Raw genomic sequence first — 576,716 nt, forward strand, 5'->3', positions numbered from 1 at the left:
TCTCTCCCTCTCCCCCTACCTCCCTCCCCCCCTCCCTTTCTCTCTGTTTTTCTCTCTCTTTTTCCCTCTCTTTCTCTCTCCCTCTCTGTCTTTCTCTCCCTCCCTCTCTCTTTTTCCCTCTCTCTTTCTCTCTCCGTCTGTACTTGTGTAACAGAAACATAATTTTTTTTCTACAGCACCAACATCTCAAGGGCTACAGTCATTCGCCTCATTTAGAATGTGGCTTGCCGCCCTGAGTAAGTACCGTGCACTACTGTACATTGTGCTCTCCTTTTTACACTGCCTCTCTCTTCCTCCTGTACTCCAAAGACCCATGTCCAACCTCTTCTCCTTACACACTAATTGTTTCTGTACTTGTGTAACAGGAATATTTTTTTTTTCCCCACAGTGCAGGAACGTGGAAGGCCACATCCACAACCCCCCACCGGCCAGTTGCTGGAACCTGGGTGAAGCAGGCCTCACAGGCCGTGTAAGTACTGTACCCTACACAACTGTACATTGTCTTCTTCTGTACTGTCTCTCTATCCTTTTTTTGTTTTCACAGCTTCTCTTTCTCTCTCTTCTGTACTACAAAGACGCATCTCCAACCTCTTCTCCTTCCACACTTTGTGTTTTTATTTTTTTTATAAAGGACATCACTCTAAAGGTGCCCATCCACTTAAAGATACCGGTATGACAACCACTGCATGATTACGACATTGTAATCATGCAGTCGTTTGTCAGTACAGTAAGTGATGAGCCTACTCTGAACAAGCAGTTGTTCAGTGCAGGGTCATCAATCATTTGCAAACATGCTTTGCAGATACTGTACAGTAATAGTCATTAAATTGTGGGAGGTTACTGTACTGTATCTACACCGCACCTAAAGTATCCCTCTGTCTGCCAGCCTGAAGCTTCAGTCAGTATAATGACCTTTGGTGTAGCAATGTTTAGACTGTACAGTACTTTTCCTGCATTGTACCGTACTGTAGTCATTGTATTGTTCTGTTTGTTTATGTACTGTACAATACTTTGTTAGGAGCTACAGTAGCCAAACCATGTACAGTAGCACCATACCATATAAAGGTAAATACAGCACTGTTAATGTGAATATATTTTTTTCAATACAGTCTTCAGTCAGGGACCCCAAGGGAGGCAGGGACCCCAAGGGAGGCAGGGACCACGCCTGACTCGAGGTAGAGTACAGTATTTACGGTAGTGTCAAGATTGTGCAATATTGTATATTAGTGTTGTAATACTGTACCCTTTTTTTTCTCCCTACAGAACAAATTATTGTATTTTTGGCCCTATATCGCCAGGTGGCCCGCCACCTGGTGGATTTATTTTTTTATTTTTTGTTCACTTTATATTTGTTTATTTTTGATTTGTATTAAAATTTGTTTTATTTAGTACAACATTTTCTGTCTTTACTTGGTTCTGTGGATAAAGTACAGTATACTGTACTTAAATTTATTGATACAGTAGCAACTAAACGGTAAGAAAATACAGTACAGTAAGTCACCCATTCAGTACTTTTATTAATTGCACACCACTCAAGGGGTGATTTAATAAAGCTTGGAGAGAGATAAAATTGGAGAAACTGTAAATACAGTAGCACCAACCAATTAGCTACTACAGTAACTGTCATTTTTCAAACACAGCCTGTACAGTGACAGTTAGGATCTGATTGGTTGGTGCTATTTATCTACAATTTTATCTCTGTCTAAGCTTTAACTAAATAAATACACGACAACAGTAAACTTTTTTTAGCCAATCACGTGTTTTTGCTCCAATGGGTGAAAAAGTGCCAACCAATGTGCTCCCAACTGTCATCTCACAGGCTGTGTTTGAAAAATGACAGTTGGGAGCTGATTGACTGACACCTTATCACTTTCGTATCACTTTTCACTCTGTCTCCTAGCACTGCTTAGTACAGTAAATAGACCCCTTGGAGTGAAAAGATGAGACCGGCTAAAAAAGTAAATAGACCACCCCTAAATTGAAAACGGCCCTCAGTGTATACAGTACTATATGTCTACTGTACTGTATACTACTGTAAGTGCCGGGCAGCTGTGAAATCACTGTGATGGGCAACAGGGATACTGTACAGTATATATTTGTGGGCGGCAACCCCCATCGGCCGGCGCACCCCTGGTGAGTGAAATCCTGGCCAGTAGGATGATACACCCCTGCATCTGTGTGTTATTGTCTTTTTGTACCGTTTTAAGGACAGATGCACGTGTTGGGTCTCAGGCGCACTTAAAGACTGAATTACATACAGTACAAACACCAATTTTATAAATTAATTACAATTTTTATTTAACCTACAGTAACATGCTGTACAGAGGGGGGGGGACTTCTTTAGCTTTCCACCCCCATAGTCCTCTACTGTCCCCCGCTTCTTTCTTCTGCCGCTGGCATGTCCTGGTATTCCAAGCTGGACACGGACATGACTACTGTACAGAACCTAGGAGGAAGGAGATGACGTGAGAACAGTCCTTCCTCAATGCCGACCAATACGCCCTACTGGACCGAGGAATACAGTACACAAAAAGATTAGGCTTTTAAGTTAAAATCATCACTAGCACTTTTGGCCTCAGATCCAGAGTTTCATCTATACCAGGTGCAGACTCTACCTTGCATCGGAGTGCAAGGTCCACTGTACGCCCTGAAGAAAGGAGGATAGGCAGAGACGAACAGACAGTAAAAGACAAACACACAGGTACGGTACATACAGTACTCACCGGAGATACTCTTTTTCTTCGTCCCGCTCAATCCCACACAGAGGTCCCTGTGTGGGAGATAGAATATGCCATGCAAGGCCCTTTCCTGCTCTAATAGTGTGTCACACTAATCTACTGTAACATTAATATCAGCCCTATTGTATCTCACCAGCCTAACAAACTACAATATTAATGTACAGTACAATTGCCCTCACACAGGGCCTACCAGTACCTGTTATGGTGGAAGAGGCTTTGAGGGGTGGAACTTCTTTAGCTCTTTTGCTTTCCACCCCTGTAGTCCTCTCCTGTCCTCCGCTTCTCTCTTCACATGGGTCTTCCTTTCTTCAGACCTGTTGGTCTACTGTAGGTTGGGTTTAATGTTCCGTTGGCCTCACATAGGGCCTATCTGTTATGGTGGAAGAGGCTTTGAGGGGGGGAACTTCTTTAGCTCTTTTGCTTTCCACCCCTGTAGTCCTCTCCTGTCCTCCGCTTCTCTCTTCACACGGGTCTTCCTTTCTTCAGACCTGTTGGTCTACTGTAGGATGGGTTTAATGTTCCGTTGGCCTCACATAGGGCCTATCTGTTATGGTGGAAGAGGCTTTGAGGGAGGGGGAACTTCTTTAGCTCTTTTGCTTTCCACCCCTTTAGTTCTCTCCTGTCCTCAGCTTCTTTCTTCTGCCGCTGCCATGTCCTGGCCAGCGGCGGTGCCGGGTCTTCCTGTCTTCTGACAAGTCCCTTCAAGTCGTGTTTGTTGATTGCAGATCTGTACTTGTATGCATGACTGTCCTCCCTGCATGTTTCCTTGGCATGCGCAGCACCCCATTTAGCATGTCCTTTATCCGGGTAAGTTCTTCTTTTCCAATCCTGAATCTTGTCCAGCATCTTGAGAGGATATCTTCTCTTAAATTGTTGGGGATTGGCACTTTCTTCCGACTTCCATCAAAGTTCACCCGCTTCGTCCAATTGCAATACAGGTCATAGGGCACGTGTTCCTGAAATATTGCTTGCGCATATCGATGCATCTCACAATTGACAGCTCTGTAAATTTCATTGTCCTTGTCAACGTTGATCACAGCCAGTGGTATATCCAGTAAGGGTGTTCCAAATACAGTCAGTGGTGCTGGGGTGTTCGACATGACAGGCGTTCCTGGTGAAAGTACAGGCATGCTTGCATTGTTGATCCTCGATTCTTCAACTGACCGTTCAGGCACGCGATGTGATGCCACTGGTGTACTCTCCCACTGAGGCAGGCTGCATGATGGCACTGGTGTCATGTCCAAGTGCTCTGATGCCACTGTATTGTCCATATCTAGCAAGTGGAAAGATGGGTCAGTCTCCAAGTTGAAATCGTCATCGTTATCCTCAGGCTCAAATTCATCCGGTGTGACCATTTCATACTGGATTGCCTGGTCATGTCTCTTCCTGGTACTCTGGGCAGCGGCCTCTTGCCATTCTTCTTTACTTTGCTGGATTGCTTCTTTCATTGCTTCTGCAGTGGTGTCCTTCAGCCCTTCCTTCAGCTCTTCTTTCAAGTTGTCAATTTTCGCTTCCAGTTGACCAACTTTTCCCACGAGGTCTCTCACCATCCTAGCACAGCTACATGTGCATGCGTTATCTTCTTGGAATGACAGTTTTCGACGAGTTGGTGAGTGGGATACATCTTCAACAAAAGGCTCAAAGGTGTCCAATTCTTCTGGCCCGTAAATGACTGGTGTTTCCTCCTGGTTCTGGACGTTCATGGGTTACTCCACGTTCCCTGGTCCATTTTCTCCGATGTCCACTTGCAAAGTGTTGTTCTTCGCCTTTGCACTTTTCCTTGCCTTTACTAGAAGAGGTACCTGTAAATTTTCCTTACCTGTTTTCTTCTTGGAAGGTTTGCTTGTAGACCGTTGTGGGACTAGTGCACTCAGCCTTTTGGTCATTGGAAGTGGGCAAGATTCGTTTCCGTTGTAAAAACCTTTGCTCTTCACCATTTTGACAGTTCGGTGCACTCTGAAATACACAAGTATAAAGACACTAAATACAATGTTAAGTAAAATAGTGGAAATACATGTACTGTATACAGTAAATGTTTCACATTACAACACTGTAAACAATTACAGTACTCATACTGCACTTTCAAGAATGTGCTGCTACTGTACTCTATACAACTCCAGTAATAACCCTATCACACAGAAAAGCAAATTACAGTACTGTAGCATTTACAGTAAAGCACTTTACTGTACTTAGTGCAGTAATTTGCTGATCAGATTCTTACTGTGTGAAAGGGTCACTTTGATCTTACATTTAACCTGGTCATTTTGAACGTTTTTTTTCAACAGTAAATATACCGTAGATTCAATCAAATATACCGTAGTACATACTGTACGGTACAGTACTGTACACAGTACTAAGCAGTGTTAGGAGACATTGAAAAGAGATACGGTAATGTAAGGTACCGTACAGTACTGCATCAACCAGTCAGTTCCCAACGTTGCATTTGAATAATTACATTTGGGAGCTGATTGGTTGGTAAAGTACCTTACAGTTTCACTGTCTCCTAAGACTGTGCATGTGTTATACAGTATATACAGGTAAATATAGGAGATTACAGCGCTAAAACTGTTAAAGCACTAACCACTATTGTGAGATTGTATAGAGGCACAAGATAATAAATATGATAAATACAGGTGTCTAAAAAACACTCCCTAATTATATACTGTACAGTACTGTACGGTAGGTGTCAGCTCATCAGTAATAAAATGTGTGAATATCTGAACTGATATACAGTACAGTATTGTAAAGTAGAGCGCCAAATTTGCTATTTTTATAACATAAATCAAAACTTAGTGTGTACAGTACCATTGGAACCATTAGTGTAAAAGTTAAATGTGCAAAGTGGTGCAATAATGCAAACACACGTTAAACACAGCAATATTGAGACTGAAACTAAAATGGCCGCCGAGCAAAACAAGATGGCAGCAGGGACAGGACGGTCACTCACGGGAGACTATGAGGGGCAGCGGGAGGCTAGGAAACGATCGGTGTGTGTGTGATAGTTACTCGATACACAAATAAGCATCTACGGGGATGGGTGAAGGACGGGGCATACCGAGGCAGCGGGACGATAAACACAGCAATATTGCGACTGAAACAAAGATGGCCACTGAGCAAAAACAAAACGGGACCTTGTGCATTGAAACCTGGCAACGCAAATCAGCGTCTAACACAGCAAACTGCAAAATGACCATGAACCATAACATAGCAAGCTACCGTACTTACAGTACCAGCGGGTTGATACTGTAGGAAACAGCTGTAGAAGCTCAGGGTACAGCAACAAAGGTGACTTGGAAGTCAGGCAGAGTTGCAGAGGTAGATCACGGTAATGAGCAGCAACAACAGCGACTTAGAAGTCAGGCAGCGTTGCAGGTAGTAGTAGTAGTATCTCAAGGGTTCGTACTGTTGATACGTGCCGATGAGACAATCCGAGCAGCAAGTCCGTACAGTTAAGTAGCAGATTCACAGTGTGGATAGCTAGTGCTGTCTGAGATGCTTTTTTATGCTACCAGAGACAAAGAAAACCTTGCCGCCGAAACTCTGCCATGCCATTGGACCACAAGAAAGTGCATTTTTCAAATACACCAATCAGCGGCCAGATTTTCAGCGGGAAGGAATTCTTTTGTCTCTGGTAGCATAAAAGAGTGTCTCAGACATGACTAGCTATCCACACTGTGAATCTGCTACTTAACTGTACGGACTTGCTGCTCGGATTGTCTCATCGGCACGTATCAACAGTACGAACCCTTGAGATACTACTACTACTACTACTACCTGCAACGCTGCCTGACTTCTAAGTCGCTGTTGTTGCTGCTCATTACCGTGATCTACCTCTGCAACTCTGCCTGACTTCCGAGTCACCTTTGTTGCTGTACCCTGAGCTGTACTGTAAGTACGGTAGCTTGCTATGTTATGGTTCATGGTCATTTTGCAGTTTGCTGTGTTAGACGCTGATTTGCGTTGCTAGGTTTCAATGCATAAGGTCCCGTTTTGTTTTGCTCGGCAGCCATCTTTGTTTCAGTCGCAATATTGCTGTGTTCAACGTCCCGCTGCCTCGGTATGCCCCGTCCTTCACCCATCCCCGTAGACGCTTATTTGTGTATCGAGTAACTATCACACACACCGATCGTTTCCTAGCCTCCCGCTGCGCCTCATAGTCTCCCGTGAGTGACCGGCCTGTCCCTGCCGCCATCTTGTTTTGCTCGGCTGCCATTTTAGTTTCAGTCGCAATATTGCTGTGTTTATTGTCCTGTTTGTCTCCTTCATATGGTAGATGCATATTTGCGTATTAAGGGGCATACTGTATGAAAGCTTGATGTGAAATTAAATTGGGAAATATATATCACTAATTAGCTCAAAACTATCATTTATTAAACACAGCCTGCAAAATTAAATTTACTAGCTGGTTATAATGTACAGTACAGTATATACCGGTGTACACATGTTACGGCTGATGTACAGTAAGAATGTAATACCCCCCTGTGTTTTTTAAGATACTGAACATTAAATTATGTACTGTATACTGTACTCAGTCTGTATACTCAGCAACAGTACTGTACCGTATTTCTCTTGTTCTCTCCACAGATTTTGTCGTCAAACATGGCAAAAATCAGCAAAGCCATCAGCAAGATAATTGCAAACATGAAAAAAGAACACAAAACAACACGACAGATCCAGGCCTGGCTGAAAGAGTGTGGTGTTCTTGTTAGTTGACAGACTGTGCGCTATCATGCATTTGAGAGAACGCGGACCAGATATAGATTTCCTTCTAAATGCACATGGTAGGTACTTTACAGCAACCTTTTCTTTATTATACTGTATGTTGCTAGATTGCTACTGTATTGTGTTCCAATTTCAACACTAACTGTCCAATAATTGCTACAGTATATGCTCTGTATGTGTTCTACCGTAGGAGCGTCAAAAAGATTGTGCACAAATTGACTTGTGAGGATGATGAGCGTACAGCTTTACAAATCCAACGTATTCTAAAAGCAGAATGTGACCTGAACATCTCCTGTTCCAGCATCAAACGGATGCGTAAGGAACTGGGATGGACTTTTGGTCCTACAAGGTACTGTACATAAAATATATATATATATTAATAATGCACTGATTTTACATGACAGTAAACTAAAACTTGTTTTTATTCCACAGGATAAATCCCATGATAAGGGTTGTTAATAAAGTAAAGAGAGTTGAACAAGCACGACGGTGGATAGAGAGTGGAGAGAATTTTAATGACGTAATTTTCACAGATGAAACTTCGGTTTCTCTCTAGAGGTTCTCAAGACTGTCCTTCCGACACCGTGCACATCTCTCACTTAAACCACGTCCGAAGCATCCGTTAAAGGTCCATGTATGGGGAGGTATATCTCGTTGGGGTGCAGGACCGATCTATATTTTTGAAGGTGCAGTACAGTAATGTTTGTTGTAAAAATTATTTACAGTCCTGTACAGTGTACGCTTGTTACTGACAATAATTTCTCATCTCTTTAGGCATCATGGATAAGACCTTCTTCCAAGAAAAAATAGTAGATTGCTGTATGGTGCCATTTGTGAGAAAATGCTTTCCATCAGGACATCGATTATTCCAGGATAATGATCCCAAACATTCAGCTTCAGTGAAATTCATGGAAGAGAGAGGGATAAATTGGGAACGCACACCACCAGAGTGAGTATTGTCCTATAGTACTGTATTAACTGTTTATTGTACCAAAACGTATGTACAGTACCGAGCAGTAATTATTCTAGTACACTTTTTACTAAAGTACAGTACTGTGACTGAATATTTGATTTTTTTTTACTTTCCTGTAGGTCACCGGACATGAATCCCATTGAAATGGTCTGGGCCCAGTTGAAGAGGTTCATCAGGTCTGATGTGAAACCAACAACTAAACAGGAACTTTTGGATGGGAAAATGAAGTTTTGGAGAACAGTATTGACACGTGCCCAGTGTAACAATTATATTGATCATCTCCATAGAGTCTTACCAGTTGTCATTGAAAGAAACGGTCAAGCGACTGCTATGTAGCTTATACTGTACTGTATATAATTAGTAATGTGGAGGAGGGGTTTAACTTCCTCTTTTCAGTTTGTGATCCGGACTGCTAAGTACTGTACACTGTGTCCATACTGTATGTACAGTATTGTGGTTGTGCTTTCTGTCCCTACAGTATACAGTATTCTCCTAATTTATTTTATAAGCCCTTTATTTACAATAACTTTCCCTTATTGTACCTTATGTACTGTACTTCATACTTTTCCTCTTTTCCTTACACCTACTTTTACTGTACATTGCACCCTGTTCCAAGGCACACATTGGCATCGTCACAGATTGTGCTGCAGCTGCCAGTTTCTGCTACTGCGCTTGATGTTGCCGTTTGTAATGCAGATGTTTCAAGTTTTCAGGTTCCTTTTGTTCATATACAGTACAGTAGTAGTGGCTGCTTCAACATCCACATCCATAATTGCAGACATACAGTACTGTACAGTAGTGGGTGCACCGTGCATTGAGAGACAGGCTTCTACTGTACATCTACTGTATGGTTGGAGTGGCGGTCCCTTCGACATCAGGATCAGGTGAGAAAAACATGTTTGCTAATGTTAGTGCTCTGTTATCGCATTCAGATGAATCTTCTGATACTTCTAGCTCCCTGCCAGTTTGTTCTTTGGGAAACCCAGAGCCACCTGTTGCTACAGTAGGGGGGTTTGGAGTTATTTTCACTTTTGACCTCAAAATGGCAGCTGGTGTTCACCTCCATCTGGGGCACCCAAATACTGTCTTGTTTCATGTATTTTTTTTTTTTATCGTTATATGGCCTGTGGGCCTAGGGGCACTGCTTACAGTATTTCACCACCAGGCTTAATTATAATACAAATTAGTTATTAATAAATTTGTTAGGCTGGTTAGTTAGGGCATGTACAGTATATTAATGTGGAGAAGTGGATTAGTGTGACACTGTTAGAGCAGGGAAGGGCCCTGCACAGCCCTTCTCTCTCCTACAGTACAGGGTGTGTGGGATCAAGCAGGATGAAGAACAAGAGCATCTCCGGTGAAAACCTGTGTGTCTGTCTTTTACTGTCTGTTCGTCTCTGCCTATCCTCCTTTCTTCAGGGCGTACAGTGGACCTTGCACTCCGATGCAAGGTAGAGTCTGCACCTGGTATAGGTGAAACTCTGGATCTGAGGCCAAAAGTGCCAGTGATGATTTTAACTTAAAAGCCTAATCTTTTTGTGTACTGTAGTCCTCAGTCCAGTAGGGCGTATCGGTTGGCATTGAGGAAGGACTCCTTCCTCCTAGGTACTGTACAGTAGTCATGTCCATGTCCATCTTGGAATTCCAGAACATACCAGCGGTAGAAGAAATTAGCGGGGGACAGTAGAGGACTACTGGGGTGGAAAGCTAAAGAAGTTCCCCCCTCTGTACAGCATGTTACTGTAGGTTAAATAAAAATTGTCATTAATTTATACAATTGGTGTTTGTACTGTATGTACTGTAATTCAGTCTTTAAGTGCGCCTGAGACCCAACACGTGCATCTGTCGTTAAAAAGGTACAAAAAGTCAATAACACACAGATGCAGGGGTGTATCGTCCTATTGGCCAGGATTTCACTCACCAGGGGCGCGCCGGCCGATGGGGGTTGCCGCCCACAGTCATATACTGTACAGTATCCCTGTTGCCCATCACAGTGATTTCACAGCTGCCCGGCACTTACAGTAGAATACAGTACAGTAGACATACTGTACAGTACTGTATACACTGAGGGCCGTTTTCAATTTAGGGGTGGTCTATTTACTTTTTTTAGCCGGTCTCGTCTTTTCACTCCAAGGGGTCTATTTATTGTACTAAGCAGTGTTAGGAGACAGAGTGAAAAGTGATAAAACAGTGATAAGGTGTCAGTCAATAAGTTCCCAACTGTCATTTTTCAAACACAGCCTGTGAGATGACAGTTGGGAACACATTGGTTGGCACTTTTTCACCCATTGGAGCAAAAACACGTGATTGGCTAAAAAATGTTTCGCAGATTACGTCATTTCGCCAGGCGTAAAATTATTGCTGTATTCAATTTGAAAGCTTTTCCGCCTACCGTAGGCGGGAAGTCAATGCAATGTACAGTAAAACAGTATGTGAAAAAGTTTTGCCTACTGTATGAATAGCAGGCGGAAAAAATTGGTGAATTGGGGTGCAACGTTGCGGGAAGCCTTCAACGTGCAGCCTTAAGACAGTCCCCTAAAGGTACTGTAAACTGCGTAACTTTAAAAAAAAAAAGTCAGAACACACCAAAAATTCACCTTCATTTTGGGGGCGGAAGAAAAAAAATTGGGGGGAAAAGTTAAACATGTAGGGGTAAATTTACTAAGATGGGAGTTATATTTAAGAAGTTACTGTACTGTATGTTGCCCAAAGCAACCAATCAGATTCTACTTCTCATTTATCTACAGTAGCACCTTCTAGAAGATAATACCTGGAATCTGATTGGTTGCTATGGGCAACATCACTTCTTAATAGAACTCCCATCTTAGTACATTTACCCCCTAATATATAAAATGTACTGAGTTTAGTAAGGGTGGATAACAATACTGAACAAAAGTAGCGAAGACTTAAAAAAAAAAAAGCACTACATGGGTATACCGTAGATCTGGGCATGCGCCTGAGATACGATGACGTACAATATTGTAGGAAACACTCAAGCCAGGTGCAACCTTGGTATTGCAGGCGGCTGTAGTGTAATGGTAAATAATCAAACCAATAAATTACGCTGCCTGTACAACCCTTTTGCGGGTTCGAAACTTGAAAGGTTACACTTTTTACTTTTTATTATTATTACACAGTCAAGGTTACACTTTTTTGTCATAAAGTACTGTGGCATAGAAATAACAGAATTTCTGGATAATGTACAGTATTAGTGAAGATTTAAAACAAAATAAAATTACCGTATACAGTATATACTTTAAAGGTCTCGAACCAGTGGGACAAGAAAATGGTAGATGCAGTAGGGCTAGGCATTAGCCCCCTAGACTACTGCATCTACTGTACTGTAGTTCCTAGAGTCATGGAATCACTACAATGTCTATTGTATTGTACTTACTATAATACAGACAACTGGGCATGCGCAGTGCTATGAGACTCAATACGCCACAGTGTAGCGCGCAACTAGCAATGCGGTATATGGCGTACCGTATGAAGCAACAAACTACAGTACTGTAGCTGGGCACATCTACAGTACAAAACTGTATATTGATTTTTGTAAGGGTTGGATAACAAGACAACTACAGTACTATAGTGAACATTAAAAAAATAAAATAAATTATCAAGGTCTCGAACATAAGGAGAGAAGTGTAAGCAAGATGGATCACCTAACCCCTTGCTCACAAGTCTCTCCTAGTAAGAATTGCATCTGTTCTCTACAGTACTTTATGTGACATCTACAGTACCATACGATGAAGTACTCAGGTGTCTGTAGCGTAGAGGTAAGAAATCAAACTTCTACATTGCAGACGTCTGTACAACCCGGTTCCGGGTTCGAAACCTGGAAGGTTAAACTTTTTTTTAATTATTATTAGACAGTCAAGGTTAGACTTTTTATTTTTAATATTATTATTACACAGTCAGTGTGTAATACGGAGATACCACTTTCACTGTGTGTGAATCATGACCCGCTACTGTATGATCTTCCATACTGTATGCCATGGCATAGTGCTACAAGGGTGATGGCTATGGCGCAGCACCACTGGAAATGCATTGCAACCCCACCACTGGGCACGTGCCAGAGATCCTATTTGTACCGTAACCCATCAGAACTGGCTATAAGTCACCACAGCGCCAACTGTGCTGACATTGACACAATTTTGCGGTTTAAACGCAGAGTCAGTTTGTAGTGCATGGACCTCTCTTTCAAACAGAGTCGACTATCAGTTACTGAACACATTAAATCACTAAAGTTTCCAAGTCTGGGACAGCATTGCCATTGACGCAAGTTTGCACTCTAGAACACAGTCAGTTTGTAATACAGAGACTTCCCTCCAAAAAAATCCACTACTGTAGCACTTTCTGAAGTCATGAATTTACTATTGTGTATACTGTACTGTACGGTAAGTCTCGGTCAGTGCAGAATGGCACAAGTGTGTAAATTCAACAGTACTGTAGCAATACAGACAACTGGGCATGCGCCATGGCATAGCGCTACTTGGTTTATGGCTTGGCTCCACTGGACATGCGGCACACATTGCATTGTGATTGAAACCCGACCACTGGGCATGTGCTGTCATTGACGCAATTTTGCGGTTTAAACGCACAGTCAGTTTTTTACACAGAGACCAGTCTCTTTAACAGAGCCCATTACCACTTGATGGTCATAAAAAATCACTATAATGTCCACATCGCCGGCGTTGACGCAAGTTTGCATTCTAAGGTACAGTACTGTATGTACAATAATAAAAATCCTATTTTCACTGTTTGACTCCTGAAGCACTGGGCATGCGCTCCACATGTACTGTATTGAATACTGAATATTTTAAGTGAAGATTTTAAAAATAATAAAAGAACAACATATTTTCAAGGTCTCGAACCCACGGAACAAGAAAAGGGGAGAAGCAGTGAGACTAGGCATTAGACCGCTAGGCCACATGCTTCACCCATTACTAGAGTTCTGTAGTTTGTAAAGTCTAATGTCTAAGTCTGGGACAGTGCCGACAGTACTGTATTTACATTTGCGCAGAGTATGATTTCAACCGCACAGTCAGTGGGTAATACAGAGCTTAATGATTTCAAACTGGATTAGACATTCTTCTACCGCTTTATTATACCGTACATTCCTGATTCCATGTGGAAAACGCTGTAATACTGTATACTGTAGTGTACCGAATCACCGCTTCTGTCAAACAATCATCGGGCGGTGATACAGAACATGCCGTATGGTACATTGGAAATCACAAGCATGCGCTATGTAGTTTAGGAAAAGTTACACCTGGTGGGCAAAATGTTGTATTACACGTAATGAAATCAGACGCATGCGCTATGTAGTTTAGAAAAAGTGACATCTGGTGGGCACAATGTTGTATTACACGTAATGAAATCAGACGCATGCGCTATATAGTTTAGGAAAAGTGACATCTGGTGGGCAAAAAGTTGTATTACACGTAATGACTTTTTTCATTACTAAACTTTCTTTGTGGTGCGACTCATGGCGTGGTGTGTGGCGCGCCATGCATGGCGTGAGAGATAACGCTGTGATGCCACGTTATAGCTGGGAACATCAGTATTGCTTATTGCATGGACATGACAAGATATAGATTATGTATTCTGACTCACAGGTATTGTAGGTGCCAATCTAAAAGAGCTGTCCAGTAATAGATGAACAGAAAGTTTTTTGTCTATTGGCTATGTGTTTACATGTAGTGCACCTATTATGGTTACACTTAAAACACCCAATGGGTTTAGGAGCCCATGAGATTATACTGGAATCATCTATCTTTTTGCCCTGTGGTCTAAAGTGACTAGAGACTAGTTTCCTTTGTAGATTATCTGCTCTCTTAAACACAACAACAGGTTTATCTTGTAGTTCGTTTTTAAGCACAGAATCTAATTTTAAAATAGGGAAGTTTTTGACTATTATATTCTTAATCTTGTTTGACAGACTATTTTGTTTAGACACAAACACCATAGAGCCATAAAATTTTCCCCTCTTATTGATAAGTGCTTTTTCTTAGACAGTAGTGAAGTCCTATCAAGAGCCAAGATTTCATTTGGTGCCTTATCCAATAATTTTTGTGGATATTCATACCTCCCAACTATCCCGCATTCAGCGGGACAGTCCCATTTTTCTGGGACTGTCCCGCTGCCCAACCCGCAGGCCTCAGTGTCCCACGGTGGGGGGGAAGTTGGGGGAAGCATACACCGCTGCCCTGCATAACAGAGCAGCGGGTATGCACAGCGAGAATAGATGCCGTGTGCATGCGCACAGCATCTATTCACTGTGGGGGGAAGCCAGGGGGCAGCGCAGCATCTCAGAGATGCTGGGCACACCCCATTAGTGATGTAAATGGGGGCGTGTCATCAGACCATGCCCCCTTTATGATAAGGCCACGCCCCATTTTCGGGCGCGCGGAGGTCCCGAGTCTGGATCTCAGAATGTTGGGAGGTATGGATATTGTTTATCTTTAAATGAATCCAATAGAGGGGTCGCCTGTTCCATAAATGTATTGCTCCCTGTACAGTTGCGCCTTAATCTGTGCAGCAGTGCTCTCGGGATGTTACTAAGCCGACTTTTTTGATGGTTACTATTATAGGTAATATAGTTGTTGCAATCAACTTCTTTCTGAAAAGTGGAAGTGCATATCTGCTTCTCTAAAATATTAAGCATGATATCTAGGAAATTAATTGGTGATACATGCTCGCAGGGCCAGATTAAGGTCTGTGGGGGCCCCTGGGCAACAAACTTGTGGGGGCCCCTATAAAGCACAGTTTCTCGTCACCCTAGTGCCTCTCTTGCAATGCCCACTGTAGTAGTGCCCCTTATGCAATGTCCCCAGTAGCAGTGCCCCTTATGCAGTGCCCCCAGTAATTGTCCCCCATATGCAGTGCCCACTATAGTAGTTTCCCCTATGCAGTGCCACCTGTAGTAATGCTCCTTATGCAGTGCAGCCAGTAGTGGTCCCCCTATGCAGTACCCCTTATATAATGCCCTCAGTAGTGGTCCTTATATAGTGCCCCAGACCTGCAGTAGTGATCCCCCCCTATGCAGTGCCCCTTATATAATGCCCCAGTAGTGGTCCCCCAGTAGTGTCCCTTATATAGTGCCCCAGACCCAATAGTGCTCCCCCCCTATGCAGTGCCCCTTATATAATGCCCTCAGTAGTGGTCCCCCTATACAATCCCCCAGTAGTGTCCCTTAAATAGTGCCCCCAGATCCAGTAGTGGTCCCCACCAATGCAGTGCCCTTTATTTAGTGCCCCATGTAGTAGTCCCCCCCTATGCATTGCCTCCAGTAGTAGTCCCCCTATGCACTGACCCTAGTAGCACCCCCCTCCCCATGAAGTGCCCTCTGTAGCGCCCCCCCCATGCAGTGCCCTCTGTAGCAGCCCCCTTACACACACACACACAAAAATTAAATCACAACTTACCTGAATCCCTGCTCCTGACGCAACCGCCACAGTCAGCTCCAGCCAGCTCCCTCCGTTGTGCAGCAGCCAATGAGAGTCTGTGTGAATCTCATCAGCTGCTGTAATATACACACAGCTGCCGCCGGCGGCTGTGTGTATGTCTGTGTAATGTGGACGCGCTCACTGCGCTGTCTACACTACACTAGCGGAGGGGACACTAGCGGCAGGTGCAGACAGCACACCGCTGCTAGTGGGGGCCCCTCCATGTGTGGGGGCCCAGGGACAACCGCCCCTGTCGCCCCCCCCTTAATCTGGCCCTGCGTGCTCGTGAAGGTGAGATTAAAGTGATTGTGATTAAGGTGTTCAACAAACTGTGTAACAGATGCAGAATCCCCTTTCCAGATAAAAATAAATCATCTATAAATCTAATGTAGGGGACCAGGTTCTCGCCAAACGGGCCATTCCATATGTACTCATCCTCAAATGCGCCCATGTATATATTCGCATAGCTTGGCGCGAACCTGATCCCATTGCTGTGCCAAGTGTCTGAAGATAAAAGGTGTGATCAAATATAACATAATAATGTGTGAGAATAAAGTGAATAGACTAAAAAATTAACTCCCGATGCTCCACTGAAATCCCAGAATCCTCTTTCAAACCCATCTCAACTTTTTAGACTCCTAATTTCTCTAGGAAATATGTTGTATCTCTGAGGTGGGATTCTAGTGAAGCAACTCGTGTTTGTAAAAACTGATCAACATAATGTGACAAATTAGCAGTGAGGGAACCCAAACCCGAAATAATAGGACGACCAGGGGGGTTGTGTTTTGTGTATTTTTGGATGGTGGTAATACGTGGGGGTGACTGGGTGTGCAGAAAAAAGAAAAGTGAATAGATCTTTTGTGAGAAATCCTTTTTCAAGGGCTCCCTGCAACAAATCCAACAGTTTAGAATGAAAATATTTAGTAGGATCTTTTTCATGGGTGGTATAGAACTTTGTGTCAGAGAGTTGTCTTATTGCCTCTGACACATAGTCTGTGGTATCTTGAACCACTACCCCCCCACCATTGTCAGCTGGTTTGATCGTTATTGACAAGTCTTTCTGTAGTTCTTTTAAAGCATGTCTTTCTTGTTGTGAAAGATTGTGACAGTATTTCATGTCTAGATCAGTGTCACGATCCTCTAGCAATTGCTAGGACCGACATGGAGGTTTTTCAGATACGAGGCTCATCAAAGAACAGACAAAAGCAGTATATCAAAATCATGGCAGTTTACTTTGTAAATAAAATGGTAGACCTGAAGGCCAGTGCAAATACAACATGTTAAGGGTGCAGTAAGGAGCTGATACAATTGAACAGCCATATAGAATATAGATTTTCAGCCCAAAGCAAAGTAGCTGGATAGCCAGGAGGGCCTAGTAGACAATGATGCTTGAAACGTAGTGTAGAAGCAGAATTACTGTATGGCCTGGAGGGCCTAGTAGACAGCGATGCTTGTAACATGATATAGAAGCAGGATTGCTGGATGACCTGGAGGGCCTACTAGACAGCGATGCTTGAAACGGCGAATGGAGGCAGGACTGCTGCATGGCCTGGAGGGCCCAGTAGACAGCGATGCTTGAAACAGGTATTGAAACAGGATTGCTGGATGGCCTGCAGGGCCTAGCAGACAGCGATGCTTGTAATGTAGTAGTGAAACAGGATTGCTGGATGGCTGCAGGGCCTAGTAAACAGCAATGCGGCTGACGCCGAGGAACGTGGATCACTTAGAAGCCGATGATCAGAGTACACACTGCATGTACTGATTTTGGGCCTGATTCAGAGCCGGACGCTCTTTCAGAGCGCTCGCTCTGAATCAGTGCCCTCCTTCTCTTTTTTAGAGCGGCCTCCTGACCGCTCGCATAGCGGTGGGTGACCACCCACAGCTATAGCGAGTGGCCAAAAAGATGGTCGTGATGGTCAAGACCATCGCGACCATCGGGCTTGCGACGAGACTCTTGTGGTAGGGTCTCATTGCCGCAAGCCCTGGAGTGCTTTTGGATCTATCAGAGCCGAGAGCACTCCCGCTGACATCACTTGTGATGTCAGTGGGGCCGGCCCAGACAGTAGGCATTCCCATAGGAACGCCTCAGTCTGGGCAGCCACACCCCCGGCACGTCCACCAAAGGGGGCGTGCTGTCACTCACCATCGACAGCACGCCTCCTTTGTAGTGAGACCCATAGCGACGGCATGCCCGTCGCTATCCGGGTCTCGCGCATGCGCACTGGCCCAACATCGACCCACTTGTGAGCACTCAGCGCTCGCGAGTGGGTCTGAATCAGGCCCAATAACTGGAAGTCTGGATGCACAGAAAGCAAGTAGCAAAAGTTCCACATGAAAACTCTATAGCCGACAGGGCAGCGACAGTCCAGGAGGTTCAAATAGGATCAGCTGCCAATCAGGCAGCACTAGGACTAAACATGTGAAGTCCTCTGACGTCTGGATCTCCTAGCAACCGGCAACCTACAAACATGGTCAGGAGCAGGAGGAATACTGGCAGGAAACAAGTCCTGGAGTGGACTTATAACAAGGGTCTTTTAATAGAACGTTTCAATAGGGGCACTTTTATATTGTAATGGAAAGAAATGTGATTTAACTTTGCAACTCGTTGTCATGTCATTGTGGGTTGTCCTTGAAATGTCAAAATCCTGTGAACACTTATCAGAATGATTGTCACTTTCTTCCAATAATGAAAATAGTTCATTTAGTGGAACATTGTCATTTTCTGTTAGATGGCAATCATAGAGAGGTGATGTATTATCAATAATTACAGATGACCGCTCTATTTTCCATTTTTTTTAAATCTTCACAAAATAGCGTTTGCGACAGAGATTTCTGATAAACCTATTTAGTTCTACGAATAAATCGAATATCTTAGGATTGGATGAGGGAGCGAATTTTAATCCTTTAAGGAGTAAACTGGTTTGTGCCTCAGTTAATTTCTTTCGTGAAAGGTTAAATATCCCCTTCCCTTTTTTAGTTTTTAATGTCTATTCCATAGTTTGGGATCTCTTTTTCTTTTTTGAAGCAACCACTCTGCCTCCTCGTTTTCCTCGTGATCTCGATTTCTTCGTTTTGGAGTTCTGTCTATCGGATTCTCTGTCTGATTGTGTTGGGATGTCTGGGCATGTGATGTTACGTCGTTTAGATCCCAGTCTCTGTTTATGTGAAAAGGGACATGTGTCTCCAAATTAGTGATACTTCTTTTCTTTTTTTCCTGATGATTATTCTCACTTAATCTCACACTGTTTGTTGGTCTCTTTTGATGACTATCCTGTTGTTGTGTATGCTCATTAATCTGAGTGAAATTAGGTATAGTTCTAGATCAATAATTTGATTGCTGTCTTGATCTAGATCGATCAAACTTGAAAGTTTTCTTAGGTCTATATTGGTAATACTGATGAGTATCATCATTCTGCCTATTAATATTCCACTGTCTGGAATCGTGTCTCTTTCTTCCTTGTCTGGAAGTATCTCTATCTATACTTGATTTTCTATTAAAATTCCTTACTCTTTCAATCCTGAATTTCTTAGTGCAACCATTATTGAGCAAGTACTAAGAACTCAAAGAGGAGGGGATCGATATAAAAGGCTATGCATGAAACAGGCCTTCTGGATCCATGCACTACATACCTTGTTTCCAGATGGATTAAAAGAAACCATCAAATTAGATTTTTGCTGAAATGTTTTCTCTTATCCCTAAGACACATCAATTAGTTTACAGAATGGAATCGGTATGATATACCAGCACACGTTAGCCCGGCGGATGTCATACCGACGCTGGAAAGCAGATAGTGAGGATCCTGATGGAGGCGAGTACCCTACTATCACTAACCATTCCCCCCCTAACCCTCCCTTAGGGGTGCCTAACCCTAACCTCTACCCCTAGTGCCTAACCCTAACCCCCCCTTCCCCGCAGCCTAAACCTAACCCTCCCAGGGGGGTGCCTAACCCTAATCCCCCCTTCCCCTAGACTAAACCTAACCCTCCTCTGGAGTTCCTAACACCTAAGTCCAAAAAAAAGGAAGGGGGGTACCTGTGCACTGAGTTAAATTGATTGATAGCAAGCTGCAGTGTAATCAACAGCTGACTCTGTTGGACATAAATTAGATAAATAGAGTTATATACTGCACTCACATGATGGTATATATATACTGCTCTCATCACGTGATCACAACCCGGAAGTAACAGACGGATTAACAGACTGCTGCACGTTACCAAGCCACTACACGAGGAGAAAGAAGGACGCGGACTACAAGCAAATAACCGGCCGGAGGAAGGAGCTGACAGCGGCGAGATACAGGAAGGTAAGTCTCTAGTGTGGAGGGGGAATATGGTAATCGGCTTCATACAGCCCAAACCATAACATCCCTCCCCACCAACGTAGCAGCCACTCCGTGGGGCGGTGCTGGCAGGAGCCTGGGACCAGACGTACTGCTAGCAGTTGCACTAGGAGTGCCAAGCCGTTTGAGAATAACCCCTCACTTGCCGACTAGTCCGTACTCCCTTCCTCAAGAAACTAATCCCGGGCATCTCATTACCAACACCAGAACTGTATCATCAGGTACCAGCGGGACGCCGCTGGCACCATCATCATTCTACATACAAGACTCTTCCTATATATCCCCATTATTCTCCATATACCAGGAATTTCCTCCTTGTGACCTTTTCTGGAATTCTGACCCAGACATACAAATCATCCATTAAGTACTCTCTTCACATTCAGCAGTATTGAATATTGTTCTCCATTGTGTTTAATCAGATAATTGTGTGCCATATTGACTATTGGTATTCAGTTAATTCCGCTTTATGTGTGATACATGTTTTCTTACTTATATTGAGATTTATATGTGCTATATGTACCAATTCATTTGTTTTTTTCTATTGAAGTATGTATTTATCCACATATTTATTCATTTATTAGCAAGACTAGTATATATTGGATTAGGTTCCCAATTTGAGAACATCAGAGCTGAGCGCAGTATATAACTCTATTTATCTAATTCTAGCCCTAAGTCCCTCCAGGGAGCCCCTAACCTAACCTTCCCCCCCCCCCCCCCACGGCTGTGCGAGCCTGGCTTACCTTCATTCAGTCTGCTGGGCGTTGGGTTCCCGGCGTAGGTATAATGACAGGCGTCGAGATTTCAACGCCTTCATTAGGCCCCTGTCGGGATTACACAGTCAGGAAGCCGGCGGTTGAAATTTAGACCGTCGGATTCCTGACTGCATCCCGACCGAACCTAGTGCCGCTGTATCATGATGTGATATGTGTGCTTTCATTTCTAGAGGTTATTAGCTATTAGTATGTTAAGGAATATCTTTGAAAGGAGTAGTGATCCCACTGCACTATCAGACAATGGGCCTAATTCAGACCCACGCGCAAGCGGGTCGATGTTGCCCAAGTATGCAAGCGCACGACGGAGGCGGCTCCGTCATGCGCATGGGCGAGACCCGAATAACGACGGCCAAGCCTTCGTTATGGGTCTCGCACCAAAGGAGGCGTGCTGTCAATGGTGATTGACAGCACGCCCCCGTTGCTGGGCGTGCCGGGGGCGTGGCTGGCTAGACGGGGGCGTTCCCATGGGAATGCCTACCGTCTGGGGCCGGCCCCACTGACATCACAAGTGATGTCAGTGGGAGTGCTTTTGGCTGATAGAGCCAAAAGCACTCCAGGGCTTGCGGCATCGAGACCCTACCGTTAATTCCGCTTTATGTGTGATACATGTTTTCTTACTTATATTGAGATTTATATGTGCTATATGTACCAATTCATTTGTTTTTTTCTATTGAAGTATGTATTTATCCACATATTTATTCATTTATTAGCAAGACTAGTATATATTGGATTAGGTTCCCAATTTGAGAACATCAGAGCTGAGCGCAGTATATAACTCTATTTATCTAATTCTAGCCCTAAGTCCCTCCAGGGAGCCCCTAACCTAACCTTCCCCCCCCCCCCCACGGCTGTGCGAGCCTGGCTTACCTTCATTCAGTCTGCTGGGCGTTGGGTTCCCGGCGTAGGTATAATGACAGGCGTCGAGATTTCAACGCCTTCATTAGGCCCCTGTCGGGATTACACAGTCAGGAAGCCGGCGGTTGAAATTTAGACCGTCGGATTCCTGACTGCATCCCGACCGAACCTAGTGCCGCTGTATCATGATGTGATATGTGTGCTTTCATTTCTAGAGGTTATTAGCTATTAGTATGTTAAGGAATATCTTTGAAAGGAGTAGTGATCCCACTGCACTATCAGACAATGGGCCTAATTCAGACCCACGCGCAAGCGGGTCGATGTTGCCCAAGTACGCAAGCGCACGACGGAGGCGGCTCCGTCATGCGCATGGGCGAGACCCGAATAACAACGGCCAAGCCTTCGTTATGGGTCTCGCACCAAAGGAGGCGTGCTGTCAATGGTGATTGACAGCACGCCCCCGTTGCTGGGCGTGCCGGGGGCGTGGCTGGCTAGACGGGGGCGTTCCCATGGGAATGCCTACCGTCTGGGGCCGGCCCCACTGACATCACAAGTGATGTCAGTGGGAGTGCTTTTGGCTGATAGAGCCAAAAGCACTCCAGGGCTTGCGGCATCGAGACCCTACCGCAAGGGTCTCGTCGCAAGCCCGATGGTCGCAATGGACTTGACCATTGCGACCATCATTTTGGCTGCTCGGTATAGCTGTGAGTGGTCACCCACAGCTATGCGAGCGGCCAGGAGGCCGCTCCAAAGAGGAGCAGGGACGGCCCTGATTCAGAGCGAGCGCTACTCTATGATAATAATAATTGCAACACATGATGCTAAAGTTTAGGATTAGGACCGCATATTAATCCAATACTTTATTGTTGTAGATTTGTATAAGTTAGTGAATTTTTGCTGTAATTGTCAATAATTTTGTAGATCCTATAAGTAAATCTTCCTCCTTATAACACTGGGCAGAGGCTATTTCTCCTCTGAGTTAGATTTAGTTAATAGACCTGAAGTCTGCCTCGAATATGATAAGATTATAGGTTAAGTGGCAAACCAGTATTGGGTCTACTGTACTATTGGAAGATATAATACAATAACATCTATATTTATAAAGATCTATCATTGTATCCCTGTTTGACCATTACAATAGATTATGTTGTGAACTCAAATTCTGAATATCTTGTGCCTTGAAATTGTTTTTCTTTATATAATGGCCAATATGCATAACATTTTTGCCATGGATGTGTATATATATATATATATATATATATATATTGTGGTAGAAGCACTGAAGAAGTCTGGGATGGCACATATGTGTGTCCCAGATTCCTATCATATGTGTTTTAAAACCCCAGGAAAAGTCTGTTATGCCAGACAGACCAGAAGTGTCGGATTTTGGTAAAAGCCGGATAATGGGTCCTAGGGGTGTGGATGTGAGAAGAGAAGGGAGGGCTCCATCCACAGGACATTCCAAGTGTTGGGACTTTCAGCCTGAGAGCAGGCTGAATAGTAGTTGCACCTGGAAGTAGCTCAGGTAAGCTGTGTTAGGTTTTGATTGAGTGTCTCACATACCCTGGAGGAGAACAGACACTGAGGTTTGTTCAGAGACACTGTGTTATTTGGAAGTGCTGTGTTTGTGGTAAGGCAGTAGGTCCTGCCACTTGTAGAGAGGGAATAACCTGTCTAGATAGTTCCCCTACCGGCTAGAATTTATTTTTATGTTTTGTTTATTTTGTTGTTTATATTGCACAATAAAACTGGTTCCGACCAGCTTGCACGAAAACCCTGGACTGGTGTGCTGATTCTTGGCTGCTATGTGTAAGGAGGTGTCCATCTATCCCAGGAGAGGGACCCCCTACCCCGACTATATCACAAGTGGTGGAGAATGCGGGAATGATGGTGGCTCACCAAGTGATGTGCCTCCTCCTGAGATGGGAAACGTTATTGAGCCAGTTAGTCATCTGCCTTATCTTGAAGTCAGAAAAAAGGTCTTTGCCATGGAGCAGTTAAATGACCCTACTCTCGTTAAAGGCAGGGAAAATGTAAAAGTGGGGGAGGTTAATTATAAAGTATACCCATCAGCAGCACATAATCAGACTCCCTACACAGCAGATCACTCTCATCTCATGCCGGCTTTATCATGAGCACTCAGGTACCCTCTCTTCTCTCTATTTCCAGGCGCATGTGGTGACCAGCTTACATATGAGAACAAGCAGCTCTGCAATACCCATTTGGCAGACAGAGTGCTACTCACCCTGTATTTGTCACAGTGCAGACAGAACTCACTTCCTTCCTAGCATTGTATACAAGGCTGTGCTTCTCACCACTCACCACAACCCTAGCAGCATGTGAGTGGCAGCAGCACTAGCTCCTATTCCATACCATGGTATCTGCACTCTATAGAATATATTCACTTACTTTCCCCCCTTATGGGCACTCTCATTAGAGTCCGGTCAGAATAGGTTCCTGCACTATTCATACCAGGTTCCTTTTTCTGACTAGGCCTAAAAGCAGATGCTCAACACACTTATTCTTACCCCTGGGTAGCCTAACAGCACGCTCACATGTCATTCACTGTTCCAACACAATGACATGCAGCAGCTGCTGTTCTGACACCTGACAGAAAGGAGTAGTCTACTTTTTCTCACCTCTCTCCTATCCCACTCTATATTCTTCATTGGTACCTGTTGCTATTTTACAATATGGCCATTCAGTGATCTGCATATGTGTAAAAAAACTATACTTACTTCATGCCCTTTGGGAAATCACTTTATAAGTGTACAATTATGTCCTTCCCGAATGCGACTATTTGGTGATCTGCAAGTGTGCAAATAATTATACTTACCTCATGACCTCTGGGACATCATTGTATATGTGCAATATGCTTTTCCCAAAAATGCATGCTCCGACCATATGACTATTGGGAGCCCCTTATAGACACTAATTTGATACTTCAATCATTAATTGAAGAGACTGTTGAATTTTCTGTGTCTGCTGATGTACAGATTGGTCATTGCACCACGATAACGTTTTGAATAATCATTGTACCAACCATATTATTTTGAAAATTGATAGGTCACTGTACCGTAATAAATTAAAGAGTCTATGTACCGGATAGTCACATTACCTTGGTACTGATTGGTCATCCAATCATGATAATGTATGGATTAGTCAATTTACCGTGATAATCATATCACCTTGGCTTCAATACCATAGGTAGGTGTATTCAGAGGAAAAATTTGATGATCACATCATCACTCCACTCTTTGATATCATCTTGGAATATTTCACTCAGCTTTCCTAATCAGTGAAATTACTTTTATTGATATATGTTTGTGTGGTTTGATATATGTCTGTGTTGTTTACTTATTGATATATTCATATTTTTTGTATATCTTTTGTTTTGGAATCCATACCGCACATAGGGCCTGATTCAGAGCCGGACGCTCTGACAGAGCGCTCGCTCTGAATCAGGGCCGGCCTTCTTGTTTTTTAGAGCGGTCTCCTGGCCGCTCGCATAACTGTGGGTGACAACCCACAGCTATAGCGAGCGGCCAGGAAGATCGTTGCAATGGTCTTGACCATCAGGCTTGCGACGAGACCCTTGTGGTAGGGTCTCGTTGCCGCAAGCCCCAGAGAGATTTCGGTTCTCACAGAGGCGAAATCTCTCCCACTGACATCACTTGTGATGTCAGTGGGGCCGGCCCCAGACGGTAGGCGTTCCCATGGGAACGCCTCCGTCTGGGCAGCCACTCCTTCGGCCCACCCACTAAAGGGGGCGTGCTGTCACTCAACATCGACAGCACACCCCCTTTGGTACGAGACCCGGAGCGACTGTTTGCCCGTCGCTATCCGGGTCTCGCGCATGCGCACGATGGAGCCGGCTCCGTCGTGCGCATGCGCACTGGGCCACCATCGACCCGCTTGCGAGCAGATCTGAATCAGGCCCATATGCTACATGGTGGATATGATCTTTTTTAATGTATACCCAATAAATGTTACTTATTTATAAACTTACCAATTCACAACATTGCAATAGAGTGCCCCCTAATAAGAGAGTTTTTCTTTCAACCTTGATCTTCTACTATTAATATATACTCTCAAGGGGAGCACCTCCACACTTGAGACCTATGATAACCAGACTATGGATTAATGATAATATATGTGGATTAATTTATACCAATAACATCCTAATTTATCTCTTTATCCTGTGCTCAAATTATTTCCCTGACTCCCCATCCCCTGGTTTATGTTAATTATAAAGTTTACTAGCCTGGGAAAAGAAAGCCAGAGCAGATATACCATGTAAATCTTATAATACCTTGGAAGGATAGAGCAGCTCTGTCAGCAGTCCCAGCCCCTCCAGTAAACCCAGGGCCCTTGGTTCCCGAAGTGACAGTAACTAAAACCCTATCGGCAGTTCAACAACAGGAAGTTAAGGAATTTCTTAGCAGAAATAGGGTTTTGTTTTCAGATAAACCGGGCAAAACCACAGTCATTGAACATGACATAATCACTTACCCAGGGGTTAAGATTAACCTAAAGCCCTATAGGTTACCAGAAGCCCAAAGAGAATCTGTATCTAAAGAAATTTAAAAAACATTGGAGTTGGGTGTAATTGAAGAATCGCATAGTGAGTGATCAAGTCCCATTGTGCTTATTCCAAAGCCTGATGGGAGTGTGCGTTTCTGCAACGATTTCCAAAAATTGAACAGTGTGTCAAAGTTCGACGCCTACCCTATGACTAGGGTGGGTGAACTAATTTAAAAACTAGGAACAGCCAGGTATTTAACCACTCTAGACTTAACCAAAGGGTGTTGGCAAGTGCCATTAAGTAAGAAAGCCAAAGAAAAGACAGCCTTACCTGTACCAGAAGGGTTGTTCCAATACAAGATGTTGCCCTTTGGGTTACATGGGGCACCGGCTACCTTTCAAAGGGTGATGGATAGAATTCTAAGGCCCCATAGACAGTATGCTGCTGCTTATCTAGGTGATGTGGTCATTCATAGTCCTGATTGGCAGTCTCACTTGCCCAAAGTGCAAGCAGTATTGGACTCCATCTCTAGGGCAGGATTGACAGCCAACCCAAAAAAATGTTGCCTAGGGATGGAAGAAGTAAAGTATCTCAGATACACCAGTGGCGGAGGTTTGATAAAGCCACAGTTTAATAAAATTGAGGCAATACAAAACTGGCCATGACCCCTGAATAAGAAGCAGGTGAGAGCCTTCTTAGGGATTACTGGGTATTATAGGAGATTTATACCCAATTTTGCCACCATTGCAGTCCCACTAACTGACCTTACCAAAGGCAAACATGAAGTCATGGTTAAATGGAGTCCTGAAGCAGAGAAGGCTTGTCAGGGGTTAAAAATTGCATTGTGTACCCAACCAGTTCTGATGACCCCTGATTTTGACAGGGATTTTGTTGTGCAAACTGATGCATCAGATGTAGGCATAGGAGCGATCCTGTCCCAGAACAAAGAAGGTGAAGAACACCCTATTTGTTACTTAATCAGGAAATTTAATGTACATGAGAGAACGGTAGATAAAGAAGTGTTGGCCATAAAGTGGGCATTAGAAACTCTCAGGTACTACTTGATGGGAAGGAAGTTCAGGCTGATCATTGACCATGCCCCTTTGAAATGGATGTCAGAGAACAAAGAGAGCAATGGGAGAATGACAAGGTGGTTCTTGCAAAACTTTAAGTTTACAGTCAAACACAGGCCTGGAAGCCAGCTGGCCAATGCAGACGCTTTGTTGCGTGTTTATTGTTTGGGAGTTGCAGTTGTTCCACCCCACAGGTCGAAACAAAGGGGGGGGATATGTGGTAGAAGCACTGGAGAAGTCTGGGATGGCATATATGTGTGTCCCAAATTCCTATCCTATGTCTTTGAAAACCCCATGAAAAGTCTGTTATGCCAGACAGACATACCCTGGAGGAGAACAGACACTAAAGTTTGTTCAGAGACACTGTGTTATTTGGAAGTGCTCTGTTTGTGTTTGTGGTAAGGCAGTAGGCCCTGCCACTTGTAGAGAGGGAATAACCTATCTAGTTAGTGCCCAGATGGGCTAGGATTTATTTTTATGTTTTGTTTATTATGTTTATATTGCACAATAAAACTGGTTCTGACCAGCTTGCACGAAAACCCTGGACTGGTGTGCTGATTCCTGGCTGCTGTGTGTAAGGAGTTATCCATCTATCCCAGGAGAGGGACCCCCTACCCCGACTATATCACAATATATATCTGATGAAAAGATAAATTCCCAAAGGAAGAATTATCATGAATACTCCCAAAGTCTCTCATTCTTGGAGTGTTTATATAAATAAATTTCACTCATTTTTTATGTTTCTTACTTTACCTACTAATCAGTTGAAAGCATTCTAGTTCTGTGAAAAATAATTTCCTTATAAAAATTACATAATAAAAAAGATGAAATGCTGAATAGATATATCCTTTATGAATAACAATGGTATGATTAAATATGCATCCTCTCTGATGATATTAATCTATAGAGTATGAGAGCGTTATATGTGGGTACTTTTATTTTTACTTATTTTTTTTATTATTTTTTTTCTGCATGACTATGGTTAGTTTATTTAATTCCTCTCCTTGTTGAAAAAACTGAGTAACACATAGACTATCTATTTTAATTTTATGTGTAAATAGATTTCTTTTACATGTACTATGTTTAGGTGTACTAGTGTCTAGCTTTGGACACATTTTCTAATAGTGCTAAATTCACTCACTCATACCAGTTTAAACAGCTGATTGAGATTTGCACTAATTGAAAGGCAATTTCAGCTATTTAAGGAACCAAAACTGATTCAGTGAGATCCATACCTTATTGGACGGTGGAGCGGCACCTGAAGTGCAGCAATCAGCGTGCTTTTGCTGACAGATCCAGACCGCTGCCCCTGTGTGATCCGGCTGCTGTGCCGCATACAGCAGAGCAGAAGCTTGATCTCACTGATGAGCAGTTGTAGTGTGCATAGGCAAACGCAGAGGGGGTTCTGGTTGCCTGGAAACCCCTTTCCCCAGCCCACACCATGACTACAATAGATATAGCAATATAATAGAATTTCAGTTGTGCTGCATGTTCTTCTCAGTATCACAAATGTAATAATTAGCACCACCTGTGTATATTTTAACATTTGTCAGCCAGTAATAAATGCACCTGTGCACCAAATAGGAGATCTAGAAAACATGCACTGTTAGGGGTGCACTGCTATAGATCATCAATAGCGTCAGTTATTATTACTGTATAATAATACACTATCCAGTACATAAGGAGACCATATGTCCAGGGCAGTGCTGGGTTCTTCTGCTGCTCCCCAGACTCCTGGACTTTCTCCAATGCTCTGGAATGGTGCCCACATCTGACATAAAAACAATCAGCTCAGGCAGGATGGCTCTACTGCCCCATGTAAGGGCTTACTATGATCGTGGTCCTGTATATCCTGGAATTATGACACACATTACACTTTGTATGCTTGTTAAGTGCTAATTATGCCCTCTTCATGGACTGGCCACACTCACTCTAAAAACAAGCATTTGGAAACCCCCCTTTCGAAATCCTGCGTTTGCCACAGCAGTGAGTACATTATATCATATTCCAGGGTTACATGCTTGTATCCCTGATTTAACTGGTGGACGAAGTAGAGTGTTTAAGGCCATAACACTTACTGGTACCAGTGATTGTAATAACCAGAGATACCCATATATCCACCAATGTGTGCCTAAATATTCGGGACTTGGAAATACCAGTATAACAATAGGAATTGACACAAAAGAAGATTGGTTGGAACATACAAATCAAATTAACCTTTTTGGATAAAATCATATAGCTATAACATCCATTATGAATATCTAATTATGCTGGACTGATCCATTATACCTTTATATGGAAAGGGTCTTGTGAAATAAATTCTATTCACAGAGCTTGAACAGATCAATGCACTTTTTTGTATTAATACCTATTTTTTATTGTTATTATATACTGTATTTGCAACAGTGATATTAAATTACAACATATTTTTAAAATATCTTTGTGTGGTTATTCAGACAAGCTCTCTACCTCTATATTTCCATAACCTATAATCCCTGTAGTCATTCACGTCCACTTGTCCAGTAGCATCCATGACACCTGTATATATATATATATTAGGGATGTGCAGGCTCGGATAGGTTCGAGTTTGCACGTGGAGTTCGGATTTTTCCCTCCAAAAAAACGGAACTCAGAACGAGGCAAAACGTCATCTTGCATGGACGAACATCATCATTCCTGGTCTTTTGTCCAGGAATGATGATGTTCGTCCATGCAAGATGACGTTTTGCCTCGTTCTGAGTTCCGTTTTTTTGGAGGGAAAAATCCGAACTCCACGTGCAAACTCGAACCTATCCGAGCCTGCACATCCCTAATATATATATATATATATATATATATATATTATATATATATATATATAACCCAAAAAACAATACTCACCTATTGCTAGTGTAGATGACGACCTCTTCATTCCAAGTAGGCATCCAAGGGTTTAAAAACAAAAAAACGTATACCCGATCCAAGGAGGACAGGAGGATGGGTATGTGTTAACACATATACTTCATCAGCGCGAATGAGCAGGACCCGCGAGACTCCTCTGTAGAAGCTGCTCAATGATTGGCTCTGAGCAGTCAGTCTGTCAGTCAAACTTTTCCCCGTAGACTGCAAGGGTGGGAAAGGGTCATTGAAGTCTATGGTGGGAACCGCTACATTGTATCCTATGATGGGAACAGCAAGGTTCACTTCTGTTAACCTTGCGGTTCACATCATTTTCAAAACTCGGCCCCTATTACATTTTGTCCCATATCTGTATTGTGTAAGGAACTCATCCTTTATTATTATACTTTATGTAAATGGAGCCACAAAAGGACTGCAGCTCCTTACCAAATTCATAAGGAGATTAGCACACAATAAAAACTTTATTAACAGTACAAAATAATGCAGTACAAGGACATGGTTTATAATCATTGCTACATAACACTTAAATAAGCAGCAGGACGTCAGCAACCAAGTGAGAAAAGCAATTTGAGGCGTTAGGAGTAAATTATAGTATAAGTAAGGGAAAGAGAAGCATGTGAAGGAAGAGGTCCCTGCTTGTGAGAACTTACATTCTAAAGGGGGTGACCAGACCGGCAGGGGTGACACAGATGGGGAAGATAGCGAGAAAGAAGCATGGAGCAGTGGGTTAGGATGAGAGCTGGATAGCTTTTGTATATATATATTAGGGATGAGTGGGTTCGGATTTCTGAAATCCGAGCCCCCACGATCCGAGTCATATCCGAGTCAGGCTCGACTTTTCCCGCCTGACTCGGAACTGAAATCGAGGCAAAACGTCATCATCCCGCCTTCCGGATCTCGCGGGTTATGGATTCTATAAAAGGTCCCCGCGTCAGCACCATTTCTCACTCTGGCTGTGGACAGTGAATAGGGAGGGTGGGAGCTAGGGCTGGCTGGGCTGTGTTGTGCTGCTGTTGTCTATAGGGGCTAGCTGGGCTGTGTTGTGCAGTCAGTTGTCCATAGGGGCTGTGTTTTTTTCTGTGTTTGTGAATTGTGTGCGCAGTAGCCGCACGTGTAAACAAAGTAACGCCAAGCGTGTGCCTGTGTCATAAGTAAAGGGCCGCTGGCTTGACCATTAAAGGGTGCTGTAACCCCCAAAGTGCACTCCAAACAAAATAAAAAATAATTTTCTGTGTTTGTGAATTGTGTGCACTGTGGCTGCACGTGCATCAACAAAGTAGCGCCAACCATGTGCCTGTGTCATAAGTAAAGGGCCGGCTGGCTTGACCATTAAAGGGTGCTGTAACCCCCAAAGTACACTCCAAACCAAATAAAAAAAATATTTTCTGTGTTTGTGAATTGTGTGCGCAGTAGCCGCACGTGCATCAGCAAAGTAGTGCCAAGCGTGCGCCTGTGTCCCATAAATAAAGGGCCGGCTGGATTGACCGCTAAAGGGTGCTGTAACCCCCAAAGGGCACTCCAAACAAAATAAAAAAATATTTTCTGTGTTTGTGAATTGTGTGCACTGTGGCCGCACGTGCATCAACAAAGTAGTGCCAAGCGTGCGCCTGTGTCCCATAAATAAAGGGCCGGCTGGATTGACCACTAAAGGGTGCTGTAACCCCCAAAGGGCACTCCAAACAAAATAAAAGAATATTTTCTGTGTTTGTGAATTGTGTGTACGCAGTAGCCGCACGTGCATCAACAAAGTAGTGCCAAGCGTGCGCCTGTGTCATAAGTAAAGGGTCGGCTGGCTTGACCATTAAAGGGTGCTGTAACCCCCAAAGTACACTCCAAATCAAATAAAAAAATATTTTCTGTGTTTGTGAATTGTGTGCGCAGTAGCCGCACGTGCATCAACAAAGGAGCAGTGCCAAGCGTGTGCCTGTGTCCCATAAGTAAAGGGCTGGCTGGCTCATTTCTTAAAGGGTGGTGTAACCCACAAAGTGCACTACACTCCAGCAAAAATAAAAAAATATTTTCTGTGTTTGTGTGCGCCTTAGCCGCACGTATATATCAATATAACATAAATGGAGGACCAAACTTTCTCCGATGAAAATAAAATAGGGAAAGATCAAGAACCACTTCCTCCTAGTGCTGCTGCTGCTGCTGGGAGTTGTTCATCATCCCAGAGAGGAAGTAGGAACACCACTACTTTTACTAAACAATTGACCCTCCAACAGTTTCTAGCGAGGAGGATGAAGTACGACAGCAGTCATCCTGAAGCAAAATGTATAACTGAGGCCTTGACTGCTATGTTGGTGTTAGACGTGCGTCCGGTATCCGCCATTAGATCAGTGGGATTTAGACAATTGATGGAGGTAGTGTGTCCCCGGTTCCAAATCCCGTCTAGATTCCACCTGCATCCTCAAAGCAGCAGCGACAAGCGTGCGTCTGTCTGTTAAAGGGTGGTGTAACCCTCAAAGTGCGCTCCACAAACAATAAAAAAATTCTTCTTTTTTTTCTGTCTTTGTGAATTGTGTGGGCTGTAGCCGCACTTGCATCCTCAAAGCAGCAGCGACAAGCATGCGTCTGTCTGTTAAAGGGTGGTGTAACCCTCAAAGTGCGCTCCACAAACAATAAAAAAATTCTTCTTTTTTTTTCTGTCTTTGTGAAATGTGTGGGCTGTAGCCGCACCTGCACCCTCAAAGCAGCAGCGACAAGCGTGCGTCTGTCTGTTAAAGGATGGTGTAGCCCTCAAGGTGCACTCCACAAACAATAAAAAAATTCTTCTTTTTTTTCTGTCTTTGTGAATTGTGTGCGCTGTAGCCGCACCTGCATCCTTAAAGCAGCAGCGACAAGCGTGCGTCTGTCTGTTAAAGGATTACATCGGTGACAGCATCCAAGTAGGCATGTCAGACAGTCCGTACCTGTATTGGCAGGAAAAAGAAGCAATTTGGAGGTCCCTGTACAAACTGGCTCTATTTTACCTGAGTTGCCCCCCCTCCAGTGTGTACTCCGAAAGAGTGTTTAGTGCAGCCGGGAACCTTGTCAGCGAAAGGCGTAGGAGGTTGCTTCCACAAAATGTGGAGAAGATGATGTTCATAAAATGAATTATCAACTCTTCCAGGGAGACCAGCCTCCAGAACGTACAGAGGGACCTGTGGTTGTGGATTCCAGCGGGGACGAATTAATACTCTGTGAGGATGAGGATGTACACAACACTGAAGAGGGTGAGGAATCGGTGGATGAGGACGACATCTTGCCTCCGTAGAGCCAGTTTGTGCATGGACAGATTAATTGCCAGCTTGTTTTGTGGGGGCCCAAACAAACCAATCATTTCAGCCACAGTCGTGTGGCAGACCCTGGCGCTGAAATGTTTTGGTTTGTTAAAGTGTGCATGTCCTGTTTATACAACATAAGGGTGGGTGGGAGGGCCCAAGGACAATTCCATCTTGCACCTCTTCTTTTTCTTTGAATTATGTACTGTTTGGGGCCTAGTTTTTCAAACTGCCATCCTGTCTGCCACTGCAGTGTCACTCCTAGATGGACCATGTGTTTGTGCCGCCCACTCATATCTCTTAGCATAGTCATCCAGCTACCTCAGTGCAACCTTTTGGATATAAAAACACTATTGTGAGGTGTGAGGTGTTCAGAATAGACTGGAAATGAGTGGAAATTAAGGTTATTGAGGTTAATAATAGCATAGGAGCAGAAAAACACACAAATTATCCAGATCCAAAACACAAAGAAAGATCCAGATCCAAAACCAAAACACAAAACATGAAAGTGGCCGGTGCACACCCCTAGTATAAATACACGTTGTGGCCGGAGGCTTGCCACACGTGGCAAATGGCAGCCGCAGCACTGAAGGGGTTAAACCCCCCATGCTGCGGTGCCATATTTAAAATGAAGAATGGGCTCTAGGCACCATATTTAATTGTATTACCGCTGCACCAGGGGGCTGTACTGAAGAGCTGCAGCATCCGAAGGTGAGCTCCAGCAGCGTGGCAAAGCAAAGTACCACAGCAGCTGGGACTGAGGCCCTCATTCAGAGGTGGTCGCAAGAAGCGATCGCTCTCTCTGAATGAGGGCGGCCTCTTCATTTTTGAAGTGCGGCCTCCTGGTCGTTAGTTAAGCTGTGGGTTATCAGGCGGGGTGCGTGCCCTGGGCGCTGTTGGACCGGCGTTGCGGGGGGGCTCCGCTGGCCACGGTACCGGCCTGCCCGCCCTAGTTAGCCAGGGTAGCACGGACTGCAATGAGTGTGGTCAGCGCTACACATTTACACAGGACCGGCGCTAGGCTTCCAGCGCCGGTCCTGTGCTGCATGCCTGAGCCCATTCCCACCCCCTGAGCACTTGCCCAATAGCGCCAGGAGGCAGGCTCAGGCTGTGCATAACACACGCATCGCCACCAGCGCTGGCGGCGATGCGTGTGTTAAACAGCAGCCAATGAGAGTCATATAGACTCTCTCATTGACTGCCGCAGCACCCACTGCAAGAGCCGGACTTCCGTCCGGCTTCTGCAGTGGGTAATGGGACAGACGTCATGACGTCATGACATCTGTCCCATTATGCTGAGCGCGCCAGCCCGGGAGGACTGGTGGGCGGCGGCGGCGGGAGTGGCGTCGCGGACTAGAGGAGCAGCAGCAGCAGTGTGTAGATTCAGGTAAGTAAGTTTTTATATATATATTTTTAAAAACCTGTCAGCACTACTGGGGGCACAACGGGGGTGGCTACCACTGGGGGGACCTCTACTGGGGTGGGGGCACAACGAGGGGGGGTGGCTACTACTGGGGGCACCATTATTAGGAGGACCTCTACTGGGGGGGCTATTACTGGGTGCACCATTATTAGGAGGACCTCTACTGGGGGGGGGCTATTACTGGGGGCACCATTATTAGGAGGACCTCTACTGGGGGGGGCTATTACTGGGGCACCATTATTAGGAGGACCTCTACTGGGGGAGGGCTATTGATGGGGGCACCATTATAAGGAGGACCTCTACTGGGGGGCACCATTATTAGGAGGACCTCTACTGGGGGGGGCTATTACTGGGGGTACCATTATTAGGAGGACCTCTACTGGGGGGGGCTATTACTGGGGGCACCATTATTAGGAGGACCTCTACTGGGGGGGCTATTACTGGGGGCACCATTATTGGGAGGACCTCTACTGGGGGGGTGCTATTACAGGGGGCACTTAATTGGTACGGGGAACCTCAACTGGGGACCACTACTTGGGGGGGAACTACTACTGGGGGCATTATAAAAGGGGCCTACTACTAGGGGCACTGCACTGGGGGGACCACAACTGGGGGCAATAACAGGAAGGACCACTACAGGGACCACTGGATAGGGGGGTCACTACTGGGAGCCTGCATCAGGGGGACCACTACTGGGGGTACTGCATGGGAGGGGGGTGGGGACTACTGCTGGGGGCACTATATAAGGGGCTTACTGCTAGGGGCACTGCGGGACCACTACAGGGACCACTGGATAAGGGGGGTCACTACTGGGAGCCTGCATCAGGGGGACCACTAATTGGGTCCACTGCATGGGAGGGGGGGGCTACTGCTGGGGGCACTATATAAAGGGCTTACTGCTAGGGACACTGCGGGGACCACTACAGGGGGCACTAGATAGGGGGGATCACTACTGGGTGCCTGCATAAGGGGGACCACTACTGGGAAACCTGCATGGGAGAGACTACTGCTGGGGGCGCTATATAAAAGGCACTGCATAGGGGGGGGCTACTACTGGGGGCACTATATAAAGGGCACTGCATAAGGGGATACCACTACTGGGTGCACTGCATTGTGGGGACTGCTACTGGGGGCACTGCATAAGGGGGAACACTACATAGGGCACTGCAATTGGGGGGACCACTACTGGGGGCACTGAGTAAGGGGAACTAATTGGGGGCTGTATAAGGGGGACCACTACTGGGGATACTGTATAAGGGGCACTACTATGGGCCTGCATAAGAGGGACCACAACTGCATACTGGGGGTACTGTATAAGGGGTACTACTGTGGTTAAGGTGCATATGGATAGGAATGTTCAGCGTGAAAATAAAGGGGTGTGTCATGTTGACACGCCCCATTTTTAAGTGACCACGCCCATTTTCCCCCGCACATATCGGAGTTGTTGTTTTTTGTGGGGGGGCTCCCTTTTCAAATTTGCCCTGGGCTCCAAATACCCTAGTTACACCACTGCTGACCAGGTTGATGGTCGCGATGGTGATCACCATCGCGACCATTGGGGCTTGCGACGAGACCCTAAGCTTGGGTCTCGGCAACCGCAAGCCCCAGGGAGCTTTCTGCTCTGATGGAGCAGGAAGCTCCCCACTGACATCACTGATGATGTTAGTGCGGTCGCCCACAAAACGGTAGGCGTTTGGAAACCATCACCCCCCCGGCCCGCCTACCAAACGGGGCGAGCTGTCGATCAACATCGACAGCCGCCCCCTTGGTAGCGAGCTCCGGAGCGACAGAGTTTCTCTGTCGCTATGGGGCTTGCGCACGCGCAGTGCGGCCACTGCGCGTATGCAGGACTAACCATTGAGTCAGTTGCGAGCGCATCGGTGCTTGCGACTGACTCTGAATGAGGTCCTGAGTCCCGGGCTGTCGATTGCTGGAGACCGGAAGCATAGCACCCGGCCCTCCAGCAGTAGCTGACTCCCCAGGTGGTGCTATGCGCTGACCGCTGGGGACCTAGCCGGCTCCCTGAGCAGTGAGGTAGAGGTCAAAGTGCCGCTGTAGTAGTGGCGGATCCACGGGGGGGCGATTAGGGCGATCGCCCCCCCTACACATAGCCCCGATTTCCGGAAGTGACTGTCTGTCACTGTCAGCCGGCTGAGCCGCTCAGCTGCAGCGGTGCGCGCAAGTGGCCGCTGCACACAGCAGTCGGACCATATGTGAGTGACAGTGACTCTCCAGTTCGACTCTGGCGGGGCGGGGCAGGGCAGGCCGGGCACGGGCGGCGGGCAGACTGAGAGACTGAGTTGTCTCTTCCGCGGCTGTTGGCTGTCTTCATTTGCGCATGCGCAAAGTCAGATTTTCTGACATGCGCAGTCTGTCAGTGAGGACGCTGGGATCCGGCGCCATCTTAGGAGCAGCGGAGGTGGAGCAGACGGCTGATAGTGGTCAGACTCAGTCAGAGTCAGTGAGAGCGTTGTTGTGTCCTGTGACCTGCCTGTCACTTTTCACTTTTTACTGTGAGTGCACAATGTGGGGCTGGAGCTTGGTGGGAGGGAGAGCCTGCTTTGCCTTTTACTTTACTGTGTGGCTTATTAATATTGGGGGGCCAGAGGGAGGGGGTCTGGTGCACATGTCTGTGGGGATGGGGAGAGCCACTGTTGGGTATATTATTATGGGGGGTGGTGCACTTATGGGGCTTGGGGGAGGGAGCTTACTCTGTGGGGCTTATTGTTGGGGGAGGGAAGCAGTGGGGGTCTGGTGCACATGTGGATATGGGCCAGTAGCCTGGGGGGAGGGAGCCTGCTCAGTTTATTTACTTTTTTTTAGTATTTCTTGAAAATGGGAGGGGCAGAATTGTAAGTGGGAGGACTTATAAATAGAGGGGAGGAGTTAGTATAAAATCGTAAACCGCCCCCCTAAAAGTAAAGTCTAGATCCGCCACTGCGCTGTAGCCTGGGCACGGAAAGCACTGGAGTCCGGGAGCTTAGCTCCCGGAGCCCCAGCGCTTCAAGGGTTACTGCCGATCACTCTGTGGTGGCTGCTTACTGCGGCCAGGCAGCGGAGTTTACAGGGAGCCAGGTGCTGCACAGCATGGTATGTGTGGGGGCAGAACAGAGCGCTCGCAGCCAGAGTCCTATGGCTGCGGTGCTCTGGAAATTTAACCCCTGGTGGAGCCCCAGCAGTCCAGGACTGCAATGATAAGGGAGCCCAGTGCTGAGTGCTGGGCACAGTAAAATAATAAATAAAAATAAATGTATTTAAAGTGGTATGTGCATCACTGAGCCAGGAAAGCCGGTCCTGGGCTTCAGTGCTTCAATGTGGCAGGGCACAGGCTTGGTGTATATGTAAAAACACAATGTATATATTTAATGTATGTGTTTAAGTTAAAGTGTATGATTTAAAAGTAAATTGCACTTACTTGTTCCCTGGAAGTCCCAGGGGATTCAGGGCTCTGTGTGGGCTGCTGAATCCCCCAGCCCCTTCCAGGGAAATAAAATGTTCTCCTATGCAGCGTCATGCCTGGAAGTGGTATGAGGAGGTGTATAGGAAGCTGGCTAATGCAGCCAGCTAATTGTGTTTAGAGAGCTCCAAAACAGTTTCCCTTCCGTGGCCAGGAAACCCTGCCTGGGGTCCCTGCTTGCCCACCCCTGGAGCTCAGATTCAGGCAGAGATGGCAGGCTTGGTCCTTTAGTAGATTCCTGGAAGTCCATTTTGGATGGAAAACCTTTTCCTTGCAGACGGGATGGAGCCGAGGGTGTGCCAAGCTCTGTGGGCAGGCTCGGACACAGAGGAGTGACCACTCCTCCCTGTCCACATGCACTTAAGGTGATTGGTTGGAGACCACAGGGCGGACTTACCCCCTGTGGTAATGTGTATTGGAGTGGCATAAAAGAAGGCTGCGTGCATGGTAAAAATGTACATCTTGTATATCCTTTGTGGAGAAGAACTGCTGTAACATCTTTTGTATGCTGATATTCCCCTTCAATCTGAAGGACAAGTCTTTTTTAAGACTGAGCAATAAACACATTGCCTGACTACAATTGCATCTGAATCCTGTGACCAACATAATTGTGCCAAACGCTATTCCGTTCTCCTACTGTTCTGGATTGAGCCAAGCATCTCCAAAGCTCAAGCCCTTTGCCAGCTACTGTGCAGAGCCTGGTCCATTGCGTGGGATCAGGCAGGAACAGCTTACACTTAACAGGTGTGGCAGCAGCTAGTCGATGCATACGCAGCAGAAGTGGTTCCAGGCGCCGGAGGTAGGAGCCTGAGTGTACCTAAGAAGCAGTTCCAAACGCCGATGGTAGAGTTCGGTGGTGGCAGCATCATTACACGCCCATGGAGCAGTGGGCGGAGTCAGTGACAGGCGGTCACTGACGGTAAGCGGGAATCCCTCTACACGGGAATTACACGCCCAGGATCCAGTGGGGATCAAACCCCAATCTGTGATTGCGAGTCGGGATGAGGCCACCCGGTCACACACGTATACTAAAACACTGCTGCCCAATAGGTTCTTCTGTAGTAACCCAAAACACAAAAGAAGCAAATAGGAGAATCAAATGGAGTGAAAATCACTCCATTCTAGGGTGCGTGTAATATTGGGCGAATCAGGACACAGATAAACACCAAATGGTATTTTATTTGTATTTAAAAAAGATATCTAAACCTTAATAAACATGATTTACACATAGATACATTCATTAAAAACCATAATAACCCCACTCCTGAATATCGGTATCAAAGACAATAATAATAATAAGTGGTATATTCCACCTTATATTCACCGGACTGTTAATATATCCTCTTTTCAATCAAAAAAACTTATTCCACAATCTGGTTTGACACATTTGTAGGGGAGAGTATAGGCAGTCTTTTAGTATTGTGTCAGTCACTTAAATCCCACACACAGGGGCATATTCAATTGGGCACGAGGTTTAGCGAGGTAAAAAATTTTGGAGTACCACGGGTATGCGCGCTCCCGATACCTGTGGTATACAATTAAAAAAAAAGTGGTTGCGGGGTTTTCAGTGCTGCGTGAAAATAAAGAATTCAACACTTACCTGCCCATGGGTCTCTGGTGATCTCCGTGGCTCCCGGTGGCCTCCCCTCCATCTTCTCACTGGAGAGGCGGCTACTGGGAGTCACAGGAGCTGCTGGGAGGCTCCAGGGGCTGGTGGGAGGAGCAAGGGCTGCTGGGAGATGTAGTTCTCCCAGCGCCCATTATTGGGAAGGGCACACAGACACTTGGGGGGCCACACACACCGGGAGTCACACACACAACACTCATACACACTTACAAACACTCACTCATACACTTACAAACACTCACACACACTGACATACTCACCCTGCTGCAGAAGACCCGGCTTCCAACGCTGGATGCAGAAGATAGCGCTGCAGAAGGTAACTAATTAAGGACTAATTAAGCAAATTGGAAACTTCAAATTGCTCAATTAGTCCTCAGGAGTGGTGCCGCCGGGGTCCCAGAGCAAGTCCCACTGTTTTTTCCTAAAATTAATGATTTTAGAGAAAAAAAAATCACAATTTTCTGGAGGTGCGTGAATAAAATCTCCCGGGGCTCAAAATAGAAAAAAACACGACCTAATTGAATAGCAAACACCCTGCACCTGCAGTAAAAACCTCAGAGGTGCGGGATTTTTGCTTTTCTCGCCCCCAATTGAATATGCCCCATAGCGATTCAAATGGATAAATAAAGCTGTATTATAATCTCTTAGGAGCAATCTCTCCAAAAGTTTTTTATGTCAGCTGTTCCGTCTTAGATGTAGGCTTAGTCCCAGTATTGATAAATGACAATCGCCCAACTCCAGGGTAGTATAAAGTCACCTTGTTTTAGTGAGCTTGTAATCCATACAGTCCTTGGACTGTATGTTTTTATTTATCAAAAGGCCTGAGGGAGATGGAGTATGTATGTAGTTGAAAGCAGAAAAAAGGAAGGGTTGATTCGTAGTAAATGGCAGATGGGGAAACTACGTTTTTTGCCACTCCAAGAGAGGCCGCTGTCTGGTTAGATCTCCTGTTACCTGGTCCAAGACAAATGGAACCAGAATGACTGTGTAGCCATAATCTTATGGTTATATTTCTACTAATCTAATATTTGAGATGTATGGTTATTGTAGTCATTTAATTCTGATTGGAATTTGTGTTTTACCCTAATGTTTATTGTCTATACATTATCTGGTCTCTAGATGTATGTTGGTCTGAGCTCTCTCCTGGATCTTAGAACAGGTTGTTCACCCCATAGGATACCGATTATCATTAACCGTTAATTATTAACTATTAATGTTACTATTTAACATTCTGGGTTCTGCTATTGTTATTGTTTTTCTTCGGGGATCATTATTAAAGAGGGTGGCAGAATTGAAATTGTTTTATATGAAAAAATATATTAAACTTGAGACTCAGGCCTTCATTCAGGGTCGGCCGTACAGTCTACGACCGCACGGCCGCCTCGATGTTTGTCAAGTGCGCATGGCACGAGGGAGCCGGCTCCTTCATGCGCATGCGTGAGACCCGCTATGACCGACAGCGCCGGTCATAGCGGGTCTCTTTTGAAAGGGGGCAAGCTGTCGATGTTGATTGACTGCTCGCCCCGTTTGGAAGGCGGGCCGGGGGGAGTGGCAGCCCAAACGGAGGCGTTCCCATGGGAACGCCTACCGTTTGGGGGAGGCCCCACTGACATCACTAGTGATGAGAGTGGAGAGCTTCTAGCTCTGACAGAGCCAGAAGCTCTCCGGGGCTTACGACAAGTGAGACCCTACCCTAGGGTCTCGTCGTAAGCCCAGATGGTCGCGATGGTCTCTGACCATCGCGACCATCACCCTAGCGGTCGATAGAGCTGTGGGTGTAAACCCACAGCCTAACGACCGAAACAGAGGCGGGCGGTCAGGATGCAAGCGGCCACCCAGTTTCTGAGTGACAGCTTGCATCCTCCGACTGCCTCTGAATGAGGCCCTCAGTGCCAAGCTCTTGAGATGGCCTATTTGGCTGATAAGTCAGAATCTTGTAGGATCACCCAGTTGAACACTTAGAAGGAATGGGCTGCTCATTTACAGGACCATATGAGTCGCCGACTATTTTTCACCTCCCATTCCAGATACTTCCAAAATGACAGGACAGGTAGTTATCTGGCCCATCTGGTTAATTCGGAGCGACCAGCTAATACTATTGTTAAGGTAAGATCAGCTGGGGGCTCTTTGGTGGACACGACTACAGAAATTGCAGGTGTGTTTTAACATTTTTTTTAAGGTTTTATATTCCTCTGGATTGACCTGTAGGCAGGTAGAACTACGGTATTATGTAAATGCTGCTAATCTCCCTACTCTCGCTGTGGAGGCTAGGGACATTTTGGAGGCTTCTCTTCCTGGCGAGGAAATTTAAATGGCTATTAATTTATTTCTGGGTGGAAAGGCTCCGGGAATAGATGGCATTCCTTAAAAAGTTTATAAAAAACATGCATTATTTTTTATTCCTAAATTACTAGATCTTTTCAACTCGTTGTTTGAGGAAGGAGTTTTTCCTGCTTCCATGTCTGAAGCTGTGACAGTGGTTCTCCCAAAACCCGACAAGGATCCTCTGTTCCCGAAGTCATATAGACTGATATCTCTTATACCTACTTATGCTAAAATTCTAGCTAAACTTTTATCTGTACGTCTCAACCAGGTTATTACTACCATAATTCATGCAAAAGGTAAATAATTCTGGCGCCCGTACTTAATAGAAGATATTATTGTTAGGATTGTAATAGGGTTGCAGCAAACTCAACAAACTCTATGTATGTTTGTAAATATAAACCAACAAAAAGAAACCCAATGGTTTGTGCTACCTCTACATACAAATATAGTTTAGAATAAGTAATATAATTAATATAAATATTTTAATTGATACATGAATAACAAAATCAACATTAATACAGATAAAAATAATTAAATGATTTAACAGGAATGGGATAAAAATCAATGCAAATATCAATACAATATCGCACTGTTACACTTCAACCTGTAAAATACCAGTTACTATAATCACTAAACAATGTAGATATATTTGTTATCTTATCTGAGTGTACAGCTGTTCACACACCGATAAATTCTCATTAATCGCTCTATGTACATTGAAAAATCGTATGATGGTTTGAGGGCATGTCATAAAAAATCATTAATTGTTCTCCACAGGTTAAAACAGAGCCACATAGAATTCTTTTTACTGGAACATAGTTTTGAATCGTCAATAGCAAAAATAGTGTTCACACTGTGTCTGATCACATACTGTGGCTAATTAAGGTTGGTGCTGATTTAGCCTCAAGCTGATATCAAAACCGTTAAGCAGGCTGATCCTTCAGGGTTTTTGATTCTATATTATATGCTCAATCCATTGAATAAATTGTATGCACAGTATCTGAATGCGTGCAAATAAATAGCAGTTCCACTTGGTACAGCGGAGAAATGCCGGTCCTATATAGCAAGCCGTTACTGCTTTGCCAGACAGTGATCTTGATTTAAATAGGTGAGTACTCACAGATATTAGGAATCCAATTTGGGGGCCCCCTCAAGTTCTCCAGAAACCGGAGTCTCTAGTATTCAGCCAGAGTAACACAGTGAGAGCGTAGATGTATCTAAAGTCCAGTGTAGCCGAGTAACAGTGTGGCAACTAACGCGTTTCGTCACGTGATCTGTGACTTTTTCAAAGGTGATTTGGGAAGCCCACACATTGTGCTTATATGCCTGCTCCCACGGATGTCGCTTAAACAATTAATTAATTAATTAATTAATTAATGCATGCCTGTGTGGGTAAAAATCTGTGGTCTTTTCAAACTGCATATATGTAAAGCAGAAATCCATGATCTGATATAATTAAACATTCACATTTAATATAAAAAATATTACTTTATTAACTATATTGAAATATATATATATAATAAACCAAAACATTGGGACTTAAAAAAATAATTTTTATAGTAATGTCCTTTATGTTCATATTGCGTTCAGACTACCATATATACTCGAGTATAAGTCGACCCTAATATAAGCCGAGGTACCTAATTTTACCACAAAAAACTGGGAAAGCTTATTGACACACTCTCATTGGCTGCTAATTACAACAAACACACAGCAGCCGTTGCCGGCTGCTGTGTGTTTGGCACTGTGTAGTGCTGACGGAACTCCGTCCGGTCAGCGCTACACACGCGGTGCAGCTGTGTCACAGAGACACAGTCTGCACCGCGGCCCGCATGGTATGCAGCTGAGTGAGGCGCCCTCCAATATGTGGCGCCCTACTCAGCTGCGTAACGGGAGAACCGACCCTGGTCCTAGAGCATCACTCGAGTATAAGCCGAGGGGGGGGGGGGGGTTTCAGCACAAAAAATGCGCTGAAAAACTCGCTTATACTCGAGTATATACGGTAATTTAAATGCACTCAATATAATTGGTAATTACTCTAGGAGAATTTATACATAAATGCATATGTCTCAAACGATATATATATATATATATATATATATATATATTATATATATATGATACCATATTAGCCATATTGCTTTTGGAAGTTTCTATCGCTCACGGTCTCTAAGTGAAAATTTTAGCTGGTATTTTACAGGTTGAAGTGTATCAGTGCGATATTTATTGTATTTATATTTGCATTGATTTTCATCAAATTCCTGTTGAATCATTTAAAGATTTTATTATTCATGTATCAAAACTACCATAATTCATCCAGACCAGACAGGGTTTATGCCAGGTAAATCTACTTCTGAAAATCTTCAGCATTTATTTACTCATTTACAGGTCTCTTATGGGGATGAATCCTCTTCAGTTATATTGTCACTCAATGCAGCCAAAGTATTTGATTCCGTAGAATGGCAGTTTTTATGGGAAGTTACGTGGGCCTTCGGGATAGGTCGGCACTTTATTAAATGGGTTCAGTTATTATATGTGGCTCCTAGTGCACGGATCCTAGTAAATGGTTATGTCTCACCTTCTTTTCCGTTAGCTAGGGGAACGAGACAGGGCCTTATTTGCCCTGGCCATGGAGCCGCTGGTGTGCATGCTGTGCTCTCATCCTGATATAGTGGGTCTTCAAGTGGGCAGCAGAGGTGACACTGTAGCCTTATATGCTGATGACCTTTTACTGTTTTTTGATCATTATGCTGTCTCCATGCCAGTGGTTGTTCGGGTTATTACAACTTTAGGCATTTACTCTGGTTTAAAGATTAATTGGGGGAAATCCCATATTAAGCCACTCCAGGGGTCTTGTCCCACAACTCCTATTATATCTCTTCCCTTTCAATGGGTTGACCATTTTAAATATTTAGGGATTTGGGTCACTAACTCTCCATGGGATTATGTACCCCTAAATGTTCAACCATTATTGGAGTATCACACAAACAGTATACACACACTAACACATATACACCATAACACATACATACATACATACATACATACATACATATATAAATACACAGTACGTTCACTTGGTGTGGAAGAAGATAAGTTGAACAACAGTAGCTTTACTCCTGTCCTGGTGTCAAAAATAAAACCAATCATGGATCAGTCTATAGAAGAGCAGGAGCAACAACAAGGGACTGGTGCTGCAGCTGCTGCCAGTCATACTAATTTAAGAAGCCAGGGTCAAAGACAGTCAGGCATCTTTCTTGCATGCAAGACCTTCTTAAGGTGCCCACACATAGACCGATGTGCTCACGATACGATTTTATCGCCAATTTCCTCATGTACTTTCACGGGAGCTCCCTTGCCGTCGTGATCACGATTTGGGAAAAAAGACACCCAATCTGTCTTACGATCTCACGATCTATCGGATCGTACGCATCGTGAGATTGGACATAACAAATCGTGAGTTTAAAAAAAAAATAAAACAGGCTCTTGACTATTGGTGGGAAATTTAAATAGCCATAACAATGGGAGGGGCTATCTAGGGAGTATAAACAGCAGGAACCCTTTAAACTCTGTGTACATTCTGCTCTGCTACTAGATGAGGCTAGGTGTATTCCTGCTGAATCCTGTACATTGCTACTGTGCTCTTTGTATTTGGCTTGCCTTATACAAAGTTTATTCTACCTGCAAGTGTGTGCTACCTACCTGCATTCTATCCTGTTCCTGAATTCTGTACTGATGCGTCCCTATCAGTATAAAGTGTTGGTCGCTGAAGCCGGGGTCCGGGAGATTAGGAAGAGGGCCCAGCGAAGAAGGACGAGAGCATGCTGGACCAAGGAGTGGCTGCTACAAAGGGATACCCGCTCTCACATGTCCCTGCTGATAGAGATCAAGGAGAACAACCCGGAGGACTATCGGAACTACCTGCGCATGGATGACGCCAGCTTCCAAGAATTGCTGCATCTGGTGACCCCCCACATCAAGAGACAGGACACAAGGTGGCGGAGGGCAATCCCTGCTGAAGACAGACTGGTGGCTACCCTGAGATACCTGGCTACAGGAAGGTCACTGGAAGACCTAAAGTTTGGGACACTCATCTCACCTCAGTCCTTGGGCGTCATCATTCCGGAGACCTGCAAAGCCATCGTAAAAGTGCTACAGTACCAGTATTGCAAGGTAAGTTAAAAAAAACACCACACATTGGTTTCTTGTGCAAAGAAAATTTTTATATTTATTTTTTACTCAACATATAAAGCAAGAAATTGCCTTCTTTTAGTACAATGTGCACTGACCTGCAGGCAACTGAAAGTGTGCACTAAACTGTGTGCAAAATACTTTTTTATTACAACTTTACAAAAGAACATTATCACAAATTTTATGAATCTCAATAGGTAGCCGGCTGTATGTGATAGGGTGGGTCAGACACCAGTTTGAACAGGCCAATACACACATGGCACAAGTACACATTGTGGCCCGGCTTCCAGCTATGTGTACTTGTGCCATGTGTGTAGTGACCTTGTTCAAATGGCGTCATCACCACCCTATCCCATGCAGCAAGCACCGATTGGAATTCATAAAATTTGGTGACATTAAAATCAAGACAAAAAAACAACCAAATTAAATATCACCAAATTTTATGAATCCCAATAGGTAGCCGGCTGTATGTGATAGGGTGGGTCAGACGCCAGTTTGAACAGGCCAATTCACACATGGCACAAGTACACATTGTGGCCCCGGCTTCCAGCTAAGTGTACTTGTGCCATGTGCGTAGTGACCTTGTTCAAATGGCGTCATCACCACCCTATCCCATGCAGCAAGCACCGATTGGAATTCATAAAATTTGGTGACATTAAAATCAAGACAAAAAAACAACCAAATTAAATATCACCAATTTTATGAATCCCAATAGGTAGCCGGCTGTATGTGATAGGGTGGGTCAGACGCCAGTTTGAACAGGCCAATACACACATGGCACAAGTACACATTGTGGCCCCGGCTTCCAGCTAAGTGTACTTGTGCCATGTGCGTAGTGACCTTGTTCAAATGGCGTCATCACCACCCTATCCCATGCAGCAAGCACCGATTGGAATTCATAAAATTTGGTGATATTACAATATAGAAATAATTTACATCTCTGTATATTGGGGCGACTCATCTGCTGCATCCAGCAGAGCATTATACAAGGTGGTGCTGGTGCTTGGGGTGCTTGGTGGGGGAGTAATATCTAACTGGGCAGGGGGGGGGGGGCGGACATACCTATTTGGGGCAGGGGAAAATAGCATTGGATCTGCAATGTATGCCGAATTTGAGATATTTTTGCTCATACAGCAACTCAAGAGGTCGTAGTTTAACCGTAAAAATTTTTTTGGGATATCTGCATCCAGAATTCTGAATGTGCTGTTCACATGAGCTGTGAAATCATCAATTGCATCTGGGGGTTTCTGCAGCAGCCGTTCTGCGTTTTGTAAAAAATGGTCCTCTCGTTCTGTAAAATTCTCCTTTCTGCCTTTTTTTTTCTTTTTTTGGGGTTGTTGCGAAGATGAGGGTCCAGGTGGAACTTGACTTTCCACTTGTGTGCTATTCTCCGGATCGCTGTCGCCACCGAGCAGACTGAGGTCCGGTGTTGATGTTAAATCAGGGTCTTGGGTGGGAGTCTATATAGGGAAAAAAAGATATAAAAAATATTATAGTCATGTTTTAACATCTTTTTTCCTATTTTTACAGTTTCCTAACACCGTGGAGGAGTGGACCAGCATCGCGGAAGATTTTGAACAACGTTGGAATTTCCCTAACTGCGGAGGAGCCATCGATGGGAAACACATCCGCATCAACCCACCTGCCAACACCGGATCATATTACTACAACTACAAAGGATTCTTCAGCATCGTTCTCATGGCAGTGGTGAATGCCAACTACGAATTTCTGTTTGTGGATGTCGGCAAGAATGGGCGTGCTTCAGGTGGTGGATCCTTCAAAAAGACGGCTTTCTACCAGAGACTCGCCAACAAAACCCTCAACCTGCCCTCACTGGACCAGACAAAGCACGGCCTAAATTACGTTTTCGTTGCAGACGAGGCTTTTGCATTACATGAACATGTGATGAAGCCATTTGCACACAGGGGCCTGACCAGAGAGAAAAGGATATACAACTACCGTCTATCCCGGGCACGGTGCATTGTGGAAAATGCGTTTGGAATAATGAGCAACCGCTTCCGCATTTTCCACACCACCATCAATCTACATGTGGAGAAGATAGACTGGGTCGTGATGGCGTGCTGTGTGCTGCACAACTTTCTGCGAAGAAAATCTACTCAACGAGGACCAGTCCCAGCTAGACCAGAAGATGTAGGACCCCTGGAGGACATTGAACATTTGACATCTGTGTCTGCACCAACAATACAACAACATCCACCGCACGTGCCAAAGAAGTGAGGGAGGAGTACATGACCTATTTCAATGGACCAGGTGCTGTACCATGGCAGGAGGACTATCTGTGAACTACTGACTAAATTGGACATTTGGGATTTAACAACAAAAACATTAAGGATTTTGGTTTAAACTGTGTCACTACTTACCAAGACTTCTGCAACCTCCTCATCTCCCTCACGCTCAGACATCAAGATGATTGATTCCCTTTTGGTAGTACCACAGCGTAGGAGTATATATTTCATCTGTAGCCGCTCCTGATTTTTTGGAGTCATCCACCTTCTTTTTTTCTTTGATGTATACTGTCCTGAGATTTTGTATCTATTGCCGTACAGTTTTCAGGTCTGCATCAGATATGTATTTTTTTGTATACACCAACAGTTCCTCGAGTGCGGCCAACTTCTGCGATTTATTGTGGTACTTCCGAGAACTGATCTTCCACAGACAGTCTTTCGAGTGCAGGATTTCAATGAATCCTGTAACGAATTCACGTTCTGAATCCATGGACATTATCTATGAATAAGAAAAAAAAGGACATTTAAATATTTGTGTATATAGTTTTGTAAAATGTAATGTTGTTATAGTTCACATTTTTAATGTTTTAATATTTTCTTTTTTACAGGTTTTTAAAGGTTTGTTATGGTATTCTAATCATGTTTTCTTTTACAGGAATGTTATGTGTTTATTGCTTGGTAATATAATGTTTTTCTTTGACAGTATGGGTTTTCCACCTTTGGGCCTGTCGTTGTGGTAGAACTACAGATCCCAGGATGCCCTAAAAACAGTTTCAAAGGTGGGTGGCAGGTCATCCTGGGATCTGTAGTTCCACAACAGCTGGAGACCGAAAGGTAGAAGACCCCCAGCTTGAAATAATGTGTGTTTTTTTGTAAAAAACGTGTTTATTTATTTATTTGAGGTATTACACACATTGGTGGGCAGTGGGGGAGCTTAATGCATGACCCAGCCACCGCCCGCCTCAATACGACGGGCGGTGGCTGGGTCATGCATTTATTGCCTGGGGGCACACATTGGTGGGCAGTGGGGGAGCTTAATGCATGACCCAGCCACCGCCCGCCTCAATACGGCGGGCGGTGGCTGGGTCATGCATTTATTGCCTGGGGGCACACATTGGTGGGCAGTGGGGGAGCTTAATGCATGACCCAGCCACCGCCCGCCTCAATACGGCGGGCGGTGGCTGGGTCATGCATTTATTGCCTGGGGGCACACATTGGTGGGCAGTGGGGGAGTTTAATGCATGACCCAGCCACCGCCCGCCTCAATACGGCGGGCGGTGGCTGGGTCATGCATTTATTGCCTGGGGGCATACATTGGTGGGCAGTGGGGAGCACATATTGGTTGTCAGTGTGGTTGCAAACTGTACAAATACTCACCAAATATCCAACAAAACAAATATCCAGTGTGCAGGCTCCCAAAGTGCGATTGACTTGCTCCATTCACGATGCTGCACAAGATGGCGATGGGGCGTGTCCAGGCTTCTGTCAGTCAAATTCTGCATTGTGTGATGAATCGTACGATTCATCGTGAGGAAAAAAACCCTCACGATCGGCGTCCATCGGGTTCATGGTTGGCTAATCTGCCCTACAGCACGGCAGATCAGAAGATGCGATATACGACGAGCGGGGACGCGCATCGGCATCGTGCTCTTGAGTATAAACTCACGATTTGTACTTTTTTTACCCGATTCGTCGTCATGATTCGTCGAAATCGGCCAAATCGTGTAAAATGTCGCTATGTGTGTGGGCACCTTTACTCTGAGTCTAGAGGTGTTACCTTTAAAACAGGCAAACAAGGCACAAAACGCACACTAAAGGGTAAATTTACTAAAGTGAGAGTTTTAGATGTGAGTTTTAAAAGAGATGTTGCCCATAGCAACAAGATTCTACTTAACATTTAACTAGCGCCTTATAGAAGATAATAGCTAGAATCTGATTGGTTGCTATGGACGACATCTCTTAAAACTCACTTCTAAAAACTCTCACTTTAGTAAATTTACCCCTAAGGCTGAAGAATGAAGAGTGTTTTCACAAACTTCACAGATTCCTGAGGAGAGCCTAAAGGTGTCCACGAGTGCTATGTGTGAGTCTGACATTTCTGAAGCTGTAATCTTAGAGAAGCCTCCTCCATTATTTCTGCACCCTCTGCTAATGTGAGGATGAGTAGCACTAAAAGTAATGGCAGTGACGTATAAATTAAAGATGCTACTCTGGAAGTGCAACAGTGTAATTTTTAGGGGGATATTTGTGCATCTGATGCTAATAAATGTGTTTGACACAAACAGCATCCTCCTCATTATTTTTATCAACTTTATCTTCTCCAAGTCAGCCATCAGTGTCAGCAGTTATTGCCAGTGATAAGAAGCAGCTCATTCTCATGCCTGGGCAAAAGACCTAAAAAGTCACCTCTTCTGTGCGGAAATATTTGTATCCAAATCCTGACAATATTTGTCAAGCCATCTGTACCATTTGAGGATACTAATGTAAATAGAGGTAGGGACCTCCTCCCTGTTACATTTGCAGTGACTTCATACACGGTAGGTAGCAAAATCTGACAAATCCTGTAAAATAACAACATGCAGTCCAGCATCAGCTCCCAGCAGCATGGACAGATCCCAGTACATGCAATTTCCACTTCAAACACCTTCATCAATCTCCTCATTAATAATCAAAGGTAGGTAATTTGCAAAGTGCAATTGACTTCTACCCTATCCAGAAGACCAAGAAGACTAGTAGTTTCAAACAACTGATTGTGAAAAAATGATTTGCAAGAAGCAAGTATGAAAGCTGCCCATTCAGTTGCACAATGGAACACTGAAGCAATGACAACTATGCTAGCTGGATGTTCATAAAAATGTACTATAAATTCTATGAGGAAGACTTTTGCCATCAAATACAACAAAGTAACCGTGGATTCCAGTGGGGATGAGCTAATATTGTGTGATGATGATAGTAACATTGATAAGGGTGAAGAGGATAATGACATCTTCCAAATGTAGACATGATTTACAACATTATTAGCTGCCTTAAGCTCATTGGTAGCTTGTCTTGTGGGGGCCCAAACCACTAAGCATTTTAGACACAGAAGTGGCTGTTCCTTTTACTGAAGTACTTGGTTTGTTAAACTGTGCATGTCCTTTTTAATATACAACATAATACAAGGACAATTCCCTCATGCACCACTTTTGATTATGTGCTTTGCCAAGACTATACGGGTTTGACATGTAGTATATTATAGTATATTACTTTACTGGAGTGTTCATGTTCTTTTGTATCTTTCAATGCCACCCATCACCAGCTTCTTCTCCAGGCATATACGACCCTGCAGTTTCTCAGCAGATACAGACTAGTATCATCAAACCATATAATGGACTAGGCTATTACTATGCCTTGAATCCTGAGCAATTTCACTGGGATTTGGGTGCTTGTTCTTAAGTAGTGTTTTCCATATCGCCGATTTTTTTAACAATTAAGTTATTAACCGTAATCAAACAATTAACCCATCAATTAATTTCATTGTGATTTGGACTCTTGTTTTTTTAGTAGGGATTTTCAGGTCTCGGATGTTTTTTCTTTATGGTTATATTATGTAATCAATCTTTTACCTGGCTTACATTAATGTACCCGAGCTGGCCTCAGGCCTCTGATCTAGTTCTTGATTGATAAAAAATATTCTAAAGCATTGAATAAGTTATATTAAACTGCCATGCTGTCTGCCACCACAGCGTCACTAAGGTTCCTAGATGTAACTGCCATGTGTTTGTGGCACTGCTCTGTTGTTTTAGTTTAGCCAGTCAGCTTATTGCAGTCTTTGGCCAATATGGGTGAAAATAATTGTGAGCAGTGAGGTTTTCAAAATTGACAGGAAATGAAGGTTATCGAGACTAATACTGTAGGAACAAATACCTGGCCCTAATTACTTGATTTTAGTTTTTATAAATTTTTTAAGAAATCAAAACACTGTAGTGCAAAGCCAAAACCATTTGAGGGTGAGAGATAGGCAAAGCACAGAATACCTTACAAGGGATGTGTCAGCACGTAGGGCCCCTGATAAGTCAGCTGCAGGCAATATATTGCTCACAGGAACAGGAGATCTATCTTGGTAGGGATCTAAGTGACCTCAACCAGAGAAGCTACATCCAGCTCATGTGTTGCTGGTGACCAAGAACCATCTGTCAGGTCTCAAAATCCTGAGGGCAACCCACTGACCTCCTGTGTGATTTGTGCAAACAAATCCATCTGAGATCCAAATTCAAGAGCAATCAGTGATACCCCAAGCAGGGGACTTTACAAGTGAATGTATACAGGGGAGCTCAGGCTATTGGCTGGAGGAAGCTACAACCTCTCCCAAGCTCCAGTTGCCAGTAATGGATTTAGGCAGAGTAAGTGCTGTATTTGTAAGCACCAAAGAGTGCCTAAGTTAGAGGGATATTGGGAGTGGTCTTCTACAAACATGTGAACATTTGATGCACCATGCAAGGTGCTGGCCAGAGCTATACAGCGGATTAGTCAGGAGAGGTAAAACTTTATACCCTTGCATCGCTCACAGTGCCTGCAGTTTGTGAAGACTTTGTAAATCTCTTATGACAGTATTGCGCTTTGCTGCACTTGCCAACAAGCAGTTCTACAATATAGTGGTGGACATTCAGTCATTGCCCTTTCACCACATTCTATATATCAATACTATCTTTTCACCTGGATATATGTGAGCAAGTACTGAGTGGGATATATTAATTGTACCAACATAGAAGTGTTTTAGGTTTACAAACAGCTTTGTTTTATTAATGTATATGATGTTTGAAAGTTGCTGGGAACCATGCATTTATGTACGATCTATTGATAAGTATACGTTTTATAAATAAATTTACACTTTTAGTAACTTCACAGTCAGGTTATTCAATTGGATCACTGTTTATTTCTCTGATAATTATTATTTGACTGGCTCATATTTCACTGTTCTTATATGTATCAAAGTCACATAAGTTTTGTCATGGGCAGCAGCTGAACTAGTCAAGGTATTTTTGTAACTATCATTTGTTTTTTATCCAGTACATGTTGAGCCTCCCATTTTCAAAATGCTTGGGACCAGAGGTATTTTGGATATCAGATTTTTTCATGTTTTGGAATATTTGTATACCATAATGAGATATATTGGGAATGGAAAGTCTAGACACAGAATGCATTTATGTTCCATATACACATAACCTGATGGTAAGTTTTATTCAATATTTGTAATAATTTAGTGAATCAATTTTTGTGTACATAGACTAAATTAATTTAGGTTTCATATAGACCTTATACACAGCCTGAAGATAATTTTATACAATATTTTAATAATTTTGTGCAGTAAACAGTCATGCTCAAAAAATTCTGCATTTCAGAATATTTGTATATGGTAGACTCAACCTGTGTCTACTATCAGCACCACTGGTAGTGAGTTATATTGTATAAGCACACTTACAAAGACATTTAAGGGCAAAAATAGGGTGCAGGGAGGCCTAGCACAAGACAGGGGTAGGTGCTATGACTTAAATCAGGGATGGGGAACCTAAGGCCCCTGGAACCATTTGGTCTGGCCCTCTGAGCTTTTTTTTTCTGCTAGCCTCATCTGGGACCCTGCAGCCAGAATCTATGCAGCAGTGCCACCTGTAGCATCCTTAGGACACCTCAGATGGTCACACTGCTGCTTTTACAGCTCCCCAGAGCATCCTGAGGATGCTCCGAGCATTGCTGTAATCATCGGCGGTTGTGGCCCCGCCCAAGTGTGATGTCACACATAGGGAGCGTGGCCTGCACCAGCCCCGTGATGTTAAACATATCAAAATGGCCCTCGGCAGAAAAAAGGTTCCCCACCCCTGACTTAAATGATTCCTATATTCCAGCATCCTGTAAATACAGAAATGCTTATACAGTCTGAAATGAGAATTACCCAGCAGAGGACAGGGAAGCCAAGCACATAAAGTTCCTGGAGCATCTGTCCATAGCAAAAGAAACTAGCCCAGTCAAGCTAGAGGAGATCATGGAGTGGCTTGTCAGGTATTCCAAGAGACAATAGGTGCAGCTGCTGCTAGAGGGGTTTAGGGATGGCTTTAAGATCCCACTAACATTAATACAATGCTATTAGCTGTGCAGCAAAACAGGGACTTTTGATGGATAGGATGGTGGGCCCATTAATGCCCCCCCCCCCCCATTTTGCCACTAGGTTTAGCTCCCAAAAAAGTGCAGGGAAAGTTTAGGCTCATTCAGCACCTGTCCTTTCCTGAGGGGATGTTGGTTAATGATGCTCTAGACCACAGGTTCTCAAACTTGGTCCTCAGGACCCCGCACAGTGCATGTTTTCCTGGTCTCTTCACAGAATCAAAAGTGAAATAATTATAACCACCTGTGGCCCTTTTAAAATGTGTCAGTGAGTAATGACCTGTGTACCTGCTGGGTGACCTGGAAACTGTGACCTGTGTGGGGTTCTGAGGAGTTTGAGAACCACTGCTCTAGACAAACCACAATGTTCAGTGCAGTAAATAATCGTTCGATCAAGCACTCAGAATGGTCAGGAAACTAGGAAAAGTGGTATTGATGGCAAAGCTGGATGTCAAGTCGGCATTTAGGCTGCTGCCTCTACATCCAGAGTTTTAAGCTCATGGGTTTCAGTTTTGATGGCTTTGTATGCATAGATAAATGCTTACCCAAGGGCTGTTCCATTTCATGCGCTTTTTTTCTTTTGAGACATTTTTACAGTGGTGCCTGGAAGTGTGCATGGGACGCAGGGGGGGGGGTGGCGCACTATTTGCTAGCAGGGCCAGCTCAGTCAGACCAGTACGAATGGGTATTGCGGCGGCTAGAGCCCATGCTCAAGAGTATGGCAGAAATTTCGTACCGTGGAATTGAGAGAGAGACACAGGATGGAGTGCAGACTGCCTGCTGGAAACGTTGAGAAGCTAGGCAGGGATGTCAGAATGTGCGCAGAGGCTAGGAAAGCCACTCTGCAAACCCTGCAGCTGTCCAAGAGTAATCACCAAGGGTCATATTTTCAAAAGGCCACAGTGTTCTTAAAGAAGAAGCATCACTTAATCATGTAAGCAGGGAGTTGAAACAAGGGTTTCGGGTGTGGGCAAACTTCTTTCAGAAGTTCAATGGCATGCAAATCTGGCAAGTGCACTGCTGCCGAACTTGCTGCAACTTTTCACAAATGCAGCGGGAGCGGTTGGTTTTGGACATACTTGCAGGGAGAAACGGAGTGCGCAGGCTTAGCCAGAAACATGGAAAGAAAAGGGTTTAACTAAGAACTTCACAGCAGTGAAGTAGTTTCCCATAAGTGTCAGTAAAAATTTGGGGTGATAAACTAGCTAAAATGCACATCCAAATCTGTTGCGATAATCTAATAGTAGTGCAAGCCATAAATAGTTAAAGCACATCGAATGCTTAGTTGCTGCTTGCTAGCAACACATCATCACATTCGGGACTAAGCACTTTGTGTTGCAAGCAAGCATCGCGGATACGTTTTCACCCCAGAAATAGGTTTTCAGGGCTGCAACGCCACTAGCTCAGGACACAGGCCTAACTGCCAAACTTGAGATGGGCAAGATAGCTGAACTGATCTAAACAAACTGGTGGAGAGATCCCTGGCTCCAAAGACATGGGCAGCCTATACCACAGTGTGGAAGAAATGGAGGCAATTTCAGGCAATAAGAACGCAGGGTTATAAGGGCTTCCTGCAACAGCTGTTCGCATTTCTGAATAAGCGAATTGGGGTAGGGGCATCAAGGGTCTAAGTCAATACAACCCTAGCAGGTCTCTTCCTTCTCAAAATTGCAGTTTAGAATCGATCACACTAGGGCATTCATGGTGCACATGATAATGAGGGGTGGGCAAGATTTGAGAAAAAAAAAAAAAGCCCGACAACTGGGAGCCAGTCATGATCAAGGGGGCTTAAGGAGATCGGGGGCATAGCGTCACCAGTGTGAAGCAGCACGGGTGAGGTCTCTCTTTAGAACGACCTTTATTATGGATGTCACAGAGCTTTTAGAGTCAGGGTGCTAGTAGCAAGGAACCTGAAGGCACAGGCTTACTTTGCAAATATCTGATGCTGTCACAGAAGATGGTGCTGTGCAAAATAAACAGGTCCAAGACAGACCATGCAGGAAAGGGGAGAGGTGAGTCCAGCTGCAGAGCCTGTGGACCCAATGGGTCTGCCCTGTGGCAGCAATACATTTTTGCAATGGTTAGACCAGTGAGGGGAACAAAAAGTGCTACAAAAAAGTTAGGCCTGTGGTCACAGCAGACAATTTTATAACCTAATAAGCCCCCTTCCCCCCCCCCCCCCCTCCAATACAGGCAACTAGGGCGTCAAATGAGTGTGGAAATAGTTTAATAATGGAGCCAGATTTCAGGAAAAAGAATATTGTGAAATTATTCTGGCCTTACCACAGAAGGCCCCTAGGGTATCTTTCCTGGTTTGGCAACAGGAGTATGAGGCTAATCAGTAGGACATTGCGGCCATGCCAGAGGTGGAAGGAACAGGGAGCCAGGTATAAGTAGCAGCAGGAAGGCAGAAGATCCCCACCCACCCAGCAACATAGGGGCAATAAGCATTTTTAGGGTCATTTAAAGACACAGTAATGGTAGGTTTAGGGTTAGTTGATTTGCAGTGTTTTCCTTGTGCTGATGTTAACATTTTGGTGATAGTTATTCTATATTTTAAGTGCTTATAGCAGCATGTGAAGATATTCCCAGGGGGACACACTAGTAACGCGAGGAACAGCAATAAGGCTTGTTAGGGTACGATTCAAGCTCTTGTTCCATATTATACCGGCAACAGTGTCTCCTCAAAAGGGGCTAGAAGCATTCGAAGACCTATCTCGATCCCATCTAGACCACCTCAATTCTCCCCTTAACCTATGTCATTCATTCAATGTGCTATTACTTTCTCAGCAGTTACTTGCATCTTCTGTTTTCTTCTTTTATTCTCCCCTCATCCTCCCCTCCCCCATTTTTTGTTGTCAAACTTTGCTTTAGATTTTTTTTTTGTATATTTTCGAGTTGTTCTAATTAACCCATTAAACAAACTTCAGTACATCATTGAGTTTTAGTTAAAATAGATCTTCAAACTTATACAATTAAAATTGCAAGTGTTTTAATAATTAAAAAGTGCAAAATAAGAAGATAAAAGAAAATTATATGAATGTATTTTTTAGCCTTCTTTCAAAAAGACAAAAACTAAAAACATTAATAAGTATAAACAAAATGACAAACCTGAACAAAGTTTCAAAGAAAATAGATTTCCCATTTAAATAGTTAATAAATGACCCCAATTCCAGAATAATGGAGGCAGACTAAGAATATTGTGAAGTATTCTAGTTCTATGGGAAACGCTTGCATATTAAAAAAACATAAAAACACTTTGACAAGGTTAAGGCTTTATTTTTCAAGTAGCACATTTTCATTCCCGAATCTTCAGAGCAAACTGACACTGGTGACATAAATATACCATTCAATGTTGATAAAGTGGTTGCATTGCCTTTTCTTGACACTAGTCGTCAGACAAGTTAAAGGGGAAAAGTAAATGGAAGGCTAAAGCCCCAATGTCAGCTGGTGATAACAATACAATAAATTCTTTTAACATGAATTTTATTAGATATACACTCTTTATACAGTACAAACAATAGGTCTGAAGGTCAGGCACTGTTACAGTATATTTTAAAATCCTCAACTCATTATATTCTCTTTCATACACTTTGTGGTGTAATACAGCCTATAATTTAAGGTTGTTTATGCATGATTTGTAATGTTGTATTCACATACTTAGTTTAACTGCTTTACTTGATCCAGAATTGTTTAAGAGCAGGCTTACTAATGTATTGTAAAAATAATTCTATTATGATTTAATAAGTTTTCTTAATAGTGTCATTTATTGCACTCTGTACTTGATTTGTTTTTCTATATTTGTAAAACATATGCTATTTTTATTTAAGTCTGTTTTACTTGCTGCTCCCAAAATGTGACACTGTACTTAACACACAGGTTCTGATTAGTACTTGTACTGTAACTGCACAAATGTTGCATTGATGTATTGATGTATTGATCGCCTTCATCAAATTAATCACATAGGTTGCCAAACATAAAATGTGGCGCTTTTCCCATTAAGGGGCATATTCAAGTAGCCGTAATAAGCAGTTTTCAGCGAAAAAGTTTAGACTATGATATCATTTCGCCAGGCGAAAACTTATCTCCGTATTAAATTCCAAAGACTTTTCGCCTAAGCGGAAAGTCAATGCATTGGTATAGGCGAAAAAGATTCGCCTATGAAGCCAGGCGGATAAAAAAGTGCAGAATTGCTGTTTTGGGGTGCAAAGGTGGGGAAATCACCCTGCACCCTTGGGACAGGCCCCAAGCATAACTGCATAAGAAAAAAATATATATATTTTACAAAAAAAATTTGAACACCCCAAAAAATTACATTGAAAAAGGGGGCAAAAAAAATATATATTTCAAAGCTCGGGAACAAACTTAAAAACTAGCAAAATAAGCTTTTGGGGGGTCTGCAAGTATGGGGGAGGTGTTATTTGTTTGCAGGTGCGTTTTTTTAAAACTTCACTTTTGCGATTTTTAACCATGCTTGCACCCATTTTCATGTACCCCAAATTTGCTGGGACTAGTTATTTTCTCAAAAAAACCCCCTGCTAAATGCTATTCTTCACCACTTGTTCAAAGATGCTAAGTAACAGCTATTGAGAGTATTTAAGTACCCCAAATAGCTTCAAGCAGGGCTATTCAGAGGCATCTACATTGATCCCCAATGTTAGTGCATCTTTTGAGGGGGGTGTCAGGCTGATTTTCCCAAATCTGACAGCACTTTGCCTGTTTGAGTTTCGCCGGGTCCCGTTTTCGTGTCCTTTGGAATTGAATAGGGCGAATAGCTGTGCTGCGTACGAAAAGTTTGCCTCCAAAACATGCAAAGTCGGCGAAAAGTACGGCAGGCAAAAACCATCTGACGTTTCGCTGCTAATTGAATATGCCCCTAAGTCTGGTCGTACCATTGTAACTACATTTCTCTTCTATTCTCACTGCAGCACAGTAACTTTTCATTGTCTTGGTGTGGCTATATAACATGCAACATAAAAACTCACAGGTTGAGGTACTCCTAAGTAAAAAAAATATATATCTAACTAAAACATCTGTTGACACATGAACATGGAAATATCCAAGCAAAATGAAGCTTTGTCAAAAATGGCAAATGTGTTATGAATAATATAATAAATACAAATTTCATACACACTGCTAAACATAACAAATGACCCATGTATAAAATTGGACCTTTCAAACAAATTAGAGGTCTTATAGTAACTGGTATTTTTTTTTTTTTTTTATACTTTATTTGCACACCTGTGAAATGTAGTTTTTTAAACCCACAATCTCATTGTGAGTTAAGAATAGTACAATTATCTTGAACAGATTACAAAATTAACTGAATATGGCTGCAACATAGAAACAGGAGAAACTATATTCAAAAATATGACAGTACTTATGGCAAGAAGCTCACCATGGAAATATATGAGGAAATGGGTCTCTGCTCAGATCTACGTTGAAGGTGCTTTTTTTCCATAATGGATGAGATTCGGCCTTTGAGGTTTACCATCTTGCCGCTTGCTGTTACCTCACAAAGTGATCATAATGATCGGATAACCTTTGAATGGATCACCTCCTAGCTCGTTTTGGAGGACAAACACTATGAAATGAGGACCATTGCAAACCCTCCCTCTTGTGTCAGGAGTAAGATTACTACATATACTAAGGAGGAAGACTGTTTATATATATCTTAGTCAGGACACCACGTAAGTATTGAGAAAATGGGGTAATGTTTTTTTTACAAAAAAAACAAGACCACTTTAAAGCAAAGTGAATGTCCACACTGTTAAAAATAATAATAATACACTTTTTTCTGCAAACAATTGAAATAATACAGAACTCACTTAGGGCTCAAAAGGGCAAACAATTTATGAGGTCTTAAAGTACTGCAATGAATCGCTTCCCAGAAAGTACTGAAAATATTAATGGTGCAAGCAAACACACACCAATTAAGACTAAGCACAGTTTTAAACAGACAAAAAAAATATTTTATTTAAAAAATAATTTTCTCCCCAACAACTTGTACAGAGAAACAGAAAATAAAATAAGAAAAGCTCTTTAGTCCAAAAGAAGAAAGTCATTAAATAAATAAATTGTATTTTTTTGTTTAGTATAATCTACAACTGTTAAAAGAACACGGGTTCATAATACAAACAAAATCAGGATGAGGGAATTCACATGGGCCCTCGTTTGCAAGAATATTTACCTATTGTGGGTCCTGATTAAATACTTAAGACAATAAAAAAAAAAAAAGGGGGGCCTATTGTCATGAAACATTCAAGCTTTTAACACTGCTAAAAAAAAAAAACAAGGACTTGAAAGGGATTCATGGGTTGGCAATTTTTGGAAAGCCAGTTGTTGCCAGACTATCTCCAATACTCAGCCAAGTCCCTGGGATGGTAAATTTAGTATGGCGACAGCTATTGTGTGAAAAATAATCAATACAGTGATGCTCAAAAATGAGTATGCAGTGTATTTTACCTTTCCAAATTTGCTGTCGAATGCCAGTGGGCTAAATTTACCAGGTCAGGCGAATAAGGGATAGCTACATTTTGCAAGATTGCACTGACTGGATAGCACTAAAGTCACAGATTCTTTCAAAGCACTGTGCCTCCGGATACATGCTTTAAAACATTTAATAGTAGGCACTGCAAATGGAGCATTGTATACATCAGAAGAGCATAATTAAACAAGCTTGCACCAGTGCCTTTATTGTATATGATCATTAATGGAAACCAAGTGTTTTATTCAGTAAGTTAACATTCTTTTGAGTGAAATATAGCAGAGGGCACAACACTCTTAGGAGAAAATGCAACCCGATTTTTATTAAGGGTGGAAAGGGAATTCAACCTAGTTGTGTCTCTCTGTGTAACTGCTACAGAGTTAGAAGTTCTGCATTATTACTAAAAATCTATTTTCCCAGGAATACAGAAGTGATGCATATGCTGAGGACATTTACACTGCATCTTGATATTTCACCATCATCATCCAATTACAGTCACCACTGATCGCAAAATATGCTCATGATCCAACCATGCGACTGTACAATCTATCCATATCACACTTGCAATTTGCAGAGCCAAACATATTGAGGTAATTGACGCCAATGTAAAACCACACAAATTATTGTGGAATCAAAACATCCTCAAAATATTAAAACTGCATTATCAACCCTTAATGCACTAGGATTTGCACCTAATAAAAATATTTTATGAAGGGTATTTGGTGGCACAATTTCATACCTTACTGGGCCAGTATGGAAACAGAGAAGAACATGCACAGGGTGAATGAAAGCAGACATGTTATATTAGAGTAGAGACCCAACGTGGAAAAAATGGGAAATAAGGCATCACTCAGTATTGTACTGCAGACAAAAATGTGTGAGGGGGTAAAGAAAAATTAAAATTTTATTGTAACTTTACAAGGCTATCTATATATGCCAACTAAAATACTGCAGTTCTTCAAAAGGTTAAAAAAATAAATAAAAAGAACTGTACCTAAAACTTAAAATTTAGGATAGGGCAGCCCTTCCCCAAGTTATGTAAACCACATATAATGATGAAACCAATTTCTAGTGTTGTTGTGCACTCTACTGATAAAGTGGGCCTGTTTCAAGTACTTAGTGGTGCTTTTGATACCCTATCTCAGCGGTGGTCAATCTGCGTCTCTTGAACCACATGCGGCTTCCATTGTCCTGATGCGGCTTCCCTGATTGACACGGACTGCTGGAGGGGCTGCTGGAGTGACACATGGAGGGGGCTGGATTGTATTATGTGAATCTTTTTTTTTTTCAATGTATTTTTTGTGGATGTGGCTTCTGCAGTGTATTATTTGTGGTTTTGGCTTGTTTCAGTGTATTTTATGTGAATCTTTTTTTCCCATATTTTTTATATTGTTCTGGCTTTTTCTTTCCCTTTAATAGTTACCTCCACGGTGATTGTGTGCGCTTTTACATGCCCCTACCAAAAATCATATAAGGGGCATGGACTAGCTGGCACAAGACCACACCCCTTTTAGCATGTGCACCTTGGGCGCACGCATGATCTCTGCTCTTTGACATGCCTACAGATATTTTGGGGCTCTTTCACTGACTGGTTGGCCACCCCTACCCTATCCCATTCCTCTTTACATGGGTGGGAAGTTCATGAGTGAGATGAATGTACAATACCACTGTTTATTATAGGAACTGGCAAGTGGTAGTAGCAGAGCGTATATCAGTTTTAGTTTGTGGCAGTCTATGAGGAACCTACTGTTTATAATTACTTTCCGATAATCAATAAAACTGAAAAACATTTTGAAGTTTTGGGTGGAGGTTTTTTTTTTTTTTGAATGATCTGAACAAAGATAACACTGACTAGATTAGCATGAAAAACATACCAGTATTCAATTATTGGTAGCTATTTTCTCCACTTAAGCCTAAAACTTTAATTTTTCAGTGGTAACCGAGAACCAACAGGTGCACGAACCGGCAAATCAATACATACTGTATCTCTATGTGTGTTAGTGTTCATTCTAGCACCCTGCACCTGTCACAAACTTTATAGTTCCTCTTTCCTGCCTGGGGTATCACATTCTGCTCTGGTGCTTCTAGCACACACTGGTCTGTATCTCAGCAGTTTGTTGCATCAGCTGAGTTTGCTAAAAGCACCAGAGCAGAAAGACACCCTAGGCAGGAAAGAGTAACTGCACGGTTTGTGACCAGTGCAGGGTGCTAGAATGAACATTAGGTGTGTAATACTTCCCATTTGTATACATACAAACACACATGCATACAATTAAAACAGGGATACATACACAATCATCAGGACAGTTTATGAATGCATTTTTTTCTGTGCATGTAATTTGGGTTAGGATGATGATGGTGAAGCAGCAGTATGGGCGCATAACTTAACTTGATCGCCTTTCTGTCCAAAATGTCCCCTTTCTTTCAGCGTAGTAACATAACACTTCCCCTATAAACCTGAGATCTGCGGCATAAGTGCAACCTGGAATTGGGAGTAAGGACACCCAACTTCTGGAATGCTCATGACTTTAGTCACAGGATTAACAAACATGTAACACATACAATAGGAGGATACAATAAGTAAATGTAACCAATACCCAAAATGCCACTCTTTGAGCCATCATGAGTTTAAAAAGGTTTTATAATAAGGCAACTGATTTCACTGAAGTCCCTCATTTTTCACTTGTGAAAGGTAGCAATAAAGTACATTAAATAACACTGAAGAACAAGACACAAACATTTCTCCTACGTCACCTCAATAGCTGTAAGCAAACAAACTCATCGGACCTATAGTGACAGGCAGTTAAATTAAAATTGGGCTGGGGTGCAGAAGGTATATTCAGTGTATCCATGATAACCTGAGCCAATCAGAGCTTCACATCTGCATTGCCGGTAAGGTAGTCATCCAGATGGCATAAAAGAAAAGAGGACATCGCTTTAGGTAACAGGGCATTCTGATTGGATAGGAATCACCTGATTTGTAATGCTGCTCATCAGTGCCAAGTATACTTCCAGTTAGGGTGTGGGGTATGGACAACTTCCTCCTTATATCCCTGTACCCTCAATTATCCCCACTGGTCCCATAGCTGCTCCCTGCTGCACTTGAGCTGAAGGGACAGAGGTGCACTATTTTACTCTTCCCATGTGCAGGAGTGGATCCAACTGCTATGTAGCTACATGAGGAGGAGCGGGGATAGCTACAAATTCACGCAGGATATTGCGGGCCATTTCAATGTTGTTATGGGCAATGAGCAAGGCTTTATTCACATCCTGTTGTGAGTAGCCCTGGCTTAACAAGCTTTCAATCTCATTGGAAAGCAGAGAAGCAGCACCATCTCCAGCAGGTGCAGGGCGGCGCTCAGAGTTCATCCTCCTGGGAAAAGGCTTTGGTGGACGCTCTGGGACCGAAGAGTCCAGGGCTGCTAAAAAGATAAAAACTTTCAATCATTTTGAATATTCTCTGTGGAAGTCTGTAGTGCAATATTTAAATAATTAATATGTATGAATATAAGATTTACAATCAACAAATAAGCAAGTTAGGACATGTGTAATGTCAAATATCTATGTGCACATTTTAATTCCTCAAAGAAGCTCTCCAATCAAATAGTGAAAAACAACAAATAACTTACAGATGTGTCCTCATACATCTAGCCTTCTTGCACGTTAAACAGCCCTTCTAGTCGCACCATGCCTCGGTACTGCAGAGTCTTTTGTGCAACTTTTTACCTTCAAATGCATCTTATTCGCACAACTATGCGAAAAGATAGCACCAGAAGCTTCTGCTGATTAAAATGATATGCAGCATGGCTATGTTCTGTGAGCGAGTGCGGGTGTATCTGCATGCTAAATGCTACGTTACACTGTTACAGTCACTGACACTGAAACGTAGCATTTGGCATGCAGATACACCAGCAGGCGCACACAGAACATAAGCGTGCCGCATATCATTTTAATCAGCAGAAGCTGATTGTGCTATCTAGTCGCATCGCTGTGCGAGTAAGACATCCGAGGGTAAAAAGTTACACAAAAGATGCTCGGCGCTACCAAGTCACACGGAGCTCCTGAGTTGTGTGGCGCGATTTGTAGCGCACAGAGTATAGGTGTATTTGGACAAGTCTGTACCAATAATTTTAATTTCTTAGAAATTCTTCATGGCAGTCATTACATTCCCTTCCCCTAGTATTAGACCCGAAGTTTTTTCCTACGGGGTCCGCCCACCCTGGGTTTATAGCTTTCCTCCTCCTAACCCTCCTCAGTCTTGAGTGTCTCCTCACACCTCTTAGGGGGAAAAAAAAAAAAAAAACACATTAGGGAGGGTAAATTACAGGTTGTCATTAAGTATATTTAAGAAATAAAATGCTGTTTTCTTTGTCCTACTTCATGGCAGCCTTTACTTCTGAGTAATACCAAAACATAAATATATCTAAAAAAAAAAAAATATATATATATATATATATATATATAATATATATAATATATATATAAATATATAATATATATATAATTATATAATATATATATATAATTTTTTTTTTAAAGTCAACCACAACATATCAGGCTTTTTTCAAACCCATAATGTAAAAACAGCAGATCCGGAGGTGTATCAGCCTTCATCACATCAAATCTTGGATCTGCCCAAAATATAAATGTTTTCCAAATCCTAAAATAGATAGCAGATGATACTCTCTTATTTGCATAAGAAATTGTATCACTTGTTCAGACACCTTTCTGTCTTAATAGTTCCCGTTCAATCTCCACACCGTCAAATGGAGATTTTGAAGTTTCAGATATAACAACGGCCCTTGGTGTAACAGGCCTGGCGTAACTGGCAAAGTCCATGGATCTTTCACTGACATTCTCACTACTGTCGGGAACCACACCCCTTTTTGCCAAAAAGATAGCACTATTATCACCTCTACTCATTCTACTCTGATCTCTCTTACTACACTAGAAATCATTGGAAATGGTAGGAACACATCCCAGTTTGAACTTCCATGGTAGAGAAAAATGTCCACTTCTCTAGTTTGCGGTAAGTGGTATCTGGAGAAAAAGCATGGTACAGTTATGTTTTGATGGGTCGCCATCAAATCTATCTGTGGATGACCAACCTCATCACTATACTCCGGAGAACTTGGACATCCAATTCCCATTCTCCTGGCAACACTTTGTGTCTGCTGAGGAAATCTGCAATGACATTGTTCCCGGTCAGCCATTCATGTGCCATGGAAGTGCAGAGATATTTTTCTGCCCATTTCAGAACTGTTTACACTTCTTCCATTAGGACTTCTGGTACCACCTTGACAATTCAGATATACTGTACCATTACTGCTATATTGTCTGAAAATATAGTTAGAGGTTTCCCTTTTAAATTATCTTGGAAAACATTTATAGCATTCCAAACCGCCCTCATTTCCTTCTGACTTGAGGACATCAACCTTTCTTTGAAATTCCAAAAGTCCTTGCAAACTTAACACTAACAGATGTGCTCCCATCCTGTCAAGCTTGCGTCAATAGTTAGAACCAAAACCTGTGTTTCTGACAATGTTGTTCTGGATTTAATTTTTCTACTTATCCACCACCTTCGAAAAATCTCTCGTGCCTTGCGGTCTGTTCATCTGGTAAGATAAAGGAAACACTTTACTGCTGTACTGAAATAAGTTCCACTGTAGCTTCCTCATTCTCCACCTTGCCAATAGCATTATATCTATGGTAAATAACATCATTCCCAATAGGCAGAGCCCTAGATGTAATGGTATTCTGACGCATACCTGAACTACAGACAACAGTCTTTGGATCTTTGCACAGCTTTTCCCGACAGTGCTATATTGTATTTTCGAGTGCATCTCTGCACGCCCAAAAATTGTATATGCTGTGCTGGGTTTAAATGACTTTTCCCAATTATGATCCAGCCGTGATACTGGAGAAACCTTCTGGTTCTGTGCACAGCTTCTCTCACAATCTCACTTGAGCTTCCAGCAATTAAGACGATTGTCTAGATATGGCCATACTGCTATACCTTGCATTCTCAGGCAACATCTAATGGTCACCGGTCACCAACACCTTTGTAACGTTCTTGGAGACATAGCCAGACCAAAAGGTAGGTAAGTAAATTTGAGATGTTTTCTTTGAGTGCAGGATCTCAGAAAATATGCATCCTCTAGATCTATTTATGCTAGAAAATAGTTTTGTCTTATGCCCAACAAGATGAATCTCAGGATTTCTACATGAAATTTACTCACACATTTGTTCAATTGTCTGAGATCTAAAATGGTTTGGAATCCTCCTGTAGCTTTCTCTACCAAAAGAGAATAAAATCCTCTCTCCTCCTCTGACCGCGGAACAAATTCCACAGCTTTTGAGTTGATTAATTTCTTCATGCTGTCTTCTAAAACTTTGACGTCCAAAGTTGACCCTGGAACCCTTAATTCCACAATTTTTGTCTGTTCTGGGGATAGCTAAAAATTCTATCCTGTATCCCTGTGATACTACTTCCAAAACTCAACAGTCTCGAAAAGACTCCTTCCACTGACTGGTGGACTCCAGAAGTCTGCCCCCTACTGGCATGTGCCGGGATCCTGTAGTAGTCATTGTCTCAGATTGTCTCTCCCATAGGATTGAGGAAAGGATTGTCTCGTCATCCCTGCAGAGTATTTGCCGCTGAATTGCCGCCCAGGTTCTATAACTTTTTTTTATACTGCTGCTTCGCAGATGGCATAGGATACCTACCTCTTTTATCCTGAGGTCATTTTACAGATCTACCTCCCGTCATCTTCAGTAAAATGGTTTCCAATTTATTACCAAAAAGTAGGGAATTTCTCGAATGGACATCAGCTGCCAAGAACGTAGCCATAGAGCTCTTCTTGCCATCACTTCTGTAGCCATAGTATTTTGCAGAATCATATCAAGCGAAGCTTCTCACAAATATTCAATAAAAGTGTTTTTGATAATAGAAAGTCTCCATAGTAAATAATCCCTTTACTTTTAGATCTGTATGCATGCTAGACATTCCTAACCTTGGAAATGGCCATCCTTTATCCAGACGCTAACCCACATGACCATCCTTTGTCCAGACGCTAATCCGATTTACATATACATTCTTCAATAAACTTTTCACAATATCCAAAATTGAATGTTCCAATATAGAGGGGGGGGGGGGGGGGGGGAGATTGTGAGTATTTATCAAAGCTGGAAGAAAGATAAAATTGTGAGAGATAAAGTACTAACCTATCAGCTTCCAATTACATTTTGCAGGCTGCGTTAAAAAATGATAGCTAGGAGCCGATTGATTAGTAATTTATTTTTTACAATTTTCTCTCTCCCAGCTTTGAAGTTGAAGACTATTAAGGATATTTATCAGACTCCAATTGTCTTCATCATGTTCAAACACAACACAATTGATTCATAATCAAAGTCCAGCTAGCTTGGGTCTAGATCCCTAGTGCTGGGCATACCCTCTACAATTATCTGTCAGATCTCTGTCCAATCTGGCTGGTTGGAATGAAAATCTAGTAATGTATGGGAGCCACTGAAAAATTCACCATATGATCTTAAACACTGGAAAATTGGCAAAAATGATTGGTCAAATTGGTTAAATTCATTTGATTTAACCAATTTGATTTAACCAAAAAGCAACTCCATTATGTCCAGCGTGCGGCGCCATCTTCCTCCTGTCAACCCTCGGGTGAACTCCGGTGTCATGCTTCTGCTGAGACGACCACGTCATTGGGTCTTCCACCAGCCGCTCTGCATAGCTTACCCTGCACTTCCGTCCACCATTCCACGTGGGGGAAAACAGCCAGGCAGCTGGACACCTGCAGATCTCACCAGAATGCATTGGACGCGCTTAGGGGTCCATTTAGATGATAAGCCTCAGCCTCTCCCCAGGGTGCTACCCTCTTCCAGATCGCTGCTACAAGAGGTGCATTTACTGGGAATAAATTGAGATAAGTCCCCTTTAGAACAAACCAAAACTTCCTAGACTCTCTTCTAACTAGGAGACAGGAAAGGCTAGTAGGAGGAGGGGACCTAAAAACCCAGAGTGGAGCGGACATGGTAAGGAAAAAACTTCCTAATACTAGGGGAAGGGGATAATAGCTGAAGTAATCTCAGAAGTAATAGCTGCCATGAAGTAGGAAGAAGATAGATACATTAATTATGGGAAAAATAATGCAATTATATACACACACTTGTCGATTATCATTAGATAGTGCCCATATACAAAGTGTGACGCCCCCCCCCTGCATATTTTGTCCACCCAAAAGCTGGATTTCCACCAATGTAAACATAGACATACATATACATAACCACCATAATAAGCACAGCATGGTTGGACTATCGTTATGTCTAACCATGTAGGTGGTCATCATCTCACCCTATTTACCATAAAGCTAGAAAACTGGAGAAAGGGGGTAGAAAAAAAAAAAAAAAAATCCACAAATTTTATGGCCCATATATGCTGTGATTTCTAGCCAATTGGGTTTAACATGACCAAACTGACCAGCATAATTGCAGTGTCTATGGTAATTTATACAGCAAACACCTGCCTACAAAAAAACATTGGTTATCAATAGAAAGTTTCTTGTAGCAAAACTGAACTATTAAACATTTCTTCAGGCTTCACCATCAACCCAAAATGTTCTGCTATATTAACAGCACAATTGGATTAATCCTTGGTTTAAACCACCAACCTGATACATTCAGTTGTGCAGATTGTTCCATCTGCCTGTAATTAGATGTGATCAGCATAAACTGCACTATTAGCAGACAGCCATTTTTGGTGGAAGCTGCATAATACTCCAAGCTTATACTTTAAAGTTACATTGATATATACAGTGTTAAACACTCTGATGTACCTGCTCCAGAATCTCTGCTGATGGTCATGGAAGTAAAGGCAGGTGCGGCATTAGAGATGTCAGAAAGTGTGCGGCGGGCTGGAGTCATTGGCAAGTGGGGCTTTGGAATATCATAACCATTGTCGTCGTTGTCATCTTCCACATCGTCTTCATCATCATCAGGCCCATTGTTGGACATGGCAGAAAACTCCTCTGTTTTCAGAAGCAAAAGTCCATTAGTAATGCTTGATAAACCAAAAAGTAAAGTCTACCAAATTAACATACTTGTGAACATGCATTTTCATTGTTCAACAACTGGCCTGCTAATTTTGTATCCCAACAACCCATAAAAAAATCCCCCCCCCAAAAAATGGCCTAAAATTACTACAGAACGAGAGCCATAGTATGCTTTAAGTTGCTGTAGTCAATTGATAAATTTTGTGACACAACACTATATATATATATATATATATATATATACATACATATACACACACACACATACATACATACACACCACAGTCGTCCTACTACCATACAGGAATGTAAATCTTGTTTTATTTTTGTATATTTACAGATTAAAAATCTGTAAATAAAAAGGTCTAAATAATGGTGCATACACATGGTCAGATTACCGTTATCGTTGAACGATAACAATGAAAGATTGAACAATTTCATCAACGATTTGAACAATTGCATCAACGATGTCTGACCGTATTAAAATGAATTAAATGTCCAAATCTGTCTGCAAACAGTCGGTCAGATATCGCTATCGGACATGTGGGAACGTGCATCGTTAGTCGATGTATGCCCTACATGTCAACGATATGAATACTTGAACGATTTTTACAATCGTTATCGTTCATATGTTTAACAAAATCTGACAGTGTGTATGCAGCATAAGACTACTAAATTATGCTGATGACTAAGTAAAAAAAAGACTTAACAGCTGTGCACCCATTTCTGCAGTACATTACAGATGTGTTTCCATAGACTTGGCCTCAATACGCCATGCAATGCAAAACACCTGGTGCAAGTGAGCTGCGCAGAGCAGTATAGCGTCTTTTTAGATTGAAATTTGCTTCTTGCGTTACACGATCTGAATTGGTAAATCGGAACTTGAGTGAAAAGTCGCGTCTGCTGCATCGTAGCACTGTGTGTAGATTCAGACTCAGTCGTACACAGATATACAAGTGTCACGTATCAAATCAGTGCAGTCTTGTTAAGTGATTTTACAAATTACGTCGAGATGGGCTGTTTGGCGTGACTGCGGCAATATATGAGGACACATCTGTAAGATAGTAATAAAAGCTATTACTTTTGCAAGTGGGCTATCACCAAAAACCAAGTGCCATGTCCACTAAATTAACCCCTTCGCTGTTGAGGGTTTTTTTTTTCCCCTTGTGCTGAGGTAATTATCTGACATTCCAACATCAATATCATAGTATGCTACCCAGACAAATTATATTGTGTTTCTTTTTTCTACAGAGGAAAATAATTAATTCTAAGCATTTTAAGCATTCTAACACGTAAAAAATTTTTTTTAACCCAAATGGCCAAAAAAAAGTGTTTATTGAAAATTCAAGATAGAGAACCAAAAGCAAACGTGAGTTCTTTGTGGTTCTTGTTTGCCAATAAGCCACCTTTGCAAAATAGTAAAAAGCTGAATTCAGATTCTGCACTTTAACTGAAAATGCATTTTTTTTTCAAATGTAGCTGTCCCAGTTTAAAAGTGTTTTGTGTGTAGGAAGAATATGGTAGCCCAGCAAGTGCTACCATTATAAAAACTAGATTACCTACGGCATTAAAATGAGAAATAACTCTTTATTTGGCACAAGATGGAAAAGGATTAACGGAAAATGTATAGGGTGATAGGGGGGTGGGGGGGTTCGAGGAAGAGTCCCGCATCCCTGGACTGGATGATTTTTCTGCAGTCAGTGTGAGCACCATGCAATAATCTCTGTGGTGATTCCCACCTTGCCAAGTGCTAGGGCTGGGGAGGTAGTGGGATCTAGTTCCTCCACTCATATCTGGCAAGATTTTAAAAAGTAAAAAAAAAAACAACATCAGCATACATCTCTTCGTGGGAAAACGTTAAATCGGGTGTACTTTGCTGCGGATGAAGAGTAGGACTAGTCATCCGCAGTTTTAAAGGTATATACGAATGATGAGCCTCACTCGTCTTCCATAGTGAAGGGGTTAAGAAACTGGTTGTAAGCCTGGGTGAGGACTACTGTACTTATATAATTGCAGGATGTATTATTGCAAATAAACAATCTTTTACATAGCCATCAAATAACTAAAACAACAGAGTTCCAGTAACAGTGTGTATAGGTCTGCTGTGATTTAAGAGTCGCTAGGACATATGGTTTAAGAGAATTAGGTCTCTTACCAATCACACATCCCAGATAAGTCTAGTTTATAATTGGGTTACAACTTTTTATAGTTTAAGTAAAACAGATTAATGTGAACATATATTTCATGCTGCTGCTACACAATGAAAATGATGTAGTTATTTATATATTGGTTAAAAGTTACTTGGACAGTCCTAGCATGTACCGTGGGTTATTATCCGTCCAGCCAGTCATCAGGGACTAGATCATGACATTATGGAGAGGGGAGTAATAAAATGTATGGAAAAATGTTGCTCTTGGTCAGACTTTGGGGATCAATTGCCCCCCCCCCCCGCCCTTGGCTCAGAATAAGCAGAGTGCAATTCTGTCTAAATTTTTCCTTTTTATTTTGAAATGACAACACACGCTTGTCTATTTAAGTTTTAACCCTTTTTATTTATATCATTTGTGACCAAGCATTGTACTTTACATTTGTAAATAAAGTGTTGCTATATTAGTTTATTTTCATATATGCTCCAGAAGCCAGTCTTTGAAGAAGCTATTAGATTGCCAAGGTTACACTATAATTATTATTGATTGAAGCAGGGGAGACTAACAGAGAGGTTTATGTATCAAGCAGTGAAAAGCGTGGAGAAGTTGCCCATAGCAACCAATCAGCTCCTACCTATATGTGACCGGATGACTTCACTTGCCACCCGATCACGGATTAGGCTTGATCCCCACTGAAACTTTGGTATCAGAGATTCCCGCTTATCGTCAGTTACTGGCTCTGCCCACTGCACAATGGGCATGTAACATTGCTGCCACCACCAGGTCCTTCCCCGGCCCTGGAACCGCTTACTGCTGTGTATGCATCGACTAGCTGCGGCCCCACCTCCTGGTTGGTGTCGGCTGATACCCACTGACCCCTCGCAATGGACCAGGATCTGCACGGTAGCTGGCAGGGGGGCTTGAGCTTGGAGACACTGGGCTCAATCCAGAACAGTCGGAGTACAGAATAGATTTTGGTGCAATTCTGTTATCGCAGGATTCAGATGCAGTCGTTGTAAAGGCAAGATGTTTATTGCTCAATTAGTCTTGAAAAAGACTCTTCCCCTTGAGAGTATCACAGCATACAAATATGTTACAGCAGTTCTTTATATCCAAAGACATACACTAAACCTGGCTCACAGACCTTTTTTTATGCCACGCCAATACACATTACCACAGGGGGTAAGTCCGCCCTGTGGTTTTTTTACCAAATCAAGTGAAGTGCATGTGCTGTCCACATGCATGTATGTCATTGTCCCCTATGGACAGTGGGGAGTGGTCACTCCTGTGTCTGAGCCCACCTGGTGATTTAGTCACCTCCCAGGAGTCAGCTCGTTTAGGGTTGGGGGAAGCATCTCCTGCACACCGTGTGGATGCCCTTTGGAGTACCCTGAAAACACTTAGCTAACTGCATTGACCAGCTTCCCATGCACCTCCTCATACCACTTTCAGGCATGAGGTTGCATGGGAGGGCTGCGAGTTTCCCTGGAAGAGGGGATCCAGCAGCTCACATGGAGCCCTGGGCTCCCCTGAGACTTCCTGGGAAACCAAGATAAGTGCATTTCACTTTAAATTACATTTAAAATACATTCAATATAAATACATAGTGCCTACACCTTGTGCCCTGTACCAGGCGTTAATCACCGCAGCTTGGGTCCTGTGAGCCCAGCTCAGTGCTGCACATACAGTTTAAACATGTTTAAACATTTTACACTTTATACTGTGTCCAGGGCTCTCATACCCCTGCAGTCCAGGACTTCTGGAGATCTCCCCCGATGCATCGGGGGTTAAAGCTCCTGAGCGCCGCAGCCACAGGACTTTGGCTGTGAGAGCTCCCTACTGCCCCCTCTCAGCGCCGGGGTTATAGGGAGCCAACTCTCCCTGTCCATCCCCCAGCATGCAGCCACTATACCCTGCAGTGCCGCGCTGGTGTGACGGGAGCTAGGCTCCCAGGCCTCAGCATGGAGCACTTGGCGGCTCATTACTCTAGTCCTCCCCGATGCAGCTATGCTCCTGGGTCCCCAGCTGCAGTGAATCTGTTCACCCGATCCCCCGTTGCCGCAGCCACCGGAGATAGTGCGGAGCTGTGGTGCTTCAGTCCACCAGGGGTTAATGCATAGTGCTTCCGCGGCCGCCGGGGAGAGTCCGGCCGTAGCAGAGCTAACATTTAAAAATATATTTTTTTTAAACGCTCAATGCCTAGCGCTGCCAATACATTTAAACATGGCGCCTAGCGCTTATACCATTCAAAAGATGGCGCTGCAGTACGGGGTTAACCCCTTTAGTGCCGCGATCAGCAACGTGGGGGGAAGCCGGCTGAGGGACTGAGACCCGGCCACGCAAATTTATAGACTATACTTGATAAATGCTACGTCAAAGCCGATTGGTTGCTATGGGCAACTTATCCGCTGGTCCACTTCTCCACGCTTTTCACTGTTTGATACATAAACCCCAGAGTAGGAGACTGCTCAATTGTGATAAGTGTTAAGGGACCTGTGGCTCCTTTCTATTTCCCATAAGTGGTGGCAGTAAAAAGAGGTGCATGGTATGATGGGTAGAGTGATAGAATATTCTAAGTATGATATTAGGCTCAGCGCGAAGTGTGCTATGGCAGTTTTGACGCTAGTGTATTACCAGTCAGGGTGATAGTTATTGGCTCTGACTTAGGGCCTGATTCAGCAAGGAATGCAAAGGAGAGAACGCACGCACCGGTCTGCTGCGAGAATATGCTAATCAATGCATACGCACGGAGACAGCAGCACAAGATGCAGATGCCCAGCCCTATATATTAAGCCGCCCATATCCCGTTACTCAAAGCCTGATCAGGGCGCAAGGTAGCGTAAACATCTGTAACATCGAGAACCATGGACTACATTTGCATAATAGTGGTTGACCAGACCTTGCGCAGGATCTTGGCAACTTCCTGTGTTACACGGAGTCTCATCACTGCACTCATTTAATTATTGACGGCCCTAAAACGGCGTCCCAACGCAGAGGCACGCCTGCGTTCACCCGACCACCCAATATCTCCACCCACAAACGGCACTTCTGGTCAATCAATATTGGAAGGGGTCTGCGTACACGCTGAGTGTAGTCTGTGTACTCTTACGCGATCACACTGGCTAGTTCGCGCACGCGCAGTGCGATGCATACACAGTACAAAGACATCGGCCAAGTGCATGCGTTCTCTCCTTTGTGTTGCTTGCTGAATCAGGCCCTTAGTCCCCGACAATAAGGATAGCAACTATTAACCATAGTACAGGCATGGTATTAATTAGTGGGAAATATTTTCCATAACGGTGCAAAGCCTCTTTTAAAAGCATGACGTGCTTCTCATATTAGAGAAGGTCTCTTTGAATATAGCAAGGGAAATCGAATAGGTATCCCTTTAAGATATCCCACAGCACAATATTAGCAAAAATGTATACAGTAAATACTAATCAGAACGGCAGGAGACCATTGTGCAGGTCGCCATTTCGTGCTGCCGTTATGGTCAATCTCCTTTTTCTGCTACCATGAATACGTTGGATAGCTCCTGCAGCCACTTTTTGAAATTCAGCCATGAAGCACAAGTAGAAGGTTAGTCCTAAAAAGCAGGGTCAGACCCATTCATTTAGCGCCTGACATTTGACAGTGCCATTTCTGTAGCTCTTCTGTGCTACCTCCTTCAGAGTAAGTGGATTGGAAAGTCATATTGTACAGATGAGTCCTTACTAATCTAGCCTCAATATGCCATACAGCGAGATATGCAAGCAGTCATATCTAGTATAACGCTGCTAGTGCCTGACGTCTAAATGCATGTGAGACGCAATGCGATGAGACTGTGCCGATTCACTTGATATGTAACATATCTTTGTGCAACTGAGTTTGTAAACAAAACTTGATGTGGAAAAAAGGGCTCTGTATCATTGCACTTTGCATACCGATTAAGAGACTCAGGGGTCTATGATACTAAGCCTTGGAGACAGAGAAAGTGGACAGAGATAAAGTACCAACCAATCAGCTCTTAACTCTCACTTTTCAAACAGCCAGTATAGATACAGTTCGGAGCTGATTGGTTGGTACTTTATCTCTGTTCACTCACTCTCTCTCCAAGGCTTATTACATAGACCCCCTCAGTCGCACACAGAAATACAATAGTCGCTTAATAAATTAATCAGTACAATTTCATGGTGCGTTCCAGTCGCAGCACGAGACGTATTTTCAGCAAAAAACAAAACAAAACACTAGCAGAGTCTGCAAGACTGCAGCAAACCGGAGGGAGGACACATCTGTAAGTGTAGAGAAGCACTACTTTAGTGACCTATTTGTGGAGACATGTTGAACTTTGGAGATACTTTCTTGAATCGAGATTTACTGTATTATATGGTCTTATTGTACCACTTTTGGAAAAACGAGAATGCTGCCCTCCCAATGCCTTGTAGGATAAAAGGATAAATCATTTTAACATCACAACTTTCCCAAATGAAGTTTACATTGTAATATGAAATACAGGTTTTGACTGCATATTGGGGCTGTGGAGTCTGTATAGCAACATTCGACTCTTATTTTACTACTATCCCACTCAGTCTCTTTAATGAGTGGCAAATGTACAGTACTGTAGTAAAATGGTAGGCATTGCCATCACCACATGCCTGTACAGCTACCTACATATGGATATTGGGATAGGGATATAGTGGTTCTTGTTTGCGCTTGAATTTCCGCAGCTCAAAATTGGTAAAAATTTTAATTGGGTGGGTATATGAGCGCTGGTGTAAGAATGTACAATAACTGCCTATGAATCTAAAATATGTTGGTAGATAATGGTGCAAGTGTTGCTGAAGTCAAAATTATTGATTGAATGACAGTAGATGCAAACCAAATGAAATAAAAAATATGGAAATGGAATTTAAAACAAATTTTAAATGGAAAAAAAATTCAAATAAAATGAAAGTTTAACAATAAATGATTAATAAAAAAAAGTCTATTGAATCCATTATGAAATGTATTTGTTTGTTTGGAATTGCCGATAGTGTTGATAGGATGTGATGCAACGAAACATTACCTATCAACACTATCAGCAATTCCAAACGAACAAATACATTTCATAATGGATTCAATAGACTTCATTCTAAGGAAAAATTACTTTTGGCTTAACGGCAACTTCTTCCTCCAAACAAGAGGAACCGAAATGGGCACATCTTTTACCCCCTGCTATGCTAACCTGTTTGTAGAATGGTGGGAGGACAACTACATCTGCCAAAATAACCCTTACTCAAACATCAAATTATGGCGCAGATACATCGAATATCTCCTAGTTATTTGGGACGGAACAGAAAATGACCTGGAACAATTCCTTATGTATCTAAATCAAAATAATTTGAATCTGGAATTTTCATCCAATTACAGTAAAGAGACCATCACCTTTCTCGATTTGGATATATTTATAGAAGATGAAAAAATCATGACCAGGAACCATATTAAAGATGTAAGCGGCAATAATAATTCTCCCTGCCCAAAGTAACCACCACAGGAAATGGATAAGTAACATCCCAGACGGCCAATTTCGTTGTCTAAGAAGAAATTGCACGAAAGATGACACCTTCAGATAACAGGCAAAAGAAATTAAGTCAAATTTCATCAAGAAGGGCTACAAAGAAAATATATCATCAGAAAAAATTGGCAAAATAGACAGGAAGAAACTCATTCAATACAAAGAAACAATAGAGGAAGAAAGACCAGTATCATTCATAACCCAATTTAACAGTAACCACAAACAGATTGAAAACATCCTAACAAAACACTGGAACATACAGCAGTTGGATGAAGAAGCAAAGAAAATACTACCAGCAAAACCATACATTATATACAGAAAGGCAAAGAACCTCAAACAACAACTTACTAATAGTTTCTATAGAACCGAGGACACAAGAGAGAGAACAAATAAAGCGTCAAAAGGGTTCCACTTTTGCAAAAACTGTAGTGGATGTAAAAATCAAATTAAAACCATTAACAGAACAATAGAATTTACCTCAAAGCAAACAGGACGCAAGTACCCAAAGATTTTATCTCGTGTGAGACGGAAGGCGCAATATATTAAAATGCCCGTGTGGCATTCAGTATATTGGTCAAACCAAGCGGAAAATCAAAGTAAGAATATCCGAACATATTTATATATCATCAGAAAAGGCCTCAGTACTCACAGTGTATCAGCTCACTTTTTACATAGTCACAATAAGGACCCAAAAGGACTGAGGTTCATGGGCATTGAAAAAATAACACAAAATTGGCGAGGAGTAGATCTAATAAAAACATTGGAGAAAAGAAACTGAGTGGATCTACAACCTTAAGACACTGGAACCATACGGACTAAACATCGATATAGAACTAAAAGCATTTTTATTAATATCCTATTACTTTTTAAAGAGCCAGTTTCATCCATAGTAATTCTAAAAAAAACCCCTCTAGGTAATTTTCAATGGTATTTTATAAACTAGTATTCCTGCACAATCCATCCATGTAGATGATAGACACCTATATAATTTTATATTCCATTTATTTATATTTTTCTTTTAATCGATTTCCATTTCTTTCCCTACTCATCTATTCACTATCCCTAAACTTTCATTTTCCTTGATTTGGCATAAAAACAATATGAAGCCCAAAACATGTGCTTGCCTCCTTTTACCCACAACTTTCGGGACAGGATATCCTGTTTTTACCTTTTTTTTTTCAATAAAGATTTCCCTATAAATAGTCCATAGACACATCATTCCCCATCCTTGGCAAAGGACCCTTCTTGGAGGTCTGAAACGCGTTGGGGAGTCTGAGGAAGTGCCCAGACAACAACACTGCAGCCACCACTACCAGTCAACCGAACATCCCCTGGCGTGCTAAGTCATCAAGCGACGCCAACCCGGCGTGCCAGGTAGTCGCGGCTCGGACGGGAGTCCGCAGCTAAAGTCTACTATAACACAAAGGTAGTCAGGGTGAGTGAGGTGGCACTAGGATTGCATCTCAGCGGATCCGACTGGGCTACTTACAGAACTGGCACACCTCCAAATAGTCTATTAAGACAATAAACATTTAACAGTTTAATAATTGTATGCCAAACTGTTTTCTTGACTCCTCCTTCCTTTCAGTCTTTCTTTTCTCACTGTTTTTATTAATCATTTATTGTTGAACTTATTTTATTTAATTTTTTTTTTTTTTCCATTTAAATTTTTTTAATTCCATTTTCATATTTTTATTTCATTTGGTTTGCATCTACTGTCATTCAATCAATAATTTTGACTTCAGCAACACTTGCACCATTATCTACCAACATATTTTATATTCATAGGCAGTTATTGTACATTCTTACACCAGCGCTCATATACCCATCCAATTTCAATACCTACATATGGAACTTTAATCAGACTCTCCACAAAACTTCATACTGGCTCTCAAGACCCACTTTTTTATCAAAGCTTTCCATTACTCCTCCTACGGTAACCCACGGCTCCATGCTTAAGGTGGGTTTCACAAGGCACGATTTGGCTAACGATCCAATCTCACTAGTGATCTCCCTTGAACTCTCCCCAACAGCTCCAGTGAACGAAGTGCAGCAAAAGCTGCACGATGTACACCAGATCTATCGTACACGAGCTAATGATTTGCATATTTATTAGATCGTGTGCGATATCAGAGAGATGCATGCACGGATCAGGGAGATCTGTGATAGATACGCGAATCAGGTGTTTAAAAAAAAATAAAAATCAATGACTTATGCACGGACGGATCAGTGAGATACATCTGTGTTTAAAAAAAAAAAAAGACGTCCACCAGTGGGGAAAAAAAAAGTAAAAAAAAAAATATGTGCATGTATGTTTTATTACAGTTTTGCTATCATGGTGTGCGTGTTCTGTGTTTATTCTAATATTTATTTTGCAGTGGAACTACAGGTACTAGCGGGCCTGTAATGCCCCGCATGCTGGTACTTGTGTTTCTCCAAGTACCAGCATGCGAGGGAGGTTTGCTGGGACATGTAGTTCAACTGCAAAAGAATATTTTTAACTCTCATTTACACTACACTATCAACCCGGCATAACCCTGGGCTATCAGCCTAGGCCTGGGGTGCCCTGGAGTGGGGGAGCTCCCAACTCCCCAGGGATCCCCGGCCTGGGCTGACTAGTGGTATGGGGTAATGCTTTGGCCGGGGGACCCCATCAAAGGGTTCCTCTGGCTGTGGCATTAACCGCCATGCTAGAAAAAGTTTGGTGCTGGTTATGGCAAATAAAGGGGGCCACTACACCTTTTGTCCCCTGTATTTCCATAACCAGGACTGGATCAAAGCCCAGTGCTGGTTGCGCTAAACACAGGGGACCCCTACATCTTTTGTTCCCTGTATTTTGGCAATCAGGGCTGGTTCTGATTAGCCCGATGCTAGTGAAGCTTAATACAGGGGACCCCTACGTCTTTTGTCCCCTGTATTTAGCACAACCAGTACTGGGTCTCCAAAGCCCTGGGCTGGTTGTGCATTTGAAGGGGAGAAGGGGGACACTTTTTTTTTTTTTACTTTTTACACAGGTTTTAATTTATTATTTTTTTAACATAGAGTCTGTGTTGGACATCACATTGTTCAATGTGCAAACACACAGAACGATTTGTGACAAATCGTGAAACACAGGTCGCTGATCTTTCTGCATGTTGAAGAGAACAGCGACCATGATCAAAGACCAGCAGGAGCGCGCATCGCATCTTTGTCATGCCCACACACGGCACTTTTTTTTCTTCAACGATTTGTCATTCCAATCGATCGAAAATGGCCAAATCATTAAAAAAAATATGAGATATGGTAAGAACTTACCCTTGTTATATCTATTTCTACGAAGTCCATAGGGTTCCACAGGATACCTTGGGGTATAGGTGATGACGTCAGGCATCGGGCACCATAGAGTTAAGTTTTCAGCCTCCCAGGATGCACTAGACCCCCTCCTATACCCCGCCCCCGAGCCAAGGCATCTCAGTTACGTACCAAGCCATAGGCCGGAGGAGGAGAAGGAAGAGAGAGAAAAACGATCTGGACACACACAAGAATCACATTCTCACCAGAGGGAGATGGAAAATCCGGTGAACAGAGCAAAGCCCATCTGCAGCACAGGTGCGACAGGGCGGGAGTCCTGTGGAACCCAATGGACTTCGTAGAAATAGAGATAACAAGGGTAAGTTCTTACCATATCATATTTTCTACTTCAGGGTCCATAGGGTATCCACAGGATACCTTGGGGATGTCCCAAAGCAGTATCCTTTAAGGGTGGGGATGGCCCTGTGCTGAAAGGAGAATCCGCCGCCCGAAGGAAGCATCCTGAGAGGCAAAGGTGTCAAACGCATAATACCTCACAAAGGTATGGACAGAGGACCACGTGGCCGCCTTGCAGATCTGGACTGCAGAGGCACCACGTCGAGCTGCCCACAAAGGACCCACAGACCTAGTGGAATGAGCCTTCACAGAATAACCTCTCGGTCGACACCACTGGAAGAACGTATGCCACACGCGATGGTATATTCTCGCAGAAGACTGTTTCCGAGCTCTTAGCATGGTTCGCACTACAGAGCTGGAAAAGCCCCTGGACCTCAACATGGCCATCTCAACAGCCACGCCGTCAAAGATAGCAGAGTTAGGTCTGGGTGAAGACAAAGACCTTGTGACAGCAGGTCCGGTCGTAGCGGCAACCGCAGAGGACTGTCCACAGACAGACCCTGAAGGTCTGAGAACCAGTGCCGTCTGGGCCAAGCGGGAACTATCAACAGGAGCGTCCCTCCTTCCTGTTTGAATTTCCGGATTACCCGCAGAAGAAGGGCAAACAGAGGAAACAGATAAGCGAACCGGAACATCCACCGGACGGGCAGAGCATCCACCAGAGACCCGTACACCGGCAACTTGTTGTTGTGCCGGGACGCCATGAGGTCGATCTCTGGAAGACCCCACCTGTCCACCAGCAGTTGAAAAACGTCCGGGTGCAGGGACCATTCCCCCGGATGAACGTCCTGGCGACTGAGAAAGTCCGCTTCCCAGTTTAGCACTCCCGGGATGAAGACCGCTGATATGGCCGGAAGATTGCGCTCCGCCCATACCAGGATCTGGGACACCTCCACGAGAGCCGCCCGATTTCGGGTTCCTCCTTGCCGATTTATGTAGGCCACGGTGGTAGCGTTGTCCGACTGGACCTGCACCGGGTGACCTTGGAGAATCCGATGTGCCTGCTGGAGAGCATTGAAAACCGCTCGGAGTTCCAAGATGTTTATTGGAAGCTCTGTTACTGCCCGAGACCACCTGCCCTGGAACAAGTGTGGACCTGAGACAGCTCCCCAGCCCCGAAGACTGGCGTCCGTTGTTAACAGGACCCAATTCGCCACCCAGAACGAACGACCCTTGTTGAGATGGGTCGTCTGCAACCACCAGGCTAGGGACAGGCGAACCTCTGGAGTGAGCACCATCGTCTGGGACTTTAGACTCTGAGGCAGTCCATTCCATTTGGACAGGATCAGGTGCTGCAGAGGTCTGGAGTGAAACTGGGCATATTCCACCATGTTGAATACCAACACCATGGAGCCCAGTAACCTCATCGCCGAGTGCAGAGACACCCGGCGGCTCTGCAGACAACTGCGCACCCTCAACTGCAAGGCAGAGATCTTTTCCCCCGTCACAAAGATCCTTTGCTGTCCGGAGTCCAATAAGGCTCAGAGGTGCAGAATCCGCTGAGACGGGATCAGGGTGGACTTCTGCCAGTTTATTAACCAGCCGTGCCGTTGCAGTACCGCAATGGTCAGATCCAAGTGGCGTAGAAGGAGCTCCGGAGATCCTGCAACTAAGAGAAGGTCGTCCAAGTACGGCAACAGGCGGACTCCCTGCAGCCGCAGGGAAGCCGCCATGACCTCCATCAACTTGGTGAAAACACGTGGTGCTGTCACCAGGCCAAAAGGTAACGTCCACCACTGAAAGTGGTCGCTGCGGATTGCAAACCTGAGGAACTGCTGATGGCGCGAAAGAATAGGAACATGCAGGTAAGCGTCCTGTATGTCCAATGACACCATGTAGTCCCCAGGTTCCAGCGCCAGAATGATGGACCGTAGGGTCTCCATCTGAAACTTCGGCACCCACAAAGACCTGTTGAGAGCTTTGAGGTTGAGAATGGGACAAAACGACCCATTGGGTTTCTGCACCAAAAAGAGATTGGAATAGAAACCCTGGCCCTTCTGGGAGAATGGAACAGGCACTATAACTCCAGCCTGAAGCATAGTGTGCAAGACCTTCCGCAGCTCTGCGGCTTTGTTCCGGTCTGATGGTAGACTTGTGGTGAAGAATCGAGCCGGGGGTCTGTGCCAGAAGGAGAGGGCATACCCGTGTGAGACCACCTTCGAGAACCCAAGTGTCTGTAGTGACCGACCAACACCGGGCGAACTGCAGCAGACGGCCTCCCACCTTGGGATCCCCCAAAGGGAGGCCCAGACAGTCAGGCCGCAGGCTTGTCATCTGGCTTAGGGGCCGGACGTCTGGTACTCCAGGCCTGCTTCCGGGGCTTGGCCGATTTTTTGGGGCCAGCCTGTCAGGGAAAGGACTGTGCTTTAGGCTTACCCTGGGCCCTATAAGGCCGAAAGGACGACGTACCTGAACCGGAAGGAACTGCAGCAGACGGGAGACATGCCGATGTGGCTGCCGCCAGCGTGGCTACAATTTTGTCCAGGTCCGGACCAAAGAGAACTTCTCCGTTAAAAGGCAACGCTTCCAAACCCTTTTTGGAATCAGCGTCCGCCTTCAAAGATCGCAACCACAAGGTGCGACGAGCAGCTACAGCTGCCGAAGAAATTCGAGACGCCAGGGTACTAATATCCAAGGCTGCTTCGTTGATATAAGTGGCCGAATCCCGGAGATTGCCGATCAACTCCGTCTGTTCAGCCGAATTCGAAGGACGCCTCCAACGTATCCGCCCAGCGCTCCATAGCTCTGGCAACCCAGCAAATGGCCATAGCTGGCCGCCTTGGCCCCCCCCCCGCAGGGGAATAAACGAACTTTAGGCAGACCTCCACCTTGCGGTCCGTAGCATCCTTAAGGGAGGACATGGATGGCATGGGTAAAGTGGCACTACGAACGAGGCGTGTCACATGAGAATCCACCTGTGGAGGGGATTCCCACTTAGAAAAATAATTATCCGCGAACGGATAAGCCACCGCCAAACGCCTCTGCGGCTGGTATCGTTTGCCAGGCTGTTTCCACGCCTCCTCTAAATGGTCCACCAACTGACCCGAAAGAGGAAAGACTGTGGCGTCACCCTTAACATCCTTAAAAAAGGCATATTTGGATTTAGACGCCGGAGGAACTTCGTCCTCAATCCCCAAAGCTGTGCGGACTGCCCGAATAAGTCCAGGAATATATACCTTGGACCTAGCGTCCGCCTCCTTAGTACGAAGAGGTTCCTGGTCGGAAAGATCCAGAATCTCCCCATCATCAGACGTCACTTTGTCATCCTCATAAGGAGCAGACAGACGCCACCGGCCGCAACACAGACTCCCCTTGTAACACCTCTGACAAGTGCTGTACAGAACTAGTCAGGGAATTAACCCACGCCGGCTCCTGAGAGATCGGGAGAGAGGAAATAGGGAGACTGCGGGGTACCACCAATTGCCTCGGGAAACCCTGCATGGGTGACGACACCACTGACTGCTGGGACAATCCCATCTGCAAGAACGCGGGCTGCGGAGCTAACTGGCCCACCAAGGTTGTAAGCGCCTGAGCGAAACAAGCCCAGGGCAGCTCCTGTACCGGTGCTGTGACTAATTGGCCGCAAAATAAAAAACACTGCCGGCATAGGCCCTCCGCGCTACCTTCCCTCTCCGCTATTGGTACTTTACACGTAGTACACTGAAGCTGGAGAGGAAAGTCACTCTCAGACATGATGGTGGAAAGTATGTGACCCCTCTCACCAATACTTTTAGTATAGCGAGAGACCACCCTGCAGCACCGCACTGCAAGGGCTTCAGCAGAAAGAGCAGGGACAGTGATAAGGCTGACAGTTAGAAAGCAAAAGTATAGGCAGCAGCGCTAGCACAGTCACATACAATGCAAAGTAATTCAATTCCTGCACTACCAGCGCTGATAAATCAACTACACAGACACAGAGCCTGGTAGGACACAGCGCTGCATACACAGACCTGAACCAGACGGAGGAGAGGTATGCCGGGGGACCCAGACCGCGATGCCTCCGATCATAGGCTTCCAGCAGCGTTCACCATGCGTTGAGAAAGATGGCCACCGAGGAGCATAGAGGAGGCTGGCCTGGGGGAGGAGCGCTGCCACAGGGCCAGTCGGCGTGTGCAGAGAGGGAAGGCGCGCTCCCCTGGCATGCATTTAACCCCTGGGACGCCGCAGCGCTACCGCGGTCCTGCTGTCCCAGGGGGGTAGTGGAAGCGCAGGTTAGTACCTGGCTCCACGCTGCAGCCAGTCCCCAGGGAGCCCCCTGCCTGGGGACTCTGGACCATGTACTGGGGACTCGGGAGCCCCCTGCCTGGGGACTCGGGACCCCGCTGCTTACCTGCTGACCCCCTTAAATCCGGCCATGGTCCTAAACATCTGGGGTCACCGCTAGCTGTGACCCCAGATGCCTACCATCCCCAGATTGGTACCGGCGTTCTGGTACCGGCGGGGGTGTAAGGAAGACAGCATGGACGTCAGGACTGACAGTCCATGCTGTACTTCCAGATGTGCAGCCACAGCTGCATAGAAGAAAACTTCAGGGGCTCTTCATGGCCCCCCTCTAACAGGTGCAACCGACTCCGGCCGGGCACCAAACTAAACTGAGATGCCTTGGCTCGGGGGCGGGGTATAGGAGGGGGACCCTAGTGCATCCTGGGAGGCTGAAAACTTAACTATGGTGCCCGATGCCTGACGTCATCACATATACCCCAAGGTATATGTACCGTGTGTGGGGCCTTAACCTTCTCTCCCTGGTATCACCCTAGTTTGTCTGCGCCATCCCTTTTGACTGTAAGCTCTCACGAACGGGGCTCTCTTCTCACATGCACTTTCCTTTCCCTCATTTAGATCATAATTTCCTCCTCACTGCCTACAGCGGCACCTATACCTTGGATTCTGCCATCCCTGCTGCTTATTTGAGTATTAGGACTGCCGAGGCAGCAATGTTTCTAAACCATGTCCTGCAATGTTCTGTACTGCAAGTCACTTTTTTCTGGTTTCTGTTCATACCGTTTCTGTACTTTGCAAGGCGCTGCAGACCCTTTGTGGCGCCATACACATGAGGGATTATAATAAAACACCAGGCTACTTAGATTGAACATAAAACTGCTCAATAATATAATGTACAGTTGTTCTGGAGAAGCAGACTACCCCAACTCTAAAATGCAGTGTAAAAACAGAGCTGATCGACATGTGCATGCAGCATGTAAAATCATGCAGTATTTTAACACCTTTCTTGCAGTGTTACATAGTTTGTTCAAAAATTACAATTTGCACCAACTCTAAATCAGCACCATCATTAGTATTCCCCTGTATACCACTACCAAAACTCTTGAACATGTGTTAATGCAATCACTGATATTTATATAATATAGGAAGTGTTTATTTTGAAGCTGGAGTTATTTCTACAGACTCCAAAGCCCTGTTGCACATATCAGCACTATATGCTGTTCTCCAGTCCTCACCTCCCTCTGTCCCCAGCTCCATGACGATTGGCACAGCTTGGCTTTGGATGTTGAACATAGTCTCATATGACTCTCTTTCATCCTGTGGTTCACTTGGCCTAAAAGTGGAATAAACAGGAGAGAGATGGTGGTGTCTAGATTCACAAACCGTTCAAGGGCTACTACTGCATTCAGAGGTTTGCACATGAGGGATAACAAAGTGAGGTATTCAGCTTCCAAAACCAGAGTAAGACAAAGTTATTTAAGACACTGACCTCATTAAAGGAGGAGCCGATTCGACTGGCCTTTTTGCCTCCGTTTTGGGTACCACAGGTGGAATTACAGGTCGAGAGGAGGGGCACATATATTCACAATCGTCAATACTTTCCGAGTGATCCCCCAAAGAAGGCTTTGGCACCGGGAATGGCCTGAAATAATGGGGAGAGAAAGAAAGAAAAAAAAGAAAGCCAAATTGTAGTGAAAAAGGATCTAAAACCAGAGAAGAGAACAATTTTCTATTGAAGCATACCAAATCTTTTATGTAGGTAACAAATATGGGGGTTAAAAGGGTCCCCCCACACTTTATCAAAAGGGGTTTTTCCACAAAAACCCAGACCATTCTCCATTTATGAGAGGAGCTGGCTTCATTGGAAAGAGCTTTTTACCACAAAACTAAAGGGTTTAATTTGGATGTATAATTAAAAAGTATCTTTATTTAATGCCCATTAAATAAAAGGAGAATGGGGGAGGGTTCGCCCATATTTGTTAAATTACAAAATACCTTTACTTTTCCAAAATATATGCAGACCTAGAAAATTAAGCCAACATTTATTGTTCATTCTCCAGAGGGTAATTATACCTATAACGCTTTCAGACATAAATCCACGCTTTAACCCAGCTCAGACCATGGACACAGGTTGAAGACTGGGTTTCAATACCTCCCCTTTCACACCTGTGTGATTGACCAGGGTTGTCATCCTTCACATCAGACCCGGGTCTTCAGTCCAACAGTGGACGCTTGGAGATTATGTCATCACCAAGTCCCTTTAGAAAAGACCCAGGTTGAAAGTCCCGGGAATAACCCTGGTCGATTGCAGTGTCGTGGATCCGGGACTGCCAACCCAGGTCAGACACTTTCAAGCAGGACCCATATCGAAACGCCATGCCTCGGCAAATTCCAGGTTTTTGTCTGAAAAGGGTAAAAGTAATTTTCTCTGTGTGTCCTATTTTGGGACACAGGCATTCTGTGGTGTAGACATGTTAATTTCCTATGACTGTTCACATGTGTAAAGCACTTATATATGCACAAATCCTTATGGTGGAATTACATGAGGACCCTGTGATGAGTATGGGGGGGTAATCTCTTTCTTTGAATAGGGCAAGGTTCACTTGTTGTCTTTGGGAAATAAATTTTAATTATTTGTAATCTGCATGGTGTCAGCAATCATAAGAAAATTAAAAGCAATCTCGTCGAGACCCAGAGAAGAAGAAAAAAATAATACACATAGCTAACAAAGAACAAGAGCAGTTAAAAGATTTGGAATCAATGCATTGACAGCCACAGGAAAAAGGAGCCTATTAAGAAGACACAGTCTTTGGGGTAAAGCCACAAAATATTGGCCACAGGTTTTGCATTTAATATTATTGCCCTTTTTAAATCCTGTGGCTAGTACCGACACTTAAAAAAACAAAATACCCTTATGGAGTATGTGCAGATGCTGGGAACATGTCAAACCAGACTGAAGAGAAAAAGTAAACGCAATAGTACTTAGCCAAAATCAATTTCACAAACAATGCTTCACCTATAAGGAATCATGACTAAACCAGATACTGAAAGAGATTATAAAAAACCTGTACAAGAAAATGAGACCAAAAGCCTTCAGGACAAGGGAGAAGAGAAAAAAAACAGAAGGGTCCTAAACATACTTTATAGTGAAAATGATACACTGACAACACTACAACTAGCAACCAGAGATAAAATACAGAACTTAAGCCAAAACTAAATACTTTCTATTCCTATCAAGTTAGCAGCCTCAAAGGAAAAGTACACCAAGCCCTTAGACTGCCTAATAAGCTCAGGCCTTGAATTATATACTCGTGTCCTGACTAAAATGAAATCCATAAGATCAATCACCTTTACCTACAAAGGGGTTCACCAATCAAAGTCTCATGATTATATGCTCATTTTGTTTTAGCGGTTGTTTAATTTATTGGACACCGGGTGCTGCCTGTTTGCTGTTTAGCAGTTCGGGAAATAAGTACTGTAGTATAAAATTGTTATGGTCAAGATACATTTTGCATGTCCTTGAAAAATGTTTGGGGAACCCCACAAGATAATGCACAGAAATGTATAAAATTTTATATACATACAATAATATAGCTTGTGAGTTGCGTTTGTTTCCTGGCCAATCATTCTGAAAATGACCCGCTAGGGGACTGAAACGTTCAGGCAACATTCTAACAGGATGATCCCTCTTTACAGCAAGTAGATGTATAGCACCTAGGATCTATGTCCAAGTGTTATAGGAAGAGAGTAGTGACCACTTCGAGAAAAGTGTGTGCTGGGAAGGCAGATCTCCGGGCAAAGCAGGTGTAGACATGGCCAACTCATATCTCTGAAAGTCTTCCTCAAAAGCAACCCAGCCAAGTGATTAGATAACAAGCTAACAAAAAAAAAAAAAAAAAATCTAGAGGGGCAGTGAACTATTCCCTTGAACAGTCGTTCATAAACCAAATAAATTCTCTAACTTTAGGAAGCCAATGAAAACCTTGTAACTGTATTGAGACCTATGCTTTGTTGAATCAAAGTTGAATTTTTTTTTTTTTTTTTTTACCTTATACCGGAAAGCCGGGTCTGACCCGGAGGTTGGAACTGGGTTCCAATCCAGATCAAACCCGCAATTTGCCCGGCACCAACGCAGGATATTCCCGAGTCGGCACCGCTCACACCGGAGCCGGGTCTGCAGAGACCCGACATTTCCGGCATGGAAGCGGACGCTTGGAGATGACGTCATCTCCAAGTGCCACTGAAGTCGGCAAATTGGCAGGCATGTGGCACGATCCAGGTCACCCTGACCCGGTTCGTGCCGTTTACACTGCAGGGTTTCACGGGTTAATCTTGTGTTAAACCCTGCAAGTCACCTGGGTTGGATAGCAGGGTCAATCGACCCGGCAATCCAACTCTTTCCCCTTTTAAAGAGCTACCCGGGTGAACCCTGCAATAACCTAGGTTTTAGCTCTGGTGTAAAAGGGGTTTATAGGAAAGATTCCTGGACTGCACACAAGGGGTATAAGGCACAGAACCGATTGCATGTATTCCACATACTTTCTACTCCATTCACTTAAACCCTATAGCATAGGGTGAGAGTGCAAGTCTAGAGTATGAAAGTCAATTAGCCCTCAATATATTGCTAGAGTAGCACTGCCACCCACAGTGACTCTCCTGCTTACTAATTTATATAAAAAGTGCTGGAACAAGTTTTTAAACAGTATTTCCATTGAAAAAGGTTTAGGGCACTCAGCATTCTCAGTAGCCATTCTAATCACGTATCTTTGGTGACATTTCCTGCCTCAATGCTGAGAAAGGAGAACAAAAATGAAGAAGCAGATGACTTTCTAGTTACCAACATTTAACAATTTCATGCAAATAGAATGCAAAAATCATTAGAGGCAGAAATATTGTAAAAGGATTTAAGTATTGAACCTAAATATATTTATTCACTGTAATATCAGTATTACAAATGTATTTTACAATACACTCTATTAATTGGAGAGAACATTTGCAGGAGCTAACTACATGGAAGCATACCTGGAGGCCAAAGAGTAGATTGCATTTGCGGAAGAGGAGGGCTTCACTTTGGGATCATCCATATCAAGCCCTGTCAACAGCTCCACACTTGCACTCTGTGAAAAGCAAAAATGTGATGGGAAAAAATAAATAAAAACTATATAAAGGATAGATTATGGAGACACCCCATTTATAAAGGTCTTCTTAATACAGAGATCAGTACAAGGTAGTTTGTGCTGTTCATTACAGTACCTCTTCTGATAAGCTCACTCTCAAATTTAAGGAGACTTAAGCTGGCCACACATCTAAAAATTATCTGTCCAACCAGCTGATTGGTTGGAATGAAAATCTGGTAAGGTATGAAAGCAAATGATAATCAGCAATTTGCTCCCAAAAGCTGTAAAATGGACAAAAACTGTTGTTTGAACAAATTGTTTAGATCAACATTTAACAAAGTTGTCTGAGACGACCATTTTCATCTGTTTTCTGGCATTTAGGAGCAAATTGCTGATCATCATTTACTCCCATATGTTACCAGATTTTCATTCCAACCAATCAACTAGTTGGCTGGTTGGACAGATAATCTTTAGATGTGTGGTCAGCTTTAGACTATATTACCCAATAAGGGAACTCGCACTGCTTAGGTTTAGGACCGTGGTCTCCAACCTGTAGCTCGCGATCTTAATTTTATTAGCTCACCTAACTGCAGCACTGCTGAGTAAACTAAGAGGAAGTGACCTCTGACGCATGCTCCCTCGTAGTGTCGACGCCATGGGTGGAGCACGTCAGGTGATTGCCACAGCTGTACTTCCCTGTGGTTCAATCCACAACATCTACGCTATGGCAGAGCAATTGACTTACGCCCAGTCCTACTGGAAAAATCACACAGCAGCCCTGCCTATACAGTATCTTTTGCTCCTCTACTGCACCTTGGAGCCGGTAATTAACAGTGAAATGTGCCTGTGCTTAAATTTTATTTACAAACTACAATAATTTTATCACTGTAATAATTAAATGGATTGTTGTTTTCCATGAAACATTTTTCCATTTTCCTTAAATGACCTTCAATTGTTTGGTTATTAGCCAGATTTTTTTTCTACAATTTTAGTAGCTCTTCAGGTGGTTTCCTTTTACTAAAGTAGCTCACACCTCTATTAAGGTTGGCAACCACTGGTTTAGGACCATCCTGTTAGCAGAAGCAGTTGGCTTATATATACACACACAAGTGTTTTTAATGAAGACTTAATTTTATTAAAAAATATATATATATATTTGGAGGCATGAATCGTGTTGTTTTCTATTGAAACACATTACTTACTGTACCCGTGCTGTCCAAACTCTGTGTGCTACCATGGCGGTCCCTTATCTCATCTACATGTGAAGGCAACGTGAAGGGCAATGAGTGTCTGTTAGGAAGCTCCTTTCCTCCTGCCCATGGATCACTAGGAGTAAGGCTGGACGTTGGAGCTTTGGGTATAGAGCGCACATGCCAAGGGTCTGCAGGACGGCTTGAGGAAAATGGGAGTGGCTTTTCAGAAGGTGTGGAAGGAAGAGGTCTCCTCTGAGGTCTGTTGTCACACACCATTGAGTGTGGTCTATCAGGAGGTGGAGGAGGTGGGAGGTCTCTAAGTGTTGGGGGGACAGGCAATGGTTTGTCCTTGTGATGTAAACTGCTAGAAGCCTGAATGATCACAAAAAAACAAGAAAGTAGACTAAAAGGTCATTCACATCTGACAATCTTTAAGATTTAAAAGTAAGAGTATAGGTATTAAAAGCCTTACCTTGCAGCTGGTTGCTGGGCTACAAGCTCCTGGGGGATTTGGGGTTCTTTGCTGCAGCAAATCTAAACGAGGTGGAACAGGTGGCAGGGAAGTTTGTGGAGCAACAGACAATGGTGATGGTGGTCTCTCAACCTATAGACAAATTTAAACCGTTATAGGACAACACCGTAAAAAGTTATAACTGAGAAGTTTCCAGTAGAAGTGCTGGACTGGATAAAAATCCTATTACATAAGCCATAAAAAGCCTTTTTGTGTCACTTTTCACAAAACGTGCAAGTCAGTTCACCAAGGTCAGAATTACATTATAAAGTCACATAAACAAGCTAAATAAATAATGCATGCCTTGTCTGAGACAAACCTTGGCCCCAGCTAACATGAAGAGAGAATCATTTCCACTGTCATCGTCGTCATCTTCATAACAAGGGGAAGGTGCTCCATCAAGACAGTGTCGCAACATTTCTGCCATTCCACCACCTCTAGGGTCAAAGGGATCCACTACAATTGGTTCAGTTCCTTTGATTTCACAGCGGCAGAATGGGCAGCCTTGTCCCTCTGACTCCTAACAGGGGAAAGTTGAAAATGAATTAAAAAAAAAATGCAGCTTTACAAAAGTTATGATTTTCTTAATGGAAATATTTAGAAGAAAAACGATAAATGCTGACCTGCCAGGAAGTGAGGCACGATGTGCACATTAGATGTCCACAGGGTTCAATCTTAACATCTTTATCGTTCTCAGCACATATCTTGCAGAGCTGGAAGGTGGAGCCCATTTCACAGTACAGCTCATACTGCTCCTGTGGAAGAGAGAAAAAAATGTACACAAAACATTGACAGCACATTACACTAAAAGTGGCAACAAGGTTAGCCTAATTATCCATACATTATTAAATAATCCATACATTAATGTACCTGAGTAACTTTGATGTGGTCCTGAGGGGTGGGTTCACATAGACCTGTCAGATCTGGGTTCTGGTTGCGGCCATCGGGAAAGAGATAGCTGCAAGTGATGGATTATGAGGAGCATTAATATTAGTGGGTGAGGATAAAATATAATTAGGAGAATAAAGCAGATGATTGTGCTCTTACAATCCTTCCCGAAATCCGTCAATCAGAGCCTGGAAAAGTGGTTTGTTGTGTGGAATGGTCTGCAAAATATTTCCATCCCCTGTAACATATCCAATTGCCCACTGACCAAGTCTTGTGCAGCTCAGACGGAAAATGTAACTGCAAGAGAAAAGGGTACACGGGAGAATGATCAGTTGTAGAGAAATAATTCCTTAAAAAAGTAGGAATCTCAACACTCTGACCCAAAATTATATTCTATTGACAAGGAAACTAAAATTACTCTAAACAGGCAATCAGATTGATTAAAAAGTTCAAACACCATTTTCCCTCAATATAAAAGTTACCCGCAAATTTTACTTTACCTGGTCTGGCTAACTCAATCTTTTTCTAACGTGTAACTCTCATTGATTGAATGCAATAAACCATTTATGAAGACTTATGCAAAGATATAAAGACGGCGTCTCTCATAGCAACCACCTTACTTTTTCTCCTCTGTACCTTTCAGAAGAATCTCCCAATAAGTCAGCATAAACCAGGGGCAGAATCTTGACATGCAGCCTTCTAAGTAGAGATCACTTTTGTCGCAATGGGTCAAATAATGTATAAAGTTCACTTCATATGCTCTATTATACAAAATGTAGGTGCATTGAAAGCATAAGAGAAAGTTGCTAGAGAAGTTAAAGCCATAGCAATGGCATCAACAGCCACTTACAGCTATAAAAGCAGCCAGGTCAAAGCGGGATTTATATGTTCCTCCCATCATGCAGGAACCCAGTTGCACCACCCAGGTTTGAACCCATAAGTAAAGAGGGTGTTATCAATCACTTTACATTCATTGGCAGGACGTGTTTTTAATAGAGCCCACGTCCTGGAAACTTCCCCATGATCTACTGCCCCGAAAGAACATAAAAAATGTGCGACAAGAAATGTTAATTTTAAGGGCATTAAATTATGGTAAATAGGCCTCAATGTGCTCGATCAGGCCTGGCCAACCTGTGGCTCTTCAGCTGCGGTGAGTCCCAGCATGCCCTGCAACAGTTTTAGCATTCCCTAATAGCAAAACTGTAGCAGGGCATGCTGGGACTTGAAGTTTCACAACAGCTGGAGAGCCACAGGTTGGCCAGGCCTGTGCTAGATCCTGAAGCAATAACTCTGATAAAACAAGCACACCAGACATCATCCATCCATCAGGTACAGCTCAACTGCGTCCCCCCAAGACAAAAATAAGCTCTACCTGGTGGATGGATGATGTCTGGGGATGCCTGGGTAACATCTTTATCAGTGTGATATTTGTCTACTTTTTCATCTAGTAGACCATTACACTCAGTGAGAGTCCATTGCTTACTGTGTTTATAGGTCTTGAAATAAATTTTTACACTATTGGAGGCTTTCTGCCCTTTCCATTTTATATGCATTCTGGAGGAAACATAAGGCGAAGAGAAGGATCCTTGAGTGGTAGTATCAATTGCTGATTGGGCTTAATATTCCATCATTGAATGCGCATTTGTCTACTTACACTTGTAGACCATCTCATGCAGTAATAATGCTTGGACTTATTCCTTAACATACACTATAGTTTAAGATTTACTGCACTATGTGTGGTCTGTTTGAGTGGTCTGTCCAATGGAACTGTTGTTACACCTGTAATATTGCATAAAAGGCTATTGCAGCGCCTTCTGGACTCATTGGTGATATTTTTTACTTATGTCTATTTTGGAAGTGTGAGGGGACACTGCTGTACCAGAGAGTCTGTTGGGCTACTTTCCAGCACACTTGTAATCGAATATTGGTGGCAACAGGTTTTAAGGATACCCATGCTTGACCACAGATGTCTTAATTAGTACCTCAGTAAATTTGATTTAACCACCTGTGCTCAACCATGGATAACTTAAGCTGGCCATCCACTATACAATTTTCTGTCAGATATCTGTCCAATCTGGCTGGTTGGAATGAAAACCTGGTAATGTATGGGAGCAAATGACATTCGTCCATTTGCTCACAAACACTGGAAAATAGCCAAAAAAATTTAAACAATTTGAACTTTTTGTTTTGTCCTTTTTGGAGTGTTTAAAACCATATGATCGAATGTCATTTGCGCCGATACATTACCAGGTTTTCATTCCAACCAGCCAGATTGGACAGCTATCTGACAGAAAATTGTATAGTAGATGGCCAACTTAAACCTGAACTGGTGGGGTGATTTTTGTATTAGATGTCATCTTGGATCACACCACACTTTGTTAACTCCTCTCTGGAACAACCCAGATTTCCTCCCAGGGATGGACCTGCCAAAACATTTTATTTTCCATAGTTCTAGCACCCTTGCGCATTCTTCACTAATTTTGCAAAGTTACAAACTCTTTTCTGCCTTCGACACAGGTTTTTTTTTGTTGTAACCAATTTTTGCAAATACGCCACTTTTACCAAACTCTTCAGACTTCTCAACCTTTCCCTAATTCACTTATAGAAACACACTGAAGGCAGTCTCAGAATACAAGGGGACTCATCTATTCTTTATCAACTGTTGCTCTCCTATAATTAGCCTGACAATGAATTGTATAAGCTGGCCTGGGAACATGATGTGGGTGAGACTGACCCCTGAGGAGTGGGCCAAAATCAGAATGGGAGGTTGCTAAAAGCTCTAACTCCTTTTGTGTAAACACAAATTCCTATAAACATTACTTTAGATGGTACTTCGTGTCCACACAGCTTCACTAGATACATCCTGCGGCTACTTGGCTATGCTGGTGAATGTGTGGCCAACGAGGAACATTGTTGCCTATCTGGTGGGCCCGTCCCCATATCCAAGCCTTCTGAATGAAAATTCATTATCTAATTAAATCAGTGACAGGATTGCAATTGCCAAATACCCCCCTTATATTCTTAACTCTCCAGGCCCGTTTCCCTACTTTTCACGCCCCTGTCCTAAATTAAACAAATATATACTGAAGGCGGCCAAACGTCATATTGGTCCCGCAGACAGATCAGGGGGTGCGATGTACGACCCTGTGGGAGCGTGCTCGACCCGATATCAGAGCCAGACACGGTGCGATATAGCAGGCAAATCGTACCAATCAGTTGGATCGCCTGCTATATCGCCCCGAGTATGGGGGCCTGTTTGTGCTGAGAAATGAACAGCGTTACAGGGGAAATTAGCATGTAATGCCGGCGGCGGTTTAGCCGCCGGATCAAATACCGACAGTGGCAGCCCTGCGGGTCTGAATCCCGACAGCTGAAAGTACCCCAACACTCCCCTCACCCCCTAACCCTAACTCTCCCTTAGGGGTGCCTAACCCTATTCCCCTAGTGCCTAACCTCCCCTAGTGGTGCCTAAGCCTAACACCCCCCCACTTCCCCTACCCTGACCCTCCCGGGGAGTGCCTATCCCCAAGTACCCCCCCCCCCGGGGGTCCCTGAACACAACTCAACCCTCCCATCCCCCAAGAATTTTAAAGATCAACGCAACAGGAGAATGCATTGCACATGGTACAATTTAACTAAAGAATTTACAAACAAGGAAAAGAAAGCCTTCCTTTATGTTCTGTTAATTTTTGTTGCATACCGGTATTAGCCAGTTATTATATAGTCAATTTTAGATTATTATTCTTGGACCACAATATGTGGAAATATATTAAACATATCTTTATCTGAAGGCCGATAAGCCTGGTGAATAGTAGAGAAATCCATCTAGCAATAGAACTCTTAGACGACAGCCAACCCGGCTTACGTGCATCGTGACGTACCAAAAGGGGTATCCGCACGCCAAATGGAAGACAAACGGCAAAATAAAAAATTAAACATGGACGACAACCAAAAAAAACAAAAGACGTAGTGCCATTGAAGGACGAGGAGGGAGGGTGGAGGGGGTTTGGGGATCAGCAGCAGGGCCAGATCCTCTGGCTGCTGGTAACGTGTTCAAGATAGCTCCCATTTGATAGCTGCCCTGCGATCCTTCACCCCGTGACCAGAGACCTAATTACCTAATCTGGCTACAGGAACCCAGGCTTCTTGCCGCCGTGGCCGCCCAGCACTATCCTTCTCTGATAGGCTATGGTGACAGCGGCTACCGGGTAAAGTGCGGACATGAAAGCCAGAGGCGGCATGTATTCTTTGAATAGAGCGCCTTTTGAACAAGTATGTATAGGGTCCCAGAAGCGGACTGCAGTTGCTCACTGCCGGCACAGATCTACTGCCGGCTTCAATCCCAAGCCTGATCCCAGAAAGAGTATTCAGGCTGCAGACCTAAAACAAAAAGTAGAAAGAAACCTGCAGCTATCTTCATGCCTTACTCCTAAAGCACTGAAAATTAAACCAGAGTTCTGGTGGAGAAGGGACAGGTATTAGGGAATAGAGGAGGGCTGAGCATTTTATACATTTAGTGCCTATACTCCTGCACCAGCTCCTCTACCAAAACAAATACCAGTGTCCCCCAGATAGATGCAAGAGGAAATAAATGGAAAACAAAATCACCAAATGAGACCCAGCTTAGATGTAAGACCCTTGCACATACAACGTACAATGCATAAAAAACAGAAACCATACAAAGATAATTAAACTATTGCAAGTATTTTTTTTTTTTTTTTTAACTATGAGCCTAGTAACCGTGTACCTATGTATACAAGCCTTGAATAATTTTCTTAGCTCTCAAACTACTTTTCTGCCTCCTTTTAATAGGAGATTAAACGTACTCACCTTCCAGGTTTGTGAATGAACTTCTGAAGTCGAGCTTTAACCTCATCGTATGTTAGGAAGGCCATGTAACCAGGATGAGTCACAGCAAGACTATTCCAGTTCCTGAGCAGGGAAGACCATGGCTGTTGGAAAGAGAGTACCATAACTGTAAAGACTGGAAAAAAATATCACTGAATTCATTTAATAAAAAATAGTCAGGTATGATCCTCCATAATATCAATCCAACGGTGTTAAGGGGCCAGTACATCAGCAATTAATTGGGGCAAGTCGTCTCCATTCTGATGATGCCGATTGGATGATCGGCAAAATCCAACATGTTAGACAATCTCAATTTACTCCAAAAATGATCAGAATCAGCGAGTTTGGGATTTTCAACATTTTGTACTTTGCAAATCCTAAAAGAACTGGAATGGCAATTGGGGATTCATCCATTAGATCACTATCTTAAACAAGAAAACTGAGGACAGAGTTTCTTAAACTCGGTCCTCAGGACCGCACACAGGTGACGTTTCCCAGGTCACCCAGCAGGAGCGCAGGTGTATTCATCACTCACTGACATTATAAAAGTTCCACAGGTGGAGCTAATTATTTCACTTGTGATTCTGTGAGGTGACATTGAAAACATGCACTGTTTGGGGTCCTGAGGACAGAGTTTGAGAACCATATGGCCCCGCATTAGTATACATTCAACTGTAGTTAGGACCTATTTATTTTACCTGAAAAAGCCGAGTGAAGATGTCAAACTCAAAAACAGAAATATAATCATTGCAAGTGAGATCAATGGTGGATTTCAGAGCCATGGCTTCTAGTCCAGAGGAAATCGGGTGGACATCGTGCAGGGCATGACGGAAACTCTTCCAAGGGACAATAGTTCTTTGGAAAAATAAAGCATGGTTTTTACAAAAAGTTAGCCACACAGTGTGCAAAGCCGCTGCTACCAACGCCTTTTAAAAATACACATTATTCCAGTTTTTCTACACGGAAACATTCAGTCAACAAAATATGTTAAATTGGACTTTAACCCTGTCTATGTTTAAGTTTATTATGGCTCTTTTGAGCAAGGTTACCAAAGAACTTCCCTTCCCAAATAAAACTGCAAACGGTTACACAGAGAATGCTCATTTTGTACATAAAATGAAGCCATCAAATGTTATAGCCTGCATTTAATCCAAAAAGGTCTCTTGGCAGCTTTGTTTTGAGAATGACCTAGAGGTAGAACACTTACAGCTTAAGTAGAGTTGTCATGCTTTGGCATATGATATTTAATCAATGTCAGACTGTCAAAATGCTCAAGGACCAATACAATTATATCATATATTAAGGGTACAGGTTATTTGCCTATCCATTTCATTTATTTCTTATGGACACAAGGACTCAAGAGAGAAAAAAAAAAATCAAATATTACAATAAGTAAAAATGTACAATATTATATCTTAGAGAGACTGCATTAACAGACTCTTAAGCTGGGTACACATTGGAGCGATGTCAGGTCGATTGGCCTTTTCCTAAAAACAAGATAGCCTACATTGCTCAGTGTGTACCGGCGGTTGCATGCCCCAACAGTCGCGGGACACCAAACCTAGTAATAACGCCAGCGACCTGTGGTAAGTTAATGAAGGACGAAACAGTGATTGTTAAGTCGTTCCTTAACTCATTCAAGTATGTACAGGGAATGAATGTCTATCGCTCCTGTGTGTACCAGGCTTTGGAAAAGTGAAATGAATTTAAAAACAAACAAGCAAAACAAAAAGTGTTCAACAATACCTCACAGTAGATAAGGATTAAAAAGGATGAGAATAAAGAAATCTAACTAATGATTAATAATACTTCAGCAGGAACCGATGGTTCATTCCACTGAATGGCGCACACACGTTTACACAAAAGGTTTTCAATTAGACCCAAAAAATTGAAAACACAACCACACTTCAGTTCATGGCGTCAATTAGGAAGCTACAATAGTATGGCAGAGAATGGGCAAATCTTAAGCACAATATTGCACTGTGCAAATGTACTAGAGCCAGTATCGAGCTGCAAGTCTATCACTTGTGTCCCTCATACTTGAGAGGGGTGTACAAGGAGCATTCATGTACAATTACAGTAAGAACTTGTAAGTTCTGTATGCTCCATGGAAGGGAGTATAATTTTTGGGTTACATGTACCTTTGCAATAAGTTGCTTACCAAGCACAAAAATCTGCACTTAAACGAGAGGTACAATTTTCAAGATAATTGCTGTTTATTTGATCTGGATGCATCTATATGCTAGATTTGGAATGGGATTGTAATCCTGACAGTGGCTGGCTGAAGGGAAGAAATCCCGACAGCGGAGGTAAGTACAGCTAACCCTCCCCTCCCCCCCTTACCCTCCTTTAGGGGTGCCTAACCCTAAGCCCCCCTAGTGCCTAACCTTCCCCCAATAGTGCCTGAACCTAATATTCCACCTTCCCCACACCCTAACCCTCCCGGGGGAGAGGGTGCCTAACCCTACCCCCCCCCCCCCCCTTTCCCTAGCCTAAACCTAACTCTTCCCAGGGGGTGTCATATCCCTAAGTCCCCCAAACCTAACCCTTCCCCCCCCCCCCCAGCAGCTAAGAGGACAGGCGACTGTACTTACCTCGTTGGGGGCCGCGTCCTTCTGCATTCCGGTGTCGGGATTATGACAGGAGTCGGTATCTTGACGACTGTCATTAATCACTAGCCGACATTCCGGCGTTGGGATTGTGACCGGCGGCCGCAACTACATCCCGCTAGATTTATGCTTGCACATATAAAGATACAGACACTATCTGCACGCACACTCATTGATGGTCCACTGTAAATCACCTGCCAATATGTCCAAAGCTTTGAAAACCTCTCATTGTTACCTGAAAACTAAAATAAATCTACAACCCACCACTATGTGAAAAAAGATGTATTGCAGGGGTTTATAAACTGCTTTAGCTAGTTAAAAAGGCTTAAAATGAGACAAAAAAAAAAAAAAGTTTACCAATTCATACAAAGGGATCATAATTACGCGCTATAGCGCGTATTTGACCCCAAAATGAGGATGAGGACTCACTTCTACAAAATGACCGGATCCTAGGGGACACGCTCTGCAGCCAATCGCCTGTGACGCGCAGCTGCAGCCGATACTAGCATGTTTCTCTGAGCTGCAGCCAATAGCTTCCTGCCCTCTCCCTTTCCAAAAACCAGCAGCTGCATGAGACAATAAGTCTAGAAGGAGGATGGAGATGGAGCATTTCAGTTTCTTAAGCGCCACCTGTGTAGACCACTTGGCAGCACCAGGAGAAGAGGTGTCCACCTTTAGCCATTGGCAGCATATGGCACCCTGGATCTCAGTAGCCCCCAGAGGATCATGAATGGCTGGGTCCCCACTAATTAAGTTCATGTGTATAGTACGGTCGGTGGGGGTTGGTTTGTTAAAAAAAGATGTAAGAGTTTCCCCACAAACCTACATAAAATACTATAGACTCAAAGCCCCTCAGCGTATAGCAGCAAATTATTATACAGACAGTCCTACTCTCTTGCGATATACATTTTAGCACCATAAACACTATCTACATTTTAGCATCTAAACAGGAGAGGGACTGGTGGTAACCCAGCATCACTGAAATCACAGGGTACGCCCCCAAAGTGACAGAAATTGAGGTGTGATGTAAGGCCATTTCCCCCTTGCTTTCGGTGAGTATGCTTTTGGAGCAAACAGATTATGCCTCCTTCCAGCCTCCATATGGGAGGTATGATTAAAGAAACACCACCTTTGTGGAAGACATAGCTGTGGTGCTGGATGAGATGACTCTGGTGACCTGGCCAGAGCTCCCAGCAGAAAGAATGGGGTAACTAGTGCCCCCAGTACTGCCCGTCACCAACCCCTCCTTGCCCCTAGTACTGCCCCAACTGTTCTCTACCCTTAACCCCTCACAATACTGCCTGCCATAATCCATTCCTTACACCCCAGTACTGCCCCAAATGCTATGTACCCTTACCTCCTTGCCCCCAACCCCCTCCTTGAGCCAGTACTGACCTCTACATACCCCCTCCCTACCCCAACTATCACATGCCCTTAACCCCACTGCTGCTTGCCCACAAGCACTCCCCAAACTGCTGCCTGCCCCCAACACCACCCCAACTGCTGCATGCCTTAACCCCTTGCCTACCCCCAGCACTGCCCACCCTCACCTCTACCCTTTCCCTGCCCCAACCCCCAACTCTAATTCCGGGTACACAATAGACTGTGTACCTGCCCGAAGCACAATGCGATAAACAACATTTTGTGCAGTCATTTGACACTGCATGACCTGGTGAACGACCAAAAGATATTTTGTACACCAGCCGCCTCCACAAGCATAGGGTCATTCATCAAATTGACAGATTGAGCAGCATGTAAGCTCCTGAGGGAGCGCGCATGGTTGCTCATAGCGGGTACACTCAGGCTTACGTGGACGCCAGATCGGGCGACAGATCGTCTAGTGTGTACCCAGCTTAACCCAACTGCTCCCTGCCGCAACCCCCTAACTCTACCACAACTGCTGCCTGCCCCCAGCACTGCCCAAGTTGCCACCTGCCCTCAACCCCAGCACACTGCCAACTGTAGCCTGCCCTTACCCCCCTCTCTGCCACCAGCACTGCACCTGTTGTCTAAGTGAAATCTAGGCACTGTATTTATAAGCATTATCAGTACTGAAAGTGAGTGCGACTTCTCAGGGCATGTGGAATGGTATGATATATGAGAGCTCAAAAGCATAAATTGTGTAATGGCGTAAATAGAATTAATAATAGCGCACCTTTAATGTTTTAAGGTTCTTAATTCTTATAAATAGGAAGTGAAGAATACAAGTAATAGGGAGGCTGTGTGTGTAACATGAATGTATGTTACAAAGTGGTTGACCAAAAATTATTGAAAGATTATATGTGGTATATTTCATGCGTGTATCTCATATATATATATATATATCTATCTATATATATATATCCATACACTTTTTTTTTTTTTTAAACTCTTAAAACCTACTTCTAAAGATATTTAAAAAAAAAAAAAAAAGTGGAAAAACAAACAAAAAAAAAAACAAGTTATTAAACTGGCAATTTGATTCCTAGGAAATGTACCATAGGTATATAAATGTTATAGCTCTTTTTGCGGGGTGGTGAGATTCCTGCTGTTGTAGTGCAATGCCTTGTGAGACTATCCCTACCTTACCCGAATAGATGCCTTTCTCGCATCAGTTAGTAGTATAGCTGGCACTTCTGAAACTGCTTTGATTCTCTCTCCGGTGCTGGTGTCTTAAATAGACAAGCTACTGTGCAGTATGCGCTCTGTCTTCGGGGCGATGGATGAGGTGGCATACAAAGTGTTTGCACTGCTCTGGCGATCTGTTTAGCACTTAGCACTGTGCTTTTTAGCACAGTGTATATATATATATATATATATATATATATATATATATATATACTAAAAATATTAGAACAATAAAGACGCTGTCATATGGTAGAGGTGTGTGATGTGTTGTGTATGCAGTGTTCAGAAATAATTAAGCCAATACAAAATTACAGCTGGTTTAAGGACAGTGTATGAAAGAGATGCAATGAAATCACACTTGTTCATTGATGTGATTTTTGGATTGAAGGATAAATAGTAGCAATATATAATCTGAAGACTAAAAAATAAAAGAAAAGGTATCATAAATTAATTTTTTTTTTTCCCCCAAGAAGGAGCACAGTTCAAATTCCACATTCAAACCTCCTGGATGGAGGGTTTTTAATTAATAAATCCATTGTGTTTCTTTTCTTGACATTTGTTCTATGTAGTCTCCTCCTCTCCAGTTTGGTTCTACTTTTTCTATGGCCATGAATTTGTGCCCTGTGGGATTTCTTTCGTCATGTGAAAAGAAATGATCTGAAACACTATGAGTTCGTAATCCCCTTCTTATATTGTGAATATGCTCCCCAACACGTGTTTTTAGTTTAGTTTTCTTTTTGGACGTCCCACGTATTTTATTTTTGACTACCATTTCATTTCTCTCACACACATGAAATATACCACTCTTTCAAAAATGTTTTCAACCATTTTGCGACAAACTATTACACGGACACGTTAAAGCATACTGTTACGCCATGCTTGCCTACTTTTGAAAAAGCATTTCAGGGAGATTGTGAAAGCAGCACCTATGAGAGCAGAGGTAAAGTGGGCGTGTACTGCTACATCCTAATATTGATTTACATCCAAATGTAAATGAACCCTAAAGCAGTTCTCAAACTATAAGGGAAGGGGAAATGGGGTATCATCGCACTGACTGATGAGATGTAATATATATTACCACTAATCCTATCAATAAATGTCTGAAACCAGAAACAAAATACACAAAAGGTAGTGCTCACTAGAGTTGAACAACGTAGATGAAACAAACACAAGGAAAAACTCTTATGTGAGCACTCTTACTTGAAAATATTAATGAATTAATACATAACCTTTATTGAGAAACCATTCAAATAAAATAAATTGTTGCCAGCAGCTATATATCACATCAAGAATGATACTAATGAAATATAATATATATCAAATTAAATATAGTTAAGAACATATAAACAAACTAAATATAAGGACATAAAAAAACACAAAAATATTGCAGGATGAGAATATGGAGCCCTGCTTATAATCAACTCCTAAGACTCTACATTATGCATCAATACAAGATCATAAAGAAAGAACAATCCTCATAAATCAAGGGCAAAATGCATGAGAAAAATAGACAAAATTATATAATAGTGGCGAAATAAAAAAAATAGTTAACATGTATAGCCTCTATAGCATAATTTGGAAAAAGTACCAATTTGTCCATGTAGTACTCTCATAAAAATGAAGTACCAGGATAGTCAGGGTAAAGATACAGTTTCTCTGGATTCTGCTTCTCCCTACTTGACCTATAGTCATCAGTAAGGAGTGAGAGATCACTTGAGAACGGTTTGGCCCTTAGAAACAACAGGGTAACCGCAACGTTTCTCAATATTTAGCTTCTGCTGTTGGAGGTCTTACAAAAAGCATTGGACCCTCAATGAGAGAGTTACTCTAATTGAGGTAGTCATCAGTTAATAGAGTGGATACAAAAGAATATAAAGAATGTTATATATCAATAATTAGTTGAAATTACACAAAGACATACATAAATAAATGCTGATCAGTAAATACCAGAGGGCTCATAGTAATAAATTTAAAAGGACATTAGTACATTTGTACACATTACTAAGTAATACAATCTGTGCGTCAAACATCAGTTCTGATGGTCTGGAAAAGATTAATGAGCTATTTGAGCATCCAAATGCCTATATAAAAGGTGATAAATCTATGCCCTCTGAGTCGCTTATAAATGAACACCAATTTAAGAGTGTTACGCTGGGTTCCCTAGGCATGTTATAGTAGTTTGTACATGTTGTCAATGTACAAACAAATATGACAAAATTGTGGCATGCAACAATATCATTAAATGGCTAACTTAAGTAGTACATATGTGTTAAGCATAAAGGAATGCAAAACAGACAGACAGGTTTAAACATATATTGTTAAGCCTGTACATAGTTTCTACAACAGAAAATCTGCAGATTGCATATAAATATGTGGTAATATGGATAGATATTAAAATCAAAAACTGTAATTCTGTAGCTTAAATTTAGTACACTTATAAACATAGGGTTAACATAACCAGCAACAGGTGTTCACACTCAAGGATGCTGTAGTAAATTGTAAGGCAAAGCCCCTATAAATCCATATGACACTACAGCATCCTTGAGTGTGAACACCTGTTGCTGGTTATGTTAACCCTATGTTTATAAGTGTACTAAATTTAAGCTACAGAATTACAGTTTTTGATTTTAATATCTATCCATATTACCACATATTTATATGCAATCTGCAGATTTTCTGTTGTAGAAACTATGTACAGGCTTAACAATATATGTTTAAACCTGTCTGTCTGTTTTGCATACCTTTATGCTTAACACATATGTACTACTTAAGTTAGCCATTTAATGATATTGTTGCTTGCCACAATTTTGTCATATTTGTTTGTACATTGACAACATGTACAAACTACTACATGCCTAGGGAACCCAGCGTAACACTCTTAAATTGGTGTTCATTTATAAGCGACTCACATGGCATAGATTTATCACCTTTATATAGGCATCTGGATGCTCAAATAGCTCATTAATCTTTTCCAGTCCATCAGAACTGATGTTTGACACAGATTGTATGACTTAGTAATAACTTAAAAGGACATTAGTACACGTTACTATGAGCCCTCTGGTATTTACTGATCAGCATTTATTTATGTATGTCTTTGTGTAATTTCAATTAATTATTGATATATAACATTCTTTATATTCTTTTGTATCCTATTAACTGATGACTACCCCAATTAGAGTAACTCTCTCATTGGGGGTCCAATGCTTTTTGAAAAACCCCCAACAGCAGAAGCGAAATATTGAGAAACGTTGCGGTTACCCTGTTGTTTCTGAGGGCTAAACCGTTCTCAAGTGATCTCTCACTCCTTACTGGTGACATTAGGTCAAGTAGGGAGAAGCAGAATCCAGAGAAACGGCATCTTTACCCTGACTATCCTGGTACTTCATCTTTATGAGAGTACTACATGGACAAATTGGTACTTTTTCCAAATTATGCTATAGAGGCTATACATGTGAACTATTTTTATTTCACCACTATTATAGAATTTTGTCTATTTTTCTCATGCATTTTGCCCTAGATTTATGAGGATTGTTCTTTCTTTATAATCTTGCATTGATCCATAATGTAGAGTCTTAGGAGATAATTATAAGCAGGACTCCATATTCTCATCCTGCAATATTTTTGTTTTTTTTTATGTCCTTATATTTAGTTTATTTATATGTTCTTAACTATATTTAATGTGATATATATTATATTTCATTAGCATCATTCTTGATACGTGATATATAGCTGCTGGCAACAATTTATTTTATTCGAATGGTTTCCCTAAAGCAGTTAGTAAGATCTGCTTGTTGATGAAAACACACTGATACTTTCCAGAAAATGCATGTAGTTATAGGGATCATTGTGCATTATAACCAATGCAGGGAAATGATACTTAATGATCCCATTTGAATGTATATATCTGTTCTTTTTGTATATAACAGCTACATAATGGGGGTAATGTGCAATCAGGGAGATTGTTACTATTTCAGGGAGTCTCTCTGATATTCAGGGAAAGGTGGCATGTATGTGTTGCGCACACCCCAAAAAGATAAAGGAATGGGATGGGGTAAGAGAGACAGCAAGAACTAGAGGGTGGAAGAGAGCAAAATGACAGGGGATGAGGAAAGAGGCAGAGAGATAGAATGGGGGTGATGTAAGAGAAAAATGGGGTGGGTGGTGTAAAAAAAAGAGATATCAAAATGATATAAAGCATTTAAAATAAACTAGATTAAAAATATTTTACAATGTAGCGTGTAGAAAAAATGGGTAGCTGAGTTAGGGAGTTACAGGCACAATTATGGCACCAACAAACATATTGACATTTATGAGCTCGGTGCTGCACAAAGAGGTTGACAACAGGACAGTATGCATGTTTGCAGCCAGCAGAGGCACATACCTTCCCATCTCTGTAAGTACAGCTCCAGCTCCTCCTCCTCACCAGAGGCTTCCCCTTCTCCCTCCCTCTATTCCCTGGCATCAGCAGAGGACTGGGGAGGCCAATCACCTAAGTACGGGACGTTGAAGTAGCGTTCCTCCATCACCGTGGCCGCCCCTGGCCCAGCTGCATCCTTAGCCATGCTCTCTCCCATCTCCCCCGCTGAGAACCGGAAGCGACAAAGCTCAGCCAGATGGCATAAAGCATATTTCTGGCTGCTGCTGTGTGCTCAGGGCTGCCAGAGGCTCCCAGTCAGAGCAGTCTCCCAGGAGGTGGAGCTATGAGTGCAAAGCCTCTGCATAGAGCAGCAGCTGTCCGCCTCTCAGAGGAGTCTATCAGCGTCCGGTGAGGGTGTCTGGGGGACCAAGTGATTAACAGTGACTCACTGTATGTGACTGCCGCGGTGCCCTCCTATGGCGCTCTACGCAGCCACGTACCCGGCGTAACGGTCGGGCTGGCCTTGTGCAGAATCTCCCCTATTTAGGCATTCTGAATTACATAGAAAAAGCACTGTACAAACAAATGAGGTAAATCAGTTTCACATGGAGTTAGGTAAGCAAACACTGTTCCATGTACCAAGTATCTCTGCAATGTAAGCAGCTGAGCCCAAACGTACAGACCGCTCCTCTCTAGGCCTCTCACACCAGTAAAGTGGCATCTGCCGGGGTGTGCGCCCTAACTAGCAGGGCTTATGTAAAATGTAAACACTTGTGATAAGCTAGAATGTAGTTAGATGGGAATGTTAAAATAAAATATTTAATATTTTAAACATGAACACAACTCTACTGCTTCTCATATAAGCAAAGTTCTGTAAAGAATTGTGCTAATTGACACGGTACAACCCTTTGTTAGACTCCATACTTTTCTCCAAAGACTTTCCTCCAGAAATCAGCAGCATCTGCCTTTGTGATCCGAAATGAATCCCCCTGGAACAATCCACTAGGGAATATTCCTTTAAGCTCCGCAAGCATGTGGCTGAAGATGAGAGACAATTTAGTCAGGTTGCGCCTGGTGGAAAAAGCAAAACAGTTTCAAGGTAAGTCTTACCGTATTTGTAGCAACATTTAAACTCAAATACAATTTGGAGTTAGGTAGGAGTTTTTCTATTTGGGGCAACAGAACAATTCAGGTGCTTGGTCAATTAGTCATACACCAGTTTGGGATGTCATAATTAATAGCTACTGCTGGGCATACGATGTTCAATTATCGTCACGATGAATCAGTTGATCAGGCCGATAATGGAACAGTGTATCTGCAGTAATTAACAGTCTGTTGGACATCCTTAAGTCTAGCATGTACGAAAGATCTGATAATTGATCAGCCGCACCTGGTAATGTATGAGCTGCCATCCACCCTAAAATTCTCCTGTTCCATCACAGGTGAGGAATGAGGAAATGCTTCCTCCCCAAGAGAGTAACACCAATATCCTGGCCATGCACTGAAATCTCTCTGTGTGTACGGCCATGATATCTGTTGTATACAGCTGGTCAGATAAAATGTCAGACATTTTACCTCACAGTGTATGCCCAGCATTTGGATCTGCATGCTTCTACTGGCCAACTTCTGGGTTCATCAAAAGGGTACATGAGTGGATGCAAAAGAGCCGCCACAGTCACACACACACCAGCGAAAACTACCTAGAAGTTCTAAAGGAATTTACTACAAAAAATTTCCATGGAACAGATTATATGGGGGTAATGTAATAGGCTCAGAGATTATGTAACCAGGAGTTATTTTGGAGAGTTTGCAACTAAATCTAAAGTAACAAACAGTTAAAAAGGTAAACCTAGCCTTATAACTGATTGGTGCTTTAAATTTAGCATTGAACTCGCCCAAATAATGCCAGTCCTGTTATCTCTGAATCATGGTATGTGACCACACTGTTTAAATAGAAATCACAGGAGCTCTGCACTCACCATAATAACTAATAATAAACATAACAAACAGTGGGGTTTTGGTTCATGAATTGATCAATGCATTTAAGCTTGCAGCCCATCGTCACCACTAATGTGATAGCTATGTACATGTTATAATTCTGAGCAATAGAGTAGGGACTTGCAGTAAAGTGGGGTCCCGTGACGATGGGCTGCAAGCTTAAATGCATTGATCAATTCATGAACCAAAACCCCACTGTTTATTATGTTTATTATTATTAGTTATTATGGTGAGTGCAGAGCTCCTGTGATTTCTATTTAAACAATGTGGTAACATACCATGTTGCACCCCAAAACTAGGAATGGTGAGTGCCGTGGATTAGTGCTTTTTGTTTATTATGATTGATTTTTATAATTAATCATTTTTGTGATCACATTTTCTCATGCACCCCTATTAACTAGTTATCCAACTTGTGTCAGCTGTTTTCCTAGGTGCTTTGCAACAGGTGTGCTTGGTAACTGTCTCACATTTAAAAGCAAAGTTGCTGTGAGCATTAAACATTGATAGCATACCCTGCACTTGCAGTAAAGTGGGGTCCCGTGACGATGGGCTTGAAGCTTAAATGCATTGATCAATTCATGAACCAAAACCCCACTGTTTATTATTATTATTAGTTATTATGGTGAGTGCAGAGCTCCTGTGAGAGAGATAGAGATATATAAATATATATAGCGTTCCCGCTAGGCTGTTTTAGCGGGGCGCGGCGCCCTGCCCTCCTTCTGGAGGGCAAAAAGCGCCCTGCCCTAACAGCCTGCGGGAGCCGTTCTCACCCGCGGGACGCAGTGTCCCGCGGTGGACAAACATGCGGTGACCCGGCATCTATTCTCCCTTTCTGAAGCGCTTGGGGGCTGCCCGGCATGTCCGTAAGCGCCGGGCACGCCCCCAAGTATGCCGAAAAGGGGACGCGTCTTATAGACACGCCCCTTTTTCAGAACCACGCCCCCTTTTCGGGCGCGCGCACAAGATCGCCCTCTCTAGCTCCGGCACCCTGCCTGCCACCGGAGCTAGAGGGAACACACACACACACACATTATATATATATATATATATATATACACATACACACATATATATACTCATATACATTGAGACTTCACCAGGAGGCTTGGCCCAGTGTCCTCACGAGTTCATATAAATAGCACAAGGCAACCATTGGGGCAGACTCAATTCAGCCCACTGTTGATAGCTCTTGGAGCTCCCGGCCGGCGCTATTATATTCAGACTAAAGCGCCGGCTGGTAGTTTTTCAACTTAGAAGGGCGCTAACTAGCCTCGCGGCCAGCACTTTAGTACCGCCATTCTCCGACTAAACACCCAGGTTAAGTCACGAGAACCTGCATTCAGAGACGCAAGTGATTGTAGTCAGACTAAGTTGCGAGGTAAATTGAATAGCAGCGGGACCAAATTCCCGTCGCTGTTCACCGCGCTCTTAATTGAATCGCCCCCAATGAAACACCTGACAAGGTTACCTCACAACCATAATAGCTATTCATGTAGTATAGAGTGAATGGCTCCCAATGAGGTGCCTATCTTCTTGTTTTTACTTTGAAGGCAAAGGGTGGTCACACCAAACATTTAGTTGATTTAGATCTCTTCTGTTCATTCACTTTGCATATTGTTAATTGATAAAAATAAACTATTAACACTTCTATTTTTGAAAGCAGTCTTACTTTGCAGCATTTTTTCCACATATGTCTAAAACTTTTGCAGTATTGTATATAGTATGAGTCTCAAATCACACAATCAGTGAGCTGACCCTATATTAAATGCACCAGTTATGTTTGTAGCATGCAGTAGCGTTTGCAAAGTACCAAGGGGTCTATTTACTAAGCAGTGTTAGGAGAATGAGTGAAAAGTGATAAGAAAGCAATAAGGTGCCAGCCAATCAGCTCCCAACTGTCATTTTTCAAACACAGCCTGTGAGATGACATTTGGGAGCTAATTGGCTGGCACTTATCACAGACTTTTCACTCTGCCTCCTAACACTGCTTAGTAAATAGACCCCCAAGTGTGCTATACTGTGTAGTTTTTATATTATGGGATGAACACTTACTATATTAGGCAATGATTTAGACTTCCCTCATGCCATTTCTAAGTCCAATCACCATGAGTCTGCACACAATGAATATATTACAATTTCTCTAGTCTATTTCACAATGTTCCTGCTTCGGTCTGTGGTTATTTACACTTCCTCTCTCTCTTTTTTTTTTTTTTTTTTTTTTTTTTTTTACAGCGCTACTCAAACTTCCTATTTTTATACGACAAAACTTGCTATGAATGTCAAGACACCACAAAGCGTGAAATGGACAATATTGTTTCCAACTTCTGATAATGCCATACAAAATCTATTACACTTATTTACTTTAAGAGCATATTTTGCCTGCAAGCACTACAAAGTATTTGGTGTTTTCTATGCATTCCAGACAGTTTTTCTATCACAAAAAGATAAAACATACCAAAAATACTATCAAGTATTATTTGCAAAAAAAAAAAAAGGTTCAAAACAAAGTCTTACTACGCTAATGTCACTGAATGTATAGCGTTTCTTTTAGGAAAGTGGGGCAAGCCTCTAAAGTGGACTTCATGAAATTTTCCTTTGTTTTCCAACCACAATTTCTGCTTATAAAGGGTCAAAATCAATTTATGTCAAAAGTCTGTGGGAAGAAGTTCTACAAAAACATTATGCAGCTGTTTGGATGTGGCTGGGAAAGTGATGGTCTCATGGTACAGGTTCGACATCCATTATATACATATATACACACACACACACACACACAAATATATAAAATTATTTTGATGAAAAAAATGTTGTGACACAACCTTACCTTGGTTGGGAATTCTCCTCATACATGCGTTCTTTGCCTTCCTTGAACAGACTAATTGTTTGCTTTGTCTTCTTCAAAAGGTTTTCCATGAAAACTCTGAAATATTCATTTTCACCAAGAGTCTCCATCTTCCCCTCATAGCGAGACATAATGGTACGGAGGTGCTGGTAGGTGTCAGGCAGCAGGTCCAATATATAAGGAGGGCTGTTCTTCAAAGCAAGCCTTTGGTTCTGGCACAACCGAACAACCTACATAATGTGGGGAGAGCATATTAGAATTAACAGGTTGAATGGATCAATACATCTGTCAATGTGCAAAAAGATTAATAAATTTAAAAAAAAAAAAAAGAAAAAAAAAAAAGGAGGCAACATATTACATAGCGCTGTTCATTTTACCAAATAATATTAAACAAAGTAAAGATGGCCCTGTGCAAATGAGCTTTCCACCCTAATGGGGGGTATCCACTAAGCGATTTAAACAAGCGATTGCACGATAACGATGTCGTTATCGTGCAATCGCTTGCAAATCGCGCATCCATTGGGGATGTTTTGGACGGAAGCGACCCGCGATGTGAATGCCCGCGGGTCGCTTCCGACATCGCTTGTACATGCAGGTCAACCTGACGATCTCGTCAGGTTCTGCATGTGCGGGGATGAGGGATGTGCCGGGACTTAACGAGTGAACGTTCAGTCCTAGCACATCACTAGCTATACAAACAACAGCACGACTGCAATGTCGCATTCGTGCTGTCGTTTGTATATTGCTAAGTGGATACCCCCCTTATGAGGTTGGGGAGAAATATATCCATAAGTGTCTGGGGCTACTGTGTAAAGCACACATATTAAATAGACACCAGTCAATGTTAGGACGTGCACCCTTTGCACATTACCGCTATTAAGGAAACGTACACTCCTTTCCGTTTGCATCTTGATAGGCCACAAATAGAAAATAGTAATAGACATGTCACAAAGCCGTTTTGCCAGAACCTTGCACGCAATTGTATCGGCCCTTATGTATTCTGCTTTTAACCTTATTGGGTAATAATTACATTTAAAACCAAAAACGATAATAGATGTGTCTTTATACTGAGCAGCCAGGTCCCGTCCGATCCAGCTTGCGCAGAGCTTCTTTTATGCCCGAAAAGTCACAACCGGATTCTACAAACCGCTTTGGGAGACTCCACTTTTATCTCTGTGTGTGACAATCTGTATACGAAGCGCATTGAAACTTGGCATGGAAAAGAAACGCACCCACCATATTGTAGCACTTTATATAGATTCAGACTCAGCCACACACATCTATTAGTGTCACATATCAACCTAAATCAGTGCAGTCTTCTGAAGTGGTTTTTCGATCGGATTGAAACTAAAAAGCATGTTCAGGTGAAACGGACGCAAAAAAACCAAACACCCGGAGCAAGCAGAATCGCACAGAACCTGTCGCACCAAGAAAGAGCTGTTTGGTGTGACTGCAGCAATAGTGTATAGAGGACACATCTGTGCTTTGCATTGTTTTAGTATAAAAACATCAGATTATATTTACTGATAATTAAGTGTCTATGAGAGAGTCCATGACAGCCATATATTGGGTAAAGGACCTGTTCCCCTTAGTATAGACAGGAAGTTTTTTCAGGGACCGTCCCCCTCACTGCATATAATCCAGAACCTTCCTCCTGTCCCTTGTCTTATCGAGTGTCTCCTTCTAAATTGTTCCTGGAAAAAAACGCTCATGGAGTCTCTCAAAGAAACTGAATCATCGGTAAGTATAATCAGATGTTTTCCTCTTCGTTCCTTCATGACAGCCACACATTAGGACATACTAAAGCTAATCTCACAGGGAGTGTTAATAACCGGACTTCATTCTGCATAACAAATTGTGTGTGGCGCTTGAAGCACCTTATCTTCAAAATGAGTACTTGACAAATCCAATGCATAATGAGTAGTAAATGTATGAACAGACGACCATGCTGCCGCTTTACAAATCTCTTCTACTAAAGCTTTTGCTTTCTTTGCCCAAGACAAAGCTACAGCCCTAGTCGAGTGTGCTTCAAGTATTTCATGTGCCTTAAGCCCTTCTTTCTTGTAAGCAAAGATAAAATAAGAACTACTGTGATCCATCTTGTTTGGTAGGACTATGTCCTTCTCTCCTTCGGTAGGACAATTAAATGCTTAGTCTTCCTGCATTCACTTAGCCTACGTAGACAGAGAAGGCTCGAACCAGATCCAATGTATGTAGTTCTTATTCCTTATCTTTTGACTGAGAGAAAAAAAAAGCGGGTACCGCAATATCTTGATTGAGGTGAAAAGATAAGACCACCTTTGGTACAAAATTCGGCTTTGTCCTCAATATATTACTTTGTCTAGCCTAATGTTCAGAAATGGCTCCTCTGCCCACAGAGCCTTAGATTCACTTACTCTTCTTGCTGATGTTATCAGGACGAAGTTCAAATCCCATGAAGGCTTTAACTTGTGGACGGATCCTCTCAATTGCTTGACAGAATGTTGTCAAGAATTCATCTTCTGCCAGCTTTCTATCCAGAAGTACACAGAGAGCTGATATTTGTACTTTGATTGTGTAAACTGCCAAACCTTTAATAAATCCCTCATGTAAGAATTGCAGTATCCATGATGTGCGTGTCTTCATGACTTCAGCTTCATTTCCCATGAAAGAGATAAATATGTTCCAAATCCTGTAGACCACCAGTTTGGAATTTTTTTCTTGCTTGTAATAGAATCTGTAACTTGTTTTTAAAGCCCTTTTTGCTTTAATATCTTCCTTTAAATCTCCAGACTGTTAAATTTAGAGCAGTTGGGTAACCCTCTGATGTAGTAACGGACCCAGTGTTAAATATATACGGTCTGGCTGGTAGCAACCATTGTTTCTCCATTGCCATTTTCAATGCTGTTGAAAGCCAAGCTCTTCTGGGCCAATAGGGTAAGATCGCTATTACATATCAGCGGGAAAGGAGGTAAAACATGCCAGGTGAAAGTTCAATTTCTGTGAGAAGAAATCTATCCCTTTTGTCCCGGGTACATCATTTCTTGAGAAGAATAGAGGTAGTTTTGCATTTGTTATTAAATCTACTTCCGGACATCCGAATTTTCTTATTATTGATCGACATATCTATGCATTCAATTCCCATTCTCACGGGAGAACTTGCTTTCTGCTCAAGAAGTCCGCTACCAGATTTTCCTTGCCAGCACACGGAAGACTTTAAGAGAAAGCAAGCGCTTTTCTGCCCAAGTCATGATTTTTGAAATTTCCTTCAAGAGAACGGGACTTATGGTGCCACCCTGGCGATTTATGTAGGTTACAAATGTCATATTGCCCCAAAATATTCTTAAACAGGAGTTCCTCTCAGATAATCTTCAAAGTACTGTATCACCCTCCATACCGCTCGCATCTCTCTTCAATTTGAACAAAACATCTGTCGTTAGGCCTAGGTATTGTGGTTGTACCAGTGATGTTGATCTGTTCTCCAGATTTACACTCCACCACCAGTCTAGGGATTTTTTTGTTTCTTTTTTCAGTCGTATGCGATTATAAAGAATTACTTGCTTCTGAATGAACTTTAATATACCCCACTGTAGGCCTCTCAAGTGCCACCTTGCCCAGGGGACTACATTTATGGTTGACTAAATCGTGCCAAACAGTCCTAATCCTGTACGGAGTTGAATACTGCTGTGATTCTGTATGATCTTCACCAATTTCTGTATTTTCTTACATCTGTCTTCTGACAGGCTGACCCTGTACCTCTGGGTATCTATTATAACCCCCAGAAATTGCATCCTCTGGACTAGATTCAAACGACTCTTGTTCCAATTTAAAATCCAGGCCAATGTCTGCAGGAATTGTAGAAACTTTGTCCACATTGTTTCGCACTATAACTTCCATCTTTCCAGAAATAAATATGTTGTCATTATTCCCTTAGCCCTTAGATGCGCCATTATGGTCAAAAGTATCTTGGTGAAGTTGACAAACCGAAGGGAAGACATGTGAACTGGAAATTTCTTCCTGCTACACAAAACCTCAGATATGGCTGGTAATTTAGGTTTACTGGCACATGAAAGTAAGCATCTTTTAAATCTATCAGTGCTAGGAAGTCCCCTGCCGTAATGCCTGCTAGAATGGATTTTAGGGTCTCCATCTGAAACTTTCTTGTTTGAATGTATTTGTTCAGTTTTCTTAGATCCAGGATGGTCCTGAATTCTCCAGATTTTTTTTTTTTTTTTTACCAGAAAGAGGGATGAGTAAAATACGGTTCTCCATTCTACAGTAGGTAATTTTTTTTACTGCTTGAAGGCTAATTTCTCCAAACTGCCTTCCATAGCCCTCTTTTCCACTCTTGTTACTGGCATTCTTGATCATACAAATTTGTCTATTTGTGGTTCCCTCTTGAACTCTATTCGATTTCTGTTGGATATCACATCCAGTACCCATCTGTCCGGACTATAATGAATCCATTGGATTGACAAACTTTAGCGATCTACCCCTTACCGCTATACCCAAAGAGGTCCTGCTGTAGTCATTGCATTTTAGGATTAAATTTCCTGAGATTTTGCAGAAAGGATTGATCATTTCTGAAGAATACCTTCTATTATATTGGTGACCAGGTCTATAGGTCTTAGCCTCCCTGTATTGCGGTTTTGATAATGGAAATAGATATCTATTCAATTTATCCTGAGGTAGTCAATAAGATTTACCTCCTGTCACCCTTTGTATCAGGGAGGCTAATTTACTCCCAAATAAAAAGGAACCTTCATAGGGTAACGTAGCCAATCTGTTCTTAGAATTTGCATCAGCCATCCAGGATCATTACCACAGAGCTCTTCTTGCTACTACACCTGAAGCCATAGTTCTCGCTGCATGTCACAGTATCCAAAGATGCCTCACATAGATATTCAATAATTTTCTACATAATCTCTAAATTTCTCAAAAAGGTATTGTTTTGATATCCTGTCTTCAATATCTGTATGCATAGTCGTACTCCAGAGTCTTAGTGCCCTAGTGGTGTCTTTAAATGCTGGTCTATCCTCTACCGCAGTGGTGTCAAACTCAGGCCCTCCAGCTGCTGTAGGACTACATATCCCAGAATACCCTGCCACAGTTTTAGCATGCCCGAATAGCAAAACTCTGGCAGTGCATGCTTGGACATGTAGTTCCACTGCAGCTGAACGGCCAGAATTTGACACCACTGCATGGTAGATTTTGTCATTAATTCTGCAATTGCAGCATCCACCTTAGGTAACTTGCACCAATTAAGCAAATCATCAAATCTAATAAGATAAATACTTTCAATGTGATTAAAGTTACTTGGTATTTTATCTAAATTTTGCCACTCTTGATACAATTTGTTTCATCACTTTGTGAGCAGTGAAGCTTCTACCCTTCTTTACTCTGTCTTCAAACAGAAAATACTGCTCTTTGTGTTCTGGAGCCTATTTATAATTCATGGTTTTATATATATTCTTCAACATGCTTTCAACCAATTCAAAATTAAAAGCTCTCACATTCTCACAAATCTCTCCAGACTCTTCACTGGACATGTCACATTCCTGTACAAGACCATATTCAGAAGAGACAACATCCTATTCATAGTCAAGACTAGCTTCAGATCTAGATATCTTAGACATATGCATAGACAGATACTCTTCTTTAGACACAAAAGACTTTCATCCAGTTCATTAATTCTCAAAACTGGTTAGGCTGCTGAGACATCATAGGTGTAGGATTCTTCTCAACACAATCCTCACAAAACACGATTCCTTGTGCCCCTGAGAATTGTTTAGAACAGGCAGCACACAGACATTCTAGAAGCTTTTTCTTCTTATGTCCAACAGTAATCAAAGGCACACTAAAAACCAAAATACCCTATTAACTAATCCGTTTCTAGCTAAAACAATGAGTATAAACGCCCACTCTAGGGACTTACCTCGGCTGGGCACTATTTGGCTGTTGGGGAGAAGGTTCTGGATCTATCCTAAGGCACACCTGCAGGCTTCCAATGCTTTGGATCCGTAGAAAAAAAATGTAAAAGGAGACAGACACGAGTCTGTGGTGTGTAGCGTCTTTATAGCCCTATGATCTTCAGTTCGAGGTCGGGCACATGCGCCATGCACTACCGCTGGTCCAGCGTGTCATCACGCATGCACAAAAATGGCCAGGAACGTCGTGGCGCCCTGCTTGCTCCAGCACTGCATGGGGATAGGGTTTGAGCCGCCGGACCCCTGAAGACTTCCCTGGGCATCAGTTGCTCCGGTCTAAGGATTCTGGCAACTCTGCACAAGAGCCCCTATGCTGTCCCTCTGGGGAGCAACCCCGCCTCAGATTACAGTGCTAAGGACAAACTGGGCAAATAGATAGGGAAGTCTCAGTCTATAGGATAAAATAACAAACTTCCCTACTCTGTCTTTATACTGCTAGGAGAAAGGAAAAAATGACAAGGGACAGGAGGAAAGGGTTGGATTTTATACAGTAAGGGGGTGGTCCCTGAAATAAAAAAACAAAAAACTTCCTGTCTACACTAAGAAAAACAGGTCCTATATCCAATGTGTGGCTGCCATGGACGAACTAAGAAGCAATTCAAACAGCCATTGCAGCGAATCCAAATACTGACTCACTCAAAGTATTTCAGCATTAACCTGGAAGTATTTGCAGGATGAAATAAGCCTATGGCTAGTGATTGTGTCCGTGACAATGCAGAAGATATATAGCTCCATTTATTAACCAGAGGACAATTTGAAAATATAGGAAACTTCAGGCAAAAAAATAACAATGATTTAATAGTAATGATAGTTTATTTTAATGCAGACGCCAAGATTGTAAAATATTTGTCAAGCCAGGATTTAAAAGATACAATTTATAGAGAAAAATTATCTTCAAATTGATAATGCAGAGATTGTATATCCAGTATACACAAGTTTATTTACATCTATTCCAGATGTGAAAGGAATGTAATTTGTAGGCGGAAGCTTTACTTGAATGTAGCTCATCTAGTTTCCTGTTTTGCTTCATTCTTAATTGTTTAGAAATTGTGTTGGTTAAAAACTATTTTAAAGTTCAACTCCTCTTCGGTTCAAAAGAGGAGTATGGGATCAACTGTAGCATTATAGAACATTTAATGTACTCACTAGAGCAGGGATGAGGAACCTTTTTTCTGCCGAGGGCCATTTTGATATATACAGGTTGAGTCTCCCATATCCAAAATGCTTGGGACCAGAGGTATTTTGGATATCAGAATATTCCGTATTTTGGAATAATTGCATACTATAGTGAAATATATTGGGAATAGGACCCAAATTTAAACACAGAGTGCATTTATATTTTATATGCACCTTATACACACTGCCCGACGGTGATTTTATACAATATTTCAATAATTTTGTGGCTCAAACAAAGTTTGTGTACTTACATGAAATTCATTTATGTTTCATTTACACCTTATACACAAAGCCTGAAGGTAATTTTATACAATATTTTTAATACTTTTGTGCTTTAAACAAAGTTTGCATACATTGAACCATCAAAAACCAAAAGGTTTCACTATCTCAGTCATGCTAAAAATATTCCGTATTTCGGAATATTTGGATATGGGAGACTCAACCTGTATATTATTATTTGCGGGCCTGGTGCAGGCCACATCCCCTCCGTGTGACAACACACTGGGGCGGGGTCACAATCTCCGGTGATTACAGCAATGCCCAGAGCATCCTAAGTATGCTCCAGGCAGCGGTGTGACAGTCTGAAGCGTCCTGGCGGCACTGTTACATAGATTCTGGCTGCAGAGTGCCATTCTAAGCACCCTTCAAGCCAGATGACGCTAGCAGAAAAAAGCTCAGAGGGCCAGACCAAATGATTCCGGGGGCCTTATACGGCCCGCGGGCCTGAGGTTCCCCATCCCTGCACTAGAGTAAGTTAGTTCCATGTAAATTGAGCTGCTTCGTATATACTGAGCAGTATTTAGATTTTTGGATGACATAGAATAAAAGTGGTCCTATTAAACAAGTTTTATTTGAGTGTGCGCGCATTAAAGTTGCCTGAATGACCTTGCTGGGAGTGATAATGAACAAGTTGGTGAGCAAACAAGGCAATTCAAATATTAAAAAAAAATCAAAAATGGAGAGCGACGAGAGCGCTGCCAAATCAGAGACTCTGCGAGCAGATAAGATAGCAAGAAGAAAAATTGTCTTTGCTGTCAACCACTTCAAATCTACAGAGTCTAAAGGTTAAAATGGGGATGCTTGTAACCCCTTAAGAACCAAAAGACAAATCCCACAGTGCTACCGGTGGAACAAAGAGGCTTAACCTGCAGAACTCCTTGGAAAAAAATTCTAACATCTGGTAATGAATCAATCTTCTTCTGGAACCAGACTGCACCCTTAAAGTAGCCAGACGGAGACCAATGACTAATCCTGCCTGCAGAAAAGCCAGACTCCTGAATACCTTAGGATCATATTCCTTATGACCATTGATCAAAGGAATGCCAAACTCAGCAATAGATGCGGGCAGAAGCAGGCTTCCTTGCCCTAAGCATCGTCTGAATAACCGAACTGGAAAATCCCTTTGTTTTTAGGATGGAAGTTGCAAGAGCCACGCCGTCAAAGCTAGACGTACCAAGTCCAGATGTTGGCAGGGACCCTGCGCTAGCAGATCCTGCCACAGAGGAAGAGGATATGGCCTGTCTGACAGATTCTGCATCTCAGTGAACCAATGACGTCTGGGCCAAGCTGGAACCACCAGTATTGCTGTTCCGCCTTCCTGCTTGAAATTTCCTAAGAAGCTGGGAAATTGGAGGAAAGAGATACGCCAACCTGAAGTCCTATCTTACTGCAAAGTGCATCCACGAAGGCTGCTGATGGATCTCTGGATCTGGACCCGTACCTGGGGACCTTGTGGTTGTGGTGTGACACCATGAGCTCTCTCTCTAGTAAACCCTATTTGTTTACCAGGAGCTAAAATACTCCCGGATGGAGAGACCACTCTCCGGCGTGTATGTCCTATCGACTTAGGAAGTCAAAGGAGAAAGATCATCTGGGACCGTATTGAATGATACTGTCCGTTCTACCGGGAGAGAATCAATCTTTGCAGAGGTCTGGAATGGAACTGAGCATAGCCCACCATGTCGAAGGTCGATACCATTTATCCCAGCATCTGCATTGCTGACAGAATGGATACTCTTTGCCTGCGTATCAGCTTGTGTATCCGCATTGATAATGCCACAATCTTGTCCTCTAGCAGAAACACCCTTTTTGTGCCTGAGAATCTAGCAACGCTCCCAGATGAATCATCTGCTGTGTTGGAGAAAGTGATTATTTCTTCCAATTGATGATCCACCCGTGCCTTTGTAGGCAGGCTTTGGTCAACTGAAGATGGTGTGGCAACACCCCCGCATCTTTGCCAATATCAGGAGGTCTTCCAGATATGGCAGTATTCTGACTCCCTGACACCTGAGATAGGCAGTCATGACATGCAGATATGCATCCTGAATATCCAGGCATACCATGTAATCTCCCGGCTCCATAGCCAAAATAATTAACCAGAGTTTCCATGTGGAATTTTGGAACACTGATAAACCTGTTGAGGGTTTTTAGATTCAATATAGGGCGATATGCCCCATTTGGTTTCTGGACCAGAAATAGATTTGAATAATAACTCCAGTCCCAATAGGGAAGTTATCACCCTTGCCTGCAGCAGGGGGTGAATAGCTTCCTGAAAAGCCAAGGCCCTGCCCACATCCGATGGAGGCTGTGTGGCAAAAACCTCTGGAGGGGGTGTACCCTGAAAGTGAGGGCATACCCCTGAGAAACCACTTCTCGGACCCAGGCATCTGTATTTGTTTGATGCAAACAATCCGCAGACTGAAGAAGTTGGCCATCCCACCCTGGGATCCCCCAGGAGGAGGCCCACTCCATCAGACCAAGGGCTTATTTTCTGTCCTAGAGGCTGAATGTCTTGTCTGGCCAGACCCCCTTAATTTGTCGCTTAGGCTTACGAAAACTATCCGGCTTGGAGGAAGTCTGTCTTTTGGTTTTCCACTGAGGACGAAAAGACTGAAAAGAAACCGGCTTAGTTCTACTATATGACGTAGATGGCAGACCTGCTGTCTTTGAAGCCGCCAGAGTACAGATTATGATATCCAGCTCTGCTCTAAAGAGTACCTTTCCATGAAAAGGTAAGACTTCCAGCACCTTTTTTGATGCTGTATCAGCTTTCTAAGACCTTAACCACAGGGCTCTACGTGCAACTATGGATGCTGCTGATGCCTTAGAAGCTAAAATTCCAGCATCCACTGCAACTCCTTCCAGATAGGAAGCAGCTTCCTGTATATGGGAGATATTCATCATCTGTTCTCTGGCAGATTTGGTAGGGAATTTTCCAATGCCCCAATCCATTTTTCAACTCCTTTAGCTACCCAGGTTCCAGCTATAGCCGGAAGGGTAACCACTCCAAATGATGAAAAAAAAAATCTCCTCAAGACAAGATTCAATCTTTTTATCTGCGGAATTGTTCAGAGAAGAAGCCGATTGAATAGGCAATGTAGCCTTTCTGATTAGATGTGTTACATGAGCATTCACAGTAGGAGGTAATTAGAGCATACCGAAGGTGGGAATGGGTACAATGATTTTATTCTCTTATCAACATAAAATCGCTTATCAAGGTTTCCCCATGCCTCCTCATAAGCTCAGTGAGCTGTTCAGACACAGGAAATACCGTTTTGACCACCTGTCGGTGGTGATTAAACATTGGAGGCTTCTTACTAGGAGTTGGTTCACCATCCTGAATATCTAGGACTGATCTAACCGCCCTCACCAAAGTAGTAACATCCACAGGAGATGGATGTTCCTCCTCTCCAGAAGTAGATCCAAGATGGCTCTTGTCCGACAACAGGTAAACCGGACTGGTGAGGTGTCTCTTTAAAACAGACAGCACACAAACCCTCCTTTATTTCCTGTCAGGACAAATATGCCGCACATGATATACATGAGACCAACCACAGGTGCCTCTCCCTCGTTTCCCTTTATCTTTTGACATGTTTAAAGCAATGGCAACAATTGCAAAGTAATGTGACATCCTTTCACAAATTCTAAATGAATGTGAAGCACTCAAAGAAATAACCCTGACAGTTATAATTGACAGAAAAAAAAAAAAAATCATAGTCAGCAGCTAGCAAACGGTCACATACAATGCATATGTAAAATAATTACAATGTGCTCAAAATCAACTACAGCAACGCAAAGAACTCAGAGAAGGAGAGCAGCTCAGGGAAGGCAGATCACAGTGGGAAAACGTGCGGAGTTGAGACGAGGAGCCACTTAAGCAGGGAAGCTATCTCCCCTGACCGGTTATTAACCCATGGGACGCTGGTTTCCCGCAACCAATATGTCCCCGGTGGTCAAGTTGGAGCACGATGGCCGGAGCCTGCGTCCACACCCAGCACCACCGGTCTGTCCCAAGACCGGAGGTATTGACTGCCATTATACGCGGGTCACCGCGAGCGGCGACCCGCCTTACCTGTCCCGATGTCCGGGTGCAGTCTGGGTCCTCTCCTGACCTCTGAGATCCCCAGATCAGTACTGGCGTCACGGCAACGGAGGGGTGGCGGAGCGGCAGCACAGATGTCCCAAGGACAGTCTGTTGCTGTGCGCTCTAGTCGCTTGTAGCAGTAACTAAATTAAAAAAAAAAAAAAAAAAGAAGAATTAGGGGCTGATGAACAGCCCCCCTGCAAAATGGTGACCAGACTCCGGCCGGGCACCAACGAAACTGAGGTGCCTCTGGCTCAGGGGCATAGGCAGAGTGGGCCCAATGCATCCTTAAAGCTGTGAAGCTTTAACTGCGTGGTGTCCGGATTGATTCCCATTACCTACACCCCAAGGTCTCCCTGCGGAGCCTACGGACCCTGAAGAAGAAAGGATATATAGAACCGTATGGATGTGATATGTATTACCGGGTTCAAATCCCGACAGCGGCTGCCTGACAAAGGAGGAAATCCCGATCGTCCTAAAGGTAAGTATAAAACTAATCTACTTCTACCCCCTAACCCTCCTTTAGGGTGCCTAACCCTAACCTTCCCCCCTGTGCCTAAACCTAGCCCCCCCTTCCCCTCTGCCTAAACCTAAGTTCCCCGGGCTAGTGTCTAACCCTAACCTCCCCCCAGGGGTGCCTAATCCTAACCCTCCCTCCCCCTACCCCCTAGCCTAACCCTAACCTCCCGGGGGGTGCCTAACCCCAAGTCCCCCCTGGGAGCCCTAAACCTAACCTTCTCTCAACCCCCCCCCCCCCCTCGGCTGTCCGCTGCGGCGCCCGGCATCCGCTCGATTTAGACGCCTGTCATTCGTCCCTAGTCGGGATTACAGTGTCTGGAAGCCAGCGGTCGGCATTTAGACCGGCGGCTTCCGGACTACATCCCAACCGTTTACCTTAACCAGGGGAGAGGTATACAGTATAGCATTCCCGCTAGGCTGTTTTAGCGGGGCGCGGCGCCCTGCCCTCCTTCTGGAGGGCAAAAAGCACCCTGCCCTCCAGGAGGAGGGCAAAAAGCGCCCTGCCCTCACAGCCTGCGGGAGCAGTTCTCACCCGCGGGACGCAGTGTCCCGCGGGTGGAGAAACATGCGGTGACCCGGTCACCGCCGGAGAATAGACGCCGGGCGCATGTGCCCGGCATCTATTCTCCCTTTCTGCAGCGCTTGGGGGCTGCCCGGCATGTCCGTAAGCGCCGGGCACGCCCCCAAGTATGACGAAAAGGGGACGAGTCTTATAGACACGCCCCCTTTTCGGACGCGCGCCATCGGCGTGCGCACTAGATTGCCCCCTCTGGCTCCAGCGCCCTGCCTGCTGCCGGAGCTAGAGGAAACACTACAATAAGACTGACCCAGACCCCCCCTGAGACCAACAGCTACCAGGTGCACTCAGTGGATTGTGAGAGTCTCATATACATGGAGGGTAGGCGGAGCAACCCAGACGCGCAAAACCTATTCATCAGGACTGCGTCTGGGTCAGGGGAGGAGCGCCTATCTACCTTAAGCTGCATTAACCAATCGGGTACGCTGGCCTCGTGGCAACAGATATGCGTCCGCTGCTGATCCCTGGCGTCAGATAAGGCCCTGGCTGGTGTAATAAAAACGCGGACAATCCCTGGTACTTACAGCAGCAGATTCTGGTGCGTTTATACTCAGTGATGGCAAATACGAGCTATAAACGCATATTTTACCCGGTATTGAGGACCGGGGACTCACTTTTCTAGAAGGGGCGGCTGTAGCCAATAGCTGACTGAAGAGCACGGCTCAGCGGCAGGCTGTAAAAAGCGGAGGGTGGAGTCAGGCCAGCCAGCGGCATCAAGTGGGTAGCGAGTGGTGACTTGTGCTCAGGGTCAGCTCAAGGCACGTCCTACCAGAGTTGCTGCACAAGGGCGCCACCACATAATGGGCGCTGTGCGGAGGCCGCCGGGACCCACACCCAGGGCCTCCATAATGGTGGTACATTTGTAAGGGGTGGGAGTTCTGTACCAGGGGAGGGGGAGCTGCCAGGCGGCTGTCCATGCTCGCTAGCCAAGCAGCATTGAGCGACATGTGACAGGCAGCCTAAAAGTTAATCAGTTTGGCTGCCTGTCATTTCAGTGCGGCGGCTGTGTGGCGCTAAGTGTGGTGAGCATGAAAGTTCTGCAGAGCCGACTGATAGCTCCCCACAGCCAACCTGATGTCACTGCTGCCGGGCCCTGGCGAGTAAACAGAGCTGCCCCCAACACACTCCCTCCTGCTGGTAGTATATAAAATCAGTGTCTGCATTTCTTTGACTTCCCCACCCCTATCATCACCTCCAGGTAGGTCTAATGTTTTCAATTCTTTTTTATATATTTACTTGTCACTCTCTCTACCCCCTTCCCAAAGCATGCATCTGCCCCAACCGCCATGCGTGCTTCCGTCCACCCACTGTGTGCTTCTGTCTGTCCCTCTACTAGTGTTCACTCTAGCTCCGGCGGCCAGGTAGGGCGCCGGAGCTAGAGAAGGCAGTTACGCGCACCCAAAAAGGGGGTGTGGTCATTGAAAAGGGGACGTGTCTAAGACAGTCACCTTTTTGGCACCCTTGGGGGCGTGCCCGGCACTTACGGACACGCTGGGCAGCCCCCAAGTGCTGCTGACAGGGAGAATAGAGGCCGGGCGCATGCGCCCAGTGTCTATTCACCGGCGGTGACCGGGTCACTGCACATTTCCCCACCTAGGGGACACTGCGACACGCGGGTGAAGACGGCAAACGCAGGCTGTGAAGGCAGGGTGCAGCGCCCCGCTAAAACAGCCTAGAGAGAACGCTACTCTACCCACCCTCCCCTTATATGCCTCTGCCCACCCTGCATTTGTGATCATCTATTCGCTTTCCTCCTATCTGTGTGCCTCAGATTGGGGAGCTTTACTTGTTTAATTTCTACTGGGCCCCACAAATTTTGTCTGCACCCACCATGCGGCATCATTATAGCCTGGCAGCCCTGGACTTTTCCAGGAGGCTCAGGCAACATGATGTCATGTAGCTGCATGCCGCCTCCCGCCACAGTAGGACAGGCTGCAGTCCAATGAATTTGAATGAATGTGTTTCATTTTTTTCCAGTAAGGGCCAATGTGTTTTTTTCCTCTTGGGGCCAGTGTTTGATTTTTTTTTTTTTTTTTTTTTACTACCAGGGTCAATGTGTGTGTTTCCCCTATCAGGGCCAATGTGTCTGGTGTTTTTTTCCTGTCAGGAGCAATTGTGTTTTATTTTTTCCTGTGGGAGCCAAATTGTCTTTAATTTTTTTTTTTAATCATCCTGTCGGAGCCAATGTGTTTGTTTTTATTTCTACTGTGGCCAATGGGTTTGTTTTTTTCCTATCTAGGCTAATCTCATCTGCTACATGCTTCATGGGCTGTAGCTGTAGATGTTAGATTTACAGAACACCGTCATTTAGATGAAACCCAGAAAAGGTCAGGTAGGACCCCAATTTATTAAAGTGAGGGGTCCCTGGGACCAACACTTTTTGGGCTCAGCACGATCACCGACTCTAGAAGCAGGGACTGCCACAAGCGAGGAATCGCCTTACCCGACATCTTCCAGCATCCGATGCAGTACAGGTCACAGCACTGCTGCTAGCGAAGCTCAGCCATGACCCGCCGAAATCACCAGCACAATTACTGATGTTGCGGCCCGGCATAAATCAAAATAAATCCTAAAATGAAAGCTTAGGACTGCCTAAGCAGTCCCCTTTAGAAAAGGTGCACCTGAACACCAAAGGAATAAACTGAAGTCCTATGGCTAGGGGCAGGGTATATATGGAGGAGGACCCGGGCATTCTGGGAGCCAAAGTTCTTAACGGTTTGGTGCCTGGTCTTCCAACCATAATATCCCCCCGGATCCCTATAGACCCCAAAAGAAGAAAGGCACAGAGCTTTGGTGAGACACGCACACCTTATGTCACTTTTCCTGCCGTTCTTGCAGACTTGGCTCTTTAAAGGTGACTGTCAGGTCCATTTTGCTCCATTTGTTTTCTTATAGCCTACAGTTACTCCACCCTGAACATGCCCAGTGTTCTCCCCAGAAATTTTTTCCAGCCGGGTGGCATCAAAAAATAGCCGGGTGGGGGCCTTCGCAATTATGCGAGCCGGGAAAAGGGGTATCTCCTTTACCAACCCAGTCCGACAGGTCTCAGGCTGCTGCCCCATTGGCTCTCAGTCAAAAGTGCCCATTATGCAGTGCCCCCTGTAGTTTAGCTTTGCCCTTATGCGGTGCCCCCAGGCTGGGCCCTTATGCAGTGCCTCCAGGTTTAAATAGTGTCCCTTATGCAGTGCCCCCAGGTTTAAAGTGTCCCTTATGCAGTGCCCCCAGGCTGGCCTCTTAGGCAATGCCCCCAGGTTTAAATAGTGTCCCTTATGCAGTGCCCCCAGGTTTAAAGTGTCCCTTATGCAGTGCCCCCAGGCTGGCCCCTTAGGCAGTGCCCCAAGTTTAAATAGTGCCCCTTAGGCAGTGCCCCCAGACTGGTCCTGGCCCTAGCCCAGAACTTACCTTTACTTGCTGGCCACTCGCGCTCCCACTCCAGTTGCCTCACGCTGACTGGATCTAACTAGATCCAGCAGGCTCGCTGGTAGGCTCCTCATGTCGCGGGTGACGTCATTCGCGCAGTGCATCACTGGGATGCTTGCCTCTGAAGCGATCGGAGGCTTCTTTAGCCTCCGGTCACTTAAGAGGCCAGTGTTCCACAGCGGGGGTCAGTGCCAGGCAGCAGACTGTTTCTGCCGGGCGATGCGCCAGCAGAAAACAGCCTGGGGAGAACACTGATGCCCAATCTAGTCTGTTCTTGGAAGCTAAGCGGGGTTTGGCCTGGTTAGTACTGGGAGGGCAGTCAGTCTGTGCTTCACCCGGTTCAGGAGCCCACATTGCACAACAATGCACATAGGGCAATTAGCTCAGTATAAGGCGCATGTTGCGTGTTGAGGCCTTGGGTCTTTCCCAGGCTTCTCCATGTTTTCTACAAGGTATGCATTGATAGGTAGAACAATTTCAACCTTCTGCATTGTCCTTTATACTCTGTACTTTGTAACAGGCTGCAGCTTTACCAGTGTGAAGTTCATACTAGGGTGTACTGGTTGTTGGGAGATGCCTTGCTAGCACTATGGTTCCACATGTCTTTTGTTAGAAGTGCTACTTCTATGCTTTTGGGGGACTATCATTTTACAGTGTCAGCTTTTTTTTTGTCCTCCAGGGGTGAATTGGTCAGTGCATAGTTCAGTTATTAATAGACAGTCTACGTTGAGTAATTCTGAGGCGGTGATTCGGGCCCTTCCTATGGCAGCTCAAATTGCCTTGTTTATGCGTCCAGACTCAATCATTCAGGTAATAGAACAGAAAGGATCTTCTGAGTAAAAAAAAGGGTTCGCAGTACAGCTGCTATGCAGCTGCAATTGGTCAATGTGTGTCCTCTTATCTACCAAGATAACATAGGAGGGAGTGTCAGTCTTATGTTCTTTTATCTCAGCTTACCTCTCCAGGTTGCCTTGAAGTATATGTATCTCTTTAGGTCACTGGTTTCTCAAGTGACTTCCTGAGTTTGTCCTTTTCTTTTCCCATTACCTTAATTGTCTGCTGGTTTGCGGTATATAAATTTCAAACAGACATAACCTTGAGTATTTTTAATGGACATTTTCTGGGTTCGGCTATAGTCTATTCTGCTCCGCAGGTAGATTTGCTTAAGTTTTATAGTTCCCTAGTGGACCTACCTTGTCACTCTTGCGGCTTTCTTTGAGACCTGCTTGTTATTTTCATACCTTGATGTAGCCCAAGTTTTCTTCTTGGTTCCCCTTAGAGGTAGCACCTTTTTTATCGAACTCTTGTGATCCTTGCTCGTGGGTCCAATGTTTCTATGCCCTCTTAGTGGTTTGTGGAACAAACCTTCTGCATGTTATTACGGTTCCACGTCTGGCCTCGCCTTTTGTGGTTTTTACATCTTGTAATTCTTGCAGATGTCCCATCGTTGTTGCTGCGATGGCTGGTTTGTTCACCTACACAGCTCATTCTTAGTACCGTCTAGGCCTGGGCTGATGATGTTGACATGCTTCCATCACATGGAAGTCTGCTGCTGCTCGGTGTTCCTCACCGTGGTTCACTTGCGATTAATACCTCATGGCACCAGTGGTCAATAGTGTTCTCCTGGACTCGACAGTCTCGAGGGTGCAGACTGTTGCCTTCTCGGTAGTCTTGATATCAGTTGACCTACTACCTGATCGGCTAATCTTCAGCAGGGAATCTCTAGTCACCTTGGTGCTTCCTGCTTCTGGATTCTCAAGCTCTTGGTGATAACCCAATGATTGCTCCTATAGTTAGGTTTGAGCTCCTGCGAGGTGTACCTTCTTCTTGGTCCTAGTCAACAATTGGCTCTCATCTTGCTGTGTGGGGTCAGAGCTGGAACTTTGTTCAATCCCTCTTCCTTCTTTAATCTTTTATTCTAAGCAATATGTGCTCTGCACATTTTTCAACTCTTTCTGTAACTGGAGGCATTGGCCTTCCTGGTTGATCATTCTTGTGATTCTTTTTTGGTTGGCTGTAGCTTCACTGTCTATATAAGTGGTTCAGGTTCTTGTGTCTGGTTCTCATATTATTTCCAGGTTAAAACAATTTTTTGTTACACTCTGCATTTCAGAAAAGGTCCCAGGTAGTTCAGGGCAGAACTTGTGCTTGTCAGCTTGCCATGCGACTGTCCGGTTCATTTTTCTTACATGATTATGGTTGACTGTTGCTCTCCGATGCCCTTTTTTCATGTTGGTCGCAGAGCACTTCAATCTTTTAGTGCCTTCCCACCCGGGGAGGTCAGCTTTGGGAGGTCCCCACTGTATTTGCTCCAGTGTAACCTAGTGGATGAAGGAGAAAATAGGATTTTGGTACTTACGGATAAATCCCTTTCTCCGATTCCATAGGGGTCACTGGACGCCCTCCCGGCGCTGTACCTTACTGCAGTGTTGGCAACTTTTAGCTGCAATTTGGTTTTCTGCAGTGTGTTGTTCGGTTGTCATTTTGGTTGACTGTTTCCGGTCTTGAACCTTCTTGGTTATTTCCTCCTATTTTTTGTCTCTTCTTTCTCTGTTGGCTATGCTCTCTGGCTCTACTCGAGCTTGGTTAATCTCAACGGCGGTTGGGTGGAGTATAGAGGGGGAGGAGCCAGCTACACCTGAAGAAATTTAAAGTGCCAGGCTCCACTCTCACACTCATCTATACCCCACTGTATATGCTCCAGTGTCCCTATGGAATCAGAGAAAGGGATATATCGGTAAGCACCAAAATCCTATTTTTTGTTTTAAGTTTTCTATGCACTTCCTCATGCAATGCAATGACTGCAATCAACAATTGTTTCATGTTGGTGGTTGCTAAAGGACATCATTCTGATACATATTGTTTAAATGGAGGGGATGGGAAAACTCATTTAACAGATTAACAAAAACCTAAAAAAGGTGTTTTTAGTTTTTATAGTTCTGCTTCGGAAAGGAAGCTTATATGCGATACAAACTTAGTGGAGACTCTGTGGGTGCATGCAAATCTCATGTGATCATTCAGAGCAAGTTAGTAGCAACAACTCTAAACAGTCCACAATTTCTTAATCTGTCACTGGAACAATAGGGAGACTAACATTGAATGCTCACTCAGTAACATATTCAAATAGACCATACCAAAAGGAGAAGTAACTATGCTAAAACACGAATATATATATATTGTTATCTTTAAAATGGTTGCTGCTAGCAACCGCAATAAACATCAAAGAGGTAACGTTTGCCTCCATAACATTAAGTTCACGTTCCTAAACTCTTGATTTCAATAGCTCAATTGTAATAGAGGTGAATAAAAGACTAGTAGAGTCTGCAAAAAAAAAGGCTGCAAAATTACCCCAGTGTTTTTAAGGATTGGTTCTAGCAACCAGAATAAATGATGCAGGAGGATACAGCATTTATATAAACTTAAGACAGTAAGGGCGGAATTCAATTCTTTCCAGCCCCTATCGCGCCCGACGGAGCTATTCTATTCTTGCTCCTGTCGGGCGCGATCAGCAGCCAAGCACTACATTTCAGCTTGCAGCCCCTGGGGGATGAGAGCTGAAATGTGCGAAAAGTGACATGTTTGGGCACCCAAACATCACTTTTCGCGATCGCGCCCAGCACTTTGGTCGGGTTTAGCTGCTTTACGCAGCTAAACCTGACCTCTATGGGCGCGATCAGCGTGAAAAGCTGGCACAATTGAATAGCGGCCCGCGATCTCCTGTCACTTTAGACGGGAGATGCGGGCCGCAAAATCAATTGAATTCCGCCCTAAGAGTCTAAAGATAGCTGGTAAAATGTGAATGTGGCATGTGCAGAATTTGGGCATGCTGTTGATTCATACTTCCATGGTCAGAAATCACAGCTTTTAAAGTACTCTTGCCGCCAGCTTAATCATTCTATTCTTGATTTTCTATTAGTCAAACTACATTGCAGAACTTTTTGACAGCACTGCATGCTTGAGATCTCCCCACCAAACATCAAATTCAAGTCTGAGAACCTTGACAGACATCAAATCATTAGTCTTTTGTAACGGTAAATAGTTTGTGGTTGACTTGTGAGGTAGGAGGATCAGTGCATTGCCAAAAAATATCCATATCTATAGTGTGCTTCAATTTCTTAACTACACTGGGATATTAGTATCAGGGAAAAGAGGGTGGAAGTATTCAATTAGCGGCATTTTTACAGTTTCTCTGTCGCACTGTGCCTACCAGCACCAGCAAAGATGCACAGGAAAACCTGAACATTTTGGGTAACCATAAGTATTGAATACACTCCCTAGGAGCAGATGATATATAGTGGAAACCATTAGTATTTTTTTTTTATTTCATTTATATTTTTTCTGTTGACTAGCACACAACACCAAATATATACAGGTTGAGTCCCGCATATCCAATATGCTTGGGACCAGGGGTATTTTGGATATCGGAATATTCCATATTTTGGAATATTTGCATAGCATAATGAAATATATTGGGAATGGGACCCAAATCTGTCTCATATACACCGTATACACACACAACACAGCATTCAGGTAATTATATACAACATTTTTAATAATTTTGATGCTCAAAGTTTGCGTACATACATGAATTTATGTTTCATATATACCACCTGAAGGTAATTTTTTACAATATATTTAATAATTTTATGCCTTAAACAAAGTTTGTGTACATTGAAACATCAAAAAGCAAAAGTTTTACCATCTCAGTCATGCTAAAAAAAAAAAAATTCTGAATTTCGCAATGCTTGGATATGGGAGACTCAACCTACATTTTGAAGTTGCAGGCTTCATAAGTTAAATTTTGTTTCATAATTGCACAGAACTTTGTTAGAAATATGTTCCCATATTAATCAAGCACTACTTTACATACCCCAGACATGGGGGGGGGGGGGGGGGATTAATTTCACTGGGAGTTGAATAGCATCGGGAGGAGCTTTTTTCTGTGTGCGTCTCTACCCTGATAATTAGTGGAACATCTGAAATACCTTATGTCATTTATATTCAGCATATAGTGTAATATTCAGCACATACAGTGCAACAGCTGATCAAAACAGGAAAGAATTCATTTAGATGAATATGCGTTAAATGTACAGACCAATGATAAAAAATAAAAAGGCATATCACGTGGTAATTAATCATCTAGCTGATGAAAGTCATCTTTCAGTTAAAAAAAACAAAACAACCTTTAGCAATTCTCATAGCAACATTTGCAGCTGGCGCAAAGGTTGCTACTAATATGAGGTTGACAGGGTGAGCTAGTGACATCACAACAGGGAAAACTAGAATGGAATCTCCTAGTCATTAATGTCGCACAGCCCTGGTCTGTTCAGCAGAGGGGTGAATTCCCATGAGGAACAAGATCTCACACACAAAAAAAAAGTTGCACAGATTATGGTAATAAATAAAGCCGTATTCAGGACCCACTGGAAACTGGTGCACAAGAGGGATAAAATAAGCAGCTAAACACCATACCGCATTGCTTGGTAAGTAGTCATCTAACAGATCATCACTGGCAGAACACCCATAGATAGGCAGGCCAAATGACAGTCACCTTATCGTCTCTCTGGGTGAGATGTATTACAGCGGCACAGATCGTGCCCCCATAACTCTTCCTGCTTCGCCTCTTTACTGAGGCGAAGAAGGAAGCAGTACAGGTTAGATGCATTACATCTTACTTCTCGGAGTGGAAACTCCCTCCTCCGGCGATCTCCACCAGACCACACAGTGCTGATGCGATGTGTCTCCCTTCCAGGCTGGCTTCTCTAGGCATGCGCAAGATCTCGCGTGCAGCCTGGCAGCCGCACAACCAGGGACAGTGATGTCCTTGCTGTGGTTTAAAGGAAAAGACAGTTGCTGCTGTCAGAATGGTCAGTGCCACTGACCGTTCATACATAGTGCGTCGATGTGCTGGACAATCTTGTAGATAACCCCTGTCATTACTGGCGCTGCTAACACCAAACCCCACAATAATACATGGAGGAGAACGATATTGCATATAACGTGCGCCGATACCACTTCTTCCCCCATATTGGTACATTCATACATCTCCCCCTGTGTCTCTAAATAGAGCATATATGTAAAGAAGTTTTACTCTACTTGGCTTATGTTACCATTGTGTTCTGCCTCTTCACATGGCCTCAGCCATCTCTACCTCACCTGCTTCCTGCACTCAGGTCCCCCTCTACACACTCTTGCCTCATGTCATCTGTCCGTCTCCCCTAGATTGTAAGCTACTAGGAGCAGGGTCCTCCTCCCCACTGTCTCACAGCCTTCTTCTCTAGCACTTCTATGACAGCATTCACCTTCCCAGCTGTACTGTATATGGAGAATTATGTTGCTAATTGTTACTTGTGCTCTTTTTATAAGTTGGTTACTGTATTGTAATGTAATGTTCTGTGAACCCTTTACTGTATGTACGGCGCTGTGGACCTCTTGTGGCACCCTCTAAATAAAATGTAATAATAATAATATAGGCATAAGTCAGGTACACATTAAACGTCTAATAAGGATATAGCAATATGCAGTTCTCATGCACATGCACACTAGAAAAGGATGATTAAAAACAGCTATGGTGTCCGTGTATAAATGACACTGAGGAATCAACTCAATTATTAGTAAGTGCACCCATATGTCATATTTACGGTAACCACAGTGTTCATTCTAGGTCCGGTGCGAGGCAGGGCACTGGACTGTAGAAAAAGCACTCGAGGCACTTTAGCGCGCATGGCCGAAAAGGGGTGTGGACACAAGGGCTTGTTTAAGACACCTCTTTTTCTTTTTCATCACCCTTGGGGTGGTGGGGGTCGGACATGCTGGGCTGCCCCCAAGCTCTTACCACACTGTGAATATATGTATCTATTCACCTATGGTGAGCATTGCACCGCAATTCCCCCCCCCCCCCCCCCTTCATGACACTGCAGCGCGCAGGCGTGGACATCACCCGGCAGGTTGTATTAGCGGGGTGCATACAGCCTAGCGGGAATGCAAGCCACGTACTTGCAAATTTTTGTTTGCAGACCCGTAGAGCTACGTACAACAATCTGCGAGTCCAGGTCAGGATGAGGTGTCATTGCCAGTATTTCCATGCCGTTGCATTGACATTTCGCCACTAATTGAATAGACTCCCAAGAACAAGCAAAGTTTTTAGACATAAATGGAGGATTTGTATTTTTCCCTAAAGAATGCCATTTTACCACCCATAGCATTGAGATATCCCATTCTAATTTTCAGGTCACTTGTATGATATACAGCTAATAAATCTTGAGACACTGAATTATACCCCTTTCACATGGCATTCCTGCTGTCAGGACTTTGAGGGTGTTTAGCGCTAGTTTGCAAGGGTTACCTATCCAAGCATTGGTGGTGCAGCATGCGGGGACCTCATGGACGGCGGGTGAGTTGGCAGAGAACTCAGCCATGATGGCTGGCAGCACTGGCTGGCTGGCCAGGGATCTGGGATAGCTTGGTGTGTGTTCCATGTGGTTGGTATTCTTGTGTGTCTGCATGGAAGGCACCACCATGTTGGAGACCATCAGCTGACTACCAGTAATCCAATGGTCAGCCTGAGGGACTTCCTGGGCTAATCAGTGCGCTGCTATGTCTAGAAAGCCAGTCTGGACCAGTGGGGAATTGCCAGTGCAACAAGTCACTACTCCCGTAAGCTGCTTGTTACTGTGCTGCGGTTGTTGGTTCGGTCCTAGTGCCCTGTGGAAACCCTTATTGGCGGCGTGCTCTGCTAGTACATGGTTGAGTCTCGGTTCTCCTGTGCCTAAACTGTTGATCCTGTTTATCCCTGCTGAGCACGTTCGGTGTATAGCTGGACCTGCTCCGCACCCCAGCACATCCGGTATAGCTGGACCTGCTCCGCACCCCAGCACATCCTGTATAGCTGGACCTGCTCCGCACCCCAGCACATCCTGTATAGCTGGACCTGCTCCGCACCCCAGCACATCCTGTATAGCTGGACCTATTCCGCACCTCAGCACATCATGTATAGCAGGTACAGTTCGACATTCTAGCATCATCTTTAGTACAACACTTACCAACACGCAGTGAATCTAATGAACTTCTATATCTAAGATACTCTACAGCTCTTATACTCACCTGATCCCAAAAGCATCTAGTATCCTGGTTCCATACTCACCTGCTACCCGTGATGTCCGGTTTCTATTCATACACACAGTTAATACATGAGGAGAAATTATATACCAACTACTCGTTTACTCCCATCTGCTAGAGACTCTCCCATTACTACCCTCACCTCGTCGGTAACAAAAAACCCACCAATATCTGACATCAGATATGACACCTGGGTCGCAGCCAGGATTTTGTCCATTGGTCCATCCCGGGTGAGACCCCTTTAAGGCTGGTGGCACGACCCGGCTCATCGCCAGGCTGATGACGTCACCGCCATTAGATGCCAAGCGCCAGTTCTCCAAGAGAAGATCTCCAAGCGCCAGTTCATCCTATTCTGTGAATGGGAACCGGGTCGCATCAACCCAGATTACTCGTGCACACCCTACTGTGAGATGGGTTGAACCAGTGTCCATCACTGTTCGTTACCCAGGTTGAAGTGACCCGGGTTATTTCAACTGGGCCCTTACACACTGCACAATAACCCAGGTTACTGTGCATTCACATGAAATAACCCTGATTATTGCTGGAATTGTGAAAGGGATATTAATAAACTTTGCTATAAACTAATTTAAAGTCTATTTAGGATCTCACGAATACTTATGGTGCGTACACACGGTACGACTCAAATGGACGATATGAGCGATAACGATATCGATCATATAGTTATCAATCATATCGAGCATTTAACGGCCACCAACTGCGATGCGCGGGCACGTATGGTCGATATCAACCATCGGCAGTGCATGAGGGCCAACCTGGTCAATATCGACCAGTAGTGTTCTCCCCAGGCTGTATGTTGCTGGCGCATCGCCCGGCAAGAAACAGCTACCGCCGGCAATTAGCACTCACCCCCCCCTGCCTACGGCTAGCTGTGACTCCCCAGCCAATTGTTGCCAACTGCATCTCCCCAGCCAATAGCCGCCAGCAGCCTCTACCCTGAATAGCTCTCCATTGGCTGAGAAAAGCGTCTAGCCACTCCCCAGTGTTGTCTGTAGTGTGGAACAACATTTTCCATCTCCAGGCTGACCAGCACGTAGATCTCCATTCTCTGCCATTTCTGTTATTCCTTTGGGTCCGTTGGAGCAGAGCAAGGCGCACAGATCAAGCGCCATGCTAAGGTATTCTCTTGGACAGGCTCTATCAGCCTGGCAACCGCTGGGCTCAGGAGTCCATGCCGACCCCTCTGCTTCCTCCCCAGCCACAGTGTAAGGGCAATCAGTCAGTGTAGCTGGCCGGGCAGCCATGGCTGCCTTATACTGTGGCTGTGGAGGAAGCAGAGGGGCAGGCATGGTCTCCTGATTCTGGTGGCTGTTGAAAATCTAGTGGTCGGCCAGTCACACTGACAGACTGATCAGCATTGATCTGTGTCTGTGCTCCCTGCCACACCTCCCCCAGCCCAGTGTCCCTTTCCCATGGCTACCCGTCTGGTTAGGCACACTGACAGACTGATCAGCACTAATCACAGTCTGAGCTCCCTGCCACACCTCCCCCAGCGCAATATCACACTCTCTTCTACTAGGCAGCTGCAGAAGTGGTGGTGATCTTCAGGAACACCCACCCCCTGCTGCTGTGGGGTGGGGGGTGTAAATATGTGTTTATACATATAATGCATAACCAATGTTCTCCCCAGGCTGTTTTTTGCGGGTGCACCACCCGGCAAGAAACCGCCTACCACCCGGCTACTTTTTGAAGCCACCCGGCTGGCAAAATTTTCTGGGGAAAACACTGGACCAGGTTACTATAGGGACCCGCGATCGTTGATCGTGGGTTGTTATAGTCGTTGATAGGTACATGGTGTGCTGGATGATCGATAATCCAGCACACCTGGGAGATCGAACAACGATATCGTTGTCGATAGTCCCGTGTGTACCCACCATTATCCTTACTTTTCCCCCATATAAACAGATGATTTTTCTCTTGTGCATTTTGGTACATGGTGATATTTTGGCTTCAGTGTTGCCATCTTTGCTATACAATGCTAACCTATGACAAATTGAGACTGACTAGCTGCAAAAGTCTCTGGACCCATACAGTAGGGAACTGGGAAAACCACACAATTGCACCAGCTAAACCCCTCCATATTATTATGATTTCCAAACTACTACTAACATTTCTGTCAGTGACCTGGAGAAATTAACCTAGCATGCATCAAATCAGCTTTAGACTAGTAGTCAGTTAAGCTGGGTACACACCTTTACAATCACTCTTTCCTGATTGTAAGTCCCGACCACAGTGCTACACAATCATACTGCTGACCTTGGATCCCCGACTGCCAAAATATTGAAAGAAAATTAATGTACCACCCACAGGGGTGGCACTGCTGCTGGTGTAGTATTTCAAGAACGGTTGAAGATGCATAAACACTGCACTTTTGGTCGGATCTCGCCTGGTCAAATCAGATTATTAAACTGCACGTAAGATGCGATCCTTCCATTGGACAAGTAATCATCCGACAAGCATGATCGAAGGCATGTGCGATATCGCATGAATGGGTAAAAAAAAAATATATATATCGAAGGAACGGCCTGACGATTGTATTTGTGGGAGTTGGACAGGTAATAAATGCTTTATTGCGAGGCCAGGATACTGGCTTGTTCTTTAGGGGGCAAAAGTACATATTAAACTGGATACTATACACATCTCTGGAGAATTATAAAAAATATTTTGCATCCAATATTACCCACGTGCAGTACACAAAGCAACATGTTTGTTTTCATTAGAATGTGTACTATTCAGGTACTTGCTACAGGTTAGCTAAACATCTGTAAATATATTAAAACTGCAAGAAAATGTATTGTATCCATTCTGATTTGATCCTTACCAAGTACAAATACTGTAGGTTACAGTAGATTGTCTAGTTTAAGGACTAAAGGTGCCTACACACTTGGCGATCTGCACATTATTCCACGATGTGCATGATTTCCTTTGAAACTCCTTCCCGGCAGCTCTGCACACGATTTGGTGTTTAAAGTGTCCAATTTACAAACGATCTATCGTGCATCCAGACTTATTCCAGTGCATTGTGTCCCAGATTGGCATATCTGCCCTACAGCACGGCAGATCTGCCGATGCGATGTACGACCAGCGGGGATGCGCATCGTGAGTGGGGACTCACGATTTTGGGCATATTTTACACGATCTGTGGTTTCGATGTGTTGGAATCGGCCAGATCGGGTAAAATATCGCCAAGTGTGTAGGCACCTTAAGTTATTGCTTAGCTTTGCAAAGACCTTCATGAGTAGGATCACGCAGCATTACCAGGACCCTATTTTATACTACTGTACATCTCTGTGCACTGTAGTACAGCGATGTCATGTGTAGGAGGCTGGCATAGGAGAATTCAGTGCAACAACTTAACTTGAAAGCTGCGGCACATATTATACTTATTAAAAAGTCATTCACACTGCCTCGGTTATCACTTTAGACAAAATATGAAACTATGTTCCAATAAGACAAAATTAAAACCATTTTCCGACACATCCAATTAAATTACGAGATGTAACTAAAGTTTATGACTCCACAGCAGCTTCCTCAACCAAAAGGAAGGCTCTAAACAGGAACTTGCTGTATGCAGTTCAATATGGAAAATGGAGTTCAAATATTCAACTTCTCCAAAACACTGCCGATTGCAGTTCTGGATACAGTCAGATGTTGGCATCTCATCAAGGAACCATCTTAAGGTTATAGTTTTAAATGTATTTGTCAGTATCAAAAAGAAAGCTTAGTACCTGTAAATATGGCACTAGATGGATGTGCAGATATAACAGTCCACATAAATCTGCTCTATAAAACAGTGCAATCAGTGAGAAACATGGAAGTACAAAAGGTTTAATAATAAAGTTAACAGGAACCACTAGATGGGCAGAATAACGATAGATCATTTAATCATCTGGTTTTATGTAGAATGTTCCAGTTAGAAAACATTACGGGGGCAATTCCATTAAATGCAATAATAAATAGTGCCAGGAATAAAAAAGGTGCCTGGAGCTATTCAATTGCCCCCATCGTGCCCTGCACTTAAGTTGGGAGATGCAGCTTACAGCACCTAATGCCAGGTGTTTAGTTTGCAGTCAACTGAATTTTCCATCTTAACTGCAGCACTAGTTTAACCACAGTTACCAGTGCAGCCAAACAAATAGTTCTGGGAACTCAATCCTGGCACTATTCAACATCGCATTTAATTGAATTGCCCCCTAAGTATTACAGCAGAAAAGCATAAGAACGTTACCATTTAGTACAAAAGTAAAGTATCTGCTGCCCCCAAAGCATAAGGACATCAGATACAAGAATTAAACAAAATTGGGCTAGCACAGGAGCTGTGGTTAGCATTACTGCTTCACAGTCTTGAGTTCAATGAGTGAGCAAGTACCCATCTTTGTGGAGTTTGTATAGTCTCCTCTGTTGGCACAGGTTTCCTGCACCACGGTCTAAAAAAAACATACTGGTAGGTTAAGTGGATTGCTGACAAAACAAAAATAAAAAATGAACCCTCATGTACATGTGGTAAAGAAAATAGACTGTAAAGCTCCACTGGGGCAGAGACTGATATGACTGGCCAAATAAACTCAGTAAAGCGCTGCGGAATATCGATGTGCTATATAATACCCCTTTTATACTAAAGTCTTAGGTCTGACCTGGAATTTGGAACACGTTTCCAACCTGGATTAGATCCCTATTACACCGCGGTGCCGAGTCAGCATAGTTCACACCAGAGCCGAATCAGCACTGACCCGGCTCTTCTGGCGTAGGTGAGCATCGGTTCTTCCTCTCTCGCGCTGTTTACACTACAGCGGGACGCGGGAACGACCCGTGGCCAACCCTGCAAACTACCAAAGTTGGATCCCCGGGGTCCCTAGACCCGGGTGGATCCATTTACACCAACAAAAATACCAGGTTGATGCGCGTTCACATGCATTAACCCGGAATTTTCAGGTCGGTGTAAAAAGGGGTATAAATAAGCATTCCACATTGTGGCACAAATTTATGTTCCCTAAAGATGGTTGAAAACTACGGAGATTAAACCAAATACGTGTTTACTCTAAAAGAGAATAAACAAACACAGACACGTCTGGCTACAAACCCCTGGGCCTTATAAGAATTGACTTAGGAACGGAGAACAGCATAGTAGGCACAAGATATACACTATGTGGTCCTGTCATCTGCGTATCTATAAAAAGCTTCCCTGGAGAGAACGCACGGTTACTTATGCCGTCACAAATGAGGTAAACACTGGTTCGGTCTTTACAAAAAAATAACTGGAAAGCTCACCTTGTCCATAAGCTTCCAGCATTTCTCTACGGTCTTCCGGTCCACTGCCCCAGGCTGAGCTGCAGGGTGATGATGGTGAGGCTGAAAAGCGTCCTTTACCAGCCCGATCAGCCCGCCGCCTTTCCGCATATTGGTCGCCATGGTGAGCGTGGTAAGGTAGGCTGCTGTTACCGGAGAACGCCTCGGCCCCCCCACTATACGCCGGGCAGGAAGGGGGAGCTGGATCTCCCGAGACAGAGCACCGCGTCGCCGCTGCCGCCGTCACTTCCGCCTTTCATGGACCGGGAGCGCGCACAGCCATAGGAGAAGATGATTCCGCACACAAAGCTCCGCCCGAGCCACTCCTGGGAAAAGAAAAGCACTCTATTGGTCGAATGCCTAGGAAATACCTTATATGGATTTTACGGGACGCATGCGCAGTCTAGGTTTTAAAGTGTGTATCCGCCATATTTATTGTGGGCAAGTGGTTTAAAAGTTCCCTTGTTCACATGAGGTAGTATCACTACTAGGACAACATAAAGGACCATTCCCACACCTAAAAGCGTTTGTATAAAGGAATCTCTTTTCAAATAATTGTTAAATGACCCATTAAACTTATTTTTGCAGTAAGCTGAATTCATTTGTGTTTTATAAATACCTGACTGATTCAACAGAAAGAATAACAATGGTTTAATATTTGCTAATAGTAGGAAAGGAGGTTACAGCGTTGCACCTATATGTTGATTATGGCAGTGCAAATTAATTTATGGGATGAGTGATTCCTATCCCATATAAAAAAGGTCAACATGACATCAACTCTCTTCCTAATATCAGCATTTATTTGAAAGGCTGCACACCATTCTGGTACAGCAACTCCTGACCACTTTCTCTGAGCAATCACTGTGAGCACAGTCAGAGCTGTAACTACATACTTGCCTACTTTTGAAAAAGCATTTCAGGGAGATTGTAAAAGCAGCACCTATGAGCGCGGCGGTAAATGGGGCGTGTACAGCTACATCTGAGGGGCGTGTCATAAAATTGATTTACATCCACATGTAAATGAGCCCCAAAGCAGTTAGTAAGATCTACTTATTGATGAAAACACACTGATACTTCTCAGAAAATACATGTAACCATAGGTATCATTGGGCCTTACAACCAATGCAGAGAAATGATACTAATGATCCCATTTGAATGTATATATCTCTGTTTTTCTTTTATTTAACAGTGTCATAATGGGGGTAAGATGAAATGAGGGAGATTGGTAGACTCTTCAGGGAGACAGGGAGATTGCTGCTATTTCAGGGAGTCTCCCTGACAATGAGGGAGAGTTGGCAAGTATGTGTAACTAGATTTTTGGTGCCTTGTGCCAGAAAGAGCATTGGCGCCCCCCATTTTTCAAATAGTTACATAATGCACCCAATAAATGGAAATGGCCTCATGGGGAAGGGCCAGGGAAGAGGTAGGGGAGGCTATGAGATGCTGGGGATGAAATAAGACGAAGCTACAAGTGACAGTGATAATAAACAGAAAATTGACAGGCCTGAACAGCGCCCATTTTCCTGTGGTGCCCTGTGCCATGGCACAGGCCGCATTACCCTAGTTACGGCCCTGAAGGGATGCAATCGGGAAACCGGCTGACGTGATCCCGACAGCCGGCTTCCCGACTGCTTTATCCCGGCGTGGGTTAAATGACAGGCGTCTATATCTAGACACCTGTCATTTTCCTGAGGCCGGGAGACAGGCGCCCGGCATCCCGACTGAAGGGATGGCGGGCGCCGCGAACAGACAGCCGCAGGGGGGAGGGTTAGGTTTAGTGCACCCGGGGGGACTTAGGTTTAGGCAGCAGGGAAGGAGGGGTTAGGGTTAGGCACTTACAGGGTGGATTAGGGTTAGGCACCCCTAAGAAGGGTTAGGGGGGGTTAGGTTAGTTATTACTTACCTGAGGACGATCGGGATTTCCCAAATTATTACCCAAATTGGATATGGGGATGAGTTTGGGGTGCGGTGCCCCTTGGGGTTGGTGTGGCTGGGCTGCTCTGGTGAGGCACACATTAACACTTTATTTAGCACTTTTACACTTTCCAATATATTTTGTGTGTATATATATTTTTCTTAGCTTTTTAATTACACCTTCACTTATTAACACATAGTTTTCCCTTTAATCCTATATTAACACTTTAGTCTCTCACTGGTGTGCTTCGCTGGGGTAGCTGGCTATCGCCGGCTTTTTTGGGGTTCTGCACCCCAGATTCTGACCAAGTGATAGGGACCTCCGGTATCAGAGACGCCGTGACGCGGCCCGGAGACTTAGCCATATCTTTGCAAATATATGCAACTGAGATCTCTGAATTATCTACCACCATGTAGTTTTTTCAAATCTTATTGCTGATTTCATTCTGAGTGCTGGGGGAATACTTTTTGTTGTTTCGTGCAATGTGTACCCACCTTAAGAAGACTCCATACTTACCAACTCCCTGATTTTGTACCGGGTGGAATGAGTCATGTTGGAGGGTAGGTAGCAGACCCTTAAACATGACCTCTTCCATTAGGTACAAAATACTCTACTTCTGCACTTCCCTCATGCCATCACCTGTGTTGAACTGTTTAATTGATAAGAAAGGTGTTTTAAATAGAGATTTGTGCCGGACCCCTGTGTTTTGGTTTTGGATCTGTATCTACTCGTGTTTTGGATCTGGATTGATTTTTCCAAAACTGCCCCTTGCGTGTTTTGTTTTTGTTTTTGGATCTGTATTTTTTCTAAAAAAATAACAAAAACAGCTAAAATCACATAATGTGGGCCTGTTTTTGTTCCTACAGTATTATTAACCTCAATAACATATATCTCAAGCCAATTTTGACCACCTCACAGCTCACAATATTGATTTTTTTTTGTCTAGTTTAGGGCCAAAAGGTTGCATCCAGCTAGCTGGCTGACTAAGCTAAGCGACAGCAGTGGGCGGCACTAACGTGGCAGTTCAGCTTCGAACATGGCACAGAGTGGCATTGCAGTGGTAGACAGGATGGCAGTTTAATAAACTATACGACCCCTAGGAATTTTATAAACCAAGAATGTTTTCCTTAACGAGGTCAGAGGCCCGACAGAGTTGGCATATGTTTATGGACTGAAGACAGGGAAAGGACAAAAGGATTAATTAGTTTTTAATTTATTTAATTTAATGTTTTGATTCTTAAAAAAAAATATGAGAGAATTTCAATCTAGGATTAAGTTCTTCAGTTCCTAAAAAAGATCTTTGATCTGGAGGAGGTTTTTTATTTTTTTTATACATCATGATCTAATAAAAAAATGAGGTGGCCTTGCTTGTGGAGATGCTGATAGAACATACTGTAAACATATGTTTACTAGTTTGTACTCAGGGAGGTTGTTAGATATAATGGGACCAAGACTTCCTGTTTACATCAGTGGAAAGCAGCCTGTAGTTCTCCGGCTGAATTAGAACTCCCAGCATCTGTATGTCGAAGCCAGATAATTGGCTGAAACAGGATTGGTATAAAATTAGATCGGGGCGACGCCATTTTGCGAATGGCAATGAGACGCCATTTTGCGACTGGCCGCCCAGCGCCATTTTAGTGAAACTCGCCATTATAAGTACATATGACGATGCTATTATTTAGCATCATGCGATTCCCACGCAATAGAAAGAAGTTAAAGGTCCACACCATACAAATACAGACAGTCATTAAAATATATAAAATGATTATCCCTGCAAAACACGTACCATGGTGTACTCCACAAAACACATAGTCGCACAACGCTAACTAGTGTCTTTTCCCAATTCCCCAATACTTACACATTGCACACTTACATAAAAGGTTCCCTAGCATTAAAGTGTAATATCCAAGGTTTATGCAGTAATTATTAATGTTGTGTAATAAAGGTTATTTGATATCTAAGGTTTAGTACATGGTAAGCAGACCGTGTTTGGTGTTGTACTGATCCACTGTGTCTCCACAGATTTCCGGTATCATCGCTGAGAAGATCGCAACATGTGTCTGCAAACTATGGTCTATAGAGAGTTAAAACATTAAAATGTACTCTGTAATGTTAGCAGCTTAGATTAGGATGCAGTGGGAAAAAGGACACAAAGGGTTGTTAGAGGCTGTTTGTGTCCATTCGAATTGACCTATGTAGTATCCTGTAACAGAAGCACATTTAAGAAGAACAAATGGAATCATGTCAAACTTGTCTATTGTATTGCATATCCCTGTAAGAGTCTATATGTGCACTCTCTGACCCCAGTCTTGAGTCTTCTTGCTGTGCTGTTGACGGAGGTTTCTAATGCTGATGCCGGTAGCTGGGCTCAGAGCGCATGCATATATAACAACTGTAGAAGTGTAGCAGCAACTGCTCTATTGGTCAGTAATAGTGAGTATGTGGTACTAGGCCATGATATGATTGTCTATACTCCCCATGCTGTATCTGCTTTGCTAAACTCTGCCCAAACCAGACATGTCTCCTCAGCTAGGTTCACAAAATGGGAACTAGCCTTAATAGCACCTGCAAATATCACCATCAAAAGGTGCAGTACGTTAAATCCAGCTACGTATTTACCATATGTGCAACATGATGCACAAATGGTAGAGAGAGGTGAGCCGCTGGCAACAGGTGAGTTCTGCAGGTATATTGATGCACATGATTGTATGGAATATCTGAATCAAACCTTCACTGCAAGACCTGACATACGGGATAGACCTTTAGAAAATGTAGATGTGACATTTTACACGGATGGGAGTTGTCATAGAAAACTGACACTGGAGAGTTATGTACAGGTTATGCTGTGGTAAATGACGAGGACGTTATAGAAGCCGAACCTTTAGGCCCACCACACTCGGCCCAAGTGGCGGAACTGGTGGCACTAAAGAGAGCATGTGAATCAGCGGAAGGTAAATCTGCTAATATCTACGCTGACTCTAGGTACACCTTTGGGGTAGTACACAATTTAGGTGCCTTATGGCGTCTGAGAAAATTTATGACAGCAGCAGGCACACCAATTGCACATTCCAAACATATAAAAGGACCACTAACAGCAATCCAATTGCCAAAGGCAGTGGCAGTAATTAAGTGTAAAGCCCATACATGTGAGGATGATCCTGTGTCACTGGGCAACAACAGGGCAGACGAAGGTGCAAAATGGGCAGCAGGGTTAAAAATGAATGTACCAACTGAACAAATCATGACTTTTCAAACAATTGATATGCTGAAATTAATTGAGATGCAAAATTTGTGTTCTATCCAGGAAAAGTCAGTCTGGAGGTCCAAGGGATGTGGGCAAGAGTCCTCTGGACTCTGGAGAGATGGAGACGGTAAGCCAGTGGCTCCCAAGCCATACTACCCAAGCCTGGCAGAGGCAGCGCACGGTATGACTCATCTGGGAAAGCAAGGTATGTGTAAATTGGTGAGAGCATACTGGTGCGCACCTGGTTTTTCTTCTCAAGCGGAAAAGAGAGCAATGTCCTGTCTGACCTGCTTGAGGAAAAACATTGGGAAAAAGATCCCTACCAAACCATCCCACATTCCTCTGACTGACGGACCTTTCCAGGTAATACAAATTGATTTCATCCAATTACCACCCTGCAGGAATCTCAAGTATGTATTAGTGTGCACTGATGTGTTTTCCAATTGGGTTGAGGCATACCCAGCTGCCACTAATACTGCTCCATTCACTGCCAAGAAAATTGTTCAGGAGTTTGTGTGCAGATACGGTATCCCTAATATTATCAAGAGTGATAGGGGTACTCATTTCACAGGTGATGTTTTTCAAAATATGTGTAAACTGATGGGTATTAATAGTCAACCATACCCCCTACCGACCACAAGCCAGTGCCAAGGTGGAGAGGATGAACGGTACTATTAAAAATAAATTAAGTAAGATCATGGCAGAGACTGGACTAGGATGGCCAGAAGCATTACCGTTGGTCCTACATAGCATAAGGACCACTCCTAGACCCCCTCTAAATCTGTCCCCCTTTTAAATACTGTTTGGTAGACAACCTAATTTGATTATAAGTCTGCAGGAAGATTTGAAAGGTAACAACGAGGTAACTGTAAAGATTTTGAACCTGGAGAATATGTTGTGATCAGAAATTTCTTGTGTTCAAGTTGTTTGACTGATCATTGGGAAGGTCCGTATCAGGTGTTGCTGATGAGTACCACATCTTTGAAGGTGGCCGAGAGAGATACCTGGGTCCATTCCACTCACTGCAAGAAGGTCAACCAACCGGTGGAGAAACAAGGCGGAGACGAGGCTGATAATGTGGACCTGTCGATCGCGAGCTTGTTCCGAGAGGGTTAAAAGGTTGCAGTGAGATATCTGAACTAAAGATATTTGCAGGTCCTTGCTACGGCAATGGACTGGTCTGCTGTGTTCATTTTTGTATTCTCTTCCAGAGTTTCCATCATCCTGGTTTGTTCGGGGATCTCTGGTTGCTGTGACAGGGGACCGATATAGGAGATGGGAGCTAATGGCAGTATTGATGGAGTGGAGTCGAGAGGAGGAGTGCTATGCCAATCAGAGGAGTGTCTGACCAATCTTAGTACTGTAATTGTTAAGAGATCTGCTATTTTGGATACTCAGAGACAGTATGAAGGTCTATCGTCTGAGGATTATAGTATGTGTGCATTCTGTGGGTCCATAATCGATGAGAGATGCATCCAACGGTATCAATCCAAGTATAAACAGTATTGGGGTGGGTATCCTTTAGAGGATTATCACACCATGGTGGGCAAAATTTTTAACCAAACCGACTGTTGGGTGTGCGCTCACGTGCCCCAAGGACAACATAATGTAGGCTTAGTGCCATTCCCATTAAATATCTCTGAAATTTTAGAATTGCAAAAAGGGAAGACACTGGATGGAAAATTTCTTAATACCAATCCACCCCATTTTAAACTCCACCAGTATCAGGCAGATAAAACACTTATATGTTTAAACATCACCAGCTCCAATGAACCAGGAAGTTGGGAAGTGACTGGGAATAACCAGACGATGACCTTCTCACAAAGAGCTGACCGTGAGCCTATGAATTATGAACTGTTATGCAAAATTTGCCAGATGGGAGAACCTGAGACAGGATCATTTGTGAGGGAAATGTGTTTGATGATCATGATGCATACTATTCCTTATGTTCTCCCCGATGATGTATATTTTATATGTGGAAGGAAAGCTTATAAGTGGCTCTCTTCGAGTTCCGAAGCTTTGTGTTACCTGGGAAGAGTAGTCCCAGAGATTATGACCCTCACATATGGTGAAATGCTTGATATTCATAAAAACACACCATCACCATATCTTCAAACACAGTATGAACACACAGACAAAATAAATATGATACCTGGTGACAAAATAAATATGATACCTGGTGATGTGCATAAAGCCACACAGTTAATTAGTGAGACAACTGGCTTTCAAGTTTTGGTAGCACTGGATCCCACCAGGATCGCTCGGGGTACACTAAATTTCAGATATATCCAAGACCTTGCTAAATTAATAGATAATATCACTGAGATGTGTAGGGAGTTGCAAGCGTACAAGAAAGAACTGGTGCAACACAGAGTAGTGTTAAATTATTTAACAGCTGTCACTGGAGGGTATTGCGTAACTTTGGCCACCCAATTTGGAGTAAAATGTTGCACTTACATTACAAATGATACCAGCGACCCCCAAGGAGGTGATAGATCAAAAGATGGATGAAATTCTGCAGCTGAAATGGGAATTTTGTAAGAACCATAATGTTTCAGTGGCTGAAGTAGAGGAGAAGGTAGAGGAATGGGTTTCATGGTTGAACCCAGTGAAATGGTTCTCAAGTCTAGGAGAGTGGGTCCAGGAAATGATTGCGAGCATAGGTAAACTCTTGATCCTCATACTGGTTGTCATCATAGTAATTGGCATATGTGTCACGTGTGTTCCTACTGTGTTGAAATGTGGAAAATGTAAAGATAAGGTGAATCAAAGGAATGAAATCATGATGATGGTCAGTAGTAACAATATGAATACTGAGGTAAATGTAGGACTGCATTACAACCCTGAACTAGGAAATACCATCATATAATGTATAATATTTAGACATGCATAAAATGTGTTATTAAAATGTTATTTTAAATAATGTAAGTCCCTATTCCCCCTCAAGACTTCCTTTATAGGAATGGTGCATCCCCACATCTTTCCCATGATCTTCCAAGATCTGCGGTGTGCGTATAAGGGTAGTTTTATGTCCCCTCCTAGAGACACATTGTTGATGGATTAAGAACCACCTTGTGCCATCCCATAATATAACATTCAATAATATGTCATAATGTACTCCTAAATTTATTTTCAGATCAGAGTATGATAGCATGTTATTCGCTACCAAAGGGTGGACTGTCGAAGCCAGATAATTGGCTGAGACAGGATTGGTATAAAATTAGATCGGGGCGACGCCATTTTGTGACTGGCCGCCCAGCGCCATTTTAGTGAAACTCGCCATTATAAGTACATACGGCAATGCTATTATTTAGCGTCGTGTGATTCCCACGCAATAGAAAGAAGTTAAAGGTCCACACCATACAAATACAGACAGCCATTAAAACATATAAAATGATTATCCCTGCAAAACACGTACCATGGTGTACTCCACAAAACACATAGTCACACAACGCTAACTAGTGTCTTTTCCCAATTCCCCAATACTTACACACTGCACACCTACATAAAAAGTTCCCTAGCATTAAAGTGTAATATCCAAGGTTTATGCAGTAATTATTAATGTTGTGTAATAAAAGTTATTTGATATCTAAGGTTTAGTACATGGTAAGCAGACCGTGTTTGGTGTTGTACTGATCCACTGTGTCTCCACAGATTTCCGGTATCATCGGTGAGAAGATTGCAACATGCATCTGCAAACTATGGACTATAGAGAGTTAAAACGTTAAAATGTACTCTGTAATGTTAGCAGCTTAGATTAGCATGCAGCTGGAAAAAGGACACAAAATATGAGCTATGGTAAGAACTTACCTTTGTTATCTCTATTTCTACGAAGTCCATAGGGTTCCACAGGATACCTTGGGGTATAGGTGATGACGTCAGGCATGGGGCACCCTAGAGTTAAGTTTTCAGCCTCCCAGGATGCACTAGACCCCCTCCTATACCCCGCCCCCGAGCCAAGGCATCTCAGTTACGTACTAAGCCATAGGCCGGAGGAGGAGAAGGAAGAGAGAGAAAAAAGATCTGGACACACACAAGAATCACATTCTCACCAGAGGGAGACGGAAAAACCGGTAACCAGAGCAAAGCCCATCTGCAGCACAGGTGCGACAGGGCGGGAGTCCTGTGGAACCCTATGGACTTCGTAGAAATAGAAATAACAAAGGTAAGTTCTTACCATATGTCATATTTTCTACTTCAGGGTCCATAGGATATCCACAGGATACCATGGGGATGTCCCAAAGCAGTATCCTTCAAGGGTGGGGATGCTCCTGTGCTGAAAGGAGAATCCGCCTCCCAAAGGAAGCATCCTGAGAGGCAAAGGTGTCAAATGCATAATACCTCACAAAGGTATGGACAGAGGACCACGTGGCCGTTTTGCAGATCTGGACTGCAGAGGCACCACGTCTAGCTGCCCACGAAGGACCCACAGACCTAGTGGAATGAGCCCTCACAGAAGATGGAACCGACAGGTCTTCATGAAGATAAGCTTCTCAAATTGCCATACGGATCCAAGCTGCCAAAGTTTGCTTTGAAGCAGGCCAACCCTTTTTACGGAAGCCATAGAGGACAAACAAGGCGCCCGACTTCCTAAACGAAGAAGTGCGGTCAACATAAATCCTTAAGGCCCACACAACATCCAAAGTGGCCTCACCCACTGAAAGGTCAGGTGAGTTAAAAGCTGGCACAATGATTTCCTCATTGATATGAAAACGGGAAACAACTTTGGGAAGAAATCAGGATGAGTGTGCAGCACTGCCCTGTTCCCATGAAAAACCAAGAAAGGGGGTCTACAAGAGAGAGCCCCTAAATCAGAAACACGTCTGGCCGAAGCGATGGCCAGAACGAAAACAGTTTTAGCTGTTAGCCATTTAAAATCCACTGAGCCCAGTGGTTCAAATGGCGGTCCCTGGAGAGCCCTCAGGACCACAGCCAAATCCCAAGGCGCCACCAGTGGAACAAATGGCGGCTGAATTCGCAGAACACCCTGCATAAAGTTGCGCACATCAGGAATTGTAGCAATCCTATGATGGAACCAGACAGACAGGGCAGAAACCTGCACCTTCAATGAAGCAAGGCAAAGCCCATGGTCTAGTCCCACTTGTAGGAAGGCTGGCACTCTAGACAGACGGAACTCCCGAGGTGCATAACTTCTCGGTCGACACCACTGGAAGAACATATGCCACACACGATGGTATATTCTTGCTGAAGACGGTTTCCGAGCTCTTAGCATAGTTCGTACTACAGAGCTGGAAAACCCCCTGGACCTTAACATGGCCGTCTCAACAGCCATGCCATCAAAGACAGCCGAGTCAGTCCGGGTGAAGACAAGGACCCTGTGACAGGAGGTCCGGTCGTAGCGGCAACCGCAGAGGACTGTCCACGGACAGACCCTGAAGCGTCCCTCCTTCCTGTTTGAATTTCCGGATTACCCCTGGAAGAAGGGAAAACGGAGGAAAGAGATAAGCAAACCGGAATGTCCACTGGACGGACAGAGCATCCACCAGAGACATCCTTTTCGTCTCTTGTGCGAGACCCGTACACCGGCAACTTGTTGTTGTGCCGTGACGCCATGAGGTCGATCTCTGGAAGACCCCACCTGTCCACCAGAAGTTGAAAGACGTCCTGGTGCAGAGACCATTCCCCCGAAAGAACGTCCTGGCGACTGAGAAAGTTGGCCTCCCAGTTGAGGACTCCCGGGATGAATACCGCTGATATGGCCGGGAGATTGCGCTCCACCCAGATCAGGAAGCGGGACACCTCTACGAGTGTCGGCCGACTTCGGGTTCCTCCTTGCCGATTTATGTAGGCCACGGTGGTGGCGTTGTCCCATTGGACCTGCACGGGATGACCCTGGAGAACCCGATGTTCCTGCTGGAGAGCATTGAATACGGCGCGGAGTTCCGAGATGTTTATTGGAAGCTCCTTTTCCACCTGAGTCCATCTGCCCTGGAACAAGTGTGGACCCGTGACCGCTCCCCAGCCCCAAAGACTGGTGTCCGTTGTCAACAGGACCCAATTCGCCACCCAAAATTGACGACCCTTGTTGAGATTGGTCGTTTGCAACCACCAGGCAAGGAACAGGCGAACCTCCGGAGTGAGCACCATCGTCTGGGATTTGAGACTCTGTGGCAGTCCATTCCATTTGGACAGGATCAATTGCTGCAGAGGTCTGGAGTGAAACTGGGCATATTCCACCATGTCGAATACGGACACCATGGAGCCCAGTAACCTCATTGCCGAGTGAAGAGACACATGGCGACTCTGCAGACAACTGTGCACCCTCAACTGCAAGGCAGAGATCTTTTCCCCCGTAACAAAGATCCTCTGCTGACTGGAGTCCAACAAGGCTCTGAGGTGCAGAATCCTCTGAGACGGGATCAGGGTGGACTTTTGCTGGTTTATCAACCAGCCGTGCCATTGCAGTATTGCAATAGTCAGATCCAAATGGTGTAGAAGGAGCTATGGAGATCCTGCTACCAACAGTAGGTCGTCCAAGTACGGCAACATGCGGACTCCCTGCAGCCGCAGGGAAGCCGCCATGACCGCCATCACCTTGGTGAACACACGTGGTGCTGTCGCCAAGCCAAAAGGTAATGCCCAGAACTGGAAGTGATCATTGCGGATTGCAAACCTGAGGAACTGTTGATGGCGCGAAAGAATAGGGACATGCAGATAAGCGTCCTGTATGTCCAACGACACCATGTAATCCCCAGGTTCCAGCGCCAGAATGATGGACCGTAGGCACCCGCAAGGACTTGTTGAGTGCTTTGAGGTTGAGGATCGGACGGTACGACCCATTGGGTTTCTGCACCAAAAACAGATTGGAATAGAAACCCAGGCCCCTCTGGGTAAAAGGAACAGGCACTATAACTCCAGCCTGGAGCATAGTGTGCAAAACCTTCCACAGTTCCGTGGCTTTGTTCCTGTCTGATGGAAGACCCATGGTGAAGAATCGGGATGGGGGCCTGTGCCGGAAGGAGAGGGCATACCCGTGAGAAACCACCTCGTGAACCCAACTGTCTGTCGTGGTTACCGACCAACACTGGGCGAACCGTAGCAGGCGGCCTCCCACTTTGGGATCCCCCAAAGGTAGGCCCGGACCGTCAGGCCGCAGGTTTGTCATCGGACTTAGGGGCCAGACGTCTGGTACTCCAGGCCTGCTTCCGGGGCTTGGCCGGCTTCTTGGGGCCAGCCTGTCGGGGAAAGGACTGTGCTTTAGGCCTACCCTGGGCCCTGTAAGGCCGAAAGGACGATGTACCTGAACTGGAAGGAACTGCAGCAGATGGGAGACATGCCGATTTGGCTGTCGCCAGCGTGGCTACAATTTTGTCCAGATCCGGACCAAATAGGACTTCTCCATTAAAAGGCAATGCTTCCAGGCCCTTTTTGGAATCAGCGTCCGCCTTCCAAGATCACAACCATAAGGTGCGACGAGCCGCCACTGCAGCCGAAGAAATCGGTGAGGTCAAGGTACTGATATCTAAAGCCGCTTCATTAATGTAAGTGGCCAAATCCCTGAGATTGCCTATCAACTCGGTCTGTTCAGCCGAACAGTCAGAATCGAAAGACGCCTCTAAAGTATCTGCCCAGCGCTCCATAGCTCTGGCTACCCAACAAATGGCCATTGCCGGCCTGGCTGCCACCCCGCAAGGGAATAAACGGACTTTAGGCAGATTTCCACCTTACGGTCCGTGGCATCCTTTAAGGAAGACATGGAGGGCATGGGCAAGGTGGCACTTCGGACCAGGCGTGTCACATGTGAATCCACCTGTGGCGGGGATTCCCACTTAGCAAAATAATTGTCTGCAAACGGATACGCCACTGCTAAATGCCTTTGAGGCTGATACCGTTTGCCTGGATGTTTCCAAGCCTCCTCTAAGTGGTCCATTAATTGACCCGAAAGAGGAAAGACTGTGGCGTCACCCTTAACATCCTTGAAAAAGGCGTATTTGTATTTTGATACCAGAGGCTCATCATCCTCAATAACTAAAGCAGTGCGGACTGCACGAATAAGGCCAGGAATATAAACCTTAGACTTAGTGTCCGACTCATTGGTACAGGGAGGTTCTTGGTCAGAAAGATCCAGAATCTCCCCATCATCGGACATCCCGTCGTCATCCTCATAAGGAGCAGACATAGATGCCACGCTTGTGAGGCCACAACACAGACTCCCCTTGTAACACGTCCGACAAATGCTGTACAGAGCTTGTCAGTGAATTAACCCATGCAGGCTCCTGAGAGACCTGAGGAGGGGAAATAGGGAGACTGTGGGGTACCATCAATTGTCTCGGGAAACCCTGCATGGGTGACGACACCACTGACTGCTGGGACAATCCCATCTGTGGGAAGGCAGGCTGCAGAGCTAACTGGCCCACGAGGGTTGTAAGCGCTTTGGCGAAACAAGCCCAGGGCGGCTCCTGTACCGGAGCCGTGACAGTAATTGGCCACGCCAATAAATAACACTGCCGACATAGCCCCTCCGCGTTACCCTCCCCCTCCGCTATTGGTACCTTACACGTAGTACACAAAAGCTGGAGAGGAAAGTCACTCTCAGACATGATGGTAAGTATGTGACCCCAGCAAGGGCTTTAGCAGAAGAAGAACAGGGACAGTGAAAAGGCTGACAGTAGAAAGTGAAAGTACAGGCAGCAGACGCTAGCAGAAGTCACATACCATGCAAAGAAATCAATCCCTGCACTATCAGCGCTGATTCTCAACTACGCAGACACAGAGCCTGGTAGGACACAGCGCTGCATACACAGACCTGAACCAACGGAGGAGAGGTATGCCGGGGGACCCAGACCGCGATGCCACCGATCTTCAGCGTCCAGCAGCGCTCACCATGCTTCCAGCAAAAGATGGCCACCGAGGAGCAGAGAGGAGGCTGGCCTGGGGGAGGAGCGCTGCCACAGGGCCAGTCAGCAGAGTGGAGAGGGCTGTGTGCAGCAGGGGAGGCGCCGGCTGTGTTACAGGGAAGGCGCGCTCCCCTGGCATGCAATTAACCCCTGGGACCCTATACCCCAAGGTATCCTGTGGATACCCTATGGACCCTGAAGTAGAAAGGGTTGTTAGAGGTTGTTTGTGTCCATTCGAATTGACTTATGAACTATCCTGTAACAGAAGCACCTTTAAGAAGAACAAATGGAATCATGTCAAACTTGTCTATTGTATTGCCTATCCCTGTAAGAGTATATATGTGCGCTCTCTGACCCCAGTATTCAGTCTTCTTGCTGTGCTGTTGACGGAGGTTTCTAATGCTGATGCCAGTATCTGGGCCCAGAGCGCGTGCGTATATAACAACTGTACCTTGGGTCTGTATGATTTATTTGCGCTAATTGTCTTTAGATCACAGCATGTAACCATCTGTTTTTATATTGAATAATAACTTTTTGTGCTTTGGAACCACATTCAAAGTCTGAAAGCATTTATTTACTGTGCGACTCATTACGCTAAATAGCGACAATTTTAGAAGGTATAGGCAGGATTTTAGAAGGTATAGACAGGATTGCATAGAGGTTTTAATTAGGTATCCATAAGTATTAGAAAGGTCAGGCTCACACATGGCAACCGCGGACACACTTGGACTCTCCTCGGGGATCTGTGACTTTTCTGAGCACACAGTTGGTTCATGTGCCTACAGGGAGAAGGGCTTACATCATTATAAGATGCAGAACCACCAGTCATAAATAAATGCCAAGGCCTTATCCTTTCCGTGCCACTTTGTGTAGTAAATGGCATATTGGCAATTTTTTGTTTCTCTGCAGCTAGCTCAGATTTAAATTTTTTTTTCTTTAACGCTGTAAAACATCAGTTGGTTGATTTTAGATGCCCTGACGTAAGCCCTGTATGCCTTTGGGCTTTAGTAGATGATGTAGATGGACAAGTATCGTCACGAGTACGACTGGTGGCACTGGCAGCAGCTCCATCACTATTATGTGGTTCCTGCTCTCCTCTCAACTGATTGTTCTCCATATTGACAAACACGAATGAAGTGGGAGAGGCATAGGGAGGGTGGTTTCAGCGAATGCGAGCTCCAGGCACCAAAGACTTCAGAGGGTGAAAGTCTGACTCAGTGTACTCAGGTCCCGACGGATTAGTTTCCAACACATCTGAGGAGGACAGGACACTAACGCACCTGCCATGAAGCCATGCCCCCTTGGAGTGACACTGTGCCTCTCCACCTATACAGCACTCTCCCTGCCTTCCTAGAGACTGACAGGTGACATTGTTGGGAGGCGAGGCTTAAGTTTGGGGGCGGGGCTTAAGCTCAGATTCCCTGGGAGCTGCACAAGAACAAGGAGAAAATGTTCTAGTTCCCATAATAACAAAAAAAAAGGAAGAAGAAAGGTGCGTGCTGGCTGCTCCTGCTAAGTATAATTGTAATGCGCATATATATAAAAAAATAATATATATATATATATATATATATATATTTATGTGCATTACAATTACATATATATTTTTTTATTTTAGTTTTTTTTTATTATGACTACAACACCTCATCAACTTTATGTATTGTATTAACAAATGATTCAACAGAACAGGCTCTGTCATAAATGTAGGATTTTTTTTTTCCTTACAAATGCTCACATGTTGGCCACACGCCCAATCAGGGCCGGATTAAGGCTTGTGGGGGCCCAGGGCAACTAAATTGTGGGGGAACCCATCAAGCCACAAGCAGCTTACATAGCCATTCCCTCCTCCCCCTTTACCCCACAGAGCCTACATAGACACCCCCCCTCTTGGCTACACAGAGTCTATCGCCCCCCGCCACCCCCTTCCCCCTAGCCACCTGGAGCCTACCACATACCTCAGCAGGCACAGGCAGCTGATCACTCCTCTGCGGCATGTGTCCCGGATCTTCTCTGTGCGTGTGATGTCATACACACCTGCATCATGACAGGTCACACACAAAGGGCACAGAGGATATAGGCATGTGCTACCCTGGAGCTGGCACCTAGCAGCTGTCATCACTGACAGCTTGCTGGGCTTTAGCCAACCCAGTGCTTGTATATTTTCAGCGGAGCTCAGCTTCTGCCGGAAAATGCTCTTTCAGTGCACCCGTCGGTGGGTTCCCTGGGACCCGCAAGACCCTAAGCAGTCGCCTGGGATTCTTAGCATAAATCAGCTACTGCAGTGAGTCTGTGTGGGGGCTCAGGAACGACCGCCCATGTTGCTTCCCCTTAATCCGGCCCTGCCCCCAATTCCGGACAGGTGAGGGGGGCGCCACAATATACCATTTTTCCAGGCACCATGGCTCCTAGCTACACCTCTGTACAGCACACACGTCAATTTGTAAATTGCTGTATCAATGACCTACAGTGTCACAAGATTTTTTATGAATAAGAAAAGAATAACACACTGCGCTACTACTTACAGTGTGACAATATTTTTTACGAATACACTGCGTTTCCACTAACAGTATGACATTATTTTTTACGAATGCACTGTTTTCCACTTACAGTGTGACAATATTTTTTACGAATACACTGCGTTTTCCACTTACAGTGTGACAATATTTTTTACAAATACACTGTGTTTTCCACTTACAGTGTGACAATATTTATTACAGTATACACTGTGCTACCATTTACAGTGTCACAAACAATATATGTATGAATATTACACTGCGGTCTGACAGGCAGCATCACAGTTAAAAAGAAAAATATATAGTTTACTGGGACACATCCTGACCTGGATGGACACAGCAGCCCCTGCCCTAGCTGGACACAACAACCACTGGATGGACACAGCAGCCACTGCCCCTGGATGGACACAGCAACCCATGGCTGGACACAGCAGACCCTGTATGGACACAGAAGCCCCTGCCCTTGATGGACACAGAAGCCCCTGCCCTTGATTGACACAGCAGCCTCTGGATGGACAAAGCTGGTGGAGTTTAAAATGAGGTGGTTTGGTGTTAAGAAATTTTCCATCCAGCGTCTTCCCTTGTTGCAGTTCTAAGACCTCAGAGACATTTAATGGAAACGGCACTAACCCTGCATTATGCTGTCCCTGAGGCACATGAGAGCACACCCAACAGTCAGTCTGGTTTAAAACTTTGCCCACCATAGCATGATAATCCTCTAAAGGATACCCACCCCAATATTGGTTATACTTAGGTTGGCACAGCTGGATGCAATTCTCATCAACTAAGGACCCATAAAACTCACAAATACAATAATCCTCAGATGATAGACCTTCACACTGTCTCCGAGTTTCCAACATAGCAGATCTCTTAACAATTACTGTACTGGGTTTGGTCAGATACCGCCCTTGTGACTGTATTGCTCCTTCTCCCAACTCTACTCCATTGACATCACCATCAGCTCCCCTCTCCGTCCTCTGTCCTCCGTCACAGAAACCAGAGATCCCGAAACAACCCAGGATAATGAGAACTCTGGGAGAATACACAAAGATAACCACAGCAGACCACTCCATTGCTGAAAACAATGATCTACAAATTTCTTTAGCTCAGGTATCTCACTGTAACCTTTAACCTTCCTGGAACAACTGACAGGTCTATGTTATCTGCCTCGATTCCACCTTGTCTCTCCACCGGTTGGTTGATCTTCTTTTAGTGAGTGGAATGGACCTAGGTATCTCTTTCTGCCACTTTCAAGGAAGTTGTACTCGTCAGCAACACCTGATATGGACCTTCCCACCGATCTGTCAAACAACCTGAATGCAACAAATTTCTGATCATAACAAATTCTCCAGGTTCCACATCATGACAGTTTGTTTCAGGCATATCATGTGACAACAATATCAGTTTTTGCTGTTGCTGCTTTAACTGTTTACTCATTGTTATAAGATACCTTACAGTAACCTTGTTGTTACTTTTCAAATCTTCCTGCGGACTTATAATCAAATGAGGTTGTCTACTAAACAGTATTTCAAAGGGGGAGAGGGGGTCTATGAGTTGTCCTGATACTGTGGAGGACAGTTGGTAGTGCTTCTGGCCACCCCAGTCCAGTTTCTGCCATGATCTTACTTAATTTATTTTTAATAGTACCGTTCATCCTCTCCACCTTGGCGCTGGCTTGTGGTCGGTAGGGGGTGTGAAGTCTACTATTAATACCCATCAACTTAAACATGTTTTGTAAAACATCACCTGTGAAATGAGTACCCATATCACTTTCAATAATTCTAGGGATACCATATCTGCATACAAACTCCTGAACTATTTTCTTAGCAGTAAACACAGCAGTATTAGTGGCAGCTGGGTATGCCTTAACCCAATTAGAAAAGACATCAGTGCACACTAATACATACTTGAGATTCTTGCAGGGTGGTAATTGGATGAAATCAATTTGTATTACCTGAAAAGGTCCATCAGTCGGAGGAATGTGGGATGGCTCGGTAGGGATTGTTTTCCCAATGTTTTTCCTCAAGCAGGTCAAACAGGACATTGCTCTCTTTTCTGCTTGGGAAGAAAACCCGGTGCGCACCAGTATGCTCTCAACAATTTGCACATACCTTGCTTTCCCAAGTGAGTCAGACCATACGCTGCATCAGCCAGGCTTGGGTAGTATGCCTTGGGAGCCACTGGCTTACCTTGTCCATCTCTCCAGAGTCCAGAGGACTCTTGCCCACATCCCATGGACCTCCAGACTGCCTTTTCCTGAATGGAACACAAATTTTGCATCTCAATTAATTTCAGCATATCAATCATTTGAAACATCATTTGGTTAATTGGCATGTTCACTTTTAACCTTGCTGCCCATTTGGCAGCTTCATCTGCCCTGTTAGTGCCCAGTGACACTGGATCATCCTCACATGTATGGGCTTTACACTTAATTACGGCCACTGCCTTAGGCAATTGGATCGCTGTCAGTAGTCCTTTTATAGGTCTGGAATGTGCGACTGGTGTGCCTGCTGCTGTCAAAAAATTTCTCAGATGCCATAGAGCACCAATATCATGTACTACCCCGAAGGCATACCTAGAGTCAGCGTAGATATTAGCAGATTTGCCTTTTGCTAATTCACACGCTCTTCTTAGTGCCACCAGCTTCGCCACTTGGGCCGAGTGAGGTGGACCAAGAGGTTCGGCCTGTATGATGTCTTCGTCATTTACCACAGCATAACCTGTACATAACCCTACAGTGTCAGTCTGTCTATGACAACTGCCATCCGTTTAAAATGTCACAACTTCACTTTCTAAAGGTGTATCACGCATGTCAGGTCTTGCAGTAAAGGTCTGATTCAGATATTCCATACAATCATGTGCATCAATATACCTGCAGAACCCACCTTCCGCCAGTGACTCACCTCTCTCCAACCTTTGTGCATCCTTAGGCACATATGGTAAATACGTTGCTGGATTTAACATACTGCATCGCTTAATGGTGATGTTTGCAGGTGCTAGTAGGGCTAGTTCCCATTTCGTGAACCTAGCTGAGAAGACATGTCTGGTTTGGGCAGAATTTAGCAAAGCAGATACAGCATGGGGTGTATAGACAATCATATCATGGCCTAATACTACATCCTCACTTTTACTGACCAATAGAGCAGTTGCTGCTACACTTCTTAAACACGTTGGGAGTGATCTTGCCACAGTGTCCAATTGTGCACTGTAGTATGCTACGGACCTACTGGCATCACCATGTTTTTGTGTGAGGACACCTGCTGCGCAACCATTAGCTTCCGTACAATACAAATCAAAAGGTTTTTCATAATCAGGTATTCCCAATGCAGGTGCTCTTGTCAGACTATCCTTAAGGTTAAGGAAAGCCTGCTCTGTTTCCTCTGTATGTATGACACGATCGGGCTTTGAGGAAGAGACTTAGGGCCTGATTCAGACCTGGTCGCAAGTTCTGAGCGCTCACAACCTGGTCGATGGTGGCCCACAGCACATGCACATGATGGAGCCGGCTCCATCGTGCGCATGCACGAGACCCGGCTAGCGATGGGCAATCCGTCGCTCCGGGTCTCGCACCAAAGGGGATGAGCTGTTGATGTTGAGTGACTGCACACCACCTTCGGTGGGTGGGCCGGGGGGGTGGCTGCCCAAATGGAGGCGTTCCCATGAGAACGCCTGCTGTTTGGGGGTGGCCCCACTGACATCACCAGTGACGTCAGTGGAGAGATTCCGGCTCTGTTAGAGCCAAAATCTCTCTGGGGCTTGCGGCCACGAGACCCTACCACAAGAGTCTCGTCGCAAGCCCGATGGTCGCAATGGTCTTGACCATCGCGACCATCATCATGGCCGCTCACAATAGCTGTGGGTGGTCACCCACAGTTGACATGTTGTGAAAGGTTGTTGTTGTGTGGGTTGGGGAATGAGGAAAGATTGTGGTTGTGTATAGGGATAAGACTTTGGAGGTTGTATGAGATGAGTGTATTGTGGCTGAGTGTGGTAAGAATGCTGCGGTGTTATTTGCATTCCTTCCAGAGCTTGGATACCAACAGCCATTAGTTTCTCGCTCTGCATTCTCTCTTGCTCAAGATGTTTTTATCATGTTCAAGTGTAGATTCCCTGAGTGTGTCCACTGTAACTCCCCTCCACCCAGGAAGCGAGGTCTTAACCCTGGCTTTTAGAGTGTTCTTAAGACCATCCATAAGCACTGTGATTGTCATTTTCCTGTGATGGGTGTGGTCTTTTATGTCCTCTATACCTGTGTATTGGAAATATTCTGCAGCGATCTGTTAAAATAATCTGCTGCAGACTCACTCTCCTTCTGTTTAATCATGAAGATTTTACTCCAGTTAACAACTAATGGGAAAAATACAGCCAATTGGGTAACAATGTGGGTTATATTATCCTGATTACCTGCATCAGTTATGGGACTATCTCCATCCAATACACAGGCCGTGATAAACTTTTTCATGTTGGTATTGTGTGAAAGACATGCCCATAATATTGGTTGGCTCATGAGCATTACCTAAATCCTTTATAAATCTCTCTGTCTGGCACTTTGCTAGTTCTTTCCTAGGGTCAGGGAAATCTGTTATTATGGAACGTAGTTCTGCTCTTGTCCATGGACAATGCATCACTACATCCCTTGTGGCTACTATACCATGTGTGTCTGGATTCCCATTGGGAACAGTTATTGTCCGGACGGGATGGATGCCTGCCAAAATGCTACCTTTGGCATGATTACCTAGTTGAGGGTTCAGCCTACTGCTACTACGTATGGTATTAGTAATCTCCGCTACTGTTAAAGCGGGGGTTAATACTTCCTGTACAGGTGGGGCTATCACCATTTCTGGCACTATCGGGACAGCTACCTGTGCTTGCTGTGGTGGTACATTTAGCATTTGTGCAACATGGGAGAGAGCGGTCATCACAACAGGTTCATCATCTACATATTCAACATGTTCCTTTTAGTTACTTAGAAGAGGGTACAAAATACTTGTTATATTTTTATGAGTTTTTACATCAACTGTACTTACACCCCCATCCGCATAGGGCGGTGGTGGTGCACGTGAACTACTGACATTACCTTCCGCAATGCTACCTTGCTGTGTGTGTGCGTTATTTTCCGGCACGCATGCAATGCTATTTGCATGCGAGCTCCCTTGCGTTGTGCACGAGACGCTAGTTTGCGTCGTGTGCACAGCGCTAAGCCACATATCCCCCTCATGCTGCCACAACTTCAAGCAATCATTAAACTTTACTCTTTTCTTCAGAGACTTCACTAAACATATACTGTCTCTGAGATTGTTCAGAACCTCCGAATCAAAGCTACCAATCTTAGAAAAAGGTGTTCTACATTTCATGGTCATTTTGACCCATATGTCGCAGTACGTTGTTGCGTACTGACCATACTTTTTAAGCATAACATACCTGGCCGATCCTAACAGCCTTTCCATCCGCAGCACATCATTGACCATTACTAGAGATGGCTTTGCACCCATCTGGGAAAACGCTTAGCAAATTCTAGAGAATTTTCGGTTGGTGAACGATTTTTTTTCTAGAGCTAATGTTCATGCACTCCTTCCCGTATTTCACCAATTTCCCACCCTTAGGGACCGTGTGCTTCACGAGGAGTAAAATAACCACCTAGCGAATTACTTTAACCATGGCAAATCGACTCAAGCTTTACCACTGGCTTCCTGCTTCGAGTTTACTCCCAACTGGTAACATTTAGAAGTTACTACAACTAACCTTGCCAGCAGTTTCACTCCCAAGACACCCACTTCACAATCACAATTGAAATAATCATGCGGTCCGATCGTACTGCCCAAGGAACTTAACTGATCAATGGACTTTGCGATTAATGGGTGTTCGGACCGAGAAAAACCCTTGTTTCTCGAGAACCTAAACCACAATGTACCTGCTTTGTACACTGGCCCAGTAGTTTGTGTGGCCTCGTCAGACCCCTACCGAGTTTCCCTGAGGTTTAACAGACAGTAACCTCCTGCAGGCTTAACAGACAGTACAATCCACTGACAATCCACTTACAATCACACATTTCAGTTTCATACACCTTTTCTGTACAGAAAATAAAACCTATTTTCCTTAATATAGCAGAATAATTCAGAGGTCTTAACAAGCAATCACGCTATACATACAATGACCGTTGAACATGTGGCAGCAATACAGGAAATATGCGTACGCTATTGTGCGACTTCCCCTTTTTAACCCGAAACTTTATCAACGAAGGAAAACAAACTTTTTCCTTCCTTGTCCCTGGATTCTAATCAGCGCTCCTTGAACTCACACAATAACGGATAGCGGTCTCTTAGCATCAAGTGGTAGCAGGCTTTCGAAGGCACAATGCGTTCTTTCCTGTGTATGGTGCCTCCACCCTTTGCTGAGAGATTGATAACCGTGTGTTACCGTGTAAATTGGCTATGTGATCTCACTCTGCGAGCCCCCAACTGTGAATATCTAATGATCTATACACCTTAAATGTCGCTATTTAGCATTATAAGTCGCACAAGAAATAATTGCTTTCCAGACTTGGATTGTGGTTCCAAAGCCCAAAAAAATGTTATTCACCAAAAATCAGATAGCTACACGCTGTGATCTAAATACAATTAGCGCAAACAAATTATACAATCACAAGGTACAGTCAAATACATACGCATGCGCTCTGGATCCAGATTCTCGGCATCAAACGTGAAGCCTTCATCAAAGAAAGAAAGAAGATGACTAACTGTCAGATTCAGAGTGCTTGGTTATGTACTCTTACAGAGATAGACAATACAATAGAACTAGTTGGCATAATCCCATTGGTTCTTCTTCCTGGTTCTTCTGTTACAATGTAGTTCATAGGTCAGTTCTTATTGTAATTGTCCAGCCTCCAACAGCTCTTTGTGTCCGTTTTCACGCCAAAGAACAAGTCTAAACTGGCTAATAAACATTACATCACAGAATACATTTCAATGCCTAACTCTCTATGATCCATAACTTGTAGACACATTTTGTGATCTCCCTGCTGATTGAACCGGAGATCTGCAAATAAACAGTGGTTTAGAATAGCACCAAACACGGTCTGCTTATCATGTACTAAACCTGAGATCTTAAATACAGTCACTTCATTACATAATTAATAATGAATAAAACCTTGAATATTAATCTTAATGCTAGGGAACCTTTCTATGCAAGTGTGCAATGTGTAAGTGTAGGGATATTATGAAAAGACGCTAGTTAGCATTGTGTGTCTACGTGTTTGTGAAGTACACCGTGGTATGTGTTCTGCAGGGTTGTTCATATTATATGTTTTAGTAAATGTATGTAGTTATATAATGAGGACTTTTAACATTGTTCTATTGCATGGGAATTGCACAACACTATATAATCCCGTATCCGTACTGTATCCGCCAGTAGTGCAGTGGGATTTAGACAATTGATGGAGGTAGTGTGTCCCCAGTACCAAATCCCGTCTACATTCCACTTCACTAGGCAGGTGATACCGAGAATGTACAGAGACGTCAGAAAAAGTGTCCTCAGTGTCCTAAAACTTCAGTTATACCCAATGTCCACTTAACCACAGACATGTGGACAAGTGGAACAGGGCAGACTAAGGACTATATGACTGTGACAGCCCACTGCATAGATGTATCACTTTACGCAGCAACAACAGCAGCGTCACCAGTAGCAGCATCTCAGAAACACCAGCTCGTTCCAAGGCAGGCTATGCTGTGGATCACCAGTTTCAGTAAGAGGCACACCGCCGACAACCTCTTAGAGAAACTGAGCCACTGCATGCCGAAGACTCAACTGCCAGCAAACACTCTTGAACGTGCCCTGCCATCACCTGAAGCAAGAGGTTGTGACACGGTGGAACTCAACCCTCTATATGCTTCAGTGGATGGAGGAGCAGCAAAAGGCCATTCAAGCCTATACATCCACCTATGACATAGGTAAAGGAAGGGGTATGCATCTAACTCAAGCGTAGTGGAGAATGATTTCTGTGTTGTGCACAGAACTTGCCACACGTGAAGTCAGTTCAGACACTGCCAGCTTGAGTCAGGTCATTCCCCTCATCAGGCTTTTGCAGAAGCAGCTGGAGTAAGTGAAAGAGGAGCTAAGATGGAGCGATTCTGTACAGTATGTGGGACGTGTGGATGAAGCCCTTCATTCACTTTGCCAGGATTCAAGGGTAGTCAATCTGTTGAAATCAGACCACTACATTTTGGCCACCTTGCTTGATCCTAGGTTTAAAGCCTACGTGGTGTCTCTCTTTCTGTTGGACACAAGCCTGCAGAGGTGCAAAGACCTGCTGGTGAAAACACTGTCAGCTGAAGCAGAACGTGACACGTCAACAGCTCCTTCTTCATTTTCTCCCACAACAGGGGCTGCCAGGAAACAACTTAGATATCCTAAGCAACCCACTGGCGGTGATGCAGGGCAGGCAAGACCAAGTTTGGACATCTGGTCCGGACTGAAGGATCTGCCAACAATTTCTGACATGTCTACTGTCACTGCATATGATACGGTCACCATTGACAGAATGGTGGAGGATTACATCGGTGACAGCATCCAAGTAGGCATGTCAGACCTGTACTGGCAGGAAAAAGAGGCAATTTGAAGGCTCCTGTACAAACTGGCTATATTTTACCTAAGTTGCCCCCCCATCCAGTGTGTACTCTAAAAGAGTTTTTAGTGCAGCCGGGAACCTTGTCAGCGAAAGGCGTAGGAGGTTGTATCCACAAAATGTGGAGAAGATGATGTTCACCAAAATTAAGTATCAATTCTTCCAGGAAGACCAGCCTCCAGAAAGTACAGAGGGCCCTGTGGTGGTGGATTCTAGCGGGGACAAATTAATACTCTGTGAGGATGAGGACAACACTGAAGAGGGAGAGGAATCAGTGGAAAAGGAGGATGAGGATGACATCTTGCCTCTGTAGAACCAGTTTGTGCAGGGACAGATTAATTGCCAGCTTGTTTTGTGGGGGCCCAAACAACCAATCATTTCAGCCACAGTCGTGTGGCAGACCCTGGCACTGAAATTATTGGTTTGTTAAAGTGTGCATGTCCTCTTTATTCAGAATAAGGGTGGATGGGAGGGCCCAATGACAATTCCATCTTGCACCTCTTTTTTTTCTTGCAGTATGTACTCTTTGGGGCCTAGTTTTTCAAACTCCCATCCTGTCTGCCACTGTAATGCCACTCCTAGATGGTGTTTCTGCCGCTTAGCATAGTCATCCAACTACCTCGGTGCAACTTTTTGGCCTAAAAACAATATTGTGAAGTGTGAGGTGTTCAGAATAGACTGGAAATGAGTGGAAACTAATGTTATTGAGGTTAATAATAGCGTAGGAACAAAAAAAAAAAACTAATTCTGTGATTTTAGCTGTTTTTATGCTTTTTTACAAAAAAAATACAGATCCAAAACACAAAACCCAGAACCCAAAACATGGAAGGGTGGTTTTGGCAAAACCAATCCACATCCAAAACACGAAGAAAGATCCAAATCCAAAACCAAAACACGGAAACTGGCCAGTGCACACCCCTAGTACTAACATGCCACCAAATCTTAAACTCAGGATAGTAGAGGTTTATACAATAATCAAGTGATCACAGTGTTAATGCTGGATCAGTAGAATACAATATGCGAGTACGAGACTGTATAATAAACTAGTGGTTTTTGACAATAGCAGCAGGAGCTGTATAAAAACAGGTAGCTTGATAATGGTAAAAGAAACACAATTAAGGAGCGATATCTCTAAAGGACATAATTAAACACAGGTGAATATTGTACAATCAAAAAGTCCTAAAAGATTCACTGAACAATTGAATGTAAAAAGGACCAATTTAATATAAAGGACTGAAAAAGGAACAAATGGTGAAATAATTAAAAATAATAAATCAATATTTTAAAGGATGGGATTAGTCAAAAATAAAAGTAAAAATTAAAAATGGGTTAAATAAAAACACAGAAAAATTGGAATAGGTATTAGCATAAAAACTAAAACATATATACAAATCAATACAAAACCTAGTACATTTAGGAATAGGTCACAAACACATTGGTAGAAATTATTTTTTTCAACCCTATTTATCCTCAGTGTCAAAATCATGCTGATCTGCAACACTGTTGCCAAGTCTAATTAGAATGCCAGATACTGTTACCAGTTCCTGTTAGCAGTGTTATTGAGTTGAAAAATTAGGAAAAGATAAACCTCTCCCGTATTTTTACTTTTTTCTGAAAGTCAGGGTACTCGATGGGTATGAACATATGCACTGGCCAGTGATGGGAGGATTTTAAAGGGTTAACAATCCTTATGCACAGAGACCTTCTGATGATCCACAGTAATTATATTCAATTTAAAACAAGAGAGTCAATATCAATTTTCCAATGTAATAACGTTATTTGGATCTTCTCTTTCAAATATGTTTATATAAGAGAATTATATACCGGTGGTGTGAGAGATAGCATGGAAAGTTAATGACAGCGCGTGCTTACTCAGATCACTTCTTGTGAAAACGATCTGTCTCTGCCACTTGTGTATGTGTGGTACCTTTATGTTCTAGCTCTGTTAGCCCTGCAGGGCTGGTCCAAATTGAGTTCACTAGCGAACCAAATCGCCATCCAAATGGAACCTTTGACCCCTCAGACGGACTCTCTCTGCATCAGGGCCAGTAGTGGGCAGCGATACGCGGTATTGAAGATATCCTCTCAGAAAACTTATCTCGTGGTCTCTGTAGCTTCAGCTGGTAGAAGGACCGTGTATTGCGGTGAACAATCAATAGTTCTCAGTGGTCTCAAATGTGCAGCAGGAAGCAGGTGGGGCTGGCTTGATGCGTTTCTCAGCACTTGCTGTTTCCTCAAAAGCACTATCCCCAGTGTGTAAAGCTGGCCACACACTAGACCAACTTACATCCAACCAGCCAACTTGTTGATAGGTTGGAATGAAAACCTGGTAACATATGGGAGTAACTGATGATCAGCAGTTTGCTCCTAAATGCCAGAAAACAGATTAAAATGGACGTTCAGACAAGTTTTTAACAAATTGTTTAGATCAAACATTTAACAAACTTGTCTGAACGTCCATTTTCATCTGTTTTCTGGCATTTAGGAGCAAATTGCTGATCATCTTTTAATCCCATACCTTACCAGATTTTCATTCCAACCAATCAACTAGTTGGCTGGTTGGAAAGATAATCTTTAATCCATTGCTATAAATACCTCAGGTGTCTTATTAGAACAAGTCATTCACACCTGAACCTTTTCTTCCTAGGCAATGGGACTTAATTAGAGCTTGTATGTGTATACCTCCAGTGTACCTAACATAGGATAAAAAGGGAGACTTCAATCATATTGTTACTAATCATAAGTATAGATCCGCATATGCTTAATATTAATTACCATAATTAGATGGACAAAGTAACACCAAATTTATTAGCACTATCGCAATTAGATAATGATATATAGAGAAATATATAGTAGTATAGAACTTCAAAGGTCTCTATCACACCAAATAGAAATTGATTAAAATTATAACTAAATTCAAAATATTCTGAGAAAATTATCCTGCTCAAATGTTTTCATTACTACACCACAACATTTCTGTCAAAGTCAGAAATATTAAATACACTCATATCCCATTCTTTAACATTAACTGGCATATTCTCATGGCATATTTCAAAAAGCCATAACCTGTGTGTATTTCTGTGATCTATACACATACATCACTTTATTCAAAGGAACCTTATTCCATTCTATTGGCACCATGTTGTTAAGTAACAAATTCCAAGGTTTCGTAAACAATAAGGCTTGCTGTCTCCCCCAGCAGACAGGGTGTCATAAAAGGTGGTATTTCTATTCATTAATAACCCTCCTTTATTTGGTTGTGTTGATGTGGAAATAAGCTTGTCATGCCTGGTATCCACCATAATATATGACTTCTTATCTGCTGATATCATGGTTCCTCTTTTGACCCATACTGGACAATAGACATGTCAGTTTATAATTACCAAAGGTACAATACTTTGATCCTGATTAAGAACTGTAGGCATACACCTATGCATACCACTATCTGTGTGCATTTTTAAGTGATCTAAGCAGGAAATACCTGTCTCTTATACAATGACCCACAGTCTCATTGTGAAACAAATAAATCTACGTGCATGTTACTAAACAGTAAACTTATACAGTATGTTCAAACCTATTTAATTTCTTTCTTTCTTTAAAGAAAAATAAATTTTTTTTATATATATATATACATATATATATATACACATAGAATGAATTAGAATTAATAATGTCCAATGTATTATATATATCCTGGCTTTCATGGCTCACACAATACAGACCTACCTCCTACCCAATAACTTACACATAGTAGTCACACATATAACCAACGGTTTACACAAAAATACAAATATATATATTGAAGAGAAGAAAAACAGTTACACATATGTGTATGCATCACACGTTGCGTGCACTGTGCATGTACATTTTCATATTGCCATACGCAAGGTGCGTCCACGTGGCGTCAACAGCCGTAGTGAGATTTAAAGTAGGATAGCACAGTTGGGGACTTTGTCTGGTCCATCTCACACTCGCGGACTAACAAGACTACACAAATGTTGGTCTAACAACAAAGTGTGGAGAGACACGTCACTAAAACAATTTTGTTTTAAAACTATCTAATGTTGTTAAACCACGTCTGTCTTTAAGCACTTTGAAATAACACTGCCAATTACTTAAAAAATGCAGTTATTTGTTATCATAAGAAAAAAAACACTTACAAGTCTGCTTAGGGGCATCTGTGTCCCGCACATAACTCTTGCGCACCACTTCAGGAGGAATGAGGACTTTCAGGGGTTTCTCATAATCTAAAAAAAGAGCCTCATATGGGGATCCACCGCCAGTACCCTGGGCTGACTTCATCTCATCTGCCATCTTCTCTTTAACATGTCGCTTAATGTCTAAGAAATGCTTCTTACAGTGGCTCTCATCATGCTTAGTCGGCCACACCGCATTGACTGCATGGACAACAATAGCCCAAATGGAACTTTTACACTGGGCAGAGGTGCAGACAGTCTGACGCCCAAATAGCAAGTGCTGGTGCTTCATGACCTCAGTCACAAGAGCCACATTCTGGTCAAATGTAAACTTCACATTTCTGCCAGTTTTAGTCTTGCCCCTTTGACGTGCCTCAACCTCACTCTCATCATTAGAACTAACATGAGTCTGGGTACCAGACACCTCCACAGCCTCTCTGTCCCTGTCTCGCCTGCTCCCCAGACATCCTCCTCTCCACAATAAAACAAATAACAAAGAAACTTAAAAGACAAACAAACACAAAACAAAACCTTCACCACTACCAATGCACAACACACACCACACACACACACACACCTCACACACCACACACACACAGATATGAACACTGACAGGACCAAATTATAACAACAAGAGACAAAAAAATAGACGCCCACAAAAAAATGACAAGACTACAAATAGGCACCAGTCGAAATACACTCACCAATCAACAATTGAATATACAGGCAGCCCAAAACATCACCTACCAACGCCTAACTGACCCTCTCTTCACTAACTCCTGCCACAAACCCACAAGGTATGTACGTGCCAGTGCGTATTTATAGTGTATCTGAACATTCAATCACATGTGACCTCTTCCACCAATCAAAACAACCCAGAAAGGTGTGTTTAAAATGTTTCCGGTGTTCTCGGGCGAGTAATTGGACTTAATCACGCGCAGCCACCAAGAATCAGAGCTCTGTCCCTGCCAAAAAAACTCACTTTAAATAGAAGAGAATTATCTCCCCCGAATTTCACCCAATCTCACCCGAGAAAACTCGATTTGCTTCAGTATCGAAAAACTCACTTTCAGCTAAACTCACTTCTTAGTAAATTTGCAAGTTGAAATACGAAAAACCCACCCCAGTTTAGGCGATGCAAATCGAGTTTAAAAAAAGAAAACTCGATCAGACTCGATGCTTAGTAAATTTATTTCTTAATATTAAAAGCGAACATAAAGTATATAATATAAGACACAGATTGCTACAATATTCTGGAAAAAGACTGCAACCACGCATATTCCCCAGTAGATGGCAGCAAAAGCAAAGAAATAAAGTCCACTGATGAAAAAATTCCAATCACTGTAATACTGCACAGCAGGTATATTTCTGAGAAATAGTGAGACTACTCACTGGTGAGTCAGCTCTGGAGTAGCACTATTGGCAGCGCTCTAGGACCCTTCTCTGACAGGTAAACGCAGGGGTACAGAACTCCAGCCGTTACTTAGATCTTCTGTCTGTCCTGGGTGTAGGTCTTGCAGGTAGCCGATTAGCAGTCTGGAGCAGCGGCAGCAGAAAGTCCCTCACCAACACTCCACAGCGTATTCTTCAAACTGGCCACAGAAAATAGATCTAATTTGCGTATCCGCGATTGATGTACTAGCTCCCGCTCCTGTGTGTGCAGAGGGAAGCAGCCCAGCAGTCACCGCCAGAGACGATGGTGAAATTCTCCCAGGTTCCGGTGGTCAGATTAGAGCAGGGGAGCAGGCTGCGTCAAAGTAACCAGGTAGGTACCATTGGAGATAGCAGCGCAATATTCCCGGTGTCTTGCGGTCAGAGTAGGACTCCAATCCAGGCATCAGAGGAAGTGGCTGCGGAAGCAAAGCCAACGGACACAGCAGAGACCACCCAGGGACACAGCTATAATCTCCCAGTAGAAAAGAGATGAAATGCAGAGGGGAGGACAGCGCCGGGAAGCACTCAGATGAGGAACTGCAATCGATGCTCCACAATCCAAAGCACCTCCTCCGGGGGGATCCCCAGGATGCCTGTAGAGATAGGGGCAGTTGAGTCATAGGAGATAGGATCTAAACCACGCTGTTTCCAGACACCTTCTCCACAGCCCATTGAAAGGTGATCTGTCAGCATCCGCTGCCTCAGGGGATCAGAGCCACGCTGTCCAGTAGAGAAGTTGCTGCTTCACCGGCTCAGGTAAGTAGTACCTGGGGTGATGATAATAGAGGGGTGTCCCTTCTAGCCGCCAGAATAGGCTGTATTCAGCAGAAATATTCGGGATCAATCGGTATTGTAGTCTCCTGCAGTTGGATACTGTCAGGCAGGTCACCAGAGATAGTTCCGCAGTATGGGCCTGATTCAGACCCGGTGGCTAGCAGTCGTCCTCTTGCTATTGCCGATGTTTGCTAATCTGCACATGTGTATGCATCGCAGTGCACGTGCGCGAACTACTCATAGCGATCGGGAAGCGCTCGCTCGCCCGGCAAAGACAGCCCAGTATAATGAGTGACAGGAGAGGCCGTTTGTGGTTGGTAACAGGCAGTGCAGTAAAAACGGGGGAGTGGAGGTGCGAACGCAGGCGTGCCTGAGTGTTTCAACGCTGTTTCAGCGGCGTGCATAATTAACAGGTCATTGTGTGGTACCCCCAAGCTGTGGGAGTACCGCCTTGTAGGATCCCTGGTGTAAGATAACCCTGTATTATTTAAAGTAATGGTCATGATAGATGGTACATTCGTTAGTGATGTTTTACAATGTTTTATATTTAATGCCTGTGCCCTGGCTGTCATTAGCCTGCCTTATTTGCTGCAGAAGTGATGTGCCCTATTTCCCCAGGAATGATGGTGCCTCCCCTTTGACTTGCACTGTTAGGGGAGAGCATGAGGCAGGACTCTCCCATGGAACTGTAGGGGAGAGCCCTATATAGCAAGGGAAGAATGGTTGGCTGCTAATAACATTATCAGCTGTGGCATGCGACTACGGCGGGAGGAGAGCCGGCGCGTGCAGAAGCCCCGGATGGGACACTATAAAAAGGGCTGCCTGACTGACTGTTGGTGAGTCCTGAGGTGATCGCGGGAGAGCTGGACCTGCGCAAATACCTGTCAACGTCGGTGGCTGGCCGGCGGGAGCAGAGAACACTGATCGCGGAGGTGACCAGGACAGACCTCATCTCCCCTCTTGTGGCTGGAAGGTCCGGTGAGAGTTGGAGAGGGAGGAGGGCTGCTGGCAGTGACGAGGTCCGGAGGCGGGATCCGAGGAAGGAGGAGCGGACGAGTGGGGGCCATCCCTCTGTGGAGAAGTAACTCCCATCATCAGCTGAGCACTGCAGAAGAGGTCTGCAGATACAGTAAGCACCACCTTTGCATTACTCCGATATTACCCTGCTGTCAGCTCTGCAAACCTAATCCCCAGCTAACTACAGAAGTGAAGGGACCTGACATCTCCCCACACCATTGCATCTGTGCCTGTCATCTCTAAGGGTAGCTGCAGCGAACAGTAGGGGAACTTAAAAGCAGGAGTAAAAACTATCACTTAAAAGCAGGGTGATTGAGACTTTCCCCTACACCTCCTACAGTGTTATAATATACAGAGATTAATAGTGGCATGCACCTAACAGGCTATTACAGTGAAGGATAGGACAAGGATAACATAGTTACCAAATACTATCTGCATGTATGAAGTCCACTTTCTGCATTCGTCAAAAGGTGACAGCAGCTTACTTACTTATATTGCAGCCAAGACTGCTTTAATTACTGTCATAAGTGACTTATAAGTTAAAAGCAGCATTCTTCCTCAGGCAGTACTAGCCTTAACCTCTGCACCCTGGATTATAAAAGGCAGTAATTGAAAGCCAGCAAGGACTCATTTAATTACTCTGAAACTTTATACACTGAGGGGGTCATTCAGACCCGCTCGCGAGCGCAGGACGCTCGCAAGCGGGTCGATGTTGCCCCACTGCACATGCGCATGACGGAGGGAGCTCCGTCATGCGCATGCGCGAGACCCGGACAGCGACGGAGAACGCCTACCATTTGAAGCCGGCCCCACTGACATCACTAGTGATGTCAGTGGGAGTGATTTTGGCTCTGATAGAGCCAAAATCACTCCAGGGCTTGCGGCAGCGAGACCCTACCGCAGGGTCTCCATCGCAAGCCCGATGGTCGCGATGGTCTTGACCATCATGACCATCATCATGGACGCTCGCATAAGCTGTGGGTGGTCACCCACAGCTATGCGAGCGTCCAGGAGGATGCCCCATTTTCATGGAGGAGGGCCCTGATTCAGAGCGAGTGCTCTGGTCAGAGCGTTCGGCTCTGAATCAGGCCCTGAGTTACTAAATACTTCAGAGCCCTCTGTTACAATTGACAGCGCAGGACCAGGATCATACAACGCAGGCTCATCAGAGTCTACAGTAAAAATTCCCTTTGGAGGACTTTAGGATCCTCTCAGCAGCAATTGTGCACCACCGATACTGTTAGCTGATCAGCTAGTTCTAGAGTATAGGTTTTAAGCATTGATAAAATACATTGTTATTGTTGGGTTGCATAATTTATACATTTATGCATGTGAGTTATCAGCTGTCCAGTGCATTGAGATAACCAGCTTACTTGCAGGGGAGCGGCCGAGGAGCCTTCCTGTTTCTAGTTAAATAAATCATCCGTGGACCTGTGTCCTTTTACTGTAGTGAACAAATTGTTATATGCGTATTAATGTATGAAATGTATAAAGCAAGCTTTTGGTGGTAATCCTTTGCATAATCTCACTTGACCCTGTTATTGCAATAAATGGTAACACTGTTTGGCACCAACTGACTGATATCTTGTGTGGGGGGCTGCGGAACTTGCGGTTAACCCATCAGGAATAGAGTCGTCTGAAGAGTTATATTGGACTGGTTCCCTCCCGGCCGTTTCGGTGAGTCGTCCAGTACACATCACCATAATAATAAGTAAAGTAGGGGTGTTACATAATTTGGCGTCCCAAGAACAGGATACGAGACCCGAAATAAAGTCAAGATGTCACAAGAACGTTCAGCAGGAGATTCATCTCAACAAAGTCCGGCAATTGCACAATTAAACCCTATAACAATGCCATATTATTTCGGAGCCCCGTGGCTCCCAACATATACAGGGGATGAAAAGATCAAGAGTCAGAAGGTAATTCTCTAAGAGAGTTTAAAAATAAAATGAGGAGCATGTTCCGATTATATCCTTTGACAGACAGTCAGCAAGTTGAAATACTAATTGGACAACTAAAAGGGTCCGCCTTAAGAGAAGTTACTTCCTGGCCAAGAGAAGAAAAGCTAAATATTGACCAAATTGTACAAAGGTTGGCTGATACCTTCGATATCCGTACTGTAGGCCTGATTCAGAGCCGCTCGTAAGCGGCCGCTCGTTCGTTCCAAGCGATGTTTGCCCAACTGCGCATGCGTACGGATCATAATACGCATGTGCAAACCAGTTAGTGCGGCCGAAAATCGTTTGTTCGCTAAATAGCGAATGCCTGCTATTTTGAGTGACAGGAGGAGGCGTATGTGGGTGGTAACAGGGGAAGGTGCTTGAAAACGGGGAGTGGAGATCCGAACGCAGGCGTGCTTAAAGGTCAAAACGGGCATTTTATGGGTGTGCATAATTAATACAGCAGCTTCATTGACCACGTCCCTGGGTTATTTTATAGTCAGAACTGCTCGCATGATTGCGGTAGGAAAAACCAACCACAAGAATAGCGAGCAGTTCATACGCTGGTCGATGTACTCGATTAATCTAATAAATAGCGGACATGACGTAGGATGCGATCGGCCAGGGGGCGTAGTTTCCAAAAAAACGACCGCAAGTTTTGTTCGCTCATTCAGACCTAGAGGCGTGAACAGACCGCAAAGAGCGAACGGTTCATTTCAATAGCCACCCCTTTTTTCAGAACGAACGACCGCAAATAGCGTCCGGCTCTGAATCAGGCCCTGTGTCAGAATTTAAGATGAAATTTTATGCCCGAAAGCAGCAGTTTGGGGAATCCCTCCGCAGCTTTGCGCTGAGCCTCCAAGAAGTGCTACGTCGAATCCAAGCTGTGGATGCCACTGAGGTGCGAAACATTGATGAAACCTTAGTTAATCAATTTGTTGAGGGGTCTCGAGGGGAGAGCACTAGAGCACAGTTACGCCTGCTGCGAATGCAAATGCCACAAAGCACTTTTTTTAATTTCAAAGAAGCCTCTATTAAAATGGTGGGGTCTACCAGGAGCGATGATGTCATCTTCCCAGAAATGCCAGGCTTTCAAGAAGTAGATCGAGATTCATCTACAGGGGGTCCAACTAAGATGAAAGGGAGTTTAGCCCAAAGTGTTCAGTTAACCACTGTGGATCCGTTGCAGACTTTGACAAGTCAGGTGGAGAAGTTAGCGGCTGGACTAACTGACATGTGTCAGGAGATTAAAAAAATTGCGAAGCACACAGTGGAGCCTAGAGAAGAAAATTGGCGATGGGAGAGAAGAAGAGTAACTTCTGATTGGTGGGCTCCACCGCGCTCCAGAGGGCGACGACCGACAGATCAATTCGATTCCATGGGGCGTCCAATTTGCCGCAAATTTAATCGCAGTGGACACATCGAGCGGAATTGTACCCCAACAGATTCTTTAAACTCCAATGCCCCGAGGATGGAGAACAATCCTCGGGGGTCTCAAACCGAATGGAGCCGACTCCAGAGAAGTGGTGGCCACAATATGTAGGACGTTGTCCAGTTGTCCCTGTTCATTTGAATGGAATAGAAATACCCGCTATGCTTGATACTGGGTCCCAAGTTACCACCATACAGTCAAAAGCCTACCAGAAATATTGGAAAGATGAACCTATTCTTCTTCCGCCACCCACGTGGCTACAGCTGATTGCCAGTAACGGCCTGGGAATCTCTTGCCAGGGGTATTGGGAAACAGACATTCAAGTGGGAAAGTCAATTCTACCAAAACAAGGGTGTATAATTACCAATGTGGAAGATGACAATGCTGTAGCTGTCATCATTGGGATGAACGTCCTACAGAACTGCCCTGAGGAGCTCATTATGGCCTTAAAGGTCGAACTTTATCAGAAGAAAATGGCAGAACGCCAAGTCCTGCAGCATACTATCAAAGTCATCCAAGGACATCAGAAGTTGGCCAACTCAGAAGGGGAAATAGGAAAAGTCAGAGTGGCCGATCTTCAACCTGTCATTCTACAACCCAATGCAGAAACTGTAATCTGGGCCAAAGCACGCTGTGGGCCCCGAGGGACCAGTTATGAGGCTATGGTGGAGCCGAATGAGAGCCAAGGTCGAGAAGATTTGGTAGTGGCAAAATCTTTAGTTAAAGTTCAGAATGGGCGCGTGCCACTGCGTATTCTAAATCCTCACAACCACCATATTTGACTCTTCAGGCATCATCCCATAGCTAAATTATCTCAAGTTACTTTTCAGGATGTTATTGACCCAAGGTTTGTTGCAAAACAATGCAGTATAACAACAAACACTGATCAGAACTTAGAGGAAGAAACCTGGTGGGCTGCTATCCAAATTGGGGATGAGGAGACGACGGTCGACAAGAAGGAGGGGGTTCTCCAAGTGGTTCGAGAGTGTTCAGAGGCCTTCAGTGCGGATCCCTCCGACTTTGGGAAGGTTGACTGTATCATGCACCACATTCCAACCGGCAATGCTAATCCGATTAAAGAAAGACACGGTCCCCTTGCCCCGGCTTTATACCAGCCAGTTAGGAAGATGTTGCAGGACATGGAGGCATTGGGAGTCATCAAAAAGAGTCATAGCCCATGGGCAGCCCCGATGGTCCTTGTTAAAAAAAAAAGATAGACAGTTACGATTTTGCATCGATTACTGAAAAACTTAACAATGTTACCCATAAAGATGCCTATCCCCTCCCAAGGATTGAGGAATCGTTAGCAGCTCTGAAGACAGCAAAGTACTTTTCGACTCTTGACCTGACCAGCGGTTATTGGCAGGTGCAGGTGGATCCTAAGGATAGGGAAAAGACCGCCTTTACGACCCCAATGGGACTATTTGAGTTTCTGAGAATGCCCTTTGGGCTCTGTAATGCTCCTGGGACATTTCAGAGGCTGATGGAGCATTGCCTCGGCCATAGAAATTTCAAAATGGTTCTGATATACTTGGACGATGTGATCGTATTTTCCCGAACTTACCAAGACCATCTCCAGCACCTGAGAGAAGTGTTTGGACAGCTTGTCAAGTGTGGACTCAAATTGAAACCATCCAAGTGTCATCTCCTCAAGCCGAAAGTATCCTATTTTGGGCATATAGTGGCAGCTGATGGGATTTTGCCTGACCCCGACAAGGTTCAAGATGTACGGGAATGGCCTATTCCACGCACCATCAGAGATGTATGATAACTCCTAGGCTTCTACCGACGTTTTGTGGAGATTGCAGCCCCAATCCAAGAACTCCTAAGGGGAGTACCCAACTCCGGGCACACGAGGAATCTCCCAGGAGAGTGGACATCAAGGTGCCAGGAAGCTTTTGATCGACTAAGAATCGTCTTGACAGAAGCACCCTTATTGGCCTATCCCAACTAGGGCCACCCCTTCCACTTATATACAGATGCCAGCAATCAAGCTCTGGGAGCAGTCCTTTCACAAGAGCAAGAGGGGCGAGAGCGTGTTATCGCCTATGCCAGCAGAAGTTTGAAAAGAACGGAAAGGAACGACACCAATTATAGTGCCTTTAAATTGGAGTTGCTGGCACTAGTGTGGGCAGTCACCGAGAAATTTAAAAACTACCTCTTGGCCACCCCGGTCATTGCCTATACCGATTGTAACCCGTTGGTCCACCTGCAAACTGCAGAATTAGGAACCCTTGAGCAACGGTGGGTTTCCCGATTGGCTAACTTTCAAGTTGATATCCAGTACCGAAGTGGCAGAGTAAATATCAATGCTGATGCTCTATTCAGGATTTCCCACCAAAAAGAGCAAGCGGAGACAGAAGACATGGAAGAAACGATTGAAATGCCTATCTTTCGGCAAGTTGCGACTGGCCCAATCTAAAATGCCATCACATCTGACAACCGTCCTGATAGTTCCCCCCTGAGTGTCGATAAAGAAGGACTGTGGCTACAAAAGCAGAAGAAGAGCCCCATTATTCAGCAAATCGTAACCTTAATTCAAAATCACAGGCAATTGTCTAAGCAGGAAAGGCAGAGTGCCCCATTGGAAGTCTTGAAACTATGGAGACAACGGGAAAGGATGACCGTGCAAAATGGCTTATTAGTTTGGAAAAGCATTGACCCTAAAACACATCTCCCGGTAACCCAGATAGTTGTACCTAGGGTGGAAGCAGAGACCATTCTAAAGACTTATCATGATGGCTCTGGCCACTTCGGTCATCAGAAAACTGAAACCACCATCAGAAAACGGTTCTACTGGACTAATATGCGGGAAAATATCGAAACCTGGTGCCAAGACTGTGTCCCTTGTGCCTTAAAAAAGAAAGCACTGACCTCAAAAAAATCTCCTTTGCATCCTATTGTAACTTGTCGTCCCTTAGAGATAGTCACCCTTGACCATGTCAAATTGGAAAGAAGCCGAACCGGCTATCAATATGCCCTCACTATGGTAGACCACTACACCAAGTATGCTGTTATCTTACCAGTATGGGACATCACCGCACAAAACACTGCCGAAATATTCTGGAGGGCCTTTGTTCGACCGTATGGCTATCCTGACAAAGTTCTGACAGACCAAGGGTCTGCTTTCGAATCGCACCTATTTCAGGAACTGTGCAAATTATACAGATGCGATAAACTGCGAACCACCGCCTACCACCCACAAGGGAATGGTGTCTGTGAGAGAATGAATCAGACCCTCATCAATCTTCTCAGAGCTATTCCCCTACCACAACAAAACAAATGGTCTACCCTACTAGCTGAATTGGTCTATATCTACAATAATACCGTACACCAGACCACCAGGTATACCCCGTACTACCTATTATTTGGGCGACAGGGCCAATTGCCCGCAGACATACAGCTAGAAGTGTCTTTAGAGGAACCGCAAGACCCTCGCCATCAAAGGGAATGGGTAGCTGAACATCAGTCTCGATTAAAAATAGCCTATGGCCTGGTAAATCGACAAAGTCAAAGAGCACAAGATAAACAGAAACAAAATTATGATCTTAATGCTCATGCTGAACCATTACCCATTGGAAGTCAAGTATGGAAGAAAAAAAATCAATGAACCAGCAAATTAGATCATCAATGGGAAGTTATCCCCTACACCATAATTGAGAAACCCAGAGAGGGTATAGCTTTGTATCTTATCCAAAGAAAGGATGGCAGCCGCAGACATCTCGTTCACCGTGACCAACTTAAAGAGTATCGTCACCCAACTGCTAGTTGTATGGATGAGTATGAATCAGAACAAAAAAGGTCAGAAACTCCTCAAATTGAAAAACCAGTTGATTATTTGGATCTACTGATGAGCATGTATTGGCCTGTCCATTGCAGCTCCCCGATCTCCTCTGATGAAATAACCTCAGAAACAATGGAAGAAAGGTCTCCAAGTTGTCCTACAACTGATCTGACCTCCCTAGGACTTAGGCGCTCAATGAGGAGCACTAGGGGAAGATTACCCCAAAGATACCAACAATGATATCGCAATTGGTGCCAATTATTTTGATGTTAAATTTGAGCCTTGAAAATAATAATTGTCATGTGCAACCATGCGTGAAGACACGCATGTTTTAGAGGGAGGGAATGTGGTACCCCCAAGCTGTGGGAGTACTGCCTTATAGGATCCCTGGTGTAAGATAACCCTGTATTATTTAAAGTAATGGTCATGATAGATGGTACATTCGTTAGTGATGTTTTACAATGTTTTATATTTAATGCCTGTGCCCTGGCTGTCATTAGCCTGCCTTATTTGCTGCAGAAGTGATGTGCCCTTTTTCCCCAGGAATGATGGTGCCTCCCCTTTGACTTGCACTGTTACTGTTAGGGGAGAGCATGAGGCAGGGCTCTCCCATGGAACTGTAGGGGAGAGCCCTATATAGCAAGGGAAGAATGGTTGGCTGCTAATAACAATATCAGCTGTGGCATGCGACTTCGGTGGGAGGAGAGCTGGCGCGTGCAGAAGCCCCGGATGGGACACTATAAAAAGGGCTGCCTGACTGACCATTGGTGAGTCCTGAGGTGATCGCGGGAGAGCTGGACCTGCGCACCTACCTGTCAACGTCGGCGGCTGGCCGGCAGGAGCAGAGAACACTGATCGCGGAGGTGACCAGGTCAGACCTCATCTCCCCTCTTGTGGCTGGAAGGTCCGGTGAGAGTTGGAGAGGGAGGAGGGCTGCTGGCAGTGACGAGGTCCGGAGGCGGGATCCGAGGAAGGAGGAGCGGATGAGCGGGGGCCATCCCTCTGTGGAGAAGTAACTCCCATCATCAGCTGAGCACTGCCAGAGAGATCTGCAGATACAGTAAGCACCACCTCTGCATTACTCCGATATTACCCTGCTGTCAGCTCTGCAAACCTAATCCCCAGCTAACTACAGAAGTGAAGGGACCTGACATCTCCCCACACCATTGCATCTGTGCCTGTCATCTCTAAGGGTAACTGCAGCGAACAGCAGGGGAACTTAAAAGCAGGAGTAAAAACTATCACTTAAAAGCAGGGTGATTGAGACTTTCCCCTACACCTCCTACAGTGTTATAATATACAGAGATTAATAGTGGCATGCACCTAACAGGCTATTACAGTGAAGGATAGGACAAGGATAACATAGTTACCAAATACTATCTGCATGTATGAAGTCCACTTTCTGCATTCGTCAAAAGGTGACAGCAGCTTACTTACTTATATTGCAGCCAAGACTGCTTTAATTACTGTCATAAGTGACTTATAAGTTAAAAGCAGCATTCTTCCTCAGGCAGTACTAGCCTTAACCTCTGCACCCTGGATTATAAAAGGCAGTAATTGAAAGCCAGCAAGGACTCATTTAATTACTCTGAAACTTTATACACTGAGGGCCTGATTCAGAGTCGGACGCTCTGGACAAGCGCCCGCTCTGAATCAGGGCATTTTTTTTGTTGGAGCACCCTCCTGGATGCTCGCATAGCTGTGGGTTACCACCCACAGCTTATGCGAGCGTCCATGATGATGGTCATGATGGTCAAGACCATCGCGGCCATCGGGCTTGTGACGAGACCCTGCGGTAGGATCTCGGTGACCGCAAGCCCTGGAGTGATTTTGGCTCTATCACAGCCAAAATCAATCCCACTGACATCACTAGTGATGTCAGTGATGTCAGTGGGGCCGGACCCAGACGGTAGGCGCTCCCATGGAAACGCCTCCGTCTGGCAGCCACGCTCCCGGCACGCCCACCAAAGGGGGCGTGCTGTCACTCACCATCGACAGCACGTCCCCTTTGGTGTGAGACCGAAGCGACAGCTTGGCTGTCGCTGTCCAGGTCTCGCGCATGCGCACAACGGAGCTCCCTCATTCGTGCGCATGCGCACTAGGGCACCATCAACCCACTTGCGAGCGCTCAGCGGGTTGATGGTGCCCTGAATAGTACCTGCAACAATATATGAAAACTATATGGTCATAGAAATCAGAGATATTAGTTGCATGCATTTGCAAATACATAGGAAGCTGCTAGGCCACGTCACGGCTTCTCTGTCACTAGCAGTCCCTAACACTAAGGTGTTCACATCCGGGGCGCAGTGCACCCCAAAAAACGTCCAGCCCAGGACCCCCCCAGGGCATCACACGAAAAATGGAAAAAGAGTGACAGTGCAATGTAAAGTATAGGTGTGTAAGACTAATTAATGAGTGTTGGAAAAAGGGGTTAAAATATATGTGAACTATTACAAGAAAAAAATACAAACATAATATGTGATGTAAGAAGCAACTATGTGTATTAAGTGGTGATGCCATGAGGGGGCCCAGCCAGACCAGCCCCGGGGGCCTTACGCCCGAACGCTCACCCCAAATGTAAAATATACCAATTATAAGGCCTCATGATAAAGGCACATATAAATTTTCTCAAATGTAAGGCCTCCTGATAAAGGCACATACATAAATGCATCCACATTGAGAGCCAGCTTACCTGAGAGTCACCCCTGGGAACTCCAACTAGCACTACTAGAACCAGCATGCCCTACTAATGCTGGCTCCTTCATGCCTCTCATACCAAACAAACTAGTAGTGCTAGTTGGAGTTCCCAGGGGTGACTCTCAGGTAAGCTGGCTCTCAATGTGGATGCATTTATGTATGTGCCTTTATCAGGAGGCCTTACATTTGACAAAATTTATATGTGCCTTTATCATGAGGCCTTATAATTGGTATATTTTACATTTGGGGTGAGCGTTCGGGCGTAAGGCCCCCGAGGCTGGTCTGGCTGGGCCCCCTCATGGCATCACCACTTAATACACATAGTTGCTTCTTACATCACATATTATGTTTGTATTTTTTTCTTGTAATAGTTCACATATATTTTAACCCCTTTTTCCAACACTCATTAATTTGTCTTACACACCTATACTTTACATTGCACTGTCACTCTTTTTCCATTTTTCGTGTGATGCCCTGGGCTGGACGTTTTTTGGGGTGCACTGCGCCCCGGATGTGAACCCCTTAGTGTTAGGGACTGCTAGTGACAGAGAAGCCGTGACGTGGCCTAGCAGCTTCCCGTGTATTTGCAAATGCATGCAACTAATATCTCTGATTTCTATGACCATATAGTTTTCATATATTGTTGCAGGTACTATTCAGTGTGCTGAGGAACAATAGGGGTTAGACCCCCCTCCTTTTCTACTTAGTATGACCCCTCCCTTTCATGCACCTGATTAGTGCTGCTAGATTGATTGAGCAGCTGCCATTTTTTGTTTGATTAATGCTTTCTGTGCTGCATATATCATATCTACAATAACACACTACAAAAAAATAAACACACTCACACTTGGTACAATAGATCTCTTTACAACATCATGGCTGCATTACCATGAGGCTCCACCATCCCCCATTCATAGCAACACATAAGCACACAACTCACACATGCAAATATATATACACAAATAATTGTTTTCTCTGATAGATTGCAATCCACAAATTATTTATAGATATTAATCTGCCGGAAGTGCTGGAAAACAGTTATATCCCTTAAAATATACATACAGAATATCATATCCCCTCCATACATACATGCATGTACACTTCTCACACATACATTCACAGTATATCATTCCATTTATTCACCCTGCAGCATATCTGCAGTGAAACTTGTGCATTAAGGTCACACATTAAATCATGCACTGTACCTGTACCAATGTTTTATAGTACTGGAGAATTCATAATTAATCGCAGAAAACACAAATACATTTTTCATATATTTGAAGCAAATGAACGTAAATTGGAAATTCATCTTAGTGATGGTAAACTTATTTTACCTATTGCACTGCAATGTATTGCAGGATTGTTCCAATGTTGTGTGTTCTGATAATGTCACAAACATACATTACAATTGGCAAATTTTATGATGTTTGGTATAATAATCCTGATTTATACAGGAGCTAGAATTCAGCACCAATGTGAATTATGATTTGCATTTATTATCCTCTGTTGTTCTCAATGTCTAATTTTGAACAATAGGGGGGGTTTACACAGAATCTCAGAAAACAGGGATCTGTGTAATATGGCATTACTGAACACACACATGGCTGCAATACAGAAGTTTTGAGGTTGTACTCACCTGTTTGGAGTTTATACGTGCCGCATATGAAAATTTTCTGTGTAGAGTTTGTATGTACTCGCCCGTGTGCAGTTTGTATGTACTTCTGAAAAATCCTTGCAATACAACAGTTTATAGATTTTTTAGGTTAAGAAATTCACTTCTGAGTAAGTTATAACATGTGGTGTGTTATACTGTATTATCTGTGTATTAGATCGCATGTAAACCACATATAATCTTGCAGTTATAACTGAGTTATGATTTGAAGGTTTGCGTAATATGCATAATACATTGTTTAAGATAATCAGGGACTTGATGTGTTTTGTCAAGGAATATAAGGGCGGTATTAGCCCTGTGAAAGCTTGCATGTTTAGCTCACATGAAGCTTTGGTTGCTATACATGCATAGAGCATAAGCGATGACGACCCGGTGTCTGGGGTCTAGTGGCATAAGACAGGATACGTAAGAAAACTGTATGGAAAGGTTAGCAAGGTTCTGTTGTTTTAATTCTAACCATTACTTCCTACAGAAGCATGTCTTTAATAGTTGTCTGAGCGGGTACTGCATTTTGGCGACGCGGTAAGAATTTTGAGCAGAGAAGCGCGCACTGAGAATCTGTGAATGGCGTAAATTAGCTACTCTCGCTGGCTGATCTCAGATCTGTAAGATAAATTCTCCAATCTAGTAAGGATTGAGGACTTCATTTCCACCAATACGGACAGGAAAAAGTAATACACCAGCAGTGTCAGACTGGAACAATGGGGATCACTGGAGGTTTTCTGTACCCCTATGGTCCAGTCTGACCCTGTATACTAGTCATAACTCAGATAGATATGGATTTCCATAAATAGATTAAGGAACTCGCAAAGGGAGGTATGTGTTTAACCAATTTATTTAGTTCTGTGACAGATATATATAGGTAAAACTGGTGTGAAGCTTAGAATCAGGTGATGTATTGCTAAGCAGGGTATGATTAATTGGATCTTATAGCAGGTTTGCAATGAGTCCTGTAATAATCGTTCTATATATATTGGTAAGCAGAATATGGTTTAAAAAGACTAAATCGCAGGTCGGCGAAGTCTGTAATAAAGGTAAAAATGGATAATTTAATTTAAGATGCCACAGATGTTAGGATGTCTAAATAATTGTTTCCCTTTAGGTAAACAGGTCATGTGGTAGATATATATGACTGCAGGAAATATGATTTTTAGACAGCGATATACGTTACATTATAAATATTGATGAACAATGTGATATGCGTAATACTCAGAACGTTAGTCATGGGATATTCTTTAGAAGTAGGGATATCATATGAAAAGCAGAAATAAGGAAATCTAGATTTGTCGTTACTGCAGTAAATAAGGAGACGTCCTTAGGATACTGATTACAGGTGATAACGGATTTAACTTTTATGCTTATAGCAATGTTTATGGTATATGCAATTGTTCTTAAGACTGTATATGGTATAATATGGGTTAAAAATAGACAGGTGGTATAAAATCCTACTCATTTTAAATCCCAGGTGTATACAGGTAAAGTATAATGGTATAAAGATGTATATCGGAGTAAAGGATTCAAAAATCCCCTAGTGGTAGTAAGTAAGTATTATAACCCCTGACCAAATTCATAGGAATTGGAAGATGGGTGGACAAGGTCTTTTTTGTAGGATCTTGGAAATATTAAGAGCTGAAAATATTGTGTATTTCTCATGAAGTGACGTATGTGGTAAATGCCATCAGAACTGTTGTAAGTGGCAATAGGTCATAAGGAATAGTGTTTATAGATCCCAAGTGATAGTTAGTAACAGGCACAAACGTGATATTGTTGTGCTCATAAATCCCTGTAAAATCTAGTTAAATTGTGGTGCAGGTATTATGGATAACCCAATGGTGGAGGTTTCATTCACCAGAACAGGGGGATTGCCATAGATCATAAAAATATGCATATGATCATACTGTTTTAAATTGTTGCACTGACAATAACTCAGCAGAATGTAAGTTTGTTTTTTTTTCCCCAAAACACCTGTTGTAATTTTGATGTTTTACCTCTTGTGACCAGTAGGGACACTCACAGGTCCTAGGAGTAGTAGTAGAAGGGGAAATACACATCCATTTCCCAGCAGAGGTGGTAATGCCTTGAATTACTAAGGGTTTTTAATGAAAAAAAAATACATTTAAGGTTGGTTTAAAATGATCTTATTTAAACAGGTTCCGCAGGATGATTTTCTGTTCTTACTAAATGAATTGGGTATATCTATTAACAGTTTGTATGTTTAGAATAGATCAGATTTATTTACATATTGACATGTCTGTATTATGTAAACTAACATTTCTTTCTATTTTCTCGGAACATCGGAATGCAGGTTAAAGTAGATCAAATGGCCCAAGACTTCCCTGATTCTCCTCAACAATTAATACACAGATTATTGTCAGGAGAAAAGGGGGGGTGCTATATGGGTATTTGAAGGTTGGAAATTTAGAATTTCCCAGATTAGGGATATTTTTTTGGAGATTTTCATAGGAAATGAGAAAAACAAAGGCATTGTAGGATCTTGAATGCCACCTAGTGGAGAAAATGATGTAAAGTTGAGTCTGTAACACTCGTCAATGTTAATGATATGTGATTTTTGAAAACTCCAGTATGGAGCAGACAAAATTCTAAACTATCACAGTGGGTGGGAGGGACTGCTAATGCACAGATAATCTGTTTTTCGTCCATGTAGGCAAGTCAAGTCAACAACAGAATATGTGAAGACTGCAGACAGATCGGATGGAAGACAAGACATCAGATTTGGTAGGAAAGATGGAGACATTCAAAAGTACTGATATCTCTCAATTTCTTATTTAGATGCCGACAAGGCCCAGCTGCGAACAGACAATATTCCTGGCAGATGACTACCATGAACCCTAAGATGATCGAACGGAAGATGATCAGACGGAACACAGATCGGAAGATGATCAGATGGAACAGATAGGAAGGACCAGGATACGCATCATCCAAAGCAGATGTCCAAGATGACAACACGCCAGAAGTGCGCCCTCATCCCATGTGGCGAAGATGATAACTATAGGCTTTTGATCCCAAATGTTAATAAAAATTAGGAAAGGGTTTGGTTCAAATATGAAAGATTTTTATCCTTACATACACTCAAACAAGGTTTTTTCCATCTACATATGCGAAGCAGGAGAGGATCGTTACTTCTCCGCCCTTTCATTACCTTTTATTTTGAACTGTGAAAATTACATTGTTATGATTCTCTCCAAACTGAATTCTCTCTCTTCTCACCACCTGTACGATCAACGAACATACACATACACTAAAATAGTTATAATACACAAGCTTATGTCAGTTCAACTGTCAGATGTCATTGAACTCACAAAAGGGGGAAATGTTACAGTGTGTATATTAAAATCAATAATAATAATTCCTTATACAAATAGAATGAAATATGTGTATATATATATATATATATATATATATATTGGGATTAAACGAGCTGGCAATGGCCTGTGCGTACAAATAGAAAGAAAGGAAAAAAACACCCCTTATCAATTTGTAAAGTTCTCTTTTTTTTTTAAGTGATATTGTGTTTTGATTGTGGGACTGCACATCCCAGCATGCCATTCCAGAGTAAATACATGCCTTTTTAGCAATACTGTTGCAGGCCAGGGCCAGATTTGTTGTACCATATTTATTTTTTTATTTAATGTTGGAAGAAGGAACAAAACACATTTTTGCAATGAAAATTAGATTTTTTTTTTACTTATTAACATTAAAAATTCATATTAATAAAAAACAAACATTTTTCATAAATGCTTCATTGCATTTTTTTGTTTTACAAATAACAAAAGAAAACAATTAAAATAATTAAAAATACATGATTTTCTGGACGAATTTGGTTTAGGATTACCATCAGAAAATGAAGATGTGGACACACTTGCAGATGCGGGTGAGGAAAGTGGGCCTGTGCCGCCACCAGATGTGCCTCCTACACCTACTACAAACACATCACCTCAAAATGTGGCAGGCCCATTACATGGAACGATACAATATCAAGATAAACCTTGTGGTACTTCCTGTGGCACTAACCAGATTTCAATTTTGGACATCCATAATGAAAGTTCTGGGTGAAATAAATTAAAGATCATCATTTCTCTTTGCAGCCGACTCCGGAAAGCTGAATTTACAGATACGGGGGGAACGGCACGGACCCTGCTGGGAGGTCGGTCCAGCCACAGCAGGGCACTGGTCCCCCTCACCTTCTATTGAGCCAGTCAGATGTTCTTTCATCTCCCTGACATCTTGGTTTATGGACCTTAGAAAGGAGTTTTGCTCTAACATGTTGGCCTGGACAGCCTCCATGGCTGCTGCTTGCCTTAACACTGCCACCCTAAGCCCATCCAGGACTTGGGTAAGGGTGGCAGTGGAGGATAGGGGAGGCACAATTGATGGAGCTTGTGCCATCACCCCATCAATCTGAAGACTATCAGCCATGTCCCTTCCTGTAAAATGGAAAAAAAATATATTATTTTGGGCAACAAATACAAAAAAAGACTGATAGAGAGACAGGTAGACTCAGCATGTGGGTCATCTTGTGGAGGGTCCTGATGGTCGATTTTTGCCTCCTCCACTAACCTCCAATCTATTATAATAAACTTACTTTTTACGCAGAAAATTTGGCACCAAATTAGTTGAGTGCTTCCGATTGATGATCTTTGCTAATTTCACCCAGATTTTATCCTTTAAAACAGGAGGTATGCTATGTCCAAAATTGAATCGGGTTAGTGCCACCTGGATGAGGGTATCTGTTATGAGACCAGGTTTATCTTGAGCTTGTATCATTCCACGTGATGTGTCAGCCACATTGGGAAGTGATGTGTTTGTATTTGGTGGAGGAGGAACATCAGGTGTGGGCTCAGGCACACTTTTCTCAGCCACATCTTGGAGTTTGTCCAATAATTAAATTTCCGATGATAATCCCTAACCAAATTCGTCCAGAAAATCATGTGTATCAATCATGCAGTCTTCCACATTGGCCTCCTCAGAATCCATGACTGCAATTTGCTAAAAATCTTGCATTGCTATTTATAGCAAAATGCGTACGGGGCGGCGACTGTGCGCCACTCCCACGTAGTGCACTATGCAATGCACAAGCGACAAACACACCCTTTAAAAGCGCACTTCACAATTCCAAACACTTTCACAAGGAGCTGTGCAGCGTTGGGAGAGTACTACTGGCCACACAAGCATATCCTAGCTGAGGAATGAGGTGAGTCACATGATGTATGATAGGTGTTGTGTTGTTATAGATGTATTAAATCAACAAATGTCCTATGTTTATCCTCCATTTTGGAATTGCCAACCAATCAGACTGCACCCTAGTTGATATAAAGTTTGCAAACTGTAATATTTGTCATTGCCATCATGAGATCCTCTAGTTTCAGCAGGCGTGAGCTCTGCGTCCCTACTGATGTGATGGACCGGCACTTGGGGACCGTGGGCCTGCATGTGCCCAATCGCATAAAAAATGCAGGCGTACGTGGAGGTGAGGAGGAAGCTCTGCCGCATAGGCTTCCGCAGGATGGTGGTTCAATTGGAGAGGAGATGGTCGGATCTCCGGAGGCGGACCCCCTAGAGCAAATGCGGGCGGATAACTGACAAAGTAAGTTATGCGTTTTATATGCATTGCGTCGTGTATGCATTGCGTCATGTATGCTTTGTGTTGTGTATGCCTTTCTGCGTGTGTGTGTTTGTAATATATTTACTGATTTGGTTTGACTGTTTGTTTTATTTTAAGGTCTGCATCCATTTTGTTTGTTTATTTTAAAATGGCTGCCAACAAGTTTAAAGTCCTATTTTCAATAATGTGTTGGTAAGATTAGCACAAAAGTTGTAGTCATTAGATGTGTGTGTTGGTGTGTATGAGTTGGTGTTTGTCTGGGATTAATTATAAATCAACATGGGTTCTGACATATCTTTTTGAATGTAGAAGATGTCTGACAATTTGATTGTCAGGCTACAGTTTACGCAGTGTTTTGGGATTATTGGAACCTGGGTGACACAGGTGTCTGTATGTAATGTAATTTTGAATAAAAACAAAAAAAAAGCCTCATCCTTTTGCTCTGCTAAACCAGGGATATCTGGATATGATGGTTTAAGAAACATTAGTAATTCTGCACACTGTTGTACTTTTCAAAATCGACCACATTCATACATGTTGGCCCACCCACTCCTCATCACCCATTGCAGAACCTGCCTCCCCCACCCACTCCTCATCACCCATCTCAGAACCTGCCACCCCCACCCACTCCTCATCACCTATCCCAGAACCTGACTGCCCCACCCACTCCACATCACCCATCCCAGAACCTGACTCCCCCACCCATTCCTCATCACCCATCCCAGAACTTGACTCCCCCACCCACTCCTCATTACCCATCCCAGAACCTGCCTCCCCCACCCACTCAGGAAGTAATAATTGGGCTGCTTCTGCCCAAGAAATGCCAGCCCAAGGAGATGAAGGTACACAGATGCCATTATGCAATGTATATAAAATTTAGGACCCAGAAAAGAATGCAATGTGAATGCAGCATTAACCTCAGGAGCCAATGTTAAACACTGTGCAGTACTATCTGTCGAAGGGATACACACATATTATTCATGTCTATGGTGGGTGGTTTTTATGACAAACTATAATTAATCTTGCTCTCCCTTTACATTTCAGTGGAACAAGAGGAGCCACTGCGGGAGGTCCTCAGGAGGGAGGTGGCCATAATTGCCACAACAGTGGAAAACATTTTGGTGGCCATTCGCTGCATTCAAAAAGTACTTTAAATATTTGTGTTTAAAAATAAAAAAATTTAATTATTCACAAAAAAATGTGTAGTGTTTTTATTAAATGGTAAAATCATAATAAAGTCAAATGATCACAGTCAATGTTGACATATGTATGTAATTTTTAATGTGTACATAAATATATATACAGTATATAGATATCTAAATATATATAATTAATTTGTTAAAATAAAACAATATATATATATATATATATATATATATATATAGTGAGAGCGAGAAAATATAATTAGACAAACACAGTTGGTGGAAGTCCGATTTACTAAATGCAGCCTATGTAAATTCTAATAAAAAAAAAATGTGCACTTTTACACTAATTGCAATTGCATCATAAGCAATTAAAGGACACATCGAAACCTCTGATGAGAACGCATGCCTCACAAGCGCTGCGATCGCTTTCGATTGTCCTCGATGTACCAATGTTTTTCAGCACTTCCTGAAGATGATGTGGCCTACTAGGCAGATCACCATACTCTAATGGGCGTCTGCATACACAAAGTGATCGCTCGCTAAGACAAGATGGGCGTGCTTATGCCTTGTCAGGTGATCGCTTCCCGTGGCGTCACTTTGAAAAATTAGCATATGCATCTAGCAAACGTACGCAGATAGCGACCGGGTCTGAATCAGGCCCCAAATTCGGAGCAGTATGTCGACTTAAGATGGCACTGGGTGTTTTCGCACCGAGGACCACACTTCTTGGCCAGACTCCGGGGATATAATATACGCTCTGTCCTGGTTATAAAGTGCCACCAAAGTGATCCCTGAAGGTTTCCCTGTCCAAGGGGACACTTATGATCACCAGGTTACTACTACCAGGTTACTACTTGGAAGGACACAAAACACCTAGATAAGGGTGCCAAGCATGGAACTGAGTTAAAATGTGGCCATCTTGGATGCCACGCCCAACGGAAGTCTAACACTGATACTTTTAGAAAAACGCATGTAGCCATAGGGATCATTGTGCCGTATAAGTTATAACCAATGCAGGGAAATGATACTAATGATTTGAATGTAAACAGTATATCATATATATGTATATATATCATATATATGTATATATACAGTCAGGTGCATAAATATTAGGACATTGACAGAATTTTCATATTTTACCATCTATTCACCACCACAATGGCTTTGAAATGAAACAAACAAGATGTGCTTTAACTGTAGACTTTCAGATTTAATTTGAGGGCAATTACATCCAAATCAGGTGAACGGTGTAGGAATTACAATGATTTCTATATGTGCCTCCCACTTTTTAAGGGGCCAAAAATAATGGGACAAACTAAACAATCCTAAATCTAACTTTTACTTTTTAATACTTTGTTGCAAATCCTTTGCAGGCAATTACAGCCTGAAGTCTGGAACGCATAGACATCACCAGACGCTGGGTTTCATCCCTGGTGATGCTCTGCCAGGCCTCTACTGCAAATGTCTTCAGTTCCTGCTTGTTCTTGGGGCATTTTTCCTTCAGTTTTGTCTTCATCAAGTGAAATGCATGCTCAATCGGTTTCAGGTCAGGGGATTGACTTGGCCATTGCATAACATTCCACTTTTTAGCCTTAAAAAACTCTTTGGTTGCTTTTGCAGTATGCTTCGGGTCATTGTCCATCTGCACTGTAGAGTGTCGTCCAATGAGTTCTGAAGCATTTGACTGAATATGAGCAGATAATATTGCCCAAAACACTTCAGAATTCATTCTGCTGCTTTCTTCCCATCATTCTGGTACAAGTTGATCTTTGTCTCATCTGTCCATAGGATGTTGTTTCAGAACTGTAATGGCTTTTTTAGATGTTGTTTGGAAAACTCTAATCGGTCTTCCTGTTTTTGTGGCTCACCAATGGTTTACATCTTGTGGTGAACCCTCTATATTCACTCTTGTGAAGTCTTCTCTTGATTGTTGACTTTGACACATATACACCTACCTCCTGGAGAGTGTTCTTGATTTGGCCAACTGTTGTGAAGGGGTTTTTCTTCACCAGGGAAATAATTCTTCTGTCATCCACCACAGTTGTTTTCCGTGGTCTTCCGGGTCTTTTGGTGTTGCTGAGCTCTCCGGTGTGTTCTTTCTTTCTAAGAATGTTCCAAACAGTTGATTTGGCCACACCTAATGTTTTTGCTATCTCTCTGATGGGTTTGTTTTGATTTTTCAGCCTAATGATGGCTTGCTTCACTGATAGTGACAGCTGTTGGGATCTCATATTGAGAGCCGACAGCAACTGATTCCAAATGCAAATGTCACACCTAGAATCAATTCCAGACCTTTTACCTGCTTAATTGATAATGAAATAATGAGGGAATAGCCCACACCTGTCCATGAAATAGCTTTTGAGTTGATAGTCCCATTACTTTTGGCCCCTTAAAAAGTGGGAGGCACATATAGAAACCGTTATAATTCCTACACCGTTCACCTGATTTGGATGTAATTACCCTCAAATTAAATCTGAAAGTCTACAGTTAAAGCACATCTTGTTTGTTTCATTTCAAAGCCATTATGGTGGTGAATAGAGACCAAAATATGAAAATTCTGTCAATGCCCCAATATTTATGCACCTGACTGTATATATATATATATATATATATATATAATTATATATATATATATTCAGTGCCATCTCAGGTGTAAATGGCCTTGCATGCAGAAAAAAGAACAACAGCGACACTCAAGGGACTTCCAAAAGTAGACTCAGGGCCTAATTCAGACCCGCTTGCGAGTCGATGTTGCCCAAGTGCGCTTGCGCACGACAGAGGCAGCTCCGTCGTGCGCAGGCGCGAGACCCGAATAACGATGGCCAAGCCGTCGTTATGGGTCTCGCACCAAAGGGGGCGTGCTGTCGATGGTGATTGACAGCACGCCCCCTTTGGTGGGCGTGCCGGAGGCGTGGCTGCCCAGACGGAGGCGTTCCCATGGGAACGCCTACCGTCTGGGGCCGGCCCCACTGACATCACTAGTGATGTCAGTGGGAGTGCTTTTGGCTCTGATAGAGCCAAAAGCACTCCAGGGCTTGCGGCAGCGAGACCCTACCGCAAAGGTCTCGTCGCAAGCCCGATGGTCAAGACCATCGCAACCATCATTTTGGCCGCTCGCTATAGCTGTGGGTGGTCACCCACAGCTATGCGAGCGGCCAGGAGGCCGCTCCAAAAAGGAGCAGGGACGGCCCTGATTCAGAGCGAGCGCTCTGTCAGAGCGTCCGGCTCTGAATCAGGGCCTCAATACACAGTAGAATCCACCACACCACTGTGTACTGAGTCTACTTTTGGAAGTCCCTTGAGTGCCGCTGTTGTACTTTTATGTATACATATATATATATATATATATATATATATATATGGATGTGCACCGGCCACTTTTCGTGTTTTGTGTATTGGTTTTGGATCTTTCTTTGTGTTTTGGATCTGGATTGGCTTTGCCAAAACCACCCTTCCGGGTTCTGGGTTTTGGATCTGTATTTTTTTTGAAGAAAAGCATAAAAACAGCTAAAATCACAGAATTTGTGGGTTTTTCTGCTCCAATGCTATTATTAACCTCAATAACCTTAATTTCCACTCATTTCCAGTCTATTCTGAACACCTCACAATAGTGTTTTTATGTCCAAAAGGTTGCACCGAGGTAGCTGGATGACTATGCTAAGCGACACGAGTGGGCAGCACAAACACGTGGCCAGGGCCAGCCCTAACCCCAATTTTTTGGTAAGCAAGTATATTTTTTGCCACCCCCTATGCAGTGCCACCAGTAGTTGTCCCCCCCTGTGCAGTGCCCCTTGTGCCCCCAGTAGTGTTCCCCTTATATAGTGCCGCCAGTAGTAGTCCCCCCTATGCAGTGCCCCTTTTACAGTGTCCCCGGTAGTGGTCCCCCCTGTGCAGTGCCCCTTGTGCCCCCAGTAGTATTCCCCTTATATAGTGCCCCAGTAGTACTCTCCCCCTATGCAGTGCCCCCAGTAGTGGTACCCCCTATGCAGTGCCCTTTATATAGTGCCCCCAGGAGTGGTCACCCCTTGTAGTGCCCCTAGTAGTAGTTTCCCCCCTTGTAGTGCCACCAGTAGTAATCCCCCCTTGTAGTGCCCCCAGTAGTATCCCTCCCCCCTTGTAGTGCCCCCAGTAGTATTCCCCCCTGTAGTGCCCCTAGTAGTAATCTCCCTTCGTAGTGCCCCCTGTAGTATTACCCCCTGTAGTGTCCCCAGTATTACCCCCTGTAGTGTCCCCAGTAGTATTCCCCCTAGTAATCCCCCACTTGTAGTGCCCCCAGTAGTATTACCCCCTGTAGTGTCCCCAGAGTAGTATTTTCCCCCTAGTACTCCACCCTTGTAGTGCCCCCAGCAGTATTCCACCTTCCCCCGCAGTAGAGACGTAATAAAAAAAAACAAAAAACACTTACCTGAAACCCGCAGCTGGTCCCGCCGCCGATATCAGCTCCTCCGTCCACCACTTTGCATTATGGGAGTGATGTCACGTCATGAAGTAACTCCCACTACCCACTGCGGGAGCCGGAAGATGTCCGGCTCTGGCTGTGGGAGCAGCAGCCGATGAGAGTCTGTCTGACTCTCATCAGCTGCTAAAGCAAACACACAGCTGCCGGCGGCTGTGTGTTTGTGCTGTGTAGCGCTGAACGAACTCCATCTGATCAGCGCTACACATGCGGTGCAGCTGTGTCACAGAGACATGGCCCATCTAGGACTGACACTGCAGTGGCAGACAGGATGGCAATTTGAAAAACTAGGCCCCAAACAGTACATAATGCAAAGAAAAAAAAGAGGTGCAAGATGGAATTGTCCTTGGGCCCTCCAACCCACCCTTATGTTGTATAAACAGGATATGCACACTTTAACAAACCAATCATTTCAGCGCCAGGGTCTGCCACACGACTGTGGCTGAAATGATTGGTTCGTTTGGGCCCCCACAAAACAAGCTGGCAATTAATCTGTCCCTGCACAAACTGGCTCTACGGAGGCAAGATGTCATCCTCATCCTCCTCATCCACCGATTCCTCACCCTCTTCAGTGTTGTGTACATCCTCATCCTCACAGAGTATTAATTCGTCCCCGCTGGAATCCACCACCACAGGTCCCTCTGTACGTTCTGGAGGCTGGTCTCCCTGGAAGAGTTGATAATTCATTTTTATGAACATCATCTTCTCCACATTTTGTGGAAGCAACCTATATATATATATATGGATGTGCACCGGCCACTTTTCGTGTTTTGTGTATTGGTTTTGGATCTTTCTTTGTGTTTTGGATCTGGATTGGCTTTGCCAAAACCACCCTTCCGGGTTCTGGGTTTTGGATCTGTATTTTTTTTGAAGAAAAGCATAAAAACAGCTAAAATCACAGAATTTGTGGGTTTTTCTGCTCCAATGCTATTATTAACCTCAATAACCTTAATTTCCACTCATTTCCAGTCTATTCTGAACACCTCACAATAGTGTTTTTATGTCCAAAAGGTTGCACCGAGGTAGCTGGATGACTATGCTAAGCGACACGAGTGGGCAGCACAAACACGTGGCCAGGGCCAGCCCTAACCCCAATTTTTTGGTAAGCAAGTATATTTTTTGCCACCCCCTATGCAGTGCCACCAGTAGTTGTCCCCCCCTGTGCAGTGCCCCTTGTGCCCCCAGTAGTGTTCCCCTTATATAGTGCCGCCAGTAGTAGTCCCCCCTATGCAGTGCCCCTTTTACAGTGTCCCCGGTAGTGGTCCCCCCTGTGCAGTGCCCCTTGTGCCCCCAGTAGTATTCCCCTTATATAGTGCCCCAGTAGTACTCTCCCCCTATGCAGTGCCCCCAGTAGTGGTACCCCCTATGCAGTGCCCTTTATATAGTGCCCCCAGGAGTGGTCACCCCTTGTAGTGCCCCTAGTAGTAGTTTCCCCCCTTGTAGTGCCACCAGTAGTAATCCCCCCTTGTAGTGCCCCCAGTAGTATCCCTCCCCCCTTGTAGTGCCCCCAGTAGTATTCCCCCCTGTAGTGCCCCTAGTAGTAATCTCCCTTCGTAGTGCCCCCTGTAGTATTACCCCCTGTAGTGTCCCCAGTATTACCCCCTGTAGTGTCCCCAGTAGTATTCCCCCTAGTAATCCCCCACTTGTAGTGCCCCCAGTAGTATTACCCCCTGTAGTGTCCCCAGAGTAGTATTTTCCCCCTAGTACTCCACCCTTGTAGTGCCCCCAGCAGTATTCCACCTTCCCCCGCAGTAGAGACGTAATAAAAAAAAACAAAAAACACTTACCTGAAACCCGCAGCTGGTCCCGCCGCCGATATCAGCTCCTCCGTCCACCACTTTGCATTATGGGAGTGATGTCACGTCATGAAGTAACTCCCACTACCCACTGCGGGAGCCGGAAGATGTCCGGCTCTGGCTGTGGGAGCAGCAGCCGATGAGAGTCTGTCTGACTCTCATCAGCTGCTAAAGCAAACACACAGCTGCCGGCGGCTGTGTGTTTGTGCTGTGTAGCGCTGAACGAACTCCATCTGATCAGCGCTACACATGCGGTGCAGCTGTGTCACAGAGACATGGCCCATCTAGGACTGACACTGCAGTGGCAGACAGGATGGCAATTTGAAAAACTAGGCCCCAAACAGTACATAATGCAAAGAAAAAAAAGAGGTGCAAGATGGAATTGTCCTTGGGCCCTCCAACCCACCCTTATGTTGTATAAACAGGATATGCACACTTTAACAAACCAATCATTTCAGCGCCAGGGTCTGCCACACGACTGTGGCTGAAATGATTGGTTCGTTTGGGCCCCCACAAAACAAGCTGGCAATTAATCTGTCCCTGCACAAACTGGCTCTACGGAGGCAAGATGTCATCCTCATCCTCCTCATCCACCGATTCCTCACCCTCTTCAGTGTTGTGTACATCCTCATCCTCACAGAGTATTAATTCGTCCCCGCTGGAATCCACCACCACAGGTCCCTCTGTACGTTCTGGAGGCTGGTCTCCCTGGAAGAGTTGATAATTCATTTTTATGAACATCATCTTCTCCACATTTTGTGGAAGCAACCTCCTACGCCTTTCGCTGACAAGGTTCCCGCCTGCACTAAACACTCTTTCGGAGTACACACTGGAGGGGGGGCAACTCAGGTAAAATAGAGCCAGTTTGTACAGGGGCCTCCAAATTGCCTCTTTTTCCTGCCAGTACAGGTACGGACTGTCTGACATGTCTACTTGGATGCTGTCACCGATGTAATCCTCCACCATTCTGTCAATGGTGACAGTATCATATGGAGTGACAGTAGACATTTCAGAAATTGTTGGCACGTCCTTCAGTCCGGACCAGATGTCCAAACCGGCCCTTGACTTATGACACAGGTGCATGCTTGGCGCTGCTACTGTGTTGATGCACATGCGGCTACTGCGCATACATTTCGCACACAAACACAGAAAAAAAAAGAATTTTTTATTTTTTGTGGAGTGCACTTTGAGGGTTACACCACCCTTTAACAGACAGGTGCACGCTTGTCGCTGCTGCTTTGAGGATGCAGGTGCGGCTACTGTGCATACATTTCACACACAAACACAGAAAAAAAGATTATTTTATTTTGGTTGGAGCGCACTTTGGGGGTTACACCACCCTTTAACAGACAGACACATGCTTGTCGCTGCTGCTTTGAGGATGCAGGTGCAGCTACAGCCCACACAATTCACAAACACAGAAAGTGTTGGATTGCACTTTGGGGGAGCACCCCTGATGCACAGATCAGCCCCTGGACAACACTACAACACCCCTCTAGTACTACAGCCTTCATGGGACACTGCACAACACAGTCCAGCCATCCCCTATAGACTTTGGAGTGGACACAGGGCCTAATTCAGACCCGCTCGTGAGCACTGAGTGCTCGCAAGTGGGTCGATGTTGCCCAAGTGCGCATGTGCACGACGGAGGCGGCTCCATCGTGCGCATGCGCGAGACCCGAATATCGACGGCCAAGCCGTCGCTATGGGTCTCGCACCAAAGGGGGCGTGCTGTTGATGGTGATTGACAGCACGCCCCCTTTGGTGGGCGTGCCGGGGGCATGGCTGTCCAGACGGAGGCGTCCCCATGGGAACGCCTACCATCCTGGGCTGGCCCCACTGACATTACTAGTGATGTCAGTGGGAGTGCTTTTGGCTCTGATAGAGCCAAAAGCACTCCAGGGCTTGCGGCAGCGAGACCCTACCGCAGGGTCTCGTTGCAATCCCGATGGTCACGATGGTCTTGACCATCGCGACCATCATTTTGGCCGCTTGCTATCGCTGTGGGTGGCCGGGTGGCCGCTCCAAATAGAAGGGACGGCCCTGATTCATTTTGGCCGCTCGCTATAGCTGTGGGTGGCCAGGAGGCCGCTTAAAAAAGGAGAAGGGACGGCCCTGATTCAGAGCAAGCGCTCTGTCAGAGCATCCGGCTCTGAATCAGGGCCACAGCCCCTATGGACAACTGACTGCACAACACAGCCCAGCCACTCCTTATGACAGCAGCACAACACAGCCCAGCCAGCCCCTATGAACGACAGCAGCACAACACAGCCCAGTCAGACCCTATGGACTGAGTGGTCACAGCCCCTATGGACAACAGCAGCACAACACAGCTCAGCCAGCCCTAGGTCCCACCCTCCCTCTTCACTGTCCACAGACGGAGTGAGAAATGGCACCGACGCGGGGACCTTTCATAGAATCCAAAACCCGCTAGATCCGGAAGGCGGGATGATGTTTTGCCTCAATTTCAGTTCTGAGTCAGACGGGAAAAGTCGAGCCTGACTCGGATACGACTCGGATCGGGGTGGCTCGGGGGGGTTCGGATTTCAGAAATCCGAACCCGCTCATCCCTAATATATATATATATGTATATATATATATATATATATATATATATAAAACAGCTTCATAATGGGGGATGAAGAGATTGCTACTATTTTAGGGAGTCTCCCTGACAATCAGGGAGAGTTGTCAAGTATGTTACAGCGACATGCCCGCGCTTCTTAGCCACTTGTTATCTCCCAGGAATACCCCCCACTTGTTATCTCCCAGGAATACCCCCACAAATCCCACAGACTCTGTCTCCATATCTGCGCTGCGTCTCCATGTGGTAACCATCGCTCAGACACATGCGAAGACTTACAACATCGGCCAACTGCATGTGGCATCGACACTGCGTTCACCTCTGAATCAGGCCTTTGGTGTCATCCTCAACTCCACTCACTCCCCACATTCAAGCCATCTCTCAATCCAGCTGATTCCACCTCCTGACCATCGCCAGAATCTGGCCCTTCCTTATTCCCAATGCCACCAAAACTGCCATTCATTTCCTGCTTAGACTACTGTAACCTCCTCCTCCCTGGCCCCCCTCTCTGTGGCCTCCCAATTCCTGGCCTTCATCTCCCCACTTCAATTTGTTCTCAATTGCATTTTAATTTCCCAACGAAGGTGGCCTGCCTACCTTCTCTGCAACCTGCCATCTTCCAGCGCAGCTTCACTGGCCCTGGCTGCATGAAAACATCGGCTATCCTGAGTAACCTGAGAGTAACCTGAGGGTTACTCAGTCCAAAGACGCAGCTACTGTGAGAACTGAGGGCCTGATTCAGCAAAAATCGCTATTCTGCTAGAACACATGTACCACAGTTGCTAATAATAGTGGTGAAATGCAAATATTTGCAATTGCATTGCGATCAGAGCCTAACATAAGGACGCCTCACTTCCCCTTACACACATCCGTATACTTGGGCAACATAGTGAAATAATATGTAACATCGGACCCATACGCACAGTTAAGGCAGGTCAGACCTCACTCAGGAATTGCTTACTTCAGCACACGCTATGAGCCTTCAGGCTGTGTATGGCATTGTAGTGGATAATTTAGCAACGCCCCTTCAATGGTGTTGCAACGCACTGGCACGCCTGTGTTCGCCCCCCCGTCACAACCCACAAATGGCACTTCCTGTCAATCAATGTGCTCTGGGTCTGCATAGCATCTGCAAATGCATTTCCCATAGCAATTGTTAGTTTGCGCACGCGCACTGTGATGCATATGCATGCAAATTAATCGACCAGTTGCGTGCGTCTTTGCTACTGCGATCCTTGCTGAATCAGGCTCTGAATCTCTACATCAGGCTCAAAATCCAGCTCAGCCTCATTGACAAAACCTTAAACCTCTCTTCCCCTTACACCTTTAATCTCCCATGCCCACCCACCCTCTGCTCGTCCTCTGTCTAAAGCCTCTTCTCCAGTCTGGGGTTCCCATGCTGTGTGTCCCCCTACTACAGCGTCAGCCCCCAGCTGGTTCACCCTGGTGCTGGTTATTGGAAAATAGGAGGTTTTGATCGGAAAGGTCAAATCCAATGGACTTAGCAGCACTAACCGACCAGAATCGACACCGGGTTTCAAATGAAAGTGAATCCTGAGGGGTTGTAAATGCATTTTTACGAACAAACACGTTGTCTATACCCGTTTATTTGCATCTGTTTTGGAAATGACCGAAAACCGATAGTTAGTCAATTAGCCCTTCATTTTTAGACAGAGGCGGTTTAAAAGAGTAGAGGACCTGTGTGAAGGCTTCGTGTTTATGCCCTACTCTTTGGCAGCGCAGTAGACTGGCTTTGTGCAGGCTTTTGGAAACATGATGCCCGTGCCACTTATCAAAAGCGCATGCACAAAACACCAGGGATTGTCTGTCCTAGTGATTGATGTTGCACTGCAATGCCAACTGACGTAGGGTTCAGGAGAGGTAAGTATATTTATGGGTGTGCACCGCACATCATACAGAGTCAGTCTATATGAAATACATGGAATATGCTTGGAAAAGCTGTATCATTTGTGGGCATTCTTGATAATGACAAATATTCTATGATGGTGATAGGACTTGAACTGCTTAGCGTTCCAGCTAGGCTGTTTTAGCGGGGTGCCGCACCCTGCCCAATTTCAAAAGAGCAGAATGCGCAGCTTCCCTTTTTTCAGCACCCCGCTAAAACCAGGGCCAGATTAACAATGGGGCGGGTGGAGCTTCAGCTCCAGGCCTTCCATATAAAATAGGCCCACAGGATTTCCTGGAGAACATTGTTAAAAGTATGGTGGTACGGGCCAGCGGCCGTACCACCTTTCTTACTACCCACTTAGGTGACTGCTGTCCCACAGTACGAGTCACTGCCTGTCAGTGACAGTAAGCTGAGCCGCATCATCTAGCACTAGGTAGTGGGTCATGTAGGACACACTGATCCCATCCTCCTCCCACAGTGCAGTGCGTGCCCCAGCTAGGTGCTCACCCCGGATCCTGACAGTCTCCCCTCTCGCCTGTCAAAATCTCCCATCTGTAGAGCCGCGGTGCAGACGGTAGGCGATGACGTCATGAAGCCGCTGTCTGTGATTCTGCAAAGACGGACCCTGGAGGAGCGGCAGTGCAGAGGACGGAGTAGAAGGGCTAAAGATAAATGAAGGCTAATGCTGTGTTACTTGATAAGAAAAAAGTGCTGCTTACTTCCAAATGGAAAGAATCACCCACCCCTTCAATATTGTTTTTTTTCTGCTTTATACTTGGGAGCGCAAGAGGACAAGAGAAGACAGACATAGGAGAAAAGGCAAGACATAGAGGACATGGGGAGGAACAAGGACAATAAAAGAAATACTCTCCTAAATAAAAGACATATGTTGAAGACAATAGAAGACAAAGGGGGGAACAACACAAGACAAAGGGGTGAGAGGACAATACAAAACATAAGGGTGGGGAGCACAATATATAATACATTGAAAATTGGGAGTACACACTTCAGGACATAGCCTACAGATTGAAGGGGGGATGTAGTGCATAATACTGATTATACAGATGGGTTGGACGGCACAATATATAACATATAGATATGGGCAGCACAATGCAGGACATACAGATGGGGAGGGGACACACAGCACAATGCTGGACATACAGATGGGGAGGGGGCACACAGCACAATGCAGGACATACAGATGGGGAGGGGGCACACAGCACAATGCAGGACATACAGATGGGGAGGGGGCACACAGCACAATGCAGGACATACAGATGGGGAGGGGGCACACAGCACAGTGCAGGACATACAGATGGGGAGGGATGGAGAGCGCAATGCAGGACATACAGATGGGGAGGGGGCACACAGCACAATGCAGGAAATACAGATGGGGAGGGGGCACACAGCACAATGCAGGACATACAGATGGGGAGGGGACACACAGCACAATGCAGGACATACAGATGGGGAGGGGGCACACAGCACAATGCAGGACATACAGATGGGGAGGGATGGAGAGCGCAATGCAGGACATACAGATGGGGAGGGGGCACACAGCACAATGCAGGACATACAGATGGGGAGGGGGCCGAAAGTGCAATGCAGGACATACAGATAAGGACAGATAGCATAACGCAGGACATACAGATGTGGGGACAGCATTATGCAAGATATACACATGGGGAGGGGGAGGTCAGCACAAAGCAGGACATATATATGAGGATGGATAAACAGCACAATGCAGGACATACAGATGGGGAGGGGGCACACAGCACAATGCAGGACATACAGATGGGGAGGGGGCACACAGCACAATGCAGGACATACAGATGGGGAGGGGGCACACAGCACAATGCAGGACATACAGATGGTGAGGGGTCACACAGCACAATGCACGACATACAGATGGGGAGGGGGCACACAGCACAATGCAGGACATACAGATGGGGAGGGATGGAGAGCGCAATGCAGGACATACAGATGGGGAGGGGGCACACAGCACAATGCAGGACATACAGATGGGGAGGGGGCACACAGCACAATGCAGGACATACAGATGGGGAGGGGGCGGAAAGCAATGCAGGACATACAGATAAGGACAGATAGCATAACACAGGACATACAGATGTGGGGACAGCATTATGCAGGATATACAAATGGGGAGGGGGAGGTCAGCACAAAGCAGGACATATATATGAGGATGGATAAACAGCACAATGCAGGACATACACATTGGGAGAGGGCGGGCCACACAGATGGTGGGACAGTACAATGTAGGACATACTCCTAAGGGCGGACAACACAACGCAATGTTTACAGATGGGGAGGGCCAGACAGCACAATGCAAGACATACACATTGCGGAGACAGACAGTACAATGCTGGACATACGGATGAAAAGGGGGTGGACAGTACAGGATATACATATGGGAAGAGGGACAGACAGCACAATTATGGACATATACTGTAGGTGAAAGGAGACAAAAGGCAAAGGCCCTCATTCAGAGCTGTCAATCAACATCGACAGCACGCCCCCTTTGATCAGACACAACGAGCGAAGGACTTTCCTTCGCTCGTCACGTCTGGTGCATGCGCACGACGGAGCTCCCTCCGTCGTGCGCATGCTCAGTCCATAACATCGACCCACTTGCGAGCGGACAGCCGCTCGCGAGTGGGTCTGAATCAGGCCCTAAGTACAGAATATACATACAGATGATAGGGTAGCGCAATACAAAACATATAAGGCAGGCTTAGTACAACAAATGCAGATATAATGGTCATGCTGACAGATAAAGGGACACATACAGACATATAGAAGGATTTAAGTCAAAACAAAAAAAAAGGAAAATGGAAAAAATAATCTAAACACAATATATATTATTATTGTAAAATTAATATTGGCATAAATATATATATATACTGTATATAATATTTTAAGGATTATAAACTATAGATATATTTAGGCAATAGTCTTTATACTAACATTGCTCTTGCAATATTAATATATATAGTATTTACCTTTGAGTAAATATTTTTATATTTGCGTTATTTTCTGTTTTTGTTTTTTTTCTTTCTTAAACCCTCCTAAGCCCCCCAATGATGAATTATAGCAGCTTTAGTTTGAGAAGAAGCTTGTGAGTAATACAGCTATTGGAAAGAGGAATGAATGTTGACGAGTGCCTATGAGAGGTAGGACAAATGCTATGCAATTTTGTTTTGTGGTTTTCCTTAATTGACCAATTTTGGAAAGGATATTTACTGTGGGTAAAGTATGGTTCCAAGGAGTGATGGTGGATGAGAGGTAATTCAGTAGGTCAGTTATGAGGTTATGTTCTGTGAGGGGTACAGTGTCCTTTTTTATATACTATATATACATATATATATTATATATATATATATATATATATATATATATATATGAAATCTTTTTATAGTTATCAATAATGTTGAGTCTGGAGATTTCATATTTACAACATCACTAAGTGACTCTTATGGTCTTTAATAGAAGGGATTCACATTTACGTCATCACTTCACTAAGTGCACTTATTATTTAGTTATACTATGTTCACCTTACCCAGGGGTGTTTCCCTTTGTTCATTGGTAGACCCTCACAATACACTATTGCTATAAGTGAAGAGGCGAGGGAAATTAGGTGGGTTGAAGGTAGGAGCTAGCTATGCACTCCATGGTGGTAGCCACGCCCCACAATCCTTGTACAGGCCACACCCTCACATCACTAGTCACACACTCCCGTCTTTGGTCATACTACCTGTGGCGTCACACAATAGGCCTTTCATAGTTTTCAGCTCCAGGCCCTTGTGAGCCTTAATCTGGCACTGGCTAAAACAACATGGCAAGTGCCATCCCCGCCCGCGGACTGCAGTGTACCGTGTGTGTGGTACAGCGATCAACGCCAGAGACAGGAGAGCTTGGGGCCAGCCCGGCATGTCCGTAAGTGCCAGGCACGCCCCCAATAGTGATGAAAAGAGGGCGCAACTAAAAGACATGCCCCCTTTTCTCGTGATCACGTTGCCTTTTCAAACACGCGCAGGAGTGCCCCTTTCTAGGTCCGGCGCCCAGCCCGGTATCAGACCTGGCATGAACACTACTATTGAAACGTTTGTGATTGGCTGTATGCAAATGCTCAACTGACAGCGATTGGTGATTTGTTCACAGTTTGGCCACAGAATATGCTTTTGAGAGCGTATTTAAGCAATTACATTTTTGGGGATTTCTTAGTGTACAAGGACTCGACCAGGCTGTGGTAAGCTTCAGCTACTGTAGTCTGGCCAAACGGGCAATCATTGCGACCGGTGATGCCAGGCTGTGACCTGGGATCGCAGATGCAGCAAGGAGGTGTCTGTTTCCTATAGTGGGATGTAGTTTATATGCCAGTGGTCGGGATGCCGGTGCTCAGAATGTCGGTTCCGGAATCCCGACAGCAGTCAGAATCCCACTGCCAGCATCCCGACAGTAAGTGTTGGGTTTAGGGGGAGGGTTAGGCCCTAGGGGAGGAATAGGGTTGGGCTAAGGGGGGAAGGGGTAGGGCAGGGTTAGCCTGCACAGTGGGTTAGGTTTAGGCTGCAGGGGAGGAAGGTTAGGTTTAGGCAGCAAAAAAGGGAGGGTTAGGTTTAGGGTACTTACAGACAGGTGTCGGTATGCTAACCCTGTCAGGATGCCTGTGTCGGGACTCTGACCGCCTGGATCCCGAGCATCAGTATCTCGTGCCCAACCCCATACAGACACCTCCTGCTGCATTAGCATTTTAGCAGGATGGAATTACACAACTTGTGTGTGGCTCTGCCATTTTGACGGGATATGTTTCTTTTGTATTAAAGAGGTTTTAGATATTTAAATGCTGTATAGCAGTGGTTCTCAAACTCGGTCCTCAGGACCCCACACAGTTCATGTTTTGCAGATCACCCAGCTGGCGCACAGATGTATTCATTACTCACTGACACATTTTAAAGAGCCACAGGTGGAGCTAATATCTCACTTGTGATTCTGTGAGGAGACATTGAAAACATGCACTGTTTGGGGTCCTGAGGACCGAGTTTGAGATCCTGTGCTATATAGTAAATGCAATTATTATTACACATAAACCTAGTAGTTTAATATATGTGAGGATGTATTTGTTTATTTAGGGCCTGATTCAGAGATGGATGGAATTGCAGAGCCGCACAAAAGCAGTTGTGCAATACTGTCCACCTAAAATGCTAATGCTGCAGGATACGCCTCCTGTCAGCATCTGCAATCCCAGAACTGTGACTGAGGGCGCAGCCTGGGAGGTCGCAGCTATATAAACCTCAGATTATGCAGGCAGTCTGTCTCCTGGCTGCTTGTGAGGCCGGGAAGTCTGTGTCCATGGCCGCAGACTCTGGCCTCAGCACTGCCAGATATGCCCCCATTTCCAGTAACTCAGGCTGTCCCAACCTCCGCACCCCTCCCTCCAAACGTTTCTGCCTGTCAATCATGCAGAGGCTATGGTTATGTACACCATGTACCTCTTCCATCTTGCCCATCTCCGTGTACCCATTTGTCGTATCCCTGTTTCCGTCTCCCATTTTTCAGTTCTCTACCTGGCTCCCCACTTTCTTTCTTCTAATCGCTCCTCCCTCATGCTAGGTGGCTTTAATATTTCAATTGATAATCCCACCAATCCTACTAACTGCAAACTTCTCACCCTCCCTTCCTCATTTGGCCTCTCTCAATGGACTTCTACCCCCTCCCATAACAATGACCAGTCGCACTACTTCACTCACCTTTGTGCTACAGTATCTACAACATCCTATCCCTCACTCTGACCACCGCCTCCTCTTCTTCAGCATTTCTCTTCCTTACATCTGCCCCCAATGCCTCCTCTAAGACTAATTTCATTACAAGCAATCCTGATCACTCTAATTTCACCTTAACCTTATAATGTTTTGACGTGGATTGGAACGATATATCTGGCACATAGTCTAATGTGTACCCATGATTGCGCTACAGCAACGTCATCACATCTGCTGTACTGCACACTGAACGATATATTGCACGGTCAAGCAACATATTGTTTTATGTGTACGGGCGACCAATGTATCATTACATTGGTTATCCCGTTGGCCACGATCCATGATTGTCTAATGTGTACCCAGCATTAGTCTATTCTCTCCACAATCTCCACTCTCCTCTGTCAGAAAAAGCTGTCCACCTGCTATGGCCAGGCCCTTTCCTCCGTACTTGACTGTACAGCATTGGCTGTCACTATTAACGCATGATGATAATCTCCTCAGCCTTCATCAATCACTCTGACCTTCTTTCTCTAAAAATTATCACTTTCAGCTGAGCTCCTGTGAAAGAAGTTGCGCTCTTGTGCTGACTTCCTCCACTTTAAATTCATGGTCTCCTCCTTTAGCTCTGCACATTTTTGTGCCAAGCAGTCTAAGTTTAAAATTGTCATCTCCTCCCAATACTCCAACCCATGGCATATCTTCACCACATTTAACTCCCTTCTCGCCTTTTACTGTCTACTCCTGCCTTATCCCTCCCCGTACTAAATTATTCCACCCACTTTTCTGCCAAAGTCAATTAGATCTGACACCTCCTCCTTTCACCCCCCCCCCACACACCTGGCTGCCAACTTTGTCTTCTTCCCCCCTCTCAGGTGTTGAAGCCCATAACCTTCATTTTTCTTCTTCTTACTCCACCTGCCCCCTCGACATTCCCACTTCCACTGGTGCCTCTTCCTGACTCCTGCTCCCACATGCCAATCTACTCAACCTATCCCTCTCCTTAGGTACCTTCCCCTATTACTTACTGATATGCAGTGGTCTCCCCAATTCTTACTAAACCAACACCTAACGTATTCCCTCTCCAACTACCTCCCCATCTCTCTTCATCCCTAGGCCTCCAAACTTCTTGAGCAGGTTGTATACAACAGACTCCCCTAATTACTCTACATGCAAGCTTTCCTTGACCCTCTCCAATATGTTCTTAGACCTATCCATTCTACCCAAACCACCCTAAACAAAGTGAGTATTCTGCTAAATCCAAGGATCACTTTTCTCTACTGATCTTCTTGACCTAATGGGGGCTCTTAACAGTTGTCACGCCCTCCTCCATTAAATACTGTATTCTGTTGGCTTCAATGACATGGCTCTCTTCCTGCCTGTCCAAGCACTAGTCCTCACACCATGTCCTATCCTTTCCACTTAATTATTAATGGCCCTCTAGGCTCTGTCCTTGGCCCACTCTTTTCTCTCTTCCCTTGGAGGGCATCAGCTCTTTGAGCATGCAAGTTCATCTATACACCAGTGACACCAAAGTGTACCTCTATTCCCCTAACCGCTCAACTCTCCCATGCCACCCTTTCCTCTTGGCTGTCACACCACTTCTTATTACTCATGCTCTTTAAAACTTGTTATTGTATCACTCCCTCCTTCCATGTCTGTTAACAATATCTCCCTTTCCTATGTTCCCCAGGTCTGGTGTATAGGTGTCATTCTTGATTGCACCTTCTCCTTCTCTCCAAGCAGTCACTCTCTCACTGTTACAAGTCACCGGTGCAATATGTCACATTCCAACACTTCGGTGATCTCTCCTACCACTTCCACCTGCCGTGCGGGAAATGCGCCAACTGTTGCTAGGCAATCGGGATGCCGGATGAGATCACGTATTACTGGGAACACGGGATGTTTGTTCGTGGCCCTGATTGGATCTTCACCTTTTTTATGCCTAGCAGTGTCCTCACGGCCTTGCCGGCTATAGTCTCCAACACGTTTTTTCCGGTTCCTGCTGTGAAGATCTTGTCTCTGCATTGTTTTACCAGCCGCATCATGGCTCACCTAGCCGCACCATGATAATTCCAGGTCGCAGCAAAAACTACCGGCTGTACCAGCCACATCACGGCTCACCTAGCCGAATCACGGTCACTCCAGGCCACATCCAAACTACTGGCTGTACTATCCGCATCACGGCTCACCTAGGTGCACCACGGTCACTCCAGGCCACATTCATATTACCGGCTGTACCAGTCACATCATGGCTCACCTAGCCGCATCACGGTCCCGCCAGGCCACATCCAAACTACCGGGTGCACCAGCCGCATCACGGCTCACCTAGCCGCACCACGGTCAATCCAGGCCACATCAAAACTACCAGCCGCATCACGGCTCACCTAGCCACACCACAGTCATTCTAGGCCACATCAATATTACCAGCCATCAGCCGCATTACGGTTCACCAAGCTGCATCACAGTCACTCCAAGTCACATCGCGGCGGACTAAGTCGCATCGCGGCATTAGCCGCATTCCAGCTCTAATCACTATCTCCCGACTCCTAAGTGCACCGAGGCATTACCATCAATACCTGTTCACCTATTACTCCTTTTTATTTGGTGTCACGTTAACTCTGGTCTTCCTAGGACATCTGTGTAAACCTCTGCTACCCCGAGTTGAGGTCCAGGTGGCCACCTAAGTACCGGTGGACATATTCAGTTCTAAGGGAACAGCAGGTGGCTGTTATTGGCAGACGACCTTGCTTTTATGGTTCCGGGGGCTTACACGGAAAGTCTTAGGAGACCGCAACACTCTCCCAATCATGTCATTTCTTTCTCTGTAATATTTCCAGGATTATGCACCTTCTTACTCTGGAAGCCACTAAAACCCTCATCCTTGCCCTCATCATCTCTCTCCATTATTAGTGTAAAATTTACCCACCGACTACATATCTTCAACTTGTCCACTCCCCGTTCCGGCACACTGGATGGCTGGCTAAGGTGGTCAGTGACATGTTCCGGCACCCTGAACACTGGGTAAGATGGTCCATTACGGCACCTGGAACAGCTGGCTAAGATGGTCAGCGCCCCGTTCAGACATCCAGAACAGCTATTTAAGATGGCCTGCTCCCCGTTCCAGCGTCCAGAACAGCTATCTAAGGTGATTTGATCCCCATTCCGGCACCCAGAATGGTTTTCACAGATAGTCTGCACCCCATTCCACAACCCAGAATGGCTCTCTAACATGGTCAGCTCCTCATTCTGGTCTTCTGAAAAGCTATCTATGATGGCCTTCTCACCATTCTAGCACAGCTATCTAAGGTGGCCTGCTACCCATTCTGACACCTAGAATGGCTATCTTAAGTGGTCTACGCCCCATTCCAGCACCCAGAACAGCTATCTTAGATGGTCTATGCCCCATTCCGGCACACGGAATGGCTTTCTAAGATGGCCTGCTCTCCATTTCAGCCCATGGAATGGCTATCTTAGGTGGTCTGCACCCTGTTCCAGCACCCTGAATGGCTGGCTAAGATGACCTTTGCCCAGTTCCGGCACCCGGAATGGCTTTTAGGTGGTCTGTGCCCTGTGTCGACACCCAGTAAGGCTCTCTGACATGGCCAGCTCCTCATTCTTGTCTCCTGAGCAGCTATCTAAGATGGCTTGCTCCCCGTTCTAGCACCCAGCATGGCTATTTTAGGTGATCTGCGCCCCGTTCCGGTACCCAGAATGGCTTTCTAACATGACCAGCTCTGCATTCCAGTTTTTGTAGCGGCCATCTAAGGTAGTCTGTACCCTGTTCCAGCTAAGGTGATCTGTTCCCCATTCCAGCTATCTAAGGTGACCTGCACCTCATTCCGGAACGGCTATCTTAGGTGTTCTGCACCCCATTCCGGCACCGGGAATGGCTATCTTAGGTGGTCTATGCTCGTTCTGGCACCCAGAACGGCTATCTTAGGTGGCCTGCGCCCCATTCCAGCATCCAGAACAGCTATCTTAGGTGGTCTATGCTCCATTCTGGCACACGGAACGACTATCTAAGGTGGCCTGCTCTCCATTCTGGCATACAAAATGGTTATATAAGGCTGTCTACACCCCATTCCGGCCCCCAGATCAGCTTCTTAGGTGGCCTGCACCCCGTTAGGCTGTCTGTGCCCCATTTTGGTACCCAGAATGACTTTCTAACATGGTCAGCTCCCCATTTTGGTTTCCATAATGGCATCTAAGGTGGTCTGCAGCCCCTTCCAGCTACCTATTGTGGCCTGCGTCCCGTTCCGGCACCCGTTCTGGCTAATGTGGCCTGTGCCCCGTTAGGCTGTCTGTGCCCCATTTCGGTACCCAGAATGACTTTCTATAATGGTCAGCTCCCCATTTCGATTTCTGTAACGGCCATCTAAGGTGGTCTGTGGTGCATTCTGGCACCGGTTCTGGCTATCTAAGGTAATCTGCATCCTATTCCAGCACCCACCCACCTTAGGTGGTTTATGCCCTGTTCCGGCACCTGAAACAGATATCTAAGGCTGTGCCCCATTCCGGCACCCGGAACGACTATCTAAGGAGGTCAGCGCCCCGTTCTGGTGCCTGGATCGGCTATCTAAAGCGGTAAGAGCACCGTTCAGGAACCCAGAACGGCTAAGGTGGTCTGCGGCCCATTCCGGCACCAGAAACAGCTAAGGTGGTCTGCAGCCCGTTCCGGCACCCTAAAGAGCTGGCTGAGGTGGTCAGCGCTCTGTTCCGGCACCCTGAATGGCTGAGTTGGTCTGTGCACTGTTCCAGCACCCAGAATGGTTATCTAAGGTGGTCTGCACCCGTTACGGCTATTCCCAAACACTCAGCTAATGGTTACACCCCCTATCATCCCAACATTAATAGTGGGCAAGTTGTAATTTATTATGAATAATATTTAATATTATATTCAAAACATCTGACCCCCTCCTCTCCCTCCTTGCATGCAGCAAGTGTTATTAAATACATTAGATGTAGCGCTAGCAGCCATCACGGTGCTGATCCCTCTGTACGGGAACAGAGGCAGCGGGTCAGAAGACTAAGGGGCCCATTTATTAAGGATCGCATTTTGCAATGCGATCAGGGCATGCAGTACTGCCCATGATCGCATTGCAAAATGCGATCATACCGTCCGAATGTATGACCCGGCACATGCAGGGAGACGGGCTCCGAAAAGAGCCCGTCCCTGCGATGTGGCCGGAGCGCATTCCGGGCTACTGCGCATGAGCAGTCCCGAGGACTGCACATGAGCGGCGCCGGCTGAAATGCGGTAAGTGCCCATAGGACACAGCGGCTAATGCTATCTTCAGATAGCATTAACTGCTGGGGTCAATAACGGGAATGCTTCGCATTCCCGATATTGATACATTTGGCAGCATCGCATCCCCCATAGAAACCTATGGGGGAGGCGGCTGCCGGCGGCAATGGAGGGATTGCAGCAGGTATCGGAGATACCTGCTGCGGTCCCTCCTTCATACATTCGGGGGATACTTAGTATTTGAGGTAAACCCCCGAAAACAGGTGTTTTCTGGGAATTTACCTCAAATGCACTTTGATAAATGGGCCCCTATATAGCATCTCCTTGTACAGTGTGGCCTGTGTTACTGTGCAGGCCATATATTTATAATCTCAGGTTATTTCGGCAGAGGCAGCACCAGCTTCGTGCAGGGAGCCGGCTGTGATCTCTCCCCCTGTCACTTAATACACCCCCCTGACCGGCAGCGCATTACACAGCAGAGATCGCTGCAGGGTGCTGGTCCGGTCCAGCGTTCCGGCATCTGGTCCGGCGGGGGAGCTGCGGGGATGATCGCTCCCTCCCCAATGACAGGCTGTCACTGACACACTCCCCGGACGAAGAGTCGGGTACGCGCATTACACATGATCTCAACACCAGAGGACGCTGCAGTGAGACGGTCCGGTCCGGCTTTCAACTTTTCGCCGTGACGAAGGTGATTCTGAGCACGGAACGTGTTGAGCATAAATCCATTACTACTGTTGGACTATTTCATCCTTCCCTGGGGGCATTGGATCCCTATAATCCACGGGGACAGCAAAATTGTATCAAGCTGACCGACACTCAACAGCGGTGGATGTCGTTTGCATGATCGTGATTGCCGGCGGCATTATTATACTGTAATTAGGATATGTGTGGTACCCCAGAACCTGGGAGTACCTCATGTTGTGTACCCTTATATATGTGTTGCTGGACATTTGAATGTATTCATTGGTGACAGTGGACAATGTAGCCAGCTTCAGGAGCTGGCATGCGGCTGGAGAGACTGGACCTCCAATGCAATAGAGAAACAGTGCCCCGTGACCAGAGGGGCTTGTACTGACAGTTGGGCGGCAGTTGTGTGCAGTTGGTAGGTGAGCTGTGAAGGGGAAGCTGCGCTGTGGAGGGCCGCTGATGGAGTTGCTGGAGAGTGCCGAGAGCTCAGTGAACTGAGTGCTGGCAGCCATTAGAGCCTTCTGACCTGCCTCCCTTAGTGAGGAACAGCAGCCGGAGGTGTTCCTGGGTGGAGCCACAGTTTGATGACAGTGACTGGAGGCTGTACCGGACCCTGCAGGCACAGAAAGGAGTCGTGGTTATCGCGGGGGTAAGAGGCACACACTCTTCTACAACTACCCACTAACAGTGGCCCGCAGCTAGCTGGCAGCTACAGCCCTATGTATAGTGCCCAGCAATAACCTCCCCAGACACCAGTGCAGAAAAGGAGTTACAATTAATAAGTGCCTACAGCCTAAAACTTTATTAGCCGCATAGAGCCTTAGACTTGGGACTTGTGGGCAGGAGAGTCCCCGTAAGGAGCTGCAGGAGTTGCGTATAATAAATCCCATCCGAGCAGCTCTGTGTGCAGTAGGAGAGGCAGAGCCATCTAACACACTGTCACAGTAGTCCATTTGTAGCAACAAGTTGCAGCACTATTGACATTAACATTGTTGCAGAGTCTGTCAGCCAGGATTAAAAAGAGAGACAATTGCCCTTAGGAGCAACACAGCTTTATATTACCCCACAGTGGAGCTATTTCTGCGTAAGCAGGATACAGTCAGAACTTCCAGCTAATAACCCGGGTAACGCAGTGTACACTCAGGAATATTTAATACAGTATTAATTCATGAACTAATAGCTTATGGCCAGTAAAGCTTAGGGAAAATAATCTGCAAACTAAGAGACTAATTTAAGGACTGTTAGTTATTGTCTACTGTTTAGTTACAGCGTTTAAGTTAATCTGTGGTAGGGAAAGTATTGCATGCATTAACCTCTTAAACAGGAGGAGAGGAATCCCTACCGATGGCGAGGGAACTGTGTTCCTGAATAATAAAACCTGAATTGTTGTTGTTTTTCTCATGTGAACTGTAACTGTATCTGTTATTGTACTTGAACTTGTAACTTTTACTACGAAAGTGTTATCTTGTTCACCGTGTGCATCACTTATAAATTTATTGTAAAACTATTATCTATTGACATTGCATGATCTTATCTTATTTACTTGTTTGTCTCACGTTAGCCCTTACCTCTCTGTATAAAAACCAAGAACATATCCTCGATATTATCTGAGACTTCTTCGTGGTACCATGATTTACCAGGGTGTCACATTTGCACATCGCCTATCACCTCCAAGCGGCCAGCGGCAGCAGCACTGTATACAGGTGGCACACGGTGTGCTGGCGATTTACATATTGCCGGGCAGACACCACCTGATTCATCCCCGGCACCTCTCCCCACTGCCGCGCGGATACCATCAGCTGTCATCACCCGAACCTGTTGCTCTTAAAAAAGGTACTTTAAGCTACAGCCAAATCTTTTAATGGGACAGTAGCCCGTACTATAGCTAACACACACAGGGCACTAGACACGAGCAGTCACTGGCCACACACACCGTTGGGACTGCCATTTATATTCACCCACTGTGAAATTCCATTTAAGAGCCGTATTACATTTTTCAAAAGTTGTGTAGTTTGGCAATAAACGTCAGCGCAAATTTTGGGTGAAAAAAAAATAGTTGAAAATTGTTTGAACGTATTGGGTCTGATTTTTCAGGGGGTTCTATGGATGTGTCAAGTATTTTAAACATCGCACGCGATCGCAGCAGGTTTTTTTAACGTTTTTTAAATTGCGTTTTTACGACACGAAAATATACTTGCACCCATATTAACGTACCCCCAATTTACGTGGAACAGTGATTTCGTGGAAAAAAAAAAGATTTTTATAATTTTCAACAATTTTGTTTGTCACCAAATATGTGTGCGCCTTTTTTTCTGCAAGCATGTAACATATGATACATTTTTGGGGTGATTTATCATTGGGGGGGGGGGATTTTGAAAGGGTTCTGAAAGAAATCCCCACATTTTTAGCCAAATATAGGGATTTTGCATTTTTTTTCTTCTGGTCTGGGGATGGAGAAAACTTTTCTCCAGTTTTTTTTCTCCATTTTCGCCTGTTTGCCATTTTCACTGTTTTTTTGGCGAAAAACGGCTGTTTTCGCAGTTGGCTAAAAAAACGTACGTTTTTTCCACCAATTGAATTCGGCCCTAAGTGCAGTTCCTATCGGCAGACCACAGCCGGTGGGATTAGTGACCATTTCTTCTCTTTTCACCTCCCCCCAGCCTTAGCATCTGTAGAGTGGATTAATAATATTTTAACAGAGGTTTCTGGTTTTTATTCTGCTACATTTGTGCAATACATAAGATCACCTTCATAGTGATATTTATGTGTGTAACATTTAATATTTTTTATGCTTTTTGTTGATTTTTAGAAAGTATGCCTTTCTAAAGAGTAAAATTCATTTGTATACATATATATGGTTTTCTGTATGATTTGATCACGCAGCCACTATCTGTAGTTTTTCATGTCATTTTGAAGAGTCATACACATTTTTCTTGCGGCAGCTATGACAAACCTTTTGTAGGTTGCATCGCGAGTGCCACCGTAAGCAATTTTGTTCTTTGTATTCACAGCTCTTATCAGGTTGGTCCATCGAACAAGTCAACAAAGGTAAGCACACCCATAGACTATATAGCTAAATCACTCAACTAAATTTGCACCTGAAGTAGCGACCTGCCATTCTTTTCCACCACAAAAATAGCTAAAAAAAATATTCCATCCAAAAATAAAATCTGGGGAGGGAGGGTGAGAAGACAGGAAGAGGCTTTGTATCAGCCCACAAAGCCTGACATACAACACTAAAACACACACCCCTAGCAACAATAGGACCAACTAATCACATGGTGTCCCACAAGCCAGTCCCCAGACTTGAATTTTAACCAGGGCCAGTGCAAGGTTTGTGGGCACCTTAGGCAAAGATTCACCCTCCCGCCTCTTCTCCCCCCAGCCATCTACATAAAACCTCACTAACAAGCGTTTAACAAAACCTTGGAAACAACCTTTGTGTGTACACTCTGGATAGTATTATGCAACATATTTGTGTCCCAATAAATATTTATGCCCCACAGCTGTGCCCCAATACATATTTATGCCAGACATCAGTGTCCCAATATATAATTATGCCACACAAGTGCCCAATATGCAATTATGCTACAAATCTGTTCCCACAATACATAATTGTCATAATTCAGTGCCCACAATATGTAATTATGCCACGCATCAGTGCCAACAATACATAATACCACACATTAATGCCACAATACATAATGATGCCACACATAACTGCCTAATGTGTAATATGCCACATATCAGTGCCACAATACATAATTATGCTGAACATTAGTACCCACCATATAGTACATAATCAATTATTTATTTCTTGCTGATAAATATGAATCAAGGCCCTACCTAATAACATTTTCTCCCCATCACCCTTTCTGTCCTCATTGACAGTAAAGCTGCAAGCTACAGTATATTGTTTTTTGTTTTTTTTTAATGTTCAGCAGCATAAACCAGCAGACACCTCTTCTCTGCTGGTATATAATGGTTTGTGTGATAGTGTCATTATTTTTACACAAACTACACACTCAAACCAAAGCTTGCTGAGCTGGCTTACCAGCACTGGCTCCGGCTGTCAGACAAGTTGGTTAATGTTTGTTAATATTCTTCTCATCAGGCTCAGCCCCAGCAGCCCGACAGTCCTACTCATCTTCTGCAAAGGAAGAGGAGTTATGGGAAAGAGAGAGCAGGCAAGTGGGTAAGTGCCCACACTCGTATACAGCACACGTCAGTGCTGCCTGTGGTGCTGACAGCCCGATCAGACTTGGTGAGGTATCCTCGCCCTGGCCATGCCAGTGACTCAAGGTTATGTGTGGGGTGAGGTGACAGCGGTGAGTGCAGCTGGTTAGACCTGTGGCCGCCGCTTGCGCATGTAAAAGAAAGATGTCTCTGAGAGATCCTTCATTTTTTTGTTTTATTAACTCGACGTGGCCGGCGCCCGTAAACAGTTGCCTAAAGCTCCCTAATGGTGGTGCCGGTCCTAGGTTTAATACACACTGTTTTTTGGAACTTTAAAGGATGAAATTAGATTGACAGGAATAGCGAGGATAATTGACTGCATTCCTATTCCAGTTTGTGTAGCACACACCCAATGTCCAACACATTTTGCTATAGAATAACATGAATAACAGTTGCAGTCACCAGCAGTGAGGTGAGTCTGACTTTGGTGCGCTCTTTGAAATGATGAAAATATGCAACTACTGATTGCTTATTGACCTGTTTGATGCAGATGCTTTTAATTAGAACTGTACTAAATACTAACCTCTTAATTGTTTTTCTCTACTGCAGACAAAATGAACTTCCTGGCAACATATAAGAGTTACATGATCATAGTAGTTCTGTTTTGTCTCCTCTTCAGCTTCATTTATCATGATAAAGTAAAAAAGGTAACATTATCGTACATTTTTCTATATAATAGATGTATGTGGGATTCTTACAGTATACCGGTATTTCTATTATCGTGAAAGTAGACATCAGTCATGGAAAAAAGCAACTGTGGATGATTCAATAAAATACTAGTAAATCTGTATTTAATTTGTACTATAAGTTGACATGTTGTTATGGAATCATTTTTTATTTTGTATTTCAAAACTTTACCTGCTAGGAAAAGAAATTAAATGATGCTCACTTAAGAGACCATAATCTATGTCTCTGAAGCAAATCTCACATGCAAGGGTCATGTTTGTAATTTCAAAAGTGTGAGTCCAACAGTGCAAATGTTGTGTGCAGCTATTACTGTAATATGCACAGTTTTTGCATTTGATTGTTTCATTCATTGCTGAGTCCCGATGAGGTATATGAATGCACCTAGGTAAGGAGGAAGGGGTTTATCTTTACACAAGATAAAGACAAGATAAATGTAAAAGGTGGTTGGGCCTTGGAGTGGTGTTTATAGTTTCTGCCTAGCGCATTTTCAGGTGTACTATCAAGTCCATAAAGGTGCATATTTCCTTTTACGAATACAATTCCCGGAATGAGGAAGTCTCCACAATGAAGTTTAGTTAGCAGACAAATAGGTGCATTTCCACAAATAAAAAAGCTGCAGGTTTTTAATGTAATAACCACATATAGAAAAGAATATTCAGTATGACACCCTTATCTATTTTGTAATATATACCATCATAGTAGACTATACTTTATTCTTACTGTGCTGCATGTAGAGAGACATCATAGTAGCAGGGGCAGATTGGGCGTTAAAGTCACAAGGAAGATTCCCGTGAGGTCAGCCGGACTGTGGGGCCAATTGCTTCATCGGACCCCGCACATATGTGCGTGTCACGGGCAGCCTGTCAGCGCCCCGCAAAATGGAGGAGCTCTCTGAGCTTCTGAACTCATAAGAAAAGTTTGTTTGTAGACAAAGGGGGTCAAAGATCGCTCGCAAGTGGGTCGATGTTGTGCGAATGCGTATGACGGAGGGAGCTCCGTCGTGCGCATGCGTGAGACCTGGCGAGCGACGAGAAATACGTTGCTCGGGGTCTCGCACCAAGGGGGGTGTGCTGTCGATGGTGACTGACAGCACGCCCCCTTTGGTGGGCGTGCCGGGGGCGTGGCTGCCAGACGGAGGCGTTCCCATGGGAACGCCTACCGTCTGAGTCCGGCCCCACTGACATCAGTAATGATGTCAGTGGGAGTGACTTTGGCTCTGATAGAGCCAAAATCACTCCTGGGCTTGTGGCAAGCCCATTGGTCGCGATGGTCTTTGACCATCGCGACCATCATCATGGACGCTCGCATAAGCTGTGGGTGGTAACCCACAGCTATGCGAGCGTCCAAAAGGCCGCTCCACATTTAAATAGGACGGCCCTGATTCAGAGCGAGCGCTCTGGTCAGAGCGTTCAGCTCTGAATCAGGCCCAAAGCTCCCCCGGTCACTACTCCCCGGCCCAGCCTGACAAATCTGTGTCTGTGCTACAGAGTGACACAAGGACATGCTGCCTGCCTAATGGTAAATCAGATAATATTGTTTTAAATTGTAATTTCACTGCCAGAGGGACAGTAGTGGTCTGTAATGGGCTTGTCTTGAATTAGAGTGATCAGCTGTTCTGTGTTTTAAATATGTCCAAGCCTTCTCCATCTCGTCTACAAGTGGATTGTATGGAAAAAGAAGGTCGAGGGAACTTCATGTTCATTCATAAATCTTATGTATTAAAGTTAATATTTTGGGGTGTCCCGATTTTTTTTGATACTTTTTTTGACACAGTATATTTTTAAATGACATTCCCATGGGTGCAGGCTATTTTTTTTAAGCCTGCACCCCTTAACCCCAATTCTGCACTTTTTTCGCCACTTATTTCAGTGGTGAAAAGTTATCCCTGTTTTGTTTCAAAGACTTTTCGAACCTGCGAAAAGTCTTTGAAATTGAATACGGGGATAATTGAAATAGGCGAAATGACGTCATCGGCGATAAATTATCGCCGATTCCGACATTTCGCTCCAAATTGAATATGGCCCTTAGGGGTATATTTACTAAGCCTTGGATATAGATAAAGTCGACGGAGATAAGGTGCCAGCCAATCAGCTCCTAACTGTCATTTTTCAAACTCAGTCTGTGACATGGCAGTTAGAAGCTGATTGGCTGGTACCTTATCTCCGTTAATTTTATCTCCATCCAAGGCTTAGTAAATAGACCAGTTAGTTAATTACCAGCATTGGTTGTATTTTGAGATGGCAGTTTCAGCTTCAATTCTTTATTGTTTTAATATTGTACAGTAATAGGGGCTTATTCATGTTGTATGTAGTTGGTTCGATTATTTGTCACTGCGTACGCACCAAAGCTGCATTGCACATGTGCTGTGATTGAATTGCGAATTAATATGCACAAAGGATTTATTTGTAAAGTGAGTGACAGGTAGTCAGAGTTTGAGGCAGGTAACGTGGGGTGGTTAGACAAACGCAGGTGTGTAGGGATTGTCGTCTGACGGTTTCCTGGGCATTCTAAAATCTGCAACTGCATTTTTGCTGCCAGTTGGAGTTCCCTCAGCATGTCAGGAGAGCTGCTCTGTCTGAGACAGCATAAGCTTACTCAGGGGGCCGATGGTCGAGCGATGTGCATCTAATGTTTCATATCCTTCCGCTTTTGCACTCAAGCAGCGGATGTAAGAAGCTGGCAGTGGGCGTCTCTAATCACAATATGGCATCTGCGTTATTAGTATATTTTTGGAAATGCACAGTGAGTGATCGCAGCTGCCATTGTGTTAGCGTACAACTTTGAATCAGGCCCATAGTTCCTACGTCTTTTGTATGTATTTTAATGTGTTGTATGCATCTAGCAATAAATGGTTTGAATTCTTACATTCCACTTCATCCCTGCTAGACAGTTAGTGCTCCACTTGGTTCTGTTATTTCTTTTGAGGGTCAGCTCCTCTTTGTGGTAATGGCAGTCTGTCAGCAGTGAAGTTTTGCACACTGTTTTATTGATATCCTGTATTTGTTACTATTGTTTATTAGTCTCTTCTTGTTTTTACCCCTCTGATGTATGATGGCTGGACTTGCAGGGCTCCACTCGCCTTTTAGTGGTTACTTCGTAGTACGGTTAATAATAATAATAATAATAATAATAATAATAATAATAATAATTAATAATAATAATAATATGTCATAAATTGTCATGGAGGCAGAATTATTATTTTCGCCAGTTACTTATCAGTGTTCACAAATACACACTATAGCGCGTATTTTACCCACTTTGAGGACTGGGGACTCATTTTTTAAAAATGGGTGGGTCCCCGGGGACGCGCTCCGCTACAGCCAATCCCTTGCCAGCGGCCCTTTCAAACATGTCCAGCAAAGTCACGGGATGCGCTGCTTATAAAGGTGGTGGCGTCTCACTGATGTAGCAGGACTTTCCGTGCGGGGGGGCGGAGTTGTCAATGGCGGCAGTGGCAGTAGTTCGCAGTCGCTGCCATGTCCGCTCTGCTCCCCGGCTACTCCCACAGCTTTAAAAAGCCCTCGGAGGTCCTGCGGCTGAGGCGGCGAAGGAGTCGGAGCCAAGGCGGAGCTATTATCCCTGGGGGATGCCATCAAGTGGGCGGCTGGGGTGCGGCCGTATTCCCTGTGCCTGCAGCAGCAGAGTGGGGCAGTGAAGCGGAAGAACCCGTTCCCCAGCCTGGAGACCACGTTGCAGGGATAGAGGAGACCACGGAGTGTAGCAAGTTGCGAGGGGGGGAGCTGGGTGCTGCCGGAGCAGGAGAACCCACTGCCGCCCGATGAGGTGAGACAGGGGAGCAGAGTGACCGTGCCGCGGGGAGCTGAGGACGAGTAGTGACCACCAGGGAGTTTCAGTTCTACTAGCAGGGAAGAGAGAGACCGTGCAGCTGGCAAAGTGAAGGCGAGTGACTGCATGGGATCTGCAGCACTGCCATCAGGGAGTAGGAGAGTAATCGCTGGGGAGTTGCAGTACTGCGGACTGGGGAGGTAGAGTGTGTCCTCCAGGGAGCTGTGCACTGCTGGTGAGGGACTATTTATATTATTTCCTTACAATATCCTCCCAATAGAGTATTGTTAGAAATTGTTGGCACTCCTGTGTGTTACACTCTCTAAATGCACTGCTCTGTGTGGGCCACTATATTTAGGGGGGACTCCTGTGTGCGATGCACTGTAAATATGCGTGTCCCTAATCTCCTCCTTTCTCCAGCTGCTGACTACTCTTACCCCCTCCCTACCCCCAGCACTGCCTGAACCTTGCCGCCAGTACTGCTCCAGCTGCTGTCTACCCTTACACCCTCCTTACCCTTTGGCACTGCAGCCCCTAACCACCTTCTTGCCCCCTGTACTGCCCCAGCTATCTACACTTTCACCCTCCCTACCCAGCACTAACTTCCTCTTTGCCCCTAGTACTGCCCAAGTTACTATCTACACCCGCCCCCTCCCTACCCCCAGCACTGCCTGCCCCTAACCTCCTCCTTACCCATAGTACTGCCTCAGCTGCTGTCTATACTTGCCCCTTCTCTACCCTCAGTACTTCTGCCCCTAGCCCCTTCCTTGCACCTCAGTACTGTCAGCTGTTATCTATCCTTGCTCCCCAGCACTGTCGCAATTGCTGTCTGCACTTACCCCCTCCCTACCCCTAGCACTGCCTGCCCTTACTCCCCTCTACCCCCAACTTCTCCCTGCCTTTCCCTCTAGCTCTACCCCAACTGCTACCTGCCCCCCAGCACTGTCCCAACTGCTGCCTGCTTTCACCCTTCCATAATATGTAATGGGACTCAGAAACAGTGGAGTAGGACCCCAATTCTATAAAGCGATGGGTCCCTGGGACCCACAAATTCTTTCGCTTTTCGTGATCACTGCTTATATAGTGCACACATTGGGCCTGATAAAGACCCACTCGCAAGCGGGTCGATAGGCGGGCAGTGCGCACGTGCGGCATGCGCGAACCCTGCAGCGAGTGAGAATTTCACTCGCTACAAACGGGCATTTTGTAGGCTGGGTGGGGAGTGGCTGGACAAACAAAGGCGTTCCCGAAGGAACGCCTGCCGTTTGTGGGTGGCCCTACTGACATCACTCGTGATGTCAGTAGTGAGGTTCCGGCTCTATTGGAGCCAGAAGCTCACTGGGGCTTGCGGCAGACGAGACCCTACCACAAGGGTCTTGTCGCAAGCCTGATGGTCGCGACCATCACCTGGCCGCCTCCAAAAGCTGTGGGTGGTCACCCACAGCTTAGTGAGCGGCCAGAAGGCCGGACCCAAAAAAAAAAAAACGCCCTTCAGACCTGCGAGCTGCTTCCGGCAGCGAGCAGGTCTGAATCAGGGCCGTATTCTGTGCACTTTATAGAGAATATTTGGCCATTCACATCTATTACCTCCCCCAATGGAGTTTGCAATCTATGTTCTCTACCACAGGGTTCATTTGCCAGGAGCCAATTAACCTATCAGTATATTTTTGGATTGTGGGAGGACACTAAAGTACCTGGAGGGAACCCACACAAGCATGGGGAGAATATGCAAACTCCACACAGAATGCAGACATTGGACCTCATTCAGAGCCGCTCGCAAAAAGTGAGCGCTCGCTCTGAATGAGGGTGGCTGCTTCTTATTTTTGACCACCCACAGCTTTTGCGAGCGGCCACCATCGCGCTTGAGACGAGACCCTTGTGGTAAGGTCTCGTCTGCCGCAAGCCCCAGTGAGCACTCACTGGTGATGTCAGTAGGGCCGCCCACAAACGGCAGGCGTTCATTCAGGAACACCTCCGTTTGTCCAGCCACCCCCCCCCCCACCCCGCCTACAAAATGGGGCGAGCTGTCGATCAACATCGACAGCCGCCCCGTTTGTAGCGAGCCCCGGAGCGAGTGAATTTCTCACTCACTACGGGGCTTGCGCATGCGCAATGCACAACCAACGCACTCACCCTGCCCAGCAATACATAAGGGGTCTCATTCAGACCCGCTTGCGAGCGGGTCTGAATGAGACCCCTTATGTATTGCTGGGCAGGGTGAGGTATGAGTAATATGGGTGCTTTATTTTGGCTGCACAATCTTTGTGCTGTTTATTTGCCCTGCAGATATGGCATTTTTGAAGTTGGGTACGATTAGGGAGAGGGTCTGCAGGGTCAAACGGAGGATGGATGACATTATCTGGGCAAGTTGTGAGAATGAGTGATTCATTTTATTTAGCTGGGTGATGGGTGTTTTTGTCTGCTTAACTATACAGTGTAAAAAATCTGCTATAAACGGAATATTGTACATTGTCTTTAATGCTCAACCTTGGGACAGTCCTGCTGTCACTCTATGGGATCTGGAACTTAAAGATTTGGAAATAGATAATTAGATACTCCAGTTCTGCTCTAGCAATGCCCTAAAGCTGGGATATTCAACATGCGGCCCTCCAGTTGTTGTGGAACTGCACAACCCAACATCCCCTGCCACACTTTTAGCACCGTAATAGAAAAACTGTCAGAGCATTTTGGGATATGTAGTTCCACGACAGCTGGAGGGCCGCATGTTGAATACCTCTGCCCTAAAGGCTATAGTGATGTAGTAAGCCTGCCTACATTGGTATTGGTTCCGACTACAGTTGATTTGGTGCCGTCCACATTAAGCCACTTCCAGAAATTTTTCCAGGGCCATTTTTAGTCCTCAATTCATCCCTGATAGTGTGTTAAATCCATGTATCTCAGATTCCAGGCTTGATATTCAAATGTTTAACCCCTTTGCTGCAGATGATGGTGTGATCACCAGAGGTTACGCCCCTACATTGCAGATTAAAAACATGGAGTCTAGGGTTTGTAGAAGACCCAGGGATTGGGGAAGACCTCCCCCAACATAGCTGTAAAAAAATATTTGTCACCCACATTAAAAACGCCCCCCCTCCCCCTAACAGCTTTTGTTTTGTGATTGCTTGGAAGCACCTTACAATGGGCCTGATTCAGAGTCGTGCGCTACTGTATTCACAGCTGTGATCATGCTCGCAATATGTGCAAAAATATACCAATGTCTGCCAATTGACTCCCTGCCTGAAATAGTGTGCGACGGACTATGCAAATGTTGCTACACCCACTTTCCTTATATGCATTGCGTGCAGATCTGCCGGTGGTTGAAAACACACCACCATCAACGCCACATCAGATGCACATCGACTCCTCGAGTAAAGGTGCCCATACACGATGCAATTTTTTACACAATTTGGCCGTTTTCGTTCATTCATAACGACCAATCGTGTAAAAAGTGGCGTTTCCCAGTACGATTACGATGCCGATGCACGTCCCTGACGTCGTGAATTGGCATCACAGATCAACTGAACCTGCTGTAAGATTTCGACCGATCGTGTACGATGTGACACACATCGTACGGTGTTTTGCTTGATGTACGATGTCATGTGTGATTTACGATGTCCCTGGCCACCTCCTCCTCATTTTGTGACAGACGACGGGAGAAGTGAAGACAAGCGACAGCATTATGTATCTTGCGGAGTTTGCAGTGAAAAAAGTGAGTATCGCTTGTATTCTACTACACCATTGTACACCCTGCACCACCAATGCGTATGAACCCCTGTACTACCAATGCGTATTAACCGCTGCACCACCAATGCTTAGTAACCCCGCACCACCAATGCGTAGTAACTCCTAAACCACCAATGCGTATGAACCCTTGCACCACCAATGCGTAGTAACCCCTGTATCACCAATGCTTAGTAACCCCGCACCACCAATGCTTAGTAACCCCGCACCACCAATGCGTAGTAACCCCGCACCACCAATGCTTAGTAACCCCGCACCACCAATGCTTAGTAACCCCGCACCACCAATGCGTAGTAACTCCTGCACCTCCAGTGCGTAGTAACCCCTGCAACACCAATGCTTAGTAACCCCTGCACCACCAATGCATATTAATCCCTGCACCACCAATGCCACCAACGTACTAGCCCATCAATGGTTAATATCCATCGCACCCGCAATGTACCCACTACCCCAGCCAATGTTATGACAGTGTAGCACAATTCAAGTTGTCCCCCCATTTCCCCATTTTTAAAAAAACGAAGGGCCGTATTCAATATGAGGCGAAATGTCGGAATCGGCGAAAATTTCTCGCCGATGACATCATTTTCGCCTATTTTCATTATCCCCGTATTCAATCACATTGACTTTTTGCTGGGGTTTAGGGGTGCAGGCTTAAAAAAATGAGCCTGCACCCTTGGGTATGACCCCTTAAAATGATCTGTGTCAAAAAAAATTTAAATAAATCAGGACTCCCCCAAAAAAATTTTTACATTTTGGAGTGAAAAAAAAAAATAGGACAAACCACTTATAAAATAGTTAAATAGATTCCAGAGGGGGTTGGAAGAATGCGGCAGATGTTTTCTTCAATGCGGGTGACAGCGGCAGGTGCATTTTTGCAGAATTAAAAAAAAATCATTTTATGGACTTAAAAATATGCTTGCACCCATTTTCATGTACCCCAAATTTGATGGGACCATTTTGAAAAACGAAGAAAAAAACAAAAACAAAGTGCTCTTCTGCATCACTTCTTCAATGTCAGGAAAAAACACATGCCGTGGCTAATACAAACCCCAACTTCCTTCAGCAGGCAAAAATGGGGCTATCCATAGTGATCCCCCATGTCTGGACATCTTTAGGGGGGTCCCAGGCATATTTCCTTAAAATTCCTGTTTTTTTTCGTAAATGGGGCGAAGGGTCATTTTAAAAAAACAGGGATAATTTTTCAATTACATATAGCAGGTGAAAAAAAGTGCAGATTTGGGGTTTAGAGGTGCAGGCACTTAAAAAAAATAGCCTGCACCCTTGGGAATGCCCTCTTAAAATGAAATGTGCAAAAAAAAATGTAAAAAAAAAAGTCGGGACACCCCAAAAAAATGTTTTGAAAATTTTGGGGTGAAAAAAAAATATAGGAAAACAAAATGCCAAACTAACTAAATTAATTCTGGTGGGGTCCCCAAGTATGTGGCAGGTGTTTTTTTCATTGCACAGAGTAGCGTCAGCTGTATTTTTGAAGAATATTTAATATTACCTTTAGGGACTTCAAAATATGCTTACCCCCATTTTCAGGTACCCCAAAATTGATGGGACCACTTTTAAAAATGAAAAAAACCCCTAAGTGCTCTTCTGCATCACTTGTTCAATGTCGGGCAAAATAACCACCTGCTGCATCTATTTAAAAAGCAGACTTTCTTCTGCTGGCCAAAACGGGGGTACCCATACTGATCCCTGAGGGCTGGACATCTTTAGGGGGGTCCTACAATTATTTCCTGAAAATTCCCTTATTTTTTCGCCATCCAAGTTACGCCTGTTCCCAATTTCGCCTACTTTGGAATTGAGTACGGGGAATAGCAGGCACGCGCGCGATACTTTTTCGCCTGGAATACAGGCGAAGGAGGCGAAAAGTCCAGTAGGTGAAAAGTCTGGACTTTTCGCCTCAAATTGAATACTGGCCTAAATGTACTATGAAAATACACTGACAAGGGTTTAAAAATGTATTTAGAACACATTAAAAACATATAAACTAATTTAAAAAATTCAATTTGTAAAACATTCAAACTTTCAAATTTTAAATTACATATTTGTTCTGTTTTCCCACAGAAATGACCAGTGCAAGAGAGTGGCAATTTGTCATCGGTTTTCTCGAGCGCTATCGTGCCCACGAATGTCTGTGGCGCATAAAGGGGCCCGACTACAAGTGAGCGGCTGTCATTGAAGAGCTCGTAACATTCAGCAAGCCATACCATGACGAGGCTTCCCCGAAGTGGGTGAAAGCTAAAATACAGAGTTTACTTATGGTGTACGTCTAAGTAATTAAATAACCGCAGGAATCGCGGGCATCTGGAGCAGGGACAGATGAGGTATACACCAGTACCTCATCTTCGACCTCCAAGTTCCTGCATGAGCAGCTTCCCAAGCGCTCATGGTCAAGAGTATCCCTGAGGAGCAGCAAGAGGACAGCGCAGAAACAGAACAACCGTTCTCTTTGGAAGTGGTAAGTACAGACATAGTGCATACATACCATGCCAAATGTTTTCTAATAGTTTAATAGTCCACAATTGTCTATATTACATTAGCGTCTATTTGCCTCCTGCCATGGCTCTGCCCCCACTCCATTAATGTAGGCCAGGTATTGCTCCCTGCCCTGTTTAGCCCGCGCAGTTCCTATTGAATCCGAAACTGCAGAGGGGGCCACAGAGGGCATTTGCAATGTCTCCTGTGGATGATTCGGGTCGTCTGCCATAGCTGTGTCTAATGTCCTCTGTTGTATAGTAGAAGTTTTGCGGAGGAAATTGTGGAGGACACAGCAGGCCAAGACAACTGAATCTATTTTGTCCACACAAAGATTTATAGCCGTATGGAAAATTTGGAAATGGTTGCAGAGAATGTCAAAGGCGTTTTCAACTATCCTCCGTGCCCTGGATAGACGATAGTTGAAGATGCGCTTTTCTTCAGTCAGGCCCCTTTGTGCATATGGCTTTAGCAAGTGCTCATGGAGAACAAATGCCTCATTAGCCACAAAAACGTAGTTTAGGCTGTGCTTTGTTTCCGCTGTAGTTGGCAAATTCAGAAGGCTGGTGTTAAGTCTCTCATAGAAGAGGGTTTGTTTAAATAACCCTCCATCAGAAGCACGGACATTTTTGCCCTCATCAACAAAAATAAACTAATTTTTTTACTCTTTCTCCTCCCAAACAGTCTAGAACACCAGACCTCGACCTCACCAGAAGTGATGACACCCAGAAGCGAGAGCGAGGCCGAATTTACTCAGCTTGCTTCAAGACGGCGTAGATATCAGGCGCAGCCAGAATCGCTCCTAAAACAAGTTGAGCAGGCCCAACGAAAGCCCCTGTACCTGTTTGACCTCCTGGGAACTCATATAGCAAGTAGTCTGCTGGAAATGAATGAATGCCAACAAGTCCACGCCCAGAAGAACATCTACGACACAGTCATCTGGGGGAGATTGAAGCACCTGGGCACCACAACAATGAGCCTCTGCCCCTGACAACGGTGCAGCCACATTATGGGTAATCCACCTTCCATTCCTTCCCGCCAGCAAGCTTCTAGGCCACACCACTGGGGCCAACCCTATCCCACCCTACACCCCATACCACTTACCTTACTCCTGGACCAACCAACCCCTCCACATCCTCTGAGGTACTTTATAGAACCATGTTGGCGGAGGATGAGGAGCCACCCCAATTTTATTTTTTAATTTAAAGTAATTTTGAAATATCAACAAGTTTTGTCTCTCCCAATAGCTACTGCATGGTATACGGTGCGGATTACGTGGATTGGACAGGGTCACTAAACATATGGCGCAAGGACAGATTGTTGTTTTACGGGGCCTCAATCTGGACCTGCGGCATGTGCTTCTTGGCCTACTTTATTCAATCCGTCATCTGAAACACCGTATACCATACAGCTGGCTAGCTATTGGGAGAGATAAAACTTGTTGATATAACAGTTTTTATACATTTAAACCCATGTTGGTTTGTTAAACATTAAAAAGCAGCCATGTTGGTTTTGCTTTTAAGTAAAAATACGTTTATTGATATTTACAGCCATGTTGGTTGATCTTTTACCTCCAGTATAAAAAAAATATATATTTTTTTCCTTTCACAAGAAAAAAATGTGTAGTGTTTTTACTCACCTTAAAGTAGTGAAACTTCAGGACATTCACAATGGCATCACAGGTGTGCGGAATGATGCGTCCCAAAGCCTGGGGGGAAATGAGGGTCCCAAACTTCAGGTCTTCAAAGGACCTTGTAGCCAGGTACCTCATGGTAGCAATGAGCCTCTCCTCAGCTGGGATGGCCATCCTCATTCTGGTGTCCTGCCTCTGTATATGGGGGGGTCACCAGATGCAGAAACTCCTGGAAGGTGGCATCATCAATACGCAGGTAGTTGCGGTAATCGTCTGGATTCTCCCTAATCCCCATCAGCAGGGGCATATGGGAGCGAGTCTCCCTCCTCATCAGCCACTCCTTTGTTGAGCTCGACCTCATCCTCCTCCTCTCCTCAGCTCCATCACCTTTGAGCTTCAAAAAGTCATAGGCTGCCAAAAGCTTATAGCGATAGGAGTCCATCACCACATAATGTAGTATAGAACACACTTTGTTAAAGGCAAATCCAAAACAAAGCAAAGCACAATAACAATGTACAACGTTCAGCAGGGTATAAAACCAAGCCTCACTAGTCACAGAGCAGAGTGTGCCAAGATCTAAAATGGATGCTGCCTTTTATAACCCCTAGATAAGCCCTCCCCTATTGAGATTCCAGCAGATGCATCGTGAGATTGTTTGCAAATCGTTTACAATATATATAATATGCAGCAATCGCTTTATGACACATCTAATCGTATGTTCATTTGTACAATCGTTCCATTTGTTGGCACAAATCGTAAAGAATTTCAAGGGAAAATTTATACGAGATCGCATCAAATACAAATCACACCGTGTATGGGCACATTACGTCCTGGACTACCCACATTCCAGGTCAACTGTCTCTAAAAAATGGCATTAGTGACTGTGGTTATGCAATTGGGAAGGGTGGTTCTAAATGCTCAACCATCAGTACTTCATGGCTGGCACACCCCTGGAACTCCCATATCATATCCATGACCTGGCCTTTATTTGCGAACACTTTCGGCCACCTCCCTGACTCCTCCCAGGAACGGCCATGGATCGTAGAGATCTATAAGGAACTTTCATGCAGACCTTGTGAATTCCATGTCAAACTACAGTTCACATGTGCACAGTGAGAATTTCCTCTACATTTTGTGCATACGCAGTAGCAAGAAATTGCTCAAATGTAAAAACATAGCATACAACTCTGAATCAGGCTCAATAGCGGGGCCGCCATCAGCAGGGGGACTGCCTGGACTGGATTCCCAATCCTGGGCACTTGGCAAAAAGGGGGGGGACCCGGATCCTACAGCGCCCCCATGCTCCCTTTCCCCACAACTCTGTCGTTTATGGCATTTTTTTTTTGACAGAGCAGCAGCAGCAGCAGCACTGCTACTGTCTCCATCAGATTGTGTTGAGCCGGCGGCGGACACTTCTGTCAGTCCCAGGCCCCACAATTTCTGATGGAAGCCCTGCCCAATAGGGGTGTGGTATAAGAGATAGACAAAAATTAGTTAGACAATGTCTAGATCTACCCCAGTTGTTAGACAGTCAATAGATCTACAGATACAAAAGGTCGACAGGTACAAAAGGTCGACACACTAAAGGTCGACATGCAAAAAGGTCGACAGGTACAAATGGTCGACAGGGTCAAAATGTCGACATGGAAAAGGTCGACACGAAAATGATCGACCTTTTGTACCTGTCGACCTTTTGTACCTGTATTACAGGAAACATACGTTTTCCATAGTTAGGATAGAGCATAAAATGTTCCTTATCTCCATCATAGGGGCAAAACACATCATGTGTTAAATAAAATGGGGATTTCTCATATAATTCAGTTGGATTTGTAGTCTACAAAATGGTAGGCATTGTTGGCAGCAGTGGTAAGTCGCAGCGATGGTAATTTGCAAATGCTAGTTTCAGCCTTCCCCTAATGTGCACTGGGCAGTGCAAGATTAGTATCGCTGTGATACAAATGAAAATGCCACTAGTATTTATCAGATGTCCACTTTAAATGCCCATAGACAGTGTAACTCTGCTGGTGGTTCCAGTGGCGTCCCTCCCTGAAGTGACACCTGGTGTGGGTAATGGCGGCGAGGGTTGGTGTGCATGGAGGCAAAAAGGGGGCGTGACTTTGTGGCCTCATGGGACAGGGGCGTGTCTTTACGTGTATAAGCATGACCTCAAGGAAAAAGGGGTGTGACCTTTTGGGAAAGAGGGCGTGCCTTTGCAGGTAGGGGGTGTGACCTCGCTGCCCAAACCCCCGTTTTAGTCAATCCAGGGGTCCGGGAGATGCAAGCTGCCCCCTGGGGACGAGTCTGTTTCAAAGTGCCGGCTCATTCACAGTGTCAGGAGCTGAGTGCTGCACATAATGCTACAGTGTAGCACCCGGCTCCTGTCATTGAGGAGTAGTTGGCACTTTGGTGTCACCCCTCAGCGTGTGACACCCGGGTGCAGCCCTTGTGACACCACTGGGTGGTTCTAAATGCTCAACCATCAGTACTTCATGGCTGGCACAGTGTCTCCTTCTAAACTCTGGCTAAATATGGCCTCTGTGGCTGCTGCTATGTGTTTGAGAATGGAGCCATGTTCACTGACACAAATACAATGGTGCGCTAAGTACTAGCCTCACACTCCTGTTTCAAGCAACAGCTCACACAGTAGGTTCTGCTACCCACTAATGAAGGCACAACAAAAATAACATAAAAATGGAGCGCTCAGCTTGAATGTGTTTATGAGTCAGCAAAATATTTTATTAAGCATCAATTAAAAAAAAACCCAACATAATATAAACACCTATATCATATCAATTGCACTGGGTCACATTATGTAAAATAACATAATATGCAGAAAATACACCAATATAATAGAGATGTCAGCATACAGCATTTATATGGTTCTCTGATCCATTAATAAAGCATTGAGGACTGATTTGCTATTACTGAGGTAATGGCATGGGCCATTCTATACACTTCTAGAAGTTTATGAACAGTATGTGCGCGAGGTGAAACCCAGGGGGCGCGAGCGGTGAACAGGAAATGGGGTAGCGTGGAAGTTAAGGTGGGAGTATATAAGGAGGAATGGCAGCGCAGTCAGACAGTCTGCAGAGCCCCTCTCTTGTGCCCACTTCTCAGACTTACCAGCGCTGCTTTGCATAAGAGCTATAGCGCATTCCAGCAGTGTCCGAAAGCCATTAGCCCACGGAAAAGTCAGAGAGAGGCAGCTGATTTAAGCCTCGGAGGTGACAGAGCAGCACCGTATGTTATCACATCACACAGAGCAGCATATCAGATTACTGATAGAATAGAATAGGATAGATAGAAGAAGGCAGCAGCTGATGGTCTGACATGGAGCTCTCCACTAGTGTATGGTGGCTTCTCAGGTGCTGGGAAGGGGTGCCATGTATTGGGCGGCCGTGACGGTACACTCCGGGTACATAGTTACAGCCCTAAGTGGGGTGAATATGTTGTGGACAATGGAGGAGGTTCCCCTTCAGAGCTGGAGCCCGGCGGCAGGCGCCTCTATTGTCTCCCATAGTTCTGCCCCTGATGGGATATCAGCTGACCGGAGGCATGGAAGACATCACCGGAGCACCAATGACTGCAGGTAAGTGCTATTAAGGGAGGAGGGGATCGCGGGGGGTCCGCGATCGTGGGGGGCAGGGCTTAGCGCCTGGGGGGTAGCAGCAGTGGCCGGTCGGCACATGCGCGGGGCACTAGTCACGGTATTTTTTTGCGAAAGTATCGTGACTAGAGTGTGGAGGGAATTCGCAGGGACAGAGCTTTGTCGCAAGCTCTGTCCCTGCAAGGGATTTGTAGTAAATCCCTGTGATATTGCCTGAATTCGCAATGCGAATTCAGTCGATAAGATCACACTACAATCTGCATTACAAATGCGGATTGTAGTAAATAGAGCCCATAGTGACTGTCTTTCAATGGCAAACGCTGTGTTTACACACATTTCCAATAATAATTAAAAACAATAAAGTTAATATCAAGTTAGTATTGAAGTTAGAAAGTGTCAGTAAGAACTATGGCCCTCATTCAGAGGTGCTCACAAGAAGCGAGCGCTCGTTCTGAATGAGGGCGGCCACTTGATTTTTTTAGTGCGGCCTCCTGGTCGCTAGCTAAGCTGTGGGTTACCACCCACAGCTTTAGCAACCGACCAGGGTGATGGTCACGATGGTCAAGACCATCACGACCATCGGGGCTTGCGATGAGACCCTAAGGTTGGGTCTCGGCAACCTAAAGTCCCAGGGAGCTTCCTGCTCTGATCGACATATAGCCCATGTAACAGCAGTGATGTCAGTGCGGCCGCCCACAAAACGGCAGGCAATCACCCGGCCGCTGCGCGTGCGCAGGGCCTTAACATCGACCCAGTTGCGAGCGCTCAGCGCTTGCGGCCGGGTCTGAATGAGACCCTATGTCCACATACTATACCTAGATGTCAAAATGTCAACATTAAAAATATAGGAAAATACAGTAGTTTAACCTGCAGTCAAAATATAGCCATGCTGACATTTCTACCATTTCAAAATAAAGGCATGGTCAAAATGTTGGCATTCAAAATATAGACCTTACTCTGGACCTGATTGCATGCGTAATCGCAGTTGCGATCCGTGATGAATCAGCTGATTGTTGCGATTTGAGCATGCATATGCATCGCAGTGCTCGAACTAGCTACTGCGATCTGGACTGCGATTGCAGAGACTACGCAGACCCATTGCAGAGTGATTGACAGGAAGTGGTCTGTGAAATGCAGGCGTGCCACTGTGCTTGAATGCCATTGCAGAGGCATGAATAAATTATCCACTGCGATGCCATATGCAGCCTGAGTACTCATAGCATACGATGAGGTTGGCAATTCTTGAGTAAGGTCAGAGCTTGTCTAAGTGTGCGTGAGGCTCCGATTGTACTCGATGTTACCGATTGTTTCGCAGTCTTGCTAAACATTACGGACGTGTGTAAGGTAAAGTGGGCGTCCTTATGTAGTGCTGACAATGTTGACATTTAAAGTATAGGCAACTGCACCTAGTTTAACCTGCATTCAAAATATAGATAGGTCTACATGCTATAATTATTATATATTTATCGCAACTGTGAAGGGAATCAGCGCTACCATGACATGGTTTAGCATAATAGTCGTGGCAATTAATTCATTGTGTGGCACATAATGGGCATGCAGTTAGTCTGTGTACAGCTTTCTATCAGGTGGGTGGCCATGATTTTATTATGTGATATTTAGAAAATTATGACTATATGGCTGACAGAACAGGATGAGTGTTGGGCCATGCGTAGTGCACTTTTCTCAGTGTGACGCTCTCTTGTACATTTGTCTTTTATGACTGGTCATAATTATTTATTCTATCTATGTCAACATTGTGATTCTCAACATGTTGACTGTCTACATTTTAACTGTTGAAATACTGACTGCCTACATTTTAACTGCCATTTTGACTTGATCTACCTTTTAATTGTTGACACTTTGACCTTAACATGTTATCCTGTTTGTTGATTAGTTGTTTACATGATGTTCATTTCTATACAGTATTATGTACCTGTCAACATTTCGACTGTCAACATATTTATTGTCGACATATGGCCCATGTAAACATTTTGGTTGCTTGTATAATGTACCTGTCAACATTATGCTGTCTATATATTGAATCTCTAAATAATATCCCACACGCACTGTGTGAATATGGCATCCGTATTCTAAAAGTTTAATGTTAAAGCTGAGTTTCACTTACTCGATCATGGTTTAAATATGAGGTTTTTATATGTTAATGCAGGGGTGGGGAACCTTTTTTATGCCGAGGGCCATTGTGATATATAGAACATTATTCGTGTGCCCGGTGCAGGCCATGCCCCTTCGCCAGTGATTGCAGCAATGCTCTGGGATGCTGTAAGGGCAGCAGTGTGACCGTCTGAAGCATCCTAAGGATGCTCCAGGCTGCAGTGCTGCATAGATTCTGGCTGCAGGGTGCCATTCTAGGCACCCTGCTAGCCAGCTGAGGCTAGCAGAAAAATTGTAATTATAAATACATAAAGTCAGGAGAGTATATAGTATTTTTGAATAGCAGAAATACTACTTTAGCAAAATGTGTTCCTGTAAAAATATTAACTTCATCAATACAGTGGCATATTTGGGCAATAGTTCTTGGGCTTGTCAAACTTGAAAGGTTTCTAAACATGAGATATTTTTTTATTACCTGTGTTTGGACTGAGCAGACATGCCCTGGTGAGCTCTCCATTGCAGCCCATTTTCTGCAATCACCTGAGCTCCTAAATCAACAGAAGTTGCTCAGGATGGTCCCTGCCCACCCGACTACTATATTATGCACAGTTCACAGCTCCAGACACTCAAAGATCCTGGACCACATGTCACCTGTTATCAATAAATTAAGGCTACGGCTAACGCTGTCAATCGGGCCCTCCTTCCTCCATGCTAACTTGGACCCTAAATCTTTTGGAGTGGCCAAGGTCCCACTTCACTTATTGTATCTACCTAGCATATTATGCATATAATTATTAATGGTTGTATGGTGCATCTGGTTGCTCTTTTTTCCTATGTTGTATCTGCCTCTCATCATGACATTCTCCTCCATTGCTCCGATCCCTGGGCCTCCCTCTGACCAGCAGCTACAATCAGCAGGTCTCTTACTCTGGCTTTGTACTCTGGGCCTTATACTTCCTCCTCACATACCTACTTTTCCAGGACTTGTTCCTGACACCCTTTCTGACTTCAGATATACTTTTTCTATACTCCAAGACAGCTCAAGGCCACAATCTTTGCTCCAGGCTCGGGATTCAGTCAAGTCCTCCTGGGGCTCCCCCCCCCTCTTCCCCCTCATACTGACTGTATCCTAACTTCTTCCACTCAAGAGCTCTTATGGTTTCATTGCTTTTGACCCTCTTCACCATTGCACATATGCTGTCCCGAAGTCCTTGGTACCTGCTTCTCACCTGTGCACTGGCCTGTGACACATTTTTCTATCTGTCCTCATGCTATCTTCACCTGATTAACGGCTACCCTACACTAGTGGCAACACTACTCTCAATCTAACCCAATCAGCAGGCCAGAATCTCCCCGTCAGAAAATCTAACACTAACTGTCCAGTCCTGTGCCTCCATGCTGATTCCATGGCTTCTTCCCTGCTAAACCTATAACATTGACCTCTTATACTCCCATCTGCAGGCTCTGGATATTATCTTCCAACCTTCCTCAACTGAACACTACATCAACTTGTACTCACTATGCTTCCACCTCTCACATTGTCCATTCTGCTCTTTCCCAAACATGATGCCTACCTGTACCATCTCTGATCTATAACCATCTCAAAAAATATGGAAAAAGGGGTAGTCTCTAGGTGCACTATACGAGTAATATAAAGTGGAATAATAAAAATTTACTTTTATTGGTATATATAAAAAATGATTATGTAGTCCCTCAAAGGATTCATGGACGGCGAAGTATTTAAAAATAAAAGATTAAAGAAAGAAATATAAGAATTAAAATAATATGCCAAGGGTCATGTCACTTGTTTGGGCAGATACTCCTGTCCACAAATCAATAATTATATCTGTAGGTAAAATTTGTATGTTTGTATTTTTCAGAATGCGTATTCTTGTTATTAATTAAATCTTCATGTGGCTCATGTAAATAATAAATGTAGTACTGACCAGATAATTAGTTGTCTCATTTATTTTGTGTCAGATAGACAGTTTTCACAGTGGATTATTATCACATTCATTAATAGGTACACAAAACATACATGTTGCCAAGGCACATTACATCAGTGCTCATGGACACCACACATGTAACAATCTACATCCGTATATAACGCTTATATGACTAGGTGACGTTGAATATCATTAGTACTAACCTATATCCCCTGGCCATTAAACAGCAGGAATAAAAAGATACTGCTGTATCATATTTATGAGCGTTGATGTAATATACCTCACGGACATAAATTATGCCTAAGTCTATGGGTGTGACCAGTGTATAGAAGTGAATTAATCACCAACTGATACCATATTCTTATATCACCTACTTTATGGTTGTGTGAATAAGGATATAAGTCACACAAGGAACACTGCATACTTGATCATATTCCCTAAGGGGGTAGTGATAATCGAAAATAAAATTTTGTATCAGCTTGCATTTCTCAGCAGTAGTAGTGGACAGATAACAGAAACAGATGGGAAATTTTGCCTACTAATATCAAGAACACAGTGCTGACAAATCGATACATTAATTGCCAGTTACTCAGAATCATTTGGCAACATGATCGGTTATAAATAGATATTAGTTATATTGTTGCCACTCATCCAGCAGACTTGTGCTAGGAATTGAATAGAATCTTCACTGTTAACATAGAGTTATCACTGTTTATGCTGTCTATCTGACACAAAATAAATGAGACAACTAATTATCTGGTCAGTACTACATTTATTATTTACATGAGCCACATGAAGATTTAATTAATAACAAGAATACGCATTCTGAGAAATACAAACATACAAATTTTACCTACAGATATAATTATTGATTTGTGGACAGCAGTATCTGCCCAAACAAGTGACATGACCCTTGGCATATTATTTTAATTCTTATATTTCTTTCTTTAATCTTTTATTTTTAAATACTTTGCCATCCATGAATCCTTTGAGGGACTAAATAATCATTTTTAATATATACCAATAAAAGTTAATTTTTATTATTCCACTTTATATTACTCATATAGTGCACCTAGAGACTACCCCTTTTTCCATATTTTTCGTATTTACTATCAAGGGTAGTAGGTAGCACACCTCCTTTATACATAAATTTTGTGATAGTATATCCATCTAATGTGTATTTCTAAGGGGGTTGTCGAGTAGAGTCTGTGCGGTGTTTTATTTCCTCCCTATACCCATCTCAGTCTGGCACCTGCGGTAATCTTTGGCCTCCATTCCTAACTTGCAACTATCAAAGTTTTCATTGTTTTGTGTCATTGTCTCCTTAACTTACTGCTATCTGTTTTTTATTTATTTACCTTACCAGATTGTCTGTCTTTATATTAGGTGCCTACCATTTGCCAGTGTGCTGTCTTATGGTCAAGACCATCGCGACCATCGGGCTTGCGACAAGACCCTTGTGTTAGGGTCTCGTGGCCGCAAGCTCCAGAGAGATTTCGGCTCTAACAGAGCCAGAATCTCTCCACTGCCATCACTCGTGTTGTCAGTGGGGCCGCCCCCAAAAGGCAGGTGTTCTCATGGGAACGCCTCCGTTTGGGAAGCAACCCCCCTGGCCCGCCCACCAAAGGGGGCGAGCTGTCACTCAACATTGACAGCTCGCCCCCTTTGGTGCGAGACCCAGAGCGACGGATTGCCCATTGCTAGCCGGGTCTCGCGCATGCGCACAACAGAGCCGGCTCTGTCGTGCGCATGCGCTGTGGGCTACCATCAACCATGTTGCGAGTGCTCAGTGCTTGCGACCGGGTCTGAATCAGGCCCTTAGTGTTCAGGTACTATATCTATACCATAACAAATTACCTTTAGTGTTAACCAATATAAGGGTTTAGAAATCTCAAAATACTTTTACAGATGTGTCCTCATACATCTAGCATCTACAGTACTGTATATGCCATATGGCGTGAGATGGTTTATGTGACTCTGATGCTCTGAGAGGAGTAGCATACTTTATTTATATTTTGTCTCTTATTTGCATCACAGATGCAATGAAACACCACTCGGTGTACTAGAGATGCTGGGCTGCGACTTTAACTGCACAGGAATTTGTTTTAAACCTGTACAAAGTCACAGATGAAGTACAACAGAACTTGCTGTAAGAAAATTCTGGTGCCACTACAACACAGCACTTCTTTCACAGATTCAGACACAGATGTACAAATGTCACACATCAAATTGATAAGTGTGTAATCCTGCAATGTCGTTTTGTCTCTCCCAGTTGTTTTATTTATTAAATAAGATGCACATTTTGAGCAAGATAGATGTCAGAAGCAGGCAAGTCCTCCAGGATCTGGCACGCTGAAAGATGCTATTTGGCACAACTTGAGCAACAGTGTAGGAGGACACATCTGTATTCTGTTTACCAATGTGCAGTGCACGCAGTGGCACTGAGTGGCAATACTGTATGGCAATGGCAATACTGTTCTCTGGCTCTCACTGTTCCCAGAAGCTTGGCCAACCTCTTTCTACTAGACAGGGTTCTGTACCCAGCTGTTTGATGTCTTACTCCAGGGGGAGTCAAGAGTTCCTGCAGCAAGTTCTATTATCCAAAAGAACAATGGCCATGATAACGGCATTCGTGCTAGGTAACACACAATCTATAAGGGACCATAACCCCCAACTTCAGGCTTTATCAGGACAATATCTAGAACCCCCTGTTGGATTACACATTTTGAAGGTCAAACACCTCCTTTATTTTGTTAGGGAGGCTTACATAGAGTTCTCCTTTATTGGTTCCTTGATGTTGGGACTTGACAGATGGGAGTGACTACTACTTTGCTCACATCCCTGCTGGAATGGAGGAGCCTGGTAATCTACTTGGGCCATCTGCTGAAATAATGCCTGGCATTCAGTGCTTCAGTGGTTAAGAGAGCCACCCCCTTTAAAACCTTGATAGTCAAATTTGAAGTCACAGAGGCTCCAGGTGTTCTCAACTTTCTGCAAGAGAGGCAGAGAGGAAGGGGAGCAAGGATGAGGAGACACATCAACCGATCATCAAGGACATAATTCGGTCTAACTGTTTTACCTAGAATCACCTAGAATTATATACAAAACATCTTAATAAACCAACAGTGTTACAAAACTCAGTTTATATATCATCATACATGGTCACAATGTTTACTGTCCAGCAATCTGATCCCTGCGGTTGACCTATCTCTGTTAGGATTCAGTTCACATGCTATTGGAGAATGTGTACCAGCATTGCACAAAAATCAGGATTGTACTTCCCTTTTGCATCCAATTTTCATGTGGTGCAATTCAATTCACCTACTGTAAATTCCCTTGTCCCCAAACTGCAGTTGCTGTTATGGGCAAGCACCTTTAGTTTAGATACTGTAGGATAACAGACAATAAATCTTAAATGTAACCAACCCTTTAGGAGCGATGGAATTACTTGTAAACTCCAGAAAAGTAATGGTAGGGCCCTGGATGGTACATCCTCCTCCCCTACAGCCACACTTGACCTGATCCAAGGGCTATTTTTCTATTCTTCAAATTAATATACACATGCGGCGCTCATCTAGACTTTGTACAGTTGTGTGTAGTTAAATATATGGTGGTTAGAAGGATGATTAAATATATAGTTAACTATATGGTTATATTGACGGTTACCCAGCAAAAGAGTATAAATAAATGAATATATGAATGAATAAATGAGTAAATACATAACTGAATAATCTTGTATGTTCCTTCAATAAAACTCAGTCCCGTACCACAATATAACCAATGTCTCTGTAGCTACTCATAGTCCCGAACAAATGAAATATATAATATCCAAAGTCTTGTACAATTGAAATATCCAAAGTCACTGTAGCTATTCCAATGTCCTTTGCATAAATCCCAAGAATGTGATTAAAATACCACACTGTTCCTTCAAAACTTTTGTTACAGAGTCCACCTCATTACAATCCTCCAGAAATCCACTCCAAAATTCAGCACCTTCAATAACAAGGATAGGGACAGTATCACTTTATTATTTGACACTATGAATGCAGAGAGGTGATAAGAATATACCCATTAACTCCTCTGCTGGTCTCCTTTGTCCAATTCAGCTGTCGAGTGAATGGGGGTAAGTGGACCTCTGTATGTAATGCGTTTGATTTGGTGAGCCAAATTGTTGCTCACACTAGCTATGTATAAAATCAATTTATTTATAAGAAGTTAAAGAACATCAAAATCTTAATACAATAAATGTACTAATGTCCAATGGGCCCAACGCATTTCATCCCGTTTATGGGACTTTTTCAAGGGTGTTAACTAGACTGTAGTTCAATACCTTTTTTATTGCCCACTCAGTCTCTGAATGCCGTTCGCGAGTTGCCGGTACTTCCGGGTCCTGTCTTATGCGCTTGCGCATTGGAGTAGTTCTCTGCTCTCTCTATTTGGGAACACTGTGCTTGCGTGGACTCTCACTCCATGTGTGTTTTTAGTTCTGTAGGGCGGCCTCTACCTTATGCAGCATGGATTCAGCTATGCGCAGGTGTCGAACTCCCTTCTGGGGACAGTGAAGTTCCTTGTATTTCAGTCTTATATCCCGCACTTGTATGTAGTGTTGTCCGCTATATGTAGGCCACCATTTTGTTGTGGTCAAATTCACATTGTATTGGATTAAATTACTGTAGTGGAAGCTATTCCTTCCAACATATTAACCAAAAGGGAGTATCTTAAACAATCTCAATCTCTTCATAATACCCCACATAACAAGATCCTTATCTTACTACTTGTTTCATTAACATATACTAACTTGTTATTACATAATTATAACATTATTGGTGTCATTAATAATGTCTTTTTATCACATAGGGATATAGGACCTTATTCAGAGGCGGCCGTACGGTCTACGACCGCACGGCCACCTCGATGTTTTGCTAGTGCGCATGCGCATGAGGGAGCCGGCTCCCTCGTGCACATGCGTGAGACCCGCTACGACCGACAGAGCCGGTCATAGCGGGTCTCTTTCCAAAGGGGGCAAGCTGTCGATGTTGATTGACAGCTCGCCCCGTTTGGAAGGCGGACCGGGGGGGTGGCAGCCCAAACGGAGGCGTTCCCATGGGAACGCCTGCCATTTGGGGGAGGCCCCACTGACATCACTAGTGATGTCAGTGGAGAGCTTCCAGCTCTGACAGAGCCAGAAGCTCTCCAGGGCTTACGACAAGTGAGACTCTACCCTAGGGTCTCATCGTAAGCCCCGATGGTCGCGATGGTCTCTGACCATCGTGACCATCACCCGAGCGGTCGTTAGAGCTGTGGCTATTAACCCACAGCCTAACGACCGCAACAGAGGTGGCCGGTCAGGATGCAAGTGGCCGCCCAGTTTCAGAGCGACCTCTTGCATCCTCGGACCGCCTCTGAATGAGGCCCATAGTGTATTATGTTCACTCTCCAAATTATACACTTGTTAAGTCTTGTCCCATTGTTATAAATAACGAAGGCATAAATATATACCAAAATATATGAGATGAATGAAAAATATTGACTCATATGACATCTATGATCATATATTGATCATTCTCTATGATGGTATCCCCACATATACGCATGTATATATACATACATATAATACATGTAAACAAACAAACACACACATATATATGTATATGTCTAGAACCAACATGTGTAAGTCCGCACATACATACATCCATGTGTCTGTAAATATGTTAGAGATAAGGCCTAATGGATCTATATTCAAACCCCTTGGTTTTAGAGTTTTTAGATTGAAGATTCATTTGCTCTCATTTTTGTCTTCCCATGCATTGAAATTTCCTCTTCTCCAATTCGGTACTAGTTGTTCTATAGCTAGAAATTTCAAACATCTAGGGTCATTGCTGTGCACCTCTTTATAATGGTTGGAAACATTGTTGTTCAAATCCTCTTTTTATGTTTCTAATATGTTCTCCTACTCTTATTTTTAGTGGTCGCATTGTTCTGCCCACATATTGTAATTGACAGCCACTTTCTAAAAGATAAATAAAATTTTTAGAGTCACACATCAGTTCTTGTTTTATAGGAATGTTTGTCCTGTTTGATTCGACTGAAACTCTATGGCTGGTTTGGTGGTGTTTTTACCTGTATTTCTACAATTAATGCATTTCCCACACCAGAAAAAACATTTTCTGCTTTCATTTGTTATGATACTTCTTTGTGTTAATGTTGTATTCTCTTTGAAATGGTTGGTAACTAACTTTTTCTTTATATCTGGGGCTTTTCTGAATACCACATCTGGTTTTTCTGGTAAAATATCCTGTAGTTGTTGGTCCATTTGTAGAATATGCCAATGTTTATGTAATGAGTTGCTAATTTTATTGGCTGCTCCAGTATATTCAGTTACAAAGTATACCTTTTTCTGTTTGTTTGGTTCTTCTGATTGTTTAAGCCTGTATTCTAATAGCTGTTTCCTATCCATTTTTTACCTTTCTGGAATGTCTCCTCTACTCTGTCTGTATCATATAGTTTGTCTTTAAATCTCTTTATTAATACTTCTCCTTGTTCTACATAATCCTTCATCTCTGAACAATTTCGTCTCAGTCTAGTGAACTGACCTTGTGGGATACTAGTTAACCAATTTGGGTGATGGTGGCTGCTTGCTAATATATAGCTGTTAACATCAACAGTCTTATAATGCGTTTTGGTTTGGATCTGTCCATCTGTATGTCCAAATCTAAAAATTCTGCATGATCTCTACTGTAGTTTGTTGAAAATACTAGATTGGACTAATTTCTGTTGATGTACTCTATAAATGACTTCAAATCCTCTTCACCACCCCTCCAGATGAATAAGACGTCATCATAAATCTGATCCACAAGACCAAGTTTGCTCCGAGTTCTTCATTAGTCCAGATGGTAGTCGACTCCCATGTGCTCATAAACAAGTTTGCATAACTCGGAGTAAACTTGGTCCCCATAGCCGTCCCCTTCCGCTGTAGATAAAATGTATTCTGAAACCACATGGAATTATGTGTCAGGATATGTTCCATCCCCTTTATGATAAACTCAATTTGTATTGTTTCTAAAGTGTTATGTTCTATTAGGAAGTGTCTACTGGTCTCTAAACCCTGCTCATGCTCAATTACTGTATAGAGCGAAGTAACATCACTTGTGGCTATACAAAAATTGTCTTCCCATTTGATTGTATCTAACACATTTAATACTTCAGTGGTATCACAGACATATGATTTTTGTTGTTTGACTACTGGCTGGAGGAAATGATCAATGTACTCTGATAAATTTGATGTTAGAGAGCCTACTCCTGACGTAATTGGTCTCCCAGGTGGATTTCGTAAACTTTTATGGATTTTAGGGAGGAAATAAAAGACAGGTATTATTGGATGTGGGTTGTTAAAAAATTCATGCTCCTGTTTATTCAGAATTCCCTTTGTCCTCTCTTTATTAAGTAATTTCTGAAGTTCTCTTTGAAAACTCGGAGTGGGGTCTTGTTTAATTTCTCATAAGTGTCTGTATCGCTCAATAGCCTTTCAGCTTCATTTATGTACTGTGTTTTTGTCATTAGCACTATACCACCCCCCACTTATCAGCTGGTTCTATCACCAAATTTTTATTTTTCCGTAAATCCTCCAATGCATTTTGTTCTTCTCTTGTTATGTTCAAATTTAGTATCTTACTATTTTGTGATTTATCTAATTGTTCCAAATCTTTCAGTACTGCCTGTTCAAAAGTTGGTATATAATTTCCTCTCATATGGCTGGGATTGAATTTTGAAGGGGGTTTCAGGCTTGTATGTATGTATGTATGTATCTTGTACCTTCTACCTTTGGGTCTATCGAAGTTTTGTTAGAAAGAAAATATTTTTTAAGGGTTAATTTACGTGTGAAGTTTTTATATCCAGATATCTCTCAAATTTACTAGTGATGTCAGTGGAGAGCTTCCGGCTCTGACAGAGCCAGAAGCTCTCCGGGGCTTACGACAAGTGAGACCCTACCCTAGGGTCTCATCGTAAGCCCCGATGGACGCGATGGTCTCTGACCATCGTGACCATCACCCTAGCGGTCGTTAGAGCTGTGGGTGTAAACCCGCAGCCTAACGACCGAAACAGAGGTGGCCAGTCAGGATGCAAGCGGCCGCCCAGTTTCTGAGCGACCGCTTGCATCCTCCGACCGCCTCTGAATGAGGCTCTCAGTCCCTGTGAAACACTGCCACTTTCTTTTCTGCAATATCTCCAGGATCTGGCATTTATCTCTCTGGAAGCCATTAAAATCGTTATTAATGCCCTCGTCATATCCAATCTGGATTACACATCTCTTGTCTTCCAAACTCCCACCTTGCCCCACTTCCATCTATAGTGTTTACTCTAAGGTTGAAGTGGGACAGGGGCACCAAAAACAGGGACGTGTTCCTTAAGACCCCTTTTCATTACTGTAGGGGATGTGCCCAGAACACACACAGATGATGGGCAGCTCCAAAACTCTCCCTGCAGCATGAACAAATGCTGTGTACATACGCACGGCATCTAATCACCCAACAGTGATTGTTTCACTGCAGATTTCTCCCCTCTGTTGGACACTATGGCCCGCACGTGGAGACTGTACTCATCCGGCTGTTTCAGTGAAGCACAACCTTAAGGTCAGTGCACATTTTAAAATCTGGCAGGGCACAGTGCCATGCTAAAAGAGCCTAGCGGGAACACTAATTTATCCTTAACCATGCTTCCCAACTCCTTTTCCTCACTCCACTATATTAAATTTTTTTATCCAGATACAAGCTAAGCTTATATTTGGATAGACAAGAGATGTTTTTAGATCAATAATGTTACTCAACTCTAGAGCTCTGCTCCTGGAAAGGGTAACCTTGATTAAGTTTTTTTTCTCTCTCTCCTTTTGTTTAAAATCGACCGTTAGCACCATGCCTAGTGTGCGTGAGCCACCAAGTCCTGTGCATCTTGGTTTGTGCCAAGCGTCTTTTTCCCCTGAAAATGCTACTTAGTCGATTCATGACACTGAACTGATGAATTTGATATAAGATACCTGTATATGCATCTAAATCTCTATATGAAGCATAACAGATCTTGGAATGAAAAAAATGCCATGGCCGATGCATCGTAGCACTTTATATACAGATTCAGACTTAGGCACACACATATATACAAGAGTCATACTGTATAGACTCATGAAGCAGCTTGTTGCATCCATTTGTGACTAAAGATGCATTCTTGGGAAAAAAATCCAAAAAAGACGATCGGGGCAAGCCAACTCGTACAGTCCCTGGCGCGCTGAGAGAGGCTGTTTGGCAGCAATAGTGTATGAGGACACATCTGTACCTTACTTCTTCAGCCCTAACTAATGAGGACAGCTAATCTGTGCACAACACAGTCACAGGTCCTCCTGGCCTGGCAAGGCTGCCACAGTCCCACCTGGGTTGTATCGACTTGGCCAGCCAATACATGTGGGCACACCCCTTATTTAACTTACTTGGCAGGATCCCAGCAAGAATCAATGGCTCACAAATGCTGCCTACCACATATCCCCCTCCCCAGCTCACAACTCCTGGGGTCAATTACTTTAGAAGAGTCATTTTCATAGTGAAGTCCCTCTTCACTCTTCTCATCAGGGCCTTTCACAATTCTTTTTCTTGAACCTCTATACCAACATGCTCTGTAGCTGCATACAAATTGTTTTGGCTGAACCTAAGAATTTCAATAATTGCGATATCTGGAAAAAAGAAAGCAGCATCAGAGACTGTAGGGTTAAATTTACAACAGGTTGGTTTTGGCTCTAAAGCAAAACTAATCAAAATCGATGGACATCAAGGTCGTTTTGATCTCTAATAAATCTATATGTAATAACCACTGGGTTTCAGCTTCAACTGAAACCCAATGGTGATGTCATTATTTTTTTGCTGCTCTAAGGGGCCTATTCATCATCACTTAAATGGTCCATAGTGCTAGTTACCACATATTTTATATAATGGGCCTTTCATTATTAGGGGTCCGATACTTTGTTGATGCACGTTTGTCAGCAATTGCAGCCTCAAGCCTTTTTGAATATGATACCGCAAGCTTGGCACACCTATCTTTGGGCAGTTTAGCCCATTCCTCTTTGCAGCACCTCTCGAGCTCCATCAGGTTGGATGGGAGGCATCGGGTGCACAGCCATTTTCAGATCTCTCCAGAGATGTTCAATCGGATTCAAGTCTGGGCTCTGGCTGGGCCACTCAAGGACTTTCACAGAGTTGTCCTGAAGCCACTCCTTTGATATCTTGGCTGTGTGCTTAGAGTCATTGTCCTGCTGAAAGATGAACCGTCACCCCAGTCTGAGGTCAAGAGCGCTCTGGAGCAGGTTTTTATCCAGAATGTCTCTGTACATTGCTGCATTCATCTTTCCCTCTATCCTGACTGGTTCCCAGTTCTTGGCCACTTTACCATACAGGCCTGATTTGTGGATTGCTGCAGAGATGATTGTCCTTCTGGAAGGTTCTCCTCTCTCCACAGAGGAATGCTGTAGCTCTGACAGAGTGACCAGTGGGTTCTTGGTCACCTCCCTGACTAGGGCCCTACTTCCCCGATCACTCAGTTTAGACGGCCGGCCAACTCTAGAAAGAGTCCTGGTGGTTCCGAACTTCTTCCATTTACCAATGATGGAGGCCACTGTGCTCATTGGGACCTTCAAAGCGGCAGTGGCACTGTAAGTCATACACTTCCCGTAATATATAGCTTAAATAAAGACTGCACTACTAGATTCTTGTAAATAAGCATGCATATATTGGCATCAACGTTTCAGAGCCCCTGTGGCTATGTTTACTTGATTGCCTTCAAAAAAGAGTCACAAGGGGCTCTGAAATGTTGGTAGTGTATGCCAATACATGTATGATTATTTTCAATAATCTTGGGGTGCCGCAGTCTTCATTTAAGCTTGACCATCTTACTACTGAGGCCATCCAACCACCCAAGGAGTTGTCTTTTTCAGAGTGCCAGCCCAGACATATATATACAGGGGCGTATCTATAATGGGTGCAGAGTGTGCTGGGTCCAGGGGGGCTCCGCACCGCACACCCTGCACCCGTAATAATACTTACCTCTCCGGAGTCCGACGTCGGTGCGGGCGTCCGGCGCTGCAAAACGACTGGAAACTGGCCACGTGGCCATTTTCCCGTCGTTTGCGCATGCGCAGTACAGGGAAAATGGCCACCGCGGCCATTTTCCCGGTGACCTGTGCATACACTGTAGACTCTGGGCACACTGTAGACTCTGGGCACACTGTAGTGCCCAAAGTCTATAATGTGCCCAGCGCCATTTCGGTTGTAATAAAATGAGGTTTAATAAAATGAGGTCTTAGCTAAAGGGTGATGTACTCTACATTAATTAAACAAAGCTAGTCATGGAGAAAATATTGGGAATATGAGCGAGCTGGTTCTGTCTGGTAATACCTAGAACAGAGTTTATTTGAATCAAAGATCATTAAGTTTACCATTGAAAGCTTATCTCCATCATAGGCAAAGGTCATAGAAATTTCTGAGTGAGTTTAAGAAAGAAATCGACAGATTAATAGTGGATTCTTTTTGGGAGGGCCCTGGGGCATATACGTGTATTTGTTACAGCTGGAGTGCCGGAGTCTTGGTTTGTTTTATTTATATAAAACTTCCCCAGCAATTTACCTGAATCCAGACACGTCACAGGAACGTCACAACGCGTTGAGACGTTCCTGTGATGTGTCTGTCCGGTGAAGCCTGGTGTATTGCCGGTGGTATCTCTGTATAAATCTGCTATACTTGCTGTAGTTTCAACGGCCAATATTGGTACGTATGCCATTTTTCAGTGGTTTATGATTGCAACAAATTGTTTTACTATTTGATGCACGATGTGGCACCCCCTTCTTGTGCTTTGATTTTAGGATAGATAGATAGATGTGAATACCATAGGTACAAGGGGTGCAGCTGCTATGGGGCCTTAAAATACCTAGTTATGCCCCTAGATAAATAGATATGAGATAGATATAAACACACCTGTTTTATATGGTGCATTTTTTTCTACATTTATAAATAAAGGGATCACACATCACTGTGTACTTATAGAAACCATACATGTCTGTCTATTTTCTATTCATTGCCATGTATGTAATATTGATGGTGTAGGTGCATTATACACAGGTGATAGGACACAGAGGATTTGTCTCCTATGCAGACACATTATACTGCCTCTGTCTTCAGCCAGGTATGATCTCTAGCTGGGGAAGTGTGTGTGAGCCACATATTTACATTACATTGACCATAAAGAATTTGATTTGGTGCTGGACTACCAACCTGAGGCACGCAGAGTGCCATGGAGCACAGTTTGGGAAACACTGGTATACAGCATTGTGGGCTTGGTTCTGAGTCAGACTCAGTGACAATGTTGGATGGAGTGGAGCAATGCTTTCATCTGATTTGCACTGCATATACATCCTGATGGTGTTGGTACAGAGTCACAGTACTTATTCACATGCACACACAAAGAAGTAAATTAGAAATGTGATGGGCATTCCTGGGCAGTTACAGGTTTTTGGCTTATTAGATGCAGATGTAGCGCAGTATGGCCATGTTACTCTAGAGTCGCGTGTGGGTTGCTGAAAGTGGCTGCGTACAAAGACTCTGAATTGTTCACATTGGAGGCCATGCTCATACGGATGATCTGCACCGATGGTGGCATCTAAAGACACACAAAGCATGACTGCAGCGTCTGCAGACACTAATAGTGGGCGTCTCAGTCCTTGCACAGTCAGACACATGGATGTACACCAGGGAGGGACACTGTAGTTGCATCAACATAAAGTCACAGACGGAACTGCAGCAAAAGACACAAGGAAGGCCACAACTGCGTCCAACTCAGAATCAGGCCCTATGGGGAGGGATCCCGCCCCCTCATCAGACCACGCCCCAATTAGGGCTGCTCCCTTAAATTTCCCGATGGTTTTCCATCCCAATCTCAATTTTGAGCTTCATGGCAAAGGCTGTGAATACTTATGTACATGTGATTTCTTAGTTTTTCTTTTTTTATTAAATTTGCAAAAGTCTCAAAAAAACTTTTTACACATTGTCATTATGGGGTATTGTGTATAGAATTTTGAGGCCAAAAATTTATTTATTCAATTTTGGAATAAAGCTGTAACATAACAAAATGTGGAAAAAGTGAAGCGCTGTGAATACGGATGCACTGTAAATGCGGTTGGTTTCTATAAATTAGTTCAAAACAGATGGCAACTTATGGAACAACAAGTGCCAGCATGCCCAGATATTAAGGGCCCACTGGCACCTGTAGTCTGCTTGTAAAGAAAATGTTAAAAGAACCACAGGACACGGACAATGAACTACAGTACAAACATAATTTCAAACCCTTCTAAACAGAAGCAGCTGCCTATTTAAACTCTTTTGCAATGGCCACCACACTCCAAGACTTCTGGCATCTTCTCCTCTTATTCAATCTTCGGGAGCTCTTCACTGCTCCTTTTTGCCCGTCAAACTGAGCAAGCAGGGAATGGGGCGATGATGCAGCAAGTCGCAATTGGCGCGCTGTGTCCATCCTTAATTGGCTGCTGGTCTACAAGCATTGTTTGGGTCACTGACGTTGCCAACTTTGAAATGCTGGGCTCCGATTGGCGGGGCCTAAATCCTTGCAGATTCACACCTGCCGCCATCATGCACGTGAAGCAGCGGTGGAAATCCACTGCTACCTCCACACTTGCTGCCAAATTCTGCTGCTGTGATGGGTGGGGCCTGGATCATGAAAGATCTAGGGCTGCCGCCCTGCCTGCTGTTGCAGCCGGACCTAGCCGCATCAGTGAATGGGCCAGGATCTCTCTAAAATCCCATCCTGCCCCAACACCCCTTACTGAGGGTGCACAATAGCAGAGCCAGTGAGTGTAAGAGTACCTTGGGCCCTGCTACAGGATCACAGTCGCAAAGAGAAACAGTGGTGAAATGCCTGCATTTGAGTTGCCACCGCCTCTTTGCCTCCCACATATGATCCCTGTCTGTTAATCACTTTGTGAATAAATCATTACTGTAATGAAGCTTGACACATGCGCAGTGTACTCAGATGTATGCGTAGACCACAATAATCACTCAACGGAGTAAACATTGGCATTGTGTCCATCTCTGAAAGAGGCCCTTTATTCATAAATGGAGAAGATGCTTCTTTAGCTTGGAAGCTTCCAATCCTTGTTGTATGAGACCCACTTAAATTAATTTCCTCACAAACAAATTCAGCTATATTAAGTACTGACGTGGATATATAAAGGCACTTTTTCATGTACAGGAGTACTACTCATCAGAAGACAGTCAATATGAAGTTCATGCAAGGTTTTGCTCTCAAGTGCAAAAATGTGTGAACTAGTTATATCCATTTCATTCTGATCATATGGCAGAATTAGGGACCTATCCTGGGAAGCGTAGATATTCTTACAAGCCTTCAGTATGTCTTGTGCCTGTGCCTCATGGACAGAGGAGTAGCGTGGAACCATGGTGCCTGGAGAAAGTGCATGTCATAGCGCCCCCTCCCTGTACTGAACTGTGTCATTGGGGTTTGGCCAGCCTGTGAGGCGGGGGAATACTGAAGTGAAGAGAAAAACAGCTAACAGTGGCAGTATGGTGTGGGCCGCACCCAGGTGTCACCCACCGAGGGGTGACACCAAGGTGCAGGCTCCCCCTCAGTGACAGGAGCCGTGTTCTGTACTGTAGCATTAAGTGCAGCACTTGGTTCCTGTCACAGTAAGGGAGCTGGCACTGCCTGTGCCCGCACCACCTGCTCCCCCCACCACCCCATCGATATGTTTAACCACAGGCCGGGGACCGGAATTGGACCGCGAGGCCACACCCCCTTCATGAGACCACGCCCCCATCATGAGGCCACGTCCCCTTTTCGTGGTGGCATCCCTGCGTGGTGGCATCCCTCCCCGCACCGGGTGTCACTGCAGGGAGGGACGCCACTGACACTGGGGCATGGAGGTCCCATCGGGGACATTACCGGGTAGCTCCTTGGCACTACTTTATTTATGTATAGCACCTAGGATCTGACTTTTATCTCCTTTGGATCATTGTTATTAGTCATTAGGAGGAGATTGTATTATATATTCTGATCATTTAACTTAAATTGACAGAATACATGTGCTAGAGTGAGATTCCACAGGGTGCACAGCTTATTACTGCAGTTACTGCCCCAAGCAGCTTTCACTGGAGTTTCACCTATGGGAAGTTTGCTTCTCAGCTATGCTCCTACTTCGCAAATATACATTGCACCTATATTAATGTGAGTACTATTAATCATGTCATGTTCTGTCTACCACCATTATTATTTCAGGTTTTCTAATATTTTTTAAAAGACCTTTCAAATAACACTTTGTGGTCATGCCTGGGAGCACCTCCATTACTTTAAATAGCAAAGCAGTGACCTTTTTTTAAACTCATACCTTATAATTGCAGTTTAGGATTTTATCTCAGATGTGTCACTTTTAAGTCCATTCAAGTCCATGAATGCATGAGGAGAGAAGGAGGGAGGGGGTCAAAGAATGCAGGGGAAAGGAAAGTGCCGATCAGAGAGGGGAGGTGACAGAGGCCAATAAGAAAGGAGAGGGGAAGGGTAAAGCCAATCAGAGAGGACCAGTGACAGAAGCCATTAAGAAAAGAAAGGAGAGAAGAGGGGTGGTGACAGAAGCCAAAAAGAAAAGGAGAGGGGAAGGGCAAAGCCAGTAAGAGAGGGGCAGTGACAGAAGCCAATAAGAAAAGGAGAGGAAAGAGGTGGTGACAGAAGCCCATAAGAAAGGAGAAGGGAGGGGCAAAGAGTCGATCAGAGAGGGTGGTGACAGAAGTCAGAAAGAAAGGAGTGTACAGGGGCAAGGAGCAGATCACAGGTTAGAGAGGAGGGAATTAAAGAGGTAAGAAGTGAATGTAATCAGTCTGACAGCAAAGGGGAGGTTACAGAAGATTAGCACAGAGGAGGGAGGGCCGGACTGAAAGCAATCTGGGCAGCTTGAGGGAGCATGAATGTATAAACGGATCTCAGATACATAACTTATTTAGAGAAAACAAACCGAGATAAAACTAACAGGCGGCTGTCGTACTGTGCAGTGCGAATGAATTCAGGAACCCTGGATGGTGCCCTCTGTCCATTTTGGCGCCCGGAGCTCATGCTCCACTGGAACCATCCACGCTACACCCCTGCTCATGGGACAAAAGATTGTCATTTGTATTTATCAACTCCATATCACCCACTTTAGGTAGAGCTTTATCATTTAAAACTGTAACCCTCTGGGAGGACTACACATCTTTAGGTACAACAGGAAGCTGAAACTCACTGCAAGGCATTTAATTTTCTGTAATAAGTTATTTTTGGGCATTTTGCAGCTTTGACCAACCACTTATACCCCTTTCAGACATACTGAGACTCCAGGGAATTTGGTTGCCTTGGCCAAATTCCTGGGATCTCTTGTATGTTTGAAAGGTACCTACCCGGGAACACGTTCATGGGTAGCCGACCCTCCAATTGACCAGGGAATTTCCCGGGAGTTAAGTCCCGGGAAATTACCCTGCTCATATCTGAATGATGCTACCCGGGAATTTACTCTCAGTCTGCAACAAGCAGCTTTTACTTTGAGTGGGCAGCTCAGAGCGTCCTATAGGACATTCAGCGCTGCCGCTCACCACCCCCCGCACTGGTGGCTGCGTTGCTGAAGATCGAGTCAGCGACACAGAGGACCCCACCCAGACGCCGGGGACACCCGCCGGAGCTGGAGACTGCCGACGGGACTCTGCCACAGCGGCCGCCCGCACTCCCGCTGGACCACCAGGGCAAATAGGGAATAAAACAAATAATTTATTAATAAAATTTAATTTTAAAAAATGGCTGGATTGTGATTGGCCGACTGCCTGCTGCATTTTGATGACATCATCAGCGGCAGCCGGAGAGGGATAGGCTAGGAGGAGCAGACGGCAGAGGAGAGGCAGGTAATCTGAAAAACGCGGCTTATGTCTGAGAGGGATCTCCCTGAGAATTTCCGGGTAGACGCTGTAGTGTGAAAGGGGGTTCTCAACCGAATACCCGGGATTTTGCACAGGAGAAATTCCCGGATCTGAGCAGGAAATTTCCCGGGTTGTATGTCTGAAAGGGGTATTAGTCAGTTATATAAACATGGCCAGAATCAAATTCCAGAGAGTAAGCCAAATGTGTTTCCTTTTCTGCTGTTTCCACTTCCAAATTACACTTTCCCTCTGTTGCAGAGAGCAGTTCTACCAGCTTGATAATTTTTCCAACTTGTTCTCAGGGCCTGATTCAGCAAGGATCGCAAAGAAGAGTTTGTATGTACTGGCCACTGCGAGAATATGCTAATGAATGCATACACACGGCAATCGCGACACAAGATGCAGACGCCCAGCACTACATAAAGCCAACACATCTCCCTTTACTCTATGCTTTATCAGTACGCAGACTAGTGAAAACATTGGTAACACTGGGAACCATCGAACCCATATTCACAACTGTGGTAGCCCTAACCAGCTGCAGGATTGTGGCAGCTTCCTGTGTACATCGAGACGTACAGCTGCGTATGCAGCCGCACAAGCTTAATTATGCACGCCCCTGTAAACGCTGTTTAGATGCAAAGACATGCCTGCGTTCACCAGACCCACCCCTGTCACCACCCACAAACTGCACTTCCTGTCAATCAACATTGGAGGTCTCTCCATGCTAATTGCGTATGCCGTGCGATCCCTTACTTGACCGCAAAGACTGGTTCGCGCCCGCCCATTGAGACGCATGCGCAGAGACGCATCATCGGCCAACTGTGAGCAAATTCCTACTTGCGATCCTTGCTGAATCAGGCCCTCAGCTGCAGAAGATTGCTCTCCATATCTTCAAGTTTAACAAGTCCTAACTTTTGTTATTTCATATTTTGCAGCTTGTTTTGTATCTTCAAGCTTTTGTTCTCTTGCACCAATTTCCACCTGGGGATTGTGAAACTGTTTCTGTGCACTTCATAGTCATTTTCAAGGTTCACATTCTCTCCTTTCAACTCAGCAATCACAGGATGTAAAGTTCTTTCTCCAAAACTTCACTTTGTACTGCTGTTTCATGCAGAATTTCCTCTAGAAATATATCTCTTTCAGCAAGACACTTTGCAGTTACTCTGAAAGAAGCCAAATTGGACTGGACGTGCTCCTCAAAACTTGCTTGATGACAACATGTTTTTTTGTATCCCTTTCTCTTTCGCACTGAGGGTAATTCTGCATCATATGAATATATTCATCTTTTTCTCAGACTCTCTCTCTCTAATTCACACTCTGCAAGTTTTGCTTGTGTGGACATAATTAGAAAGTTTTTTTTCTTTCAACACCAGTGCTAAATGCTTTTCCCTGTGTGTGCACTCTTTTTGTGCAATTCAACAATGTCTAGTTCTTTCTTTGCAAAAAGCACAACATTTTCAGCATTTAAGCCTCCTCTAGGAGTTTAGACATATCTGCCAATGTCTATTTAAGAGCTTTAGAGGTCTTTTTACTAAGCTGTGTTAGGAGAAAAAGCATAACTCCCAACTGTCCCACTGGAAGCGGGACAGTGCCGTTTTTCTGGGACTGTCACGCTGTCCCACCCGCGGGCCGCAGTGTCCCGCGGGGAGGGGGGGGAAGTTGGGGAGAGCACAAACCTCTGCTCTGCATAGCAGAGTAGCGGGTGTGCAGGAGGAGAACAGATGCCATGCGATCGCCAGTTGTTTAGGTGTGTACCCAGCCTAATACTGATTTTTTACCTGTACAAGGGTGTGTAAACGTGTCACCAGGAATGAGGTACCTGAAGGTTGGGTATCTGTAACAAACCATTTTACTCTGCAAAAAATGCATAGATATAGTACTGAGAAAACCTGTAATATCAGTTTTAACAATATATCCTTTTATGTGTTTGTCTCTGATGTAACTAGGCATTATCCTTGTATTTTGTAGGAGTGGTAATTCCTTGTCCGAATTAATAATGAGCTGAAATAGCTTGGCCTTTTTAGCAGAAGAATTACTATTGTATTGTGATTATTAACCCATGAAATAATATTTTACGTGTCTTTAATGTTTTTAGATATAAAAGTGGCCTGTCGTGGTATATTCAATACATTGTTTTATGATTGTAATGACGCTGTACAAACTCTCCAGCATAATATTTAATTGTGTCACTGTTTCTGTGGGAACACTTGGTATTCTGCTTACACGCGGAAACGAAGTAAGGAAGCCCACTTTTGCTCTCCCATTTCAAAAGGCTATTACAGTCTGTAGGTGTTGTAAATATATTTTTCAGATTTAAAAATTTACTGTTGCATCACTTATAGTGTGAATTTTACAGGGCTATCAGTGGAATTATGATTATTAATCAATTGTATAAAGGAATCACTAGTATTGGACCAGATTGTTAAAAGGTCATTTATATAGCATTAATACAAAAGGATATTGGCCCTGTCTATCTCATGGTTAAAGAACAAATCCAGTTCAGCATAGTACATATAGGCGTTGGCAAGAAAGTAGCTATAGTGGGTGCGGGGGTGCCATTGCTATGTGGCTAGGAGGCCTAGGTGGCCCGGACCCAAGACATATAGTAGTGTGGCAAGTTACATAAATTGGCTGCTAAGCAAATTTAGTCCCAGCCTGCAAAGGGTTACTTGTCAGGGCTCATACATGTGGTGGTCTCTATCTCTCAGTAAAGCTCTACACTGATATCCATCTCTCAAGCTTCCACATTCATCCTGACAGGCACAGCTGAGCTAGTCAACCTGGCACTCTCGGAGAGTTGCTTCTGCTTGATTACAACCTTTCTGAAGTGAGCTAAGGGGCGATTGAGCTAGGACTGTCCCAGAAAGGGACATTGTGCTAAAATTAAGAAGATCCTCAATCAACGTACAATGCATTAGGAAGTATCTCCCATAGGAAAAAGCTAGTTGGTCCTCTACCACTCCTCCCCTATATTTACGCTAATTTTAAACTGCAATATTCTCAGCCCTGAAGGCCATGCAGATCGAGGGCTGTCATGTAAGATTCAAAAGCTGCCAATAAAGATGGAGCCTTTAAATCATCATCATCGGCAAATAATGTGAAAAATTAAATGAAAGATTAACCAGGGTACTTCTATAGGACATAAAATGAGCAACTGTTGTGAAAAGGTGTCTACTAGAAACATTAAGGTGGGGGCCCCTTCAAAATGTTGCTATGGGGCCCACAAAGTTCTGGCTATGCTCTCTAGCATTGGCATACGATAGGACCATATCTTACTCAGAGTCTATAATGCCTGAGATTCCTTAATGTTGAGATTTGGACATTGCTTTGGTATATTTTCTGAATCAGTACCAATGGAGTTCTCCAGCATTCTCGTAAAAGTCTTAATTGATGGAGTAGCTATGGGATTATCAAACCTTGATTTCTGCAAAAATGTTATGAAGGTACAGCTTCTTTAGGTGGCAGAATAGGATGAGGTTGTTGCCTGAAGAAATATTATTTGATCTTTAAATTACATCAGTAATTGAAACTCAATCTTCCACTGAAACTTATTATGCTTACTCGTGTGCACGTAAGTAAGACCTCTATTAAGGATTTGAATTTCCTCAGGGCTTCAATCCTCAAGGGTTAAATCCACAGAAGAGAGGTTCTAAACTATTTTCTCAGCAATGGAGTCCTTGTAGTTTAGCCTTCATTTGGTCCTTACTTGTTGACCTTCAATAGGCCCTTGTGTTGGACTGTAAGCTCTTACAAGGGCCCTCTTCCCTCATGCGCTTTTTCTCCCCTCACTTATATCATTATCTCTTCCCCACTGCCTTCATAAGCACCTCTCCCTTGGGTTCTGCCGCCTTGCTGCACATTTGGATATTACGACTGATGCAGCAATGTACCATGTACATATCCTGCTTTGTTCTGCATCGTAAGTTATTTTGAATTTGTTTTGTATAAACTGTTTCTGTTTTTGCACTTTGTAAGGTGCTGAGGACCCCTTCTAGCACTATATAAATAAAGGAGAATAATAATAAAAGGAGATTGCTATTTGATGTTGAGAGGCCGTCATGGCTCATTTCATTATCAATATGTTGGTCATAATCTATCTTAACTTTAATGAGCTTTTCATTTTTCTACTTAACCAGCTCTTTTAGTGATATTATTCAATCTGGATGTTAATTTTTTCATGTCAGTTAAGCTGCATACACACATAAAGATTTTCTGTCCAACCATCCAACTTGTTGATTGGTTGGAATGAACATCTGGTAACGTATGGGAGTAACTGATGATCAGCAATTTTCTCCTAAATGCCAGAAAACAGATGAAAATGGTCGTCAGACAAGTCTGTTAAATGTTTGATCTAAACAATTTGTTCAAACAACAGTCTTTGTCCATTTTCTGGCGTTTGGGAGCAAATTGCTGATTGTCATTTGCTTTCATACCTTACCAGATTTTCATTCCAACCAATCAAGTAGTTGGATGGTTGGACAGAAAATCTTTACGTGTGTATGCAGCTTTAGTCTGCTGGTCTGCCGCCATTGTACTTTTGTGCCCATCTTCAAAAATTTTACATTTCCTAGTAGATTTTTCAATCATTAATAAAAGAAGATCCGTGGAGCAATTATTGGGAATGGCCACCCAGCACTTACAGAATCCTTTATTATGCCTGCCAATAGTCAGCATATTCCGTATGCAGAAGACCATCGGAATATACTTCATCTTAAAATAATTCAACAGGGTTATCCCATCATATAGGAAATCTACCTCTTTTTTTTTTCAACTCATACTAGTTTTGATATAACTCATTATTAGGAGTACTGTACTGGTAATGAGATCAAACATGTTCTCTCTAAATAAAATTCTTTCAACTTCCAAGTCAGAAAAACAAATTCTCCTTCGCATTCATGTGTAATGAAAGCTGGATTTTTCCCATCTGATCCATGTTTTATGTTGTCATTACTTAATTGCACCCTGTGGTCCTGATCATGAGGTGGAGGCAAGTGGCCTTTGTGTTTAACCTGTGCATGTGTCCTGGTGATTACCACTGAAAGCTCTAGAACAAATTTGGATGCAGAGGGAGGCAATTTCAGTGGGTGGTCCTGGGTGCCAACAGAGGGTGGCTAGCCAGACGTGGTCTTGTCTTGGTCAGTGACTGCGGCTTTTTCCGCAGATGCACTGATCTTGGTGGCCAGGTTCAGATAGACATTCTGTACCTCCATAGGGCTGGTGCATTGGTTTGATGGTGTGACCGATGTGCGGGCAAAGGTGTGTTTTAATACACAACACACATATCTAATACAGAAAGCAGTGGATTACTGCCACAGTCGGCAGTCATCTATGTGCTATATTCTTAAACAGCCATGTGTTTGTGCCAACCAGCTCACCAAAACCTTGGCCAATATTGGTGAAAACAGTATGGTGAGCTGTGAGGTGGTCTAAATTGACTGGAAATAATTGTTACTGAGACATATAATAATGTAGAAAAAAAAAGGTCCAAATTACGTGATTTTTTCAGTTTTTAAAGAAATTCAAAACCAAAACATTTGAGGTTTTTTTTATCAAAACACAGGGTTTATGCACATCTCTAATAATCACTGCACCAGACATCTTGCAGCAGGGTCTTGGCAAAGCGGCAGACCACCCAAGGCTTCCTTCGGACAGTGGAGACTTGCCTCTCTCCAACCAGGGCAGCTGGTGGCTGTGAGGGTGTGTGGTTAGCACATCTGTCTGTTAGACACATGAGCTGTGGGCACAGGGCACGGGCCGTTAGACACATATTCATTCTCATGTAAACACAGCTCTCTAACATGACTTACATGCTACACACACAAACAGCACCTCACCTCTGCCCCCCCAGTACATGTGTCACCTCACCTCCGTGGCTTATTCTTCGAAAACACACATTTTCAGAGGATAACCGCATATGTTTAGTTTCTTCTGAATGTTTGACAGAGGGACAGCACCAGATACCTCCAATACCTGCTGCAATCCCTCCATTTTAGCTGGCAGCCACAACCTCCATAGGTTTCTATGGGAATACAATGCTGCCATATTTACCAACTTCTGCAATGCTATGTATTTTAGAGATTGAACCCTGCAGCTACCACTGTCTGAAGATGGTGGTAGCCCACTGTGGCCTATGGACTACACATTGCAAAACTTACCAGAAGAGCATGTTTTACTGATATTAATAATCTTATATTTGTAGGTTTTTCTGAATTTTTTTTTATATATAGTCAGAAGAAGCCTGTATTTAATTGGTCTATCAAGCACCATCACTTAATATATATTTTTCTCACAATTGCAGCGCAGTTTTTTTTTTTCTTCGTTTCTATTTTAAACCCTGCAAGCTACCCGTGTTCGATTGCCGGGTTACTCGACCCAGGAATCCAACCCTGGCCCTTTACACCAAGCAGCAACCTTGGTTAAGCCAGCAATAACCTGGGTTTTAGTTTTAGCTGAGGTGTAAAAGGGGTATAAGTATCTTGCTACAGTGCAAATTATTTGTGCCTATTGAAAAGAACTGTTTTGCATTTTATTACAGTGCAACTAGCCAGGAGTACTCTGCACAGCAGCAAGCTATTGAGTTGATATGCAAAGTATTTGTGCTGTTCAGGAAATCCATTATCTGTTAGTACAGTAATTCTCTATTGTGGAAAATACTTGCTTTTTGAAAGAACTGTTAAGCATTTCTCTACAAAGCATTTACCTGTGCATTCAGAAAACCTGTTTGTCATTAATTCTCTATTGTGAAAAAAAAACTGTGCTATATGAAAGAATTGTCCAGCAAAACATTGTTCAGTGTTATGGGTAAATCTGGTAAGCATGCTCTTCAATGCAAATTGGCAGTGTTATACTGAGGATCTGGCTTGCTGTTTTCTATGGGATGGGTACGGGATGGCGGCGCTCGGGATCCTGGCAGTCAAAATCCCAATGCCGGCATTCCGACAGGGTCAGGATACAGACACTTGTCGGTAGGTAACTCTCCCTAGTGCCTAATCCTAACCTCCCTCTCCCCGCACCCTAAACCTAACCCTCCCCCTACTGCCTAACCAAAACCTAACCCCCAACCCCGCTACTTACCTTCGGGGTGCTGGAGGTCGGGATATTCTAGGCGCCGGCATCCCCTGCGCTGGGATACTGAACGTATCCCTTTTCTACATATAGTTTTAGTATAGTCTGAGGTGTCCTGTTCCCTTTACATTTGTGTATGTTATCTTGAGCTTACACTACTTACAGTTAAAGCCCTGGTGGCCACTGAGTACCGGGTGAATGAAAGCAGTTCCAGGATGGTTGCAGTTTATTCACTGATTATTTGCTAACCATACAGTAGATTCTCCTAACTGTCTTTGTCCAATGGTTCATTGTTTTACATTTATTGTTATTTCCATTTTTCTCTTTTTATACACACAGCAGATTCTGTAAAAAAAATAAAAAAAAAGTTTTTAAAATTATTTCATAAATATGCCTCACACATTTATGATAACGATGTAGATGGTATTGATGTTTTCATTAATTAGATGATTCTCTGATACTACCGTTTACCTGTTATATTTTATCTCTTTAATCCCGGGGGTGGTTGCGGCTGCCTCACCCCAGTTGGGTTGTTCCGCATTCTGACCTTAGAGCATGGGTCAATTGTTGTTGTCCACCTGCTCCAACAGCTGTAATTTTCTTCTATGGATATGTTTTTCTGTATGTTTTATCAGCTTTGTTTTTTTTTGTTTGTTTTTCTTTTTTTATCTTTCAATTTTCCTTTTTTCCTATTTTTTTTTTTTTATTATTTTTTATTTTTCCTTTCCCATCTATGTCCTTCCCAGTCGGTATTTCCTCATTTCTCTTGAACTTCTTTATTGGGTCCATATATCCATATATAGTGGAAGGTAGATGTGAGGTTTTAAAATGCAAGATATACAACCAACTGTGTACTATTGTGAATATTTATTCCCCTAATCAAAAAGAGAGGCAATTTTTTAGCAAGGTTTTAAGACTTCTGGAGCCACTGAGAGAGGGATGCTTAGTGTTAGGTGGGGACTTCAATTGGTCTTTGGACCCTGTTTTAGACTGCTTCTCGAGATCATCTCGAGCCCCATTACGAGACCACTGTAGAGTGCATCAACTTTTTTTTGAATATCAATTGATAGATCTATGGAGGACTTGGCACCCAACGGTTAAAGATTACATGTTTTATTCTACCCCACATTCGGTGTACTCACGTATTGACTATTTTCTTATAGACCATAGGAGCCTTCAATATTTTCCCCATAGTCATATAGACCAAATTACATGGTCTGACCATGCTCCAGTTTTTGCAAATGTGTGTCTTCCTAATGCGCCTCCCAGGCCATGGACATGGCGTTTTAATGAGCTTTTACTTAGTGACCCTCGTACTATAAATGACCTTCTTAAAGCCATTACTGAATATATTGCTATTAATGATGCTCCAGATATATCTCTAGTAGTGGTTTGGGAGGCGCATAAATGCGTGATTAGAGGACACTGTATTCAGCTGGGCTCCCGACTAAAAAAGGAAAAGATGGCCCAACGACAACAACTTTTTGCCTGTATTAAATCTCTGGAAACATCCCATAAGTCTTCTTTAGATGCGTCTATATTGCGTGACCTTATTGAAGCTAGACTGGCACTTAACAAGCTTCTCCAGGACCGAACTAAATTAGATTTACAGAAATGCAGGTACACATTTTTTCAATGGGGTAATAAACCTGGCAAAATGCTTGCCAGAGCGCTAAAAGCTCAGAGGCTGCAATCCTACGTTTCTTCTGTTCAGGATTCTGGGGGGGGAATAGTGTTCACACGTTTACCCAAATTGCAGCTACCTTTCAAAATTATTATATGAAACGTTATAATTTACGAAATGACCAACCCCTTGGTAATCCCTTATCACATCAGGAGGCAGTCAGAGATTATCTCTCTTCAGTCAACTTTCTGCGAATTGAGGAAAATGATCTGACCTCCCTTGATCGTCCCTTTACTAATAAAGAGTTGGATTTGGCTCTGTCAACTACACCACTTGGAAAGAGTCCCGGTCTGGATGGCTTCCCCGTGAGCTATTATAAGACATTCTGTTCCATACTTATGCCACTTTTTTTGAAGGCTTGCAATGGAGTGTCAGACAAGGTGCGCTTTTCTCCCCAGAATCTTGAGGCCCACATTTCCATAATCCCCAAAGAGGGAAAAGACCCTGCCCAATGTGCAAGCTATAGACCCATCTCTTGAATAATGATTTAAAATTATATGCTAAAATGTTGGCAAATAGGTTGAGTTGCCTTCTTCCTGGCTTGATCCATGGAGATCAAATAGGATTTGTCTGGGGTAGGGAAGCCAAGGATAATACCTCTAACATCATTGATATAATCTATCATGTTAGAGGCACTGGGTCTCCTGTTAATCTACTATCAACGGATGCAGAGAAGGCCTTTGACAGGATTGATTGGCAGTTCATGGAGGGTCTTCTTCGGTAAATGGGATTAGGCTCTCACTGTCTTCATCGTATTTTGGCCTTTATCATTTTCCTTCTGCTAGGGTGAGGGCTAATGGGGCCCTATCAGACCCCATTCCGATTCACAATGTCACGCGTCAGGGATGCCCATTGTCTCCCCTTATATTTGTGCTATGCATGGAGGCACTGGCGAGGGCTATTCGGTGTAACAGTGACATTAAGGGTGTGCGGATTGGTGATCATGATTATAAATTGCCATTATTTGCTGATGATCTCCTTGCTACCATCTCTGCACCGGTGACCTCTCTCCCTGCCCTCATGCATGAGATTAATAGGTTCAGTGAGGTCTCTAATTTTAAGATGAATTGTTCCAAGTCTGTTGCCATGAATATATAATCTCCTGACAGTATGGTGGCGGGTCTTAATAGCTCATTTCCTTTTCTCTGGACCTCATCTCACCTCAAATATTTAGGTGTTCTTTTATCTCCCTCTAATAATAACTTGTTTCAACTCAATTTCTCCCCTATTCTTAAAAAGCTTAAGATAGACTTTCAAAACTGGTCTCTATTGAAACTATCCTGTTTAGGCAAAATTAATATGGTTGAGATGTCTATCTTGCCTAAGGTCTTATACTTGATGCAAGCTCTGCCTATTGCGATCCCAGCCTCCTTCTTTAAGGAATTACAAGGTCTAATGGGACATTTTGTTTGGGGATCAGGTCGATCTCGACTGTCACAGGCTGTATTGACTCAAAGTCGCACAAAAAGTGATCTTCAGCTTCCTAATTTTCTCACTTATTATTACTCGGTCCACCTGGATAGAATTATTAAGATGTCCAGACTACCTGTAATTAAACAATGGATGCTTATAGTGGGTCACACAGTCGCTATACCAGCCCATGTTCTCCCTTGTATTGTCAAGTGTCCGTCTCTGTCTCACCCGACGCTAGGACCTACCCTTCATTGTTGGAACAAATTTAGGAACTCTCCTTTGTTTAGACCAGGCACTTCATTGCCTACTCCTTTGTTGGGCAATCCTGATTTTCCCCCAGGTCTCTAGCCTGTCTAGTTGGTCCTCAGCGGATGTCTCACGCTTATCCCATTTTGTTACAACTAGAGGTTTGCAGTCCTATCTGGAACTCCAGCAACTTTACCATCTCCCACCTCGTTCATTTTGGGTCTATCTCCAGATAAGACACTACATTAACTCTTATTACTGGTAGTCCTCGATGGACCCCGACTAGGTTTGAAGCTTTATGCTTGACAGAAGATCCACCAAGACACCTTATTTCTTTAATGTATCAGTTATGTCTTGAGTGTTCCAATCCATCTATGCCTTCCTATGTTTCCGCTTGGCATGGTGAATTGGGAAGGGAACTAACAGATGAACAGTGGTCCCAAATATTCAGTTTTACTTTTGCTAGTTCCTCGTCACTTCAAGTTTTGGAAACTCAGTACAAGATTTTAGCTAGGTGATATAGGTGCCCTGTACACATTCACCGGATGTTCCCAAATTTATCTGCCTTATGCTGGCGCTGTGGTCAGGTGTTAGGTACCCCTTTCCATATCTGGTGGCAATGCCCAGTAATAGCTGATTTCTGGAGGAAGGTTCGACAGATAACAGAGTTGATCACTGGTCTTCTCTTATCTGATATGCCTGAGTTTTGGTTGCTAAAACTATTGGACTTCTCCATCTCCATATACAAAAAATCCTTGCTACGTCATCCGGTGAATGCTGCGAGGGCTAATATACCGTATTTTTGGAGATCTCCGACTTGCCCTCCTATCTCTCGTTGTTCCAGAGAATAGACCATTATATGTCTATGGAAGATCTCTCCTCTTTAAGATCGCATTCTTCTGATTTTACAGCAACTTGGTATGGTTGGTTGAATTTTAAAGAGTCTTCTGGGTATAGCTCACATATTACCTCTCCGCCCCCTGTGACATAGTGACTTTCCCTACTGCTTTTCTTTCCCTATTTTTCTTTGTCTTTTCTTACCATATTTTATTTATCTACTATATTTCTTTTATTTTTTATATATATTATTCTATTAGTTATGTTTGCTTTTATTTTATTTAGCAATGTTGTGAAGGTATGGCAAGATATTAGTCTTTCTTGGACTTCTTTTTATGTTTTTTTTGTGAGTATGTTTACTCACTGACATTATTATTATTATTATTATTATTATTATTATTATTATCATCATCATCCTTTATTTATATGGCGCCACAAGTGTTCCGCAGCGCTTTACATAGTACATAGAACTAATAGGTGAACAAGAAACAAGTAACTTACAGTACATTACAGTGCAGGACAAGGACACGACTTATATACATTGCTGAAATAGTGATTAAAGCACTCACAATAAGCTGCCGGGAGTTGGCAGTCCCATGTTAGGTGCCCTAATGGGGAGTAGAGAGTAGAAGAAAATGTAAAGAGAAGCACATGAGGGAAGAGGTCCCTGCTCATGAGAGCTTACATTCTAAGGGGGGGCAGACAGACAGGCATGACATAGAAGGGGAAGACAGGTGGGTTAAGGTGAGTGCTGAAAGGCCTTGATGAAGTAGTGGGTCTTGAGAGCCCGTTTGAAGATTTGTAGAGAGGTGGAGAGTCTTGATAGGGAGAGGGAGAGCATTCCAAAGGTAGGGAGCAGCACGGGCAAAATCTCGGTTGCGGGAGTGGGAGGAAGTAATCACTTGGCAAGAGAGGCATTAGTTGAGCGAAGTGGACGGACGGGAGTGTGAAGGGAGAGAAGGTCAGAAATGTATGCGGGAGAGGATTTGCTGAGGGCCTTGTAGGCGAATGTAAGAACCTTGAATTGGCATCTGAAGGGGAAGGGGAGCCAGTGTAGGGCTTGAAGGAGAGAGGAAGCAGATGTAGAACTTCTGGAGAGGAAGATGAGCCGAGCAGCAGCATTGAGAACCGATTGTAGTGGAGAGAGGTGAGAGACTGGGAGGCCAGCTAGGAGAAGGTTACAGTAGTCCAATCTGGTTATAACCAGTGAGTGGATGAGGGTTTTAGTGGCATCCTGGGTGAGGAAGGGTCTAATCCTGGAGATATTTTTTAGGTGAAAATGGCAGGACTGCGAGATGCGGAATGTGCAGTTTAAAGGAGAGTGAGGAGTCTAGGATAACTCCAAGACAGCACACTTTGGGGCTAGAGGAGATAGTTGTGCCATCAATAGATAATGAAATTGTGGGAAGTGATGTAGTGGAAGAGGGTGGGAAGATGATCAGCTCAGTCTTAGACATGTTAAGTTTAAGGATGCGCTGGGACATCCACAAAGAGACAGCAGAGAGACAGTTGGAGATATGGGTAAGGAGCGAGGGGGAGAGCTCAGGGGTGGAAAGGTAAATTTGAGTGTCATCAGCATAGAGATGATATTGGAGGTCAAAGGAGTTAATGAGTTCACCTAAAGAGGATGTATATAGGGAGATAAGGAGAGGTCCAAGAACAGAACCTTGGGGAACTCCTACTATTAGTGGAAGTGGAGGGGAAGAGGAGTCATGAGAGGACACAGCGAAGGAACGATCAGAGAGGTAGGAGGAAAGCCAGGAGAGGGCAGTGCCACGTAAACCGAGAGAGTAAAGGATTTGTAGGAGGAGAGGGTGGTCTACAGTGTCAAATGCAGCAGAGAGGTCAAGGAGAATGAGCAGAGAGTAGTGGCCCTTGGATTTGGCAGCAAGGAGGTTGTTGCTGACTTTCGTGAGGGCAGTTTCAGTGGAGTGGAGAGATCAGAAGCTAGATTGAAATGAGTCAAGGACGGAGAGGGATTAAAGAAAGGTGGTAAGGCGGTTGTAGACAATACGCTCAAGGAGTTTGAAGCAAAAGGGAGAAGAGAGATGGGTCGATAGTTGGAAAGTATGTTAGGATCAAGGGTAGGTTTTTTAAGAATGGGGGAGACAAGAGCATGTTTGAATGCAGAAGGGACAGTGCCAGATGATAGGGAGAGATTAAGGAGGTGAGCCAGATGGGAACAGGCATAAGGAGACAGGTGGGAGAGGAGACGGGAAGGGATTGGGTCAAGAGGGGAAGTGGAAGGAGGGGAGGACCAGATGAGGGTCATGACTTCCTCTCCAGAAGCAGGGGAGAAGGATGTCAGAGTTGGTGAGACAGAAGGGGAGGGGTGGTAAGGGCAAGGAGGGGGAGGAGTGCTGAGGGTCTGATGGATTATGATGTCCTCACGTATGGAGTCAATTTTAGATATAAAGTAGGTGGCAAAGTCGAGGGCAGAGAGCGAGAAGGGAAGGCGAGGAGGGGAAGGGCAGAATAGGGAGTTGAAAGTGGCAAACAGACGCCGGGGGTTTGAGGACTGGGAGGAGATGAGGTTCTTGAAATATGTTTATTTGGAGAGATACAGGGCAGCACTGTAGGAAGAGAGAATAAATTTGAAATTGAGGAAGTCAGCCTTAGAGCGTGACTTTCTCCACTGACGCTCTGCAATTCTTGAACACTTTTGTAGGTATCTGGTGCATTTGGAATGCCAGGGTTGTGGTGTGGATCTGCGAGGGTGAGTAGTTATTGCTGGAGCAACAGAATCAAGAGCAGAACTAAGGGAGGAATTGTACAGGGAAGTAGCTTGTTCAGGACAGGAGAGAGAAATGATAGGGGATAGAAGAGAGTCCAGCAGGGAGGAAAAAGCAGTGTTAATAGCCTCAATATTATGCTTAGTAATGGTAGCCTTAGGAGTTAAAGGAGGGGAAGGAGAGAGAGATAGGTTAAAAGAGAGAAGGTGATGGTCAGAGAGGGGGAACGGGCAATTGGAGTAATCAGAAATATCACAACGGTGAGTAAAGACCAGGTCAAGTGAGTGCCCACTCACATGGGAGGGTGATGAGGTCCATTGGGCGAGACCAGATGAAGAGGTGAGGGTAAGGAGTTTAGCTGCAGAGGATTCTGTGGGAATGTCAATAGGAATATTAAAATCACCTAGGACAATGGAGGGAAGATCTGAGGAGAGAAAGTGAGGGAGCCAGGAAGCAAAGTTGTCAAGGAATTTGGAGGGAGAGACAGGGGGACAGTAAATGACAGCTACTCTGAGGTTTACTGGTTGGAAGAGGCGTATAGCATGCACCTCAAATGTGGGGAATGTAAGGGATGGTTCAGAGGGTATTAGCTGGTATGAATAACTGGTTGATAGAAGGACCCTAACACCACCACCATGGCGACCCCCAGGCCGAGGCTTGTAGGAGAAGGCAAGGCCCCTAGAGGATAGAGCAGCAGGAGAAGTGGTGTCAGTGGGTGAGATCCAAGTTTCAGTGATGGCTAGGAGATTCAGAGAGTTGGAGATAAAAAGGTCATGGGTGGGGACCAGTTTATTACAGACTGACCTGGCATTCCAGAGGGCACAGGATAGAGAGATAGCATTTGTGGGGGAGATCTGAATAAGATTATCCGGGTTACTGTGACGTGGAGGTAAGATTAATTTGGGGGACCGATATGAATAGAGTTTAGTGATGGTGTGGGCACCTGAGCTAGAAAGGGAACCCATAGGAGGTGGGCAGGGAGGGAGATGTGGATGGCAGTGGGGTGAAGTGACAGGGAGAGGAGTGTAGGAGGAGGGTTTGGTGGTGGGGTAGTAGGACAGAGGGGGGTAGAACAGGAAGAAGGTGGAGTAATGAGTGAGGAGTGAAGAGTAGGCAGACAGGAGGGGGGAGAAGGGGAGGAGGAGGTGGAAGAGATAAGGGGGAAAGGATAAAGGTGGAAGCAGGGGGCAGAATAGAGGATTAGGTAGAGACTGAGTGAAGGAGGGAGTTGACGAAAACCTTGTCATGGTGTTTATAAGTAAACGAGGAATGAAATTCGGAAATGTAAATGAGATATGAGTGCAAGAAATTTGTAGGAATGCAAGCGAAAAAACAGTGATGTATCAAAAAACAGTATCAATATGTATGCAGATTAACAAGATTGTTATAGAGAGGATTAAAAGTGGGGTTCTAATGTGTGCAGAATTTGAAAAATAATGCAGATTGTAAGCAGATAGGGGAAGTGAGGCTAGGCAAGAGAGCTGAGATAAAGGACAGTGTTTCAAAGTTGATAGATGTAAACTGACATGGGAAAAAGTATGATAAGCATTGAATTGTATGCGAGAATCAGAAGGCCAGCATTATTAGTAGCAATAGAAGTGTTCTTGCCGTGATTGTACAGGGAGTCCAGTTGTAGTCTGAGTCTTTAGATTGTTGAAGTTTGTTGCTTGATGGACCTATTTTCCTTCTGTTTCTCGGTTTAGCGCAGGTCTAACGCTAGTTTTGCACTTAAAAACACTGCTCTTTGCAAAAAGCTGCACCCAGCCAAGGCTTCCCCAGCCAAACTACTGACACTTATACAGGGATGCAGGCAAGTGTGGACACTAATTAATGAAAACCCCCAATTGGCCAGCCAGAGAAAGCTAGCAATAAAAATGGCTGAAGTCAACAATGACCACATACCATACATCTAAGGCTACAAATAAATCAAGCATTCACTTTAGTCAATAGACTGAGAGAATCCTTAAAACAATTTAACTATTACAAATCATAAGGCATTAGAAACACTAGCATAAGGATTCAGTAAAGAATAAGCTAGTTACCTATGATTATAATTAATAAAGGAGGCACAGGAGGTGAAATACTTTGCAGTCACAGTCATCTTCAGTTACCTATGATTATAATTAATAAAGGAGGCACAGGAGGTGAAATACTTTGCAGTCACAGTCAACTTCAGTTACCTATGATTATAATTAATAAAGGAGGCACAGGAGGTGAAATACTTTGCAGTCACAGTCAACTTCAGTTACCTATGATTATAATTAATAAAGGAGGCACAGGAGGTGAAATACTTTGCAGTCACAGTCAACTTCAGTTTCCTATGATTATAATTAATAAAGGAGGCACAGGAGGTGAAATACTTTGCAGTCACAGTCAACTTCAGTTACCTATGATTATAATTAATAAAGGAGGCACAGGAGGTGAAATACTTTGCAGTCACAGTCAACTTCAGTTACCTATGATTATAATTAATAAAGGAGGCACAGGAGATTAAATACTTTGCAGTCACAGTCAACTTCAGTTACCTATGATTATAATTAATAAAGGAGGCACAGGAGGTGAAATACTTTGCAGTCACAGTCAACTTCAGTTACCTGTAGATATGGAGAGAGGCGGTGTCAATTCATTCAAGATCAGCAGAAGAATTAAGTAATAAATATAGCGCAGGTCTAACGCTAGTTTTGCACTTAAAAACACTGCACTTTGAAAAAAGCTGCACCCAGCCAAGGCTTCCCCAGCCAAACATTGTATTGTTATTCATACTCATTTTGTGTCTATGTAGGCCGTTGTTGGCCATATATGTGTTATGCTGCTTTTGCTCCAATAAAAACAGATTACACAAAAAAAGGAAGTACTATATAATCAGACATGCTGTATGACTTATAAGGCGAAGACAGTAGAGAACAACTTTATTAAATTGGAAACTGAATTGGAACTGTAGTGGTAGAATCAAAAAGGAACAGATGTACTGTAGTAGAATTGATGATATGGAACTGATGAAGCAGGATCAGATTGGAACCAATGTTTGGAGACAATCTGATTGGAACTGATGTTTCGAGACAATTGGATGGAGACGGACATTAATGTATTGAAGAACTGGATCGGTTTGAGACCGATGTTGATGAATTGAAGAACTGGATCGGTTTGAGACCGATGTTGATGAATTGAAGAACTGGACCATTTTGAGACCGATGTTGATGAATTGAAGTACTGGATCGGTTTGAGACTGATGTTTGAATATATCGGCTGGGGTCCGACGGTTGGAGATATCGACTGGAACCAATGGTTGTAATTAGGAACAAGTCTCTGTGGTAAAACTAGACTGGAGTACTAGATGGAATTGGAGACTTGATCACCACACTTGAAACTGGAATGATACAGACTGGACCCCTTGAGAGACAGAGTACCTGGGCGCTCAGCATAAAGCTGTAACTTCAGCAGAAGCAATGTTGTACTGGCAATGTGGGCCAGACAGGAAATTCAATTTATAGGTGTGGTTCCCCAGGGATTGGATGCTGCGATCAGCTGGTCTGGGAACAGCACTCTGAGTGGTGGAGGAGAGTCAGGTGACTCAATCCAAAATGGCTGTGTCCGTACTGAGTTTTGGAGAGAACTCTGGTGTGCAGCCTGAGTGCTAGCATAATGAGTAAACACACTGACAGCACAGAGCAGGAACATTTTGGACAGACCTCATAGCCAGCTGGATGCGATGTGCAGTGTAGGCGGACCTCTGCATTATCCGGGAGTGATATGCGGTCACAGCGCGAGCGGACCTCAACTGCAGAGGAAAGACATAGGCAATCATGGCACAGAGAACTCTGGGCCTGATTCAGACCTGCTTGCGAGCGCTGAGCGCTCGCAAGCGGGTTGATATTGGCCCAGTGCGCATGCGCACGAGGGAGCCGGCTCCGTCATGCGCATGCACGAGACCCGCATAGCATCGGGCAAGCCGTCGCTATGGGTCTCGCTACAAAGGGGGCGTGCTGTCGATGGTGAGTGACAGTACGCCCCTTTTGGTGGGCGTGCCGGGTGCGTAGCAGGCCAGATGGAGGTGTTCCCATGGGAATGCCTACCGTCTGGGGCCGGCCCCACTGCCATCACAAATGATGTCAGTGGGAGTGCTTTTGGCTATGCGAGTGGCCAGGAGGCCGCTCTAAAATTCAGAGGGACGGCCCTGATTCAGAGCGAGCGCTCTGTCAGAGCGTCCGGCTCTGAATCAGGGCCTCTATGTCCATATGTGCTGATTGCAGGTAACATTAATACATTACATACACAACAACAATTCATCCCTCTTATTATGATTAATTAATGGTCTATTTTGTTTAGTCCATCCTATTTAAACTCAAAGTGTCAGCCAAGAAGCAAGTGTTAAAAATAAATAAAGCAATTTTGCAAAACTACCAGTGAACACTACCATGTTACAGTAGTGTCACATCAGAACTAGGGATGTGCACCGACCCCCATGTTTTGGTTTTGGATCAGTATCTCCTTCATGTTTTGGATGTGGATTTGGTTTTGCCAAAAACTGCCCTTGCGTGTTGTAGTTTTGGATCCATTTTGTTTCAAAAATTTTGAAAAACTGCTAAAATAACATAATTTGGTCTTTTTTTGTTCCTAAATTATTATTAACCTCAAAACCATTAATTTCCACTCATTTACAGTCAGTTTTGACAACCTCATAGCTCACAATATTGTTTTCATCCACTGAAGGCCCAACATTTGCACCAAGCTATCTGGCTTACTAAGCTAAGCGGCAAGAGTGGGCGGCACGAACATGTGGCAGTTCAACTTCCAACATGGCAAGGAAACATATGTTATCATTAATCAAGAGGAGTGAGGAAGATGGGGTATGTATGTTGTAGAAGGCAGGGACAAGAAGGGTTGATTGGTAGTAAATTGAATTAAATTTTTTGATGCAGAAGCAAATTTATGAGGGAGGAGGGGAGAGCATGGGTGAACAATATTTCACATTTGTTGCCCACAAAACCAACTTTGTGGTTTAGAATATTTTTTAAAATTAAAGGGGCATTGCAGGAGAGGCTGTCTGTGGCCATAAAATTTCTGGACATTTTTGGCATTCAGCAAAATCATGTCAAAGACTGAGCAGCTGTGGTAGTTCAACTGTCAACATGGCACATCAGAAAACAAATGTTTTTATTATTCAAGAGGCCTGAGGGAGTTGGAGTATGTATGTAGTTGAAGGCAGGGAAATGAAGATTTGATTCATAGTAAACTTTAATATAATTTTTGGATTCCGAAGCAAATTTATGAGGGAGGAGAGGAGTGGAAGCATTTACAGAAAATACAGAAAATATTTAAATCATTCACATCAGTCCTTGCACCACAAGAATCCTTGAGAGCTGTGCCTGCTGCTGCTGGGAGTGGATTTTCATCCCAGGAGGGGACCAGGAAGACTACTAGTAGTATTTAAAAAAACAATTGACTGTTAATCTTTTGCAAGGGGGAGCAAGTATGACAGCAGTCACCCAGTTGCACAGCGGATCACTAATGCCATAACATCTATGCTGGTAATAGATGTGCATCCAATATCTTCCAATAATGTGGTGGATATTAGACAGTTACTTGAGGTCCTGTGTCCCTGCTACCAAATCCCATCAAGATTCCACCTCACTAGAAATGTAATTCCCAACCTGTACAGGGACATTAAAAAAAAACTTAGTGCCCTCCCAAAATGCCATTGTACCCACTGTCCACTTAACCACAGATATGTGGGCAAGCAGAACAGAGCAAATGCAAGATTACATTACTAACAGCCCACTGGATGGGTGTATTGCCTTCAGCGGCAGCAGCGGCATCTAAGAGACAGCAGCTTATTCAGAGGCAGGCTACTCTGTGTATCACCGGTTTCACTAAGAGGCATACCACTGACAACTTTTTAGAAAAACTCAGGGAAGTCATTGCAAAATGGCTTACCCTGCTTGGACTCTACTCAGGATTTGTGATTTCTGACAACGCCACTGTTGTCAGAAATGTGCTGCTGTGGCTCTCTGCCTGTTTGGCTCTCAGTTGCTTCCTTGTGTTACGGTTCCCTAGACTGCTCCATGTAAACCTCCTAGAACCCAGGTTAGCGAGGTCTTCTGCCACTAACAGCCATCCGCTGTTCCCTTAGAACTAGCAACATTCACCGGTACTTAAGTGGCCACCTGGACTTAAAACTCGGAGTTGTAGTGGTTTACACAAATTACCTAGAGGAACCAGAGAATAGCATGAGATACTGGATACCAGTAACATAGTCAGTGGTATGGCAAGTGCCAGTAGTACAACTTGGAGAGCAGGCGGTGCAGGTTGAGAGCCAGTGACACAGCTTTGAGAGTCGATGATGTGGCTTAGAGCCAGTAGTACAAATTGGAGAACTGATGGTGCGGCTTGACAGCCGGTGATGTGGCTTTGAGAGCCAATGGTGCGGTTTAGAGCTGGTAGCACAATTGGAGAAGTGATGGTCCGGCTTGAAAGCTGATTATGTGGCCTAGAGCTGATAGTACAAATTGGAGAACTGATGGTGCAGCTTGAGAGTCAATGATGTGGCTTTGAGAGCCGATGGTGCGGCTTAGAGCCAGTAGTACAAACTGGAGAATGGATGGTGCTGCTTGAGAGCTGGTGATGTGGCTTAGAGCCAGTAGTACAAGTTGGAGAACTGATGGTGCGACCGGGAGGCAGCTGCAGGCTGTAAGCTGACGGAGTGGTAGGAGGCCAATGGAGCAGCTTGGGAGTGGAGCAGTTTGCACACTGATGGAGTGGCTGGTGGGCTGATGGAACATTCAGGGAGTCTGTTGCAGTTTGCCAGCTGATGATGTGGCTGAGGAGCCGGAGAAACAGGGTTCACTACAATCTGGAACAACAGGAACGTTGACCATGCAGCAGAGCTCAAGTAACACCTGATGCAGCGATGGCTCCTCCTTGTTTCTCCAGCAAGTGTATCTGCCAAGAAAAAACTAAACTTTCCCAAAAGACCCACTGGTGAGGCAGATGAGTCAACACAACCCAGTTTTGACATCTGGTTGGGTCTAAAAGAATTGCCTACAATGAGACCTCTACCATGACTCCATCTGACATGGTCACCATTCAAAGAATGGTTGAGGACTATTATACATTTTATAATTTTTTAATGATAGGATCCAAATAGGCATGTCAGACAGTCTATTTGACTACTGGATGGAAAAAAGGCAATTTGGAGGGTGGGCAGCTCAAGTGAAGCAAAGCCAGTATGAACTCAGAAAGAGTTTTCAGCACAGTCGGAACTTGTCGGCAATCTGTGTAGGAGGCTGCTTCCTCAAAATGTGGAACAGATGATGTCCCTCAAAATGAACGTAAAATTCTATACCAATTACATAAAAAATTACAGTGGCACCTGTAATGGTGGATTCTAGCAGGACGAACTAATATTGTGTGAAGATGATGTACACACTGATGAGGGTGAGGAATCGGATGATGATGGCAACAATATTTTGCACGTAGAGATCATTGCCAGCAATGTCAGCTGCCCATTGGTAGCTTGTTTTGTGGAGGCCCAAACAAGCCAATTGCTTCATGATTGAGGATATTGTTGATGAAGGTGTTGATGGTGAAGATGGCAGGTGCTTGGATCTAGCAGAGAAAAGGGAGCTAGCTGATGCTGAACTGCTTGTTGATACTTTTTTAGCCAAAGTTTCTGAATTTTTTTTTACTTTTTGATGGATGCGCTGCCGATGACGTCATCAGCCAGTGTCCAACGTCATTCCCTATCATCCAAGTGGGCATAGAGGGAGAATATATTCTTGTGGCAAGAGCAGCGAGCCACCGATCCTGCAGCGTGGCAAGTGAAGCGAGCCAGCAAGGGGACAACTTTCTTATTTTCGTGGAAAGTGTGGGCAGAAACCTGCACTTCCGTTCTCACTCACGTCACTTCCAGGTACGGCTAGTGAAGGGGATTAATACCTTTCCATGCTAGCTCTTCAGGGTGTGGGCAATACCTGAGAATGAGTCACTGCTCCTGTAGGCTTTATAACATTATGTTATGAAGACAGGGATACACAGTAATGCAACAGTGCCTGATAAAATATTTTGGGCATCAGACAATCTCTTATAAAAATATACCTTTTTATTTCTCCACTCCTGCACATCACTTTAAAGGACATGAATATGGTTACAGCAAGCTTCTCCTCTTCCTCCAGCTCAAATACTTATCAGATGGCATAGAAAGTGATGCAGATATGGGGACTACATCACACTCTTCTTCACCAGCACAGTTTTAATAAATGTGTTCCAGTACACCTTACACATACTGTATAGGTGCACATGACCCTTCGCAGGCTGGTGCTGGCAGTTCTTCCTGGCCTTTCATTGGCTGATGCCTATAGTTCCACAGCTTCCCTAAAATCTCTCAAGTGGCTCTTAATCTCTGCAGCTTTAATGGAGGACACACCCTACAGAAGCACATTATTTATTCTTCCCTTGTGCGCCACTACACTGTCTTTCTTTGCCTCTCTGCAGACAATGGGCCTGACGGACATAAAAGCGATTCCACACGCAATTGAGCATTTGTTTGCCATCGCGCATAAGCGGCACTGTACAGTGATCTGGACTGCAATTGCGGACGCACATAGGAATCCATCGCACAGTGAGTGACGGGTTGTCAGCGTTTGGGGGTAGAAACGGGGAGTGGTCAGAAAAATGCATGCCTGTCTGTCTGTTTAAAAGCTGTTACATGGGCGTGCATAAATTAGCCACTGCGATTGCATACACAGATCTGCGTGTCTGAAGAGCTCCAAAGGCCGCTGCAGGTCAGACCTGCCACAAGGCCAAAATGGCCACCAATGTGCGACGTTGATACCGATATATTTTTACACTGGTACAGTATGCGTTGTCGTACGAAGACAAGAAGGCAGCAATGAGCGTCCTTATGCTCCTGTGATCTTTGCAGACTTTAGCATATTTTCGCTGCTGCATTGCGTGCAAAATCACAGCTGCTATCGCATTAGCGTCCATCTCTGAATCAGGCCCAATGTACAAAATGCCTCACACTCAGTCTGGGCCAGCAGTCCACAGACTTCTCCAATGCAGCTATGACACTCTTAGCTGCTGCCCAACCTTCTTCTACAGGGATGGCTCCTATAGCCACAATGCTCCCACGGTGACCACCTCTGTATTGGCTGCTGGGGCTTTCATTCATATGGATTTCCTCTTTGACCTTAACACTGAAGTTCTGGAAAACTCCTTTTCCCTCTCTCATCAACACATATGCTTGCAGTTCTTACCCTTCTCATGGATGCTGCCACACTGCAAACTTTAAATTCTCTCTTGCTGTCTCTCACAGGCTTTATCCCTGTGGTTTCTCTCTCCTGTTCTCTCGCTCTCTCTCCTTGGACATTAGATTGGCATTGTGGCAGCTGCCATGGCACCACCATTCTCTCCCTCTGGGGGAATGTAGGAGCTACCTTCCTGATCCCCAAATCTAAGATGTCTCTCCAAAGAGGTCTACTGCTTGCTGTCAGGATGCTGCCTGGGATTGGCCGCTACTCACCTCTGTGCCGGCGTCCTTGGGCTTAGGTGTTCAATCACCGGGAGTGGAGGTAAGTGGTGACTGAGTATTCTCACGGGGGTCTGCTAGGGCTTCCGTGTGGGCGTCCTGGTATCTGTGGTGGTGGGCATGAGCGCAGCCATGTTGGTCCGTGTTACCTGACTAGTCTCTCCCAATGATAGTCCTGCGGTCACTCAGCTGATCATCTGCTCCAATGACCAACTACCTAAGGGTATTCAGTCTGACTCCAGGAACAGGAAGCTGCTGTTCAACTTCGCTTTCCCAGTGACTGTGATGCCAATATTTGTCCCAGGTTCTAGGTTACTTTCATAGCGTATCCCACAGCTAGTCTGTGAGTTCCCTGCCGTTATTGTATTCCGTGACTGGATCTACAGTGTATTATGTTCACTAACCTGCATTATATGTATCAGCTCTCATGCTGATTTCTGGTGTGCAGTTCAGCTCTCATGCCGATTCTCTGTGTTACATGTTTTAGCTATTAAGCAGGTTACCATGGTTCAAAGTTTCACCTCTCTTGCTTATTTCCCTTAGTTACATGTTCAGTTCTTTCATTGTTTTCTAATGTTTCTTGGAGCAAGTCTGCGTATGGATTCCATTATGTCCAAGAGCTAATCTGCATCAGGCTCCCCAGTGTTTTTTACAGCGTTCTACAGCAAGTCAGTCTCAGGATCTCCTGTGTTTCCCAGAGCAAGCCTGCATCTGGTTCACTTCCAGTATTTCCAGTGCCACTTAATTTCCAGTGTTTCCCAGTGCCATCCCATTCTAGTTATTTCCAATACTGTCTCATTGCTAGTATCTCCAGTGATACAACATTTTTAATAACTTCCAGTGTTATTACATTTCCAATTATTCCCAGTGCTATTTCAGTTCTAGTATTATATCTCTGTCTTCTGCCACTTGTACCTGTCCAGAGGGCTACGACCTGCTCACTTGGTGTGGCGAAACCCAAATCCCAATAGGAGGGGTCACTGGTGAAGACCACCAAGTGGGTCAGACTTCGTGCCTCTCGGCAGGTCTGGCCAAATCTGGGTTTGGCCGTAATAGGAAGACATTATCACTGTCAGCCCTATTAGTTGTTGCTCTACCACCCTAACCCCCTGGTTCATGTCCTGCACAGAAGAATTTCTTGTTCCAGATTGTGACACTTGCCAGCTTCTCCCCCACCAGCGTCTTCTCTCCAGCCCCACCTTTATCTGTAAAAACCCTTCCAAGATCTCAGGCATGCAATATCTGCAATAGGCAGCAATATTTCACACTGAGAGGAGTGTTTTAACAGAATCGGTATGAATTACCACCAGACCTAAGCCCGGCGGATGAAATAATGATGCCGGAAGGCTGGCACATGAAGATCCCAACTGTGGTGAGTAAGACCGCTAACCCTCCCTTAGGAATGCCTAACCCTAACCTCCCCCCTAGTGCCTAACCCTAACCACCCTCCAGGGTGCCTAAGCCTAATCCCCCTCCTCCCAGCACCCTAAACCTAACCCTCCTAGGGGGTGCCTAAACCTGACCTTCCTCTGGTGGTGCCTGACAATAACCGCCCCCCTTCCCCTAGCCTAACCTTAAACCTCCTGGGGGGATGCCTAACCCTAAGTCCCCTCGGGAGTCCCTAAACCTAACCCTACCCCCCGCGGCTATCAGCTCCCGATGCTCGGCTTACCTACGTTCGGTATGCCAGGCATCGGGATTTCAGCGTGGGGCTAATGGTAGGCGTCGGTATTTAGACGCCTATCATTAGTCCCATGCTGGGATTTCACTGTCGGTAAGCCAACCAATCAGCTCCAAACTATAATTTCTTAAATACAGCCTGCAAAATGTAAGTTAGAAGTTGATCGGTTGGTGATATACATCTCACAATTTTATCTCACATCAAGCTTTGATACATATGCCCCTATGAGTGGCAGCCTCAGAATCTCCAGCTCAGACCGTTGTTCAAATAGTCCCAAAAAATAGTGTTCAACAATTGTGAGATAACACCACCATCTAGTGTATCAACAGCATAATAAATTGTGCTTTATTCCAAATTGATTTTTCTTTTTATGATTTTATGCTCTGGATATTTTTCAATAATCATAAAGAAATAAAAAATGAATAAGTGTATTAATAATAAAACAATTCACACAATATTAACTTTGTTCCAAAATGACACTTCACACATGTGTAAGTGACAATACACTCTCAAAAAGTGCTATCAGATAAACAAAACTGCAAAAAAGTGCATCGAGCTTGTGCAAATAACACTGCAAGTACCCCCAAAAAATGTTATTCCATAACCATAAAATATAAAGTGCATGTGCTCGTACCAATGTACTGATATGGCTTTGTCGCTATGCAAGTGGTTGGACTTCTTCAGGAGACAGGGAGACAGTGAGTGTTAATGTTGTTCAATAGTATATCACAAATATAAATGCACCTGGTAAAGCCAAATTCATGTGTGGGTCAATAAAAACAGTGTGAGCAGTGTAAACAGTGTCTGTCTATAATAGATCTTTTCAGGTGGAATCAAACTTGTGATACAGAAACCAAACTAGCCTCTTTGAAAAGGTTTGCTCCCAAAGAGATGAAATCATGGTGGGATGTAGCAAAACGAGAGCACTACTTAGAATTCAGTAGAATACAAGAGATTTGTGTATGCTGAAGGAACCCACTGTTGGCTCTAATGATGAGCACTTTTGTAAAGAAAGGAATAGAGCTTTTGGATGATTGCTGATCATGTTGGAACCTCTTGTTCACAGATAGGGCCTGATTCAGACGGATCTCTTAGCATTGATGCTGATGTCGAATATTTGCATACAGTGCAAGTGTAAAAGTGAATTAACATTTTTTGCATCTGTCTGTCCTATTCTGAGTTGGACAGAAATAGGGTATTTTGGGGCAGGAACTGGGTGGTGACAACATGATCGCACATAACTGCCCTGACTTGTAGGAATGTAATGGGAGTTTCAAGGAAGCGTCACTGATGTATATCAAAAGCTTCATGCAATTATGAGGTGTGTGTATGGACTATGGAAGCCTGTTTCTGATGGATCTCTTGCACCTACCGTAGCATTGGGCTGATGCAAGCAAAGACACTAATGATGACCGTTGCGGCAGCCAACGCAAAATCAATAGGCAGCACAGGTTTCTGCTTGCAGATGCATGAACCTCCGCGTTAGTTGAATTGATTGTCCCATTAGCATTAGGTGGTAAATTTGGCTTCTGCGGTTGCTCACAACAACAGCCACATAGTTTGCGACTCAGAATCTGACCCATAATGATGATAGTGAGAAAATAGAATACCTAGACATTATGTTAGAGGCTTTTAAAAACAAGTTTGTCTCAATTCATTTCAAAAACTGGATGCAAACAGTTATGTAAAATCAATTAGCTGTCATGATCCCAAGTGGAGAAAGAACATAGTATTTTTACAATTTATCAGGTTAATGTAGAGTTCAGAGTAGGATCTTTTCAAAGAGTTAATTCTACGTAAAAAGGTTAACCCTCATAAATTAAGCATATTTAAAAGCCCTTAATAAGGAAAATACTACAATTTTAGAATGTAAAGGAAATAATAAAAAATAAAATCAGATTAAATTTCCTTTGCTACCAAAATTAGTTAAAATGTTATCAGCTTCATTTAAATTCTATTAAAACACTGGCCAAATAGCCAAATGGGAGACTTCCTGAATACATCAAACCAATAATCAGGTTCCATATGGCCTTAATTAGGCAATAGATATTGGGTTGCTTTTAGGGCCTTAGGGCATAAAAAAGGAAAGAAGCAATATAAATAAATGTATACTTTTGGTGCTCTAATTGTATGAGTCCTGTAAAAAATGAATAAAGGAAACCAAAAGTTTGAAAAATAAATGGGATTTACCTTTGTATTTATTTATTTCACACTGTCGGGATATTATAAGGGAATCACTTTTCCCCATGGTGAATATATTGAGATCATTCAGTATGACCTAAAATTTACATAACTGTGACACTTTTAAGATTTTAATACTTAGAAGATATATCTATAATTTTTTTTCTTATTATAAAAGCATATGTAAACTAGGCAGGTTTTAAATAATACTTATTATTTGCTTGTCAATCCTCCTTTCATAAAATAAAAGTTTATAACATATGGGCACATGTGGTCATGTGACTGTTTTCCTTGCCTCACTTGTGGGCTGATACGGAGGTTTGTCATTGGCGGTTAAGTGTTCACATGTCACTGTCACAAATAAATAATTTACAACAATCCCAATATGAACTCAAGTGGCAGTAATAATTTATTACAAAGTGTGAGCAATAAGTGTAAATGTATTGCTCACCTGTTTGAGAGGCTGTATAAAAACTCCCATGGTTAGGCAATCTGGATTTGGCATAGCTGGAGTAATTAAATAGCTTTAATGGAAGTAAGTCCTGTAAAAAACAGATTCGGTACACAGATAAACAGTTCTCTCAGAATACAAATGGTTGAGTGCACAGGTAATCGGTCCTCAAAGAATCCAAATGCAAGCTGTGTCAGTACATAGGTAATCAGTATTCTGAAAATCCAAATGCAACATTGGTAAGTACACAGGTTATCAGTTTCTTTTAGTATCTATATACAAGCCAGGTCAGAACACAGGTAATTAATCATTTAGGAGCTAGGTCCTGGACAGCATCTTGGGGCAGAACTTAATCACCTAGCACTTAGTAACAGACAAGTTCCCTCTTTAAAGGGAAAAGGATGCATCAAAGTCCAGACAGGTCTTTGTTCTGCAAGTGCATGCTTTGCAGACCATAATGCCAGACGTTAAATTTTCAGCTGCAACATCGCGCAATGCTATCAAATGCTTTTGACCCATAACACCTGAACAATCTCCTAAAGAATATGGCCTTAATTCTAAAAGAACGTGCAGTTATTGCATGACAGAAACGTGACACCACTATCCAAGGTATGAGAAATTGGTTTATACACTTTTTAAAATCACTCTTGAATTATTTTCTTCACAACTGATCAATAGAGTTTGCATAATTTTTGGGTCAAATAATTATTTTATATGTGTTTAAAATGGTTATGGTCAGCCAGGCGAATCATGGACCACCTAGGAGTTAGGATATAATGAATAAGGGTTATATAATGAGCAGATCAGATGTAGGTGGTAACACTGTTCATGAATTTCTAGAACAAAATCAGTAGTGACATTTGGAGTTTAGTGGAATCTTCTATTAGACTTGTGACTGAACTGGAAGAGAGCATTTTGGATATGGTGGTCCAAGTGACAAGGAATTATCTTGTAGATAAGCCTATATTTGCTTTTTTTTATTGTAAGTGTATGTTAATTAGATGATGTATTCAAATAAACATCTCGTTTTATGGTAATACACCAAAGTAGTCCCCTGATAATTTCTTACAGATGGTTAACCTTTGAGCTTTAAGAGTTATATATATGAAGATTCTCTACTTGATCCTCTGCGACTGAATTGTTTCAGACAAGCCCACTCTGTTTTTATTGATCTACACATGAATTTGCCTTTATCATTAAAACATATTCTGAATTCCATTATAGACTACAACATCGGTCTCCTATTTTTATAATGATATTTACTCTGTGTGTGTGTATGTCTGTATATATATTGTGATAGGATCACTGGTAAAGTGGTCTGTGGCAGGTACATTTGTCCCAGATTCCTGTCCTATGTGTTTTAAAACCCCCAGGAGAAAGTCTGCAGTGTAGCAGGCTTGAGTCTCGGCTTTTTGAAAAGCCGGTTTGGGACCTGGGGGTTGTGGGTGAGAGGAGAGGGAGGGCTCCACCCACGGCCACTCCAGGTTTTGGTTCTCGCAGCCTGGTAACAGGCTTGTTAGGGTTTCCACCTGAGAGTGGCCAATATAAGCCTAGTGTGTTTAGGGCTGAGTGTCTCACCTGGGAGAGCAGGCAGGGAGTTTGCTCAGAGACACTTGAAAACCTAACTGTGAGTGTTGTGCTGTGCCTTTGTTGCTGGTGAGGGCATTAGGCCCTGCCAGGTTCTGGTAGTGAGGGAACCACCTGTAACGTTAGAGCCTGGCCAGGGCTAGGTTTTATGTTTATGGTTTCTTTTGTTATTTCTGACATTGTACAATAAAGACTGGTGCCGACCAGCTTGTACTTGAATCCAGTCTGGCGTACTGTTTCCCAGCTGCTGTGTGTGTAAGGAAGGAGTCCTCTACCCAGGAGAGGAACCCCTAATCTGACTGTGTCACAATATGGTGGAGAATGCGGGCAACCACACACACTGAAGTTGCAGCGAGAGGAAAACTTTCCGTTTAAAAATTAAAGGGACAGACACCCAATTGGTGAGTGTGGAAATAACACTGTGTCCTTGGAGTCCCATAGAGGAGGCGTCAGCCAATGCTCAGAGAGGCAAGGTTCAGCTTCCAACCTACGCCCCAGGACAAAATGGAGGACATTATTAAGGCCTTGCTCCAAGCTACAACAGCTCAGCAGGAATCTACCAGAGCTCAGCAGGAGACGAACAAACTTCAGCAGGAATCTACCTGGGCTCAGCAGGAATCCACCAGGGTGCAACTGTTGGCCTTGGAGACAGCCCAGAGGCAACAACAGGTCGCCATCAAGGAAACCCGCCAGGCCTTAGTGGAAAACAGCCAGGCCTTAGCGGAAAACAGCCAGGCCATAAAAGAGGTGGTACAGCACCTGGTCGCCCAGCCCAGAGATGTTACTACTGGTCCTCCCACCACCACTCACTCCATACGAGCCAGTCACTTCCTCCAAAAGATGACTTTGGGCGATGATGTGGAGGCCTATCTCACCACATTTGAAAGAACGGCCGAAAGGGAGAGTTGGCCCAAGGAGCAGTGGGCAAGTCTGGTGGCACCTTTTCTGTCTGGGGAGCCACAAAAGGCCTATTTCAACTTATGCCTGGCTGATGCCAAGGACTATAAAAAACTAAAACAGGAGATCCTAACTCGCTTGGGAGTCACCACCTTTGTTCGTGCCCAACGGGTCCACCGCTGGGAGTTCCATATGGACAAGCCTCCACGTTCACAGATGCATGACCTCGTCCATCTGTCCTCAAAATGGCTACAGCCCGAGACGCTGACAGGACCACAGATCGTGGAAAGGGTCGTGATGGACCGGTACCTGCGATCATTACCTGTGACTCTGCGCAAGTGGGTGAGCCATGCAGACCCTAAGTCCGCGGACCAGTTGGTCGAGCTGGTGGAGAGGTACATGGCGGCTGAGGAGCTGATGAATATGCCCCACCAGGCCCCGATGGCGCACCGGCGAACTCCCACAGACACTGGTAAGACTGTTCCAGGGGAGAAGGGTGCTGGGCGGTGGGATGTACCTAAGACTAAGGGTGTAGAACCTGGAGACAGGCCTGCCAAGCCAGTAAGGTTCTTGCCCCGTAAACGAATAGACATTAATATGACTCAGTGTTTCCGATGTGGTGACTTCGGCCATATTGCCGCTAATTGTTCACTTACAACTGAACCTATGCAATGTGATACTGCTCATGTCTGCCGCAGGGCGTCTTTCTTTGCACAGACAGCCTGTACGGCTGACCGGCAGGCTGAGACTGATAAGCACATGTGTGTACTCACTGTAGATGGCAACCGAGTAGAGGCACTGTTAGACTCTGGTAGCTTGGTTACACTTATAAAAGCTGAGCTGGTGAACCCCTTGAGGTGTAAGGGGAAAACTGTTGGTGTGACCTGCATACATGGGGATACTCGATATTATGTTACTGCCGAGGTGAACATCGAGACACCATGTGGTTCTGCTATAGGTTCTGTGGGTTTGGTGCATGGTCTGATATACGATGCAATATTGGGGAGAGACTTTGCTCACTTCTGGAAGTTGTGGGAAAGCCGTTTTGTTCCAGAAGTGAACAACCCCGATCCATTTGAGAAGGTTGTCGATGTAGTGGAGGAGGGAGTTTCTTCTGAGGCAGAGTTATTCCCTTTTTCTACTATGATTGGCGAACTAGAGAATGCGGAGCATGACGGTGGCCCGCCAACTGATGTGCCTCCCATTGAGGTGGGAAGTGTTGTTGGGCCAGTTGATCGTCTGCCTGATTTAGAGGTCAGAAGAGAGGTCTTTGCCATGGAGCAGTTGAATAACCCTACTTTGGTAAAAGCCAGGGAGAATGTAAAAGTAGTTGATGGTAAACCCGTAGACCCTGATAGTCCTTTGTCCTATCCTCACATGGCAATGTGTCAGGATTTGTTATATCAGGTGACTAAGAAGGGGGAAGATGTTGTGGAACAACTAATAGTTCCCAAAGCCTACAGAAGAACAGTTTTGGATCTGGCCCATGGTCATATAACGGCAGGCCATCTAGGGGTAGAGAAAACCACTGAGCGAATAATGCAGAGGTTTTTCTGGCCCGGGCTTCATAAAGAGGTATCTGACTTTTGTGCATCCTGCCCTGAGTGTCAGTATCATGCTCCCAGGCCACATTTTAAGGGTCCACTAGTTCCATTGCCTATTATAGAGGTGCCGTTTGACTGAATAGCGATGGATTTGGTTGGACCCTTAATGAAGTCTGCCAGGGGATACCAGTATATTCTGGTCATAATGGATTACGCTACCAGGTACCCGGAAGCGATCCCATTGCGCAATACGTCAACCACGACCATTGCCAGAGAGCTAGTTCATGTCTTTAGCAGGCTGGGTATACCTAAGGAGATACTAACTGACCAGGGTACACCGCTTATGTCAAAAGTTATGAAAGAGTTATGCCGCCTGTTCAAAATTGAACAGTTAAGAACTTCGGTTTATCACCCCCAAACTGATGGGCTGGTCGAGAGGTTTAACAAGACGTTAAAACACATGCTTAGGAAAGTGGTCAACAAGGATGGTAGGGATTGGGATTACTTATTGCCGTATTTATTGTTTGCCATAATAGAGGTTCCCCAGTCCTCCACCGGGTTTTCACCCTTCGACTTGTTGTATGGGAGACACCCAAGGGGGTTACTAGACATTGCCAAAGAGGCCTGGGAGGGGCAGTCTAGTCCTTACAACACGGTGATTGAGTATGTTTCTCAAATGCAGGAGAGAATTGCTGCGGTAGTGCCGATAGTGAGAGCACCTGGAACAGGCTCAACAGGCACAGCAGAGGGTATACAACCGCAATGCTCGGTTACGCAGGTTTGCTCCTGGGGACAGAGTGTTAGTGTTGGTTCCCACTGTGGAAAATAAACTTTTGGCTAAATGGCAAGGGCCCTTTGAAATCTTAGAAAGAGTGGGACAGGTCAATTACAAAGTTTACCAGCCGGGGAAAAGAAAGCCGGAACAGATATACCATATAAATCTGTTAAAGCTCTGGAAAGATAGAACGGTACTGTCGGCCGTCCGAGCCCCTCCAGTAAATCCAGGGCCCTTAGTTCCCGAAGTGACAGTGGCAGAAACTCTGTCGGCAATTCAACAACAAGAGGTCAAGGAGTTTCTAATCAGAAATAGGGTGCTGTTCTCTGATGTACCTGGGAAATCCTCGGTCATTAAACACGACATAATCACTGACCCAGGGGTTAAAGTTCATCTAAAGCCCTATAGGTTACCAGAAGCACAAAGAGAGTCGGTGTCGAAAGAAATTAAAAATATGCTAGAGTTAGGGGTTATTGAAGAACCACATAGTGAATGGTCAAGTCCCATTGTGTTGATTCCAAAGCCCGACGGGAGTGTGCGTTTCTGCAATGACTTCCGAAAGTTGAACAGTGTTTCAAAATTCGATGCCTACCCGATGCCAAGAGTTGATGAACTGATTGAGAGACTAGGGACGGCAAGGTATTTAACCACTCTTGACCTAACCAAAGGGTATTGGCAAGTACCGTTAACCGAGAGCGCCAAACAAAAGACAGCTTTTTCAGCGCCAGAGGGCTTGTTTCTAAACAAGATGTTGCCCTTCGGGCTACATGGGGCACCTTCTACCTTCCAAAGAATGATGGACAGGATTCTAAGGCCCCATAGATAGTATGCGGCTGCTTATCTGGATGACGTGGTCATTCATAGTCCTAATTGGCAGTCTCACTTACCCAGGGTACAAGCAGTGTTGGACTCCATCTATAAGGCAGGTTTGACAGCCAACCCAAAAAAGTGTTGTCTAGGCATGGAGGAAGTAAAATATCTGGGATACACCATTGGCAGAGGCCTGATAAAGCCTCAGCTCAATAAGGTTGATGCCATACAAAACTGGCCACGGCCTCTCAATAAGAAGCAGGTGAGAGCCTTCTTGGGAATTACGGGGTACTACAGGAGGTTTATACCCAACTTTGCCACCATGGCAGTCCCACTGACTGACCTGACCAAAGGCAAACAAAAAGTCATGGTGGAATGGAGTCCTGAGGCAGAAAAAGCTTTTCAGGAGTTGAAAGTAGCGTTTTGTTCCCAACCAGTCCTGATGACTCCTAATTTTGAAAGGGAATTCATAGTACAAACCGATGCATCAGAAGTAGGTATAGGAGTGGTCCTGTCCCAGAACAAGGAGGGTGAGGAACACCCTATTTTCTATCTAAGCAGAAAGTTGAATATACATGAGAGAAACTATGCCACATTGGAGAAGGAGGCGTTGGCCATAAAGTGGGCGTTAGAGGCTCTCAGGTACTACTTGGTCAGAAGAAAGTTCAAATTGATCACTGACCATGCCCCTTTGAAGTGGATGTCTGAAAATAAGGACAGTAATGCGAGAATTACGAGATGGTTCTTGGCGTTACAAACTTTTAAATTTACAGTGGAACACAGGCCAGGAAGCCAGCTGGCCAATGCAGATGCGTTGTCACGCATTTATTGTTTGGGGGCTTCAGTTGTTCCGCCCCACAGGTCGAAACAAAGGGGGGGGAAATGTGATAGGATCACTGGTAAAGTGGTCTGTGGCAGGTACATTTGTCCCAGATTCCTGTCTTATGTGTTTTAAAACCCCCAGGAGAAAGTCTGCAGTGTAGCAGGCTTGAGTCTCGGCTTTTTGAAAAGCCGGTTTGGGACCTGGGGGTTGTGGGTGAGAGGTGAGGGAGGGCTCCACCCACGGCCACTCCAGGTTTTGGTTCACGCAGCCTGGTAACAGGCTTGTTAGGGTTTCCACCTGAGAGTGGCCAATATAAGCCTAGTGTGTTTAGGGCTGAGTGTCTCACCTGGGAGAGCAGGCAGGGAGTTTGCTCAGAGACACTTGAAAACCTAACTGTGAGTGTTGTGCTGTGCCTTTGTTGCTGGTGAGAGCATTAGGCCCTGCCAGGTTTTGGTAGTGAGGGAACCACCTGTAAAGTTAGAGCCCGGCCAGGGCTAGGTTTTATGTTTATGGTTTCTTTTGTTATTTCTGACATTGTACAATAAAGACTGGTGCCGACCAGCTTGTACTTGAATCCAGTCTGGCGTACTGTTTCCCAGCTGCTGTGTGTGTAAGGAAGGAGTCCTCTACCCAGGAGAGGAACCCCTAATCTGACTGTGTCACAATATATATATATATATATATATATATTACAAAGACCGCCTCTAATACAGGGATCAGGTGGCGCTCAGCGGACTTCAAAACAGTAAATCGTGGTTTATTCCAAATACAATCAATGTTTCAAGACCTCAAGGGTCTTTTCATCAGGATATACATAGCACCTATGTATATCCTGATGAAAAGACCCTTGAGGTCTTGAAACGTTGATTGTATTTGGAATAGCCAACGATTTGCTATTTTGAAGTCTGCTGAGCGCCGCCTGATCCCTGTATTAGAGGGGGTCTTTGTATTGTACATGTTCTATGGATGGCACCCTGGCATTATTTCATTTACTACGAGTGCCCCTCTACATGAAATGCTATATATACTGTATATATATATATGTATGAGCTTTTTATATAATTACTCTATACACACTGCAAGTTTGTAAGTTGTTTCTATAGAAATAACATGTAATAATAATAAAAAATTGTTCTAAAGATTTTCACCAGAGAGAAGAAAATCAATGGCACCACTCGGATACCTTCAGAAATTCAAATGCAGATAAATCAAATATTCAATCAAATAGATCAGAGGATGCCTAAAGTGTCGTTTTCCCATATGAATAGCACAACTAGTGCTAAGAACAGTAAAGTCTTCCTTAAAAACTCAACAAAGAGCTATTGTGTTGGTGATTTACTGACAGTACAGGTTGATGCCTACGATTATTTGGGCAAGAAGAAAACCTATGGAGGAGACTATTTAAGAGCAAGAATTTCTAACTCTGATATTGGAGCAGGAGTATCTGGCAGGATTGAAGACTGTAACAATGGGACATATTACATTCATTTTACTTTATTTTGGGAAGGTAAAGTTGTGGTGACAGTGTTTCTCATGCACCCAAGTGAAGCAGTTTCTGCTCTTTGGAAGTCAAGAAACAGCTGGTATGGCAATGTAGATTTCTTAGGAAAATTTACAACTCAAGACAAGCAAGTGGAGACCAAATGTGGGTTTGATCTTAAGGAAAAAGAACTGTGTGAGTACAAAGACGAGAGAGATGAAGAATACTTTTATTGTGTCAAACCTAAGAATTTCAGTTGTGGTTCGTATACAGAATTTAAAAACTGGAAAACTCTTCGTACACAATTGTCCACATTGGAAAACAGTCTTCTTGTCAGGTATGTGACAGATTTACTATTGATGGTAAAATGTGTAGGTGCCAAAGCAGAGTTGAACACAAGTCGGACACAATTATATCTGCATTGTCTGCATGGACTTAACCACGTATACTTGCCCTTTTGCAGAATTGTACACATCAATGTCATCACATTACCCATACTCCTTCTGTCATTATCACCAGTGTGCACTTGCACCAGCCCTATCCTTGGTGGACAAGATGTGTCTGAAAACAGGCATAAATTTATACATTTGTGCAACTCAGCATAAGCCACAATTCCACTGATAAGCCCTCACTGCATTTAGTCTAGTTACAGCCTAGTTACACCTCCATACTGTAGTTACAAGTGGAAGTATAACGGAAATCGGTTTGACTCTGAATCGCTTGGAATTGAGTATGCTTGGTTCATACACATTGTTAAAAAATACATCTGGAAAAAATCCGACTTGCATTGAACTCTGAATCAGATCACTGATGTCTTGTATTGACTGATGTTATTCTATTTACAGTTTACAAGTGATTGATCAGAATTTGGTGATGATGAAAGTGAATACTGTATTACATTCCACATACACTACTGCTAGCAAATAGCAATAAAATGAAGCAAACTATAAAAAATCTGACTTGACTGCATCCAGTCACATCGCTGATTTTGTTAGGAGGTGGATTAGCCACATGACTAAAAACAAATCCAGTTTGATTATTAAACTGAAATTCTCATTGTTGCTAAAAAAAAACAACAATGTTATAATTGCATCATATATCAAACAGCGATATGTATCATACCTCCATCCTTTCCCAAATCTTAGAACTCTAAAGGGCTGCAGGAAGTGGGTGCGATTTCATGTTTATGTGGTTATGACTGGGTGGATTTCAGTTCCCTGTTCCCCACATTTCACAGTTGGAACAGTCCACTCATATGATCCATCCAGACTATGAGGGTAGAAGGAATGAAATTTGTAGTGTTGGTTGTTTGAAGTGGTGGCAGAACCGTGAATGATAATATAGTCTAGGAAGTCTCTCTAGTGCAGGGTTATACAGTACAAATAATGCTGTTTTAGACAGCATGGCTTTTAAATAGCTTACAAAATTGAGTCCTGAACAAAATAAGCCCAATAATATGAGCCAAATAACCCAACCAACCCAAACTCCACTAAGATCATCCTAAATTGCCTACTTTTATATAAGCTCCCTTTCCACATTTCAGGACAGTCCAAACAAAATCAGGACAGTTGAGCGTTATGCCTTAATTGTTGCCCACCAAGTGCTGTTCTAGACAATCCAGGTTATTACAAGCATTAGGGTTATGTGATCATAGAGACCATTGAACAGTCTAGGGTATCTTATAACTAGAGATGAGTGGGTCCGGTTCCCTGAGAACCGGACCCACCCAAACTTCGGGGATCCGGGGCGATCCAAGGTGCCCCTCGGATCTCTCCTCCTGCCCTGGATCCCTAATCGAGGCAAAACCTTGCGATCCTCTGTCGGATCTCGAGGTTTTGCCTTGATCGGCCATTTTTAAAAATCCCTTTGCCTTCAATGGGCAAAGCGCTGATTGGCTGACAGAGCCGTCTGTCACAGCTCTCAGCCAATCAGCGTTAAGCCCATTGAATGGAGGGAAAAAAGATGGTGCTGGTTCCCGCGGCCAGAACCCCCCGTTGCCAACACATCAGCTGTCGGCACCCCCACTGCTGACACCGCCAGCAGCCCCGCTGCTGACGCCACTGTCTCCCCCATGCTGCCGACACAGCTGGCATCCTGCGTTGTGAACACCCCTGCACTGCAAACACAGTCAGCAAACCTGCACTGAGGACACAGCTGGCACCCCCGCTCTGCCGACACCGCTGGTACCCTGGACAGAGGACACTGCCAGCACTCCCACACTGCCATTCCATGTACTAAGGACACCATCAGCAACCCCTGCACTGCCGACACAGCCAGCAAACCTGCACTGAAGACACCGCTGGCACCCCCACTCTGCTGACACCGCCGGTACCCTGCACTGAGGACACTGTCAGCACCGCAGCACTGCCATTCCATGTGCTGAGGACACCATCAGCAACCCCTGCACTGCCAACACAGCCAGCAAACTTGCACTGAGGACACCGCCGGTACCCTGCACTGAGGACACTGTCAGCACCGCAGCACTGCCATTCCATGTACTGAGGACACCACCCGCAACCCCCCCGCTGCCGTCATAGCCAGAAAACCTGCACTAAAGACCCCGCTGGCACCCCCGCACTGCCAACACTGCCGGTACCCTTCACTGAGGACACTGCCAGCACCGCAGCACTGCCATCCCATGTACTGAGTACACCGTCAGCAACCCCCGCACTGCCAACACAGCCAGCAAACTTGCACTGAAGACACCACTGACACTGCCGGCATCACCGGTACCCTTCATTGAGGACACTCCCAGCACCGCAGCACTGCCATTCCATGTTTTGAGGACACCATCAGCAACCCCTGCACTGCCGAAACAGCCAGCAAACCTGCACTGAAGACACTGCTGGCACCCCCGCTCTGCTGACACCGCCGACACCCTGCACTGGGGACACTGCCAGCACCACAGCACTGCCATTCCAAGTACTGAAGGTCAGCAACTCTGCTCTGCCGACACTGCTGTCACAGTAAGTGCACTATTGGTGTATCAAACCCACACTGTATAACACACTGTATCCATGTTGGAAATTGGAAGCTGAACTGCCACATGTTAGTGCTGCCCACTGTATCGCTTAGCTTAGTCAGCCAGCTAGCTGGATGCAACCTTTTGGCCTTAACTAGATGAAAAAAATAATATTGTGAGGTGGTCAAAATTTATTGGAAATGACTAGAAATAAATGTTTTTGAGGTTAATAATACTGTAGGAACAAAAACAGGTAAATTTTATGTGATTTTAGCTGTTTTTATGAAATTTTAAGAAAAAAATCCAGATCCAAAACCAAAACTGAAAGACAAAACACCAATGAAAAAAATCCCAAACCAGATTCAGATCCAAAACCAGGGGAGATCCAGATCCAAAACCAAACCAAAACATGAGGGTCGACACACATCTCTACTTATAACTTGTATTAAGAGCACAAGTCATACATTTACTGTTACTGTTTATATTGGTGATAAACCCCATTTTTCCTGTACAAATAGGTATTTCTGAGGTACATTGTATCTCTCCTTATTTATCAAACCCTCCCTGCTGATGAAAGCTATAGCCAGGTATAAATTAAACCTTACCCATCATATGGGCAAGCATACCGTGTGAGTCACTAAAGGGGAGTAGGAGACAAAAGATAAGGATCACTGGTCGTAAAGCTAGTTCAAGGCAAGAACAAGAGAGAAGAGAGCACTGTCAAAAACTAACATTATAAAGAGAGGATAAACAGTTGGAGGGTGAACTGGGTTGGAGACAATGGGCCTGATTCAGGTTCAGACAGTATTGTACAACTGTATTCTAGAAACGAGAAGAGTGTCCCCGCACAGGCTGAGAAATTCAAATTAGTATTGCCAAATGTTTACAGTTGTGTGGCAGTGAGTGATCAATCTCAAATTGTAGTTGGAAATGTCACTAATTCTAATGCCATCAACTTATATATACACGATTGGCGGTGCTCCCCTAGAGTTAAGATACAATGGAATCAAGAAAAGAAAGGAAAAGAAAACTCTTTTGGCGGGGGCACAAACTTAATGTAATCTATTAAAACAAAGTTTATTACATAATCTTCAACTTACGTACATAAAAGACATAACACCATATATAGACAGACAAATTACACAAAGGTTGTATATTTAAGTATCACACTGTTAATTAAACTATTGTTGGACAAATGTATCGTGTTCTGGTCACTTAGTAGTCATTTAAAATGCTTATTGTGATCCAGAATATGTCCTCCAAGTATGAACTGCCGTGTTCGTATGTCAAGGCAAAAAATATTTCTAAAAAACATATAGGATGAAGTATCTGTTGGGAATATCACCAGACTGCCCCCTTATAGTATGGGGTAATATCTGTCAATGATTTGGATTGCCGAAAAGAAAGAAAGAAAGAAAGAAAGAATAGTGGGTATAAAAGAACTGCACACTTTGAGGAGTGAAATACTGCTGTTAATTCATCTGCATGCATCGAATGATATTAATGAGTGTTATCCTTCTCAGTGTCAGTTATAACAGTCAGAAAATTAAGATGAGTAATAGTCATACTGAAAAGAAAGAATCAAGAATGCCATGCATCTGCTTTCAAATCTCTATGCTTCAGCGGTATCGTGCAGAGGAGATAATGATGAGAGTACATATATTGACAATAATTGATCCCTTTTAATAGATGCATCTGCTTTCGGTCCTACTGTGCCCGGCTCCTGCGGGCCAGTACCGATGAGAGTGCTAAGAAAGATAGTAAAATTCGGCTAAAGTCTGTAGTATTCCACATACATATTAAATAAAGTAATGTACAAATACATATGTGTACGTTTAGATACTTCAAAAAATATTGTTCCGTTCCGACATGCCAGGTACCCAATGAGTAATTAAAGACATTTGCTAATGATATAATGCTCCGACGATATAGTTTTGCCTCTGCTGGCTTGTTCACGGTACAGCATTACTACCATCGATTGTTGAAATACCCAATTAATGGGGGAATGTCTATCGTGATGATTTTTTAACATTTGCTCTATTACTTATTTTATCTTATTTATTATAAGACTGATTATAGAAGTACACACATTTGTACAAATATATTTATTGTGTCATGATTTACCAAACTTGTATACAGGTACAAATAAAGGTTTAGCATTATCTATTATATTTTAATATATTTTTATACTTATTAGCACATCTGGAGAGCGCTTATACTATAACTGTTTATCATGTTGAATCTAAGGGAGGGTGTTGACTCTAGTATAGCAGACCCAGATACGTGCACTGCAATACCATTTCCTTTTCTTCCTTCTAGGGGGTGCTATTTCTTCTGGGTTATGCGTAGTGAAGTGTGGAGTTGGACATTAGCTAATTGAAACTGGCTCCCACCCTCTATATAACTCCTCCCCTTTCACCCTAGGTTCAATGTATGTTTTTCGTGCGTTGGAGTAAGGCACTGGCTAGGTCCTAGTTTTTAGTTAGGTGTAATTTTTTTATTTTACTGTTTTTTTTGGGTGCTTAGCTCCTGGCAAAAGGGAACAAGCACTAGCATAGTGGGAGTAGATAGAATAGAGGTTTGTGTGAACCCTGTATCCCACTCTAAAGATGGCCCCTGAGAGAATCACTAAGCTACATAGTCTCTGGGTCTCTCTTCATACAAGACACCTACCTGAGGGGGCCACTGGCAAAGAGAAGGTAAGCTTTTCACAGATATGTAAAAGACCTTGTTGCCTCTATGTGCTGCTTTTGAGCATAGCGGCCGGGTATATTATTACTCGCATGACTGCACTGTAGGGCTGGTGTGTCTCATACCTCCCCGGGCTTCCACAGCACCCACCGCTCTCATGACCCCGACTGTTCCCTTAGAGGACCACCGGAGGGGATTACAGAGCAGCAACATGCTGCTGGCTTTTATGGGAGAGAGAGGCTTGATCGATTCCAGGATGCTGCACCGCTGTACGTCCTGTAGGGGTCCTGAGTGAAGTAGGACACCAACGGCGTGCCCAGCCATGCTTCCCCCAGATATTTCAGTTGCAGCAGCTCACGTGGCTTCAGAGCCACGCACCAATACAGCTGATGAGAGCGTTTGAAGTTTTGCTTGGAGGAGTCTCGCAGCAGAAATAGGGGATGGCTGTGGCTAACAGATGAGCAGTTAACTAGGATTATTACTTATGGATATTAACCTGATGATCTTTTGTTGGGCTTATAGTATTGTGATGTATATTGTGAGAAGAATCACATAGACCGGAGTAAAATCCAACAGAAGTTTATTTTCTCACCACAGGCAGATATAAAGGTCAGTGCAGTGGTCACAGGCAAGATGTTACAGCAGGTAAACAGAATCTTCCATACAGCAATACAGTTCTTTTAGTGGACCATCAGGTCCGGGATCCCTAACACTAATCACCCCCGGGCCTGTAACCTGGGCGACTAATTCACCATGCGGATCATTGTGGATTTGCACTGACACAACTTAAAAGACAGATAACAGGTGCTGCTAATTAGCCTTGCTTCATGGCTTATAGCTGACCCCAGGAAAACCTGGACTGGATCTCATTACCATGATGTTTATTGCTCCATCTCTGCACAAACCTGCTGCATTAACCTCATGTCACACTCCTTCGCCCTTAGTGTCAACCACCCTGGTAAAGCTAAAACTTTTCCAGGCAAGCTCTCTGCCTCTATTTGCATAATTCGACCGGGAACACAATCCTCTACCACATTCCAGAGCTCTCCTTGAACTCCCTCTTGCTCCCCTAGCTTTACCATACAGTTGCTTGGAGGTTTGGGACCTTCTGGGAAGGGCATCAGCATTGAGCTGCTGTATTCCTGGTCGATGCTGTACCTCAAATTTGAATGACTGTAAAGCCAAAAATCTGTGTTTGTGCGCATTCACTGTAATGGAGCATTATCTGTAATTAGCCAGAGTTGTGCCCCAACAGATAATATTTTAGCGACTCTACTGTCCACTTAATCGCCAAGCGCTCCTGTTCCAAAGTTGAGTACTTGCATTCTCTGGGCATCAATTTATTTATTCTAATTATATACAGTATACCCACATTGCTCATATAACATTTGCTCTATTACTTATTTTATCTTATTTATTATAAGACCGATTATAGAAGTACACACATTTGTACAAATATATTTATTGTGTCATGATTTACCAAACTTGTATACAGGTACAAATAAAGGTTTAGCATTATCTATTATATTTTGCTGGGGCTCCATGTAAATTAAAAGGCAACATTTTGTACTGGAACAAACCCTCTGGGGTAGAGATGGCTGTTTTTTGCTTTAGCAGCTTCAGTCAAAGGAATCCGCCAATCCCCTTTTGTCAAATCAAGAGTGGTGAGATACTGCAGAACTTTTGTGGCGCCATATAAATTAAGGATAATAATAATAATACTGGCATTTTGCTAGATTCTCCACCAGCTCGTCAACCCGGGGCATAAGGTAGGAGTCAAACTGAGAAACTTTATTTAACTTGCAAAAGTCATTACAGAATCTGAACACCCCCAAAGGCTTAGGCACTAGCACAATTGGGGTATTCCATTCACTGTTTGACTCCTCTATGAACCATCTTATGACAGTAGTTCAACCAGACTCGTTCCCCCTGTGTAACTTCCTTCCCCCTGCATCTCTCAGCCACACAATCATTTCACTGCATCATCTGTTAGCCAAACCATCATCTCCCTCCTTGTCATCTCTTCTTAGCCACACCATCACCTCCCCCCTGCGTCATCTCAGCACACCATCACCGCCACCCTTGCGTCAATTCTCAGCACACCATCAACTCCCCACCGAGTCGTCTCTCAGCACACCATCACCGCCCCCTGTGTCAATTCTCAGCACACCATCACTGCCCCCCCGGGTCAACTCTCAGCCACACCATCATCTCCCTACTGCGTCATCTATCTGCACACCATCGCCTCCCCCCCAGGTCAACTCTCAGCCACACCATCACCCCCCCTGCGTCGTCTCTTAGCACACCATCCCCTCCCCCTGCGTCATCTCTGTCACATGATCAGCTCCAACCCTGCATCGTCTCTCAGCACACCATCACCTCCTCCCTGCGGCAACTCTCAGCACACCATCACCTCTCCCCCGCATTGTCTCTGAACACACCATCCCCACCTCCCCTGCGTTGTCTCTCAACACACAGACACACACTGACACAGATACACATACACTGACACAGATTCACAAACATATTTACACACACGACACATATACACACACTGAAAGCTTATACATACACACACACACTGACACATATACACACACATTGACACATATATACACAAACACACACTGAAAGCCTATACATACACACAGACACATACAGTATACACACACACTGACATATACACACACTGAAAGCCTATACAGACACACACTTATTTCACACAAATGCAGCCAGCAGCTTCCCCACCTCCCCACTCCACCAGCACCACACATAAAAAATTAACACCTACCCCTCCCCCCTCCTGAGGCAGCTTAGTCATCCACCCCTGACCCCCCCTCCTCCCCCCACCAATAACTTACCTGCAGTAAACGGAGACGGACAGCGCCGGGGAGGGAAGAATCACCCCTCACCAGGCGCAGATGGCAGCTGTAGTCCAGGTCAGGAGGAGAATAGAGCTGTTAGGAAGGCTGCCTAGGAGGGACTGCACGCTTCTGCTGCAGCTCCCCCTACAGGCAGCCCAGCCAACACCAGGCTAGCAGGCAGTGGCACACTTGCCTGCTTGGTAAAGTGCAGACAGGACACAATGGGGGTGGGGGTCGGGCGTGCGGGTACAATGCCATGGCCGGCAGCGCCCCCCTCTGCAGGGCTTGCCATGTCGCCAAGGGCATGTGCCCCACTCGACCCCCCTTAGTTATGCCACTGCCTCCACCTCCCGTTTTACCCCTGCCCGTTTTGCCTCAGGTATGCGATAGGGTTTCTGCTTTATTATCACCCCGGGAGGAGTGACAATATCATGGTGTATGATTTGGGTCTTTCCCGGAATAGCAGAGAATACATCTTGGTTTCATGCTACTAAACTCGCCACTTCCTGTTTTTGACTAAGACTGAGGGTGACCTCAATGGGTCCATGACAGTCTGGTGTTTTTTTTGCCACTAAAGAGGGCTGACTGGCACTTTCTTTCCAAAGTTTTAATAGATTTACATGGTAAATTTGTGCTTCCTTCCTTCTATTCACCTGTCGTACCCTGTAGTTTACAGGTCCCACCGCCTCTATGATCTCATAAGGGCCTCGCCATTGAGCATACAGTTTGCTTTCAGTAGTAGGCACAAGCACTAGTACCTTGTCTCCCGATTTGAAGATTGGTCGACTGTGGTAGCATCGTAATTTCGTTTTTGACATTGCTGAGCTCTGTCCATATGTTAATTCAGCAATGGCGCAATCTGCCTTAACCGGCCATACAATTGGGACACAAACTGAACGATATTATGATCTTGGCATGACTGCTGTTCCCACCCTTCCTTTAACAAATCTAAAATCCCTCTAGGTTGCCTTCCAAAGGGGAGTTCGAAGTGACTGAACCCTGTGGAGGATCGGGCACCTCTTGAATCTCGAACTGCAAACATCAAATAATGCAGGAGTATATCCCAATCTCGCTTTTCTTGTGACACAGCGCTTTTTATCATCTGTTTAAGGGTCTGGTTATTTTTATCATCTGTTTAAGGGTCTGGTTAAAACGTTCTACTACTGTTTGTGGGTGATAAACTGAAGTGGTAATCCTATCTACCCTTAATAGTCGGCTCAAATCCCAGCCTAGGATCAATGGGTAGGCTGGTCTGTCAGATACTGCGGCTACCACCTTTAGAGATTGCCCTTTTATCACTACCGGGAGGTGCACTCGGGGCATTTTTCTACGTCCCCATGTAAAAATATAATCTTTACCGGGGATAGCAACTGACTGAGCCACTACTAAGCCAGCAGGTCAATGCACATGACTGTCACAGGACTGGTACCCTCCCTCTGGTGGGGGGCTGCTTACTCAAATTCCAGGAAACTTGGATTCATTCCAATTCAGATTTTTGGGTAAGTCAAATAGTATACAGAGGTAAAATTTTTTATTTGGAGGGTCCTGTTTCAAAATAGACTCTTTTCCACTCCTCTCGCTGTGGATGGTTGCAGAAAGGTGTCTCTCACATAGGCAATCTCTGCGTTTTCCGATGCCAGAGTAATTATTTTGGATCTGGCACTACAGTAAGGCCAGGGGTTTGACTCAAGTCTTTCTTGGTAGACAAATCAGACTGGTTGTTTCATCCCATTCTCAACCTAAGAGGGTTAATTGCTTATCTCCATTTGGAAAAATTCAAGATGGAGTCGATAAGGTCAGTCATTTATTCCATGGAGGAAGAGGAATTCTGGCCTCCATAGATATCAAGGATGCCTACCTCCATATTCCTTTATGGAAGGGTCATCAACATCTGCTGCAGTTTGCAGTGAGGTATCAGCATTTTCAGTTTCAGGCTCTGCCATTCAGTTTGGCCACCAGTCCCAGAGTCTTTACAAAGGTTATGGCACACATGATCTCCCTCCTCAGGAGTGGGGGGATAAATCTGTTGGCTTATCTGGACGATTTGTTGCTAAGGGCATTCTCTAAAGCTCCATTACAACATCTTCAGATTACCTTAGGCATGCTCCAGAGATTTGGCTGGATCATCAATTTTCCCAAAGGATGATATTTTTGGGTCTTCTCTTCGGCACCCACTATGTTTCTGATGATTTGCAATCCAAAATAAGAACCATTTTACAGATCTGGGGCACTGAGTTGATTCATCATCATCAGTGGGTCTCTTAGAAAAGGTCATTTCTCTTTCATCCACTAGGGGACACTGGAGGTGCTTACGCTGGGGTATAGAGACGTGGATAACTGGAGCCGGCACTTTAAATAATTTAGAAGTGTGAAGCTCCTCCCCCTCTATGCCCCATCAGCCCTCAGTTTAGAAAATGTGCCTACGGAGCTGGTCACAACCTGCTGTGCTCCAGCAACACATATATTTTATTTATTTAGGTTTCTTTCTTTTTACATCTTTTGACACTATATTAGGTACCCTTCGCCTCCTCTCTAAAGGTGGGGTCCGGGTACCTGGCGACCTGTCCTTATAGAAGGCAGGAAGGAGTGCGCAGCGCTTATATGAAAAGCACTGACAGCTCCTTACCGCCACAGCACATTCTCTAAACTGACAACAAGAAGAGAGAAGTGCTGACTGCTAAGAGAGAGACTTCTATGGGGTACCACGCAGTGAGTAACCACTTGCGCATCCCCCGGCTCCCAGCCTCACCGCTGCCCAGCGTGGTACAAACTTAGTGCTGGGCAGCTTATGCAGAGCGCTACACGCAGCTCCCCTGCTCTCCCTCCTCCCGCTATTACAGGAGACAGTCGGGTGCTTATCAAGCACGCTACAGCGTGGCACCCGGATCTCCCTTCACCCGCTGCTCGGGCTGATAAGCGCGGCTCCCGGCTGGCCCTCCTGCCGCTGATAAGCGCGGCTCCCGGCTGGCCCTCCTGCCGCTGATTAGCGCGGCTCCCGGCTGTCCCTCCTGCCGCTGCTCAGCGCGGCTCCCTGCGGTCCCTCCTGCCGCTGCTGTTACAGGGGAGCGGGGCAGCAGGTAAAGTGCTCTACAAGAGCGGCCACCTGTTATAACTATCCCCGCTGTACACGCGGTGTGAGGCGCGCGGGGGGGAGGTTAATGGCCACAGAAGCCATCTTGTAAAGCCCTTCAGGGCATAAAGAAGGGGGGCGGAGCTTAAAGGCAGCGCGGGTCTCTCTCCCCTACACGGCAAGCGGCTGTATAACAGCAGGGCTGCCGTTCTTCATTACACAGCAGCACATACTGCATCTCTATAAAGGAGATTGCAGTATAAGAGACACAGAAGGATGGATTTCTCTGCTGCCATGTGCTGCACAAGTACATCTCCTGATTACATCCTGGTAGAGAGGCTGTAAGTAACTGGGGTGTAAGTGCAGGGGAATCTGATCTGTGGGAGGGGGGTTTCTCCTCCTCTGTGTAACTCTGATCCTCCGGTGGGCCGAGAACCATTCAGTAATCCTGTCGGCGGTATTCATCCCGGATGTGGACAACTGGGAAGCAGATTACCTAAGTTGACAGGATATCCATTTTGGGGAATAGAAGCTTCATCCAGACGTGTTCAACGTGCTGATACTTTGATGGGGATGTCCTCAGGTGGACCTCATGGTGTCACGACTGAATTGTCATCTACCAGTATACGTTTCAAGAACTCGGGATCCGCAGGCAGAAGCAGTAGACGCTCTGACAAGTCAGTGGATCTACGACTTCGTTTACCTTTTTTCCTCCGATTCTGCTTCTTCCTTGTCTTCTAAAAAAGGATAAGACAAGCGACAGCCTCTGTAATTCTCGTGGCTCCGAAATGGAATTGGAGAAGTTGGTTCTCGAACCTTCGATCCCTATTGTCAAACGATCCGTGGTCCCTTCCTCTGCGCCCGGATCTTCTACAGCAGGCCCCTTTCATTCACCCCAACCTAGCACAACTGCGTTTACCGGGGTGGCTCTTTCGCCAGTTTCGGCTGCGCATTATCGCATCTGGCGTGCTCATATCTCACCCGGTTTCTGCTTTTGCTTCTGACAGGTCTTGATTCTGGCCTTCGTCTGGGACCCTTAAGAGTGTAGGTCTCTGCCTCTTCCATTTTCTTTCAAGGGAAATTGAAAATTGGCCCTCATTCCTGAGGTGCAGACGTCTCTTCAATGGGTCTGGTGAGTGCAGCCCACTTTGGTACCGCCAATAGCTTCCTGGGATCTAAACTTCGTGCTTCTGTTTCTTCAGTCACCCATGTTTGAACCTTTGGAGGAGGGTGATCTTAAGTACCTGTCTTGGAAGACTGTTCTGTTCCTTCTGCTTCTGCTCGTAGAGTTTCAGAATTGGGTGCTCTGTCTTATAAGCCGGACGGCAGCCGCTTTTCTTGCCAGGATTGTGTCGGCTTTGCATATCAATCAGCCTACTGTGGTACCGTTGTTGGTGGAGGACTCTGGTGTCTCTTCTACCTTAGATGTGGTTAGGGCTCTCCGCATCTATGTTGCCAGGACAGCATCCATCCGTAAGTCTGAGTCGCTTTTTGTCCTCTATGATGCTGTTCGGAGGGATTGGCCATCGTCTAACAAGACTTTGGCACGTTGAATTAGGCTGACTATTCTTCAGGCTTATGTTAGTGTCGACTGTCAGCCTCCTTTTACCATTAGGCTCATTCCACATGTTCTGTGGGTGCGTCATGGGCGGCCAGTAGAGGAGCCTCCACGTCACAATTGTGCCGTGCGGCCACGTGGTCTTCATTTCACAGGTTTGTCAAGTTTTATAACTTTGATACGTTTGCTACTTCGGCATCCCGTTTTGGCCGCCTAGTACTGCAGGTGCCGCAGAGTGCTCCCGCCCATGGGGAAAACTTTGGGACGTCCCCAGCGTAAGCACCTCCAGTGTCCCCTAGTGGATGAAAGAGAAAATGGGATTTTGGTACCTACCGGTAAATCCTTTTCTCTGATTCCACAGGGGACACTGGACACCAACCTCAGCGCTCTTAGCCTGCCTGTGCTGCTTGTTCTGCATGTTGTATGATATATTGTGTGTTCTTCTCTCCTTTTCTTATTCCGCTTGTTCTCCATCTCCTCTCGGTCTTCATTTTCTAAACTGAGGGCTGATGGGGCATAGAGGGGGAGGAGCTTCACACTTCTAAATTATTTAAAGTACCGGCTCCAGTTATCCACGCCTCTATACCCCAGCGTAAGCACCTCCAGTGTCCCCTGTGGAATCAGAGAAAAGGATTTACCGGTAGGTACCAAAATCCCATTTTTATTCCTGGCAGCAGCATTTGCTGGAGAAACTGTAGCAGGAGATGTCATTGTGCCATTTGCCACTTGAGCTGACAACTTGCTTGCATGGAACTATTTGCATCTTTGTGTCATTTATAAATAGATTACATAGAACTTAAACCTAGGATCAAGCATAGTTGACAAAATGTAATGTACTGCTTGTTATTACTTTACATGATTTTACAGATTTTGATAATTAATACCCCTTTCACACACAAGCTAGAAATCCAGGCTTTTGCACCTGAGCGTGCATCAACCCAGGTCAGGCGTATGTCTGAAAGGTGCGTCCCGGGTCTTGATGACCCGGATCATACCTAAAAGAAAGTAATTGGACGCGGAGAGTAGCACTTGGAGATGACATTATGTCCAAGCGCCGACTGAAATCCGGAAGACCCAGGTCACTGGAGGACCTGGGTCTGGTGTAAATGATGACATGCCGGGAATAACCCAGGTTGCCACCCATGTGTGAAAGGGATAAGTACAGAAAACCCCGGCCTTAACCCATGCTCTAACTTCCATGAACTCTGCATATGAAGTAACAGGCAGTGGCGTCACAAGGTGGGTGCGGGGGGTGCGGCCCGCACCCGGGTGTCACCCGCCGAGGGGTGACACCAAGGTGCAGGATCCCCCTCAGTGACAGGAGCCGGGTGCTGCACTATAGCATTAAGTGCAGCACTCGGCTCCTGTCAGTGAGGGAGCCGGCACTGCCCATGCCCGCACCTCCTGCACCCCCCGCCGGCACCACCCCATTGATACCTAATGTATAATTTTGTAAACCACGGCCACGGGCCGGGTTCATGCCGTGAGGCCACGCCCCTCCCGAAGGCCCGATATGCGAGGCCATGCCCCCGTCACACCCCCTCCAAAGACCACGCCCCCATTTTGGCAGGTGCCGCGCGCATGGCGTCCCTCCCCGCACCGGGTGTCACCGTGGGGAGGGACGCCACTGGTAACAGGGATGAGGTACCTAGATGATTAATGTCCCTACCTCTACTTGCTTTGGCCTCACAAATACTACAGATGTCTTGACAAATGTTGCCAGGATTTGGGTAAAAATATGTGCACACGGAAGAGGTGGGTTTTTGATCTTATGCCCAGGCATGACAATGTCCTTCTTTTTATTACTGTCAAGAACTGAAGTCACTGATGGTTGATTTACTGTCACACAACCAACATTATCCTGAATTTGATCAACTTCTTCTTGCCCAACACATTCATAAACATCCTCATTAGCATCAAATATGCAGATATCCTCATCATCCTGTTGTACTTCTACAGTAGCATCCTCAATCTCTGTCATCAATATTACCTTTACTGCTACTCATCCTCACATTTGCAGATGGTTCAGAAATGGTGGTAGGGGCTTCTCTAGTATTAGTGTTAGAAATGTCAGACTAACACACAGCACTCTACTACACCCTTAAACTTTCCTCAAGGATCTTTGAAGATGGTGAAGACAGTTTGTTGTTCAGTCTTAAGGGCAGAATCAATTAGCCGCAATAAAATGAAAACTTAATGTCGGAGAAGTTTTCGCACTATTCGCGTGTTTTGGTGCAAATGTTTTCACTCTTTTGGCAATGCACGCTCCCGCTTTTAGCACTAAAAGATGTGAAAATTAATTTGTGCGAAAACTGCGCATAATGAAACCAGCGAAAAGTACAGCACATTTTGGGGAAATCAGGGGGTCATTCAGACCCACTCGCGAGCGGCAGTATGCTCGTAAGTGGGTCGATGTTCCCCACTGAGCATGCGCACAACGGAGGGAGCTCCGTCGTGCGCATGCGCGAGACCCGGCGAGCGAAGGACTTTCCTTCGCTCGGAGTCTCGCATCAAAGGGGGCGTGCTGTCGATGTTGATTGACAGCACGCCCCCTTTGGTGGGCGTGCCGGGGGCATGCCTGCCAGACGGAGGCGTTCCTATGGGAACGCCTACCATCTGAAGCCGGCCCCACTGACATCACTAGTGATGTCAGTGGGAGTGATTTTGGCTCTGATAGAGCCAAAATCACTCCAGGGCTTGCGGTTGTGAAACCCGACCACAGGGTTTCACTCGCAAGTTCGATGGTCACGATGGTCAAGACCATCGCGACCATCTTGTTGGACGCTCATATATGCTGTGGGTGGTGACCCACAGCTATACGAGCGTCCAGGAGGACGCTCCATTTTAATGGAGGTGATTCAGAGCGAGCGCTCTGGTCAGAGCGTCCGGCTCTGAATCAGGGCCTCAGTCTGTATCCCTTAAAAAGCCTAACTGACATAGGAAATCAATATAGTAGTGTATTAATAGCCCTAATAAAAGTATTTTGGGTTCTTAAATTGTGTAAAATGGCTGTTATATGCACATTAGCATAAGTGGGGAAAAATGACACAATAATATTTTTTGGTGAAAATAATTGCTGCAATTAAAATGGGTGCAAGTATATTTTTGTTGTGTCTATAAAGTTCAAGTTTAAAAATACAGTACACCCACAGCAGCCACCTGCAATCTTTAAAACATATGTCCCACCCATAGAGCCCCACAAAATTCCTCACCCCGTACTTTAAACCCATTTTCCAACAATTTTTACATTTTGACCCCAAAAATTACGCGGCTTTTCGTAGTTAATTGATTCTGGCCTTTAGTGTTCTTTTTGTTCTGCATTTTTTTTTTTAGACACCAGCAACAAAATGCTTTTTTTCCATTTATAATTTTTTGTGGTGTAGCTGACGGGGAGATGACTACACAGTAAGTACAGTAATATACACTGCCTTCCACAAACACTTTTGGTAGAAAGATTATGATTTAAATTGAATTATAAAATACTGCAGATTTTTTTGATATCAAGAAACAAATGCCTTTTTGCAGTTAATATTTTTTGGTGTGCAGCTGATGGGGAGATGACCACACCCATACTTGCTGACATTGGAGTTTTCCTCCCCCGGAGAAGCCCGGGGAGGAGAATCAGGTGGGAGGTGTTAGGGACGGGGCCGGATGGGTTGCATCATTAAAACCCGCCCCTCACGGCAATTTGCCATGAACAAGGCATATTTAAATAAGTTATGGGCCAAAATGATGCGATTTTCATAGAATCCCGTCATTAGGTCATGCCCCCTACTCGCGGACCTGCCGGTCCACAAGCAAATTCTCCTTATTCTGCCCACTTCACTAGGAAGTGGGCAGAATGTGGGAGAAGTGCCTACCCTTCTGGGGGTGCGGGGGGTTACCCAAAAAATCGGGAGCCTCCTGCGACTTCCAGGAGGGTAGGCATGTATGACACACCCATAAGTATAGTAATATATGCTGCCTTTGACAAACACACATTCTAGTACAAAGAATATGATTCAAATTGAATTATAAAATACTTTTTTGGTACTTGTGTACTTTACGGACTCTTTGCAGAGAGAACCCAATGAATGTTTTAAATGGTACTTGTGTACTTTACGTACACAAATATCGAAAGTTGTCCCCACGTAAAGAAGAAATTTGTCCCCTCGCAGGCTCGCTGCGCTCACCATGCTCCGGGGCTCGGATCGCTACGCTCGCCACACGGCTATATTCCCCCTCTATGTCCACTTGGATGGTAGGGATTGACGCTGGACACTGGGAATGACGCTGGACACTGGCTGATGACGTCAGGGTCCTCTCCGTGATGGGGATTTAGACATTACCATGATTGATAACAATAATAATGACTGTAGGACACTTGGGTTCTCTCTGCAATGAGTCCGTAAAGTACACAAGTACCACATTTTTCTTTTTATACCAGAAGTTTTTACACTTATTATTTTTTGGTGTACAGTTGACTAGGAGACAACCACACTCCTAACTATGGTAATAAACATTGCCTGTCACAAACACATACTCGAGTATAAAGAATTTGGTTCAAAATTAAGTTATAACATACAGCTGATTTATTTTGACCCCAGCACTTAGACTCTTTTGAGGAGCAATTGACAGGGAGACAACCACACTCATAAGTACAGTAATATACACTGCCTCTTACAAACACACAGGTCAGTACAAAGATTATGATTTAAATTGAATTATAACATTTTGCAAATATTTTTTGACACATGAAAAAACTTTTTTTTTAGCAATTAATATTATTTTATAACAGGAAAAGAGGTCTTTGGGAAACAGTTCACTCAGACACAGACCAGTATATTTTTTTGGACAAATAATCTTGTAATCGTAATGTCTCTGTCCTAATATACAAGGAACAACATAACTACAGTATATATAATGTACAATAGCCTGTTTGCACTGAATTGCAGGAGCTACTAGTGTCTGAAAAACAAACACACAGTAGCCTGTTTGCGGTTAGCTTGTTAGCTAGTGCGTCGACAAACACACATATAGGTCCTGATTCAGCATGGATCGCAGTTGGTAATACACATGCAATCTGCCGATTGCTGTGTTCTGCGCATGCGTATGCATCGCAGTGTGCATGCGCAAATTAGCTATTGCATTCGTAGAGGCTATGCAGACTCCTTGCAGAGTGATTGACAGGAAGCACCATTTGTGGTGACGGGGGTGGTCGGGGAAACGCAGGCGTGCCAGGGCATTCGCACGCCGTTCCAGGGGTGTGCATAAATTAGCCACTGCGATTCCATATGCAGCGTGAGCTGCCATAGCGTTTTTGATTGTTAGCAATTTCTGAGTAAGGTCAGGGCTTGTCCAAGTGTGTGTGAGGCTGTGATGGTACTCGATTGTACCGATGGTTTTGCTAATCTGCTAAACATTACAGAAGTGTGTAAGGTAAAGTGGACGTCCTTATGTTGTGCTGAGTTTGCATTGTGATTGCAATGGATTAGCTTGCTATCCCAGATGAACTGCGTGTGTACGCAATATTGCGATCCGTAGTGAATCAGGCCTATAGTCATTTGCACAGTGACAAAGATGCATGCAGTCACCATTCCCAGGCACCTACTCCATCTACTTACTAAAACTCTGTGTTAATGACATCCTTATGGCATCTGAATTTCCTTTTTTAAACAACTATAGTCCATAGCCACTTCCTACACTCTCCTGTGTGAAATGGGATCTGAACACGATGGAGGGACTGTTATATGCACTCCAAACTACAAGAGGTCCGACATTTCCAGTAAAATTATGCTTCTTCAGGGTCCATAGGGGGTCCACAGGCAGAGGCGTCACTAGAGTTGGTGTCACCAGGTGCTATAACTCATGGTGTCACCCCCCCCTCCACTAAAAAAAATAAACAAAATGATGCGCAGCTCCGCAAACTCTCCCCAAATACCAGTCCAGCAGACACATTTACACAATGCCCCCAGTAGTGGTGCCCTGTATGTAGTGCCAACAGTAGTGGTGCCCCTTTTGCAGTGCCCCTATGCAATGTCCCCAGTGGTAATGCCCCCTAATAGTTCCCCCAGTGGCAGTGGTAATGCCCCTTATAGTTGTGCCCCCTATAGTATTAGTGTCCCCTATAGTAGTGACCCCAGTAGTAATGCCCTCAGTAGAAATGCCCCTAGTAGTAATGCCCCCATTAGTAGTGCCCCTAGTAGTAATGCATTCAGTAGTAATGCCATCTGTAGTAGTGCCATCAAAACTAATGCTCCCTGTAGTAGTGCCCCCATTAGTAATGCCCCCTAATAGTGCCCACAGACACTCTCTCCTCACTGAATTATTTACTTACCATTACACCTACTGTATACATTAGAGCATAGTCACTGTGTGTGCTGGCTGCTGCTGCACTGCAAGCTGTCTCCCAGCTCCTTCTCATCCTCTCTGACTGGTAGGTCAGAGGGTCACGCTAGGAAGAAGCAGGGACAGTGTACAAACTACATGTCAGTATTCAAAGTGTAATCAACAGTATTTAAATACACTTGTAAACTGGCAAATGTTTTGTAGACTGTCCCTGCCTGCTCCCAGCGTGACGATCTGTCAGACAGGGAGCGAGCGGACTCACTGAAGAGAGGAGGAGCAGGAGCTCAGCTGCCATGATCCACCCCGGCGGCTTCAGTCAGACTGATTGTCTTTACACTGTTTACAGTAGGTAATCAGCCCCGTAGCTCTAGCGCTCCTCCCCCCCATGTAGGGGACTGTATGAAGAGCACAGCACTTACTGTATAGTAGGCTGCCGCTGGCTGTCTCAATGTGACAGGCGCAGCGGCAGCCAGCACAAGTAAAAATTGTCTCATCAGCTGCTGCAGGGAGAGTGCCTCTCCAGCCTGGCGTCTCCCTGCAGTGCAGGCTCTGCTGAGCTGGGGGCGGGGATGAGTCGGATTTTGGTGTCACCCCCTTGGAGGGTGACACCTGGTGCGGCCCGCACACACCGCACCCCCCTTGTGATGCCACTGTCCACAGGGATACCATTGGATAATGTGGTTGAAGTGATCCAGACACCAAAAAGTTTAGCTTTCAGCTCCCAGGATGCCTCAGGTCCTTCTCCACATATACCCCACCCCTGGCCACAGGCATTCAGTTTTCCGTTTGGTGTTGCAGGATTCAGATGCACCTTTATAACAGGAGGAACTGCTCATGCATCCAGCTGAGGTTTTCCAGCATCTGGGTTGCTCCTCCTACCCTCTTCAGTTTATGAGACACTCAGCGAGCACTATCAGTGCTCTGCTGAAGCTGCTGGTCTCAGGAGGTTTTGGGTCTAGTCTCCCTATATACCCCTCCCCAGAGGCTAGGTTATGCAGTGCTCAAAATCCTATCAAGCCTTGTGTTTTGAGTAGTTGATTCAGTGCTCATTGCAAGTATATTGTATATGCATTGTGTGTGACTTTTGCTAGCTCTGCTGTATTGATATACTGCCTTTATTTTCCTTACTGTCTGTTATATCTATCACTGCTATTTCTCCTCAACCCTTTGCTACTTTTTTTTCTTTCTCTTTTGTACTTCACATTGATACTTGTGAAGGCAGTCACATTTACACTTATTTACTATGTCTAAAGATAAGGGTAAACAGGAGGTCTACCAGCCCCTGTACAGGAGCCATCTTGGGTGTCCTCCTTGTCTCAGGTTATGACACAGCTAGTGAACCATTTGGCTGCTCCCACACTGCCTCCCATAATGGTATATCCACAGCAGTTCCAACCTGCTATATTTGCCCGCCCTACACATCCTTCCTGGATGGATGTTTATGCCCACTCAAATCAGAGTACAGCTCAGTCAGCTGCTGTGTTTCAACAAATGTTCCAGGCAAACAGACCGGTAGCCATTAAAGCATCTAAGCAGACGATATCATTTTGTCAGTCTGCCCAGCATGTAGATTCAGACGCATCATCTGAGGAGTCGGATGATGTGCTGGATTCTTCTCCAGGGTCTATCTCAGGAGAGGAGGACCGTCCTTCTACAGTGGATGTCCCATCTTTAGTGAGGATGATCAAATCAGTCCTAAATATAGAGGATGATGAGTCCTAAGACTCCAGTGTTTAAGCACCAGAGGGTGTTAAAAGCTGATTTTCATAAGTCTGAGCAGCTCACTGAACTTATGGGAGAAGCATGGAGTACTCCGGATAAACGGTTTCATGTTACAAAAAGGTAAGCATCTTTGTATCCTTTCCCACCTATTGAATGTACTAAGTGGGAAGCTGCAGCCTCGGTGTCCAAGGCTGTTGAAGAATGGATAGGGGCATTGGAATATACTGTACCAAATGCTACCAGAGAACAGCTGACATATATATCCATATATCCCACATACGGGAAGCGGCCTCCTATTTGGGAGAAGCTGCAATAGATGCTGGACTCCTGGCTTCTAAAGCATCGGCAGCTTCGGTTGTCGCTCTAGAATCCCTGCCTTTTTATGTAAACATACTTTTTGGAGCAGAATTGGATAAGATAGTGACTACTCTGGCAGCCTCAAGATCTGCAGGTCTGCCATCAACAGCTACATCAGTGCCTAGGCAATCCTATGCCTCAATCAGGTCATGTGGGTAATTCACCCATACATATCTTCTAAATAGAATTGGTTCCTCATATGAATAAATAGCAGGACCAGAAGACACGATGGTTGGCCTTGAAAAAGCATATCAGTGAAATGTCAGTTATCTGGCTACAATGTGTCATGTTTGATTCACAGTGCAGACTATGTTGCAGATTAGTAACACTTAGACTGTTACCATTATGTATCCAGTACTAGTACTGACATAGAGCAACAATGTTAGAATATCAATCCAGTAATCTTGAGACTTGCTGTGTTTAGATGAACAGTTTATATTAAGTACTCATGCATTACTAAAAACCCAAATTATTAGGGATATAGCATATACAGAGTAAACAAGTGAGTCCCTCTGTGGTTTAATTTCATATGTGTATCAACATAAAATCCTTCTTGAAAATAATCAATTATGTACTTTTTATATTATCTGTCAATTGATAATTAGTGCATGCAGCACCATTTGCTTATCAATATTCAATACGAGACCTATGAGATTGTATGGGATATTTGATACAGTGACAGAGGTTGAAATACAAATGATACTATGGGTATGCAGTCGGGAAGCCGGCGGACCTAATCCCGAAAGCCATCTTCCCGACTGCTTAATCCCGGCAAGGGTTAAATGACAGGCATCTAAATCTAGACGCCTGTCATTTTACCGATGCCGGGAGACCGGCGCCCGGCATCCTGATCGAAGGGACGCCAGGCGTCGAGCACAGATAGCCACGAGGGGGGGAGTGGGTTAGGTTTAGGGCACACGGGGGGGAAATTTAGGATTAGGCACACCCCCTGGAGGTTAGGTTTAGGCTAGGGGTAGGGAGGGTTAGGGTTAGGCACCCCCAGGGGGAACTTAGGGTTAGGCACCCCCCCGGGGGACTTAGGTTTAGGCGGCGGGGAAGGGGGGGTTAGGTTTAGACACTGGGGGGGAGGGTTAGGCACCCCTAAGGGAGGGTTAGGGGGTAGAAATAGGTTAGTCAATACTTACCTTAGGATGATCTGGATTTCCTCCTCTGCTGGGATGCCGCTGTCGGGATTCTAACCGCCAGGCATGGGTCCGGCGGTAAATCATACCGATTCCGGTACTATGATACTGAAATATTAATCCCACAGAAGATATAATAACCTAACATTGGTAGTGCATGACCCAATATATACCACTCATATTATGTGATATTTGTTGAATTATAACCAATCGGGAGCACTAACTGTGGTGAATTATTTATACAGTCTAATTTATAGACAGTGCATTTCAGAATTCATAAATACATTAGACACCATAACACCAGATAGTTTTTTCATTTATTTTTATTTATTATTTTTTGTTTGAGCACCAACACACATTTTTTTCACATCATAAGAAATTCCATTTTTAGCTATATATTTCACTGATCTCCAACCTGAACCTAGTGATATGGTTCTGGTTTATTAATGGAATAAATTCATAAAAGTTATATTTTAGTTGTTTATTAGTGCGCCTGTCAGATACAACCACTTTTCCTCTTTCTTTGCATCAAACAACAGACGCCTGGGTCCGAGAAGTGGTCTCTCAGGGGTATGCCTTCACCTTTTCAGAAGCATACTCCCCAGAGGTTTTTTGTACAACTCCCCCATCAGATTCTATCAAGGCCTTGGCCCTCCAGAAGGCCATATACTCCCTGCTGTGTGCAAAGGTGATAATCCCGGTTCCTGTGGTTTAACAAGGAAGGAGTTCCAATCTGTTTTTGGTAAAGAAACCGAATGGGTCTCATCGTCCTATTTTAAATCTGAAAACCCTATTAGTGTACCCAAGCTCCTTATGGAGACTCTTTCTTCAAATATTCTGGCAATGAAGCCTGGGGATTTTATGGGTTCCCTGGACATTCAGGAAGCTTATCTGCATGTGTCTATTATGCCATCTTGCCAACAATTTCTACGGTTTACTGTTCTGCAACAACATTACCAATTTAAAGGCCCCTCGGGTCTTCACCTTAATAATGGCGGTTATGACAGCCCACATCAGGCATCAGGGAGTTCGAATACTGCTGTACTTGGATGACCTCCTGATATTGGCACAGTCTCCAATTGTTTTACAACACCATCTCCAACTGACCATTGCCTGCCTACAGACGCATGGCTGGATCGTCAATTGGAAGAAGTCCTCCCTTTCTCCAATACAGTGGATGGAACAGCTGGGAGCCAGGTGACAAGAGTTTGGCCCTATTATTGTGAGTGCGCAAATTGCTTTGCAAGCAAAGGATATCCATTCTATCAGCGATGCAGGTCCTGGGGTCAATGGTATCCATCTTCGACATGGTGGAATATGCTCAGTTCCACTCCAGGCCTCTGCAACAATTTATTTTCTCCTGGTGGCACGGGCAGTATCATCTAATATGGTCCCAGAGGATCCTTCTCACTCCAGAGGTTCGGCTCACTCTCTCATAGTGGCTACAAAAGGCTCATTTGGACAAGTCGCCCATTCTGGATTTCAAATTGGGTGCTTCTCACTACGGACACCAGTCTTCGTGGATGGGGGGGGGGTGATAGGTCATCATACCTTTCAGGGAAGATGGACAAATCAGGAAAGTCACCTGCCCATAAACATCCTGGAACCTTGGGCAGGTTACAAAGCGCTCATCCTGCCACAGGACCTCCTCCAAGGCATGCCAATCCAGATCCAGTCCGACAACACAACCACAGTAGCCTATTTCAATCATCAGGGAGGCACGCAAAGTCAGGCAGCTATGAAGGAAGTGGCAAACATTCTGATCTGGGCAGAATGTCATCTTTCGACTATCGGCAATTTTCATCCCGGGAGTCCTCAACTGGGTAGTGGACTTCCTAAGTCATCAGGACATACACGCCAAAGAGTGGGCTCTCCAGGGAAGGGGAGTCTTTCAACTCCTGGTGAACAAATGGGGCCTACCAGATGTAGGCCTCATGGCCTCACTTCACAACAACAAGGTCCCCAGGTACGGGTCCAGGACCAAAGATCCCTCAGCCACCTTTGTGGACACACTGGAAGTGAGGTGGGACTTCAAGCTGGCATACCTCTTTCCTCTGATTTTCCTTCTCCCAAGGGTCCTCAGGAAATTCAAGCAGGAGGGCGGCACAGTAGTACTAGTAGCTCCTGCTTGGCCCAAGAACCATTGGTTCATCGACATACAGAATCTATCCACAGACACTCTGTTTCCTCTTCATCTATGGCCGGATATGTTAGCACAGGGTCTCTCTGCATCTGGACTTACCTTGTCTGTCTCTGATGGCGTGGCTCTTGATTCTTCTATCTTAAGTGCCAAAGGTTTCTCCAGCTCTGTTATTCAGACAATGCTTAGGGTATGAAAGCCTTCCCCTGCCCGCATCTATTACTGAGCTTGGCACTCCTTTGGTCAGTGGTGTTCTCACAGAAAGTATGACCCTAAGTTTTTTAGGGTTTCCCTGGTATTTGCTTTTCTCCATGCTGGGGTAGACCTCTGTCTCTGCCGGGCCACCCTGAGAGCACAGGTTTCTGCACTGTCAGTTTGGTACCAGCAAAGGATCGCTTCTCTGCCGGATGTTAGAATTTTAGTTCAGGGTGTTCTCCGAGTTCAGCCACCCTTTGTCCCACCGGTGACGCCATATGATTTGTCTTCTGGTTCTCAAGGGCCTACAGGCTCCCCCATTTGAACTTCTGGACTCCATAGATTTGAAGTGGTTGACAGTGAAGACACTTTTTCTCTTCGCTATCTCCTCTGCCCATAGAGTCTCTGATTTGGCAGAGCTCTTGTCGCTCCCCTTTTTTGATTTTTCACCAGGATAGAGCTGTCCTCCGTACAAGGGTAGGTTACCTTCCTAAGGTAGTATCCCGTTTTCATATCAATGAAGAGATTGTGGTTCCAGCCTTCCAGTCTTCATACCTTTCTGTAGGTGAAGCCTCCCTGGATGTGGTTCATTCTCTCAGTATCTATGTGGATTGTACAAACTCTTTTAGAAAATCAGACACTCTTTTTGTGTTGTATTGTTTTCACAAACGAGGCTGGCCAGTTAACAAACAAACTCTGGCTCAATGGCTGTGCATGGCTATCTCTCAGGCTTACATGCAGACTGATGTTCCTGTTCCAAACATGGCGACAGCACATTCTACTCTGTCTGTTGGACCATCGTGGGCATTTTGTCATGGTGCCACTGCTGAACAATTGTGCAAGACGGCCACGTGGTCTTCTGTCCACACCATTCTTAGGTTCTACGTCTTTGACACTTTGCCTCTCAGGATGCTTCCTTTGGGTGATGGATGCTCCTTTCTGCACAGGAGCATCCCAGCCCTAAAGGGAACTGCTTTAGGACATCACCATGGTATCCCTATGGACCCTGAAGAAGAAAATAAGAGTCATGGTAGACTTACCTTTGTTAACTATTTTTTTCGAGGTCCATAGGGTCCACAGGGCACCCACCCTGATGCACCTGGCTGTATTGGGTAATTCTTATTTCGGTCACGGTTTCCCTAATCTTCAGTGGAGTGTTTCTGGTGTACATTGTACTTTCTTCTTTTTCCTTCTCCTGCCTTGGGCTTGTTTACAAAAAACTGATTGCCTGTGACCAGGGGCGGGGTATATGTGGAGGAGGACCTAAGGCATCCTGGGAGCTGAAAGCTTAACCTTTTGGTGCCTGGATCACTCCAATCACATTTCCCCATGGTATCCCTGTGGACCCTATGGATCGTGAAGAAAAGTTAAAAAAAGTTGGCCATTTTTGCCTCATTTTGAGATTCCAGCTTGGCGGGAGGACCCGAGCCAGGACTCAGTTCTTCTTGAAAACCCCAAGTTTGGGTATGTTCAGATTTACGTTAACCCGAACCACTCATCTTTAGTTTATAGAAGATATTGAACTGTCTGGTAGTTAGAATATACTGTACTAATGATAATGTACAAAGGAGTATACATACTGTATAACTGCTATAATAGTTATGACTGTGCTGGTGCTTGAACTTTTTATAACATCAATAGCAGCAATAAGCTCAATAATATCTGCAATGTGACACAAATTCACTGAATAGAAAATATATATAATTTTCTCAGAGGTTAGTCCACCAATTGCTCTGCTACACACATATAATAAATAACTTGTGATGCATGGAAGTAAAGTACACACTATTTTCTTCACTTCTTTCCTTATGTCTTCACTTATCTATGTTTTTTATTTTGCTGATTTTAAATGTTGCAATTTGTTGTGCTGCGCATGCTCGGTAGTTGAACACATGCATATACAGGTGGTTCTGAGTCGTTAGCATCTCTCAGTTACAACTAGAGATGTGCGTTGATCCCCGTGTTTTGGTTTTGGATCTGGATTCTTCTTCGTGTTTTGGTTTTTGCAAAATCACCCTCACATGCTTTGGATCTATAATTAAGGAAAAAAAAAAAAAACTAACATTATGTAATTTTGACCTGTTTGCATATGCAATCCACACATGAGTTCGGTTTTGAGGTTCGAGTCGGAACTGTGGAAAGATCCGAACCGGGACTCTGTTTGACTTGGTACCACAAATTGGTTCCGAGCTCGAATTTTGTTCATCTCGGAACCCCTAAATTTGGTGGTTGTTGTTTCTTTCGGAACCAAAACTGCACATCTCTAGTTACAACTGCACTTGCAGATCAATGGGCTTGATTGCGTGGCAATGGGGCATTGACATCTAGGCTACGTTCAGTGAAGTTGTGTCAAAGGGAGTGACAATGGAATTGAAAGCTCTGCAGAATTATGTGTTTGCAAACACCTGTGTGTTTTTAGATGGCTATCTTGCACCAAGAATAGGGCTGGTGCAATTGCCCACTGATGATCTATGAAACCCAGCATACAAATAAAGTGTGCAGAATAGGATGGAAAACTAGCCAGAGACATTTCTGGAAGCAGCCTAAATGGGAAAGGGGGATGGAGGGGTGGGCATGGTTTGTGTATGGGGGCAGTTGAACATGCCGGGCAATGTAATAGCATGCAGTTGCAGTCAGCCATGGTATTTCTGAGCTGCTAGATCTGTTGTGACACTACATATGCCAAAGTAAAATGACCACCGTACATGACAGGATACAATGCAGGTACATCTGCAGTGACACTACATTTGCCAAAGTAAAATGACCACCGTACATTACAGGATACGGTGCAGGTAGATCTGCTGTGACACTACATTTGCCAAAGTAAAATGGTCACCGTACATTACAGGATACGGTGCAGGTACATCTGCTGTGACACTACATTTGCCAAAATAAAATGACTACCGTACAGTACAGAATATGGTGCAGGTACATCTGCTGTGACAACACTCGCCAAAATGGCATGACCACCATACATTGTTATAATTATATAAACTGCAAGTAACTTTTGCAGTTTAGGAAAATAAATGGGAATATACTAAGCATCCTCAATACAAATTTAGATCTAGAGCACAGGCTCTCAAACTCTGTCCTCTGGAACCCAAACAGTGCATGTTTTCCAAGTCTCCTCAAGTAATAAGTGAAATAATTAGCTCCACCTGTGGATCTTTTAAAACGTGTCAATGAGTAATGAATACACCTGTGCACCTGCTAGGTGACCTGAAAAACGTGAACTGTGAGGGGTCCTGAGGACCGAGTTTGAGAACCACTGATCTAGAGGTACAGTAAATGTATTAAGATGCATGATTTCAAAATCAATGAATGTTATTAAAAAAAATATCTGCCAGATTTCGCCTTTACTACCAAATATCTTTTATCTTACCTACGGCTCAATACATTTAGCCCCTTTCTTACTTCTAAATTATATGCCAAAGTACTGCTCATTTAGGGACCTATTGATCGAAAACATAATTATCACATGTGATAATTATGGTTTGAACTTGCTGCCAGTTTAAACTAGAGATGTGCGCCGACCCTCGTGCTTTGGTTTTGGATCTGAATCTCCCCTGGTTTTGGATCTGGATTGGTTTTGCCAAAACCTCACCTCCGTGTTTTGTTTTTCGGTTTTGGATCTGGATTTTTTTCTTAAAAAATCATAGAAAAAGCTAAAATCACATAAAATTGGCCTGTTTGTGTTCCTACAGTATTATTAACCTCAATAACATTTATTTCCACTCGTTTCCAGTCAATTTTGATCACCTCACAGCTCACAATATTGATTTTTTTCATCTAGTTAACAGCCAAAAGGTTGCATCCAGCTAGCTGGCTCAAACTGAGTGATAAATAGAGTTGAGGACTGTGCAAAGATGATGGTTGGGGTACCCCTTGAGGATTGAAGAATTGATAGTTGGTGCAGCCATTGGCTGAAGTAAGAAGAGTTGATACTTGATAATTGGTGCAACTATTGACTGAAGAATTGATAATTGGTGCAGCCACTGGAAGAAGAAAGAAGAGTTGATAATTGGTGCCGCCACTGGCTGAAGAATTGATAGTTAATAGTTAATTGTTGATGCAGCCTCTGGGCTGAGTAGAAGTAGTGGAATGCAGAGCTATCATTAGGAAGGAACCAGTCCTTCAACAGCCTCGAGGGCTTGAACTCTTGGCAAGTTGCGGTCATTACAGCCTTGAGGGCTGATGAGGAGTGACGACAGGTGGCCTTTGGGCCGTGAAGCAGGATGTGGCCTTTGGGTCGTGTAGCAGCCTTGAGGGCTATGAACCCTTGGCTGATTGTCACTGTTGTGCGAATTGTGCCGCCGGGTTGACACAACAAGCAGCAGTTGTTTCAGACTTTTTTTAAAAAAAAATTAAAGGGGCATGCAGGAGATGCTGTCTGTGGCCATGAGAATTTCTGGACATTCATAAACCATAACATTAAAATGTCAGACATCAATGCCCCAAACAGCACATAATGGAAAGGAAAAAGGTGCAAGATGGAATTGTCTTTGGGCACTCCAACCCACCCTTATGTTGTGTATATGAAACAGGACATTCACAGTTAACAAACCAATCACTTCAGCGACAGGGACTGCCACTTGTGGCTGAAATTATTGGTTTATTTGAATTTGTATTTCATTTTTGTGAACATCATCTTTTCCACATTTTGGGGAAGTAACCTACTACGACGATCACTGACAAGGTTCTCGGCTGCGCTGAAAACTCTTTCAGAGTACATTCTAGAGGGTGGGCAACTTAAGTACAGCAAAGCCAGTTTGTATAAGGGACTCCAAATTGACTCTTTTTCTGCCAGTAGTGAAACGGACTGTCTGACATGCCTATTTGGATGCTGTCCCTAAAATAGTCATCAACCATTCTCTGAATGGTGACCATATCAGACAAAGTCATGGTAGACATGTCACTCATTGTAGCCAGTTATTTCAGACCCAACCAGATGTCATTAGGTTTTGCTGACTGATCTGCATCACTACCAGCAGTTGGTTTCTTAGGAAAATTTAGTTTTTTCCTGGCAGCTGTAGAAAATGAAGGAGGAGATGCTGCCGTGTCATGTTCCGCTTGAGCTGACAATTCTTTCACCACCAGCTCTTTGCATCTTTTCAGATTTATGTCTGTCGGAAAGAAAGATACAAGGTATGACTTAAACCTAGTGTCAGGGCTCAGCCGGGGATCGGCTCCCGCTTACCGCGCCGCCGGCTTCCCCTGTCATCCTGGGTGGTCGGGCAGCTGGCGCGGCGGCGGGGGAGAAGCTGAGTATTCTCCCCGTATGCAGTGGCTTCCTGGTGGGCTGGTGTCTGGCATCACAATTCCGGACATGGGCGCCGCCATGACAGTCGGCCCATGTGACAGCATCTTCCCAGGATAGGTGAGTGATCAGCTGATGCTGTGCACCTATCAAAGGGTTCCCCTGGGTATATAACTGTTCCACAGGTTCCAGGAAGTTGCCTGAACAACGGTTGTCTCCTAGCGTGCCTTAGTGAGTTCCCGGTCCAGGTTCCTAAACCTTTCTTACAGCAGCAGTGTATACCATCTCCACCTGTGTGCCTCCTGTCTCTGGTGAATATTGTGCAGCAGTGTATACCATCTCCACCTGTGTGCCTCCCGTTTCTGGTGAATATTGTGCAGCAGTGTATACCATCTCCACCTGTGTGCCTCTCGTCTCTGGTGAATATCGTGCAGCAGTGCATACTATCTCCACCTGTGTGCCTCCCGTCTCTGGTGAATATCCGTGCAGCAGTGTATACCATCCCTACCTGTGTGCCCTCTGTCTCTGGCAATTTCTCAAGTAACCGTGAGTCTCCACTTGCTATTTGATCTACGTGTCAAGATATAGTTATTGTACGGTTAGGGTATTACTAGTGCCTATCCAGGCATCACCTCTCTGGGCCACGGGTATTGGGTCTCTATTCCCGCAGGGCTTGGGTACCTGGTCAAAGGACCGCGACCTGCTCACGGGGTGCAACTAAGCCCAAATCCCAATTGGGGGGGGTCACTGGCGAACACCATCCTGTGGGTTAGATTCCGCACCTTTGCCCAGGTCTCGCCAACACTCCAGACCTGTGGATGAGGGGAACATATATCCAGGCCCCTCGTCTCCGCCTCCTCCCACAACTTAGGCCCTCCACGTCTTCTATTCCAGTCTCAGACGTGACAGTTTGTTCAGGCCCAATGGAGGCTGCAGGATCTCAAGGTACTGGGTCACTACAATAGCTGACCTCTCGGATGGATAACCAAGAGGCGGCCCAACAACAAGTGGCTCAGTATTTACAGGAGCTCTCGAGGCAACTGGTTTCTATTCAAACCACGTTGGCTTCTATTCTTCCGGCTCCTCCGGCTGCAGCTCCCGCACCTTCTCCATCAGTCCCTCCACTGGTGGTTCCTACCCCCAAACCCCGACTCCAGTTAGCTACTCCGGAAAGATTTGACGGTGATCCCAGGCGGTGCCGCGGATTCATTAACCAATGTGAGATCCAATTTGAGTGCCTTCCCCAGAATTTTCCCACGTCTCGGGCAAAGGTGGCATATGTTATTTCCCTGTTAACTGGAGCAGCGTTAGATTGGGTCTCCCCTCTATGGGAACGGGCCGACCCCATCGTATCTACTTACGAGGAATTTGTTTTAGCATTTAACAGAATTTTTGATGAGCCAGGCCGTTCTGCATCTTCTGATCTTCTCCGTGTGCGTCATGGCACACGATCCGTAGGGCAGTATGTAGTCCAGTTTCAGACTCTGGCATCGGAATTAAAATGGAACGAGGAAGCGCTTAAGGCGTCCTTCCGTCATGGACTCTCTGAGAGGATGAAGGATGAGCTCGCCTCCAGAGATTTGCCAGAATCCTTCGCTGACGTTATCTCTCTCTGTATCAAAATTGATCTTCGTCACCGGGAAAGGTGGGCTAGTAGGGGTAGAGGTGAACGTCTACCAGCTCGTTCTTCTGCTGCCAATCCGCCTATGCCCATCCCTGCTAGTGAAGAGGAACCGATGCAGGTTAATAGAACCAAACTCACCCCGGCAGAATGCAATAGACGCTTCCAAAATAAGCTGTGTATTTATTGCGCTGCACCTAACCACATTCTGAAGAATTGTCCTCTACTTGCGGGAAATGCGAGACTCTGACTGAAGTAGGGAGCATTCAGTTGGGGGTCATTCTTAAGCCATCCCAATTATCAGAAAGTCTTCTAGTAGTGTCGCTTTCCCATAAGTCCAGGACAAGAAAGGTCCATGCTTTAATTGATTCTGGAGCTGCTGGTAATTTTATTGCAGAAAAATTGATTCACACTTTGGGTGTTCCAGTCGTCCCCCTACCGAATAAATTGTTACTGTCCGGTCTAGATGGTAAAACCCTGGTGGGGCTACCCATTTCTTCACTCTCTTATCCTGTGACTGTCCGAGTTGGATGCTTACATCAGGAAATGCTAGAATTTTTTGTATTACCCAAATCCTCCTATGAGTTGGTATTAGGGTTTCCCTGGTTGAAAAAACACAAACCTGTCTTCGACTGGGATACTATGCAAATCCTATCCTGGGGCTCACGTTGTTTTCAAAATTGTTTGACTAAGGTCATTCCAGTATGTAACCAAGCAACGGTTTCCAACCCAGCTAAGAAGTTCCTCCCTCCTGAGAGTCCAAGACACCCTTCCCAGCCGGGGTTGCCTGAGGCTTATCAAGACTTTGCTGACGTATTCTGTGAACAAGCCGCAGATGAACTTCCTCCGCATCGACCATGGGATTGCACCATCGATTTACTTCCCGGGAAAAGTCCTCCACGTGGCGTGTTTACCCCTTGTCTGTGCCAGAGACCGCGGCCATGGAAGAATACATTAAGGAAAACCTTGCTAAAGGGTTCATTCGGCCCTCTTCTTCTCCTGCTGGGGCAGGTTTCTTTTTTGTAGGGAAAAAGGATGGAGGACTCCGTCCCTGCATAGATTACCGAGGCTTAAATCTGATCACCATAAAGAATCGGTACCCCTTACCTTTAATTTCAGAACTTTTTGACAAAGTCCAGAGGGCTCAGATCTTCACCAAGCTGGATCTACGTGGCGCGTATAACTTGATTCGAATTAAAGCAGAGGACGAGTGGAAGACCGCGTTCAATACCAGAGACGGGCACTTCGAGTACCTTGTAATGCCCTTTGGTCTTTGCAATGCACCAGCTATTTTTCAAGGTTATGTCAACGAGGTCTTCCGGGATATTCTTCATAAATTTGTTGTGATCTATCTCGATGACATCTTAATTTTTTCCCGAGATTTACAGAGCCATCGTCTTCATGTACGGGAGGTATTGTCCCGCCTTCGTGTTCATCACCTCTTTGGAAAACTATCCAAATGTGTGTTTAATCAAACTTCGGTACCTTTTTTGGGTCATATAATCTCCGGGAGGAATCTCCAGATGGATCCTGATAAACTAAAAGCAATCTCGGACTGGCCTCTGCCTACTTCTTTAAAAGGTACTCAACGCTTCTTAGGATTCGCAAATTATTATAGGAGATTTATTCCACACTTTTCTACGCTGGTAGCACCCATTACCTCCCTTACAAGGAAAGGAGCCAATCCTGCTAAATGGTCTGTTCCAGCGGTACAAGCCTTTCAAAACCTAAAAAAAGCCTTTTCTAGAGCTCCAATACTCTGCCAGCCTCGGATAGACAAACCATTCATTGTGGAGGTGGACGCATCCTCTGTTGGAGTAGGGGCGGTATCATCTCAAACTGCTGAAGACGGGAAGACTCATCCCTGTGGATTTTTCTCCCGGAAATTTTCTCCTGCAGAAAGGAATTATATTATTGGCGACCAAGAACTGTTAGCTATGCGTTTGGCCTTGGAGGAATGGCGGTATCTTCTTGAAGGGGCTAAATTTCCTGTCACGATTATTACAGACCATAAGAATCTAATCTATCTGCAAACTGCACACCGGTTGAATGCCAGGCAGGCACGATGGTCACTTTTCTTTTCTAGGTTTGATTTAAAACTTCAGTTTCGTCCAGGTGTGTTGAACAAAAAAGCTGATGCATTATCTTGCTCCTTTATGACCAAGTTGGAGGAGGAGGAGTGTTCTCAAGTTCGTTCCATTTTAGACCCAATGGTGTTTGCTCCTACTCAAGTAGTATCTCTAGCACTTGGAAAAAATTTTGTACCTCCTAATCTACGCAAAAGACTACTGCTTTGGGCTCATGCATCCTTGTTCGCAGGTCACACTGGAATCACCAAAACCTATCAGTTCTTACTCCAATCTTACTTTGGGTCCTACCATGAAGAAGGATGTCAGGAGTTTGTCCTGTCCTGTATTAAATGCGCCCAACATAAGACTCCACGTAGAAAGGTAGTTGGTCCTCTACGTCCTCTATCTATTCCAGCTGCTCCATGGACCCACATCTCAATGGATTTCATTTCTGAATTACCCCGGTGCAAAGGGCATAACACAATATGGGTGGTCGTGGATCGCTTTTCTAAAATGGCACATTTTATTCCGCTGGTTGGTCTTCCTTCAGCCCTTCAATTAGCAAAAATTTTTATTCGAGACATCTTCAGATTACACGGTCTCCCAAAGGAAATAGTCTCTGATCGAGGTGTTCAATTTATAGCCAAATTCTGGAGAGCCCTATGTAATACGTGTGGAATCAAACTGAACTTTTCCTCGGCCTACCACCCACAGTCGAATGGTCAAACGGAAAGGGTCAATCAAGAGCTGGAGACCTTCATTAGGCTCTTTGTGTCATCCTCCCAGGATGATTGGGTGGACCTCCTACCCTGGGCAGAGTTTTCTCATAATTTTAAAAACCATTCTTCTTCTAAATCCATTCCTTTTTTTACGGTCTTTGGTAGACACCCACGAGTTCCAGATTTCCAAAAGCTCCCTTCCATGGATGTTCCGGCTGTGAACCAAGAGATCCAATCCTTTTCAGTTTTGTGGAGTAAAATTCATAAATCATTAAAGCAATCTTCAAAAAATTACAAGAAATTTGCAGACAGGAGACATTTGGCTGTTCCACTGTTGAGAGTTTGGGACAGGGTTTGGTTGTCCTCCAAGAATATTCGGTTAAGAGTACCGTCCATGAAACTCGCCCCACATTTTATTGGGCCATATCGTGTCCTTAAGGTAATCAGTCCAGTAACCTACAAATTGGAACTTCCCCCTCAAATGAAGATTTCAAATACTTTTCACGTTTATCTCTTACGACCCCTGGTGCTCAATCGTTTTCAGAATTGTTCCCCTAAATTTCCTCAAGTCAAGACATTACAAGGCACTGAATTTGAGGTGGAGAAGATCTTGGATTCCCGGCACAGATTCAACACCCTTCAATATCTCATCGATTGGAAGGGCTACGGCTCCGAGGAAAGGGCCTGGATCAGAGCCTCTGATGTGCACGCTCCGCGACTAATCCAGAGTTTTCATAGGAGATTTCCAGATAAACCTGATGGGTGTTCAGTGCCCACCCTGAAAGGGGGGGTACTGTCAGGGCTCAGCCGGGGATCGGCTCCCGCTTACCGCGCCGCTGGCTTCCCCTGTCATCCTGGGTGGTCGGGCAGCTGGCGCGGCGGCGGGGGAGAAGCTGAGTATTCTCCCCACATGCAGTGGCTTCCTGGTGGGCTGGTGTCTGGCATCACAATTCCGGACATGGGCACCGCCATGACAGTCGGCCCATGTGACAGCATCTTCTTCCCAGGATAGGTGAGTGATCAGCTGACGCTGTGCACCTATCAAAGGGTTCCCCTGGGTATATAACTGTTCCACAGGTTCCAGGAAGTTGCCTGAACAACGGTTGTCTCCTAACGTGCCTTAGTGAGTTCCCGGTCCAGGTTCCTAAACCTTTCTTACAGCAGCAGTGTATACCATCTCCACCTGTGTGCCTCCTGTCTCTGGTGAATATTGTGCAGCAGTGTATACCACAGGGTTGCCTACCTTTAACATTCTCTTCCCGGGAGAAGCCCGGGTAAGAGATGCAGCAGGGGGCCGACGGGGGTGGGGCTTGACAAATCGTGTCATTAAGCCCCGCCCCCTCGTGGTGCAATTGCCGCGATTGGGCACAATTTACATAGGGGGCAGCTTAAACCCCGCCCCCTTCACGGAGACCCGCGATTGCCGCAGGTATTCTACTAATTCTGCCCACTTCACTAGGAAGTGAGCAGAATGCGGGAGAAATGCCTACCCTTCCGGGGGTGTGGGGGGTTACCCGAAAAATCGGGAGCCTCCTGTGAAAACCGGGAGGGTAGGCATGTATGGTATACCATCTCCACCTGTGTGCCTCCCGTCTCTGGTGAATATCGTGCAGCAGTGTATACCATCTCCACCTGTGTGCCTCCCATCTCTGGTGAATATTGTGCAGCAGTGTATACCATCCCCACCTGTGTGCCTCCCGTCTCTGGTGAATATCGTGCAGCAGTGTATACCATCTCCACCTGTGTGCCTCCCGTCTCTGGTGAATATCCGTGCAGCAGTGTATACCATCCCTACCTGTGTGCCCTCTGTCTCTGGTGATTTCTCAAGTAACCGTGAGTCTCCACTTGATATTTGATCCACATGTTAAGATATAGTTATTGTACGGTTACGGTATTACTAGTGCCTATCCAGGCATCACCTCTCTGGGCCACGGGTATTGGGTCTCTATTCCCGCAGGGCTTGGGTACCTGGTCAAAGGACTGCGACCTGCTCACGGGGTGCAGCTAAGCCCAAATCCCAATTGGGGGGGTCACTGGCGAACACCATCCTGTGGTTTAGATTCCGCACCTTTGCCCAGGTCTCGCCAACACTCAAGACCTGTGGTTGAGGAGAACATATATCCAGGCCCCTCGTCTCCGCCTCCTCCCACAACTTAGGCCCTCCACGTCTTCTACTCCAGTCTCAGACGTGACACCTAGGATCAAGTATGGTCGCCAAAATATAGTGATCTGATTTCAAGAGATTGACAACCCTTGAATCCTGTCGAAGCAAATGAAGGGCTTGATCTACAAGTCCGGCATACTTAGCGGAATCACTCCATTTCAGCTCCTCCTTCAGTTTCTCCAGCTTCTTTTGCAAAAGTCTGATTAGGGCAATCACCTGATTCAAGCTGGCAGTGTCTGAATTAATTTCACATGTGGCAAGCTCAAAGGGTTTGAGAACCTTGCACAACACGGAAAGTATTCTGCACACCCCAGTCATTTTTCAAAGAATGTTGCACCACCAAATTCATTGTGTGATCAAAACATGGGATGTGTTCGAAGTTGCCCAGATATAATGCTCACACAATATTGCTGGCATTGTCAGAAATCACAAATCCTGAGGAGAGTCCAGTGGGGTAAACCATTTTGCAATGATTTCCCTGAGTTTTTCTAAGAGGTTCTCAGCACTATGCCTCTTACTGAAACCGGTGATAGACAGAGTAGCCTGCCTCTGAATGAGCTGGCATTTGTTAGATGCTGCTATTTGCACTGTTGGAGGCAATACACCTACCCATTGTGCTGCACAGTCATGTAATCTTTAGTTTGCCCTGTCCCACTTGTCCACATATCTGTGGTTAAATGGACAGTGGGCACAACGGCATTTCGGAGGACATTAATAAGGTTTTTTTTAATGTCCTTGTACAGATTGGGAATTGCTAGAAGTGGAATCTAGAAGGGACAAGGTAGTGGGGAAAAAGGACCTCCATTAACTATCTAAAATCCACTGCATTAATGGCGGATACTGGACGCACATCTAATACCAGCATAGCTGTTATGGCGTCAATAATCCACTGTGCAACTGGGTGTTTGCTGTCATACTTGTTTGCCAATGCAAAGGATTGTTTGATAGTCAATTGTTTGGTTGAACCTGAACTACTAAAAGTAGTCTTCTTCCTGGTCCCCTTCTGGGATAAAGATCCAGTCATAGCAACAGCAGCAGCAGGTGTAACACTCAAGGATCATTATGAGGAACAATGGATAGGAGAGGACTCAGAAGATTATTCAGACCCGGTCGTTAGCTCTATGAGCTCGCAACTGGGTCGATGTTGCTCCAGTGCGCATGCGCACGACGGAGCCGGCTCCGTCGTGCGCATGCGCGAGACCCGGCTAATGACGGGTGATCCGTCGTTAAGGGTCTCGTTGCAGATGGGGCGAGCTGTCGATGTTGAGTGACAGCTCGCTCCGTTTGCTGGGCGGGCCGGGGGCATGCCCGGCCAAACGGAGGCGTTCCTGTCAGAACGCTTGCCGTTTGGGGGCGGCCCCTCTGACATCATCAGTGATGTCAGTGGGGAGCTTCCTGCTCAAACAGAGCAGGAAGCTCCCTGGGGCTTAAGGTTGATGAGACCCCACCTTAGGGTCTCGTCGTAAGCCCCGATGGTTGCGATGGTCTTGACCATCGCGACCATCACCCTTAGTGGTCATTAGAGCTGTGGGTGTTAACCCACAGTCTAACGTCCGACATGGAGACGGCAGTTCAGGATGCAAGCGGCCATGCTGTTTCAGAACAACCGCTTGCAACCTACGACCGCCTCTGAATGTGGCCCTCAGTCCTTATGATATTGGATGCAGGACTACTTCCGATCACAAATGAGGATGTTGATGATGATGCAGGTGTTGGTGGTGGAGATTGCAGGCGCTTGGATCCAGATAGAAGGGAGCAGCTAGGGGACACTGGACTGATTGTTGTTCACTTTTTTGTCCACAAAGTTTCTGTACCCTTTCCAATTTGATGAATGCACTGCAAGTGGCGCAACAGGGAGGAGGTTCCAAGATGGTTAAGGTCCTTACCTCTACTCAATGTTACATGGCAATGGTTACAAATGGCTTGGCAAAGGTTGTCCGGATTTGGGAGGAAATTATTCCACACAAGGCAACAGTCTGATTTTCCCCACCATGGGCAACAGTTGTTGCCTGATTTAAAGTTTTTAAACAAACATCCTCGCCATCAACATCCTCATAATCATCAACATCCTCATCATCCTTGTTGTTATCGCCAACTACATAAATATCCTCCTCATCCTCCTCGTGCAATTCCACAGAAGCATCCACGATTTCTATGTCAGCATGTTGACTTGTGCTGCTCATCCCCACATTTGCAGAGGGCACACAAATGGTGGAAGGAGGATCCAAAAGGTCAGGCTCACACATGGCAACCGCGGACACACTTGGACTCTCCTCGGGCATTTGTGATTTTTCGGAGCACACAGTTGGTTGCGGTGTCTTACTCGTCTTAACAATTTCAAGTTTTTTGGTATCTCTCCTACAAGCAGAGGGGCTTAAATCATCACTAGAACCACCAGTCATAAATAATAAAGGCCAAGGCCTTATCCTTTCCTTGCCACTTCATGTAGTGAATGGCATATTGCCAATTTTTTGTTTTTCTAAAGCTGACTTAGCTTTAGATTTTTTTTTTCTTTAACAAGGTAAAATTTTTTTTTTTTTTATCCTGACTTTTTGGCCTGACTTAAGCCCTGGTACATCAGTCTTCATAAATGACGTTGATGGCCTTGCATCGTCATCATGACTGCTGTTGGCAGCTACAACACTGGTATGTGGATCCTGCTCTCCTGTCATGTGACTGTCCTCCTTACTCACTGCGATCTTACAGCAGTGTCACCAAGCAATTATAGCACAGCTAAGTTGCAGCTATCGCACACAACCAACCACACACACACAATAAAATGTTTTTATTTGAACACTGGTGATGTGGCAGGCACACACAAAAAAAATTATTTTATTTTTTTCACACTGGGGGTGAAGAGCACCCCTGAACGAGGCAGCAGCCCGTTGATAAATGAGACACAGGCAGCACAGCACCCTTGCACACCTATGTTGCTGATAAGTGTGGCTAACAGGCGCGTAAACACACAGAAATAAAAATAAAATACTTTATTTTTTTCACACTGGGGGTTAATAGCATCCCTGATGGATAGAGCACCCCCTGGACAACACAGCAGCACAGCCAGCCCTATACACAACAGCCAGCCCCTATGGAGTGCACAGGACAACAGCCAGCCAGCCCCTATGGAATGCACATGACAACAGCCAGCCAGACCCAATATATAACTATATATGGATATTACAGACAACAGCCAGCCCCTATGGAGTGGACAGGACAACAGCAAGCTAGGCCCAGTATATGGACAACAGCCAGCCCCGCCCCCTATGGACATAAGCAGCCAGCCCCTCACACAACAGTAACCTAGCCAGCCCCTATGCACATATGGACATAAGCAGCCAGCCCCTATGCACAGTAGAACAGCACAGCTCCCTCAGCACAGCTCCCTCTCGCTTCAATCTCCACAGCCGGAATGAAAAATGGCGGTGAGCGCTGGACCTTTCATACAATCCAAAACCCGCGAGAATCCGACAGCTGGATGATGACCTTTTGCCTCATTTTCAGATCCAAGTCAGGCGGGAAAACCCTAGCCGACTCGGATCTGACTCTGATCCCCTAAGTTTGTGTGCTTTCGAATCTCTGAAATCTGAACCGCTCATCTCTAGTTTAAACACATTGCATTCATCATGCCTCCTGCCCTAAACTATCACTTCCGAAAAACTGCTGTTTCTATGAAGCAGTTTTTCGGAAGTGGAAGACTTTTCGCCTAGTTTTCACTGCCTGCCTTCAAGCTGTGCAGTGAAAACAGGCTGCAGACGTCATTGCCCCCTCCCCCAGCGGGTGTACGACCCGGCCCCCTTCCTCCTCGCGGGTGTACAATCTGGCCCCCCTCTTCCCCATGTATGTACAATCCGCCCCACCTCCCTGTGCCCGAACTCCCCCCGCGCAGGTGTACGGCCCCCCTACTTCCTGCTGCGTGTCTTTCGGTGAGTCCGGGCCACATGTCTGCAGTGGCTTGGCAATGCAGAGTGCAGACACAGCAGGGAGAGATCTGCAGAGATCCCTCTGCTGTGGCTGCCATGTAAATCTTTACAGGCTGCCATGTACACAGCAGCCTGCTGTGAAGGTTATCGGGGGCTGAACGCCATCTGAAAGTGGTGTCCGGTAACACCATCAGGTGCCAAAAAAAATGCTTTTTCGGAACTTGATGAATAACGCTGACACTTATTTTGTACAAAAATATATGAAAATTTTAATTTTCACATGCTTTCGTGAAAAATAAGTGATAATGAATAGGCCCTTTAGTGGCATAACTCAAAAAATATATTTGTGGAATATCTTCCGAACACACCTGTTTTCTGGGAGTACCCACATATATTAAAGGGTATGTAGTTAAAATACCGACGCCCAGGGCGCTGTCTGTTGAAATCCCAGCGTCGGAACCCCGACCCGGGATTTAACATAGGCGGCTAAATCCCATCGCCAGCCCACAGACCAACGCCAGAGTCCCGACAGACAGCATCCCGATTGAAGGTAAGCTTGGGTGCCCTTAGCTGTTAGCTGTGGGGGGGGGGGGTGGAGGATTAGCATTAGGCACCACGGGGGTTAGGCTTTGGGGGGTGGAGGTTAGGGTTGGAAGGGTTAGGTTTTGGCACCAAGGGGGTAGGGTTAAGGCACTAACAGGGAGGGTGCGGGGTTGGGAGGGTTAGGGTGCAAGAAAGGAGGTTAGGGGGAGAAGGGGGGAGAGTTAACATTCCCGACTCCTGTGGGGATTCCCAGCATCAGGATGCAGCTGTCGGCATTTTGACAGCAGGCTTCCCTACTGCCGAGATTTCTTACCCAACCCATATTAAGGATCTCCTGGATATGTGAAGGAGGGTCTACAGAAGCTCTCTCTCAAATCTGACATGGTCATTACATTTCTGACAGCAACAGCAGCCCTTATAGGTTTCTATCTGGGCTGCTTAATTGTCGGATTTACTTTTGCTCCAGTATGCTCAAATGGATTCCTCCACGGAGCTGCCTGCTTGCACATGTACCAATGGACACCTGCACATGCGTAGTACCACACCTGAGGTCCGGAGCAGAAAGTGATCACATGTGATCACTTTACTTCTTACTGATTGCCAGGGTGGTATCTTGGCGCCCCTGTCTCGGCGAGTCAGAAATGGTTATTATGAACTTCTTTACGCTACTGGGGTCATTACACTGTGTTTTTCCTCCTATTTATGAGGTTACTTCTAACATGAGAAGCATTAAAGCAGGGCACTACAAGATAAAGAACCATCCCAGTTGATTCATTCATTTATTGTCATTGACTAGTGCAAGGATATATATTTTTTTAGATTTTCTATGTTATATCATTGTTGAGTGGGAAGCAGTCGGGAAGCTGACGGACGAAATCCCGACCACCGACTTCCCGACTGTCTAATCCCGGCAAGGTACTAATGACAGGCAACGCATGTCATTAGACCTACGCCGGGAGCCCGACACCCAGCATACCGATCGAAGGTAAGCCAGGTGCGGACAGCCGCGGGGGGAGGGTTAGGTTAGGGGCTCCCGGGGAGGACTTAGGGTTAGACACCCCCCGGGAGGGTTAGGGTTAGGTTTGGAGAAGGGGGGTTAGGGTTAGGCACCCCCGGGGGAGGTTAGGGTTAGGCACCCCCCCGGGAGACTTAGGATTATGCTGCGGGGAAGGGGGGTTGGGTTAGGTTTAGGCACTTATAGGGGTGGTAGGGTTAGGCACCCCTAAGGTAGGGTTCTGGTTAGGGGGGGAATTAGGTTAGCGATACTTACTAAAAAGAACTATCAGGATTTTCACCTCTACCGGGCTGCCGCTGCCAGGATTAGAAGTGATTCCTGTTCAGTGTGGGTGACACATTTGTGTACAGCCTGCTTTTGTGCACTTGGAGGTACCAACTCTTTATTCTTCCCCCTCTTACAGATCACACTGCCCCTCTCATAGACTGCACTGCCCCCTCCCCACCGGAATCGGTATGGAATCCCGGCTGCCGCATGGCTGGCAGTTCGATTCCCAGCAGCGGCAGCCCGACAGATCAGCAGAGCCCGGCAGCGGAAGCCCGACAGCGCTGGAAATCCTGATCGTCCCTAAGGTAAGTATAACCTAACCCCCTAACCCTCCTTAGGGGTGCCTAACCCTATCCTCCCCCCCAAATGCCTAACCCTAATCTCCCCTCTAGGTGCCTGTGCCTAACCCCCCCCTTCCCCGCTGCCTAAACCTAAGTCCCCCGGGGGGGTGCATAACCCTAACTTCCCCCAGGGGGTGCCTAACCCCAACCCCCCCTTCCCCTAGCCTGACCCTAACCCTCCCGGGGGGGTGCCTAACCCTAAGTCCCCCCGGGTGCCCTAAACCTAACCATCCCCCCCACGGCTGTCTGCTCACGGCGGCCGGCATCCCTTCGATCGGGATGCCGGGCGCCGGTCTCCCGGTGTCGGGTAAATGACAGGCGTCTAGACATAGACGCCGGTCATTTATCCCACGCCGGGATAAAGCAGCCGGGAAGCCGGCTGTCAGTATTAAGGCAGCCGGTTTCCCGACTGCATACCCTCCCCAACAGCTCACACAGCTCCCCCTCACCGCTCACACTGCATTGCCCCCAGTCATTTGTTTTGTGTTGTTTTGAAGAGGAAGAAAGAGTGGTTAAACTGGTGAGGGAGGGAGGGAGAGAGAGAGAGAGAGAGAGAGTGTGAGTGAGTGAGTGAGTGAGTGAGTGAGTATGGGGGGAGGGAATAGAGGGAGAGTGTAATATGTTTGCTTTTTAGTAATGCTGTTTGTGTTTCTAACACATCTAAGACTACTGTATTTGAAGGCACATGTAGAGATGGACTTGTTTCTTGTTTTCCTCCTACATAACTAACAAAACTCATAACATTTATCAGATAATTAATACATTTGGCTGTGGAGCATTTCATTTACTGTATATGCCCTGGATCTAGATCAACTGGGCATAAGAGTGGTTGAGGGTTTTTCTTTAATTGCATATTAGGTTACATTTATATTTTAATATTTGTGTGCAAATTACTGATTGTGTAAGTCTATTGCTAAATTAAAATGATGCTATTTCCTTTTAACTTCAAGGTCAAATGTCAGGCTGGAGATTCCAAATGACTTTCAGGAGCTCAATGTATCTCTCTGTAACAGTAAGTATAAAATTTGATAACCCTGATATAATTAGCTTAAGCACATTTTAAGGAGTGCTTAATTTCTTGATATTATGACATCATCAAGATCCAAGATTTTATGGCTTAGCATCATCACTTTGGAAAGATTCATGGGCTGATATGAGATCATTGTGTTTGGCGACCAGGTCGACACAGCAGGGAGTGTGCAGGGTGTGTGGTTCAGCAAAGGGGGCAGTGTGTGGCTCTTGGTGACATGATTGCATCATTGTGGCCCCGTCCCATGCTTTACAATGCAGAGATTACCGGCATTGTAAAGCGGGTGGCGGGTCTACTATGATGTAATTCAGTGGGAATTGTGTCATTGGCTTCCCGACCAGGGGCGTATCTAGGAATCTGAGAGCCCCTGGCAAGCTAAGGGACAGCGCCCCCCTCCCTCTCTCTTATTTTCCCCTACCACACAGTAGGGCGGGGGCGGCTTAAGAATGAACCCTGACTTCTCCCATCTCTACTTATGACTCCTCCTACTTTCAATCCTGACCCCTCCCATTGTATTGTTATTTGTAGTTTATATTTTATGAATTTTTTTGACCCAACGCAACTCTTCACTTATATGTATAGTTAATTATTTTTTGTTGTTGCCTTAATGTTCCCCTATTACCCTTCATGTACACTTAGTGTATATGTATGTGTGTGTTAGTTTAATACTGCTTTGTCCCCCTACTCCCTTTTACTTAAATTATACATATACTCAAATAATTTTTGGCCCCTCTCCACTTGTATACTTTTCTTGTGTGTGTCCTCCCCTCCCCTTCACCACATATACATATATATATATATACACACACATACACACACTATATATATATATAGTGTTCCCTCTAGCTCCGGCGGCAGGCAGGGCGCCGGAGCTAGAGAGGGCAATCTTGTGCGCGCCAAAAAGGGGGCGTGGTTATGAAAAGGGGGCGTGTCTATAAGACGCGTCCCCTTTTCATCATACTTGGGGGCGTGCCCGGCGCTTACTGACATGCCGGGCAGCCCCCAAGCGCTGCAGAAAGGGAGAATAGATGCCAGGCGCATGCGCCCGGCGTCTATTCTCCGGCGGTGACCGGGTCACCGCATGTTTGTCCACCCGTGGGACACTGCGTCCCGCGGGTGAGAACGGCTCCCGCAGGTTGTTAGGGCAGGGCGCTTTTTGCCCTCCTCCAGGAGGGCAGGGTGCTTTTTGCCCTCCAGAAGGAGGGCAGGGCGCCGCGCCCCGCTAAAACAGCCTAGCGGGAACGCTACATATATATATAAATAATTGTGTTTTTTTTTTACTCCCTTCTTTCTATCCTCTCTTCTGTCTTTTTCTGTAGCTGTAGGTGGGGCTTGGTTCTATTCTGACAGGGCAGCCAGGAGCAAGCGCAGGATATTCAGGGGGGGGGGGGTGTTCCATAATTATATATATATATATAATCCACGGTGAAATAGCGGCACTCAGGAGTCTTCACAATAGGGTGAAACAATGTGTTTTTAGTTCAACGTTTCGGGATACGGAGACCCCGTCTTCAGGAACACACAGATAACATACATGCAATAACAATGACCTTAAATACCTTTAGATGTGCTTGATTAAACCGTGTATCCTGCCCACCTCCGGATTACGGACCACACACTTCCGGTCGCGGCACCCGCGAACCGGAAGTGACATCATCCCATGTCCAGATGGTAATACAGGCACATTGGTGAATAAAAAAAGAATACTTTAACATATTACAAAAACTGTGCAGCGCTGCCGCTGAACTGAACAGCGCAGCATCGTGCCATATACATACATATAAAACGAGTGACAGTGAAAAATGTTTAAAAAAACTGATACATAGAAAACTGGTACACAGATATATACATAACCACATTGCCATCTTGTGGCCAAAACACAAACACACATGCCAATATTTACTATGCAACTTCCATACTACGATGTAAAAGTGCAATGCCAACTAGTGAACATAGAGAAAATTGCATGGTGTCCTAAGACACTAATGTAATCGAATAAGTGCTATTAAGTGCTTATGATACTAACTCATACCCAAGCATGTAAGTACTAACATGTAATGACCATATATTAAACAACTTAACAAATATACGGGATGATGTCACTTCCGGTTCGCGGGTGCCGCGACCGGAAGTGTGTGGTCCGCAATCCGGAGGTGGGCAGGATACACGGTTTAATCAAGCACATCTAAAGGTATTTAAGGTCATTGTCATTGCATGTATGTTATCTGTGTGTTCCTGAAGACGGGGTCTCCGTATCCCGAAACGTTGAATTAAACACATTGTTTCACCCTACTGTGAAGACTCCTGAGTGCCGCTATTTCACCGTGGATTGTATAGAGGGGAGTGATCTCCGCCCTATTGAGGGCACCTGGAGCAAGGTATTTGCCCGAATTTGGGCTTACGGAGTGCCGGGACATTTATATGCATATATATTGGTGACTGGAGTCATTTTGCGAGGCTGTGGTTACGAGCCAAGGCACCCAAACTAATTATACCTTTATTACCCGCTGTTGCTGCTCTTCTTTGGAATTCATACATATATATTTTTATATTTTTAACAATTTTTGCTTTTTTTTGGTATAGATATATATATATATATTTATATACCTCTTGTTTGCACATTGCACTTTTTTTTGCTAATTATTTGCACCAGGATTATAGCACTTTGAACATTGCACAAGCACAGCTGCACTTTATTTATTATTATTATGGCTGCCAAGGTTCTGGAGGATGCTGCAGGCATGTTGATGTGTGATCATTACGAGACTTTCAGTTTCTCAGATATTGAGGCTGATCAAATATTACATAAGGAACCTATGTTTGAAACAAGTTTGGAGACGTCTAATGAGGAACTGTTTAGGGAATTATTTAAACTCCACAAATGACAAATAGACTTTTTATATCATGGGAGGACTCTTTCTGATTATTTTAGGAATAAGCAGATCCCCCGGGGTTTTAGGGTCCACAATGTTCCTACGATAGGACGGTATAGCATTCCCTTTTGCAAGAAGTGGATTGCTGTATTAAATAAATGTTCAATGGATTTAATCCTTTTGGTCATTGAAGAATCTACACGTGAATTGAATGATACCAAGGTCAAACTAGATAAATTTCAAGAGGAATATTTAGATAAATTGAAGGAAGATTCTTCAGTTAAGTGGCTGTAAAAATTAAGCGGTCAGGTGGAATCCTATAAGAATGATTTACTTAAATACAAAAAAAAAACCTAAAAAAGTCCAACAAGACTATATGCACCACCGAGTATACCCTTGGCTTAACAACTCAGTTTTTTAGAAGACGGAAAGAGCAAGGGGGTCAATCCAGCACATCCAGCACATCGGCTAGTGATGCCGACGATTTTGTCAGCCATTCCTCCAATACATCTGGTAGGGAGTTTCCTTTAGGGGTCAGCACCCGGGCAGGAGCTATCGCCTGGGGACAAAACCTACGAGGAGGGGTGGGCAATCCACGAGGAAGGCAAGGAGCCAGACCACGAAGGAACAAAAGGGATTAATTTTCAATCTTTCGTCTAAGGAACTATTTGTAGCTGAGAGGTCTGTGTTGAGTAAGGCCCTTACGTTTATCCCTACATGCCCTCCAGATAAGTTCCAGTGGAAAATAGACAACTACAGATTACATCGGTCTCTAAAACTAAAAGAGTTTTTTGGTAAAAATCCAATTGGGACATAGATCTAAATTCGATCCTCCTTCAAATAATCCATCTATTAAAGCGTTTTGCCGGATGTTGGATTCAGCTATGGAAATAAAACAAGATCGAGTTCACCAGAACTTATCATATGCAGAAAGAGAAGCCCTTAGAGCATTAAGTAAACGTGAGGATATTATTATACGGTCTGCAGATAAGGGCGGTTCTATAGTGGTATGGGACACTATTGATTATAGAACTGAATGTTTACGACTCTTATCTGACACTACTACCTATTGTATATTGGATACTGATCCCACTTTCGTATATAAAAAAGTTTTGGATGATATGCTTGAAGCAGCGGTCATGTCTGGAATATTGTCCAGGGAAATATTGGTTAAGTTAATGGTGGATTATCCAGTGGTCCCTGTGTTTTATGTGATTCCCAAAATCCACAAAGATACACAGAGGCCCTCGGGCAGGCCCATTGTGTCTGCCAGGGGTTCCCTCTGTGAGCCTATCTCTATTTATTTAGATGCATATTTACAGAAGTGTGTACAAAATACAAATACGCATCTTAAAGATTCTAGTGCTCTTTTGAAAAAATTGCTGGTTTTGGGACCTGTACCTGTCAACTTGCTGCTCATCACACTTGATGTCACAAGCTTGTACACCTGCATTCCGCAGTCTGCGGGTGTGCAAGCTGTGAGAAGACTAATATTAGGAAATCCGAAATATGAGGGCCCTGACATAGAGTTTTTTTTATCTCTATTACAGTTTACATTAGAGCATAATTATTTTTTATTCGAATGTCGTTTCTACAATCAATGTACGGGATGTGCTATGGGCTCTGCTGTAGCCCCCTCCCTGGCGAACTCATTTATGTGGGAAGTTGAATGTGATCTATTTTTTGGCAGGACTGAGATCTCTGAGAACATTTTATTGTACTATAGGTACATAGATGATTTGATTCTGTTTTGGACGGGCTCGGGAACGGAGCTTTGATGTTCTCATAGAGGCACATAACAATTCTAACAGTCCAGTGAAATTCATGGTAACCAAAAGCACTACCCAGTTAAATTTTCTAGACATCAAGATAGAGATAGAGAACAACATGCTACACACCTCATTATACACAAAAGCTACGGATAGAAACACATTGCTTAAATTTCAGAGTTTCCATCCATCCCCTACTGTGAGGGGTCTTCCATACTCTCAATTTTTGAGAGTATGTAGAGTGAACAGCAAAACTGATGAAAGAGAGAGGCAATTGAATGTTATTATAGATAAGTTTCTACAAAGATTTTACCCTTTGAATTTATTGCATGAGGCAAAGACGAAAGCTCTACGATTTAATAGGGAGGAATTATTATTGCCTAAAGCCCCGAAAAGATATGACCAAGATTATACCAAGGGTCAATCAATATAGTGTTAAGAGCAAACACACTGGCCAGGTGGCAAAAAAATTTTGGCCACTGGTCTCTACCGACCCAGAATTACCAATGCTTCACTCGTCAAAAATAATGTCGAGTTACACGAGAAACAGAAGCATAAGGGACTGGTTGGTCAAAACGGACATCACCGGTTTTAAGACAACAATAAATGAGCCTACAGGGTTTTTACAGCGCAAGAAAGGCTGTTTTAGATGTCTGGGGTGTACTACGTGCAATTATTTGATCCCAGGAGAATATATCTCTCACCCCTATACGGGTAAAAAATGTAAGATCCAGTGAAGTTTGAGTTGTACGTCCAGATATGTTGTATATGTTCTGTCTTGCCCATGTGGGTTACACTACGTGGGCAAGACAGAACGTCAGTTCAAGGAGAGAATGGCTCAACATAGGTCTGCTATTAGGGCGGCCTCCTCTCGGGACAGAGTGAACAGCCTGTGGCACGCCATTTTGCTAATTTGAAACATAGCATGGCCACGTTGAGATATCGCATAATAGATCATATCCCAGTCTCAATTAGGGGAGGTAATAGATCTAAAAAGCTATTGCAAAGAGAAACTAAATGGATCTTCCGTTTAGACACAGTAGCCCCTAGGGGTCTCAATGAGTCTCTAGGGATTCACAATTTTCTGTAAAGGGTCAATTAATTAATTTCATGTAAGAAGTCTTTTTATGTTACAGTATGTGTTTGAGTTTTCTCATCTTGGATTATTTTAGAGATAAAGCTGTAGATTTATATGGTATTATATTCATGGTTTCGTGCAGGTATCCTGTGATGATAGCTAGCCACATATTGATGTAGTGGTAGCTATCTTTTTCAGCATCCTTCTGGTGTATATAGGGGGGCCTTGTCGCCTTTTTTGACATTTACATTTATTTTTTATTTTTCATTTTTTGACACTTGTTGTCACTTTTAGCACTTGTCAGAGGATAGTGTTGTTATTTGAAGACATTATTTAATTATTTATTATTATAACTATTTTCACTATATAGTGTGGCATTTATTATTTTTTATATTTGTTAAGTTGTTTAATATATGGTCATTACATGTTAGTACTTACATGCTTGGGTATGAGTTAGTATCATAAGCACTTAATAGCACTTATTCGATTGCATCAGTGTCTTAGGACACCATGCAATTTTCTCTATGTTCACTAGTTGGCATTGCACTTTTACATCGTAGTATGGAAGTTGCATAGTAAATATTGGCATGTGTGTTTGTGTTTTGGCCACAAGATGGCAATGTGGTTATGTATATATCTGTGTACCAGTTTTCTATGTATCAGTTTTTTTAAACATTTTTCACTGTCACTCGTTTTATATGTATGTATATGGCACGATGCTGCGCTGTTCAGTTCAGCGGCAGCGCTGCACAGTTTTTGTAATATGTTAAAGTATTCTTTTTTTATTCACCAATGTGCCTGTATTACCATCCGGACATGGGATGATGCCACTTCCGGTTCGCGGGTGCCGCAACCGGAAGTGTGTGGTCCGTAATCTGGAGGTGGGCAGGATACACGGTTTAATCAAGCACATCTAAAGGTATTTAAGGTCATTGTTATTGCATGTATGTTATCTGTGTGTTCCTGAAGACGGGGTCTCCGTATCCCGAAACGTTGAATTAAACACGTTGTTTCACCCTATTGTGAAGACTCCTGAGTGCCGCTATTTCACCGTGGATTGTATAGAGGGGAGTGATCTCCACCTTATTGAGGGCACCTGGAGTAAGGTATTTGCCCGAATTTGGGCTTACGGAGTGCCGGGACATTTATATGCATATATATATATATATATATATTTATATAAGACATACACACATAACATACACGCAACATGCTTACAAACACACACAGCATACATACATACATACATACACACATAACATACACACATGACATGCTTACAAACACACACAGCATACATACATACACATATAAACATACAGACATGACATACTTACAAACACACACAGCATACATACACACATAACATACAGACATGACATACTTACAAACACACACACATCATACATGCACACACACATAACATACACACAACATACTTACAAACACACACACAGCATACATGCACACAAACATAACATACAGACATGACATACTTACAAACACACACACAGCATACATGCACACACACATAGCATACACACAACACACTTACAAACACACACACAGCATACATGCACGCACACAAAACATACACACATGACATACTTACAAACACACACACAGCATACATGCACACACACATAACATACAGACATGACATACTTACAAACACACACACAGCATACATGCACACCCACTTAACATACAGACATGACATACTTACAAACACACACACAGCATACATGCACACACACATAACATACACACAACATACTTACAAACACACACACAGCATACATGCACACACACAAGAGACTGACCTGTTAACACAAACACACCCCCCCACCCAACCAACACTAACAAGAGACTGTCACTGACCTGTTAATAACACACGCACACCACCACCCCCTACCCTGCCAACACTAACAAGAAGAGACTGACCTGTTGACCTCTCAGTGCTGTGCCGCGCCGAACAGCTCCTCGATTCCTTGCACTGGGAGATGAGTCACTGCACAATGCGGGAGCCGAGGGAGGCAGAGCAGAGCTCACAGCAGGGTTGTGGATAGTTCCCCTTCTGTAGATGTACTTACTGAAGGGGATCTATATACACAACCCTCACAGCAGCAAGTGAGGACAGCCGGGTGCGCCGCTGATATACACCGCAGCGGGCACCCGGCAAACAAAACTTGCAGCAGTGGCCGGGTCAGCATTCTGCGCTCAGTGTGGCTGTGCCCACCCGCACCCTACCTACCTATCCTTTCCAGCGGGTGCCCAGAACCTGTCTGTCCACAGCACTACAGAGCGCATGTATTGCTATGGTGGCACTGCCAGGTGGCGCCCCCTGGTGGCCGGCGCCCCTGGCAAGTGCCATCCTGGCCGAAGTATAGATATGCCCCTGTTCCCGACCACCCACATTACTTGATGGGAGGAAACTGCAGCCTCCAGGAGACTTGACTGCTCTTCCAGGTGGCCAGGGAACATCACCCAAGGTTCTGAAGCCTCCCGGCCATTCCGGGAGAGTGTGCAAATATGTAGTCCTGTGATAAGTTTGAAAGATTGAGATTCTTATACCTGTAAATCAATCGGAAATGTCTCAGGGGTCTATTTACTAAGCAGTGTTAGGAGACAGAGTGAAAAGTGATGTCTGTGATAAGGTGCCAGCCAATCAGCTCCCAACTGTCATTTTTCAAACACAGCCTGTGAGATGGTAGTTGGGAGCTGATTGGCTGGCACCTTATCACAGACATCACTTTTCACTCTGTCTCCTAACACTGCTTCGTAACTAGACCCCTTAGTCACTAGGTGGCAGCAAATCTCTACTGAATAAATTGTATATTATAAACTGATTGGAAAATCCTATTAAAGGGTTTGTCTCAACAAATAATTCATAATTCAGAGTTATGCTGGAGTTAAATAAAAGTAAAACAGAAGGATGACATTCTACAAGAATGCACTAATACTGAAGAACTATACTGAAGTGCCAAAAGTCATGTTACAAATGCCTAGTATAGCGTAGGACCCCATCTTGCCCAATGAAGTGCAGCAACACAATGTGGCATTGATTCCACAAGTGGACAGAAAACCTCTGGGGAGATGTTGACCCATGCCATCTGTATAGCTTCCCACATCTCCCTAATATTTGTAGCTGCAGGATCTTGGTGTGTGACTGGACCTCTCCACCAAGTCCCTTAAATGCTTGACTGGGTTCATGTCAGGAGAACGTGGTGCCCACACTATTCATTGGAACTCTCCAGAATGCTCTTCAAACCAGTTCTGAACAACTTGGGTGTGATGACACAGTGCATTATCCTGCTGGTATATTCCATTGTTGTGTGGGGTATGAAGTCCATGAAGGGCTGCAATTAGTCATTAAACAATGCAACATAGCTGTTATCGGTCAATGATGTGTTCAGGCGGACCAGCGGACCCAAAGTAAAATGAAGATTTGTTGCAGGTGCATGATAGTATAACCTGGGGATGTGTTTGTTTTATATAAAAAAACGTTCTTTGTTTTGTAAAATTGGTAAGATTTGAGATAAATGTTATATTGAGAAATCAAGCTAAGATAAAGTGCAGGTTATAAAAACAGATACGCAATGAAACAAGCAGATCCAACCCATGCCACACCATTATGGAACTACCTCCAGCCTGCATGGTGCCATGTTAACAACTGGGGTCCATGGCCTCATAGGGTCTGCGCCACACCTGAACCCTAACATCAGCCCAAAACAACTGAAACCATAATGCATTGGATCACGCCACATTGCCAGTCCTCCAGAGTCCAATTAGCAATGTCACAAGCCCAGGTGAGGAGCTGAGTCTGATATCATGCTCCATCCAAACTCCGATAATTCACATGACCTTGCCATGAGCAGCCTAGCCGGTGTTTAAACTGACTCACGAAAAGTCATATTACAACTGATGCAGGTCTGGGCATTTCAGAGACTTGATAGTATGGTAATGCCACATACCATTACCTTAACATTCTGCTATATCATGGCTTTTGGCACTCAGTGTACATTTAACTCACTTCAATGAGTTCAGTTTCTCTTAATTTCAAACACCTGCTTTGTGCACAACCTGGACACTTTTTACTGAACTCCTTGCTTGAACTTTCCAATGCTTTTGGCACCATAAACCATCCTCTCCTCCTGCAAATCCTTCTCTCCCTTGGTCTGTGTGACATTTCCCTCTCCTGACTGTCATCCTACCTCTCTGACAACTCTTTCTCTATCTCAATCCACTTCTCCCCTTTTTCCACTAGTCGGTGTCCACCAATGCTCTGGTTCTTGGACATATTCTATTTTATTCTCCCTTTATACTTCCTCTTTAGGTGAGCTTGTTGTCAGCTCTGTTCACCTCCAAGATAATCTCTGTCCTAGTGGGAGGGCCAGCAACAGAAATTATGGTACACACATTTATTTAGCCCCTCCCCCATCCCTGGCAGGGAAGAGAGAGAGAGAAAGGAAGTGGGGGTAGAAAGAGAGAAAGAAAGGAAGGGGGGGAGAGAAAGGAAGGGGGAGAGAGAGAGAGGGGAGAGAGAGAGAGAGAGAGAAAGGGGGGGAGAGAGAGAGGGGGAGAGAGAAAGGAAAGGGGGAGGAGAGAGAGAGAAAAATGGAGGGGGAGGAGGGAGAGAGAGATAAGGAATGAGGGGAGGAGAGAGAGAGAGAGCGTGCTCACCTTTCACCCAGTTCTTGTGCCTGTACGGAAGGGGATCTATCTCTTTCCTGCGCTGGGAGACGCTGTCTATTTCAGGTTGTCTGTGCCGGGGCCAGACACTACAGTGTGACGTCAGGCCCCCGGCATCTGCAGTCTAGGAGAAAAAGGTAAGGGGAGGGGAAAACAGGAGGAGACGAGAGGGGAGGAGGAAAGTTGTATCACCTCCTTCATTGCTACGGCCGCCTGCACTGCGCCACTGTACTGTATGAGTCAGTTTGGCTCAATACAATTAGGACTGTCTGTGGACCCCTCAGGGGGCCCTAGAACCTCAGGGCCCAGTACGGCTGTGCCCCTAGTCCCCCCCTGTCTCCGGGCCTGCCTAGTGATACTCAGATCTAACTCACCTCCCCTAAACTTTCTTCCTCTCTCCTCACTCATGTATCTACTGTAACTGATTCTACTCTATATCCTCCTGGATGTCCCAGCACTTTTTTAAACTTAACATGTCTAAAGCTGGGTACACACTGGCTGATATATTTTAGATGATCAATTGATCGACCAATATATCTGGTGCCAGTCAGCCAGAGTGTACCAGCGATATGTCTGTGAACGACATCGTTCACAGTCATATCGCACAGCCGACGGACAGATATAGCTGTCCATCGGCAAGTGTGTATGGTCGATCAGGCGATCGCCCATACACAAGAGGTGGCAGCCAAGGGGAGGGGGCCGACACGCCCCCACCCCACACCCCCAGCCAAGGGGACCTGCGGCTACCTGGAAGATGATGGCCGTTCTGTTTGTATGAACGACCATCTACAGATATATCTGCAGATAACTCAATCTGCAGATGTAGCAGGTAAAATAAGTACTGAACACATCAACATTTATCTCAGTAAATATATTTGTAATGGGGCTATTGTAATGACATTTTCACCAAATGTTAGCAACAACCCATGCAATCCACACATGCAAAGAAATCAAACCATAGCCGTCCATAAATTAAGTTATGTGTAATAATGTGAAATGACACATGGAAAAACACGCTTACTGAAATTTATTTAATACTTCGTACAAAAGCCTTTGTTGGTATTGACAGCTTCAAGATTTCTCCTGTATGGAGTAACTAGTCGCATGCATTTCTCAGGGATGATTTTGGCCCATCCTTCCACACAAATAGTCTTCAAATCTTGAAGGTTCCGTGGGCCTCTTCTATGAACTCTATTCTTTAGTTCTTTCCATAGATTTTCAATTGGTTTCAAATCAGGTGATTGCCTGGACCATTCTAGCAGCTTTATTTTCTTTCTCTGAAACCAATTGAGAAGTTCCTTGGCTATGTGTTTGAGATCATAGTCTTGCTGAAATGTCCACCTCCGTTTCATCTTCAGCATCCTGCTAGATAGCAGCAGATTTTTATCAAGAATGTCTATATTTACATTCATCCTTCCTTCAAGTGTACAGAAACAAATTGAAATACTAGATTTTTATTCCCAGCAAGAAAAGGACAATTAAGAGAACAATGTTGCGTATTGTAAGGGGCGTTATGCTATTTATTTCTTTGTGCAAATAAATCCTTTGGAATTTTAGAAGTCCAAGTGAGCTGAGCAGACTTCAAAATTATTTATTTTTAATACTGTAACATAAATAATTAGTGTGTAAGGAGAAGAGGTTGGAGATGCGACATACAGTAGAAGACAATGTACTGTAGTCTACACTACTGTACTTATGCGGCCTGGCAAGGTCACTGGGCCCGGGCTGGGAGAGCTGATGCCCTTAAAAAAAAAACCATATAATTTTGCCTTGTAAACAATTGGACTACTTTATACTGTACCAAAAATCCTACTGTACGACAAGTCTCAATACAGTATACATTGCAGTGTACTGTATGTCACAGTAGTGCATTGTATTTGTTATTGTACTGTATACTGTAATTCATGTAATTGTACAGCAATACTGTACTTACTGCATCGAAGGCACCTTTTGATGCGCCGGAGCCTAGGCGCATCCCTGTGCAACAGGTCAGACCACCGCCTTTGGAGTGACCTGATGGTTCGGCGGTGCCCATATTTTCTGATTATCTCCGATAAGCTAGCTCTTTCTCTTGGTTGGTGGAGAATGGTTGGTCTCTCCACTTGACCAAGAGAAAGAGCTCACCTGGAGAAAACCTCCTCGCTCTTGTCGCCATCTTCAACACACACGTACAGTACGATGCACAACGCTCATTCATTACACACAGGTGCGTCACTCATTATGGCAGGCATCTGTGGTGTAGTGGTTAGAACGCAAAGCAGTGTGGGCACCCCGGGATTGAAGCCTGGAAGGCTACAATTTGTCTTTTTTTTTATTATTTTTATTATTGTTTATATCTTCATAAGATTACACAGAAATCACTTGGTGGTGTGTGAATTCTGTTATTTAAACAAACATACAGGTATCGACGCACACACAGCATTGAATAAATATAGAGCAAATGAAGTTCAATATTATTAAGTAAGCTTACTCCAGTAGAGTAGACTCTCCTCAACATCCCACCACCTGCCATTTCTACTGTATGCTACTCTATGCCACCAATCTGTATTTTACATGAAACCACAATGCACTAGACATTGTATTGTTTGTATTGTACAAAATGCAGCTATGTACAGGTAAGGGCAGACCTTGAGCTGACTGCTTACAGTAATTGGATTAACAGAGCATCCTTTATTATGGTAATGAGATGCTCTTGCTTGCTTTGGGGGAAAGGACCTGATGCATTGTGACTCCCGACCCACTGGACATGCACATTACTACTGTATGAGCCTCCTTACGCCACAGCTACGGAGCGGCTCCACTGGGACAGCACTGATGTTGATGCAAGTTTGTGCTTTAAATGCACAGTCAGTTTGTAATGCAGAGACCTCTCTCTCAAACAGAGTCCACTACCAGTTACTGGTCAGGAGAAATCACTATAGTGTCCAAGTCTGGGACAGCACCGACATTGATGCAATTTTGCACTTTAAATGCACAGTTTGTAATACAGAAACCTCTCTCTCAAAAAGAGCCCAATCACTACCAGTTTCTGAAGTCATGAAATCAAGTCAGGGACAGCGCAGAGAGTGGCGCAAGAGTGCAAATTGAACCACACAATCAGTTTTTAATATACAGTACAGACACATTCATAGTGGCACACTAGTTGTCCTAGCAGATGGGGGATGGTGTCCTTGGCAATGGTCACTATTCGTAGCCTTTTCAGGACACAAGGGCAGAGCTGACTGCTTACAGTAAATGGCTAACAGAGCATCCTTTATTATGGTAATGAAAGTCTCTTGTTTGCTTTGGGGGAAGGGATCTGAAGCACTGTGTGTGACTCCCGAACCACTGGGCATGCACCAGAAATCCCATTGCAACCCCTCCACTGGGCATGTGCCAGAGATCCAATTTGTTACCCCTCAGAGCTGGCTGACAGCCACCACAGCACCAACCGTGAAGACATTGACCCAAGTTTGCACTTTAAATGCACAGTCAGTTTGTAATGCAGAGACCTCTCTCTCAAACAGAGCCCACTACCAGTTACTGGTCAGGAGAAATCACTATAGTGTCCAAGGCTGGGGCAGCGCCGACATTGATGCAATTTTGTGCTCTAAAGTATGTACTGTAATACAGACATCCCACTTTCACTGCATTTGACTCACCACCCACTGAGCATGCGCAGTGTTGTTATCTTCCATATGCCATGGCATACTGTATGGCATGGCTCCACTGGGCATGGGCCTGAAATCCCATTGCAACCCCTCCACTGGGCATGTGCCAGAGATCCGATATGTTAATATGTTACCCCTCGGAGCTGGCTGACAGCCACCACAGTGCCAACTATGCAGACATTGATGCAAGTTTGCGCTTTAAGTGCACAGTTTGTAATGCAGAGACCTCTCAAACAGAGACGCAATTTTGCGCTTTAAACACACAGTCAGTATGTTCTGTAATACAGACATCCCAAGTTTGCACTTTAAACGCACAATCAGTTTGTAATATAGAGACCCCACTTTTAAACAGCCTAATACAGTACTAATTTCTAAAGTCATGAAATCACTATACAGTAGTCTGGGATACAGTGTGTGACTCCCGACACACTGGGCATGTGCAGTAGAAATAGACTCGAAATGCCATACTGTAGCGCGACTAGCTTTGTGCTGTTCGTGGGTACTGTATTGGAGTACCATACACCCCTTTCTTGAGCACACAGTGGCATAAAGTAGCATAGAAATGACAGAATTTGTGGATAATGTATTGATTAATGAATTAGTGAAGATTTAAAAAAAATATTTATATATATCTATTTTCTAGGTCTCGAACCCGCGGGACAAGAAGATGGTAGAAGCAGTGAGGCTAGGCATTAGCCCCCTAGCCCACATGCCTCATCCCTATACTATAGCAGTTCCTAAAGTCATGGAATCACTACAATGTCTAAGTTGGGGACAGTGCAGACAGTATGGACAGTATGGCATGCGCTAGAGATCCCATTGTAACCCCTCAGTGACAGCCACCACAGCGCAGATGCAAGATTGCACTTTTTAAACGCACAGTTTGTAATGCCTTACTTTTAAACAGTCCACTACTACAGTAGTTTCACTATAGTGTCCAGAGCCGACAATGCCCCCAAAAATTATTCTTTTGCAGGATTCAAACCCGGGACAATCATTATTGCAAAGCGATCACCTAACCACTAGCCCACAAGCAAGCTACAGTATTTGAAGAACCGCACATACTGTAGTGGGCTCATCCTGGGCACTCCACTCACCCGCTGCTGTTTTTAATAAAAAAAAATTTGTCTTCCTTTCCAGATATTATACAGTACTAGTACATACTGTATATACACAGTACCCCACCATTAGAGAATAATTCACCCCATCTCATTGAAAGCTGTGCATGCATCTCATAAATCTACAGTATCAGTTATACCATGATAACAACTAGGGCAACTACACTACTATACAGTTTTTTACAATATGTGTACTGATTTGCGTCCCGTTCTAAGAGCTTATTACTGTATGTACTGTATGTGATAATAAAAGTATTGGTTGTGCGAACATGCAAATACTGTACAGTGCGTGAATGTGATATCCATCCTATTTAACATTATGGTATTCAGTACAAATTACAACAGTGGAGCATTCGCTACACAGTGGTTAAGCGCTGTATTACATGCCATAGCGTATCCTTTGTTGAAGAATACCACGGTACGCCACAAGTCCAGCGATCATGTACCGTTCCATGGTGCGACACAGAGCCCTGAATGGCGTGGCATGAACAACAAACTAGCTGGGCACATCTGTAGGTAATTTAAAATAAAAATTTGCACAGTGTGGGGGGCTTTGGAAATTTTGCTATTGGGCCCCCATAGGTCTTGCTTGTGATCCCAGTAAACATCTTACACTACAAAGAACATCTCAATCATCACCACCAGCTTGGTTACCACCATAAAGTACATAGATCATTCAAGGGACTGGCACACATTAAATTGAGCATCGTAGTGACAATACAGCACAAACAGCTACCACCATACAGTAAAGGCTATATCCCATCATCACCATACAGCATCCCAGTGACTGCCATAATGTACATACAGCACTTCATTGAATGTCATACAGTACATTGAGCATCAACGTGATGCCATACAGTACATCATAATGTACATAGCAGCTCTGACTTGTAGCTTGATCACTTCTGGGTGACAAACTCATGAAACAGCACTCTGGCCATAGCCCATGTCCAACAGACTGTGTGGAGACCAGCATGGGAGATCACAATACCTGAGTGATCCTTGTTGCCCATGTACTGTTGCATATTGAACAAAACAAATTTAATATATCTACCAGTGAAGCCTACAAACAATCCACCCTGCTGTTTAGGTGTGCATAGTTATTCTAGTCTACAACAGTATTTTAAGTAATTGTTTCCTATAGTTTAGTAAAATTAGCCAGTATTTTGGGTTAATTACTTATTATATAGAGATGTTTTCTCATAACCTGCCACTAGTTAAAGTTAGTATTCTGCAGACTAGAGTACGAAAATGCCAAATTATGTATCCCTGAGTTGGTTTAATCACAATTGTATTTTGATTGCTGGCAGTCTCAATAATGTGTATTTCTGTTATATTGATAACTTCATATGATGCTTCATATGTGTTTGAACAATTATGTAATATTTCCCTCACCACATTTATGAGAGAGGAGGAGTCAATTAACTGTTGAGGAGGGGAGGTGTTGTTGGCTGGGTCCCACTCTGTTAATCCCCAGAAGTGAATCCTCAAGCTCATTGGTAACTGAGTAGACAGGACTTTCCGAGCTGTTGGACTTGGGGCGTTTATTCTCCTGTCAGCAGGGTCAGATTAACAATGGAGCTAAGTCATCGACATAAAAATAGGCCCATCATCATGGCAGCATGACAGTGATCAGCTGCATCAAATAGTCAGCCATAAATCTTAACTATTAAAATGGTATTTTTTTCACAAATTCTGCAACTTTTCTCTTGTTATGTATTTAGGGAGACAGTAGGGCCAAGAGTGTAGGGGGTGGGCCACACCCACACAGCACTGGCCATACCAACAGAGCACTGGCCCATACCCAAAGCAATGGTCACACCCACACAGCACTGGTCACAAATTCTCCCCTTCTCAATATAAGCCATTGTACATTTACAGCCCCAGGCCCATGTAGTCCTTAATGCACCCCTGCCTGTCAGCCATGGTTAGAAGAAGCAAGGCTGCTTATTTTCAAAGGGGGCAGGACAAGTGGTGGAATTTAAGCTGGGGGCAGAGACATTTGCACAGTACACAGTAAGTGCAGACTGTGTTGTGTAGCTTATTTGAATGGCTGCACATAGGGAAGTTACACCACTTGGCAATTTAAAAATTGCTCCAGACAGCAGCCCTCCAGCTGCATGCACACTCCAGAATTCATCCAGTGGCAGGCATTGCTTGGTGTCCACTGCTGACTAACTCATGCCCAGTGATAAAAGGGAAGATGACCTCAGGGGGTCTGCAGGCAAGGGAGACATTTGCACAGTACACAGTAAGTGCAGACTGTGTTACAGTATGTAGCCTATTTGAATGACTACACATAGGGAAGTTACACCACTGGGCAATGTCAAAATATTATTTACAGTATATACAAAATAAAAACACAAAACAGTACACTGGGAGTTATCCACCCTTGCCCTCAGCAGTGAGTGTACAGGGGCCTAACCCTAGTGTAGTTACCCCCTCAGCAGTGAGTATTCAGGGTGCTGGCCCCAGTGTAGTTACCCCCTCAGCATTGAGTGCTCATGGCTGTGCAGAGTATAGGTGTCCCCTTAGCAGTGAGTGCCCAGAGTGCTAACCGCAGTGTGGGTACCCTCTCAGCAATTAGTCCAGTGTGTTGGGCCCAATGTAGGTGCACCTTCAACAGTAAGTGGCCAAGGGGCTGGACCCAGTGTAGGTACCACCTTTAGCAGTGAGTACCCATGGGGCTGTCCCCAGCTACACTAACAACAAGAGTCACAACTTGTTCACATGTTTGCAGACACTAAATGAGCTGGATAACCAGGAGTAGAGGGCTTCCAGCTCCAGAGCCTAAAAGGTTGACCAGGTTCTGTAAGGGTAGAGAGGGGAACATATATACCGCCAGCCTATACCCTACCATACTTCCAGTCTGCCTGGCTATATACCCTGGCGAACTTCCAGGGGCCTGTAATACAATGCAATGAAAGATGCTGCAGCCCTCACAGACAACCAGGTGGGTAAACTCCCAGCAGTGCCCCAGACAGCAGCTCCCCAAATGCATGCACACTCCGGAATTCATCCAGCGGCAGGCATTGCTTGGTGTCCATTGCTGGCTAACTCATACCCGGTGATGAAAGAGAAGATGATCTCCTGGGGTCTGCAGACAGGGGAGTGGAAGAGACGGGGGACCTCTGCCACAGTGACTGGGAGGTGCAACAGCCACCAATCCCAGCATCCACAGAATAGATTGACAGGCAGTCAGTGTATATGTGTGACCCCGGCTTTGAGACACTGCCTGTGCTGCTCACTTCACATCCCTAATTTTCAGCACCTGACGCCAATAGCGGGTAACCAAGGGAGGGTGAGTAGTGGAGCAGGAAGGGGTGGACTGATCTGCGAAGCACAGCCATAGGTGGCTGGACCAGGGGAGGGGTCAGCCACCATGAACAAATAATGTCAGTTTCAGCCATTAATATGCCAGTTCCAACTCTCACTGGGTAGGTTGGGTCACATATTTAAAAAAAAATCAGAAAAATAAATTGTTTACAGTGGCCCCAAAACTGTCCGGCCCACCAGGAAAACTCTCTGTGAGGTCTATGGCCGATCCGCCCCTACTTCCCGCGGTGTCACCTGGTGCAGGGAGGAATGCTGTGCTCATGGCGTAACCACGATTCTTTGGAATCCGAACCACTCCGAACAGGGGGATCCGAGTCTGATCCGAGCCTAGGCACGGGTGTTTTCACCGACTCGGATCCCCACTGTGAGCCAAACATCAGCATCCTATTGTTGGATCTCATGAGAGTGCTGAACTCTCGAGAGAGGCAAGAGTTCGCCTCTACATGAGGCGCTGAGTCCCGAGACAAGTCACAATTTTTCCTGAATGCTCCGCGCTGCTCTGCAAATGGGCTCGCTGGCTGTGTGGCTGTACAGGGGACATACTGCATGCTGATGCTGCACTATACTCTGCTAAATAGGGTGCTGTGTCAAGAGACTCACAGGTGGCTGTGCTGGCAAAAGTGACTATGTGGGGGCACACTGACTGCAAGTGACTGTGTAAAAAAAAGTAAAAAAAACGAAAACTTATTTTTCGGTGCTGTACCCCACTGAGTAAGTGTGTATACAAGCACCATGACTCCGTGGGCCTTAGCCCTCTGTGTATAAAATACAAGCACCGTGACTTTGTGGGCCATAGCCCTCTGTGCATAAAATACAAGCACAGTGACTCCGTGGGCCTTAGCCATCTGTGTATAAAGTACAAGCACCGTGACTTTGTAGGCCTTAGCCCTCTGTGTATAAAATACAAGCACTGTGACTTTGTGGGCCTTAGGTCTCTGTGTATATAATACAAGCACCCTGAATTTGTGGGCCATAGCCCTCTGTGTATACAAGCACCATAACTCCATGGGCCCTAGCCCTCTGTGTATAAAATACAAGCACCATAACTTTGTGGGCCTTAGCCCTCTGTGCATAAAATACAAGCACCATGACTTTGCGGGCCTTAGCCCTCTGTGCATAAAATGCAAGCACCGTGACTTTGTGGGCGTTAGCCCTCCCTGTGAACAAGCACTGTGACTTTGTTGGCCTTAGCCCTCTGTGTATACAAGAACCGTGACTTTGTGGGCCTTAGCCCTCTGTGTATAAAATACAAGCACCGTGACTCCGTGGGCCTTAGCCCTCTGTGTATAAAAAATACAAGCACTGTGACTCCATGGGCCTTAGCCCTCTGTGTATAAAATACAAACACCAATACTTTGTGGGCCTTAGCCCTCTGTGTACAGCTATGCCCAGCTAGTTTGTTGCTCATAGTACGCCACTCAGGCCTCCTGTGTCACACCATGGAACGTTACGTGATGGCTGTGCTGTGGCGTACCATGGTATTCTACAATGAAAGATAAGCCATAGCGTGTTATACACTGCTTAACTTCTACGTGGCGAGTGCTCCACTGATAAAATTTGTACTGCGGTGGGATGTTGGGAGAAATGCTTTCAGTTCAGTAGAGTTCTTTAAAATAACTGAATTTCAGTTGCTCTGTCATTATGTAATGCTTAGTGTGCATCTTCTGGTCAATGTTAGCTACTGTACGGCTGCTTTATTGGGACTCGGTACAGTAATATGCATCTACTGTAGGGTCACTTTTGGGGACAGGTACTTTGCAGCACAGTAATAGAGATGTGTCCACAAATATCTATCCTCCGTGTACTACAAGTTGCTCCACACATAGCGCAGGAGTGCTGTGTGACTCGGTAGTGCCGAGCGTCTTTTATGCATCTTTTTTACCCTAAAATGTGTCTTATTAGCACAGGCAGCTTCTGCTGATTAAAATGATATGCAGCATGCCTATGTCTGTGAGCCAGGACGGGTGTATCTGCAAGCAATTCACTACATTAAAGTGTTATAGTCGCTATTAGTGTATGCAATGTTTCGCGTGCAGATACACCCAAACTGGCTCACAGAATATAGGCATGCTGCGTATCATTTTAATCAGCAGAAGCTGCTTGTGCTACCAATTTGATTTGCGGTATGATCCAGATGCATTTGAAGGTAAAAAGTTGCATAAAAGATGCTCGCGCTACCGAGTCATGCCATAACAGAATTCACAGGAGTGCTGTGTGACTCGGTAACTCTGAGCATCTTTTTGTGTCTTTTATGCAACTATGTACCCTAAAATGCATCTTATTAGCACAAGAAGCTTCTGCTGATTAAAATTATATTCAGCATGCCTATGTTCTGTGAGCCAATATGGGTGTATCTGCAAGCAGATCACTACGTTAAAGTGTTATAGACGCTATTAGTGTAATGTATTATTTCCCGTGCGGATACACCCAAACTGGCTCACAGAATATAGGCATGCTGCATATCATTTTAATCAGCAGAAGCTGGTTGTGCTATCAATTCGATTCGCTGTATGATTCAGATTAATCTGAAGGTAAAAAGTCGCATAAAAAACGCTTGACCTACCGAGTCATCATGTCTTAGTGAAAGCTGTGCATGCCTGTGACCCCTGTCTGAGCCCATAAGAAATATATATATATTTATCATTTTTTTTTAACAGTAGAGGACTCACACACATACTGTTATTATTTAATACTTTATTACACATTCTGCTACAGCCCTGATTCCATGACCAAAATGCTTTGCTATAGTGTACCCAATCACAGCTTCTGTCAGTCAATCATTGGGCGGTGATACAGAAACTGCATTGGAAATTTGACGCATTTGCTGTGTAGTTTAGGAAAAGTGACCTGGTGGACAAAAAGTTGTATTACACGATATGACTTTATTCCAGTTCTACATTACGTTCCATTAAGAAACATTCTGTTTGGCGTGAGATGCATGGTGCGCTACATGGCTGTATGGAGCAACAAACTAGCTGGGCACACCTGTATAAAATACAAGCACCATGACTTTGTGGGCCTTAGCCCTCTGTGTATACAAGCACTGTGACTTTGTGGGCCTCAACCACCTGTGCATAAAATACAAGCACCGTGACTGTGGGCCTTAGCCCTCTGTGTATAAAATACAAGCACTGTGACTTTGTGGGCCTTAGCCCTCTGTGTATAAAATACAAGCACCGTGACTTTGTGGGCCTTAGCCCTCTGTGTATAAAAAATACTAGCACCGTGACTTTGTGGGCCTTAGCCCTCTGTGTATAAAATACAAGCACCATGACTTTTTCAGTCTTAGCCTTCTGTATAAAAAATACAAGCACCGTGACTCTGTGGCCCTTAGCCCTTTGTGTATAAAATACAAGCACCATGACTTTGTGGGCCATAGCCCTCAGTATATACAAGCACCATGACTGTGGGCCAAAGCCCTCTGTGTATAAAATACAAGCACCGTGAGTTTGTGGGCCATAGCCCTCTGTGTATACAGGCACCTCTTTGTAGGCCTTAGCCCTCTGCGTATAAAATACAAGCACCGTGACTTTGTGGGCCTTAGCCCTCTGTATCTAAAATACAAACACCAAGACTCTCTGGGCCTTAGCCATCTGTGTATAGAAGCACTTTGACTTTGTGGGCCTTAGCCCTCTGGGTATAAGAAATACAAGCACCATGACTCCATGGGCCTTAGCCCACTGTGTATAAAATACAAGCACCATGACTTTGTGGTCCTTAGCCCTCTGTGTATGAAATACGAGCACGTGACATTGTGGGCCTTAGCCCTCTGTGTATAAAATAAAAGCACCAAGACTTTGTGGGCCTTAGCCCTCTGTGTATAAAATACAAGCACCGTGACTTTGTGGGCCTTAGTCCTCTGTGTATAAAATACAAGCACCGTGACTCCATGGGCCTTAGCCCTCTGTGTATAAAATACAGTACAAGCACTGTGACTCTGTTGGCCTTAGCCCCTTTGTGTATAAAATTTACAAGCACCGTGACTCCCTGGGTCTTAGCCCTCTGTGTATAAAATACAAGAACCGTGACTTTGTGGGCCTTAGCCCCTATGAATACAAGCACCATGACTTTGTGGGCCTTAGCCCTCTGTGTATAAAAAATACAAGCACCGTGACTCCATGGGCCTTAGCCCACTGTGTACAAAATACAAGCACTGTGACTTTGTGGGCCTTAGCCCTCTGTGTACAAAAAATACAAGCACCGTGACTTTGTGCACCTTAGCCCTCTGTGTGTAAAATACAAGCACAATGACTTTTTGGGTCTTAGCCCTCTGTATAAAAAATACAAGTACTGTGACACTGTGGCCCTTAGCCCTCTGTGTATAAAATACAAGCACCGTGACTTTGTGGGCTGTAGCCCTCTGTGTATACAAGCACCGTGACTTTGTGGGCCTTAGCCCTCTGCGTATAAAAAATACAAGCACCATGAATCTGTGGGCATTAGCCATCTGTGTATAGAAGCACCATGACTTTGTAGGCCTTAGCCCTCTGGGTATAAGAAATACAAGCACTGTGACTCCACGGGCCTTAGCCCACTGTGTATAAAATACAAACACCATGACTTTGTGGTCCTTAGCCCTCTGTGTATGAAATACGAGCACGTGACATTGTGGGCCTTAGCCCTCTGTGTATAAAATACAGTACAAGCACTGTGACTCTGTGGGCCTTAGCCCCTTTGTGTATAAAATTTACAAGCACCATGACTCCATGGGTCTTAGCCCTCTGTGTATAAAATACAAGAACCATGACTTTGTGGGCCTTAGCCCCTGTGAATTCAAGCACCATGACTTTGTGGGCCTTAGCCCTCTGTGTATAAAATATACAAGCACCGTGACTCCATGGGCCTTAGCCCACTGTGTACAAAATACAAGCACTGTGACTTTGTGGGCCTTAGCCCTCTGTGTACAAAAAATACAAGCACCGTGACTTTGTGGGCCTTAGACCTCTGTTTATAAAATACAAGCACAATGACTTTTTGGGTCTTAGCCCTCTGTATAAACAATACAAACACTGTGACTCTGTGGCCCTTAGCCCTCTGTGTATAAAATACAAGCACTGTGACTTTGTGGGCTGTAGCCCTCTGTGTATACAAGCATCGTGACTTTGTGGGCCTTAGCCCTCTGTATAAAAAATACAAGCACCATGACTCTGTGGGCCTTAGGCCTCTGCGTATAAAATACAAGCACCATGACTTTGTGGGCCTTAGCCCTCTGTATATAAAATACAAGCACCAAGACTCTGTGGGCATTAGCCATCTGTGTATAGAAGCACCATGACTTTGTAGGTCTTAGCCCTCTGGGTATAAGAAATACAAGCACTGTGACTCCATGGGCCACTGTGACTCCACTGTGTATAAAATACAAGCACCGTGACTTTGTGGGCCTTAGCCCTCTGTGTATAAAATTAAAGCACAGAGACTTTGTGGGCCTTAGCCCTCTGTGTATAAAATACAAGCACCGTGATTTTGTGGGCCTTATCCCTCTTTGTATGCAAGCACCGTGACTGTGGCGCTTAGCCCTCTGTGTATAAAAAATACAAACACCATGACTTTGTGGGCCTTAGACCTCTGTGTATAAAATACAAGCACCATGACTTTTTGGGTCTTAGCCCTCTGTGTATAGAAAAAACCCAAATAACTGTGACTCCATGGCCCTTAGCCCTTTGTGTATAAAATACAAGCACAGTGACTTTGTGGGCCTTAGCTCTCTATGTATAAAATACAAGCACCTTGACTTTGTGGGCCATAGCCCTCTGTGTATACAAGCACCGTGACTTTGTGGGCCTTAGCCATCTGTGTATGAAATACGAGCACCGTGACTTTGTGCGCCTTAGCCCTCTGTGTATAAAATAAAAACACCAAGACTTTGTGGGCCTTAGCCCTCTGTGTATAAAATACAAGCACCGTGACTTTGTGGGCCATAGTCCTCTGTGTATAAAATACAAGCACCATGACTCCATGGGCCTTAGAACTCTGTGTATAAAATACAAGCACTGTGACTTTGTGGGCCTTAGCCCTCTGTGTATAAAATACATGCACCGTGACTTTGTGGGCCTTAGTCCTCTTTGTATGCAAGCACCGTGACTGTGGGGCTTAGTCCTCTGTGTATAAAAAATACAAACACCATGACTTTGTGGGCTGAGCCCTTTATATATAACATACAAGCACCATGACTTTTTGGGTCTTAGCCCTCTGTGTTTAGAAAAAACCCAAATACCTGTGACTCCATGGCCATTAGCCCTTTGTGTATAAAATACAAGCACCGTGACTTTGTGGACCTTAGCTCTCTGTGTATAAAATACAAGCACCATGACTTTGTGGGCCTTAGCCCTTGGAGCATCAAAAATACATGCACCGTGACTCTGTGGGCCTTAGTCCTCTGTGTATAAAATACAAGCACCGTGACTTTATGGGCCTTAGTCCTCTGTGTATAAATTACAATACAAGCACCGTGATTCTATTGGGCTTAGCCCCCTGTGTATAAAATGTACAAGCACTGTGACTCCATGGGCCTTAACCCTCTGTGTATAAAATATAAGAACCGTGACTTTGTGGGCCTTAGCCCTCTGTGTATAAAAAATACAAGCACAGTGACTCTGTGGGCCTTAGCCCTCTGTGTATAAATACAAGCAATGTGACTTTGTGGGCCTTAGCCCTCTGTGTATAAAATACAAGCACCATGACTCTGTGGGTCTTAGTCCTCTGTGTATACAAGCACCATGACTTTGTGGGCATTAGCCCTCTATGCATAAAAAATACAAGCACTGTGACTCTGTGGGACTTAGCCCTCTGTGTATAAAATACAAGCACTGTAACTTTGTGGGCCTTAGCCCTCTGTGTAAAAAATACAAGCACCATGACTCCGTTTGCCTTAGCCCTCTGTGTATACAAGCACCATGACTTTGTGGGCCTTGGCCCTCTGTGTATAAAATACAAGCACCATGACTTTGTGGGCCTTAGCCCTCTGTGTATACAAGCACTGTGCATTTGTGGGCCTTAGCCCTCTGTGTATCAAAAATACAAGCACTGTGACTCTGTGGGCCTTAGCCCTCTGTGAATAAAATACAAGCACCATGACTTTGTGGGTCTTAGCCCTCTGTGTATAAAATACAAGCACCATGACTCTGTGGGCCTTAGCCCTCTGTGCATAAAAAATACAAGCACTGTGTCTCTGTGGGGCTTAGCCCTTTCTGTATAAAATGCAAGCACCATAACTTTGTGGGCCTTAGCCCTCTGTGTATAAAAAACACAAGCATGTGACTCTGTGGGCCTTAGTCCTCTGTGTATAAAATACAAGCACCGTGACTTTGTGGGCGTTAGCCCTCTGTGTATACAAGAACAGTGACTTTGTGGGCCTTAGTCCTCTGTGTATAAAAAATACAAGCATCGTGACTCCATGGGCCTTAGCCCTTTGTGTATAAATTACAAGCACCGTAACTTTGTGGGCCTTAGCCCTCTGTGTTTAAAATACAAGCATCGTGACTCCGTGGGCCTTAGGCCTCTGTGTACAAGCACTGTGACTTCTTGGGCATAAGCCCACTGTGTATAAAAGCACCGTGACTAATTGGGTAGTAGCCCTCTATGTGGTTTCATCAGTATGGATCGTGACAACCAACCGAGTGTAGAGAAGAAGCATCAAGACACTGCTAGCTGTGTAGCTACTGGAACCAGTCATGATGATGATCCTAGTCATTCACTATCATCTAAAGCTGATGCTCAAGGGCACAGAGTCTTAAAAAAATTAGGGTATCTGAAATAAAAAAATCGAGATTTCACATGGGTAAACACACTACATGCAATGGCAAGGAAAGGCTCAGGCCTTGGCCTTTATTTCTTAGTGGTGGTTCTGCAACTGTCAGTGAAGCATCTTCTGCCTCTCATGATGACAATGAAAGCTTTTAGAAGAAGTGTAAAAAAATGTAAAACCACTAAGGCAGTAGATCAAACTGTGTGTTCACAAACACAAATGTCAGAAATCCCTGAGGAGAGTCTAAGTGTGTCCATGAGTGCTATGTGTGAGCCTGACCTTTCAGAGGAGCCGCCTTCCACAGTTTCTGCCTTCTATGTATTTGTGGGGATGAGCAGCATAAATATTGCTGATGACATAGAAATTGAGGGTACCAATGTGGAATTGCAAGAGGATGAGGGGGATATTTCTGTAGCTGACACTGGCACTAATGAGGATATTGAGGATGAGGATGTTCTTTGTGTAAGTCAGACATCGGTGGAAGCAGCTCTTGGCCATGATAAGAACAAGGCTGTTGTCATGCATGGGCATACGACCAACAAATCCACCTCTTATGTCTGGAGTTATTTCTTACCCAAATCCTGACAACATTTGTCAAGCCATTTGTAGCTGTTGTGGAACCACAGTAAGTAGAGGTAGGGACATAAAGCACCTAGGAACCTCCACACTATTACATCATCTGCAGCGAGCTCATGACAAGTATTTTATAACATCAGAAACTGGTGCTAAAAAAATAACAACAAGCAGTCTAGCATCAGCTAGCTCCCTTCTCTTTATTAGATCCATGCATCTGCAATCTCCTCTGCCAACACCCTCATCCACAATATCCTCAGTAATGATCAGAGGTAGTCCAGCATCCAATTTGCTAGGTGACTCATCCCCTTTCCAGGACTCCTCACAAGAATCCATGAGCACTAAGCCTGCTGCTGGCGGTGGATATTCATCCCAGAAGTGGACCAAAAAGACTACTAGTAGTAGTTTAACAAAAAAACCATTGACTGTTAAAGAATCTCTTGCAAGGGGAAGCAAGTATGACAACTCTCATGCAGTCGCACAGCGGATCGATCACTGATGCCATGACAGCTATGCTGGTATTAGATTTGCGTCCAATATCCGCAATTAATGCAGTGGATTTTACAAAGTTAATTGAGGTCCTGTGTCCCCGGTACCAAATTCCATATCGGTTTCATTTTACCTGAAAAGCCATTCCTCGGCTGTACCAGGACGTTAAAATGAACCTAACTATTGCCCTACAAAATACCATTGTAACAACTGTCCACTTAACCACAGATATGTGGACAAGCGGTAGTGGGCAAACTAAAGATTACATGACTGTGACAGCCCACTGGGTGGATGAATTTTAACACATCCCCTGTTTTGCCCACACAATCAACTTAGTGGTGCAGAGTTTTTTAAAAGATGACAGGGGTGTGCAGGATATGCTGTCTGTGGGCCACAAATTTTTGGGACATTTTCAGCATTCAGCAACAGCATTCAGGAGTTTGCAGCACCTGCAAGAACAGTTTAATTTGCACCTGCCATCAACTGAAGGAAGAGGTGGTAACAAGGTGGAACTTCATCCTTTATTTGCTTCAGCAGATGGCGGAACAGCAAAAAGCAAACCATAGCTATACATCAAGCCATGACATTGGGAGAGGAGGGGGAATGTACCTTAGCCCAGCACAGTGGTGAGTACTTTCTGTCTTGCACAAGGTGCTTAAACCATTTGAAGTAGCCACATGTGAAGTGAGTGCTGACACTGCTGGCTTGAGTCAGGTGATTCCCCTGATTAGGCTTTTGGAAAATCAGATGGAGAAATTGAAGGAGGAGATAAAACAAAGCGAATCTGCAAAGTATGCCGGACTTGTAGATCAAGTCCTTTATTCGCTTCGCAAGGATCGGTGGCCATGATTTTGAAATCTGATCACTACAGTTTAGCAACCGTGCTTGATCCTTGGTTTAAGTCGTATGCTGTGTCTTTCTTTACAACTGACCCAGATCTTAATAGATGCAAAGATCTACTGGTGAGCAAGATGGCAAGTGTCACAAGCACTACGACATCTCCTCCTTCAAATTCTTCAGGAGCAGTCAGAATAAAAATCGGCTTTCACAAAAGACCCAGTGGTGATGCACATAAGTCAAGCCAACATTTTGACATCTGGTCGGGTCTAAAGGAATTGCCCAACATTAGTGACACCTCTACCGTAACTCCATCTGATGCGATCACCATCCAAAGAATGATGGAGGATTAGTTTCATGACACCATAAAAATAGACATGTCACAGAGTCCCTTCAAGTACTGGAAGGAAAGAAAGGCAATTTGGAGACCCTTGTATGAAATGGCTTTGCATTACTTAAGCTGCCCACCCTCCAGTGTGTAATCAGAGAGAGTTTTCAGCACAGATGGGAACCTTGTGAGCGAACAGCATAGAAGGCTACTACCTCAAAATGTGGAAAAGATGATGTTCATCAAAATGAACTGGAAATTCAATGAGGAAGACCTTTCCCAGAAATTATGTGACAGTACAGTCTTCTGTAATGGTGGATTCCAGCGGGGATGAATTAATTTTGTGTGAAGGTGATGTACACACTGATGAGGGTGAGGATGGCAATGAAGATGACACCTTGCCACTGTAGAGCTGTTGTCTTACGCTGATTGGTAGCTTGTTTTGTGGGGGCCCAAACAAACCAAGCACTTCAGCCACAAAAGTGGCAATCCCTGTTGCTGAAGTGCTTGGTTTGTTAAAGTGTGCATGACCTTTGTAATATCCAACATAAGGGTGGGTGGGAGGGCCCAAGGACAATTCCGTCTTGCACTACCTTTCATTTCTGTCACTGCTGTATGGCAGTGTTTCATAGATGTGCTTTAAACTGTGGTGTCTGTGCCGCTGCACCGCTGCTCTGTCACTTAGTAACCAGTCAGCTCACTGCAACCTTTGGCCAATAATTGTGAAAATAACATTATAAGTTGTGAGGTGATCTATATTGACTGTAAATGACTGGAAATTAATGTTATTGAAGTTAATAATACTCTAGGAACAATTAAAAGCCCAAATTATGTGATTGTAGCTTTTTTATAAATTTTTGTAAAAAATCCAAATCCAAAGCCAGTCACGGCAGGTTTGGCAAATACAAATCCACAATCGGATGATGAATCAGAGCCAAATCCAAAACCAGCAAAAAATGGTGTGGCGCACATCCCTAGTCTGGATACAGACCGTCAGGTGTCGGTATTCTAATCCTGTCAGGATGCTGGCATCGGGATTCTGACTGTCCGAATCCTGAGTGTTGGCATCCCATACTCAACCCATATGACTCCTCTGTGGTGAGCCACTGAGCAGCTTTGGTTGATACATTTGCCTTATTTATCTATTAAGTTTCTTAATGAGAAAATTATAGATTTATATACCACATAACGACAACCTCTGACTGATGCCTTTTTTCAATTATTGATTCTACTGTTTTTTTTATGCTTTGATGTTATTTTTTAATATACTCAATATATGTCCTCTATTTGGGCTTAAATAAGATCAGACAGGTCTTCATTAATGACCAATTACTATATTGGACACCTGTAATTTAAATAGAAGCCCTTCTAAAGCTGGGTGCACAAAATTTAATGATATATCATGCCCATGTACCCACTACAGATTTCACCATTCTACAGCATGATATATTGTTACAATATTAATGTTAGTGAACCACATCATCTGTTGCATCACATCAGATGTGAAGATGTGACCACACCATTCATCAAACAATGAATTGGTTGGAATTGAGTGCACACACGAAGGTCATTGCAATGGGCACCATTTTCCCAGAGACCTGCACATGCGCAGTAGACTCTGGCTCAAAGCCAGAGTCTGCCGCACTCCCAGAGAGGAGGGGGCCCTACACTGGCCCCCTCCTTGCTTAAAGCAACCCCTGCTTACCACCCACTCCATCTACTTATAACATTCTCTAATGGCAACCATTATGTAGTTTTGAAGCATGAACTACTGCCCACACCCTCTTCATACTCTATCCTGTGTGAAATGACACCTGAAATCATGAGGGAAGGACTTACATGTATTGATTCCTATAAGTCACTATTTAGCGCTGCAGGTTGCTTAAGAAATAATTGCTTTCGAGTCCAATCATGTGGTTCCAAAGCACAAAAGGTTATTTATGTAAAAGAGATAACATGATATAAGATTTAACAATTAGAGTAAAAAGGAATGAAAATAGTACAGCCGATACATACGCGTGCGCACTGGTCCCAGTATACAGTCATCAATCCAGAAGTCTGCGGTCACAAGAAGATGTGTGTACACTGAGGTCAGGACACAGCCTATATACCTTACAGGTTTCAGAGTTAACAAAGGGACAAATTGACAGGTTCTCATTGGTTCTTGCTTCTGGTCAATCTGGTCATTGGTAAGTTCATACGGTGTCATCAGGGGTATGGCTCATTCTTCCAACAGTCACATTGTGTAGCTTCCCACCAAAGAACTGGTTAATACTGGCTACAACACTGCATACAAGTTCTAACAATCTATTCAATAACTCCCTATCATCCATAACTAGCGGACGCATTATGCGACTTCTTTGCTGATAGAAATGGATGTCTGCAAATAAACAGGGATTTAGTATGATACCAAACATGACATGTCCACTGTATTCTGAACCTTATATCTCTTTTAAGTACATCTCACATCATAATTATTAGATAACAATAACTTTAATAACTCTGGTTAATAACTATAATGTGTGGGAACCATTTTATATGTATGCGTTCGCATATGTGCGCCTGTGTATTGAAATAGCAAATATGTGTCTGTATGTATGTGAATACGCATATGAGTGTCTATGTGTATGTTTGTGAATATATATACGAATGTCTGTGTGTGTGTATATATATATATATATATATATATATATATAAGTAGATTTCCTGGAAGGGAGGATGCACTCGCCACTATTATAACATCTCAAACTTTATTCATCACAAGGCATCATCAGAGGAATATGATCATGGTCGACGTTTCGGTACACATCTGGACCTTCTTCAAGACCTCAATACAATCATGTCTCAAATATATTATATTAGGACAACAATATAATATACGTCTCTAATCGCTTCCAGCGACGGCATGGATAGAATATCTCCACATGAGGCAATATCATATGCAAATAGGGACATGGTCCAGGCGTAGACCGATTAATAAGACAACCAATTGACCCCAAGCTCCAAGTTAGGTCATGTAGCCTGTCGCCTCTTGCTGCACACCGCCACAGGTACACTCGTACACTACGGTATACGAGTGTACCTGCGGCGGTGTGCAGCAAGAGGCGACAGGCTACATGACCTAACTTGGAGCTTGGGGTCAATTGGTTGTCTTATTAATCGGTCTACGCCTGGACCATGTCCCTATTTGCATATAATGATATTGCCTCATGTTGAGATATTCTATCCATGCCGATTAGAGACGTATATTATATTGAATAGTCAAAATAGAAGGGTATATATACTCTGGTTAAGATCACATGACTCCTAATGATTGCACAGTAGAATGTAAAACCCGGATCTTACTCTGTCAATCCCTTACACAAAAAGAAATATAACATCCTCAAAAACATATTAAAAATAACATGTAGTTACATTTTAAAACACCATCAGCATATATATATAAAATAGAGCCAAAAAATGAATATGCATTTTCTTCCAAAACAGCCCAGAAGTTGTTAATAATAAGTCCAGTCCATACTTTATGGGATCCCTTAGTTGATCCTATTTGGGCGCCAAACCAGCTTCAATGTGTGAAACAGGGAGCGGGCTGGCGATCACTTCCTGTTAGTGCTGTTGGGCACCGGAAGTCGTCATCATCTCCCGGCCGGAAGTCACCACGCGGCAACGGAACTCCATTATTCATTATGCATATTATGCATATTCATTTTTGGGCTCTATTTTATATATATATATATATATATATATACTGATGGTGTTTTAAAATGTAACTACATGTTATTTTTAATATGTTTTTGAGGATGTTATATTTCATTTGTGTAAGGGATTGACAGAGTAAGATCCGGGTTTTATATTCTACTGTGCAATCATTAGGAGTCATGTGATCTTAACCAGAGTATATATACCCTTCTATTTTGACTATTCAGTACACCCTGAGGAAGGACCTTATGGTCAGAAACGCGTTGGTGCTGTTGTTACTGCTAAGTGTTTAATTGGATTTTTTAATATATTTTTTTATATATTTTTTAGAATACCCCTATGTGCTCTTCACATTTTAGGGGTATTATTCCTCCTTGGAAGATTTTTTAGATGTCTGTCTTTTGTTGTGTTCACTTCCACATTATTGTTTATTAAATTTTTCATGATCTACTGGTGGAACAGACCTTCTCTTTTTTACCTTGTTTGGATATGAAAATTCACCTCCACTAACAAAGAAACCTTTATAGGAACATAGATACCTGTTCCCAGGTGAGTGTGGTCCATAGGGGTCTCAAGTGGGGATATGAGACTGAGATTTCCATTTAATCATTGGTGAAGAAAGAAAGATACCTTTATATGAATGCATTTTATTTCTGGGAGGTGAGCCCCATGAGGAGAAATCCAGAAAAATCAGATATATATTGATTTTGAAGGTGTAATTTTTTATACATCTTCCTCTTCTGTTTCAAGCTAATACGTTTGCCTGGACGGATATACATCCACACAATACTAATGAATCATGCTTTTTGGATCACTCTATTTGTTTGTTGTACTTTGATTTGGAGGTGTGGTGCGCCTAAGAGTGGACTAAGCTGCGGTTTGTGGGGCGCAGGTTGCATCGATCTAACCTTTTTTCTGTTGTATATTATATTGTTGTCCTAATATAATATAGTTGAGACGTGATTGTATTGAGGTCTTGGAAAAGGTCCAGATGTGTACCGAAACGTCGACCATGATCATATTCCTCTGATGATGCCTTGTGATGAATAAAGTTTGAGATGTTATAATAACAGCGAGTGCATCCTCCCTTCCAGGAAATCTACTTCTATTTTTTGGGACCTTGGAAGCACCCCGACATTGTTGTTTTATGATTGAGAGTGCAGGACTATTTGTGATATATATATATATATATATATATATATATATATATATATATATATAAATCACAGGGGCTCTGCACTCACCATAATAACTAACAATAAAAATAATAAGACATAATAAACAGTGGGGTTTTGGTTCATGAATTGATCAATGCATTTAAGCTTGCAGCCCGCGTCACGGGACCCCACTTTACTGCAAGTCCCTACTCTATTGTTCAGAATTATAACATGGACATAGCCATCACATTAGTGTTAAACTCAGGGTATGCTATCAAGGTTTAAAGCTCACAGCAACTTTGCTTTTAAATGTGAGACAGTTACCAAGCACACCTGTTGCAAAGCACCTAGGAAAACAGCTGCCACAAGTTAGATAACTAGTTAAAAGGGGTGCATGAGAAAATGTGATCACAAAAATGATTAATTATAAAAATTTATTATAATAAACAAAAAGCACTAATACACGGCACTCACCATTCCTAGTTTTGGGGTGCAACATGGTATGTGACCACATTGTTTAAATAGAAATCACAGGGGCTCTGCACTCACCATAGTGACTAACAATAATAATAATAATAATAAACATAATAAACAGTGGGGTTTTGGTTCATGAATTGATCAATGCACCCCAAAACTAGGAATGGTGAGTGCTGTGGATTAGTGCTTTATATATATATATATATATATTAGGAATGTGCAGGCTCGGATAGGTTCGAGTTTGTACGTTGAGTTCGGATTTTTCCCTCCAAAAAAACGGAACTCAGAAAGAGTCCAGGAATGATGATGTTCGTCCATGTAAGATGACGTTTAGTCTCTTTCTAAGTTCCGTTTTTTTTTAGGGAAAAATCCGAACTCAACGTGCAAACTCGAACCTATCCGAGCCTGCACATCCCTAATATATATATATATATATATAGATGTGTGTGCGTTATGTGCGTCAGTGTATGTGTATTGTGGATTCACATTTGTGCGCATTGCATTGCACCAACTCAAAGTAGCATCCTAGTAACACGTCATCCGACCATAGATGACTATATCGTCAGATAATAATTGTACAGCGATCATATCCAATTATTTGACTTTGACATTCCAGCCTTTGATAGCAAACATAAACTATCACATTCTATTCTTAACCTTTTTAGTCATGCATAATAAATTATTATCTAATGTTCTATACGATATGACACAATTTGGTAATTGAACTGTCGATAGTGCGCCTCAGGAAAAGGTAAAACAACCCTTATACGCACTCAGCGGATCTATTGGGGACCATTGGTAAGATGTGGGACCTCATCAAACCTATAAATGAAGTTTGGGGGGGAATTGAGACTACATTATCTATGATGTTTAATGGAACATTTACAATATATTTTATTATACAGGACCAAGCCTATTCACATGTTATTATCTGATGGTACATTCAATTTCAGGATTGTAATGCAATTCTTTATCAACCTTAGTACCTATACCACCACCACTCACCACCATTAGGATTTCATTTTCACGGTTTACCTTGGTGGTACATTTTCCACACTTTAACACAGTAGGAACACATCTGACACATAAACCAATTACTAAAATGACAACAAGTATAAGAATAAGGAGCTTCCTTACACTAGGGGGTAAATTTACTAAAGTGAGAGTTTTTAGAAGATAGTTTTAAAGTGATTTTGCCCATAGCAACCAATCAGATTCTAGCTATTATCTTCTAGAAGGTGCTAGTTAAATGTTAAGTAGATCTGATTGGTTGCTATGGGCAACATCACTTTTAAAACTCTTATCTAAAAACTCTCACTTTAGTAAATTTACCCCTAGCAATCATTTCCTGGGCCCACTGCCCTAGACCGGAGAACCATTTTATAGGGTTTAACAATGAGAACCATTTCTCTACCTTTACCTCAGTCTCATACAAGGAAGTATTATGGTCCTTCCGAAATTCCCATTTCAGTTGTAGGATTTCATCCATTTTCTGCTCAATCACCTCCTTTGGATCATCTGTACTATTGGTGATGTATGTGCAACACTTTACTCCATACTCAGTTTCTATGGTTACACAGTACCCACCCGTTACAGCTGTGACATAATTAAAAACCATCCTGTGTTGCACAAGTTATTTCTTGTAGGCTTGCAATTCCTTACCAGTAAACCTGAAGGTGTCATTATACATTTCAGTGATATTATCAATCAGATTTGCCAACGCTAGGATGTACCTATAATATATAACTCCTCTGGCCGCATGGGTGATATCTAAGGCAATGATGAATTGAATCCCAGTGGATTCCTGTATCAAACTTGAGGCTAAGGGGTCTCCCAGGTCTATGAGGTGCCTTTTAAAAAAGTGTTCATACTGAGTATGGGTATAAGTAGGGGGAGAGTTGTGGTGAATATCTATCATTTTATCATGTGTAAGGGTCATGATTTCTGGTAGTACCCTTCCAATATAGCATAATCCTTTAAAGTTCGGATAGAGCCACTTGTACACTTTCCTTCCACATATGAAATACACATCATCTGGGAGAACGTAAGGAACAGAATGCATCATTATCATTGAACACATTATTCTGACAAAGAATCCTGCTCCCATTTCCCCCATTTGACTGGTACACGTTTCTAGTTGTATAATATTTGCACAGTACCTAGTGATACTCTGCCAACCATTACTTTGTCATATCTACCTATACCAGAAGTATCTCCCATTTGCAATAATTCTGCATACAAGTTCAGAATCGATAGGCTCATTATCAGCTCTATCGACATCACTATCTGCCTCCCTCTCCATCATCTGTCCTCCGTCACAGAAATAGGAAATCCTGAAACAAATAAGAATGAGAAGAAACCTGGAACAAGAAACAGAAACAGATCGCCACACCATTGCTGGAATTGTAATCTGTACACGTCTCTGGCTCAGTTGTTTTCACTACAGTCTTTAGTTCTCCCGGAACAGGCTCGCAATTGACAGGTCCACGTTGTCTGTCACGACTTCACCTTGTACCTCCTTCGGGTGGTTGACCTTTCTGCAGTGAGTGGAATGGACCCAGGTATCTCTTTCTGCTACCTTCAAAGATGTGGTACTTGTCATCAACACCTGGTAAGGACCTTCCCACCGGTCTGTCAAACAACTTGAGCATAAGAAATTTCAGATCATAACATATTCGCCAGGTTCAACATCGTGACAGTTTGTTTCTGGCATATCAGGTAACAACATTTTCAGTTTCTGTTGCTGTTGTTTCAGCTGTCTACTCATTTTTATATGATATTGCACAGTAACCTCATTATTACTCTTCAAATCATCCTGCGGATTTATAATCAAATGACGTTGCTTTCCAAACAGTATCTCAAAGGGGGACAGATTAAGAGGAGGTGTGGGAGTGGTTCTGATGCTATGGAGGACGAGCGGTAAGGCTTCTGGCCATCCTAATCCAGTTTCAGCCATGATCTTACTTTATTCTTAATAGTACCCTTCACTCTCTCCACCTTTGCACTGGCTTGCGGTCGGTAGGGGGTGTGAAGTCTACTATTGATTCCCATAAGCTTACACATGTTCTGGGAAATATCACCAGTGAAATGAGTACCCCTATCACTTTCTATGATTCTAGGGATACCGTATCTGCATGCAAACTCCTGAACAATCTTCTTAGAAGAAAAAACATCAGTATTAGTGGCAGCTGGATATGCCTCTACCCAATTAGAAAATACATCAGTACAAACTAATACATACTTGAGATTCCTGTAAGGTGGTCATTGAATGAAGTAAATTTGTATTACCTGAAAAGGACCATCTGTCGGAGGGATATGGGATGGCTTGGTTGGTATTGTATTCCCAACATTTTTCCTCAAACAAGTCAGACAGGACATTGCTTTCTTTCCAGCTTGAGAAGAAAAGCCTGGTGCACACCAATATGCTCTGACCAACTTGCACATACCTTCTTTTCCCAGGTGAGTCCGACCACGCGTTGCCTCAGCCAAGCTTGGGTAGTATGCCCTGGTAGCAACAGGCCTACCTTGTCCATCTCTCCAGAATCCTGAGGACTCCTGACCACATCCATTCGATCTCCAGACCGCCTTTTCCTGTAGGGAACACAAATCTTGCATTTCAATTTCTGTGTGTCTATTGTCTGGAAGACCATTACTTTGTTAGTTGGCATATTTATGTGTAACCCTGCTGCCCATTTGGCAGCTTCATCTGCTCTGTTATTGCCAATCGACACCGGGTTTTCTTCGCATGTGTGGGCTTTGCATTTGATGACAGCTACTGCCTTTGGTAACTGAATTGCTGTCAGAAGTCCTTTTATGTGTTGTGAATGTGCTACTGGTGTGCCTGCTGCTGTCATAAAGTTCCTAAGACACCAAAGAGCCACAAAATCATGTACTACCCCGAAGGCATACCTACAATCAGTGTATTTGTTAGCTGATTTACCTTCTGCCAACTCACACACTCTCCTTAATGCCACCAGTTCAGCCACCTGGGCTGAGTGAGGTGGACCAAGTGGTTCAGCTTCTACAACATCCTCATAATTTACAACAGCATAGCCTGTGCATAATTCTCCTGTGTCTGTCTGTCTATGACAACTCCCATCCATGTAAAACATCAAATCTACATCTAATGGTGTGTCACATATGTCTGGTCTTGCAGTAAAGGTCTGATTCAAATATTCCATACAATCATGTGTGTTGGTATACCTGCAAAACTCACCTTCAACCAGAAACTCACCTTCCTCCACCCTTTGTGCATCTCGAGGCACATATGGTAAGTACGTTGCTGGATTTAATGTATTGCACCGTTTAATGGTAATATTTACAGGTGCCATCAGAGCTAGTTCCCATTTCATGAACCTTGCTGAAGAGACATGTCTGGTTTGGGCAGAATTCAACAAAGCAGATACTGCATGCGGTGTATAGACAGTTGTATCATGCCCTGCTTAGCAATACATCACCTGATTCTAAGCTTCACACCGGTGTTACCTATATAACCCCATTATGTTACTGTTCTTGAATAACCAGGAGCCACAATTTATTTAATAATAGAGCCTGCTGTTCAGTGTGACTTCAGTCCTGTAAAATTACTCTTTTTGGAAAGAAAACCATTACATATCTTGTGCAAACATTCAAAAAAAAAATTAACACATGGAAGTTTTTGTCAGTAGTACTGGGTGGAATTCATTGCTGGATTGCTTTTCTATTGAGATATCACCTTATACCCAAGTTAACATTCTATCCATTGTAACCTAGAATCCTGATTCTGGTGAATACTTGATCACAGTGAACCTCTTTGTAAACAACAAATGGATCTATTGTCTAAATTTCAAAGAAGCAGATTAAAGAATAACCTGTTCTTATTGACATATCCTAATCTCAATATTTACTGTAAATAAGGACACCTGATCTTCCCATAATGCACAATGAGGGAACGCAGCATACACTTTAACACATACATAGTGGTGTGTTCATCGTCTTCTACAAAAAAAATCAAAAAACATTTTTCTTAAACAGGGTATAAGTTACTTGTTACGATTGTTTATTTTTATTTTTGGTATTGGCTGTACTTCCACCTGCGGCCGCATATGGCGGCGGAGGTGCACATGCGCTCTCTTCTTTATGTGCGGTAATGCTACCTTCCAGCGTGGGTACACTACCTGGCAGCGTGCTGCTTTGCCGCATGGGTACGCTGTTTTGCGGCATGCTACTTTGCCATGTGTGTACACTATTTAGTGGCGTGAACACGCTACTTTGCGGCGTGCGCACGCTGCCTAGCGATGTGAGTATGCTGCTTTGCAGTGTGCATACACCACCTTGCCACGTGTTCCCCTCATGCTGTCATAACTTTAAACAATCATTATACTTTACTCTTTTCATCAAAGATTTGACTAAACATATGTTGTCTATAATATTACTTCGTACCTCCGAATCGAAACTGCCAACTTTGGGAAAGGGTTTCATACATCCTTTGGTCATCTTGACCCATATGTCGCAGTACGCTGTAGTGTATGCATCATACTTCATTCATTATATACCTTGCCGAACCAGTCGGCCCATCCATAAGCAGCACCTCATCGACCATCCCTAGCGACTGCTTAGCACCTATATGGGACAAAGCTTTTGCTACTTTCGCTAGAGATTTTGACCGGTGGACGAATTAAACAAGATGCATCCACTCACTTCCACCTGCTGTGCGCAGCCGACCGCTAAGTATTTTTTTGTTGGCGTACACAACGAGGAAACAGAAAATAGCCTATGCAATTATTTTGCTTTCTGGACAAATTAACCAAGCTTTGTCCGACCGCTTCCTACTTTGAGTTACTCTCCAACTGGTAGCATTTAAGTATTCCACTTACCCTTGCCAGTGATTTTCTCCACCACAACCAATTCATAATCATGGTTCACAACCTTGCGGTCCGATCACATTGCCCAGAGACACTAACCTATCAATGGACTTTGCAATTACAATTGGAAGTCGACAGAGAAACAACCTCCAGTTTCTCGTCCAGTTATACCTGCTATGTATAATGCTATGGCTGTCCTACCCGCCTCTTGCACACCTTGCCGGCCCTGTCTATTTTCAACAGTTCAAAAAGCAAAAACCTTCTCCGTTTTTCTTTTTCCTTTTCACATCACAAGCACATGTTCACACTCATATACCTTTGTTTTCTGGCCAGAAAAATGCTTTCCCTCTGTGACAATACCTATTCAGAGGTTTTAACAAGTGATTCAAGACTATCTATCCCAATGATTGCTTAAACATGTGGCAGTATTACAGGGAAGACGCATACACTATTTGCGCATCGCCTATTGCAGCAGAAAAGTGACAATAAAAGAAACTGATTTTTCTCTCTTGTCCCTGGATTCTAATCAGCGCTCCTTAGATCACACAAAAACGAATATTCGGTTTCACAACATAAAGTGATACACAGGCTTTAAACAGATTGCGTTCTTACCCGTATATGACGCGTCCACCCTTTGTTGAGAAATCTAAATCCGTATGCTTTACATAATTTCCGGTAGCGTGATAACAGTCGCGATCCCCCATCTATTGATTCCTATAAGTCGCTATTTAGCGCTGCAAGTCGCTTAAGAATGAATTGCTTTCCAGTCCAATCATGTGGTTCCAAAGCACAAAAAGTTATTTATGTAAAAGGGATAACACGATGTAAGATTTAACAATTAGAGTAAAAAGCAATGAAAATAGTACAGCCCGATACATATGCGTGCGCACTGGTCCCAGTATACAGTCATCAATCTAGAAGTCTGCAGTCGAAAGAAGATGTGTGTACACTGAGGTCAGGACACAGCCTATATACCTTACAGGTTTCAGAGTTAACAAAGGGACAAATTGACAGGTTCTCATTGGTTCTTGCTTCTGGTCAATCTGGTCATTGGTCAGTTCATACGGTGTCATCAGGGGTATGGCTCATTCTTCCAATAGTCACATTGTGTAGCTTCCCATCGAAGAACTAGTTAATACTGGCTACAACACTGCATACAAGTTCTAACATTCTATTCAATAACTCCCTATCATCCATAACTAGCGGACGCATGGTGCGACTTCTCTGCCGATAGAAACGGATGTCTGCAAATAAACAGGGATTTAGTATGATACCAAACATGACATGTCCACTGTATTCTGAACCTTATATCTATTTTAAGTACATCTCACATCATAATTATTAGATAACAATACCTTTAATAACTCTGGTTATTAACTATAATGTGTGGGAACCATTTTATATGTATGCGTTCGCATATGTGCGTCTGTGTATTGAAATAGCAAATATGTGTCTGTATGTGAATACGCATATCAGCGTCTATGTGTACGTATGTGTGTATATATATATATATATATATATGTGTGTGCGTATGTGCGTCAGTGTATGTGTCTTGTGAATTCACATTTGTGCGCATTGCATTGCACCGACGCAAAGTAGCATCCTAGTAACACGTCATCTGACCATAGACGACTATATCATCAGATAATAATTGTACAGCGATCATATCCAATTATTTGACTTTGACACATGCAATCCAAAACATGCAAGATTCATTTTTGGATCAGAGGGCCTGATTCAGAGCCGGACGCTATTTGCGCTCGCTCGTCCAGAAAATGGGGCTGGCTATTTAAATTAACCGTTCGCTCTTTGCGGTCTGTTCATGCCTCTATGTCTGAACGAGCGAACAAAACATGCGAACGTAATTTTGAAAAAAACACCCCCTGGCCGCTCGCATCATACGTCATGTCCGCTATTTATTAGATTAATCGAGTACATCGGACGGCGTATGAACTGCTCGCTATTCTTGTGGTTGGTTTTTCCTACCACAATCATGCGAGCAGTTCTGACTATAAAACAACCAAGTGACGTGGTCGATGACGCTGCTTTAGTAATTATGCACACCCTTAAAAATGCCCATTTTGACCGTTTGGCACGCCTGTGTTCTGATCTCCACTCCCCATTTTCAAGCACCTTCCCCTGTTACCACCCACAAACGCCTCCTCCTGTCACTCAAAATAGCAGGCATTCGCTATTTAGCGAGCACAAGATTTTCGGCCGCACTGACTGGTTCGCGCATGCGTATTAAAATCCGTACGCATGCGCAGTTGTGCGAACATCGGTCGGAACGAACGAGCGGCTGCTTACGAGCGGCTCTGAATCAGGCCCAGAGTTCTGTATTTGGTAAGAATACCCAAATTAGGACCATAGGCATGCTCAGAAGACTGTTTGGCACTTCCCCCTCCATCCTCCATCCCACCGGGACATAAACTGCTCACCTGAGTGGCCATCTGAGAAGTGCATGTCCCAGAAGGAGGGCGGAATGGGGTTGTCCTGGGCATCCTGGGTCACCCAAAGGAGGGAGGGACAAAGTGACGCCCCCTGTGCTGGTGTCTGCACATGCCTATGATCAGAACTCAGTTCTACTTGGAATCCCAAAGAGGAACTCTGGACCTGGCCGGGTATACAAATGCTGCTATTGCACTGTCTGGTGGAAGGATGCCCTCTATGCCTTAGAGAGTGATGGCAGAGCGAACGCACACCAGTATAAAGACACCCACCTTCCTCTCTTAGCACACGTCATCTCCAGGAACTGTGTGATTAATTGGGAACATCAAGACCCATCGGAGCTGCATGCAGCGCTTGAGGTAGACCCTACCCGAGCACAGTGAGTGACTCGCCCATGCGCATGTTGACACATGCGCATACATGCGATTATCGGACATAGCGTGCATTCGCAGTTTAGTGTCTGGGTCTGAATCAGCTCTTCTGTTCAAATCAGAACTTCAAAGTTCGGGAGAGCTCGGTTTTCATTTAATCCAAACTGCTTATCTCTAATAGCTTCAGACTCACAACCTCTGATGAAACTTCTAATGTAACAGTAGAGAGCATAATGATCCAAGATTTCTCACAAATTGTGTTATCTTGATTAATATTGCCAAATTGTCTGGTTACAATTACAACAAAACATTTTCCTCTGACTGGAACAGATCTTTATGAAGTAAAGTGCTGTAGATTTCTTGTTCGGTATGGGGTTGAAGTATCAAGCAGTGAAAAGAGTGGAGTAGTTGCCCCTAGCTATCAATCAGTGTCACGCTTCATCCCTTAAGAAACACTATCTTACTTCTCTGGTGTCTGTCCAGGCTAGCGCTGAGGTCCGCTCATGCTGTGCATCATTACCAGATAGCACAGAGGTCCGCTCATGCTGCACATCGCTCCCAGCTAGTGCTGAGGTCTGTCTGTCCTACCCCGTTCGCACAGTGGGCTCGATTCAGACCCACTCGTGAGATGCGTACGCTTGCACCCAGCATATGCAAATCCAGCACACACCCAGCAAGGCAGGCGAACGCACGGCAAGGCATAAGCATTATTATTATTATTATTATTATTACCAATTATTTATATAGCGCACACATATTCCGCAGCGCTTTACATAGAATATTCGACCATTCACAGCCATCCCTGCCCCAGTGGAGCTTACAATCTATATTCCCTAACACATGCACACACACATACACACACTAGGGGTAATTTTGTTAGGAGCCAATTAACCTACCAGTATATTTTTGGAGTGTGGGAGGAAACCGGAGTACCCGGAGGAAACCCACGCAAGCACAGGCAGAATATACAAGCTCCACACAGTTAGGGCCTCAGTGCTGTGAGGCAGTAACGCTAACCATTACACCGTCTAAGCATGCCCACTATGTCTTGGCATGCGATTGCTTTGTGTATGTAGACGCCCACCAGCCTGTCGTAAGATGCCCACTTGCGCATGTTATCTCCAGGAAGTGTATGCAACCATCAGTACATCGGGTACCATCAGAAGCTTGAGGTTGACTATACCCTGCCGCAAGCACTGCGATCACTTGAGTGTAAAAATCAGCCAAGTGACATGTACAATGACACTGCCTCTTAATTATGCACGCCTCAGAAATGGCATTGAGATGCTCAGGCACACCTGTATTCGCATCTCCACTCCCCCGTTATTAATGGCCAGCCCCTGTCATCACCCACAAATGACTTCTCCTGTCACTCACTCTGCTGGGCTGTGTATGTACAATGAGCTATCACTTCCCGATCTCTCACACTGGATCGTGCACTGCGATGCGTACTCATGCGCAGAATGCATAAATCGGCCAACTACGAGCAAACGCATCCTAGCGAGCGGGTCTGAATCAGGCCCAGTGTCCTGTCGCTGAGCATGGAGATGGTTCTCTACAGCCCCTTGCTCACAGCGTGTCTTCCCAGCATGATGGCACTCTCTTCCTCCACTCAGAGCACTGCTCCCAGACCAGCTGATCACCACATCCAATCCCTGGGATCCTCCCCTATAAATTCCTTTTCCTTACTGGTCTCTTTTGCCAGTACGTCATTTCTGCTGAAGTTACAGCTCTGTGCTGAGCTCCCAGGTACTCTGTATCTGAACAGATCCAGTCCAAGTGATTCCATTTCCAAGTCTGGTTACAAGTCTCCCTTCCATTTAACACTCCAGTCAGGTTTCAAGTCTCCATTCCATCTAACACTCCAGTCTGGTTACAAGTTTCCCTTCCATTTAACACTCCAGTCTGCTTTTACCACAGATACTTGTTTCTATCTGCCTTCATCGGCCCTAGCCGATATCTCCAAACATTATTCCCATACGATATCTCCTAACACTGGTCCCATCCAATATCTCCTAACATCAGTCTCAAACTGATCAAGTTTCTCAATTCATCAAAATCGATCTCAAACCGATAAAGTTCTTAAATTCATCAATATCAGTCTCAAACCGATCCAGCTCTCAATCCAGCATCATCGGTCCTAATCCAATTCTGCCCATCTCTTCAGTATCATATATACAGTTCCCATTCCAACTTGCTGTTCAATAAAGACATTTAATTTACTGTCATCGCCTTTGGGTCCATCATCCTCTACAGTTCACATCACACATGAAGTCCTGACTCAAGCCACCTAGTTTCATCCACGCCTCCCAAGCCTCCTCTTCAGTCTTCCATGCCTGTTCCGACCAAATTCAAAGCTCAGGCGTAACAATCAGCTTCTACCTATCATTTTATAGAAAAAAAGCTGAATGGTTGCTAGGGGCAACTTTTTCACTGGTTTACCTCTCCATTCTTTTCACTGCCTGATATATCAACCACTGAGTGTCTGGATACAAACATTCAATGTGGTTAATGTGAATCTGCTGACATCTGCTTGTACTGCACTTTCCTTGGAATCCGAACACAATTGAACTTAGGGGATCACAGTGCTTCTGAGTCCCAACTGGGGTCTTCCTGCCAAGTTCAGATACCAAAATGAGGCAAAACACCATCTTCCTGTTGTCAGAACTTGCGTGTTCTGAATTGCATATAAAAGTCCCTCTCTCATGATTGGGTGCCATTTTACACATTATAGTGGAGGGAGAGAGTGAAGGACTGTGGGCTGGAGCACTGTGTTGACAGAAAAATGCCATTAGCAAGCCATTAGGATGACATTAGAGTGCCTTTAGGACTAGGAGGAGTGGGTAGGAGTGCAATCTTTTTTAAGTATTAGCTGGAGTAGGTGCCTAGTGGAAAGAGTGACTGCAGGAATCATCATTGTCAGTTTGTATTCTTGTTTCTTAATTTGTCACACACACTGACTGAACACTCGCACACTGCAGTGCAAGCAAATAGGCCACTGTCTGTATGTGGTGTTGTTGATTGTTTTTGCTTGTTTGTTAAATTGAACCTGCATCTTTTTTTTCTCTAGGAAATCTATCGCTATAGAATAATATTATAAATATATATTTTGTTTGTGTCCAAAAAATCTGCTGTGTCTGAGAATAGAGAAAAGAAAAAAATACCAAGCACCAATTAGGCACACTCTGAACTAGTAAATAATTAATTAATTAATTAATTGCTGCTGCACACCTAAGAAAGATTAATGCCTAAATCTCTCACCATAACTCACAGTGACTAAAAAGCAAGGTGGCACTGCATGTTCTAATAAGACCAAATGACTAATAATGTAGTATCCCAATAATTTAATAGCAATTCAATAAAATAGCAAAATGTAAAATTCGGTATATACTGTAATATATATACATATAATGAACATTCAAATCTCAAAAGATGATTGAATACATCTACTGTATATTGCATATAACAGTAGCAGACTGTAAACTGCCCAGCTGGGAGAATAAAGAGTTGTACAATAAAAAAATAGTATCAATATGTAACTAATACCAATTCAGCCGGCTGATATATTGTATCCACAATTAATAAACATAGGACCTCATTCAGAGTCGGTCGAAGCGGCCGCACGGTCGTAAGGGAAAAGGGGCCGGATATGCAAATGATGCACTCGCAAGTTGCGTCCTTTAGATCGGATCGTTAGCTGGCCGACCAAGGGGAGGATGCGGCCGTAAGACAAAAAAACGCCCCCTTCTCGTACGCATTACACGTCATGTCCGGGCATATAAGGATTAATCGAGACCATCGGGAACCATCGGAACTGGTCGTAGAGCTTAAGGTTGACCATACCCTCTCTTAAGCACTACGATCAGGTCAGTGTACAAACCACCCATGTCACGTGTGCCATGACACTACCTTGTTAATTATGCACTCCCATTAAACGCTGTTCGCATAATTAGGCACGCCTGCGTTTGGATCTCCACTCCCCCGTTTTCAAGAACCTTCCCCTGTTACCACCCACAAACGCCTCAATCTGTCACTCAAACTACTGACCTGGCTGTGTTCAAGGAGAGAGAAATTTCTGATCGAAGCAGCTAGTTTGCACACGTGCATTGCGAACTTTACGCATGCGCAGTTTAGCGAACATCGGTGACGTACGACCGTGCGGCCGCTTCGACCGACTCTGAATGAGGTCCATAATCTCTTAGTCAAAACTGAGAAGGAAACATGCAATCTGCATCTGAATCCGGGATTTTTTAATATTCAATCCACTCCCACAATGGCAATGTTCCCCCTGAAGGGAGGACTACAATGCTCAGAAAGCCTTCAATGGCACGTTGGATTTAAACGGTGAAAATATAAATGTTAAATAACACCAATGCTCACCGTGGTGTATGGTTAATGTCCCAGAGCCTTCGATGATACAGATAAGTAACAGGCGTCATGTCACTCCACATTCCTGTGTATAGTCTCACTGCAGTGAGCAGTGCAGCAGGTCCGCTCAGTAGTCGCGAATAATGCACAGGTAATTGCCAAAGGATCAGTAGCAAATACTATTGCATATAGGGCACTGATGTTTGGTATTTGCTACTGATCAGTTGGCAATTACTATAGTGAGGTGAGTAGAACTATTGGTAACATACTACTTGACAGGGACCGGAGGTGTAATTATCATAAAGAGGACATGTATATTTAGTTCTACATTATATTCCTCTTTACTAACAATATTTTCACCATTTTTAGAATATTTAATATTCAGACTGCATAGATTGAACATTATTATTTTACAAGGGTAATAATTAAAAGTTAAGTTTTCATTAATAGAATCATTACACAATATATTTTTGTTAAAAAGAGTGCACCACAAAGGAATTACTTTCTATTCTGCCCTTGCAGAATCCATTTTTATTCAGAATGACAATATATCTGGCCAATCTTAGCTTTTAGCTATACAGTGTATCTATGACATATAAAGAGTCATTAGAGTGGTAAGCCATTATTAGAGCAAAAAACGATATATACAGTACAGAAAATATATATTGTACATAGGAGCTCATTCAGACCCATTTGCTAGATGCGTTCGCTCGCTCCCTGCATATGCAAATCCTGCGCACGCCCAGCAAGGCAGGTGATCGCACGGCAAGGCATTAACATGCCCACTATGTCTTGGTGTGTGATCACTTAGTCTATGCAGACGCCCACCAGCCATTCTTAAGATGCCCACTTGCGCACATCATCTCCTAGAAGTGCTTGAAAACATTGGTACATCGAGCACCATTGGATGCGATCGCAGCGCTTGAGGTTAACTATACCTTTCCGCAAGCACTGCGATCACTTCACAGTGAAATCCCACCAAGTGACTTGTACTATGACGCTGCCTGTTAATTATGCATGCCTTTGCCTTTGCATGCCTCCACTCCCCTGTTTCCAGTGGCCTGCCCCTGTCACCACCCACAAACGGCTTCTCCTGTCACTCATTCTGCTGAGCAGTCTATGCGCAGCAAGTGAACCCATCCCGATCTCTCGCACTGGTTCGTGCACGCGCATTGCAATGCCTACGCATGCGCAGGCAAGCATTTATCGGCCAGCTACGAGTGATTGATCATAGCGAGCGGGTCTGAATCAGCTCCATAATGCGGTGAGGGAGTGTCAAATTCATCACACTCATCCTACAATTATATTGGATTACAGCTCCGATATTTTAATATCCTCATAAACAACAGTTGTTAGTGAATTATACATGAGATACATTGCTCTGTCTGTATAAGGAATATTATTATTAATTAATTGCTATTCAAAGCATACATACAGTATGTTTTCAAAAATACTGAAATAGATGGAGCACAATAAGTAAGAAATATTAATGGTTGCATAAATCAAATATTGAAGGGAGGATTAATTGCACATATACACATACATATACCTGCATACATACAGGCACTATTCACTGAAGATCACACACATATTTGTACATGCACACATGTGTACATGCAAGTGCATATTCAAATACAAACATATATGTATATAAATGCACTGTGATTCATATCCACTGTCCAGATGAAGTGATTGAATATAGTACTGTATATATGATTGCAAAAATAAATTATTATGTAATATAATATGAAATAATATGTAAATTTGATTGCGTAATGCTTGTCAATAATTTTAACATTTTAAATTATATAACTGAAAAAGAAAATAATGCATACTGTAAGACACACTGTAATTTGTGCCCTCTGTTTTAGTCAGGTGAGGGAAAATAATATATTTGAGTGCAGAAAGATATATAATGATGAATACTATGTGAATTTTATTGAATGTACTAGTGAATGATTAAGTGTCTTAAAAGTGTATATGAAAGAGTACAAATAATAAGTTACTGTTGGTATACTGCACAAATTGATATATGGTGAGAGTGAGAAAAATTAAAAAATATATAGATGACAAAAACATAAGTGAATAAACCAATGTGATCAGAATTCCAATTATAGTGGGATAGGTTAATTGGTGTGAGGTTCTAGTTAATGATACTGTATATTCATAAGATCAGTTAGTGATGCAGTGGAATACACATAAACTAATTCAACTAACAATACAGATTAGTATGAAGGTAACTCGACTGTTATGTGTATGATTGTTATAAGTTTGGAAAAACTTGATTCTGAATATCTCTAAAAAAATAAATAACATGCTACCATATATAGATTATTAGTAATAGATGGTATATGTCTATAGTGCCTGCATATTGAACATGTTTCTGTTGTTATGGTCCTCCCTTTAGTCTTGTAAAATTATACCAAAATGTATATTTTCGTTTAGACCAGGGGGGCTAAAGTCCCTTATTTAAATGTCCACTGACTTTCTCTTTGGAATAGGGTCTTGGTTATGTTGCCACCTCTCAGACCAAGTTTCACATTTCCCAGACCGAATATTATCAAATCTTTTGGTGAGCCAGAATGTGATAATAAGTGTTTAGTCACAGTTGTAATTTATGTAATTTTCTATATATCACTCCTGGCATTTATCACATTCCCAATGTGTTCTAGAGCTAACTGCTTCATCATTTGCAAGGTCATGCCCACATATTTCATTTCACATGGGCATGTTATGCAGTCTACTATGTTAGTATCTTACATTTAAAGTAGCTCTTGATATTAATATTATGTCCATATTTGTCCATTACTGTATCAATCATAGCAAAATGCTTGCAGACCTTACAGTTGCCGCATGTATGACTTCCTTTAATGATTGGATAAGTAGGTGGACTTTGGAAGAGATGACTTTTAGGAAACTGATCTTTGAGATTTGGTGAGCGTTGCCACTGGAAATGCAGTAAACCTTGGCAATAAGGCATAGTCCCGTAACATGACAAGTACTAGAAGTACAGTACTAATGAGAACCACAAATACTCACTGGGGGAGCATGAATTGCAAGGGTGCAGACTGGCCTGTGTGGCAGCATGAAACTGTAATGGACTAGAGAATCTGAACAGCCTGGGAGTTGACCTGGTAGCCAGGAACAGAATTGATTCAGGTAACTTGAACTGAACAGCAAAGAGCCTCCTGCTAGCAGCATGAGCTGGATAGTCTCAGGTAACTACAACAGATGATCTGGCACTGAGTGTTCAGAGAACCTGGGTCATAAGCAGGAGAAACAGGTGCAGCTTATTAGCCAATTGCCTCTAGCTGTAGATAGACAAACCATGGAGTGCTTGGAGCACCAGCAGAAGAGCAGCACCACTGGTGAGAAATGATACTGCAAGGCGCTAACAATAATATACTGCAAATCTGTGTTTGTGCAGCAAATGAAACCAAGGGGATTTTGTCATGATTTGATCAAAGCATTTAAGCCTGCAGCCCATCGGCAAGGGACCCCTTTTTTCTGTATGTCCCTACACTAGCATATATGCACAGCACACCATTACATTGCAGTTAAATGTACTCACCTCCCAGATACACACATCTATACCGGGGCTGGCTTGTAAGCCACACACACCCAATTAGGCCTTTTTATACCCTTAATTGAAAGCTGCCATGATAGCACAAGGCAATATTTTGAAACAAAACTGAAAAGAAACATGCCCACGCTCGGTTTTACCCATATTGTACATGGTACCAGCAGCATGGCAATATTAATGCCATACATGTATACAAAACAGAAAAACTTTTGCTATCGTCGCTAACAATAATATACTGCAAATCTGTGTGTGTGTGCAGCAAATAAACCAAGGGGATTTTGTCATGATTTGATCAAAGCATTTAAGCCTGCAGCCCATTGGCAAGGGACCCCTTTTTGCTGTAGAGAAGCCTCCTTCCACCATTTCTGCACCCGTTGCAAATGTGAAGTTAAGTAGCAGTAAAAGTAATGATGGTTATGCATAAATTGAGGATGCTACTGTGGAAGTGCAACAGGATGAGGGGGATATTTGTGTATCTGATGCTAATGAGGATGTTGATGATGAATGTTTTGGACAAGAAAAAGTTCATAAATTCAGGAGGAGGATGTTGTTTGTATCAAAATAAGTCAGCCACCACTGGCAGCAGTTCTTGCCAGTGATAAAAAGAAGACCATTGTCATGCCTGAGCATAAGACCAAACACATACCTCTTTTGTGTGTAATTATTTGTACCCAAATCCTAACAACATTTGTCAAGCCATCTATACCATTTGTGAGGCCAAAGTAAGTAGAGGTAGGGGCGATAACCATTTAGGAACCTTCTCCCTGTTACATCATTTGCAGCGAGTTCATGCTAATTATTTTGAAAAAACTAAAAAGTCCTGTAAAATAATAACCTGTAGTCCAGCACCAGCTACAGTATCAGCAGCACGTGCAATCTCTACCACCAACACCTTCATCATTAATCTCATTACTTATCAGAGGTAGTCCTCCTGCATCCAATTTGCAAAGGCTAACTGACTCCTACCCAATCCAGGATTCCAAGAAGAATCCTTGCATGCTAGGGCTGATGATGGATGTGACTCTTCGTTATGGAAGGGGACCAAGAAGACTAGTAGTTTCAAACAACAATTAACTGTGAAACAATCATTTGCAAGAGGAAGAAAGTATGAAAGCTGCCACTCAGCTGCATAAAAGATTACTAAAGCCACTGCTAGCATTAGATTTGCTTCCAATATCCACAATCAATGCATCTGGTCTTAGACAGTTAATTAAGGTCCTGTGTCCCCGCAAGCTAATTCCATCTCGATTTCATTTTACCAGAATGGCAATTCTTTGCCTGTACCGGGAAGTTAAAAAAAATTATTAATGGCCTAGAAAATGTCATTGTGACGAATATCCACTTAGCAACAGATATGTGGACAAATAGTACTGTTCAAAGGAAAGATTACATAACCTTCAGCAGCAGAATCTAACCCAAAATGCAAGCTCATTCACAGACAGGCTACTCTCTGTATCACCATCTTGACTAAGAGGCATACCAGTTTCACCTGTTGGAAAACTTAGGGATGTGATAGCACAATGGCTTAACCCTCTAAGACTCTGCTTTGGATTTGTCATAACTGATAACATAAGTAACATTCTACGAGCATTACAAATGGGTGTAATTGAATACATACCATGTTTTGCCCACACAATAAACTTGGTGGTTCAGAATTTAAAAAAAATGATAGGTGCGTGCAGGACATGCTGACTGCGGCCCATACAATATTTGGGCATGTTTGCCATTCAGCCACCACATGTAAAAGATTGCAGCAGCTGCAAGAACAGTTCAATTTGCCATTCCACCAACTGAAACAAGAGGTAGTAAGTAACCAGATGGAATTCCACCCTTTACACGCTTCAGCAACTGGAGGAACAGCAACAAGCCATCCTAACTTACACAACAAGCCCTGACATAGGGAGAGGAGGGGGAATGTACCCTACTCCAGCACAGTGGAGAATACTCTCTGTTTTATGCATGATACTGAAACCTTTTTAAATAGTTACCAATAAAGTGAGTTCAGACTCTGTCATAAATTCGTACAATGAAAAAGATCTAGATGCTGTGCACAACCTAATCGCTATTTTTAAACCAATGTTATATGAGTATATTTGTATGGTCTAATCCTGATAGTAAAGGGGATGCTGTGTTAATTATGTTGATATTGTGAGCGTGTTCTATGGTGTAAACAAATATGGCTCACATGCAATGATACAAATGAGAAAACAAATCTTTACTGCGCTAAGCACTTCTAATAGATTTATGTATAAATATCTATATCAGGCTTACTGTCTGTTAATAAACAGGAGGCTTCATATAAAATAAAATTAAAATTAGTATTTTAATACATTTAATACAATCCACATACAAAAACAACATGAATGTGCACATGAATGAAAATAGATCATGTAGATACCTGTAGCAAATATATATCTCTCTAACTGCAGCGGAACGAAGCTGCTTAGACTATCTCATCATTGGAATCCAATTGTTGCTCCCAAAGCCACATTGTTACATTAGTGGCATCATTAGAACGCTGTGTTGTGGAACCTCAGTTAATGATACTTACATTAAATTTTTTTAGTAAACATATTACAGTTAGAGAGATATATATTTGCTACAGGTATCTACATGATCTATTTCCATTCATGTGCACATGATTGATTTTTCTGTTGTTTTTGTAAGTGGATTGTATTATATGTATTAAAATACTAATTTTAATTTTATTTTATACCAAGCCTCCTGTTTATTAACAGACAGCAAACCTGATATAGATATTTATACATAAATCTATTAGAAGTGCTTAGCGCAGTAAAGATTTGTTTTCTCAATTGTTTTTTTGCTGTGGAGACTTTTGTCTCTGGGTTTCTGACCAAACCCTCATTACTTGCAGCTGGCACTGCCACACATTAATTATTTCTGTATTGAGCGCCGGGATATTTGCAGCCTTAAACTGCAAATCATTTTTTCCTTTTTCACATGCAACGATCCATAAATAAAATGATAACTTTACTAAACTACATAATACATATGATGATATGCAAAAATCTGTTGACCAGTAAGGCAGTGCAGATCAATGCTGATTACACAAAAATCCAGAAAATAATCAAAATATATATAGAAAAAACATAAAAATTCATTATGATACTATTGTGGATAAATCTACTTTCTTATCCTGATGCCCACCTTGTCCTTAGCGTATCTCTGTGGAGAAACGGAACTCATGTTTTGGATGCAAAAATACCAATGTCATGAGCACTAAATCCAGCAACACATTTACACCATGCACTACAGGAGAGACACACAAGGTCAGAGAAACACTCACATGTAACCATAAGAATGTCATCTACCTCCTACAGTGCTCCTGTCCAAAAAAGTAAGTAGACAGAACAACTAGACCCTTGAAAATAAGGGTCACAGAACATATCAGAAATATCAATAATAAATTGGATAGTCACAATCTATCCAAGCATTTCAGTGATCATCATAACAGTAGTTGTAAAGACCTAAGTTTCATGGCAATACAAACTGTAAAACCAAACTGGAGAAGGGCTGATTTTGACCACCGTATAAACAAATTAGAATTACAATGGATGTATAGATTAGAAACTTTTCACCCTAAGGGTCTGAACAAAGACAGATCAAATCCATAATATATAAAAAATGAAGGGGTAAGCCACACATATACTGAATTCAATAACATCTCATATTGCACACGATTTATGAATATACCAATAAATTTCACAAATGATAATTGACCCAGTTTATTGAAATTACACGATCTATGCATTTTTGACTGTATCATCCATGATAACAGCATTTCACATAGAAATAATACCCCACATACAAGCTAACTAGATACAATGGGGTCTATTTACTAAGCAGTGTTAGGAAACAGAGTGAAAAGAGATAAGAAAGTGATAAGGTGCCAGCCAATCCGCTCCCACCTATAATTTTTCAAACACAGCCTGTGAGATGACAGTTAGGAGCTGATTGGCTGGCACCTTATCTCCTAACACTGCTTAATAAATAGACCCCAATGACTCAATGATATTGAGGACAGTAAATGACCTAATTAGTTAATGTACAAACCCCCACCTGCTTTCTGAAAAGTAGAAATAATACCAGGCCAATATACAGGCTTCCATCAACACTCACCAGGACAGTATCGACATGAGGGAATACCTCCGTGCTAACTGTCACTATGACAACCAAGGACCTATCGGAAAAGGCAATGACATCACTGTATAACCAATCATGGAGAGCAAGACCATTTAAGAGAATCTCAAATGATACACATTGATACTTTATGCTCCCAGAAGACCACACAGGTCGAAATGCATTGGAGGACAACCGCTCTTTGAACTAAGCACAGTAGTGCCTAACTCACCTTGTCCACTGCATACGTCACCAGAGACGATACCCGCATCACGTTAGTACCGGAAGTTTTCCTGCAAGCACGCCTACACAAGCCAATGAGAGGACAACGGAGGATGGCAGCTGAGCTCCCAGGTAAGTATCCTCTGTAGTGGAGGGGTATCCGTGGCCCCGGTTCCCAGGAACTCAGACCACTGGTGCCCCCTCCCGTGACTGCAAGTGCACTCTGGCGCGCAGACACAGGCATATCCCTGGTTGCAGGAACATTGCCCGTTACTCGCACCACATAGAGCACCGCAGCCCAGAGAGATCCCTGCCGCTCACTCCAGCAAGACATCCCCGGACCTCAAGAAGACATCTAGGACTTGGGTACACACTTGCCTCCTACAGATTTTAATTTACTCAGACTGGCGGGACGCCACAGTCTCTTACAACCATACTAGTGACCGAGCATTTAATTGATATTTCTCCACAGATATACGCTAAGGACAAGGTGGGCATCAGGATAAGAAAGTAGATTTATCCACAATAGTATAATAATTAATTTTTCTGTTTTTTCTATATATTTTTTGATTATTTTCTGGATTTTTTGTGTAATCAGCATTGATCTGCACTGCCATATTGGTCAACAGATTTTTGCATATCAGCATATGTATTATGTAGTTTAGTAAAGTTATCATTTTATTTATGGATCGTTGCATGTGAGCCATATCTGTTCGCACCATAGAACAAGCTCACAATATCGACATTATTAACACAGCATCCCCTTTACCATCGGGAGTAGATCTTACAAATATACTCATATAACATTGGTTTAAAAATAGGGATTAGGTTGTGCGCAGCATCTAGATCTTTTTCATTGTACTATTTACTGAATGAAGTCAGACATCCCCTAGTGCAGCAGCACACCGTAAGAAGTTTCTGCCATTTACACGATTTGCGCAGATCCACTATCTTTACTTCTGTCAGCAATTCCACTAAGTATGTTGGTCTTATAGATCAAGTTCTTTATTCCCTTCACCAGAACCAAATGGTTTGCAACATCTTGCAATTGGATCACTACATTTTGGCAACAATGCTTGATCCTAGGTTTAAGTCCTATGTAATGTCTTTTTTCCAACTGAGAAAGATATTAAGAGATGCAAAGAGCTCTTTGTGAGCATGTTGTCAGCGCAAGTGGCACATCACACGGTGACATCTCCTGCTTTAGTTTCTCTTGCAAATACTGCTGCCAGGTAATAAACTGGCTTTTCACAAGAGACCCACTGGTGATGAGAGTAAGTCAACTCAGCACACCAGAGTGAAACACCATAATGATATTTGGTTAGGCTTAAAATAATTGCCCAAAATTACTTACACCTCTACCTGACTCAGTAAGCATCGATAGAATGGTGGAGAATTATTTTAATGATAATGTTAAAATTAGCATGTCACACAGTCCCTTTGATTACTGGGAGGAAAAAAGCATATTTGGAGTCCCTTTTCTTTACTTAAGCTGCCCACCCTCCAGTATGTGCTTGGAAAGTGTGTTAAGCATGACTGAGAACCTTGTGAGAGATTGGTGTAGGAGGCTACTACCTTAAGGTGTGAAAAAACTCATCTTCATAGAAATTAACCACAAATTCTATGAGGATGAACTTTGCCACAAAGTACAACAAAGCACAGAGACTTCTGTAACAGTGGATTCCATTGGTGATAAGCTAATATTGTGTGATAAAGATGTTAACAACTCTGATGATAGTAAAGATAAGGATGACAATGACATCTTCCAACTGCAGACATGATTAATAACACTGTTAGATGCCTTAAGCCCAATGGTAGCCTGTTTTGTGGGGGCCCAAACAAACCATGCACTTCATCCACAAAAGTGGTTCTCCCTTTCACTGAAGTGCTTGGTTTGTTAAACTGTGCATGTCCTTTTTAATACACAACATAGCGGTGGGTGGCAGGACCTAAGTACAATTCCAACATGCACCACTTTTCATTATGGGCTTTTCCAAGATTGTTTGTGTTTGACAGGCAGTGCATATTAATGTACTTTACTGGGGCATTCATTCTTTTGCATCTTGCAATGCCATCCATGACCAGATTCTCATCCAAGCATATAGGCCCAGTTTGCTGCAGCTCATTAGCAGATACAGACTAGTTTCTTGAAATCATATACTTTATTATTTAATTTTACAGAGCTTTTATTCTGCCTTGAATCCTGATGAATCAATCTCATTGGGAATTTGGATGCTTGTTCTTTAGTAGCATTTTCCATTTCTATGATTTATTTTTTATAGTTAAATTATTAACACTAATCAATCAATTTCATTTGGATTCCTGTTTATTAATAGTTTGTTCCATTTATCAATATTTTTTAAGTTATAGTTATATTCTGTAATTAATTAAGCAATCAATCAATGCTTTACCTGGCTTCTACTAAGTAGTACTACACCTCGATTTACCTGTGTTTGCCTCTGGCCTTTGATTTAGTTCTTGATTAATGAAAACATTCTCTAGCATTGTATATTTTATACTAAAATGCCATTTTGTCTGACACTGCAGTGCTACTATGATATTTTATGTGGCTTATTTAAACTGCCAGATGTTGTTGCTGCTGATCCATCGCATAGTTTAGCCAGGCAGCTGCTGCAGCATTTGGTCAAAATGGGTGAAAACAATATTGTGAGCTGCGAGGTGGTCAAAACTGACTTCAAATGACTGGAAATTAATGTTATTGAGGTTAATAATATTGTCGGAACAAAAATAAGCTGAACTTACATGATTTTAGCTGTTTTTATAAATTTTTAAAGAAATCCTTATCCAAAACTAAAGCTAAAAGCCTTAAGGGCTGCTTTTGCAAAAGCAAATCTTTTGAGTGTGGTTTTGGCAAAACCAAAACATGGGGGTCTGCGCACATCTCTAGTTCATAGTAAATAGAAGATATTGGACCTCATTCAGAGTCTCTCGCTAGCACTGTGAACTCGAAAGCGGCCTGATGTTTTGCGTACACGCACGCGTACGTATCATTCTGCGTGCGCGAACTACTCTCTGCAATCGCAGGCCAATTGCTCGCCCAGCAAAGACAGCCCAGTGAAATGAGTGACAGGAGAGGCCGTTTGTGGGCGGTAACAAGGGCAGGACACTAATAACGGGGGAGTGGAGGTGCGAACGCAGGTGTGCCTGTGTGTGTCAATGCCGTTTTAGAGGCGTGCATAATTAACACGCAGCGTCATAGTACACGTCACATGCCTGTTTTTTACACTGAAGTCCTTGCAGTGCTTGCGGTACGGTAAGGCAACCACAAGCACTGCGATCGCTTTCGATTGTCCTCGATGTACCAATGTTTTAATACACTTCCTGGAAGTGACGTGTGGTGGTGGGTGGCTCTGCCTGTGCGATTGGGCGTACGCTGGCCGCTCGCTAAGACATGGTGAGCGTGCTTATGCCTTGGCGAGTGATCGCTTCCCATGGCGTCACTTTGACAAATTTGCATATGCTGGGGGCGAGCGATCGCATCTAGTGAGAGACTCTGAATGAGGTCCATTGTGTCATTCATTGCTTATTACTGATGTGAGATGTGCGCCAACCCCTGTGTTTTGGCTTTGGTTTTGGATCTGTATCTCCTCGTGTTTTGGATCTGGATTGGTTTTGCCAAAACCGCCCTTCCATGTTTTGTATTTGGTTTTGGATCTGTATTTGTTTCTAAAAAGATCATAAAACAGCTAAAATCACATAATTTGGGCCTGTTTTTGTTCCTACAGTATTATTAACATCTATAACATTAATTTCCACTCGTTTCCCATCAATTTTGACCAGCTCACAATATTGTTTTCATCCAGTTTAGGCCCAGAATTTGTACCAAGCTAGCTAGATTACTAAGCTAAGCGGCAGCAGTGGGCAACACAAACACATGGAAGTTCAACTTCCAACTTGGCACATCAGGAAACAAATGTTTTTATTATTCAATAGTGGCCCGAGGGAGTTGGAGTATGTATGTAGTTGAAGGCAGGGACAGGAAGGGTTGATTTTTAGTAAATTTAATTTTTTGATTCCATAATAAGTTTATGAGGGAGGGGAGGCATTTACAAAAAATATTTTACTCATTCACATCAGTCCTGGCCCCAAAAGAATCCTTGAGCGCCATGCCTGCTGCTGCTGGGAGTGGATTTTCATCCCAGAAGGGCACCAGGAAGACTACTAGTAGTGCTTTCCTTAACAATTGACTGTTAAAAAATCCTTTGCAAAGATTCCACTTGAAACTTTTTCCCAACCTATACAGGGACATAAAAAAACATAATTAGTGGCCTTCAAACTGCCATTGTACCCACTGCACTTAGTCAGCACAGATAGACAAGTGGAACAGAGCAAATGCAAGATTTAAGGTTTAAGTCTTATGTTGTAACTTTCTTGAGAATCTTGCTCCTGCTTCTGCTGCTAGGAGTGGATATTCATCCCAGAAGGGGACCATAAAGAGTGCTTTCCAAAACAATTGACTGTTAAATGATCCTTTGCAAAGATTCCACTTAAAACTTTTTCCCAACCTGTACAGGAGCATTAAAAAATATATAGTAAGTGGCCTCCAAACTGCCATTGTACCCACTGTCCACTTAACCAGCACAGATATGTGGACAAGTGGAACAGAGCAAATGCCATATTTCAGATTTAATGTTTAAGTCTTACATTGTGTCTTTCTTGAGAATCCTTGAGCACCATGCCTGCTGCTGGGAGTGGATTTTCATCCCAGAAGAGATGAAGATGTTGTTTCTTTTTCCCAATGGACACAGATCTGAAGAGATGTAAAGAGCTGTTGATAAGCAAATTGTCAGCTCAAGTGGCACGTGATGTAGCGATGGCTTCTCCTTCAGTTTCTCCAACAAGTCCATCTGCTGAGAAAAAAGTTTTGACATCTGGTTGGGTCAGAATTGCTTACAATCAATGACACCTCTACCATGACTCCATCTGATACAGTCAACATTCAAAGAATGGTTGAGGACTATTTAAAAATGTTTAATAATAGCATACAAATAGGCATGTCAGACAGTGCATTTGACTACTGGCAGGAAAAAAAAAGGAATTTGGAGGCCCTTGTACAAACTGACATTGCTTTACTTGAGCTGCCCACCCTCCATGGTATACTCAGAAAGAGTTTTCAGCACAACCGGGAACCTTGTCCATGATCGGCCTATGAGGCTACTTCCCCAATTCTCCAAAATGTGGAAAAGATGATGTTCATCAAAATGAATTACTAAGTACAAGAGGAAGATCTTTACCAGCAATTAAGTAAAAAAAAATAAAGATGTGCCTGTAATGGTGGATTCCAGCGGGGACAAATTAATATTGTGTGAAGAAGAGGAGGATGCAGACACTGATGGGGATGATGATGATGATGACGATGACGACATCTGATGGATGTGCTGCAGATAACGTAACAGGGTGGAGGTTCCTAGATGTTTAAGGTCCCTATCTCGATTCTCTAATTTTGGCTTTATAAATGGTACAGATGCCTTCACAACTGTTGTCAGGATTTGGGTTAAAATAATTCCACACCCAAGATGTGGCTTTTCTGGTCTTATGCCCAGGCATCACCCCAGCCTATAACCCCAGTTTATATCATTGCCCCAGCCTATACCATCACCTCAGATTATACCAGTATCCAAGCCTATATCATCATCCCATCCTGTGTTGTGTATAAATTACTGTTGCGCTCCCTGTTATATTAGGGATTCATTGTCCTCTTTAGTGGATGTGAGCTCCATTTTAGTCCATATCCCCACAACCCCTACACATCTTCTGACCTGGGCTACAGGAGGAGCAGCTGCACTCTGGAAGGAATCAGTATCTAATGCCAACAACGGCAGGCTGGTGGGTCGAAAACCCGACAGTACAGGTAAGTACCCTATGTTTTACGAATACACTGCATTTCCACTAACAGTGTGACAATATTTTTTATGAATACACTGAGTTTTCCACTTAGTGCTACAATATTTTTTACGAATACACTGCGTTTCCACTAACAGTGTGACAATATTTTTTACGAATACACTGCTTTTTCCACTTACAGTGTCACAATACTTTTTATGAATACTGTACACTGCGTTTCTACTAAAAATGTGACAATATTTTTTACAAATACACTGCATTTTCCACTAACAGTGTAACAATATTTTTTACGAATACACTGCGTTTTCCACTTACAGTGTCACAATATTTTTTACAAATACACTCCGTTTCCACTAACAATGTGACAATATTTTTGACGAATACCCTACGTTTTCCACTTACAGTGTGACAATATTTTTTATGAATACACTGCATTTTCCACTAATAGATAGTGTGACAATATTTTTTACGTATATATGCGTTTTCCACTTACAATGTGACAATATTTTTTATGAATATACTGCATTTCCACTAACAGTGTGACAATATTTTTTACAAATACACTGCGTTTTCCACTAACAGTGTGACAATATTTTTTATGAATACTGTACACTGCGTTTCCACTAAAAATGTGACAATATTTTATACGAATACACTGCATTTTCCACTTACAGTGTCACAATCTGTGTTTCCACTAAGTGTGACAATATTTTTTACGAATATACTGCATTTTCCACTTGCAGTGTCACAATATTTTTTACGAATACACTGCGTTTCCACTAACAGTATAACAATATTTTTTACGAATATACTGTGTTTTCCACTTACAATGTGACAATATTTTTTACGAATACACTGAGTTTCTACTAACAGTGTGAAAATATTTTTACGAATGCACTACGTTTTCCACTTACAGTATGACAATGTTTTTACGAATACACTGAGTTTTCCACTTACAGTGTCACAATGTTTTTTACGAATATACTGTGTTTCCACTAACAGTGTGACAATATTTTTTACAAATACACTGCATTTCAGCTAACAGTGTGACAATATTTTTTACGAATATACTGCATTTCCACTACCAGTGTGACAATAATTTTTATGAATACACTGCGTTCCCACTAACAGTGTGACAATGTTTTTTATGAATACACTGCGCTACCACTTACAGTGTAACAAACAATATGTGCATGAATATTACATTGCGGTCTGACAGGTAGTGTCACAGTAAATAATAATAATAATAATAATAATAATAATAATAATAATAAATATAGTATATTGGGGTACAGCACAAAAAAATAATATATAATTTTTTTATAATTATATTATTTCTTAGCTTTTATTTTTTTATACACTGGGCACCCTTGGATGGACAGATCACCCCTAGTTGGACACAGCACCCCCTGCTCCTGGATGGACACAGAAACCCCTGGATGGACACAGCAGCCCCTGTCCTAGATGGACACAACAACCCCTGGATGGACACAGCATCCTGGATGGACACAGCAGCCCCTGCCCCTTGATGGACACAGAAACTCCTGGATAAACACAGAAGCCCCTGCCCTTCATGGACACAGCAGACCCAGAATGGACACAGAAGCCCTGGTGTGGATGGACACAGCAACCCATCTTGGATGAAGCACAGCCCTGACAGCCCGGGACTCAGCAAACAAATAGCGCTGATCACTGTAGGGGAGGGACTTTTATACAATCCAAAACCTGCAAGAATCCGACACAGCGGAATGATGACATTTTGCCTCGCTTTGAGATCCGAGTTAGGCGGGAAAACCCGAGCCAGACTCTGATCTGGCCTCGGATCTGCATTTGTTTCTCAGGGAACCGGACCCGCTCATCTCTACTTATTACTACTTATGTTGTAAATGTTAATTATTGAATCTTTTTTACTCCTATATGGCGTTTTGGGCCTGATTCTAAGTTGGAAGTAAAGGAAAAAAGAGCAAGTATCAGTGCACCTGGATAAACCATGTTATGACTTTTGCATGTAGCCCACAAATGCTGGACAGTCTTATTTTTGCACTGCAATTTAGCAAGCTCTTGTCAAATCTAATTCTCTCAGCACATTTTAAATTCGCCCTACCTGCAGTGCAGCATAAGTAATATAAGGGGACAAGGCTATGGAATGTACTCAAAGCTGCCCTACTGTAGATACAATACACAGGGTATCCCAAAACTCCAGAGAGTATGGAAGTGTGTAGAAATGAATGTTAATGTACCCTAGGGACTAAGTAAAAGTAATTATATATATATATATATATTTTTTTTTTATTATTATTTTTTTTTTTCTTTAAGAATTTTTCTATACTGCCAGCAGCATGTAGATCTGAAAAGAAAAGAATATAAAGCAAAGTAGTTTATCTTCAAAATTTATTCAAAATATAACAGAGATTACAATTCCTGATATGCTAAGTTTCTGAGATGCAGGGGTATATTTACTAAAGTGAATGTATTTAGAAGTGGAGTTATTGCTCATAACAACGAATCAGATTCTAGCTATTATCTTCCAGAAGTTGCTAGATAAATGATTAGTAGAATCTGATTGGTTGCTTTTGGGCAACAACTCCACTTCTAAAACTCTCACTTTAGTAACTATATCCCACAGAGTAAGTGCGACGAACAGGATAATAATACGCTAAAAAAAGCAACACAATATTGTATTATCTTCAGAGTATACTGTTTATGATATGCCAAGTTCTCAAGTATACTCTAGAGGCAAAACTGTAGATGAAAATGATAGGTTTATTTCATTAGCTCATAAAAAGAACAAAATGGAAAAACCAATATTAAGCTCTAAGGGGGCATTTCAATTGTTTTCCCCAACATGTAAGCTCTGACTAATGAGTGCCCGACGGTGCAATTTAATCATTGCTCTGTTCAGGATTGAATAGCCACCGGCACTGGCATTTCTCTTGCACCCTCCTGAGGTGGTGAGCATAAATGTGCAATAAGTCTGCAAAGCAGTACTTTAGACTGGTTAAGGTGCTTTGTGTGGTTAAACTCGGTGCTTCTGGGTGGACACATGGCACTCGGATATGGGGGGAACAATTGAATTGCTCCGATTGGCGCCCATTATGTTTGTTTATACAAAAAACAATTGAATTCCCCCCTATAACACCACACAGGAAAATTAGCTCTTGAGTAGAGCAACTTTTTGTAGAAAAGTTGGACCATTATTAGATTTCAAACAAAAGTTAGTGTTTATTTGCAGACAGGGTGGTTCTGGGTACATCCTGTATGTCTAACTGTTTTATGTTCACTGGAAACGAATCCTTTGGAAAAAGGGAACTTGAAAGAGAGATGGACTATAGTTTGAAACAAATATACATGGTGTATCCAGAAACACCCTGCCTGCAAACAAATGCTAACTTTTGTTTGGAATCTGGTATGGGTCCAACTTTTTACAAATGTTTGCTCTACTTAAGAGCTAATTTCTCCTGAGTGCTCTTTTAGAGCTTAGTATTGTTTATTCTATTTTCTTCTGATTATTTGTGCTTTTTATGAGCTAATTAAATAAACCTATCTTTTTTATCAACGGTTTTGCCTCTATACCTAGGCTTACCATTCTATCCCTTTAAACCGGGACACTTATGGATTACACAGGTTCTATGGTTGACTAAAACCAGGTGAAATGTAAGCTTAAAGACAGCAAGCCACAAAACCTGTGTAATTCATGAGTGTCCTGGGGTAAAATAAAAGGATAGCATGGTAAGCCTATCTATCTATACCTGATAGCTTGGTATATCATAAACTGTATACTTTGAAGATAATATAACATTATGTTGCTTTTTATGAGCTAATTTTTAACTTGTCCTTTGCACCAACTCTGCATCTCAGAAATTGTATGCTCCATTATTTTTTAATGAAGAAAATATACTATTATGCTTTATATTTTTGTCTTTTCAGATCTACAAGTTGTTGGCTATATTAAAAAATCATCAAAGGAAAGTATATATATATATATATATATATATATATATATATATATAAAACAAAGCGACAGGCCGGCACTCCAAAAACTAAACATGTACTTGCCCAGGTGCCTTCTCAGGACCAAGTTCCAAGCCCAAATATGTACCCACAGCAGAGCGGCACTCACGGGTCATTCAGTCACAAATACAGGATACCAGATCCACGATGTTTCAACGTTTCGGTTTATTCAACCTTTCTCAAGAATACAAAAAAACATACAACATACACACCTTAAATAGCCCAGAACCCTCGTGTATCACCGCGTCCATGTCGGCGCGCAGAGATGACGTCACACGCCTGCGGCGCCCGCACATCACGTGACCAAAACACGTGTATCCAATGCAGAGGCCCGGCTAGTGCCCGCCCCTCTCCCGCTCCATTGGTGGATCATAAATCACCATGGTAACATACATCATACAAACAGTGAATATACATCAATCTGAACGCCAGTACAGTCAGGTAGGTTGAGAGAAACATATTCAAACATACCAATATAAACTACCAGTGTAGTAATCCTGTCTCCCATATACAGGCAATCAATATATATGCGCCCCATGATACTCCCAAATATATAAGTTTCACATCAAATAACGGATGGATGGCTGCAGAATGTCACTCACAAAATTACCAAAAATAGATCTAAATATATGACACCCGGATGATATAACTTAACTGAGACAGACCCTACAAAGGCAATATGATAACTGCTGTATAGGACATGACACCAGCATAGAAAAAACAATACATGTATACATTATATAAAACAAGCCAAAGACAACGATTCATTTAACCCATTGGGTGCAACCGTGTCCATATTATATATCCATGTGGCCTCACATTGCAGCAACTTACGGTCACGATCTCCGCCTCTTTTCAAGGTGGGAATATGATCCACTATCTTATATGTGAGCGATGCCAAGGAGTGTTGTTTCGCTTTGAAATGTTTCGCTACAGGCTGATCTATGTCTCTACCACTTAATGCAAGACGAATGGCAGAACGGTGTTGTGCCATTCTTTCACGAAACATACAACTCGTCTTGCCAATGTACATCAAACTGCAGGGACATTTAATGCAGTACACCACGTACTTACTAGTGCATGTGACAACATGCTTAATCGGTATCTGTTTACCAGACCGAGGATGGGAGATATAGCTCCCAGTTTCTAAATATCTGCACGTGGTGCAACCAATGCATCTATAACATCCTGGATGTTTGGTTAAAAAGTGAGTAGTATTCAAGACTGTATATCTGCCTATGTCGCTTTTAATTAACCAGTCTCGCAAATTTCTCCCTCTCTTGTGACACATCATCAACTTGGAGTTCACAAGAGGTTTCAAAGCGATATCAGTGTTTATAATCGGCCACAATTTTTTAGCCGTACGTTGTACACAGGTACTGGCTGTATTAAATTCACTAACAAAGAACATTTTCTGAGTCTCATCATTACGACTGCTATTATGGTCAAAGGATTGTACTAAATCCCTCCGATCCAAGCTCAGAACTTTATTCTTGGCCATTATTAGATTGTTCCTTTTGTAGCCTCGCTGTAGAAATTTTAAGAGCATCTTGTCAATTTCCAATCTAGCTGTATTGTCATCCTTGGTGATACGTCGAATGCGCAAAAATTGGGAGTAAGGTAACCCACGTATCAGGGCCGGAGAATGGTGGCTGCGGGCATGTAGGATAGTATTATAGTCTGTCGGTTTATGATAAACACAAGTTGATAATTCATTGTTGATGAAACTAATTTCCACATCCAGGTAGTGAACTACTTTATGATCACACAAATATGTGAATTTAATGGCAGGATGGAGCGTGTTAATCTCTTGCATAGCTGTTGTGAATTCCTCAATTGTACCCGTCCAAAAAACTAAAATATCGTCGATATACCTGTAAAATAAAAGGCAATGAGGTCCAAACCTTGGATTATTCAAAAAGAGATCCTTTTCCACCTGAAACATAAAAATGTTGGCAAAAGAGGGGGCCACAGGAGATCCCATTGCACACCCTCTACATTGCAAAAAAAACTCATTATTGAACAAAAAATAATTACATGCCAGTGTTTTTTCTAATGCCTGCATGAAGAACGGTATGGCAGGACCCGTGTATTGTGGATGCTCTTGTAAAAATTGGCAAACACTATTCAACCCTTGTTGTTGTGGAATGCTAGTGTACAATGACACAACATCAATTGTACACATCACTAAATCCCTAGGGAGTACACCGATGTTATTTAATATCTGTAGCAGCATGTTAGTGTCTCTGAGAGTAGTGCTTTCCGCCGCTACTAGAGGTTGAAGAAAAAAATCCAGGTATTTAGACACCTTGCTGTAAATAGAGTCCCTGGCCGAAATTATTGGTCGACCAGGTGGTGACGTCATGGACTTGTGAATCTTTGGTAGCGTGTATATCAATGGAATCCGAGGATATTCTATTGTCAAATTCTTTTTCACACTGGCAGAGATGACATTATTGTCCACTGCTCGTTGTAAGAAGTTATTCAGATCCAGTTGGAAGTCTTGTGTAGGGTCCCGTTCTAGTTTATGGTACACCTCTTCATCTAGTAATTGGCGGTAAAGTTCAACTTTGTAGTCCTCAATATTTTGAATCACCAAGGCACCCCCCTTGTCTGCCGGTCATATAACGATAGACTCGTCTTAACTTAAATCTTTGAGGGCTTGGAACTCATTTGGGGCAAGGTTGTGGCGTTTACTTGAGGCCACATCATGATGAGACATGACCTCATGGTCCAGTAGTCGTATAAAACTTTTTATAGAAGGATTGTGTGATTGGGGTTCAAACGATGACTTCGATCTTATATTCTCCAACTCTGGTGCAGGAAGTATATTCTCCGTATTAGCATAAAATTCTTTGAGTTTCAAACTCCGTTGGAATCTCCATAAGTCCTTTTTCCACTCAAATGGTCTGAAGTTGTTAGTTGGAACAAAGGTGAGTCCCTTGTTCAATACACTAGCTTCTGACTCAGAGATGTCACGGCTAGATAAGTTGATAATATTGCTAATTACCGGTGGTTTCTCCTGCCTTTCCCTCTGGCCACCACGCCTCGTCCTGCACCTCCGTCTTTTCTTGCCCGGGTGACACGGGCTACCACCACTAAAGGGGGTTTGGAATTAATGGGTAATGGAGAAGGCTCAGTGTCACTTGCAGAGGAGTTTGCACTACTGGACGCTTCAATGTCTCTGATACGGAAATGTCTCCTGTTCCCCAATCTTTGCGAATAGCCATCAGACTGGCGAGATGTAGCCCAGGTGTAAACTCTTTGGTCCTGGTAGTCTGCATTTACTTTAGCAAGCCTCTCTTTTTTAAACTTGATTAAATTCCTTTTGTATTCCTCAAGTAGTTTATTAAGTTTACCTAACCAATCATATTGCGTGTCATTGGAAAGGACCGTTTTGTGGGTGTCCTCAAAATTTCTAATTTTTTCTTTAATAATACCAAGTTCCCTGGCTGATTCCTCGATCACGAGAATCATCAGATCCAGGGAACATTCAACTTATCTAGCCGTGACATCTCTGAGTCAGAAGCTAGTGTATTGAACAAGGGACTCACCTTTGTTCCAACTAACAACTTCAGACCATTTGAGTGGAAAAAGGACTTATGGAGATTCCAACGGAGTTTGAAACTCAAAGAATTTTATGCTAATACGGAGAATATACTTCCTGCACCAGAGTTGGAGAATATAAGATCTAAGTCATCGTTTGAACCCCAATCACACAATCCTTCTATAAAAAGTTTTATACGATGAGACATGAGGCCACATCATGATGAGACATGAGGTCATGTCTCATCATGATGTGGCCTCAAGTAAACGCCACAACCTTGCCCCAAATGAGTTCCAAGCCCTCAAAGATTTAAGTCAAGACGAGTCTATCGTTATACGACCGGCAGACAAGGGGGGTGCCTTGGTGATTCAAAATATTGAGGACTACAAAGTTGAACTTTACCGCCAATTACTAGATGAAGAAGTGTACCATAAACTAGAATGGGACCCTACACAAGACTTCCAACTGGATCTGAATAACTTCTTACAACGAGCAGTGGACAATAATGTCATCTCTGCCAGTGTGAAAAAGAATTTGACAATTGAATATCCTCAGATTCCATTGATATACACGCTACCAAAGATTCACCACTCCGTGACGTCACCACCTGGTCGACCAATAATTTCGGCCAGGGACTCTATTTACAGCAAGGTGTCTAAATACTTGGATTTTTTTCTTCAACCTCTAGTAGCGGCGGAAAGCACTACTCTCAGAGACACTAACATGCTGCTACAGATATTAAATAACATCAGTGTACTCCCTAGGGATTTAGTGATGTGTACAATTGACGTTGTGTCATTGTACACTAGCATTCCACAACAACAAGGGTTGAATAGTGTTTGCCAATTTTTACAAGAGCATCCACAATACACGGGTCATGCCATACCATTCTTCATGCAGGCATTAGAAAAAACACTGGCATGTAATTATTTTTTGTTCAATAATGAGTTTTTTTTGCAATGTAGAGGGTGTGCCATGGGATCTCCTGTGGCCCCCTCTTTTGCCAACATTTTTATGTTTCATGTGGAAAAGGATCTCTTTTTGAATAATCCAAGGTTTGGTCCCCATTGCCTTTTATTTTACAGGTATATCGACGATATTTTAGTTTTTTGGACGGGTACAATTGAGGAATTCACAACAGCTATGCAAGAGATTAACACGCTCCATCCTGCCATTAAATTCACATATTTGTGTGATCATAAAGTAGTTCACTACCTGGATGTGGAAATTAGTTTCATCAACAATGAATTATCAACTTGTGTTTATCATAAACCGACAGACTATAATACTATCCTACATGCCCGCAGCCACCATTCTCCGGCCCTGATACGTGGGTTACCTTACTCCCAATTTTTGCGCATTCGACGTATCACCAAGGATGACAATACAGCTAGATTGGAAATTGACAAGATGCTCTTAAAATTTCTACAGCGAGGCTACAAAAGGAACAATCTAATAATGGCCAAGAATAAAGTTCTGAGCTTGGATCGGAGGGATTTAGTACAATCCTTTGACCATAATAGCAGTCGTAATGATGAGACTCAGAAAATGTTCTTTGTTAGTGAATTTAATACAGCCAGTACCTGTGTACAACGTACGGCTAAAAAATTGTGGCCGATTATAAACACTGATATCGCTTTGAAACCTCTTGTGAACTCCAAGTTGATGATGTGTCACAAGAGAGGGAGAAATTTGCGAGACTGGTTAATTAAAAGCGACATAGGCAGATATACAGTCTTGAATACTACTCACTTTTTAACCAAACATCCAGGATGTTATAGATGCATTGGTTGCACCACGTGCAGATATTTAGAAACTGGGAGTTATATCTCCCATCCTCGGTCTGGTAAACAGATACCGATTAAGCATGTTGTCACATGCACTAGTAAGTACGTGGTGTACTGCATTAAATGTCCCTGCAGTTTGATGTACATTGGCAAGACGAGTTGTATGTTTCGTGAAAGAATGGCACAACACCGTTCTGCCATTCGTCTTGCATTAAGTGGTAGAGACATAGATCAGCCTGTAGCGAAACATTTCAAAGCGAAACAACACTCCTTGGCATCGCTCACATATAAGATAGTGGATCATATTCCCACCTTGAAAAGAGGCGGAGATCGTGACCGTAAGTTGCTGCAATGTGAGGCCACATGGATATATAATATGGACACGGTTGCACCCAATGGGTTAAATGAATCGTTGTCTTTGGCTTGTTTTATATAATGTATACATGTATTGTTTTTTCTATGCTGGTGTCATGTCCTATACAGCAGTTATCATATTGCCTTTGTAGGGTCTGTCTCAGTTAAGTTATATCATCCGGGTGTCATATATTTAGATCTATTTTTGGTAATTTTGTGAGTGACATTCTGCAGCCATCCATCCGTTATTTGATGTGACACTTATATATTTGGGAGTATCATGGGGCGCATATATATTGATTGCCTGTATATGGGAGACAGGATTACTACACTGGTAGTTTATATTGGTATGTTTGAATATGTTTCTCTCAACCTACCTGACTGTACTGGCGTTCAGATTGATGTATATTCACTGTTTGTATGATGTATGTTACCATGGTGATTATGATCCACCAATGGAGCGGGAGAGGGGCGGGCACTAGCCGGGCCTCTGCATTGGATACACGTGTTTTGGTCACGTGACGTGCGGGCGCCGCAGGCGTGTGACGTCATCTCTGCGCGCCAACATGGACGCGGTGATACACGAGGGTTCTGGGCTATTTAAGGTGTGTATGTTGTATGTTTTTTTGTATTCTTGAGAAAGGTTGAATAAACCGAAACGTTGAAACATCGTGGATCTGGTATCCTGTATTTGTGACTGAATGACCCGTGAGTGCCGCTCTGCTGTGGGTATATATATATATATATATATATATCTAATTACTTTACCACCTATTCTACGCACTTGCAGTGTAGCATAGTTTTGCCAGGGTGCATGGTTACTCGATCTTTTTCGCTTTACTCACACCTCAGAATCATGTCCTTTATGTGTTATTCTTATTATTGTACTCCTATTGTTAATAAATTGTATTAGCAAATGTTTAATTTCTTTTTATACAGATTCAAGTTCAGAGACAAAAGAAAAATGTAAAACTGGAATGAAGTTAGAATATCCCAGTGGATATGTCATGAAGGAGATCTGGTACCCAAAACTATGCAGCATGAAGACATATCACAGTATGGAAGAACTAAACACATGCATGAAAGGAAAGTTCTTTTACTTGTTTGGGGATTCAACAATGCATCAGTGGATGAACTATTTTGAAAATAAAATAAAAAGTAAGTATTAAAAAGCAAGTAAAGTGTATATAGGCATGTTTGTTCCATAGACAGATTAGATTAAGTCACCCATAGTTTTATTATTTTACACAACACTCTTAAGCTATAACTTAACTAATAAATAAGACACAGACAACTGTATAGAATTGGTAAAAGAGGTCACAGCCAAATTTATTATATGAAATTAGAATTGTTAATTAGTCCTGGTGGCGAAAAAGCAGTGCTACCTCAGTCCACAGCTCATAATTAATTGATCGCTTTACCAAAATGGGGTGGAGTTTTCTCCACCCCCTGCACAAGCTATCCTGGGTAGAACCACCCCCCCTTAACTAGCATAGTGCTGGTCCCTCCCTAGGATGAAGACCTGGTTCTCCCTTAAGGTAGCAACCGACTCGCTTTTCTCAAAGGGGGAATGCTAGCCAAGCTCAGCTGCGCTAAATTGAGCCGCCGAGGAGCACTGCTTTCCGCCTGCTGCGCCTCACCTGTTGGAACAAGAAACATAGCATATTCCAACGAGAAACGTATTGGTACACACCAATTTCTCACCATGAATAAATTATTGGTACAAACCAATTCCTCAATGTGCCGGGTGGGTGGGAGGGATCTCAAAATGGCAAGAGGCAGTTGACTCCTCCTGCAGCCTTAAAATACAAATGCTAAACCCCGCCTCGACGGGGCAGCTAATAGGCTAACCAAAATAATGATTGGCAACTGACCTCAACCAATTACAAACATTCAACAAAAACCAGCTCTAACTAGTACTGTACCAAAATAAAAAACAGTGTGCTTATATCTTCTCAAGCTTATTCAAGCATTCGAATATTTTAAACAGTTTAAATGAAGTGGGAAATAATCTTTTGGCAGTTCAAACAGGCTGCTAATTTTTATGTATTTAACTATTATGGACTTTTCTCATTCATCTTAATGTGGTAACCAAAAATTACTAAAAACAAATAGTAGGTACTACATTTAAACAGATAATTGAGACTTGGCACTTTGGGAAATACACTATAGATGATGTAATACTTATAATGCCATGGCACATTACATGTAATGTAACTTAAGGTGTTGTGTGACCCTTTAATATACTGTATGCCACATTTGTAGAAGGAAGAAAACACTTAAATTAGAAAGAATTGTACCAATAATTTAAAAGACAAAGCCACCCTCTGGTACTAAGCAGTGGTATAGCCAAGATTTGATATGAGGGGGAGCAAACATGAAAAAATAGTCTTTACCAGCAGTCATGGATGCTCCTGCATCAGTGCTATACTTTGCAGTATAGTTTGCTCCCGTTGTTGTATCAATTCCGGTGTTCGGTCTCCTCGAGAGCAGCACATCCATACCCGCATTTCCATCTGCATTGCTTCCAGGCCTCATTCCAGCTAAGTACTGTCGATTTCACATAGGGAAGCAACTACATTGGGCCGTGACCTAGGTCCTCACTGAGTAAAGTCCATATCCTCTTACGGGGATCCAGTGGGAGTCATTGGGGTAAATTTACTAAAGTGAGAATTTTTAGAAGTGGAGATGTTGCCCATAGCAACCAATCAGATTCTACTTCTAGAAGATAATAGCTAGAATCTGATTGATTGCTATGGGCAAAATCTCCACTTCTAAAAACTCTAATTTTAGTAAATTTACCCCATAGACTCTGCTCCAGTGTATGTGGTTGTGCCAATTTCACCTGTTTGCATTTACAGTATGACCTATGTGCATGTGTGTACTTTGATACACTCACTCTCTGGTTTTAAGTTCCAGAGTTATTACATCTACGGTACTCTGTGCCTCTGATTGCACACTACATGCTTTTCCTACAGTTTAACACTTCAGTGCCTCTCATTACATGCAATGCACTGTTCCCACAGTGTTAACACCTTTGTGTATCTTATTGCACGCTATGTGTTGTATAAACAGTACCAATATATTAGTGTACTGTATTGCACACTACAAACTACCACCTCTTGAAGTATCATAACTAAAGCCCTTTTGGTGTGTTCCCCGTAGAAGCAAAACCCCAAGGTTTAACAAGGTGTTTCTCACATGCTCCTTATATGGCCATCAGGCACCTAATGCTCCCGTTTTGTATCCCCTTCATTTGTATGCCCAATATTGTGCCCCTATCTCTATTGTGCTTATCTCCATCTGTTTTCCCGTGTTATGTCCCTCATATATCCTCATCTGTGTGTCCTGTCATGTAGTGTACACCCCCACATTTATGTTTTGTATTGTTATGTTTTCACCACCCCAGTCTCTATGTTTGTGCTCTGTTCTCAACACCAACCCTCCCATACACAAGACTTTTATTAAGTTTATCCCAAGTGCAAAGAGTAATCAAGGTGACAGAGTGATCTGAATTTGGTCTAAGGTGGGGAAAGAGCCATGGGTTGAATTTTAGGAAGTGTCTGACTAGTAACTCAATTTATAGATCTATAGTACCTAATGTTTAGTGTGTTGGGGATATGCAAAGACACACGTTGGCTAAGAAATGTGGCATGAAGAAATAGAGGGTCCCCAATCACCACGTGACTGGAGCCCTGGCCAAAATAGATTTCCATGATCTGGGTTTTCTATGGTTCTAGATAAAATGGTTGCAAGCCGTCTGTAGGTTAGCACTAGTCTGATCTAGTACCTCAACTAGCAAAGTCTGAAAAAAATAAAAGATTCTAGGGAGGACATTCATCTTTACTACCATGATCTTACGATCTACTATAGGCCATAAAGTTCTTTGACCAATGAAATAGATCCTGGCCAATAGCGGTGAACAGAGGTCGATAGTTTTAACCATTCTAAACAAATAGCAATTTTGTATACTTCATTGTATTTTCAGAGATGTTGGTGGGGTTAATCCTAAATCTGTTAGCCACAGGATCAATGACTAGGGCAATTATCAGGAGGGGAAACTAAAATATGTCATGTAGTCTTGTTTATGGTGTAAGATTCATTATCAATACCATTAGAAAGAAGATTGGTGGACATGTGGTACTCTAGGTGTTAGTGTGGGCACAGACAGTGTCGGACTGGGATGTGAAAGGCTCACAAAGGGAATGCAATGTTAGGAGCCAGCTGAAAAACTTCCAACCTGCCATAGAATACATTTTATTGTCCCCTCAAAGGCACCTCTAAGTACGAGCTGCATGAGCCAGGGACATAGGGAATGCAGTTAGTACAGACAAGGAATGGTACACAGACAGGACAGGTAACACTAAGGATATGGAACACAGACATGACAGGCTGACTCAAGATATGGACCACAGACAGGACAGGCAGGCGTACAATATGGAACACAGACAGGACAGGCAGGCATAGGATATAGAACACAGACAGGACAGGCAGACGCAAGATATGGAACACAGACAGGACAGGCAGACGCAGGATATGGAACACAGACAGGACTGGCAGATGCAGGGTCTGGAACACAGACAGGGTAGGCAGGGAGGCAGACATAGGATATGGAAAAAAGACAGGACAGGCAGATGCAGGATATAGAACACAGACAGGACAGGCAGATACAGGGTATGGAACACAGACAGGACCAAGGGCAAATTGGAATGGAAAACCAGCCCAGGAAATTTCTGGGAGCAGCCTGAATAGGGGTGGGATCTGTGGAGGGTGCGGGATATTTTTTCTCGAAAGATGAACACTTTAGGCCTTCTTCCTACTAGCCCCAACAATAAATAAGTTTAACTTTATTTCAAATTTACCTCCTTACCCCAACTAGCATTATCATTTATTATCCCCATCAACTACATATTACATTAATATTCCCACTATATAACCTTAATAGCCCTCACCACTTCACATTAATAACACCCACACATTACATTAATACCATCACACATATATTATAATAATATTAATAATAATATTATTAATAATAATATAATTACACACACAGTATAAAAACCATACAAACACATTATATTAAAATCATCACACGTTGGGATATATTATATTAATGTCAACACATCTACACACTATATTAATGCCGGCACACAGAAACACATACACACATACATATTATACAAATAACATCTACCCTGTGCTCTCTATCACTGCACTGTTACAGATAACGCTCCCCTGAAGAGTGCAGCTGCAAGGAGGGACAGAAGAGGGGTGACATGTGGAGCTGCCATGTTGTATCATTTGCTGAGATCCAATATCCACCATATACTACCAAGCATTTCACTGCACCAGATTTATGGGTAAATGCAGAGTTCAGATGATTTTATTGATTGTCAGAATACAATTTTTACAGTACTTTACTAGTATTTATTTTATACAGGTATTTTTCAATTGCTGGTCCACTTTGTGTTTGTGTGGGAGGGGGGTGCTAGAGGCATTAGGAAGAAAAGAGGAATAATAAGCAAAGTAAGATGCTGGGAGGAGAGGAAAGGGGGAGAGAGAAGATTGTTCAGATCTATGTAAGACAGCCAGACCACCTAACAAAATTAATCAAGCAACTAAACACCTCTGTTATCAATACTGGAATGATATCACTTCCGCCCAGACACATCAGCCTTGTACATAACATAACATCAGGTAAAAAATGGGTCAATGGCTAATATTAAAAGGTACATCCAGCAATACAATTACCAGCTACTTACTTTTACTGGGCTGAATATGGCTGGAGGCAGCTGGTTCAGTCCAGGGCCATAGGTTACTTTCTTCTTTTCACAATTCCTCTTCTCTGTGTGCTCAGTGCTGCTGAACTCTCTGTCATCTTGATTGGTCTCTCCACACGGAATCGGTATGAAATACCGCCGGCCGATTCCCGGCAGCCCGACATCTGAACAGATCACTGCAGCGGCAGGCCGACAGCGCTGGAAATCCCGATTGTCCTAAGGTAAGTAATCACTAACCTAACCCCCCTAACCCTAACCCTTCTTAGGGGTGCCTAACCCTAACCTCCCCCCCAAGTGCCTAACCCTAATCCCCCCTGTAAGTGCCTAACCCTAACCCCCCCCCTTCCCCGCTGCCTAACCCTAAGTTCCCCCCCGGGGGTGCCTAACCCTAACCCTCCCTCCCCCTAGCCTAACTCTCCTGGGGGATGCCTAATCCCTAAGAAAACCCTGGTGCGCTAAACCTAACCCTCCCCACCCGTGGCTGTCCGCTCGCGGCGCCCGGCATCCCTTTCGATCGGGATGCCGGGCGCCTGCCTCCCGGCTTCGGGAAAATGACAGGCGTCTAGATATAGATGCCTGTCATTTAACCCACGCCGGTATAAAGCAGTCGGGAAGCCGGCTGTCAGGATCATGTCAGTCGGTTTACCGATTGCATCCCCTCCACACACATATGACAGGAGGTGGAGCAAGGAATTGAATGAAGGGAGCCTGGGACAGCAGGGGCTGGGTGATGCTAGTGTATGACACAACAGATGCCCGGCATCTGGGCTTGTTGCTGCAGCATGCTGTGTGTTCCCTCCGCCCCCCCCCTACGCGCGAATGCGTCCCACTAAGCCCGGCTACCTCTCAGAAAGTGGCATGGCCTAAAATCAGTGGGGGCAACAGGGAATTACCCAACTCCCTGGTGGCCCAGTCCGAGTTTGTGCACAGAAAAGTTAACTTTAGATGGTACCTTACATTTGGAATGGTAGTTCCAATGGATCTTCCTTATCCTTCTCAGACAGACAGAGAGGTTTGCCCCACACACACAGTAAAATGACATAACATGACAGCAATTATAAGAGTACGTGAGTCCAGGAGCTGTTACAATGGAGAAAATAATGATCACCATACAAATGACAGTCAATTTAACACAAATTAATTATGACAAATATAAGACCGTAGTTAGCAATATTGTAGTAAATATGCAATATACAATAATTATCTGTATAGTTAAATAGGCTTCTTTATCCTAACTGCTGCAACACCTCTTTAGCTATAACTATGAATAATACAGTTTCTCAATTACTTCAATACACTATACATGCAATAACATTCTCAATAATACATATATGTAAATATAGCAAAACAGATTTTTCAGCAGACTAGAAAAACCCCAGACTGATCAGTCAATTACTTTAAAGTAAAAACAAAGGGACTGATTCAGACCCGGACGCTATTTGCGTGTGCTCGCTGGCTAAAAGGGGCCGGCTATTTAAATCATGTGTTCGCACTGCGTCGCGTAAAGCCGCCCACTAAGTAATAGCGAGTGGCCGCACTATGCGCTCGCCCCTGTATAAAGACGCCCCTTTGCCACTCGCAACACACGTCATTTCCGGCAGTTGTAGGATTTATCGGGAACATCGAGAGCCATCGGAGCTGCTCGCAGTGCTTATGGTAGCCTTTTCCCACCACAACATTGCGAGCAGTTCTGGCTAAAATACAACCCAGTCACGTGTGTAATGACGCTAATTTGCTAATTATGCACACCCATTAAACGCCGTTCGCACCTTCCCCTGTTACCACCCTCAAACGGCACTATCTGTCACTCAAAATAGCGGCCCGACTGCAGGCTACGGGGGAGCACTCTCACATCGCAATGACTGTTTCGCGCACGCACATTGCGACTCATACGCATTCGCAGATTGTGAAAAATCGCTCAATGCGAGCGAGCGCAGCATAGTGTCCGGGTCTGAATCAGGCCCAAAGTCCTTTAGCTGGAATACTATCTTGCTAGGTTGTCATTGTCCTATAACAGACATGTACTGTACTTTACTGTACTTGTAATTCACAATAGGCAAATGTAATAGACAGGGCCGGACTGGGACTAAAAATAGGCCCTGGCATTTAAAGAACACAGAGGCCCACCTTGGCGTCCGCATCTGGCTCCTGGCATAGTCTGCTCCCCTTACTATTCCTGACTCCTCCCACTTGCTCTTACAAATATAATTAATATTAGAGCAACATACAAGTACACATCATTCTCTGTATTAAAATACACACATCACAGCTCGTACTGCAGGGGATTCAAACATGTGCCAAAGTCAGACATTTGGTATTTGGTTGATTCTGTTAGGTAAAGCTGACGCTACATTGGTGTAAGTCACACACAAAGAAAAGGGAAGGCATTTTCCCAATGGACCAAGCCCTGGTTTAGCAGTTGTAGAGGATTAGATAGTGATCACTGTAGGAATTTTTAAGGCAGGGGTGCTGAACACAGAGGAGGTCACATCTGTACACACCAAAGCAGAGCCATAACTACACATTTTGGTGCCCTGTGTACATAAGGAGCATTGGTGCCCCCTTCCACACTTTAAGAGGGGAAGAGCGCGCCATAGGCGCGCTTTGAAAAAAACCAGAGTGTAGTCTCGCTGGGAAAGGGCGTGACCACACAATAGTACCCTCAATTCAAATTATGCCACAAAGTATTGCCCCTTAGTCACATTAAACCGCACAGTAGTGTACCTTAGTCACATTACACTGCACAGTAGTGTCCCTTACACATTATGTCACACACCGTAATGGCCCTTACACATTATGCCACACACCGTAATGGCCCTTACACATTATGCCATACACCATAATGGCCCTTACACATTATGCCATACACCATAATGGCCACTACACACATAGGCAAAAGTAGACATTTTGTAATGGGTGGTCCCAGCAAGGCTGCCAAGACACTGGACAGGCCCAGGTATGGTGGGAGTGCATGACTAGATGGTAGGGCATGGCAACTCCCTCTCATTTACAGCATGATTATAGTGTGAGCTGCTGTGAAGCAGAGGTGTCAGTTGAGTTGTGTGTGGTTGCTGCATATTGGAGACATTGGTTACACCTCTCCTGTACTCCCATGACCCTAAAGAGACTTAGGTACTTTATACCCATACTCCTGGGTCCCAGGGCCCGATTCAGACTTGCTTGCTAGATGGGTTCGCACGCTGCCAAAGTATGAAAATCCTGCAATCGCACAGCAAGGCATTAGCATGCTCACTATGTTTTGGCGTGCGATCGCGGTGTGTATGCAGACACCCACCAGTCTGTCTTAAGACGTCCACTTTCCCTTCGCAATACATGTCATCTCCAGGAAGTGCATGCAACAATCGGTAACATCGAGAACCATCGGATGCTTACGCAGCGCTTGTGGTAGACCATACCCTACCGCAAGCACTGCAAGTGCTTCCGTGTAAAGATCAGCCAAGTGACGTGTACTATGATGCTGCATCTTAATTATGCACGCCTCTGAAATAGCGTTCGCACCACCACTCCCCCGTTTCCATCGACCAACACCTGTCAGCACCCACAAATGGCTCGTCCTGTCACTCAAGCTAGCAAGGCTTCTATGCACAAGGGGCGATCGCTTCGTAATACGCATGTGCACATTGCAAACATTGGCAGGTCTGAATCGGGCCCCCAGTTCCAACTAGGGGTGTGCACCGGCCACTTTTCGTGTTTTGTGTTTTGGTTTTGGATCTGGATCTTTCTTCGTGTTTTGGATCTGGATTGGTTTTGCCAAAACCACCCTTCCGTGTTTTGGGTTCTGGGTTTTGTGTTTTGGATCTGTATTTTTTTTAAAAAAAGCATAAAAACAGCTAAAATCACAGAATTTGTAGGTTTTTCTGCTCCTATGCTATTATTAACCACAATAACCTTAATTTCCACTCATTTCCAGTCTATTCTGAACACCTCACAATGGTGTTTTTATGTCCAAAAGGTTGCACCGAGGTAGCTGGATGACTATGCTAAGCGACAGGAGTGGGCGGCACAAACACGTGACCCATCTAGGAGTGACACTGCAGTGGCAGACAGGATGGCAGTTAGAAAAACTAGGCCCCAAACTGTACATAATGCAAAGAATAAAAAGAGGTGCAAGATGGAATTGTCCTTGGGCCCTCCCACCCACCCTTGTGTTGTATAAACAGGACATGCACACTTTAACAAACCAATCATTTCAGCGCCAGGGTCTGCCACACAACTGTGGCTGAAATGATTGGTTCGTTTGGGCCCCCACAAAACAAGCTGGCAATTAATGTGTCCCTGCACAAACTGGCTCTACGGAGGCAAGATGTCATCCTCATCCTCCTCATCCACCAATTCCTCACCCTCTTCAGTGTGTACATCCTCATCCTCACAAAGTATTAACTCGTCCCCACTTGAATCCACCACCACAGGTCCCTCTGTACCTTCTGGAGGCTGGTCTCCCTGGAAGAGCTGATAATTCATTTTGATGAACATCATCTTCTCCACATTCTGTGGAAGCAACCTCCTACGCCTTTCGCTGACAAGGTTCCCGGCTGCACTAAACACTCTTTTGGAGTACACACTGGAGGGGGGGCAACTCAGGTAAAATAGAGCCAGTTTGTACAGGGGCCTCCAAATTGCCTCTTTTTCCTGCCAGTACAGGTATGGACTGTCTGACATGCCTACTTGGATGCTGTCACCGATGTAATCCTCCACCATTCTGTCAATGGTGACAGTATCATATGCAGTGACAGTAGACATGTCAGAAATTGTTGCCAGGTCCTTCAGTCCGGACCAGATGTCCAAACTTGGTCCTGCCTGCCCTGCATCACCACCAGCGGGTTGCTTAGGATACCTAAGTTTTTTCTTGGAAGCCCCAGTTGCGGGAGAAAATGAAGAAGGAGCCGTTGACGTGTCACGTTCCGCTTCAGCTGACAGTGTGTTCACCAGCAGGTCTTTGCACCTCTGCAGGTTTGTGTCGGCCGGAAAGAGAGACACCACATAGGCTTTAAACCTAGGATCGAGCACGGTGGCCAAAATGTAGTGGTCTGATTTCAACAGATTGACCACCCTGGAATCCTGGCAAAGCGAATGAAGGGCTTCATCCACAAGTCCCACATGCCGAGCGGAATCGCTCCGTCTTAGCTCCTCCTTCACTTTCTCCAGCTGCTTCTGCAAAAGCCTGATGAGGGGAATGACCTGACTCAAGCTGGCAGTGTCTGAACTGACTTCACGTGTGGCAAGTTCGAAGGGCTGGAGAACCTTGCACAACACGGAAATCATTCTCCACTGCGCTTGAGTCAGGTGCATACCCCCTCCTTTGCCTATGTCATAGGTGGATGTATAGGCTTGTATGGCCTTTTGCTGCTCCTCCATCCTCTGAAGCATATAGAGGGTTGAGTTCCACCGCGTCACAACCTCTTGCTTCAGGTGATGGCGGGGCAGGTTCAAGAGTGTTTGCTGGAGCTCCAGTCTTCGGCACGCAGTCGCTGAATGGCGAAAGTGGCCAGAAATTTTTCGGGCCACCCAAAGTGTCTCCTGCACGCCCCTGTCGCTTTTCAGAAAATTCTGCACCACCAAGTTTATTGTGTGAGCAAAACATGGGACGTGCTGGAATTTGCCCAGATGTAATGCCCGCACAATATTGGTGGCGTTGTCAGATATCACAAATCCCCTGGAGAGTCTAAGTGGGGTAAGCCACTGGGCGATGATTTCCCTCAGTTTCTCTAAGAGGTTGTCAGCGGTGTGCCTCTTACTGAAACCGGTGGTACACAGCGTAGCCTGCCTTGTAACGAGCTGGCGTTTCTGAGATGCTGCTACTGGTGACGCTGCTGCTGTTGCTGCGTAAGGTGATACATCTACCCAGTGGGCTGTCACAGTCATATAGTCCTTAGTCTGCCCTGTTCCACTTGTCCACATGTCCGTGGTTAAGTGGACATTGTGTACAACGGCATTTTTCAGGACACTGAGGACACTTTTTCTGACGTTTCTGTACAGTCTCGGTATCGCCTGCCTAGTGAAGTGGAATCTAGACGGGATTTGGAACCGGGGACACACTACCTCCATCAATTGTCTAAATCCCACTGCACTAATGGCGGATACCGGACGCACGTCTAACACCAACATAGCAGTCAAGGCCTCAGTTATACGTTTTGCTTCAGGATGACTGCTGTCGTACTTCATCCTCCTCGCTAAGGACTGTTGGAGGGTCAATTGTTTAGTAAAAGTAGTGGTGTTCCTACTTCCTCTCTGGGATGATGAACGACTCCCAGCAGCAGCAACAGCAGCAGCGGCAGCAGTAGGCGTAGCAATGCAGGATCCTCCGGTGGAATCCCGGATAGGAGAGTCAGTCATGCCAGTGACATGGCCTGCAGGACTACTTCCGATCCTGACTAAGGAGGAAATTGACGAGGAGGGAGTTGACGGTGTGGTTTGCAGGCGCTTGGATACAACAGGACAACGGGATTTAGGTGTCCCTGGACTGCTTACGGTCTTAGCCAAAGTTTCTGAACTTGACAGTAACTTTTTATGAACGCGCTGCAGGTGCCGTATAAGGGAGGATGTTCCTAGGTGGTTGACGTCCCTACCCCTACTTATTTCACCTTTACATATGGTACATATGGCAAGACAGTTGTTGTCCGGATTTGGATAGAAATATTGCCAGACCAAAGAGGTGGAATGTTTGGTCTTCTGCCCAGGCATGACCGTGATGGGCTTTTTCATCCCACGGACAACAACTGTCTCCCCCGGAGCCTGATTTAAACAAACCACATCACCATCAGAATCCTCCTCGCCAACTTCCTCCTCAGCACCAGCTACACCAGTATCCTCATCCTGTTGTACTTCAACAGTGACATCTTCAATTTGCATATCAGCAAGTGGACTGTGGGTGCTCCTTTCAGCACTTGCAGGGGGCGTGCTAATGGTGGAAAGAGCCACCTCTTTCCGTCCAGTGCTGGGAAGGTCAGGCATCGCAACCACCACCACACTTGGACTCTCCTTGGGGATTTGTGATATCTTCTTAGAAAGCACAGTTCTTCGCTGTGCTTTTGCCAGCTTAACTCTTTTGATTTTTTTAGTGGGAGGAGGGCTTCCATCGTCATGTGAAGCTGAACCACTAGTCATGAACATACTAGGGATCGACCTTAGCCGTTCCTTGCCACTCCGTGTCGTAAATGGCATATTGGCAAGTTTACGTTTCTCTTCAGCTGATTTAAATGTCTTTTTCAAGGTCATTTTCCTGAACTTTGCCATTTGGGATTGTATGTGCCCTCTACTATGACATTGGGCATCGGCCTTGGCAGACGACGTTGATGGCATGTTATCGTCTATGTCGCGACTAGTGGCAGCAGCTTCAGCACTAGGAGGAAGTGGTTCTTGATCTTTCTCTATTTTATTTTTATCGGAGAAAGTTTGGTCCTCCATTTATGTTATATCGATTTGATATATACGTGCGGCTAAACACAGAAAATAATTTTTTTTTTGGTTTGGACTGGAGTGTACTTTGGGGTTACAGCACCCTTTAACGGACAAGCCAGCCGGCCCTTTACTTATGACACAGGCACACGCTTGGCACTACTTTGTTGATGCACGTGCGGCTACTGCGCACACAATTCACAAACACAGAAAATAATTTTTTTTGGTTTGGACTGGAGTGTACTTTTGGGGGTTACAGCACCCTTTAACGGTCAAGCCAGCCGGCCCTTTACTTATGACACAGGCGCACGCTTGGCACTACTTTGTTGATGCACGTGCGGCTACTGCGCACACAATTCACAAACACAGAAAATAATTTTTTTTTTGGTTTGGACTGGAGTGTAGTTTCGGGGGTTACAGCACCCTTAACAGTCAAGCCAGCCGGCCCTTTACTTATGACACAGGCGCACGCTTGGCACTACTTTGTTGATGCACGTGCGGCTACTGCGCACACAATTCACAAACACAGAAAATAATTTTTTTTTGGTTTGGACTGGAGTGTACTTTCGGGGGTTACAGCACCCTTTAACGGTCAAGCCAGCCGGCCTTTACTTATGACACAGGCGCACGCTTGGCACTACTTTGTTGATGCACGTGCGGCTACTGCGCACACAATTCACAAACACAGAAAATAATTTTTTTTTTGGTTTGGACTGGAGTGTACTTTGGGGGTTACAGCACCCTTTAACGGTCAAGCCAGCCGGCCCTTTACTTATGACACAGGCGCACTCTTGGCACTACTTTGTTGATGCACGTGCGGCTACTGCGCACACAATTCACAAACACAGAAAATAATTTTTTTTGGGGTTTGGACTGGAGTGTACTTTCGGGGGTTACAGCACCCTTAACGGTCAAGCCAGCCGGCCCTTTACTTATGACACAGGTGCACGCTTGGCACTACTTTGTTGATGCACGTGCGGCTACTGCGCACACAATTCACAAACACAGAAAATAATTTTTTTTTTGGTTTGGACTGGAGTGTACTTTCGGGGGTTACAGCACCCTTAACGGTCAAGCCAGCCGGCCCTTTACTTATGACACAGGCGCACGCTTGGCACTACTTTGTTGATGCACGTGCGGCTACTGCGCACACAATTCACAAACACAGAAAATAATTTTTTTTTGGTTTGGATTGGAGTGTACTTTCGGGGGTTACAGCACCCTTTAACGGTCAAGCCAGCCGGCCCTTTACTTATGACACAGGCGCACGCTTGGCACTACTTTGTTGATGCACGTGCGGCTACTGCGCACACAATTCACAAACACAGAAAATAATTTTTTTTTTGGTTTGGACTGGAGTGTACTTTGGGGGTTACAGCACCCTTTAACGGTCAAGCCAGCCGGCCCTTTACGTATGACACAGGCGCACGCTTGGCACTACTTTGTTGATGCACGTGCGGCTACTGCGCACACAATTCACAAACACAGAAAATATTTTTTTTTTTGGTTTGGACTGGAGTGTACTTTCGGGGGTTACAGCACCCTTAACAGTCAAGCCAGCCGGCCCTTTACTTATGACACAGGCGCACGCTTGGCACTACTTTGTTGATGCACGTGCGGCTACTGCGCACACAATTCACAAACACAGAAAATAATTTTTTTTTGGTTTGGATTGGAGTGTACTTTCGGGGGTTACAGCACCCTTTAACGGTCAAGCCAGCCGGCCCTTTACTTATGACACAGGCGCACGCTTGGCACTACTTTGTTGATGCACGTGCGGCTACTGCGCACACAATTCACAAACACAGAAAATAATTTTTTTTTTGGTTTGGACTGGAGTGTACTTTGGGGGTTACAGCACCCTTTAACGGTCAGGCCAGCCGGCCCTTTACTTATGACACAGGCGCACGCTTGGCACTACTTTGTTGATGCACGTGCGGCTACTGCGCACACAATTCACAAACACAGAAAATAATTTTTTTCGGTTTGGACTGGAGTGTACTTTCGGGGGTTACAGCAAACTTTAACGGTCAAGCCAGCCGGCCCTTTACTTATGACACAGGCGCACGCTTGGCACTACTTTGTTGATGCACGTGCGGCTACTGCGCACACAATTCACAAACACAGAAAATAATTTTTTTTTTGGTTTGGACTGGAGTGTAGTTTCGGGGGTTACAGCACCATTAACAGTCAAGCCAGCCGGCCCTTTACTTATGACACAGGCGCACGCTTGGCACTACTTTGTTGATGCACGTGCGGCTACTGCGCACACAATTCACAAACACAGAAAATATATTATTTTTTTAGCACTTGGGGGGAGCACCCCTGATGGACAGAGCACCCCCTGGACAACACTACAGCACCCCTTTAGGACTGGGACACTGCACAGGACTTTGGAGTGGACACAGCCCCTATGGAGAACTGACTGCACAACACAGTCCAGCCAGCCCCTATGGACTTTGAAGTAGTGGACACAGCCCCTATTAACAACAGCAGCACAGCACAACACAGCCAGCCCCTATGGACTTTGAAGTAGTGGACAACAGCAGCACTACACTACACTACACTACACAGCCCTAACTCCCACCCTCCCTCTTCACTGTCCACAGCCGAGTGAGAAAATGGCGCAGACGCTGGTACCTTATATAGGATCCAAAACCCGCGAGACTCGGAAGGCGGGATGATGACGTTTTGCCTCGATTTCAGATCCGAGTCAGGCGGGAAAAGTCGAGCCTGACTCGGATTGGACTCGGATCGGGGGGGCTCGGGGGGGTTCGGATTTCAGAAATCCGAACCCGCTCACCCCTAGTTCCAACCCATCACAACTTTTGTTACCTTGACAGTTTGCCACCCTGTCTCATGACCATTACGTAGGCAAAGCTTTCTAGCTTCAACTCTAGTCCCTGCGATGTGTTATGCTAGCCATACACTTTACAATTATTGGGACGATATGACCGATATCACCAGATCACCCTGATAATTGCACTGTGTGTGCCGGCGACCAATGGTAAAATATCGATTGGTCGGGCATGCGCCCCTGTCATTATCAGCGCTGCTATCTACAAGCAGCACCGATAGGTAGGGCTATGTATGAACAGTCAGTTTGCCTGACTGTTCTGTCCGCTGCAGCTATAACTATCGACAGCTACAGCCTAGTGATGCCCTATCCCCACAGCAGGGACAGCACTGTCCTTGCTGCGGGGGCTGCCGGCTCCAGGACTGCACGCGGGATTTCTCGATGTTTGTGGGATCCCGTACATGCTCAGTGGAGCCGGCCGGGACTGAGACATAATGCATCAGTGCTATGCTCATGCACTGTGGTCTCTAGCGGGGATCGCCAGAGAGGGGAGTTATAAATCCCCCGCTTCGGCTGATGAGATGGTAATAGATCTCATCGTTAGGGCTTCCTGCTTCGCCTTGGTAAAAAGGCGAAGCAGGAAGCGTTGTAGTGGAACGATAAGTGCCGCTATAATACATCTCCTCCATTGTTCCATACCAGAGACACACTCCATACGTTACATAGACCAACCAATTATACTCTAAAGTAGACAAGATTTAGCAGTCCTTTAATATTTAATAATATTTATTAACATAAACAAAAGGAAAGACAAACCGTTACCAAAAAAAACCCAAAACATATTATGAAGGAAATTAAAAGATTAAATTAATTGCATGGCCTTTACCCGACCTGCAGGGCATACATATCAGGTAGGTCACCCTCCGCAGCACAGTTTCAGAGGGAATAAATCACTGCATGGCTGCATATGCTGTGCTGGGAACCTGCGCACAGAGGACACTGGGCCTGTTCCAGACTAGCATTCCCGCTAGGCTGTTTTATCAGGGCGCTGTGCCCTGCCCTCCTGATGGAGCACCCCTCCCTCCTTCTGGAGGGCAAAAAAGCACCCTGCCCTCACCACGCAGCACCCCGCTAAGACAGCCTGCAGGTGCCGTCTTCACCCGCGGGTTGCAGTGCCGGTGAATAGACGCTGGGCTCATGCGTCCGGCATCTATTCTACCTGTCAGCAGTGCTTGGGGGCTGCCCGGCATGTCCGCAAGTGCCGGGTACACCCCCAAGAGTGACGAAACGGGGACGCGTCATAAATACACCCCCCCTTTTTTCTTAGCTACGCCCCCTTTCGGGCACGCGCACAAGTGTCTTTTCTCTAGGTCCGGTGCCAGACCTAGAATGAACACTACATACATATATACAGAAAAACACATATATACATATATGCTCATATATACACACACACACTTACATACATATATGTATAAAGATCACATGAACACATCAATGATGATATCATAGAAGGGCACTCACCAGACTTTAGCTTAAAAAAATCTTTAACCAGTCAAAAGGGCGGTAGCAGACATCATGTGTCCAATAAGTCGACGTTTCGGACCCCCACTAGGTCCTTTATCAAGAAATGCGATCCATAAACATGCATATATTTAAAACAGCAATAGATGTATAGTAACAGCAACAGCATTGCACACCCCTCCAGGCCCCAGTATATATACCCACCCACAACCTGTAAACTCTCACCTCTGCACATCAAACCCCAAAACCTGGAGTAATATTCCATCGCAACCTATAATGACAGTGGAGTGCAACACACCACCTATTAGCCAAAATCCACCTCACTTACCTAGCTCTCACACAGCGCTTACCGCCGTGTCTCACACCATCGTGGCACCAGCTGCGCCCGCTGATGACGTCATTATTCTAATCACGTGTAGCTCAAACGTTTTAGCTTTGCGTTCCACCTGTGGAACGCAAGCTGTAGAGCTACATTAACAGAGACTAACAGTTATTAGATCAACCGTGGCAGCGTCACTGGTATCAACCTAAAGGTTGATGTCAGGCAGGAGTCAACATTATTTTAGGGGGAATAAAAACAACAGGCTCAGAAGGGCATAACACTCATACCTTGCTGGACAGCATCTGACAGCTCTGTAATAGACGAGAGGCAGATGCTAACCAGCATATATTCACCAATACCAAAATTTTCGACACATCCATTGTAAACAAAGAGGGGGAGGGGGATTTCTACATATACTAGGACCCAAGATAGAACAAGCAATACTGAGATCCCAACAAAGTAATAATAGCAAACCCATAGAATACAGCAGATATTCCAATCACAATAAGATACAGACATATTGTAAAAATAACTCATCCTATATATGAAAGCACACAGTTACAGATACCCTGCAACCATCATAGAAGCAACAACATCTTGGAAAACACAAATGCAGCATATTAATCTCACTACAATAATGAATGCTGCCACTTATCAATAACAGACCTAAAGAACTCCAGAGTCATATTACAGGGACCCAAAGATATACCATACACCTGGTATATATAGCAACAGGGGGGTCTAACTATATTACCACCAACACAAAAATCAAATATATAAACAACAAAACAAATATACAATCACACAAAAAAAAAACTGTAGAAAATAAAGAACCACACAAAAAAAAATCTAATTTAAAACTTGAAAATTGTAAAAAAAGAATAAAAAACTAAAAAAGAAAATTATATATAAATATATATATATAAGAAATATCTGTGAATTTCTCAGATGAAGGCACTCACTTAAAAATTATTGATTTTATTGAGACATTTTTCTTCAAAAAACTTTTAGACGTTAAAGTCAGACACCATATTTGGTTGTGTCGACGTTTCGGTCCAATTTATGACCTTTTTCAAGACTAGTGTCTTTCAAATCACAAGTTTATAGATCTACAAATGAATAAACAAAAAAACATAATAAGTGAAATGGTGACAATGTCTATCTGGCCCCATCCTACAAGATAATGAGCAAATAATCATTACATACGTCAAAATCATATGTATGTTCAACATACTGTATCAGAAACGCTGCCTGGCACAATGAGGATATGGACGTGTTAACATCACCTATAAAGAACAAATGAAGATATATGCAAATATAAATGTACATGTATATACCCATATATGTGAACACATGCATACATGGTCATGCAAGCACCTGATGTGAATCTGAAAATACATGAACCTATATATCTACCAAACAGGTGTTCATATATTCAAACACATATATGTGTGCCAAACAAATAAACACCATCTTATATGACAAAGCACCCAGAGTGCATAACTATCTAAAGCAATTCCAAACAATATCAGACAGTATTATTTTGACGTAGGTAATGATTATTTGCTCATTATCTTGTAGGATGGGGCCATCTATAAACTTGTGATTTGAAAGACACTAGTCTTGAAAAAGGACCGAAACGTCGACACAACCAAATATGGTGTCTGACTTTAACGTCTAAAAGTTTTTTGAAGAAAAATGTCTCAATAAAATCAATAATTTTTAAGTGAGTGCCTTCATCTGAGAAATTCACAGATATTTCTTATATTTTGGAACCCAAGGGTTTGGAGAGCACCCTGAACATATAACTTTTTAAGGTTATATATTTAAGCAAGTTATATATTGTATAGATTTTATTCTACATTATTCACAGTAAACTTAGCCCATTATTATTAACAATACCTCATGTCTGTTCTTATTAAGATTTTTGACATACATATTTTGGACTGGGAATAATCCGTGTTGCACCACTGCCTGGCCCCTCAAATTGGAGTCTAAATATATCTCATTTCTGGGACCATCCATTGTAGTGGCACGCATGCTTCACATCCAACTAACACTTTTCATCATTTATGTATATGGTATACAAGGTTTCAGTGAGAAATCTATAGGAGAAATTTAGAGGAGTTTTCAACTTATACCAACAATTTTTTCTTTATATTATATAAGTTATTTTAAAATATTTGCTCAGTTGTCTTTTACATGTACATCCTGGATTGGATGTACTTGCATTCTGGTCATTGGTGCAATGTGACACCAGTCTGACGTAGAATGTAGGTCTTTCTCTGCCATAGTATGTATGTAATCTGTGTTTTTATTTAATTTTTTTAATAAAGAATAAATAATTTGTTTTGGCACTGTTATTTAAATCTTAATTAATGTTTGATATTATTATCTGTACATAGTATATTCAACGTTTATATATATTTTTGTATATTTATATTTTATATTATTTCATTAAAATTATGTGTGTATTTTTATATATTTATACATATATATTTTTTATTTTTATTTTTATTCTTTTTTTAATTGTGTTTGTATTTAAATACACACATTTTATTTTATTTTATTGATTTGAGTTAATAGATACAATCTGTTTTGTTTTATTACTGAGATATGTTTCTTTGGTCATATACAAGAAATAAGAAAAAAGTTTTCATCTATATTCAACAAGATAAGGACACTTTGTAATGAAAAGGCTGTTACACAGTGTTGCTAGTAATTTAATTAGTAAAAGATGCAATGTCCACCTGCAACAATTTAGCATTTCCACCTGGAGAGATAAATACGGATGTCCTGGTATGGGAGCAATACCTCTGAGGAAACGGCCAGATTACCAGTGCCGAGAAACACGTTAGGTGCTACCATCTATACATACTTTTTTCTGCTCAAGGTCCCACTGACCACGGCTAAGAAGCTTGCCCCAAGAAGCGGTTACTACATCAACCAGTGGCTTTTCTCTGCATATGCCCTGTTTAAATCTTACTGATTCCGGCTCCACATGCCGCGGCTAACTAAGAGGTGACTCCAGATGGTTAATAACAGCTTAGCGAGACGTTGCTAGCTGCAAGAGCGGCACACTTACTAGCCGCTCGGTGTCACAGTGCCGCACCGCTTATCTACCCCACCGAAACTCCGCAATCAGCTGCTCTCCTTGCCCAGACTCACGAGCAGAGACTTCACCCAGATCCTTTGCTACCGATTACCCACATTATAAACTGCATCGAACGGGTAAGCCACTGGAAATATATAGCACGTTCACTTGGCTTTATTTTTATAACAATATCTGGCTATTTGGATTCTGGACTATTACTTAGATTATTTTTGCTTCAATATCTCCACTGCATACAGCACTCTTTTTTTATCCATCTCGAGGACTAATTGTTTTATTCATCATTCAGTATTTGTTTTTTACTTGTTATGATATTCTTTTTCTATTAGGACAACATGCGCATTTATTTTTTATTTTTATCCGATGTTCATGAACAGAATTCTTTTTGATTTATATTTGTGTATTTGTATTATTAAATGTGTATTTATCCATTCACAACATTCTATTAGATTCATTCTATGATATATTGTTAGTGCTCCCACACCTGTGTTTTGTCTTTGTATAAACAGGACATGCACACTTTAACAAACCAAACATTTCAGCGCCAGGGTCTGCCACACGACTGTGGTTGAAATGATTGGTTCGTTTGGGCCCCCACAAAACAAGCTGGCAATTAATCTGTCCCTGCACAAACTGGCTCTACGGAGGCAAGATGTCGTCCTCATCCTCCTCATCCACCGATTCCTCACCCTCTTCAGTGTTGTGTACATCCTCATCCTCACAGAGTATTAATTCGTCCCCGCTGGAATCCACAACCACAGGTCCCTCTGTACGTTCAGGAGGCTGGTCTCCCTGGAAGAGTTGATAATTAATTTTATGAACATCATCTTCTCCACATATTGTGGAAGCAACCTCCTACGCCTTTCGCTGACAAGGTTCCCGGCTGCACTAAACACTCTTTCGGAGTACACACTGGAGGGGGGGCAACTCAGGTAAAATAGAGCCAGTTTGTACAGGGACCTCCAAATTGCTTCTTTTTCCTGCCAGTACAGGTACGGACTGTCTGACATGCCTACTTGGATGTTGTCACCGATGTAATCCTTTAACAGACAGACGCACGCTTGTCGCTGCTGCTTTAAGGATGCAGGTGCGTCTACAGCCCACACATTTCACAAAGACAGAAAAAAAAATAAGAATATTTTTATTGTTTGTGGAGCGCACTTTGAGGGTTACACCACCCTTTAACAGACAGACGCATGCTTATCACTGCTGCTTTGAGGATGCAAGTGCGGCTACAGCCCACACAATTCACAAAGACAGAAAAAAAAGAAGAATTTTTTTATTGTTTGTGGAGCGCACTTTGAGGGTTACACCACCCTTTAACAGACAGACGCATGCTTGTCACTGCTGCTTTGAGGATGCAAGTGCGGCTACAGCCCACACAATTCACAAAGACAGAAAAAAAAGAATTTTTTTATTGTTTGTGGAGTGCACTTTGAGGCTTACACCACCCTTTAACAGACAGACGCACGCTTGTCGCTGCTGCTTTAAGGATGCAGGTGTGGCTACAGCCCACACATTTCACAAAGACAGAAAAAAAAATAAGAATTTTTTTATTGTTTGTGGAGCGCACTTTGAGGGTTACACCACCCTTTAACAGACAGACGCATGCTTGTCGCTGCTGCTTTGAGGATGCAGGTGGAATCTAGACGGGATTTGGAACCGGGGACACACTAACTCCATCAATTGTCTAAATCCCACTGCACTAATGGCGGATACCGGACGCACGTCTAACACCAACATAGCAGTCAAGGCCTCAGTTATACGTTTTGCTTCAGGATGACTGCTGTCGTACTTCATCCTCATCGCTAGGGACTGTTGAAGGGTCAATTGTTTAGTAAAAGTAGTGGTGTTCCTACTTCCTCTCTGGGATGATGAACAACTCCCAGCAGCAGCAACAGCACTAGGAGGAAGTGGTTCTTGATCTTTCCCTATTTATTTTTATCGGAGAAAGTTTGGTCCTCCATTTATGTTATATTGATATATACGTGCGGCTAAGGCGCACACAAACACAGAAAATATTTTTTTATTTTTGCTGGAGAGTAGTGCACTTTGTGGGTTACACCACCCTTTAAGAAATGAGCCAGCCAGCTCTTTACTTATGGGACACAGGCGCACACTTGGCACTACTTTGTTGATGCACGTGTGGCTACTGCGCACACAATTCACAAACACAGAATTTTTTTTTTATTTGGTTAGGAGTGTACTTTGGGGGTTACAGCATCCTTTAACGGTCAAGCCAGCCGGCCCTTTACTTAAGACACAGGCGCACACTTGGCACTACTTTGTTGATGCACGTGCGGCTACTGCGCACACAATTCACAAACACAGAAAATATTTTTTTTTTTGGTTTCGACTGGAGTGTACTTTGGGGGTTACAGCACCCTTTAACGGTCAAGCCGGCCGGCCCTTTACTTATGACACAGGCGCACGCTTGGCACTACTTTGTTGATGCACGTGCGGCTAATGCGCACACAATTCACAAACACAGAAAATATATTTTTTTTGGTTTGGACTGGAGTGTACTTTGGGGGTTACAGCTCTCTTTAACGGTCAAGCCAGCCGGCCCTTTACTTATGACACAGGCGCACGCTTGGCACTACTTTGTTGATGCACGTGCGGCTACTGCGCACACAATTCACAAACACAGAAAAAATATAATTTTTTTAGCACTTGGGGGGAGCACCCCTGATGGACAGAGCACCCCCTGGACAACACTACAGCACCCCTTTAGGACTGGGACACTGCACAGGACTTTGGAGTGGACACAGCCCCTATGGAGAACTGACTGCACAACACAGTCCAGCCAGCCCCTATGGACTTTGAAGTAGTGGACACAGCCCCTATTAACAACAGCAGCACAACACAGCCAGCCCCTATGGACTTTGAAGTAGTGGACGTAGCCCCTATGGACAACAGCAGCGCAGCACAGCACAGCACAACACTACTCTGCACTACACTACACAGCCCTAACTCCCACCCTCCCTCTTCACTGTCCACAGCCGAGTGAGAAAATGGCGCCGACGCGGGTACCTTATATAGGATCCAAAACCCGCGAGACCCGGAAGGCGGGATGATGACGTTTTGCCTCGATTTCAGATCCGAGTTAGGCGGGAAAAGTCGAGCCTGAATCGGATCGGCCTCGGATTGGGGGGGCTCGGGGGGGTTCGGATTTCAGAAATCCGAACACGCTCACCCCTAATATATATATATATATATATATATATATATATATATATTCACATATATACACACAAACATTTACAAAATTAAGCACAGCAAGGGGGCTCCAGCGTCAGCACATACCTGCAGGTTGGTGCTGCTGTGATGATTATCAGGCAGGCAGGTGCTCCTGTGATCATGAGGGGGGGCACCCGCGGGGGGGAGGGGCTGTTGTGATCGCGGTTGGAGGGGGGGAACCCGCGGGGGGAGGGGCTGCAGAGATAGCGGGAGGGGGGTATAGAAGCTCTTGTGACACTAGAGCCCACCTCTCCCTCTGGTGGCCATTTTGGAAGGGATTTTTTAAGGTGATTCTATCACAAGTGGTTCAGGGAGATATGCTCGGCTGACGGCCGGGCATCTCAACAGGCGGACCGGCCCATCTTGGCATCGGCCCTTCTGGCATATGCCAGAACTGCCAGATGGCCAGTCCAGCCCTGGTAACAGAATTAGCATCTAATTGTCAGGATGCGGCCTGGGATCAGCCGCTACTCACCTCGGCGCTGGCGTCCTTGGGCTTAGGTGTTCAGTCGCTGAGAGTGGAGGAATTGTCTGGCCAATTAAACAATTTTTTCTCCATTCTTGCTACACTATCTCCAGTTGCTTTACAAGTCCCGCCAGTGAAGAGTCCTGTGTCTGTTTCTTCAGAGTGTGGCAGTATCACCAGAGATGGTGCTGGAGAGCAGCAGATTCTGTGTGTGGCAGGAGAGATCCACCCACACAGAGTACAAAAGCATTGTGGGAAGATGTGTAATGGTGGCCGTATGACCAGAGCCCAGGTGAGGCTGCTGGTGAACACAGCCAGACAGTCCAGGTGGGGCTGCAGTGTGAGTGAAGCAGACCAGGTGGTCAGGATCATACCTGCAAGGAGGCAGGCAGATCCATATACCTCTGACACTGTCCTTGTGAGAGGCGGCAGCCAACAAGCTGAGAAAGCTATACCAGACCAGGAGGCCAGTGTCCAGTCCTGCATGCGGCAGGAAGGACCCCAAATCTCAGAGACTGGGAGAGACTTTCATGCAGATTAGCTGCTTCTATAGAGAGGGTTCAAGAAGTGAGCTAGTGCCCTAAGAAAGGGCTAGGTTGTTTATTATTTTATTTCTGTTTCCTGATGTCCATGCTGAAGTAAAAGCACCATTTTTCATTTTTTTACTGGAATGCAATGTGTGGACTCTAATTCTGCATCTAATCACTGCACCACTAACACCAATCTACCAGGCTAATTATCCAAAGTTGTCACAAGAATCACAAGTTTCATCTACACCTGCAGCAGAAAATTAATGAGCAATATCTATTTTTTATCTAATATGGATTTTAGAGTTCTAAATTTACCAAGCACTTGATTTTTATGAAAATAGAACAAATCTCTATGACATTAAGGGGGTGATTCGGATGTGGATGCTGTTACAGTAGTGACTGCGAATTTTGTCACAGCAGCTACTTTATGTTAATGAAACTGATGATGGGCATCCTATGGAGATGGATTGCACATCTTTTGCCAGACTTGGGACAGTGTATGACTATGGAGCTGAAACAGGGGGCTGGGTGGCATGGAGACGCAGTAAGGGGATGTGCAGGCACTAAAAAATTGCAGTAAGGGTATGTATGTGGGGATAATTGGGAGAGCAGGGATGGTATTTTGTAACTTTGCCTAGAGCACCTGGAAACTTGCATCGGCTCTGCAACCAAGTGCCTGTCTTTTGAGACAAGCCATTTCTGGTCTTGTAAGAAGATTCTTTAAATTAGGTACCCTTTTTATAACTGATCAATGGTCTTCCTGATAATCTACAATCAATACAGGGTCTGAGGGCCTGATTCAGAGGCGGACGCTATTTGTGGCAGCTCGTTCAGAAAAAGGGGCTGGCTATTTAAATTAAGCGCTCGCTCTTTGCCGTCTGTTGACGCCTCTATGTCTGAACGAGCGAACGAAACATGCGCTCACTAATTTGGAAAAACGCCCCCCCTGGCCGCTCGCATCATATGTCATCTCCGCTATTTATTTGATTAATCGAGTACATCGAAAGGCGTATGAACTGCTCGCAGTGCTTGTGGTTGGATTTTCCTACCGCAATCATGCGAGCAGTTCAGGCTAAAAGACAACCAAGTGACGTGGTCGATGACGCTGCTTTGTTAATTATGCACACCCTTAAAACGCCCGTTTTGACCGTTTGGCACGCCTGCGTTCGGATCTCCACTCCCCGTTTTCAAGCACCTTCCCCTGTTACCACCCACAAACGCCTCATCCTGTCACTCAAAATAGCAGGCATTCGCAATTTTGCGAGCACACGATTTTTGACCGCAATGACTGGTTCGCACATGCGTACTAAAACCCATACGCATGCGCAGATGTGCGAACATCACTCGGAGCGAATGAGCGGCCGCTTACGAGCAGCTCTGAATCAGGCCCTGAGTCCACTATCAGCCAATTCCGTTTGATAGCTCTCCTCAATGTTGGATCTGCTGTATCATATGTGGCAGTAATCACAAATGTATTATTGGATGTCTGTCAAGTTCTTTTATTACCACCAGTGGTATAAAGCCTTCATGCTTTTGTGAGCCATTGAGCAATAATCTCATCTGTAAAGCATCTTGCACTAAAATTAGTCTTCATATCCTCAAGTTGCGTGTCCATGATCACTGGATCTGAATTATTCTGCAAAACTCTAAAAAATTGTGAGTTTGGTAGATTCTTATTAGGGATTGTGGATGGTAGCTGTCAACTAATAATTTGTTGTGGTCTGTACTTTTTCTGTACAGCTTATGACTATACCCAGTGATGGTAGCAAATACAATAACATCCAAAAACTCAATAGAGTCAGTATGCACTGTATGTGTAAATCTAATAGGGGTATCTATAGCCCATTAAGATATATTAGCATATGTTGTAATGCCTCCTCCGTCCCAGTCCAAATAAAGAAATGCGATTGATAAAACAACAATAATGTACAATACTATCTTCAAACTGCGGGATTATCTGCCGCTTCTCGTAGGTAAGGATACTGCATTTGAAACTCTATACACTCCTACCTATACCTTCTAAAACCTGCCTATAAATCTCTAAAATTGACGCTATTTGCGTACGCAGTCATACAGTAAAATAAAGACTTTAGACCTTGAACATGTGTTTCCAAAGCACAAAGTATTATTCAAGTAAAGTACAGTCAGTTACACGCTGTGATCTATGTACAATTTAGCGCAAAGAATTATACAGACCCAAGATACAGTTATACATACGCACGTGCTCTGGACCAGATACCGGCATCAGCAAGATACCTCCGTCAATCAGCAATCAGCAAGAAAACAGGTCAGCCTACGACAGCCTATTGTCTCCTCTATTCCCCCTGCATGCAAATCTAAGCTGTTAGTTTCACAAAATACATTTTGATGCTTTATATCTCTACGGTCCATAAGTTGAGAATGCATGTTGCGATCTTCACACCGATGATACTGGAAAGCTGTTGAGAAAGTGCAGATCAGTATAATACCAAACATGGCTTACTTATCACGTATTAAACCTTAGATACCAAAATAGCCTTTATTTCACAGCATTTGTAATAAATGAATAAAACTTGGATCTTATACTTTATAGCTATGGAACCTTTTATGTGAGTATGCATTATGTAAGTATTAGGGGTTTGGGAAAAGACGCTAGTTAGGTTTATCTGATTTGGGGCAGATGAGCACGCATGCAGCTAATAAACTGCGTTCGCATGCAGGATATTGTGCATTCGCTAATGTGCGTCATGTTAACAGCGCAACTGTGCGTAATGTGCGGTGTTTATGCATGAGATTCTATTTATGATGGATTTAATATATATATATATCTCATGTCTTATTAACATTTTCAAACTGCAATGCAAATGTGTTATGGGCAGTGAGCTTCACTCTCAAACAGGGTGGAGACCCCCAACCATGCTGGTGCCAGCCTGTCTGACAGTGAGTTTAAAAGAGCAGATTTCTTACCATTGTTCATTCAGTCAAATTCAAGTGTCTGGGCCGTATTACAATTGCCACAGCTACACCTGTCCAAATGTGGGGTCTCTCCATTTACATGCAAAAACACCCACAGTTCCTGGTGTATTGTTTTTTTCTAATTCCTTTTCTCAGGAAGCTGTTTTTCTAGTTGCTAACTGATACAGTGTTTGTTTTGGTATTTCTCTATGCAAGGTTGTCCCCAGAATGGGCCTGTCATGGCTTCTAAAAAGATTATCAAAAACATTACCGTCTGTACTTAGCTTGTGAGTTGTAACTTAAAATGGCACTGGTCGCAAAATGGCGTCTTGCAGATTCTTATTTTTAAGATGGAGTCTGGTTGCCATTCGCAAGATGGCGTCGCTCCAAGCTAATTTTACACTAATTCTGTCTCAGCCACTAAACCAGCTTCGACATAGGCATCCATATACAAATTTTGCATAGGATGGTGCTTTATTACTGCCCATCACAGTACCCTCAATCTGGAAATAGTATTGCTCCCTCACCTTAAAAATGTTGCAGGTAAGAGTAAGCTTCAAAAGTTCCAGCAAAAAATCAACAGGTGGATTACCAGATTGTGACCATGTAAACCAGCTTTGACAGTCCACCCTTTGATAGCCAACAACATGCTATCACACTTTGATTTAAAATTAATTTAGGCATACATTTATATATTACTTAATGTTATTAGGGGATGGCACAAGGTGGTTCTTAATCTATCAATAATGTGTCTCTACGAGGGGACATAAAACTACCATTATACGCACACCGCGGACCTTGGGAGATCATGTGAAAGATGTGGGGATGCACCAGTCCTATAAAGGAAGTTTTGATGGGGAATAGAGACTTACATCATCTAAGATGTTTGAATGAGAAAAATAACATTTTAATAATACTTTTTATGCACATCTAAATATAATACACTATATGATGGTATTTCTAGTTCAGGGTTGTAATGCAGTTCTACATTTACCTCAGTATTCATATGGGCACTACTAACCACCATCATAATTTTGCTCTTCCGATTTACCTTATTTTTACTTTTTCCACACTTCAGCACATTAGGAACACACTTGACATATATGCCAATTACTATGATGACAACCAGTATAAGGATCAGGAGTTTACCTATGCTTGCGATCATTTCCTGGACCCACTCCCCTAGACCTGAGAACCACTTCACTGGGTTCAACCATGAAACCCATTCCTCTACCTTCTCCTCTACTTCAGCCGCTGAAGCATTATGGTTCTTCCGAAATTCCTATTTTAGCTGCAGAATTTCATCCATCTTCCGGTCTATCACCTCCTTGGGGTCACTGGTGTTATTAGTACTTTACTCCAAACTGGGTGGCCAAAGTTACGCAATACCCTCCCGTGACAGCTGTTAAATAATTTAGCAATAGTCTGTGTTGCACCAGTTCTTTCTTGTACGCTTGCAATTCCCTACCTGTATATCTGAAGGTATCATCATACATCTCGGTGATATTATCTATCAATTTAGCAAGATCTTGAAAATATCTAAAATTTAGCGTACCCCAAGCGATCCTGGTGGGATCCAATGCGACTAAAACTTGAAAGCCAGTTGTCTCACTAATTAACTGAGTGGCTTTATGCATGTCACCAGGTATCATATTTCTTTGGTCTCTGTGTTCATACTGTGTGTGAAGATATGGTGATGGTGTGTTTTTATGAATACCAAGCATTTCACCATGTGTAAGGGTCATAATTGCTGGAAGTAGTCTTCCCAAATAACATAATAATTATGGTACTAAGATTGGTCAGACACTCCCCTGATTTGGCATAGCACTCCTCCTCCTGACTCCACTCATTCAGCACTGCCATCAGCTCCCATCTCCTCTATCGGTCCTCCATCACAGAAACTGGATATCCCCAAACAGATCATCACGACAGAAACTCTGGAAGAAAGAACTAGGATAACCACAGCAGACCACTCCTTTGCTGGAAGCACTGATCTACACATTTCTTTAGCTAAGGTATCTCACCGCACCTTTTAACCCTCCCGGAACAGGCTCGCAATCGACAGGTTCACGTTATCTGCCTCGACTCCTCCCCGTATCTCCACCGGTTGGTTGACCTTTCTACAGTGAGTGGAATGGACCCGGGTATCTCTCTCAGCCACCTTCAAGGATGTGGTACTCGTCAACACATGATACGGACCTTCCTACCGATCTATCAGACAACCTGAGCGTAAAAAATTTGGATCATAACAAATTCTCCAGATTCAACATCATGACAGTTTTGCTTCAGATATGTTAGTTAATAACATTTACAATTTCAGTTGTTCTTACTCATCTTTGTTAGATACTGCACAGTAACCTCATTATCATATTTTCACATGAGGCTGCCTGTTAAACAGTATCTCAAAGGGGGACAGATAAAAAGACAGTCTGAGATGATCTTGATATTAATACCCATCACCTTACACATGTTCTGGAAGATGTCACCTGTGAAATGAGTACCCCTATCACTTTTAATAATTCTAGGGATATCGTATCTGCATACAAATTCCTGTTATCAATAGCTACTGCTCTAAATATTGCCTGGGCCCCAGGGTTTGGACAGTATTCCGAGTATTTGACCTTAGCCTGGCATGGCTGCCATTTTTCCTTAGCAACCTTGTGTCCTGTGTGTGAGAGATAAAGCACAACAGTTTAATACCATTTAAACATGACCTATATACAACAATAAATTGTCCACATTTTACATTAGAACAGATCCATTGGCAGGTTGAAAAGATTGTAAACAGTCATATAAGGCCTGGGAGAAGATACTGGGGTTGTCTATGAACCCATGGGACACTCGTGTCCATGTGTAGTGTACACCTCCCCCTAGGTGGGAAAAGAAAAATACTGATAGTCAGGGTGTTAGGGCACAGGGAAGAAAGCAGAACAGAGATTGGGTATCAGTTACATCAATTACCATCACCAGTTTTTCCCTAGTACTTCCCATCAACCTGTCTATCTGCAGACCACCAGTATGACCCGCCTCCTAGCGTTGGCTCCCATGCTCCAATAAAGCATTATTAACGGCCACAATTGGAGCTGATGCCTGTTGGAGGTTTCCTGTTACTATCTGGTTTGGGAGTCCTACATTCTTCACTTTGCAGTACTTACTTAGGTGTCCCACTTGGTTGCAATTAAAACATTTTTGTGAGCGGGGTGGATGAAAGGATTGTTGTGGGAGTTGAGCAAGAGGGAAAGGTGGTGGGTATGGGTAAGGATATTGAGGGAAAGGATATTGTGGGGGGTATGGAGTTTGTGGGTAGTATGGGACTTGTGGCTGTGTGTGATAAGTGGGGTAGGGCTGTGTGTGCAGTGGTATGGGATTGGTGAGGACGTGTAACTGTTCAGGTGCAGGTGTGTTTGCTGGCTGTGATGTTACCGTCATTCCTTCTAGAACTTGAATACTGACAGCCATTAGTTTCTTGCTCTGGGTCTCTCTCTTCTTTGAGATGTTTTTGTCATGTTCTATGGCGGATTCTATGAGGGTATCTATTGTGACTCCCCTCCAGCCAGGCTGTGAGATCTGAACCCGGGTTTTTAGGTTCTCTTTAAGGCTATCCATGAGTACAGTGACAATCATTCCCCTGTGATGTGTGCTATCTTTAATATCTTCTAACCCAGTGTACTGGGTGATAGCCTGCAGAGGGCGGTTGCAATAATCTTCTGCAGATTCACTCTCCTTTTTGTTTTATTGTGAAAATTTTGTTCCAGTTAACTACTACTGGAAAATATACACCCAATTAAGTAATAATACAAGAAATGTTACCTTGGTTCACTTCATCTGTTTAGGGAACGTCACCATCCAATACACAATCCGTGATAAATTTTGTCACGTCGATATTGCGTAGTAGACAGACCCTTAACACCACACGCCAATCTTTGTTAGTTGGCTCATGAGAACTACCCAAGTTCCTCATACAGTAAAATAAAGACTTTAGACCTTGAACATGTGTTTCCAAATCACAAAGTATTATTCAAGTAAAGTACAGTCAGTTACATGCTGTGATCTAAGTACAATTTAGCGCAAAGAATTATACAGACCCAAGATACAGTTATACATACGCATGAGCTCTAGACCAGATACCGGCATCAGCAAGAAACCTCCATCAATCAGCAATCAGCAAGAAGACTCCAGACTGGGGTCACAACACATACATTTATACCCTTACAGAAACAGACAACACAAATTGCTGATCAAATTGGTTCCCAGTGCGGGTGAATCTGTTACAGGGTATTTAACAGGTTGATTCAAATGGACACAGGTCAGCCTCCGACAGCCTATTGTCTCCTCTATTCCCCCTGCATGCAAATCTAAGCTGTTAGTTTCACAAAATACATTTTGGTGCTTTATATCTCTACGGTCCATAAGTTGAGAATGCATGTTGCGATCTTCACACTGATGATACTGGAAAGCTGTTGAGAAAGTGCAGATCAGTATAATACCAAACACGGCTTACTTATCACGTATTAAACCTTAGATACCAAAATAGCCTTTATTTCACAGCATCTGTAATAAATTAATAAAGCTTGGATCTTATACTTTAAAGTTATGGAACCTTTTATGTGAGTGTGCATTATGTAAGTATTAGGGGTTTGGGAAAATACGCTAGTTAGGTTTATCTGATTTGGGGCAGATATGTACGCATTCAGCTAATAAACAGCGTTCGCATGCAGGATATTGTGCATTCGCTAATGTGCGTCATGGTAACAGCGCAACTGTGCGTAATGGGCAGTGTTTATGCATGAGATTCTATTTATGATGGATTTAATATATATATATATATATTTATATATATATATATATATCTCATTTCTTACTAACATTTTCAAACTGCAATGCAAATGTGTTATGGGCAGTGAGCTTCACTCTCAAACAGGGTGGAGACCCCCAACCATGCTGGTGCCAGCCTGTCTGACAGTGAGTTTAAAAGAGCATATTTCTTACCATTGTTCTTTCAGTCAAATTCAAGTGTCTGGGCCATATTACAATTGCCACAGCTACACCTGTCCACATGTGGGGTCTCTCCATTTACATGCAACAACACCCACAGTTCCTGGTGTATTTTTTTTTTTCTAATTCCTTTTCTCGGGAAGCTGAGTTTCTAGTAACTGATACTGTGTTTGTTTTGGTATTTCTCTATGCAAGGTTATCCCCAGAATGGGCCTGTCATGGCTTCTAAAAAGATTATCAAAAACATTGCCATCTGTACTTAGCTCATGAGTTGTAACTTAAAATGGCACTGGTCACACAATGTCGTCTTGCAGATTCTTATTTTTAAGATGGTGTCTGGTTGCCATTCGCAAGATGGCGTTGTTCCAAGCTAATTTTACACTGATTCTGTCTCAGCCACTAAATCAGCTTCGACATAGGCATCCATATACAAATTTTGCATAGGATGGTGCTTTATTACTGCCCATCAAAGTACCCTCAATCTGGAAATAGTATTGCTCCCTCACCTTAAAAATGTTGCAGGTAAGAGTAAGTTTCAAAAGTTCCAGCAAAAAATCAACAGGTGGATTACCAGATTGTGACCTTGTAAAAGCTACTTTATCTCAGCATTCCCCTCGTCATGTGGTATTACTGTATATAGCAGTGGTTCCCAAACACGGTCCTCAAGGCACACTAACAGTCCTGGATTTAAGGATAGCCATACTTAAGCACAGGTGACTTAATTGGTATCCCAGTTAATTTGATTTAACCATCTGTGCTGCAGCATGGCTATCACTAAAACCAGGACTGTTAGTGTGCCTTGAGGACCGAGGTTGGGAATGACTGGTATATAGGGATGAAACATTCATAGTTTCCATAATAGCATCATGTACTCTAGACAAAGTAACAATATCGAAGATGTTGAAGATGATTTGTATCCTTCAAATAACTATCAATACCCCTAACACATGGCTTAAGAAAACTAATCAAATATTGTGCTATAGGAGCAAACAATGAGTTCTGGGCCGATATAATCGGCCTGCCCGGCGAATTATGTAATGTTCTATGTATCTAGGACAAATGGAATAATCAGTACATAAAAACTCATGTTGATTGGTTAATCCAACCATTCTCCAACGCCAGTCCTAGAAAGGTATCTAATCTCTGTTTAAAACTTGTGGTGGGGTCAGCGCATAACTTCAGATAAGTTGATTCATCTGATAATTGCTATGAATTTCAGTACAATAATCATTGGTGTTAAGTAGCAACACAGCGCAACCCTTGTCTGTGGATCTAATTGTCAATGCAGTATTTTTTCTTAAGTTATTTAATGCAACCTTTTCCAAAGGTGTCAAATTATATTTAATTTTCTGTTGTTTAGCTAAGTATTCTTTGAGATCTTGGTCAACCAGACATGAAAACATTTTTTATACTTGGATTTTGGGAGGGTGGGTCATAGAAACTTTTTTCTTAAAGGGCTCATGTATAGCAGCACTATTCGAGGTATCCTTAAATCTTTCATTTAATCTGAGTTTACTGTATGTGTCATTTTATATTTATCAATCTGCCACCTAAATGCATCAAAGGGTACAGTAAGCACAAACAATAACCAATTTGACAGCACTACATCCGTAAGCTGATATCAAGATACATTTATTACCGATTCTTGGTATTCTTTAATTCTTTCTTTTTGTTTTGGTATTTGCCTTGCCTTGGGTGGGGCCTCTGCGTTTAAAGTTAACCCTGAAAGTTAGCCCTTGGTAATGGAGGTTTAAAGCTATTGTATGTATCCGACAAATCTTGGTCTGAAGAGGAGACTGAGGAGACTAAGGTTGGTTAGCAGGGGCATATCTATAATGGGTTCAGCGTGTGTGGGGAAAATGGGCCCCTGGATCCAGGGGGGCCCCGCACCACACACCCTGCACCCATAGTACTTACCTCTCCGGAGTCCCACGTCAGCGCGGGGGTCCGGCACTGTAAAAATGACTGGAAAATGACTGGAAAATTGCCACCGCGGCCATTTTCCCATCGTTTGCACATGCGCAGTACAGGGAAAATGGCCGCCGTGTCCATTTTCCAGGTGACCTGCGCATACTTTATAGACTCTGGGTGCACTCTAGTTCCCAAAGCTTGTAACTTCGGCGCTGGCCGTCCACATCTCAGTGCGCTGCCTGCCGCCAGACAGAGAGGAGGGGGCCCATGTTGGAGACTGAACATGGGCCCCTCCTCTCTAGAAATGCCCCTGTTGCTTAGTCTGATATCTATTATTTCTAAACCTCTGTGGAGTACTATCACTACCTGTTGACACCCCAGCATTTATTATATGAAGACATGCTTGTGGATTTATTGGATATATAGATATATATATATATATATAAATATATATATATATACATATATAAAAGTCAATGGAGAGAGGCAGCACTCAGACGAATTTCAGTAAGCAACAACCAAACCCTGCTGAATGTCAATGTTTCAGAACTTGTATTTCTAGTTCTTTTGTCAGGATGAATCACAGAATAAAAAAAAAACACCTTTTATACATAACTCCACATAACACCATGTGTGATGTAGCTAGAAGTCTGTATACAACACAGATTGCTGGTTCAGTCAAAGTGCACAAACCCATCACCATAACAACCAATATAAACAACAGCTGTCTGTAATTACATAGAATAGCACAATGAATTTGCAAACGGAGGGATCTAATCTCTTTCATTCTAATAATTATTCTTTTCCTTTACACTTTTCTCACTGTTTCCTGTTCCTTAGATGCATCTTAGTTCAAAGGTATGTTCCACTCATCTCTCCTTTCATACATCAGCAGTTATTTGCACTTAATGTATTAGTATCATTTTGACTATAAGTGTAATTTGGCCTCCTGACCTCAGGGGCGCTGGTTCTGACAGTCCGGCATGATGTCTGAGGCGTGCGTCTGGACGCCTGACGTCACCACGTTGATGGTGACGTTGCGTTGCGGTCACGCTGCACTCCGGACACGTGCTGATGACGTCATTCCTAATGCGCAAGGCGGCCAGTACACGGAGGTAGCACCTATCACCTGTGATGTTCTGGTATAAAGGTATGTTATTACACAATTGTTTTCATGTTCTTGATAAAAGTCTTTACTGACTGAAACGTCGGACAAGGTTTGACACAGTTGTCAGTTTGATTCTTTGCTTTAAAGACCCGTAAGTGCCGCCTACTATTTGACTTTAAATACACTGCTCCTCCGGAGCATTTTGGATGGCACCTGGGCCAATTCATTGATTGCTTAAATGTGGAGTGCCAGCCCATATGACTTTATATATATATATATATATATATATAGATGATATTAAAATGAACCTCTATATACCCCTGCCTGTACCTTCTAAAATCCTTCCTATAAACCTCTAAGGATGACGCTAAGTTGCGTACGCAGTCATACAATAAATAGAGACTCCAGACTCAGAACATGTGGTTCCGAAGCACAAAGGATTATTCAAGTAAAAGTGCAGTCAGTTACACGCTATGATCTGTGTACAATTTAGCTCAAAGGAATTATACAGACCCAAGAACAGTATACATACGCAGTGCCTCTGGTCCAGATGTTAGGTATCAGCAAGAAACCCCTCGTCCGTCAGCATTCAGCATGAAAACTAAAAACCCAGCGTTTGAGCACACATATTTATACCCCCCCAGAATAGACAGGACAATAGAGATGTTTGTTGCTGATATCATTGGTTCCCAGGGGAGAAGCATATGTTACAGTGCATTTAACAGGCTGGTTCAAATAGACTCGCCCAGCCTCTAACAACTGAGGGTCTCCGCCCCCCCGCACCCACATGCTACATCCTAACAGTTGTTCCTAAAATATACATTTTGTTGCTTGTAGTCTCTGCGGTCCATAAGTTGGGAATGCATGATGCCATCTCCACATCGATAGTACCAGAATTCTGTTGAAAGAGTACGCATCCGTACGAAACCAAACACGGCTGTCTTAACATGTATAAAACCTTAGTTATCAAATATCTTTATTTCACAGCATTTAACTAACTGAACCAACTTAAATCTTATACTTTAAAGCTTATTAAACCTTATGTGTGAATATGTAATGTGTGAGTGTGCGGGGTTTGATATAAAGACGCTAGTTAAATTGGGGCAGATGCATGCATATAAAGCTAATAAAACAGCGGTTTCATACAAAGTCCTATGCTTTCGCTAATATGCGACTAGTTAACAGCGCAATTGTGCGTATTAATGTGTGTATGAGAAATGATGCACTTAAGTCTCACTAAGTGAACATCTAGCAATGTGACATGCTGAGCCTGATAGTTCCTCATGCCCCCTGTCTCAGCAGCCCCCACCTTTCCTGTGTTCAAAGGAAAAGCTCTTTTGTTCTCCCAGACTCTTGTGTGAATGCAAATGTGTTACCCCAAGCTGTGAAGCTGGGGCCATCCTGTCGGGGTGTGAGGCTAAAACCTGTTTAGGATTCAGACAAATCCAATTGTGTAGATCAATGCCTGGATTATATTACAATTTCCACAACTATACTTGTCTGCATACAGGGATTCCCAATTTGTATGTAAAAACACTCATTGTCTATTCTATTTACTTTTACTCAGGAAGCTGTTCTTCCAGTTGCCCTTGGTAGATTATCAAAAACATTGCCATCTGTTCTTAGCTCGTGAGTTGTAACTTAAAGTGACGCTGGTTGCAAAATGGCGTCTTGCAGATTCTTGTTTCTAAAATGGAGTCTAGCTGCCACTCGCAAGATGGCATCGTGCACGCTTCAATTTTAAACTGATCTTGTCTCAGCCAATTATCCAGCTTCGACAGTCCACCCTTTGATAGCGAACAACATGCTATCACAATCTGATCTTAAAATTTAATTTAGGCTTACATTTATATATTATTTAGTGTTATTATGGGATGGCACAAGGTGGTTCTTAATCCATCAATAATGTGTCTCTGAGTGGGGACATAAAACTACTATTATACCCACATCGCGGATCTTGGAAGATCATGTGAAAGGTGTGGGGTGCACCAGTCTTATAAAACCAGTCTTGAAGGGGAATTTAGACTTTACATTATCCGAGGTGTTTTAAAAATAACATTTCAATAATACATTTTTATGCATGGCTAAATATAATACATTAAATGATGGTATTTCCTAGTTCAGGGTTGTAATGCAGTTCTGTATTTACCTCGGTATTCATACTGGCCACCATCATGATTTCATTCTTTCGTTTTACTCTATTTTTACATTTTCCACACTTCAACACAATAGGAACACACCGGACACATGCCAATTATTATGATGACAATCAGTATAAGGATCAAGAATTTGCCTATGCTGGCGATCACTTCCTGGACCCATTCCCCTAGACCTGAGAACCATTTCACTGGGTTTAGCCATGACACCCATCCTTCTATCTGTTCCCCTACTTCAGCCACTGAAGCATTATGGTTCTTACGAAATTCCCATTTTAGCTGCAGAATTTCATCCATCTTCCGGTCTATCACCTCCTTGGGGTCGCTGGTATCATTGGTGACATAGGTGCAACATTTTACTCCAAATTGGGTGGCTAACATTACGCAATACCCTCCAGTAACAGCAGTTAAATAATTCAACACTAGCCTGTGTTGCACCAGTTCTTTCTTGTACGCTTGCAATTCTCTCCCTGTATACCTGAATGTGTCATCGTACATCTCGGTGATATTATCTATCAATTTAGCAAGTTCCTGAATATATCTAAAATTTAATGTACCCTGAGCAATTTTGGTGGGATCCAGTGCGACTAAAACTTGAAAGCCAGTTGTCTCACTAATTAACTGAGCGGCTTTATGCACATCACCAGGTATCATATTTCTCTTGCCTCTGTGTTCATATTGCGTGTGAAGATATGGTGATGGTGTGTTTTTATGTATACCAAGCATTTGAAAATGTGTGAGGGTCATAACTTCTGGAACTATTCTTCCCAAATAACATAACAATTACAATACTAAAATTGGTCAGACACTCCTCTGATTGGCATTGCACCTCCTGACTCCACTCCATCAGCACTGCCATCAGCTCCTATTTCCTTAATCGGTCCTCCATCACAGACACTGAGTATCCCCAAACAGATCATCATGACAAAAACTCTGGAAAAAAAAAAAGAACTAGGATGACCACAGCAGACCACTCCATTGCTGGAAGCACTAATCTACACATTTCTTTAGCTCAGATATCTCACCGTCACCTTTTTAATCCTTCCAGCACAAGCTTGCAATCGACAGGTCCACGTTATCGGCCTTGTCTCCGCCTTGTATCTCCACCGGTTGGTTAACCTCCCTATAGTGAGTGGAATGGACCCACGTCTCTTCCTCGGCCACCCTTTGAGGATGTTGTATCGTCAGATACGGACCTTTCCACCAATCAGTCAAACAACCTGAGCTAAAAAAAATTTGGATCATAACAAATTCTCCAGATTTGACATCATGACAGTTTGCATTAGAGATGTTAGTTAATAACACTTTCAATTTCGGTTATTCTCATTCATCTTCGTGACACCCTGCACAGTAACCTCATTATCATATTTTCACATGAGGCTGCCTGTTTGAACAGTATCTCAAAGGGGGGGCAAATAAAGGAAAAGACAGTCTGGGATAATCTTAGTGTTGTTACCCATCATCTTACACATGTTTTTGGAAACGTCACCTGTAAAATAAGTCCCCCTATCATTTTTAATAATTCTAGGGATATAGTATCTACATACAGGTTCCTGCAATTAAATCTTGTTATTAATAGCTACTGCTCTAAATAATGTCTGGGCCACTGGGTTGGATAGTATTCCGAGTAGTCGACCTCAGCCTGGCATGGCTGCTGTTTATCCTTAGCAACCTTGTGTCCCATGAGTGGGAGATAAAGCACAACAGTTTAATATCAATTAAACATGACCTAAAATACAACAATAAATCGTCCACATTTTACATTAGAACAGATCCATTGATAGGTTGAAAAGATTGTAAACAGTCATATAAGGCCTGGGAGAAGATACCGGGGTTACCTATGATCCCATGGGAAACCCGTGTTCATGTGTGGTGTTCTTTACTTTGCAGTACTTACTTATGTGTCCCGCTTGGTTGCAGTTAAAACATGTTTTTGAGCGGGGTGGATGAAAAGATTGTTGTGGGATTTGAGCAAGAGGGAAAGGTGGTGGGTATGGGTAAGGATATGGAGGATAAGGGTATGGTGGGAGGTATGTAGTTTGTGGGTAGCATGAGACCTGTGGTTGTGTATGATAAGTGGGGTAAGGATGTGTTTGCTGTGGTGTGGGATTGGTGAGGATGTGTAATTGTTCAGGTGCAGGTGTGTGTGGGTGCAGGTGTGTGTGGGTGCAGGTGTGTCAGTTGGCTGTGATGTTATTGTCATTCCATCCAGAGCTTGGATACTGACAGCCATTAGTTTTTCGCTCTGGGTCTCTCTCTTCTTTGTGATATTTTTATCATGTTCTATGGCAGACTCTATGAGGTTATCTATTGTAAGTCCCCTCCAGCCAGGCTGTGAGGTCTGAACCCGAGTCTTTAAATTCTCTTTCAGACCGTCCATGAGTACCGTGACTATCATTCCCCTGTGGTGAGTGCTATCTTTAATATCTTCTATCCCAGTGTACTGGGTGATAGCCTGCAGAGCCCGGTCGCAATAGTCTTCTACTGTTTCACTCTCCTTTTGCTTGATTGTGAAAATTTTGTTCCAGTCAACTACTACTGAAAAATATATACCCAATTGAGTCACAATACTGGAAATGTTACCTTGGTTTACTTGGTCTGTTAAGGGAACGTCACCATCCAATACACAATCCGTGATAAATTTTGTCACGTCGGTATTGCGTGGCAGACAGGCCCTTAACACCACACGCCAATCTTTATTAGTTGGCTCATGAGAACTACCCAAATTTCTCAAAAATCTTTGACATTTGGCTAGTTCCTTTTTGGGATCGGGGAAATCATTTATGATGGAATTTAGTTCTGCTCTAGTCCAGGGAAAATGCATTACTACTTCCCTCGTGGGCACTACACCGTTCACATCTGCATTTCCATTCGGAACAGTTATCGTCCGAATGGGATGCAGACCGGCAGCACTGCTACCTTTGACCTGGTTACCTAGCTGGGGGTTTAATCTGCTGCTGCTACGTATGATATTAACAACTTCCTCTACGGGTGCAGAGTGTGTTAACACTTCCCTTTCTGTTACCGATGGAGATGGCGGCACCACCCGTGATTGTGGTGATGCAGCATCTATCATTTGCACAGCATGGGAAATGGCAGACATTACAATAGGCTCATCATCCACATCATAAACATTTTCCTTATGGTTGCTTAAGAAAGTGTACAAATTACTTGTTACATGTTTATGGGTATTTTTGGTAACTGTACTTGTACCTCCATCCACATAAGGTGGGGGAGGTGAGCGTGAACTGCTGGCAAGACTCTCCACAACGCTACCTTGCCGCACGTGCGCGCCATTTTGTGGCTCGCCCGTATTGCAATTTAGCGTCACGGATGTATTTTCTGTCAATGCGCTCGCGACGCTAGTTTGCGTCGCTTGCACATTTTTAAGCCACGCATCCCCTTCATGCTGCCACAATTTTAAACATTCACAATATTTGACCTTTTTCTCTCGGGAGTGCATCAGACTGATGTGATCCCGGACATAATCTAATACATCCTTATCAAAACTACCAATTCTGGGAAATGGTCTAACACTCTTCATCATCATTTTAAACCATACATCACAATACCTTATTGCATAAGTACCGTACTTAGTATACATAATACGATGGGCTGATCCGATCGGCGCCTCCATTAGCAGCACATCATTGTCTAACATCTCTACTGTTTGCATGGCTCCCATTCTGAGACAAAATCCTACGCTTTTCAATAAAGATTTAAACTGGTGAAAGACAATCGAGATACTCTCACTTACCTACGGAAGAAATTTCTAGATGCCCCCGCTCACCTACGGAAGAAATTCTAGATGCCCCCGCTCACCTATTATCTCTCAGCTCACAATCACACCTAGTGCGGCTCAACTACAATGCTCAAATAACCCAACCCTATTATTGAACACTGCAGTCACACTGAGAGCCGGTCCCTAACAAAAATAACAAACCATACACCTGCTCTGTGTACTGAACGGTAAGCTGCTTACCGAGCGGCTAGACTAACCCTTGCACCTAGCCCTTAAGGATCATATGATACCCTTAACTGTACAACACATACTCACTGTTACACACTTTTTCCTGCGCAGAAAAATAAACGTTAACCCAGATATTGCTAACAATTGAAAAATGTAAACCTCAACGGCTTTGTTTAAACACCATGGCAGCACAACTGGAAGTACGTATACGCTATTGTGCGACCAGCCACATACAAAATAATGCGACTACCACACAACCGTATAATGACTTTTTAACTGCGTACGCAAAAGTGCGTCTTTGCTGTGCGCAAAACTGCGACTGAGCCGCGTACTCAATACTGAGTTTATACGTTAGGTTCTATCAACAAAGGAAAACAAACTTTTTCCTTTCTTGTCCCTGGATTCTAGTCAGCTTCCTTGGCTCACACAAAAACGGATAGCGATTTTTCAGCACAAAGCGGTTACAGGAAAACCCTGTATGTGGCCACTCCACCCTTTGCTGAGATATCGATAGCCGTATGTGCCGTGTGAGTAGGTAAGTGACTTCACTTGATTTGCCCCCATCTGTTGATATTAAAATGAACCTCTGTATACCCCTGCCTGTACCTTCTAAAATCCTTCCTATAAATCTCTAAGGATGACGCTAATTTGCGTACGCAGTCATACAATAAATAGAGACTCCAGACTCAGAACATGTGGTTCCAAAGCACAAAGTATTATTCAATTAAAAGTACAGTCAGTTACACGCTATGATCTGTGTACAATTTAGCGCAAAGGAATTATACAGACCCAAGTACAGAATACATACACAGCGCCTCTGGTCCAGATGTTAGGTATCAGCAAGAAACCCCTCGTCCGTCAGCATTCAGCATGAAAACTAAAAACCCAGCGTTTGAGCACACATATTTATACCCCCCCAGAATAGACAGGACAATAGAGACGTTTGTTGCTGATATCATTGGTTCCCAGGGGAGAAGCATATGTTACAGTGCATTTAACAGGCTGGTTCAAATAGACTCACCCAGCCTCTAACAACTGAGGGTCTCCGCCCCCCTGCACCCACATGCTACATCCTAACAGTTGTTCCTAAAATATACATTTTGTTGCTTGTAGTCTCTGCGGTCCATAAGTTGGGAATGCATGATGTGATCTCCACACCGATAGTACCGGAATTCTGTTGAAAGAGTACACATCAGTACGAAACCAAACACAGCTGTCTTAACATGTATAAAACCTTAGTTATCAAATATCTTTATTTCACAGCATTTAAACTAACTGAACCAACTTAAATCTTATACTTTAAAGCTTATTAAACCTTATGTATGAATATGTAATGTGTGAGTGTGCGGGGTTTGATATAAGGACGCTAGTTAAATTGGGGCAGATGCGTGCGCATAAAGCTAATAAAACAGCGGTTTCATACAAAGTCCTATGCATTCGCTAATATGCGACTAGTTAACAGCGCAATTGTGCATATTAATGTGTGTATGAGAAATGATGCACTTAAGTCTCATTAAGTGAACATCTAGCAATGTGACATGCTGAGCCTGATAGTTCCACATGCCCCCTGTCTTAGCAGCCCCCACCTTTCCTGTGTTCAAAGGAAAAGCTCTTTTGTTCTCCCAGACTCTTGTGTGAATGCAAATGTGTTACCCCAAGCTGTGAAGCTGGGGCCATCCTGTCGGGGTGTGAGGCTAAAACCTGTTTAGGATTCAGACAAATCCAATTGTGTAGATCAATGCCTGCATTATATTACAATTGCCACATCTATACTTGTCTGCATACAGGGATTCCCATTTGTATGTAAAAACACTCATTGTCTATTCTATTTACTTTTACTCAGGAAGCTGTTCTTCCAGTTGCCCTTGGTAGATTATCAAAAACATTGCCATCTGTTCTTAGCACGTGAGTTGTAACTTAAAGTGACGCTGGTCGCAAAATGGCGTCTTGCAGATTCTTGTTTCTAAAATGGAGTCTTGCTGCCATTCGCAAGATGGCTTTGCTCAAGCTTCAATTTTAAACTGATCTTGTCTCAGCCAATTATCCAGCTTCTACAATATATACATATATAAAAGTCAATGGAGAGAGGCAGCACTCAGATGACTTTCAGTAAGCAACAACAAAACCCTGCTGAATGTCAATGTTTCAGAACTTGTATTTCTAGTTCCTTTGTCAGGATGAATCACAGAATAAAAAAAAAACACCTTTTATACATAACTCCACATAACACCATGTGTGATGTAGCTAGAAGTCTGTATACAACACAGATTGCTGGTTCAATCAAAGTGCACAAACCCATCACCATAACAACCAATATAAACAACAGCTGTCTGTAATTACATAGAATAGCACAATGAATTTGCAACAGTATCACGTATAAAAAGTATCAAACTGACATAGAAACAAAGTATCACAACATATCACAATATACAGTATGTAATATTTGCAAAAAAAGTACAAAAGATTGTGTCAGTAATACATAACCAGGTTAATGCTGCAGTAAATGCCTATATCAAAACACAGTATCAAATAATGACTAACCTATGGATCAAATTAAACAAATCAGTGTCAGATTAGAAGCAGAAATAACAATTATAAAAATGCATGTGACCCTAAAGTCTCATTCAAACCCATGGGTGACAGAGGGACTGATTCGCCACCATACGCAACTGTGATTACGCACTCAATCAGCCATCTGTTGCCTACTGTGCATGCATACGCACGCGCAGTAGTCAACAAATGGCCGATTGAGTGCATAATCGAATTGCGTATGCGCGAACTAGCCATTGCGATCGGGACTGCAATCGCAGTGACTACGCAGACCCATTGCATAGTGATTGACAGGAAGTAACGTTTGTGGGTGCTGATGGGGGGGTGGTCAGGCGAACGCAGGAGTTCCAGTGCGTCTCAAAGCTGTTGCAGGGGAGCGTGGAAGTTAGCAATTTCTGAGTAAGGTCAGGGCTTGTTTAAGTGTGCGAGAGGCTGCGATGGTACTCGATTGTACTGATGTTTTCGCAGTCTTGCTAAACATTACGGAAGAGAGCTCGGATGCGAAGGTAGTGGCAGAATTAGAGGCAGTAGGGTAGGCACTCACCCCCCATACCAGCAGAGGACTTAATATTTAATCTATCAGATCATATTTTTACAGAAGATGAAATCAATATATTTAGAGCCGTATTCAATGAGAGCGGACCCACGATACTTTTTCGCCTCCCCAGACTTTCCACCTACTATGCCTGTTTTGCAGGTGGAAAAGTATTGCACGCCTGCCCGCGTATCGCCGTATTCAATTTGAAAGTAGGCGAAAACGGGACCCGGCGAAACTTGAACAGGTGGAAGTACTGTCAGACTTGGGAAAATCAGCCTGACACTCCCCAAATGATGCTCTGATATGGGGTTTTGCTATGGTACCCCCCGATTTGGATTGCTGAAGGTATTTTGTGTTTTTAGATGGGCTCAATAGCTACTAAATAGCATTTTTTAATAAGTGGTGCAGAATAGTATTTAGGAGTTTTTTTTTGTGAAAATAACTTATCCCAGCAAATTTGGGGTACTTGAAAATGGGGGCCACCATATTTAAAAGTTACTAAAGTAAAGTTAAAAATATCATGAAAAACCCACCTTCCGCAAGCACCTGCAATAAAAAAAAACACTTGGGCCACACTTGGGGACCCCCCCAGAGTCAAGTTCGCTAGTTTTTAAGTTTGTACCCCCAACATTTTTTTTTACGTCCCCAAATTCAAGTCATTTTTTGGGGTGTTCTTAAGTGTTTTTTTTTTTAATTTTTACAGTTTACCTTTAGGGGACTGTCTGAAGGCTGCACGGGGGTTCCCGCAACATTGCACCCCAAAACCCCAATTCTGCACTTCTTTCTGCCTCCTATTCATAGGCGAAACTTTTCCGCCTATTACATTACATTGGCTTTCCGCCTAGGCGGAAAGTCTTTCAAATTGAATATGTAGAAAAATCAAAACAGGCAATAATTACGTCATCGGCGAAAAGTTTTCGCCAAAAACACGCGAAAACGGCTTTTCGCCTCAAATTGAATACGGCCCTTAATTTGGGACTCTCATTTGATCCAAATGTACAATTTGGACAATTTAAATGGCAAATAGAGAACTTCAAACTTAATAGAACTCTCCGTTTGAAGGAGTACTTTAAAAAAGAGCTGATCCAGCCTTCAGGTAATAACGAGAACTCTTTACCCTACAAAATGAAAACCTTGCAACCTAGATCATATTTTGATCCTCCTTCCAATAACAGTTCTATTAATACTTTTCTCTGTCTACTTAATGAATCAGTTCTTTCTAAAGTTAATTCTAATAATGTTTGTAATTATCCTAATTTGTCTAGCCAAGAGAGGAAAGTGTTAAACAATCTTTGTCAGTATGGTTATATTGTGATTCAACCCTCGCATTAGAGGGATTGATTACAGTTTAAAATAAATGTGATTATAAAGCAGAAATATATAGTCAGTTAGCTGATGTTAATACATATGCAGAAAATTAGTGGCCAATCCAACAGGTACTTTTAACCATGAGCTAGATGAGTTACTACTAGCAGGAGTCGAGGAGGGATACATTACAAGTAAAATCCAACAGGCTTTGTCAATACAACATCCCATTGTTCCCATTATGTATACTTTACCTAAAGTATACAAGACACTAGTGGGGTGCGGTCAGGTGAGACAGCTTTGCAGAGCCTTTCCTGTCATACTCAGGTATACTCTAATTTGTTCTTATCATTTTTATAGTCGAGACTATGAAGAAAATATTATAAATATCTTCTTTGTATCATTCTAATAATTTTTATAGTCAAGGCTTTGGAGTAAAAAGTCTATGGCAGGGTCAATATTTCCGCATATCCCTGATCAAAACACACCAAATTCCAGCACTATATACTGCTGCACCTTTGGATAATGCCCGCATGAAGCCTCGGGTTCATATATGTATGTTTAAATCTGGCTCTAATACCAGCCAGTGCCTCCCCAGCCAATTTACATGACAATGAATTGTGCAAAGGGCGTGATCACACAATAGTATCCCCAATTCAAATTATGCCACACAGTAGCACAGTCTTATTCACACCACTCATAGTAGTATTACAACACACAGTTGTGCCCCTTATACACAATTCCCACAGTAGTGCCCTTATACATAATGCCCACAGTAGTAGTGGCCCTTAAACACATAATGCCCCCAGTAGTACTGCCTCTTATACAGTGCCCCCAGCTGGTAGTAGTGCTCCTTACACATAAAGACACAGACACTCACAACACAATTATACCTGAAGCCCTGCTACTGCACTTGCCACTGTCCAACTGCTCCATCCTCGGTCCTCACGCTGGGCTCCACTGAAGGAGCCAGACGGCGGAGCTCAGGAGTGAGCTCCAGGATCTGGCTGCTGCTGCTGGGAAGGAGCTGCCGGGCGCCTGCTGGTAACAAAATCTCACCGGCACCCAGCAAATAGAGTATTCCAGCCTTGCACTTTCCTCCAGCGCAGGGCCGGCTGAGTACATTGCGCCTAACCTTTAACCCTAACCCTCCCCCTAAGCCCAGTATCTACCTTAGGGATCCTGGCAGTGGGGATGCCGATGCTGATATTCTGATAAGTGTCAGCATTGTGACTGCAGGAATCCTGGCAGTCGGGCTTATAACTGCATCCCCAATAAGTAATAATAAATAGTATGTTTAATATTTTGAATTAAATATACACCGTGTATATTTCATTTAAAATATGAAATATATTATTTATTATATTAATGCACATAGTACCTTATTAAATAGATATATTATAAACATTTACAATAAAACACTTACCTTTTTCTCTGCAACTATTTGCTTCTTCTGTCTTCTCCACTCCTTTTCAATTTCTTCAAGCTCCTCTTCGGCTGGACACCATTTCATTCCCCACCTGACCTATTATAAGAGGGGAGGGGAAGATATGGAGCAGAGGGAAGGCTAGAGAGGGAAGGCAGTGCTGGAGACTGCCAGTGCCTTTAATCACATGTGGGGAGGGGAGAAGATCCAGGTCAGGTGGGAAGAAGTGATAGGGCACGTGGGGAGGAGAGCCAGGTCAGGTGGGGAGGAGAGGCAGGTCAGGTGGGAAGAAGACCCAGGGCACATGGGGAGGAGAGCCAGGTCAGGTGGGGAGGAGAACCAGGTCAGGTGGGGAGGAGAGCCAGGTCAGGTGGGGAGTGGAAGAGTCGAGGACCTGGCAGGGGAACAAAGGCTGCAGTTCCGGCGGTGAAGAGATGCTCAGGCACAAATTCATCCTGCTGCTTGGTTGTCATTCAATTTGACAGCACAGCAAGCTCAGCAGCAGGTCAGGCAGAAGCACGCAGTGCGGAAAGGGGAGACCCGGCCATGGGAATACAAAAGCGGCAGTACCGTCCGCCGCTGGAGAAACCGCTCAGGCAGGCATTTAACAGGAGGTATCACAGGCTGCTACGTAGGGGATGAAGGGGGATACCCGGGCAGGGAGAACGAGCTATGATGACACCGATGGTGTCATGACTGACACTGAGCTGCTTATGACTGACACTGAGCCTGCCTGCATTCAACAGCAGGTAACGCTCTGCACAGCAGGAGTAGCGGGAAGAGCCGCTCTGACTTGACTGCCTTTGTCTACACTGGGCTAACGCTGCCTGTCATATAGTGTGACAGGCACAGTGGCAGCCGGCAGCAGAAATAGAGGACTCAGCAGCTCTGCAGGGAGAGAACCTCTCCAGCCTGGCGCCTCCCTGCAGTGCAGGATTTGCTGAGTGGGTTCCGACGGCCCTGGTTAGATGTAACTATAACTTTCAGGGAAGGTACATTAGTGACTTCCTTGTTTACTAAATCTACTGATCGCAACAATGTTCCGGATTATAAGAGCTGTCACCCTATGTGACTCAAACAAGGGTTGCCATATTCGCAATTCATGAGACTGCGCCATAATACTAGTGATGATCATGATGTAAAAATTCAATTGGATAAAATGGTGGAGGCATTTCTTCAAAGTGAATATCCTTTAAAGGATCTCCTGCTACAAAGAGATAAAGTACTTAATTTAACTAGAGAATAGTCGTTGATTCCTTCTAAGATGAAAGAAAAAAGAATGGTCATTACATGAGTGAATCATTTTAATAGTCAGTGAATGTGTCAGAAAATGCACCAATCAATATTGGCCTATTGTTTTAAGTGATCCTAAAGGGCCCCAAACATCAGCGACAGTGCAACCCGGCAGAGCTCTTTTCTGCTAGCCTCATCTGTTGTCGCCATCATCATCCAATTCCTCACCCTCATCAGTGTGTACATCAGCTTTTCCTATGATGTTTTTTTCTTTAAGACTGTAAAAGATTGGTGATGTAGACAGACTAGTATCATCATGACTGGTTGCACTGGCGGCAGCTGCAGCACTAGTATGTGGTTCCTGCTCTCCTCTCAACACGAATGAAGTGGGGTACAGCACACACATCAATGTTTACCAATTTTAAATATTACACTGCGGTATCAATAACATATGCTTTGCCACCTGGATCATCCTTAGGATGTTTCAGATGGTCACACCGCTGCCCTTAAAAGCTCCCCGGAGCATCCTTAGGATGCTCCAGGCATTGCTGTAATCACTGGCAATTGTGGCCCCGTCCCCGTGTGACATCACAAGGAGGGAGCGTGGCCTTCACTGGGCCTGCAAGTAATGTTATATATGTCAAAATGGCCCTCTGCAGAAAAAAGATTCCCCACCCTTGCTTTAGATGGAAGCTGTCTGTTTGATAGTATGATGTACAGCTGTTTCTCTTGACAAAGGTCCAATGTTGGACTGAAAAATTGACAAAGATAGTATTTATAATACAAGGTCTTTATATTTTTTCCTTTTCAGTAAAACCCTGGTGAGTGCCCCTTTTTCTCTCTCTCTCTCTTGTTATCCAGGGTCTCCCCTGGTTACTAGACTCCTGCTCCGCTCTAACGGGCAGAGCAGAGCCTGGAGCCAGTCCGAGTGATCAGCTGTGTGGTCTAAATAGACCACAAGCTGATCACTGCTAAAAAAAAACATACCTGAGTCCAGGGCCGGTGATCGGGGCTCCGGTGATGTTCTCCGTGGCTCCAGTAAGCTGGTCTCCCATCCTGCATGGTGGCCCGGTCATCTGATGGGAGACCAGCTGACTGGAGCCATGAAGGATATCACCAGAGCACCGTTAACTAGAGGTAAGTGTGTGGGGGGGTCGCAGGGCGGGAGGCATGGGGGGTCGCGATCGTGGGGGGTAGCGGCGGCCGGTCGGTACATGCGTGGTAGCTTGTCACTGTATTTCTTCTGAAAAATACAGTGATAAGTGTGCGGAGTGGATTCGCAGGGACAGAGCTTTATTGCAAGCTCGGTCCCTACTAGGGATTTTGAATAAATCCCTGTGATATTGCCTGAATTCACAATGGGAATTCAGTTGGTAATATCACATTACAATCTGCATTTTAATACAGATTGTAGTAAATAGAGCCCATAGTCACAAATAATTATATTTTCATATATCAAAAATAGTGATTATTAATGTTACAATAATAATGCAACTAGAGAAAACATGTTACTTAGTGGAACAGTGATGTTTAAGAGTTTATCTCAATAATCGCCCAAGAATGAATGATTGCAGCAGGACAGGTGTAAGAGAGGAGAGGGCAGGTGTGCAGTCTCTGTGCAGCCCATGTAGAGTCTACTGTGTATGTGCAGATTACATCAGTGATTACAGTGGTGCAGCAGAGAGGTAAGTATGGGTTATGGGTGCAAGATGTGTTTTGTGGACCCCCCTGGACATGAGGGCCCATGTGCCCATGGATAATAGATACTCACCTTCAGTAAAAGAAAATAGAGCATTGGAGATTATGTGCACTTTTGAATGATACCCATTAGCGGAGCATATCTTGTGCGCATTCTCACTGTGTTTAACTGGGCTGTAACAGGGCATTCTCAACTAGGGGACTATTCATCATCAATTTATACAAAAGCAGGTGAAAATTAACCTTCTTTACCTACTTTTGTTTAAATTAAGTGTCAGAGCTATTCATTATAAAGGTAATGCAGGAGATATCATGGATACTGTATCTCCTGTTTACCTTTCAGTCCCGATCTGGCCCGCTGTCCCCATAAACAAGAATGGAGGCTTAAATTCATCAAGCTCTGAAAATATACAATTTTAGGAGCTTGTCTGTGGGAACATTCGCCATCTTCAGCTGGCGTTTGTTCCTGCTCCCCCACTGCTACCCTACGGGAAGGAGTCCTAGTTGTTGAGGGAACCATTTGGATACTAGGCTACTGCTCGACTTCTTCCGTCAGAAGTGGCACATGCATGAACCCAAGTCAGACCCGGCAGTGCTACTAAATTAGGGGTGAAAGGATTCATGTGATCTACTGATTGACAGATCAGCAGTCTCCGAGCTGCTCCAATGCTCGCAGCAATCTGAATGCTTAATAATTGGGGGCCACCTGGCCCTTGTAATTAAAATAATGACTAGGTCCCCTAGGCACTGTTCAGTGAGGGCATGTTGAGGATGATGACATGTGTCATAACAAGTGTAAGGATAATGGTGGTCTGCTCTCAGCAATGTGTACAACGCTTTGTGAAAATACACATGTCGTACCATCCACATAATGTAGGAGCAATTACAGTTGGCTTTAGTTTAGGTCTGCATCAGCAGCAATGTGGATAAATGCTCGAACAAATTATATCTGTTAGAGCTCATTCAACATCAGAGCATGATCAGCAGGAATAAATGCAAATTGCTGAAATCTGGGAATAAAAAAAGTAATAAAGTATAAAAGTTTGACATAAACTATACTTAAAACATGTAACTAAATTGAAGTCAAAGGGCAAACACATTAGCACCTAAATAGTACTGCACACCCTATATCCACCTATATACCCAAACTAATGCATCCTCATAACTGTTCCAATCAGTGGCGTAAGTTCATCCCAGACGCCCGGTGGCAAGTTATCAATCGGTGACCCCCTCAAATATGTGACTATGGCTGCTGCCAGGGAGGAGTGGGATGGGGAATTGTGGGTGAGGGGGGGCACTAGACATGTCTCACTGGCATAAGAAGCTGCTGAGGAGTAGTGATGACACCAATGAGCAGGGACAGGCTATAGATAGATGGAGGCAGCAGCTGATTGTCTGACACAGAGCCCTCCACTAGTATATGGTTATGGTAGGTAGCTTTTCAGGTGCCTGCAAGAGATGCCATGTATTAAGCCGCCATGACGGTATACTCCGAGTACATATTTACAGCCCAAAGTGGGGTGAATATATTGTGGGAGATGGAGGAGGTGCCCCTTCAGTGCTGGCGCCCAGTGGCAGGTGCCTCCATTGTCTCCCATAGTTCTGCCAGTGGTCCCAATCCTTACTCTCAGTCACACTCACTCCTCTTATTCAGTGCTGTACTCTTCCAATGATGTAAACTCTTTGATGAACAGAGCCCATGATTACCCTTTATTTTCTTGCCTACATTTACTTTGGCTACTTTGCATGGGAATATCTATAATAGGTGCAGGGTATGAGGTGCACACCAGCACCTGGGTCCAGTTGGGCCCACACCGCACACCCTGCCCCAATAGATCAGAGGTAAGCTCAGGATTCATAGGTGGGTTTCTGTATGGTTCCCCCTCAGCCATCTGTAGGCCTACTGTTAACTGTTTGAGGAACTTCAATCACAACCATGGACAGTGCAGAGACGGACACAGCTATCTCCCTCTCAGAAAAAAGAATTGTCCAATAGGTGGGCTTCAGGGTACTTGAAAATTCTCCCATGTGTGCTTCACTGTAGACTATACTTACATCTCCACCAAAGCCGCATACATCGCTGCCATTTTCCTGGAGATCTCCTGTTTTTTGTATGCTATGTTTTCTCCTCTGTTGTATGCTGTATTAAAATGATAATACTGCTGAAATAATATAGGAACTACCAATAAATAAACATTGAAGAAAAATAACACAAATGTAAACTTTTACATTTAATAAAGGAAGATGATGGGTTATAAAGTATTGGTTTATGTGTGCAGTTGGCAGCTAATACTGGGCCTGATTCAGAGCCGCTCGTTCATTCCGAGTGATGTTCGCACATCTGCGCATGCATATGGGTTGTAATACGCATGCGCTAACCAGTCAGTGCGGTCAGAAATCGTGTGCTCGCAAAATAGCGAATGCCTGCTAATTTGAGTGACAGGATGAGGCGTTTGTGGGTGGTAACAGGGGAAGGTGCTTGAAAACAGGGAGTGGAGATCCGAACGCAGGCGTGCCAAACGGTCAAAACGGGCATTTTAAGGGTGTGCATAATTAACAAAGCAGCGTCATGGACCACGTCACTTGGTTGTTTTTTAGTCTGAACTGCTCGCATGATTGCGGTAGGAAAATGCAACCACAGGAATAGCGAGCAGTTAATTCGCCTTTCGATGTACTCGATTAATCTAATAAATAGCGGACATGACGTATGATGCGAGCGGCCAGGGGGCGTTTTTTTCAAAATAACGACCACATGTTTCGTTCGCTCGTTCAGACATAGAGGTGTCAACAGACCGCAAAGAGCGAACGGTCAATTTAAATAGCCAGCCCCTTTTTTCTGAACGAGCGAGCGCAAATAGCGTCCGGCTCTGAATCAGGGACACTGTGTGTTATGATGGGCATACATTGAGCCCCATTTAGCAACAAACATTAATACCAGTGCCACATTTAGTTTAGTATCACCGTTTGAACACTGTATTAAAAATGTCTTACCTCTTCGGTGACGAGGTCCAGCGTCGTCCCCCTCCTCGGAAGCATCCTCCACTCTGTTGCTGGAAGTCTACAACTGCAAGCAATGGGCTGCATGTGCGACGGCCAGACTGCATATGTGCATGACACACGGGTGTAACTCCCAGAGACAATGGAAATGCCTGCCTCCAGGCAGTGCCAGATTAATGGCCACTTGGGCCTGGGGCTGAATTTCATGAAAGGCCTGTTGCGCGCCGCTGCCACCCCGGGAGTTTTAGGGTTAGGCACCCCTATGGGAGGGTTAGGGGGGGACAGGGGAGGGTAATAGTACTTACCAGCCCTAGTTGGGATATGCATCCTGTCGGGCATCCGCAATCGGTATTTGAATCGGCTAAACAGCTGCCAGCCACCTGTGCGATGGCATGATGTCATGCACTTAGGGGACAGGGCCAGTAACCTGCCAGGCCGCTAACTGTGTGTGTGTATATATAATATAGCAGTCGAATGGGCGGCACTCTGAATAGCTTGTATAAAGCACACTAAAATCTGTTTACATTTTCAATGTTTCAGAACCTGTTTTCATACTTTTGTGAGGGATTACGGAAAGGACGAGTGCAGGTTCTGCAATTTAAGTGCCCAAACCTAACCCCCCCTTCTCCGCAGCCTAAACCTAAGTCCCCTGGGAGGGTGCCTAAACCTAACCTCCCCCCGGGGGTGCCTAACCCTAACCCCCTCCTTCCCCTAGCCTAAACCTAACCTCCCGGGGGGTGCCTAATCCTAAATCCCCCCCGGGAGCCCCTAAACCTCCCGCCCCCGCTGTTGTCCGCGCCCGGCTTACCTTCGATCGGTAAGCCGGGTGTCAGGCTCCCGGCGTGGGTCTAATGACAGGCGTCGGGATATCGTTGGGAAGCTGGCAGTCGGGATTATGTCCGTCGGCCTCCCATCTGCTTCCCCTTCACATACAGAGGTAATTAGGAGGACACCAGGCACCATGGCACAATACTTTGCACAGGAGTGCCGGCCTACCAATTGTGTATATTTATATATATTTCTATATATATATATATATATATCTCTCTATATATATATATATATATATATATATATATACACATATTCTAAGGTAAATAACAGGTGGCACTCCAGGTCTCGTAAATCACTTGTATTGAAAGTATGTTACACATAACTTCCGAAGTTTCCTGTTATTTACCTTTGTAGTTGCTCACATAGAGGAGGTCACCTGAGCCCTTTACATTACGAGGAGATTGAGTGCTGCTCCACTACTGGATTAATTATATATATTTGGAAACATAAGTACAGATGGGGCTAGAGTTACACTGACCTGCTGTGCTGAAAGTTCATCATGCTGGGCTCAGGGCTAACTTCCCTCATGTGCTAGGCTACTCATGCACACAGCTTTAGAGCAAGACGGCCAGGGGGCAGAGCTTCGGGTGACTAGGGGTGGAGCTTAAATGGGTCCGAGGTGGGCGAGGCTTCATCCATTATGTGTGTGTCCACCAGTAGAGAGGAGAGGACCAAGGGGTGTGGGAATGGGCTAAGATTCGGCCTGTCAGTAGGTGAGTGAACTGGGCTGTTGGTTGTGACAGGAAAAAAAAATGTTTTTTTTCCTGTCTGCACGGCAGTCAGTTTCCTGTGGACCTATTTTCAATGGGAGGCATGGAGCTGTAGCTCCACCTGCCCCATTGTTAATCCGGCCTGCCTCCGGGTGCCAAGCCCTGAAGGGGCTCCTCCATCTCTAGCATGTAAAGCAGCACTTGTGTGGTTCACAGAGTAAAACAAGTGTGACCGCTGATCTTCCACTGCAGCTTTGCAGTGGTGCATCCGCTGCAGCTACAGCATTGATCTGCTCTGTTGTGGGAGCCCCGCTAACACATGCAATAGGGGACAGGAAGCATCCTGCCTTATACCCCACAGTGTGCACTGCAGCAAGCGATGTTGCCCTCACCACTGCTGCTAGACAGTGAGCTGGGACCTGTCTGATCTCCTATCCCAGGAACCACAAAGAGCCACCCGCTGCTATCCAGTGGCATAACTAGGGTATTTGGAGCCCAGGGCAAATTTGAAAAGGGAGCTTCCCCCCCGCTGTGCTGCACCGAAGGCGCACGTGGCAAAAAATGGGCGTGGTCACTTAAAAATGGGGCGTGTCAACATGACACACCCCTTTATTTTCACGCTGAATATTCCTATCCATATGCACCTTAACCCCAGTAGTACCCCTTATACAGTACCCCCAGTATGCAGTTGTGGTCCCTATTATGCAGGCCCATAGTAGTGCCCCTTATACAGTATCCCCAGTAGTGGTCCCTCTTATACAGCCCCCAATTAGTTCCCCTTACTCAGTACCCCCAGTAGTGGCCCCCCAAATGCAGTGCCCCATGTAGTGTTCCCCCTTATGCAGTGCCCAAAGTAGCAGTCCCCACAATGCAGTGCACCCAGTAGCGGTATCCCCTTATGCAGTGCCCTTTATATAGTGCCCCCAGTAGTAGTCCCCCCCTATGCAGTGCCCTTTATATAGTGCCCCCAGCAGTAGTCCACCCCATGCAGTTTTCCCAGTAGTGGTCCCCCTTATGCAGGCACCCAGTAGTGATCCCCCCTATCCAGTGCCCCCTGTAGTGGCCCTTCCTATTATTGCCCCCAGTAGTGGTCCCCCCAGTGCAGTGCCTCTAGTAGTAGACCCCTTTTATAATGCCCCCAGTGGTAGTTCCCCCCCCCAAGTAGTAGTCCCCAGTAGAGGTTCCCCCTCCCGATTAAGTGCCCCCAGTAGTAGCCCCCCCAGTAGAGGTCCTCCCAATAATGGTGCCCCCAGTAGTAGCCACCCTTCCCCATTGTGCCCCCACCCCCAGTAGAGGTCCCCTCAGTAGTAGCCACCCCCCTCCCCCATTGTGCCCCCAGTAGTGCAGACAGGTTTAAAAAAAATATATAAAAATATACTTACCATTAAGCCAAGCCCCCTTTGTGGTAAATTGTCGTGATTGGCTTAAATTTAAATAGGGGATGGGGATAAATTACGCGTTTCATGGAGAATCGCATCATTAAGACCCATCACCTACATGGGGACCCGCGATCACCGCTGAAATTCTCCCCATAGGAAGTGAGCAGAATGCGGGAGAAATGCCTACTCTTCCGGGGGTGCAGGGGGTTACCCAATAAATCGGGAGCCTCCCACAAAAAAAAGGGGAGGGGATGCATGTATGAGATGGGGCAAAAGCTATTGGAGGTACTGAGCTGAAATTTGGCATGGACGGGTACAGCTGTCACTTGGTGCTGCATGCCAAAAAAATAAAAATGAGTAATTGGGAGTATTATAAAGTTTAAACTGTCAGTTTTTTCTTCCACTTCCTATTCAGTCAAAACTGATACTTTTCTGCTTTAGTCTATGAGGGATTTTTGGGAAGGCATAACTCAGGGTAGAGGACAGTTTAGTACTAGGGGTTTGTTTTATTAGGTAGCTCTTGTTCCAGTGTAGCACCTTTTGGGGTTCAGGTAATTGAGAAACTAGTAGCCCACAAATGCCTCATTATACAGTTAGGGAATTTCAACTTGCTTTCCCCTCACATCCAGTTTTTACTATGCCCTCATACTGTATAAATATGTGTGTGTGCTGAGTAAATAGTTATATACAGATTGCCACTTGTCAGTGACTGGCCGCTGGCAGTGGGTGGGTGATTAATGATGTGCGGGTTATTATCACGCAGCTAGCTAGCCAGCCACTCAATTACAAATTTGTATGTGCCATGCCTGGCTGCTCCCTGTCCCGCTGTGTGGTGGCTCCGGCCAGCAGTCATCTTCCTGCATTGGCTCTATGTCCTTTGTATAGTGCCGCATCGTAGGCTCTGACCAGCAGCTTCATCACATCCAGGTGCCCGTGCATGGTGGCCAGGTGTAGCACAGTGTAGCCGCCGGATGCCCAGTCATTGATATTGATGCGCACCTGGTGCTTTCCGGCATGGGCGAGCAGGGAGGCCAGGAGGTCATGCTGCCCATGCTTGGCAGCCCAGTGCAGGCAGGAGAAGCCGGTGATGAAGTCCTGGCAGCTGATGAGGCCGGGCTTGGAGAGCAGCAGCTTCTGCAGACTGTCCCAGCGTGCCTGGCAGAAGCTCAGCATCCCGGCATTCTCCAGTGGCTCCAGTGCCACCTGCCCACAGGGAGCCACTGGCGCTGCTCTCCTCCTTGTTCCTGGACACAGAGAATGAGCTGTGCAGGAATAAGCTGTCCTAGTCTCGCACCCGGCCCGGAGCAGCAAACCATCCCACCATAGCTGCGGTGCCTCTGCAGCTGTTCCAGGGAGTCCTCCTGCTGAATGAACACAGCTCCAGGGACTGCTGCATGCACTGAATGTGTCCGGGCTCCTCGGTCATGGAGATACTTGGGGGTGCATCTTCCTCTGGACAGGAGTCCTGAGCATCCCCATCTCCTGGATGTGGCTCCTCTGATGTCTCATCCTGACTGCTGGGCTCCGGGCTGCTCTCCCTGCCAGGACTAATGATGAGCGTCCCCGGTTCTTCATTGCTGTGATCAGGGCAATCATCGGGATCAGCAGCTGACGGGTCACTCATTGGCTTAAAGGCCGCCATCCCCCAGGTGAAGATGATGGAAGGAGGGTAGCAGCCATGAAAAAGAGCTTAGAGGTTGCCGTTCCCCCAGGTGAAGATGTCGGAAGCCCTGGGGAGGCAGCGGCCACCCAGGTGAAGACACCAGAAGCCCTGGGGAGGTGGAAGCCCCCCAAGTGAAGATGCTGGAAGCCCTGGGTGGGTGGCGGGCATGATAAAGAGCTTAAAGTTTGCCGCCCCCAGGTGAAGATGCAGTATAATAAACTTATTAAAATATTTAAGTGCATTGTGTTTATTTTAATATTTTCTTTACAGGTGGACTTCAGGTGCCAGCGGGCCTGTAATGACCTGCGTGCTAGTATTTGTGGTTCTCCAAGTGCCAGCATGTGGGGGAGGCTTATTAGTATTAGTACATCTATTTGTTACACTACACTTTACACAATCAACCTGGCACCCACCACCTAGGGGTGCCAGGGATAGACCCGGACTATCAGCCTAGGCCTGGGGTGCCCTGGAGAGGGTGACTCCTTTAATGGGGGATCCTAACCTGCCCAGGGATCCCTGGCCTGGACTGACTAGCGGTCAAGGGTAATGCTTTGGCCTAGGGACCCAGTGAAAGGGTTCCTCTGGCTGTGGCATTACTACCCTGGTAGAAAGGGTCTGGTGCTGGTTCTGGATAATACAGGGGACCCCTACACTTTTTGACCCCCCTATATTTCCAAAACCAGGGCTAGCTCAGCTGAGCCCCAGTACTGGTTGTGCTACATACAGGGAACCTCTACATCTTGTGTCCCCTGTATTTTGACAACCAGGACTGGCTCTGAAAAGCCCGCTGCTGGTTGTGCTAAATACAGGGGACCACTATTTTGTTTGTCCTATGTACAGCCATGGCCAAAAGTTTTGAGAATGACACAAGTATTGGTTTTCACAAAGTCTGCTGCTTCAGTTTTTATGATGGCAATTTGCATATACTCCAGAATGTCATGAAGAGTGATCAGATGAATTGCAATTGTTCGCAAAGTACCTCTTTGCCATGACAATGAACTTAGGCCTGATTCAGAGCCGGACGTTCTGAAAGAGCGCTCGCTCTGAATCTGGGCGTTTTTGTTTTTATTTGACCACCCACAGCTATTGCGAGCAGCCAGCTGATGGTCTCGACCATCGTGACCATCGGGGCTTGCGACAAGACCCTTACGGTAGGGTCTCGTTCCCGGAAGCCCCAGTGAGCTTCTGGATCTTAATATAGCTGGAAGCTCACCACTGACATCACTCGTGATGTCAGTGGGGCTGCCCCCAAATGGCAGGCATTTTGTTGGGAACGCCTCCATTTGGCCAATCCCCCCCCTGCCCGCCTCCATAACGGTGTGAGCTGTCGATCAGAATCGACACCGCCCCCTTTTGGTGCGAGACCCGGAGCGATGGAGCGCCCGTCGCTAGCCGGGTCTCGCGCATGCACACGTCGGAGCCGGCTCCGGCGCGCGCATGCGCAGTGGCCAAACATCGACCCACTCGCGAGTGCATAGCACTTGCGAGGGGGTCTGAATCAGGCCTTTAATCCCAAAAACAACATTTCCACTGCATTTCAGCCCTGCCACAAAAGCACCAGCTGACATCATGTCAATGATTGTCTCGTTAACACAGGTGAGAGTGTTGACAAGGAAAAGGCTGGAGATCACTCTGTCATGCTGATTGAGTTAGAATAACAGATTGGAAGCTTTAAAAGAAGGATGGAGCTTGAAATCATTGTTCTTCCTCTGTTAACCATGGTTACCTATCAAACAAAAGAAGAAAAAGTATTCCTATGTTGGGGCACTCACGGACTTAAATAGATGGTTCACTAAATATCAAAAAAACTTCTAACAAATGACTAATCAATGTTCCATTATTCACAAAAAATGTCATTAAAATATAACTTTTATTATCTCCTATCAGTAAAATAGAATTATTTAGTGCAGCGAAATATTATTTATTTCTTTTTATTTTATGTTTAATTATTTAATAAAATCATTGCTTATGTTACTGCCAATGTAATGTAGGCAGTGACCTATTAGAACTTACGATATAGAGTGTATACTTACCTTTATTTGATACATACCATTTGTTCTAGTTTGGCAGACACCTACCGGTTTCAAGTGTACAGGAAACTCAGATGTTATGAGATAATTATTATTTTGATATAACCGGTCCCGGTTTTCAGGAATATGAAACACATAATATTTTGAGACTAGTAGTGTATTGATATAACCGGACATTACATTGGCAGTAACATAAGCAATGATTTTATTAAATAATTAAACATAAAATAAAAATAAATAAATAATATTTCGCTGTACTAAATAATTCTATTTTACTGATAGGAGATAATGAAAGTTATATTTTAATGACATTTTTTGTGAATAATGGAACATTGATTAGTCATTTGTTAGAAGTTTTTTTGATATTTAGTGAACCATCTATTTAATTCCGTGAGTGCCCCAACATAGGAATACTTTTTCTTCTTTTGTTTGATATGTAATAATATATTCCTGGGTGCACCTCCCTATAGACATTGGAGTAGTAGTCCTTAAAGAAATTATTAGGGAAGTGACTACTTATGAATTAGTAACTTCGATCTGTGCGGATTAATTCCTTTTTATTGCACAACCATGGTTACCTGCAAGGAAACACATGCAGTCATCATTGCTTTGCACAAAAAGGGCTTCACAGACAAGGATATTGCTGCTAGTCAGACTGCACCTAAATCAGCCATTAATCGGATCATCAAGAACTTCTAGGACAGCGATTCAATAGTTGTGAAGAATTCTTCAGGGCGCTCAAGAACATTCGGCAAGCGCCAGGAATGTCTCCTAAAGTTGTTTCAGCTGCAGGATCGGGGCACCACCAGTGCAGAGGTTGCGCAGGATGGCAGCAGGCAGGTGTGAATGCATCTTCATGTACAGTTAGGTGAAGACTTCTGGAGGATGGCCTGGTGTCAAGAAGGACAGCAAAGAAGCCACTTATCTCCAGGAAAAACTACAGGGCAGACTGATATTCTGCAAAAGGTACAGGGATTGGACTGCTGAGGACTGGGGTAAAGTTATTTTCTCTGATGAATCCCCTTTCAGATTGTTTGGGACATCAGGAAAAACGCTTGTCCAGAGAAGGAAAGGTGAGCGCTACCATCAGTCCTGTGTCTTGCCAACAGTAAAGCATCCTGAGACCATTCATGTGTGGGGTTGCTTCTCAGCCAAGGGACTGGGCTCACTCACAATTTTGCCTAAGAACACAGTCATGAATAAAGAATGATACCAAAACATCCTCCAAGAGCAACTTCTCCCAACCATCCAAGAACAGTTTGGTGATGAACAATGCCTTTTCCAGCATGATGGAGCACCTTGCCATAAAGCAAAAGTGATAACCAAGTGGCTCAGGGAACAAAACATTGAAATTTTGGATCCATGGTGAGGAAACTCCCCAGACCTTAATCCCATTGAGAATTTGTGGTCAATCCTCAAAAGGCGGGTGGACAAACAAAAACACAGAAATTTTGACAAACTCCAAGCATTCATTAGGCAAGAATGGGCGGCCATCATTCAGTATGTGGCCCAGAAGTTGATTGATGGCATGCCAGGGTGAATTGCAGAGGTCTTGAAAAAGATGGTCAACACTGCAAATATTGACTCTTTGCATAAACTTAATGTAATTGTTAATAAAAGCTTTTGACACTTATGAAATGCTTGTAATTTTACTTCAGTAAACATAGTAACATCTGACATAAAGGTCTAAAAATAATGAAGCAGCAAACTTTGTGGAAACCAATACTTGTGTCATTCTCAAAACTTTTGGCCATGGCTGTATTTTGACAACCAGGACTTCCTCTGAAAAGCCTGATGCTGGTTGTACTAAATACAAGGAACCCCTATGTCATTTGTCCCCTGTATTTTCACAACCAGGACCGGCTGTGAAAAGCCCGGGGCTAGTTGTGCTTTAGGGAGTGGGGGCCACTCCATTAAAAAAAAAAAATCACTTGTTTTCATTTTTGTCAACAGAGATGCATGGACAAATCTCTGAGATCTGTCCATGCATTTGTGTCTTATTGATTTTTTATTTTCTCAGATGCATACCACATGGATCACATTGATTTGTGCATGCATCTCTAAATAATTTTTTTTACACAGATGCCTGCATCACGGATTTCACTGATCCATGCATGCAGTCAGATATCGTGCACGATCTAAAGATATGCAGTCAGCTATCATGCACAATCTAAAGATATGCTCCTTGCGCAATACAGATATGTTGTGCCATTACACCCTGTGGTTAACTGCAGATTCAGCATTCTCATAGATTGAGTTTGCTGAGACTCACAAAATGGTGCAGCTGCTAATTCACAGAATTGTGTGCTCATTGGAATACACACATGTAGTCTATGCAACTGAGGTCTGAGCAGAAGATAGAGCTGCGCAGAGTGGTGTAGATGGGGAGGAGACAAAGCGGTGTGTATTTGGGGGACAGAAAGGCATGGAGAGGGGGGAAGATTAAGCAGCACAGATGGGGGGAGCCAAAAAGCTGTAGATCGGTGGAAAACAATGGTGCGGATGGGGGGGACAAAGTGATTCAGATAATAATAATAATAATAATTTTATTTATATAGCGCTTTTTTCCTAAAGGACTCAAAGTGCTTTACATTCAGTGTCGGACTGGGGCATTAAGGGCCCACCAGGGAAATGCAGAGGCAGGGGCCCGCTGAAGGGGTATGACCAAAATTGGGTAGATATGGTCATTAAAAAGAGGTTAACAACCATTCCACAAAGGAAACATAATATTATGCATTCTCAGACAGCAATTTGCTCAATTTAGTCTAATACATTTTATCTGTACCCCCTTAAGTCTAATAATACTAATCAGTTGCAGCATTGGTAGAATAATAATATAAATAGTATCCGCTGTGTGAAAATTCCCAAATCAATAATCACCAAAGTTGGGAGGTATGACATTCCAGGACCGCAACTGAATGACGGTGGAGGGCACCATGTCTCTCTCAAGGAAAGACTGCGGGCAGCTATCTGTGGGACGGGCGACTTCAAATGAACCCCCACTGGGCTGCTGTGGAAGGAGGGGGGCCAGGTGAGAGGCTGTGGGGTGAGGGTCATTAATTTGCGTGGTAGAATGTATAAGGGGCATTATTGTGTGGTAGAATGTATAAGGGGCATTACTGTGTGTGGCAGAATGTATAAGGGGCATTATTCTGTGGTGGAATGTATAAGGGGCATTACTGTGTGTGACATAATGGGGAATTACTGTGTGTGGCATAATGTATAAGGGGCAAATACCGTGTGTCATTTTATGTATAAGGGGCATTACTGCGTTTGGCATTATGTACAGTATAAGGGACATTACTGTGTGTGGCATATTGGGGTAAGGGGCATTACTGTACATGGCATAGGGGGGGGGGCAAATTACTGCCTTGCCCTTGGTTGCAAAACTCCTAGTTTTGGCCCTGGATATACACATATGTATACATAGCACAAACAAATGAGAAAAAAAATGAGAGAGATGAAAGATTTATTTTACACAAAAGAAAAAATGTAAATACTAAAAAAGGCTTTATTTAAAATAATTGTGCTTACTTGCCGTCCTTAGGTGTGACGTTGATCATGATTGTGTATCCATTCATTTGCACTTCTGGATGGCAGCGACTTGCAATGGGGAGAAGGCGCAAATGTGTATGGGGACAGAGGTACATATGGAGAAGTGGGCAAAGGCTCAAGTGACAGTGGGGCAGAGTAAATTGCAGAGGGACACCTGGGTAAGGTGAGACACAACAGTGGAAGGTGGTGGAGGGACAGGTGGGGAGAGTGACAGAGGGACAACAGTGGAAGGTGGTGGAGGGACAGGTGGGGAGAGTGACAGAGGGACAACAGTGGAAGGTGGTGGAGGGACAGGTGGGGAGAGTGACAGAGGGACAACAGTGGAAGGTGGTGGAGGGACAGGTGGGGAGAGTGACAGAGGGACAACAGTGGAAGGTGGTGGAGGGACAGGTGGGGAGAGTGACAGAGGGACAACAGTGGAAGGTGGTAGATGGACAGGTGGGGAGAGTGTCAGAGGGACAGGTGGGGAGAGTGACAGAGGGACAACAGTGGAAGGTGGTAGATGGACAGGTGGGGAAGGTGGCAGAGGGGCAGGTGGGGAGAGTGGCAGAGGGACAGTAGAGAAAGGTGTAGAATAGACAGCTGTGGAAGATGGCAGAGGGACAGCTGGGAAAGGGGGTAGAAGGACAGTCAGGAAAGGGGGCAGAGAGATAGCCTGGAAAGGGGGCAGAGGGACAGCTGAAGAAGGTGGCAGATGGACTGCCGGAGAAGGAGGCAAAGGTGAGGCCAGGGAGAGGGGCAGAGGGAAATCCAGGATAGATGGGTAGAGGGACAGCTGGTAAAGGGACAGAAGCACTGCTGGTAAAGGGGGCCTAGAGACACACTGTCCTTAGGGGTTTACAGTGCATGCACATTCAAGGTCTGGCCAATGGGAGTGATGGGAGAATTAGAGCTAGGAGGGAGGAAGGAAATACAGATGGTCTGGAGGCCCCTCAGAGAGATGAGATCCAAGCCCCCCAACTAGAATCCCCTGTTCAGTTGCTGATGACAGGGAAGCCCACTGCTGCCGGAGTGTAGGGGTCAGGTGAGTGTGGGTAAGAGATTTGCACAGGGATTAGTGAGGTGTCGTGTGAGAATCAAGCATGGTACCTGCATAGAGAGGTCCCCATAACATCCATGAGCCAACCCAGCATTCTGCAGGACCTGTTGCTGAGGTTGATGAGTGCAGTGGGAGGGCTGCTGCTGCCGTCGTCGATGAGGCCAGGGGCAACCACTGCTGCGCGCAGATAACGCGCTGGAAGGGGGGGTGGGAGGTTAGCTGCCGGCACTGAGGACGGGGATAGGCTCTGTTGCTTCCGGCACTTAGGACACGGGGGCCCGCTGCTACCAGAGGTAAGAAAGTGCAGCGAATGCCGACACCGAGGATAAGGAAGGGGTCCCACTGCTGCCGGCGCCATGCTCACGGGGGCCCGCTGCTGCTAGCACTGAGGACACAGGGGGGCCCGCTGCTTCCAGCGCTGAGGATGAGGGGCCCAGCACTGAGGACGGGGAGGCCCGAACCTCAGGGGAGTCCTGATGCTGTCGATGGAGGAGCTCGATGCTGCTGGGGGCGGAGGGCTGAGGATGGAGGGGCCCAGCACTGAGGACGGAGGCCTGATGCTGCCGGCGCTGAGGAGGGAGGGGGCCGATGCAGCTGGCATTGAGGACGGGAGCACCAACTTAAGCTGGCGCTGAGGACTGGGGCTGCCCTGTTTGTCTGTGCTCCATACAGCATCCTGCCCGTAATCCCTGATGGTGGCCATGCTCAGAGAATCAGTCTGATCCTGCATGGCCCTGCCTCCCAGTTAAAGTGGGCGGAGTTACAAAGCAGGAGGGCCCACCGGGGATTTACCCGAATCCCCGGCGGCCCAGTCCGAGCCTGTTTACATTTTACAGTACAAAATACAAAATAAGCTTAAACAAGGGACATTAGTGAAATGCTTGGGTGAATAGGTGAGTCTTGAGTCTATTTTTGAAGGATTCTAGAGTGGAGGCCTCTCGAACTAAATGGGGAAGCGAGTTCCAAAAGGTTGGAGCCACAAAACCGAAAACTCGACCCCCAGACAAATTCCGTGAGATTCTAGATACTGTTAATAGTCCTTCGTCAACGGATCGCAGTAATTGAGTGGGACAGTAAGGAATCAGAAGCTGGTTCAGGTACCCTGGGCCGTGGTCATGAAGGGCTTTGTAAGTTAGTAAGCCAATCTTGAAAACAATTCGCCATCTGACAGGCAGCCAGGAAAGGGAGTAGAGAATGGGTGTTATGTGGTTGGAACGGGGCTGGTTGGTTAATAGCCTGCCAGCTGCGTTTTGTACCATCTGCAAGCGGTGTAATTTTTTTGCTGGGAGACCGAGGTAGAATTGCGTTGCAGTAGTCTAGGCATGATGATATAAATGCATGTATGACTTTAGGCAGATCTTCTGAGGGAATTAAGTGTTTGATTCTGGCTATGTTCCTCAGATGAAAGAATGAGGATTTGATTGTGGCTGATACCTGATGTTTAAGTGTCAAGTCACTATCCAGGACAACACCAAGATTCCGCACATGTCTAATGTTTTGTAATTCTGAACCCTCAAGTGTAAGTCCTGTTGGTTGGCTGTGCTGTAGCCCTGTCCTGTGACCTATCATAAGAACCTTGGTTTTATTAGGGTTCAGTCGCAGCCAACTGGCACTCATCCACTCCTGAAGCTCAGCTAGGCAGCCATTTAGGGTTGTTATTGGGTCCTTTGTAACTGGAGCAAAGGACAGGTACAGTTGTGTATCATCTGCATAGCAGTGATAGACCAGGCCATGACATCTGATTATTTCACCCAATAGTAGCATGTATACTGCAAAAAGCATGGGAGATAGTATAGAACCCTGTGGAATACCACATGGAAGTGGCACTGGTGATGAAGAGTTTACTCCAGAAGAAACTCTCTGTGACCTGCCAGTGAGAAATGATTTGAACCATCTAAGGACTGTGCCATCCAGTCCACAGAAATTTTTCAAGCGCTCAATTAGAATCCCATGGTCCACAGTATCAAATGTTGCTGAGAGATCCAGAAGGATTAAGATTGAACAATCACCTCTGTCTCTTGCCATCAGAAGATCATTAAGCACACATGCCAGGGCTGTTTCAGTGCTATGTCTTCTCCTGGATCCTGACTGGAATGGATCATAAATATCATGGGTAGACAGGTGGGTTTCCAGTTGCATTGCCACCACTTTCTCAATGACATTTCCTAAAAAAGGAAGGTTTGATACTGGTCTATAGTTGTTCATGAAGTCGGTTTCTAAATTAGGTTTTTTAAGAAGTGGTCTAACAATTGCTTCCTTTAGTGGTTCTGGAAAAATGGCTGTTTGCAAAGAGCATTGAACTATTTTTGCAATTACAGGGCCAATAATGTCTATACACCGTATGAGAAGCTTGGTTGAGGCAGGGTCCAGATCACAGGTGGTGGGTCGCAACATTCTGATAATTTTAGCAATGTCTTTTACATCCATTATTCAAAGCTGTTCCAGGGAGACAGGCTTACCTTGGCAGGCTTGGTAGTTTGGCACTCCTTTGATGGCACTGTGGGGACTCCAGCCCGGATGGAGGTTACTGTATCTGCAAAGAATTTTGCAAATTCATTGCATCTTGACTGGGAGAGGGTTTCATCATGCTGCAGGCATGCTGGTTTTCAAAGCGTCTCCACTATACGGAAAAGCTGAGCCGGCCTGAGATAGCTAGAAAACAATAGTGTGGATGGGGGGATGACAGAGTGGCGTGCTTTAGGGGGACAGAGTGACGTGGATGGGGGATACAAAGTGGCATGGACAGAGCAGCGCATATGGTTAAAGACCAATTGGTGTGCATGAGGGATTATATAAAAATATATGAATAAAATTAACAGTTACTTATATAGTGCAGCATATTCTGTTGCGCTTTACAATTGGGAACTAACTAGAAGTAAAACAAGACTGGGTAATAACAGACAGAAATATACTACAACTACTGTACCTATGCATTGTCTAATTGCTACAAAGAAAGCAACTTACATTCATTAAATGATAAATACCCTCACGTTATGAGAGCTTGAAAGAGATAATAACAAGTAATAATATAATAATATCATTTGTGCTTCACCAATGTGTAACTCTCTGTACCTGGACTGCAAATAGTAATAAAAAATCCCCCACATTCTCAGGGGGAGAATGGTATATCTAGCAGTAGAGTAAATATAGGCTCATTTACAGTAATATTTTAACATTGTATTCGAATAAGAGGTGACCAGCTGTTCAGAGGCACTGAGAGGGGAGGGGGTACTAATTACCCAGACCTGGGCACGTTGGAGGTGCCCAGCGGGGCCCCGGGTCCAACGCCACCCCCACCCTCTTACCTGTTAGCAGTAGGACCAGGGAGACTACTGCCACTTAGCAACAGCAGACCCTGTGCGGGGTGGGGCAGAGCAATCACACTGATCGTGCCCCCCCCAGAATTTGTTTCTGTGACTCCCACCTCAGCATGCAGCACTGCTGCAAATAAACCTTTTTTTCTTAGGGGGACGTGGCCATGCCTCCCGTGATTAGGCGCCCCAGAGTAATGGGCCCGGGCTGGCTCTCTATGGCCCTGCAGCTGTTAACATGCCATCGTGCATGCGTACAAGCCACACTGCATGTGCGCAGCAATCGCACTGTGATTACAGAAGCTCTTCAGAACCAATCGCAGAGTGAGTGATTGGTTATCAATGTTTCGGGGTGCTGACGGGGGGTGGTCTGAAAAACACAGGCATGTTTGTCCATTTGAACACCGTTAGATGGGCGTGCATAAAATAAATTAGCCACTGTGATTGCATACACAGTTCTGGGTGTCAAAAAAGCTCCCAATGCTGTGGCAGGTCAAATCTTCTGCAATGCCAAGATGGCCGATGATGTGCGTCGAAGCTACCGATATATACGCAGGTATGTGTCGTCGCACATAGGTAAGAAGGCAGCAGTAGGCATCTTTATGCTCAGGTGATCTTTGCAAACGTTAGCATATTTTTGTAGCTGCGTTGAGTATGAAAATGCAGCTGTGATCGCATTAGTGTCCCCCTTAACAATACTGAGAAATATAGCTTCTGAGCCAATATGATCTAGAATGGGTTCTACTACAAGATGAGCTTACTCACCATGGGGCTGGTTCTGAGGCAAACATATCTCTTTTCATGGATGCGAATGGTGAGTTTTAGCACACAGCACATTTATGAATTTTTGCATATCCCCGGCTCTTGTCCGGTTTTCATTTAGGGGCATTTTTATTGATTATCAGGTCCTATAACCAACAATTATAATTTCTTATCATTACTATTTGTGGTAATAAGAAATTATCACCCAGATGTATTAAAACACACCTGCAAGGACAGGGGAGTCCGTCCCTGTGGTGGAACAGAGTTGAAGGGATAGCTAATGCGATTCCTTCACTTCTCCTTCAGTGCTACTGTGCATGCGTGGTCTGCTTACCACACATGCATGAGCGGAGACTGCCATGGTGGGATACTACAGATCATTCTCCCAGTAACTCTTGCAATATGTAGCCAAATAGGCTACAGTCGCTAGCTCCATCTGGAGATGACGTTAGTTACTCAGGCCAAGCTCCGGAATGCATCACATTCTATTTTAAAAAAAAATCATAATTTATCTTCCAGCTTCTGTCAGGCCCCATAGGCAGTCTGGTACACTTAAATATGTGGACTGCCTGCCCCCCCCCCCTCCCCCACATAAGAGGCCGGTTCTCTGAGGTTGTGGGGCCTCACATGGATATTCCTGGCTCACCATTGGGCCATTCCAACCATCATTAGCACTCACTGGGTGATTTGAGGTACAGTGTTGCTGTTCCTACCTCATCATTAATATGGGTAGAGAATATGACAGTCCACCAATATAAAAGCCAGCTCTGTACATGAGTAACATTCTCAGTGTTTGTTCTGCAGAGCCAGAGTCTCTTTTTCACTAAAGGGTCATGTTGGGGCAGTGAGCAGTCTCAGACAGAGACCACTACCTGATCAAAGAAGGGCACTGGGCAAAAAATGCACTGCAGATGCACCAGCAGTGAATGGCTGTGAATGGCTGAGTGTAATTAAGCCAGAATATCTTGTAGGGCAGCATGAGTCACCAAATGATAGCTCAAACTGCAGCCCATTGTACAGTATGTGCTCTGTAAATAACATAAGCTGGATATCATGACAGAACTCTGATGGAGGTGTATGTTTAAAGTGCTCAGTTGGAGCTGAAAGCCTCTTTTGCTATGTTTGCCATGCATCAGAATGAAAACTACTTGATAAAGCTGGTGCAAATAAACATAATGATGCATAAATTTACATTAACTCATAGGTTTACGCAGGTAAGTGGTGTGCAACAACACCCCCTTCCCCTCCTTGACATAGAACCTCCCCCCTGTACATATACCAGTCACCTGATTTATGGAGTGGTGGATGCTCTGTGATCCCAGAAGCTCTGTCTGCTGTTCTAGCCATACTGCTGTCGTTGAAGAGCTCTATCTGGGGGCTGGCCGATGATGTGATGGATCTGAATTGGAGTACTCAATGATGTCATTGCTGTACAGCCTCATCTCCAAGTACACTGCTGGGATCAGTGTCTTCCAATATCAGCATTTACTAGTTACCATCAGTACGGGTTGGGGCTGGGACCATATAAGTGGTGTGTGGGTAGACCTGTGTCTGCACACCTATGCATTAAATACAACCTATTCTGAAGCTTTACGAAATAAAATGGTCTTCATACATTGTTGGTAAATTAGAGGAGCATGTCCACAACAGATTATATAGAATTGGAGAACTTTTGTAAAATGTAGTAACATATATGTTAACATTTCAGAAATAGTTTAACCCGCTACAAAAAAAATTGTATTTTTTTTCAGCACTGAGACTTCTAAATGTCTATGAAGAAGGATGGGCGCAAAAGCATATAGGTGTGGATATTGAAAGGAATATACATGTTCTTTGGAAGAGACACGGGAGACCATTTGTTAACTTGGTATTCATATCACATAGAGAAGAACATTCTATCCCACGTGAAATAGACTTGATTGGAGGTAACCAATACACTGTAATTGCTCTGAACATTGGAGTTCATTTTAGATTGTTCCCTGTACATCACTTCATCAGAAGACTCCTCAATATTCGTCATGCTATAGAGCGCCTTTTCCTCAGAAGCCCAGAAACAAAGGTTATCATTAAGACTGAGAACACAAGTGACATGGCAAGCGAGTATGAAGGAATGAGTGATTTCCATGCCTCTGTTCACTTCCTCATTATGGAAATAGTCCTCAAAGATCTCAATGTTGGTTTTATAAATGGTTGGGACATGACCACTGCATGGAACACAAATCAGATTCACCCTGCAGAACTCTATGTAAGAAATGAGGTCAACATGCTCATGACCTATATCTGTAGCTGATCTACTGTAGCATGTTATATTACTATTGTAATGCTTTTTTTTTCAATTATCCAGTACAATTCCAATTGAAAATTGGAGCAATTACACAGGGGGGGACACATCTGGCCATTGGTGTTAAATCTAATATGGGGAAGTTTACTTCACCTTTACACACCTCAGTTATCAAATAAATATTACAAATATTAGCCAAAAGTTGTATTATACAATGGAAATTGAAGCATAACGTATTGGTCGTTATTCCAACCATATTGCAGATACTGTATGGGGCTTATGTAATAGTGCAGGATGCAGGCTCTGGTGAGACTCAGATATTTTTAAGGCAGCAATTATTCAAAAGGCAAAACCAAGTTAGTTTTGTCTTTTAAATGATTGTCACTTTGAAAGTATTATTATACAAGTCCCTATATGACTACCAGCAAACCTACAATCATCAGTTAAGCCTCCATATCTGCAGCTCCTATTGTATACCTCCAGATTTTCTTCACTTTACTGTTTTCTTGCAATGGCATGGTGTCCTCTACTGACAATAAAGATTCTGGTTCAGAGGATGCCATTTAGCATCTTTAGGACCAGATAGCTGCTCATGCTACAACAAATGTCTATATGTCCAGAGAGAGACTTAAAGCTCTAAATGGGTATGTGCACACAAAGGGGCATATTCAATTGGGTGGAGAAAAGCGAGGTTTTTCCTGCAGGTGGGGTTTTTTGCTATTCAATTAGGTGCATTTTTTTTCTATTTTGTGCACCAGGAGGTTATTATACTCGCACCTCCAGAGCATGTGTGAAAAATAAAGAGACTTGCTCTGGGACCCCTGCGTCATCCCTCCTAATGACAAATTCAGCTTTTGGGAGTTTCCAATTAGCTTAATTATTCAGTAATTACTCACCTTCCGAAGTGCTGTCTTCTGCATCCAGCATTGGGACCCGGACTCCAGCAGCAGCAGTGAGTATGTAGTGTGTATGAGTGAGTATGAGTGAGTATGAGTGAGTGTGTGTGTGTCCCAGTGTATGTGTGTCCCCCCCAGTGTCAGTGTGGCCCCCGGAATGGCCGCTGGGAGAACTACATCTCCCAGTAGTCCTTTCCCTTCCCACCAGCCTCTGGAGCCTCCCACCAGCCCCCAGGACTCCCAGCAGCCCCCTCTACAGTGAGATGATAGAGGGGAGGCCCCCGGGAGCAGTGGCAGGTAAGTGAAGATTTTTTTATTTTACGTGCCGCAGGGTTTTCAGGACTGAAAACACTGTGACCACTTTTTTAAAATTGGATACCGCGGGTATCAGGAGCACACATACCCGCGGTAATCCAAAATTGGGCGCGAGGGACACAAGTTTTTTTCCTCGCTAAACCTCGCGCCCAATTGAATATGCCCTAAAGTTAGGGGTTTCTAGGAAAAAAATTAGAACACTGCACCAGCAGGGTCCCTATTGTGTCCCACTCCTGAACCTTACAGCAGTCAAACTAGGGATGAGATGCTTTAATCATGATAATACAATACTGTACATGACTACACAGCTGCAATCACGTGGCCCAGTACCTTGACTCCAGATTCTCATGGGATCACTCCCGCTGTGATTGCTGCAACACCTCTGGATCAAGGTGACAAGTATTTGTGACATAGCGGCAGCACAGATGGTGTAATGTTTAGCATTACTGCCTCACAGCGCGGAGGTCATGGGTTCAATTCCCACCACGGCCCTACCTGTGCGGAGTTTGTATATTCTCCCTGTGCTTGCGTGGGTTTCCTCTGGGTACTCTGGTTTCCTCCCACACTCCAAAAATATACTGGTAGGCTAATTGGCTCCCAACACAAATTAACCCTAGTGTGTATTAGGGGTGTGCACCGGCCACTTTTCGTGTTTTGTGTTTTGGTTTTGGATCTGGATCTTTCTTCGTGTTTTGGATCTGGATTGGTTTTGCCAAAACCACCCTTCCGTGTTTTGGGTTCTGGGTTTTGTGTTTTGGATCTGTATTTTTCTTAAAAAAAGCATAAAAACAGCTAAAATCACAGAATTTGTAGGTTTTTCTGCTCCTATGCTATTATTAACCTCAGTAACCTTAATTTCCACTCATTTCCAGTCTATTCTGAACACCTCACACCTCACAATAGTGTTTTTATGTCCAAAAGGTTGCACCGAGGTAGCTGGATGACTATGCTAAGCGACACGAGTGGGCGGCACAAACACGTGACCCATCTAAGCGTGATACTGCAGTGGCAGACAGGATGGCAGTTTGAAAAGCTAGGCCCCAAACTGTACATAATGCAAAGAAAAAAAGAGGTGCAAGATGGAATTGTCCTTGGGCCCTCCCACCCACCCTTATGTTGTATAAACAGGACATGCACACTTTAACAAACCAATCATTTCAGCGCCAGGGTCTGCCACACAACTGTGGCTAAAATGATTGGTTCGTTTGGGCCCCCACAAAACAAGCTGGCAATTAATCTGTCCCTGCTCAAACTGGCTCTACGGAGGCAAGATGTCATCCTCATCCTCCTCATCCACCGATTCCTCACCCTCTTCAGTGTGTACATCCTCATCCTCACAGAGTATTAACTCGTCCCCACTGGAATCCACCACCACAGGTCCCTCTGTACCTTCTGGAGGCTGGTCTCCCTGGAAGAGCTGATAATTCATTTTGATGAACATCATCTTCTCCACATTCTGTGGAAGCAACCTCCTACGCCTTTCGCTGACAAGGTTCCCGGCTGCACTAAACACTCTTTCGGAGTACACACTGGAGGGGGGCAACTAAGGTAAAATAGAGCCAGTTTGTACAGGGGCCTCCAAATTGCCTCTTTTTCCTGCCAGTACAGGTATGGACTGTCTGACATGCCTACTTGGATGCTGTCACCGATATAATCCTCCACCATTCTGTCAATGGTGACAGTATCATATGCAGTGACAGTAGACATGTCAGAAATTGTTGCCAGGTCCTTCAGTCCAGACCAGATGTCCAAACTTGGTCCTGCCTGCCCTGCATCACCGCCAGCGGGTTGCTTAGGATACCTAAGTTTTTTCCTGGCAGCCCCAGTTGCGGGAGAAAATGAAGAAGGAGCTGTTGACGTGTCACGTTCCGCTTCAGCTGACAGTGTGTTCACCAGCAGGTCTTTGCACCTCTGCAGGCTTGTGTCATCCGGAAAGAGAGACACCACATAGGCTTTAAACCTAGGATCGAGCACGGTGGCCAAAATGTAGTGGTCTGATTTCAACAGATTGACCACCCTGGAATCCTGGCAAAGCGAATGAAGGGCTTCATCCACAAGTCCCACATGCCGAGCGGAATCGCTCCGTCTTAGCTCCTCCTTCACTTTCTCCAGCTGCTTCTGCAAAAGCCTGATGAGGGGAATTACCTGACTCAAGCTGGCAGTGTCTGAACTGACTTCACGTGTGGCAAGTTCGAAGGGCTGGAGAACCTTGCACAACACGGAAATCATTCTCCACTGCGCTTGAGTCAGGTGCATACCCCCTCCTTTGCCTATGTCATAGGTGGATGTATAGGCTTGAATGGCCTTTTGCTGCTCCTCCATCCTCTGAAGCATATAGAGGGTTGAGTTCCACCGCGTCACAACCTCTTGCTTCAGGTGATGGCGGGGCAGGTTCAAGAGTGTTTGCTGGCGCTCCAGTCTTCGGCACGCAGTCGCTGAATGGCGAAAGTGGCCAGAAATTTTTCAGGCCACCCAAAGCGTCTCCTGCACGCCCCTGTCGCTTTTCAGAAAATTCTGCACCACCAAGTTTATTGTGTGAGCAAAACATGGGACGTGCTGGAATTTGCCCAGATGTAATGCCCGCACAATATTGGTGGCGTTGTCAGATATCACAAATCCCCAGGAGAGTCTAAGTGGGGTAAGCCACTGGGCGATGATTTCCCTCAGTTTCTCTAAGAGGTTGTCGGCGGTGTGCCTCTTACTGAAACCGGTGATACACAGCGTAGCCGGCCTTGGAACGAGCTGACGTTTCTGAGATGCTGTGACTGGTGACGCTGCTGCTGTTGCTGCGTAAGGTGATATATCTACCCAGTGGGCTGTCACAGTCATATAGTCCTTAGTCTGCCCTGTTCCACTTGTCCACATGTCCGTGGTTAAGTGGACATTGGGTACAACGGCATTTTTCAGGACACTGAGGACACTTTTTCTGACGTTTCTGTACAGTCTCGGTATCGCCTGCCTAGCGAAGTGGAATCTAGACGGGATTTGGAACCGGGGACACACTACCTCCATCAATTGTCTAAATCCCACTGCACTAATGGCGGATACCGGACGCACGTCTAACACCAACATAGCAGTCAAGGCCTCAGTTATACGTTTTGCTTCAGGATGACTGCTGTCGTACTTCATCCTCCTCGCTAAGGACTGTTGGAGGGTCAATTGTTTAGTAAAAGTAGTGGTGTTCCTACTTCCTCTCTGGGATGATGAACGACTCCCAGCAGCAGCAACAGCAGCAGCAGCAGCAGGAGGCGTAGCAATGCAGGATCCTCCGGAGGAATCCCCGATAGGAGAGTCAGTCATGCCAGTGACATGGCCTGCAGGACTACTTCCGATCCTGACTAAGGAGGAAATTGACGAGGAGGGAGTTGACGGTGTGGTTTGCAGGCGCTTGGATACAACAGGACAACGGGATTTAGGTGTCCCTGGACTGCTTACGGTCTTAGCCAAAGTTTCTGAACTTGACAGTAACTTATTATGAATGCGTTGCAGGTGCCGTATAAGGGAGGATGTTCCTAGGTGGTTAACGTCCCTACCCCTACTTATTCCACCTTTACATAAGGTACATATGGCAAGACAGTTGTTGTCCGGATTTGGATAGAAATATTGCCAGACCAAAGAGGTGGAATGTTTGGTCTTCTGCCCAGGCATGACCGTGATGGGCTTTTTCATCACACGGACAACAACTGTCTCCCCCGGAGCCTGATTTAAACAAACCACATCACCATCAGAATCCTCCTCGCCAACGTCCTCCTCAGCGCCAGCTACACCAGTATCCTCATCCTGTTGTACTTCAACAGTGACATCTTCAATTTGCATATCAGCAAGTGGACTGTGGGTGCTCCTTTCAGCACTTGCAGGGGGCGTGCAAATGGTGGAAAGAGCCACCTCTTCCCGTCCAGTGCTGGGAAGGTCAGGCATCGCAACCACCACCACACTTGGACTCTCCTTGGGGATTTGTGATATCTTCTTAGAAAGCACAGTTCTTCGCTGTGCTTTTGCCAGCTTAACTCTTTTGATTTTTTTAGTGGGAGGAGGGCTTCCATCGTCATGTGAAGCTGAACCACTAGTCATGAACATACTAGGGATCGACCTTAGCCGTTCCTTGCCACTCCGTGTCGTAAATGGCATATTGGCAAGTTTACGTTTCTCTTCAGCTGATTTAAATGTTTTTTTCAAGGTCATTTTCCTGAACTTTGTCATTTGGGATTGTATGTGCCCTCTATTATGACATTGGGCATCGGCCTTGGCAGACGACGTTGATGGCATGTTATCGTCTATGTCATGACTAGTGGCAGCAGCTTCAGCACTAGGAGGAAGTGGTTCTTGATCTTTCTCTATTTTATTTTTATCAGAGAAAGTTTGGTCCTCCATTTATGTTATAAATCAATTTGATATATACGTGAGGCTAAACACAGAAAATATTTTTTTACTTTTGCTGGAGAGTAGTGCACTTTGTGGGTTACACCAGCCTTTAAGAAATGAGCCAGCCAGCTCTTTACTTATGGGACACAGGCGCACGCTTGGCGCTGCTCCTTTGTTGATGCACGTGCGGCTACTGCGCACACAATTCACAAACACAGAAAATAATTTTTTTTTGGTTTGGACTGGAGTGTACTTTGGGGTTTACAGCACCCTTTAACGGTCAAGCCAGCCGGCCCTTTACTTATGACACAGGCGCACGCTTGGCACTACTTTGTTGATGCACGTGCGGCTACTGCGCACACAATTCACAAACACAGAAAATAATTTTTTTGGTTTGGAGTGTACTTTGGGGGTTACAGCACCCTTTAACAGTCAAGCCAGCCGGCCCTTTACTTATGACACAGGCACACGCTTGGCACTACTTTGTTGATGCACGTGCGGCTTCTGCGCACACAATTCACAAACACAGAAAATATTTTTTTTTTTGGTTTGGACTGGAGTGTACTTTGGGGGTTACAGCACCCTTTAACGGTCAAGCCATCCGGCCCTTTACTTATGACACAGGTGCACGCTTGGCACTACTTTGTTGATGCACGAGCGGCTACTGCGCACACAATTCACAAACACAGAAAATAATTTTTTTTTTGGTTTGGACTGGAGTGTACTTTGGGGGTTACAGCACCCTTTAACGGTCAAGCCAGCCGGCCCTTTACTTATGACACAGGCGCACGCTTGGCACTACTTTGTTGATGCACATGCGGCTACTGCGCACACAATTCACAAACACAGAAAATAATTTTTTTGGTTTGGAGTGTACTTTGGGGGTTACAGCACCCTTTAACGGTCAAGCCAGCCAGCCCTTTACTTATGACACAGGCGCACGCTTGGCACTACTTTGTTGATGCATGTGCGGCTTCTGCACACACAATTCACAAACACAGAAAATAATTTTTTTGGTTTGGAGTGTACTTTGGGGGTTACAGCACCCTTTAACGGTCAAGCCAGCCGGCCCTTTACTTATGACACAGGCGCACGCTTGGCACTACTTTGTTGATGCACGTGCGGCTACTGCGCACACAATTCACAAACACAGAAAATAATTTTTTTTTTGGTTTGGACTGGAGTGTACTTTGGGGGTTACAGCACCCTTTAACGGTCAAGCCAGCTGGCTCTTTACTTATGACACAGGCGCACGCTTGGCACTACTTTGTTGATGCACGTGCGGCTACTGCGCACACAATTCACAAACACAGAAAATAATTTTTTTTTTGGTTTGGACTGGAGTGTACTTTGGGGGTTACAGCACCCTTTAACGGTCAAGCCAGACGGCCCTTTACTTATGACACAGGCGCACGCTTGGCACTACTTTGTTGATGCACGTGCGGCTACTGCGCACACAATTCACAAACACAGAAAATATTTTTTTTTTTGGTTTGGACTGGAGTGTACTTTGGGGGTTACAGCACCCTTTAACGGTCAAGCTAGCCGGCCCTTTACTTATGACACAGGCGCACGCTTGGCACTACTTTGTTGATGCACGTGCGGCTACTGCGCATACAATTCACAAACACACAAAAAATATTATTTTTTTAGCACTTGGGGGGAGCACCCCTGATGGACAGAGCACCCCCTGGACAACACTACAGCACCCCTTTAGGACTGGGACACTGCACAGGACTTTGGAGTGTACACAGCCCCTATGGAGAACTGACTGCACAACACAGTCCAGCCAGCCCCTATGGACTTTGAAGTAGTGGACACAGCCCCTATTAACAACAGCAGCACAGCACAACACAGCCAGCCCCTATGGACTTTGAAGTAGTGGACAACAGCAGCACAGCGCAGCACAGCACAGCACAACACTACTCTGCACTACACTACACTACACTACACAGCCCAGCCAGCCCTAACTCCCACCCTCCCTCTTCACTGTCCACAGCCGAGTGAGAAAATGGTGCCGACGCGGGTACCTTATATAGGTTCCAAAACCCGCGAGACTCGGAAGGCGGGATGATGACGTTTTGCCTCGATTTCAGATCCGAGTCAGGCGGGAAAAGTCGAGCCTGACTCGGATCTGCCTCGGATCGGGGGGGCTCGGGGGGGTTCGGATTTCAGAAATCCGAACCCGCTCACCCCTAGTGTGTATGTGTGTGCGCATGTGATAGGAAATATAGATTGTAAACTCCACTGGGGCCGGGACTGATGTGAATGGTCAAATATTCTCTGTAAAGCGCTGCGGAATATATGTGCGCTATATAAATAACTGGTAATAAATAAATAATAAATAAATTGTGGGAACATGCTTTTAAATATTTTGCATAAATAAAATGTAATTACAATTTAAAACATGTTTTGATGTCTTTTCCATTTCTGCAGATTAGTTAGAAAATGGCAATTAAGCATTCTCTTGTGACTAATATAATTGGTTGCTCAAAGACCTTAAAGATACAAATACACAGAAAGTATACTACACAGTGAATCACAATTATAATGATATCTTTCACTTTAAAGACAGCCTTCAAATAAATCAAAACTTCATCTTAAGAAGAATAATCTATAAGAGAAATTATGGACATAAAGTTATTACCTTGTGCTAAGTTTTGATTGATAAAGTACATTACAAGAATAGATGTGCAGGGACCCCATGTTTTGGTTCTAATTCATCGTTTTGCCAAAACCATCCTCACGTGGTTTTGGTTTTGGATCTGGATTTTTAGATATAAAAACAGCTAAAATGTAATTTGGGCCTGTTTCTGTTCCTACAGTAATATCAACCTCAATACAAGTAATTTCAGTAATTTCCAATTAATTTTGACCACCAAACAGCACACATGATTGTTTCGCCAATATTGGCCAAAGGCTGGCTGACTAAACTAGGCAACAGAACAGTGGCACAAACACACGGCAGTTTAAAAGAATGTAGCACATCTAAAAAACATTGTGACAAAGCAGTGGCAGATAGGATGGTAGTTTAATAAACTATACGACCCCAAAGAAAGAATGTTTGATTGATTGATTGATTGACTGGTTAATTTGAGACGTGGTCTTGCAAGGGGTTCCGGACTATAGATAAACAGTAATTAATAGACCAGTTTTGTATCGACCATTTTTGTGTTGAACTTTTGACCCTATTGACCTGTTGTGCCTGTCAACTTTCTTACATGTTGAATTTTAGTGTGTCTGACTTTTGTCCCTGTCGACCTTTTGTCCCTGTCTAACTATTGACTGTCTAACATCTGGCGTCTCTTTAGACATTGTCTATCTAATAACTGTCTATCTCTTATACCACATCCCCTTGCAAGAGCTGTTTTATAGCAACTGAGAAGAGAAAAGGCCATAATAGAATACAATGTTAATATATCCAAGGGTTCCTGACAAGGGTTGCAAGAGAAGCTGACGAGACTACTGCATCTACTATCTCCTTCCTGTTTGGGTAAAAACCCCTATAGTACATTTTTGAGGTGCACCAGAGAGTCTGATTATAAGGGGAACTAGCTCAGAGGCCCGAGGGCAGTACATGGAAGTGGAGGTGGAGTTTGCACAGTAGTGGGAGGCACAGTAGTGGAAGGCAGATAAAAAAGATAAAAAAGAATGATTGACTAATTAAAAAAATTAAGATTGAGATGTGGCCTTGTATTTTCTTGTTCATATTACCAAATAATACTAAATATGCTCCATAATTCTGTTATTTTTTTAAATATATTTTGTGAGGTACCAATTTTTTGGTGCAAATTAGTATTGTGTTAGAGCAATAACCAAGTAAAATGTTTGAGGGCATTGATGATGGTCATTCTTGCATAAACAAACCATCTGTAATGAAAAGAAAAGTGGTTTACTATGGAATTTTCCTTGGGCCTTCCACTCATCCTTATGTTGTATATCAAAAAGGACATGCATAGTTTTACAAAACAAGCAGTTCAGTGACAGGGATTTCCACTTTTGTGGCTGAAGTGCTTGGTTTGTTTGGGCCTTCACAAAACAAGCTAACAATGGACTTAAGGTGGTTAACACCATTGTTAATCATCTCTACACTGGGAAGATGTCATTATAATCCTCATCCTCCTCACCCTCATCAGTGTTAACATCAACATCATACAATATTAGCTAATTCCCCACTGCAATCCATCATTACATAAGTCTCTGTACTTTGTTGCATTGGCAGCAATGTTCTTCCTCATAGAAATTGTAGTTCATTTTTATGAACATGAGTTTTTCCACAATTTGAGGAAGTAGCTTCCTACGCTGATCTCTCACAAGTTTCCTGGCTATGCTAACACTCTTTCCAAGTATACCAAAGCTATTTTGTACAAGGGGCTTCAAATTGCCTTTTTTTTCTCCTTGTAATCAAAAGGACTGTGTAACATGCTAATTTGTACATTGTCATTAAAATAATCCGCTACCATTTTATTGATGCTTAGTTTATTAGATTGAAGCACAGTAGAGATGTCAATAATTGTGGGCAATTCTTTTAAGCCTGACCAGATGTCAAAATTGTGTGCTGAGTTAACTCATCATCCAAACCCCCAGTGGGTCTCGTGGAAAAGGTCTGTTTTTTTCTGGCAGCAAAACTTGAAGGAGAAACTGAAGCAGGAGACATCATCATGTCATTTGCCATTTGAGCGGACAACTTGCTGGCAAGGAGCTCGTTGCATCCCTTAAGATCTGCGTCAGTTGGAAAGAAAGACATCACATATGATTTAATCCTAGGCTCAAGCACAGTCGACAAAATTTAGTGATCCAATTGCAAGATCTTGGCAACCATTTGGTCCTGGCAAAGGGAATAAAGAGGTTAATCTACAAGTCCAGCATACTTAGCAGAATTACTTAATTTCATCTCCTTTAGCTTCTCTCGCTGCTTTTCAGTAGTTTTATTAAGGGAATTACATGATTTAAGCTGACAGTGGCCCTGATTCAGACCCACTCGCGAGCGGCTGTCCGCTCGCAAGTGGGTCGATGGTCTGCACTGCGCATGCGCATGATGGAGGGAGCTCCGTCGTGCGCATGCACGAGATGCGCCGAGCGAAGGACTTTCCTTCGCTCGTAGTGTCTGATCAAAGGGGGCGTGCTGTCGATGTTGATTGACAGCACGCCCCCTTTGGTGGGTGTGCCGGGGGCGTGCCTGCCAGACGGAGGCATTCCCAAGGGAACGCCTACCGTCAGAAGCAGACCCCACTGACATCACTAGTGATGTCAGTGGGAGTGATTTTGGCTCTGATAGAGCCAAAATCACTCCTGGCCTTGCGGTTGAGAAACTCAACCGCAGGCTTCTGCTCGCAGTGGCGATGGTCGCGATGGTCAAGACCATCGCGACCATCATCCTGCACGCTCGTATATGCTGTGGGTGGTGACCCACAGCTATACGAGCGTCCAGGAGGACGCTCCATATTAATGGAGGTGGGCCCTGATTCAGAGCGAGCGCTCTGGTCAGAGCGTCCGGCTCTGAATCAGGGCCTGTGTCTGAACTCACTCATTAATTACTACTTTAAATGTTTCACTAGTTTGCAGCAGAGAGTATTCTCCAGTGTGCTGAACTAAGGCTTGTTGCTGTTCCTCCATTCGCTACAGCATTTAAAGGGTGGAATTCCAACTGGTCACCTGATGGCATGGCAAATTGAACTGTTCTTGTAGATGCTGCAATCTTCTACATGCAGCTGCTGAATGCCAAATATGTCCACAAATTTTTCTAGCCACAGACAGCATATCATGCATGCCCCTTTCATTTTTTGTCAAAACACAAGAGGAGAAAAGAATGTCCTCTTCGTTGGCGCACTAAGAATAAGTATAAAATGTAACTTTTATTTAATAAACTTTAAAATATGAATAGACTCCTGACGTGAAATATAGAAAAAGGGGTATTCTATATCAAGAATAATAAAATTATATTAAATAATTAGTTGTGTCTTTTTAACCCAATAGAAAATGTTTGTTTTATCAAAAAATTATTCTCCTATATCCTCGTTGTAATTATGCATCCAGTATGCACTACAATCCTGACAATGGAATAAACAAATAATTCAACCACTGTGAAATGAAATATCAAGATAATTAATTGTGATACTTATGGTACCAAAAGTATCCACTAAGTAACAGTTCTCTTATTAGACAGTGTTGCAATTTCAGTGTTATGTTCTAGGTTGTTTGTGGACCCAGGGTGGTAGCAGGAGCGATCACAGAAGCGGGTTTGAATAAAAAACTAGGGCCCTCATTCAGAGCCGTACGCTCTGAGCAGAGCGCACGCTCTGAGCAGAGCGCACGCTCTGAATGAGGGCCGGGCTCCATTTTCATGGAGCGTCCTCCTGGACGCTCGTATAGCTGTGGGTCACCACCCACAGGCTATACGAGCGTGCTTTGTGATGGCCGCGATGGTCGAGACCATCGCGACCATCGAATTTGCGAGCCGGAGCCTGCGGTTGAGGTTTTCAACCGCAAGCTCCGGAGTGATTTTGGCTCTATCAGAGCCAAAATCACTCCCACTGACATCACTAGTGATGTCAGTGGGCCGGCTTCTGACGGGATGCGTTCCCGTGGGAACGCCCCCGTCAGGGAGGCACGCCCCCGGCACGCCCACCAAAGGGGGCGTGCTGTCAATCAACATTGACAGCACGCCCCCTTTGATCGGACACAACGAGCGAAGGACTTTCCTTCGCTCGTCGCGTCTGGCGCATGCGCACGACAGAGCTCCCTCCGTCGTGCGCATGCTCAGTGCATAACATCGACCCACTTGCGAGCGGACAGCCGCTCGCGAGTGGGTCTGAATCAGGCCCTAGGTTTTTTAATATGTGCTTGAGCAGACATAAAATATGGCAAAAAATAAAAGTCCAGGTATATATAAACATGCACTAGAGTTCTGTGGTGGGAGTAATAGGTTAATGTACAAGTAGAAACAATTAGATCTGTCCAGGTGTGCAGGTAGTGATGCAGGAAAATAATAGCCAGGTATGCAGGTAGTGAACTAAGGCAATTGAGCAGGATGTCAGCAGGCTCAGGCACTCAGGTATGGGCAAGGGTGGTGGAGGAAGCAGGGTAGTCCAGTGGAAGCTAGGAGCTGACAGGCAGACTGGCAGACAGCGAATTACACAGGAACAGGATAAGCACAGAGAACTCCCTCTCAGCTAGGCTGAGATACACGTTGCACTGGCAAAGAAGGAAGGCACTGACCCTTCCTAAATACCCAATGCCGTGCTGTTACTGGCCGGAGAGAACATGTGACTCACCAGGATTGGCCAGCGCATCACATGGCCAGAAGGCAAAATGGCGGGCCCCATGCCAAACGGAACGGAGATGCCGCCAGGCCTTACCAGCACAGAGCAACAACAGGCCCGCACAACAACGCGCGCAGCCAAAGCCCCCCGCCAGACACCAGCTCCGCCACCAGACAGCCCGCGCCACAACGACCTCACAGGTAACACTCGCCTAGCGCCATGCTGAAATAACCTGAATGTGACAGTACCCCCCCTTTTGGGGTGGCCTCAGGACACTCACCAGGCTTCTCTGGATGGGCAGAATGAAATCTCCTGATGATCGTGGGAGCGTGGACATCACAAGCATCGGTCCAGCAATGTTCCTCTGGACCGTAACCTTTCCAGTCTAGCAAATACTGTAGATGACCTCTGCGTAGACGAGAATCCAAGACCTGGGCGACCTCAAACTCAACTCCTCTCTCCGTATGGACTCAAGGAGAAGCAGGTAGAGCACTGTGGAACCTATTCAGAACTAGGGGCTTTAATAAGGAAACATGGAAGGAATTAGGGATTTTTAGGTATGGGGGTAACTTTAGATGATAGGCCACTGGATTAATGACTTCTGTTATGGTGAAGGGACCAATGAAGTGTGGTGCAAATTTCATTGAAGGAACTCTCAGACGAAGATTCCGGGTGGACAACCAGACCTGGCTTCCAACTTGCATGCGTGGAACTATTCTATGCTTCTTATCGGCCTGGGTCTTATAGCGAGAGGATGCCTTCAGCAAATCAGACCGTATGTCACGTCTGAGACTGGAGAAGAGGACGTGGTGGGCCTAAGCTGGGGAAAGAAGCGGAGACGAGGGGCCTGGATGTACGTTCTCCTCATCCACAGGTCTTGAGTGTTGGCGAGATCTGGGCAAAGGTGCGGAGTCTAACCCACAGGAAGGTGTTCGCCAGTGACCCCCCCAATTGGGATATGGGCTTAGCTGCACCCCGTGAGCAGGTCACGGTCTTTGACCAGGTACCCAAGCCCTGCAGGGATAGAGACACTACACCCGTGGCCCAGTGAGGATATGCCTGCTTAGGCACCAAACAGTCCCTTAAAACACTGTATAGAAAACACCTTGACACGAGGATCAAATGTCAATAAGGATTTCAAGTGGGAAGCTACTCACGGTTACTTGAGACGTCACTAGAGATAGAAGGCACCCGGGTAGAGGTGGTATACGTTGTAGCACGGATGTTCACTGGAGACGTAAGGCACACAGGTGGGGATGGTAACACTGCTGCACGGGTATTCACCAGAGACGTATAGGCACACAGGTAAAGGTGGTAACACTGCTGAACGGGTATTCACCAGAGACATATAGGCACACAGGTAAAGGTGGTAACACTGCTGCACGGGTATTCACCAGAGACGTATAGGCACACAGGTAAAGGTGGTAACACTGCTGCATGGGTATTCACCAGAGACATATAGGCACACAGGTAAAGGTGGTAACACTGCTGCTGTACGGGTGAATAGGAACCTGGACTGGGAACTCATTAAAGCACGCTAGGAGACAACCGTTGTTCAGGCAATTTCCCATAACCTGTGGAACAGTTTTATACCCAGGGGAACCCTTAGACAGGTGCACAGCATCAGCTGAAAATGGACCTATCAGGGAGAAGGATCCAGTCACATGGGCCGACTGTCATGGCGGCGGCTATGTCTAGATTTGCGATGCCGGACACCAGCCCTCCAGGAAGCCACAGCATGCGGGGAGAATACTCAGCTTCTCCCCCGCCGTCACGCAGGCCGACCGACCACCCAGGATGAGAGGGGAAGCCGGCAGTGCGGTAACTGGGCGCCGATCCCCGGCTGAGCCCTGACAGTACCCCCTCCTTTAAGGGTGGGCACTGAACACCCATCAGGCTTATCTGGAAATCTCCTATGAAAACTCTGGATTAGTCGCGGAGCGTGTACATCAGAGGCTCTGATCCAGGCCCTTTCCTCGGGGCCGTAGCCCTTCCAATCGATGAGATATTGAAGGGTGTTGAATCTGTGCCGGGAATCCAAGATCTTCTCCACCTCAAATTCAGTGCCTTGTAATGTCTTGGCTTGAAGCAATTTAGGGGAACAATTCTGAGAACGATTGAGCACCAGGGGTCGTAAGAGAGAAACGTGAAAAGTATTTGAAATCTTCATTTGAGGAGGAAGTTCCAATTTCTAAGTTACTGGACTGATTATCTTAAGGATACGATATGGACCAATAAAATGTGGAGTGAGTTTCATGGACGGGACTCTTAAGAGAATATTTTTGGAAGATAACCAGACCCTGTCCCCGACTCTCAACAGTGGAACAGCCAAACGTCTTCTGTCCGCAAATTTCTTGTAATTCCTAGAAGATTGCTTTAGAGATAGGTGAATTTTATTCCATAAAACTGAAAAGGATTGAATCTCTTGATTCACAGCCGGAACATCTATAGATGGAAGCTTCTGGAAATCTGGAACTCGTGGATGTCTACCAAAAACCGTAAAAAAAGGAGTGGATTTAGAGGAAGAATGGAATTTAAAATTATGAGAAAACTCTGCCCATGGCAGGAGGTCCACCCAATCATCCTGGGAAGATGACACAAAGAGCCTAATGAAGGTCTCTAGCTCTTGATTGACCCTTTCCATTTGACCATTCGACTGTGGGTGGTAGGCAGAGGAAAAGTTCAGTTTGATTCCACAGGTATTACACAGGGCTCTCCAGAATTTAGCTGTAAACTGAACACCTCGATCAGAGACTATTTCCCTGGGGAGACCGTGTAATCTGAAGATGTCTCGAATAAAAATTTTTGCTAATTGAGGAGCAGAAGGAAGGCCAACGAGTGGGATAAAATGTGCCATTTTAGAAAAGCGATCCACGACCACCCATACCGTGTTATACCCCTTGCACCGAGGTAATTCAGAAATAAAATCCATTGAGATGTGGGTCCATGGAGCAGTTGGGATAGACAAGGGATGAAGAGGACCAACCATCTGTCTACGCAGAGTTTTATGTTGGGCGCATTTGATACAGGAGCGGACAAACTCCGTGACATCCTTCCTCATGGTCGGCCACCAGTAAGATCGAAGTAAGAACTGGTAGGTCTTGGTGATTCCAGTGTGACCTGCGAACCAGGATGCATGAGCCCAAACCAGCAATTATTTACGTAAATTAGGAGGTACAAAAATGTTCCCAGGTGGCAAGGACACTACTTGAGTAGGAGCAAATACAATTGGGTCAAAAATGGAACGAACTTGAGAACACTCCTCCTCCTCCAAGTTAGTCATAAAGGAGCGAGATAATGCATCAGCTTTCTTGTTCAACACACCAGGACGAAACTGGAGTTTTAAATCAAACCTAGAAAAAAAAGTGACCATCGTGCCTGCCTGGCATTCAACCGGTGTGCAGTTTGCAGATAGATCAGATTCTTATGGTCTGTAATAATCGTGACAGGAAATTTGGCCCCTTCCAGAAGATACCGCCATTCCTCTATGGCTCGGCGCATGGCTAGAAGTTCTTGGTCGCCTATAATATAATTCCTCTCAGCAGGGGAAAATTTACGGGACAAAAATCAACAGGGATGCATCTTCCCATCTTCAGCAGACTGAGATAATACCTCGCCTACTCCAACGGAGGATGCGTCCACCTCCACAATGAATGGTTTGTCTATTTGAGGCTGACAGAGAATGGGAGCTCGAGAAAAGGCACCTTTTAGGTTTTGAAAGGCTTGTACTGCTGGAACAGACCATTTAGAAGGATTGGCTCCTTTCCTTGTGAGGGAGGTAATGGGTGCTACCAGCGTAGAAAAGTGTGGAATAAACCTCCTATAATAGTTTGCGAATCCTAGGAAACGCTGAGTACCTTTTAAAGAAGTAGGCAGGGGCCATTCAGAGATTGCTTTTAGTTTATCAGGATCCATAAGGAGACTCCCCCCAGAGATAATATGGCCTAAAAAAGGTACTGAAGTTTGGTTAAACATACATTTGGAAAGTTTCCCAAAGAGGTGATGAGTGCGAAGGTGGAACAATACCTCCCGTACATGAAGACAATGGCTCTGTAAATCTCTGGAAAAGATTAAGATGTCATCGAGATAAATCACAACAAATTTATGAAGAATATCCCGGAAGATCTCGTTGACGTAACCTTGAAAAATAGCTGGTGCATTACAAAGACCAAAGGGCATTACGAGGTACTCGAAGTGTCCGTCTCTGGTATTGAACGCGGTCTTCCACTCGTCCCCGGTTTTAATTCGAATTAGATTATACGCACCATGTAGATCCAGCTTTGTGAAAACCTGAGCCCCTTGAACCTTGCCAAAAAGTTCTGAAATTAAAGGTAGAGGGTACCGATTCTTTATGGTGATTTTATTTAATCCTCGATAGTCTATGCAGGGGCGGAGTCCACCATCCTTTTTCCCTACAAAAAAGAAACCTGCCCCTGCAGGAGAAGAAGAAGGCCGAATGAATCCTTTAGCAAGTTTTTCCTTAATGTATTCTTCCATGGCGGCGGTCTCAGGCACGGACAAAGGGTAAACACGGCCACGTGGAGGACTTTTTCCGGGAAGCAAATCGATAGCACAATCCCAAGGTCGATGCGGAGGAAGTTTATCTGCGGCTTGTTCACAAAATACATCAGCAAAGTCTTGATAAGCCTCAGGCAACCCCGGATGGGGGGAATGTTTAGAAGACTCTGGTCGAAGGGACTTCTTAGCCGGGTTGGAAACCGTCGCTTGATTACATACTGGAACGACCTTGGTCAAACAATTTTGGAAACCCTGTGAACCCCAGGATAGGATTTGCATAGCATCCCAGTCGAAGACAGGATTGTGTTTTCTCAACCAGGGCAGCCCCAATATCAGCTCATAGGAGGATTCGGGTAACACAAAAAATTCCACCATTTCATGATGTAGGCACCCAATTTGAACAGACACAGGATGAGAGAGCGAAGAAATGGGTAGCCCCACCAGAGTTTTACCATCTAGACCAGACAGTAACAATTTATTAGGTAGGGAAACGACTGGAACACCCAAGGTGTGAATCAATTTCTCTGCAATAAAATTACCAGCGGCTCCAGAATCAATTAAAGCGTGAACCTTTCTTGTCCTGGACTTATGGGAAAGCGACACTACTGAAAGACTCTCCGATAATTGGGATGGCTTGAGAATAACCCCCAACTGAATGCTCCCTACTTCAGTCAGGGTTTCGCATTTCCCGCAAGTAAAGGACAATTTTTCAGAATGTGGTTAGGTGCAGCGCAATAGATACACAATTTATTTTGGAAGCGTCTATTGCACTCTGCCGGGGTCATTTTGGTTCTGTTGACCTGCATCGGTTCCTCTTCACTAGCTAGGGTGGGTATAGGCGGACTAACAGCAGAAGAACGAACTGGTAGACGTTCACCTCTTCCCCTACTAGCCCATCTTTCCCGGTGGCGAAGGTCAATTTTGATACAGAGAGAGATAACGTCAGCGAAAGATTATGGCAAATCTCTGGAGGCAAGCTCATCCTTCATCCTCTCAGAGAGTCCATGAAGGAAGGACGCTTTGAGCTTCCTCGTTCCATTTTAATTCTGATTCCAGGGTCCGAAATTGGACTACATACTGCCCCACGGACCGTGTGCCCTGACGCACTCGGAGAAGGTCAGAAGATGCAGATGCAGAACGGCCTGGCTCGTCAAAAATTCTCTTAAATGCAGAAACAAATTCCTCGTAGGTAGATACGATGGGGTCGGCCCGTTCCCATAAAGGGGAGACCCAGTCTAACGCTGCTCCTGTTAATAATGAAATCACATTGCTACTTTTGCCCGAGACGTGGGAAAGTTCTGGGGAAGACATTCGAATTGGATTTCACATTGGTTGATGAACCCGCGGCACCGCCTGGGATCGCCATCAAACCTTTCTGGAGTGGCAAGCTGTAGTCGGGGTTTGGGAGTAGGAACCACTGGTGGAGGGACTGATGGAGAAGGTATAAGGACCGCAGGCGGGGGAACCGGGAGGATAGAAGCCAACGTGGTTTGAATCGAAACCAGTTGCCTCGAGAGCTCCTGTAAATTCTGAGCCACTTGTTGTTGTTGCGCCTCCTGGTTGTCCATCCGAGAGGTCAACTCTTGCAGTGACCCAGTAACTTGGGATCCTGCAGCCTCCATTGGGCCTGAACAAACTGTCACGTCTGAGACTGGAGAAGAGGACGTGGTGGGCCTAAGTTGGGGAAAGAAGCGGAGACGAGGGGCCTGGATGTACGTTCTCCTCATCCACAGGTCTTGAGTGTTGGCGAGACCTGGGCAAAGGTGCGGAGTCTAACCCACAGGATGGTGTTCACCAGTGACCCCCCCAATTGGGATATGGGCTTAGCTGCACCCCGTGAGCAGGTCGCGGTCCTTTGACCAGGTACACAAGCCCTGCAGGGATAGAGACACTACACCCGTGGCCCAGCGAGGATATGCCTGCTTGGGCACCAAACAGTCCCTTAAAACACTGTATAGAAAACACCTTGACACGAGGATCAAATGTCAATAAGGATTTCAAGTGGGAAGCTACTCACGGTTACTTGAGACGTCACCAGAGATAGAAGGCACCCGGGTAGAGGTGGTATACGTTGTAGCACGGATGTTCACTGGAGACGTAAGGCACACAGGTGGGGATGGTAACACTGCTGCACGGGTATTCACCAGAGACGTATAGGCACACAGGTAAAGGTGGTAACACTGCTGAACGGGTATTCACCAGAGACATATAGGCACACAGGTAAAGGTGGTAACACTGCTGCACGGGTATTCACTAGAGACGTATAGGCACACAGGTAAAGGTGGTAACACTGCTGCACAGGTATTCACCAGAGACGTATAGGCACACAGGTAAAGGTGGTAACACTGCTGCTGTACGGGTGAATAGGAACCTGGACCGGGAACTCACTAAAGCACGCTAGGAGACAACCGTTGTTCAGGCAATTTCCCATAACCTGTGGAACAGTTTTATACCCAGCGGAACCCTTAGACAGGTGCACAGCATCAGCTGAAAATGGACCTATCAGGGAGAAGGATCCAGTCACATGGGCCGACTGTCATGGCGGCACCCATGTCCGGATTTGTGATGCCGGACACCAGCCCTCCAGGAAGCCACAGCATGCGGGGAGAATACTCAGCTTCTCCCCCGCCGTTGCGCAGGCCGACCGACCACCCAGGATGAGAGGGGAAGCCGGCGGTGCGGTAAGTGGGCGCCGATCCCCGGCTGAGCCCTGACACCGTACTTGAGTCCAGATGGCAGCAAAATTCAGCACCGTGTCCTCCACGGCCGGAACATCAAAAACAGGCAGGCTTCGGAATTTGGGGACACGAGGATGAAGGCCATAAACAATCTGAAATGGTGTTTGGTTAGTTGACGAGTGGTAGGAAGCATTATGTGCAAACTCGGCCCACGGCAGCAAGGCAGCCCAATTGTCCTGGGAAGATGTCATAAAGATTCTTAAGAAAGTCTCTAGATCTTGATTAACTCTCTCGGTAGAACCGTTGCTTTGCGGATGGTAGGCCGTGGAAAAGTTTAACTTCACTTGAAGAACTGAACACAAAGCCCTCCAGAATTTTACAGTAAACTGCACACCACGGTCAGAGACAATTTCCGCAGGAAGGCCATGAAGACGAAATATGTGTTGAATGAACAACTGTGCCAGGTCAGGGGCAGAAGGTAACTTCTTCAAAGGTATATAGTGGACCATCTTAGAGAATCGATCTATTTCAACTCAGATAGTATTGAAGCCTTGAGAGACTGGCAGGTCTGTGATGAAATCCATAGAGAGATGCGTCCATGGACGTGATGGAGTAGATAGTGGAAGCAATTCCCCAGCTGGAGCTTGTCGTGATGATTTATGCTGGGCACAGAAGGAGCAGGAAGAGATGAACTCCATTATATCTGCCTTCATAGAAGGCCACCAATAGTGTCTTTTCAGGAACTCCAGGGTCTTCTGAGTGCCTGAGTGCCCTGCGAAGCGAGAGTAATGTGCCCAAGTGAGAAGCCGCTTCCTTAATTCCGGGGCCACAAACGATTTTCCTGTAGGAGGCTGAACCTGTAATGCGGCGAAAACTCTTGATTCCAAGACAGGGGTATTGGTTTGATTTTCAGATTGATCATCACAGAGGAGAGATCTCGAAAGGGCATCAGCCTTCTGATTAAGTGCTCCAGACCGGAAGGTCAGGGTGAACTGAAACCTGGCAAAGAATATTGCCCAGCGGGCCAAACGAGGACTCACACATTGAAGGTTTTTGAGAAATAGGAGATTTCTATGGTCCGTAAATACAGTAAATGGAAACTTAGCGCCTTCTAGCAAATATGTCCATTCCTTCAACGCCAACTTTACAGCTAGTAGTTCTTGCTCACCTATGGCGTAGTTCCTTTCGGCAGGTGAGAATTTCTTAGAAAAGAACCCACAAGGATGGACTCGATTGTCTTCATAACGTTGAGACAGGACTGCTCCCACAGCTTCAGATGATGCGTCTACTTCCAACAAAAAAGGCCTGTCCAGATCTGGTTGTCGAAGAACAGGTGCTGAGATAAAGGCCTGTTTTAGAAGATGAAAAGCAGACTCTGCCTCAGGTGACCATTGGGCAGGACTAGCACCTTTGCAGGTCAAGACTATAATGGGAGCCAGCAATGTAAAAAATCCCTTAATGAAGCGTCTATAATAATTGGCGAAGCCCAACAATCTCTGGATGGCTTTCAGCGTCTGAGGTCGGGTCCAATCCAAAATTGCTTGTACCTTCTTGGGGTCCATTTCCAAACTGGAGCCAGAAATTACATAGCCGAGAAAAGGTACACTGGGCACTCCAAAGACACACTTCTCCAGTTTGCAGTAAAGGTGGTTCTCACTCAAACGGGTCAAAACTTCTTTAACATGTTCATAATGTTTAGCTACAGAGGATGAAAAAATCAGTATATCGTCCAGATAGACAACAACTGAAACATATAACAGGTCCCGGAAAATCTCATTAACGAAACTCTGAAAGACAGTAGGGGCGTTGCACAAGTCAAAAGGCATTACTAAATATTTGAAATGTCCATCTCTGGTATTAAAAGCGGTCTTCCATTCATCGCCAGCTCGAATACGAATGAGATTGTAAGCCCCCCTCAGATCTAATTTAGAAAAAATGACAGAGCCCTTGACCCTATCAAACAACTCAGTAATCAGGGGAAGAGGGTATCGATTCTTTACAGTAATGTCATTAAGGCCTCGATAATCGATACATGGTCTTAAACCACCGTCCTTCTTGCCAACAAAGAAAAACCCAGCTCCGGCAGGTGAAGTAGAGGGGCGAATGAACCCCTTTGCCAGGTTGTACCGGATGTATTCGGTCATGGCTTGAGTCTCAGGTAAGGACAGCGGATAGGTACGACCACGAGGTGGTATCTTATCAGGTATCAAATAAATTGGACAGTCCCATTCCCTATGAGGAGGTAAGATATTTGCTTGCTGCTCAGAGAACACGTCAGCGAACATCTGATATTCCTTGGGAATGGCAGAAGAAACTAATGGAACTGTCTTTCTTACTGGTCGAATTTTTGGAAGACAGGATTTCTGACAGTCCATACCCCATGACAGAATCTGCATAGAAGTCCAATCTATCCTGGGATTATGTTGACGCAACCAGGGTAGACCAAGAACAATTTCTTGAGAGGCCTCTGATATCACCAGGAATTTTAAGGACTCAGAATGAAGTGCCCCAATTCGGACCAATACTGGTTGAGTCTCCTTGGTGACTATCCTGTTAGTTAGAGGGCATCCGTCTATAGAGGTAAGAGAGATGGCATGGTTGAGAGACAAACAAGGAATCTGAAATGTATCTATGAAACTAGACGTTATGAAATTTCCGGCTGCTCCCGAGTCAAGTAGAGCAGTAGCAAAGACAGGTTTGGGTTTAAGATCCAAAGCTAGGGTAATCGTGAAATCTTTAATTTTTGGAGACGGGCTCATAACTCCTAACTTGATGTCACCGGACTCTCTGCAGTACAGACAGAGGTTCTTTTGCATTCTTCTCTGACGTTCTTCTTTGGAGAGGTGTGTATGATTCACCTGCATAGGCTCCTCTTCAGTAGGAGAAGGAATGGGACAGGTAGAAATGGAGGGGGCAAATGACCTTTGCCGGTCAGTTCTGTGTTTTTCAGCCTGACGTTCCCTGAAGCGTAGGTCAACTTTGATACACAACAAAATCATGTCGTTCAGATTAGTAGGAAGCTCTCGAGTGACTAGATCATCCTTTAGTCGGTCTGACAACCCATGCCAGAAGGCCGAGGTGAGGGCTTCCTCATTCCATTTGAGCTCTGATGCTAAAATTTGAAATTGCACGGCATATTGACTGACAGGACGGGCCCCTCCTCATTGTCATGATGTTTGATGATGCTGATACAATACGCCCAGGTTCATCGAAAATCCTCCTGAAGGATGACACAAAGCCTGCGTAATTATCCAGCAGCGGATCTGAGTGCTCCCAGAGTGGGGAAGCCCATTCCAAGGCCTGGCCGGATAACAGAAAGACTATATAAGCCACTTTAGTTTTTGCAGTTAGAAAGTTGTCAGGCTGCAGGGTAAAATGTATGTCACACTGATTTAGGAATCCTTGGCAGAGTTTTGGGTTGCCGTCAAATTTACTTGGTAAAGGAAGATGTAAGCGGGGAGATGATCTGCCTCCTGTATTCCCAGACGCTGATGCAGATGTAGTTGCTGGTACTCCAGGGGTAGAAAAGGAAGTTTGCAAACTATCCTGTCGCTTAGACATCTCTTGCAGGAATTGAGCCATCTGATGCTGCATGTTTTCCAGATTTTCTAAGCGACCAGAAATGCACCGGAATAAATCCACTCCTGACTCCTGATCCGTGGCCGGCTCCATGGGGCCAGTGCAAACTGTTATGTTCTAGGTTGTTTGTGGACCCGGGGTGGTAGCAGGAGCGATCACAGAAGCGGGTTTGAATAAAAAACTAGGTTTTTTAATATGTGCTTGAGCAGACATAAAATATGGCAGTAAATAAAAGTCCAGGTATATATAAACGTGCACTAGAGTTCTGTGGTGGGAGTAATGGGTTAATGTCCAAGTAGAAACAATTAGAGCTGTCCAGGTGTGCAGGTAGTGATGCAGGAAAATAATAGCCAGGTATGCAGGTAGTGAACTAAGGCAATTGAGCAGGATGTCAGTAGGCTCAGGCACTCAGGTATGGGCAAGGGTGGTGGAGGAAGCAGGGTAGTCCAGTGGAAGCTAGGAGCTGACAGGCAGACTGGCAGACAGTGAATTACATAGGAACAGGATAAGCACAGAGAACTCCCTCTCAGCTAGGCTTAGATACACGTTGCACTGGCAAAGAAGGAAGGCACTGACCCTTCCTAAATACCCCATGCCGTGCTGTTACTGGTCGGAGAGAACATGTGACTCATCAGGATTGGCCAGCCGCATCACATGGCCAGAAGGCAAAATGGCGGCGCCCATGCCAAACGAAAGAGAGATGCCGCCAGGCCTTACCAGTGCCGATTGACAACAGGCCCGCACAACAACACGCGCAGCCAGACACCAGCCAGACAACACGCGCAGCCAGACACCAGCTCCGCCACCAGACAGCCCGCACCACAACGACCTCACAGGTAACACCCACCTAGCGCCATGCTGAAATACCCTGGCCGTGACATTAACCACAAGTGTAGGCATACAAACATATCTTTGGCCAATAGGTGTCACTGTTGTGTAAGGAATCATTTATTGAAATTACACTGGTAATCAGTTGAGAATGTAAATCACTAAGAATCTCTGGAATGTTGGTGAGATCGCAACAGAATACATGATCACTCCGTGATACAGTGTTTAAATAAAGATTCTTTATGGTGGTGTGCTTGTGGTTTTATTCTCTAGAGTCTGGAAAGAGTAAATGTATAATGCATACAATGTGGAACTTGCAATTAGTTACACCTTATAAATATACGAGTGCCAGCATAAAATCGGATAACACAGTAGTTAATAGCAATACTATTTAGAATATAATTGTCTGGTATAATATATTAAATAAGCAAAATTAGGTGTGCACTAATTTAGCAAAAATGGAACACAATCCGATTCTTATTGCCAGTTCAGAACACTACGATGGGAATTCAATTAGAATTGAAAAGCCATATTCGCCTGTTTTTTTTGCGAAAAATTTGCCTAAAAAAAATGTGCCAAATTCAATTCCAGGATAATTTCGCCTAACCGGAAACAATTCTCCAAAAAAGATTATCCAATCAATAGCTGGTGAAAAGAAATGCAAAATCTTTATTTTGGGGTGCAAACTTGGGGAAACAACTCAGACCCCTTGGGACAGCCCCCAAAGGACAAGTCTGCAAAAAAAAAAACAGAAACAAAAGCCTAAGAACACACCAAAAAAGACGTCATTTTTGGGGTGAAAATTTAAAAAGTGGTGGGATAAACATTAAAAGTATCGAAATAGACTTCTTGGGGGTCCCCAAGTATGGGTCAGGTGTTTTTGGGATTGCAGGTGCATGCAGCAGGTGGATTTTTCAAGTTTTTTAAAAGTTCACTTTAGAGACATAATAATATGCTAGTACCCATTTTCAAGCACCCCAAATGTGACTGGACTACTTATTTTCACCAAACAATACAGCCTTATGCCATTCTTCACCACTTTTAACTAGATGCTAATAGCAAGCAATTTACATAACGTAAGTACCCAAAATAGTTTTATTAGGGCTATTAGTACACATCTATATTGATTCCCTATGTTAATATATCTTTTTCTGGGGTACAGACTTATTTCCCCAATTCTTTCAGTACTTTTCGCCTGTTCCGCATTCGCCTATTTCTGTTTTCGCCTGTTTTGCAATTGAATTAGGCGAAAAGCGGGGACGAGCACAGAATAAATTCGCCTCTGAAACAGGCGAATGAAGCGAAAAGTCAGACAGGCGAAAACTTCACCTCTAATTGAATATGGCTCTTAATCCGCCCAAAATAAAATGAGCGCAAAGAATATTAATTAGTGGTTTTATTAATAAATCAACCATGTACTAATGTGTTTGGATGGTAATTCTTATGTGAATAGAAATAGACTGTATTCAGGATTTCTGTTCCTAATAATCATATAATTTAGGTGCAGGTCAATCTGAGGGCTGTGTTAGTTATTAAAACAAAGAGATGTCAGTTAATTTGTAAAAATAAATTATTAATATTATTTGTTTCTAAAACTGACATCTATGGGGATTAGGATACAAATGGGCTTGTTGGCTTTAGAGAGTAATTAAGAACACTGGGTAGTGTGTCAGCTCATGAAAAATATCCTTATCAGCTTTTGTGCTGTTAATATGCACACTGCCTATGATGTTAAGTATGTGAATTAAGCGCTATTTAACTTAAATAGCGCTATGGTACACCAGGAATAAGTGATTTGGTTAAATTCCTGCTGACATATACACTGTGTTTTTAATATATAGCGCTATGGTGCACCAAGAATAGATAATGCAGTGAAGTTACTGCTAATATACAAACTGCATTTTAGTATATAGACCAAGTGCGGTTTAATTTAAACAGCATTATAGCCCAGCAAAGGTTTAAAGCACTGAGCCATGCGTTGCTTCAGAATCAGTGTCCCTGTCAGCCTTTGTGCTGCTGACCTGCACACTGACTATTATGTAAGGTCTATTGACTGAGCGCTGTTTGCTCTGAACAGCGCGGTACTATTGCAAGAATAAATGTGTCAGTTAGATTACCGCTGACATACACATTACGTTTTTGTGTATAAATCAGGTGATTTTAACTCTAAACAGCGCTACACCATAATGAGGATAGGTATCACAATTGAATAATAGTATAAATATTTTGGGAGAAACACATCTGAGTAGTGAAACTACTCCCACCGCCGACGTACGTTTCACATATACAGTTTTTTCCACATCCGTTTTTCCTTGAGATACCTTTTCATTTTTTTAAAGAAATTTAAATCACCAATTTATTGTGTGGGCAAAACATGGGGCATGTTTAAATTCACTCAGTTGTAATGCACTTCCAATGTTACATGCATTATTGCATTATTGGAAATGACAAATCCTGTGAGAGTCCATTCGGGGTAAGCCATTTTGCTACGACATTTGAGTCTTTCTAACAGGTCGACACCGTTATGCCTCACAATGTTATATGTATTATCGGAAAACAGAGTGACACCAGTATGCCTCTTAGTGAAGCTGGTGATACAGAGCCTGCCTGTAAATGAGCTGGTGTTGTGTGTTAGATTCTGCTGCTGCTGAAGGCGATACATCCACCCAATGGGCTTTCACAGTTATGTAATCTTTAGTTTGACCATTACTGCTTTTCCACATATCTGTGGTTAAGTGGATACTGGATATAATGGCATTTTCTAGGCCAAGTTTTCTTTTAATGTCCCGGTACAGGCGAGGAATTTATGTTTTTGTAAATTGGAAATTAGATGGAATAGGGTATATTTAGTAAAGTGCAGGTATTATGCATTACAACTGTGCATACCATCTACTATCAACCATGTATGAACTGCAACAACTAATGTCACAATGTATTGAATATGTTTATTTCTACACCAATGATCTGCTACCTGAAACCCACCCAAAATGGATGATTAACCCTTTATAGGAGGAACAGCCATTGAGATTCTGCTGACTGGTTCATATAACATAGAGACTTCAGAAAAATGGCCACCAGGCCTGATCAGGAATGACTGAGAAGCAATCCTACACGTCAGGGAAACCAAACCAGCACCTACATCCAATAGGAAACATGGGACAACCCACACATACCAATTTAACAAGTGACCTCACACAAACCACTTATCCACTCCCCCAGAGGAAGGCCAATTGGCTGAAATGAAACTCACGAACACTTTAACCCAGACTGCTATATGGCAACACTGCACCTCCAATTAACCTCTATCCCCCATGTCACGTGACCAGAGCCGCCGGGCGCCCACCTGGAAGTAAGTGTGAAATCTCTGCAATACTCGCAGCGGTCCAACAACCAGCAACCCGCCAAACATTGGGAGAGGAAGGAGACGAGTCCCCTACCAGGCAACTTGTGGCAACTCTGATCCAACCAACAGGGACCCCGGCAGAGATTGATGCCCAATGGTCCTGCCCTGCCAGGCACGTCATAGAAAGCATCTCCTACAGGAAAGCCGGTATAATTCCCAGGCTAAGCATGGAAACACTGACCAGGCAAGAACATACTGCGACTGAGGTGTTCTCGAGGTAAAATGTGGCCGCTATAGACTGACTTTTATTACTAATATTTTTCATACCTTTTGATTACTTTTTCCTTTTTTCACGTTTTTGTATTTTTTTCTTTTTCACTACCTCCACTGTGAATAGAACCCTCATAACAGTACAGCAGGATGCTGCTCTTTGTTGTCGACTTTATACTGGGTAGCACGCTACCGGTACTACACACTGTGTAGTACACTACACCAGCAAGAACTTATCAGTTGTAATTACTGGACTCTATTGTCAGCAGCATCTGTTTAATTGAAATTAATTTGTAATTGTATATCAATGTGATACTGTGCATCAATATACTTATCTAATACTCCATCAATTAAGTGCAAATGTACTTCATTACTCTACATTACTGTACCACTGTTTTCATCCCTGTATTTAACACTGTGACATGTGTAAGGTGTGTAATATAAGCTCTGAGGTTAACACTGTGCTTAACCAATAAACAGACTTATACATTACAACTAGAGTTAACCTGTTTATACATACACGAACACACATCACAATAAGGGGTTGAGCGAGGTAGCTCCTTCTTTCTACTTATCGGAAAACAGGGTGACAACAGTATGCCTCTTAGTGAAGCTGGTGATACAGAGCCTGCTGTAAATGAGCTGGCATTGTGCATTAGATTCTGCTGCTGCTGAAGGCGATACATCCACCCGGAGGGATGTCACAGTCATTTAATATTTAGTATGACCAGTACTGCTTTTCGACATATCTGTGGTTAAGTGGATAATGGGTATAATGGAATTTTCTAGGCCAAGTTTAGTTTTAATGTCCGGGTACAGGGGAGGAATTGATGTTATTTTTAAATAGAAATGAGATGGAATGGGGTGGTGTGTTTGTTTTGGCAGCCAATGAGAGTCAGGCAGACTCTCATTGGCTGCTGCAGCCGCGTCCAGAGCCGGGCTGGAGCTCATTCATGAGCTCCACCTTCCAGTTCCTGCAGTGGGTGATAGGAAAGATGTCATGATGTCTCTACCATAGTGCAGAGTGGGCCAGCAGGACAGAGGTGCCCCCAGTAGTAGAATATGTGTAAACACATAGCATTCCTCCTTTCCGTACTGAATTCGTGTATTCGTTTTTTTGTTTTTAACCCTGTGGATGCTTACATGGACCTAAAAGTACGTGATCTACACTAGGAATATGTGAGTATTGATTTTGTTTGCAGGTCTCATGGATTTCTACTGGACATGGGGACGTGATTGGCGTGATTGGCTACAGGCATTCTAGGCGAGTATGCATGAATGTGAATGTGAGTGTGCATGTATGATTTAATAAAACTATACTGTCACGGTGTGTGAGTCTTGTCGTTATTTTAATATTTATTTTGCAGGTGAACTACAGAATATTATGTTCAGTTCTGGAGGCCATATCTCCAGAAGGACAGAAGGATATAGACACATTAGAGATGATACAAAGAAGGGCAACTCCAATGGTGCATGGCACAGAACTTACCCGGAAAGACTAAAAGATCTTAATATATACAGTTTGGAACAGAGACGAGAAAGTGGGAACATGATAGAAACTTTCAAATACATGAAGGCTTTTAACAAGGTACAGGAGGGAAGCATTCATCCAAGGAAGAGATGTACAAGAATATGAGGACATGCACTGAAACTGGAGGGAGGTTGGCTTAGAGGAAATTTTAGAGGATAAATGAAAAGGGGCAGACTAGATGGGCCAAGTGTTTCTTATCTGCCATCAAATTCTTTGTTTCTATGTACCAGCGGGCAATTAATGCCCCACATGATGGTACTTGTGGACCTGTAGTTCTCCAGCAAAAGACAATGGGCCTGATTCAGAGCTGAACGCTCTGAATCAGGGCCCTCCTACCTGTTTTAGGAGCGTCCTCATGGACGCTCACATAGCTGTGGGTTACCACCCACAGCTTATGCGAGCGTCCATGATGATGGTCGCGATGGTCAAGACCATCGCGACCATCGGGCTTGCGACGGAGACCCTGCGGTAGGGTCTCGCTGCCGCAAGCCCTGGAGTGATTTTGGCTCTATCAGAGCCAAAATCACTCCCACTGACATCACTAGTGATGTCAGTGGGGCCGGCTTCAGACGGTAGGCGTTCCCATGGGAACGCCTCAGTCTGGCAGCCACGCCCCCGGCACGCCCATCAAAGGGGGCGTGCTGTCAATCAACATCAACAGCACGCTCCCTTTGGTGCGAGACCCGGAGCGACGGAGAGCCCGTCGCTCTCCTGGTCTCGCGCATGCGCACGACGGAGCTCCCTCCATCATGCGCATGCGCAGTGGGGCAACATTGACCCATTTGCGAGCGTCCTTTGCTCGCGAACGGGTCTGAATGACCCCCAATATTACTTCATCTTTTTTTTACACCACACTATACACAATCAACATGGCACCCATCGGCCAGGCGTGTTGGCGATATCCCCTGGCTATCAGCCCAGGCATGGAGTGGAGTGCGCAGGAGAGGGGGACTCCTTTATTGGGGGTTCCCCACCTTCCCAGGGATCCCTGACCTTGGCTGACTAGCGATCAGGTGGAATGCTTTTGCTGATGGACATGGTGAAAGGGTTCCCCTGGCTCTGGCATTACACTCCTGCTAGAAAGAGTCCAGTGCTGTTTATGGAAAATACAGGGGTCCCCTATGCATTTTTCCCCTTGTATTTTAAGAAGGAGGACTATCTCTACAAACCCCACTGCTGGTTCTTAATATAGAGGGGACCACTATGTATTTTTTTCCATGTATTTAAGAACCAGGGCAGGCTTTACAGAGCCCAGGGCTGGTTATGCTTCTGGGGAGGGCAGGGCACAACATTTTTTTTTCATTAGACTGTTTTTTTTTAACACTCAGAAATATACACGTATCTCATTGATATGCAGGGGTGTATCTACCCATTGGCCAGGATGGCACTCGCCAGGGGCACCGACGAAAGGGGGGGCACCGTCCGGCAGTGCCACCAGCAGCCAAGGGGTGGACAAGTCCCCCGGCCCCACAAGTGTAGGGCAGACTGCAGTGATAGCGGTCTGCCCTACACAGTTTACAAACAAGCAGCCACCAGCGGCGGCTGTGTGTTTGTAATAGCACCCAGCTAATGAGAGTCAGACAGACCTCATTAGCTGCTGCGTCATCCGTGGAGGGAGCCGGCTGGAGCTCACTAATGAGCTCCGTCTTCCAGCTCCCTCTGCAGCATGTGATGGGAGAGATGTCATGACATATGACGTCTCTCCCATGCAGGAGAAGAGCGGGCGGGACTCTGACTGGACAGCGGCGGTCGTGTCAGGAGTGGGGATCAGGTAAGTTGCATTTTTTTTTCTTTGTGTGTGTGTGTGAGTAGGGGGGGGGGCACTGAAGTAGGGGGTGGGTGGCCGCTACTGGGGGCAATTTATGGGGGGGTGCCCGCTACTGGGGGCTCTGTATAGGGGTGGCCACTACTGGGGGCACTCTATAGGGGTGGCCACTACTGGGGGCACTGAAATAGGGGGTGGCCGCTACTAGGGGCACTTTATGGGGGGTGGATGCTACTGGGGGCTCTGTATAGGGGTGGCCACTACTGGGGACAATTTAGGGGGTGGCCACAACTGGGGGCACTGTATAGGGGTGGTGACTACTGGGGGTAATTTAGGGGGGGTTGCCACTACTGGTGGTACTGTATAGGGGGGACTACTACTGGGGGCACTGTATAGGGGGGACTACAACTGGGGTCAATGCAGCATAGGGGGAACTACAACTGGGGTCTACTACTGGGGTCACTGTATAGGGGGGACTACTACTGGGGGCAATGCAGCATAGGGGGATTGCTACTGGAGGGTTACTACTGGGGGCACTGCATGGGGGGGCACCAGTCCATAACAATGCCAAGGGCGCTTGGATCCCTAGATACACCCCTGTGGATATGTGCATGTTTCTGTGTTATTCCAACCTGTTCAGGCTCGCTAGCCTGAAGCTGGTCTAATGTTTTTGCTAATTTTCACGCAGTATAGATTGCAAGTGAAGCCCATGATATTGCCCAAGTTCTATCTTAGGAATGGGAAAACATCTGGATGTTTTTCGCAAGTAGTAGTAAAGTATGAAATATGCAAGTTTATCTATAGTCGCACCATATTACATTTGCGAGTGTATAAAAAATGTGAGTTTAGCGCTAAGCTTGCATCTTTTACAAAATCGCATCCCATTACATCTAGGCCATAGACTGCAACCAACTTGTCTAGAGATTTATTTGTAAATACTTTTTTGGTAAAAAGGTGTGTCCTTACGTAGAGGAATTATTGATAGAGATTTACCTAAATAAGTAAAGAGTGTAGTGCAGTATAACAGGACTTACTATAAGGGCACGGTCGTGTCCTTATATTAAGGTTGAATTGAATAAACGGAATTCTCCCATAGAGAGTTCCTGAGATGGGGGCATGGTGTTTGAGCATACATGTCTACTCTCCCGGGAATCGCAGGAGGCTCATGATTTTTCAGGCAGCCCCCTGCAAGCCCCAGAAGAGTAGGCATATCTCCCACATCCCACCCACTTCCTAGTGAAGTGGGCATGATGGGGAGATTTTACCTGGAATTTTCGGGTCCGTAGTGCAGGGCCGAAACTAAGATATCTGTCACGCGGTGCAAGGTAGCAATTTTGCGCCCCCTCCCTTCCCATACTTGGATTTTGTCCTTGCTCCTCCATAAGGCAGTGCACTAGTCAAACATCACAATAATGCCCATTACACATTATGCCACACACTATAATGCCTATTACCAAAGTGCCACTTACATATTTGCCCGACACCATTGTATGCCCCACAGTAAGGCTTCTAATTACTTTAAAATTACCTGCTCATTGCCAGGGGGTTTCATGCTTGTTGCCTGGGGGATTCATGCTCATTGCCATGGGGTTACATGCTCGTTGCCAGGGGGTTTATGCTCATTGCCAGGGGGCTTATGCTCATTGCCAGGGGGTTCATGCTCATTGCCAGGGGATTTCATGCTCGTTGCCAGGGGGTTTCATGCTCATTGCCAGGGGGTTTCATGGGAGAAGACACAGCTTTCAGCATCTTCTCCCAGCACTTGCACTGGCCTAACAGACACTAGAGGTCCAGTAAGGACCACTAGCATCTGTCTCCTCCTTGGCGATGGCCATTTTTGGATGGCCATTTTCTGACTCTCCATCCCCCAAGCCACCGAGAGTCATCCCTTTTTCACCCCCTGCATTCCGGCACCCAGTGCGCGTGCACCTCTAGCCCCCCCCTAGTCTCCTCCTGCTGCTCCTGGAAAACTTCCAAGGAATGTCGGCAAGTATGTGTTTGAGGGGCTACAGCTCAAAGGCTATTGGACATACTGAGCTGAAATTTGTCATGGACGGGGAGAACTGTTGCTTGGTGCTGCATGCCAAATTTCAGGGCAAAAAAACAAAAAAATAGTATTTGGGAGTAGAGAACCGAACCCACCCGAACTTAGGGGATCTGAGTCAGATTTGAGTCGTCTTGAGTTTTCCCGCCTGACTCGGATCTCAAAATGAGGCAAAACATCATCATCCCGCTGGTCGGATGTTCGTGGGTTTTGGATTCTATATAGGTCCCGCTATCACCGCCATTTTTCTGGCTGTGGAGAGTGAAGAGGGAGGGAGCTGGGAGCTGTGCTGTGTTGTGCTGCTGTGCATAGGGATGGCTACAGTTGTTTTGCTTAATGTCCATAGGGGCTGGCTGGCTGTTGTTGTGGCTGAGGTTATCCTGTCCATCCATAGGGGCTGTCTGTTTGTTGTCCATATATAGAGGCTGGCTGGCTGTTGTCCTGTCCATAGGGCCTGGCTGGCTGTAGTCCATAGGGGCTGGCTGTTGTCCATAGGGGCTGGCTGTTCTGCTGTGTTGTCCAGGGAGTGCTCTGTCCATAAGGGGTGCTCTTCACCCCCAGTGTGAAAATGTTTTTTGTGTGCATGTTAGTTACAATGTAGGTGCGCAAGGGTGTTGTGCTGCTGTCTGTCAAGGGGCTGCTGCCTCTTTCAGGGGTGCTCTTCACCCACCCCCAGTGTGAAAAAAAGAAGTTTTTTTTGTGTGCATGTTAGCCACACTTGTCAGCAATGTAGGTGTGCAGGGGTGCTGTGCTGCTGCTGTCTGTCAAGGGGCTACTGCCTATTCACCCACCCCTAGTGTGAAAAAAACAAACTTTTTTTCTGTGCATGTTAGCCACACTTATCAGCAACGTAGGTGCACAGGGGTGCTGTGATGCTGTCTGTCAAGGGGCTGCTGCCTTTTTCAGGGGTGCTCTTCATCCCCAGTGTGAAAAAAAAACAAACATTTTTTTCTGTGTGCAAGTTAGCCACACCTTTCATCAATATAGGTTCGCAAGGGTGTTGTGCTGCTGTCTGTCAAGGGGCTGCTGCCTCTTTCAGGGGTGCTCTTCACCCCCAGTGTGAAAAAAAATTAAAAAAATTATGTGTGTGGTTGTGTGCATTAGCCCCAACCTAGCTGCGCTATAATTTCTTGGTGACACTACTGTAAGCCCGCAGTGAGTATGGAGGAGAGTCACATGACCAGTCACATACCAGTCTTTTAGCTGCCGGCAGCAGTCATGATGACGATGCAAGGCCGTCAACGTCATCTATGATGGCCGATGTACCTGGGCTTAAGTCAGGCTAAAAAAGTAAACTTTTACCCTGTTAAAGCAAAAAAAATCAGCTTTAGAGAAACAAAAAATTGGCAATATGCCATTCACTACACAAAATGGCAAGGAAAGGATACAGCCTTGGCCTTTATTTATGACTGGTGGTTCTAGTTGTGATGATTTAAGCCCCTCTGCTTGTAGAAGAGGTACAAAAAAAATTAAAATTGTCTCCGAAAAGTCACAGATCCCCGAGGAGAGTCCAAGTGTGTCTGCGGTTGCCATGTGTGAGCCTGACCTTTCTAATAGATGATCCTACTTCCACCATTTGTGTGCCCTCTGCAAATGTGGGGATGAGCAGCACAAGTAAACATGCTGATGTAGAAATCGTGGATGCTTCTGTGGAATTGCACCAGAAGGGTGAGGAGGATTTTTATGTAGTTGCTGATAACAACAAAGATGATGAGGGTGTTGATGATGATGAGGATGTTGATGCCGAGGATGTTTGTGTAAAAACTGTAAATCAGGCAACAGTTGTTTCCCATGGTGGGAAAAATCCATTATTACCATGCCTGGGCAAAGGATCAAAAATTCCACTTCTCATGTGTGGAATTATTTCCACCCAAATCCGAACAACCTTTTCCAAGCCATTTGTAACCGTTGCCAAGAAACAGTGAGTAGAGGTAAGGACCTTAACCATCTAGGAACCTCCTCCCTGTTACATCACTTGCAGCGCATTCATCAAATTGAAAAGGGTATTTAAAATTCAGAAACTTTTAAGACAAATAACCTAACAATCAGTCCAGTGTCAACTAGCTGCTCCCTTCTATGTGGATCTAAGCGCCTGCAATCTCCACCACCAACACCTGCATCATCATCAACATCTGATGTATTGAAGAAAGTGCAGCTGTTTTTAAAAAAAAATTATGTAATCCTTTTCCATCTAGCAAGCTATATATTGTTACTTACATTTCTGCCTCATTAAATTTATCTCTGTTAGCAAATATTTAGATGTAATGACTACATTGTAATTGGTATTACCTGGGTGGGGGATGTTGTTCAGTGGAGCCTAGTTTATGGTAGGATACTGCTTGTGTTTATTCAAACCCAGTGGGGCATTTGTGCTCAGCTGTAGCATGTCTCAATCATACTTACTTTAAACCAGAACCAGTCTAGAGGCAGCCGTGGATGATGATGGCAGCCGTGTATTATAAGCACTAAGGGGGTCATTCAGACCCGGTCGTTAGTGCCGATGCACTCAGACTGGGTCGATGGCCCCCCACAGAGCATGCTCACGACGGCGTGCCCATGGGAACGCCTACCGTTTGGGGTGATGTCAGTGGAGAGCTTCCGGCTCAGACAGAGCTAGAAGCTCTCCGGGGCTTACGACAAGGGAGACCCTACCCTAGGGTCTCGTCGTAAGCCCCGATGGTCGCAATGGTCTTGACCATCGCGACCATCACCTTAGGCAGTCGTAAGGCTGTGGGTGTTAACCCACAGCCTTACCACCGCAAAGGAGGACGTCTTGAAAATTCTAGAGGTCCTCCCCTCATTCAGACCGACCGCACGCTCTGTGCGACCGGCTCTGAATGAGGTCCTAAGTGTGTTATAACACCAAGTTTAATTTATGTAACAGTTAAAAAACAGTTGAACAAACATTGAACAACATCTACGACAAGGTAATTCCAATATCATTCCTTAACAGTAGTTTGTGTGTTGTATATTTTTGAATATTTTTAAAAAATGTATCAAAAACTTATATTACTGATCTCACTCCATGGAATAATCTATAAAACTACTACATCCTTTACTCTCCCTGCTGCCCATCCTTCTGTACATATTGCTGCCTCCTTATTTTTATCTCCTCTTACAAACACACATGAGCTTTTAAATTATCTATACACATTGACAATAACATCCACAACCTCTCTCCATAAAAATCATTCAGACAAATCCCACAAATATATTTATATCTCTCTCCTGTTGCTTCTAGCTAGTGACATATCTCCAAATCCAGGGACGACCCACATGCTCCACCCACAGAGAACTATAAATCCAGCTAACCTCATAAATATAGGGTGCCTCCCTTCACCCTCCAAGTCACTAAAATGTGCCTTATGGAATGCATGCTCTGTCTGCAACAAACTAACATCCATCCATGACCTATTTATTTCAACTAACCTCAACCTTCTGGCAATAACAGAAACATGGCTCACACAATCAGACACTGTCTCCCCTGCTGCACTTTCACATGGTAACCTACATTTCTCACACACCACCAGGCCTGGTAATTGTAAAGGAGGTGGGGTAGGAATATTACTCTTCCAATCTTCCACATTCACAGTTCTCCCACAGGTACCTTCACTTACATTTACATCATTTGAAGTACATTCTATCAGGACTTTCACCCCTTTCTCAACAATTTCTGGAGCATTTTTCAGCCTGGCTCCCTCACTTCCTATCCTCAGACATCTCCACCATCATTATGGGTGATTTCAATATCCCCATTGACAGTCCACAATCCCCTCATGCCTCCAAACTACTCTCTCTAACCTCCTCTCTTGGCCTCTCCCAATGGACTGACTCCTCTTCTCAGAAGGAGGGCCACTGCCTTGATCTTGTATTTACCAGACTATGCTCAGTTTCTGATTTCACTAATGCTCCTTTCCCTCTCTCAGATCACAACCTTATCACCTGCACACTCTCCTCCATTACATCAACCTCAATGTCAGTTAAATCAACCAAACCTCCTAAAACCCGTAGAAATATTAATGCTATTAACTTTCAACAACTATCTACCTCTCTACAACAACGACTTTCACCAATTTCTACATTCACTTCTCCTGAGACTGCTGCATCACACCTAAATCAGATTCTAGAAAAGCCCTAGATGAAGTAGCTCCAGCTACCCATCACACACCACGTAGACTTAGACATCAACCGTGGCATTCTAACTTAACAAAGCATCTACAATAAACTCTCACATAAAGTAGAATGTCAGTGGCGAAAGTCTCGTACTCCATGTGACTCCTCACATGTAAGACTATCTACAACTGCTCTGGACACTGCCAAACAAACATATTTTCAATCTCTTAAGCCTCTAACCCCGAGTTACTTTTTAACACATTTAAACTGCTTCTTACCCCTCCCTCACCAAAGCCACCTGCTACTATCACATGATCTTGCTTCCTATTTTAAGGACAAGATTGATAATATTCAAAATGAAATGGTATGTTCTTCCTCAGCTAGTGACCTGCTCAATTCCCTACCTGAACCATCTGGCACATTCTCTTCATTTGACCTCACAAATGAAGATGAAGTATCTACACTCTTCTCATCCTCCTACTCTATTACCTCTTCTCTAGATCCTATTCCCTCACAAATCAGTAACGCTCTGTCTCCTGTGCTCATCCCAACCCTAACTAAAATCTGTAATCTCTCTCTCTACTGGCAACTTTCCATCACTGTTCAAGCATGCAAAAACAAAATTCTGACCCTAACACTCTCTCAAATTACCGTCCTATCTCTCAGCTCCCATGACCCTCTAAACTATTGAAGAGACTTGTCTACACTCGCTTCACACACTTTCTTAACATGCACAACTTATTGGACCCACTTCAGTCTGGCTTTCGTTCCCAGCACTCCACAGAGACATCACTGACTAAGGTAGTAAATGATCTGGTCACTGCCAAGGCTAAATGCCATTACTCACTCCTAATTATTCTAGATCTCTCTGCTGCTTTTGACACTGTTGACCACTCTCTTCTCATACAAACATTACAATCCCTAGGTCTCAAGGACACAGCTCTTTCTTGGTTCTCTTCCTAGCTATCTGATCGCTCTTTTTCTGTTCGTTTTTTGGATTCTGCCTCCTCTTTGCTACCTTTATCAGTTGGAGTACCGCAAGGCTCTGTCTTAGGTCCTTTGCTATTTTCAATCTATACCACCTCTCTTGGCAAACTAACCCGCTCTTTTCGAGTTCAATAGCATCTGTATGCGGATGATACTCAAATCTACTTATCCTCTCCAGATTTATCACCATCTGTATAGGTCCGTGTCACTGAATGTATTTCTGCCATTTCAACTTGGATGTCATCTCGCCACCTGAAACTTAATATTTCTAAAACAGAATTAATTATATTTCCACTGGCCAATAACAGTTATCAACCTGATCGCTTTATCACTGTTGATAACTCAACAATCCACGCCGCCCCACTAGCTCGCTGCCTTGGTGTCATCCTTGACTCTGAACTGTCCTTTGTTCTCCACATTCAATCTATCTCAAAATCATGTTACATACATCTAAAAAACATATCCAAAATTCAACCATATCTCACACAAGATACTGCAAAATCTCTAATCCATGCACTCATTATTTCCCGCATTGACTATTGCAATAGTCTCCTTACTGGTCTTCCCAAAAACAGGCTATCACCATTACAATCCATTATGAATGCAGCTGCAAGGCTTATTTTCCTTGCCAAATGTTCATCGTCTGCTGCCCCACTCTGTCAGTCCCTCCATTGGTTGCCGGTTTTCTACCGTATTCAATACAAAATACTGTTACTTACACATAAGGCCATTAACCAAACCACACCAACATACATCTCTTCACTCATCTCAACATATCTCCCAACCCAACCTCTCTGCTCAGCACAAGATCAGTGTCTGTCATCCCCACGCATTACTTACTCCCATTCACAGTAACAGGACTTTCTTTGGGCTACATCCACTCTATGGAATGCCTTACCATGCACAATAAGACTTACCTCTAGTCTTCAATCCTTCAAGCGCTCCCTGAAAACTCACCTCTTCAGACAAGCTTATCAGATTCCAGAACCGACCACTTAACCTTCATAGCTTCCATGTCTTATTACATCCCCTATAACAGTCCACACATAAACTCACACATTGTCTTTCTTTCACATAATCCTGACATTTAGCCAACATTCCTGTGTGACTGGTTCATGCAGCCCACCAAGAAACTCTGCATTCTGGCTGGACCAAATTGCAATATATAGCACCTATCCTTGTGTATCAATGCCTATTTCCCTATAGATTGTAAACTAGTGAGCAGGGCCTTCCTACCTATATATCTGTCTGTTATTACCCAGTTTGTTCTATAAATGTTTCCAATTGTAAAGCGCAATGGAATATGCTGCGCTACATAAGAAACTGTTAATAAATAAATAAAAATAAATAAATGTAAGATTGAAGGAGGGGCAGCTACTAGTGAGCTTGGATGTAGAAGCCCTATATACGAGCATTAACCATACCAAAGGGATCCAAGCAGTGGAGTATCTTCTCAACATGGAGGGGCATGAGGAATTCAATAAATTCATCCTGCAACTACTACATTTTGTATTACATTACAATTTCTTCACTTTCAACAACAAGTTCTTCATCCAGACCAGAGGGACTGCAATGGGTTTGGCTTGTGCTCCCACCTATGCCAATCAATTTCTAGGCTGGTGGGAGCAAGAGAATGTCTACCATGATGGGAATGAAAACTATACACAACATGTGATAATGTGGTGTAGATATATAGATGATATAATGATCTGGGATGGCGATAAAAATCTCTTATCAAAATTTATCCAGGAATTGAATAATAATGATCTCAATCTAAGACTTACACATGATATCAGTGACTCATTCATCTCTTTCTTGGATTTGAAAATCTACAAGAATCCTGAAGGAATACTTGAAACAGACTTGTATAGAAAATGAACAGCAACAAACAGTGTACTCTGCCAAACGAGTTCATATTTCCAACCCACAATTGAAAATATCCCCAAAGGGGAATTTTTATGATTACGACGCAACTGCTCAGATTCAGACACTTTTAAACAGCAATGTGGGGCACTTGCATCTAGACTGAAACAACGTGGATACAGTCACAGATGTATTAAGAGACCTAAGTCATCCATCCTTAAAACCACCAGGGAATCCCTTGAAACAGCCACTAAGACTAAAGAGAATGAGGAAGTAATAAGATTTGTATGAGATTTTTGCCAAGTGTGGAGAAGTGTAAAAGCTATCATTCAAAAACATTGGTACATCCTGCATCTGGATAAACATCTGACAAAGTATGTGGGGGATGGGGTATGCCTGAGTTGGAGAAGATCACCTAATCTATGAGACCAATTAACTCAAAGCAGAAAGAACAACACCTAAACTTCCCAGAGTTAAACGCTCATTTCCATGTGGCTCTTATAAAGCCTGTCTGTATATGACCAAGAAAAAAGAAATAATGGACAAATATGGTAAGAATATGGAAATCATGAATTATATCAACTGTAGAACAAAAGGGGTAATCTACTGCATAACATGTGACTGAAATATAAAAAATATGTACGCATGACGACTCGGATGCTCAAGGAGCGCATACTAGAACACGCTGGAAATGTGAGGAATGCTGCTTCGGTTCTCATCAAATTTAAGCAACTGACTGTTGTAGAAAAACATTTCCATTATAAGCACAAAGGAGACCTTAAAAATCTTAAAGCCTTTGGTCTGGAGCAAATACATCTAGGGATCAGAGGTGGAGATATAACAAAAGAACTATTGAAACATGAGAGTTTCTGGACTTTTAGATTAGGAGCAGTCTCACCAGGGGGACTTAATGAATATATTAACTAAAGCATCCCCACTGCAGGTTTGAGATCTTTGCTGCGGTGCAGATAGGGACGTTTCGTCTGGTCACTCAGACGCACCAGTGATAGACACTCTACCTGTGAGAGCCTCACCTCCCTGTCAACTTCCCCACCACACTCCTACTCCGGGAAGACAGACAACCAATACTATTTCAACCACTCTATTCCTTTTTAAATATCTACAGAACTTTGCCTTTTATGTGACTAGCGGGACGCTGCTGTCACATTTTGGACATTTTCAGCAATCTAGAGCCTCAAGTTCTATGGCATTAATAGCCTATTGCTAATAACTCTATTAGTCTATATTTATCTATTAATTTTTCATATATTTTTTCTATTTTTTTTGCATTTACAATTGTATTTGTTGATCCTTACAGTTTTCATTACCTATGATCATTAACCAGGACTAACGTACAATTATTACTTTAATAAATGAGTATTGTTTACTCTATGTGCATGTGATCATTAGTTTTTCCATAGGGGCAATTTAATAGAATTATTGTACACAAGACAACTATACCTTATGTACGCAGTATAAGGTACATTATTTGCATTTGAGTACTACATTCATGTATACTTAGTACTTACTGTTGAGCGCAGTCAGTGACGGAACTCCAGGAGACAATGGAGTCAGTTGCCGCCAGACGCCAGCCCTGAAGGGGCACCTAGCTCCATTGTCACCAGGGTCCCGGCCGTTCCACCTACGCCTACCAGTACCGGCTTCTTCGTCCTAACGGTAAAAAAACCCAGAGCCAGAGGAGCCGCTGAGCTGAGCGCCTACCAGCATCAGCGGCGCTCCTCCTCCGGCTCCACTACACTCTGTGGTCTCTCTGGTCGCGTCGGGCCACAGACATCACGTATCATGTGACTGCCCACGACCCTGTGCCTGCCCCTTCTGAGGAGCCTCCGACACTGCATCGGTGGCTGGCACTGACTACAGCAGATACGGAGTGCGGACCGTGGAGAGACTAGTGGCCGGGACCCAGGAGAGAGAGGCTGTGTCCAGGGTCGCCATCAGGGGGGGACGGTCCGCGAGCTCCAATTAAATTGCAGCCAGCACCACATTGGATATGTCACTCACGTTACCTGGGCCTCTCAGCGTCAATGGTGTGCCTGGAGAAGGAGCCGCTGCCCGGCAACTGCCAGCCAGCATGGAGAGGCAGTGTCAGACCATGAAGAGTACACCCGGGGGAGAGGGAGGAGCAGTAGCGCCAGGGGGAGAAGCTGTCTGCATCCACTGCCACACGATGGGGAAGGTAAAGAGCTCAGACGAGCAGGAGAGGCTGCGGGGAATCCCACTTCCCATCCACTTATTCCCATGGTAGAGACATCAGATACAGAGATCACTGCTTTCCCACCCTCAGCATGCTCTCTCACCCTCACCATGCTCTCTCACTCTGCTCTCATCACAGCCGAGCGATGTTCGCACATCTGCGCATGCGTATGGGTCGTAATGCGCATGCGCCAACCAGTCATTGCGGTCGGAAATCGTGTGCTCGCAAAACAGCGAGGGCCTGCTAATTTGAGTGACAGAATGAGGCGTTTGTGGGTGGTAACAGGGTAAGGTGCTTGAAAACGGGGAGTGGAGATCCGAACGCAAGCGTGCTAAACGATCAAAACTGGCGTTTAATGGGTGTGCATAATTAATAAAGTAGCATCATCGACCACGTCACTTGGTTGTCTTTTAGCCTGAACTGCTCGCAGTGATTGCGGGAAGTAAAACCTACCACAAGCACTGCGAGCAGTTCAGACGCCTTTCAATGTACTCGATTAATCTAATAAATAGCGGAGATGACGTATGATGCGAACGGCCAGGGGGCGTCTTTACAAAATAGCGAGCGCATGTTTCATTCGCTCGCTCAGACATAGAGGCGTCCACAGACCGCAAAGAGCAAGCGTTCAATTTAAATAGTCGGCCCCTTTTTCTGAACTACCGTTCGCAAATAGCGTCCGGCTCTGAACCAGGCCCACAGTGCCACAGCCCACAGACACGGTAAGCTAAGTCTGTCTCAGTGTCTGGCAAGCCAAGCCTAATGAGGGTAGGGTGGGGTCGTTGCCTGACGTTGGAGTCGGCGGCGGTGGTGGTGGGGGGGGGCTGGTCTAGGACTTTGGGGGTTACGAGCACATTTTTAGGAGCATTCTCTGCTTTGAATTTTAGAACCATCAAAAGATCATATGGAGATCATGTTTCATCATTATTATTCTTATAATATCATACACTTTACACAAATCATTTGAACTTCTGTGGGAAAGCTCGTTTCTAGCCTTCCTTTTCAATATGTATTAAAAAGCATTAAATAAAAAATGCCAGAAGTAATAAAGACAATTCTCCTTGCACTTATGAATATTTGAAGCAGAGGAAGAACTATGGGAGACAATGGGCACCTCCTCCATTGTCCACAACATATTAATCCCACTTTGGGCTGTAACTATGTACCCGGAGTGTACCGTCACGGCCGCCCAATACATGGCACCAGTGGCATAACTAGGGCAGGGCGAGCGGGGTGCGTGCCCTTGGCGCCGTTGGACCGGCGGCGCGGGGGGGGCGCCGCCGGCCACGGTACCGGCCCGCCCGCCCTAGTTAGCCAGTGTAGCGCCGACCACAATGAGTGCAGTCAGCACTACACATTACACACCTGAGCCCGTTCCCTCCCCCTGAGCGCTTGCCCAATAGTGCCAGGAGGTGGGCTCAGGCTGTGCGGCGATGCGTGTGTTAAACAGCAGCCAATGAGAGTCAGATAGACTCTCATTGACTGCTGCAGCACCCACTGCAAGAGCCGGACTTCCGTCCGGCTCCTGCAGTGGGTAATGGGAATGACATCATCATGACATAATGACGTCATGATGTCATGACATGTCATGACGTCTGTCCCTTAATGCTGAGCACGCCAGCCTGGGCGGACTGGCGGGCGGCTGCGGCGGCGGGAGCGGCGTCGCGGACAGGAGCAGGAGCAGCGTGGATTCAGGTAAGTATATTTTTATATATATATATATTTTATTTTTAACCTATCTGCACAACTGGGGAGGGGGGTGGCTACTACTGGGGGGACCTCTACTGGGGAAGGGGTGGCTACTACTGGGGGCACCATTATTGGGTGGACCTCTACTGGGGGGGGCTACTACTGGGGGCACTTAATTGGGAGGGGGAACCTCTACTGGGGACTACTACTTGGGGGGGAACTACCACTGGGGCATTGTAAAAGGGGCCTACTACTAGAGGCACTGCACTCGGGGGACCACTACTGGGGACAATAATAGGAAGGGCCACTACAGGGGGCACTGGATAGGGGGGATCACTACTGGGTGCCTGCATAAGGGGACCACTACTGGGAAAACTGCATGGGGGGGACTACTGCTGGGGGCACTATATAAAGGGCACTGCATAGGGGGGGACTACTACTGGGGGCACCATATAAAGGGCACTGCATAAGGGGATACCGCTACTGGGTGCACTGCATTGTGGGGACTGCTACTTTGGGCACTGCATAAGGGGGAACACTACATGGGGCACTGCATTTGGGGGGCCACTACTGGGGGTACTGAGTAAGGGGAACTAATTGGGGGCTGTATAAGGGGGACCACTACTGGGGATACTGTATAAGGGACACTACTATGGGCCTGCATAAGAGGGACCACAACTGCATACTGGGGGTACTGTATAAGGGGTACTACTGGGGTTAAGGTGCATATGGATAGGAATGTTCAGTGTGAAAATAAAGGGGTGTGTCATGCTGACAAGCCCATTTTTAAGTGACCATGCCCATTTTTTTGCCGCCCTCATCGGGGGGGGGGGGAGCCTCCCTTTTCAAATTTGCCCTGGGATCCAAATACCCTGCATGGCACTCTTTCCCCGCACCAGAGAAGCCACCATACACTAGTGGAAAGCTCCATGTCAGACCATCAGCTGCTGCCTTCGTCTATCTATAGCCTGTCTGCATGAGAATTGCTACATTACAGTGTCAGCGGCTGTGATGGGAGGGTGGGGCACCAAATTATAACTTACCTCCAGGCGTCTGGAATGAATTTACGCCACTGAGCGCAGTGTTTATCAATTTCATATGTTTATGGTGGTAGAGTCAGCTATCATACACAGCAGCTTGCAGATTGTCGTAACCATCTATAATCAGTGTGCAGATACTTTTCTTTACTCTTTGAATATTAACTAAAGCCCCTTCTTATAATCTTTCCCTTGTAATTCAAAGCGTGGATGATCATATGCACCAGTGTTCCATGTAATATCATCATATGACAGGTGTTGCATGCTTTTTCTTTTCTCTCTGCTATCAAATCTGGCACATATGCACAGATGATTATTATGTGAGATATAATACCCTACCTATGTAGATAGTGGTTAAGATTACATTTGACATCCCACATATCTTTGGATGTACTTAAAAATATGACTATGACTGATCCTATTACGTCTTATGAATTGGGAATCGGTATGATTTACCGCCGGACCCCTGCCCGGCGGTTGGAATCCCGACAGCGGCATTCCGGCAGAGGAGGAAATCCCGATCGTCGAAGGTAAGTATTTACTAACCTATTTCTAACCCCCTAACCCTAAACCTCCCTTTGGGGTGCCTAACCCTAACCTCCCCCCAAGTGCCTAACCCTAATCCCCCCTCTAAGTGCCTAAACCTAACCCTCCCCTTCCCCACCGCCTAAACCTAAGTCCCCCAGGGGGGTGCCTAACCCTAAGACCCCCCCGGGGTTGCCTAACCCTAACCCTTCCTCCCCCTAGCCTAACCCTAACCACCCGGGGGGGTGCCTAACCCTACGTCCCCTCCGGGAGCCCTAAACCTAACCCTCCCCCCCCCCGCAGCTTTCCGCTGCGGTGCCTGGCTTCTCTTTGATCGGGATGCCGGGCGCCGGTCTCCCAGCATCGGTAAAATGACAGGCGTCTAGATTTAGGTGCCTGTCATTTAACCCTCACCAGGATAAAGTAGTCGGGAAGCCGGCTGTCGGGATTAGGTCTGCCGGCTTCCCGACTGCATACCTATGAATTGCTATGTCTTAATATCTGTCTCTTAGGGGCAAATATATACCATCTATTGTCCTTACTACATGGTGAATGTGGATAATGAACCTTTCTGTGTATATATACTGTGGTAATGTACACATTTGGTATAACATTTGTTACCACTGAGAACACTATTGTTGATGAGTATCTCACATTGTTTTCCAGACATGTTTATAAGCCTCATGCTATCCTGAAAACATGGAGTCTCTAGTTGGTACAGCTGTATTTATGTGTCAGGATAATTTTGTGTAAGGCATTGGCAGTACGCTTTTGCTATACAAGATCATGATCGGCATTATATTATATATAATTGAAAACTGGATTTAACACGTTATGGCTATATTGTATTTTATTTAGATGGAACCCTCAAATGCTCATAATCCAATGATTATGTCTATGTTTGCCCTAGATATATATTCATATTGTGTATTACTATCCTTCCATATATACGTCATCTAATTACCTTCTGGGTGGTAATATTCACCAAATATCATGTGTTTGTCCACGGTTTTTCCATGTATATATTATTTCTTCTTATAACTCACAGCGTGCACAATTATCTGTATCACTGCCATAGGTAATATTACTTTTTGACAGGTGCTTTATGCTATTTATCTTTATTATCTTTACTATCTCTCTTATTTTATCTGGGATATATGTTCAATTATTATTATGTGAGTTATATTACCTCACCCATATAGATAGCGGAGATGTATACCTTTAATATCTTTATATATTCAGGCAAATGACTACTATTGACACCATTATGTCATATGAAAATCCATGCCGACTATCTGTTTTTAGGGGCAAATATATACCATCAGTTGCCCTATTAACATGGAGTACCTGGATAATGACACTGTCTGTATGTTTATGTACTGTTTATATCCAGCAAGATTATCATTATTATTTAGAACACGATAGGTGATGAGTATCTCACACTTTTATCCAGATATGTTGTAAAAACGTTAATTATGTACTTCGGACTATATTGAAAACATGGAAGTTTGAGCAAACTCCGTGATCTGATACAGATGTACTTATGTATCAGGACGATCTCATGCAGGGCATTGGAAATATGCTTCTGCTATACCTAGTTTGTAACCATGACTATTTTTGATTATAGTTGTAAACTGCATATAGCATGATATGATCTTATGTTAGCTAGACGGTACATTTGATAGCTCACTATGTAATATGATTATGTCTTCCCTAGCTAGTAATGCATCTAGTGAATTTATACCCACCCGTATATACTACATTAATCATACAATCTGGATGGTATTATTCACTTAATAGATTATGATTGCCCTTGATTTACCTGTGCTTGAGGGTAATTCGTTATTAATATGTTTACTCTCTCTGATATCTCTCCCGTTTTTGAGCCACATGGCCGTTAATAAGACAATTAACATATGTCTTTCATCATTTGTTATGAGTCCTTCCCACTTATATTCAGTTCTTTTTGGATTGGACACTGATAATGTCTGTCATTTGAACCAATGTTATTGATTGGTTACAGTTTCTGTTAAGAAACGGGTTTCCCAGACGTACATCACTCTGATGTGATCAAGCCCCGCCCCGGCCAAACGTACATCATCTGATTCCAAACAAGTCAAGCTGTCGGAGCAGCCAGGCATCATCCTGAGAATCAGTGTGGAGGGAGATTCCCGCTGCCGTGACTGCCGAAGTCTGTGCCTCCTGTGCACATACACACACACCCAGTGGCGTAACTTCATCCCAGGTGCCCGGAGGCAAGATAAATGTTGGTGCCCCCTCCCCCCAAAAAAAAACATCCCCCCAGCACCTATGCCAGCCCCAGCTGCCATCGCCCCCCAATGCAGTTCCCTCAGTAGTGGTCCCCCTGTGCAGTGCCCTCTGTAGAGGTCCCCCTATGCAGTGCCCCCCTATGTAGTGCCCTACAGTAATGGTCCCCCTATGCAGTACCTCCAGTAGTTGTGCCCCTATGCAGTGCCCCTGGTAGTAAGGACCCCTGTATTGCCCCAGTAGTAATGCCCCTTGAAGTGCCCCCAGTAGTAAGGGCCCCTGTAGTGCCCCCAGTTGTAGTGCTCCCAATAGTGCCCCCAGTAGTAAGGCTCCTGTAGTAAGCCCCCTGTAGTGCCCCAAGTAATAAGCCCCTGTAGTGACCCCAGTAGTAAGCCTCAGTAGTGCCCCCAGTAATGCCCCCTGTAGTAAGCCCCAGTAGTGCCCCCTGTAGCAATGCCCCCAGTAATGCCAGTAATACCCCCTGTAGTGCCAGTAATGCCTCCCAGTAGTGCCCCCTGTAGTAATGCCCCCCTGTAGTAATCCCCAGTATTGCCCCCAGTAATGCCCCCTGTAGTAATCCCCAGTATTGCCCCCAGTAATGCCCCCTGTAGTAAGCCCCAGTACTGCCCCCAGTAATGCCCCTGTAGTGAGCCCCAGTAGTGCCCCCTGTAGTAGGCCCCAGTAGTGCCCTCAGTAATGCCCCCTGTAGTAAGCCCCAGTAGTGCCACCAGTAATGCCCCTTGTAGTAAGCCCCAGTAGTGCCCCCAGTAGTAAGCCCCAGTAGTTCCCCCTGTAGTAAGCCCCAGTAGTGTCCTCTGTAGTAAGCCTCTGTAATGCCCCCTGTAGTAAGCCCCATCAGTGCCCCCTGTAGTAAGCCCCAGTAATGCCCCCTGTAGTAAGCCCCAGTAATGCCCTCTGTAGTGAGCACCCCCCGGGCGCACACACACACAAAAATAACAAAAACAATACATACCTTGAACCCCACTCCAGTGCTGCTGCCGTCCGTCCCCGGCACCTGCTCCTTGGAACTATGGGAGTGACGTCATGACATCACTCCCATAGTGCATTGCGGGACCCAGCAGCCAGAGGTCAGGAGTGAGCTCTGGCTGCTGCTGGCGCAAGGGGGGGGGGGGGAGAGAAGGAGCTGGGCGCCTGCTGGTAGCACACTCAGCGGGCGCCCATCATATTAAGGGTGCAAGGGGTGCGACCGCACCCCCTGCACCACCCGTAGTTAATTAGGTGGAGTGCCAATCAGTGGTGCTCCTTCTCCATACAGTGCCGGGAACGGCCGGGGGACAATGGAGCCAGGTGCCCCCTTCAGGGCGGGCGCCCGGCGGAAAATGAGTCCATTGTCTTTGGGTGTTCCGCCACTGCACAGACCTCTACATTGAGCAGCAGTATGCTCACTGAATACTGAAAGATATCCAGCACAAGCTAAGTTACATACTGCAGTCTGAGACATACAATGTTGCAAAATCCGTTACACTTTTGGGTATCAATATGTTGCTATTTTGGAGTCTCTTATGAGAAGCAACTTTTGTTTGTTTAAACAAGTTGCGATTTCTCTTGTATCCCTGATACATACGTAATTGTGATATATACCTCCTTTAATACTGTGTTCATGACAGAATATGGCACTTTGGTTGCCAAGATTGTTGTGTGTGTAGTTTTGGCATTATACCTGGCACATATTGGATTATATAGGAGACATTTCTCCACTTAGTAATTTAGAGACTGGTTTGAGAAACATTTAGTCCATTGTTCAATTTGCTATTATCCATGTACAGTATATATGGCATATGTGTAGATTAAACTGTAAACTACTGTATTTTGTTCAGCATTTCACCAACGGTAGGATTCAGCCACCAATTTAGCTGATACAAGAGCGGACATAGGCCCTGATTCAGACCCGGACGCAAGTGGCCGCTCGTACGTTCGGCGTACGTGCCGAAATATGTTAATTTAAGCGCTCGCACGTAATTTCGAACGCAGCTAAACTTCCTCCCCAAAGTCTACCAACCCCTCCTCTAGCTAACGAGCGAGCCAAATAACGAGCGTACATCCCCATTGTGGCTTGCAGGGAACGCACGCACAAGTACAAACCGGAAGTGGCCTGTCAGATTCCGATTACCTGCTCGTTCATTCTGCCTACCTCCTTCAATCGTATCATGCCAATCAATATATCAATTAGCTTAATTGCTCATCACATGTTTTTTTTTTTTGTTTTGTTTTTCAATAAACTTTACTCTTGTCCGTGTTTTTGTTTACCCGCAGAATACGTACGGTTTAAACAATGGTTTTCTTTTGCCAAAATACATGTTTGAGCCAATTATCCATTTGTTTTCCGTGTTTTTACCCACGCATATTTTACTGGGTTCATTTCTTTATTTAAATTAGCTTACACATGTCACTGCATCAAGCCTATCATAACTCACAATAGATTTTTTGGCCTGTAGAACACATGACTCATACACTAACCAATAGAATGGTTCCTGTTAATTTACCAACTACATTAGCCAATCAAAATTATTTTCTGGTCTTTATTAAAACTGTTTTATTAAAAATACACCATTGCCATCATGAGAGCCTCTGCATTCACCAAGCGAGAGCTTCTGGTTCTTACAGAGGTGATGGACAGGCGTATCACCAGCCAACCTCCCCCCATCAGCAATCGGGAGAAGCGTGCCACCTATGTGGAGGTTCGCGGCTGCCTGCGTTCCTTCGGCTCACGCCGACAGATCGGCCAGCTGGAACGCAGGTGGTCCGACCTTCAACGGCGGATGCCCCGCTTGCTGGCATGTTTTCGCCAGCGTATAGCGGAAAGTAAGTTATGTTTTGTTTGTTTTTCATGTTTATCTTTGTGGCCCTATCTGCGTGTGCATGTTTTCTTGTTTGGCCTGTTTCTTTTTTCACTCATATCTGCATGTGCATGTTTTCTTGTTTGGCCTGTTTTTTATTTTCACACATATCTGCGTGTGCATGTTTTCTTGATTGGCCTGTTTCTTTTTTTCACTCATATCTGCGTGTGCTTGTTTTCTTGTTTGGCCTGTTTCTTTTTTTCACTCATATCTGCTTGTGCATGTTTTCTTGCTTGGCCTGTTTCTTTTTTTCACTCATATCTGCATGTGCATGTTTTCTTGTTTGGCCTGTTTCTTATTTTCACACATATCTGCGTGTGCATGTTTTCCTTTTTGTTTGTTAAACAATTAGCGTTTAGCAAGGTGATGTTCTAAACTAACCACAATTTGTTTCCCATCATTTAGGGGCCGAGCGAAGACTGCGGCGTCATCGCCGGTGCAGACGTCGCCCTCGTCCCCTCTCCCCAACCCCCAGCCAAACCTCCTCTCCCCCAAATTCACAAAATTCCCCCTCCACCCCAGCCTGCCCAGACCCTGTCGCCCATCCCTCTTGGAGATTTCCCCTCCATCCAAATTCCCCCTCCCCTCAACCCACCCCTCTCTTGACCACCCCATCTCTCGAGTCAGTCATTACACCCCCCACCTCCTTGGGAAATTTGACCACCTCCGAGGAGGACGATGGAGTGGTTTCGGGGCCAGCCGTCATTCTCAACGGTATGTTTCCCTTTTATCCTTTTTTTTAAGGAAAATGTGTTGATGTAATCGTTTGTCTGTGCCTTTTCGTTTTTTTATTAATTTAAAAGGTTGGTTATATATTTGTTTGTATTTACATTTCACAGCTGATTTCCCCATACACATATCCCACATGTCAAAACAATCAAACTTGTATCTCTTGTTTACGGTACCCAGATTTTTTTTCGTTTTTTTTTTTTATTGTTCAAGGTTTTGTTTTTATTGTGGTTTTTGAAACACTATTGTCACTTTTTGCTAAGTCTATTTTGTTTGAGTAGTTTTTTAGATTCATATATTATGGATTCATTTTAGTAAGCACCACAATTTTATAACCCACAGAGGACCAGAGGCGTTTGGCGGACCTAGCCGGGTGTGTCCAAATGATGCGGGGGCATGTGATCGGCCTGCTGGTGGTCCTGGATAGGATGTCGGGGATCCTGCGCCACTAATTTTTTTTGTTTTCCCCAGAATTATTTTTCCAAAATAAATATTTACATTTTGAATACAGTCTCATTCCTTGTCTGAAAATCTTAGATTGTTTAAACTTACATAAGTAGACTATTGCAGCAAGTATTTGAAACTAATGTAACTAAGATTGTGTTATGCTGATTTTTTAAAGCAGGCACATGAAACACCTAACACTAACAATAGGTTTGGAGAGTTACCTGTTTTTTTTTTGGTTTTTGTTTTAATTTAAATTTGTAAATTTTTAGTTAAACCTGCTTAGGCCGAGATTCAAAAACATACTGATTCTACATAATACCTTTTGGTGTTGGTTTTTACCCACAAAGCATAGTTAAAAAATGAGCAAATTGACACATTACAGGATTAGCCATTAAGCAACTTTTCCTTGGGTGAACCTGCTTACACTTGCATGTAATGTCGAAAAGAATTGTTTTGTTTCAAATAACCAAAAATGTATTCACCAAAAAATAAAAACACAAAGTGTTGGGTCACAAACAATACACACAGTGATAACAAACTGAAAAAACAGCAAACACCATAATAAAAATTAAGATAAAAATCAAGAACTGGTTGACAAATGAGCATGCCAACATGATTCCTCAAATGTTGCATTTCCAAATTGGGTCCAGAATATATATCCAATGTGGCCCCATGAAGTCATTTTTTGTGAGCAGGAAGTAGTCATCGTTTCATTCCAAAATATTATGAATAAAACACAAGATGGGAAATAAAAAAACGATTAATTTGATTGAAAAACAATTTCCTTTCGACATTGTGTCAAATAACTTATTTTGTGTCAATAATTACCTAAAGAATCTGGCCACCACATCATCGCGTATGGCCCCCCCACATACTGACCTCCGACCAACCTCGGGGGGCCATCCTCAGGCAAGGCATCCTCTGGCTGCATTGGGACACCACTCCTTATGGTGATGTTGTGAAATATCCCACACAGGACCACAATTTTCGAAACCATATCCGGCAAATACATGAGCTCGCCACCAGAGCGGTGGAGGCATCTGAATCGGCCTTTTAAAAGGCCGATACAGCGCTCCACCACTTGCCTGGTGGCTGTAAGTGCAGAATTAAAATCACTTTGAGGGCCTGGTGTGGGAGCCAAATAAGGAGTGAGCAGCCAGGGCGTGCAAGGGTAGCCACTGTCTCCTGTGAAAAAGAAGTGACAACATCAGGATCACTGTGTATCAAGCTTTGCGTTGGTATCTACTAAAGGTCTCCACTTACCCAGAAGCCATGCATCACCAGCTTGTAGGTTGTTTAATTTTTGCCATATCCCTGATTGCCGGATGACGAATGAGTCATGTGCACTCCTGGGGAATTTTGATTTGGGGCGGAAGACGGTATCACCTTAACACCTCATCATCGGGCATTCCAAAAAGGGTGACACGTGTTCTATATATCTGGGGCCTTGCACGCCTATGATGCCTACGCCTGGGCCGAAATTGAGGTTGGTCGGCTTCCGGGAGCATGGCCACAACAATCCGACCAAGATCAACCTGAAATGGCAAGAATTGAAGTTAAGGTTTGTTTCCCCCAAAAAAGACAGAAAAATACTTATCTTTACGATACAATCCAAAGATGCTTACATGTCGGGGTATTGTCATGATTTTCCAAACCTAAAATTCAACAGACCATAAAAAGGACAAAATTTGGGTTGCCCATTTTGTAAGCTTAATTTTGTAAAAGACAAAAAATAAAAGGGGATAAACACACATTTCTACAAAGAGCAAACCGACATTGCGCCGACTTCCACAATTTGGGCCCCAAACAACAACCCAGATTGTGAACGGTAAATATCTCGCAATTTAACTAGAGAAATCAAGCCTACAAAAATGCGCTAAATAGTTCGCAATTTAACTAGAGAAAGCAAGCCTACAAAAATGCGCTAAATAGTTCACAATTTAACTAGAGAAAGCAAGCCTACAAAAATGCGCTAAATAGTTCGCACATTTATGATCCACAAAAACACAAAAAAAAACAGTAATGTCCACAAAAGATGCGTAAAAAAAGTCCAGAACATTAAACAAACAAGTGAAAATCCAAACTTACCAATACACGATATAGAAGTCACAGAACAAAAAGGTCGTTGAGGCAGTGCCAAAATAAACCTACAAAAGGAGAAAAAATAAAAATTGTTGGTACCAAAAAAACAAAAAAGGATAGCCAAATTTTACAAAAGGATGACGGTAAAAAACTTACCCAAAAAATACACCACAACTAAAAGAACCACACCAAAAAATGCGAACGGAAAGTTAAACCAAAAAAAAACGCAGAGAACAAATCAGAAAACACCGCCAAATACAACTTCCACCAACAATCCACCCCGACCAACGTAACCTCCAACAAACAACACCCGCCACCTAGACTCGAGTCGGCCAAAGCCATAAATAGTGTTTCTTTTCCCGCTCAAATTAAGGACGGATCTAGGGAACGCACAATCAATGATGCGGCCGAATAATAAGGACGCATGTATAAATACGTCACGCCCCCCAAAAAATTGTCTGGTGTATTTTTTGTCTTGACCAGAAAAATGGCTACAGACCAGACAAACAATGGCCAAGAGGCGGCTGGTAAGTATATCTCGCATTTCTATTCAAGGATTATTTTGAGCCAGAATATAGTGAAAGTTTGACAGCTAAAATTTAACACTTTTAATGTAAATAGGTGTGGAGGATGACATGGAAGAGGCTGCTGGGCCCAGTATTCCGGCCAAAGCTGGGAAAAAGAAAAGGCAGCCACAATTCACAAGAAAGGAGATGGAGGTTTTGATTCAGAAGTGTGTGGACATCCTGCCACAGGCAGACAGGAATATGGGTGTAAGCCAGAAGTGGAGAATGTGGGAGGAGATAGCCAGTGCTGTCAATAGGGTGGGTGATTATGTCCGTCTAGCCCGGGATGTCAAATGGCGGTAAGTAAAAACTTGACCACCCAAAAAAAAAAGGTCCAAATAATGCAGGAATAATGCCTACTTTTTCTTGCACCCACAGATGGCAAGACTTCAAATATCGCCTGAAGCAAAAAATGGCTGACAGGGTTAGGCATGCAAGGGGGACAGGTGGGGGTCCCACCCCTGTGTCATTGGAGTTTAATGATTTGGAAGAGCTGGCACAGGGGAGTGTGCAGGATGTGGAGGTGTTTGGCGTGTCCAACATGGATACGGACATGCCAGACTTTGCGGCTCCTCATGTTGTCCCAGGTAAATGTTGTGATGTAACCAACTCTGAAATGTTATTGTGACAATATGTAGATTGTAATGTTCCTCTTTTCTCTTTTTTCTCACAGAGACATAGGCGGATGAGTCTGCTCCAGAGGGGAGCCTTGGCCGCAGAATTTCTGCTGGCTCTGCAGGGGAGGAACCAGTACATCCGGCTGAGGACCCTGCAGAAGCCAGTCCTGGGCAATCCCCCTCGCAGGCAGTGGCACTCCTCACAGAACTCAATTTTAAATCGGATTCCCATACGGAGATTCTGCAGAGGATGGTCGCCAGTCTGCTACGGGTGGCTGAGGCCCTGGAGCAAAATGCTGCGGCCAACCTGACCATTGGTCAGGCCCTGGCTGAAAATACCAGGGCCAACATCCGAATCGCCAATGCCCTGGAGCAGCTCATTCGCCAGCACATGGTGGAGCCGACCTCCCTTCCTGCCGGAACATCTGGATCCTCCACCTCTGGCACAACAACAGCTATTCCTCCAAATGTGCCTAGCCCTGTGCCTAATCCTGAGGCCACAACATCTGCCTCTGGACAGGCCAGCCAGAGGACATCCCGGACCCGGTCTGGCGCCCACCCTACCCCAGCCAAACGGGGAAAGAAACGATGACAGCACTGGCTACTTTTGCCACACTCCTTCTGTGCTTGCCCCATATTCCTTTCTGGCCAAAACTTCCCTCTCCTTTCTTGTGAATTGTTTTTTTTTTTTTGTATTTTTTGAACAAAAATTATAATTTAAAAAAGACAAATGTACCAAATATTAGTGGGTAACAATGACCCCAAACTTGTACGTCAAAATGCACATGATTTGTTTAAAAATGTGTGTTGAAAATAAAACCTACAAATTGTTCTCAACTGTATTGTGACATTAATTGAAAATTGGTTTCTAGTTAATCCTGTACCACAAGGAAAAAACGAAATCTTAGCTTTTGATTTCCAAAAAATAAAGGGTTAAAAAAAAAATGTTACTTTAAGGAACACTTTGTTAAAAAAAAAAAAAAAAACTCCAGCCCAATGCAAAAGGTTACAATACACACAAACATGATGACAATATTGTTACAATATCAAAAAACACTAACAAAATTCTAAAATACATTCCTACAAAAATACGCTAATTGATTGTGTAATCCTGAAATTAGCAGCAGAGATTTTCAGCTGCGTACCGTTTTGTGCTATCCCAAAGAAAAAAAAAAAAAGCACATTACAAGCTGGTTTGCAATCCAAAGTTGATTGTTTTTCTGACAAGCCGTGAAAAATCGATGAAACATCGAGGAGGCCCGGGCCAGAGGACAAGGCCATCGCCATTGTGGTCGAGTAATCCAGACCCCAAGCTGTGCGAGCAGTTTGAACGGAAAGAGGATCAGCCAGTGACGTATGACTTGGTACGAACACATTTGATGTTCGCATGAGCTAATTTATGTACGCCCCAAAAAGCCTCGCCACGCCTGCGTTTTTCCATCTCCACCCCCGTCAACGCCCAAAAACGGCCTGTTCTGTCAATCACATTTGACATGTCACTTCCTGTTCGCAATTTGCCGAACGAGTGACAAAAAGCTCGCAATCTGCCGTATGCACATGCGCAGTGTTACACCGACGCATGCGCGGTTTCTCAACATCGGAACGCAACGAGCGTACTGCTGTTAACGAGCGGCTCTGGATGAGGGCCATAATTTGTTACTGCTTTTTTGCTTTTGCTGTTTCATGTGTGGTGTTAAGCTAATTAGACAAATAATTGCTATTACGCTATTGTCATAAAATTCACACAGAGAGATTGATTCTTAACCACTATGATGCCATATCAGGGAATTGATTCCATATAGGTTGTTTTTCCTATATGTGGTTTCCCTTATTTAAAAGGGTGATTTGTGTGTCCTATGTATATTGTGTATGTCTGTATGTTAAGTTCTTCTTCTTTTAGAAGTAATTAATTAAAAGTTAATTTTTAAAGCAATCAAGAATCACATTAAGCAGTGCCCCCAAAATAGAAGTCTTCTTTATCTCGATCGGTCTACTTTAAGTCTTTTCTGACTCTGGGGAGCACCACCAATGTATGTAATTTCGTTCCATGGAGTGGAATTTAAACTATTTAAGTTGGTCCTAGTAAATCTAATATCTACCTTGGTCCAGTGGATCTAGGTATGGTTTCTAAGACTAGTCTGGTGCGACTCTCACCCCCTTGTGTCTCTTTTGTCATCATCGACATCCTCAATTGTGAACGGAAACAGTCCTGCATCCAATTTCAAAAGCATGACTGACTCCTCTCCTATCCATGATTCCTCAAGAGGATCCTTGAGTGCTACGTCTGTTGCTGCTACTGGGGGTGGATCTTCATCCCAGAAAGGGACCAAGAAGCCTATTACTAGGGGTGTGCAACGGCCACTTTTCGTGTTTTGTGTTTTGGTTTTGATCTGGATCTTTCTTCGTGTTTTGGATCTGGATTGGTTTTGCCAAAACCACCCTTCCATGTTTTGGGTTCTGGGTTTTGTGTTTTGGATCTGTTTTTTTTTTTTAAAAAAAGCATAAAAGAGCTAAAATCACAGAATTTGTGGGTTTTTCTGCTCATATGCTATTATTAACCTCAATAACATTAATTTCCACTCATTTCCAGTCTATTCTGAACACCTCACACCTCACAATATTGTTTTTAGGAAAAAAGGTTGCACCGAGGTAGCTGGATGTCTAGGCTAAGCAACACAAGTTGGTGGCACAAACACATGGCCCATCTAGGAGTGATACTGCAGTGGCAGACAGGATGGCAGTTTGAACAACTAGGCCCCAAACAGTACATAATGCAAAGAAAAAAAAGAGGTGCAAGATGGAATTGTCCTTGGGCCCTCCCACCCACCCTTTTGCTGTATAAACAGGACATGCACACTTTAACAAACCAATCATTTCAGCGCCAGGGTCTGCCACATGACTGTGGCTGAAATTATTGGTTCGTTTGGGCCCCCACAAAACAAGCTGGCAATTAATCTTTCCCTGCACAAACTGGCTCTACGGAGGCAAGTTGTCATCCTCATCCTCCTCACCCACCGATTCCTCACCCTCTTCAGTGTTGTGTACATCCTCATCCTCACAGAATATTAAAATTCATCCCCGCTGGAATTCACCACCACTGAGCCCTCTGTATGTTCTCGAGGCTGGTCTCCCTGAAAGAGTTGATAATTCATTTCTATGAACATCATCTTCTCCACATTTTGTGGAAGCAACCTCCTACGCCTTTCGCTGACAAGGTTCCCGGCTGCACTAAACACTCTTTCAGAGTACACACTGGAGGGGGGATAACTCAAGTAAAATAGAGCCAGTTTGTACAGGGGCCTCCAAATTGCCTCTTTTTCCTGCCAGTACAGGTACAGACTGTCTGACATGCCTACTTGGATGCTGTCACCGATGTAATCCTCCACCATTCTGTCAATGGTGACGGTATCATATGCAGTGACAGTAGACATGTCAGAATTTGTTGCCAGGTCCTTCAGTCCAGACCAGATGTCCAAACTTGGTACTGCCTGCCCTGCATCACAGCCAGCGGGTTGCTTAGGATACCTAAGTTGTTTCCTGGCAGCCCCAATTGTGGGAGAAAATGACAGTGTTTTCACCAGCAGGTCTTTGCACCTCTGCAAGCTTGTGTCGGCCAGAAAGAGAGACACCATGTAGGCTTTAAACCTAGGATCGAGCAAGGTGGCCAAAATGTAGTGGTCTGATTTCAACAGATTGACCACCCTGGAATCCTGGCAAAGCAAATGAAGGGCTTCATCCACAAGTCGCACATGCTGAGCGGAATCGCTCCGTCTTAGCTCCTCCTTCACTTTCTCCAGCTGCTTCTGCAAAAGCCTGATGAGGGGAATGACCTGACTCAAGCTGGCAGTGTCTGAACTGACTTCATGTGTGGCAAGTTCGAAGAGCTGGAGAACCTTGCACAACACGGAAATCATTCTCCACTGCGCTTGAGTCAGGTGCATACCCCCTCCTTTGCCTATGTCATAGGTGGATGTATAGGCTTGAATGGCCTTTTGCTGCTCCTCCATCCTCTGAAGCATATAGAGGGTTGAGTTGAACCGTGTCACAACCTCTTGCTTCAGGTGATGGCGGGGCAGGTTCAAGAGTGTTTGCTGGTGCTCCAGTCTTCGGCACGCAGTTGCTGAATGGTGAAAGTGGCCAGAAATTTTTTGGGCCACCCAAAGCATCTCCTGCATGCCCCTGTAATTTTTCAGCACCACCAAATTTGTTGTGTGAGCAAAACATGGGACATGCTGGAATTTGCCCAGATGTAATACCCACACAATATTGGTGGCATTGTCAAATATCACAAATCCCCAGGAGAGTCTAAGTGGGGTAAGCCACTGGGCGATGATTTCCCTCAATTTCTCTAAGAGGTTGTTGGCGGTGTCTCTTATTGAAACTGGTGATACACAGTGTAGCCTGCCTTGGAACGAGCTGCCGTTTCTGAGATGCTGCTATTGGTGACACTTGTCTACATGTCCATGGTTTAGTGGACATTGGGTACAACTGCATTTTCTAGGACACTGAGGACACTTTTTCTGACGTTTCTGTACAGTCTCGGTATCGCCTGCCTAGTGAAGTGGAATCTAGACAGGATTTGGTACTGGGGACACACTACTCCATCAATTGTCTAAATCCCACTGCACTAATGGCAGATACTGGATGCACGTCTAACACCAACATAGCAGTCAAGGCCTCAGTTATCCATTTTGCTTCTGGATGACTCCTGTCATACTTCATCCTCCTCGCTAAGGACTGTTGGAGGGTCAATTGTCTAGTAAAAGTAGTGGTGTTCCTACTTCCTCTCTGGGATGATGAACGACTCCCAGCAGCAGCAACAGCAGCAGCGGCAGCAGTAGGCATAGCAATGCAGAATCCTCTGGACGACTCCCGGATAGGAGAGTCAGTCATGCCAGTGACATGGCCTGCAGGACTACTTCCAATCCTGACTAAGGAGGAAATTGACGAGGAGGGAGTTGACGGTGTGGTTTGCAGGCGCTTGGATACAACAGGACAAAGGGATTTAGGTGTCCCTGGACTGCTTATGGTCTTAGCCAAAGTTTCTGAACTTGACAGTAACTTTTTATGAACGCACTGCAGGTGACATATAAGGGAGGATGTTCCTAGGTGGTTAATGTCCCTACCCCTACTTATTTCACCTTTACATATGGTACATATGGTAAGACAGTTGTTGTCCGGATTTGGATTGAAATATTGCCAGACCAAAGAGGTGGAATGTTTGGTCTTCTGCCCAGGCATGACCGTGATGGGCTTTTTCATCACACGGACAACAACTGTCTCCCCCGGAGCCTGATTTAAACAAACCACATCACCATCAGAATCCTCCTCGCCAACTTCCTCCTCAGTGCCAGCTACACCGGTATCCTCATCCTGTTGTACTTCGAAAGTGACATCTTCAATTTGCATATCAGCAAGTGGACTGTGGGTGCTGCTTCCAGCACTTGCAGAAGGCTTGCAAATGGTGGAAAGAGCCACCTCTTCCCGTCCAATGCTGGGAAGGTCAGGCATCACAACCGCCATCACACTTGGACTCTCCTTGGGGATTTATGATATCTTCTTAGAATGCACAGTTCTTCACTGTGCTTTTGCCAACTTAACTCATTTGATTTTTGTAGCGGGAGGAGGGCTTCCATCGTCATGTGAAGCTGAACCACTAGTCATGAACAAAGGGAAAGACCTTAGCTGTTCCTTGCCACTCCGTGTCGTAAATGGCATTTTGGCAAGTTTGATGGCATTTTATCATCTATGTCATGACTAGTGGCAGCAGCTTCAGCACTAGGAGGAAGTGGTTCTTGATGTTTCCCTATTTTATTTTTATCGGACAAAGTTTTGTCCTCCATTTATGTTATATTGATATATACGTGCGGCTAAGTCGCACACAAACACAGAAAAGAATTTTTAATTTTTTTTGGAGTGCACTTTGGGGGTTACACCACCCTTTAATAGATGAGCCAGCCGGCCCTTTACTTATGACACAGGCGCATGCTTGGCACTGCTCCTTTGTTGATGCACGTGCAGCTACAGTGCACACAATTCACAACACGGAATAAAGAAATTTTTTTTTTGGGAGTGCACTTTGGGGATTACACCACCCTTTAATAGACTTATGACACAGACGCATGCTTGGCGCTACTCCTTTGTTGATGCACATGCGGCTACAGTGCACACAATTCACAACACAGAAAAGAAGAATTTTTTTTTTTTTTTAACTGCACTTTGGGCGTTACACCACCCTTTAATAGATGAGCCAGCCGGCCCTTTACTTATGACATAGGCGCACGGTTGGTGCTGCTCCTTTGTTGATGCACGGGCAGCTACAGTGCACACAATACACAAACACAGAAATAAATGTTTTTTTTGCACTTGGGGGAGCACCCTTGATGGACAGATCACCCCCTGGACAACACCCCTTTAGGACTACAGCCTTTAAGGGACACTGCACAACACAGCCCAGCCAGCCCCTATAGACTTTTGGAGTGGACAAATGACTGCACAACACAGCCCAGCCAGCCCCTATGGACAACAGCAGCACAACACAGTCCAGCCAGCCCGAATGGACAGCAGCAGCACAACACAGTCAGCCCCTATGGACTATGGAGGAGTGGACACAGCCCCTATAGACAGCAGCAGCACAGCACAACACAATACAGCCCAGCCAGCCCTAACTCCCACCCTCCCTCTTCACTGTCCACAGCAGGAGTGAGAAATGACGCCAACGCAGGGACCTTTTATAGAATCCAAAACTCATGAGAGATCCGGAAGGAGGGATGATGACGATTTGCCTCGATTTCAGTACCGAGTCAGGCGGGAAAACCCAAGCCGGACTCGGTTCCCGACTCAGATCGGGGGGACTCGTGGGGGGGTTCGGATTTCAGAAATCCAAACCCGCTCATCCCTACCTATTACTAGTTGTAATTTAAAAAACAATTGACTATTAAACAGTCCTATGACAGAGGAAGTAAGTATAACAGCTGTCACCCAGTTTCACAGCGCATCACTGATGTCATGACGTCTGTACTAGTATTAGATGGTGAAATAATAGAAAATTAGGATGATAGTGTAAAGGAAGTGCAAAAGGAGGATGAGGGGGAAATTTGTGTCCTATCTGAGGCTAATGAGGATGTTGATGATGAGGATGTTTGCATAAATCAGCCACCAGTGGCAGCAGTTCTTGCTCATGATAAAAAGAATACCAGAAAAGCCACATTTTGGGAGTGGAATTATTTACATTTAAATTCTGACAACAGTTTTGAAGGCATCTGTTCCATTTGTAAAGCCAAAGTAAGCAGAGGAAGGGATGTTAACCATCTAGGCACCTCCTCCCTGTTACGTCATTTGCAGCGAGTTCACGCAATTTGTTTAGCAAAATTATAATAATTTGTAAATTAATAACTAGCAGTCCAGTATCAGCTACCAGCAGTTTGGACCAGATGCAATCTCCACAACCAACACCCTCATCATCAACCTCCTCCTTAATAATTGAAGGTAGTCCTTCCAAAAAATGTTTTATGGAAGCCCAAACAAACCAAGGAGTTCAGCCACAAAAGTGTCAGTCTTAGCTGCTAAAGTGCTTGGTTTGTTAAACCGTGCATGTCCTTTTTAATATCCCACATAAAAGTGGATGGGAGGGACAATTCCATTCTGCACCTTTATTCTTTACATTTTGCACAACTTGAGGCATTTCACTGACATAATTATAGTTTATTAAACTGCCATCCTGTCTGCCACTGCTGTGTGGCAATGTTTCATAGATGTCCTACATTTTTTAAAATTGCCATGCGTTTGTGCCGCTGCTCTGTTGCTTACATTAGGCAGCCAGCTCGCTGCAGCCTTTGGCCTATATTGGTGAAAAATAGTAAAATCAATATTGTGAGCTGCGAGGTGGTTAGAAATGCCTGAAAATTATTGTTATTAAGGTTAATAATACTGGAGGAACAAAAACAGGCCCAAATTATGTGGTTTTAGCCGTTTATATAATTTTTTGGAAAAAATACAAATCCAAAACAAAAAACAAAACACCAAGGAAAAAAATCCAAAAGATTTAGGCCCTCATTCAGAGCCGTACGCTCTGAGCAGAGCGCACGCTCTGAATGAGGGCCGGGCTCCATGAAAATGGAGCGTCCTCCTGGACGCTCGTATAGCTGTGGGTCACCACCCACAGGCTATACGAGCGTGCATTTTGATGGCCGCGATGGTCGTGACCATCGCGACCATCGAAATTGCGAGCCGGAGCCTGCGGTTGAGGTTTTCAACCGCAAGCTCCGGAGTGATTTTGGCTCTATCAGAGCCAAAATCACTCCCACTGACATCACTAGTGATGTCAGTGGGCCGGCTTTTGACGGGAGGCGTTCCCGTGGGAACGCCCCCGTCAGGAAGGCACGCCCCCGGCACGCCTACCAAAGGGGGCGTGCTGTCAATCAACATTGACAGCACGCCCCCTTTGATCGAACACAATGAGCGAAGGACTTTCCTTCGCTCGTCACGTCTGGCGCATGCGCACGACGGAGCTCCCTCCGTCGTGCGCATGCTCAGTCCATAACATCGACCCACTTGCGAGCGGACAGCCGCTCGCGAGTGTGTCTGAATCAGGCCCTTAGATCCTAAACCAGGGGAGATCCAGATCCAAAACCAAAACACGGGGGTCGGCGCACATCTCTAATTAGGAGTAATCTAAAGTTTAAACTAACAGTTTTTTTCTTCCACTTCCTGTTTGGTCAAAACTGACAGTTTTCTGCTTTAGTCTATGAGGGATTTTTGGGAAGGGATAACTCAGTGGAGAAAACTAATTACCGTGTTTCCCCGATAATAAGACCTACCCCGAAAATAAGACCTACCCCTAATTTTGAAACCCGGTCCAAATTAAGCCCTACCCCGAAAATAAGACCTACCTGAACTCATTTTCAGCTGGGAACGCTGCAGAGACCAGCGTTCCCAGTCATGCAGTGCGCGGGTGACGTCATGACGTCACCCGCGCGCTGAGGATCCTGTGCGGCCGCGCCTGCTGGATCATGTTAGATCCAGTCAGCGCGCAGGTGAGAGCGACATCCCGGACGGCGGCGAGTCAGGTAAGTTCACTGCAGTAAGGGACACTGCTACAGGGGGGGACCTGCATAAGCGGCACTTCCACAAGGGGGCCTGCAAGGTGGGGGCATGCATAAGCGGCACTTCCACAAGGGGGGGCATGCATAAGCGGCACTTCCACAAGGGGGGGCATGCATAAGGGGCACTTCTGCAAGGGGGGGCCTGCATAAGGGGCACTTCTGCAAGGGGGCCTGCAAGGGGGTGGCCTGCATATGGGACACTTCTGCAAGGGGGTGGCCTGCATATGGGACACTTCTGCAAGGGGGGGGGCTGCATAAGGGCACTGCTGTCAAAATTAATATAAGACCTACCCCGAAAATAAGCCCTATGGTGTTTTTGTTGACAAAAAAAAAAATAAGACAGTGTCTTATTATCGGGGAAACACGGTAGGACTTGGGGTTTGTTTTGTTAGGTAGCACTTGTTCTAGTGTAGAGCTTTTTAGGGTTCAGGGTATTGAAAAAGTTCTTTTTTAAACTATTAGCCCATAAATGCAATATTATATAGATAGGGAATGTCAACCTGCTGTGCATGCTCAGTAGGTGCCTCCTGCAGGGGTTGTACAGTGGCTTCACCTGGGTGCACTAACATGGCTGGCGTTAGCAGGTCTTAGCGGCAGTGGGACCTGGAGGAGGTAGTGGGCATTATTGTGGCTGGAACCTGCCGACAGAGCGGGCACTAGTAGCAGCGGGAGGGCACTCGGTGTGTGTGTTAGCGGCGGCAGAAATCTGGCTGCAGTATGGACCCAGCAGAGGTAGCTGCCATGGTGGCAGGCCTGGATCTAAGAGGATCCAGTTCCTGCCAGCCATTCTGCAGAGTTCAGCAGCGGTGCCAATTTCAAAAATGGCGCCTCAGCTGCATTTTTGAAATTCAAAATAGCCCTCGCGAGCCAATCATGACTCACGATGTCATCACCCTGCCCCCTTGGATGGCTTATATAAGCCAGCACGAGGCAGCGACATGGAGGGACCATGAAAGAGCTCCTGAAGCTTGAAGATGGATGAACTCCTAGTGGGCGGCAGACATGCAAAAAAGATCAAAGGCTTCCGCCCACTAGGTGAGGAGGACACCAGAAGCCAAGGGGAGCTGGCAGCCATGAAAAAGAGCTAGCTGGCTGCCACCTCCCATGTGAAGACACCGGAAGACCTGATGGGTTGGCACCCACCAGGTGAAGATGCTGGAAGCCCTGGTGGATTGATAGCCATGTAAAAGAGACCTACAGATATGTCCACATACATCTACCTCCATGTGCTACAAGTCACACCACACACAACTTGGGAGCTTCATGTGCCTCGGTAGTGCCGAATGTCTTTCGTGCAACTTTTTACCTTTAAATGTATCTTATCCACACAGTGATGAGAATAGCTAGCACAAGCAGCTGCTGCTGATTAAAATTATATGCAGCATGCCTTTGTTCTCTGTTTCTGTGGGTGCATCTGCATGCAAAATGCTATGTTACAGTGTTACAGTCGCTGACACTGTAACGTAGCAATTCATATGCAGATACACCCGCAGATGCACTGAGAACATAGGCATGTTGCATATCATTTTAATCAGCAGAAGCTGCATGTGCTATCTATTGGTATCACTGTGTTAAGGTAAAAAGTTGCACAAAAAGATGTGGCCACGTCATGGCACCATTAGAAGGGCCACAACTGTAATTGGCTGCTACCAGCCAGGCAAAGATGACAGACGCCCTGGAAGATTGGTGCCTGCCAGGCGAAGATACTGGAATCCCAGGTGGGTTGGCACCCACCAGGTATAGATACCAGAAACCCTGGTGGGTTGGAGCCTGCCAGGCGAAGATGCTGGGAGCCTTGGGTGGGCGGCTGCCATGAAAAACAGCTTAAAGACCACCATTCCCCAGGTGAAACCTCAGAAAGCCCTGGGGAAGTGGTGTTCCCCCAGGTGAAGACACCAAGGAAGTCATGGGGGAGGTGGCAACCATGTAAAAGAGCTTACAGGCTGCCGCTCCACCAGGTGAAGGTGCAGCAAAATAAATTATTAAAACATTTGATGTTCTGTTTTTATTTTAATATTTAATTTACAGGGGTACTATAGGTGCCAGTGGGCCCTTAATGTCCCACTTGCTGGTCATTGTGGTTCTCCAAGTGCCATCATGTGCGGAAGGCTTACTGGGACCTATAGTTTGTTTGCAAAAGCCAATATCTTTACTTCTTTCTTTGCACTACACTTTTACATAATAAATCTGGCACCCACAATCCAGGGGTGCTGGGGATAGCCCCGGGCTATCAGCCCAGGCCTTGGGTGCCCTGGAGAGGTGGAGAGGGGGACCCCTTTATTGGGGGAGTTCCCACCTCCCCAGGGATGCCCAGCTTGGCATATTAGTAGTCAGGGGTACTGTTTTGGCCAGGGGACCCGATGAAAGGGTTCCCCTTGCTGTGGCATTACTCCCCCCCCAGTAGAAAGGGTTCGGTGCTGGTTTTGGATAATACATGGGACCTCTACACTTTTTTGTATTTCCAAAACCTGGACTGGCTCGCTGAGCCCATGTGATGGTTTTGCTAAATACAGGGGACCCCTGCGTCTTTTTATCCCCTGTATTTTCACAACCAGGACTGGCTCTCAAAAGTCCAGTGCTGGTTGTACTAAATGCAGGGGGCCCCTATGTAATTTGTCCCCTGTATTTTCACAACCAGGACCAGCTGTGAAAAGCCTGGGGCTGGTTGTACTTTATGTGTATCTGTGTCTTATTGATTTTTTTTTTTCATGGATCGCACTGATTCATGCATGCATCTCTGAATAATTTTTATTAGACAGACACCTGCATCACGGATCTAACTGAGGATCTGATTCAGACCTGCTCGCTAGCAAGTGATCGCCCGTTGCTGGCGATGTTTGCAAATGTGCGCATGCCTATAGTTAGCAGTGCGCGTACGCAAACTAGTACGAGCGATCGGGATGCGCTCGCTTGCCCTGCAAAGACAGCCCAGTGGAATGAGTGACAGGAGAGGCTGTTTGTGGGTAGTAACAGGGGTAGGGCAGTAGTAACGGGGGAGTGGAGTTGCAGACGCAGGCATGCCTGAGTCTTTAAATGCCATTTCAGAGGCGTGCATAATTAACAGGCAGCATCATAGTACACATCACCTGGTTGAAGTATACACTGAAGGGATCGCAGTGCTTGTGGGCAGGTATAGTCACCCTCAAGCACTGCGAGCACATGCGATGGTGCTCGATGTACCAATGTTTTCATGTACTTCCTAGAGATGACATGCGCAAGTTGGCATTTTATGAATGGCTGCTGGGCGTCTACTTACGCAAAGTGATCGCTCGCCAAGACATAGTGGGCGTGCTAATGCCTTGCCGAGTGATCGACTGCATTGCTGGGTGTGCGCTGGATTTGCATACGCTGGGAGCGAGCGATCGCATCTAGCGAGCGGCTCTGAAACAGGTCCTGAGTCAGCTATCTTTGATCTTGCAGGATAGTTCTTATGTCAAAATGTGCTGTTTAAACACCATATCAAGTCCTGGTGTGCCGGGGAGTGTTCAAGGAAAATCGTTCTTTATATTGCATTGTAGTTCCATGTGTAGGGACCTTAAGAAGCAGTTCAAAGCTAGGACCATCAGTGCCAGTGAGCCCCTCTGTCCCCTGCTGCTGTGCCTGCGCACTGCCCCGCTGCTGCCACTGTTCCGCACCCCTGCTGCTTCCCCTGTGCACTGCCCCACTGCTGCCACTGCTCCGCACACCTGCAGTCTGCCCCTGAAGCTGTCTCTCCCTCTGCATGCCAGAAACATCTCCTTTGAGTTGTCCCCTCCACCACCCGCACTAGTGTACCATTTTGTTGTCCTTCTCCCCTGCATCTACTACCATCCCTGATGTTTAATAAATTATAAAAAAGCAATGAAATTCTATAGACAAAAAACCTTACAGTTTCACTTGTCCATTTAAGGCTTCTTAGACCTACTAAATTTCTGCCACTCAAACTTAAAAAAGCAATGAAATTCCGATCATTAAGGATGACGCTTTAATGGACGTGTTCCTTGCGCAATACCGATATCATATGCCATCACACCCTGTGGTTAACTGCAGATTCAGCACTCTCACAAAGTGAGATTGCTGTTACTCACAAAATGGTGGAGCTGTTAATTCATAGAATTGTGTGCTCATTGGAATACACACATGCAGTCTATGCAACTGAGGTCTGAGCAGAAGATAGAGCTGCGCAGATGGGTTAAGAGTGGTGTGGATGGGGGAGAAGACAGCGCTGTGGATAGGGAGACAAAAAGGCATGGAGAGGGGGAAGATTAAGCAGCACAGAGTGATGCAGATTGGTGGAAAACATTGGTGTGGAATGTGGGGAGACAGAGTGGCATGGTTTGGGGGGTCAGAGCGACGTTGATGGGGGTACAGAGTGTCATGGATGTGGGAAGACAGTGCAGTGCAGATGGGTAAAGACAGATTGGTGCAGATGAAGGAATACAGACTAGCACAAATGGGAGAACACACAACAGTAGGGACTGGGGAAGACAGATTGGTGCAGGTGGAGTAAAAGACAGATTGGTGCAGGTGGTGGGGAAGACAGAGTGGCATGGTTGGGGGGGACAGAGTGGTTCAGATGAAGGAAGAAATAGTGGCACAGATGAGGGAAAGTCAGTGGCGTACCTGGGGGGAAGGCAATGGTGCAGATGGAAGGAAACAGAGTGACATGGATCAAGGAAAACAGGGTGGCGCAGATGAGACCACATAGCAATAGTGATTGGGGAAGATACAGCAGCATTGAGGTGCTTTGAGCACTACATGCTTTCCATCCAACAAAAGTCAGACCAACAGATGAGACATTAATTCATCAGTTTATAGAGGGATCCCATGGTAATGGTGCATACACACGGTCAGATTTTTCCTTCAGATATGAACGATAATGATTTAAAAATCGTTCAGTCATTCATATCTGAAGGAAAATCTGACATATCTGACATACCTGAACGATGGACGATCAACGATGCGCGTTCCCGTTTGTCAGATAACGATTTCTGACATCTGATGTGTTTGCAGTCAGACTTGGACGATTCCATTCATTTTAATGCAGTCAAAAATCGTTCAATCGTTCATCTGACAAATCTGACCGTGTGTATGCTCCATAAGATTGTGAAGGTGCAGTTATGCCTACTTCAGCTACAGACTCCAAATTGCTCATTCTTTTTAAAGAAGCTGCCTTTAAAGTGGCAGGGAGATTTTATGGGCAGAATATGTGTTTTCCTGAAATGCCAGGGTACCTAGAAATTAAATACCCTCCACAGACCATACAACAGGGAATCATGGGACTGCACACACTGAGAGAAGTTGCTGTGCATGGTGCACACAGGGGCATATCTTCCTATTGGCCTGGATGGCCCTTGCCAGGGGCGCCAGCAGAAGGGGGGGCAATGTTTCAGCGCAACAGCCCGACATCACTAGCACATGATCTCCTGTCTCCTCTGCTCTTAGCAGTATCCTGTAGTCAGCTGCAGCAAAGATTCCTGTCCTCTTTTTGTCTCTCTGCTCTTACCAGTGTTCTCCATTGACTTCTAGGATGTATTAGCCTTCTTATATGTCCCTTTATATCAGAAACATTTAAAATTAGGGAGAGTCATTTATTTTTATTTTTATCCCTAATATATCTCTTCCCCCACAATACCCAACACATACCAATCACCACTCACTAATTCCATTATGTCAACTGTGCAGGAAAAGAGTGCAAGCACCAAATGAATCACAAGGCTCTATTCGCAAGGTAATTTGCATATATGCAAATTATCTTGCCCACAATGAATCTTGTTTGTTATTGATGCCCTCTTTTCCTGTGTTGTTGACATATAGAAATTAATAAACAGTGCTTTTCATGTAGTAAGTGTTATAACTGAAAAAAAAATATTATATATATATATATATATATATATTGTCTCCCTATTTCTACAGGCATGTAAATTGAACTACCCCCAGTGTAAGTATAATTAATTTATCTTTTCCTCAGTTTGTGGCTATGATCTTTATAGGTTGTAGCTAACCCTGTGTTGGGAATAACACATGATCCCTATGGACTGTCTTCATTCTTATGTGGGATAATATAAAAGATTCATGTGAGTTATCATCCCAGTAAATTAATGGTGGAGTGTAGGTATCAGTTGTTAAAAAGTGTAATGCAGTATAGATAGCCCCATTTGAATATATGTAAATTATATTACCCATAATGCATTTGGTTTGTTTTTGATTCAATGTTTTCAAGCTTTTCCTGTGTTTTTTTGATAAATAAATTTATATATAGTGGTTTGCAATAGAGTGAGTTCTATAAAAGATATATAGAGAAATAAAATTATACTCTCCCTATTTCTTCACGTGTGTGAATTAAACTACCCCCAGTGTGTGTTATTTTTTTTCTTTAGCAAAAGCAGTCTTTGGAGGGAGGTGCCAGTCCCTTAGTTTGCCAGGGGCGCTCGGACCCCTAGATACACCCCTGGATGCACAAGGCCCTATGACCCAACAACTCAGTACTTTAAGAGAACAACTCACTGTGCTGACCCATAGTATAACAGAAATGTGCTTTGAGTTGCAGTATTTAATAAACCAACAAGCACAGTGCCGAGAAGAGACAGACTGGTGCTTTCAGATATGGCAGCAAAATGATTCTTGGTGGGACTGCCCACAGAACCCCAGACCATGGCCAGCCTATATGTAGATATTGCAATAGCAGTGGCCATATAGATAATGCTTGCAATCAGTTGGAGACTTTAAATGCAGAGATTCAGAGGTCATTAGTAGAAGGACAGCCCAGAAATGTGATGTCACACTATTTCACAACTAGTTGGGGTATGTATTGCTCACATACCTTACTGAGCAGGAGGTGTTTGCCCCATGTCCAATTTTAAAAATTTTGAACGATTAGAATCGGGAGATATTTTTTAAATTATATTTGGAAATTTACCTTGTTCCCATGGTTGTGAAGTTTGTGTTTTCCGATTATGTATGTGACCATTTCTACCCGTCACCCTCCCAAATAAGCAGCCTGCACATATCAGTGAAATACGTGGAGGCTGCTTGTGTGTTTTCAGGTTAACAATTGATATTTTTTTTAAATGATGTGCCCCCCCCCCTCCCCCCAAAGCATAACCAGCTTCGGACTCCTGAGTTAGTGCTGGTTCTAAAAATATGGGGGAAAAAACATGTAGGGTTCCCCCGTAGTTTTGGAACCAGAACTGGGCTCCCAGAGCCAGTTCTGTTTTAAAAATAGGGGAAAAAATGGCATGGGGTTCCCCCTATTTTTAAACCAGCACTGGACTCAAATCTAGCCAGGGTGTAATGCCACAGCCAGGGGACCTTTTCACTGGGTCTCCCTGGCCAAAGAATTAACACCCTAATCTAGTCAGCCCAAGCTGGGGATCTCAGGGAGGTGGGGACCCACCAATAAATGGCTTCCCCCCTCTCCTGAGCACCCCAGGCTTGCGCTGAAACCCGGTGGGTGCAGGGGTAATAGTGTGAAATATAGATTGGTAATATTGTTTTCTGCAGTGGAACTATAGGTGCCAGCATGCCTGCCCTTTGGCACTTTTGGAACTACAAGTGCCAGAAGGTGGCCTTAGTCCCACTGTAAAATAAAAATTGTAAAAAAATGACAGTACACACACAGCGTATAAATTATAACTTTATTACATACCTAAAATACTCACACATACTTATATTCTGCCAGATATTCGGTCCCCTTCTCCAGTAGTCACCACTTCAAAACTTGTGCTGTAAGGATGTTATGGGTAAGTGTTTCACAGCTCTTAAGTAATATCCAAACACTTATTTTGCAATAATGTGTAATGTTAAACAAAGGTTATAGTAAATACAAAGTAATTTCTGTATTAGAGAAAGAATTACAGTAAGCTCTACTTATCTGTAACAATATCTATAAGTATATAAGTCTTGTTACATAGGCACTACAGTCTTTACTTGACATTTAAGTAAATCTCTATAAAAGTTTTTCTCTGTAAGGTATCACCTTTTAACCAAAAAGTATTTACAAATAAATCTCTAGACAAGTTGGTTGCAGTCTATATGTGTAAATTAGCTCTACTTATTGGCCAATATAACGTTGGTGCACATTAGTACAAGCATTGTGGACTCGGGTTCATATAATCCTCTGGTGGTTGCAAGATATTGCCTAATATTATATCCAATAGAGGGCCTGATTCATTACGTATCATAATATTGCATATGTACACAGTTCAGCTGCAATAGTATGCTAATCCATTATGAGCGCAATGCAAACTCAGCACTACATAAGGATGCCCACCTTATATTGCACACATCCATAATATTTAGCAGAATAGCAAAACCATCAGTACTATTGAGTACTATCACAGCCTCACGGACACCTGCACAAGCTCTGACCTTACTCAGAAATTGATAACTTCCACACACACTATGAGTCCTCAGACTGCGTATGGCAACACAGTGGCTAATTTATGCACACCCCTGCAATGGCGTCCGAATGCACTGGGACGCAAGTGTTTCACAGATCATCTCCCCGTCACTTTCCACAAATGGCACTTCCTGTCAATTACTCTTCGATGGGTCTGCGTAGTCACTTCAATTGCAGTCCTGATCGCAGTGGCCGGTTCACACACTGCAATGCATATGCATGCACAGAATGCACAGAATGCAACAATCAGACGATTTCATGCACAATTTCAGTTGCGTATGGTAATGAATCAGGCCCAGAGTTCCCTGGCTGAGCTGACTGGTCAGCAGCAGAGGTGAAGCATGAAGCCACGGTGCCTGGAGCAAGCACTTTTTTGCCACCCCACCCCCTGCGCCTTCCACCCCTAAAATGTATGACCATTAAAAGAAGTGTTTGGAAGTGCACTGGCAGGATACAATTTAAGTAATTATAGTGCATGCTTTGGTTGTCAAATTTGAAATCCCCCTGACTGGACACCCCCTCTCCCCATTTGGTACACTTCCCACTCCTACTAGGCATAATTACCACCACGCCCTACTAATGGGCACTCACTGTTCACTGTACACTCCATCCCACATGTATGTCCTGCAGCCTACCCGTCCCTCCACTGTGGTGTGCCTAGTGGACAGGCTCCACTTCTTTACTGGGCACATGCATATCAGTCCATCCCCAAACTGCAGCCTCCCACCTGCCACCGAGAGCCTCCTCTCCAGTCACAGTCAAGCTGCTGCCTTAGATTCATGCAACATTGATCCCGACATCAGAGACCTGGCAGGGGAAGTTGCAATGCAGTAGAAGGGAGGAGAGACGGAGAAAGGACAGAGCAGAAGGGAGGCAGGATGGAGGAGAAGGGTGGAGGGAAGGAGCCAGACAGGGAAAACTGTCCAATGTGGTCAGTAGTGGCTAAAAGGGGGCAGGACCAGATAAAGCCTTCAGGGGCCCAGAGCACTTAAGACAGTGGGTCCCTTTCCTCATTGTCAGCACTGGTTGTGCTTACTGTGTGTGTGCCTCCACCCCTACACCTACATGAGTTAGCCAGGTAGGTCCTACCAGAACCGCTGCAGTGGGCCACACACACACACATACTGTATATACTGTATATTAGAGATGTACCCCGACCCCTGTGTTTTGGTTTTGGATCTGTATCTCCTCTGGTTTTGGATCTGGATTGGTTTTGCCAAAACCGCCCTTCTGTGTTTTGTTTTTTGGTTTTGGATCTGGATTTTTTTCTTAAAAAAATCATAAAAACAGCTAAAATCACATAAAATTGCCCTGTTTTTGTTCCTACAGTATTATTCAATAAAATTTATTTCCACTCATTTCCAGTCAATTTTGACCACCTCAGAGCTCACAATATTGATTTTTTTTCATCTAGTTAAGGGCCAAAAGTTGATACTTGATAATTGGTGAAGCCACTGGCTGAAGTAAGAATTGATAGTTGATAGTTGGTGCAGCCACTGGCTGAAGTAAGAATAGTTGATACTTAATAGTTGGTGCAGCCACTGGCTGAAGTAAGAATAGTTGATACTTAATAGTTGGTGCAGCCACTGGCTGAAGTAAGAATAGCTGATACTTGACAATTGGTGCAGCCACAGGCAGCACCCCTGCGCAGCTACGTTGTTAAGTGCGGCTAATGCGCATACACACACACAGAAAATAAAACGTTAATTAATTAATTTTTTTTTTACACTGGGGGGGAGACCATCCCTGAATGAGGCAGAAGCCCCTTGTAAAATGACAAAGGCAGCACATCTGTGCAGCTACATTGTTGATAAGTGAGGCTAACACGCACACACACACACACACACAGAAAAAAAAATACTTTGATTAATCAGACCCTTGATAAACAACACAGGCACAGCTATGTTGTTAATAAGAGCAGCTAACGTGCACACACACACACACACAGAAAAAAAACAATTTGATTCATTGTTTTGGTTATTTTTTTTACAGTGGGGGGAGAGCACCCCTGAATGAGGCAGCCACCGCCTTGACACAGGCAGCACCCCTGCCCGACATGAGCAGAGTTCGAAGCAGCGGAAGCCCGACAGCGCTGGAAATCCCGATCGTGGATAGGTGGGTATCTACTAACCTAACCTAACCCCCCTAACCCTAACCCTCCTTAGGGGTGCCTAACCCTAACTTCCCCCCAAGTGCCTAACCCTAATCCCACCTCTAAGTGCCTAACCCTAACCACCCCCTTCCCCGCTGCCTAAACCTAAGTCCCCTGGGGGGGTGCCTAACCCTAAGTCCCCCCCGGGGGTGCGTAACCCTAACTCTCCCTCCCCCTAGCCTAACCCTAACCCTCCTGGGGGGGTGCCTAACCCTAAGTCCCCCCCGGGAGCCCTAAACATAACCCTCCCCCCCGCGGCTGTCCGCTTGCGGCGCCCGGCATCACTACGATCGTGATGCCGGGCGCCGGTCTCCCAGCATCGGGGAAATGCCGGCATCTACATCTAGACACCAGGCATTTCACCCTTGCCAGGATATGGCAGTCGGGAAGCCGGCTGCCGGTATTTAGGCAGTCGGCTTCCCGATTGTTTCCCCCCCTGCACAGCTACATTGTTGATAAGAGTGGCTAATGCCCACACACACACACACACACACACAGAAAAAACACACAATTTGATTCATTTTTTGAGGGTGTTACACTGGGGGGGAGAGCACCCCTGAACGAGGCAACAGCCCCTTGATAAATGACACAGGTAGCACCCCTGCACAGCTACGTTGTTGATAAGTGCGGCAAAAGAGCACACACACACAGATAAAAACCCACTTTGATTTTTTTTTACACTGGGGGGGAGAGCACCCCTGAACAAGGCAGTAGCCCCTTGATAAATGGCACAGTCAGCACCCCTGCATAGCTACCTTGTTAAGTGCGGCTAAAGCGCACACACACACAGAAAAAACCCCACTTTGATTAATTTTTTATTTATTTTTTTACACTGGGGGGGAGAGCACCCCTGAATGAGGCAGCAGCCCCTTGAAAAACGACACAGGCAGCATCCCTGCACAACTACATTGTTGATAAAGGTGGCTAACATGCACAGGGATGGTACTGGGGCAGGCTAACAGGACCGTCGCCCGGAGAGCTGGCCCCTAGAGGGCGCCGCTGAGTCCCCATTGATTTTTTTTTATCACAGTCTTGGCGGCAGCAGGTCCTAGCCGCTGTCCGCCAGTACCAGCGGGTCCTCCTACCTCCAACCCAGCTCTATCTGCTGCTCCCTCCACTCCTCCCTGACAAGCCATGTGCTCACTGCACTGATTATTATGGCCAGGCTCCCTTGTGCTAGTGCTGCTGAACTACAGTAATAACGCACGGAGGGCCGGGGCTAGGGTCACATGACCGGTCACAATAAAGGTTGTTTTTTTTTCCCCTACCCTGTACTGCGTGTGTGATGACACAAGCACACCGAAGAAGAAAGACTGTCCGTGAGGAGCCTCCAGCCATGATGAAGTAAGTGAGTCACTAGTTGTAGCCAGGAGGGGGAGAAGACTCAATATGGAAGTTAAGTGCACTGCAGTGATAGGAGCTGTGGCCACCAGAGTAGGTGGGATTAGGTCATTTTATGCTGTGGTATTGGGAGGAGAAGGGGAATGAGAACACAAGGGGGAAGGGGAGCCATGTGTGGGATGTGGGTATGGGAAGGGGGGCTCTGTGTAGGATGTGGATATGGGATAGGGAGACCTGTGTGGGATGTGGATATGGGAAGCAGAGCCATGTGTGGGATGTGGATATGGGAAGCAGAGCCATGTGTGGGATGTGGGTATGGGAAGGGGAGTCCTGTGTGGGTTGTGGATATGGAAAGGGGAGTCCTGTGTGGGTTGTGGATATGGAAAGGGGAGTCCTCTGTGCGATGTGGATACGGGAAGGGGAGTGCAGTATGGGATGTGGATAGGGGAAGGGGAGTGCAGTATGGGATGTGGATACGGGAAGGGGAGTGCAGTATGGGATGTGGATAGGGGAAGGGGAGCACGGTGTGTGGGATATGGACAGGGGAAGGGGAGTGCAATCATGGCATTTTGGGAGCGGCCATGAGGTAGAAAGGAGGGTCATGCAGGAGAAGCATTAGCAGCCTGCCTCCCTGACTGAGCCCCTGAAAAGAGAAGATAATACATAGCTGCTGCTGCTGCTGTTTGACAGTCCCTTGGCTGCCAGTTGATCTTTTGCCCGAGCACCCCACCCCCTCCTCATCTTCTGCAGTCTCTCTACCATGGCATAATGTGTATAAGGGGCTCTACTGTAGTGAAACATGTTTAAGTGGCTCTACTGTGGTGTAATGTGTATTAAATATACTACTGTGTGATATTATGTGTATAAAATGTACTAGTGTGTGGTGTAATGTGTATAACTGTACTATTCTGTGGTCACACCCTTTTCCCATTAAGCCACGCCCCCATATATATTTTGGCGCCGCCTTCGGCGCACACTGTCCCTCTTTCAGGTATGGGGGTGCCAAAGGAGACTTTCGCCCTGAACTCCACAAGGTCTAGAACCGGCCCTGAAAGCGCACGCACACACACAGAAAAAAAAAATTTGATTCATTTTTGTTTTGTTTTTTTACACTGGGGGGGAGAGCAGCAGCCCCTTCATAAATGACACAGGCAGCACCGCTGCACTGCTACGTTGTTGATAAGTGCGGCTAAGATGCACACACACAGAAAAAAAAACACTTTGATTAATTTTTTGAGGGGGGTTTTTACACTGGGGGGAGACCACCCCTGAACAAGGCAGCAGCCCCTTGATAAATGACACAGGTAGCACCCCTGCGCAGCTACGTTGTTGTTAAGAGCGGCTAATGCGCACACACACAGAAAAAAAACACTTTGGGTAATTTTTATTTTTTTTACACTGGGGCGAGAGCACCTCCTTGCCACTTTGTGTAGTGAATGGCATATTGCCAATTTTTTGTTTCTCTAAAGCTGACTTAGCTTTAAATATTTTTTGCTTTAACAGGGTAAAAGTTGATTTTTTTTTAGCCTGACTTTTTGGCCTGACTTAAGCCCTGGTACATCGGCCTTCATAGATGACGTTGACGGCCCTGCATTGTCATCATGACTGCTGCCAGCAGCTACAAGACTGGTATGTGGATCCTGCTCTCCGGTCTTGTGACTGTCCTCCATACTCACTACGCTCACAACCACACACAAAAATTGTTGGTTATATTTTTATTTTTTGGGCCGCAGCCCTTGCCAGACAGGAGCACAGCACCCCAGAGCACCTACACCGATGACAGGTGTGGCTAACACACACAAATTTTATTATTTTGGGCAGCAGCCCCTTGACAGACAGGAGCACAGCACCCCTGTGTACCTATGCCGATGACAGGTGTGGCTAACACGCACACACATTTTTTCATTATTTTCGTCAGCAGCCCCTCGACACACAGGAGCACAGCACCCCTGCGCATCTACGCAGATGACAGGTGTGGCTAACACGCACACAATTTTGATTTTTTTTTTGGCCAGCAGTCCCTTGACAGACAGGAACACAGTACCCCTGCGCACCTACGCTGATGACAGGTGTGGCTAACACACACAAATGTTATTATTTTGGGCAGCAGCCCCTTGACAGACAGGAGCACCGCACCCCTGCATACCTATGCCGATGACAGGTGTGACTAACATGCACACAAATTTTTTAGATTATTTTGGGCAGCAGCCCCTCGACACATAGGAGTACAGTACCCCTGCGCACCTACGCTGATGACAGGTGTGGCTAACATGCACACAAATTTTTTAGATTATTTTGGGCAGCAGCCCCTTGACAGACAGGAGCACAGCACCCCTGTGCACCTACACCAATGACAGGTGTGGCTAACACACACACAACTTATTTAATTATTTTGGGTAGCAGCGCCCGAACAGATAGCAGCAGAGCACCCCTGCACCTATGCCAATGACAGGTGTGGCTAACACACACACAATTTTTTAATTTATTTTGGGCAGCAGCCCCTTGACAGACAGGAGCACAGCACCCCTGCGTACCTACGCAGGTGACATGTGTTGCTAAAATGCACACAATTTTTTATTTTATTTTGGCCAGCAGCTCCTCGACAGACAGGAGTATAGCACCCCTGTGCATCTACGCCGATGACAGGTGTGGCTAACATGCACACAAAAAAATTGTTGGTTTTATTTTTTGGGCAGCAGCCCCTGACAGACAGCAACACAGCACCCCTGCGCAGCTATGCCGATAACAGGTGTGGCTAACATGCACACAAAAAAAATTGTTGGTTTTATTTTTATTTTTTGGGAACACTGAGAGTGAACCCCTGAAAGAGGCAGCAACCCCTTGATAGACAGCAGCACAGGACCCCTGCACACCTACGCAGATGACAACCTCAAGTGTGCCTAACACGCATACAGAAAAAAAATATATATTTTGTTTTCACACAAAATGCAGGGTGGGTGAAGACTCAGAGCACCCCTGAAGGACAGAGCACCCCCTGAACACAGCACTACAGCCAGCCAGCCCCTATGGACAGGACAACAGTGAGCACCTATGGACAGGACAACAGCCAGCCCAGCCACCATATTGAGTTTATTGACAAGACAACAGTAGCCAGCAACAGATCCAAGCTCCCTCCCTGTGCACGATCCACAGCCGGAATGAAAAATGGAGGTGATCGTGGGACCTTTTATAGAATCCAAAACTCGCGAGAATCCGACAGCGGGATGATGATGTTTTGCCTCATTTTCAGATCCAAGCCAGGCAGGAAAACCCGAGCCGACTCGGATCTGACTTGGATCCCCTAAATTCGGGTGCGTTCAGATCTCTGAGATCCAAACCCGCTCATTTCTACTTTGGATGCAGTCACTTTCAGTGACACATCCACATCAGCTTTGCCACCCCCCTGTTTTCTCCTAGGTATACCCATTAAAATCCTGCATCCGAATCTCTACTGCGTCTCTGAGTGGTAACAATTGCACAGACTTACAACATTGGCTTTTTGCATGCGATATCACCAGTGCATCTATCTCAGCATCCCAGATGACGATGGGTTAGGGGGGGCCATGCTGCATTCAGTAGCATGGCTTCGCTCAAGATATCCCCAGATTGGGCTGCATGGGATTATCGTAAACGACCAGCGGGAGCGCGCATCGTTATCACTCAATCATTCAAAATATCGGCTAGTGTGTACGCACCTTATCTGTCTTCCCAGTTGTCTCAAAACAGTCTTCAAGATTGTTGTGGCTAGAGACATGTTCCATAGATTTGCATAAATTATGACAGCTTTGTCTGGCTGGTCTTTTGGGTAGACTTTGACTAAACAGATTTTGGAGCAGGATCTGATGCTTATCTCTTCTCTCCAGACTTCAGAACACTGAGAAGTGATTTGTGGTGTGAGTACAGTAGTGTTACTTTAATCTACCCTGCGGTCCTCAGTGCAACATAAGGTATGAAATATGTCCAGGTTCAACTAGGAGCATCTGCAGATAATGCATGAAGTGTGCATATAGTGTAGCACACACCTCTATATATACATCCAGTGATGACAGTGGCCTATTTAATATACCCAGCAGTGGTGGTATAATGTACCATACTTGCCTACTTTTGAAAAAGCATTTCAGGGAAATTGTGAAAGCAGCACCTATGAGTGGGTGTTACAGTGGGCGTGTACTGATAAATCTGAGAGGCGCGTCCTAAACCTGACTTACATCCAAATGTAAACCCAGGCAGAGCGGGGTTGCTGACGGTGTCCTCAGTACATGGAATGACAGTGCTGTGGTGCTGGCAGTGTCCTCAGTGAAGGGTACCAGTGATGTTGGCAGTGCGGGGGTGCCACCGGTGTCTTTAGTGCAGGTTTGCTGGCTGTCTTGGCAGTGCGGGGGTGCCAGAGGTGTCTTTAGTGCAGGTTTGCTGGCTGTGTCGGCAGTGCGGGGGTGCCAGCGGTGTCCTCATTGCATGTTTGCTGACTGTGTCGGCAGTGCGGGGGTTGCTGGCGGTGTCCTCAGTATGTTGGGCAGCAGTGCAGGAGTGTCAGCAGTGGTGGTGTCGACAGCAGGGGATGCTGCCAGTTGGGGTGCCGGCGGTGTCGGCAGTGGGGGGTGCCGGCGGTGTCAGGCGGCGGGGCATGGTGGGCACCATCTTCTTTTTATCCTTTGTGCTGTTTTCAATGGACTTAATTGTGATTGGCTGAGAGCCGTGAATGACAGCTCTCTAAGCCAATCAGCGTTAAGCCCGCTCAAAACAAAACCTTGCGACTCAACAGAGGGGTCGTAAGGTTTTACCTCGGGTCAGGGATCCGGGGCAGGCGGGGAGATCACCCTGGACCCCCGATATTCGGGTGGGTTCGGATCTCTGAGGTCCGAACCAGCTCATCTCTAATATATAAATAAATTAGGGGTGTGCACCGGCCACTTTCCGTGTTTTGTGTTTTGGTTTTGGATCTGGATCTTTCTTCGTGTTTTGGATCTGGATTGGTTTTGCCAAAACCAACCTTCCGTGTTTTGGGTTCTGGGTTTTGTGTTTTGGATCTGTATTTTTTTGAAAAAAAGCATAAAAACAGCTAAAATCACAGAATTTGTAGGTTTTTCTGCTCCTATGCTATTATTAACCTCAATAACCTTAATTTCCACTAATTTCCAGTCTATTCTGAACACCTCACACCTCACAATAGTGTTTTTAAGTCCAAAAGGTTGCACCGAGGTAGCTGGATGACTATGCTAAGCGACACGAGTGGGCGGCACAAACACGTGACCCATCTAGGCGTGAAACTGCTGTGGCAGACAGGATGGCAGTTTGAAAAACTAGGCCCCAAACTGTACATAATGCAAAGAAAAAAAAGAGGTGCAAGATGGAATTGTCCTTGGGCCCTCCCACCCACCCTTATGTTGTATAAACAGGACATGCACACTTTAACAAACCAATCATTTCAGCGCCAGGGTCTGCCACACAACTGTGGCTGAAATGATTGGTTTGTTTGGGCCCCCACAAAACAAGCTGGCAATTAATCTGTCCCTGCACAAACTGGCTCTACGGAGGCAAGATGTCATCCTCATCCTCCTCATCCACCGATTCCTCACCCTCTTCAGTGTGTACATCCTCATCCTCACAGAGTATTAATTCGTCCCCGCTGGAACCACAGGTCCCTCTGTACGTTCTGGAGGCTGGTCTCCCTGGAAGAGTTGATAATTCATTTTATGAACATCATCTTCTCCACATTTTGTGGAAGCAACCTCCTACGCCTTTCGCTGACAAGGTTCCCGGCTGCACTAAACACTCTTTCGGAGTACACACTGGAGGGGGGGCAACTCAGGTAAAATAGAGCCAGTTTGTACAGGGACCTCCAAATTGCTTCTTTTTCCTGCCAGTACAGGTACGGACTGTCTGACATGCCTACTTGGATGCTGTCACCGATGTAATCCTTTAACAGACAGACGCACGCTTGTCGCTGCTGCTTTGAGGATGCAAGTGCGGCTACAGCCCACACATTTCACAAAGACCGAAAAAAAAGAACAATATTTTAATTGTTTGTGTAGCACACTTTGAGGGTGTCACCACCCTTTAACAGACAGATGCACGCTTGTCGCTGCTGCTTTGAGGATGCAGGTGCGGCTACAGCCCACACATTTCACAAAGACCGAAAAAAAAGAACAATATTTTTATAGTTTGTGTAGCACACTTTGAGGGTGTCACCACCCTTTAACAGACAGATGCACGCTTGTCGCTGCTGCTTTGAGGATGCAGGTGGAATCTAGACGGGATTTGGAACCGGGGACACACTACCTCCATCAATTGTCTAAATCCCACTGCACTAATGGCGGATACCGGACGCACGTCTAACACCAACATAGCAGTCAAGGCCTCAGTTATACGTTTTGCTTCAGGATGACTGCTGTCGTACTTCATCCTCATCGCTAGGGACTGTTGGAGGGTCAATTGTTTAGTAAAAGTAGTGATGTTCCTACTTCCTCTCTGGGATGATGAACAACTCCCAGCAGCAGCAATAGCACTAGGAGGAGGTGGTCCTTGATCTTTCCCTATTTTATTTTTATCGGAGAAAGTTTGGTCCTCCATTTATGTTATATTGATATATACGTGCGGCTAAAGCGCACACAAACACAGAAAATATTTTTTTATTTTTGCCTGAGGTTAGTGCACTTTGTGGGTTACACCACCCTTTAAGAAATGAGCCAGCCGGCTCTTTACTTATGGGACACAGGCGCACGCTTGGCGCTGCTCCTTTGTTGATGCACGTGCGGCTACTGCGCACACAATTCACAAACACAGAAAATAATTTTTTTTTTGGTTTGGACTGGAGTGTACTTTGGGGGTTACAGCACCCTTTAATGGTCAAGCCAGCCGGCCCTTTACTTATGACACAGGCGCATGCTTGGAACTACTTTGTTGATGCACGTGCGGCTACTGCGCACACAATTCACAAACACAGAAAATAATTTTTTTTTTGGTTTGGACTGGAGTGTACTTTGGGGGTTACAGCACCCTTTAACGGTCAAGCCAGCCGGCCCTTTACTTATGACACAGGCGCACGCTTGGCACTACTTTGTTGATGCACGTGCGGCTACTGCGCACACAATTCACAAACACAGAAAATATTTTTTTTTTTGGTTTGGACTGGAGTGTACTTTGGGGTTTACAGCACCCTTTAACGGTCAAGCCAGCCGGCCCTTTACTTATGACACAGGCGCACGCTTGGCACTACTTTGTTGATACACGTGCGGCTACTGCGCACACAATTCACAAACACAGAAAATAATTTTTTTTTTGGTTTGGACTGGAGTGTACTTTGGGGGTTACAGCACCCTTTAATGGTCAAGCCAGCCGGCCCTTTACTTATGATACAGGCACACGCTTGGCACTACTTTGTTGATGCACGTGCGGCTACTGCGCACACAATTCACAAACGCAGAAAATATTTTTTTTTTGGTTTGGACTGGAGTGTACTTTGGGGGTTACAGCACCCTTTAACGGTCAAGCCAGCCGGCCCTTTACTTATGACACAGGCGCACGCTTGGCACTACTTTGTTGATGCATGTGCGGCTACTGCGCACACAATTCACAAACACAGAAAATATATTATTTGTTTAGCACTTGGGGGGAGCACCCCTGATGGACAGAGCACCCCCTGGACAACACTACAGCACCCCTTTAGGACTGGGACACTGCACAGGACTTTGGAGTGGACACAGCGCCTATGGAGAACTGACTGCACAACACAGTCCAGCCAGCCCCTATGGACTTTGAAGTAGTGGACACAGCCCCTATTCACAACAGCAGCACAGCACAACACAGCCAGCCCCTATGGACTTTGAAGTAGTGGACAACAGCAGCACTACACTACACTACACTACACAGCCCAGCCAGCCCTAACTCCCACGCTCCCTCTTCACTGTCCACAGCCGAGTGAGAAAATGGCGCCGACGCGGGTACCTTATATAGGATCCAAAACCCGCGAGACTCGGAAGGTGGGATGATGACGCTTTGCCTCGATTTCAGATCCGAGTCAGGCGGGAAAAGTCGAGCCTGACTCGGATCGGACTCGGATCGGGCTCACCCCTAAAATAAATATAAATATATATATATATATATATACTGTATATATAATTTGTTTATGTACTTTGTAAGGCGCTGCGGAACACTTGTGGTGCCATATAAATAAAGGATAATAATAACAATATATACTGCCTCACAGCACTGAGGTCGTGTCGTGTGGAGTTTGTATATTCTCCCTGTGTTTGCGTGGGTTTCCTCCGGGTACTAAGGTTTCCTCCCACACTCCAAAAATATATTGGTGGGTTAATTGTCTCCCAACAAAATCAACCCTAGTGTGTGTGAGCATGTGGTAGGGAATATAGGCTCTGATTCAGAGCCGGACGCTCTGACCAGAGCGCTCGCTCTGAATCAGGGCCCACCTCCATTAATATGGAGCGTCCTCCTGGACGCTCGTATAGCTGTGGGTCACCACCCACAGCATATACGAGCATGCAGGATGATGGTCGCGATGGTCTTGACCATCGCGACCATCGAATCTGCGAGCAGAAGCCTGCGGTTGAGTTTCTCAACCGCAAGGCCAGGAGTGATTTTGGCTCTATCAGAGCCAAAATCACTCCCACTGACATCACTAGTGATGTCAGTGGGGCCGGCTTCAGACGGTAGGCGTTCCCTTGGGAACGCCTCCGTCTGGCAGGCACGCCCACCAAAGGGGGCGTGCTGTCAGTCAACATCGACAGCACGCCCCCTTTGATGAGACACTCCGAGCGAAGGAAAGTCCTTCGCTCGTCGCGTCTCGCGCATGCGCACGATGGAGCTCCCTCCGTCGTGCGCATGCGCAGTGCAGACCATCGACCCACTTGCAAGCGGACAGCCGCTCGTGAGTGGGTCTGAATGAGGGCCATAGATTGTAAGCTCCACTGGGGCAGGGACAGATGTGAATGGCCAAATATTCTCTGTAAAGTGCTGCAGAATATGTGTGCGCTATATAAATAACTGGTAATAAATAATAATAAATAAAAAAAAAATATATATATATATACACACTAAATCATTTTGGATGTTAAAATGGATGTTCCTCAGCTAATTCAGTCATAAAAAACCTGACAATTTTGGAGCGGTTTTTAGAAAAAAAAATTGTCAGTTATGTGGTTAACCCTTATTGTGCAGCATTGAGCAAAGGCTACTGCCAGAACCAGTTCCCCTATTACAATATATTCTCATCTTTCATTGCTATTATCATTCCAAAACATTCAGCCTTCCAGTAAGGTTATCACCCCCTCACTCTGTTGACATCTTAATTATATCACAATATGCACTCTTTTTTTCCTATTGAGTAGCCTTTGTTAGGTAATTTAGGGAAATAATCATTCTTTTGAATAGTGCACTTTCTATTATCTCTGGTGAGCCATAGCACTTGTCTAGTCTATCCCAGATCATTTTAAGTCCAGATTCTGGACCCATACACAGGCAGTCTGTTATTGTGTCGGTAGGCCATGAGGTTCACCTCTGGGAGGCCCCATCTGAACACTTAGGAGTTGAAACACCTCTTGGTGACGCGACCATTCCCTGGTATGCATGTCGTGACGGCTGAGGGAGTCTGCCTCCCAATTGAGAGCTCCCAGAATGAATATTCCCGAGATGGCCGAGATGTGACCCTCACCCAGGGCCGGCCCTAGCCCAAATTTTTTGGTAAGCGAATATATTATTTGGCGCCCCCAGGCATATTGTTGCCGGTGCCAGAAAAAATTAAGGCCCGTGATCTCATGGAAAAAGCCATACCCATGAGCCAAACCCCATTTTTGTCACACTGGATGCATGCCCAGCAGTCCGGGAGCTACTGGGCATGCCCCCAGACTCCTCCAGTGTATAGATCGCATGCGCACGGCAATTGTTACAAAAGGCAGCTACCCACCTTTTGTTTTTGTTTTTTTACTGAGGATAGATATGGCTACTATGAAGGTGTATAGTAGTCACCCATTGTCACACACACGTTGTCTTACTACCCACAGCAGTCACCCATTGTCTCTCACACACAATCACCCATTCTCACACACACACATTCACTCATTCTCGCTCACACAGTCACCCATTCTTGCTCACACACACAGTCACCCATTCACACACAGTCACCCATTGTCTCTCACACACAATCATCCCTTCTCACACACACACATTCACTCATTCTCGCTCAACAGTCACCCATTCTTGCTCACACACACAGTCACCCATTCTCTCTCTCACACAGTCACCCATTCACACACAGTCACCCATTCTCTCTCTCACACAGTCACCCATTCTCTCTCTCGCGTACGCGCACACACACACACACACACACAGTCACTCATTCGCTCTCACACAGAATCACGGCCGGTGCAAGGTTTCTCGACACCCTAGGTGAACTTCTGCCTACTCCCTCCCCTCCCTAATACCCCCCCCCAGGTTAAGATTAGATAGATAGAGCCTGATTCAGGGTGAAGTGCGGGTACAATATGTAGGGATGTGGGCAGTAGTGCAGAGATAGAAGCAGATATTGAAGGGTCAGGGGGCTAGTGCAGAAGGCAGTGGTGGGCATGGAGGATTCAGGAAGTAGTGCAGATACCTAGTAGTAGGTACAGTATGGAAGGGTCAGGGTGGTAGGACAGAGAGAGGCGAGTATGAAGGGGCCAGGAGGGATAGTGCAGAGAGGTAGAGGTGGGCATGGAGGGGTCAGGAAGGTAGCACAAAGCGGTAGTGATGGGTATAGGGGATACCCCTCAGCCAGACTGACACTGGTCACAGTCAATCAGTAGCTTTCTGAGTGATATCATGCAGGTGGTCAGGGAAAGTAGGAGTCAGAGTGAGATTGCATATCAGGAATAGGGCTGAAACTGCAGGGAGAAGGCTCCCGTTACCTGTTGCTGTTCTGCAGGTGGTGACAGCATCCCTCCTAGTGAGTTTTTTTTCACCCTATTCTATTATTTTGGGCGAAATAATAGGATGGTTCTCCTGTAAACACATAGGAGCCACAGACCTATTTGTTCTCACCTTTATTTAGGGGAAAAAACGGCACTTATAGTAAATTATTTTTCGGGACACCTTAGGTCTCGAAAAATAAAACCCTGATAAATGCCGGCGTCGGGCTGACTTCAGGACTAATTGGATACCCCCCTATGTAGAAATTGTGTTTCTGTTTCTTGACAGTTTGCCACTCTGTCTCAAGACTAGTGTGGCCAATCCTGGGATTCATTTCCTAAAAGTGAGTCCTAGGCAGCCATTTCAATAATGCGTCTAAAAGACATACTGGGGGAGATGTATGAAGCCCTGAAGTGGTATCAGCGCACGTTATATGCGCTGATACCGCTTCTCCCCGATGTATGATCGGGGGTCTGAGCGGTAAATGACAGGGGCGCTATGCTCCTGTCATTATCGGCGCTGTTATCTACAAGATAGCAGCGCCGAGCGGCAGGGCCGTGTACGAACGGTCATATCGCATGACCGTACAGCCTGGCGCTAGCCTATCCCCACAGCAGGGACAGCGCTGTCCCTGCTGCGGCTGCTGCCGGCTCCAGGCTGCGCGCGGGGATCTCGCGAGATCCTGTGCATGCTCAGTGGAGCCGGCCGGGACAGAGACACAGCGCATCAGCACTAGGCTGATGCGTTGCTGTCTCTAGCGGGTAGTGCCGGAGGGGGGAGTTAAGGAGTTAACGCTCCCCCTCTCCGGCCAATGAGATGTTCTTACATCTCATCGGTAGTGCTTCCTGCTTCGCCTCGGTAAAGAGGCGAAACGGGAAGCGTTATAGCGGCACGTTAAGTGCTGCTATCATACACCTACCCCACTGGACGGTAATGAGGCATCTATAGATGCTGCAAGTGGGCATCTCAGCCCATGCACATTCAAATGCATGTTAGTATGCAGAGCAGTGAATTTGTACTGGCATTTGCGTAAAAATGCAGGCACGTCTGCGGCAAAAGATACAGCTGCAATAACATGTGTCCAACTCAGAATTCGGCCAATACTGTGGTAACCAATTTTGATACATGGAAGCATGTGTGTGTATATATATATATATATATATATATATATATATATATATATACACAAGAAAATAAAACTGAAGGGCACTCGGCAGGACTTCCACAGCCTATATAGATCAATCAAGAACCAGGCAGAGCCAGATGTAATGTCAACGTTTCAGCAGAAGGTGCTTTTATCAAGACATGAATAAGAACAGAAATGCAGTGAAATATATAGCAGATCACTCACCCAAGTGTCCATCACCTCCACGATCTCCCCAGCCGCGGCTCAAGCTGATGACGTCACCGTCGGGAAACACCAGCGCGCGTGTAGGCCTGGGGGGCGTGGTATAATCACCAAGTGCCATCACCATGGCTACCTAATACAACACAGGAAATAGGCTCAACAGGGCGATGTATACAACATGCAGCAGCGCACAGTACTGTAACATGAATGACCAAGATGTTATGCACAAAGTAAAGTATGTCTCATGTCACATCTATAGTACATGTATAAACAAACATATAGTTTGACCGACTGCGCTACAAGCTAGCTGCACAAAATATAACAAACATATAGCAGCGCACAATGTAGTGACATGAATGACCAAGCTAAAGTGTACAATATGTAATGTGTCCCATGTTATACCAATATAGCATATGTGAATAAACATGTACTGTAACGGGCTGCGCTAAAGGCTGGCTGCACTACAAGGGACAAAAACTAACTACCCATTATAGAAAGCACGAAAAGGAGAGATTTTCATTTAAGCCCAAGGGATGCACAGTCTGCAGAACATGAATCCACCTAGCCTCCCTCTGAAGCAGGATACGACCCCTGTCTCCACCTCTGGTGCAAGGAGGCACCCAATCTATCATTTTGTATCTCATGCTAGATAAATTATGTCGATGCTGCAAAAAATGCCGTGCGACAGGCTGGTCACAATTTTTACCCTCCAAGGCTGCCCTAATGTTGGAATGATGCAATGCCATACGTTCCTTCAATTGTCACGTGGTTTTCCCAACATAAAGTAAACTACATGGGCATTTAATATAGTACACAACAAATCTACTCGAGCATGTCAATGCATATTTGATGGAAAATTTCTTGCCTGATCTAGGATGTGTGAAAGTATCTCCTATCTCTAGGAAGCTACACGTCGTGCAACCCATACATTTATAATTGCCTGGCTTGCGAGTCAGAAAGTGACTCTGCCGCTGAACTGCAAACTGGCTGATATCATTATGTACTACAGTGTCACGAATATTTCTTCCTCTTTTAAATGAGGGTAGGATGGAACAGCCACATAAAGATGGAGTATGTTTATCTGTGGCTACAATAGGCCAGATCGCTTTAGCTGTCTGCATGATAGTTTTGCTGTCATCTGTGTAAATTTGGGGCCAAACTATACGTTTCTCCAATGTTTTAGCTGTAGAAGACACCAAAGAGTCTTGGCGACTAACTGCAAGTGCCCGATCCCGGGCCTTACTCAGCAGACTGTGATGATAGCCTCTGGCGAGAAATCAAAAGACCAGGAATGATGATGTTCGTCCATGTAAGATGACGTTTTGCCTCGTTCTGAGTTCCGTTTTTTTGGAGGGAAAAATCCGAACTCCACGTGCAAACTCGAACCTATCCGAGCCTGCACATCCCTAAAATAAATGTACCTTTTTAAGCAAACCTTTTTCAAATTAGTTCTGAGTCTTGCAACAAATGTATAAACGTTCCCACCATGAATTGCTATGCAGAGAGTCTCCCCCTCCCCCACCCTCTTCTGCAGCTGCTAAAACTAATTACTTACCTTATTACTTTAAGCAGTGCTTAAAGCTGACTGATCCTCTCTTTATCAGTGGCAGGCAGCTGTCAGTCACCGCAGATTGCTCAGTCATTCTCCATCTACAGATGCAGCCTGATAGTGCCGCTCCCCCTCGGCGCTGTGGCTCTTCAGGTTCCAACTTCACATTTCAGTCACTCAGAGACCGCGCGTGCCATGACATCATCATGTCATGACGCGCACGTGACCAGCCACCAGCCGAATGCCCGTATAGTGAAAAGCAGGTAGGCGGAGCTTGATGGACAGACTTATTATTTCTCTCAGACCACCTGTGTTTCACCGGGGGGGGTTAGGCGCAACCTGGTAGCGGGGAGCATACTGGTGGATGAGGACAGGAGTGTGGTGGCGGCAGTGCGTGCGTGGGGTGCGGACATGAGTTTGTGGCTTTTGGTGTCACCCCTTTGGAGGGTGACACCCTGTGCGGCCCGCACCCCCCTTGTGACGCCACTGCTGCTCGCTATTCTTGTGGTTGGTTTTTTCAACCGCTATTTTGCGAGCAGTTCTGAGTTAAAAAAAACCAAGTGACGTGGTCATTGACGCTGCTATATTAATTATGCACACCCATAAAACGCCCGTTTTGACCTTTAAGCACGCCTGCGTTCTGATCTCCACTCCCCATTTTCAAGCACCGTCCCCTGTTACCACCCACATACGCCTCATTCTGTCACTCAAAATAGCAGGCACTCGCTATATTGTGTACAAATATTTTCGGCCGCACTGACTGGTTCACGCACGCGTACTAAGAACCGTACGCATGCGCAGATATGCGAACATCGCTCGGAACGAGCATACTGCCGCTAGCGAGTGGCTCTGAATGAGGGCCTATGAAGTTAAAAGCAGTTCCTTACTTGCTCCTTCCTGGAGAGCATTACATTACTGCTGCTTCCAGAGGCAGAATAGTAGCTTGTGTAGACTAGGGACAGCCAGGCAACTCATCTCCACTGTAGCAGCAGATTAACCCCTTCATTGCTGGAACTGGCCACTGTAGATAATGTAGCAGCAGATTAACCCCTGCATTGCTGGAACTGGCCACTGTAGAAGTGGCCAGTTCCAGCAATGCAGGGGTTAATCTGCTGCTACATTATCTACAGTGGCCAGTTCCAGCAATGAAGGGGTTAATCTGCTGCTACATTATCTACAGTGGCCAGTTCCAGCAATGCAGGGGTTAATCTGCTGCTACACGGAACAGTGGAAACTTGAGGGAGATTCTTACCTCCCCCATCCAGGACTCGGATGCAGAGCCTGTCTAATATCCATCAGACAAACGGAGTGTGTGTCCTTCTTTGAATATTTGTTTTGTGTTATAAAGTGAACACAATTTGAGCAGTAGGGGGCCGGGTGCATCCTTTATCTGTCCCCCTGCGCCAGGCATGGAGAGAACAGCTGAAGACTGCCTACGCCCTGCGGATACTTCCCCTCAATGTGCCCGGCGTAATTAAAGGGCCGACCTGGCTGCACTGCTCCCCCTCCGCATCACTGGCGGTCCGGATGGGCGGTCTCAGTCTGCCATGCAGTAGGAACAAAGGCGGGCTATAGCTGTCACTCTCCTCCCACCAGCCTTGTTTGCGACCATGCGGCGTTATGTCATGACATCACGTCACCGCATACAAGCCATCGGGCGGCCGCCCATTGGAACCGCGGTGCAGCTGTGTCATAGTGACACAGGGCCTGATTCAGAGCTGCTCGTAAGCGGCTGCTCATTCGCTCCAAGCGATGTTCGCACATCTGCGCATGCGTATGGGTTTTAGTAGGCATGTGCGAACCAGTCAGTGCGGCCGAAAATCGTGTGCTTGCAAAATAGCGAATGCCTGATAATTTGAGTGACAGGGTGAGGCGTTTGTGGGTGGTAACAGGGGAAGGTGCTTGAAAACGGGGAGTGGAGATCCGAACGCATGTGTGCCAAACGGTCAAAACGGGCATTTTAAGGGTGTGCATAATTAACAAAGCAGCGTCATCAACCACGTCAGTTGGGTGTCTTTTAGCCAGAACTGCTCGCATGATTGCAGTAGGAAAATGCAACCACAAGAATAGCGAGCAGTTCATACGCTTTTCGATGTACTCGATTAATCTAATAAATAGCGGAGATGACGTATGATGCGAGCGGCCAGGGGGCGTTTTTTACAAAATAACGACCGCAAGTTTTGTTCGCTCGTTCAGACATGGAGGCGTCAACAGACCGCAAAGAGCGAATGGTCAATTTAAATAGCCAGCCCCTTTTTCTGAACGAGCGAGCGCAAATAGCGTCCGGCTCTGAATGAGGTCCACAGTCTGCCCGCTCTCAGCCTCTCCAGTGCTAGTGGCTAAGTAAATTAATTAATTGCAGGGTCGCGGCTGCGGTGCCCTTCACTATGTGGCGCTCTACGCGGCCGCGTACCTTGCGTAATCATAGAACCGACCCTGCCCTCACCCCATGTCAGAATGCAGGACATTTCTGTCATTGCTGCCGGACTTCGATACCCCCTTGATGATAGATGTAAGCCACTGTTGTGGCATAGTCGGACTGAACCTGTACAAGTTTTCCGTTAAGTATGTGCTGGACCAATTTGAGGGTCCTTTAGACAGTTCAAAGTTCCAATATGTTGAATGGCAGGGTTGATTCAACCAATGTCCAACAGCCCTGAAAGGAGTGTGCGGATCAGTCACTGCGCCCCAGCTCTGGAGACTGGTGTCAGTTGTAAGGTTTACCCAGTCCGGGATCCAAAAGGGGGGACCCTTAGTTAGAGGAGATGTCTGTAGCCACCAAGATAGAGACAGACACACCTCTGGAGAGAGCACCATCAACTGAGCTTTGAACCGATGGGGTAACCCATTCCACTTGGAGAGAATCTGCCTTTGCAAAGGTCTGGAATGGAACTGAGCATATTCCACCATGTTGAAGGTGGACACCATGGATCCCAGAAACTGCATTGCTGAGTGATCGACACTCAGCGACTGTGGAGACATCTGCACACTCATAGTTGAAGTGTGGAGATCTTGTCTGATGTCAGAAATATTATCTGATTCTGAGAATCCAGCAGGGCTCCCAGATGAATCATTCTCTGTGAGGGATTCAGGGAGCACCTTTTGCCAGTTGATTAACCATCCGTGCTTGTGCAGGAAAGCAATGGTAAACTGCTGATGGTGGTGAAGCACATCTGGGGATCTTGTTAGGAGCAGAAGGTTGTCCAGATAATGTAACAGTCGGACACCTTGACCACCTAGGTGGCCCACCATGATAACCATCATTTTTGTAAACACCCGTGGAGCTGTGGATAGTCTAAAGGGCAGAGCCAAAAATTGGAAGTGTTGCTGTAGTATAGCAAACTGGAGATATCGCTGATGTGAGGGTGCTATAGGTACATATAGTTATGCGTCCTGAATATCCAGAGATACCATGAAGTCCCCAGGCTCCATAGCTAGGATGATGGAGTGTAGGCTTTCCATCCTGAACCTGGGTACCCAGAGGAATTTGTTCAAGGATTTGAGGTTGAGGATAAGCCGATGAGACCCATTCGGGTTCTGAACCAGAAAGAGAGTAGAATAATAACCAGTCTCTAGCTAAGATAGCGAGACTGGCACAATTACCCCTGCTTGCAGCAAGGACTATATGACTTTCTGAATTTGTAAGGCCTTGTTCAGGTCTGAAGGAGGGCCTGTGTAGAAAGACTGGTGGGGAGGCCATCTGAGAAATGAGAGGGCGTACCTTGGCTATCCCAGAGAGAGACCTGTCCTGTCAGGGTTTATCCTTGGGTTTTGAAGCAGCCAGCGCTAGCACAAGTCACATACAATGTAGGAAAGATGCTGTAAAGAGGCACTATACTCAACTACACAGACTCAGTGTCTGGTAGGCAATAGTGCTACATACGCTGACCCCGTTTTATGGGGAGAGGTATGCAGGGGGACCGGACTACGCTTTGTCCTGGGAAAACTGCGATTGCACCATGAGAAAATGGCTGCCGGAGGCCTCAGAGGGGGCATGCCCATAGGAGGAGAGCAGTTCAGGGAAGCCAGACCACAGTGCAAAGTCGCACTGAGCTGAGGGGAGAAGCTGCTTAAACAGGGAAGCTGTCTCCCCTGGCCGGTTATTAACACCTGGGATGCTGGTTTCCCGCACCTGATTATCCCTGGTGGTCCAGTGGAGAGTGATGGCCGGAGCCTGTGTCCACACCCAGCCACCTCTGGTCTGTCCCCTAAGATAAGACTGGAGGTATTGACTACCCCACAAGTGGCGACCTGCCTTATCTGTCCCCTGTTGTCCGGTTGCAGTCTGGGTCCTCTTCATGGGCCCTATCTAGCGCTGACCCCCGGAACGCCTTCCGAGATCCCCAGATCAGTACTGGCATCATGGCACCAGAGGAGTGACATAGCGGCAGCGCAGATATCCCACAGACAGTCTGCTGTTGCTGCGCGCTCTATTCTTTATAAAATTTAAATAGAATAAAATAAGCTTTAGGGGCTGCTTAAACAGCCCTCTGCGAAATGATGACCCGACTCTGGCCGGGCACCAACGAAACTAAGGTGCCTCTGGCTCGGGGGCGGGGTGGACCCAATGCATCCTGGAAGCTAAAAGCATGAACTGCGTGGTGCCCGGAATGGTTCCCATCACCTACACCCCAAGGTCTCCCTGTGGAGCCTATGAACCTTGTTTCTTGTGTGACACCTTGGTAATGAGACATCTTTTTATAGGACATCAGTTGCTACTGAACCATCTTATATTAATTTGCACTGACAATGAGCAGGATTGCATCTAATTATTGATAGATTTCAGCTGGTGTCTTGTTCCATGCCTTTTTGCACCTCCCTTTCTTTATGTGTGCAATATTATTCCCTGTGTCATTTCACATTATTACACTTAACCTAATTTATGGTAGAGATGTGCACTGACCCTCATGTTTTGGTTTTGGATCTGGATCTACCCTGGTTTTGGATCTGGATTGGTTTTGCCAAAACCTCACATCCGTGTTTTGTTTTAATTATAATATCATTACATATAACAGTTGGGGGTAAATTTACTAAAGTGAGAGTTTTTAGAAGTGAGTTTTAGAAGAGATGCTGCCCATAGCAACCAATCAAATTCTAGCTATCATCTTCTAGAAGGTGCTTGTTAAATGTTAAGTACAATCTGATTGGTTGCTATGGGCAACATCTATTCTAACACTCACTTCTAAAAACTCTCACTTTAGTAAATTTACCCCTAAGAGTGTCCCAGCAAGGGAAATTTCTGATATAGCTCTAGTCTAGAGGTTTTTGTTACCCTTCAGAAGATGGCAACCCAAAAAAATAACTATAATAAATAATGTGTCCCCTGATAACCAACCTGATCCCTTAACAGCAACATACCCCATATGGCCAACTCATAACATGACACCCAGTTTGTAGCCTCCTCTTCCTTATGACACTAATCCAGTCGCCATGGTTGATCAATCAGCCATGTGTGGTCCACCCAATTTTTGGCCTTCTACATTCTAACATCATAATAACTCACTATAACACACTAGACTTATGATCTTTGCTTTTGTTTACGTTTTTGAATAGAACAGTTTTAGAATTTAGGATGTCCACTCTATATAGGTTTGTAAATAAATATAGGCTTTAGTTTTTTAGAGCATATAACTTTATAAGCTGTGAGGATAACATTTCTGCTATGTTTAAGATTAAAAAAACAACTTTTTGTAACCCAATAAAAAAAGTTTTCATTGCAATATTCATGCAACCCCTTGGCAGACAGCAGCATAGCACCCCTGTGCAGCTACGCAATGACAGTGACAGCCAGGTGTGGCTGACACACACATGAAAAAAAAAATATTTTTTGGGCAGCAGCCCCTCATCAGACAGCAGCACAGCACCCCTGTGCAGCTACGCCGATGACAGTGACAGCCAGATGTGGCTGACACACACACACAAAAAATAGTTTCTTTATTTTTTGGGCAGAAACCCCTCGGCAGACAGGAGCGCAGCACCCCTGCGCAGCTACGACAATGACAGTGACAGTGAGGTGTGGCTGACACGCACACAAAAAAATAGTTTCTTTATTTTTTGGGCAGAAACCCCTCGACAGACAGGAGCACAGCACCCCTGCGCAGCTACGACAATGACAGTGACAGTGAGGTGTGGCTGACATGCACACAAAAAAATTGTTTATTTATTTTTTGGCCAGCAGCCCCTTGACAGACAGACAGAAGCACAGCACCCCTATGCCGATGACAGGTGTGGCTAACACGACACACAAAAAAAATTGTTTATTTTCTTTTTTTTTAACACTTGGGTGAACCCCTGAAAAGAGGCAGCAGCCCCTTAACAGACAGCAGCACAGCACCCCTGCACTGATGACAAGTTTGGCTAAGCTAACACTAATTTTTATTTTTTTTTCACACTGGGGGTGGGTGAAGAGCACCCCTGAAGGACAGAGCACCCTCTGTACAACACAGCACTATAGCCAGCCAGCCCCTATGGTCAGGACAACGACAGCCAGCCAGCCCCTATGGACAGGACAACGACAGCCAGCCAGCCCCTATGGACTCAACAACAGCCAGCCAGCACCTCTATAGACAACAGCCAGCCAGTAACAAGTATTAAGTATTGACAATAACAATAGCACAGCACAGCTCCCAGCTCCCTCTCTCTTCACTCTCCACAGCCGGAATGAAAAATGACGGCGAATCACGTGACCTTTATAGAATCCAAAACCCACGAGAATCCGACAGCGGGATGATCACGTTATGCCTCGGATCCCCGAAGTTCGGGTGGGTCCGGTTCTCAGGGAACCGCACCCACTCATCTCTAATTTTTTTACATCAATGGTTTGATTTCTTTGCATGTGTGGACAGCATGGGTTGTTGCTGACATTTGGTGAAAATTTCATTACAATAGCCCATTACAAATATACAGTATTTACTGAGAAAAATATTGATTTGCTCAATACTATATATAGATATAATGCAAGGTCTGGCACTCACTGTTTTCAATAAAGCTGCTGCTTACTGGTTGCCCTCCATGCTGCTAAAATTGATAAATACAGTGGGATGGCAGCAATAAAGCACTGAAACATTGAAATCTTGTAATGCTGCACAGGGGTGTATCTAGGGATCCAAGCGCCCCTGGCATTGTTATGGACTGGTGCCCCCCCATGCAGTGCCCCCAGTAGTAACCCTCCAGTAGCAATCCCCCTATGCTGCATTGCCCCCAGTAGTAGTCCCCCCTATACAGTGACCCCAGTAGTAGACCCCAGTTGTAGTTCCCCTTATGCTGCATTGACCCCAGTTGTAATCCCCCCTATACAGTGCCCCCAGTAGTAGTCCCCCCTATACAGTACCACCAGTAGTGGCAACCCCCCCCTAAATTGCCCCCAGTAGTGTCCACCCCCCTAAATTACCCCCAGTAGTCACCACCCCTATACAGTGCCCCCAGTTGTGGCCACCCCCTAAATTGTCCCCAGTAGTGGCCACCCCTATACAGAGCCCCCAGTAGCATCCACCCCCCATAAAGTGCCCCTAGTAGTGGCCACCCCCTATTTCAGTGCCCCCAGTAGTGGCCACCCCTATAGAGTGCCCCCAGTAGTGGCCACCCCTATACAGAGCCCCCAGTAGCGGGCACCCCCCCATAAATTGCCCCCAGTAGTGGCCACCCACCCCCTATTTCAGTGCCCCCCCCTACTCACACACACACAAAGGAAAAAAAATGCAACTTACCTGATCCCCACTCCTGACACGACCGCCGCTGTCCAGTCAGAGTCCCGCCCGCTCTTCTCCTGCATGGGAGAGACGTCATATGTCATGACATCTCTCCCATC

General features: G+C 44.4%; 2 protein-coding genes across 4 annotated transcripts; one reads left to right on the plus strand and one right to left on the minus strand.

The window, feature by feature from the left end:
• Window positions 1–61,212: 61,212 nt before the first annotated feature.
• On the minus strand, window positions 61,213–142,883 carry CBL (Cbl proto-oncogene). Of its 2 annotated transcripts, none has more exons than XM_088443812.1 (16): window positions 142,551–142,883; window positions 113,108–113,355; window positions 109,210–109,356; window positions 99,411–99,567; window positions 98,695–98,816; window positions 94,024–94,161; window positions 93,847–93,934; window positions 93,600–93,731; window positions 93,296–93,496; window positions 92,938–93,069; window positions 92,475–92,837; window positions 91,178–91,272; window positions 87,645–87,797; window positions 87,391–87,488; window positions 70,352–70,543; window positions 61,213–64,918 (listed from the first exon to the last, which is right to left on the minus strand). In XM_088443812.1, exons 1-16 carry the CDS (start codon window positions 142,689–142,691, stop codon window positions 64,665–64,667), a joined length of 2,661 nt encoding a protein of 886 aa, XP_088299938.1. In that variant the 5' UTR covers window positions 142,692–142,883; the 3' UTR covers window positions 61,213–64,664. The 2 variants fall into 2 exon arrangements, with proteins under 2 accessions (XP_088299938.1, XP_088299937.1); XM_088443811.1 differs by having other exon boundaries at window positions 61,213–64,921.
• Window positions 142,884–224,243: 81,360 nt separating this feature from the next.
• LOC148508925 (NXPE family member 4-like) lies at window positions 224,244–479,455 on the plus strand. Of its 2 annotated transcripts, none has more exons than XM_088443813.1 (5): window positions 224,244–224,830; window positions 292,505–293,181; window positions 336,739–336,800; window positions 408,117–408,335; window positions 478,223–479,455. In XM_088443813.1, the coding sequence occupies exons 2-5, from the start codon at window positions 292,562–292,564 to the stop codon at window positions 478,759–478,761; spliced, it is 1,440 nt and encodes a 479-aa protein (XP_088299939.1). In that variant the 5' UTR covers window positions 224,244–224,830; window positions 292,505–292,561; the 3' UTR covers window positions 478,762–479,455. The 2 variants fall into 2 exon arrangements, with proteins under 2 accessions (XP_088299939.1, XP_088299940.1); XM_088443814.1 differs by having other exon boundaries at window positions 224,244–224,592.
• The last annotated feature ends 97,261 nt before the right edge of the window (window positions 479,456–576,716 follow it).

The sequence above is a fragment of the Taudactylus pleione genome, unplaced genomic scaffold (assembly GCF_031769625.1).
Source record: "Taudactylus pleione unplaced genomic scaffold, aTauple2 ptg000334l, whole genome shotgun sequence".
NCBI classification, from domain to species: Eukaryota; Metazoa; Chordata; class Amphibia; order Anura; family Myobatrachidae; genus Taudactylus; species Taudactylus pleione.

Bases quoted from the DNA above. Each gene is read 5' to 3' on its own strand.
- CBL (XM_088443811.1), bottom strand. From the start codon at position 142,691: ATGGCGACCAATATGCGGAAAGGCGGCGGGCTGATCGGGCTGGTAAAG. The intron at 93,935-94,023 runs GTAAGAGCACAA...CATCACTTGCAG, and splicing joins GACGGATTTCGGGAAGGATT to CTATCTCTTTCCCGATGGCC. The intron at 87,798-91,177 runs GTATGCTTCCAT...CCATTATTTCAG, and splicing joins ATCTACTCTTTGGCCTCCAG to GCCATTCCCGGTGCCAAAGC.
- LOC148508925 (XM_088443813.1), top strand. From the start codon at position 292,562: ATGCAGATAAATCAAATATTCAATCAAATAGATCAGAGGATGCCTAAA. The intron at 336,801-408,116 runs GTAAGTATAAAA...CTTTTTATACAG, and splicing joins CAATGTATCTCTCTGTAACA to ATTCAAGTTCAGAGACAAAA. The intron at 408,336-478,222 runs GTAAGTATTAAA...ATTTTTTTTCAG, and splicing joins TTTTGAAAATAAAATAAAAA to CACTGAGACTTCTAAATGTC.